General features: G+C 41.8%; 11 protein-coding genes, 1 long non-coding RNA gene and 1 pseudogene across 36 annotated transcripts; 8 read left to right on the forward strand and 5 right to left on the reverse strand.

Annotated features, from left to right (window-relative positions):
• The first annotated feature begins 10,685 nt into the window (after positions 1-10,685).
• On the forward strand, positions 10,686-28,252 carry LOC135700137 (protein mesh-like). 2 transcript variants are annotated; one of them, XM_065220552.1, is made up of 11 exons: positions 10,686-11,216; positions 23,561-24,168; positions 24,239-24,376; positions 24,434-25,026; positions 25,090-25,266; positions 25,335-26,361; positions 26,432-26,561; positions 26,630-26,918; positions 26,977-27,164; positions 27,247-27,594; positions 27,661-28,252. In XM_065220552.1, exons 1-11 carry the CDS (start codon positions 10,862-10,864, stop codon positions 27,987-27,989), a joined length of 4,182 nt encoding a protein of 1,393 aa, XP_065076624.1. In that variant the 5' UTR covers positions 10,686-10,861; the 3' UTR covers positions 27,990-28,252. The 2 variants fall into 2 exon arrangements, with proteins under 2 accessions (XP_065076624.1, XP_065076623.1); XM_065220551.1 differs by having other exon boundaries at positions 27,247-28,252.
• Positions 28,253-44,625: 16,373 nt separating this feature from the next.
• LOC135700120 (probable 2-oxoglutarate dehydrogenase E1 component DHKTD1 homolog, mitochondrial) lies at positions 44,626-48,066 on the forward strand. The gene is made up of 5 exons (XM_065220516.1): positions 44,626-44,896; positions 45,205-45,888; positions 45,952-47,199; positions 47,261-47,862; positions 47,925-48,066. Exons 1-5 carry the CDS (start codon positions 44,815-44,817, stop codon positions 48,024-48,026), a joined length of 2,718 nt encoding a protein of 905 aa, XP_065076588.1. The 5' UTR covers positions 44,626-44,814; the 3' UTR covers positions 48,027-48,066.
• A 10,665-nt stretch (positions 48,067-58,731) lies between these two features.
• LOC135700121 (TBC domain-containing protein kinase-like protein) lies at positions 58,732-61,676 on the reverse strand. The gene is made up of 4 exons (XM_065220517.1): positions 60,519-61,676; positions 59,658-60,460; positions 59,325-59,596; positions 58,732-59,258 (listed from the first exon to the last, which is right to left on the reverse strand). Exons 1-4 carry the CDS (start codon positions 61,571-61,573, stop codon positions 58,797-58,799), a joined length of 2,592 nt encoding a protein of 863 aa, XP_065076589.1. The 5' UTR covers positions 61,574-61,676; the 3' UTR covers positions 58,732-58,796.
• A 9,700-nt stretch (positions 61,677-71,376) lies between these two features.
• Positions 71,377-71,892, reverse strand: LOC135700122 (uncharacterized). The gene is made up of 3 exons (XR_010517566.1): positions 71,697-71,892; positions 71,511-71,622; positions 71,377-71,441 (listed from the first exon to the last, which is right to left on the reverse strand). It is a non-coding gene; the product is annotated as an uncharacterized LOC135700122 (long non-coding RNA).
• A 32,392-nt stretch (positions 71,893-104,284) lies between these two features.
• On the forward strand, positions 104,285-106,410 carry LOC135700123 (protein zwilch-like). The gene is made up of 3 exons (XM_065220519.1): positions 104,285-105,390; positions 105,448-105,521; positions 105,579-106,410. The coding sequence occupies exons 1-3, from the start codon at positions 104,358-104,360 to the stop codon at positions 106,371-106,373; spliced, it is 1,902 nt and encodes a 633-aa protein (XP_065076591.1). The 5' UTR covers positions 104,285-104,357; the 3' UTR covers positions 106,374-106,410.
• A 13,112-nt stretch (positions 106,411-119,522) lies between these two features.
• LOC135700138 (chaoptin-like) lies at positions 119,523-367,255 on the forward strand. 2 transcript variants are annotated; one of them, XM_065220553.1, is made up of 9 exons: positions 119,523-119,613; positions 344,760-345,880; positions 360,297-361,098; positions 364,504-364,578; positions 364,663-365,322; positions 365,384-365,742; positions 365,805-365,922; positions 365,974-366,527; positions 366,589-367,255. In XM_065220553.1, the coding sequence occupies exons 1-9, from the start codon at positions 119,605-119,607 to the stop codon at positions 366,890-366,892; spliced, it is 4,002 nt and encodes a 1,333-aa protein (XP_065076625.1). In that variant the 5' UTR covers positions 119,523-119,604; the 3' UTR covers positions 366,893-367,255. The 2 variants fall into 2 exon arrangements, with proteins under 2 accessions (XP_065076625.1, XP_065076627.1); XM_065220555.1 differs by having other exon boundaries at positions 119,524-119,613; positions 365,805-365,919.
• Positions 249,158-251,668, forward strand: LOC135700124 (uncharacterized; annotated as a pseudogene).
• Positions 253,338-269,400, forward strand: LOC135700130 (uncharacterized). Its single transcript, XM_065220525.1, has 2 exons — positions 253,338-253,429; positions 268,593-269,400. The coding sequence occupies exons 1-2, from the start codon at positions 253,338-253,340 to the stop codon at positions 269,398-269,400; spliced, it is 900 nt and encodes a 299-aa protein (XP_065076597.1).
• LOC135700147 (uncharacterized protein K02A2.6-like) lies at positions 357,543-359,713 on the reverse strand. Its single transcript, XM_065220567.1, has 3 exons — positions 359,486-359,713; positions 357,618-359,417; positions 357,543-357,571 (listed from the first exon to the last, which is right to left on the reverse strand). The coding sequence occupies exons 2-3, from the start codon at positions 359,398-359,400 to the stop codon at positions 357,543-357,545; spliced, it is 1,812 nt and encodes a 603-aa protein (XP_065076639.1). The 5' UTR covers positions 359,401-359,417; positions 359,486-359,713.
• Positions 361,161-362,249, reverse strand: LOC135700125 (probable rRNA-processing protein EBP2 homolog). The gene is made up of 2 exons (XM_065220520.1): positions 362,139-362,249; positions 361,161-362,070 (listed from the first exon to the last, which is right to left on the reverse strand). Exons 1-2 carry the CDS (start codon positions 362,205-362,207, stop codon positions 361,183-361,185), a joined length of 957 nt encoding a protein of 318 aa, XP_065076592.1. The 5' UTR covers positions 362,208-362,249; the 3' UTR covers positions 361,161-361,182.
• A 10,098-nt stretch (positions 367,256-377,353) lies between the features above and the next one.
• LOC135700126 (polymerase delta-interacting protein 3-like) lies at positions 377,354-379,642 on the forward strand. The gene is made up of 4 exons (XM_065220521.1): positions 377,354-378,012; positions 378,078-378,676; positions 378,732-378,937; positions 379,041-379,642. The coding sequence occupies exons 1-4, from the start codon at positions 377,574-377,576 to the stop codon at positions 379,150-379,152; spliced, it is 1,356 nt and encodes a 451-aa protein (XP_065076593.1). The 5' UTR covers positions 377,354-377,573; the 3' UTR covers positions 379,153-379,642.
• A 13,032-nt stretch (positions 379,643-392,674) lies between these two features.
• LOC135700132 (inositol hexakisphosphate and diphosphoinositol-pentakisphosphate kinase-like) lies at positions 392,675-471,986 on the reverse strand. 23 transcript variants are annotated; one of them, XM_065220547.1, is made up of 14 exons: positions 471,353-471,985; positions 435,537-435,866; positions 435,352-435,442; positions 434,372-435,290; positions 434,215-434,315; positions 432,692-433,998; positions 432,523-432,618; positions 431,758-431,995; positions 430,996-431,040; positions 411,387-411,671; positions 395,089-395,307; positions 394,249-394,387; positions 393,916-394,192; positions 392,675-393,847 (listed from the first exon to the last, which is right to left on the reverse strand). In XM_065220547.1, the coding sequence occupies exons 1-14, from the start codon at positions 471,530-471,532 to the stop codon at positions 392,774-392,776; spliced, it is 5,301 nt and encodes a 1,766-aa protein (XP_065076619.1). In that variant the 5' UTR covers positions 471,533-471,985; the 3' UTR covers positions 392,675-392,773. The 23 variants fall into 23 exon arrangements, with proteins under 23 accessions (XP_065076619.1, XP_065076620.1, XP_065076600.1 ...); XM_065220548.1 differs by having other exon boundaries at positions 432,692-433,995; positions 434,230-434,315; positions 435,540-435,866; positions 471,353-471,984; XM_065220528.1 differs by lacking the exons at positions 430,996-431,040; positions 471,353-471,985 and adding exons at positions 449,593-450,047; positions 459,083-459,381 and having other exon boundaries at positions 411,387-412,757.
• A 9,904-nt stretch (positions 471,987-481,890) lies between these two features.
• On the forward strand, positions 481,891-498,679 carry LOC135700131 (ankyrin repeat and LEM domain-containing protein 2 homolog). The gene is made up of 7 exons (XM_065220526.1): positions 481,891-482,366; positions 482,476-482,628; positions 494,704-495,191; positions 495,264-496,829; positions 496,893-497,375; positions 497,442-497,839; positions 497,895-498,679. The coding sequence occupies exons 1-7, from the start codon at positions 482,321-482,323 to the stop codon at positions 498,169-498,171; spliced, it is 3,411 nt and encodes a 1,136-aa protein (XP_065076598.1). The 5' UTR covers positions 481,891-482,320; the 3' UTR covers positions 498,172-498,679.
• The last annotated feature ends 399 nt before the right edge of the window (positions 498,680-499,078 follow it).

The following is a 499,078-nucleotide window of genomic DNA, read 5'->3' on the forward strand; positions in this document are numbered from 1 at the left end:
ACACAAAATAAGAAATAATCAAAACATGAATGGATACATCTATCTAGCAGTGAACTTTGCGTGTCATTTGAAACAGTGGAAAAGAAGAGGATTAAACAAGCCCACAACAGCTCGAATACATATGATGTGAACCAAACCAAACGGGGGCACTTGTTGTTTTTATTTTCATGAGAAAGCCCTGGTAGGGAAAGGTACAATGTATTCTTTTTATTCCAAATTCAATTTAAATTACATTTCATTTTAACATAGGTGCCCCAGCTACTACCGTAGCTTACCAGCCTTAATTGTTATGATATATATCTAAGTGTTTTACATTGTTCCTTCCTTGGAAATTCAGTATTTAAAACAGGTTTTCAAAACCTGCATGTCAGTATAACAATTGACTTCTTTAAACTAAAAACTATCACTAAATATTATCTAAGTATAAAGGGAATTGAGGATTTCAACGACTTTTGCCTGACATTATTAATTATTTTGTCCCCCAGGAATCATCAAAAATATTTTCCCGAGAGAAAATATTCAGATAATCCCGAGCAACCTGATTCTCAATAGGACTAATAATACTCAAACTGAAATTATGGGAACTCTCGAATTGCTTAACAAGTTTCTGGGCTTTTTACGAATTTGTGGCCAAAATTTTACCACCTTTTATAAGAGCTTGAATAGGCTTTTGAGGTCTTTAAAAAAATGTGAGTTGTCAAAAGGGTTAGGAACTTGCGTCTAATTTGACACAATATTTTCAAAAGATTTGTTCCTCATGACAGATAATCACTTTTTAATTTGATTTTGAAAATCAGATAAATTTTATGGCACGATCGCGTGTTCTTTGATATTGCCACCAACGAACATTTTTCCGACGGATCAAGAGCTGAAGATCGTCGTTTATTATAATTGAATCGAATTTAACCTCGCATTTTGGTACTGAGGCAGCTCTTGCTTCAACTATAGAAGTAGCCAGAGATTGAAGAGCATAATTAATTTCATCTTTGGTTTGCAAAGGAATGTGCATTGTGCCTTGAGCATTATTCCATGAGTGGTGTTTTGCATTAATGAATGATTTAGACCAATGACGGGTAAGCTTCTGAAGGTCACCCTTGAGAAAATTCCTCTGCTATATACGTAAGTTATCTAAATTTTGTATCGACAGAAACTTCCAAAGTTTCAAAAGAAAGAATTTGGTGTTTGATGCATCTATAAAAAAAATGTTGGCAACGCCACCACAGGCACCATTAAATCATTTGCAACCCTTTTAACCTTATGGTCAGGTTTACGTAACGTTTCAGTTATAACGGTGATATGCACATTATGAACTCTCAAAAAGTGAAATAGAGATCGAGCATTCCAATTCAAAATATTCAATGATTTAAAATCCATTACTGAATTTCTAAGTCATGACGATATTGTTCACAAATTTTACTCCAATTTGGATAGCGTCAAACATGAAATTAGTTTTAAGCATACCAGTAATCATATCAATTAATGATTTCTGTAAAAAAAATCCAAAACCCAAAATTTTCAAAATTTCCGTTAGAATTACATAAAGAGAGAAAGGCAAACGAAAAAGACAGGGGCACATCTAAGTTCCGGCCGATCGCTCTCACATCCTGCATGGCCAAAGGTATCAAACGGATGGTGAACCGTCGACTCAAGATGTTCCTTGAGACCAACAGCTTGCTCGACCACCGACAACATGCCTTTCGACAAGGTTTCGGTACGTCCACGTACTTTGCCACTGTGGGGGACGTCCTCAAGGAAGCTTACGACCAGGAACACCACGTTGGAATCATCTCTTTGGACATCTCCAAGGCTTTCAACCGGACGTGGACGCCAGCCGTCCTGGAAAAACTTACAAACTGGGGCTTGAAGGAGCATATGATGTATTTCATACGAAACTTCTTGACCGACCGGTCATTCCGTGTATTGGTGGGGAGCACACGGTCGAAAAGTTTCAACGAGGAGACCGGAGTCCCTCAAGGCTCCGTTATCGCAGATACGTTGTTTCTGGTGGCAATGAACGGGGTATTTGACCGGCTACCTGGGTGCATTTACATATTTGTTTACGCTGACGATGTGCTGATTGTGGCCACCGGTTCTATACAGATCCGAACCCTACGGCAAGCGCCAGCGGTAGCCTCTGCCGTCGTCAAATTGACCGACTCGATGGGTTTCCAAATGTCCGCCAGGAAGAGCATCCGATGCCACGTATGTCCGTCTCAGCACCGAGTCAATAGCACCCTAATTACGATCCACGACCAAGCCATTCCAAACAGGAAAACAGTTCGCGTCCTCGGCGTACTGATCGACCGAACCTTCGACCAGCATTTCCAACAGGTCAAAAACGACTGCCACAGTAGACTCAACCTCGTTAAAACAATCTCTCGGCCTCACCGATCGAACAACTACGATGTACGGATCAGGGTGGCGCGAGCCATCATCGACAGTAGGTTGCTTTACGGGACGGAATTTACCTGTATCGCTTCCGAGAAGCTGGTTAGAACCCTAGCACCGGTCTACAACAGCTACATCCGCATCATCTCTGGTCTCTTTCCATCCACTCCAGCAGACGCCACATGCGTATTGTTCTGCTGAAACGAAAATATTGCCACAAAAGCCGCCGCCTTTTCCGCCAAGACCTCCGGAAACAATAGGATCTTTCTCCTCGACGAGGGGAACAGAGTCTTCCGCACGGCCGCCGACATCGACCTCCCTCCAGTGGCCAAAGTCCATTGGCATGGAGAGAAAAGTTGGCACTCTTCACGTATCCAATTGGACAATCGGAGCAAGAACCGCTTCAAAGCAGGGGATGCATCCGTGATTTTGCGCAGATCGGTCGTCGAGTTACTTGGGTCCAACTATGCCAACCACGTACACCGGTACACCGACGGCTCCCGATCGATAAACGGAGTAGGTATCGGGATTTTCGGAGACGGTATTGCTGAAAGCAGCAGTCTTCCTGCACAGTGCTCGGTTTTCTCGGCCGAGTCTACAGCGATCTTTCGTGCCGCTACGACGCCAGCCAACAAACCGATACTTATCTTAACCGACTCACACAGCGTCGTTCAAGCGATCACCTCGGAAGCACCAAAACACCCATGGATCCAGGCAATTATCAAGTACGCCCCACCGAACACCGTGTACACATGCATTTCCGGACACTGCGGAGTGCCATGTAACGAGTCTGCTGATCACCTTGCCGGAGCCCTGACATCGGGTCCCAGACTCACCGACAAGGTACCCCTACAGTACGTCAGACGGTGGATCATGCGGACCATTCGAGCGGCATGGGAGGCCGAGTGGTTCCGCAACAGAACTGCCTTCATCCGCAAAGTGAAAGGGTCAACTGGAGCGAACAGGACAACCTGAGGGATCAACGCGTGATTTCGCGGCTTCGGACCGGGCACACCAAACTCTACTCTGCCGTTCCGCAGAAGCTGCATTATCTGAGGGGTACCTTACACCGTCGAACACATCCTGTGCAACTGCCCGGAGTTCCTAAATCTTCGGAAGTCACTCTGTCTAACTTCCAGCATCAGGGATCTGCACGGGAATGATACTCCGGCCTCGGCAGCACTAGTAATCTTCTTAAAAGAAGCAAAAATCTACCACTTGGTATAGTAGGAAGGACCCAACTGAGCTCTATTTTGTTCGGATTATTCGTTTGTAGCTTGTTTTAAATCATTTTGTTTTCTGTTGTTCTTCTGTTTGACTATTTTATTTTTGGTTCCGTGACCGCATGGTGGCACTTACGGCACTGGGTGAGGTTTTGCAAATTTCCTCCAGTTTTCCTGAAGTGTTCCCACTTCATTCAGACATGGAGCATAAGGCTAGCTTTTTCTTAGGCGTTAAGGTTGTTTAGTTCACTAGACTTGAAGTGAACTGAATAAAAATCGTTGCGTTTGATTTGAGCCAGGGATTCACCACTGGGCCGAACTTTCACGACAACTTTGAACAGATGTTCAGTTTTGGTGTCGTAAGTGAAAAATTTCTGTTGCTGCTCAGTAATATACTTGAGAAGACGTTTGAATCCATCCAAGGTTTCAGCCAATACACGACATTCACTACGACGGCCAATTTCAAGTGAAAATTTGAATTTAACAACGTTCAAAAGTTCCGTGCGTATAGCATGGATATCGGAAGTGGTTATCACAATAGGGGGGACCTTTTTCTTCTTGGCATTAAGCCGGGAATGTTAAATGGAATTTTGCTTGGATGATGGATCATTCCCATCATCAGTGAGCAAGTCAAAATTATTGTTCAAATAAATTTCATCGGAAAGGGGATCAAGCGATTGCTTTTTTCTTTTTCAAGTATGTCTTCAAATCTACAGGAAAAAATGTGCACTTGACTTTGCTCAAATACTGCCTGCGGCTGTGGAATAGTTCTAGCGACGTTTCATCACTACCTAAAGCCCCACGTTGCCAAAAGCATTTCCAGTCGATGGTGTGTTATAATGCAATTCTGAGATTTTTCATTGACAGACTTTTGCGCAATATTGGCAAAAATGTTTTTCAAATAGTCACGGACAGACTTGATCCTCAAAATAACCTTCTTCAAAATCTCATTAATTTTTTCGTCAATGACAAAGATTCACCTGGTAACAAAAAGTGTAACATCATGCATTCTGTGTCACATAATTGTTATCCAAGCAGTTCAGGACGAAGATGCTTGTTCACTTTAATGGCTCCATGTAATTGTGTTGCTCAAGTCATTTAATTTCGTTACAAATTTAGGTAATAAACACACATGTTCGTCACTGACAGTATTGTCACTGATAATTTACACGGTTTTCCTTGACTGTTAGCTCAAATTAGTGACCACAGCAGAATTATCAATAACACCGTGTTTTGTCGAGATTTTGCAGCATTGGGCTCTAGAACACGGGATGGAAGCACGTATACATTGACTCTGATCCAGACAAAGTTGATGACTAAGTCGAGAGGAACCCGTTTACATAAACCATGCTACGGGCTGGCGGCCAAGGTATTTTATTCTCTTAGTACAGTCGGGTGGAACCGACCGAAACGACGTTTGAGCTAATGCCTTGTCCGTCTCCGTCCCATAAAACCTTGGCAGGCCTTATAATACGTTCCTGACTGTGCCACCCAGTTGGGAAACTGCGGTGAGAATAGGTTCGGTTGAGTTATTCCCGTCTTGCGCGATCCGGCCCCATGAAAGCCTATGTCAACCCTTGTCATGGACCTCACTGCTCGCATTGGCACCCATGGGCTCACTGCTCGCATAGGCACCCATGGCCGCCCATGCAAGACGCGGAGACAACGGACGAGATCGGTGGACAGCCGGAGGAGCAACCGATGGACGGGCCCGGGCTAATCAGAGCCATGAATAGCTTTGGGCCCCTCCCTAGGATGCTGGCAATCGCGGGACAGCTCGACGCCATTATTGAGTTCACGAGCACGCAGAACAATATCGCGAAGGACCTAAAGCAGGCCTTGCGACTGCTCCGCGCAACTGTGAACGAGGCCCAGGACGACCACGAGCGGCTTAGGAAGTGACTAGAGGTCACCGAGAGGGCGGAACAGAAGGAGCTGAAGTCTACCCAGACGGACGCCTTCAACTTCGCGGGCAACAACACGATGGCCAGCGAGGCCCTCCACTTTGCCGTTACGCATGGACAGAAGCGCGATCGGCCCTCACTTTCGCCAGTAAAGGGCGCGGCACGCCCTAAGAGACGGAAAGTCTCTGCCCAGGTGGAGTGCGTGGCGGTGGCCCATCAGTCCACTGCAACAGTGGACGATCCGCAGAAGAGGGCTGAAATAGTGAATAGACCAGTTGAGGAAAATAGCGGCTCCAAGCAGGGCGGTAAGAAGGGCGCTCCCTCGAAACCCCCGGACAAAACTGCCCCCAAGAGCAGCACTGCCCGGAACAGGAACAAGACGAAGGGCGAGGCTCTCATCTTTAAGACGGAAGCGTCGAAATACGCGGAAGTCTTGAAGAAGATGAGAACGGACGAGCGTCTTGCGGAGATGAGCAGCAACGTGAGGAGCATCAGGCGCACTCGTACTGGCGAGATGCTCCTGGTGTTCAAGCGTGGCGCTAAAGACCAGGGATCGACTTACCAGAAACTGGCCAAGGAGGTCGTTGGTAATGGGGTGCAGGTGAAGTCGCTAGGCTCGACGATCACCATCCAGGTCAAGGACATGGACGAAGTGACGGAGGCGACCGAGATAGTCACGGCGCTCAGGGAGCAGTGCCAAATCGAGGTACCGCCAACAGCGGTTACCTTGAGGAAGGGACTGTTTTTCACCCAAGTGGCTACCGTCAAGCTCTCGGCAGCTGATACCAGAAAGGCGGCAGCCACAGGGAGGGTGCGAGTGGCCTGGTTGGTTTACCCCGTGAGTATTCCCCGACCGGTTACAGCTTGCTTCAGGTGCTTCGGTCAGGGCCATGTGGCTCGGGACTGTAAGAACACTGACAGAAGCAAGCTGTGCAGATGGTGCGGCTCGGAGGGTCATAAGGCGCAAGGTTGCCAAAAGCTGCTTAGGTGCACTATATGCGCGAAGAAAGGGAAATCCCCAACCAACCACATGGCAGGTGGCCCAGGGGCCAAGAGCAATGCTGCCCAGGCCAAGAGCAATGCTCAGCCATGTTCGACGTAGCGCAGTTGAACCTGAACCACTGCTCGGCTGCCCAGCAACTGCTATGGCAATTGGCAGCGGAATGGGGACCCGTACCGCGTCCCACCCGGCAATGGGAATCGGGTCACGGACGCGTTGGGGATGGCGGCGATATGCACGATGGGGAGCTTCCCCGTTCAGGGGGTAGTCGCGTCCAACTCGAGAGAGGGATTCGTGATCGCCAGGGTTAATGGAGTATATCTAAGTAGCTGTTATGCTCCGCCCAGGTGGTCCATCGAGCAGTTCTCGCAGATGGTGGACAGACTCACTGCGGTACTTGTCGGCCTAAGACCGGTGGTCATTGCGGGCGACTATAACGCATGGGCGGTGGAGTGGGGCAGCCACCACACCAACCAGAGAGGATGCATCCTACTGGAGGCAATGGCCAGTCAGTACCTACAGAAGGAATGGTGCAGAATCCGTCATTGATGTGATGTACTGCAGCCCGTGTTTGGAGGGCAACCTACACTGGAGGGTCGATGAGGGTTACACCCATAGTGACCATCAGGTGATCCGCTACAGTGTGGGGCTAGGTGAGAGGCGAGTGGCAGGAGGGAATCCTTCCTGCGCTCGAGGCTGGCGGACGTCGTTCTTCGATGAAGAGGTCTTCAGTGAAGCACTGAGGTGGGAGCGAATAACCCCGGATCTGACGGGGGAAGAACTGGTAGCATCGCTGACAAGGGCGTGCGATACAACCATGCCTAAGCTTATGGCAAAGCGCCAACACGAACCCATGGGGGCGTGGCGGCAACCCCGGAGAGATCGCCGGCGATGCTGGCGTCGACCGTTGGGTCCTTGTTTCCACGTAGAGACGTAGACTCCTGGCCGCGGATCCCAGTCGCGGATCAGGGAGAAGTGTCTAGAGTGACGAACAGAGAACTGAGCGATATTGCCAAGTCACTAGTGGTGGGCAAGGCCTCGGGCCCAGATGGGATCCCGATTGTGGCTCTGAGGGCGGCCGTTGCGGAAAATTCAGACATGTTCCGTTCTGTTTTTCAGCTGGGGACCCGTCAGCATACAGGCCCATTTGTTTGGTGGACACCACGGGTAAACTGCTTGAGAGGGTCATCCTCAACAGGTTGTCGGCTTACACTGAAGGTGTAGACGGCCTGTCAAGCAGCCAGTACGGGTTCCGTAAAGGCAGATCCACGGTGGAAGACATCCGCGATGTCATCCAGACGGCAGAGGTGCTCCACCGGAAACGAAGGGGTATTCGTTACTGCACGGTGGTAACCCTAGATGTGAAGAACGCGCCACGTAAACCACCAAACCACCCCACCCCATATCTCAATGTATTTGATAAATATAACCACGGAGTTCTAAAACAATATCTGTACTCAACTACGGTTTAAAATTATGAGCTCTCATAAAATGGTCAGTTTGAGTGGTTCAAAATATCGATTTTTCTCCACCAAGCTCAATCAATTTCAAAGCAGGTACTGGTATTTTTCACAAAATTTGAGATCATTGGGATGTGAACTCATACTGCACTGGCCCTTTGAAGTTTATATGGGAAATAGTATGCGAAAAGTGAAGTGTTATCATCGTTCAAGTCCTTCGCTGAAAAGATCTGCAGAAAAGATTGCTATCTGAACTAATATGAAATTTTCTCACCTGCAGTTTTGCTGAAGACCGCATTTGAATTGAATGTAAGGATAATTAGTTATTAATTAAATGGTGATACGGTCAAAATTTGGTCAAGGGAAAACGCGTGTAAATCGGTGAAATCGTTTATTTAAAAAATCAAATTAAATTTCTTTTTCAAGTTCAATTAGTATAAAATTCAGGAAAAATATTCAGTTAGGCTTCCGCTTTTCCAAATCCGAATTGCCGGGCCTTACGCTTGACCCCTGCCATCAGATTTTGTACAGCCACCTTGTCCACCTTCTTCGCCGCAGAAAGCCAGTTTGCCTTGAACTGCTGCTCGCCCTTAGCAGTTTTTTTGGTCTGCTTTAGGTTCCGCTTGACAATAGCCCAGTATTTCTCAATTGGGCGGAGCTCTGGCGTGTTGGGAGGGTTCTTGTCCTTGGGAATCACCTGCACGTTGTTGGCGGCGTACCACTCCATGGCCTTTTTACCGTAATGGCAAGATGCCAAATCCGGCCAAAACAGTACGGAACAACCGTGTTTCTTCAGGAAAGGCAGCAGACGTTTATTCAAACACTCTTTCACGTAAATTTCTTGGTTGACAGTCCCGGAAGCTATGAAAATGCTGCTTTTCAAGCCACAGGTACAGATGGCTTGCCAAACCAGATATTTCTTTGCGAACTTTGACAGTTTCATGTGCTTGAAAACATCTGCTACCTTTCCCCTTCCTTTTGCCGTATAAAACTCCTGTCCCGGAAGCTGCTTGTAGTCGGCTTTGACGTAGGTTTCGTCGTCCATTACCACGCAGTCAAACTTCGTCAGCATCGTCGTGTACAGCCTCCGGGATCGCGCTTTGGCCGTCGTATTTTGTTTATCATCGCGATTTGGAGTCACTACCTTCTTGTAAGTCGATAGTCCGGCTCGTTTTTTGGCTCGATGCACGGTTGTAGACGATACACCCAGCTTATTTGCGGCATCTCGGAGAGAGAGGTTAGGGTTTCGCTTGAAACTACCGGCAACTCTCTTTGTCGTCTCAGCGGCTTCCGGTTTTCGATTTCCCCCCGATCCAGACTTCCTGGCTGTCGACAAACGTTCCCCAAACACTTTAATAACATTTGTAACGGTTGATTTGGCAACTTTTAGTGATTTTGCCAACTTTGCGTGCGAGTAGCTCGGATTTTCGCGATGCGCGAGCAAAATTTTGATACGCTGCTCTTCTTGCTTGGACGGCATTTTGACAACTGAAGAGTGAATTCCAAAATCAAAATAGGAGCAACATTCTACACACACACACCTTCAAAATGAGGGGTGTTCAGGTTTTTTAAATGCAAAATTGAAAGAAATACGTCAAGTTGATATTGACCAAATTTTGACCGTATCACCCTTTAATCAGTAATTTGATGATCTTCTGACATGCTCCATAAACTGCTCAGCAGGCAACATTGGTGTGTTTGATGCAAAGAATAGGGCAAAAGGCTACTATGTCATAAGTGCAAGATGCAGTCAAAGACAAACAGACATAACACTCACAATGGCATACAAAGCTGAACATTGCATTAGGTCCTAAGTAACATTGACAGATTCTTTTCGTTGACTTCTCGGTTCGTAAGAGCATATAACAAGCCTTTCCGTAAATTATTATAACGAAGTGCGATGACGTTGAGAACAAAAAGCGGCCAATGCAGTATGAGATTGCATTCAAATCAACACAAATTTCGGGAGAATGATCTGATTGAGCAATTGTACCATCCTAATGGCCATAATTCCGATTATTGAGCATGATCATGATTGACCACCGGTGATCCCACACTTTATAATACGCAACACCAGCGCCAGCCGCGTTCGAATGCAGGTCAATTAAGTGGTTAATTCCTAATGCATTAGGAAAAAATTACATAGTGTTTCCAGCTCAAAAGTATCTCCAACGCACTTGGAAGGTTAAGAAAGGGCTACTAAAGTTTTCTGATTTCTTGCAAAGTCCAAAAAGCGCACGGTTCCTACATTTGTTGCTTGAAAACAGAAAAAGTCAATTCATGTCAAGTTGTGAATTTCACAAAATATGTACATAACTCCATGACCATGATTAATCAGCTCACCAACCCTTTCCCAGAATCTGATAGTGGATACTGATTACTACGGATGAATCACAATGTTTTATGATTTATCGCAAGCCCACTCAACTGATAGCGGAATGAACCTGTGTGCGGTAGCTACCTACTTCAGCAACAGTACCGAATCGTTCGCATTCATTCGAATAATAAGCATTGAAGTCTCCCCAGTCCCAACTTACTCAACAAAAACAAAACGCTTCGAAACCGCGCCCCGGCAATGAATTCCGCGAGCATCGAAATTCACCTGATGTACTAAATAAAAGCCCGATCGCTTATCTTATCTGCCAGCGAATCCAATTCAGCGACGGGACTTGGGAAAACTGGAACCCACCGAACGAACCACTCAGTCTACGCGTAGACAACGCCCCGTACGGAACGAAATCGAACGGAACTCCGCACGCTCCGTTCGCTGGAATCGAGATGTGGTAGTGTGATAAGATAAGAGCAGGTGGTGAATAAGACTAGTTGGAATTTTCAGGTGAAAATTTCGAAATTTAGTTATTGGAAAAATCAGTGTGAAAAGTGAAAATGCGGTGGAAGGTGCTATTGCTACTGTTCTGTGCAGTAGCGTTACTAGAAAGGACAATCACGGTGCAGGCAGCAGCAGATGGGGAGGATGACGTCACCGAAGAAGCTGGTGAAACCGAAGACGTCGCTGCCAGTGGGACCGATGACGTAGAAAAGGAAACGGAACCCGTGTCGACTCAGGACGACGAAGAACCGGACGACGATAGTGAGAACGAGGATACGCGAGTGGATGAGGATGCCGTCGAAGTGGATCCTCAGGCCTCCGGGAAGCCCGAGGGCAAGAAGGGGCGCTACCAAAACTATGACTATTTCATCTCCAATTTGGATACGTACGACGAAAACTACAACTGGGAAGGTAAGTTTACTTGGCACACTTTCGATTCAGTTGCCCTTTTTCGGGTGTTGTTCGTAGCTAGTGAGCAACATTTGCGGTGTTATCTTATCGTATGTGCAAGGTGTTGTATGAAGATAGTCAGTTACCGATTCGCCCTGAATACGGGAATCATACCTGTCGGTCGGTTCGGCACCTACTCAGTGTTGGTTTTTGTGACTCAAATCGATTAGATTACGGCAGCGAAGACCGCTGAGTCCGGGCTTGGCTAATTTGTATCGTCGTCGTCGTCGTCGTCGCTGTCTGTTATCAGGCCAACACTGAACGAGACTTTGATATGTTTCACTTACGATACGCGCGCGTTGCAAAGTGTTTGGCAATGTTTGAACGGTGATAAGTGGTGAAGAGTGTGGTATGCTGGAATAACGGGGGTTAGTCAGTGCATGGATTGATATAATGTTTGCCAGCAATTGTGCGGAAATCGAATTGCCCATAGTGATGCAATTCAGTTCTGACCAACTGTGTTTGCGTTGGGTTTATTGATTGATCGTTCGGATGGGAGTTGAAGGATTTGCTGTGCAATCACACACGGCTCGATAGCGAAGTTGATCGTTGCACGCGCTCTTCCACCACTGGGATTGAAACATTGAAGGGGGGGGGGGGATTCTATCGCCTTGACCCTGGTCAAATTTATTTGCTTGATTTCCGTTGCCATGAGCCCCTGGGCCTGACTCTGCTGCAATGTCCTGGCAGGTCCCAATCCAGTGCTAGCTTGCGGATTTCAAATCCAGCCTTTCGTAGTGTATGGCCCACCCACATCCACTTACGTTCTCGAATTTCTGCTGATATCGGCTTCACATGATGTAGACGATGGAGCTCAGAATTAAAGATACAGTTGTGAGGGTACCAAACATGAATTATATACTGCAGGTATTGAACAACTCTACAGGTAGCACACTTCTTTGTTTCTTAAGTATAATACGATTGAACCGAATAGATCCCTAGGTTAAATGGGTGATTACTAAGACAAAAGCATTTTTCCTGGATCTTGAATATGGTTTTGCGTTCGAAGTTTTCAAAACTAGTCTATTTTTTAGCTACCTTGAAACCTTGTACAGGACTTCATTGGATTGTTCTCAAGCATTTCCTTTAGAATAATTTCCCTTCAGAGTGCAGCATTCAGAATAACATAAATTTAAGATTATCTTTGAGAATCCCTTGAAAATGTCAATCAACAGTCTCTGTGAAACACTGAAGCTTCTTCCATTTTTTTTTTAATTCACTGGAATTTTCCTTAGAATTCCCATATAATTCACCTCAGAATTGGGTTGTTAATGGGTATTGAGGTAAATTCATATTCGTTATCTTCGTAATCCAAAATTTCATCAATTTTGGTACGCTGGAACTATTTAAAATAAGTACGATTACATTATCAAAAATCACCATGTTACCGCCCCTTGGTGGGACATTTTATGGGAGCGAGATGTCAACGAATAGATTTAGTCCCAACGATAAAAAATTTAAATCTTGATTTAAAAATCGAGATGAATGTCTACGGGATCGATAAAAATATCATTGTGATCAGAAAACAAAGCTCTATCAGATGACGTATAAAAATCGGAATATTTTTCGAAGTTAAACAACCCAATTGAAATATTTCTCAGAATCAGAGCTGATAAAAAACATTTCAGTGCCAACATTTCAAATGGCGTAATTGCTGTCGATTTCTCGCATCTAAAAGTTCAACCCTCTAACATAACAATGCTAACTGGTAGAGGCCTCCCTTAGCTTAGTCGATAAAGGCGCAGCTACAAAGCAAGACCATGTGGCTGGGTTCGATTCCAGGTCCGGTCTAGACATTTTTCGGGTTGGAAAATTTCTCGACTTCCCTGGGCATAGGAGTATGATTGGACTTGCCACACAATTATACCAATGCAAAAATGGTACAAGCATCGAAAGCTCTCAATTAATAACTGTGGAAGTGCATCTAGAACACTAAGTTGAGAGCACGCAATAAGCTAATATGCGGTATGCAATAAGCTTGAAATGCGAATAAGAAGAAGAAGAAGGACTGGTAGAGGAAACATTCATCTACCTGTTGGTGTCATTATTTTTCATGAGTGAGCTTTTATCCGCGAGAAATCGACGGCTAAAGCCATTGTTTACAAATGCAATTACACCCCTTTGAAATGTTGGCACTGATTTCTTCTACACTCAAATAAGCTGAAAATGCTGGCAACCTTTCAAGATAAACCAACTACCGGCATGAATTTGAATTTCGGCATGACATCATTCTTTTGATCAAGGCAACCGCTGAGTTTCGAAGTCAACATTTGATTTTGTTCATTCGTGGATGGGTGTTCATTATCGCGTTTGTTGTTGTCAAATTCGTCTTCATCTTGATCGGTCTGATTTTGAGCATCAAATGCAAAAGGATTATTAAGGCTGTGAACCATTTTCCGAGTTAAATTTAACTCGTGGTTAAAAGTGACATTTCGAAAGTTATTTTCTATGTTCAAAAATCCCCGTGCTGTCGATCGACCGGTTTTCGAGCCAAGGTTGTCAAAATTTAACTTCTTGTCTGTCAGAAATATCCACGCTCGGATATCAGGGTTAATCAATAACTTTCCATCTGTCAAATTTTAACCAAAAGTTAAAAAAAATCCACCAAATGGTTCAGAGCCTAAATTAAAAAGCAGTAGAGCCTGTGACTAGGAGCCCGAACATAAACTTGACGTTGGACCGCGATTGGTTGGTGAATTTGTTTTTAGATTTGATTCTTTTAATTGTTCAAATATCTGTAATTTAAACTCTATATCAGAAAATCAAGTACTTACCTTACCAATCAGGCTAAGGCCTTGTTGCCCTCTGCCGTCCGAAAAAGTCGTCTCCACTCTACTCGATCCATGGCCACACTTCGCCAGCCTCGTAGTCTGCGAAGCTTCCGCAGGTCGCCTTCTACTTGGTTGATCCCCCGCTGCGCGCCTCTTCTTCTTGTTCCTGTTGGGTCACTTTCTAGAACCATTTTCACTGGGCCGTCGTGCGGCATTCTTACGACGTGCCCAGCCCACCGCAGTCGCCCAATTTTTGCAAAGTGGACGATGGATGGTTCTCCCAGCAGCTGGTGCAATTCGTGGTTCATTCGCCTCCTCCACGTTCCGTCATCCATCTGCACTCCACCGTAGATGGTACGCAACACCTTCCGTTCGAGCATAGGCCGTAGAGGACCACCGGTCTAATCAGCGTCTTGTAGACAGTCAACTTCGTGCGGTGGCGAATTTTATTCGACCGGAGCGTCCTCCGGAGTCCAAAGTAGGCACTTCCCTGCCATAATGCGTCTTTGAATTTCTCTGCTGGTATCATTTTCGACGGTCACCAGTGAGCCCAAATACACGAACTCATCGACCACCTCGATTTCGTCACCGTCAATCTGAACTCGGGGTGGGAGGCTAACATTGTCTTCCCTAGAACCTCTTCCTTTCATGTATTTTGTCTTTGATGCGTTGATGGCAAGTCCAATCCGCCTAGCTTCAGCCTTCAGTCTGATGTACGTTTCCGCTATATATATATATAGAGGTGTATATAATTCTGAAAGAGGAGTGGGGAAAGTGGGCGGTCAGCATTATGTTTGGAGAAGAACAGGATTCTGTTTAAAATTTGGTGAGATCAAAGGGTTGGTCACTCCACACAGTGTGACACAAACAGATTTGGGTACACTCATTGGCACAGTTTGGCACCCATGGTATAAATTTTCATGATCGTTGAAGTTACTGGCAACGCTGGACTATTTCAGCGCCTGCGCAGAGCGTGTGTCAAATCATTATTGTTGGCACAATCCAATGCACCAATTCACCATAGATTCTGCAAAACCGTGTTGGATTCCCCAGCTGCGAACATCCTAATGCCTGTCCGAAGCAGTACACCTTCAATAGCAGAAAATACATAAAAACCAGGGCAATCAGTACTGCGCTAAAAATGAGAGAACAGCTGACCAAATCAAAACAATCGAGCTACCAGGACCAGGGCAATCGAAGTTATTCATCGTGAAACCAACAGTCTTGACAAATTCATCCCGGGAAATCTTGGAATCGGTTTTTATCCCCTCGAGTTTCAACCGAGCAAACCACCATTGGGGGGAGGGGGCTCGTTGTTCATATATTTTGTAACTTGTCAATGGTTTTAATTTTGATGAGAAGGGTGTCGTCCCGAAACAAGGAAGAGAAACAGGGGAAAAAACGCCAACGACGAGGACTAGATGGAAGTGAGAGTAGCAACATCGGCGAACACAACCGCATCGGCAATCACTTTTCGCATTACTCTTCGAATGCATCCGCCTGCTTCCCGGTGACACCGCCAGCCTTAGCAGTAGGAACATTTTCCTCGTATTCTCCAGTGTCACCGTCTTCAAACTCGGATGCAACTTAACCGCTTCCTCACGTTTCTTCTCGTTCAGTTGATACAATATTTTGGCTACCTCGACAGTACTTCGGTGTTGTCCCGGTCCACTGTTAAGAAGCGATCATCTCCCGATCATCGATCAGCCGATTTAGATCCCCGGAAGAGATTCTCCCGTGTTCGATCGATGTCCAGCTACTCGTTTTCATCAACTTCATTGCCAACAATATTACTTTCCAAAATGCAACGTCCGGAGGTTGGAATCAATAGTGTGAGCCCGTTCCAGCGATTGAAATATCAGCAGCGGCTGAAAATTTTGAATTCCATCAGATACATTTCCTTGTTGTCTTTGTTGAGCGTTCGGAGAAACTCGATCGCCATCTCGAGGGGAGGCCGTTTGTCCGGTATCAGCTTATCCTACTGGGGTGCCTCTGGTTCTTAGCCTCTTAGTTCGGATTCCACTGCTTGTTATATTGTTGCTTCTAAACAAAACATTTGAACTTTCAGCACCGACAAACCGACATGAGTGACCATAGCAAAAACAATAAAATTTCTATCCAAAGCACACTACAGACATCTGGCTCCGTGTTCGCGGGAAATATTTAGCTAAGCCATGAACCCGCATGCAAAAGTTTTGAATTGGTTCGTGTCTGATCTATTCTGGACGAATTATTTTTATCTAGATCAAAAAATTCTATGGTTTTGACAGTTCGGATCACTGCACATTTAAATCGGCCGTTTACGATTGTCGGTCAAAAGTCAAAATTAAGTGTCATGTCGGTTTGTCGGTGCTTTCAGATTAACCGGGTTGCCAAACATGCCATTATTCACAAGCAAACAATGTCAGTCCGATGACTGGCACTCTCGGCACAGTTGCGGCACACTGAAAAAAATGTTGACGCAAAATGAGTGTGTAGAGTAACCACCCCTTGGGTGGGATCCATCCATTTAATAAAAAATAAACTTACTCCAGCACATAACATAAACTGCATTTATAAATGCAACAATATTCAACAACTAAATACGATAGGGCACCTTCTGCTGCCTGTTGCCGCGGGCATTGTGGATTGCCCAGGTATCCGGTTCAAGCTTGAGTTGGCTGCGGCGTCCCTTCTGTTCATTATACCCCTGAATAGATAGTGTGAATAAGGACGTCTATGTGATGATTTGCTGTACCTGTTGTGGTCATTAGTACATCCTTTTCCTTAATCTTGTTGAGGACGCCTTACCTTGCCTCAAAAGTTATCCTTTTTAAAGTACGGACCTTCACAAGAGCATTAGATTTGATCAAATTATTCGCACTTCTATTTGTCCAACGCTCCCAGCTGGGTGAAGGGTAGATGACACATACACACATCTTATAAAAGTTCAGGGCGCTTGTATTCATTTAAGGGACCTTCATTGAAGTTTGATGAAATTGGGGACTACCGTACATCCCAAGAAAAAAAAATGAAGTTTTATCGTGGTTTTAAAGCATTCTACAAGTCGAAATCATAGTCTTAAGAACCCACACAAAACCCTTGTTGTTACTTGGAATATTCAGTAAATTTCAAAGAGAGCTTCGAAGAAATTATATGAGAAACGTTGAAGAGCAGCAAACTTTGTAGAAGTTTAGCCAATTACGTACCCAAGTAAGAATTATGGTTTTAAGTGGGTGAAACCTTGCTAAATCTTCCAATGCTACTTGGGTAGCAATTCGAGGAACTTCGTTAAATTTCATAGACGAGTAGGGAATATTATAAAAATCCAGAAAACTTCGTTGTAGATCGAAAAGCTTTTAAGAAGCTCTGCAAACTTCGTAGAAGTTCAGGAAATTTCGTAAAAGCTAAAAAAAATCGCTAAAGTTCAACAATTTTCTTGAAACGTCAGTGATCTTCGTATCAGTTTGGGGAGCTTCGAAGCAGTTTGTCAGCAGTTACTTCAAAAAACTCAAGGAACATTCTGGAAGATTTGGAAACTTCATTTAATTTCAATGAACTTTCCAGATATTCAGGAATATTCGTAGAATAGCTTCCGGGTACTTTCTGAAGTTCAGAGAAGTTCACAGATGTTCTGAGATCTGGATTGAACGCCCAGTGGTCAGCATTTTTGTTTCTTTTATCATGTCTTAACAGAAATTGGGAACTTTAATAATGTTTTCAATTTCACTAGAATGATGATCCAATGGATTACTCCTGGAAGAATCGCGCATTGTCCAGAGATTAAAAAGGACTTTGGCGTTAACGGGTTAAGAGAGCTTGGGGAAAATATGGTATATCACAAGCCCTCACTAACGCTTCAACTCGTCCACTTTCAGGTCCGAGAGCCCACTGTCTACACGGAGAGCTTCGACAAAGAGATCTTCATCGAAAGCCTTCGTCTTCCACTTCTGCTCGCGTATTCTCGTCCTCCGCATTGCCACAGATGTCCACTGGCCGATGTTGTACCAGATCGTTTGATGATCACAGTTAGCGTACCCCTCGCACACTCTCCAGTTCATATTTACCACCAGCGACGCACTGCAGAAAGTGATGCCAACAACATCGTTGTTTAGACAATAGATTATACTCTCTGACCATGCATTGAAATCTCCTCTAAAGGCTAACTAAAAGTAAATTAGTACGCACAAAAAGACCTATAATTCGTAATTCAATAAGTTTAAAGTATTACAGTATTTTTAATAAAACTTCAAAGTTACAGCATTGGACGGTTAAATTTCTCCAGTTCGAATGAAATCTCGAACCTTCCTCTTGATGGAGCTCATCAACGCCCGCACAGTGGAAACGGACACGGAATCAGCGCATTTCTTCCATTTTGCCCGCATTTGCTGGATGTCCTTGACTGCCCCGCTGCTTCGTCGAAGTCGCTGCTTTGAAATTGCCCAGTATTTTTTGATTGGTCGGAATTCCGGGCAATTCGGAGGATTCTTTGGGCTTGGGGCCAAAAGATGACGTTGCCCCTATGAACGGCAATACACGCTTTTTCAGGCATTCTTCGATGTAAACATGGGATGTCATCGTCGATGATGTGACGAATGGTTCCGTTTTCAGGGCACAACTGCAAATCGCTTGCCAAATCATGGCCTTCTTCGCGAGCTTGTCGGAAAACACGAACTTAAACCTTCCCGGCACATCCCCACGTCCAGTCGCGATGTAAAACTTTTGACCGGGAAGCTGCTTAAAATCGAGTTTGACGTATGTTTCGACATCGATCAAAGTGCAGCCCTTGTGTTTCGTCAAAACCCGGTCGTACAAGAGCCTTGCACGGTTTTTGTAGACGGAATTCTGCTTCATGTGACGGTACGGATATTTACTGGCTTTGTACGACTTGTATCCTTCCCTGGCAAGGATGTTCCGCACCGTTTGAAAGTTGGCGTTGTACCTTCTGACCACATTTCAGATCGAAAGAACGGAGTTGGCTTTAAGCATCTCAACACCTTGCTGCGCAGCTGACGATCTCTGGTTCCAGTTTTTTCGTAGGTCCGCTGATTCCTTTCTACACCCAGGATTTCCTCGTAGGTTTTGAGCACTCGACAAACTGTTGTTTTCGGAATCTTCAGCACTTTAGCCAGGTTGGAACTGGACCACTCTGGATTTTCCAGGCGTTTGTGCACAATATTTTTTCTTCCTTCGAGTTCCATTTGACGTTATTTCTAAACGCGATCGACTACTTTGATCAAACTTGCACCAGTTGTTCTCTATAGAAGTGTAAACAAACCACTGTCAAAGATTTTCGATTCCCCACACAAGAGGCGGGCTAGCGGCGCGCGAAGGGCGTACCAAATTTACATTTAGTCAGCCTTTAATAACGACCGGTCTCTGTCCGATGAGCTTTTCTGTAAGTTTGAAGCCATCCATAGTGTGGTTGTTTTCATTCTCACCACATCTTCTACACAGATCTGACTTGGCCTTTGCAGTTTCCCGTCTGGTGTCGAAAGCCAATCTAGATAGAGTTGGAATTAGGGCCTAACAGCTTTTGTAAACAATGACTTCTATCGATGATTTCTAGAAATTCAAGGCTCACCCAAGCAAACCAACATCCTTCCCCTACCCGATGGTTATGTTGGTTTGCGTGGGCGTGCCTTGAATTCCTAGAAAACATCGCGAGAAGTCATTGTTTACAAAATCTGTTACGCCCTAATTCCAGCTCTATCTAGCAATGATCTAAAACTTCTCTCCAGTTGATGGGTTACCTTCAGCGAGCACACTGACCACCCAATCTTAACTTTATCAGCCTCCACCAGTTTGTTAGCTGCGGACGCCTCCATCAGCCGGATTGTCATTGGTACATCTTCCAGCTCACAGCGCATCAGCTCGTCTTCCATCGTGATCTCGTTTAGATTCTTGAATACCCCGATTTCGGCGTATTTGAGAAAATCTGAGATTTTCAAAAAGTACGCAGCCAAAAAAATCTGCTCCGACCGCTCTCACACACACTATTGCATAAGCAACAAATGTCATTTGTATCACATTGCTTTCTCATTATTCTGAAAGTCAAAACCACATTTGAGTCACTATTTGCCCGCAGGACTTTGAATTCCCGGCGGCTCCTGATTTTAAGCGCTCTTTTGGCAAATTTTCAAATAAACTATGTTACTTAAACCTTCAATCCTGAATGCCTGAATGCCGATCGGACGCTCTTTGGGTTGTACCTTTACGGTGAATAGACGGTTAGCATGAGATGGGCTTTCGCAAAAATCCATATAGCCAGCTTTCCATGCTCGGTAAAGGCGGCCTGTTTGTATGAATAACTGTATCCTTCATTGTGCTTTTTGACACTAACTGGAGGGCGTACACTGAACGAAAACATCCGCAATACTTCGAATGATTATTGTATTACTCGAGCCCTTTAACAATATGCTGTCGAATTTAGGATGATTTCCATTTGGTGAATTCGTCGTCAACTGATGAGCATCCATATGACTGTCCTCCAAATAAAGGATGATATTTATTTGAAAATTGGCTGTAAAACATACTGGGCTCACAGGATGACTTGCAAATGCTTAAGATTAGATTATTAAATTCAATTGTTTTCATTTCCATATTGAATCGCCATGAACAGCCATTCATCAGTTATACAAAAATGTAATGTTGGTAGAAGAAACATCCTTCACCACGAAATCGAAAATTTACGGTTTCCACGATTTACCAGTGTTCGCACCACCTGTGATAGCGATGGTTATCCTTCCACCTCGTTTGACTACTCAGAGCAGCAAATGACGTTCAATAGAATTATTTACATCATCGTTTTGAATGATTTGTGTTAAGGGACTGAACCAATAACAAATGCATTTCAATTTAAGATGACTATCATTCTGCAGAGAGTATTACACATTCCAACTGAAGGCCCTATCCCTTTTCATAACAATGTTCATCCTGTATTCGGGAAGAAAATCATCTGATTTCCAAACAACCATCATCCGGTTGCAGCTATCATTTGAAAAGGCGAGTTCGATGTTTCGATTTGAATGGTCTGAAGTTTCTTTCGAACAGAGGACGGTGGTTTGGTATAGTGCATGTTGTTCCATTTCCTTCTGTTCCTGGGAGAGGAAAAGGGAGGGGTCAAAATCCGAACCTCCAGGTAGTGTCAAAAAGCACAGTGAAGGATACAGTTATTCATACAAACAGGCCGCCATTACCAAGCATGGAAAGCTGGATAGCGATTCCGATCTATTCTCGCTAAATGTACTTTGTAGTCATCCGGACTAGGCTCCGAAGCAGGGCTCTACATTTTCGAAGCTCAAAAATAAGCTAAAATGTATTTGATTTTTCCTATAATAGAGGCTTTCAGCCAGAGGCTAGTTCACCTCTTTAAAAGAGGAGAGGGCTTCAAATGAGTGTTGGTTATAACATTATAACAAATTAATAAATTAACAAAATCTCATGTTTTGATAGTTCCTTAGTCGTAGTCCGGTGTTTTCGTCGTGATTAATTTATGTTTTGTTCATTGTCCAGTTTCATTGCGTGGGTCTGCTATAATCTTCTTCTTCTTATTCGCATTTCAAGCTTATTGCTTAGCGCATATTAGCTTATTGCGTGCTCTCAACTTAGTGTTCGAAATGCACTTCCACAGTTATTAATTGAGAGCTTTCGATGTCAGTACCAATGCATGAATTTGTATATTGTGTGACAATAACAATGATACACTATGCCCAGGGAAGTCGAGAAAATTTCCAACCCGAAAGATTCCCTCGACCGGACCGGGAATCGAACCCGCCGCCTCCGGCTTGGTAATACCGTGCCTTTACTGACTAGGCTATGAGGCCCCTGGGTCTGCTATCATGTGCCTTGGTTAAAACGTGTCATTGTAGCATGATGTCCATCAAATTTGATTGTAGATTCCGGAATCCTTCACGAAAGTCAGTAGAGCCTCCTCTCTATTTGGCTCGTTACAAGAAGCGTCTCGTAGATTGCAAGCTAGGCCATGAAACGTCGATATTGCTGATAATTTGGGCAGGTTGATAATAAGTGCTCTGATAGATGTACTGTACAAATTCCACAGGGATAGCTTGATGTAACCGAGCTAGTGTGTTGCTTACTTTCATGTATCAATATATTGATGCGAAGGGGATTTATTGACAATAATATTGGAGATGTGAATGCAATAATATCATTCCTATAACGCCTAGCTAGCCTGTCAGCGCGAAGCCAAAATGAAATATAAACAGAACGAAAGACAGGCTGTGGAATTTTCGGTCTCTGCTTTGCTCATCCCTTTCAATGAAAGTAACGTCGCTTCTCGAGTTGAAACGAAGCGTCATTTTGGCTATCAATTCCTTTCACCGATACTCTGTCACCTACCCTTTCAATTTTTTTAATATGCTTAATGTCCCGTTCTCATTTTTTTTAATAAATAAATATATGAATGGAACATAAATTAAACATATTACGTGTAGTCTTCAGGTCATATACGTCATGCTACCTCGGTTGATGTTCTTCATGAAAGGTGAACAGGTCAAAGTCGAGCGGTTTTTCACTCGTCCGCTTCACCGAAGCTACAAAGAAACATGAATGAAGCGACGGGAGGAAGGCATACAAACGATCGAAAATGTGTTTGCAAACGCCGACTGAGGTGCTAGAATGATGCAATGCTGCTCGACTTCAACAGAAAAAGAAAGCTAACTGTCTCTTCGTTGCATCGATTTTATGCGGCCCTGCTCCGAAGTTTCATAAGGCCACTTTGAACGAATTTAGAACGTCTTCCTTCCGAAAAGAATTCCAAATAAACTGCAACGATCTCAGAACTTGTTCGGTCTTGTTGGTGATTTGATGTCTTTGCACCTTCTTCCGAAATAAACTGGATCTTTCCTTAAGGGGGACGGGTACAGCCTCCAGAAGTCCTCCAGATTGTTCACAGGTTAATAAGGTTTAATCAAATCGTTTATAAATGTTGTGTAATCCACTTTTAAAATTCAAAGTCTTTAGGATCTACTTCGCGCTGCTGAATAAATTTATATCGGTAGAGAATGTTTAGGAGGGTTCCACCCAAGTAACTATTGTGGTTTTATAAGGGTTCTGTAGACCATGATTTAGACTAGTAGAATGCTTTACAACCTCGATAAAACATGCAATGTTAGTTGGGCAGCGAAAGGCTAGATCCTTGAAGATTCAAGCTGGCTTAAGTTTCCATAAAATTAAGCTCTTCCTCACAGAAGCATGACACATTTCCGAATGTTCAATCTGCTGCTCCAGGAAACACGACCTGATATTCCCTGTGCCTACACACATAATTATAAATACACACCCACTCATACAATGCATATTTCCCACGAAAAATCATGTGGAATTATAATCCCACCAAAGTTCCGAAGCATATCTCGCACAGGCCCAGCAATCAAATAATCTCTACGAACGCTAAGCCATGACTCACACACTTCCGCCCGGTTACTCACCCTGTTATCAGTCACCCACTGATAATTTTCGCAGAAATAGCAACGATGACCATTCGTCAACAGCACTATCTAACCGCATTACTCACTACTCTCCATTCGGCAGATCTCAACAACCCGGTTCAACCGAAGGATCCACCCAACTTCCAGAAAGATGGCTCAGCCTACACCATCACCCCGGCACGATTGGCCCAGATCCGGCGCAACTTCCTGTACCCATTCTACAGCCAGGGTGGCCCGGAGGACATCGGCGACTACCAGCGGGACATCCACGCCTCGATGCCCCAGGTGCACAAGAACTTCAACTTCCAGCTGCCGTTCTTCGGCTTTCGCTTCAACTACACCCGCGTATCGATGAACGGATTCCTGGAGTTCTCCGACCCGCCCGAGCACTACACCTATCCGCTGTCCTTCCCGATCAAGGATTGGCCCCGGCGAAACGATCCGTCGTTCATTGGAATCTTCTTCTCCAGGTGCCGGATCGGTCGGATCTACGATACGGACGTCGATCAGCGATCGCCCGGAGTGTACTTCCGGATGGAGCGTGATCTGGAAACGAGAACCGACCGACCCGGCGTGGAGATGCGTGAACGCGTCATGTGGGACATCCGCGAGGGAGTGGTTGGATCGGATACGTTCGTGCCAAAGCACGCCATCATCACGACGTGGAAAAACATGAGTTTTGCCGGCGGTATCGATAACTCACTATTTAAGGTATGCTAGGCGAAACGGTTCGGATTTTTGGAATCACTGATCACTGATGAAAATTATTCTACCATTGCAGACGAACACCTTCCAGATGATCCTGGCAACTGATGAAGTCTACACGTATGCCATTTTCAACTATGCCATCATCAATTGGTCGTCGCATACGGAAGCCGGTGGTGACACTACCGGAGGAGAAGGAGGTGTCCCCGCTTATGTAGGTTCTTTAATTCGCTCAATAACTTCAATGATTTAAGTTTTCCCATCCCAACAGATCGGTTTCAACGCAGGAAACGGAACGCAGGCCTACGAGTACAAACCGTACAGTCAGGCTTCGGTGCTGCGAGACTTGACGGGACGTGGTTGGGCGAACGGATTCCCCGGACGGCACATCTTCCGAATCGACGAACGGATCATGCTTGGAACGTGCAACAAAGATATCGACGCGGCGCATCTACCGTTGGTGTTCGCTCCGGAGTCCGGAAATATGCTGGGTGGAACGGTCGTCAACATCACCGGACCGTGCTTCCTGTCGAACACCACCCGCATAGCGTGTCGGTTCGATACGGAGGAGGTTATCGGAACGGTCGTCGATACGAATCGTGCCATCTGCGTGCAGCCGTTCCTGAAGGCGCAAGGCTACATTCGGTTCGAAATCTCCATCGGTACGGAGCGATTCAAGTGGAGAGGACGCTACTTCGTGGAAACTCCAGCTACGGCTACGGATCGGATTTTCTTCGAGTCGGACGACGTTCACCGTAGGAATCCGTCGGAGATTCGAATCACCTGGAATCGGTACAATTTGACGACGAACTTGAATGCGAACGTTCAGATCTCGCTGTGGGGCTACCGGGAAGCAACAATTCGGTAAGCTAGGCGAAACGGCCGCATTAAGGTTCCCGACTTAACAAAAGTTTCTTTTTTCATTAGCCCGGAACTGGAATACATCGACATGATCGAACCTCAGCTAACCAATACGGGAGTGTACACGATTGCTCCGGCCAACTTCCGGCTGAGAGACAACCCACGCAATGTGGATATGCAATTCGGGTTCATCCAAATCAACCTTACAAATCCGCAGCAGTTCAACGGACTAAGCGTTTCTCCGTGAGTCGTCCTGCTACAACCAACGACCTCCAGCGCTGTATTCTAACGCTCCCTCTTTCCTTCCGCAGAATTTTATGGTCCAAACCGATTCCTTTGGGTTGGTACTTTGGTCCACAATGGGAACGAATCCACGGACGAAACTGGCCACGAGCCTTGTGCGACAACTGGCTCTTGACGGATCGTTTCCTCAGAAATTTCGCCCACGAACTTCCGCTGTGTCCGTGCGTGCTGGAACACGCCATATACGACAAGGGACGTTTCCTGCCGGATCCGGACTGCGATCGGGACACCAATCCAACTTGTCTGCACCACCGAGGAGCCATCCATTGTGTACGATCCGGTCAACCATCGTCTCAGGGTTCCGAACAGCAGTGTTGCTATGACCGCAACGGATACCTAATGCTATCGTACGATCAAATGTGGGGATCGAGGCCACGCAGAAATCACAACATCGGTCAGATGCCCTGGAACGAAGCTAACAAGGTTCCGACTCTGTCCACCTGGTTCCACGATGTTCGTCCGTACTATTCGTGCTGCATGTGGCAGGATGAACAAGCTGTTGGCTGTGAAACGTTCCGTTTCGAACGACGGCCTTCTCAGGACTGCATTGCCTACCAATCGCCGGCAGTTGGCGCAGTCTTCGGAGATCCGCATATTGTCACCTTCGATGGACTGCAGTACACGTTCAACGGAATGGGTGAATTCGTGCTGCTGCGAGGTAACAATGGAGAGGAACGCATCGACGTTCAGGGCCGATTTGAGCAGGTAGCTCGTAACATCCACGGACAGGTTATGGCAACTCAGCTGACGTCGATTGCTGCACGTGGTAACACTTCGACGGTCATCGAGGTGCGTCTACGTCCCCGGGATGCCCAGTGGCGCTACCGGTTGGATGTGTTTGCCGACGAACGGAGGATCTTTTTCGATCGACAGAGTTTGAAGTTTCAGCACTTCCACGGAGTTACGGTCTATACGCCGACGTACATCCTGAATCAATCGGAAGTGGTCATCATGTTCTCGTCCGGAGTTGGGGTGGAAGTCGTCGAGAACAATGGCTTCATGACGGCGCGGGTCTACACGCCGTGGAGTTTTATAGTACGGGCAACAACGGGTGAAGTGGATTTGGAAAGATTGTATTGATTGGAGATTGTTTTTTTTTTTTTAGAATAAAACGAGAGGTCTGTTCGGCAATTGGAGTTGGGACATGCAGGATGATTTGATACGACCTGATGGCGTTGTAATAGCACCTAATCTGAACCACTTCGGAGACATTCACAACAATTTCGCAATGCATTGTAAGATTCATTATAATTAGTGTTTTTGGATTGTCGATCATAGCGTAACACTCGTTCTACTTCCACAGGGATGTTGTCGGACCGAGAGATAGAGGGTATAGGCAGAGCGCTGTTTACCAGAGAGTTTGGTAGGACGTCCAGTTACTATTCGAATACATTGTTCACGCCGGAGTTCCGTCCGGAACCGGGTCAATTCTTACCGCCCAATCGAACGCACGATGTAGAACGAGCGAAGGAATTGTGCGGTGAGAGTTACCAATGTCGGTACGATTTCGGTATGACGCTGAACAGGGAGATGGCGCACTTTACCAAAAACTATCATGCCAGTGCGATCAACATACAGAGTATGAACAATGAGTGAGTTAGCGAGCAAAATTCTATGGGCAGTTCAGTTAATCGACGTTTGAATTTCCAGGCGGACCATATCCTGTGGTATTCTGGAAACTCCCCGCTTCGGGCGGAAGTCCAGCTTCATGTTCACCCCAGGGGCTCGAGTTTCCTTTGAGTGCAACGAAGGATTCGTTCTGATCGGGGACTCCCGGCGGATTTGTCGCGATAATGGTCTATGGGACGTACCGGAGTATGGATTCACCGAATGTCTACGTAAGTATTGCATTGCAAATCCCTTCAAAAGCTTGTCAAGCCCCCACGCGTCTACTAACGAGAGATTTCTTCGCTCATCTAGGCGCTGTGTTCTATAGCCGTCGAACCGCTTGGATTACCATTGGCATTGTCCTCGCTGTAATGTTGCCCCTAATCATGTGTATCGTTTGCGGCGTCTATTGCTTCCGGAAGCGCAAGCTAAAGGATGACCCGGACTGGCGTATGCCAATTCCGTCTCGTTCCGGTTCGCGAGCCACGCTTCGCAATCTGGCCAGCGACGGAAGCGAATACGATGACCATACGATCAAAAAGGTGCGCCGGTACGACGCAACTTACGACACTCATGAACCACTGGCTGGCAAACCGGACATTCAGTTCGAGCCGAAAAAGATGGACCTGGATGAAGAAGACATTACATCCTCGGAAGGAGGTGAATATAGAGATAAAGTTGTCAATGATTTCCAATATAAGAACATGGCTGATCATAAACAACTAGGTCGTCGCCGGCTGACCTCGGGACCGGAGGACGACGTTGGTGCCGGACCATCCATGTTCAGCGGAGACACCTACCCACCACCACCGATCGAATCGCCAACGCAAGCCTACGGAGCATACAGCCCTACCTTCAGCGGCATCGATCGCAACAGCAGCTTCGCCACCGAAGAAAACTCGCCGGTCAACCAGAGAAGACCGGAAGGCTTCCAACAGCAGCCTCCTTCCACCACCGGAACGTTCTTCAGTGGTGGTGCCGAACAGCCCAATCAACCGCTCAACCAAAATGTCGGTCTGCCCCAAAGAATGGACAGCCGGTCAACCGAGGTCTAGAACCTCAAACCTCAAACTCTTCCCACCCCTTAAAACAAAAAACCCAACCATCCGACAAAGTCAGGTATTTTAACGCGACATCACGATTGAAGTCATCGTTTATTTTTACAAAATCCTACTTCTTTGCCATAAGGCCCGCACAAACTAGATAACAGTCAGTCAGCCTTTTTTTTTTTTTCTTTAGCGATAAGTCCACCAATAAGTGTGTGTATTTAATGATAAGCAACAATGGTGAAATCAATAAAGAAGATAGTTCAATGTAATTCCGCGCCGTCATGAATTTTCCTTCTTCTTTTTCTTTAAACCAGGGCCAGCATTTTTGTGCAACAGCGTCGACAATGCCCGTTGGTCTTCCAAAAAGGTGGAGCGCAAATATTAACTAGATGTGTTGTACCCATTTTTCGCATACTTTTTTTCAACCAACAGGTGAACAGGAGTACGGTGCTCGGACGGGAGGCCTCGTGGTGAGCCTTATCTTGGTGCTGATAATTCCGTTGGGGCTGATTGGGCTGCTTATCTGCCGAGGTCTGCTGCAGACGAGGATGTCGAAGGAGAATGATTTGCAGTGAATGCGACCGAGTGATTTGGGTTGTGCGCACCTCTTTCTCTACCATGTAATGAATGGCCCGAATGTGATAATAATAAAGATAGGTTAGAGTAAATCGAATAGATTATTTGATAGTATAGGTTTTTTTAGGGTGTCAAACTCTAACTACTTGAACAGTTATGAAGATATACGATTGAAGAACACCACAGTTCAGTCATTATCAAAAAGGGAATATAGCATTCGTTTTTAAACTAAGTCGAGGAATGATTGTGCCGTAGAATGAAGCCTTCAATAAACTCAGCCAGTGTATTTGCTCTGCTGACTTCGTAGACATTGTCAGAAACACGTTTGGGAAAGTAGTACACCCGATTGAAACACTGGAGTGTTTACTATGGTTTCAGTCTGACACTGGAGTCTGGAATCGTGGATGAACTCGGACTAGTCGGTGAAGATGGATCAACACCGTGACTAGGAAAGAACACAGTTCTCACGCAAAGTTCATAAGTATGGGCCTGCCTCAGCAAAACATGGATTCACAGAACAGAAGGGAAAGTGCAAACAAATCGCTCGACATCCACTTCTGTTCTGGACAATGACAAAGCTGACGATTCTTCTAAATGTGAAGGCTAAGTACACGTACTAATTAATAATAAACTAAATATCCGTCCGATATTTGTTGCACTGCAGTGCTACAGGATCACCCAATTGCTGATTTAATAGAACACAGCACGCAAAAGCTAACTTCATTTTTCGCTATGAGAATAAAAGAGATAGCAACGAGCGGCCGGCAGAAATGTCTACATTCGCGGGCGAGGAAAAGGGGAGTTTTCGGATAAGTTTTGCGCAGTGCCCCAGTGCGGATTCCAGTACAGTCAATTTTCGCTCGTTGGGCTAAACCAGGAGATGGATACGGCTGTCATATCGCTTAAGTTTGCTGCGTACCGAACATCTGCAACGTTGTCAGCGGTACAATGATATGTTTTGATGTTGAGTACGTGTATTCAGCTATATGTCAAACCCCTGGGCTAAACCCGTAGCCCACTAGTGAAAGGCTTTCGTTAGTTGGGCTGAGCTGTCAAGCTGAAAATTCGTTGAGGGATACACCGATTGTTTATTATCATCACAATCCTTTAGAAACTATCTAAATTGTACATACATGAGCCCCTCAAAAATGAATCAGCACTGTCAGAAATGACGTTTGACTTCGATTGAGGTTGGCTACAGCCATTGGTGTAGCTAGAAAAAATTTCTGAAGGGGGTCTAGGGGGCCTGCTGCATTTTTTTTTGTTTTGTTATTGAGCTAAACTACGGTTAAACATAAACTCGCGAAGATGCTTTTCAATTAAGTTGCGTTAAGGCAACTTGTTTTTGTGTTTTTTTTTCTGTGACCAATAATATGACATTGAAGTTTACTATTATTTTGATGGTGAAACAATAAATTTTAAGATATTTATTTCATGACAACGATTGGGACCTCGATTAAAGGAGCCTCAAAAATTCACTGATTTTGAACAAAAATGATGATTCCATGAATTCTGTAACTAGCTTTTTTTTTAGATTTGGAATATTTCATCATCAATTAAATCTCAGACATAATAACCAAAATTAAATTCTGGCGGAAACATGGTAAAGTGCACACAGAATAAATTTCATACATTTAGGACGTAGGAAATGTTCATGCCCAATTCTTAGGCCCCAATTATGTAAGTCGAGTCGAGCGTCACTCGACTCGACAGACACTCAACAGGACTATTTTGGTATTATGCAGCAGTCGACTCGACGCGACGCTGTCGAGTCGACGCGATGCTGTCGAGTAGCTCGACTGAATCAGTCACTCGTCAGGTAGTGACTCATCTCTCACTCACATTCTGTCGAGTTGAGTTTGTTGTAATTTTCCCGCGTTAGCTTACTTGGTGTGCGACATTGTAGTGTTTTTTCTACAAATTTTCTTAACGAGGTAAGAGCTTTAATGAAAACCCATTAAAACTACCAATTACATTACTGAAAAATATCAATTGTATAAAAAAAAACACTACTTCCAGAAGTACGGTGAAAGATGACAACTGTTAAAAAAAACCACCTCCCGTCAGTTCGAACGGCTCGTAGAGCTGATGAAGGAGAATTCGGACATTGCTAAAGGGTTTTGTAAAGTAGGAGTGAGCAAAGCCGACGTAAAACAAAAGTGGATTGAAATCGGTGTGGAACTGGATGCATTAGGGCCACCATATCGCACTGGATCAGATTGGCAAAAAGTAAGTAACATATCCCACTTTGCATGAGTAGATGAAATATCACTCAATACCACACTAGTATATTTGAGATTCATGACCCAGTCTCTGCTAACTTTTCCCCTCTGCTTGGTTTGTGTATACCCGAGCCCAATACTCTCTTCCCACCATATCGCCAATCAATGTCATTCTTGTTCTCTACTTCCGCTTCCATTTGACTCTTCCAGTTCCATCAGCATTAGCATTTATTAAATAGCAATCGATTTACTATACAATTTTTTTCAATCCTATTTCTGATAGGTTTGGATTGACATGAAAGGAAAGGTGAAAAAAATCCTGGCAGATAACAAGCGAGAATTCAAAGCAACAGGTGGGGGTCATAACAAAATCAGACAACTCACCGCGCTGCAACAAGAAATTGATATACTTCTCAGTATATCTGCCAATATGAACCCGGCAGGCAATTCATTTGGGTGCGATCGACGTTCTGATTTGAACGACAATGAAAATACTCCTCCCACTGTGGAGCATAATGATGACCCTGGAAGCCTCTCCGCCGCTGCAGCATCTGTTTCTTCCGCAATCAACAACGGCACGACAGATGAGATTTGTCAAGACCAACTACCGGCAGTCCATTCTAATGGTCATTCCAGTCGTAGGCCAAGTCGTCGAAAAACAGCTATAGAAGAACGAGGTGCCTTGCTGATTAAACAAACTGACATGCAGGAGGAAACGCTGTAAAAAAAATAAACTCGAGGAAAATACTTACAAAATCGCTCAAAGCTTACAACAACTTGTGGGTGCACAAAACGAACAAAATAAAATTTTGAAAGATAACGCAAAGCAGAAAGCTTTAGATAACCTAGAAAAAAGGAAGCTGAAAGTTAGAGAACTAGAGCTTAAACAGAAAGAAATCGAATTGAAAAAACGGAAGTTAGATTTGAAGCAGTTGAGGAATAAATCGACAGAATAAAATAAAATACAATGTACAAGTAAACCTTTACAAACGTAGCAGGGAATGGGATTCTAGGAATATTTTCTATTAGAACGATTAATGTAAAAGAAACAATCAAAATATGTACATATCAGAATAATGTATTGTCAGAACGAATATATCGGTATATAAATATACTTCATTATGATTGAGCCATATCTACCACTTTGCAAGAACATCACAAACAATCTCTTATATTATCCCTGATTCTAGTTGCACTATCTTCCTCGCTACCGCTGTAAAGGTTATCAATTTCGTTAACGATACTTTGAATAGCTTCATTTGGTGGGTCTTCTACTCTGTAAGTTCGACATATGTTGTGAAGAGCAACGCAAACGTTTATGATCGACGGTGCCTTCGTTGGACTGTAATGTAGTTCCCTGGCTCCTAGCAAGCAACGAAATCGAGACTTCAGTATGCCAATAACCCTCTCTATAATGCTTCTAGCTTGACTATGCTTGTGGTTGAAATGTTGTTCACGACTGCCAACTTGAGCATTCCTGTATGGCGTTAGTAACACATGTTCTTGCGGAAAGCCAGCATCACCTGTAAATATAAAAGTCAATTAGAAAGATTGTTAACAAGTCCTGCAATATTACTCTGGTTAATTCATCGAACATCCGAGACGTTTACTGCCCATAATCGCATAACTGTCCTATATGAATAGGAAACCAAGCAAAGATAGGACAATTATGCGATTATCGGCAGTTTATAGAATGTCTATTTCATGCCGCTTACATCAAATTCGGTTAGTTCAATAAAAAAGAGGGGGTTAGAAGCAAGGGGTGTACCGTAAAGTACCCATATTCCGTTCACCTACCATTATTCCAATGATTTTTGAAAAATTCCAAAATAATGTAAAATGTAAAAATCTCAAATTAAGGTAAATGTGCAAGAAGATATTAACAAATGTTATATTGGAAAAATATTTAATTCAGAAAACTTTCCAATGTATTGCAAATAAAGCCAAAAATGACCGGAATTAGGCGCTGAACGGAACTAGGGCACTTCACGGTAAGTGATTTTCAGAAATTCTCTTCATTGATTTTCTCTTTCGTTAACTAGTTTGTTTAGGCGTGGTTATAAAAAAAAGTCGATGAAAAGAATCGCTCAAAATCACTTGCATCCCTTTGCTTCCAACCCCCTCAACTAAGATTTTTGATTGAACCCCAAAATTCTGACAACTTCAAGGTACATCTTATTGTATACTTCTCACTAAACTAGACTATTTGACTGATTTTGAAAATTAAAAGTGCTATTTTAAGTCGAATCGTCTCGTATACCTTCATAGCACTTATTGCTTGCTCCGTGAGGAATAACTGCCCTGAATCAAGACGATTGGTTGCAGAAGCGCAGTTTTATTACCGTTTCAGCACTTTGCAAAGTCAGAAAAACAGACGAGTTTGGTGCGATGTAAGCAATACTATTTTTTGAAAGTGAACAAGAATGTTATTTACTGAATTACTAATGCTAAAAAAAAAAGAGTCTTACCGAGAAGCCAAGTATGTCGCTCGCCGCCTTCATATATGCCTCGTACATGTTTTGCCTTAATGCGGAAATGTTCCAGCTGAAGGCGTCATGATAAGATCCTGGATATCTGGCTTCTATGAATCGTATCATAGAATTATGATCACAAGCCTGAAAACAATTTCCAAACATTGTAAAGGATTATGAAATTTTCTTCCTGGCACATCAATAGAACTTACAATCAAAGCATTCAAGCTGTAGAAACCCTTCCTGTTGTAATATACATGGCGTGTATTCTTGCTAGGTGCAATAATTTTAATATGCGTACCATCTATTACTTGTGTGATACCGGGGATGCCACTTTTTAGATAAAAGGTTCTTTTAGCGTTCCGTTTCTCTTGCTCCGTCATTTCGGTTTTTATCCATAGTGGGCAGATCTTGCGTTCCATCACCTCCAGAAATTCTGCCAAGATATTTGACACCGTTGGTTGACTTAAACCAAGATGCATGTCGTTACCGACACATTGTTGATAGCTTCCAGTCGCCAGAAATCTAAGCGATGCACATATTTTCAAGACTAGTGAAATAGCCGTATTCCTATACGTCAACTTGAAACTGTTTTTGGTTAAATCTACCAGGTACAAAATCGCCTCCTTATTCAACCTGTAAAATTTCACGCAACTGAAAGGAAAAAAAGGTTGTTCAATTGAAATGTAGCATTTCCACACCAAAACGAAAAAAAAATCTGATTTACAGTAAAACGTTGCGCAGATGTTCGTTATCACCCAATGCTGCATTTTTCATTGAGATCTTTTTACCCTTCTTCCAAAGAAGGTTAACCCTTTCCTTCCCATGGTAGCACAGGTGATCCACAACTTTTTTGACTTCCTCATGTTTGTCAGCGTGCCATTACTTATCTAACCCTATTCGTATGGCCATTATATTCGACCATATATGGTTTTTGGAATCCAACTGGTCAACTATTGAAAAACAATTAAAATACTATTGATTTTAACCAAAAACTTTTTTTATGGATTTGATATTTTAAGGTTATATGCAACATTTTTTGTTCCAGCACTTTTCTTAGGAACGCATAACGTATGTCAAAACTATCAAAAACCGTGTGGGAAGGAAAGGGTTAAGGTACACCGGGGCAAGTGAGAATAAGTAGTTATTATGGATTGTTACTGCAGATTCCCGCCTGACCTAGTTCAGGGCAATTGAAGGTATGGGCTATACCTTCACATTCCCTGAACTAGGCCAAGCGAGAAATTGCGGTAACAATCCTTAATAGCTACCTATTCTCACTTGCCCAGGTGTACCTTAACCTTCTTTGAAAGAAGGGTAAAAAGATCTGAATGAAAAATGCAGCATTGGGTGGTAAAGAACATATGCGCAAACATTCATGCAAATCGGAAATCATCATATCCAACCGATTTGCGATTTGGGCTAGAAATGCTCAATGATCAAATCTGCTACACTAGTATTTACTTACTCATTGTCTGATAACGACATTGGATTTGAAGTATCGCGAATATTTCTACGCATTATAGAAATATTAACCAGCTCCTCTTGGTTATCCTCGTCTTCGTAGAAAAAATCAACACTTTCCACATCGTTCTCTGGTAGTCAAAGCAGATTGCGACTAACTGGAAGACTACTGAGACTTATTTTAATCGTGGTTTCAATACAGGATAAAGAATCACGACTAGGACCAAAGATCCGACAACTTACGATAACAGTTGAACCACAAGCTAAATGCCATTAAAATACTTGAAATCCACCATGAAACCTCAACTTCGTTAATAACAAAAATTACACGAACTTCTATATTGTTACAAAAAAATCTTCAACGGAACAACAAAAACAAACTTGAATATTATTAATCATTAAAAATATTGATCGTTATCTGTCAAAAATGACATGACGCTAGCGTTTTATGGCCAATTCAATCTAATTCAGTCGACTTCCATAATGCCTATTTTTGCTATACTCGACAGCCACTCGACGGCGTCGAGTGTCGAGTAACTCGACTCGACTCGACTTACATAATTGGGGCCTTAACCTTCTGAATGTTAAAATAAAAATTGTTTTGAGATCCCAAATTCATATGTTTTAAAGATTTTGTAACTAAAATTGTAACTAATTTGATATCTCTGAAACAGATTGAAAACATAAATTCTTCGAATACAAATGTAAATAAAACTCAACGAAATTAGATCAATTGTCATAATTCTAAAAATAAGATAAAATTGCATGATCCTAGTCTAGGAACAGTCATTTCATAAATACTCTAGTACATGAATATTGAAAACAAATGAAATAAGAATTTTCATACTTATGTATACCTAACCAAAAGTTTCATAAAAACTCCATGCACTCCACTCCATCCCTTAAAAACCAAGTTCGACGAAATTTTGTTCAAAATATTTTTTTGAGATTAAAAAGGTTTTGATAGCCATAGGCTTGGACATGCTTTAAATCTCCTGGACTTCAAATTTCGTAATGCAAGATCTTGGGATATTTACCAAGATTCTGAGACTAGCCGCATTTTTCGAGAGGAAATTCTTCGAGATAAGAAAGTAAGAAAAAAATAAGAATTGAAAATGGCGAAAAATCTCGAATCTCATTAGCATTAGATTCAATTAGATGGAAATCTTTTGAATACTTCCTGAACAACCTACAGTATTGTAAGAATATTTGAATGTTTAAACAGTTGGAGATACTCAAAACTTGATCAACCTGAAGTGTTGGGAAAATGTCCAGAGAACTTTACTTATATCTTCGTTTGTATGGAGATGTTTTGAATATTTCCTGCTTTCTAGGAAGGATGTGTCGAAGGATATCCTGTAACTTATGCAACGTTTCCTTAACATCTACAAAACTCCCTTAAGTTATGAAACTAAGTGTCAAGTCATGGTAAGGGCGCCTACTGGAGAAGCAGGAGCTAAAAATTGGAGATCGTATTTTAAAAACAACATCATGCACACATTATTTGGGAGTTCCAATCACAGAACGCTTACATAGCAAGCTGACGAAAAGAAAACGATCTAGAGACGTTGCCTCGAAATTTATCATGAACTTTCCTAAAGAAAGAAAGCCATCAGAGAAGTTGGGTTCATTACTATATGAAACCGTAATAACTCCGACGATGGTGTATGCCTCACAAGCCACGGTTCTTACGAAGCTGCCTAGGAAATCTTTAAGAAGGTACCAAAAGCAAATCTACGGTCAAATTAAATCAATGTGTCAGGTGGAGGATAACTCTTCTCAACAGCATATTCACTATCTTTCGGAGAGTGCATCGCTAAGATTTTGGAACACAGCTCTTTCTGCATGATAGGTTTGATATTTTCGCTCCACAGTGTTCGGACGGTCCCGGGTCGGGTCCTGATTGGCCTCCCGGGGTAATGTGTAATGTGACATAGTAGCCATGATTTTGTGCTCTATTCTACGCGCCTGAAACACCAGTGTTGCCTGCTGGACAGGAGATTGAGCATTAGCATGGGACGTTAGTTAGTTGCTTTGATCATTCATAGCTTTTGATGCTTACATTCTATCGAAAAGTGCTCTTACACAGAGTTGTGGCTGAGAGAGTTTGATTCAGGCTCAGTTATCATTTTTGAAGCGGAGCCATACGCTGAATTGATGGATGGATATGAGCAGAATGTTTGGTTTTCCCATAGTAATTTCCATATAGACTTTGGACGGTTTGTGTCGTGTCATTCTCTTACCAGATGAGTTCGGGTTTGGGGAGCTAGTCGGGGACCGATTTGGGCCCGTTTGAGCGCTGTGGAGCGCAAGTGTTGGATTTTGCATCAGTCTAATGGGTACTGAGAGAGTAGGTATATCCCATTATTCAGGTTCGTCTGGCATACGTCAGGTATAGATTAGACTTTGTCTTGTGTATTGATGTTGTGTTAATCGGCTGAGCGGCCTTTGATGATTCGAGCAGACGTTTAATATTTTGTGGACAAAATTTAAACGATGGTTCCAGTCGTAAGGACTGCTGGGAAGATTACCGAAATTACTTCTATTCAGGTCAATGTCAATATTAATGCTCATCTGCCAAACAACGATCCTGTCAATGTTCATTTCAATTAGTTATATAATAAGCTTTTTAATAGAAATGAGTGTAAATCGATTCTAAACTTTATCTAACCGTTTGGTTTTCCCGAATCCGTGGCGTCGCTTCCGATGGGCAGATTGCTCTTCATGTGGTTCTTGGCCGGCGTGACGTTTCCGATCCATATCTGGCCTTCTGCCCTTCCGGGGCACAAAACGAGCAAAAAAATGACACTTTCCCGGGGAAAACTTCTCGAAAATTTAAGAAAATTATACACAGGTAAGAAGTGTGCTAGTAGAACGACTAAAAACACAATCAGTTTTCCTCATATTCGAGAAGATTTCCTCTGAGTAACTCTTACTAAATTTTGAGTGTTTTCATTGGCCGTGCATGCGGAATTTGTTTAGAAAAGTATGTCAAGTGCTTGTTAAAATCCCCTGCAATTAATTTATGAAAAAAATCATGTTTCAATGAAACAGTCATCGGTCATCATTGAAAAGCAATACAACTATGTTCTGCCAATCTAATTGAACTTGTCTTGGCTCTGGTGTCTTGTGAATTTTAGCTATAACGGCATTTTTTCTGATTTTTATCTTTCATTCTATGAAATATACACGAAAAATATGTTTTAACGAAATTTCAAGAACAATATGAGGAACATTATGATGTAGACTACACATTTTTATATCATATGGGTGAAAAATTCGTAGAACAAATACTTTAAAATTGTTCACTTTTTAAAATATCTTTGAGCATGAAACTAAGTCAAACTTCAATAAAATCACTTTGAGTAGTCAACCTTTGGTTAAAAAGTTGATAGATGAAACATTAAGCTTTGCTATGAAAGTTTTTACAGCAGTCTTCGATGTTTCAGTCTCGAGATACAAATATTATAAGCCGTAAATTACCTTAAAAACATAAAATTAACTTGAAGCACCTCGAAATCATCACCGATTTTGCTGAAAATTTGCATAGAAGTTCAAATTAACATGACGAACAGTAATCACGGTTGACCTGTCACATTCCGAACATTTCGTTTAAAATGAACAGGTCTAGTGGATAGTATATAAAAGCAATCTGTTACATTACGTAACAGCCACTGCTTTCTGCAAAACACTATTTTTGCAAATGCTGTAATTGTCCAGTGATGGAATTCTCACCAAAATATCATTTTCGCTTGCGATACGTTTTCTCTTGGGAAATTTCCCTCACTAGTTTCACACTCCAATATTTTCTGAGCGAACTTTCTGGGATGAGAGAATGAGATATCGCGAACTTTTTTAACTCGAATCACCAACGTGAGGATACAAAAAATATCAGATCATTTTTTCTCTCTATCTCTTTACACCACATTCGTTCTTGAAAATTGCACTGCACATTTCACAAGGGAAAGATTATAGACAGAAAGCTATCCCGAATAAATCAATACAATCTCTAAAGACTGATAAGTCTGGTAGCTGGCTGTCTACTGGCGCCTGTTGTTTAAAGTAGCCGTTATCAGGATGATGTGAACAGTTTTGTCCAACTGATTGATTGGTGCATTAGTTTCTGGCAAAAAAATTAATGAATCAGCACAAGTCAACGCGACATTAACGAGGAACGGGGAGGGTAGTGTAAGATTTTGTGACTAGCAATTTTTATATTAAAACCGTTCCTCAGGATAGGGGGTTGCGGAAGGAGGAGCGCCTAATGTATCCTCATTTTCACGAAATACAGTTAATGCATGGCTCCTCTCATCACTAGTGTTCGTAATATCGTTCCTGTAAGCTCTTATGCAATATTTATATGCAGGGGGATGGTTGGGAATATAGGTGGTGGTGAACTTTTTCACTGTGCTATTACCAGTGCTGTAAATTTTCAAAATCATTTGAACATTTTTGATGAAAATGAGAAAAGTAGCTATTCGCTATCAAAGGGGACCTCCTCCGAATGGGTGATATCAGTTGCTTAGTCATTTGACGAAGGCATGGATCATTCTCATTTGAGAAACGCTATATATCATTCGATTGAGTGTAACCTACACACAAACGGAGCTCTGGTCGACATTCCGGCGAAAAAGCTAAGCCAACCCGACACCAACCTGATTTCTATCAAACCCCAACCCGATGTTGACCCGACATTGACCCGACATAAACCCTAAATTGACCCGACATTAACACGATATTGGGTCGACATCGACCTTAAATTAGCCTTACATTGATCCGACATCGGGTCGACTTGTCTGTTCGGGACCATTTTCCTGGATTTCTTCCATACTCCACTGTCGTATATCAAATGATACTGAGTGACTAAATTGACACTGACAATGAGCTTCGAATGAGAAAGGGGCTCTTCAAATTATGGTCATGTGAGAATTCGTTTACACAGAATTGATTGAATGGTTGTAGTGGTTCATCTTCAATCGAATGATATGAAAATTTACAGCACTGGGCTATTACTGTCCTCTCCCATGACTGGAAATCCTGTAAAACTATGTAAAACCATAAGGTATGCGGGACTGCTGCACTGCTGAACTTCAAAACGCTTTATTTGCTGACCAAGGATCTGACAAAAACATCTTTTTAGTGTGCAATTTAGGATGATAAAAAATTTAAACAGGTTATTCAATGTCCATTAAAACTGTGAAAAATATAGGCAGAAAAAAAAGAAAAACAAAAAATTATTACCAGTTGGCTGGAAATGAACACAAAATTAATCAAAGTACCATGTACCTTGAGCTTTTGATATAGTGACAGATTGAGAACGATCTAAATTTCACTAATAGCATAGTTCTTCTTGTCGAAGAGTACAGCCACAAATGATGATTTGGTCAGCAAAGATTAGACTCTTGGTGAATAGTTACAAGTATTTACTATTAGCTTGCATTGAGAACTAAAACTATAAATAAATCCGGAAAACTTTGAGATTAGGGCGTAATTTCTTTTGTAAACACACACTTAATTCGCCGATTTCTCGTGAATTAAAGTTCAATCTAAAAAGCTAACAACACGGACAGGTAGAGGAATGATTCATTTGGTATAGTATAGTTCGCTAGATTGTGCTTTGATTCGTGAGAAATCGCTGAATGACGTGTTTGTTTACAAAAGCAATTACGCCCAAATCTCAAAGTTCTCTGGAAATGGTATTTAATGTGAAGGATGTGAAAAATATCGGCGAACGAGAAGAAACCAAACAGACACTCTCGCGTGATCATCGCCTACCTTTACTCGCTGGAAAAAAAAGAACAAAGCTGAGGGGATATTTGGTTGGTTCGAATCACGAGTACGTGTGAAATGATGTGAGATGGAGAGACGAAAGATCTTTCGCGATACGAAATGAAAATTTCTCCCGCTCTACGCTTTCATGAACTTTTTATCATCTCTCGTTCGCGAACTTTTTGTGAGAAGTTCCTTTGGGATTTATCTCTGCAATGCGCTGTGATAGAACTTTTTTTGAAAATGATTTTTCCAACACTGTAATTGTCATGAATGAAGATTACTTTATCCACATTGTTAGGGTGGATGCCTGACCGACGTGCAGATAGGTCAGCCCAGCTATGTTAAAAACTCGTTCACTTATCGTGCTGGTGGCGGGCACACACAATACCTTGCGAACCAAGGATACTTACTTAAGAGTCCTGTACACCACCCTCCGGTGGTGCAAAGGGCCAACGCGAAAGACTTGCATCATGGGCGGCTGCTCGCTTTTGCCTTGACCTGGGCGCAGATTCCTATCGACTTGCTTTATTTTCTTGCTGAGGCTTCGCCGCCATGAGCCCCTTGGTCTGCCTTTCTTGCGACGTCCTGCCGAATTCCAAGCAGCGCTTGCTTGCAGATTTCGTTTCCGCTCCGTCGAAGTGTATGGCCGACCCACCACTTTCGCTCTCGAATGTCTATTGCTATCGGCTTCAGATGACATCGAGGATGGAGCTCGGCATTCGATATCCAGTTGTGAGGCCACCAGGCATGAATTATATACCGCAGGCATTGGTTGATGAAGACCTGCAGCTTCTGAGTGTTCTCCGCTAATACACACCACGTCTCGCTGGCGTATAACAACACAGATTTCACGTTCGAGTTGAAAATTTGGATATTGGTGCGTTGACTTATCTTGTTTGATCTCCATACGTTTCGTTAACTCACAAAGGCAACCCTAGCCTTCTTGATTCGTGCACCTATGTCGCTCTTGGTCCCGCTGTCCGACGCTATTCGGCTGCTAAGATATTGGAAACTTTCGACCTTCTCCACTGTTTGCCCCGCTACCGTAAAGTTGGAAGGGTTGCCCGTGTTGACATCCAACGATTTAGTCTTGTTGACGTTGATGGTAAGACCCACCGCACAGGAGCGTTCACCTAGGTCATTGAGCTTACTCTGCATATCAAAAACGCCGTTGTGCTAGTAGAGCAAAATCATCAGCCAAATCGAAGTCGTTGAGATGCTTCATGATGATAGCCTGCCAAAGCAGCCCACAGTTCAGTACACGGTCGATTGCACCCACCATGATCTCGTCGATTACGATGAGGAACAGTAGCGGTGATAGTATACATCCTTGTCTCACACCAGGATAGGGTCAGACAAGGCTCTGTTATGCAGAACTCTGCACGAGAAAGGCTGATACTGCTCTTCGATGTGGTTGACGATTTTTTCCGGGACTTCCTTGCGACTCAGGGTGCCCCACAGATTATCGTGATTGAGTCGGTCGAAAGCTTTTTCGTAGTCAATGAATACCAAATAAAGGGAGTCTTGGAATTCATTGGCCTGCTCCATGATGATGCGGAGCGTGACAATATGGTCCACACAAGATCTTCCGGCACAGAATCCTGTCTGCTGCCTCCAGAGAGTCGCGTCGATCTTCTCCTGTATCTGATTCAGGATAACTTGGCACAGAACTTGGAGAACAATACACAGTAACATGATGCCTCGGCAATTGTCGCACACAGTCAGATCCCCTTTCTTTGGGACCTTCACTAAGACGCCCTGCATCCGAAAAAGTCGCGGTGTCCCAGATATTGCAGAATAGTTGATGCAACATTTGAGTGGATAGCATGGAGTCAGTTTTGAGCATCTCTGCTGATATGCGATCGATCCCTGGAGCCTTGTTGGATTTCCTGCAACGATACTGCAGCTTTCTAATTTTTCAAAAGCATAGAATATCTCCACCTACAACGTTGTTAGGGTATGAGAAAACTCTAGTGCACTGTTTCATTCATTCGGTGTTTTCGTCGGATCGAGAGAAAGAAAGAGTCAGCTAGTTTCCTTCTGCCTCACCTATACATCTCGCTCATCGAGACGAAATCACTTAACTGAGATGTTTTACGTTTGATCAGCGCACCAAAAAACTATTACGAACAAGTGCAAGCAGGAGGAAAATAATGATTCATCCCTGTGTCCTACATAGAGAAAGCGCGAACAAACTTCAAAATACTAAGTGACAATTGCTGTCTCATACACGCTCATTTGAGGTTATGGGAATGAATAAAAATAACTCATGAACAAATACCTAGCCGTTTTAGTCCAAATTCAGTTCTGGCTATGTTACTCAATTTAGAGGAGATCTGGTTTTAAATAAATTGAGTGGTTTTCACTCAATTTTTAGTAGCCACGAACGAGCGTGCACACAAGTTCTAATTTCAACGCCTTCAAAATGCATTCAGCCGAAAAAATGTTACGGAATTTTCATCGGCGTGACATAAATTTATTCGGCGGCGTGAACCATTTTACTGTGGCACCACGCCGGTTCAATTTCATCGGCGGCGGCGGCGTATAAAAATCGTCGGCGGCGGTGGCGTGGTGCAGCGGCGCACAGGTCTACTTCCGAACTGGTTCTGTAGATTTCATGGATCCATTGCTGTCTGGTCACAATCAACTTGTTATAGTCGAATACTTCAGTAGATTCACCGAAGCTGTGGTAATGAAACAGATCACAGCCAATCGTACTATCCGTACATGAATCTTTCTGTAGATTTGGCATCCCAGAATCAATAAAGGCCGCTAATGGCCCACAATTCATAAGGGAAGAGCTAGCAACATATCGCAGAGAGTACGGTATCCAGCTTCGGGGAACAACTCCGTATTGGCCACTGGCCAACGGTGAAGTTGAGCGCGCGAATATAACGATTCTGAAACACTTAAAAATTAGCCAGGAATCAGGTAGTCTAGACTGGGTCTGGGATTTACGTAAGTTTCTGCTGATGCACAACTCTACACCACATGCGATAACTGGAGTAGCTCCATCTGTGCAAATTTTTGGACGTTTTCTACTAACCTAATAACATTTTTAATAGCATTTACTAACCATACTACTCTAGAGACGTGACTGTACACAAAATAAAAGCACACATTAAAAAAAATACTTAGAATTTGTAAAAGTTGGTTACAAGTATTTCTGCGCAAGTACACGAAAAGATAATGTCCTAAGAAATTCTAAGATGAATTCAAAGGAATTTTACTGTGCAGAAGAAGGAAGTTCTGAAATGAATTCGTAGCTGGTTCTGAGCAGAATTTATTGAGAATCGGGAGGAAAATAGAAGGAGATATTTAAGGAGCACTCCAAGACCAATATCCAATATCCAATATCATGAAAAGGATTGTTGAGAAACGAAAATATTGAACGGTGATAGATACGATCAGAGAATTATAGAAACGTTTTGAAATCATTGGAATGAAGTCTACAATTACACTAAGTGGATAAAATCCGTGCCAAATTCATGCCAGACGAATTCTGAGATGCAAATCTGTGCCAAATCCGCAAAAATCACGAAAATCGCGAAAGTCGCGGAATCCGGGTAGTCGTAACAACCCTGTAAATATAAAGTGCGATCATTCTACGAAAATCCACATTCTGATTAGTTTTTTTCCGTTTATAATGAAATACTATGTAAACTACTAATGTATTTTTTCGGAACACTCTTAAGCAAATTAAAATGAGATAAGAGCATCATAGCGGAAATTATTCCATTCATATTGATCAACAGCAAGTAAACAACCCTGAATATGATTCGTTCAGAACATGCTTCCGGCTTTGAACTCTACCGAACGAGCCTCCACCGGTCAGACCCACATGGCATGCTCACTCATACAACACTGCACACGCAGCTTGTTTGCTGCCGTTTGCAATGTGTTCACGCCCTTCATAAACAACTCCCTGCCGGTACTTGTCTCACCGGATCGGCTCAAAATAGAAAGCGCGATAATAAATGTGCGATGTGATTCAATATGTGTGCACGTCACACCACCATTCAAAAACTGCTGGCCAGCAGCAGAGCATCCGACACAGAGCACAGAACACTCTCAGTTTCGTTTGAACTCTCGTTCCGTTCCCAAGCAAGCAAACGCCAGGTAGACAGGTAAATCTATCTCGACCCAGCCCCTATACAAAAACAACAACCGTCAGTATTTTATCTCCTCCTTCACTGACTTGACAACGCTCCAGTGCTTTGGTAGATAGATAGGTTGTTGGATTGCCAGTGGAGTTGCTACGTGGTCGGTTTGAAATTGAAACTAAGATTAGTGATTTTGCAGCAGATCTCCATCCCGTCCTGCAGAATGCATCGAGTTCTCTGCAGACAGTATCACAGTACCAAGGGAGTCTTCGGATTCAAACCGAAACCGGTGAAGGAATTTCGATGTAAGTATGAACAACATTTTCATGATCTGCTGACCAGCTGGGCTGTAATTTAAAACCACTGCCAAAATCTTGTTTGTTCTGCGTCTTGATTCCTTATCTCGGTCGCGATATAGTTGTTGAAAATACTACATTCTCAGCTCTCCGGGTTTGGAAAGCAGCAGGGTAGATTGTAGCAAATAAGCGAATTACTCAAGAGTAACGTGCAATCGCGATTTGTGCTGATTGCTCCTTATCACCAACTCACATTGTTTAGTGGGATCAACCCCCATCATAGATAGCAGCAATCTACAAGATTTTTCTCCTTCCAGTGAACCAGCGCATCATCGATGCTCGGGTGCAGAAAAGCAACGCCTATCGCTGGGTAGAATCCTACCGGAATCATGCTCACCGAGTGGCCGCAATCAATCCGGTACCCTTCATTCAATCAACAGACGACTGCAGCCATCTGCTCGACTACTCCCGCTATGGACTTTCCTCAGCAGATCGAATCGATCCGCTGGGTGTCGTCAACTCGTCCGATCCGCCTTCAGCGTTGACCGTCGAACAGCTCGAGCAACTACTACAGCACATCTACTGCGGAACCGCCAGCATCGAGTTGGCGTACATCGAAAACGAACAGGAGCGCGAATGGCTTGCAGAAAACTACGAACAACTGTTCCACACCAACCTCAATGTCTCGGAAAAGAAGGAAATCGCCGAACTACTCCTAAAGTCACAGGCCTTCGACAACTTCCTGGCGACCAAGTTCCCCTCCGTCAAGCGATACGGAGGCGAAGGAGCCGAAAGTATTATGGCATTCTACCGGCAGTTGTTCATTTGTACCGCGGAAGCGAACTTGAGCAACATCGTCGTCGGAATGCCACACCGTGGAAAGCTGAACGTCCTGACAATCCTGTTCCAGACCCGACCAGCCAAGATCTTCCGCAAGTACAAAGGACTGTCGGAGTTTCCTCCGGACGTGAAAGCCATGTGTGATATCACCAATCACTTCAGTAAGTTGGTCGATCAATTCTCTTGATAAAATCGTACTGTGAAGCCGCAATCTTCCCTCGTAGATACCTCAACGAACTTGAACATCAACGGTAAAACGATCCACTTGAACTTGCTCAACAACCCATCCCACCTGGAAGCAGTCAACCCAGTTTCAATGGGTAAGACCCGTGCCAAACAACTCTCCCTTCAGGACGGACCCTATCACAACGATCCTTCGGTACCTTCAAAAGTCCTGAACATCCAACTGCACGGTGATGCAGCTTTCGTCGGCCAGGGAGTCAACCAGGAGTGTCTCATGATGGCCGAAGTGCCCCACTTTGACGTCGGCGGCACGATCCACATGATCGTCAACAACCAGGTAGGTTTCACCACTCCCGGCGACCGCGGACGAAGCACTCGCTATGCATCCGACCTGGCCAAGAGCATCATGGCTCCGGTATTCCACGTGAACGGTGACGACCCGGAAGCACTGACCAAGGTCACCAAGCTGGCCTTCGATTACCAACAGAAATTCGGAAAGGACGTCTTCATCGACCTGAACTGCTACCGACGCTGGGGTCACAACGAGCTGGACGACCCCACGTTCACCAGTCCACTGCTCTACAACGTGATCCACAACCGCAGCTCGGTCCCAGATCTGTACGCCAAGAAGCTCATTGAATCCGAAGAGATCACCCAAAACGACGTTGACACTACAGTCAAAGCTCACCACGATTACCTAAACTCCGAACTGCAGAACCTCAACGACTACCAACCTGAGAAAAGCTACTTCGAACACCAGTGGACTGGCATACAGCAGGCAGGGAATGAAGTTACCGTGTGGAACACTGGAATCGACTACAGTCTACTGAACCTCATCGCCAGAACCAGCGTAAACTGCCCACCGGACTTTGCCCTTCATCCTCACCTGCGAAAGCACCACGTCGAAGCCCGCCTGAAGAAAGTAGCCGAAGGTAACCGCATTGACTGGTCCACCGCGGAAGCCATGGCCATGGGAAGTTTGATGTACCAGGGCTACAATGTGAGGATCAGTGGCGAAGACATTGGACGGGGAACATTTTCCCACCGTCATGCCATGTTCGTCGATCAGAACACCAATGAAATCTACATTCCACTAAACGACCTGAACGGCGGTGCCGGCGGCAAGCTGGAGCTGGCCAACAGTATCCTATCGGAAGAGGCCGTGCTCGGCTTCGAATACGGCATGGCCATCGACAACCCGAACAACTTGATCATCTGGGAGGCTCAGTTCGGGGACTTCTTCAACGGTGCCCAGATCATTATCGATACATTCGTACTCAACAGTGAAAGTAAGTGCCACTCCAATCCATCTTCGCTAACATTGACTTAACCTAATCTCAAAACTTCCAGCCAAGTGGATGGTGTGCAACGGCCTGGTGATGCTGCTGCCGCACGGTTTCGACGGAGCCGCCTCCGACCACAGCTCCTGCCGGATGGAGCGGTTCCTCCAGATGACCGACTCCAAGGAAGCCACCCCGGACGGAGACGACGTCAACTTCGAGGTGATCAATCCTTCCACGCCGGCTCAGTACTTCCACGCTCTGCGACGCCAGATGGTGCGCAACTTCCGGAAGCCGCTGGTCGTGGTAGCCCCGAAAACCTTACTCCGCCTGTCGGAGTGTGTTTCGACACACGCAGACCTGGCCCCGGGAACATTCTTCCAGACGGTGATCGGGGACGGCGCAGTCAGCGATCCGAAGAAGGTCAAACGGGTTATCCTTTGCAGCGGAAAGCACTACTACAATTTGAACAATGAGCGACTGGCCAGCAAGAACGGTGAAGTTGCGATCGTGAGGTTGGAGTCGCTTTGTCCGTTCCCGGTGCAGCGGATTCAGGAGGAACTGGCCAAGTACAGCAATGTCAGGGAAGTCGTTTGGAGCCAAGAGGAACACCGAAACATGGGTGCGTGGAGTTTCGTTCAGCCCAGATTCGAGAATATGTGCGGAAAGAGGGTGAGTCGGTGTCGAGGTGTTTGTGTGGAATTGTGTCTAATTTTGATATTCTTGCCGTACAGATTACGTACCGGGGACGGTACGAAGGTGCTACCGTGGCTGTAGGGGTCAGCTCGTGGCACGCGAAGGAAGCGGAACAGGTGATTAAAGCGGCATTTCAGTAGAAGGAGCTAGACGCTGAGGGAGTATATTGTGCAATGTAAATACATTACGATTGTGATAAATGGAAATCAGTGCGTTGGAAACTCCTTGCTTCCGGTAGAAGACTATTTACTTAGATGCTTCAAATTTTTGGCAATTTCTTTTAACGACAATCAACTTTCAACCGTTCCCATATCACCACGATGTGGAACAGCGCCTGGATATTCTGCAGATCCTTGATACATGTTGAGTTCTTCAACAGGTGGACCAGATTCAGCTTGTCACGGTACTTACGAGTGGCGTCATGTCGATTCATCTTGTAAATTGGGTCCGTTCTCCTTCAACTCTGTGTCGAACAAAAAATTCGTAGTCCTACGTCAACATTGCGGTCGTGTCTTGTACCCCACCCTCTAACTTTTTCATTGGTGTGAGGTGTATGTATTGAGCTGTTAGGAATGCTGCAGCGAACAAGTCCGTGGTTGAGCCGTCCTACGTGCAACGTGTCGGCTTGTGTCGTTAGGGATCAACTTTCTGATGGCTGTGTTAGGGTGAGCACTTTGCGGTCGAAACAAATGTATGGGACATTTCAATATTTCCATATGAGGGGGTTCGAAGGAAAGGGGTGTAAGTGACTTTGATCGATTCTCTTCATCGACTTTCTCTTTTTGATAACCACAAGATTTCTGCCACATATTTTGATAACCTAGCATCCAGAATGGCACACGAATCAAGGAATTTGTTTGCAGCTGAATTATTAATGAAAGAGAAAGTCGATAAAGAGATTCGATCAAAGTTACTTCTTTCCTTCTAACCCCCTCATATTGCTTCATTGTTAACTATTTAAATATTTAACAATTATAATGTGTAACATACCACGCAAATTTTATAACACTGGTGAATCGATCGACACACAAATCATCAAAATCCATTGATTATTGGCCAAGCTTAAATTTTGACCAATTTTAGTTGCATTTCCCTGAATTGGCACCCTTCCCGAAAGACGTAGTCCTACGTCAAAAGAAGGTAGCAACCCGGGAAACCAAGGAAACAAACAAACAACCGAGCGGTGGAAGACAATTGGAGCTTCCACCGAAAGGCAAGAGTGTGAAAGTTGGCAAGCTGTCACCGTTCGCATTCATGGCTAGTTGCGATCGAAAATCCTCAAAGACTTGGATCATCTTTTCGGAAACGAGACGCCCGAGGCGAGGAACAGGAAGTCATCTTGTCGGAAGCGTTCTATGTTCCTGAGCTAGAGTCGAACCTGGTTTCGGTTAGCCGCCTGAACACCAAGGGAGCTGAAGGAACATTTTCGGAGTCACGGAGGAAGTGTTATCAAGTGCGGAGGAAGAGTTGGAGGATTGTTCTACTTGAAAATCGCCAAGCAACAAGCAATACACGCCGCACAACATCCCAAGGACTGTGTGCACGTGTAGCATCGAAGGCTAGGACATAGGGACCCTGAAGCGATCCAGCGTGTGGTACGCGAAGATTTGGCTAAGGGCGTGCGGAGAGTAACCTGTCACGACAACCGTTGCCAAAGAAGGCAGGAAAACAATCAACGAAGTTACTCGCTCTCACCCATACAGACATCTGTGGCCCGATGAATCCGACGTCGCCAGGAGGTTCAAGGTACTTTCTCACAATGATCAACGATTTCAGTCGGTTCACCGTGGTCTATTTCCTCAAGTAGAAGTCCGAGGCAGCGGACAAGATCGAGGAGTATGTCAACATGGTATGTAATCGTTTTGGAAGGAAGCCCGTTGTCATTCGCTCAGACCAAGGCGGCGAATATAAGGCGCAACGATTGAAGAAGTTGTACAGAACGAACGGGATCATCCCAGAGTACACACCGCAAGGTACACACCACAACAGAATGGAGTTGCGGAACGCAAGAACCGGACGATCGTTGAAATGGTACGATGTATGTTAAGCGACGCGAAGATGGGATATCTCTTTGCCATCACGATTACTGAAAAACCAGACTACACGAACATTCACAGGTTCCGATGTGCAGCGTTCGTTCACGTGCCAGGAGTGAAACGAACCAAACTGGAACCAAAAGCAATCAAGCTCAGGTTTGTTGGTTATTCGGATAACCACAATGCTTTTCGATTCATCAACCAAGCTACCAATGAAATCGTGATCAGTCAACCATCTCCGGCAATCGTGGAGTACGAGTCGGTAAGACCACAAGATACAACCGAAGCAGAAGATGATGATTACCAAAGCACGTTTGAGGAGGAGGTCGAAATCTATTCCGATGAAGAAGCAACACCTCGAAGGTCAAGCCGCAACACAAAGGGAACGTTACCACAGCGGTACCGTGAAACTACGGGTATGATACGAAGGATCATTCCCGAGCCGAGAACCTCCCAAGAAGCAGGAATTGTGGATAGCTGCAATGGACGACGAAATCCAGGCGCTTAGTGAAAATCAAACTTGGACACAATCAACATTGCCCGCGGATCGCAATGTAGTAGACTGCAAGTAGCTTTATAAACGGAAGCTGGACGAGGATGTCAACGTCGTGCACTACAAAGCTCATCTCGTAGCGCAAGGTTTCTCGCAGAAGTATGGGATGGACTTCGATGAGGTGTTCGCGCCGGTGGTTCGTCAAGTCTCGTTCAGGACACTATTGACAGTCGCAGGCCAGCGTGGTATGCTGCTGAAACATGTCGATGTAAAGACTGCCTATTTACACGGAGAACTGGAAGAAGCCGTTTACATGCGGCAACAGGAAAGGTCTGCCCGGACTCAGGCAAGCCGGATACATTTGGAACAAGAAGATCGATGGAGTACTGAAGCAGATGAGTTTCCTGCCATCCACCAACGACATTGTCGTCGAGTGCCACAACAAGGAAGAGTATGACGCCATTATGAAGGACCTCAACAACCATGTTATGGTCACATCTCTGAGAGACATCAAGAATTTCCTCGGCATCCAAGTTCAGCGTGATGGTAAGTCATTCAAACTAAATCAGAAGTCTTGCATTCAGAAGCTGTTGGTGCAATTTGGAATGGATCAAGCGAAGCCATCGAAGTTTTCCCTGGATCCCGGCCACCTAAACAAGAGGGAGGAGAAATATCTGCTGCCTAATCGGTGGTCTGTTATATGAGGCGGTGAATACTCGACCGGACATAGCTGCGTCTGTAGCGATTTTGGGACCTTCAACTAGCTCACCATCGCAAGCTGATTGGACAGAAGCGGAACGTGTCCTGCGGTATTTGTGATCTACGCAGGACCACACACTTTCGTTGAAAGCCGATGAGTCGACATTGGAGGTTTACGTGGATGCAAATTGGACCAGTGATGCAGCCAGTCGAAAATCCAATTCTGGATACGTGTTTCTGTACGGCGGTGGATCGATTTGTTGGGCATTGCGCAAGCAAACCTGCATTGCGCTAAGCAGTTTCGAAGCCAAATTTGTGGTGCTCGCTGAGTGCTGTCGTAAGCTAACGGGGATTGTCCGGCTACTTCAAGATTTTTCCGTACATGAGGATGACCAGTCCTGCATAAAGCAGTTGGAGTCATCGAACATCAACAATCGCTCGAAGCATGTGGACACTAAGTACCATTTTATCCGCAATCGATGATCGCTACTGCCCAAACATTGATCAACAGCAGGCTATGGTTTTCTGTAGCAGTAGAGTAAAATAAATTAATATGTCAGTTCTAGATAAACATTTCAAAATGCCCTATCTGCATTGATCAATTCTCTTCATCGACTTTCTCTTTCGTCAATAACTCAGCTGCAACACCTTTCCCTGTTGTATTTGACGTTTTGGAAGCTAAATAAGAACCTCCTTTAACTGTGGTAGAATTAGCGCGAAATATGTTTGCATAGTAGTGTTTATGAAAAGAGAAAGTCGATAAAGAGAATCAATCAAAGCAGATAGGACCATTTGAAATGTTTATCGAGAGTTAGTTTTCGACCCTTGAACAAGTTAGTTGTTTTGATAAATTTATCCGATCTACGGCTAGATTTCCCAAAAGATAATTTGTTCAGCGTTTTATTAAGTAGTTTTAAACAGGAATTTTGAAACGTTTTCCCTAACAATCGATGCAATTTACCGCTCTAGATGTTCAATATTCTTCTTCTTCTTCTACGCATTTCAAGCTTATTGCATATCGCATATTAGCTTATTGCGTGCTCTCAACTTAGTGTGCTAGATGCACTTCCACAGTTATCAATTGAGAGTTTTCGATGCCTGTACCATTTTTGCATTGGTATAATTGTGTGGCAAGTCCAATCATACTTCTATGCCCAGGGAAGTCGAGAAATTTTCCAACCCGAAAAATTCCTAGACCGAACCGGGAATCGAACCAAGCCACCTCCAGCATGGTCTTGCATTGTAGCTGCGCCTTTACCGACTGAGCTAAGGGAGGTCCCTGTTCAATATTGTGGAAGTGATAAAATTTACAACTTTTAACTGTTTTGTAAAATCCGATCATATTCACCATTTATTCTGGTGCTGTTCGGCGAATTTACTTATTTTACATAATTTTGTATTGCTGAATCCAATTCTGAAATCGGATTTCGTTAAAATGAACGATTTACCACAGACAAACAGACGTAACTATTCATTTTAAACAATTGTTCACGCATTTAACGATTGATTTGAATATTATCATTTCCGCGAACTGCTCACCGCAGTGTCGGATCACTTTGACGTTTCTATATATTCTGTTTACCTTGCATGCAACATTGACTGCAAACTTAGCGAGCTAGCTTGTTTTCCACGAGAAGCTCGAGAGATGTCGCTACTGAGGTCCTATTTTGTTGTTGTATAATGTTTTCAAGATAAACTTATTCAAAAAGATACGTCTGTTTGTCTGTGGATTTACTATCATAAAAATGATTTAATGTGAATACAGTCAACTTTCGCTCGTTGGGCTAAACCCATAGCCCACTTAGTGAAAGGCTTTCGTTAGTTAGGCTGAGCTGTCGAAACTGAAAATTGCTTGCGGATACATCGATTGTCTATTATCATCAAAAATGTTTAGCAACTATCCAAATTGTTCATCCATGAGCCCCTCGAAAATAAATCTGTTTGACTTCGATTTAGGTGGGCTAACGGGAGCCGAACTAAAAAGTAGCCCACTTAGAGATAGCACAACGAGTGAAATTCGACTGTAATTTATTTGCTGCCTACATTTAGGCGTATTTTTAACTACCAGTTAAAGTTTTTGTTTGTACAACGTCATATATATGTACATTTACCTTACACACTGTATCGATACTACAGACTACAAAACCTCATAAAACAATAAACAGGATCTCACATGCCTCCGCCATGGCAGGACGGCCGAACAATCGGTGTGCTTTATTTCTTTTCGTATCAACACAACGTAGGAATCCCACCCGTGCGCGATCAGTTTTTGTTGTACGATTTAAGTCAGTTTTCAAGTGTCAGTGGTTTTGAACATTCGAAAAGATTGCATATTTCAAAAGCTATTTTTTAGTATTAGGGTTTTTAATTTTTTTTTTATAAGTAAAAAAAAATGGTTACTTTTCTCAGAAAAGAACTCTGCAGACTTTAGTCTGTGCCAAGAGTGTTGGCAGTGCCAACAGTGTGTCAACATCCCATGAGTTTGGCAACCCTGAAGTTAGACTTTTGTGTATGTGTTTACATTTTAAATTTATCTAATAATGGTTCATGACAAACATTAAGCTTCATTCTCATTAGAATGAAAGCGGATTGGGCAGTGGAAGAGGAACTGGAAGCAATACAACCTATACGACCCATCCACAAGAAACGGGCGGTGGACGAAATTTTCACCAGCTGCCAGTAAAATGCTCCCCGACAAAATCAAACCCAGAACTCGAACGGACGAAAGTTCACTCCCACCCTAGAAACAACATCCTCGAAACAGTTCTGATCGATTCAGATCTACGCAACCTCGAAGACATCACCCAAGCCTATCGTATCGCAGATTGTGATGTCTCCTACCATCACCCAATTACACATGTTCAAGCCTATCAAGCTCACGATCCTTGGCAGATGTGATACCTTCCACAAGGTACCACCAATGGCCAATGTACCACCAGTGAAAACCATCAAATGTCCCCCCACTTCATATGTGTCATACCTCGGAAATGGTGCACGATCCAGATAAACTTCGCATCGGCAGTTCAACCACCGGATGGAAACTAACGATTTAAAATTGGCTCACTACTTGACTAGCCTATTGGTCCCAAGTAAATTGATTAACGTACCCCATTTTAGTTAAAATTCTGGTACTACACTATGTTTGTTTTGGTTCTCTATGAAAGTTTGACACATAAAATGAGGGGCTCGTGGATTTTCCTATGTTTCCAGGGGTGTATCAATTAGCTTGGGACCGAAGATAGTATCAACCGGTGGAAACTAACGATTTAAATTGGCTCACTACTTGACTAGCCATTCGTCCCAATCAAATCGATTAACGTACCCCATTATTGTCGAAATTCCAGTTTGTTTTGATTCGCTATGAAAGTTTTACAGATAAAATGAGGGGTTTGTGGATTTTCCTATATTTCGAGGGGTGCATCGATTAGCTTGGGACCGAAGAGTGTACCAGAGCTGGGCCAAAAAGTTGAGCACATTTCTTCGGAACCTTCTGGTCTTAGAGCTACCTCTATGGTTCAACTGTACCCTGTGGTTGTTGTTGTTCATCTGCACGCCCGTGGGATCTTGTCGAACAGCAAATTACTTAGTGTCGTCAAGCGTCATACACTTTCAAGATTGAGCAAGGCCTTATAAATGATTGACCGGATTTTTTTTTAGACGAACTAGTGCAACAGAAAAGTGGAGATTGGATCGATGGTGATGGGGTGTATTCACGGAATAGAATGTAATTACATTTTTGATTGCATTGATCTGTTCCTATTAATGGAATATTTGGGGTTAATACGTATCGGCATCCCCCAATAAGTACTGAGACTTGTATGGACATCCCTATAAAGTCCTGTGGATTTCCCATCGAAGTCCATACCAATTGAAACCAATGACTGGCAAGGATACCTAAGGAACAACGTAGGAGAAAATGATAAAATTTTCATCCCGGAAGACCTTTGGCAAGACCGGGATTCAAACCTGGCCGAAATACAAAACCCATCACACACACCCCCTATGACGTGGTTTTTTTTTCTTTATCGTTCATTCTACATAACAACCTTGTAAAACATAACAAAATCCTCCATCGTTCAGAGGATTTTTGTCCATTTAGTTCGCCGATCGCATTCCACACCGTACCGTCGTATTGGACGATCTTACAGGCATTTGACCAACCGTTGCTGGAGGAAACCCATTTTGACCATCTTGAAAGTCGTATCAACCCTCTCGACCGACCATGGTGTGGAAGAACGCTGTTGGCGTGAAGCTATTCTGGACGAAACCAAGAGCCGCTGGGATTTTCGCTACGAATCGGATGAGATAAACTTAGTTTTATGGTGCAGACAGGTGCAGACAAAACTCACAGCATTTTTCCTTGGGATCCGAACCCAATGTGAAGCCCATTGGAGTAAACAAAGAAGTCAACCTTAGCAACGATTGTCAACTTTCGACAGTGATGCCGTTTTACATTATGTTGAATGTATCCTACTTGTCAACGTTTGCCCTGAAGAGCCAAATAGTGTGCCGTGCTGTGTTTCGGCGCAGTGTGCAGAGTTGATTACCCCTTGTCCGAAAGTCATTATTTCATCTACAACTTTGTCTTAGACGTTAGTCATTTTGATCAGAGATGCCTTTTCCATGCTAAATTTTTTTGAAAAATTTCAAGGGCATAACTTTTTTTGTATGGAAAATACGGTTCGAACGAAAACGCGCATTTCAGAAGACATGGTGATAGCCGCAACACGCAAACTATGAAGCTCTCGTTCGCCGCCGGACCTGACGGCATTCCGTCATCAGTTCTAAAACTTTTTGTAGCCAATCTCTGCCTTCAACTTGCGAGGCTATTCAATCTCTCGGCACAGCAATGTGAGTTCCCCTGCCGCTGGAAACTTTTTTATTTGTTCCCAGTGTACAAAAAAGGAGATAAACGGAATGCCGCAAATGATCGTGGAATCACCTCCCTGTGTGCCTGCTCAAAACTGGTCGAGATTATCATAAATGGTGCTCTGTTCTGTTCTGATAAGTGCACGCTGCAAAAATTATATCGATACAGAACAACACGGTTTCTACCCGAAGTGCTCCGTGTCCACGAACCTGGTGCAGTTCACTTCAAACTGTATGCGATGCATGGATTCAGGATGGCAAGTCGATACTGCGTATATGGATCTAAAAGCTCCATTTGACACGGTGGACCATAATATCTTGCTGGCCAAGCTGGTGATACTTGGCATTGTGTGGGTATAGTCAACATACCTGCTCGCCACTCTATAACGTGAACCCTCTGTATCGACTTGGCACCATTCAACAGAGATGGTTTGGACGCAAGCTATCATTCGAGTGTGAAAGTGTTGAGCAGGTAAGACGTGTATCCGAGTGTACCATTGTTATCCTGCAATGGGTGATTTCCCGGTAGAGTTTAGCTCTTCACAGGCATCTCGTCAACTGCTGTGGATTGGTTCAGATATTACTTGGTGAATCGCTATGTACATGTCAAGATTGGCGCGTCGGAATCGGATGTTTTCTCAAACAACTCGGGAGTCCCGCAACGCAGTAACCTAGGACCGCTACTATTTTCGATCTTTTTAAACGACGTCGCCTTGCTGATACCATCAGGATGCCGCGTTTTCTATGCAGACGATACGAAAATCTACAAAATTATTAAAAGCCTCTCGGACTGCTGGGATCTCCAGAATATGTTAGATATTTTTGCTGACTGGTGCTCAAGAAATTTGATGAGTCTAAGCATAGAAAAATGTAAAATTATTTCCTATCACCGAAAAATCGAACCAATCATGTTCTCTACGGACACTGTCTTGCTCGTGTAGAACACATAAAGGATCTCGGCGTTACCTTGGACTGCAGACTCACTTTCAGAATCGACTACAATGACATCATCTCCAGAGCTAATCGACAATTGGGGTTTATTTTCAAAATTGCCGACGAGTTTCGTGACCCGCTATGCCTCAGGTCACTTTACTGCTCGCTTCTGCGATCCTTATTGGAGTCAAGTTCAGTTGTTTGGTGCCCTTTCCATGCTAGCTGGATCACTAGAATTGAATCCGTTCAACGCAAGTTTGTGAGATATGCTCTTCGTTTCCTCAACTGGCGTGACCCAACGAACTTTTTTCAATAAACAACAACAACTTGCCACCGTACGAGGAGCGTTGCCGTCTCCTGGGAATCGAGCCATTAGCGGTGAGACGGACGGTTGCTCAAGCTATGTTGGCTGGAAAGCTGCTTACGGGTGTCATTGACTGTCCAACACAGCTGTCACAGCTAAATATGTATGCCCCTGAGATGTCTCTTCGTCAACGCGACTTTCTGTTTTTGGAACCACGGAGCCGGAATTATACACAACACGAGCAAATTCGGGCAATCAGCCGGCAATTCAACAACTTTTTTTATATGTTCTACTTCAATGTATCAGCTGACGTATTTCGTCATCGGCTACTTGGCCTTTTCCGTACCGTTGACCGTAACTATTTAGTTTAAGTTTTATTCATTTAGACAAATTGTCAGTTGAATTTTTCAATAAACAATAAACAACAATAAACTATGAAATGTTTTTTCAATGCTGCTTTCACTTTCTTTGAAGTATTATCACTTCATTCGAAATTTCCCCGTCTATTTTGAAACCTGACTAGGCTTTTGCTCTTGTCATTTTCAAGAAGTTGTTTGTGAAGGCAAAATGTTGTCTTGTAAAAAACCTCACGCCCACCAAAATATACTTTAATTTTCAAATAAATATATTTTCAAAAGACTTCAAAATGTATTGAAAAACAAAATGTCTTCACAGAAATTCAAATGTAAGTTTAAACTGAAGACATGTCTTCAAATCTGGCATCCCTGACGTGATAGTAAATTCGTTCCACTAAAGTATACATTACGGCTGATGTTCTTGCAGAGTTGAATATTGAAAGTTAACGCCTGAAAAGTATGCTTCCCACATCACTTTTTACAATGTGAATTAGGCTCCAAGTAAACGATGTTTTCTACAAAATCAATCCTGCTGATGAGCTTGGGAGCTGAAAAATGTTAGACTCATATTTTGCTAATAATTAATAATTCATGCATACATTGACTGAATATGTCCTCTTTTCTTTCTGAAGACGCATTCGGAACTTCAATCACAATTTAAATTGGCATGAAGGATCACACCTTAGCACGATGAACTGTCCACAATTATTCGAGTCGTTATCGAGTGATAAAACCATATCAAAAGATAGATTTGATAGGTATCCTTCAACCGCATATTTCTATAAGTCGATTATTTCTTCAATCTCGAGTTTTGTGAAGTTGGCTGTATTCTTTGGTTATGAATCATATTTTTTTTTTCAAAATTTCACGATATAGTGGTAATGTCCCCTAAGTTTCCACAACATTGGGCCCCTACATAAATTCCGAAAGAAATCAATTTTTGACAATGTTTCACAAGCAACCACAAATATTTAAAAAAAAAAATGAGTAATAGGAGATTTTTATCGATGGGCCCATTCCCTAGGCACGTAAATTTTGAATTTAAAATGTTTAAAACATCTAAATTTGGTTCTCTCTGTCTTGTTCGTTAGCCTCTGGAATTTCTTTCCCAAATGAGCAACATCCGATGGCTTAATAAACACTCGTATAATAATAATAATAAGTAGTTACAATGTATATATCACGTCAAGCCACTCCCCGAAGCAGAAAATTTAACCCACCTACGACTCAACAAAATTAGCAACATTCGGTACGCTCTTGGCCAGCGTATTAATATAATCGAACGTCTGTAGCATCAGCTTATCATCCGTTCGGTACAGAGACTCAAAGCCCCGATTCAGCACGCAAACATAAGGAACGTGGCAGTCGACCAAGAACTTGGCAAAGAGCAGTGCATTCTCGTGCGATGTACTTACGATTACGACGACCTTTCGCCGGAGATAGCGCTCTAGTTTCGGCACATTGAGCGCATTCAAGCGCGGTTCCTTCAACGAAACCGAACTGAACGGAATGTTGACGCTGTTCTCGATGGCCACCTTCTTGTGTTCGAGATTGCTTCGCAGGTCCAGAACACACGCACTGGCCGGCCGGTCCCGCAGCAGCCGGATCAGATCGTACTTGCTGATTCGGGGGTAGAGTTCCGCCTGGACCTCACCGTGGTCTTCGACCGAGTACTTCAGGTCCTGTGGAAGAGCCAATATTTTCGATTAAAGAAATCAAACTTGCAATCAGTCCGTTAATGGTCTTACAAAATCGCTCGGATCCTCCTCGTGCAGGGCGTACTTCCGGTAGGTGATGCTCTTTGGCGTGAATTGGTACATCGATTCGGAATCGTTCACGCAGGTCTCCATCACGATGTCCGGCAGGTCACTGAACAGCAGAATGCACTCATTGAAGCCCGACTTGAGTAGGGTGTTCTTCAGCTGTTTCAGGATGGCAATGCCGATGAACAGCGGGTACGAGTTGTCCCCCAGGATCAGCTTGTCCCATAGGTGGAATATTTTATGCAGCGGAAATACGTCTGAAATTAGATTGGAAGCGAATAAATAGGAAAAGCCTCCAGCCCAAGGCCATACACTTACGACTGAACATGGTCAGGAACCACGGAATGGCGTACAGCTCCGGAATAAAGTTGATGCCATGCAGGTGCTTCGCCAGCTTCGGTTCGTGGAAAAAGATCAACTGGAAAAACTTCACCAAATACTCCTTGATGATCGACGAGTTATCCTTCAGGAAAAATAGATGCAGATACTTCGGAATGAACTTATACAGACTGAGGAAGGCCCGTTCTTCGTTGTTGAAATTCAAATAGAGAAACGGCGCCGTCAGGGAATCCAGCCCCTGCCAGTAGACATACTGCGGATGAGCCGTGACCCAGGCTTTCAGCAGCCTCTTCAGCTTGGCATGCCCCTCCGGTGACGAGAGCAGTTCGTTGTACTGATGACACCGTGGAATGTCCACCTCGATTTGCCGATCCGTCAGAGTTGGACTGCACTTGTCCAGTTTTTCGTATAGCCCATTTTCCACCACACCCAGCAGGCAAGCCCAAACGTGGCCACGGAACGGAGGAGGAATATCCTTGCTAGCGAAGCTCTTCAACAAGTCCTGGGTGTACGGGTAGCCGTGCAGCAGGGTCTTGAGAAGCATGATTCGATGGAATTGGTAAACGGTGTCGCGTTCCCGAATAACCAAAGGGAGATCCGTCTTGAAAAAGGGAGATTCCAGATAGGCATTGGTAGTGTAGATCAGCGGGAGATATTCTTCCTCCGGTATTTTGGAGAAGCGCTCCAGCAGGATGTTAAAGTTAAGAAATATGATACGACTGTCATGCAGGAAACTTTGGCTCTTGGGTGGTGAGATTGACTTTCCGTTCAGAAGGATCAAGCTAGAATTAACAGAAAATTAGAACTCAAAAAAGCAACCACCCATTTTAAAATTCTTACTCAGGCAACGACAAAATCGGGGCCTCACTCTTGATGAGCCCTTCCTTCTTCAGTTCCTGATGAACATCCCCACCAGCTAGCTGCCAGAGGTAGTAAATTTCCGCCAGACTGTCGGAGTGCTTCTCCAACAGTGTCATCCCCACCGGATCGGGTGCCGTAAAACATTCCTCCCTCAGAAAATCAAAAGCCTGATCCTCCAGCAATTCCTTCGCCTGAGGACGCCTCGCAACCGAAACCGTCAGACACACCTCGATGATTCGCCGCAGAGCCGCATCCAATCCCTCGTACAGTTCCATCTTCTTATGCTCCCGCGCTATCTTCTCCAGCACATTCCCGGTATTCACCAAACTAAGCACCTTCCTCGTAATATGGGACACCTTCAAGGTGTCCCACAGCTTACACCCCAGAGCCAACTCCGCCAGAATCATCCCAAGCGACCACACGTCACTCTTGATATTCTCCCTCGATCCCAACAGCACTTCCGGCCCAAGGTACTTCACATTACCAATCGGAAACGACACGTACTTGCCCCCGTACGTCATATAATACAACCCATAGTTGTACAGCTTCACACAAAAAGCCCGACTGATCAGAACATTCACCGGCTCCAAGTTCCGACACATCAACCCATTCCCATTTAGATGGCTCAACGCCCTCAGCACCTGGAATCCAATCCTCAGCAACGTCTCCTGCTTATTATTCTCCCCGATAAAAGTCTCCGTCAGCGGACTTCCCGCATACTCCTGGACGATGATCGTCCGCTCGTGCTTCCCCCGGATCACATCCAAATACTCACAAAGATTCTCGTGCTTCAATGCGTCCCCCCTCAGCAGCTGCGACCGGCCATAGATTCCAATCGAATTGGGAGTCAGCGGAAGTCCATTACTTCCACAGCACTCATCGCTCGGATGGGACTTGGCGAAGAACGTCGACACCGAAATCCGGTAGTTCAGCTTGGCCGGAGCCATTCCGCCCAACGAGTTGCCACGGCAGAAAACGCTGCTGCTACGGTTTTGCTCGCGCTGCTGCTCGCCCGGGGATGTCGTAATACGCATCACCAATCGTCCGGGAATGGCGAAAGACGAATTTTACCGCTACAAAAACACACAAACGGAGAAAACACCCCTTTTTCGATAGGGAAACTACTTTTTCGCAATGTTTACAGTTTTCACACTGGCCACTGATAAGAAAATTTCTGACAGCTGTGTGCGAGGGTCGTTGAACCAATTTTCGGCTCCAACAGAGCGCGACGAGATTGTGCATGCGTATCAAAACAGGATTTGGTCAGAAAGGCCATCAGCATGATTAGGTCAACGGCTAGAACTGCACTGACACGATTACTGGCAAACAGAGTGGCCAGATTATTTTTTTCATTATCGGTACCCACATACAGCGGGCTAGTCGCCCACGGCTCGCCCCCGGACCGCTCGGCGGACGGGGCGGACTTGGGCGACTCGAACCTCGCGGCGCCGCTTGGTCCAAATTTGGTCGCCGGCGCGCCGGGGGCGACCATATTTGCAACATTTGGGCGCCTGAGGCGAAAACGATACCTGTCAAAAAACTGATCGTTTCGGCCATTTTGTCCGCCCCCAGGCGCCCCGGCGCGCTTCCGGTTGTTCACCACCATTTTCTTTTTCAATGGGTTTTAAATTAATAAAAATAAAAACTGTTGAAGCATGAACATGACTTCATCAATAATCTTTATTTATCTTATTCTTATAACTAACATATGTTTTTTTTTTTTTATTAAATAGATCTTAACCTAACAATAATATCTTACAAACTAACCCCATCATGTAACACATCAAAATACACAGGAATTCAAAGACTAGTTCAATGGAACTCAAATCTAGTTCCAAGAACCACTTTGGCCACGTCTGGATACATTCCGGGTGTCCCGGGGGAAGAGGCCAACATCTGATTAGGGTCAAACAAATCATGCGACACATCAAAATACATAAGAATTCAATTTCTGGTTCAATGGAACTCAAATCTAGTTCCAAGAACCACTTTGGCCACATCCGGACATATTCCGGGTGTCCCGGGGGAAGAGGCCAACATCTGATTAGGGTCAAACCCATCATGCGACACATCAAAATATATAAGAATTCAATTTCTGGTTTAATAGAACTCAAATCTAGTTCCAAGAACCACTTTGGCCACATCCGGACATATTCCGGGTGTCCCGGGGGAAGAGGCCAACATCTGATTAGGGTCAAACCCACCATGCGACACATCAAATTACATGAAAATTCAAAGACTAGTTCAATGGAACTCAAATTTAGTTCCTAGAACCACTTTGGCCACATCCGGACATATTCCGGGTGTCGCGGGGGAAGAGGTCAACATCTGATTAGGGTCAAACCCATCATGCGACACATCAAATTACATGAGAATTCATAGACTAGTTCAAAGGAACTCAAATTTAGTAACAGGAACCACTTTGGCCTAATCCGGACACATTCCGGGTGTCCCGGTGGAAGAAGCCATCATCTGATTAAGGTCAAACCCATCATGCGACATATCAAATTACATGAGAATTCAATTTCTGTTTCAATGGAACTCAAATTTAGTTCCTAGAACCACTTTGGCCACATCCGAATAGACAAATACCAACAATATGGGTATTTTTGGGATCGGGGTGACGTAAAAAGGTTCCTGAGCCATTTTGAAATCGAAGATGGTCGCTTCCGGTTTCAGAAAATAGGGAAATACTGTCAAATATCTATCAAAATGGGTATTTTTAAAATCGGGGTGATGTCTAGAGGAAATTGATATTCGACGTCATTTTGAAATCAAATATGGCTGCTTCCAGTTTTAGAAAAATAGGGAAATACGTCAAATATCCATCAATATGGATATTTCTGGAATCAGGGTGACGCCGAGGTCGAGGTTTGAAATGAAAGATAGTGGCTTCCGGTATCAGAAAAAGTGCGAAATACTATAAAATGCCCGTCAATATGGGTATTTTTGGAATTGCAGCGAGGTCTAGAGGTCAAAAATCGATATCCGGCTACAATTTAAAATGGCCGCTTCCGATTTATGAAATGTGGGAAATACTGTACAATACCCATCAATATGAGTATTTTTTTAATCAGGGTTATCTCCAGAGACCGAAATCGATAACGAAAGCCATTTTGAAATCCAAGTTTGTGGCTTCCGGTTTAAGAAAAAGTATCAAATACCCATCATGGGTATTTTCACATCCAACACATTAAACATTTTCGAACAAAATTTTGCTATTGTAATGTTGTTTTGACATCAAGAATTTAAATCGTGTGACATTAGAATCAAACGATTTTGGGATGTTTTTATATGTACAAACAAATTTTTTTCTCGGATGTTTTCAATTGTACCTACAGCTTATAGTTCTCTGATGTTTTCAAATGTATGAAACAGTTCTAACGTACTATGTACTAAACGTTGTTCAGATGTTTTCAAATATGGATGCTTTCTAATGTATTCAGTTGTACAAAATATTAGAATCAGTCATTTTTCAGATGCTTTCAATTGTACCCAAATTTTATTGTTTTCTGAAGTTTTCAACTGTGCAAAACATCAGAATCTAACTTTTTCAAATGCTTTCAACCATACAACACATTAGAATTACAAACATGATTTTGTAAACAGTACACACCATTGTTGTTAGATAACGTTATAGAAATGCATACATAATAGTCATTGCTAAAGCTCCCGTTCCCCACCAGTCAGTTAACTGACCTTAGCTAACCTAATATCATTGTAGCAACTCTCTATGCGGCATTGGAACCATGCCATCAGCGCGCTAAGAGTTATTAGACTACTGACATAGGCGCCAATTCGTGGATGACGAGGCACTAGGTGACGTTACAGCGAGCTTGACGATTGTTGTATCATTTTTGAACGAACTACCAGACAATGATGCCTAGTGTTTACATGATCAAGTTTCCAAATTTACAGGGCCACCCACATTAGATCCGGATCTGACGCAATGCGGTAAAGCGGCAGCTAAATATATTGTCTAACTGTAAAATTTACGTCAATGCAACGCAAGAGGATCTAATGAGGGTTACCCTTAAGGTCTGTGGCAGAGTGAAAACTAGGGGTCGCGTAAAATTTTAGTGAAATACCCCAATCATTTATATACTTTATCAAAACACAAATGCTCCGTCCATGTGTCGAACCACAAAGGAAACTCGTCTGTTGGTGGTGATTGATGACTTCCTTGGTTGCTTTGGTGGTGTCATGCCTTCCTTCGAAAAGAAGCACAGCCATGGGTCCTGGCCATTGAGTTGATGAGTCCAGGTGTTCAGTTGCCTCCCTGGCGTTAGTGGTTGCCACTCGGTTGCAGAACATAGACCGATAGAAAATAAACAAGAAAATAAAGCCGAATTGAAGATTTTTCCAAGGATTTTGAAGTAAAAATTAAGATGAGCGGTTGAAAAAGGGGAAATAAGTAAAACACAGCTTTTAAAGTCTAATGAGCTAAGACTAGAGAATGCTAGAGAAACTGTGAAAGACTATCAAAGCAAACTATGTACCTAGATCCAAATCTTTTCAGAAAACTTATCAATACGCATAGTTTGAACCGATGTATAAACATCATGCAGACATTGTTGACTTTGAAATGTCTATGAGCCAGGGCCGAACCCAATGACTCCAGGACAGCGGCATAACGGTACAGCGGTAAATGTACATTTTCAGGAAAGTTCGAATAACTGCTAGAACAGGGTAGTTCTATAAACATCAGAAAATTGCGGGATTTAATTTAATTTAAGTTAATAATTATTCTGAAGACCTACTGCTGAACAGAAATTCAAACGATGTCCTTTTGATATTCTTTGAATAGGCCAAATTGATCAGGTATTATTCTGAGAACCTAAAACTGATCAATAATTCAATTGAAACTTTTCGGATATTACTACAAGAGATCATAATAAGCAGGATTTTTTTCGAAGACCTAGAACTGATCAGAAATTCAAATAAAGTAGTTTCGAAAATATTCGAAGTGGTCAGGTGGATAAGGATTAGATATTAAAATCTTGAGATATTCTTCGAAGAGGTCAGGAATTATTCTGAGGACCAACATCTGATCAAAAATCGAATTGAAGTCGTTTAAAAATTGCTTCAGAACGCAGAATAATCTGAAATTGTTTTGAAGATGTTACACAGAAAAAAAAGTTGTTGAATATTACATCCAAACTGCTGCAACCAGGTCAATCCATCGGTTGTGTAATATAACGTTGTACGATGTACATCGATTTTGCGAACTAAATTACATCCATTGATGTAATATTGTATCTGTTTTTTGCTATTACATCATTATTTCATACTTCAGCTCGAATTACATTGATCGATATTACATTTTTTTTGCTGTGTACTACACCGAAGGTCGTAGATCTTCAGAGAAATTAGCAGAACTTTAGGGAAATTAAAAAAAAAAACTTCATGGAAGTTTAAAAAACTTCAGGGAAGCTTAAAAAACTTCAAGGAAGTTTTAAAAAACTTCAGGTAAGTTAAAAAAAACTTCAGGGAAGTTCAAAAATCTTCAGGTAAGTTCTGAAATCTTTAGATAAATCAAAAGAAAATCAGGGAAGTTCGTAGAACTTCTGAGTAATTTACAGAACTACAGCAATGTTTGTCGTCGTTTAGAGAAATAATCAGTACTTTAGGGATGTTCACAGATCTTCAGGGAAGTTTGAAGATCTTCAGAGAAATTAACAGAACCACAGTGATGTTCGTAAATTTAAGATAATTTTTTAGTTCCTTAGGGAAATTAATAGAACAGAATTTCAGAGAAGTTCGCAGAACTTTAGATAAACTCACAGAACTTCAGGGAATATCACATAAATTTAAAGATCCTCGTACATCTTAAGAGTTATTTTCAGTACTTCAGGGCAGTTCACAGAGCTTTAGGCAAATTGGCAGAACTTCAGGGAAAAATACTGAATTTCAGGGAAGTTTGTTGATCCTCAGAGAAATTTGCAGAACTTAAAGGAGATCTTCAGATAAATTTTTATAGCTTCAGAAAAAATTACAGAAATTCAGGAAGTTTTGTAGACTTTCAGAGAAATTTTTAGTGCTTCAGGGTACTTCGAAGATCTTCAGAGAAATTCTCAGAATTTCTGGGAATACACAGAACTTCAGGGAAATTCGAAGATCGTCAAACTGAACTTTAACTTAACTTAAGCATTAACATAACTTAATTTGAACATAACTTTAACTTAATTTTAACTTAGCTTTCACATAACTTGACCTTGAACATTACTTTAACTTTAGCTTAACTTAAACATAACTTGAGCATAACATAACATAACTTTAACTTATCTTCAATATAGCTTTAAAATACGTTAACTTAACATTAACTTTAGCTTAACTTTAACCTAGCTTTAACTTAACTTTAACTAAGCGTTAACTTAACTATAACTTAACTATAACTTAACTATTACTTAACTTTAACTTAACTTTAACTTAACTTTAACTTAACTTTAACTTAACTTTAACTTAACTTTAACTTAAATTTAACTTAACTTTAACTTAACTTTAACTTAACTTTAACTTAACTTTAACTTAACTTTAACTTAACTTTAACTTAACTTTAACTTAAATTTAACTTAACTTTAACTTAACTTTCATTTAACTTTAACTTAACTTTAACTTAACTTTAACTTAACTTTAACTTAACTTTAACTTAACTTTAACTTAACTTTAACTTAACTTTAACTTAACTTTAACTTAACTTTAACTTAACTTTAACTTAACTTTAACTTAACTTTAACTTAACTTTAACTTAACTTTAACTTAACTTTAACTTAACTTTAACTTAACTTTAACTTAACTTTAACTTAACTTTAACTTAACTTTAACTTAACTTTAACTTAACTTTAACTTAACTTTAACTTAACTTTAACTTAACTTTAACTTAACTTTAACTTAACTTTAACTTAACTTTAACTTAACTTTAACTTAACTTTAACTTAACTTTAACTTAACTTTAATTTAACTTTAACTTAACTTTAACTTAACTTTAACTTAGCTTAACTTTAACTTAACTTTAACTTAACTTTAACTTAACTTTAACTTAACTTTAACTTAACTTTAACTTAACTTTAACTTAACTTTAACTTAACTTTAACTTAACTTTAACTTAACTTTAACTTAACTTTAACTTAACTTTAACTTAACTTTAACTTAACTTTAACTTAACTTTAACTTAACTTTAACTTAACTTTAACTTAACTTTAACTTAACTTTAACTTAACTTTAACTTAACTTTAACTTAACTTTAACTTAACTTTAACTTAACTTTAACTTAACTTTAACTTAACTTTAACTTAACTTTAACTTAACTTTAACTTAACTTTAACTTAACTTTAACTTAACTTTAACTTAACTTTAACTTAACTTTAACTTAACTTAACTTAAACTTAACTTAAACTTAACTTTAACTTAACTTTAACTTAACTTTAACTTAACTTTAACTTAACTTTAACTTAACTTTAACTTAACTTTAACTTAACTTTAACTTAACTTTAACTTAACTTTAACTTAACTTTAACTTAACTTTAAATTAACTTTAACTTAACTTTAACTTAACTTTAACTTAACTTTAATGTAACTTTAACTTAACCTTAACTCAACTTTAACTTAACTTTAACTTAACTTTAACTTCACTTTAACATAACTTTAACTTAACTTAACCTTAACTTTAACTTAACTTTAACATAACATTAATTTAATGTTAACTTAACTTTAACATAACTTTAACCTAACATTAACTTAACTTAGCTTAAGCATTAATATAACTCTCACATAATTTTGACATAACTTTAACTTAATTTTAACTGAGCTTTCACATAGCTTTACCTTGAACATTACTTTAATTATAAAATTATTTTAATTTTAGCTTCACTCTAACGTAACTATAACTTAACTTACACTTAACTTTAACAAAACATTAACTTATTTGTTTACTTAAACATTACTTTAACCTAATTTTAACTTAACTTCAACACAACCTTAAATAAATTTAAACTTAAATTTAACATATCATTAACTTAACTTTAATCTAACATTAACTTAACATATCTTTAACTTAACTTTAATTTTATAATAACTTTAACCTAACTTTAACATAACTTTAAACTAACTTGAACTAAACTTTAATATAACCTTAAATTAATTTTAACTAAAATTTACCATAAATTTAACCTAAGATTAACTTAACTGTAATTAACTTTAAATTATATCTAAAATTTAAAATAACTTTAACATTAACATAGCTTGAACTTAACTGTAACCTAACATTAATTAAATAGATCTTTAACTTAACTTTAACTTTATAATAACTTTAACTTAACTTGAACTAAACTTTAACACAACCTCAAATTAATTTTAACTCAAACTTAACATAACTTTAACCTAACATTAACTTAACTTTAAATTTTATCTTAAATTTAAAATAACTTTAACATTAACATAACTTGAACTTAACTATAACCTAATATTAACTTAACTTATCTTTAACATAACTTTAACATAACCTTAACGTAATTTTAACTTAAATTCAACATAACTGTATCCTAACATTAACTGAACTTCAACTTAACTTAGCAGAAACATAACTCTAATTTAATTTTGACATAACTTTAACTTAATTTTAACTAAGCGTTCCCATAACTGTACCTTGAATATAACTTTAATTTTAAAATGATTTTAACTTTAACTTTAACTTAAACTTAACTTTAAGTTAATTTATACTTTAACATAACATAATATAACATTAACTAAACTCTAACATAACTTTAACTTAACGTTAATTTAACTTTAACTTAACTTTAAATTACCTATACCAGAGCTTTAACTTAAGTTTAACATAACTTTAACTTTAAAATAACTTAAACTTAACTTTAACACAAATTTAACTTTAAAATAACTTAAACTTAACTTTAACTTTAAATTAAATTGAACTTAACGTTAACTTAAACTTAACTTTCAGTTAACTTAAACTTTAACATAATATTAGCAAAACTTTAACTTAAACTTAACCAAATATAACATAAATTTAATTTATTTTTAGCTTAACTTTAACTTACCTATACCATAACTTTAACTTAAGTTTAACATAACTTTAACTATAAAATTACTTTAACTTAACTTTAACACAACTTTAACATAACTTTAACTTACCTTTAACATTAATTAAACTTAACTTTAACTTTAAAATAACTTGAACTTAACTTTAAATTTAAAATAACTTAAACTTAACTTTAACTTTAAAATAACTTTAAGTTAACTTTAACTTTACTTGAACCTAACTTAAGCAAAACTTTAACATAAATTTTACCAAATTTAACATAAATTTAAGTTATTTTTAGCATAACTTTAACTTTAGGATAGCTTTAACTTACCAATAACACAACTTTAACTTAAGTTTAACATAACTTTAACTTGAAAATTACTTTAACTTACCTTTAACATAACTTTAACTTAACTTTAACTTAACTTTAACTTACCTTCAACATAACTGTAACTTAACTTAAACTTTAAAATAACTTAAACTTAACTTTAACTTTAAAATGACCTAAACTTAACTTTAACTTAAAAATAACTTAAACCTTTAACTTTAAAATAACTAAAACTTAACTGTAACCTTACTTGAACATAATTTTAGCAAAACTTTAACTTAAATGTAACCAAATTTAACAAAAATTTAATTTATTTTTTGACATTACTTTAACTTTAAGAAAACTTTAACTTACATATAAGATAACTTTAACTTAAGTTTAACATAACTTTAACTTGAAAATTACTTTAACTTACCTTTAACATAACTTTAACTTAACTTTAACTTAACTTTAACTTAACTTAACTTTAACTAAACTTCAACATAAAATTAATATAATTGTAACTTAATTTTAGCATAACTTTAACCTAACATTTACTTAACTTTAACTTAACTTTAAATTTTAACTTAAATTTAACATTACTTTAACTTAACTTTAACTCTAACATAACTTTAACTAAACTTTAACATAACCTTAACGTAATTTTAACTTAAATTTAACATAACTTTAACCTAACATTAACTGAACCTTAATTTACCTTAACCATAAACATAACTCTAACTTAATTTTAACCTAAATTTAACTTAATTTTACCTTCGCTTTCACATAACTTTACTTTGAACATAACTTTAACTTAACTTTACTTGAACAAACATAACTTAAACTTAACTTTTACTCTAACTTAACTTTTACTCTTACTTAACTTTTACTTTAACTTATCTTTAAGATAACTTTTTCATAACTTTAACATAACGTTAACATAACTTAAATGAACTTTAACTTTAACTAAACTTTAACTAAATTTCAACTCAAGCCGAACTTTTACTTAACTTTAACTTAAATTTAGTTTTTGCATACTTAATTTAATTTAACTTAAAAATAACTTTAACTTTTACTTATTTTTAATAAAACCTTACTTTACCTTAAACATAGACATCGGGATCCGGCATCGGCATGCGTTGCATCAGCGGATTCCTCCAGCGGCTCAATTTTGGGAACTAATTACTTCAAAATTGATCCACTGGAGAGGACTTTAATTTTTTTATTTAAAAGCAATTTACTTACCTTGAGTATGAACTGGAAAGATGTCTGTTCCCTTCGTTGGTCCCGTCGGAAGACCATTCAATCCCGTAGATGGTCACTGGAGACCAATTTCGCAGCCCGGATAATCGGAGCAAGCAGCCGGCTGAAAAAAATTATTTACAAAAATTATCATTGTTTTGGTTTTTATTTCATTTAAAAAGCAATTTACTTACCTTGAGTATGAAGCAGAAAGATGTCTCTTCCTTTCGTTGGTCCTGTCGGAAGACCATTTTGATCCCAAAGATGGCCATCGGAGACCAATTTTGCAGCCCGGATAATCGGAGCAAGCAGCCGGCTGAAAAAAAATATTTACAAAAATTAACATTGTTTTGGTTTTTATTTCATTTAAAAGCAATTTACTTACCTTGAGTATGAAGTAGAAAGATTGCTCTTCCCTTCGGTGGTCCCGTCGGAAGACTATTCGACCCCAAAGATGACCATCGGAGGCCAATTTTGCGGACCAGATAATCCGCCGGCTGAAAAAAAAATGAGGTACAAAAATTAACAACATTGTTTTGATTGTTTTGTTAATTTAAAGCATTTTACTTACCTTGAGTATGAACTGGCAAGATGTATCGTCGGACCATCGGACCAATCCGGAAGATGGCCATCTGAGGCCAATTTTGCGACCCGGATAAAAAAAAACCAGCACCTGCCACGAACGAAATGAAAACATGGCTGACCGCTTAGTCAGCCGACGCAAAAAAAATCGCAAAAAAATGGCTAAGTTTCATCCGCCATTTGGTAGCCCGGCGCATGAAATTACTCTAGCGGGGCGAGTAGCCCTTCGTCCGCATCTCGGAGCGCCATTTGGTAGCCCGGCGGATGAAATTACTCTAGCGGGGCGAGTCGCCCTTCGTCCGCATCCCGGAGCGCCATTTGGTAGCCCGGCGGATGAAATTACTCTAGCGGGGCGAGTCGCCCTTCGTCCGCATCCCGGACAAAGGGCGAACGATCAGTCTTCAAGTCGCTCAATGTCAAATGACGTCACTTTTTCGCCGGCAATTCGTGTGGGTAGCTTCTCAAAGCTTTTATCGGTAATTATCGGTAGGTCGACTTAAGAAGGCTTTCCCGATACTTGAAACTTTTGCGGGGGGGGGGGGGGATGTCTCTGCTCCAGAACAATACACTGTCCTTCAGTTCTTCTGCTTTAAACGTGGCTAAATCATTTTTTCTAATTATAGCGAAATGGCTGTAATGTCGGCCTAAGTGCTCCTAATTTGGGCCCATATATAAATTCAGCAATCGACTACATTTTCAATAGCGACCAAAAATATCCATTAGTACTGTCCCAATGACGCGTTCATTTAGATAAAATTTATAAATAGCAGATTTTTAGCGACGGGCCCAATCTTAGATCCATAGAGCCATTTCCCCTAATCTAAAAATCTGTGATTCTCGGTAGGAAAAGTAAAAAATCGGTAGTTTTGAACCTTTCGTCTGTGAATCGGTAGGCACCCCGAAAATCGGTAGGACTACCGATAAATCGGTAGGTCTGGCCACCCTGCTGGCAAAGTCCCATTTGCGAGTAAAACATAACCCCGACAAAATCGACAGTGAGCATTTAAATTGGCCAATGTCGCATCATTCTCAAACGGAGAAAAACTAGTTTGAAATTATGATAGTTTTTAAAAAATATAAATGCAGTTTAGCAGAGATTTCTTTCGACGATTGGTTTTTAAATGATGCGATTAATGATCATGTAAAATCCATTCAAATAAATGTTACCAACCTAACAATGGAAAAATGTTCATTAGGGCTAATAAAAAAATACCATAACCGAATGATAACCCAAATCATTGAACTATTCCACAAATGGTTTGGATGATACCCCGAACACGTCGTTAAGCAAATTAACCATACCATTTTATTAGGGAATGCATTAGGTATAGGAAAAACGTCACGATAGGACGGGGAGGGGGTAATTTTTTGCTCGATTTAGCGTGACATAATTAATGCATGGGCCCTTAAGAGATCGAGATGTTGGATTATCTAGTCGTCTGATAAACGAGAGCTGGATTAGCGGGGGTTACTGTACTGTATTTTGCAGTTAAAACTGAACTCTTTAAAAATGTGGAATCAATAAAAGTGTGCGTTGACGATATATCAAGTTTTCCACGCCCGGTAATGGCAGCCTGTTTTTATGAATAAATGTATCTTTAAAGGCCCAAGCGGCAACGGCAGTGGAAAAGCCCGATCTGAGTAAGCCAATTTGTCGGATTGAAAACTTGTTGGAACCAAATCGACTTCGGTTAGGCATCTTGATGTCATTAGTGACAACTGTCAAACTTTTGGTTTCCGTTCCGCTTCCGCCCACATTGCGTTTGGGCCTTAACATAAAGAGGAAGAGGAGACATTAGGGGGACTTTTATGAACCAATTTTCTGTAAAACATGAATCTATTTTCTTGTATATGGACAGTCGACTGCGTCGCCCATAATAAAATAGTTTTTGCACGGTCGTTTCCGCGAGGGAAGAAGAACGCGTCGCAGACAAAAAGAAGCCAGTTGTCTCCCCTTTCTCTTAGCTTGAACTGTGCTTTTTGACACTAACTTGGGGATCAGATTTTCACCCCTCCCGTTCCCTCTCCCAGGAACATAGAAAAATGGAACAACATACGCCATCCAGTTATGCAAGCTCCAACTCGGATTAACTTTTAATGCTGTCCCTGTTTGAATTAGCTGCAAAATGTTTGTTTAGAGTCGTGTTGATTGACGTTGACATTAAGGCAGCCGGACATAATTGACCGGGATTTAATCCGAGGATGAAGAGATTCGGTCTTTCTGGAACTCAGAGGAACGACACGGGAACTTAACGAACAGAAACAGTGTTATTCTCGGTTTTATTAAAACAAAAAGAATATACCAGTGCTAACATTTCAAAGGGGCGTAATTGCTTTTGTAAACAATGGCTTTAGCTATCAATTTATCACAAATAAAAGCCCATCCGTCCAAAATTACAATGCTAGCTGGTAAAGGAAACATTCCTCTACCTGCAGGTGTCATTAATTTTCATGAGTAAGCTTTTATTCACGAGAAATCGACGGCTAAAACCATTATTTACAAATGCAATTACGCCCCTTTGAAATGTTGAAACTGATACGTCTACCATTATTTATGGCTTGTTGCTGAGTGATCACAGGCTTCTTCTATTACAACCCCTCTCGATCGTTTAATCCTACACAGCAAAAAAAATGTAATATCGATCAACGTAATTCAAGCTGATGTATGAAATAATGATGTAATAGCAAAAAGCAGATACAATATTACATCAATGGATGTAATTTTGTTCGCAAAATCGATGTACATCATACAATGTGATATTACACAACCGATGGATCGACCTGGTTGCAGCAGTTTCGATGTAATATTCAACAACTTTTTTTGCTGTGTAGACTGCTCGCCATCCAAAGCCTTGGTACAGATGTCTGCCAGTTGATTTTTAGTTCCAATCGGTACACACAAAAAATAATCGTTAATAAAATTAAAAAAAAAATCATTAGTAGAATTAAAAGTTTGCATTGGTTCTTTTTAATAGAAAGCGGCTAGCTTTCAAAACGAAAGTAATCAAACTGTCAATTCAAAAGTTACCCACTCCCTACTTTTAAAAGTTGAAACTTTCAAATCGAGTTGTAGAACTGTCAAATTGAAAGCATGGCAGTATTTAAATTAACAGCGTGTTTCAAACAAACTTTTGACAAGAAAGTTTAATATAGTGTAAATAAAATGTGCCACTTTGATAGGAAAAATAAATGTTGTCAATTTAAAAACAAGCATTTTCAATATAATATTTTTTTTAATTATCTACATTATTTTTAATTTCTTGATAATATTTAATAGTATACACTATATTCTATAAATATGTTATTCATGTTATGTCTACCCGGTTTCCGAAGACGTCGCTGCTGTGGGCTCGAACTTCTCCGATGATTTTTCCACTGCAGCTGTTGGGATGCTTCATCCTGCAACTGGTACCTGTTCCGGGTATTTAGACTGCAAATGAGAAAGATACAAATCAAAATTGGAAACCTTTAGTTATCTCTTGTAAATACTTACATAAATCTATAAGCTACATACAGGTATAGCTCCAATCACCCATAATTGCTAATTGTACCATTCTCAAGACAAACAGGGCTAGTAGATGGTTGTTTTTTTTTTTTTTTTTTTTTTTTTTTTTTTTTTTTTTTTTTTTTTTTTTATTATAGTCACTTTAACGCTCTTGGGTCATTCGTGACTTGTCCGGGGGTGAGATTTGAACTCGTGACTTTGGCGTGAGAGGTATGGATGCTAACCACTACGCCAGGGTCACCCCCTAGATGGTTGTTCAAAACCGTCGTCGTATGACAAATGCAGTTGAAAATTAATTTAATCATGTTTTGTTGTTTTTGACATCATCCACATCCAGAGGACGAGTCACTTTCGAATGTATGGGAATGGTAGGAAACCATTTGGAAATGCATGAAAATTTTCAGTTTTTATTCATTATCGTCTTTATGGGCAGTTTTAGATGCACAAAAATTGCACGAGTACATTACTATGGTGATAAGATAAACACTCGTTTATTTGTTTCCTTCTGTAAAAGCATGTTTAGTCACAAATCGTGGATTTTCTGATATTCTCCATACTGCAAAAATGATTTTCCTACCACTGAAGGGGCGACATCTCTCGGATCTTCAGTATAGCTACTACTCAAATCATATAATTAATTACGGGTTCAACATATATGTATATAAATGTAAAGTACGGAACCCTTTACACGTCGTCGGTACACATCATGCAATACAACAGACTTCTATCTCCTCAGTCGTGTTTCGACTATACTACCCAACAAACATTGAAAGGTGAATAAGAGCTTATTCAGGCAAAATTATGCTTCTTTAGCTAAAAAATAGCTTATTCAGCTTTTAATCAGCTCAAATTGTTTGCTGGGTATAGATAACTTGGGGCAAGACAGTTTTTGATCATGAGTAAAATCGGAGTTAATTTTGAGTAACTCTGAGTAACTCGCGTTGCTCAACATAAAATACACATAGCAACCGATACAGTTAAACAAAGCAAAGCAACAACATTTTAAACGGTGCGCTTGCAATGCTTTACTGGGAAGATCTTTCAGCAATCAAAGGGCAATTGCACGTGTACACAGCAAAAAAAATAATTTTAATATCACATCAAAGTGGATGCACTTCAATCAACAATCAATACGAAACTAACGATTTTAAATTGGCTCACCACTTTAGTAGCCTATTGGTCCCAAGCAAACGATTAACGTATCCCATTCTAGTACTACGTAATGTTTGTTTTGATTCGCTATGAATGTTTGACAGATAAAGTGAGGGGTTATTGGTTTTTCCTCGGGTTTTTCTTATGTTTCGAGGGGTGAATCGATTAGCTTGGGACCGAAGAGAGTACCAGCAACAATCAATACGAAACTAACGATTTTAAATTGGCTCACTACTTGACTAGCCTATTGGTCCCAAGCAAATCAATTAACGTACCCCATTCTAGTCAAAATTCTAGTACTACACAATGTTTGTTTTGATTCGCTATGAAAGTTTGACAGATAAAATGAGGGGTTAGTGGATTTTCCTATGCTTCGAGGGGTGAATCGATAAGCTTGGGACCGAAGATAGTACCAGAACTGAGCCAAAAAGTTGAGCACGTTTCTTCGGGATCTACTAGTCTTAGAGTTACCTCTATGGTACCAGAGCTGAGCCAAAAAGTTGAGCACGTTATTTCGGGACCTACTAGTCTTAGAGTTACCTCTATGCTTCAATCGTGTCGAAAATATGGTGTAATATTACTTGCGAAAAAAGTCAAAATTATCATGAATACAGGGCATGAACTGACATTACGTTGCTTTTACTGCATTTGTTTATTTGTGTGGCCATAAAAATTACATGAGATTTTCGACATGACTGAAGTGCATCCTATTTTATGTAATATTAAAATTAATTTTTTGCTGTGTATTAAAGGAACTACAAGCTGTCCCCTCAAAATCGGTGGAAGATTTTTATGGTGACCCTACGGAATAGTCAGAGCTGTCTTGTTTTAGTGCCATGCCGATGACGTTCTATTACAGGGGGATTTTGTACAATCTCTAGGAGGGTTCCAGTCAATCGCAAAGGGGATTTATGGCAGTCTCAGTAGAGATTCCGAACAAGCCTAGGGGGAATTTCAGACAATCTCAGTTCGGTTTCCCAACAATATCAAAGGTAACTTTCCTAAAATCCAAAGAAGGTATATGAACTATCTCAGGGAGGATTCCGGACAATCACAGGAAGAATTGCACTCAATATTAAGGGGAATCATGACTGTCCAGGGGGGATTCCATATAATCCAGTCAATACAAAGGTAGATTCTGGACAATCCCAGTATTAAAATATGGTATGTGATGGTTCCTACATCCTTTCGACGATCGCTCATTGACAAACTTCATATAAGTTTCAGAATAGAATCAAGTATGAAGTTGACCAGAACTAACCTATTTGGACCTAGAATGAACAAATAAATAAAAAACTGCATTCAACAATGCTGTTTTTGTGTTAAATATCGATAAACACAACAACACCAGACGATGAAAATTCAACCTGTTCCTGTTCAACCTTTTTCAACTCGTGTCTACACAGCAAAAAAAGTTGTTGAATATTACATCGAAACTGCTGCAACCAGGTCAATCCATCGGTTGTGTAATATCACATTGTACGATGTACATCGATTTTGCGAACAAAATTACATCCATTGATGTAATATTGTATCTGCTTTTTGCTTTTACATCATTATTTCATACATCAGCTTGAATTACGTTGATCGATATTTCATTTTTTTTTTTGCTGTGTATTGATGTCTTTTTGAAGGAGTATCAGGGAAAACAACGACCACTTCTGGAGAGACTTGACCTTAACTCTGACATTTTCTAGCTAAATATTCTCAGAGAATTATACCCCTCTTCCTTAATGAATGCTCCCTAATAAACGTGTACCATATACTGACGATATCTTAGATGGTGCGACCATACCACATAAAATTGGGATGATATCCCGAATTGGTGGTTAGGCGCATCTTATGGTTATTGTTTATGCGGGCTGGTAAATAAAATGTTGCTTATCACGAAAGAGTTTCCTCATTTCAGCATGTAGTGCAACAAAATATGAAACCTTTTTGACCGATTTTGTGAGATTGAGTATTAATTTTCATGAGAAAAATTCATCTTCTGAAAACATTTGGCCAAATTCTTACTTCCTTAGTCTTGAAATCACACCATCTAGTGTTTCCTTCCCGGGAAATTTACCAGAATTATCATTTCCCGATTCCCAGAAAACTAGTTTGACTTCCCGAGAAGCAGTTTTTTTGTACGAAAACCATGTTAAACATATGTTATATTAAAAATGACCACACAACTTTTGGGGAAAATTGATAGAAATTTCCAGAGAAAGTTTGACAAATATTTAGTGCGAAGTCAGGAAAGCTTCCTGACGAAGAATCTTTCAAACGAAACCGGTAGACGCTTCTGACACAATCTGTGGGAAACTCCCGGGCGAAGTTAGAAGAGACTTCCATGCAAATTTAGGCAGCCGGATGAAACTTTCAGAATAATTCAGAAAAGTTTTCCGTGGGAAGCCCAGATGAAATGGGAAATAGTTTCCACTTCCAGCGGTAGGACTTCTGATTGTAATCTGATACTGTTGGAATTAAAAGATGATGAAACTTCCGTTGAACAATGGACGAAATTTGCGGGAGAAGATGGAAGATTCTTCCAGGGCAAGTTTAAAAAAAAAACTTCCAGAAGATGTTGGAAAAAACTTTCATGCAAAGTCAGACGAAACCTCCCAGAGAAATCATAAGAATCCTTCCGAAGAAGCTGGTCGAAATCTTCAAGGGGAAGTTGGAAGAAACTTTCAGAAATTATCGGAAAAATCTTCCGGGAGAAATTCTGACGAAGTTCAAGTTTAATAAATAACTACCGAAAATATTTCCCGATCTCCGGGAAGAGTCTTCAGCTATTTTAAGGTTTCCGGGTAATTATAAATGGCTGAGACATGGAAACACTAACACCACTACATCACCAAAAGCTTCAAAGACATTACACTTTAGCCATCCATCCTAGAAAGCAAAAGAGACCTAAACATCCCTTGGCTTGGACAAGAGCCATCTAACTTGGATCTTTTAATGAATGAAAACTAAATCTTGAAATCAAAACATTCTGTCAGACGGGGATTGTTTTAATATTATTTGATGAAAAATATTAGACTACTTTGTTTGTTTTTGAGTAAATATGAGTAACTCAAATTTGCTCACTGCAAATATATTAACTCTGAGTACAGTTGTCTTACCCCTAGATAGATAACATAGATAAGCGGAGGCAAAGTATCCAGTATTTTAAGATCGCTTATGGCCGCCACAATCTGGCTGAGTTTCTGGTAGGGAACATAAGATTTGAAGTTTGGCTTGTGTCGTTTGACGTGTAAACGTTTAAATTTGAACGTCAACGTCAAACGGCACAACCCAAACGTCAAATCATATGTTCCCTACCAAAAACTCAGTCAGATTGTGGCGGCCATAAGCACTCGTAAAATGCTGGATAATGTAGCCAAACGAACTGTCAGTTAGTGTAGCCAAACGAGCATGACGTCATGATGGTGTTGTTTGAGGGAGAAGTATTGTAATATGATGAGCACAAAACGCTTTCCACACTCCACATTCCGATTTATTTCGTGGACAACGGAAGAACGAAAGATAGAGCAAAATATTCCTCGACTCAAGACTCTGGTTTGACAAGGAAGATTGGTCTCTTGCGTAAGTTTACTTCGATCCGGCTGGTCAATTGTTCAAGCGTTGAAAGCTACGTCAACGAGCTGATGTCTACCAGCCACAAGCTTTCGACAATTGGTTTCAAGGTGGATGATTCGTGGTTAGTCGCGTTGGGACTGCCAGAATATTACGAGCCGATGATCATGGGATTGGAGGCGTCTGGAGCAAAATTGTCATCGGATTCGGTCAAAGCCAAGATTTTGCAAAACGTCAAGCTCAAAAAGGGTCCCATTACATGCAGCAACATTGGGGCACTGTACTCGCGTGGGACTAACCCAGGCAAAGCTAAGAACCAATATAAGAAGACGAAGGCAGAGAAAGCTGAGAAGACGTGCTTCAATTGTGGTTTTTTTTTTTGTAATTACTTTATTTGTACAGGCTCAATCGAATAAACTTTACAGAGCCGAGTTATCCTTTGCGTTATACATTCCCAAGTAACAATTTCCAGTTGAAGAAACGCTTTCGTTTTGATTTTGTTCAGCTGCATGTTGAATAATAATTGCACAATGTGTTCACCACAACTTTTATAAAACCCTTGTTTACACTGGTTTGGAGAACCTATACAACTGCAACACAAAGGTGTTGTCTAACGTATTCAGTAAAACGTTTACCCAAAATCAATTTCTTGTTGAAGAAACGCTTCCATTGTGATTTTATTCAACTGCATGCTGAATAATAACTGTACAATTTGTTTATTACAACTTCTGTAAAACTCTTGTTTACACTGGTTTGGAGAACCTGTTCAACTACAGCATTATATGTATACGCGGTATAGGAGTAGAAGCAACTTTTATACAACGTTTATAGATACATATTAAACTCAAGCTTTATTATTTTGGTGAAAGCTCTTATACAACGTTTGTAGACACTTCTTGACAGCTGCTTTAAAATTTAGTAGAGAGTAAACCTGAGAGGCGTTTGTTGCACTCTTTTATGACTCCTAAATAATCATTGTACAGCAAGCGGTGAAAAGCGTTTATAGCACTTTTCAATGACTCCTTAACAACCGGATAGAAGCAACTTTTATACAACGTTTATAGATACATATTTAAAGTCAAGCTTTATTGTTCTGGTGAAAGCTCTAATACAACGTTTGTAGACACCTCCTAACAGCTGCTTCGAAAAGTATTAGAGATTGAACCTGAGAGGCGTTTGTTACACTCTTTTATGACTCCTAAATAATCATTGTAGCAAGCGGTGAAAAGCGTTTATAGCACTTTTTAATGACTCCTTAATAACCGTTGTGTAAGTACTCACAATATTCACAGATTAAAATTAGTTTAACAATTGTCGTGGTACGCCAAAATAATTGCTTGTACAGTTTTTTTTAATTTAATTTATTTGTGCACATTGAAAAAATATGTAATTGTGCCATAATTCACATTCTGTGATCATGGAGGAAGTAGTAACAAGCATCTGTTTAATCTTTGATTGATATTCTTTCAATTAATCTCTCTAATCATTAATTGAAAGAACTTATCTAGAAATGTTATCGTTGATTATATGATATATGTCTAAATTAATGTTTGCATTTATTAATAACACCTACTCCACCAAGGGTTTCTCGAAGCAAGATTCGAACTCATGATCCCGGATTGCCAGCCGCTTCTGTTTCCATCTGCTCTATTCTTGAATACATATTTTGATCATATGAGAGAAGTATATGAAGCTCATCTTGAGTGACTTCTCTTGCTGTCGAATAATCATTGCCTTATGGTCATATAAACGTGCCTATCACTTGTGCTATTTTAGCAACAAAATTGTGGTTGGTGGTTAGTCGAACGTAAACAATCATTTAAGAGTGCTCCAAGCAGCTTTTGAAGCTTCTAACCAAAAAGGCAATACAACTACATTCTTGTTCAACTCTGAAAGCTATTATTCAACGTTTGATCAACTCAGGTGTTGTATAAGAGCTCCCAATGGTTTGTTTTGATGTGTTTATTCCACGTTCTGTATAGCTCTTGTGAATCAGTTTAACTAATGTGCTATAAAAGTTATAGTAGGTCTTATAAAGCATATAGTTAATCCGAACGTAAACAATCATTTAAGAGTGCTCCAAGCAGCTTTTGAAGCTTTTAACTAAATGGCAATACAACTATATTCTTGTATAACTCTGGAAGCTATTATTCAACGTTTGATCAACTCAGGTGTTGTATAAGAGCTCCCAATGGTTTGTTTTGATGCGTTTATTCCACATCCTATATGACTCCTGTCAAACAGTTCAACCGAACGTAAACAATCATTTAAGAGTGCTCCAAGCAGCTTTTGAAGCGTTTAACCAAAAAGACAATACAACTACATTCTTGTATAACTCTGGAAGCTATTATTCAACGTTTGATCAACTCAGGTGTTGTATAAGAGCTCCCAATGGTTTGTTTTGATGCGTTTATTCCACATCCTATATGGCTCCTGTCAAACAGTTCAACCGAACGTAAACAATCATTTAAGAGTGCTCCAAGCAGCTTTTGAAGCGTTTAACCAAAAAGACAATACAACTACATTCTTGTATAACTCTGGAAGCTATTATTCAACGTTTGATCAACTCAGGTGTTGTATAAGAGCTCCCAATGGTTTGTTTTGATGCGTTTATTCCACATCCTATATGGCTCCTGTCATACAGTTCAACCGAACGTAAACAATCATTTAAGAGTGCTCCAAGCAGCTTTTGAAGCGTTTAACCAAAAAGGCAATACAACTACATTCTTGTATAACTCTGGAAGCTATTATTCAACGTTTGATCAACTCAGGTGTTGTATAAGAGCTCCCAATGGTTTGTTTTGATGCGTTTATTCCACATCCTATATGGCTCCTGTCAAACAGTTCAACCGAACGTAAACAATCATTTAAGAGTGCTCCAAGCAGCATTTGAAGCTTTTAACCAAATGGCAATACAACTACATTCTTGTTCAACTCTGGAAGCTATTATTCAACGTTTGATCAACTCGGGTGTTTTATAAGAGCTCCCAATGGTTTGTTTTGATGCGTTTATTCCACATCCTATATGGCTCCTGTCAAACAGTTTAACCGAACGTAAACAATCATTTAAGAGTGCTCCAAGCAGCATTTGAAGCGTTTAACCAAAAAGGCAATACAACTACATTCTTGTATAACTCTGGAAGCTATTATTCAACGTTTGATCAACTCAGGTGTTGTATAAGAGCTCCCAATGGTTTGTTTTGATGCGTTTATTCCACATCCTATATGGCTCCTGTCAAACAGTTCAACCGAACGTAAACAATCATTTAAGAGTGCTCCAAGCAGCTTTTGAAGCGTTTAACCAAAAAGACAATACAACTACATTCTTGTATAACTCTGGAAGCTATTATTCAACGTTTGATCAACTCAGGTGTTGTATAAGAGCTCCCAATGGTTTGTTTTGATGCGTTTATTCCACATCCTATATGACTCCTGTCAAACAGTTCAACCGAACGTAAACAATCATTTAAGAGTGCTCCAAGCAGCTTTTGAAGCGTTTAACCAAAAAGACAATACAACTACATTCTTGTATAACTCTGGAAGCTATTATTCAACGTTTGATCAACTCAGGTGTTGTATAAGAGCTCCCAATGGTTTGTTTTGATGCGTTTATTCCACATCCTATATGGCTCCTGTCAAACAGTTCAACCGAACGTAAACAATCATTTAAGAGTGCTCCAAGCAGCTTTTGAAGCGTTTAACCAAAAAGACAATACAACTACATTCTTGTATAACTCTGGAAGCTATTATTCAACGTTTGATCAACTCAGGTGTTGTATAAGAGCTCCCAATGGTTTGTTTTGATGCGTTTATTCCACATCCTATATGGCTCCTGTCAAACAGTTCAACCGAACGTAAACAATCATTTAAGAGTGCTCCAAGCAGCTTTTGAAGCGTTTAACCAAAAAGACAATACAACTACATTCTTGTATAACTCTGGAAGCTATTATTCAACGTTTGATCAACTCAGGTGTTGTATAAGAGCTCCCAATGGTTTGTTTTGATGCGTTTATTCCACATCCTATATGGCTCCTGTCAAACAGTTCAACCGAACGTAAACAATCATTTAAGAGTGCTCCAAGCAGCTTTTGAAGCGTTTAACCAAAAAGACAATACAACTACATTCTTGTATAACTCTGGAAGCTATTATTCAACGTTTGATCAACTCAGGTGTTGTATAAGAGCTCCCAATGGTTTGTTTTGATGCGTTTATTCCACATCCTATATGGCTCCTGTCATACAGTTCAACCGAACGTAAACAATCATTTAAGAGTGCTCCAAGCAGCTTTTGAAGCGTTTAACCAAAAAGGCAATACAACTACATTCTTGTATAACTCTGGAAGCTATTATTCAACGTTTGATCAACTCAGGTGTTGTATAAGAGCTCCCAATGGTTTGTTTTGATGCGTTTATTCCACATCCTATATGGCTCCTGTCAAACAGTTCAACCGAACGTAAACAATCATTTAAGAGTGCTCCAAGCAGCATTTGAAGCTTTTAACCAAATGGCAATACAACTACATTCTTGTTCAACTCTGGAAGCTATTATTCAACGTTTGATCAACTCGGGTGTTTTATAAGAGCTCCCAATGGTTTGTTTTGATGCGTTTATTCCACATCCTATATGGCTCCTGTCAAACAGTTTAACCGAACGTAAACAATCATTTAAGAGTGCTCCAAGCAGCATTTGAAGCGTTTAACCAAAAAGGCAATACAACTACATTCTTGTATAACTCTGGAAGCTATTATTCAACGTTTGATCAACTCAGGTGTTGTATAAGAGCTCCCAATGGTTTGTTTTGATGCGTTTATTCCACATCCTATATGGCTCCTGTCAAACAGTTCAACCGAACGTAAACAATCATTTAAGAGTGCTCCAAGCAGCTTTTGAAGCGTTTAACCAAAAAGACAATACAACTACATTCTTGTATAACTCTGGAAGCTATTATTCAACGTTTGATCAACTCAGGTGTTGTATAAGAGCTCCCAATGGTTTGTTTTGATGCGTTTATTCCACATCCTATATGACTCCTGTCAAACAGTTCAACCGAACGTAAACAATCATTTAAGAGTGCTCCAAGCAGCTTTTGAAGCGTTTAACCAAAAAGACAATACAACTACATTCTTGTATAACTCTGGAAGCTATTATTCAACGTTTGATCAACTCAGGTGTTGTATAAGAGCTCCCAATGGTTTGTTTTGATGCGTTTATTCCACATCCTATATGGCTCCTGTCAAACAGTTCAACCGAACGTAAACAATCATTTAAGAGTGCTCCAAGCAGCTTTTGAAGCGTTTAACCAAAAAGACAATACAACTACATTCTTGTATAACTCTGGAAGCTATTATTCAACGTTTGATCAACTCAGGTGTTGTATAAGAGCTCCCAATGGTTTGTTTTGATGCGTTTATTCCACATCCTATATGGCTCCTGTCATACAGTTCAACCGAACGTAAACAATCATTTAAGAGTGCTCCAAGCAGCTTTTGAAGCGTTTAACCAAAAAGGCAATACAACTACATTCTTGTATAACTCTGGAAGCTATTATTCAACGTTTGATCAACTCAGGTGTTGTATAAGAGCTCCCAATGGTTTGTTTTGATGCGTTTATTCCACATCCTATATGGCTCCTGTCAAACAGTTCAACCGAACGTAAACAATCATTTAAGAGTGCTCCAAGCAGCATTTGAAGCTTTTAACCAAATGGCAATACAACTACATTCTTGTTCAACTCTGGAAGCTATTATTCAACGTTTGATCAACTCGGGTGTTTTATAAGAGCTCCCAATGGTTTGTTTTGATGCGTTTATTCCACATCCTATATGGCTCCTGTCAAACAGTTTAACCGAACGTAAACAATCATTTAAGAGTGCTCCAAGCAGCATTTGAAGCGTTTAACCAAAAAGGCAATACAACTACATTCTTGTATAACTCTGGAAGCTATTATTCAACGTTTGATCAACTCAGGTGTTGTATAAGAGCTCCCAATGGTTTGTTTTGATGCGTTTATTCCACATCCTATATGGCTCCTGTCAAACAGTTCAACCGAACGTAAACAATCATTTAAGAGTGCTCCAAGCAGCTTTTGAAGCGTTTAACCAAAAAGACAATACAACTACATTCTTGTATAACTCTGGAAGCTATTATTCAACGTTTGATCAACTCAGGTGTTGTATAAGAGCTCCCAATGGTTTGTTTTGATGCGTTTATTCCACATCCTATATGGCTCCTGTCATACAGTTCAACCGAACGTAAACAATCATTTAAGAGTGCTCCAAGCAGCTTTTGAAGCGTTTAACCAAAAAGGCAATACAACTACATTCTTGTATAACTCTGGAAGCTATTATTCAACGTTTGATCAACTCAGGTGTTGTATAAGAGCTCCCAATGGTTTGTTTTGATGCGTTTATTCCACATCCTATATGGCTCCTGTCAAACAGTTCAACCGAACGTAAACAATCATTTAAGAGTGCTCCAAGCAGCATTTGAAGCTTTTAACCAAATGGCAATACAACTACATTCTTGTTCAACTCTGGAAGCTATTATTCAACGTTTGATCAACTCGGGTGTTTTATAAGAGCTCCCAATGGTTTGTTTTGATGCGTTTATTCCACATCCTATATGGCTCCTGTCAAACAGTTCAACCGAACGTAAACAATCATTTAAGAGTGCTCCAAGCAGCATTTGAAGCGTTTAACCAAAAAGGCAATACAACTACATTCTTGTATAACTCTGGAAGCTATTATTCAACGTTTGATCAACTCAGGTGTTTTATAAGAGCTCCCAATGGTTTGTTTTGATGCGTTTATTTCACGTTCTGTATAGCTCTTGTGAATCAGTTTAACTAAGGTGCTATAAAAGTTATCGTAGGTCTTATAAAGCATATAGTTAAACCGAACGTAAACAATCATTTAAGAGTGCTCCAACAGCTTTTAAAACTTTTAATCAAATGGCAATACAACTACATTCTTGTTCAACTCTGGAAGCTGTTATTCAACGTTTGATCAACTCAGGTGTTTTATAAGAGCTCTCAATTGTTTGTTGGGTTGTTACTGTCTTATATTTAAAGTTAAAGGAACTGGACCGAGTACTCGCGGTCGTCTCGAGGTTAGTGGAGATTTGCAATTTTTTGGATGGGAAAAGGGAAGAAGGAGGTTTTAAATGTGGTTTACGATATAACTATTTAATTAATCCTAAAGCATGAAATTATTTCTATTCATCTTGAAAACAAACATTAAAAAAACCCCCCCAGACGTACAAAACACTAACTAAACACAAGGTTAATCAAACTTACAATCTAAGGTTAATATCCTTAAAGTAAACATATATGAGTTTCATAAACTCCAGATCGCGTCTAGCCAAAATATCCCGAACTGGAACATTAGGTTGTCTACCTCGAGCCCGAAGGGAATCATAAAAATGTGATCTGACTCCACGATACTCCGCACAAGACCAAAGGATGTGATCAGCGTCCTGGTAACCTTGTCCACATTCACAGAGATTGCTGTCTCCCAACCCCACACGGAACAAGTGAGCGTTTAGACAATAGTGATTGGACATGAGACGAGACATCACGCGTATGAAGTCTCGACTCAAGTCCAACCCTTTGAACCATGCAAACTTCGACACCTTAGGGATAATTGAATGTAGCCATCGTCCCAAGCTCCCTTCACTCCATTGATGTTGCCAGCTAACGAGCGACTGCTGACGATAAATAGAGAAAAAATCACTATAGGCGATCTGTCGATCATAAATGTCGCCTTCCATAGCGCCCACCTTCGCAAGTGAATCCGCCTTCTCATTGCCCAAAATTGAGCAATGCGAAGGGACCCACGCGAAGGTGATGATGAAAGAGCGCACGGATAAAGCACTAAGCAGTTCTCGTATTTTCAAGAGAAAATACGAGAAGTGCTTTACCGGCCTAATGGAACGGATAGCCTCGACAGAACTGAGACTATCCGTAAAAATAAAGTAGTGGTGTGGAAGAAGTGAAGCAATAGTTTCCAAAGTGTAGTGAATTGCTGCCAGTTCAGCCACATACACAGAACAAGGAGCTTCAAGTTTTCGAGAGGCGCTATGAAATTCATTAAATACACCAAAACCAGCGGACTCCTCTATTAGAGATCCATCTGTGAAAAACGTTCTTGCAGAATCAACATGGCCAAACTTTGCAGCGTATAATGACGGAGCAATCATAGGACGATGATGCTCTGGAATTCCGCGGATTTCCTGTGTCATAGATAAATCAAAATTCACTGAATTGCCGAAATCGGAGAAGATTACACGATTGGGAATATTTCTTGAAGGGCTGACATCCTGTGTTAAATATAGGTAGTACAAAGTCATAAAACATGTTTGAGGATTTAGCTCCAGAAGCTTCTCAAAATTTTCGATCACCAGTGGGTTCATTACTTCGCAACGGGTGAGGAGCCTCAGAGATAACTCTGAAAAACGGACGGATAGTGGCAACATGCCCGCCAGCACTTCGAGACTCATAGTATGAGTCGAGTGCATGCATCCTAACGCGATACGAAGACAACGATACTGGATCCGTTCCAGCTTGATGATGTGCGTTTTAGCTGCCGACTGGAAGCAAAAACTACCGTACTCTAAAACCGATAAAATCGTTGTCCGGTACAACGTCAGAAGATCTTGTGGATGGGCTCCCCACCACGTTCCGGTAATTGATCGAAGGAAATTGATCCTTAGTTGGCATTTTCTTCTCAGATACTCAATGTGGGATCTCCAGGTGCATTTGGAATCGAACCAGACCCCGAGATATTTAAAAGACATGGAATGAGTGATCGGTTTACCCAAAAGTTGAAGCTTCGGTTGTGCTGGGCTATGCTTCCTAGAAAAAACGACCAACTCAGTTTTCTCCGTGGAGAATTCGATACCTAGCTGAATAGCCCAAGTAGACAAATTGTCTTCAATTGTGGTAAGCTTGGTCATTTTGCTGCCAGATGTCCCGAAAAGGTGAAGCGAAACCTGAAAGGGCTCTGTAGCATTTTTGCGATGGGTAAGAGCAAGACGTGGTATATTGATTCGGGAGCGACGTGCCACATGACTCAACCAAGCCAGAAATTTGTTGAAGAGATGGCAATTGAACACGACGTTGGAACAGCAAACAATGGTTCTATGAAGGCCATGGCAAGAGGTACCGTGGTTCTACAGAAGCGGGACGACTCCATTGATGTTCATGATGTTCTGAAGATCCCGGATTTAGCAACAATCCTGCTGTCAGTAAGTACGATGTGCAAACGAGGTCATAAAGTTATTTTCTCGGCAGACAAGTGCGAGGTGCTAGATGATGATGGTGAATTGATAATCCATGGAGTCGAAGAAGGCGGATTGTACTGAGTGGTAGAATCGGAACGGTCATTTCTTACCAACGACATTGAGTTGTGGCATCGACGATTGGGTCACTTGAACGAGGCTAGTTTGAAGCAGCTCAAGCAATCGAACGAGGATGTTAATTTTTCAAACATCCAGCTGGCAGACTGCACTACGTGTTCAGAAGGCAAACAAGCTCGACTACCGTTCCAGAGAAGTAAAACAAAAACATCAAAGGTTCTGCAGCTTGTACATTCCGACCTGTGTGGGCCGGTAGAGGTTCCGTCATTGGGTGGCAATCGTTATTTCATTACGTTTGTGGACGAAGCAAGCAAGCGAGTTGTTGTCTATTTCCTGCAAACAAAGAATCAAGCGTTTAAGGCGTTCAAATTGTTTCAAGCAAAGGCTGAGCGACAGACGGGTAAGAAAATCAAGATTCTTCGAACCGACAATGGACGGGAATACCTTCCCAATAAACAATTGAGAGCTCTTATAAAACACCTGAGTTGATCAAACGTTGAATAATAGCTTCCAGAGTTGAACAAGAATGTAGTTGTATTGCCATTTGATTAAAAGTTTTAAAAGCTATTGGAGCACTCTTAAATGATTATTTACGTTCGGTTTAACTATATGCTTTATAAGACCTACGATAACTTTTATAGCACCTTAGTTAAACTGCTTCACAAAAGCTATACAGAACGTGGAATAAACGCATCACAACAAACCATTGGGAGCTCTTATACAACACCTGAGTTTACGTTCGGTTAAACTGTTTGACAGGAGCCATATAGGATGTGGAATAAACGCATCAAAACAAACCATTGGGAGCTCTTATACAACACCTGAGTTGATCAAACGTTGAATAATAGCTTCCAGAGTTGTACAAGAATGTAGTTGTATTGCCTTTTTGGTTAAACGCTTCAAAAGCTGCTTGGAGCACTCTTAAATGATTGTTTACGTTCGGTTTACCTATTTGCTTTATAAGACCCACGAGAACTTTTATAGCACCTTAGTCAAACCGATTGACAGGAGCCATATAGGATGTGGAATAAACGCATCAAAACAAACCATTGGGAGCTCTTTTAAACACCTGAGTTGATCAAACGTTGAATAATAGCTTCCAGAGTTGAACAAGAATGTAGTTGTATTGCCTTTTTGGTTAAACGCTTCAAAAGCTGCTTGGAGCACTCTTAAATGATTGTTTACGTTCGGTTAAACTGTTTGACAGGAGCCATATAGGATGTGGAATAAACGCATCAAAACAAACCATTGGGAGCTCTTATACAACACCTGAGTTGATCAAACGTTGAATAATAGCTTCCAGAGTTGTACAAGAATGTAGTTGTATTGCCATTTGGTTAAAAGCTTCAAAAACTGCTTGGAGCACTCTTAAATGATTGTTTACGTTCGGTTAAACTGTTTGACAGGAGCCATATAGGATGTGGAATAAACGCATCAAAACAAACCATTGGGAGCTCTTATACAACACCTGAGTTGATCAAACGTTGAATAATAGCTTCCAGAGTTGTACAAGAATGTAGTTGTATTGCCTTTTTGGTTAAACGCTTCAAAAGCTGCTTGGAGCACTCTTAAATGATTGTTTACGTTCGGTTTACCTATTTGCTTTATAAGACCCACGAGAACTTTTATAGCACCTTAGTCAAACCGATTGACAGGAGCCATATAGGATGTGGAATAAACGCATCAAAACAAACCATTGGGAGCTCTTATACAACACCTGAGTTGATCAAACGTTGAATAATAGCTTCCAGAGTTGTACAAGAATGTAGTTGTATTGCCATTTGGTTAAAAGCTTCAAAAACTGCTTGGAGCACTCTTAAATGATTGTTTACGTTCGGTTAAACTGTTTGACAGGAGCCATATAGGATGTGGAATAAACGCATCAAAACAAACCATTGGGAGCTCTTATACAACACCTGAGTTGATCAAACGTTGAATAATAGCTTCCAGAGTTGTACAAGAATGTAGTTGTATTGCCATTTGGTTAAAAGCTTCAAAAACTGCTTGGAGCACTCTTAAATGATTGTTTACGTTCGGTTAAACTGTTTGACAGGAGCCATATAGGATGTGGAATAAACGTATCAAAACAAACCATTGGGAGCTCTTATACAACACCTGAGTTGATCAAACGTTGAATAATAGCTTCCAGAGTTGTACAAGAATGTAGTTGTATTGCCTTTTTGGTTAAACGCTTCAAAAGCTGCTTGGAGCACTCTTAAATGATTGTTTACGTTCGGTTAAACTGTTTGACAGGAGCCATATAGGATGTGGAATAAACGCATCAAAACAAACCATTGGGAGCTCTTATACAACACCTGAGTTGATCAAACGTTGAATAATAGCTTCCAGAGTTGTACAAGAATGTAGTTGTATTGCCATTTGGTTAAAAGCTTCAAAAACTGCTTGGAGCACTCTTAAATGATTGTTTACGTTCGGTTTACCTATTTGCTTTATAAGACCCACGAGAACTTTTATAGCACCTTAGTCAAACCGATTGACAGGAGCCATATAGGATGTGGAATAAACGCATCAAAACAAACCATTGGGAGCTCTTTTAAACACCTGAGTTGATCAAACGTTGAATAATAGCTTCCAGAGTTGTACAAGAATGTAGTTGTATTGCCATTTGGTTAAAAGCTTCAAAAACTGCTTGGAGCACTCTTAAATGATTGTTTACGTTCGGTTAAACTGTTTGACAGGAGCCATATAGGATGTGGAATAAACGTATCAAAACAAACCATTGGGAGCTCTTATACAACACCTGAGTTGATCAAACGTTGAATAATAGCTTCCAGAGTTGTACAAGAATGTAGTTGTATTGCCATTTGGTTAAAAGCTTCAAAAACTGCTTGGAGCACTCTTAAATGATTGTTTACGTTCGGTTTACCTATTTGCTTTATAAGACCCACGAGAACTTTTATAGCACCTTAGTCAAACCGATTGACAGGAGCCATATAGGATGTGGAATAAACGCATCAAAACAAACCATTGGGAGCTCTTTTAAACACCTGAGTTGATCAAACGTTGAATAATAGCTTCCAGAGTTGAACAAGAATGTAGTTGTATTGCCTTTTTGGTTAAACGCTTCAAAAACTGCTTGGAGCACTCTTAAATGATTGTTTACGTTCGGTTTACCTATTTGCTTTATAAGACCCACGAGAACTTTTATAGCACCTTAGTCAAACCGATTGACAGGAGCCATATAGGATGTGGAATAAACGCATCAAAACAAACCATTGGGAGCTCTTTTAAACACCTGAGTTGATCAAACGTTGAATAATAGCTTCCAGAGTTGAACAAGAATGTAGTTGTATTGCCATTTGGTTAAAAGCTTCAAAAACTGCTTGGAGCACTCTTAAATGATTGTTTACGTTCGGTTTACCTATTTGCTTTATAAGACCCACGAGAACTTTTATAGCACCTTAGTCAAACCGATTGACAGGAGCCATATAGGATGTGGAATAAACGCATCAAAACAAACCATTGGGAGCTCTTTTAAACACCTGAGTTGATCAAACGTTGAATAATAGCTTCCAGAGTTGTACAAGAATGTAGTTGTATTGCCATTTGGTTAAAAGCTTCAAAAACTGCTTGGAGCACTCTTAAATGATTGTTTACGTTCGGTTAAACTGTTTGACAGGAGCCATATAGGATGTGGAATAAACGCATCAAAACAAACCATTGGGAGCTCTTTTAAACACCTGAGTTGATCAAACGTTGAATAATAGCTTCCAGAGTTGAACAAGAATGTAGTTGTATTGCCATTTGGTTAAAAGCTTCAAAAACTGCTTGGAGCACTCTTAAATGATTGTTTACGTTCGGTTTACCTATTTGCTTTATAAGACCCACGAGAACTTTTATAGCACCTTAGTCAAACCGATTGACAGGAGCCATATAGGATGTGGAATAAACGCATCAAAACAAACCATTGGGAGCTCTTTTAAACACCTGAGTTGATCAAACGTTGAATAATAGCTTCCAGAGTTGAACAAGAATGTAGTTGTATTGCCATTTGGTTAAAAGCTTCAAAAACTGCTTGGAGCACTCTTAAATGATTGTTTACGTTCGGTTTACCTATTTGCTTTATAAGACCCACGAGAACTTTTATAGCACCTTAGTCAAACCGATTGACAGGAGCCATATAGGATGTGGAATAAACGCATCAAAACAAACCATTGGGAGCTCTTTTAAACACCTGAGTTGATCAAACGTTGAATAATAGCTTCCAGAGTTGTACAAGAATGTAGTTGTATTGCCATTTGGTTAAAAGCTTCAAAAACTGCTTGGAGCACTCTTAAATGATTGTTTACGTTCGGTTAAACTGTTTGACAGGAGCCATATAGGATGTGGAATAAACGTATCAAAACAAACCATTGGGAGCTCTTATACAACACCTGAGTTGATCAAACGTTGAATAATAGCTTCCAGAGTTGTACAAGAATGTAGTTGTATTGCCATTTGGTTAAAAGCTTCAAAAACTGCTTGGAGCACTCTTAAATGATTGTTTACGTTCGGTTAAACTGTTTGACAGGAGCCATATAGGATGTGGAATAAACGTATCAAAACAAACCATTGGGAGCTCTTATACAACACCTGAGTTGATCAAACGTTGAATAATAGCTTCCAGAGTTGTACAAGAATGTAGTTGTATTGCCATTTGGTTAAAAGCTTCAAAAACTGCTTGGAGCACTCTTAAATGATTGTTTACGTTCGGTTAAACTGTTTGACAGGAGCCATATAGGATGTGGAATAAACGCATCAAAACAAACCATTGGGAGCTCTTATACAACACCTGAGTTGATCAAACGTTGAATAATAGCTTCCAGAGTTGTACAAGAATGTAGTTGTATTGCCATTTGGTTAAAAGCTTCAAAAACTGCTTGGAGCACTCTTAAATGATTGTTTACGTTCGGTTAAACTGTTTGACAGGAGCCATATAGGATGTGGAATAAACGCATCAAAACAAACCATTGGGAGCTCTTATACAACACCTGAGTTGATCAAACGTTGAATAATAGCTTCCAGAGTTGTACAAGAATGTAGTTGTATTGCCATTTGGTTAAAAGCTTCAAAAACTGCTTGGAGCACTCTTAAATGATTGTTTACGTTCGGTTAAACTGTTTGACAGGAGCCATATAGGATGTGGAATAAACGTATCAAAACAAACCATTGGGAGCTCTTATACAACACCTGAGTTGATCAAACGTTGAATAATAGCTTCCAGAGTTGTACAAGAATGTAGTTGTATTGCCATTTGGTTAAAAGCTTCAAAAACTGCTTGGAGCACTCTTAAATGATTGTTTACGTTCGGTTAAACTGTTTGACAGGAGCCATATAGGATGTGGAATAAACGTATCAAAACAAACCATTGGGAGCTCTTATACAACACCTGAGTTGATCAAACGTTGAATAATAGCTTCCAGAGTTGTACAAGAATGTAGTTGTATTGCCATTTGGTTAAAAGCTTCAAAAACTGCTTGGAGCACTCTTAAATGATTGTTTACGTTCGGTTTACCTATTTGCTTTATAAGACCCACGAGAACTTTTATAGCACCTTAGTCAAACCGATTGACAGGAGCCATATAGGATGTGGAATAAACGCATCAAAACAAACCATTGGGAGCTCTTTTAAACACCTGAGTTGATCAAACGTTGAATAATAGCTTCCAGAGTTGTACAAGAATGTAGTTGTATTGCCATTTGGTTAAAAGCTTCAAAAACTGCTTGGAGCACTCTTAAATGATTGTTTACGTTCGGTTAAACTGTTTGACAGGAGCCATATAGGATGTGGAATAAACGTATCAAAACAAACCATTGGGAGCTCTTATACAACACCTGAGTTGATCAAACGTTGAATAATAGCTTCCAGAGTTGTACAAGAATGTAGTTGTATTGCCATTTGGTTAAAAGCTTCAAAAACTGCTTGGAGCACTCTTAAATGATTGTTTACGTTCGGTTAAACTGTTTGACAGGAGCCATATAGGATGTGGAATAAACGTATCAAAACAAACCATTGGGAGCTCTTATACAACACCTGAGTTGATCAAACGTTGAATAATAGCTTCCAGAGTTGTACAAGAATGTAGTTGTATTGCCATTTGGTTAAAAGCTTCAAAAACTGCTTGGAGCACTCTTAAATGATTGTTTACGTTCGGTTTACCTATTTGCTTTATAAGACCCACGAGAACTTTTATAGCACCTTAGTCAAACCGATTGACAGGAGCCATATAGGATGTGGAATAAACGCATCAAAACAAACCATTGGGAGCTCTTTTAAACACCTGAGTTGATCAAACGTTGAATAATAGCTTCCAGAGTTGAACAAGAATGTAGTTGTATTGCCTTTTTGGTTAAACGCTTCAAAAGCTGCTTGGAGCACTCTTAAATGATTGTTTACGTTCGGTTAAACTGTTTGACAGGAGCCATATAGGATGTGGAATAAACGTATCAAAACAAACCATTGGGAGCTCTTATACAACACCTGAGTTGATCAAACGTTGAATAATAGCTTCCAGAGTTGTACAAGAATGTAGTTGTATTGCCATTTGGTTAAAAGCTTCAAAAACTGCTTGGAGCACTCTTAAATGATTGTTTACGTTCGGTTAAACTGTTTGACAGGAGCCATATAGGATGTGGAATAAACGTATCAAAACAAACCATTGGGAGCTCTTATACAACACCTGAGTTGATCAAACGTTGAATAATAGCTTCCAGAGTTGTACAAGAATGTAGTTGTATTGCCATTTGGTTAAAAGCTTCAAAAACTGCTTGGAGCACTCTTAAATGATTGTTTACGTTCGGTTTACCTATTTGCTTTATAAGACCCACGAGAACTTTTATAGCACCTTAGTCAAACCGATTGACAGGAGCCATATAGGATGTGGAATAAACGCATCAAAACAAACCATTGGGAGCTCTTTTAAACACCTGAGTTGATCAAACGTTGAATAATAGCTTCCAGAGTTGAACAAGAATGTAGTTGTATTGCCTTTTTGGTTAAACGCTTCAAAAACTGCTTGGAGCACTCTTAAATGATTGTTTACGTTCGGTTAAACTGTTTGACAGGAGCCATATAGGATGTGGAATAAACGCATCAAAACAAACCATTGGGAGCTCTTATACAACACCTGAGTTGATCAAACGTTGAATAATAGCTTCCAGAGTTGTACAAGAATGTAGTTGTATTGCCATTTGGTTAAAAGCTTCAAAAACTGCTTGGAGCACTCTTAAATGATTGTTTACGTTCGGTTAAACTGTTTGACAGGAGCCATATAGGATGTGGAATAAACGCATCAAAACAAACCATTGGGAGCTCTTATAAAACACCCGAGTTGATCAAACGTTGAATAATAGCTTCCAGAGTTGAACAAGAATGTAGTTGTATTGCCATTTGGTTAAAAGCTTCAAATGCTGCTTGGAGCACTCTTAAATGATTGTTTACGTTCGGTTGAACTGTTTGACAGGAGCCATATAGGATGTGGAATAAACGCATCAAAACAAACCATTGGGAGCTCTTATACAACACCTGAGTTGATCAAACGTTGAATAATAGCTTCCAGAGTTGTACAAGAATGTAGTTGTATTGCCATTTGGTTAAAAGCTTCAAAAACTGCTTGGAGCACTCTTAAATGATTGTTTACGTTCGGTTAAACTGTTTGACAGGAGCCATATAGGATGTGGAATAAACGTATCAAAACAAACCATTGGGAGCTCTTATACAACACCTGAGTTGATCAAACGTTGAATAATAGCTTCCAGAGTTGTACAAGAATGTAGTTGTATTGCCATTTGGTTAAAAGCTTCAAAAACTGCTTGGAGCACTCTTAAATGATTGTTTACGTTCGGTTAAACTGTTTGACAGGAGCCATATAGGATGTGGAATAAACGTATCAAAACAAACCATTGGGAGCTCTTATACAACACCTGAGTTGATCAAACGTTGAATAATAGCTTCCAGAGTTGTACAAGAATGTAGTTGTATTGCCATTTGGTTAAAAGCTTCAAAAACTGCTTGGAGCACTCTTAAATGATTGTTTACGTTCGGTTAAACTGTTTGACAGGAGCCATATAGGATGTGGAATAAACGCATCAAAACAAACCATTGGGAGCTCTTTTAAACACCTGAGTTGATCAAACGTTGAATAATAGCTTCCAGAGTTGAACAAGAATGTAGTTGTATTGCCATTTGGTTAAAAGCTTCAAAAACTGCTTGGAGCACTCTTAAATGATTGTTTACGTTCGGTTTACCTATTTGCTTTATAAGACCCACGAGAACTTTTATAGCACCTTAGTCAAACCGATTGACAGGAGCCATATAGGATGTGGAATAAACGCATCAAAACAAACCATTGGGAGCTCTTTTAAACACCTGAGTTGATCAAACGTTGAATAATAGCTTCCAGAGTTGAACAAGAATGTAGTTGTATTGCCATTTGGTTAAAAGCTTCAAAAACTGCTTGGAGCACTCTTAAATGATTGTTTACGTTCGGTTTACCTATTTGCTTTATAAGACCCACGAGAACTTTTATAGCACCTTAGTCAAACCGATTGACAGGAGCCATATAGGATGTGGAATAAACGCATCAAAACAAACCATTGGGAGCTCTTTTAAACACCTGAGTTGATCAAACGTTGAATAATAGCTTCCAGAGTTGTACAAGAATGTAGTTGTATTGCCATTTGGTTAAAAGCTTCAAAAACTGCTTGGAGCACTCTTAAATGATTGTTTACGTTCGGTTAAACTGTTTGACAGGAGCCATATAGGATGTGGAATAAACGTATCAAAACAAACCATTGGGAGCTCTTATACAACACCTGAGTTGATCAAACGTTGAATAATAGCTTCCAGAGTTGTACAAGAATGTAGTTGTATTGCCATTTGGTTAAAAGCTTCAAAAACTGCTTGGAGCACTCTTAAATGATTGTTTACGTTCGGTTAAACTGTTTGACAGGAGCCATATAGGATGTGGAATAAACGTATCAAAACAAACCATTGGGAGCTCTTATACAACACCTGAGTTGATCAAACGTTGAATAATAGCTTCCAGAGTTGTACAAGAATGTAGTTGTATTGCCATTTGGTTAAAAGCTTCAAAAACTGCTTGGAGCACTCTTAAATGATTGTTTACGTTCGGTTAAACTGTTTGACAGGAGCCATATAGGATGTGGAATAAACGCATCAAAACAAACCATTGGGAGCTCTTATACAACACCTGAGTTGATCAAACGTTGAATAATAGCTTCCAGAGTTGTACAAGAATGTAGTTGTATTGCCATTTGGTTAAAAGCTTCAAAAACTGCTTGGAGCACTCTTAAATGATTGTTTACGTTCGGTTAAACTGTTTGACAGGAGCCATATAGGATGTGGAATAAACGCATCAAAACAAACCATTGGGAGCTCTTATACAACACCTGAGTTGATCAAACGTTGAATAATAGCTTCCAGAGTTGTACAAGAATGTAGTTGTATTGCCATTTGGTTAAAAGCTTCAAAAACTGCTTGGAGCACTCTTAAATGATTGTTTACGTTCGGTTAAACTGTTTGACAGGAGCCATATAGGATGTGGAATAAACGTATCAAAACAAACCATTGGGAGCTCTTATACAACACCTGAGTTGATCAAACGTTGAATAATAGCTTCCAGAGTTGTACAAGAATGTAGTTGTATTGCCATTTGGTTAAAAGCTTCAAAAACTGCTTGGAGCACTCTTAAATGATTGTTTACGTTCGGTTAAACTGTTTGACAGGAGCCATATAGGATGTGGAATAAACGTATCAAAACAAACCATTGGGAGCTCTTATACAACACCTGAGTTGATCAAACGTTGAATAATAGCTTCCAGAGTTGTACAAGAATGTAGTTGTATTGCCATTTGGTTAAAAGCTTCAAAAACTGCTTGGAGCACTCTTAAATGATTGTTTACGTTCGGTTTACCTATTTGCTTTATAAGACCCACGAGAACTTTTATAGCACCTTAGTCAAACCGATTGACAGGAGCCATATAGGATGTGGAATAAACGCATCAAAACAAACCATTGGGAGCTCTTTTAAACACCTGAGTTGATCAAACGTTGAATAATAGCTTCCAGAGTTGTACAAGAATGTAGTTGTATTGCCATTTGGTTAAAAGCTTCAAAAACTGCTTGGAGCACTCTTAAATGATTGTTTACGTTCGGTTAAACTGTTTGACAGGAGCCATATAGGATGTGGAATAAACGTATCAAAACAAACCATTGGGAGCTCTTATACAACACCTGAGTTGATCAAACGTTGAATAATAGCTTCCAGAGTTGTACAAGAATGTAGTTGTATTGCCATTTGGTTAAAAGCTTCAAAAACTGCTTGGAGCACTCTTAAATGATTGTTTACGTTCGGTTAAACTGTTTGACAGGAGCCATATAGGATGTGGAATAAACGTATCAAAACAAACCATTGGGAGCTCTTATACAACACCTGAGTTGATCAAACGTTGAATAATAGCTTCCAGAGTTGTACAAGAATGTAGTTGTATTGCCATTTGGTTAAAAGCTTCAAAAACTGCTTGGAGCACTCTTAAATGATTGTTTACGTTCGGTTTACCTATTTGCTTTATAAGACCCACGAGAACTTTTATAGCACCTTAGTCAAACCGATTGACAGGAGCCATATAGGATGTGGAATAAACGCATCAAAACAAACCATTGGGAGCTCTTTTAAACACCTGAGTTGATCAAACGTTGAATAATAGCTTCCAGAGTTGAACAAGAATGTAGTTGTATTGCCTTTTTGGTTAAACGCTTCAAAAGCTGCTTGGAGCACTCTTAAATGATTGTTTACGTTCGGTTAAACTGTTTGACAGGAGCCATATAGGATGTGGAATAAACGTATCAAAACAAACCATTGGGAGCTCTTATACAACACCTGAGTTGATCAAACGTTGAATAATAGCTTCCAGAGTTGTACAAGAATGTAGTTGTATTGCCATTTGGTTAAAAGCTTCAAAAACTGCTTGGAGCACTCTTAAATGATTGTTTACGTTCGGTTAAACTGTTTGACAGGAGCCATATAGGATGTGGAATAAACGTATCAAAACAAACCATTGGGAGCTCTTATACAACACCTGAGTTGATCAAACGTTGAATAATAGCTTCCAGAGTTGTACAAGAATGTAGTTGTATTGCCATTTGGTTAAAAGCTTCAAAAACTGCTTGGAGCACTCTTAAATGATTGTTTACGTTCGGTTTACCTATTTGCTTTATAAGACCCACGAGAACTTTTATAGCACCTTAGTCAAACCGATTGACAGGAGCCATATAGGATGTGGAATAAACGCATCAAAACAAACCATTGGGAGCTCTTTTAAACACCTGAGTTGATCAAACGTTGAATAATAGCTTCCAGAGTTGAACAAGAATGTAGTTGTATTGCCTTTTTGGTTAAACGCTTCAAAAACTGCTTGGAGCACTCTTAAATGATTGTTTACGTTCGGTTAAACTGTTTGACAGGAGCCATATAGGATGTGGAATAAACGCATCAAAACAAACCATTGGGAGCTCTTATACAACACCTGAGTTGATCAAACGTTGAATAATAGCTTCCAGAGTTGTACAAGAATGTAGTTGTATTGCCATTTGGTTAAAAGCTTCAAAAACTGCTTGGAGCACTCTTAAATGATTGTTTACGTTCGGTTAAACTGTTTGACAGGAGCCATATAGGATGTGGAATAAACGCATCAAAACAAACCATTGGGAGCTCTTATAAAACACCCGAGTTGATCAAACGTTGAATAATAGCTTCCAGAGTTGAACAAGAATGTAGTTGTATTGCCATTTGGTTAAAAGCTTCAAATGCTGCTTGGAGCACTCTTAAATGATTGTTTACGTTCGGTTGAACTGTTTGACAGGAGCCATATAGGATGTGGAATAAACGCATCAAAACAAACCATTGGGAGCTCTTATACAACACCTGAGTTGATCAAACGTTGAATAATAGCTTCCAGAGTTGTACAAGAATGTAGTTGTATTGCCATTTGGTTAAAAGCTTCAAAAACTGCTTGGAGCACTCTTAAATGATTGTTTACGTTCGGTTTACCTATTTGCTTTATAAGACCCACGAGAACTTTTATAGCACCTTAGTCAAACCGATTGACAGGAGCCATATAGGATGTGGAATAAACGCATCAAAACAAACCATTGGGAGCTCTTTTAAACACCTGAGTTGATCAAACGTTGAATAATAGCTTCCAGAGTTGAACAAGAATGTAGTTGTATTGCCTTTTTGGTTAAACGCTTCAAAAGCTGCTTGGAGCACTCTTAAATGATTGTTTACGTTCGACCAACCACCAACCACAATTTTGTTGCTAAAAATAGCACAAGTGATAGGCACGTTTATATGACCATAAGGCAATGATTATTCGACTGCAAGAGAAGTCACTCAAGATGAGCTTCATATACTTCTCTCATATGATCAAAATATGTATTCAAGAATAGAGCAGATGGAAACAGAAGCGGCTGGCAATCCGGGATCATGAGTTCGAATCTTGCTTCGAGAAACCCTCGGTGGAGTAGAGGTAAATTATATATATAGGTGTTTATTAATAAATGCAAACATTAATTTAAGACATATATCATATAATCAACGATAACATTTCTAGATAAATTCTCTAAATTAATTATTAGGGAGATTAATTGAAAGAATATCAATCAAAGATTAAACCGATGCTAGTTACTACTACTTCCTCCATGATCACAGAATGTGAATTATGGCATAATTACATATTTTGTCAATGTGCACAAATAAATTAAATTAATAAAAACTGTACAAGCAATTATTGTGGCGTACCACAACAATTGTTAAATTAATTTTAATCTGTGAATATTGTGAGTACTTACACAACGGTTATTCAGGAGTCATTAAAAAGTGCTATAAACGCTTTTCACCGCTTGCTGTACAATGATTATTTAGGAGTCATAAAAGAGTGCAACAAACGCCTCTCAGGTTCACTCTCTACTAAATTTCAAAGCAGCTGTCAAGAAGTGTCTACAAACGTTGTATAAGAGCTTTCACCAAAATAATAAAGCTTGAGTTTAAATATGTATCTATAAACGTTGTATAAAAGTTGCGTCTACTCCTATACCGCGTAGACATATAATGCTGTAGTTGAACAGGTTCTCCAAACCAGTGTAAACAAGAGTTTTACAGAAGTTGTAATAAACAAATTGTGCAGTTATTATTCAGCATGCAGTTGAATAAAATCACAATGGAAGCGTTTCTTCAACAAGAAATTGATTTTAGGCAAACGTTTTACTGAATACGTTAGACAACACCTTTGTGTTGCAGTTGTATAGGTTCTCCAAACGAGTGTAAACAAGGGTTTTATAAAAGTTGTGGTGAACACATTGTGCAATTATTATTCAACATGCAGCTGAACAAAATCAAAACGAAAGCGTTTCTTCAACTGGAAATTGTTACTTGGGTTAGCGACAAATTTCGACGAGCTTTGGAGGACGATGGTATACGTCATCAGAAGACCTGTCCTTATACACCGGAGCAAAACGGTACGGCGGAAAGGATGAACCGCACATTGGTGGAGAAGGCTCGCTGTCTACTAAACGATGAATCGCTCTCCTGCTATGTCCATCGGAGGGAAGACTCTTGAAGAAGTATGGACAGGGAAAAAGCCAAGCTTGAAGCATTTAGGAGTTTTCGGTTCAAGCGTGATGGTCCATGTTCCGAAGATGAAGCGTAAAAAGTTCGATCCAAAGGCGGAGAAAGGCGTGTTTATTGGATATTGTGAAGATACCAAGGGCTATCGTGTATACGATCCGGAGCGAAACGATTTCATAATCAGTCGAGATGTAATCATGATCAGCAAAAGCATTCCAAAGTCCGTTGCAGCTTGTGAACATGATTCGAAGTCAGTCGAATTCATGGAACTGTTCACAGAAGAAGTCGTAGCATAGAGGTAACTCTAAGACAAGTAGGTCCCGAAGAAACGTGCTCAACTTTTTGGCTCACCTCTGGTACTATCTTCGGTCCCAAGCTAATCGATGCACCCCTCGAAACATAGGAAAAACCAATAACCCCTCATTTTATCTGTCAAACTTTCATAGCGAATCAAAACAAACATTGCGTAGTACTACACAGAAAAAAAAGTTGTTGAATATTACATCCAAACTGCTGCAACCAGGTCAATCCATCGGTTGTGTAATATAACGTTGTACGATGTACATCGATTTTGCGAACAAAATTACATCCATTGATGTAATATTGTATCTGCTTTTTGCTATTACATCATAATTTCATACATCAGCTTGAATTACATTGATCGATATTACATTTTTTTTTTGCTGTGTAGAATTTCGACTAGAATAGGGTACGTTAATCGTTTGCTTGGGACTAATAGCATAGAGGTAACTCTAAGACCACTGGGTCCCGAAGAAAATCATTATTATTTTTGGCTCACTCAGTACCAGAACAACGGTCCCAAGCAGTCCCAAGCTATTTCACTCACCCCTGCATGTTCTGCATGAATCCACACACCCCTGATGTTATCTGTCAAACTTTCATAGCGAATCAAAACAAACATAGTGTAGTAATAGAATTTCAACTAGAATATGGTACGTTAATCGTTTGCTTGGGACCAATAGGCTACTAAAGTGGTGAGCCAATTTAAAATCGTTAGTTTCGTATTGATTGTTGCTAATAGGCTACTAAAGTGGTGAGCCAATTTAAAATCGTTAGTTTCGTATTGATTGTTGGTCGTAGTGCCTATCGAATGTTCTGATGAGAACGAAGTCAGCTCTGAATTTTTCCCTCGATTTTTCCAACAGAAGAAAAATTATCGATATAAAAAGTGGTTAAGTTTTAAGCATCGATGAGTATATCAATGTTTCCGTGCACGGTTCTCCGAGCAAAAGCCTTCCCTCTCTGATATCGAAATCCTTGAACCCATCGAGGCGCGCACTCTTTTGACAGTTGGAGAAAAATTTCAAAAACCCGATGTAAACAAACGCAGTGCAACGGACGCCACCGCTATTATTTTTATTTTGTTCCGTTTTTTTCAGTGAAATTACCCAAAATATCAACCAAATAATGCCAGCAGAAGTCGTAAATCTGGCAAACGTATACGCGTTTCTCCGTGACGCGTACAATTCGATCGATTTCCAGCTGGCACCGGCTCCGACCTATATCCAGTCGGTGGCTGACGTTGAGGGCAAAATCGTATTCATTTACAAACAGGATGAACTGCGGAGCAGGGCGCTGCTCACGGATGGGAACAACTTCAGTCCGAAGATGGGCGACGATTCCCAGCCGAATTTGGATCTGACCGGTTCGCCGCTGAAGGACGAGGTAAAGCTGGAAAACTTGGACATGTCGGCTGAGCCGGGTGTGGTACTGAGTTTGAAAAATCCTTGGCTCGAGAAGGAGGAATGTTTCGGACCGGTGTCGGTGGAGAAAGGCCGGTCTATTCTTCAGGAGGTACTGGGTAGTGGAATGGGTGGCAGTGGCCATTTGTGGGCACTTTGTGATGGGAAGGATATGGACCGGACGTTGCTGCTGCAGGTCGAGTTGAATGGTGAGAGGCGGTTTATGAGGGGAGCGGTAAAATTGTTGGGATACTTTCCGGAGAGTCATCTTACCATGGGTCGGTTGCAGAGAGTGCACGAAGTGAGGGCCCCAGGGTTCACGAAGGAACTGGAGACGAGCATAGAGTTGTGGTACAAGATCCAATCTCACATCAGCATCAAGTTGCGATGGATCAGCCACTCGGAGAATCCTTCGTTTTGCATCAACAAAAAGGCGGACATCATTCTACGGCAGGCGATTCAAGTTGACGAAATTCAATCCGTGGCGGAGTATTTTTGGAGTCAGTTGCACCTGCTGGAGACGATCCGGGATCGGATTTTGCAGATTCGAAGCGAAGGGAGGCCCAATCCGGACGACGGGTGCTACGTCGGATCGCTGGATGTCGGTTTGATCAAGGAAAAGGCGCACAAGATTCTGACGGAGTTTTGCATGGTCGAATCGACCGAGTACAATCTGGGTCAGATTGCTTCGATCGTCGAGCGGGTTAAGAATCGGACGGCCGTGGATGTGACGGATAGGCTGTGGAGTGTGCTGAAATGTGAGGTTGATGCCGGTTGATGGATGGGGTTGATTTTGAACTTTGGTTTCATTTTAGATTGCTCGTGTTACGACGATTTGAAGGATGTGCTCACATTCATCTTCAAGGCAGCATCCAGAAGTAACTTGGCAGTGAGTAATGGGTAGATTTGGTTGAAGTGAATGATGATTGTCCTTTGTTATCCTCAGAACATCCCCAGCAACAACAACCGTCTGGCGCAGCTGATCAAATCGATTGCCCAGGGTCGATTGGCAATTCCGATCCTAACCGGAGCGGAACCATTCGAACTACTCCTGGAGATTGGGTTTGAAAAGATCTTCAAAGACTATCAGATCATCTTCCACGAGAGCAAAATCTGCAACTTGGATTTGGGTAAAGTCGGTCGCAGTGCGAAAGGATCCGATGCTAGAAACAACTCGCGGGCTTCCAGCATTCGCAAATCGATGTATGAAGCCGTTCCGTCGTCGACTGGTAGTTCCGCCCAAAGCCGGAAGACGGCTATACTTTCCGGCACCGGAGACGGCAGTGGGGATCACGACGATGATGGTGCCATCCGGAACAGTTACTTCAACGCGGATGAAGCCAATTTGAAGATCGGCAAACTGGCCCAGGTTCATCTGCTGTTGGAGCACCTGCTGTCGATCGAGGCGCATCTCAAACTGACCAGCATCTACCCACAGGTGGCGGAAGAGTACTTTGCCCGCCCGACGGTAAGTTTCGAGGAATTCCGATCGAAGAAAACGGACCAGCTGGAGATTCCGATTCTGAACAATAAGATCATCGAGCTGGTGGAGAATGGCAGTCCGTACATCAGGCGGATCGGAATGACCAGTCGGACTAAGTTCAGGACGGTGCAAAGCATTTTCTACCAGAGCTCGGATCCGATTTTGCCCACCAATCTGTTTCCGCAGCTGAAGGCCGAAGGTGGCGAGGTGAAGAATGCGTATTGGTGTTTGGAGTATACTAAGATTCTCAATAATTGAGCGCGGTTCGAATCTTCTAATGTACGGTTCATAAACTTAAGTCTTTTGCATGTTGAGGAACAACTCCTCGCTGTTTGCTCATTCGAAAGAACATTCATAAATGTATTAATTAGATAAATTTAGAGCAGTGCTTTGAAATGGAATACTGCAACTTGCAACTCGCTGATAGTTACGCCAAATTAATGCAATCCAATTCTCAAATTAAGTGGATCAGAAAGCATAATCCTGTTTCGAACTCCATTTGCTGCGATCGATGAGCATAACCAACTAACAGGACTACCGAATTTTCCTGTAACCTTGACACCCTCGCCAGGATCAACCGAAAACACGGAATAGCGAACGACGCAAGGCCACGCACAGCCAGATAACGAACAAACAAGTGTGTGTGTCTGTGTTTAGGAATGCCCCGGCAAATCCGTTTTAGGGAATCCTCCCAAATGCTCAGATTGAAGTCGCTCGGCTACGACTAATCGCTTGTGTTGTTGTGAATGATGGCGACATGCACTGACTAGACTTCGGTGGTTTGTCGTCTCTTTCTGTTTGCTGTTTTGCCTGAGGTTTAAGATTCATGCTATTTATAATGAGCTGTTGTTTTGCCTATCGAAACGCAATTCCACCGGTCATAATGTGATATGTTAAGGGAGGATGGCTCACTCTGCGTGCCAAGTCACGTGGCAGTTTGTTGGTAAACAGGTACATATTTGGAAGGCCTCCTAACATGTTACCAGGGTCCAGGACTCAAATTGCCCTTGAAGGATTCTGTCATGCAGCTAGGTAGCTGCACCCAGGACCTGTTGTATAAATCCCGTAAACATCTGATGCCTAGTTGAAAAAACTTAAAGCACTGCCATGAAAACGTTAAAATAGGTTTTTTCAATGTACCATCACAGGGCGCCAGGCGAGTATGAAACACAAAGTATACTGTATATTATGTATTGTATACATAATCTAAATCGTTTATGTAGGAGAACATGGGGCAATTTGGATATGCTAAAAAAAAAATCACATTTCAGCAAAAAAATCGAGTGACAGGACAAATCGATAATCAGGTAATTCCGGAGAACTTCGAGATTTGGGCGTAATTGCTTGTGTAAACAAACACGTCTATCACCGATTTCTCGCGAATCAAAGCTCAATCTCGAAAACTCTAGATTAACAATTGAAACAGGCGGAACAACCGAACGTAAACAATGGCCTTAAACACAAAATTCTCTAGAATCAAAACACTCCCACGTAAACTAACAATGCCATTCGATAAAGAAAGCTTGCACTATCAGATGATGATCTAACACCATTATCTGATAGTGCAAGCTTTCTTTATCGAATGGCATTGTTAGTTTACGTGGGAGTGTTTTGATTCTCGAGAATTTTGTGTTTAAGGCCATTGTTTACGTTTGGTTGTTCCGCCTATTTCAATTGTTGGTCTAGAACTAAACTGGTAGAGGAATGATTCCTCTATCATTTGGTTAGTTTGTTTGCGAGATTGAGCTTTTATTCGTGAGCAATCGGCGATTGACGTGTTTGTTTACAAAAGCAATTACGCCCAAATCTAAGTTCTCCGGAATTTTCCAAGTTGCATCAAGCCATATACGATTATCAAACAAGGTGTTGTAATTCATAATCATAGTAAGCAGACTGAGGGATGAAGAGTAAACATTGACATTCTTCGATGCAATATGCAATTGGTGTAAATATTTACATTATTTGACGAATCTCAGGTAATCATGACAGCAGTAGGTCTCTTTTCTTCATTCAAATTGTTTTCAATAATCAAACGTCATGATTACCTGGGTTTTGTCTACAGTTCAGAAGTGGGATAAAGCCATGCTGCTTCGAAGTCAAAAAAACCTCTGAAGAATTGGAAACTCTCGAAATTTTGGAACGTTCAAGAGGAAATACTGCTGCTACTGGTGAAGAGTCTGGATCCGTTTGTAATTCATGTCTCGAAGAAGGATTTTCTGCAGCAGGTATCGCCGTTTCCGGTTTGAATTGTTGCCCAATTTCTGAAGGCAGACTTTCTGGAGCAGGTATCGCCGTTTCCAACGCAATTAATGCTGCTGCAATACAGTTTCCCGACCGGTGTTGAATCACATCGCTCATGGAATTGGAATTCCAGTTCATGAATTGAGCCAAGGAAATTCTGGAGCCGCACGAAATTTTCAATCGTCGGAACCACCGCATCAAGGTAACTTGTACTGCAACCAACAAAACGCTTGTGGAAGTTTCAAATTTTGATGATGCTGCCATTCTTTGCTGGTAAACCTAACGAAGATGTATGTAGCTGTGCTGGAAGATTCAAAACGAGCGCTGTTTGTGAACGATTTTGTCATGAAGCTAGTGGTTACCAAAAATCTCAAAGCTAAAACTCTAGCCTGGTTACATTCACATCCGGATTATATGTTGAACTACGACGAAATAATATGAAACTTGAAGGAGATGTTCGCTGTACCAATGAATACGTTCGATCTACGCAGACGTTTGATGAAGTGCAGCTGGTCTGGAAGAGGTGAATATTTTGCCGAATATTCCCAATCGAAACGGATTCTGGCCAATGTGGGATATGCGTAGATAAACCGTAGTGAATTAACCATAGCTCTTGGTTCTCCGTTTATCATGCGATGATACACACACTAGCACACCAGCACGTTCAGAGACGAACAAGGCTTCACGCCTCCTTGCATCAGGGCTTTTCGATCACAGACAGTCCTACAGGTAAAACGCTGTCCAGACTGGAGAGTTATAACATGTTATAACGGTTGTCAACTAATTGCAACACAGAAACCACCATCAAGATAGCGCTATAACATGTTATAACTCTGTAGTCTGAACGTACTAGTACATAGTTCCGATTAGCTCTGGTGTGTCGGGTGATTCCCGACTGCTCTCGGGTGGTTTCCGCAGCCAAGAAACTGAAGTTATCTGATTGAGAACTTGTCCATAAACTACGTAGACAGGTTGGGAGGGGGGAGGGTTGGGAATTATCCACGGCCCATGCAAATTAAAAAAAAATATGGACAATTGTTTACGCAGGAGGAGGGGGAGATCAAGAATCCCAAAAAACTACCTACGTAGTTAATGAACAGCCCCACGTTGAAGGCATTGAAGTTTCAATTTTGAAGAATCAAGCTCGGATGCAGATTTTTTTTTTTTTTTTTTTTTTTTGTGGGCGTTGGCCAAATTTGGATTTTTCAGATATAATCCTAAATAGGACCTAGATTATTTAATACTCTAGTAACCTCAAGTCCGTGCTCTGTCACAATGTTTCATTGTGATTAATCAACACTCAAAGGGGTAAAATATCAAATTTGGGGTGAATTTGAAAGAAAGGGAACTTGGAGTGTAGAGCGCACTGCCCACTGGACGATTCTGAAGCCTGGCCAAGTGAGTGGGGTATGGGTTTATTTGATTGAACGTCATTTCCAATGTATATATTGATACATTCAACCATTGGCATTTGAGATAAGACAGAGATAGGATGCGGAGGGCCCGCTTAGGGGAAGCGTAACCCATGTTATGGTTTCCATTTGTTGAATAGTTCAGATGGGCTGGAGGTGGCGTGTTCATGGTGAGAGGATGTACCATATGGGGCCCGTTGATCAGTGAACGGGCCCCATATGGTACATTTTCTCACTATGAACGTGTCATTTCCGGCCTGTCTGAGCTGTTTGGTGGATGGAGGCCATAACATGGGTTACGCTTCCCCTAAGATTCACATCGTCAGACCCTGCCCAAGAATAAGGGGATTGACGATGACTTGTCAAGTTTTATTTTGAATTTGCGTTTTGCATTTAATACTCTAGTAAATCTCGCGTCCGTGCTCATTCACAACAGTGTGAGGTGTCAATACTCACTGGCTCATATGTCTTAGACCAGTTCCAGATTAGTTTACTATTAATATCTTCTGCATCGCAGTTCGCGATAGATTCCTAAATATGGGTTCTCTTTTCCGACCATAATAGTGTGAGGGAAGGGGGTGAGTTCTGGATCAACAATGGAGGGGGGCCCATCGGTTTTTGTGGGCAAACCGTCCAAAGCCCATTCCTCACAGATCGGAGGCTGCTCACGCAGACCAACACCATCTTCGTGTAGGTGGAAGTTTTCCCTATCCGATGATGGTGTTGGTTTGCGTGGGTGGCCTTCGCTTTGTGAGTGGGGGCTTTGGAGCGGTTTGTTTACAAATGCTGATGGGCCCTTTTCTATTGTTGATCCAGAGTTAAACGTTGCGATATGAGAGCGAATAGAGGCAAATAAATAGGGAAGACAACACCATGACCCAATGCATGCGGTTCACACTTAACTTGTTCTATTTCTTTCTTTCTTCCTATCATGTACTAATATTAACTGCCTGAGGACAAATGGGAACACGACCAGAAGATCAATAGGAGAAAAAGAAAATTTGAACAAGAAAAGAAGAATTAAACTTGCACCGGCAAGAGGAAGCAGACAGAAAGGATCATGCCGGTTGGAGACAGCCAATGTATACTGGACGAAGCTTGTATCTAGGAAAAGTCGTATGTGCAGGAAACCGTAAGTAGGATAAGAATCGTAAAAGGTGTGTGCTTGCTTGATAAGATCCTAATTTTACTTTAAATACACGGTAGGAATCGAATATCCATTTATGATTAAGGTTTTGCCCATTTTTCAGTGGGAGTGGCAATACTCATTGATGAGTGATTTATCGTACCCATTTATTAGTAACTGTTAGCAGCTAATGATTAATTGATTTACCTATTTTAGAATTACCTATACTTCACATCAGAACCTCATTTCCTTCAATTACTACTCCGTCGCAGCACACACCTTATATGGATCGCTAACCTTTATTTAGTTTCAGCATTTTCGACATTATAATCAAAAGGTGAGTTTTAAAAATATAATTATCATGCATATAGATAAGTTAATGTACCAGAACCTGGACGGACACGAGCCTACCCAGGGGAGGACCCGGATACGACCACCCATGTGTGTCTAGAGTATCGCACGAGCTGACGAGTGCAACGGGAAGGACAGTAGGTGTATAGACTAGGGGGTTGGTCCCTAGATAAGCCTTCTTAGCGGAAGGCACAGCCTATGCACTGAACAATTACAATTACAATCAAGCTCGGATGCAGAATTTTTGGACCGTTGTTGATGCTATTACAGCATTTCACCTGATAAGAAGCGAAGTTTCAACTAATTCAAAGAGACCAATCAGATGTTTTTCCTGCGATGAACTCGGACGTGTATCTGCTGTTTGTCGCCTTAAATCTAGGGATGATGTTCATCGAAACGAAGTCGATCGTTATCAAATATCAAGCTCGATCAATGCTGATGCTTTGATTCATCTGAATTAGAAATTTCAAAAGAAGAACATGACGGACTGGTAGATTTAAAACTTTCTTAAAGTTATACGTATCTTAAAGCGTTATTTGATACAGGAGGTCCAATCTCACTAATACGCCGCGGTTTAGTTGAAAAATCAAAAATTTCTAAATTTGAGCAAATCGAAAGTTATCGGAGTCTTAGTGGGTGTCCGGTCTCGGACACTTGCAGGAACCCGACGGGCTGTCGGAATATTCCCTCGACAACGGCCAACTCCTTCACCTGAAGGAGTGTCTGGAATGAGCCAAAGTTGGCTCAGCAGGAACTGGTGGACTGTATGTAAATTCCTTTCGGTTGAAGGGACTCCTCGGAAACGCAGCGTAATAAATAGCTCGTCTTTGATAATTAGACATAGCCTCGAAAAGGGCTGTGCAGGAGAATAAAAAGCCAACGACAATTCAATCTAATACGATGGTTTAATATTACCGGTTCGGTGTTCAAAATAACAAAGACGCGCTGCGCGTAAACTCATCTTCATTGGTACTCTTACTTACTGGTACTCAGCGTCTCAGCAGACAGGTTTCCTTACATTCGGTACTTGGCGGTGTGTTGGGACATGTCCATTACTCGTAAATTTGCCATTCAAGCGGAAGTGGTCGCTCGGGTGAGCAATGCGTGTTATATGGACAAGAGCGTTAGTACGTGAGGGACCGATTACGCACAATCGTCTCGGGGTTAGCAAGGGTGAGTTTTTCATGTGTGAAAGGTGTTCTATGGGCTTACCAACATTCGCTTCGTGCGCGAACAGTGGGGCAAGACTGAAGATTGTAGGAATTTATAGATGCTCTGTAATCATTCACAATAATGTTTTCAGGATTTAGTTCCATGTTGTAGCAGATAAAGTATCGAAAGAGATGTAATCATACGTCCTGGAATTCGTACACACTTAGATTTTTTTGCCGAGATGGGCACCACCGAGCAGCTCGGCATTTTATTTTGCTGGATCTCAGTGAAAAACTTGCCGAGATTCAGCTAACAAACGGGAATTTTGCCGAGATCTCAGCTAACAAACATATTTTTTGCTGAATTTCCAGCAAAATAAAATGCCGAGCTGCTCGGTGGTGCCCATCTCGGCAAAAAAATCTAAGTGTGTACGATTATTCAAACAGGCATCAACATAAATTACTAGTAATAGGGAGTTTGTTTAAACTAGCCTTCCGTATCAACTAAATAACTTCCGAACTCTTTCAAATGCCTTTTGATTGATGCTTAGAATAGATAATTTTGCATGAGTTTTGATATTCGCTCTAGAAATAGCTCATTAATATCGGAAGAAGTACACGACTGTGCAAATCTCGACAAAAAAAGTTTTACTGAGGTCTCAGCAAACATTTCAATTGTTTGCTGAGATTCAGCTAAGCATTATCCAAGACTCAGCAATCAAATGTCACTTTTGCTGAGATCTCAGTGAAACTTATTTTTGCCGAGATTTGCACAGCCTAGCTCGGTAGAAAAAAAAAACTAAGTGTGTAGCTTAAATTTCTTTCCCACACCCTCCAGAATATCGATGGAATTATCTTTTTTATCTATTTCTTTTATAGTAAGGCTGAATCGCGTAAGCTTTACGGAGCCGATAATTAATTGTTCATTGCTTGTAACAATATTCACTTAATTTTATGTGCAGTACACACTCAGATTTTTTTGCCGAGATGGGCACCACCGAGCAGCTCGGCATTTTTTTTTGCTGGAGCTTAGCAAAAACTTGCCGCGATTCAGCAAAATTTATGTTTAATAGCTGAGATCTCGGCAAAACTCCCATTTGATAGCTGAATATCGGCAAGTTTTTCACTGATTTACAGCAAAATAAAATGCCGATCTGCTCGGTGGTGCCCATCTCGGCAAAAAATCTAAGTGTGTAGGAGTTGTGCCGAATATTTACGGCTTACCCGAGATTAGAGCGGTACATTGTCTAAGGATAGGATCAGAGGAAGAGCTTGCGGGTGGGGTTGAGTTGTCTCATTAAAACATATGGAATTCTCTTCAAAATTGTGGTGGAATTATGCTCAGACTTATCTTGGCCATAGGTAAAATATTTCTGCGTCTTCTTTTAATATTCTTCAACCATCACTGTCAATCCAGGCTTCCAAAAACTGTAAACATGTATTAATGTAATATCATTCAGCTAGGTGTCGTGACCTTTCCGCAACATTTCACGCAGTCACAGTGTTCTTCCGTCAATGTCGGAGATTCAAGAGACATTGACGGAAGAACACCGTTAAGGGCTACCCACATTAGATCCGTTTGCGTTGCGTTGATGTAAGTTTGACAGTAAGACAATAGATTTAGCTGTCACTTTGCCGCAACGCGTCCGATCCGGATCTAATGTGCGTGGGCCTTGACTGAGTGAAGTTTCGTCAGGCGTACTATGATTTAAATCGGTGGCGCAACTTGCATGCAAGCTGATCTCCGTGCAATTTCGCAGCAAAACGCTGAAATATTTAGTTTAAGATGCTAATTTCAAATAACAGACTGTAGTGGTAATTTTTATACGATAGATGGAGTAGATGAAAGCATAGAGTTGATAGTTCCGTTAGAGTACGGCAGTGTGAAGATTGCATATGGATATTAGAATAGCGAGCTAGGACAACTTTTAAGGAAGGTACAAATCGGTTTTTTCATCTCTCTTTACCAAACTCCCCCTTTGGAGAGGGATGGTGAGGGGTGTGAACTTTAAATAAGTTTGGAGTATTTGGTATGGAAGTTATGGATACATTGTTTAATTTCAGGGAATAAAAGTTCAGAGCCTTTGTATTAATTTCAGGCCACTTCGTTGAAGCTTAACGAAATTGGGGAATAGTGTAGGGACTACCGCACATGTTCAGGAAACTTCATAGAACCCCACACACTCAACAACGATTGTTGTTTTCGGTAATGTTTTACCGAGATCTCAACAGCTGAACGATCGGTGAAACCACAGACAAACAGACATAACACATTTAATATTTCTCACTGTAAAACATCGTCGCTTAAACATTACCGCCATCTGTTGAGTACACTATTGTGGGTAGTGCGCTGAACAGATGGCGGTAGTGAGTAAACGTCAAACGCAAGGGAATAGGCTATGCGCGCCACAGGTGGTGGTAATACCAATTACGACACTTTTTAATTAACCGTTAAATGCTTGTTCGTTGAACAACTTGCGAGTGTTAAGTCTGCTTGTCTGTTGTGAAACATTAACCCTTTAACCTTCATTTAAAAGCATATGGCAAATATATCATATTAACAATATGATCCATTCATGCCTTTTCCAAATGTTGCAATGGCGACCCGCAAAATATTGCTTCACGCACCATCTAGTGTTGAAAAAGGTCAGCAACAATCATTCAATTACAATCGAGGGGTGCGAATATAGCACTTATAACAAAAGTAAGAGTCAAATTATTTTCATTAATTACATTGTGTATATTGCTTTAAAATTTATCTGACATGTCACTGTTGTCATCAAATAAAATAAAATGCTGAAATACATTCATGTGAAATATTAAACAAATTTTCATTTGGTTTACCCCTCGTGACGATAAACAAATACATTGGTAGCCTTTTTGGCCACAGAGGTGCTTTCATCGCTAAAAATTCGGTTCGCCAGCTAAGCGAAAGAGTGGATCATATTGTTAATATAATATATTTGCATATGGGTTGATCAAAAGATCTCCAGCTTATCAAAAATTGCAATAAAGGCCAGCTGATCGAAGGTTACAATAAATAAGGATTCATTGCTTCAAATTAGCGGTGCCGGTGGTGTAGTGGTAAGCGTGATTACCTCTCACCCCAGCAGGCCTGGGTTCAAACCCAGTCGGCACCGCCGGGATGTTCTGAGGCATAACATCTCTGATCACGCCTTCCTTCGGAAGGGAAGTAAAGCCGTTGGTCCCCGGTTCATGAGTTGATGGGTCGATAGGTAGGGTCCAGGCACAGACAAACAGACGTAACTCTTCATTGTGTACCTTCGTTCACGCATTTAATGGTTGATTTGAATATTATCAGTTCCGCGAACTACTCGCAGCAGCGCTGGCATCGGATCACTTTGACGTTTCTATACATTCTATAGAACTTTTATGCAATATTGTTAGCGAGTTAGCGAGCAAGCTTGTTTTCCGGGAGAAGCCCGAGAGATGTCGTTACTGAGGTCCTATGTTTTGAGATACTATGTTTTCAAGAAAAACTTTTTCAAAGATATACGTCTGTTTGTCTGTGGTCCAGGTGTGGGAGCTGCCTTCCTTGCGTCGGTAGCATTGGTACTCAGCACGGAAAACAAGATCGACGGAGAACAAATCAAGGAAAAAAAAAATAGCTTCAAATTGGTTAATTGGTCTTCAAAAGTTCCCTTTCGTATGCCTAACTTAAGCACCTCGACGAATGTGGGGGAGTTTAATCTCATGCTGTATGCTTGCATGGGAGACCAAGACAATGGCCAGTAGTGATAGTATCACATGTTCTTTTCATTAAATTTTTAGCCACGTCGTAGTAGCAACCGGTGGAAACTAACGATTTAAAATTGGCTCACTACTTGACTAGCCTATTGGTCCCAAGCAAATTGATTAGCGTGCCCCATTCTAGAAGAAATTCTAGTACTACATTATGTTTGTTCTGATTCGCTTTGAAAGTTTGAAAGATAAAATGAGGGGTTAGTGGATTTTCCTATGTTTCGAGGGGTGCATCGATTAGTTTGGGACCGAAGATAGTACCAGAGCTGAGCCAAAAAGTTGAGCACGTTTCTTCGGGACCTGCTGGTCTTATAATACGATCATACTACAGAGTTATAATATGTTATAACGCTATCTTGATCGTGGTTTCTTTTTTGTAATTATTTGACAACCGTTATAACATGTTATAACTCTCCAGTCTGTACAGCGTTTTAGAGTTACCTCTATGGTAGTAGGCTTTTGAAAAGGATGTTACAAACCGTCAGCAAATATATTATATTAACAATATGAACAACTCTTTCGCTTAGCTGGCGAACCGAATTTCAAGTGATGAAAGCGCCACGTGGCCAAAAAAGCTACCAATGTAATTGTTTATCTTAACGAGGTTACCCAAATGAAAGTTTGTATAATTTTTTAAATGTATGTCTTTCAGCATATTATTTTATTTACAGTCAACAGTGACACGTCAGAAATTTTTTCCTGTAAATGTAATCAATGAAAATAATTTGACTTTTATTTCCACAGGAAACCATGAGGCAAATTTACTCATCGCTGAGTTCCTGCACTTTTGACGATTATGAGTGACCTAAACTCAAATTTGGGTTGTCTTCATTCGCCGTGCAGGTGACGACTCCGCAGGACGTTCGGTAGTGGGATTGTGACTCCCCGTTTTTTGCTTACATCAAGCAAGAAGTTTCAGATTTATTGTGGTATGTTTTCTGGGTTTTGCATGTGCGCTCTGGGAGTTGGAGATTGACCTTAAAAAAGATTGGAACTCGGCAGGACTTCGCAGCAGAGGTAGATTTTGTGCTGAGAGGCGATCGGAAATACGAACAGGATACTGCACAGAAACAGACATAACTCTTTCTCATCAATCATCGTTTTACGTACTTAACGATAAATTTAAATATTATTAGCTTCGCGAATACCCCACATCGGATCCCCATGACGTTTCTATACATTCTATCGAACTTGTATGCAACCAAGGTGACTACATATAGATGTTCTAATGTGTCAAATTCATGATTCAGCCATGTTGGATTTTTGTATGGGACAGCGACCGAGTTTGTTTACAATTTGCACTAAAACCGCACTTTTCCCCCCGCGACCTCCTCGCCTATATAGTGACAAAGCTGTATCACCATTTATATACCCACCATGTATGCAACATTGTTAACTAGTGGATCTATTAGCCAGATACACTCCATCCACGAGTCGCCTTCCACCTTGTCGATCCACATTGCCCGCTGCGCGCCTCTTCGTCATTCGACATTCTTACGTCGTGCCCAGCCCATCGTAGTCGCCCGATTTTTGCGGTTTGGACTATGGGCAGATCTCCCAGCAGCTGATGCAATTCGCGGTTCGTTTGCCTCCTCCACGTTCCGTCTGTCATGTGCACTCCAGCGTAGATGGAACGGAATTCCTTTAAATTCTGCTTAAAATTGCTTTGGAATTTTCATCGAAATTCTATTGAAAGTCGTTCAAGTCCAAACGAGTATGACAATGTTCAAAGGTCCATAGACTTGTACAGCTTTCTCCCTCTGAATAAAAAAAAAAATGATTTCGGAAACTACAATATAACGGGAGACTTCAAAGGCCCAGCATACCCAAAAAAGATAACAGTAATGGAGGTAAGCCAAATAAACTTCAATCACAGCACAGCATATGTTGTGGCAGCCAACAACGGAAACAAAGTGTGACGTTGCAATCATTGCGGAACCTATCGAGTTCCTCCCGATAGAGCTGGGATGGTGGCAATACAAGTTATGGATAGATACCCCATTCAATAAGTGGTGGTGTGCTCATATGAAGGTTTTGTGATCGCCAACATTATCGGAATCTTCATATACCCTAGACGGACAATGGAGCAGTTCGACCAGATGTTGGATGGATTTACCGAAGAGCAGATCGGACTTCAATGCTTGGACAGTAGAATGGGAAAGCAGATGTACCAACGCAAGAGGGCACAGTCTACTAGAAGCTATGGCAAAGCTGAAAGTTAGGCTGTCCGACAAAGACACCATCAGGCAAACATGAGCTGGAGAGTGTGCGAGAGGCATGCTCATAGCGACCGTCAGGCGATCCGGAATCCTGTGGCCACGTGAAAGGCGAGAACTAGCGAGCGGAAGTGGAAGACGAAGGATTTCGACAAGAATCTCTTTGTGTAGAGAGTCTTCAAAGTTTGTGACATGCAATAGAGTTTGTCCTTGGTAGCGTCATCGAAGGAAGTCTACAGACTCACAGACATCACCTAATTTTCGCACGTATCTGTTCCCCGTCGTCTTCCACGAATGAAAAGTGATCTTCACCCTTGTCAGAAGAAATATGACATCTGACTACGATCTAACGAGTTGTCTACGATGATGATGTCCGGTCAACAATTGCAACGACGCACCCTCGCTCTGCTCTCCATTTATTAATTAATTACCGGTTCATATAGGTCAAAAATGCTAATTTATTTACTTTTCGTTCGACTGTTCCTCCATTCGAATGTTGCCTATATATGCATTCCCCCGGTTTTGTCTATTTCGGTTCCCTACTTTTGATCATTGCATACATAGATTTAAGAACCTACCACCTACCGAGGGCCCAGCGCAAATAGAGCAGGGATCGAATTACGCCATCCATTCGTCACATGGGGGGAAAGTCCCGACGACGACTTGTTGGACTTCTGCCTTGGACACCTAAATCCAGACCCGGTCACTACGACAAGTGCAAGCGGGAATTTCTGCGCCACGCCATCGTACTCTATAGGGCTGGTGGCGACGAACTTTTGTACATTGTATGTAGAGCACAAATGGTGGAGGAAACTGCACAAGACAGCCGAGTTCTTCAAGCGGCGACGGCGAGGATGGGGAATGGCTAATTAGATTAGGGCCCTTCCATACTACAAACTCGGCCGTTCAGCGACACTTTCGGGGCCAAAGTGTGACAGCTTATTTGACGGCTATAGCTGGAAATCCAACTTATTACTACGGCAAGTGTCGAACCAAGCGGTTCGGTTGGTTCCTGGTGCAGGTTTCGGGATTTATCGAGCATAGGATTCAAGTTCAGGACTTTAGTGCGTGAGTGCGTTGCGAAATCGGTGGTGAACTCGGTGCGAAGTGATCTGCAGAATCGTAGACGAATATTGAAGTGATATCTACAGTGGAATTTGCTGCAGTTGAGTGGTTCCAGAGGTTTGTGATCGAAAATCGAGGACGTACCAAGGATTGACGGCAAGCAAGATGCCTCGGGTTTGTTGATTTTTTCAGGATGTATCTAAGTGATTAGCAGCGAACCAGTGATTAGTCGGGACCATTTCGGATAAGTACCAAACTAACTATAGAACGTTAATGGGAAAATTTGTTTATTACTAGTTGTGGCAAATTATTCTGCGAACCGACGAGCATGCGTATGCTAATTGAATTATGCTGTTCGATAATCGAATTATGAAAACATGTTGGTTTGAGAACCAGTCGCCATGAATAGTTTTTTTTGCGTATTAGCTATGTCTAAATTTTGTTAACACAATTATACTTACCAGGAACATTAAAACATATACTTATATGGAGACCCATGTAGGTGCAAGTTAAGATTTGTCTGTTTAGTACCTTCTGTTGTGAAAATTCTTATCGCTGTCATCAAGTTTCATTTTGCGTCGGAGACGACTACTAACATGACCGAGTTGGACATTTTCGCGACTTCCCTGGGCATAGTAAATTGTTTTATTTATTATTTACTTATTTATTTATTTATTTATTTATTTGTTTGTCGTAAATCAGTGTAGATCGTTTTACAATACTTGCCTTAAGAGCTATTTTTACAATCTTGTCTTTGTTCTATATATTATAATATGCAATGGGAACAAATTAAAAAAAAAATCTACTACAAGCTGAAGTCACGTGAAGAATTAAAATATAGCTTTAATTTTGTTTTTGTAATTTGTCACTGTTGTTGAAGGCCCCAACTACGCGGTTGTGATTTTTGGTGTTGTACGGAATACTTTTTCCTTCACTTCTGGGCTTCCGATCGGTGGTCAACCGTTCCTCGAACCGCTTAATCACTCGCAACACCGTGGAATTCGCGATTCCCAACGTTTTAGCGATGGAACGATGCGAGAGATCCTTGTTCTCGTGATGAATGCGCAAGATTTTATCACGCACGAGCTGTTCTTTCGACTCCATTTCCGCGAGTTTTGATCACAGGACTTTAAAACTTGTAGGATGTAAATAATGCACCCAAATTTTCATTAAATTCTACCCAACGGTTAAAAAGTTAGAGCAATTTCATAGTGTGGCAATTTCATCGTGGACACCCTTTATTGCAATGCTTATTGTGTCGACCGTTTGGTTCAAGGGTCCAAAATTTGGCATAATTACTAATGAAACCTTAGCGAAATCACGACGCTCTTTGGATATTTATGAGCATAAATAGAGCTTTGTATAATGGCACAGGAAATACAGTCCAACCTAACTTGCGGGAGTGCATACAATAGAAACTGCTTTTGACTCTTCTTTCTTCGTGTGTGTTTGAAAAAGGAGACCAAACCACCGACAAACCGACATGAATGACCATAGAAATTACCACGACATTTCTGCTCAAAGCACACTACCGACATCTATATCCGTGTTGGCGGAAAAACGTTTATCTAAGCGATGAACACGAGTGCAAAATGTATGGATTGGTTCGTGTCTGATCTATTCTGGACAAGTTATTTTTATCTAGATGAAAAGTTTATATTGTTTTGACAGATGGTATCGCTGCACATTTGAATCGGCCGTTATAGATTTTTGAGCGAAAGTTAAGTTTAAGTTTCATGTCGGTTTGTTGGTGACCAAACTATGCTACACTAAAAAAAACTAAACTAACTTCATAGTTGGAGATGCTTAACGTCAAATATCAGCCTTAAAGTGGTTATTTTAAACGATAGATGAGGAGATGAAAGTATAGAGTTGATAGTTCCGTTAGAGTACGACAGTGTGGAAATTGTATGTACATATAGAGTAGAAAGCGAGTAAAAGTCAAATTTTGAGGAAGGCACGAATCGGGTTAATGATCTCCTTTACCAAACTCCCCCGTTGGGGAGGGAGATACAGCTAACCCCCGAAGAACGCGTTACCCACGGCGGGGTTTCAACCAGTCGGTCTGATTTTTGCATGTGAGGAGTGTCTATGGAGAACTAGTCACTCGCAGAAAATCAGAGCGCTTGGTTGAAAACCCCCGGGACAAAGCGGTGGGTGCAACTCAGTGGGTAACGCTTTCTTCAGGGGAAAGATGTTGTCTCTTTTGCCAGTAGTGGCATTCTTCCCCAACGGCAATTTCCCCAGTGATATCTTGTACTAGCGTGGATATTCACTCAGTGTTGTGCTTCTGGGTGATCCCTTCGAACCAACCGGATGAATCTCGATCAGAGTCGGTGTCCTCAAATCTTCTCTCTTCATCCTTCATGGACGTTGAGCTCCTCCGGTAGTATTCACCAGATGATGATGACTTTCGTGTTCATGGGAATTACGTACTCGATGCAGACGAAATCATACGCTACGTAATCAGACGGACGGATGAACCCGATACGGGGTGACTTTGAAATGATGATTTGTGGTTAATGCCGTACGGTCGCTATTCTTGGAACCGAAATCACCGCACTAAATAACCGGAACCAGCATTTGCTTGAAAAAAAAATTTTTTTTTTGCTTATAGAGCTTTTTGACGTCTAATCGGCGCACACTACTGTACCATTTAAATCCAACGAGTGCGAGCAAGAGGCAAACAGATTAGTGGGAAAATACACCGTACATTTATACATGTGTGATAGATAGAGAAAGACGATTAAGCATCGAAAAGGTCTATTGCTTATTTTTTTCAAGCCTGTCAAATCAGTGCAATACACTGGTCGAATTTTGCACCTTAATGTGGACTTAGTATAGTTTTGAAAGAATCTTTTATCGAACCGATGTATACATTTTGCGTAAACATGAAATGAATAAATATTAATCTATTAATTCATCTATTTTTGACTGTACACTCAAGTGTTTGGTCACTCTGCACAGCGCGCCAAAAATACAGATGGACACATCTGGGTACTTTCATTGGCACCGAGATTGGCACCCATGGTTAGAAATTTTCATGATATTTGAAGTTACTGGCAACACTGTACTATATCTGCGCCTGGTCTGTGCATATGTCAAAATGTTAATCACTGTTGTTGACTTGACACAATCAAATTGATTTTATAACTTCAACCGTGAATTTCCGGCGAAGTTCTGCCATGGATTCCTCACAGCGCACATATTTTCAAAACATTAGGATGAGCGTGATCATCAAGGCGATGACCGTTGCCAAGTACAACTGTAATCTGGGGTCATACTGGAATTCTTTCGGATGGTGCTGGAGTTGCTACCGACTTCGCGATCGGAGAACCTCCACTCAAGACGATCGAACTGTCCAAGGATCTGGTGCGAAAGGCTTTAGTGTTTCAGAACAGTTTGATCGAAGTTAGGCAGGAGTGGCATCGTTCCGGAAGCTGATTGAAAAGATGACCATGAAGGGACTTCTAATGGTCATAATGCCGATTCGGAATGTGATTAGTGAATTTGTTAGCGAGACCTTGAAGGAGGAAGTGAAGGGAACGTTGAAGACGTTGGTTGATCGATTTGGGGCGAGAAAATTCATGACGGAGCTGAAATCACAGCCGAAGGAGGTTAGAGATGAACTAGCCAACGACTAAAAATCTCTCTAATAAAGTTAAAAAAAAAAACAGCCGAAGGAGGTTAAGTGGAATTGTAAGATGTTGATTGGTATTTTTTTCCTTTGGTTTGTTTTCCGTGTTGAGCACCAATGCTACCGACGCGCCAGGAAGGCAGCTCCCACACCTGGACCCTACCTATCGACCCATCAACTCATGAACCGGGGACCAACGGCTTTACTTTCCTTCCGAAGGCGTGATCAGAGATGTTATGCCTCAGAACATCCCGGCGGCGTCGACTGAGATTGAACCCAGACCTGCTGGGGTGAGAGGTAATCACGCTTACCACTACACCACCGGCACCGCTTTGTTGATTGGTCAGTTGTGACATCGGTGAGTTGGTGATGGTAAGGTACCCCGCGCTTGAAATAAAATATTTATAGGCTTGGTGGAGAAGAAGTCCCGGCAAAGTGTAAAGTGACTGGTGTTTTCCATGGTGCCCAGCGATTGGAGCAGTTCGGTAAGCATTTCAACATCGCGATGTTTGCAATACACGCTAACTTGAAAGTACCCATTAATGGTTGAAAAAGACCCATTTTGAAGAAAAGTGGCTTAACTCATTAAATGAGTAAATTTTTTACCCATTAATGAGTATCTGTTACCCATTAATGAGTAATTGTTAATCATTAATGGGTAACAGATACTCATTAATGGGTAAAATTGTTTAATCATTAATGAGTTAAGCCACTTTTCTTCAAAATGGGTCTTTTTTTACTCATTAATGAGTACCTTCAAGTTAGCGTGTAGGCCTTTTTAATAGAAACTAAACGATCGATTCAACCTCTGGTGGTGAATAGGAGAACGTCAAAAAGAGTGTTGTGAGCATAAATGTTTGCCTTGATACATAGGAAGCGGAACACTTTTTTACTTTTCCTGATAAATTGATTCATCTGAGATGCTGCAAAACTTAATCTACAGTTGAAAAATTCAATTCTGTAACGTTTTTGAAAAGATCCTGCTGGTGTTCAGGAATATTTTTGTTGAAAAAAATGGAAAATTAGAAAAGTGCCTTAGTGGTTATGATCTTCCGGATTTCTTGTGTGTGAATAGTTAAGGTGCAAATCAGTTCAGATTTGTGGAAAATCGTACAATAAGACAATTACAGATGGAAATTGGCAAAATTTTGAATGAAAAATGCTGTTATTTGCGTTGGGGAAAATACTTATTCTGATGTAAACAAACGGTTTGGTTGACGTTTCTTCTCGAACTTGCGTGGCGCACTCTACATTGGTGGTGCATTAAAAAGGCGTATAATCCTCGTAGAACTGATCGAACGCAACTTTTCGAACTGTATAGGCCCACGCACATTAGATCCCGATCGGACGCGTTGCGGCAAAGTGACAGCTAAATCTATTGTCTAACTGTCAAATTTACGTCAACGCAACGCAAACGGATCCAATGTGGGTGGCCCTTAAGAGACACAAATTGATTATGGAATCCGAGCCGCAGAGAAGGTCTTACGGGGATCGGTGTCAATACAAAGGCTACCATCTGGGCGTAGTAGTTTTATCAGTGGACATTTACCATGTTTGAATCCGTAACGCTTCACGACTTCGTTGATCAGCCAACCGACATTCACTTCCTTGATTCGTTCCTCATCGTAGCTGACATCGATGAATTCGCCTTCGATGATCACTCGAACCATGTTCGGAGGTAGAATCTTCACCGGTGTTTGCTTTCTTACCATCGACAGCGGCCCAGATTTTCGCCAGATACATCATACTTCTCTCCATTTGTCCGATCGTTGGACTATCTTACTCTCGGCACTGCTGGCACACGTGAGGCACACTGAGAAAAAAATTGGCGCAAAATACCCATTGTGTACACTAAAAAAATATATTCAAATCTATATAGTATCTACACAGACAAACAGACGTAACTCTTCATTGTGTATCTTCGTTCATGCATTTAACGGTTGATTTGAATATTATCAGTTCCGCGAACTACTCTAAAAAAAAACGTTTCCCTTCGCTTCATCTTCTATCAACAGTTTCGTTTCGCAGATTTTGCAGGTAATTAAATTGATTTAGTTATTTGTAAACGTTTATCTTTTGCAGTGCGTTTTTGAAATAATTTCCGCATAGAGCATATGACCGTTCACGCCCTCCCAGCAAACTGAACAACAAATAGCAGCGGAAAACTGATTTGCATAGGTTGGTCCGATGCAGAGGAATTCCTCTGGTGTCAGAGCGATGTGTCTTTGTGGCGATACAATATTTGGGAACTTCCTGGATAAGTTTCAGATTGGTAAATGATGTGTCGGAGGTGCCTAATGCGAAAATTTTCGCATCCAGTTCGGGGGTGCTGACGGCCGCCCAACAAATGTGCATCGTAAACCGTATTAAGGATGGAAAGTGGCGCTTGCTGTCGTAAATGCTGACACTTTTCAGGAAGTTATCATTAACTACGTGTCGAATGTTTTCTTCGTCGGGTTGATTGGCGATTCCAACAAATACACGTACGATTCACCTATGGTCGTGAATTGTGTGGAAGCTGTCGACCATAGGTAAGTTTCACACACCCAGAAGAATCTGATCCGATCAGCTCACTTTAACCTGAGCTTTGTAGACAGAGAGCTACATTAAAATGCGACGGGTGCTGAGGATGTTGAATTCCCTGCGAAAACTGGTTGTCTGGCTCTATCTTCATGATTATGCGGAAGGAGTGCGCTGTTTTCGCACAATGATACGCTATTCAGTCCAGGAGTCCTACTGAAGTTCTGGGAAGTCCTGCCGAAGATTCAAAAAGTCTAGCAGAAAATCCGGGTGGTCCGAACAAAACAAAAGTCCTGACGAAGTTCCAGGAAATCCTGAAGAAGTTCCGGGAAGATATGATGAAGTTCCAGGGAAGTCTTTCTGAAGTTCCGGGAAGTCCTGATGATGATGATGATCCCTTCTCTTTCCCCCGGGAAGTCTTGTCGAAAATCTGGGTGGTCCTGATAAGGTTCCGGGAAGACCTGTCGTAGTTCCAGGAAGTCCTGCCGTAGTTCCAGAAAGTCTTGTCGAAACTCAGGGTGGTCCTGACGAAGTTCCAGGAAGTCCTGCCGAAAATTTGGGATGCCCTAAAAAAGTTCCAGGGAAATCTGACTGATGTTCCGGGACGTCCTGCCGTAGTTTCGGGAAGTGTTGGCGAAAATCCTACCGACGTTCAGGTGAAGTCTTTTTGAAGTTCCGAAAAGTTCTGTCGAAGTTCCGGGAAGTCCTGCTGAGGTTTCGGGAACTCCTGCCGTAAATTTGGACTGTCCTAAGGAAGATTCGGGAGGAAATGCCGAAGCCCCAGGGAAGTCTTGCTTGTCTACTAAAAATATTCTAACGGCAAACATAACGTCGCATCTAGTGCCGGTTATAGCGCATCATTCAACGAATACAGCGCACTAGATGCGACGTTATGTTTGCCGTAGGGTAAAATCGAATGTCGCGAGTCGGTCATTTCGGTTTCCAAGTCTAGAGACTATAGTAATTTTGACTGTTATGTCCGCGACAGGGTATCCGGGTACCCAGCTCAACCCTAGATTTACATTACCCTTGTAAGCTGTAGGACAACTTTCCCAGATCCAGTGCCAGCAATCAATGTTTCCGACCATGCCTGGAAACCCCCTTTCCGCATTTTCCTGCATTAGCCTCGACAAATCATTTTGATTTGGAGAGCGCAGAAAATGCTGTCCGAAACATTGTTTCAATGTCGCATAAAATTCTTTCAAGCAGACCATGGCTGTTGAGTCCCCCATTTGGACGTATTCGTCTACTGCATCAGATGCAGTTTCATAGGCCAGCAGCTTGATCGCCGCACAACATTTTTGTAGAGGCGTCAAACCAGGCTTCCCTACCGCGTCGACTTTTTGTTTAAAAATATCATTCGCTGCTTCGAGGACCTGAACAATGTTTAAAAACATGTCTTTGGTCAAGCGGAATCTTCTTAGAAACATTTTTTCGGTAAACCGAGGCTGTTCTCCGAAATAGTCAGCAATCAACTTTTGATGTGCTTCTTGAAAATTACGGCGGATGTAGGCTCTGCTTCGCCGATGATGATGTGGCCGGTAGTCTTCTGCAAAATAATTGATCATCGAAGCATAATTTTATATGTTGCATATTAAGATAACATATACCTTCAAGCTCCAGCAACAAAACATCTAGTTCAGAGTCATCCAACAACTCATCAACAATCAAAATCTGGTGATCCGACTCCATATTTGTTGCTTTCAAATTCAATTTTTTCACTTGAATGAGAACGCTGTCTCGGGCTCGGACTTGCCAGGCGCAAATTGAAAAAACCTCACCAATACAAGCATATACAAACACCTTTTGAAACTGTGCGTTGCGCTGATTGCGTTGCAGTTTCATTTTTGACAGTTTCAAATTTTAAAACTGTCGAGGAGTTTGAAACAATTTTGAAACACAGCATTGCGAACAGCCTTAGGGTTGTTATTTCGACACCCGTTGTTACTAGAGACTGAGGCCGTTCGCAATGCTGAGTTTCAAAATTGTTTTAAACTCCTCGACAATTCTATAATTTGAAACTGTCAAAAATAAAACTGCAACACGATCAGCGCAACGCACAGTTCTAAAAGATGTTTGTAATCATCAAGTTCCATAAACTTTACTGTTTTCTATGAAGTTCATAGAGTTGTTTGTGAAGCTCTTCGAAACATCTTTAAATACATACAAAGAAATTTGAAACATAGTTCCATTCGTGTTTCAAACTCGCTCAGAAATAAAACAGAATAGTCGAGCAGTTGCAAATCTGGTGCAAAATAGTGCTCGAATAATGAAACTGCAACTCAGCATTGCGAGAGGTGCGTTTCTGTTCTAGTTTCAAATTGAAACAATCCTTATAAAATACAACAGCATTGCGAACGGCCTGAGTATACCTCTGCATCTCCACGGTTGTCACGGGAAGGACGTATTTGCTAGTGGGAAGGGTGAATTAGGTCTGGATTCACATTGGAAAGCGATGCGCTCTTTTAAAGCCTGGCAAGTAAATGATGCGACACTATCAACTCAGTAATGTAAGGCCGTTCGCAATGCTGTTGTATTTTATAAGGACTGTTTCAATTTGAAACTAGAACAGAAACGCACCTTTCGCAATGCTGAGTTGCAGTTTCATTATTCGAGCACTAATTTGCACCAGATTTGCAACTGCTCGACAATTCTGTTTTATTTCTGAGCGAGTTTGAAACACGAATGGAACTCTGTTTCAAATTTCTGTATGTATTTAAAGATGTTTCGAAGAGCTTCACAAAAAACTCTATGAACTTCATAGAGAACAGCAAAGTTTATGGAACTTGATGATTACAAACATCTTTTAGAACTGTGCGTTGCGCTGATCGTGTTGCAGTTTTATTTTTGACAGTTTCAAATTATAGAATTGTCAAGTCGTTTAAAACAATTTTGAAGCTCAGCATTGCGAACGGCCTAATGGGGCTTGGGTTCTAACCGACGATCTTCTGCTCAGTAAGCAAAAACGGTCACTCTAAGGCCACCTTGTCCCTCACATCACAACAAGCTGCGACCGACGATCGTTCATAATCGATTACAAGACGGTATTAAAATTAAATGACATCCCCGATAGCAGTTAACAATGTCTTCCGAACCGGATCAAGCACACGTCACTTTTGTCTGAACTTATGTATTACTTTTCCGAATCGTTCCACCAAATTCTATTATTCACGATTTTCTACAACATAGGCCTAGGATAGATCAGCTTCGTAAAAAGATATTCAAACGAAGTGACGTCCCCGAGAGCAGTTAACAATGTTTTACAAACTGGATCACGCATACACCTTTTCCGAAATTCCAAACTCAACATAGGCATCTAATTGCAACAACCGAACTACACACGACGTGTGAAAATCAAGATCAGTGATAACAAATTTATACAAAATCAATAAATCCAGCCATATTCGATGTCCAATAGGGTGGCTTCACACATTTTGAATTAAAACTGCACCACCTCTACACCAGGGGGTAAGTCACTCTGCCACCTTATGTTTAACACTCCAAAAACACAGTTCGACACACTCCAAACACACTTCCATTAAAATTTTCTATTAATTCTGGCACCACTTCCATGACTGTTTACATTCGATCAAGCATTCGATTGCTATGTTTATGAACAGTAGTTTTGCATCTACGACGAATGTGTTACTCTCTCGGTTACTCTTTACTCTTATTGTTAAATCATATATAACCAACTGATATGCGTTAAAAATGATGGATTTTTCCTTACCTTTTCACTCCACTGAAAAAGCCTGAAACTGTTTTTTTCTGCTCCAGGCTTTGAATATGAAAATTTTATTTTAAATAATTTACAATACAGGGTGATTCAGAATAACTGTCACCGATTTCACAAATATGCAATTCTCAATGGGTAAAATGGGTATATGTTCAAGTATTTTTGTTTTAAGTGTGTACAAATATCAGCTTGTATTGATAGTCGGATTTGAAATTTAATTCGTTTGTGATTTCAAGTAGCCATTGACGTCAAAATGGAACATGGCATAAATCTGTAAAAAAAATCGTGTGTAATCTTTTAGAAACTGAAATCTTTTCGAAAGAATGTAACATTTATTTTTGCATCATTATAGAGGTACAAAGGAACCATGCCTGGAAAATCCGTTCAATATCAGAGCTTAAACGCATCACCAGTACTCAAAAAGTGCTGGAACTAAAGCGTGCGTGCCAGCTGTGGTTAATTTTCATGACAAATGTAGCTGATAGTTAAGGTAAAGGGAGAGAGATTTGAAATAAACTATGCTTAGTTGAAGGTTATATATGTAGAATATCTGGAATATAATAATATCAAAAATTCACGCAAGCGTTCAATCGTTATGACCATTTTTAAAAGGGACAGTTATTCCGAATCACCCTGTATAATTACAAAACTAGCACACTGAATTATTTTACACTAGCCAGGACAACAGCAGAACAAAACCCGTCCGTCCATCAGTCTTGATTTTTTTCCTCGAAATGGATGAGATAAGCTTTTATTCAGCTTTGGCTTGTATGGGAGGTACGCGGATCGACCACATGAGTTTAGTTTCATGGAGGGGGAGATCCTGTGCATTCTGGATCTTGCAGATATTGTGCAAACAAATGGCATTGAGCCGTCTTTAAAAGCATGTAAAAAAAACCCGATTGCATCTTGGGTCCGTCGAGGAACAAGACGACGAATTTGATGGCCACAAGGAAAAACTTCGAATGAAAGGCTTTTTCTATGTCAAACAATGCATCCATCTGAGTTTTGTTTGACAAGCACCTGGAACCCTTAATGAAAAACGTTCTTCCAGTTACTTTTAGCTTTATTAGGCTTCCATTAAAATTTATATTTGTTAGAAAAGTCAACAATATCTTGCCGCTAGGTACGAATTGTAGGGTTTAGAGGCTTTGCAATAAGCCGAGGATGTAGTTTCTTAAACCTTCATCTTGGTAAACCCAAAATGTTATGCTTCGTTGAAATGCCTGGCGGTGGTGGTGGATCCCGGTGGTACGGCTATCAGCACGTAGCCTTCGATCTTTATATTCACAGATTCCACATTGAGCTCTTCTCATTCATCGATACGGTCCATCCCGTGAGGCACTCGTTTAGCAGATTGTACAGTTTCTCAACCTTGTTCTCTACTGTTCGCAGCGTTGGTCCCGGATCGTCAATTTTCACCTTCGCAATGAATCTGAAACAATTATTAAAAATAAATTGCATGAGTTACGCTTGAATGCCATGATTAAATGGCATAAAGTTTACCTTATTACGTGACGATTGATTCCTCATTCGTTGAAGATTTCATCGATGGTCATCAGCGAGATTTTGTTATCCTACTTCACCAACAACTCGTAGATGACGCGTCTACGCTTCGGATCTGGTAGCTCGGCACTTTTCTTTTTCGATTCATCATTTGGGTTCACACTACTGGATCAGCTACATGATGCCTATGTATGAGCACTGAAACACATGTATTCGACCTGCTGATTCTCGAACTCTGCTCCACCAAGAATCTTGTGTGTGACTATTCCATGGACGCAATAATATTGATATTAGGCACTCATTTCGTCTTTCTGATGCAGTGAGAGGGCCAATGCCCGTTTGAATTACTAATCTGCACATCTACACAAAAACAAAGGAGTCGCAGGAGGATCTGCCATTATCAGCGTTTTGTTATGGTTGAGGATATGGTTGCCAGTAAATATATTTTTTCGGTTTAAGTTTTGACAGCTCGGTTAACACGATAAAACACCCAGAAACACCTTTCGACACTCAAAAACACACATGAAGCACAATAAGCACAGACACAAGGTGGCAGAGTGACTTAACCCCTGCTCTACACTCACTTGGTTCAGAAATGGATGAAAACTCCGGGTCGTCCAGTTCCACGGCTGAAAAATGCTACCACTTTTTTCACCTGGCACATAGACCACTTTCACATGTTGTGCTAGTTTTGTAGTCGTTCGAAAGCATTTCCTATTCACACACTAGTACCAACAATCAATACGAAACTATCAATTTGAAATTGGCTCACTACTTGAGTAGCCTATTGGTCCCAAGCAAATCGATTAACGTACCCCATTCTAGTTGAAATTCTAGTACATCACTATGTTTGTTTTGATTCTCTATGAAAGTTTGACAGATAAAATGAGGGGTTCGTGGATTTTCCTATGTTTCGAGTGGTGCATCGATTAGCTTGGGACCGAAGATAGTACCAGAGCTGAGCCAAAAAGTTGAGCACGTTTCTTCGGGAACTTCTAGTCTTAGAGTTACCTCTATGCTAGTACCATAGAGGTAACTCTAAGACTAGTAGGTCCCAAAGAAGACCCAGCAAGCGTTTTGAAATTTATGGACGCCGCCTAAAGAATAATTATTGCCGGCAAAATGGTCTTGGACGAAATGACCTGCGGTGAAACATCCCATTCGGTGATTTTTTCGTCGGTCAATACTGTTTCAGTTAATTGTAAAATAGTTTTAAAAACGTTCTGTTCCGCAGTTTTATCTAAACACTGCGCCTTACAAAATAAAACAAAAATCGATCTTCAAAGAGACAGTAACACCACAGTTTGTGTGTTTTCTGCCATCAACCACTTAATTAATGACAAACAGAGCACCATTTGACTCTTTTCTCCGGGCCAATCTATTCCTGAACCCACTTCCTCCTCAACCTCCGGGATTGTTCATTTTTCTACTCATTGAACAAACTAAATTACGCATCAATTGTAAACTCATTATTCATCCGACACACACACGGGGAAAACGCGCTCTCCAGTCGTTCATTGCCGGTGGCGGTGGGGGCGTTTGTGGTCACATTGCACTAATGGACTAAACCGTGCAAAAACTGCTTGTATTTATCTCCAACCGATGTGGTAGGTACTTATCGACTGCAGAGGTTAGTCATTGTGTGACGCTATTCTACATGTCATGCAGGTACCTTCTATAGATACAGTTTTTAGTAAACGCAAGCGAATTAGTTAGTCACCTTTTGCTGAGCAGGGCGCAGCACTCCGCGGCTCGGCTACTAATTTAAGCGGCCTTGTTTGCACAGCTTAGCGACGATGACGATGATGCGATCGAATTCCCCTTCTCAAGTTCGAGTTCCAAACAACAAATGGTATTGTTCCGTTCGTGGGCGTGGGCGCATCTGCCCGCTTTGTATTTTTAATTTGATTAGATTATTGTGCTTGGATTGACTCTTGGTGCTTTATTCCTAATTGTGGACCGCTGTGGCTTCACATGTCAGCCGTTTCTAAATTAATAACACCGACGTGTATGCGTAAAGTTTAGAACACCGAACAACCATGTAACCGGTCCGATGCCGCTACGGGAGTGGGTGCAGTGGGGACACTTGGGAGAAGCAACAAGAACTCTACGTGACTCAGATGATGAATACTGATTACATCACATGTGTTCCAGCAGCAGCAGCAGCAGTACAGCCAAGTACGGAAACGAGTACCTACCTACCTACATACGGCGAGAATTGTTTCGTTAGTTCCATCAGCTCAGCTCACCTGGGGGTGCATGATGATGATGGGAAATCGGTAAATGGAAGTCAACCAGATGCGACGTTTTCGACTTAGCTGCCGTCGCGGACAACCACCCAGTCCTCCGCGCCGCTGCCGCCATCGGACAAAAGGTGACTTTGTGCCGTTCCCGTCGTCGCCGTTGCAGTCATACTGCGCGGTTTTCGGTGCGGTTTGATGATAAATGACTGGATTGTTGGTGCACAAGACCACAAACGGTAGTGACGCGATTTTGGCGGACGAGATGCCGGCTGGTGGCGGTGAAATAAGTAGGTATCCCCGGCCGCGATATATGGCACACTTGCATCCACTCAAGCATGGCCAAAGTTTTGAACGTTGCAGCAGTGCATTTTATGTCGAGATGTCTAAAGTTTGTTCTGGTGGAAAGATTTTTTCGCCGCATTTTGAAGCATTATCGTAGATGTTTTGAAATAGTTTGCTAATGATCCCAAGCTTATTGATGCAACTCAATTTTCAAGGGCATCGTAATGATTCTCATTTATGAAATTTTCCTAAATTCAAAAGTCTTTATATTGACATTGATATAATACTAAATATCTTCGACGAAGTTTGTAACATCCAATTAGTTAAGCTCGACATTTGTTTCTTTTAAAAAATATAATTTCAAACCAGGCGAATCTAGCCTTAAATGCAATAGAATTTATAATTACTCTAAATAGGGGAAATGGATGTAATGTCGGCCTAAATGCCCCTAATTTGGGTCTATACATAAATTCATCAACCAAAAATATCCATTACTACCGTCCCAATGACGCGTTCATCTAGATAAAATTGATAAATCCAGAGGTATTTGAGATTTGGGCGTAATTGCTTACGTAAACAAACACGTCAATTACTGATTTCTCTTGAATAAAAGCTCAATCTCACAAACAAAATATACCAAATAATAGAGGAATCATTCTTCTACCTCATAGTGTTATTACTTTTCGAGATTGAGCTTTTATTCGTGAGAAATCGGTGATTGACGTGTTTGCTTACAAATGCAATTACGCCCAAATCTCAAATCACTCCGGAAATAGCAGATTTTTTGCGATGGGCCCAATCTTAGGCCAACATTAGAGCCATTCTCCCTATTGTGAGGTCTAGCTTTGTTCTAACTTTTCTTTGTTCTTTTTTGTCGTAAATCAAGTAGATGTTTTCGTAAGTAGTTGAATACACTCTTATTGTGTGCCTACTTTTTGCTTAGTATGCCGCAGCTGTGCCAGAAGTGCCGAAACAGAGACGATGTTTCATAAGAGACGCGCGAAGAAAATAAAAGTAAATCTGCTTGCACTGCCAGCTAAGTTATTTTGTCTGCAAAATTTGGCAACCCGAAATTTTGAGTTTACTTCGAGTGACTTTTAATTTGAGTGACTTGCGGCAAGACCAAGGGGTAATCAACTCTGCACATTGTGCCGAAACACATCGTGGCACACTGATCGGCACGTCATGGCACACGATGGCAATAATGACACAAAATATAATATAAAACGCAAGGAGTATTCAACTCTGCACATCTACATCTGTTCTAAATTATTTAGCTGTGCCAAACGCTATGTCAGGGTATGCCGAATGTGCCGAAGTAGGCCAAAGTGCGCCAATCAAACTGTCAGTATCCCATGCGTTTGGAAACCCTGAAGCTGAAGTGACATTTCTCGGTGAACATTTCAAATGGTCCTATCTGCTTTGAGCGATTCTCTTCATCGATTTTATCTTTTGATAACCACTGCTAAGCAAACAGATTTCGTGCTAATTTTAGCACATAGTTTCATGAAGGAGGTTCTTATCTAGCATTCAAAACGTTAAATACAAAAAGGAAAGGTTTTGCAGCTGAATTATGAACGAAAGAGAAAGTCGATGAATAGAATCGATCAATGCAGATAGGACCTTTTGAAATGTTTATCTAGATTTGTGATTGTGTTTAAATTCTCATTTTCGGAGCAGAAGGTGAAAGAGAAACTGGAAGCTATCAAACCTATACGGTGTTGAAGCAAACAAGACCGTTCCACAAGATTCTGACTCATTGTCAATTTAAATGACTGATTCCTTGCAGGTGTGCAGAAACGAAGTCGTAACCTGATCCATGGAGGTAAAAAATGCCACCAGCATCCATTGACATCCTCTCCAACTAAAGTAAACAAAGAACTCGAACGGACGGAAAGATGAACGCAGGTCATGTAAACGACGCGTCGAGTACCTAGCGCGGACCCAGAGCGATCCATGCAAGAAGATAGCTCGTAATCTCTGGATGAGCCGCATTGGAATCCGGAAATCTGTTTTGCACAATGGGCTCTTTGCTAAACAGCAAATTGCTTAGAGTCGTCAAACGGGAACCACTCTGCCGCGAGTAAAATTTTCGGAATTCAGCAAGGCCTTACAGTTGACCGATCGGTAGGCTACCAATCGCAACGAGGCCTCTTATGAAGAACAAGTTCAATAGAACGATGATGACATAGATACGTCTGCAAAATGCCCGGATCGTAGATGATGGATGATGTCCAAATCGCGGAACAGATTGACTGTATTAATCCGTTCAAATGAATCCTATACTATTGCGCTAAGACAACCGTCGATCGGCCCAGATCTGATGGAATATTTGGGGTTAATACATATCGGCATCTCCCAGCCTTAATGGGTATTTTTTTCAAAATTCTATGGACATCCCTTCTTAGTCCTGTGGCTTCTTCATGACAATGACCAATCACCCCTATTCTGTGAGTCGTGGAGACAAATTTAACGTCATCGCACTAGTGACAGAGAGTAACACCATAGAGGTAACTCTAAGACCAGAAGGTCCCGAAGAAACGAGCTCAACTTTTTGGCTCAGCTCTGGTACTATCTTCGGTCCCAAGCTAATCGATGCACCCCTCGAAACATGGGAAAATCCACGAACCCCTCAGTTTATCTGTCAAACAAACATAGTGTAGTACTAGAATTCCGTCAAGAATGGGATACGTTAATCGTTTGCTTGGGACCAATAGGCTAGTCAATTAGTGAGCCAATATCAAATCGATAGTTTCGTATTGATTGTTGGTAACACGATTCACAGAATAGGGCTGAATGACAAGACATAATATCTGTGGAAAACCTCAGAGGACGATGAGAAAAATTCTACTCCTTAAGATCTTCGGAAAACCCGAGATTCGAACCTGGTCGAAAACCCATACGATAAGCTTTTTGCATTATTATTTATTCGGTGCTGGGTCATTAAGACAAAGTACGTTAGGCTGAAGGACGTTAGGCCGAAGTACATTTATAAGTTATTCTGCATAACAAGCTTGTAAATGTAGCTCAACTCATTTCGAATATCCTTCCCTCTTTCGTTCCAAATGTATATTTCGGATATTCTTCCGGCCGTTCCCGTTTCGATTATGGCTTTGTTGTACGTGTCATACCGGTGTCAGGAATATATCCACCTGTCCGTGGGAGATTGGCTAGACTTGGAACAGTAAACTTTTTATCGATTTTCGTATAAAAAATCACTGCTTTGTTTTCAAGGATTGTTTGGAATAAAGAGTAGAACCTACTCACAGAAACTTTTCCGGAAGTCTGCTCGAGAACCATTGAAAAGAAACTTCTTCAAAATTTACTCTGCAGACGGTACAGTTTAGCCTGTTGCCTACGATTTCGCCAACCGCATTCTAAACAAAACCGTCGTATTGGACAACCAGATTTTCTAGGGAATTGACCAACTCTCGTTGGAGGAAACCCGTTACGGCCGTCTTGAATGCCATATCGACAACACTCTATCGCCAAACTATGGTGTCGAGGAAAATGAAATTGAAGCTTTTCTGGACTCTGGACAGGCCGCAGGGGTTTTTGCTGCGAATCGGATGAGATGAACTGAAGTTTTTTAGTTAGAATGAATTCGTGATGCAGAAAATACTTACAGTACTTTTCCAAATGTGGCATGGGCTCAGTGATGCAAAATATCATGATACTCACGTGACATTCGTCTTCGCATCAACCGACTATCGCTGACAGATTGTTTTGTCACTCGCTGCTGATGATGAAAAGCACAACTAAGACAGTGAAGAATTCTGCAGTACGATGATGAGAAAAAGCGAAGCGGCAGAAGAAAATGAAAACAATGCCTACACATTCCAAGTTCGTTTCGGCAGGCGCGACTGTGTGAGCTACAAACAAAGCAGGCAACATGAAATGGAAGCTGTTGGGCTCACTCACCAACACACTCAAGTAAGCAAGAAAAGTAGCAACTGCTTCAAAACGAGCACAGATGAGTGTCGTGATTGTCGGGAATGACCAGATCGGTGATGGATCACAACAGAAGATGACATTCACCAGTTGCTTTTTACTTCTTTCGTCAACTTGATCGATGGTCATGGAGAGAGCTTCGACGAGCACATTGATAGGAATGTACAAAGCATTACTACCATCAGCTGTTTGGCGATCGTGATTGTGATAGGTCGCAACTCTGGGCATGGCACGCACTTATTGGGCTTTACATTGTAGTAAACAATGTATGCATCCTTAGCAACGATTGGCAAATCGTCGAGAGTGATGCCGTTTTATATTATATTTATTGTGACCTACTTGTCAACGAGTGCCCTAACGTGCCGAACAGTGTGCCATACTGTGTTTCAGTTCAGTGTGCAGAGTTGATTACCCCTTGATAAAACTGCATCACTGTTTTGCGTTAAAATTTTGCCAATAGTTGCTAAGGTTTACTATTTTGTTTACTTCAAAGTAAAGGGGAAAGGGAAATTTTTTTGACAGTGCCATTGTTATTTTGTTGTCGATTTTCTAGCGAAACGGTCCTCAATAATAATAAGATAATGTAACAGTGATGAGGCACTCCTTGTTCTTATGCCTTTTGCGGAATGAACCTCTACAGAAAGTCAACATGGCTTTTGAGAGATGTTCATAGTTCCGAAAGAATTTTTGTTTTTTGGGGAAGTCCAAACGAATTAGTAAGAGTCACCACGCTACGTAAAATAGGCTTGAATACGTGTTACCCCCATATGGCCATAGAATCCGGACCGAGAGCCAATTGTATGGGTAAGGAAAATTGTAGAATTCAGTTTCGATTGCAACGGTGCCGAATGATCCTGCTGAACGATGACTGTGGAGGCTGGTGGAGTCAGTAGATCCCGTATTACCGGTGCGCAGTCTCTCTACGCTCATTCACTACTGGCTGTTGGTTTCATTGACGGCAATAGCAATAATAAGAAAGATGCTGCTAACAGAATTGTAAAATTAGGGAGACTAATATGTGATTCCGGCATGACCAAGAAAGGATATAAAATATGAAGGAACAACAAGTAGATACAAGGAGGTGGTAGTCATCAAACGACTTTAACCAGTATCAAGATCCTGAACCGATATTAGGATGCTGTTGGAAATTATTCGATGGGGGATGTGGATAAACGTATAAAAACTAAAAAGTTGAGAGCCACTAATCTCAGCGGTTTTGTAACCGTTTGTTACAAAACACGTTAGATTTTTAATTTGTGCATAGTTGTTAAATGTACCGTCACGTCTCTTAAAGTTATTTGGTGTTGGATTAGTAGGGTTAGTAGTCGTTGTGAAAAAATGTTAATTTGTTAGTAGGATTAATTGTTTTTAAATTTGAAAATTATATAAAACCGTACAACAGTATAGTGGGTATGAGTATTCCACCAGTGGGTACAACAACATTCGGGCGAAACTACGAATTCAAAATGGGTGGAAAATAACGTCTCACGAGAAGAGCAATGGGATGGGAAAAGCGCGAAGGAAAACCGCCATTCCTTAATCAGTATCTGGCGTTCGTGTGCTTCGGACCGTTAAAACCAAGTGTCCGCAAAGTAATAAAAGTGAGTGGTGAATCGCGGGAGTACCTATCTGTTCAATCAGGTAATACGGCTTGGCTAATTAATTACGGATAGCTAACATTAATCGAATGACCGTAGACTAGTACGATAATTAATTAAAATAAACCCCGTTGCCCTCACAGGACCTTTTTGTGGTACCATTCGGTACAACGCCATTTTGTGAACCAACCGACTAAGTCGGTCAGGAAGCACACGAGTCGGATTATTGGTCCTTAGTGGCTATTAATCCTAACAATAAAGGACATCATTTCGATTTGGCATTGCAAGGTCAAAATCGTCGCATTCCTCGGGCCAAGGCGGCTCTAAACGCTAAAGAGGACCCCTCTCAGCAGAGTCACTCCGGCCTTGCCTGGACTCTGGTGATTCTCGTCAACGAGGGTAGACGCCAGGAGACCGCAGATCGCCATCGAGTTAAGTCGATCTGTTGTTCCAACATCACCACCCTGTCAGGCTTGATTCGCCCGACGTCAAGCTCGTCGTAAGTAGGATCATCGGCGAGCGCTCGCACATCGGCAGAGTAGTCTTCGGCAGAGCAGAATCAACGGCAGCAGTTCAGTACCGGTACGTCAAACCCCCAAAAACCCACTGTACATCCATAAAATTCAATAGAACTATTAGAAATCCAATCCACACCTGCTATAGTTTTTATTAATAAATAATAGTATACACCCTTTGATTACTGTGTCATTTAAACTTTCCATAGCTTTTAGTCAGGTGACAGTACTGCACGTTAAGATCGCGAAGCCCCTCCAGATTACCCAGTAGTAAACCGACCTTGAGACACAGCTCGAGAGGTTTCTTGCTACTGAGCCTTTTTACCGGGATACAGACAGTAGAGTTACAGTTTCCTGGGTCTCCTGTTCAAAAGTTTTAGACCATGGACGAAGTAGTTTTACTCCACCATAAAAAAGGTGAGGCTTGCTCAGACGATTTCAGTACCCAACCATGACTACTGGCACTGGGAAGCTACTGCAGTCTTCTATCGCCGGCATTTTAGGTTGAGTCCTTCTTTCCCGTTTTTTTTAGATTGCATAATTTCCCTAGTAGCAGGATGACAATGCATAGAATCTTCCACTCGCCGGTGATGCATTTTCCACTTGCCTGTTGGGTACTTGGTTTCGGCAAACGCCTGCGAGAACGACGAACGGTTCATATCTTTCTTCGTCTGCTCCAGCTTCTGTCATCAGTCACACTAAGTCTTCTTTTCTCACGGAGGGGCTGTATTTCCAGTGTCACTTCCTTGAAGCGGATGACTGGCAACGAGTTTGTTTAATATTGAAATTTATCTTGAAATTTTGTCCTCAAATTTTTCGGTTTTTCCTCTGTGAGAACTTAAAAAAAACTGTAAACAAATAAATCTCAAAAGTCATAACCTGCAGGGATGCCAAACTCATGGAATACTGAGACTGATACCTTGATTGCCATACTTCGGCACGTTCGGCACAACACTGATCCAGCTTTCGGCACAGATAATGTACTAGGCACAGAATAAGATTTGCAGAGTTGAACACCCCTTGGTTTCAGCACAACAATCAGGTTGCTATGTGTATATGATTTTGAGCAACTTGAGCTACTCACAGTTATTCAAAATTTACTCCGATTTTACTCATGATCAAAAGCTGTCTTGTCCAAGGGTAGGTCACTCCGCACACAACTCTTGGGTTCCCTTTTTTGTTAGTGTGCCGATTGCGCCGGTCATAGAGCAATCTGCGATTGTTTGTAAAATATCCATCCCGGCAACCCGGTATTTGTGACATCTTGAATGTTTTGGTTTGAAATCACAAGGATAAATTGGATTGAGGATGACGCGGGAAGTGGCGGGTGTGCGAAATTTTGGTGTTTTGTGTTCATAGGATAATAAAAGTCCGCTGTTTTAGGGTTTTATAATGGCCTCAAAGGCAGACCAGAAACCTAGCCTTTTGTGATGTGAAAAACAACGGTTTATCAGCGGCCGGAAAAGTTGGAACCGGTGGAGAACATTGTTGGAGACCCACTTTAGAGGATGATGAACAGAGTTCTGTAGTTTGTTTTGTGTGAGTCACAGCATTGTTTGAATTAAGGGTATTAATGGGGTCTAATTACTTGCTTCTTTCTCTTGATCCCACTCTAGAACCTACGTTTCATATTTAGATCTATAAGTGAACTGCTGGTCTGAGTTCCTCAGTCAGTCAAACAGCACGTAATGATGTGAACAACTTCAATGAAAGTTGTCCAGCAGTGCTCCCATTTTATTTACAACAATCCAATGCCTACGAGATTGTGCTGAAGGTGTGCCGATGGATGTGCCTAAGCTGTGCCGAATCTAATTTCGGCACAATGTGCTGAGTGACTTACCCCTTGCCTAAAGCATCAGTGGTAGTAAAATTACGTTTATTTTCCATTGATTATGATTTTACATTGTTCATACATTCCAATTGATTAGCCTGAAGGGCTCTTCATCTTTGTTTAATTTGTTATTCTAATTTACGTGTTTACGTTTTTCAACTATTTTACAAGATACCCTGGGTGTGTTTTGCTTGAATTTAAAACTAATTGGATAACCTGCCTAGCTACTACTAACTTAACCTAATTAGCGAGATTGCGTATGATCTCGTGATTTGATCTCAGACAGGTGTCTCTGAATCTTTCGAGGATGAGCGTACTCCGCTCCTCCAGTGTCTGAAGACCAGCCAGGCGGTGCATCTCAGAATTTCGAATCCACGTGGGACTCGTGAGAATCATGCTAAGGATCTTGTTCTGGATCCTTTGGAGTTTGAGGTGATGGCGCTTAGCACACCTCTCCCATATTGGCTACAGCATCACTATCACTATCGAATTATATGAGATATATAGCGCGCTCGTGTCTAACTCTAGATTTGGGGTAAATTTACACAATATCTTATGTAAATTTAGGTACAATATCATCTAAATAAACAAACACAAATTGTTTATTGTTATGGCAACTAATAGCTCAAAATTAAACGAGGAGAGATTGAACGCGCCGGTCAAAATTCTTAATCTTTTTCAGGAAATCGAATGTTCAAATTATCATAAGCAGCTACTTGTAAGAAGCGCCAGATCTCACCGTAGGTGAATTAGCTCAGATTTATTGTTTGATTAGAAAATTTAAGATCTACTGCCGGGCATAAAAAAGAAAGCCTTACATTCTTAGAAACTCCAACAGCAGTAGATAATCAATCCTACTATGTATCAACTCCATCCAATCTTAAATCCAAAACTCCTTTCACCAACTATATCACCCACCTACATACACAGTTTATCGCAGTTGGTGATGTTGGTGGCGAAACTCCACGATAGCCTGTATCCGCACCGTGAGCGGAAAAGGAAGTAGGAAAGCAGGAAACCAGTCACTGCCGCCGTAAGCCTTTAGGTGGGTCCTAAGGTAGGATAAAGGCAATGAATGGATGACTGCGACGGTTGGTTGGTTGGTGTTGGGGTGGCTTGTTCAGCGATTTTCTCTAATTCAAGTGCAGTATATCTACGAAGAAGATCGTCTTATGGTGATTATCGTAATGGGGGCTTTCCTTTGTTGGTGTTGCTTTTATCCCCACCATATACACACTACACACCAACAAGGGCGCGTTGGTTTCCTGTAACAGTTGTTAGCGCAGATAGTGTGTGTGGGTGAAAGTGGAATTTACCACCACTTTCGGTTCTTCACCTTTGATATGGCTTTGAGTTAGGATACTCCCGGCGGTGGGGGATGACAATAGGTCCCAGCGTTTCTCAATCTATGGGTCGCGAGCCATCGGTGGGTCGCAGGGTGCCCTCCGGTAACAACGGATTATCCAAATTGCTTTACAATAGAGGAGTTCCACGCCAAAAGACGAATCGGAAAAACTCAACCTTCTTCGACTTGCATAAAGCTTTGCATAATTATTTGTAATGGGTAATGATTCACATTTTTGCTAGAATTAGTGCATTTTGGATCTTGTAAAATATTCAAAACTGCTGACTTAGGACTACGTGGTCGTATTTAATAAATGTTATTTGTTAACTGCAGCAGGAGATTGTATTTTGTGTAGGAATAGGAATTTGAGCGGGGTTTTCTCTATTTATACTCTTTACTATGACTATGATTTTCCTGAAAAGAACTTTTTGATATGAATTTTAGTAGGGACACGGTCAGAAAATTAACTCTTTTGGAAAAATTTGGTGGCCCTAAAAAGGGCCGATGTTAGTACAGGCTTAAAGCCTTTGGAAGATGATGATGACGTGTAGGCAGCTGGTTCAGCAAATCGGACCGGACAATCCCATATTCTTCGGTTCAATGATTGGGGTTGAACTGGTGTCTGTGACAGGTTGGAAGGTCGCATAATATGACTTATCAGTGTCCACCCAGCTAAAGCTCCACCCCTTTTTAATTTTTCTCGTTAAACTCCTTCTCTCAACAAGTTGGTAAATCTTAGTCTTTAGCAGAAAGACGCTTAACACTTTTTCGGCGAATTCATGATCAGCAGAATTGCAACCAGCAAGTGTATCTAACCCAGCAACCAAAAGCGGTGCGATGATTGTTTTCATTGCTATGGCGACGACTGTATTAAGGGGCTGAAAGTAAATTCAAGCTGAACATTGCATTAGGTCCTAAGTAACATTGACAGATTCTCTTCGTCGACTTTCTCTTTGTATCCCCACGGCCATTTAAAGACATTTACAGGTATTTTCAGCACACAGATCGATAAAAGAAGCTTCTATCTAGCATCTAATATGACAAACACAACAAGAAACGGTTATGTGCTCATGTTATTAACGAAAGAGAAAGTCGTCGAAGTGAATCGATCAATGTTACTTAGGACCTAATGCAATGTTCAGCTTGAATTCTCTTCATCGATTTCCTCTTTTGATGACCATGGCTTCACTAACCTATTTCTCACTATTTCTGCTATGCTCTTCGATCATCCAGAACAACAAACGTATCAATGAATGTGTTTGCCGTCGTGTTATTAACGAAACATAAAGTCGATGCAGGGAATCGATCAAAATCACTTGCTCCCCTGGCTCCAAGTTTGGTAAAAAGATGCAATTCTGGAGAGCATTCTGTGTGGTCGTTGAGGGCGTGTGGTTCTGAATATGGCGATGAGTGTGTGCAAAATGTTACGTAATTGCATCCTCCCTATTCGTACACACTCGAAAATCGGAGGCGAATGCCCCTTCGACTTGTTTTGTCTATTAAAGACTCCCTGATGACAGTGTTGGGGAAGCCGCATATGCATGTACTTTATTGGTGGATTTGTTAGTTATTTCAAAGTTTTTGGACAATACTTGACATTTACCCCTTTTTCAATAGTTTCTAGTTCATCAAATCAACAATCGGATACGTAGAAATATTTCTGATCGATTGGTGATAAAATGATTGAAATTTGTCCAGGGGCAGCTGAGTTATGAACGATCAAAATCTTTCATAATTTCGTTACATGTTCCATTTTCGGTTTTCACAAAGTGTACCCCCATAAAGAAATCGCAGACGTAGTCTTACGTCAAAATTCTTATCGATTGGTGTATTAAGAATTAAAATCCATCATCTCTGGATCAAAATCAGACCACTTTCATGCCGCGACCGACTTTGGTTTTTGAAATTGCACCCCCAATGTTGCCTTAAAAATATATGGTATGTTAGTTTTAAACATATAGGAACTGACATTCGATTGATGATCTTGACAAATGTCCAAAAAATACTCTTTAAAAAATTTATGATGGTCCTGAAAAGGACCGTTTTGTCGTGATGGTTGAGTAATGCTGAGCTATTAGGGTGTTAAACACAGATGAGGCTGGTGCGCTGTATGTTGGTTGGAATGAGGGTGACGCGTTTGGCATGAGATGGCCCACAGCGACTCACGAAGAGCTACTGATTCCAATCAATAGCAGTGCGGCTTCTTCCTCCTTCTATGGATGCTCATGTGGGCTGCAGCTCGCTCCTTGCAAGCAGCCTTTCGTTGTGTACTGGAGAACAATGTTCAACGCCATGCGTCGAAAGCACTGCTGCTGATGCCGACGACCGGACTGAATCCAATCAGCGGTTGACGGCAGCCTTGATAGCTAACTTCTTGCGGGGAGCCTTTCGTTGTGTACTGGAGTACACCACCACTCACCACGCGGTGATTGAATAAACACCGTTTGGTGAGACCGGATGGAATTCAACTTTGAAATCTGTGTCAGGGAGATCGCTTTTCGCAGGCAATCGGTGATAATTTGAGACTAGATGAGACTCACCCTAGTGGCTCAACCAAGACTCCCGGATATCTAGCTCAATAGCATGAGACCCCTGAACTGTGTCACAGGGCCGGCATGCTACTGGGTAATTCGTAGGGGTACGCGGAAAAAACTGTACAGAAAGTGTGGGATTTCTTAAGTGATGGTGGAATTAATTGAAAGCTAAAGTGTGGGTGGAAAAAGACTAGACATTTATTCTAATGGAATTATGGTGCGGATGGTTTTATTGGGCTATTATGGGGTGGGTTCTATGGGTTTTTGCTTCCTTGGTACGTACCGGTGGTGTTTGCTGGACGATGGCGAGCGCTCGCTGGTGGTGATTATATTGGACAGCTGTTGTTTGACCGCGATGGCGGTCCGTGGCTTGATCAATCCGTCGACAATGGCGGATCGGTGTCTTCAACTGGTCTGGAAGATGGCGACTGGACTGGTGACTGGAGCTGTGGTCACTACAATGGCGGATTTGAGGCTTGGGTTTGCGCGTTGCGATGGCGGTTCGCAACCAGGGAATGTAGCAATCCCTGTGCTGCTCCAGAAGTAGCCTTTTCGGTGTCAACGGCGTCTCCCTTCGTTGACGAATATCAGCTGACCGTGACAAGGCCACCTTGGTCGAGCCGAGAAGGGTCTTTCTCCTTAACAATTAGGACTACCGAGTCCGAGGATGCTCTCCTTTCTGGCAATTATTAAGCCGGAGAGTGGAAAGTCCTTGACATTTAGACCAAGACAGTCGAGACTGACTTGGTCGACATTTTTGGAGTTTTTCGTCATACGATTTTGGCCTAATTTTTCTTGATTTTTGGCGATTTTATTTTAATTTTTACACCATCACTTGGGACGTTTTTGGCGTTTTGGACTTTGTATGCCAGTTTGGAAAGTGTTGGATATTTTGACATTCAATGAGAGTAGTCGTTTTCAAGCTTATTTCAAGAGTTGTCTTTTCGTTTGAGACGTTTCAGGGTCATTTTAGTGTGTTTAAAGCCGGTAATAATAGACTAGGCAAGTGATTCAAGGTGGTTTTTTGACGTTTTAAAGATTGAGGTGTTCAAGCCATGTCAGAGTTTTGTAAGGTAATTTTTATGTTATTGCTAATTTGGCATTTCTAAGCAATTTCACTATCATTCTGACAATCATGTAGTTTGAAAACTTTTTGACGTATGGGGGTACACTTTGTGAAACCTGAAAATGGAACATGTAACAAAATTATGAAAGATTTTGAACGTTAATAACTCAGCTGCCACGTGACAAATTTCAATGATTTTTTCACCAATCGATCAGATATATTTCTACGCATCTGTTAAATTTAAGACTTTATCATTTTTCAACATTTCACTCTAGGGGTGAGACAGCTTTTGATAATGAGTAATAGTGGAGAAAATTTTGAGTAACTCTGAGTACAGAGGCGTCAAAGACTACCGCTTTATGATTCCAGGACTGTATTGCTCACGAATGAAAACTGAAGTTTTTGATGGTAGTTTTTCTATTCCTTTGCATCGCGTTTCACTTGCGACTTTGGAGATAAATAATCATTGAGGAGTTACAGTTTTCACAAAGTTTAAACCGAGATTATTGGAAAGATCATATCAGAGCAATTCAAATTAGAATTCGCAACTCATGTTAACTTATTTATATAAGATGCTGAATTTGAATCAAACATTTGAAGCGGTTTCGACTCTTAATCTTCACCGATTTTGATTGATTGGTCAAATCTTGAACAGGTTTAAAACTAAAAAAAGGTCGAATCAGCACTTTCCAATGTATGATCATTATAACAGTCAAGGCCAAAACTGCTAATAGAATGCTAAATTAATCATCGAAAGAACACACCGTTGGCAATTCGTAATAAAGCACGCCAAATAACGGGTTCATTTCTCCGTATCATATCGGAAATATCTTTTCCTGATTTATCAACTTTATGGTTACTGACACTCTGACAGATAATGTATGTTTATACTGATTTAATTTTTAATTTCTTGACGAATGTGAGACAACTTTGATCACTTTTGAGTAAATATGAGTTACTCAAATTTGCTCGCTGTGAAAATATTAACTCTGAGTACAGCCGTCTTGCCCCTAGATTTCACTACTGAAAATTGCAGATATGTGCAACTGTTGCTTTAATAATTAAAGTTATCACCGATTGCCTGCGAAAAGCGATTTCCCTATTCCCTTACACAGATTTCAAAGTTGAATTCCATCCAGTCTCACCAAACGGTGTCTATTCAATCACCGCGTGGTGAGTGGTGGTGTTCTCCAGTACACAACGAAAGGCTCCCCGCAAACAGCTAGCTACCAAAACTGGCCTCAACCGCTGATCGGATTCAGTGCCAATAACCATGTGTGGTGGTGCCCGGTGTTCGGCATCAGCAGCAGTGTATCTGGCGCGTGGCGTTGAACATTGTTCTCCAGTACACAACGAAAGGCTGCCTGCAAGCAGCGAGCTGCAGCCCACATGAGCATCCATAGAAAGAGGAAGAAGCTGCACCGCTATTGATCGTAATCAGTAGCTCTTCGTGAGTTGCTGTGGGCCATCTATGTCAAGCGCGTCATACTAAAGAGTATAAACAGAGAGAACCCCGCTCAAATTCCTATTCCTACCCAAAACACAAGCTCCTGCTGTAGTTAACAAATAAGATTTATTATATAAGACCAAGTAGTCCTATGTCACCATTGGCGTTGACGGCGACTCTGTAACTCTTTACTCCTATGAGAAAATCCATAAGCAAACGTCAGACTGTGCGTGAAACATGGCGGACTTTGTACTATCCTTTCACTCCACCGAAAATTCCCATAAGAAACTGTCTATATTTGCTGGAAGAGCAAATTTTTCGACGGTGCCGTCAACGCCAATTGCGTACAACCCCATAGGGCTGTCCCTTGTAGTTTTTGCATTTCAAACCAATTTAAAGGTGTATTAAATATTGACGCATTGCAAGCTTATGACATTTTTCAAAGTGGGTCGCAAGCAACAAACGTTTGAGAACCGCTTGAAAATAGGAGATTCCCTCATTGATTGAGGGAAATGTAACCGATGCCAAAAGGTGGGAGGGATGAAGCATTCTGAAGAGCCCCCTCAGCAGAAGGATGGACACGGTGAGAGTGGAGCAGAGTGATATCATTTTTGCTTTATGCTTGTTGGCAGCTGAATAACGGATAATGACATTCAACGTCATCCGTCAAAAGCGGACAGTTGACGATTCATTCGGGAAATTGATAGGAGGTGGATCGTTGAAAAATGCTTAACAAATATTCTATCAAACAACATTAGGGCAGCGCTAGCACGTGCAGCACAAGTTATATTTAATTGCCTGATTCGTGCAGGGCTGTATAACATCACAGGGGGGCTTTATAACGTCATTCCATTCACAGCTTAATAATAGATAGTTAAGTTTTCAAACATCGCCCACGAAATAAACCGAACACAATGGGCTGCTGTTACGTAACATGCCACTTCCTGTGTTGGAAGTGATTCAAGTTAACTTGAACAGTTGGATGGCAAATGGCTTCGTTCTATTTCCAATGTCCACAATGGATCAAGCACCGTTTACAAGGGGTGGCCTTCATAGTTTAGGTACCCATAGAGACTGATTTACTCAAGATACTCGATACTACGAGTCATAACAAAATCGTCGATATACGGCATGAGCGACACATTTGACCAATGACATTATTATTCCGTCCGTTGGCCCCAACGCTGCACTTCTTGAAGCTGCCAAATTTCCTCCGACATAGCAGCCAAATTGATCCAATACATCATCCGCTAGTTAACCCGCAATCAAAATGGATGGATTTTCCAATTAGCTTCCATTGTTTTCCATCGAGCAGCATCCACAGCGGGATGACCCATGTTAGCAAAAGAAGCCAACATTTCCCCTCGGAAGTACATCCCACCAACCGAGTATCGACTGCTCTAGAGTTGATATTGGCTTTGGCCGCAATCCAGCAGTGCTCCATGATGATGGCATTCAACCAGCGATATTATGTATCGAAATTTATGGGTAAGCAGACAAAGCGAATGCCACCGAATGTGGTCTTGTGTGTTGAGAAATTCTATACATGATAAACCCATTTTCGTGGTGGCTGAACCACAAATTATGATGCATTTGTTATGCGTTCTGTCGTTGCAGTGACTGAATACTTTACTTGTCGAAAGTGATAAAATCTAATGAACGCTTAAATAATCGCTTTTTTTTTGCAGCGCTTAAATATCAATGAAAATAGCAAATGAAGAGAGCCATCTCAAAAGTCCGAGTGACATTTTCCCTCGAAATGATCAACGACTTCCCAGCATCAGTATGGCACTCAAGTCACGAGATGCTCCATTCTGTTCCGACACCAACTCCAGTCGTGGCAGCGGCGTGGCAACAAACGTCACCAGAGAATTATTTCCACGTCTCATCACTCCTTCCCATCCCTACTTCACCCACTCGAATCGAAGGCATGTATAGATAGTATTTTTCCACTCTTCGCCAACATAACAATGATGATGCCGAACGATGATAATCTGGAGAACAAATAGTCGTTCATTTTTATTGTTCTGAAATCGGTTTTCGTCTACATACATAGACAGGAATTCCCCGAATAGCGCGGTCGGTTGTGCCGTTCACCCCCACCATTTCTCGGCTGTCTGTAGGTGACAAGTTTATGGTTGACCCCTAATCAAAAAATTACCTGATTTGGGTTCTTAAGTTTTGAAAAATATATCGGTTAGTATACATCATTTTTCTGAGCACAAGGATATTTTTTTAGATCCCATTTACTTCCATCTCGATTTTAAAGCAAAATATCCACTTCACAATTTGACACCAAACCAACAAATTGACAGCTCGCTCCAATACAAAGATGGTGATTTTTGCTATTGTAATGACGCTTATTTCCAATAGTTGAAGTGCTCAAAAATCAATTAAATTTTCGATTTCGGTTCCATTTGACATGCAGATTACGATTACACAATAGACAAGTGCAAGGATGGATGACACCGCACTATTCGGGGGATTCCTGTATATCTTACTGTAACAGTACTGTCCGCCTTCCAACCGCTCCATTCGGTTCGCCCATCAGAACGGCTTTCCTCACCGTGTCCGTGAGAGGTAGACATTCTGTTTTTGTGACCCACTCACATTGGTAACGCCACTCTCGAGTCTCTATAAGCTTCAGCTAATTCAAAACTGCTCCAATGAGCACTGCAAGTTGGTGTAGTACAGGTAACCCTGGCTAGGACAGACGAAGGTTTGTAGATGATTCTTGTGTTGCATCTTCCAAATTCATACATTTTGAATAACTGTTGTCTAAAACTTGCATAATCTATAGAACACTATTAGATGGGTTTATAAGTTTGATGCCTTCGGTAATGAAAGATCTTCACCAGTATACGTTAAATAATCGACACGAAAAATTCAAGCCTTTTGACAAATCAAGCGACAATTCAAACCAAATCAATGCAATCTGGGTGTGCCGAAGCGATTTTAATCAACGTAGGCCTCGCTCTAGAGGTGGTCATTCTACACACTTATTTTGCGCCAACATTTTTTTTTTCAATATGCCTCACTTGTGCCGGCAGTGCCAAGAGTGTTGTCATTGCATTTGAATAATGGCATGTTTGGCAACCCGGTTAATTTGACAGTTTAAATGTTTTGTTTTGAAGAAGAAGGCTCGGGAGCAGAGGTGGAATCCGAACCAACGTGAAGATCCAGAGGCACCCAGGCTGGACAAGCTGATACCGGACTGGCTCGACTGGAGGAGTTCCTCCGGTCGCTGCAGCTGCTTAGCACATACAACATCGAATCGCATCTGAAATCTACAGCCCCTGTGACAAGCTGCTGCTAATGTTGAAACCGCTGGAGCTCTTCCGTGGATCAACGATGACTACCAGCAGAGAATCGCGACAGCAAGAATGCATGGTTTGAGGTGACCAAGGTCATGTACCAACTGGATGCGAAGAAACCAAACGAAATGGCTATAGTGCTTAATCGGTGGATTTGAAGACGGTGACACTGACAAATGCGACGAAAGCGTACACAGTACAGTACATTTCTAAGACCATGACAATTTATAACCATGTGTGCCAAACAGTGCCAAAGAGTGTGCCATTATGTGCCTTACTGTGTTTTTGGCACACTGTGCAGAGTGACTAACTCCTTGGCCTCGCTTAACTTTTCCATTTTTTGACAATTTCTGGTTAACTGGTTTAAATTAGAAATATTCAGAGGGAGAGATAGGCGGAGAAAACGAAATACAATTTGGCAGCAGGGATTTGTTGCTAAATTATTTTGTAACCCTTGCTAGAAGCTAACATTTCAAATGACTTGTATTTTTATTCGATTTAGGTACAAAATAATAATTGATTGCATCGCAATATTTTGCACATTTCTAGGTGCCATTCGTTAACCGGCGAAGATCAATTAATCAATAGGGCTAGAATATTGTTTTTGATTCCAAAAACTAGTTGAATTTGAGAAGCACACAAAACATAAAGGTGATTGAAGTTCTGTTCGATTGCAATACTCTCAAATTTATTCTAGTAAGAATAAGAAGAAGAAAATCTAATTGGAATGTTCGATTGGCTCAGATTATGGCAGTTCATTAGGCTCAAAACATTCTCTCCGCCCATCTCTCCCTCTGAGTATTTCTAGTTTAAATGTAATCAGTTTTTCCTCTCTCATACGCTCTCAATATCAAGCGTGATATTAGAACAAGATATAATGCTTGAAATTGATTTTACAAGCTGCTTTGATATTGCGAGACTATGCATGTCTTCTTCATTCCTTTATTTAACGTCGGTCTCTGTTCCGCAATCTAGTGCCAATCACCGACGGACATCGATTGCCATCCATTGACGGCTATCGAATGTGCAGGAAGGCAGCTTCCATACCTGCGTAGGATATCGCACCCATTCAAACACACTGGGCCGGGACCAACGAAGGATGTTAATGCATGTTAAAATGAAGCTGAGAGTCGACACAAAAGTGATTTCGTTGCACATCGTTTTCTAAGAAAGAGAAAGAATAGTTTGCTATCCCTCTTTACTCTTCACCGATGGCAGGCACGAAGCTACTGCTTCCAGCAGCGACGGTAGTTTCGTGTCGCGTTCGGATGTAAAGCAAAAATTATGAAACTCAAACTCACCACAGCTTGGTGAGAATTGTAGCTGGTGAGTTTTGTTAGCTAGGTATTTTTTTTAGCTCCGATATCACAGCTTGTAATATCATCCGCAGTTGCTTGATTGCTGATTTTTGTTTACGTCACACGTGACCTTAGGCATTGGTGAGATTTTTTTTTTATATTTGCCCAACACTGAATCAAACTGAAGCTGAAAGACTAAGGAATACAGTGAGATTAACGTTCAAATTAGTGTTGCCGAAAAAGCCAATAGGTGCCTACGTACAAGGGGTATTTTGTTTGAATTTTTACTTGAATTTACTTTGAACTTTTTTTAGTTTAGTTTCCCCAGAAAACATTATTATTCTTTATAACTTTATCTCATACGCCATTTCGATCAGAAGTGCCATTTCCGTGCTACAAATTTTTGAAAAATTTCAAAGGCGCTATTTTGGAAACGATCCAAAATGGTTGCATTTTAGCAAAAAAGTGAATCATGAAAAATAATTTTGCAAACTTTCATGCAAATCTGAAATTGTCGTGTTTTTCCGGTTCGTCAGTTGGCGTGAAACTGCTCATATTTTAATTATCTTGTCACCCTTGATAGGTTTTCTCTGGGTATTTTCTGATGAATTTCCTTAAAAGCATCTTAGAGAGTTCTCTGGTATTTTTTCAAGACTTCTCTCTGGTATATCCATATAATTTGCTCCCTAATACTCTTAAACATCTTTTGCAGAACACTTTTGGAATTCACTCGTCCATGCTTTTCAAATTATTACAAATTCTTGCAGCACTACTTAACAATTCCCCAAAGAAAATTCAGTTGAAGTTATCCTCAGCATTACCGTAGTATTTCTCGGAAATGCCATTTTAAATAATTCTAGTAATGCCATTTTATTCTGCTCAAAATTCTTGTTAAGTTGTCCCACAAATTCTTCAAACCATCCGCAGAATTCGTTTGTAGCTCTCCATTGAATTCTCTAATTAAAAAAAAACCTTCGGAATTTTCCTCAAAATTGACTTCGAACTGTTCTCGAAAATCAATTCCCTACGAATTGCATTGGAATTCTCCTCAGAATTTGTGTGGAAATATTACTTTTTTGAAATTGGAAATATTTTGTTTTGCAAACTTGTCTGGTCAACCTTGTCGGCTGCTCCTAGGCATTCCGAGTCACCTTTCCAGTTTTCTTCAACTTTCGCTAGATAATTGCCCAATTTTTTTTTCGATCGGATGGAATTGGGGGAGATCAGGTCGATAAAATCCCTTCCGTTGTCACGATACTATCAACAATCAATATGAAACTAACGATTTTAAATTGGCTCACTACTTGACTAGCCTATTGATCCCAAGCAAACGATTAACGTATCCCATTATAGTCGAAATTCTAGTACTACGCAATGTTTGTTTTGATTAGCTATGAAAGTTTGACAGATAAAATGAGGGGTTATTGGTTTCTCCTATGTTTCGAGGGGTGAATCGATTAGCTTGGGGCCGAAGATAGTACCACAGCTGAGCCAAAAAGTTGAGCACGTTATTTCGGGACTTTCTAGTCTTAGAGTTACCTCTATGGTAATATCATAGAGGTAACTCTAAGACCACTGGGTCCCGAAGAAAATCATTATTATTTTTGGCTCACTCAGTACCAGAACAACGGTCCCAAGCAGTCCCAAGCTATTTCACTCACCCCTGCATGTTCTGCATGAATCCACACGCCCCTGATGTTATCTGTCAAACTTTCATAGCGAATCAAAACAAACATAGTGTAGTAATAGAATTTCAACTAGAATAGGGTACGTTAATCGTTTGCTTGGGACCAATAGGCTACTAAAGTGGTGAGCCAATTTAAAATCGTTAGTTTCGTATTGATTGTTGGTGAGGTAACTCTAAGACAAGTAGGTCCCGAAGAAACGTGATCAACCTTTTGGCTCACCTCTGGTACTATCTTCGGTCCCAAGCTTGTCGAATCACCCCTCGAAACATAGGAAAAACCAATAACCCCTCATTTTATCTGTCAAACTTTCATAGCGAGTCAAAACAAACATTGCGTAGTACTAGAATTTCGACTAGAATAGGGTACGTTAATCGTTTGCTTGGGACCAATAGGCTACTAAAGTGGTGAGTCAATTTAAAATCGTTAGTTTCGTATTGATTGTTGCTAGAACTATTATTACTTTTAATTTATTATCAACATATATTATCTACACTAGCAACGTTGTATTGGTGAAATCTTGCGGCAAGAAGTCAATAGACTGAGTGACACCAGAGACGTTGAATAGAGACACGCAAAGACTGAAACAAGAAGAACCAAACGAACCGTCAAACGCTGAACCAAACGAGCAAAGTAGAGTCGGTGTATAATGAGTCACGCCAAGAGAAAAACAGTTTAACTTGCATCACGGTTTTCGAAACATTCCCATTCTTTTCACTTGGCAACAGAGGACTTCTACAACAACTTCAAATGACTTCTAGCGAGAGAAAAAATATTACGGCTGTAGTAAACCATTATATCAGTGATTTTGTCAAATTATCTTTACAAAAAAAGTATAAATTCTCATTACTAATCAGTACCGAGCGTATTCCATGACAATTTAACGCTCACTGCGTGTTTATGCTCATTTTTTCGATTATATTTTATATTATATTGCAATACCTTTCGTGGACCTTTCATAGCATCGTAATGTTTATTTACTTTGCACGATAGGTAGCCGGTTTGACAGTTCAATAGGTAGACTTGGCTTCACTCTTGGCGTGACTCATTATACACTGACTCTAGAGCAAAGTAAATAAACATTACTGTTCGCTCAATTCACCAGAATTGAGTATTGTTCTCAATGATGGAAAAAGTGTTTAATTATTTTCACGAAATATTTGATATCTGTTACATATTTATTTCTGTTGATTCAATTAAATACAAAATTAGTGATTAAAACTATTTCGAATCGGAACTGTTCGGATCGAATAAACAAACCGTTCTTGAATGAACCTTTTCTTGCAGGTAGATCAAACTGCAATTTTATGAGAAATTCATTCGAGTTAGTACAGTATTTTCATGAGTTTTAGTGTTAGTATTACTCACAATTTTAGTTTGTTTTCCTCCTCTAAACTTTCCTTGTCTTTCCAACCTCGCTTCCGATACTATGCCTGACACAATTAAGCGCATTAATATTATTTATTCCCAACGTTTTCTGCATGTTTTACCTGTCTGCCAATCTATCTTGTCGATTCGTCTATCATCGACTAACCTCCTCTTTGTGTCGTAAAAAACTGTAATTTGATTCTTTGTTCTAAATGTATTTCAATTTTTGTATGTTGAACTAACCTGGTGTATTAAACTGCGGTCGTTTAATTATTTTACCTTCTCAAAAAAAAAACGCACCGAAATTTCACTCCTTTTCTAACAAACACGCTCTAAATTTCAATCTACTTTTCAACTAAACTTCAATCTTTCTTTTCTATTTGTTTACTTCTCCCTGCACGACTTCTGTCCGATCAACTTCTAACTATTTTTTCTATCTCTTTCTCACCTGTCACTTCTACTTCACCTGTCACCTTGTCACGCCTCATCGGCCAAACCGCTTCTCGCCTCATCGGCCGATCGCGAGGCGGAACGGTCCGTGTTGCCAGAACATTCCCCGGCCCGTAACTCTGTCCGAGGGGTCACGTCCGGCTCAGGGTTACCCTCAACCAACTCCATCACGGCCAGTTTCGCTGTCGCTCGCTTGTATCGTCCGGTGCTGGTACGCACCCACGCTTGACGGATCCTACCGTCACCGGATACGATGGGCTCTTCCACCACTCCGCGGATCCAACACTTTCTATTTGCTCCCTCCACGACGTACACCAGGTCTCCTGCTCGCAATGGTCGTGTCTCACCGAACCACTTCGTCCTCTGGTTCAACGACGGCACGTACTCCTTAATCCACCGCTCCCACATCACGCTGGCCAATTGCTGCGAACGCTGGAACGCATCTCGAAGGGCCACGGCAGGATGGGGAGGTGGAAGAGTGCCACTTGGTTGGTTTGGTGACGCTCCCCTCAAGAAGTGATTTGGGGTGAGCGCTTCTACTTCGTTGGACTGCTGCGACACGTAGGTGAGCGGACGGGAATTGATGATGTCCTCCGCTTCAACGATTGCTGTCTGCAAGATCTCGTCCGTTAGTCGCCTTCCATCGTCGAGTGCTGTCAGCGCTTCCTTCACAGAGCGGACCAGGCGCTCCCAAACACCTCCCATGTGGGGTGCAGCGGGAAGATTAAACGTCCACTTCGTTCTCGCGTTTGTTAACTGGTCTGCACAGTCGTCTGTAATGCCGTGCACAGCCTCCACCACTTCCTTACTGGCTCCTCGCAAGTTCGTCCCGTTGTCCGAAAAGAATTCAATCGGCCAGCCCCGGCGACCCATAAACCGGTATATCGCCATCAAACACGACTGAGTGGTCAGCCCGTGTGCCACCTCCAAATGCACGGCACGTGTTACCATGCACGTAAACAGCGCAATCCACCTCTTCTCCGTTCTGCGTCCTATGGTCACATCAAATGGTCCCAGGTAATCGATACCGACGTAGCTAAAGGCTCGAAGATTCGGTGTGACTCGCTGTACTGGCAGCGGGGCCATCCTTGGAACTTCAGGACGACACCGATTCACCTTACACCACACGCAGGACGCTGACACCTTCCGGACAACTGCATCTATGTGTGGAATATAGTACAGCTGCCTCAGTTCGTTCTTCACCGCCTGGCGGTACCCGTGGCCACTTTTCTCGTGGTAGTGCTGGACTATCAATCTCGTAATCCGATGGTCATTCGGCAGAATCACTGGAAATCGCAGATCAAACGGTAAAAATTCTGCTCGTTCCACACGACCCTCCATTCGAATCAGTCCATCTTCATCGACCATGGGAGTCAGCCTATACAGAGGACTTGACTTCTCGATTGGCAGCCACTGATTCACCGAACGCTCCTTGTTTCTCGACAGCACCTTCAATTCATCGATGAAACTCTCCGACTGCGCCGATTTTAGGAGGCACCGCTCTGCTTGTTCGTATTCGTTCTGCTGTAACGGTATGCGAATACTCGCCATCGTGGTTGACTTTTGCACCTTCATCTGCTCGCTCGTCGCCCGCAATGTCTCGATAGGCAGCCCTTTGAACTTTCGCCTGCAGTTCGACACGAAACGAAATACACACGCCATCGTCCGAACCACCACCGTCCACTTCGAGAAGCGGTCTGCATCTACCAAATTCGCTGGCACCTTCACATCGTGCAGTAGGAGATGAACCCGGAGTTCCTCCGTCGTGTTCGCCGGCGGTAGATTCTTCTTCGGCCACTCTTCCTCACGGCTGTACAAAAACTACGGTCCTTTTATCCACGAGCTGTTCGGATGTATTTCCGGATCCTTGCCCCACTTCGTTAGCTGGTCTGCCACGTTCAATCTCGTCGGTACCCACCGCCAGTCTGCAATCCTCGTCGAACTCAGGATCTCTCCGATACGGAAACCGACAAACTGCTTGTAGCGGCGCTGATCGGATCGAATCCACGATAGCACCACCTTCGCATCTACCCAGAAGACCACTCGACTAATGGAGAAGGTATGGTTTTCGCGCACTGTCTGTGATAGTCGTACACCGAGTACCGCTGCCATAAGCTCCAAACGCGGAATCGACAGCTGTTTCAATGGTGTTACCTTCGCTCGACTCAACACCATGGCGCACATCACATCTCCTCGTACAACGGCTCGGAAAAACGCCACGCATCCGTAGGCCGTCTCGCTCGCATCCGCAAAGATATGCAGCTGCACGTCATCGATCTCATCTGATCGCGCACTGCCGAAGTAGCTGCGTGGTAGTTTGAAGGCTTGAGTGTCCATCAGGATGTTCGTCCACCGTTTCCATTTCTTGAACGATGCGTCGTCCACGATGTCATCCCACTGGCAACCAATCCGCCACAGGTCTTGTACTAACATTTTTCCCAGAATGGTGACTGGTGCGAGGAAACCCACCGGATCAAACTGCGCCATCACGATACTGAGTACTATTCGCTTCGTCGGACGTTCTTCTCCTCGGAGGACTTTCAGCTGCTCTAATTTCGAATCTTTTGCGAAACAGAAGACGTCTTCGATCATATTCCACACGATCCCCAGTACACGCTCGTATTCCGTGTCTTTATCCCGGGTCAAGTGAATTGCTGCGTTTGCGGTGCGCTCCCCAAGCTCCTCTAGAAACTTCTCCGAGTTCGACATCCAGTTACGTATGTGGAATCCTCCTTTCGAGTGAATGTGTTTCACCTCCTTGGCTCTTTGGATCGCTTCCTCGACGGTGTCCACACTGTCGTAGTAATCGTCCACATAGTGCTTCTTTATAATCGCTGCTGCTGCCTCAGGGAATTGTTCCGCAAATTGTTCCGCGTTCAGATTCTTTACAAATTGCGCTGAAGCAGGCGAGCACGTAGCGCCAAAAGTGGCCACGTCCATCACGTACACTTGCGGTGCCCCTGTTGGGTCTGTTCCGAACAAAAATCGGAGCGCTTGCTTGTCCTCAGCTCGGATTTTCATTTGGTGATACATTTCTTGGATGTCTCCTCCAAATGCAACCGGACCCTCCCGAAAGCAGCTGACAACTTTCGGAAGAGGAACTAACATATCCGGCCCCTTCAACAACTGCGAGTTCAACGAGACTCCTCCAACCGATGCTGCAGCGTCCCACACCAGGCGAACCTTTTCAGGTTTCTTTGGGTTTCGCACCACATTTACTGGCAGATACCAAACCGCCGAGCTTGGTGTTTCAAGTTCTGCTACGCTGATCTTATGTGCGTATCCCTTGAGCTGATAGTCCTTAATTTGTTGGCACACATTTCGTTTCAACGCTGGATCCTTCTCTAGATTTCGTTCAAGTGCTTTCATTCTTCGCATGGCCATCGGATAGCTGTCAGGAAACCACCGCACGTCTTCTCGCCACAGCAGACCCGTCTCGAAACGATCGCCAATTCGTTTCGTTGTTGTTTCGAGAATCTCTCGAGCCCGCTTCTCCTCCGCCGGTTCTGGTACGGCAAACGATGTAATCGCCGTCTCATCCAACACGTACTGCTCCCGCATCAAATCATGGAGCTCTTGATTGCTTACCGGTGTGACAGAATGGAGGTTCAGGTAAGTCTTCACGCTAGGCTTCAGCTTCTCGGAACCATAGATTGTCCATCCCATTTTCGACCGCACGGCGATGGGTTCGTTCGGTTTCCCAACCCGTGACTCCAACGGCGCGAAAAGATGGAGGTTGTCCAAACCGACCAGAATCATCGGCAGTCCGGACGGAAAATCTTTCACCGGCACTCCAGTAAGATGCGAATACCGGTTCACCACGTCATGATACCGTACATCCTGTTGCGGTAGCTGCAACTCGGACACCGTTCGTGTGTTGAATAGCGGAAATTTTTCCTTAGATCCCTGCGCCGACATCATCATTTCCACACTACGGGAATCGTTCTCATACCGGTTGATGTTTCCGGTCCACGTGACTATCAGCGGCTCGAGAGTCCCTTCTGCCTTCAGCCGTTTGGCCACCCCATCATCCACCAACGTAGCAGACGATCCTTCGTCCAGGAAGGCGACGGTGTCGTACTGCCGCTTACCAACATGAAGTGTCACCGGCATCATCCGGAAAATCACCATGCAATCTGATTTTGCTCTCTGCAATTGCACCGATTCTTCAACCCGATGCAAAAGCGAATGGTGGTTGCCTTGGCAATTCCGCACCATACATCGGATCTTTGAGAAGCATCGATTTCCACCGTGTTTGTTAAGGCAGACTCCGCAGAGTTTCTGCTTCTCCACTTCTTTTAGCCGTTCTGCGATATTCATCCGCTTGAACTCACCGCAGCTCTTGATCATGTGATCCGTCCGCCTACAAATCCAACAAGGACGGCTGACCACCTCTCTGCGTAGTTCTTCGCTCTGCTTCTGCTCAGAGTCGTGCATATGCACAAACTCCTTCTTTCTAGGATTCTCTCGCCCATGCGACGCTCGCTCGTTCACCGACAGCGTAGAAAACTCCGTCACCTCGGACACGTCGGATACTATTTCAGTCATGAAATCCGTGAACATCCTCAGCGGACTATCTTCCTTTCCTCGCTTGTACCGCACCCAATCCAGTTTGTAACTCGGTGGTAACTTGTCAACCAACTCCTGTACCAGCATCGGGTTATTAAGATGATCGTTGAGTCGCGCAGCCTCAAGATGGTCGCACAACTGCTTCACCGTAATCCCAAATTTAACGAACATCTCCAGTCGATCAGCTCTCGGCGCTGGAGCGTTCCTCACTTTTGTCAGCAGCGACTTCAGCAGCTTCTCCGGCCTTCCGAATAGATTCCGTAGGTCACAAATCACGTTCGGAACGGAATTCGGCAGAACGAGCCGACTCCTCACTGCTTCGAGCGCGTCACCTTGCAAACAGTCCTGCAGTCGCTTCAAGTTCTCCAGGTTTGAGAACCCACATGCTTCCGTCGTATATTCGAAGCTGCTAATAAACAGCGGCCAAACTTCCGGTTCTCCACGAAATTTTGGAAGGTGATGCGAAATCGCTTTTCTAGCGGCCAGCTGATCCCTCGAGATTCGACCGCCGGTTCGCCCCGACCCGTCACCAGCTCCATTACCACGCACACTGCCAGGTCGCTTGCTGCTCGCACGATCTTCCCACGAGTCGCTGCTTCCACAATCTTCTGACGAGTCGCTGCTCGCACGGTCTTCCGACGAGTCGCGGATTTGACCCTCATCACTTGATTCGGCCTCCCGATCTTTAGCAGGCACCTCCTTCATCTTCTTCTGCTTATCGGTTTTTCTAGAACCCGACTCCATTCCATGTCGGTCCTCCCTTTTCGGGTACGCTCCTCGAGAATCCGTACCCGCTGGCTTTTCGGCTATCTTCTTCTGTTTCTGCAACTCCAGCTGCCCTTTCTGCTCCGGCTGCCTTTTCTGCTCCGGACCGTCCTTCGAAGATCCACCAATAGCGCCATATTGATCCTTCAGCGCTTTAATTCTATTGATGCTGCTGTTGACCTGCAGCCGGATTGCCTCCCGTTCCTTCAAAAACTTCTGCTCCGCAGCCAGTTGAGCCTGCAGCATTCTCTGCTCGTAGTCCAACTGCTGCATCTCTATTTCTCGCCGGGCCTGGGATTCCAGTTCAAGCATCTCCCGTTCCTGCTTCAGCTTTTCTTCGTTCCACGCCTTCTGCCGAGCGAGTAACTTCTTCCGCACTTCCATTTGCTTCGCAAAGGCCTTCTCCTTGGCGAGCTGTTCCTCTTCCAACTGTTTTTCAACTGGATCAATATCGGAACCAGCTCCCTGATCAGACCCTCCATCGCTCTTTTGGCCGGACTTCTTGCTACCTCGCTTCTGGAATCTTCAACTGCTGAACACTCGTTGGGACACACTGTGGGCAATACCAATTGGATTTCGCTACCTCCTGGTCAACACCCGCGCAAGAAAAATGAGCCCAATGTTCACACTTTCCGCATTGGACCCAATCTACGTCCTCCGACGTCGACTCTGACATGGAGCAAAACAGACATTGCTCGTCCTTGGAAGGAGGAAAAGCCATTCCGAAGGTAATCCGATTTAAAATTTTTGATTCTGTTCGGATCGAATAAACAAACCGTTCTTGAATCAACCTTTTCTTGCAGGTAGATCAAACTGCAATTTTATGAGAAATTCATTCGAGTTAGTACAGTATTTTCATGAGTTTTAGTGTTAGTATTACTCACAATTTTAGTTTGTTTTCCTCCTCTAAACTTTCCTTGTCTTTCCAACCTCGCTTCCGATACTATGCCTGACACAATTAAGCGCATTAATATTATTTATTCCCAACGTTTTCTGCATGTTTTACCTGTCTGCCAATCTATCTTGTCGATTCGTCTATCATCGACTAACCTCCTCTTTGTGTCGTAAAAAACTGTAATTTGATTCTTTGTTCTAAATGTATTTCAATTTTTGTATGTTGAACTAACCTGGTGTATTAAACTGCGGTCGTTTAATTATTTTACCTTCTCAAAAAAAAAACGCACCGAAATTTCACTCCTTTTCTAACAAACACGCTCTAAATTTCAATCTACTTTTCAACTAAACTTCAATCTTTCTTTTCTATTTGTTTACTTCTCCCTGCACGACTTCTGTCCGATCAACTTCTAACTATTTTTTCTATCTCTTTCTCACCTGTCACTTCTACTTCACCTGTCACCTTGTCACGCCTCATCGGCCAAACCGCTTCTCGCCTCATCGGCCGATCGCGAGGCGGAACGGTCCGTGTTGCCAGAACAGGAACGTTTCATTTAGTTTTATGTTAATAAAAATGATTGCGCTGCAAGCAAAACAGTAAAATATGACAAAAGTTAGACTGTCAGTTATACGGCGTAAGGTAACGAAACGCTTTATTCAGTTCCGGTCGAACGTTCAAATTTTCACAACATCATTGCGGCACTGTATGAAAGTCATTTGAAGCCACTCGAAGAAACATGGTTGCCAGTGACATTGCCAAAAGATCCCTCAAAAACCGTGCTGCTGTTTTGGCAGAAATTTTCTATGCGCGTCTCTATCAACGTCTCTGAGTAAAACCTCTATCAGTTTTCCTTATATTTGAGAAGTTTTTCCTGGAAATGCCCGGAAAATTCAAGTCACTTTTGAGTGAATCCACTTTTGACGCAATTGAATCGACCTGGCTCTATTTTGAGTCGGTCTGATCATCTATGTGCGTTTGCACACTGCTGCCATCTGTTGAGTATACTGCCCATGACTGGAGGAATGCAATTTGGTGGAACAAAATTAATAACTCCAAACGAGTCATTGTAGTGATTTTGTGCTTTGGCAATGTCTGCAATGAAAACCTTCATAATTCATTTTGGAAAGTTGATGTCTTCTTCAAAGTTGTATATTAGTCAAAAATATAAAACTCTTAAAAAAACGTCAAAATCGCAGTGACGTTGGATTTTACTTTGTTTTTTATAATGAAAAGTAGTGATTTTTATATGTTTTAAGTAGTTCTACAAAACTCGAAAATTTTCCCAATGTACCACGCTGTTTTAAAACTTTATTTAAAAGATATTAAACAAAAATCAGCAAATTTGACACATAATTTAAAAATCATATCTATGGGAACTCCTTGAAACTTTTGATTTATGAACAATTTTGTAAAATTTACATCGCAGTAGGCCGCGCTTGAAAGCTGACATGTTTTTCTTTTACTGCGTATTTTTCGTCAGAGAATTAAACATTGTTTGCTTTAAATTTGTGAATTTGTGTGCTGAAATTTAGTTTCAAGTGTTCATAAAGTTAGCATTTAGTGATATATCGTTTTTTGCCTGTGTTTTCCTTGAGTATCTCGGTTGACCTTGAATCTAACCTCCAAAATCTACGACACAACTTCAGTTCCATTGTTCGGTGTCGGTTTTCATTGCCAAATGCCACACTTTCGGCGTTTTTTTCTGTTCTATTGAGGTGGGCGACTTTGAACCCGGTCCGGTTGGTGAATTATCTCGGGAACGTGCTGATAATGTGTCAGTCGCGAGTTTTGGTGGTGATTCGGTGGCCGACGTTGACGTGAATCGTCAAGTTTTCCGCTTGCAAAAGTTACTTGCTCGGCTACTGGCCTCTACACTGTACACAAACACCATCCTCTGATCGAATGAAACCTCAGTCCATTCAAAACGAAACATCGAAATCGCTTTTTCGAATGATAGCTGCAGCCGGATGACGGTTGTTTTGAAATAAGATGATTTTCCTCTCGACTACAGGATGAAAATTGTTATGAGAAGCTCTCTGCAGAATGATTGTCATACTAAATGGAAATGCATATGGTATCGGTTCAGCCCCAACGCAAATAATTCAAAACGATGATGTAAATAATTCTATCGAACGTCGTTTGCTGATCTGAGCTGACAAACGAAGTGGAAGCTAGCCATCGCTATCAGAGCTGTTACGAACAAAGGTAAAGCGTGAAAACCAATGTTTGGCTAATTCGTGGTGGAGGAAGTTTCCTCTACCATCGAAGAATTTTTGTATCCATAATTGGAATGGCTGATTATGGCTATTCAGTATGGAAATTTAGATACCTAATCAAATTATAAATCTAATTAAAAGCTCTTGCATGTCACACTATTCTTAAATGTTTGTCCTCTGAGTGCCGTATGTTTTATAGCCAATTTTCAAACGAAAATCATCATGTATTTGGATAACAATCATATGGATGTTTATCATCTGACGACGAATTCAACCATAGGAAAATCATCGGAAATTCGAATGCATATTGTTAAAGGGCTGGAGCAATGTATTAATCATTCGAAGTATTACAGATATTTTGGTTCAGTGTAGGGGATGAGTACTTAAGGGGGTTAGGTTTTTGATAAGTTCTTTGGTGGGAATGACACTGATGAAGACTGTACATTGTAGTCGAAATACGCAGGGATACCAAAATGAATTAAGTGGAATTAAATGGAAGATAACCTTTTTTGTTGTTTTATTTAAGCATTCCGCTAACAACCCAATTTAATTACTTCAAATTTCTGTCAATCGGTCAACTGTTTGTTCAAAATAGGTTAAGAAATGAAGTAATAGGGGAAATGGATGTAATGTCGGGCTAAATGCCCCTAATTTGGGCCCATACATAAATTCAGCAGTCGACTATTTTTTTTAGGGACTCTAATGTTGGCCTATGGATCTAAGATTGGGCTAAAAATCTGCTATTTATCAATTTTATCTAGATGAACGCGTCATTGGGACGGTACTAATGGATATTTTTGGTCGCTATTGGATATTTAGTTGATTGCTGAATGTATGTATGGGCCCAAATTAGGGGCATTTAGGCTGACATTACATCTATTTCCCCTATAGGTATCTTATTTTTTTAGGCGAACAAGCCTGGGTACGGAAAGGTTATACAGTCAACTCTTCCTAACTCGATATTGAAGGGATCATTCAGTTAGAGAGAACATCGAGATTTGGAAACGGCGCCGGTGGTGTAGGAGTAGTGGTAAGCGTGATTACCTCTCACCCCAGCAGGCCTGGGTTCAATCCCAGTCGGCGCCGCCTTGATGTTCTGAGGCATAACATGTCTGATCACGCCTTCTTTCGGAAGGGAAGTAAACCCGTTGGTCTCCAGTTCATGAGTTGATGGGTCGATAGGTAGGGTCCAGCTGTGGGAGCTGCCTCCCTGGCGTCGGTAGCATTGGTGCTCAGCACGGAAAACAAGATCGACGGAACACAAATAAAAAAAAAAAAAAAAAACGAGATTCGGAGGATTTTTTTTTTTATATAGGAAGCTTAGTCAAAGTAGCCTGGATTTGCATCGTGTTTAGGAGAATATCGAGTTAGGGAGAGATCGAGTAGGGAGGGTTGACTGCATACAAACATTTTAGCAGTTATTAACAGAACTTTTAGTTCACAAAATCGTTCGCGGATAAGGAGTTTCAACCTATAATTTCTTCTACACTAATTATCTAATTATCCCTGAAAACTCTAGGGTGTGATTTTGTGTGATCAAGTAGATATGATTTTTGAAAGATATGTCAAATTTAATGGTTTTGGTTTAATATCTTTAAAAAGAAGCGTCAAAACCATGGACCCAAAGGTCAGGACCAATAGCGTGGAAGGAATTTATCGAAAAATCATGGTTCTCGGTAATAGAATGGAAGTGCACGCAGTAGTAGGTTTTTTAGATTTGTGGGTAGTTATATTTTTGAGTGCATGGGGGAATGCTGTCAAAAATGCTGTCGGTTATTTTACCAACAATAGCTGACGTTTTGTTGTTACCTAACTTTTTTCCTAACCTGAACTTCAGAGCTAGGATTAATGTTGATGTTGATCAAAATGGAATCAGTTTTATCACTTAATTGTTGGGGGTCCAACTAGAAATCATGCAAGGCGGGCCCAGGTACGATCCTTGTGTAGCGAGGACCGAATGGACCAGATCCCGCCAGTCAGATGATTGTCCGCGGGAAGATTGTTCAAAGGAGGATTGTCCGCATGAGGATTGTTTGAAGGAGAATTGTCTGCTACTGACGAGTCAAGGAGTACGTGGAGGAAGAAGATTATCCGGAACTCTGAAGCTCTTTATATGTTCCAGGGGGAACGATACATTCGGATGCATCCTGTATCCCCATCAAATTTATCCATAAAATTCTGCTTATATATCCAGAACATCAGTCAGAACTTTTTCTCTCCAGACATCCTTATTCGATTTTTTGTCTATTTTTCAGTATATCCTGAATATCCCTGTTGATCCTTCTGTCTATTCCGAAAATTCTTTTAATTCCGCTCGCATGCCGTCACAGTGTTGCCATATCTTTTTTGAAGCAACATGCATCAGGATGAGTGTCGTTCCCCAACGTTTTCCTTGAACGTCATTGATTGTCTCTGAAGATCTTTCCTGGAACTATCTTCCTGCGGACAATCGTCCAGTGGACAATCTTCCTCTGATCAATCTTCCTGCGGACCAGTGTTGGAAAAGTTCGCGATATTTCACGAAGTTCACCAAGGGAAAAGTTCGCGAGTCATAGGGAACTTTGATGAACTTTTCCATCACTGCTGCGGACAATTCTCTTCCTCCAAATAATCTTCGTGCGGACAATCCTCTTTCGAACAATCCCTCTGCGGACAACCCTCTTTCGAACAATCTTCTTGTGGACAATCCTCCTACGGACAATCCTCTTCCAAACTATCTTCCTGCGGACAATCGTCCTGTGGACAATCTTCTTCTGAACAATCTTCCTGCGGACAATCCTCCTCCAAACAATCTTCCTGTTGACAATCTTCCTGCGGACAATTCTCCTGCGGACAATCCTTCTTCGAACAATCCTTTTTTGAACAATCCTCCCGCGGACAATCCTCTTCCTCCGGATAATCTTTCTCCTCGACTCATCGGTAGCGGACAATCCTCCTCCGAACAATCTTCATGCGGACATCTCCTTCGTACAATCTTCTCCCGAACAATCTGCTTGCGTACAATCCTCCTCCGAACAATCCTTCGAACAACCTTCTCCCGAGCAAACTTCCTGTGGACAATCCTCCTTTGAACAATCTTCCTGCGGACAATCCTTATTCGAACAATCCTCCTGCGGACAATCCTCCTGGGGACAATCCAAATATATGATGTTCAAGGGCCCTGGAGCTAATGAACTATTAGATTAGATAATTAACTATTTTAACTAGTACCGCTTTTTTCTTGTTAGCATCCATGCCTCTCACGCCAGAGTCACGAGTTCAAATCTCAAAATGGTGAAACAAAAAGAAACGTGCTAAGGGATATGACACACCTCAATCTGACTGCCACGGCAGCGGGTACCGCGCTTTTTTTGCTGGCGCTTTTGCTGGGAGTTGTGCTGTCTGTGTCACTTTTGACACCTGTTCTGGTACAAATTGCTGTCTTTTGCTCTAGTACCGGGTGCACCAGGTACACTAAAAAAAAAACAGCTAGGTGAACCAAAAAAAATCGCGTGAAGGAGGTCCTTACCCTTTGGGTCCATGGTCAAAACAGGGTGGTGTGTTGGGCAAAATTTGAAGTTTTGTTGAATTACGTTTTCAAAAATTATAAAAAAAACTGCTCCTTTTCATTAAGTAAGCATATTTAAGTTAAAATAATTATTTTTTTACATTTTAAACTAATATCTTAAAAACCAAAGCCACTGCGATTTTGACGTTTTGGTAGGAATTTTTATATTTTTGACAAATAAACAACTTTGGGAAGACACCGACTATCTAAAATGAATTATTGAAAAGTTACATTTTGAACAACAGTTTAGTAAAAGCTTAAGTGCATTTATTTTTTAACCAAAAGTTGGTGCTCAAGGAACAAAGTCTCTAAAATGACTCGTTTTGGAGTTATTATTTTGTTCCACTAGATTTAGTTCCTGGACCACTGAGAGATGGTGGTATTGTTTTATTGATGATTTTTTTTTTACAATGAATAATATTCAATGCGCTATGTCTGTTTGTCTGTGTTTGTGATGAAAGTCTGACTTTAGAAGACCTTCCAAACCAGTGTGAATAGATTGGATTTTATTTCACCCTGGCTCCGTAGTCCTCTAAACGAACTTTTGTCCTCGCTTACTCTACATGCTTGGAGGCTTTCAATCATCAACAGTGGAATCGCCCAAAAAAACACTAAGGCTCTGAACCATTTGGCGATTTTTTTTTAACTTTTGGTTAAAATTTGACAGATGAAAAGTTATCGATTAACCCTGCTCTCCGAGCATGGTTAGTTCTGACAGACAAGAAGTTAAATTTTGGCAACCGTGGCTCGAAAACCGGTCGATCGATAGCACGGGGATTTTCGAACATGGAAAATAACTTTCGAAGTGTCACTTTTAACCACGAGTTAAATTTAACTCAGCAAATGGTTCACAGCCTAAGTTGAAGGTAGCTGCAAAGTCCTAGTTGGAAATGTGTTAGCCAAAGCAAAGCAAAGCAAAAAAAAAAAACAATCCAATTGACACAGTAGAAAGTTCTAACTGGTTCTGCAAACAGCATTAAGCCAATAATATCTAATCATGAAAACCGAAGTGAACTTGTGCGGCCAGCAGGTGCTGATGTGTTGCTTTTTTTTATACTCTGTTGTGACCACAATCGGGCGGCGGTGCGGTTTCAGTTTAGTACTCTATTCTATGTTTCTTTGTTTGCCCATACCTATACGTGGTATTCTGTTTCGGAGTTTCCTCCAAGCCGGTATCCTACGTTCTGAACGAATGGATTTCAATTATAAAACGAACGGATAGGTAGGTAGAGATGCAGCAACAGAATGAAAATATAAGCTCCACCATGTGAGAAGCCGAGAGAGAGAGAGAGAGAGACCCCAAAAAGTTGTGACAGTCAGAGTGCAGCCGGAAAACCAGTAATATGCTTGTGTAGTACCTAGCTAACTATTGTAGTAAGAAGGGGGGGGGGGGGGGTACTGCCTTCGCCGGAGATTGTGTGGTTTTGGAATGCAATCACATCGCATTCTCGCTTTCGTTTCATTTTTGTTTGTTGACTATACAGCGCTTTCGAATGGATTGAAAATGGGGGGAATAGGTTTTTGTTGTGGTATGTTCGTGGGGATAATAAAATGCATAAATACAATGTGGTAATGATTTGTCGGTTACAGCATTTTGTTTCGAACAAGGCGAGTGATGGATTGTTTGTGTATTGATTTGTGGAATCGGCAGTTTTTATTTTTCAAGTGGTTAGAAGCAGCAAATTTAATACAATTGTGGTGTTACCTAGAAACTATTTATGGATACGTTCTGATCAAACACAGTAAATTTCCGATTTTGGAAACATACGTCGTAACAACAAAATTTAAAATTTCAAAACAATTTTCTATCATAGTCTTGCAGAACATTATTCAGTTTAAAAGAATGCTTTATGGTCAAACTATGTAGAGCTCTTTCCCTTGTAAACACTTCGCAGTTTCACAAGTCAAAATATGAAGGATTACGTAAATATACGTTGCTGTAACTAGGAACGGTTGCATGCTGCGCAGAAGCAAGCAATGTCTGAAATTTACAGATCTATTAACCTCATGAATTTTTAGATTTGCCCCTACTCTTTAACTCATTGAGCACCAAAACGAAATCACATTTTACACTAGTTATTGAAATAACAGTTTCATCGAATTTCTGATGTTTTTATTTTGGATATTAGTTCCCCTTTCTTATGGTTTGATTGGTCAAGTCACATGGTGATGGTACGATTGTTAGTTCAACATTTGGATTTTCAATTTTTGACGAGTCAGTGGACAAATTAAAACTGATTGATTTCTCTTGGCATATTTTTCCTGAAAGCTTCAAAATATTCTACATAGTCGAATTTTTAATAGCTCTAGTGAAAGAATACTAGCCTCTGGACGATTTTGGAAATTTAGGGTGAACTCTGCATAGAAACATAGAAAATTTGAATGGTTGTCTAGGCTCATTATCTGGTCCCGTCAATTGGAATCAAAAATCCTGAAATAGGGTAAATGACGACTTCGGCAATACATTATTCTATTTCGACAGGGGGGGGGGGGGGGTAAACAACGTCCTTGAGAGCTCAATTTTGGCATGTTGATACATTGTGTTTCAGAGCATCTATTGGCCAAATTTGAGTGCTCTAAGACGATAATAGGTTAAGGTATGGTCGAAGCCGACATTTCCCCTACTATAGGATTTTTTAATGCGAAATCAAGGGTAAATTTTATTTGATGTTGACATGTTGACATTTAACCAGCCGGGCATCTTGATCGGGATTTAATCTGAGGATAATACCGGTTGGAGCTTACTACCATACATTGCGTTGCGTTTGTTAAGGAGTAATTCGTAGATTGCCTACTGGCAACTGTCATGTATCTATGTTCTACGGAGAAAGTAAGGATATTAGTGATGTAACATCTACTTAACGGGAGGCCAGCGACTCACCGAGTTGGAGTTGGATAGTTTGGTATGAGATGGGCTAGGATTTGCTAAAGTAGGCGATGCGACCATTGTAATTGTTTTATTTTGGAGAAGCCTGGGAGTAAACCCACGGCCTTCTACTCAGTAAGCAAAAGCGGCAGCCACCAAGCTAACCGAGCTCCTCAATTTAAATTTTCGTACCTTATTTTGTAACGTTCTATAGAATACTGATTGAGATTTAATGTAAACAAATAAAAAGGAAGATTTTCATCCGAATCAGATGATTCCAAATGCTACGGATTCGTGAGGAACAATCTCACCAAATCAGTCCAAGTGAATCCTTTGCAAGCATTTCTGTCACGTCTGGTGTAGCAGTTCCGATCATAGATCATCACCTTACGGGGATAAATTCTCTGGTCGGATGTAGTTGATTGCTCCAAGTGTAAGTGGCCAAGCATTTTGTTCAGCACTGCAACTTGCATCTCCTTGACGCGATCACGAAGAACAATGGGACGTCTAATGGAGGTTCCTCCTTACTTTCGAAGCCGCTTGTCAACGGCAAGCAACTGGGGCGTAGAACCAGTATGCGTTCGGGGACGGAATGCAGCACTCGTAAGCATTTCACTCTTTTTAAACTTTCAGTCGTAAAATTAGCTTCAGTCATTTTGACCGGGTCAGCAACCGAAAAGTCATCAGTCGATAAATATCACTCAATTTGACCCATATTTTGACTCTGAAGCTTCCGACCATAATACCATAGAGGTAACTTAAGACTAGAAGGTCCCGAAGAAACGTGCTCAACTTTTTGGCTCAGCTCTGGTACTCTCTTCGGTCCCAAGCTAATCGATTCACCCCTCGAAACATAGGAAAAACCACGAACCCCTCATTTTATCTGTCAAAATTTCATAGCGAATCAAAACAAACATTGCGTAGTACTAGAATTTCGACTATAATGGGGTACGTTAATCGTTTGCTTGCGACCAATAGGCTAGTCAAGTAGTGAGCAAATTTAAAATCGTTAGTTTCGTATTGATTGTTGATAATACCAACCGGTGGAAACTAACGATTTTAAATTGGCTAACTACTTGACTAGCCTATTCCCAAGCAAACGATAAACGTACCCCATTCTAGTCAAAATTCTAGTACTACACTATGTTTGTTTTGATTCGCTATGAAAGTTTGAAAGATAAAATGAGCGAATCAAAACAAACATAGTGTAGTACTAGAATTTCGACTAGTATGGGGTACGTTTGTCGTTTGCTTGGGACCAATAGGCTAGTCAAGTAGTGAGCCAATATAAAATCGTTAGTTTCCACAGGTTGGTATAATGAAATACTAGTGTCTTGATATAATCAGTTTTTCAATACTCATGTGATTTGAGGTGTCGTATGATGGGTTTTCGTCCAAGTCAGAAACTGGTCCCTTCTCCTGGAATACCCGGAATATGTCCGGATGTGCTCAATGTGGTCCTGTGCAGCTGATATAACGACCATTGCACTTATTTTTGTATTTTCATGTGATTTAGATGTCTCATAAAAGGTTTTGGCCATGCCAGACACTGGCCACTTCCCCTGAGGTACCCAGAACATGTCCGGATGTGGTTAGTTTCGTCCTGAACGCTAGACATGATAACCGTTGATCTCTTTTTTGAGTTCTCATGTGATTTGAGATGTTACATGACAGGTTTAACACGATTCAGGCCGTTTCTAGACTCATGACCCGTTTTCACCGGATCGTGTGCCGGCCGTATCTCCAGAACCAGTTGACCGATTCCAAAGATATTCAATAGCAGCTCACACTATGGAAATGTAGGAATATGAAAATATGGGATAACAATCTTTGTAGAAGTTGTTTAAAATTAAATGGGTCTTCTTTTTTATAAAAAATATCATTCTACACAGTAAAAAAAATCTGAATTTGAATTGTGATATAAATATTCATTCTCAACTTTACACGATTTATAATGTAAACTTACATGATATGCATCATATTGAACAGAAATTTACACTTCTTTTTCGAACTGTGTAGGGGCGTTTCACTTTTAGACTGTGTTCCATTTGGTGAATTTTCTGAGCTAAGATTTTTTTTATCTACACAGAGACAAAAATTACCCTAAATTTAAGTTCTTTTTACTTAATTTTGGGTAATTTTGAGTTTTGCATCCCACTCTCACTTTTTGTTGTTGTCAAAAACGGAACGAGAGATTCGACTTTCTCATGACTATCGTTCAATAAGCTACTAGTGAGTATATGAGATATTCTCAAATTTAAGTAAATTGAACTTAATACTCACGAGTAAGTAATTATTTTTGCCGTAGTCAAATGTAAACTACTATAAGCGGTTTACTGAAAATTAGCTTATTGAACGGAACATGGGAGATGAGTGAAAATAACTTAATTTCGAGCTTAATTTTGGGTAATTTTTCGGTTCCGTGTAGAAATCCTATACACAGAAAAAAAAGTTGTTGAATATTACATCCAAACTGCTGCAACCAAGTCAATCCATCGGTTGTGTAATATAACGTTGAACGATGTACATCGATTTTGCGAACAAAATTACATCCATTGATGTAATATTGTATCTGCTTTTTACTATTACATCATTGTTTCATTCATCAGCTTGAATTACATTGATCTATATTACATTTTTTTTTTGCTGTGTAGGATATAGGCACAGACAAACAGACATAACCCTCGAAAGTTGTTCATCGAACAAGCATTTAACGTACCATTTAAAAGTATCGTAGTTGGTAGTACCGCCACCTGTGGCGCGCATTGTCAATTCCCTTGCGTTTGACGTATACACACTACTACCATCTGTTCAGCGTAGTGCCCACCACAGTGTACTCAACAGATGGCGATGTTTTACAGTGAGAAATATTCAATGTGTTATGTTTGTTTGTCTGTGATATAGGTATACAATCATGATCTTTTAAAGTGATTTGTATCTTTTCTACAAGTTTGAAAATACAAAGCATTAAGTTCCAGTAGTAATGAGAGACAAATCTGCTTCCGACTGAACATTTCCTGGGTTTGCTCAAATCGCTTGTTTACCGATTTGACAAAAAAAAAATATTGTTAAAGTTAAATATCTTATCTGGTTGATTAATCAAAAATAAAGGTTAACTAACGCTTCCAACGAGAAATCAGAAAACATGAACATCAGAAGCCCATTAAAAAGATTCCAAGTCCATTCAAAGATAATTCAATGAAAAAAATCTGTATGTTTACAAGTAAATCTGTATATGTGGCATCACTGGTGGTCGTGTATATTTTCTCTTTTGTTTGTCTGTGTTTGTGAGCAGAACCGCTGCCTGCGTCGGAGGTGCTGGGTTTTCTAATCGTTCTATGATGGTATTGGAAATCGGAGGAAATACGGAAATCTCCGAACTACGGATTTTACAAATTTTTGCGGAAATACGGATCCGTAGGCAAAATCTACGGAATTCGGTACAGTTTCTAGGGATTTTTTCTTCAGTGTACGTCTCCCTTCAGAATCGAATTTTACAATCTAGAGTATAATCTGATTCTGAAAGGAAAGAAGCATAAAGTAAAATACACCCCTGCAACTTGTCAATCGTTTTCTTGCTCACTTATCCATTTTTTGATAGAATTGGCGTTGACAGCGACTCTGTAGCTCTTACCTCATATGAAATATCCCGTAAGCAAACGTCAGACTGTACGTGAAACATGGCGGTCTTCGTACTATCTCTTCACTCCACCGAAAAAAGTCATGTCGAGACCAGTGTTGTAAGCGGTCACCGTAGTCGACACATTTTCTATGATAACCGACTGCCTTTGCTTCCGACACTTGCAAAACAAGCTTCCAAATTACAGTACCAAACTAAAATGTCATACGACAGGCTCTGTCATAGGACAATGTTGCCGAAGGCCGTCACGAATGTATGTATTTTAGTTTTTCTCATAATAAGAGCTGCTGATGTTGTGCTTGTGTGAATTCTGAAAATAGCCAAGCAACGATCTCTTAGTAATAACATTTCTGATCAGAAATGGTTCAATTTACACCAAATTGAGGAATTAGAACAAAATCACATATGTCATATGATAGTTATTTGATAATTTTCTTTTTGCTCGAATGTTGTTCTACCGTTTGCGTTGTGTAAGAGAGACGACGCTCTCTTCCCCGTCAGCTCGATGATGATCAGGCCTTCAACGTGCTCATCAAAAAGCACGTAATCCATAAGTCGTCGTACTTGTCCGACTACATAAAGGAAACTACGGTTAAATCGTGGCTTTCTTATTAGATTACGACACCACTGTACCACTGCTACGGGATCAGAATTGATCAGATCGCCATGGTCTTGAAACCCATGCAGTGGATCCTCAAATTGAGCTGAAGACCATTTTCGTGGATAATGAGACAGAATTGCTGCTTGGGTAACAGGAAACGCTCATCTGGAATGAGAACAAATGCCTGGAGATCGCTCCTGCGCAAAACAGGGTTCCTCTGTCATTAATATATAACGAGCATGGCGAAGAGATAGCTTTTCCTGCCATATAATTCGGCCATCTACGGAAATTCAATCCAGGGGTTCGGGGGACAGTCTAAATTATAGAGAGACATGTCAAAATTGGAACAATCGGTTATCTGTCAAAGTCATAGGAAAAGTCATTTCAATCGAGCAGAAGACCTGTCAAATGGATAAGATTTCGTCTCTTTATAAATTCAGGCTCTTTAACATGTTTTATGATGGCATCCAGTGAAACTCGTCGGCAAGACAGGCGTGTGGCCAAACCACAACATTTGTTGAATACGACAATGAAAGTTTTTCGCGCTAGAGTTTCCGAAGGCTTGCAACGCACGGGGACCGCAAACATAACACTTGTCAACCTTAAGGACCGCCTGATTCATGGAGCGGTGTATTGAGCGAAATTTATCCTTCCTCAAATCAATACCGAATTCAGTACAGTATTGGCAACAAAGGAAGAGAAATTTGTTCACCATGATGCGACAATTGGGAAAGCCTTCGATATTCCTCACACTCAGTTAAAATGAGGTGAAGTGGCCCCATTTGTTGAATCTCCTACATCGATTGTCAGAAGGACACAATGGAAATGACTTAACAGATCCTATCCAGGAATTGACTGCACTACAAAAAGCAACTATGGTCAATCATGATCCAGTCACCCCAACAAACATTGAGCGTTGAATAAGAGCTTATTCAGGCAAGAACATGCTTCTTCAGCTAAAAAATAGCTTATTCAGCTGTTGATCAACTCGAATTGTTTGTTGGGACGTGCTGTGTGTACTTCAACAAGCTGATTGGCACGATTGAATTTCAGCACCGTGGAAGTCCTCATCCTGTGAAAGTATGCCAAAAACTACAGGTGCAACACTATCATGGTATTCATGCCTGTACTACCATCGGCCCTTTTTTAATTTTCTGAACAAGTCCCAACTAAAATATACAAGGGGGGGAGGCGGCTGTCAAATACGAACAATCGTCGCCTACCTCGCATAACTGGTTCCAAGCGTAAACAAGCCATAATAAACCTACAGGGTTTGTTTACGTATGGAACCAATTTCATACAAGAATGATCAGTAGGCTGATTTGACAGCACGTCCCACCCCAGAAAATATCACCTTAGAACTAAAAAAAAGATATCACCTTCGACTAAAAAAAATCCGTAGAAATTTGTAGATTTGAATAAGTCTACGGAATCGCATAAAAAAAATCTGGCATCTCTGAGTGCGAATCCTCGAATCCTGCAGTTCGCTTCCAATTAATAGCGAATTCGTTTAATGTTCAGTTTCAACATGATCGGGTATCAAGATTGGATCTGCTTGTTTTCTGACGAACGTCAGTTTGCTCGTTTGCGTTCAAAGCTCTGCTCAGACAGGATTATTGCAGCTAATTTTGGTGAGATCTTTCCTTTTGTATTTATTTAACTGTATTTACATTTTCACATAATTTTCACTTTATATTGCCGAATATATTCCAATCCCTATTAACACAAATGTTCCCTCCCGGGACATCTATGAAGGTAGTATGGGCTCCCTGCATCTTCTTTAGTAGATGTTGGACTAATTTTCCTTCCTCTGCTATTATAAGGATGTGGCCAGGTGTATAGTGCGATGCTTGTTTTGCAAATTTTGAGGTGTGGGAAAAACAACTAATTCCAACTAATTTCACGGCAACACACGATATTTTCTACAAAATGTATTGGTTGACCATTATATAGCCCCCACGATTTGTGCAATCGCATATGCTATGCTATGCTATGCTATGTGTTCCATTTGGTGAATTTTCACTTAAATTTGACAGATGGAATATTTTCAAATAAAGCAGTTGTGCTATCAGACTTATATCGGACAGACCAGTAAACGATTTTGACAAAAACCATATCGAAAATCGAACGATCAACAACAAAGGAATTTCCAAACACTATAATTTATTTTCGAAGTGTCAAATTTAAAAGAAAATTCAACAAACGGAACACAGTTTTAAAATGCCCAGTGAATTAACATTTAATTTGAAAAAGATATGCATTTAGGCTGTGCTCCATTTGGAAAATTTTCACTTAAATTTGATATTTAGAAAATAAATTATAATGTTCGAAAATCCCTCCGTTGTTCATCGTTCGATTTATGAGAAGGTGTTTGTCAAAATTGATTCCTGGTCTGTCACAAATAAGTCTGGTACAATAGCAGGTTTATTTGAAAATTTTGCATCTGAAAAATTTAAGTGAAAATTGACCAAATGTCACATTTAAGTGAAAATTCACTAAATGGATCACACAGCCTTAAATTCCATCTTTTGCATCAACCATTCAGTGGGATGTGAATGTCATAACAAAGCATGCGTTATTTCGTTGATGCATTACGTATTTTCCTGATGTTAATCGAATTTGGGTTCTTTAATTTTGAAAAATGTATCGGTTTTTATACATCATCTGGAAGAATTTCGTTTTCTGAGCACAGCGATATTTTTTTCTAACCCACACACTTTCATCTTGATTTTTAAATCAAGATTGAAAGCAAAAAAATAACTTCACTGTTTGACACTAAACTAACAAACTGACAGCTCGCTCCCATATAAAGTGACACCGAGGGGCAATAATAAGGTGATTTTTCCAAATGTAATCGTTCTTATTTTAAATAGTTCCAGTGTACCAAAATTGAATAAATTTTGAGTTTGGGTTTCAATTTTAATGCAGATTCCGAATATGCATTTACCTCAATACCCTTAAAGAACCCAATTGCTTGAAAGATGTCCTAACTTCTAAAAGTTCTCCAGACTTTTCTGAATTTCTCAGTATTTTGCGAAAGGTCCCACTATTCTTTTGATGTTAATTGAATTGCTATAAAGTTCCTAGATCTTCCTTGAAGTTCCCGTAATTTCCCCCGAACTTCTATGGAATTCCCTTATGTTTTCAATGATTCACTGTAGTTCCCTAAATTTACTAATGTTCCCGAAATTATCCTGATATTCATATAACTTCCCTGAAGATTCCCCAATGTTCCTAACATTTTTAAAACATTCCTAAAATTCTCGGAAAATCCTATGATACTTCGAAACTCCTTGATAGTTGTAATTTTCCAAAAATTAATGGCACTGCTCTGAAGTTCCCTGATCATCCTCGATGTACTCAGAACTTCCCTGAATATTAGGAATCTACCTAAATATCTCTGATCTTCTTTGAAAGCTTCTGGATTTTTTCCCAAGATTTCAGAGCTTTATAAAAGTTTTCACAATTTTCTTAATGGAACTAATGTTGGAAAATGTTATCTAATCTTCGGAGAAGTTCCTGCATTTTTATGAAGCTCTTGAATCTTCCATTCATTCAAAACATGGAAATTTCCTTAATATGTAAGCACATTTTCCAGATGTTCATGTTACTTCCCTATCGTTTCTCTAAAAATCATGAACTTCAGAACCTTCCAGCAATTTTAATGAAATTAATAGACTTACTCTTTGGAGCTTTTTGGATACATGGAAATATCTTGAAAACTGTAAAACGTCCCTGATTGTTTCTGGACTTCTGTGAAGTATCCGTAATATTTCTGATATTTTTTGAAGTTCTCTGGACTTTCCTGAAATTTTACAGTAGCTAATGGAACTGTTTTGAATCTATCGGAACTTATCCTTACAGATCATTAAACTTATCCGAAAGTGTGGACTTTTCTGAAGATCCTGGAACAATCCAGAAATTATTGAAACCACCCTTAAGATCTCTGAAAATTCCTAAAGATCTCAAGACCTAGCTCCTCTGAACTTACTTACTTAAGGGTCCTGTGCACCACCAGCGGTGCAAAGGGCCAACGTGAAAGACTTCCATCCTGGGCGGCTGCTCGCTTTTGCCTTGACCTGGGCCCGGGTCAGATTCCTATCGACTTGCTTAATTTCCTTATTAAGGCTCCGCCGCCATGAGCCCCTGGGTCTGCCTCTGCTGCGATGTCCTGCCGGATTCCAATCCAGCGCTTACTTGCAGATTTGGTTTCCGCCCCGTGGAAGTGTGTGGCCGACCCACCTCCACTTTCGCTCTCGAATTTCTATTGCTATCGACTTCTGATGACATCGACGATAGAGCTCGGCATTTGAGATCCAGTTGTGAGGCCACCAGGCACGAATTATATACCGCAGGCATCGGTTGATGAAGACCTGCAGCTTTTGAGTGTTCTCCGCTGATACACACCACGTCTCGCTGGCGTATAACAACACAGATTTCACGTTCGAGTTAAAAATTCGGATTTTGGTGCGTTGACTTATCTGGTTGGATCTCCATACGTTTCGTAAACTCGCAAAGGCAGCCCTAGCCTTCTTGATTCGTGCACCTATGTCGCTCTTGGTCCCGCCGTCCGACGCTATTTGGCTGCCAAGATATTGGAAACTTTCGACCTTCTCCACAGCTTGCCCCGCTACCGTAAAGTTGGAAGGGTTGCCCGTGTTGACATCCAACGATTTGGTCTTGTTGACGTTGATGGTGAGACCCGCCGCAGAGGAGCGTTCGGCTAGGTCATTGAGCTTACTCTGCATACTCCTCTGAAGAACTTCTTTAAAGTTTCAACAATGTTGCTCAATTTCTGTCTTCCCTCAAGTTATGTTGATTTCCCTGAAGTTCTCTGGATATCTTTGAAATCTTTTGAACTTCTTTTGGATCTTGTACCAGAAGTTTTCCTGAAGCTAATGGAACCACCAAAATGTTTCTGAACTTCTCTTATGCTCTCGCAGTTTGTTCATGAAACTTCCATGAAATTTTTTTTAGCTTTTACAATTTTTGTGAAGAAGATGTTTATTCTTTGCTGAAGTTCTTGCTGTCCTGGAATTGCCCTGAAGTTAATGGAACTGCCCAAATGATGTTTAACCTGTCCTGAAATTCTCCCTGAGTCCTGTTAACATCTGAAATCTTCTGTGCAGTTCCCTCCCGAAATGTCTCTTAAGTTAAAAAAAAAAACTTCCCTGAAGTTCTTTGAACTAGTATTAATTTGTCGGAACTTCTTGAAGGATCGCGCTATTTTCCAGATTTTTTTTTTTTTTTGGAACTGCCCTGAAGTTGACGGAACTTCTCTGAAATTCCCGCAATTTTCCTGATATGCAAGTAACTGTCTTAAAGTTGACCTAAAAGTTCTTGCAGTTTTCTTGCAGCTTTCCTGAAGTGAATGAAACCACATCCAAGCTCGTTGGTTTTCACTGAAGTGAATTTTCCTGAAATCTTTAGGAATTTCCTGAAGCTATCGAAATATCTCGAAATTTGTGGAACTTCAATTTAATCATCAGAACGTTTAAAGGCTCCCGAAAATTTTATGATATGACAAGTTGGATTGCTGCAACTACCGTGCGATTACACTGCTGAGCGCCGCCTACAAGGTACTCTCCCAAATTCTATGCCGCCGCCTGTCACCATTTGCAAAAGAGTTCATGGGGCAATACCAGGCGGGATTCATGGGTGCTCGCGCTACCACGGACCAAATTTTCGCAATTCGGCAGGTTCTGCAGAAATGCCGCAAATGCAACGTACCCTCACATCATTTGTTCATCGATTTCAAATCCGCATACGACACAATCGATCGAGATCAGTATGGCAGATTATTCACGAGTACGTATTTCCGGATAAACTGACGCGATTGGTCAAGGCGACGATGGATCAAGTGATGTGCGTTGTTCGAGTATCGGGGACACTCTCGAGTGTCTTTGAATTTCGAAGGGGGTTACGGCAAGGTGATGGACTTTCGTGTCTGCTATTCAAGATCGCGTTAGAAAGTGTGATGAGAAGAGCTGGGATAGACACGAGTCGTACGATCTTCAGGAAGTCCATCCAGCTTCTTGGCTTCGCCGATGACATTGACATCATGGTACGGAACTTTGAGACGATGGCGGAAACGTACATCAGACTGAAGGCTGAAGCTAGGCGAATTGGACTTGCCTTCAACGCATGAAAGGAAGAGGTTCTAGGGAAGACACTATTAGCCTCCCACCCCGAGTTCAGATTGACGGTAACGAAATTGAGGTGGTCGATGAGTTCGTGCATTTGGGGTCACTGGTGACCGCCGAAAATGATACCAGCAGAGAAATTCAAAGACGCATTATGACAGGGAATCGTGCCTACTATGGACTCCGGAGGACGCTCCGGTCGAATAAAATTCGCCGTCGCACGAAGTTGACTGTCTGCACTTGTTTCGGTCCATCACAAATTGCACGGTCTTTTCTTTATTTAAAAACAAATTTGCCTCCTGATCACTTTATCCAACAGCAATTCCAACTCAATACATTGCCTACAGTTCATAGGAAATTACGTTATTGTTGTACTGCCCATCACTGTCATTGCAGTTCATTTCGCGAATCACCGTGAATCACTGCTCCACTTCACAAACAGCCAACACACACGGGAAACCAATCCCATATGCATACAAACACACAGACACATTACACTGCACTCGGAACGAAACCACCCATCAGCTGCAGTCCTATCCGGTCCGATGATTGCAATTGTTCTCCGACACACCTGAAAATTTGCTCACCTTGATTCGGACTCAAATACACACAGGTTTAGCAAATTTCAGGCTGGCCAGAAACAATCTGTTATCCGCTGGTTGATGTTTTTTTTTTGTATCCCCATTTTTGGTCACACATTGCGGTTTCGCATCGCAAGATCAGAACAGGCGGAGAGCTGCATCCCACGTTGCATTTGTCCTTTGTTTGCGCGTTTTTCAAGTGTTCGGGGGCGGAGCAGAGAGAGGAGGCTCATTTGCCACACCGCATGCAGCTGCATAAAACAGTGCTGCCCTCCCCGTCCGCTGACTCCGGCCGGCCGACTTGACTTGGCACTCCACCACGTCTCGTCTCTGCCGGTCCTGACTGGAGAGCCAGAGAGGCTCGCTTCTGAGACGTGGAGAAGACGCGCAAACAAAAAACATGTGTTATCTCACTTTGGACGCGCGCTTTTCAACACGTTCGCGAACGTTGACGGTTGTTGTGGTGTTCCGGCCGATTTCCTGGCATTCACCGCCAGTGAAAGAATACGTTAAAGGCAAAGGAAAATTGAGAGGGTACTTGTGTGTTACTCGGATACGAGATGATCCTCCACTGCCAATATGATGGTGGTTAGCAGGCAGCACCAGCGAAAGATTATTGGAGACGGCCGTTGCCGTCGCTGGATGTCGTGGGTGCTCTTGAAGTTGAGGTTGCAGATTCAGCAGAAAATCTACACTGGTATTATAATTAACCGATGCTGGCTGCGTTGCGGGGTGCCCTTCCTGGATTCTCCGCCTTCCCCGTCACTTGTGATTGTGTTCATCGTTCGCGGAATTAAAGCAAGCACTCTTGCGGTTGGCGGGTGTGCTGAAATGAGGAAGAGTGAAGATTGAATGTTAATATTTAATTAAAACCTTTAAATGCTTGAAAATATGTGCGATGAAGCATTGCGCAGAGCTTGAGAAATGTTTTGAAAAACAGCAACTCAAAATATTATTAGGAAAACTTTGATAAACGAAAGAATACACTGGTGGGAAGTAATATAAGGTCACTTTAAAAAGCATGGCTCTTCCCAATTTTAAGAATCAGAGAAATTATAAATCAAGTGTTTTTGGCAGATCTGTGGTTGTGGGTGGTCACAGTTCAAGGCCAAATAGAATAAAAAAATAAGGCTGGACCTTCTCCGATTTGCATGACACTTTGCATTATTCTGTGTTATGATTAATCATAAGGGCTCCACCTTTTCGAATCTCTAAAATGAATTTGAGTTGTGTTTCTCTCATACCAACTATAGTCGCTATATTCATAGTCTGGCGGATAGAATTTCGATCTATCAAAAAGCGGAACCAATTCAATATATGTTAGACCAACAATTGAAAAGGTACTATCAACTTTTATAAACAAAACGTTAATTGTTCTTTCCACGCCGAACGAACGCAAATTACTGGCATCATCGGATAGGGGAAATATCCCCAACCCAAAGATGGTGATAGTTTGTGTAGGCGAGCCTTGAGTCACGAAAAAACGGTTTCTGAAATTTTGTTTGCAATAGCTGATGTGCTCTTTTCTGTTGTTGGTCGTGATTTGCTCGATTGGTTCCACTATTTGACAGCTCAATTAGTATTGGTATCCGCCAGACTATGAATATAGCGACTATAATACCAACGTGTTCAATGCTTCATTTCTAGGCAGGGTGCCTTCCATTCATTTTGACTAAAAAAAAGTTTTATGAAATTATGGAATAATAAGATGTTATGATGATATTTTGTATGTGTAAGTAATAAGAAAAGATTGTAAAGTTTGTGTTTCACACATCAAACCTGCAAATTTAGCTTTGACAGAGTCACAATGAACGGTTTTCTGATCACCTCTTCGCGAAGCGTGAAGAGCGAAGAGTGGGTGAGATAAATTACAAAATCGCTTAAAGGGTGTCCACGATGAAATTGCCACACACAAAATTGATTCGCAAAATTCGAGTTTTCATCTGATTGCCATCAAATTTTCAGGGATTGAGAAATAACTATTAAACTTCATTTTGCCATTTTACTCGTATTTTATTTACAGTCCATACGCAAATGCCCGCATCTTGGCCTTAACCCCGGCCATAAGATTCTGCACAACCTGTGAATCAACCGTTTTTTGCATGTAAACCCATACTTTCTTCAGTTCCTCGACTGTCTTCACTACCTTAGGTCGTTTAAGAAGGTGCTGCTTCATAATCGCCCAGTACTTCTCGATGGGGTGGAGCTCCGGAGTGTTGGGAGGGTTGAACATTTTCGGCACGAAATTGACCTTATTGTCCGCATACCACTTCAGCACGTCCTTGGAGTAGTGGCATGAGGCCAAATCCGGCCAGAAGATTGTTGGGACGTTGTGGGCCTTCACGAGAGGAAGCAGCCGCTTCTGGAGGCACTCTTTTATGTACACCTGTCCGTTCATCGTGTCCTGGGTCACGAAAGGTGCACTCCGCTTCCCGCACGTGCAGATGGCTTGCCAAACCAGGAATTTCTTCGCAAATTTGGACATCTTCTGAGTGCGGACATGCTCCGGAAGGCTGAACTTATCCTTGGCCGTGAAAAACAGGTTGCCAGGGATCTGTTTGAAGTCGGCCTTCACATATGTTTCGTCGTCCATGATGCAGCATTCAACTTTCGTCAGCATGTTGAGGTACAACTTCCTGGCACGGGTTTTGGCGGACTTGTTCTGCTTCTCGTCGCGATTAGGGGCCTTTTGTACCTTGAACGTTCGAAGCCCAGCCTTAGTTTTGGCCTTCTGGACAAAACTTCGGCTTAGGTGCAGCTTCTTAGCCACATCCCTAACGGAGGCGTTCGGATTTCGGTTGAAGGCCCCAACTACGCGGTTGTGATTTTTGGTGTTGTACGGAATACTTTTTCCTTCACTTCTGGGCTTCCGATCGGTGGTCAACCGTTCCTCGAACCGCTTAATCACTCGCGACACCGTGGAATTCGCGATTCCCAACGTTTTAGCGATGGAATCACGATGATCACAGGACTTTAAAACTTGCCGGATGTAAATAATGCACAATGAACTAAATCCACCCAAATTTTCATTAAATTCTACCCAACGGTTAAAAAGTTAGAGCAATTTCATAGTGTGGCAATTTCATCGTGGACACCCTTTATTGCGACTCTCATGTAGCAAAATTGGCAGGTATTATGTGTCAAACACAAACTTAACAATCTTTTCTTGTTGTTTACATAATCAAAACATTTTCATAATATTTTATTATTCCCTAATTTCTTAAAACATTTTTTTAGTCAAAATGAATGGAAGGCACCCTGTTTCTAGGGATCGACTAGCTCGACTATCAGCAAGAAACTAAAATGAAAAAGAAGCACGCTTAGAAGAAAAGGCTGGATGTAGATCTTCCCGTCGTTTCTTTGCTCTTCACTTTCAAGGTAAGCTAAGATAAGAGGAGACAATACGGTGGCGAAATCGAACCAGTTATCTGTCAAACGCGAACCAGCTCGTGATTGGCCGGTTTGAAGTGCGTAAGATAGAGATAGAGATAGAGATAGATAGATATAGATAGAGATAGAGATAAAAGTGTAAAAAGCCAGTTGTCTCCTCTCCCTCTTAGGCTGTGTTTCATTTCAGTGTCAACATTTCAAAGGGGCGTAATTGCATTTGTAAACAATGATTTTAGCTTTCGATTTCTCGCGAATAAAAGCTCACTCATGAAAAATAATGACACCAGCAGGTAGATGAACCTTTCCTCTACCAGCTAGCATTGTAATTTTGGAGAGGTAAGATTTCATTCGCTAGAAATTGACGGCTAAAGTAATTGTTTACAAAAGCAATTACGCCCCTTTGAAATGTTGACACTGATTTGGTGAATTTTCACTTAATTTTGACAGATGGACAATTTTCAAATAAACCTGCTATTCCAGCAGACTTATTTCTGACAGACTAGAAATCAATTTTGACATACACCTTCTCGAAAATCGGACGATCAATAACAGAGGAATTTTCGAACATCTTAATTTATTTTCGAAGTGTCAAATTTAAGTGAAAATTTACCAAATGGAACACAGCCTTAAGGCCGGCGCACAATAGATACGTTTTCAGGTTTTTTGCAGTTAGCCCATGCATTATCTGTAAAAAAAAACCCGAAAACGTATCTATTGTGCGCCGGCCTTTAGAATGTAAGTAACGTCGATTTTCTACACTCAAAAAAATGCCACACGTCATCATCATGTGTTTCACACTTTTTTTTTGTAAATTAATTTATTTATCAAGGCTCAAATGCGGAAGCTTTACGGAGCCGAAATTCATTTTTTTTACAATGTTTCTTAAAAATAAAGTTACGATAAGAGGTATCCGAATACTCGTGACTTACTCGAGGTTACGGGCTACAATCTATTAAAAGGTAGGGAAGGGATCAAGGAAAAAGTATACAAGGATGCGATTGATATATTTATATATATTATATTTATCTCCACCGCTGTTTACTGGCTGTTTTTCGACGATTGACCATGGGAGATGCAGTGAGGTGACGGGAAAGTGCTCTTGATCTCTCTCGAGATGACTGGTGGTTGTTTACAACTGCAACGAATAATAAAAAGAGGGGCTTTGGAAGGGACAACGATGAGAAAACAGAAACTAAAATTGATACACGAACAGACAATCACTAACACACTCTCAAACGCTAGTAATTTTAAACATTGGAATCATCAAAACAATAATGTTCCTCATGGAGTCAGACACATTCAATATTTCGAGAATGCCATCTACTATTCCAGAAAACGTGAACATGGCTGCATGTTGTCCTGGCTGTGGAACTGGAATATCTGGAGTCTTGGAAGAAGCTGGAAGCCGCGAAAAGTCTCTATCGACATTAAATGGTTTGAAACCCGGTGGAGGGGCTTTTGGAGCATTACCGCTGTTTCCTGGTTTCATCAAGATGACTCGATGTTCAATACTAGAGGCCTTCTGAGGCTGTTGCGTGATAATTTTCGATCGCTTCCTAGGTGTGGCTTTGAAAACGAAATAACTTCCCTCGCCAACATTAGGGTCCGAGCCCTGATCATCAACCGAGAGAAGATCGAAGGGGAAGATGGAGTAACTGATCTTAGGATTTCCGCGAAGTACCTACTGTTTGTATCTTGGACAATCAGTGAGAGCATGCAGAATTTCCAAACAATAAGGACATTTTGGGGAGGCCCGACAAGAACCCTCCGTATGTTTCTCCCCACATTGATCACAGCGTGGCTTATTACCACCGAAAGCCGCAGTGTGCCCTAGTCGCTTACATTTTGTGCAGTTCATTACCTTTAGTACAAATAAGCGCGCAGGTAATCGGATCATCCCTATCGCGACGTAATCTGGTAGTACTGACCCAGCGATGGTCACACGAAACGATTCCGAAAGCGTGTAAGTTTTCATCGTTCCAACGAGGGACACTGAATGCAGTCTAGTATTTTATTTTTCGCGATGTGAGGGTTCTTGAAGACACCAACCCCGCCTTTCAGGAAATCATCGCGATTTATACTCGCTTCGGTAACAACTCCCTCGATTTCAACTTCTTTACTTGGAATATACACTCGATATTCCAACAAAAAATGCTCAAATCCAACAATTTTGTTTGCCTGCACAGGATCGCTAACGGTAACACGTAGTTTATTTGGTCTTACTTTCAAAATTTCTATCACGACTGAAAAGTGTTTAATCAAATCCTTTGAAATCTGATGAAAATTCAAAGCCTTTTGTTTGCGTTGGAAGAAGACAACCCACGGGCCTTTCGAGTCTTCTGGGTAAGCCTTAGAGCGGGAGGCAGGTGATGTTCTCGTGGGAACGGGTGGAGCACGGGGCAATGGAGGAGCTGGTGGAGTAGGTGGCTGTGGAGATCGTTTAACCTTTGGATACGCTCCGGTGTACTTATTGATGGCTGACTCATCACCACCAGAGGTATTCATCGCTTCAGAAGAAGGAAAATCCAGCAGAGAATCATCGTCGGAGAGTGAGATCCCCCCGCCATCATCTAAAACATCCATTCCGGGTACTCACGAACAACCGCAACAGATTTACCTCAACACAAATAAAAGGGAACGAAACTAAAACCAATCGTACAGGAATAAGGGGACGAAAACACAAAGAAAAGCAAACACAAAAATTACACATATCGCTATCCACTGGCTTGAAACCCATGGACTTCAACACTCCGTCGATTTTCCTGTTCCAGGCTCGGGCGGACTGCTTGAGCCCGTAAATGCAGCGTTTGAGGCTGCATACCATACCATCGTTCCGGTTGAAACCAGGCGGTTGCTTCATATACACCTCCTCTTCCAGATCGGCGAACACCTCGTCGTAATCCTGACCGAACTACTGGGAGAATCCCTGCGCAACTACCTGCCCATTTTCGTCTTGCTTCTTCTTATACGTCCACTTGCAGCCTACCGGTTTGCACCCAGGGGGTAGGGGGACGAGTTCCCAAGAACCGGTTTCCTGGAAAGCCTCGATCTCTTCCTGCATCGCGGTCTGCCAGATCGCCGCCTCTGGGCCTTTGACCGCGTCGGAGTAGCTTTGCGGTTCATCGCTGACATGTTTCGTTACGCCGGTGACGTCGCTGAATCGTTGAGGTGGGACACCCTTGGTTGGACGCGTTGATCGCCACGGTTCTCCGAGGTGTAGCAACTACATGTCACTGAATCCCTCGAAATCACCATCCGATTGATTCGTTTCTTCATCCGCTATATCGTAGCATTCAGGATCTTCCGCTTCAGGCTCCGCTTCGGGTTCAATTTCGGGTTGAGCTTCAGGTTCGAGTTCGGGTTGAGCCTCCGGTTCGACTGGTCATTTCTGTAGACGACCTATATCAAAGAGAACTTCATCACCTTTCTTACCTTTGATGGAAGCGTCTGTCGAAACGTCCGTTGGATCCTTCATGTCGTCTTCATCGAACTTGACATCCCGGCTAATGTAGATTTTTCGCTTGGCTCTGTTCAGGAAGCAATAAGCTTTATGCTCCGAGGAGTAACCCACGAAAGATAACTTTTGTGCTGTGGCGTCCAGTTTCTTCCTCTTTACCTTTGGGATGTGAACCCAAGCACTGCCGCCGAAAATCTTGAGGTGATCGACCTTCGGTTTCGCACCGGTCCAAAGCTCGAATGGTGTGACGTCGAGAGGCTTCGTTGGCAGAATGTTTTGCTAGTAGACTGATGTGGTCAGCGCTTCTGCCCAGTAGCGTTGCTCCAACTGTGCATCGAAAAGCATGCATTGGTCCATGACCATCCATCAAGTTGACGAAAGAAGTAAAAAGCAACTGGTGAATGTCGTCTTCTTTTGTGATCCATCACCGATCTGGTCATTCCCGACAATCACGACACTCATCTGTGCTCGTTTTGAAGCAGTTGCTGCTTTGCTTGCTTATGTGAGTGTGTTGGTGAGTGAGCCCAACAGCTTCCGTTCCATGTTGCCTGCTTTGTTTGTAACACACACAGTCGCGCCTGCCGAGACGAACTAGGAATGCGTAGGAATTGTTTTCATTTTCTTCTGTCGTTTCGCTTTTTCTCATGATCGTACTGCAAAAGTCTTCACTGTTTTCGTTGTGCTTTTCATCATCAGCAGCGAGTGTAAAGTTTTGCTTGTGATTGTTGTTTGCCATGGCTCTAACTCTCACTGCGTGACAAAACGATCTGTCAGTGACAGTCGGTTGATGCGATGACGAGTGTCACGTGAGTGTCATGATATTTTGCATCACTGATTGTAGCCCTCCCGCGTTCCACGCCGCGTCAGCTTCATCTTCAGGCTTCACGCCCGGATCCACGTAGCGCCAGAGCTCCTCTCGAACGAGCAGCAGCGTCGGGTAATTGGTATTCCCCAGCTTTTGCATGGAGAATCGATACAACAGTTATGCAAACTAAGGCTGATTTTTTTTTTGCTTCATTTACAAGGCTTTCAGTCATTGGCTGGTTCGCCTTGGGAACTCCAGAAGGGAGTTCCAAAAGGTTTGTAAGAGCTGCTACAGTGTTTGTATAACCATTAACACCATTAACATAAAACACAAGTCAGTAAAAACATAAAGGACATATTAAAATAGGAACTGGCGTGGTTCATCTGCGTTAATTCAGTTGGATTTCCAATTGGATTGCGGTAAGTTGTCATCAGGGTTAAGGGTTGAAACGTATCGTGGTGTATGCCGGTAGTTGGAGCTAGTCATTTTAGGGTTGCGTGCGTCGAGTAATTTAAATCCTATTGAAGAGTCCGGTTTCCTTCAGGAAGATGAACAGCGTAGCAGTCCGAACGGGATCATCGGAGAGAACATCCTGGATGCTGCCGGAAATGTCGTAGCTTCTCCTGGTTCCATCGTATTTCGGGCATATGCAGATGAAGTGCTCGACGGTCTGTGGGATGTGGCAGTGGTCGTATATCCTCCGGAAGGGTCCGTCCCCCTTATAGTTGTGGGAGACGTTTGTGTGGCCGGACCGGAGTCGCGATAAAACGACCTGCTCACGGTGGAGGGGTGGATCCTCCCATCTGCTGGTGCCCCCTTTTATCTTCCGTATAAACAGTATACTTCCGGCGAGCCAGTCCCGGCTCCAGGATTGGTCTACGGTCTTGGTGACCCACTTCTTCAGATCCTGCCCGGGGACCTTCCGGGTATATTTGGTCATACGACGGCCTGATCCGGCGAGATGATCAGCTTCCTCATTCCCTTTTACACCGCAATGTCCAGGCAACCAAATGAATACCGTGTTGGGTGGCGCGTACTCTTGGATGGCCTGTATCCAGGGGTGCCTGCTGGTTGCGGATTCAAGTGCAGTGACTACACTAGCAGAGTCTGTGAAAAGTGCGATTGGCCGTGTATCCGGGGTAGTAACTGCGATAAAAGCCGCGGCTGCCTCGGCGGAAAAAAATAGAGCACTCATCCGGGAGCCTGTGACACTCCTTTAGGTGGTCACCAGAGATGCCGATGTCCACCCTTTTCTGGGCTACGGAATCGTCCGAGTAACGGATGGCGTATCCAGCGTACTTCCTCATCTGCAAATCCAATACCGCCTGATTTACCGCAGAAGGATTGGAACCAGCCTTGAAGTGCCGTTTGATGGTGTGGTCGGTCTTAATTGGCGGTTTGTTCCAGCCTCTGGCTCCAACCCAATGTGTCTTGCACACTGGGGGGAGAGCTCGGTTGGAGATTTCCCTGAGGAACTTGTTGGCCATTCAGCCCGATGGCGCGTTTGCATATAGTCCCGGTAATCAGGCGGTCGAAGGGGAGTACTCCTCCCCCAATGCAGGCGGCGATCCCGGGTGTACCAGGAAGGAGTCCGGAAGAAATCCGAAGTGCTTGCTGGTAGACTGGTGTAAGCCTTTCCAGCAGGCGCGGTTTGGCAAGGTACGTAGCCTCGATGCCGCTACATTGAAGCGTGAGGTCCAGTTGGCGTTAGGATGTCGGCCTGCTAGTGTCCTCAGAATGTTTAGGCGCTGTTTGCAGGCACTCTTTACCTCGTTCAGGTGCGTATTGAATGTAAGAGAGTGGTCGAAATGCACACCAAGTATCCGAAGGGTTTTTTTGAACGGAATTACCTCGTCCTGGATGCTGATCTTCGTGCTGAGGATCCGGTGATTCGACGGACAAATATGAGTGTACCTGCTTTTTGCTGCGGACATCTGGAATCCCGCGTTTGATGCCCAAAAGAGGGTGACCGCTATCACCGACCCCTTGCGGTACGCCAGTCGAAAATCTTGGATCGGCAGTTTCCCAGGACAACCTGGAAGGTCCGGTGCGAGAGGAACTTCTGGATGAACTTCAACACGTGTCCTTTTAGACCCCCGGCTATCAACTGGTCCAAAACACTTGGCATCCATGCCCGGTTGTAGGTCTTCGATAGGTCAAGCGCAACCAATTCAGCGTGATGGTTATTTGCGGACATTGACGATAAAGCTTCGCTGAGGGAGCCGAGGTATGTGCTGGTCCCGTGACCTGGTCTAAAAGCATGCTGTTGGTGGTCCAGGTGTTTCCCTTCCTCCAGGTACAGGATCAATCTCCTGGTTAAATATTTATTCAACCAGCTTAGACTCACAGCAGGTCAACGAAATTTGTCCACCTCGTGCCCTGTGGAGTTCACCCATCCATTCCTGGTTCACCAACTCTAGCATCCTAGCCTGCTCCCCGATAGGAAGGTATCGAAAGAGAGGATATCCCACTTCATCAGGTCCAGCAGATGCGCCTCTGGCTTTAGATAAAGCAAGGGTGAGTTCATCCATGCGGAAGGGTCGATTGATGTCCAGGTTGTCGCTGTCATTCGGGATCACGATGTTTCCTATCGAGTGGATAGTCGGGTAATTCTTCCGGCGGAATGCTGGGTCGTACCTGTCGATCGATGACAGCGACGCGAAGTAGCTGCCGAGGATGTCGACGATCTCAGCTGGATTTCGTGTGGTCATTCCGTCGTGCTCGATGGCGCTACCACGGGCTCTCCTTTTACCGCTTATCGCATTGACTTTGCTCCAGAGGTCAGCTGTTGTTTGGTTGGGGTTAACCTCGTCTAGGAAGGACTCCCAGCTCCCCTTTTTAGCTTCACGGGTGATATCCCTGCAGTCATTCCTCTTTGTTCGGTAGTGTTGTAGTGCTGTTTCCTTGTCCGGGTGGTTGGCAGGAAGTCTCTTGGTTGCCCGAAGGGCCTTTCTCCTGGCTTTAATGGCCGCTTTGACACCTGGGGACCACCAATGAAGGGCCTTTTTCCCCGGAGTCGCGCTTTTTCTTGGGATGGTTTTCGAAGCGGTATCGTACATCATCTAAGTGAAGTCGCTGATGGTGTGGTGGTAATTGAGCCGACAGTTTTCCTCAATAGCGATCTGGTAGGCCTCCCAGTCGGCCTGCTTATAAATCCAGCGGAGTCTTCGGGATATTTCGGGTGGGCATTCATCAAGCTGTATACTAATCGGGTAGTGGTCGCTAAGGCTGAATTAAAATCGTTGAAAGAACACTTGTTAGGCATGAAATTGTTACCTGTGTTATGCCTCAGAAAACCCCGACTGGGATTGAACCCAGACCTTTTAGAGTGAGAGACAGTCACGCTTACCACTTCACCACCGACGCCACTAGGTTTTTTTTTTATTATAGTCATTTTAACAACTGTTGGATCATTCGTGACTCGTCCGGGGATGAGAGTTGAACTCGTGTTCTACTGCGCGAAAAGTACGAAGGCTCACCACGACGCTACACCCATTCTCCTAGTTTGAAAGTATTTTTAATATTAAGTCAAAGTAAAAGTAATTCAAAGATAGCTATATTTGAACGAGATGACGTTTCATTGAGCTATAATTATTTTAGTTTCATCAAAACATTCTGCGTTTTGAGAATTTATCGGCTAATGTTCCCCCAAAAGCGTCTATCTCTATTAGTCATACCATAGAGTTACTGCAAGATGTATTCGCTCATGGAGTTTCCTTGTACTTTGCTCAATCATTCCACTCTAAAATAAAGCGGAATCGATACCCATCGTCATCGTCGTCGGTTGGCCAGCTGATAGATACCAACCTAGTAGGTGGGTTTGTAAGACCTTTCGTTGAGTGAGAGATGCAGCGATGCGAAAGATTACGAAGTCAACCAAACCAAGATCGACGACGACGACGATGACGGCGACGACAAACTTGGTCGTGCACGCTGCCGAAGGTCTATAAATGGAAGAACAACCCTCCTTCGCCTTCGCCTTTCTGCGGGTTGTGGCCTCCAAAGCTGGTTGGACCAAGGACAGCGGGAACAATTGCATGAAGCACTCCAAGTTTACTCCTCCACCGCGCCGGGCGGACGAAGCTCGCCGCTCTAATCAAGAGGGCATAGGGTTGCAGTTTCTAAACCGCTTGGCCAGATGCGATTTGGTATCGAGTATGGTTGGTAACCCTACGGAGTTGGCCTCGGTCGTACGCGCGCTTCGCGTGGATTCCGAGTGGGTGGCAAGAATGGAGCGGTTCGCAGTTGTGGGAGGAAGAGGTGTCGTGAGATCAGGCGAGTTTTAATTTGTTTGTAAAAGCGTTTTAGGAGCACCTACTGAGCTGCTTCTGCTGAGAACGCTTAATTGCATTTAGCTTGTTGAGTAATTTAGTAGATTGGGATGGGTTATTTTGTTTTTGCGCTGGAAGGAACTTGAGCGTGCCGAATATGGTGCTTGGATAGAGCTAGTGAATTGAAATGCAATATAGTCGCTGGGGGTTGTGATGTTAGACATGTTCAAGGATTCTATGAAGTATCAAAATCTTTCATCAAAGGCCTTTGTTTACCAACCATACATTTAAGAAAAAGAACAGCGACAGCGCTCTTCCTATTCCGAGAACCTTCAAACAAAAACCCCAACCGCCTACATCTCCAAGTAATCGTTCGCTTTGCCCATGGCAAGAAACACCATGTCGGTCAGGTCGGTGTTTTTTTTTTTTTTTTCTTTATCGGTTCCTTAGAACATCATTCACTTTCCACGAACAGAAGCAAACAAACTATTATTCAATACAGGCTGCCAGTCAGTCAGTGTGCTGCTGCTTCAAAGGCGCAAATAAATCTCGATCTTAAACCGCGTAATTCCACACCCCCACCGAGGAAAAATGGAAAACAAAATGCAGGGCGGTGGCGGCGGCGGCGACGGGGGCGGCGCGGATAACCCACTTTTCTGTTTGTGCTTATCTCGTAAATTCTATCTCCTCCTCGGTGACCGGCGAGGAGCGACGTGCAAGTAAGAATTTTTAAACCGAGTAAGTTTCTTTTTTCGCGCAGTTTGTACGAACGGATTTTATATCTTTAACCGGAATCGCACCCGGCTGTAGGGGAAATGGTGGTGGCTGACGGGAGGAAAACAGCGATAAAATACTAAACTCAGCTGGAAAACTGTTGCCTGCTTTCTTGTGTTACTATCTAGGTAGGAAAGTGGTTAGGTACTCGTCCCATCTAATCCAATGACCATGGGAGTTGAACCGCGCCGCCGCCGCCGCCGGTGAAGGAAATGCCGCAACTCTTGGCACTATTTAACCTCAATTGATACAGCCGGCTGGGAGGTCGAAGACGACGGACGGTGGATTCCAAACTGGTGTGGCGAGAAAGTAACCCTTTCGATACTTGGTGTGCCCTAACACAGGAAGTGAAGTTTGCATGTGGGCAACATATTTATGATTCGTTTTGTGGTGGGTTCGTTCGTGCAGGAAAAGGGGTGTCCGGACGGAACAGGAAATGGGGCACAGTTGGAGAATTTAATTTGCTTAGCTGATTAGGTATGGGTTTGGATCAGGTGTTCTGATTTTTTCAGGATTTTTAGATTCCGAGTGGAGTTTATGCTTTACGGTATGAAATTTTGATTATTCTGGCCGAAGATCTTAATTTTGCTAAAGTAATGGCGCTTTTCAAGATTTCTGAACCTTAGGGGAAGTGCGGGTAAGCTTGTCATCCAAGGCAATCCTTTAAATGTCCTATGTCCTTTAAATTTTCTGGCATTCTCTGGATTTTTGTGAAGTCCCTGAAATATTTCTGAAGTTTTCATAAATTTTCTGAAAGTCTCTGTACTGAATCTCTCAGAACATCTTAAGGGTTCTCGATTTCATTTCAGCACATCATGGAACTATTCTGAATTTGTCTAAACTAACGCTTAAAGATGCTAAAGTTTCGGGGACTTTCCCTTAAGATCTGAGGAATTCCCGAACGATCTCTAGACCTAAATTTTCTAAGATAAATAGAACTTATTAAAAGTTTCCACAATTTTGCTAGTATTTTCGTAGAAGACATTAAAAATGTTTTGATCTTAGACTTCTAAAATAAAGTAAAGCTATTTCTTTAAAACTGATTGTCATGTCTTAAAAACGTTTTAGTTCATTGTTGTTGTTGTTGTTGTTGTTGTTGTTGTTGTTGTTGTTGTTGTTGTTGTTGTTGTTGTTTTACAAAAAAAAAACTAATTTTTAACGCATTTCATAAATAGCTTTTTTATCATAAAACTATAAATTATCCGCCTAAGTTATGCAAAAACCTGGAAAACTCAGGGAACTTTATTTAGTAGATAAAGAAAGACGATTGAACGTCAAAAAACTCTATGCAAGACCGTCAACTTCAAATTGTTCAAAAATTAGAACAAAATGTAGGCCTATCCTACACCTGCAAGACGAATGATCACTCATAAAATAATTTTTTTCACGTTAAAAAAAAAAGTTTAAAATAGTTACTGATTACAAGAAAAGGTGACTTTAGTGACTTGGCCTTAAAAAAGGAGACTTTTTAGTGACTGGCTTGAAAAAGTGACCAAGTCACTAAAAAGTGACTCGCTACCAGCCCTGCTATTAGAACCTAGCTATTACACCATTTCTATTCAAAACTGTCTACACATGCACTCTGCATGGTAAAGATAACCAAATTAGCTCTCTAATATTTTTAAATAATCTTAATGCTTATGGGGCCTGGATTACCCCCTGCCCTATGTTTAATTTAGTCGTGATGATTACAGATTTGCAAAAATCTTCAAAATCTACAGGGTGATCGGGCGCCAACTTTTTTCTCAGTGTGCGACAGTCATTGAATTGACATTGTTCAATTTTCTCAGTAGTGCTAGGATGCACGTGCAATTCTCGCATATCGCAGCTAGAAAGTTACTGTCTTCGGCAAATTCGTTCAGGGGGTCAATAATTTTTTGGCTGGTAGACAGTAGTTCAGATTTTTTTCACTACACAACTCTAGTAAACATGTAAAATTCTCGTCAAAAATGCTATAGATCGATATCCTGAACAGGTATATATTTACTGTCTTTAACAAAGTTGTTCAGGAGGTCGGATCATATTGTTTTTTCTTTTGCACAATAGTTCAGAATTTTCTTACTACACGGCGTTAGTATGCATGTGAAATTCTTGCATATATAATATCTTGTGAATATAATATAAATATAAAATATAATCTAATATAATATCAATGATTTTCTGTCTGTCCGTCTCAGCTAGTATAATATAAAAATAATATATTGTTTGAGTCAAATCGAAGACAACAAATCAAGAAGACTGGCAATTTGCCAGAATTTAAGCGACAGATACAATGGATGTGGATGTAATCTTTGCTATCAAATTCGTTCGAAGCATTTACCTTTGAGCCGCAGATGACGCGATTGTACCTGTCTCATAGCGTTCGTATGAGAAATTGAAAGAGTTTCCAGTCTTCTTGAATTGTTGTCTTCGGTCAAATCCAAATATTTCAAATACACTGATAGGCAAAAAAAAGTGCCCATCTCATCATCTTTGAAGTTTTCTCATTTATTTGGTTAAATTTATAGTAAGCACGCTGTAGTATGCTTTGATATCTTATTTTTTATATTCTTTTAAAGTTTCACTTATGGAACACTAAACTCACTAAATATACTAAATACTAAAAATACTAAACTTCCTCAGCTTCTTTCTGGGCACTTTTCTTCACTTATCGCACTCCAGTCGGTTCCTTGTCTTCGACTTTGAACCCTCGACTTGGTTCTCAAGCCGGTCGCGTACTTTGGGACTTTCCGCGACGGCTCTTCTATCTCTCTATTTCTCTCTATCTCTCCTCGCTATCCTCGTGGCGTCTTTCGGTCGATGGGCCATTTGGTGAATATTCTGGATACCTTAGTATCGGAAGCTCGGGGTCTAACCGCGCCGTATGCCTAATGACGGACGCTACGGGGTCTGACCAAGCCGGCCGTGGATGAACTTACAGCGATAAACTATGGGGTTCTGGATGGTTCTGCACCTCACTATCCTTCTTCACTTCTTTCCCGTCCTCACGGTTCGTATTGAATTTCAAACTTGCTAATTTATAATTCAAGAAGTATCGTTGTTGAGTATCGCCAAGCAAAATGATTCTCAACGATGGCGGCTGACCTATTGTCCCTCCTCCTATATGAGCCATCGTCCTTCCGCACTATTTTGCCTCATCATGGCCCCCATTATGCCAGCTCCTAATGGCCTCCAAATCCAGTTAACAGTGCCATCTGGAGGCAAGGGGGAGGTGGGAGGTGGTGTCAAATACGAACAATCGTCACCTACCTCGCATAACTGGTTCTAAACGTAAACAACCCATAAGAAACCTATAGAGTTTGATTACGTTTGGAACCAATTTCATACAAGAATGATCAGTATTTGACAGCACGTCCCCTCCAGTCTGGTGGTAGGTAGTGAAACTTCATGTGGCTTAGTGGTGTGGCTGCGTACTGTCCAGTAGCTAATTTTGTGGGCGATTCAAACTTTCCTTGGCATATTTCAATACACAAAATACGGAACACTAATCGCGACAATCTCACTAATCTCAGACAGACAGACACACCACTGGCTACAACCTCTGAGATATGTTGAAGAATTAAAGTCTGTTTGATGTAAATTTTGAATAATTCATGACATTTTGCGTTCACTCGCACATTTTTTTAGAAAATACATTCAGAAAATCATGATTTTTTTTAATGATATATATTTTTTAATACTCTGACTCCCCCCCCTGGAGCTGATACGATCAAGCCGAATAATGTTGTGGTTCGGCAACCAGCAGCTGACGCCGGACTTGAGGTGGGTCTCGGTGAGGAGGCCCCGTCGATGGTATGCTTGCGGAGGAAGTCCGCAAGCTCGATGGTTTTTGCTCTTAAGGAGTAAGCGTTGCCCTATGCATATTGGCTTAGACGCCATAATGCATAGCCAGTTTCACGATTCGAACTGTTCGTTCTTGTTGGTGCACTTGCGGAAAGCGCTGGTAACATGGACGAACATATTCCAACACTCGTCCACCGCCAACCTTCTAGCGTTGGCGGTGTTCTCCAGGATCCAGGGGGAGTGGAATTTGTTCACCGGGCGTTGCACAGTGGTCCAGAATGCAGATTTAGGTGGAATGATATGTTTTGAGCCTGAAATTGAAACTTTAGACTAAAAGTCTCTTCTACAAAGTTGTTCCTTATAGTTAGGCCCTCATTTTTATGACAATGAATTCTAGGGTGGTTCCTATTATCATTAAAATCAAAAATCTAACTTTTTTGTTTAAATAAATTAAGGTATACATTCTTCGACAAAGTTATAGCTGAGCTAATTTCAAGCAACTTTGTTGAAAATAACTTTTTTGTATCTCTTAAATTGGCCGATTTAGAGCTATTTTCTTGAATTGAGTTAGGGTGGCTCTAGAAAAAAACAGGTTTTTTGCTCTAGTTTTCTTATTTCAAATTTCTCAGCAAAGGTGTCTTCAGATAACTTTTAGATCTTAAGAAGGCGCAAAATGTTAATATCTCTGGTTGGGGCAAACAAAAAAAAATTTTTTACGGCATTTGAAAGGGCGTATGTAATTCTCAATATTCTGACTAAATTGGAGGTATGTTATTTTTTAAACTCGTATAAAGTCAATTTGAATTTAGTCATATTTTTTACTATATTTGGGTATACCTTTTTATTAGAAGAGATACAGGCAACAAATTCAGGTATAAAACATTCTTCTAAAAGAGTTTTAAAATTCTTTACAAGATTACTTTCATGAGAAATTTCAAATAAAAAAGTTATTGTTAAAAAACTATTTTTTCCAGGAACACCCTAAGTCAACTTCGAAAAAATACTCTAAAATGAGAACGATAAGAGATAGAAAAAAATTTTCTTCGACAAAGTTGCTTGCAATTAACTTAGCTACAACTTTTTAAACAACACATGTTTTTATATTGTAAAACAAAAAAGTTGGTTTTAAAAATTCCCTAAATTGAGGACCACCCTGACGTTTGCAAACACCAAAAGAAGGGAATTTTCAAGAACAAAAACTTCTTCGAAAACACTAAATGTCCAAATATTGAAACAAATGCACTAGCACATTTTATATAAATTTGTCATTAGAGTGGTCCTATGAAATCGATTTTTTGCCAATAACTTTTTTATTTGAAATTTCTCATGAAAGTTATCTTCTAGAGAATTTTAAAACTCTTTTAGACAAATGTTTTATACTGGAATTTGTTGCCTGTATCTCTTCTAGTAAAAAAGATATACCCAAATATAGTAAAAAATATGACTAAATTCAAATTGATTTTATACGAGTTTAAAAAATAACATACCTCCAATTTTGTCATATTATTGAGAATAACATACGCCCTTTCAAATGCCTTAAAAAACTTTTTTTTTGTTTGCCCCAACCAGAGATATTAACATTTGAAAAGTGCATATTTTTAGTATAAAAACGTCAATAATTCTTGATCGGCGCCTTCTTAAGATCTAAAAGTTATCTGAAGACACCTTTGCTGAGAAATTTGAAATAAGAAAACTAGAACAAAAAAACTGTTTTTTCAAGAGCCACCCTAACTCAATTCAATAAAATAGCTCTAAATCGGCCAATTTAAGAGATACAAAATAGTTATTTTCAACAAAGTTGCTTGAAATTAGCTCAGCTATAACTTTGTCGAAGAATGTATACCTTAATTTATTCAAACAAAAAAGTTAGATTTTTGATTTTAATGATAATAGGAACCACCCTAGAATTCATTGTCATAAAAATGAGACGTAGAAGAGACTTTTAGTCTCAAGTTTCAATTTCAGGCTCAACCACCTAAATCTGCATTCTGGACCACTGTGCGTTGGTTAGAGGGGAGCGGGTTGCAATCGCGGTTGCTGGTTGGTTCGAAGAGGCGGAAAATCGCCTGGCCTGAAAATCAGGGACTTATTTTTTACGTCCTGGTTGGTTGGTGGTCGATGCATCCTTTCGGATACGATTGAACTCCTCGCGTTTGGGGTACTGCCTGTTGGAGACCTGATGAGCATCGCCACAGTTGACACACTTGATAGCCTCAGGACTGTCCTCTGGGCAGTCGGAGGAGGCATGGTCCTTGGTGCAGAAGCTGCAGCGTGGGTTGATGTTGCAGTTTCGGGTGACGTGCCCGAAGTTGAGACAGTGCTGACACTGCGATACATTGCAGCGGCCTCCACGGTAGGACTCCCAACGAGTGATGACGTTGAAGAGGGAGCGGATAGCTTGCAACACATTAAGCGTCACCGTTCCCTTCTTGAAGTGTACCAGGAAAAGGCAATCCTGGCACTACCTCTGGCTTTCGTTCCTCCTCTTGATCCGGAATACGGCGATGGGGGCCATCTTGTAACGGTCTTTAATTTCTGCTTCGATCACCTTAGTTTCGAAATTCGGTACACGCTATTTCAAAACTACCCAAATTTGGGTAGAATCCACTCATATCTGTCAAAACTGAACCTACCCAAAATGGGTAAACTATGTTGGGAGTGACAAGTTGACAAACTAACTAACTAACAACGTCGATCGGATTCATGTCGATGTTGTTCATTTGTCAAATTGTAACTCCCAACACAGTTTACCCATTTTTGGATAGGTTCAGTTTTGACCGATCTGGGTGGATTCTACTCAAATTTTGGTAGTTTTGAAATAGCGTGTAGGCCTCGGATGATTACCTTAAATAACTTGTCGCCCGGGATGTCGTGTGTGAAAAATTCCACTTTGGAATGCTTCAGAAAAGCCACAGCTTTGTTGTAGTCCGCTTTGGTGTGGAGAATGATCTTTGTGCCAATTACGCACAGTTTGTACTCGGCAGCGACGCCGAGGGTTACTATATCTTGAGCCATCTTGTCGAGTGGTACTGACTTCACCACCAGAGATGGGAGTTTCATTCTCGGTCCGTTCTGGTCGCCCGCCCAAGTAACCAAAAGTTCCGCATTCAACGATTAAAATCACTTCCAAGTTCCATAAAGTTCAAATAAAGTTCCGACAGAACTTTCAAGTTCCATAAAGTTCGAATAAAGTTCTGACAGAACTTTCAAGTTCCATAAAGTTCAAATAAAGTTCCGACAGAACTTTCAAGCCACATGAAGCAATCCGGACAAGTATCTAATAGTAACAAAATTTAATGTACGTAAATATGAAATGATCAGTGGCCCAAATAAATCAAAATTCTTATATTTATGCAGTGCATCAACATTCTATCCAAACATAAAAATAATGGGGAAATTTTCTGGATTCAAACCCGTGTATTCGGCATGCGATCTACGATTGCTAACCACTGCGCCACAAGTGTGTTGGAATAACATGCCGGCAAACACCAATTTAAAATTCATAAAGGAGTTGTGTTTCAACGGCGCCGGTGGTTTAGTGGTAAGCGTGATTACTTCTCACCCCAGTAGGCCTGGGTTCAATCCCAGTCGGCACCGCCGGGATGTTCTGAGGCATAACATCTCTGATCACGCCTTCCTTCGGATGGGAAGTAAAGCCGCTGGTCCCCGGTTCATGAGTTGATGGGTCGATAGGTAGGGTCCAGGTGTGGGAGCTGCCTTCCTGGCACGTCGGTAGCATTGGTGCTCAGCACGGAAAACAAGATCGATGGAAAAAAACAAACCAAAGGAGTTGTGTTTCGTATTCATGTCAGTCAGCTGGCACTGAAAACTTTAACAGTAGGCGGGACAACAGCTCAACAGCTCACTTTAATATATCTCAGATGACGTAGCGGTTCGTGCTGGGGCTCTCACGTAGAATAACTGGATTTAATTCTTCAAACAGTTCCAATTCTACTACTAATGCCGATAAATCAATACACGGTTTGACTATATGTTTAGTATTACTTCTGCGTGAAGTCAACGATTTACATAGTTGAAGATGCTAATTTCAAATAACAGACTAAAGTTGTAATTTTTATACGATAGATGGAGGAGATGAAAGTATAGAATTGAACTATCAACTCTATACTTTCCTCTCCTCCATCTATCGTATAAAAATTACCACTTTAGTCTGTTATTTGAAATTAACATCTTCATCTAAACAATACACAATAATAACTGCCTTCAGAAATAACTTTCATAAAAGTGCGAACTTAATATAGAATTGTGGTGTAGAGGACGAAAACCTTTTTTAATTTATTTTCTAAAATTTTCGTTCAAGTTCCGCCAGAAGCTGCTTAGAATGCTTTTCGATTATGGTACCGGAACTTTCAAGTTCTTATAACGACTTAAAAATGAGGCTGCTTAGAATTCTATAGACCACCTTCAACCAAGCTGCTTAAGCCACAAATAGCCTTTAATCAGAACTTTTGGTTACTTGGGCGTGGCCATGTTTTCAACGGACCTACCGTTGATTGCTGTGGCGTCATCCTGGGGACCACTGTTCTTTGGAGTATGGACACTTCCACGGTCGGATGTATCTCTCTTCGTCTTTTTGCCGCCTTAGGCAGCGTTAGACTGGGTACCAGGGTTCGAGCCTGTCTTCTTCTTCCGCTTCGACATCAAACGCGATGCACCGAAACGACCGAAAACGAGAGCAAACGCGTAGCACAAGTGAATCGAACAACCGACTGTACTGTTCAACGGTGAATGGCGTCCTTATATATACAAGCCGCCGTTTCCACACAGCAAAAAAATAATTTTGATATCACGTCAAAGTGGATGCACTACAATCATGTCGAAAATATGGGGTAATATTACTTGCTAAAAAGGACAAAATTATCATTAATACAATGCATGAACTGACATTACGCTGCTTTTACTGCATTTGTTTATTTATGTAGTCATAAAAATTACATGAAGTTTTCGACATGATTGTAGTGCATTCACTTTGATGTGATATCAAAATTATTTTTTTGCTGTGCAAAAGCCATGTTTATTTTATGCTGTCTGTTATGATGTCTGATGATGTTACTACAGGATAGTTTGTTGTAAAATTGACCCTGTTGCTAGAAGATCGCAAAAATGCACAGCTTCGACCTAGCAAACGCTTTGCATTTTTGCGATCTTCTAGCAACACGGCCAAAGCTACAACAAACTATCCTGTAGTAACATCATCGACGCTTGCTTGTGTAATGTTTAGTCAATCAGAGATCGGTCTCCGTTTGACAGCAAATTGGGCTCAATATTGAACATGAGCTGACACCACCCAGGGTACCTCCTGCATTTTTTCGATGTACGGCGGCGAAACTTTTTATGGTAAATAACTTCACGCCAGACACCAAATGTCTAAAACTAAAGACAAAAGCACTACACTGAACGAAAACATCCGCAATATTTCTACTGATTATTGCATTGCTCGAACCCTTTAACAACATGATTTCTTATCGCAGATGATTGCCTTATGGTTGAATTCTTCATCAGCTGATGAGCATCCATATGACTGTCGTCCAAATAAAGGATGAAATTTCATTTGAAAATTGGCTGTAAATCATACAGCGCTCAGAGGACAACAATTTAAGGATAGGATGTCTTGCAAATGGTTTAAATTAGATTTAAAATTAGATTGTTTTAATTTCCATACTGAATAGCCATGAACAGCCATTTCATTATAGATACAAAAATCGATTGTTGGTAGAGGAAACTTTCTCCGCTACTAAATAGAAAATCATCACTTTCCATGCTTTACCAAAATCTTCTTCTACATTCGTTCATTTCTTTATCGTCAGTATCTGCTCCGCGATCTAGTGCCAATCACAGACGGACATCGATTGCCATCCATTGACGGCAATCGAATGTGCAAGAAGGCAGCTTTCATACCTGCGGCCGGGACCAACGGCTTTTCATCCCTTCGAAGGAAGTCATCATCATTTTGGATGATTTTCGGTCTGGGGCTCAACCAATACCATATTTCAATTTGGGATGACAATCATTCTACAGAGAGCATAACATATTTCAACTTAGGTCCGCTCGCTTCTCGTATAAATGTTCATCCTGTATTCGGAAGGAGCATCATCTGATTGCAAAACAACCGTCATCCGGTTGCAGCTATCATTCGAAAAAGCGATTTCGATGTTTTGCTTTGAATGGTCTGAGGTTTCATTCGAACAGAGGATGATGTTTTGGTGCAGTGTAGGACTTTTGTGTTGCTGCATTCACATCCTGGACCACTGTGGAATCGGAATCATCTTACCTTTGATGATGTTTGACCAAGCATAATCCTAGTGTTGAAGGAGCATCTGTCTGCGAAAAAAAAGGAAAAATGAGGAACCTTGTGAATTATGTTAATTTTTAGTTGAAATGTGTTACTTAAATGGAGAAAGCAGTCCCTTTTAAACAAAACATGATTCCGCTTCTGAGGTTTTATGACCAAGACTTAGTAAACGATTCCCAAAAAATACCATCAAGTGGATTGTCAACCAGTAGTCCATAGCTTGCTATGTGTGCACATAACCGTCAGGCACATCAAATACAATAACAATCAACTTTCCCTACTCTCGATATTGAAGAGACCATCGAATTATGAAACAAATTCCAGAAATTAGTATGGGAAAAGTGATCGAAGTCGTCTGGATTTCCAATGTGTTGAGGAAACCGTTTGATTAACAAACCCACTAAAGTCAATAGAACTGTTGCCAGTTAATCCTTACCCCATAATATATAATTTGCATTAATCGTACCAACGACCGCAGACCATTTTTCCCCAATTCACTACCCCACTTATTATAATGCACCAAGCGTCTCCACGTCCATGCGTGTTCTCCAAAAAACAAGCCATCGTAAAAATGTCCTTCCCTTCACATCGCTCAAACGAAGAATTAATCCTCCTTCATCCACTGTTGCGTCACCCACCCTTCCCCATAATGAGCTATAGCAGTTTTGGGGAGGGTGAGAATCTAAACTACCCTTCTCGAGCACTGGCGACCAGCCGTCGCCACTAACCTACGAAAAAAAAAAACTTACACACATAGGTAGGGTAAGATGGGGTAAGATGACTTTTTACAAATATCGAATACATTTTCAATTTTAAAGGGTGCATCCTAACCCCATCATACACTGCCAACACGAATATAGGAGCGTGACCTTCTTCACCGTCCGACTATCGAGCGAGTTGACTGGGGGTGTTAAAAGTTGTGTTCTATCGTGTCTTGTAGTGCAAGATGGTTGTGGATCAACGCTTACCTACCTACCGTATTCGGCGTTGTAGTCGTCCAGAGGTACCTACGATTCTGTTTCGTGCTAGGGTTTCGCTTGCCGCAGTGTGTCTATATGGCTAGGTACGTCGGTACGGAACACACCCGTTGGGCCTTTTGCTACTCCCCGTAGACGGTAGATTAATTATAAAATGTGATAGATATACACACCAGACCACTTTTGGCGCGATGGGAGAGTGGCTCGATGCCTGGAAAGGAAATTTCAAGGCAGTTTCAGCCACAGCCAAGAACTAGGTTAATGTGGGGTAAATTTCTTGGATCATGACGTCCGTTGCGGCGGTGGTGGAAATTTTCGAAAGATATGAGCAAATGTCCAATCTTCTGACCGAGCAAAAAAAATCCTCTCCCAAAGCACTTAATTACCGAATGATCCACCATCGCTGTTAACGCCATAATGCGGTCGTTTTTCGTCTCGGTAGATCCAAAACATTTCCACATTTCCCGCACTTAATTGCTCATTTTCCCGTCCAGTCACGTGCACCCTACACACAATAAATATACCTACGCAAAAACCCGATGTTCGGTAGTAGGTACGTAGGTGGCTGTAGTCGGTTACATAAATCCAATGGTGCCGATTACGACCAACGAAAAAAAAAGGAAAAAGACTCTATGGAGCCGAAAGCCGGTCCCTATTTACCCGGTTTTATTTCACATCTATCTGCCTCATTGCTAGATTCCTTTCAACAGCGGGTCACATTCCGGAATGTGATAAACTGCGGTTGTTGCCGTTGTTGGTCGTGGCCTGTGGATGGGAATACCAAGTAAGCTACCCGCCTCAGTCGGTGGTTGTGTATGTGAGACAGTTTATCATGTGCACTTTTGTTGTTACTCGCTTAGTAGGAGATTCCTGAAGTTGCAAGTTATCCTGACCTGCACATAGTGAAGAAAGTGGATTTTGTCATAAATTTCAGTAGTTACTGTGCAGGCGGCAGAGAGTGAGTTGTAACCGTGATCAATTCTGGTCTATTGTGGATGGCTGTTTCGCAAATTGTACGAAACTGGCAGTCACGGTGCATTCATGCTGAACTTACCAAAGTTGAGCAGATGGGATTGGAATTAGATCTTTTGTTGGATATTTGGGTGGCCATCTCAAGATTGTGTAGCCTGATTCTTCTTATCTTCCAGAATTATAAGGCGAACGGACGTAGTCAATTTTGAAGTGTCCATTATGGCAATGTCAGGGGAAAGATATAATTTTTGATAATTGAAAGCTTATCAACATAAGTTTTAAAAACTTAATTTTTTTTAACTTTATTTTAGGGATTTTTAGCCGAAGGCTAGTTCATCTCTTAGTCGAGGGTGTGAGGTCTCAGAAGAAGAACCTCCTTAGGAGTTGTTGAACAGAGTTGCCCAAGTAACAATTTTGGTTGTATGAGGGTTCTGTATGCTGTATGCTATAAAACCTCTATAAAGCTTGCAATGTTACTTGGGTGCTATCTTACTTGTAGACGTTTACAGTAAATTAATTCCTAGTTGGTTGGTTACTACGGAAGGACGCCATCATTAGGGCCGAACGACTCATCCCATGTGGTGCCCCACCGGCTACAAAGGCTGTAAGGTACAGCCTTCCTGGCTCTTCATAGGAAACGGAGAATTAACCAATTAAAACGTGCAACATTGATCTGAACAAAACGGCACCATCACGAGGTCCAAAGGCCCATCCCGTGCAGAGCCGTCCCGACAGCCGAAAAAAAAATGACAAACAGAAACTAACAAAAACCTATCTAAATACTATGGTACAACTTTGATTCTCTGAGGAAAATTAAGAGGGCGTCGGCAGCAGGCGAGTTGGCTCCGAGAAGGTTCCGGATGCTTGAAGTGATCCCATAGATCTCCCTGAGATTTTTGAACTCGGGACAGACGCAGAGGACGTGCTCGATGGTCGCCGGAACCTCGCAGATCACGCAGTTCCTACGGAAGGGTCCTCCGTCAAAATTGCAATATAGTCGACAGTGTCCAGTTCTGAGCCTTGATATGACTCTTTGTCCGTGAACATGAGGCCGGATGGTCCAGATCCAGCGAGGTGATCCGCTGTCTCATTCCGGGTATTCCTCAGTGTCCAGGTATCCATGTGTAGACGGTGCTACTCGGGGCATATTTTACGGTAGCCTGGATCCACGGGTGTAATGGAGCTGCAGAGCAGAGTTCTTGGATGGCGCTGTGAGAATGTCAAATTCGCATGAAAAATTGCGGCAGCTTCTGCAGAAAAGACGGAGCATTGCGGCGGAAGGCTGTTGCTAGCTAGTATACAACTTCCGGATACTCCTATGCCAATGCCCGATCTGGATCGGGAACCATCTGTGTACCGATGTGTGTGTGTGTTCGGCATAGTGGGAACCAATTAGTTCTGCTACTGACCGACGCTGGGCCACGGAATTATCTCCTGCCTTGAATCGGTTCTCAACTCGGCGATCAATATTGATGCTGGAAGAGAGCCAACTCTTCTCTCCGTGCCAGTGGATCCTAGCCACCGGGGGGAGGTTGACGTTGACGATTGTACGCAGGATTCTGTTCCCCTCGTCGAGAAGGAAGATCCTGCCGTTGTCTGTTGTCTTGGCTACGAATGATGCGGCTTTGATGATGATGGCATTCATGATGCGGTACCTGAACGGGAGGATCCCTGCTTCCACAAAGGCTGAATCAGCAGGGGTGGAAGACAGGAGGCCAGAGATGATCCGAAGGTTGCTGTTGGAGGTCGGGCCGACAGTTTCTTCTTGTTTTTCCGATGCTAGCTCGGTCCCATAAAGCAGTCGGCTATCAATGATGGCTTGCGCGACACGGAAGCGGACTGCCCGATTGTTGGATCGGCGGGGCTTCGAGATTACTTTAATAAAGTTGATCCGGTTTTTGCAGTTTTTCTTGACCTCATGGAAGTGAGGCACAAACGATAGCGTGCGGTCAATGAGCACACCCAAGACCCGGACGAAATTTTTGACGGGGACGACTTGATCGGAGATCTTGATTGCGATTCCGCTGACTCTGTGCCGCGATGGCCAAACATGGCATCTCACGCTCTTCTTCGCTGAAAGCTGGAACCCTGCTGTTTCGGCCCATTTTGTGACAGCTGTAACCGCGGCCTGCGCTAGCTTCTTGGTCCGAATTGTGATGGGTCCCGTGGATCACTGATCCCTGGGGGAACCCTGTTTCTTCCTGAAAGCGGCTGGATTGGTTGTTGCCGATTGCAACTCGAAAGGTACGGTCGGAGGGGAAGTTGCGGACAAAGTGGATGATGTGTCCCTTAAGGCCCCAACTGACGAGCTTGCCAAGTACAGCTGGAGTCCAGGTCCTATTGAAGGCCTTAGAGATATCCAGCGAGACAATCTTGGCGTGGTGCCCCTGATCGTAGGCGATTTTCAACACGTCTCTCAGTGTGGCGAAGTACGTTGAGGTACCACATCCCTGTCGGAACGCGTGCTGCCGCTGGTCGAGCAGGCTGTTGGCCTCCAAGAAGGATTTCAGCATTCGGTTAACTATCCGCTCAAATACCTTGCACATACAGAAGGTGAGGGCGATTGGTCGGAATTTCGATACATCCTTGTGGCTTCGCTTGCTTTTGGGATCGGGATGGAACATGTAACAAAATTATGAATTCTGTAAAATTTAAGACGTAAACATTTTTCAAAATTTCACTATTGAAATTTGCACGAATGAGTAACTATTGCTATGATAATTAAAATCGGTGATGATTGCCAGCGAAAAGCGATTTCTCTAACACAGATTTCAAAGTTGAATTGCATCCGGTCTCACCAAACGGGTGTTTATTCAATCACCGCGTGGTGAGTGGTGGTGTTCTCCAGTATACAACGAAAGGCTGCCTGCAAGCAGCGAGCTGCAGCCCACATGAGCATCCATAGAAAGAGGAAGAAGCCGCACAGCTATTGATCGGAATAAGTAACTCTTCGTGAGTCGTTATGGGCCATCTATGTCAAGCGCGTCATACTAAAGAGTATAAACAGTGAGAGAACCCCGCTCAAATTCCTATTCCTACACAGAACACAAGCTCCTGCTGCAGTTAACATATAAGATTTATTATATGAGACCACGTAGTCCTACGTCACCATTGCGTACGACCCCATAGGACTAGCCCTTGTAGTTTTTTTTAATTTTTCTTGGGAATTTCTTCTTACTTTTCCCAGAAGCTTCTCCTGACTTCTACTGGAAGATTTTTCTTGCTTTCCCTTGAAGTGTATTTCAGTAACTATTTGACTTTCTTCTGTCTTTTCCCGGAAGGTCTTTCCAATGTTTCGCGGAAGCTAGTTACATTTTTTTTTAGTTTTATCTAACTTCTCTCGGAAGTTTCTTCCGACACCTTCTAGAGGAAATTTCTTCTGATTTGCACTGAATGATTATTTTAAATTCTGCTAGAAGTTCCTCCCGACTTCTATCAGAAAACTTTCACGCGTTCCTGAAGTGTTATCCTGCTTCGTCTAAGAATTTCGTCCGACTTCAGTGGTTTTTTGGCGTATGATTACGTCTTCCGGCAACCTATTGGGGGTGCAATTTCAAAAAACTAAAATCAACCGCGTTACGAAAAGTGGTCAGGTTTTGACCACTTATAACTTTGACATAACGGATGGATTTTAATTCTAAACAAGCCAATCGATTGAAAATTTTTCTACGAATCTGCTAAAATGAATACTTTATCAATATTCAATAGGTCACTATTCAAAATTACACAAATGTCCAACTGTCCAACAATCGTGATCAAAATTAACACCGATTGCCTGCAAAAAGCGCTTTCTCTAACACAGATTTCAAAATCTAATTCCTACCGGTCGCGCCGAACGCCGTGTTTTCCGGTCGGTCGTCATCAGCAGCAGTAGCAGTGCTTTCGCCGCGTGACGTTGAACATTATTCTCCAGTACATAACGAAAGGCTGCCCGCAAGCAGCGAGCAAAAAATTCCAATTCCACCAACGAGGTGTTTCCGTGATGGGAAAAGTGGTTTTCCTAACACAGTCACCGAATATTGATACCGAGCACTGAGCATGCCAGACGGTACTTATCTTTATGCATTTTGATGCAAATTTTAAGCCCCTCCTATTAAGAGAATTAGGCAAAAAAAAATCTTGCCGAGTTCTCTTAATAGGAAGGGCTTAAAATTTAGATCAAAAAGCATAAACGTAGGTACCGTCTGGTATGCTCATATTATGTGATTGATGTGTTTTTCCTAACACAGATTTCATTTCCGAATACCAAATTAATGGGCAGTTCAATCTCTTCAAATTTCTACACTTGTAGTGCGAAGTAAGTGATATTTGAGAAATTGCGAGTTTATCGATATTGCCATGTCGCAGCATTTGGCTACCCAATACAAGCGCGCAAAGCAGACAAACCTCCGAAGAAGCAGCCAAAAACTGATGCTGAAAGAAATCGGTGTTACCGAGACAGGATCAGAACGGCTACAGACAACATTGCTTTATTTACTGGTAGGACATTTGACTATATTCCTTTGAAACAAAGATGCACATTGTTTGTAATGATGTAAGTGATAATTTACGATTATTTCTAGAAAAATAAATTTCAAAAGCATCATTTGGCAGAATTTCAATCATCTGTATGCAACGGATGAACGCCCTTCACCAAACTGTTCACCTATCGGTCCAGGTGCAACGCATGAGCACCGCTATCATCTCCAAGAACATCGAAGAAATAATTCTACATCTACACTACAGCTAAACTGGTTTCCAATCTTTCAACCTATCGGTTAACTAAAGAGTTCAAGTAAGAGCTTGTATCCAAGACATATCGTCAAGGATTGACTTGTACTACATGGACACCGACAGAGCACTTCAAAAACAGAACTTTCAAATTGCTTCCGAATTTCAACCTATCGAACTGATAACGAGTTAAGAAATCAATATAAAATTTACTCTACTTTTGCTGTGACATCAAATCTACCTTTCGTAATCCTAAGTCAAATCTTCGGTCGTGTCTTGGATACAAACTCTTACTTTTTCTTCAGGAAGTTTCTATCAGCTTCCCCTGGAAGTTCTTTATAAATTTAGAGATAGTTAATACAATATTTATTTATTTATTTAAGTCGTATTGTATTGTGATTGTAGAATAAATATCCGTGGACTGGCTTCCCGGACCGATGTGACCTGTGTTAAGTAAAATTATATGCTTAACAAACCGTCTATCAAAATTAAACAGTAAGCTGTTTCTCTGGAAATGAAATTTCCTGGGAATCGAGAGCCGTGATTTTTTTGGTTGCTTTATCTGGAATAGTTTCCCGGAATGTCCCAGGTAGAAAACACTATGCACAGACAGGCATGGAAAATCATTTGCATTCATTTCGTGCATTCATTTACATTCATTTGCCCCTTACTTTTTTCATCAACAGAATTCCTCAAAATGTTGTATGAAACTGTTGTAGGTTTTGCTATTACCTACAACTTTTGTTAACAACTCAAATCGGTATCTCTTATGCATGACGAACCAAAGCGAACAGAAGCCACTACTGTATTCCAGTGAATGTATTTTACATTCACTGAAAAACAGTAACAAGTTCTGCCCGCTCTAATTCGTGATGCATAAGAGATACAAATTTGAGTTATGGGCAAAAGTTGTAGCTAATAGCAAAACCTACTAAGGCTCTGAACATTATTTTGCGGAATGCTGTTGATGAAAAAAGTTAGAGGCAAATGATGAATGTAAATGAATGCATGAAATGAATGTAAATGATTTTCCATGCCTGTACACAGGAGATATATTTTATACCGGTATTAAAAACGAGTGTTTCATATGCAAATTGGATGGGCACCGGTTGAATTTCTGCGCTAGTGGTTCGGAAACAGTCAGAATAGAAATCACTAGGGGTGAGAAAATTGCAAAGTTATGGAGGACATTTAGTAAATTGAGGTAAGAAATGTGTTATGAACTTATTGAAAACTTAACGGTGGTTAAACAAGCATCCCAGTAATGGAAATTTAGATTTAGGGAATTAATCTTTGTTCGTGTATCATAACTTGATCGCATTAATTCACAAGTATTTCAGGGCTGGTAGCAGATTACTTTTTAGTGACTTGGTCACTATTTTGAAGTCAGCCACTAAAAAGTCACTTTTTACTAGACCTGTGCGCCGCCGCGCCACGCCGCCGCCGCCGACGATTTTCATACGCCGCCGCCGCCGATGAATTTGAGCCGGCGCGCCGCCGCAGTAAAATCGTTCACGCCGCCGAATAAATTTATTTCACGCCGATGAAAAATCCGCAACACCTTTTCGGTAAAATGCATCTTGAATGCGTTGAAATTATAACTTGTGTGCATGCTCGTTCATGGCTACTCAACATTGAGTGAAAAACCACTCAATTTCATTAAAACTGGATCTACTCTAAATTTAGTAACATAGCCAGAACTCAATTTTGATAAAAAGGTCGAGGTATTTGTTGATGAGTTATTTCTACTCATTCCCAAGAAACCCAACTATAGGAAAATGAGTCAAAAATACACAAATGGGCAAATATTTCGTTTCTTTTCTTTTTTTTTTCTCTTTAGGATTAATAAACCAAAAACTGAAAAGCATTTTAATTAAGCATTTTATTTTAAATAAAACAGAATGCAAAACAATTAACGTTCAATTTAGGGTACGTTTCCGCATCCAAGGCTTGCACCATTTTCGAATGATTTCTTTCGAAATTTTCAAATTTTCTTGTACAATGGAAAGGCAAACTTTATATTTTTACATTCTCACAACCAGGGCAGAAAAAACTTATCTTACAGATCTTACATAAAAATATTATTATTATAATAACTCATAGTTTCATAATTTCGAAAAGTTGCGTTTTAGCTGTAATGAGATTTCTCAGACCTGCTCACAATTCCATTTTGTTTTTTTTTTGAGTCAAAAAATGGGCTGAAATCTCAAAATTGAGATCCGCCTTTATTTATTTATTGTTGAGTCAATGTTACTCATATTCAGAAATCCCAATTAATCATGCTTTGACGTTTCAAAAGAAGTTATGAAAATTAATATGCCCGACTCATGTTTGAGTAACATCAAACAAGCCTGTATTAGAGACGTTGAATAGAGACACGCATAGACTGAAGCAAGAAGAACCAAACGAACCGTCAAACATTGCACCAAAAGAGCAAAGTAAAGAGGCTGAATTTATAAAGAGACAAGAGACGACATGTCAAAATTGGAACAATCGATTGTCTGTCAAAGTCATAGGAAAAGTCATTCCAATCGAGCAGAAGACCTGTCAAATGGATACGATGTCTCCTCTTTATAAATTCAGGCTCTTTAGAGCAAAGTAAATAAACATAACTGTTCGCTGAATTAACCAAAAAGGAGTATTGTTGTCAATGATGAAAAAAGTGTTTAATTATTTTCACGAAACATTTGTTAGTAATAAAAAACAATTTCGAATCGGAACGTTTTATTTTGTTTTATGGTAGGGGAAATGGCTCTTATGTTGGCCTATGGATTAAGATTGGGCCCATCGCTGAAAATATGCTAATTATCAATTTTATCTAGATGAACGCGTCATTGCGACGGTACTAACATAGAGGTAACTCTAAGACTAGTAGGTCCCGAAGAAACGTGCTCAACTTTTCGGCTCAGCTCTGGTACTATCTTCGGTCCCAAGCTAATCGATGAACCCTTCGAAACATAGGAAAATCCACGAGCCCCTCATTTTATCTGTCAAACATTCATAGAGAATCAAAACAAACATAGTGTAGTACTCGAATTTCGACTAGAATGGGGTAAATTAATCGATTTGCTTGGGACCAAGTAGTCAAGTAGTGAGTCAATTTCAAATCGATAGTTTCGTATTTATTGTTGGTACTAGTGGGTATTGTTGGTCGCTATTGAAAATTTATTCGATTGCTAAATTTATTGATGGGTCCAAATTAGGGGCATTTAGGCCGAAATTACATTCTTTTCCCCTAATAGAAAGGATTGCGCTGCTAGCAAAACAGTAAAACATGACAAAAGTTATGCTGTCATGGAACGACTGTCATACTTATTTAAAGGAACTTTTCTCTGAATCCTCAGCCTAAAGGTAAGGAAACGCTCAATAATTTTTCTCCTGATATCATGACAGTCTTCAAAAATATTTCTGTTGAGTGTTTTCATAAGATCACCCAATTTGGCAGCAACGTTATTTCTAGATGTGATGGTAAGTGATATATTGTCGCGGAATATTCTTTCGAAAGCAACGAAGCAAACGTAGACATACAACTTGATACTACTTGATATACAACAATGCTTCTCCAGCATAATCCTTCAGTATAGTAAACTTCGAGTATGATTTTAAAATAACACGCTTGATATACATGACGTTAAACAAGCTTCATGGCAACGCTCCGTAGAATATATCCACCGATATGATAAATTTGATTTCTTTCAGAGTTGTTAAAAATGCATCGTCGAAAACATCCTCCGGGTATTCCACAGTGATCAGTTGGTCATCACTCACAACTTACTTCTGAAGATCGTTACTTACTGAAGCCGTCTCCTGGCATAAGTATGCTGTGAAGACCGTCAGTCATAGTCTATCATCGTATTCATACGATGTGTTTTGAATTTCTGACATGAATTGGGAAACTGATAGCAGTTTTAAGTTATTCTTGAATTGCAGAGCTGTTGGTCTTTTTGGCTAAAACCTAAGCAAAGAAAATGCTCTGAAGTCTATTTTCAGTGTAAATACAGACCATAGCATGCTATAATTACAAATGGCATCAAAATCTAATTTTGAAAAACATTTAAGCATGTGAAAAATCAAAATCTCGGTATGTTTTTTATACGGTTTTTTACACCGTACATTTCCCGGGTAAAAAAAGACCTTATTGTATATGTTCGACACATTCTTGTGTAAACCTGGCTGTGAAGACGAACTGGTAGTGTCTAATAACACACTTCATTTTTATTCTGTTCCGTTCGAACGTTCAAACTTTCTCAACAGCATTGCGGCACTGTATGAAAGTCATTTGAAGCCACTCAAAAAACATGGTTGCCAGTGACATTGCCAACAGATCTCTCAAACACCGTGCTGCTGTTTTGACAGAAATTTTCTTCTCTATCAACGTTTCTGGCCTGTATGATGCAGTGATTTAACGTCATTTAGTTTTTTGACGTTTGCTCGCACTTTCTCTATCTAGCACACAGGGATGAATCATTATTTGTCCTCCTGCTCGTACTAATTCTAGATAGTGTTTTGGTGCGCTCAAAAATCTCAGTTCACTGGTTTCGTCATGATGAGCGAGAACGGCGAGATCTATAGGTGAGGCAGAAGGAAACCAGCCGACTCTTTCTTTCTCTCGATCCGACGAGAACACCGGATGAATGAAACAGTGGACTAAAGTTTTCTTCTGCCTCACCTATAGATAATGCGCATCGGTCTCGTCTCAGTTACGCATTTGATTTTTGAGGTTTTGTTTCCCATTTACGACGACTTCCCCGATGTCGAATTTGAATTTAAATAAAATTCCTTTGAATTTTCTGTCGATTGATACTTCGAGAGGAAAAAACCTTACAAGTGATTTGTGGAAATATTTTGGAAAAATGATGTATACTATGAGTGATGTGAAAATACATATAGTAAAGGAGAAAATGTTCAACTCGTTATGCATGTCAGATTTTCACTGCACATGAGTGGGCGCTAGTTGAAGACTTGCGAAACTTTCTAAGCCTACTAATTAATTCCATCTGACCGATTGGTACCCATATAGGGTTTGAAAATTAATATCTAATCAGTGCATTGAAGATCAGATGTTTGTTCACTGATACACTAGACATTCGATAGCTGAGAAAATAATATTTGATTCTGACCTAGCGAACGGAATTCACTATAAATTAGAGCATCAGTGTTCATCCAGTTAATCTTGACATTTTGATATTGCATCATTTTGGCAAAAAATGTACCTTAACTGAAAAATTGCCTCAGTTAGCGGACAAACTAAAAACGTTCCAGTTAAAAGATGATCACGTAGTGAACGTTTAGTGTGAAAAGTTTAATTTTAGTTCCAATGTGATTTTACTCTAGTCTGTTTCTGAGACATGTTGGTTTTGATTTCGGCTTTACTAGACCCTCAATTTATGAACCAGAAATGCATTAAAAGTACTTTGGATGAACGCTCGATTACCAATTTCTTTTACGTACTGTATGATATAAATTTCTTGTACGTACTGTCAAGGACATCATAAAAAAACGAATATTCAAATGGGTTTCTAATCGGTAACTACATCAGATGAATTCGATGAACTTCCTTCTAACTCATCTTGCTCGTTGCTCAGTCTTGCTATGAAGCACTCAAACGTTGAGGATAGTACGACCTCTGTCATCGAGCAAGAGTGCACCGCATATTTGGCTACGTCATAGTCGAACAACGTTGTAGATGGAGAAAGGAAGAAAATTAGAAAGCTTGGCATCCTTGGTTCGCAAGGTATTGTGTGTGCCCGCCAAGTGAACGAGTTTTAAACATAGCTGGGCCGACCTTATCTGCACGTTGGTCAAGCATCCACCCTAACAATGTGGATAAAACAATCTTAATTCATGACAATTACAGCATTTGCAAAAATAGAGTTTTGCAATAAGCTCTAGCTTACTGGTATTTTTTTCTAAACCAATAAAATCAAGCTCACGCCGACCCACGCCGCCACGCCGCCGCCGCCGGCAGAAAATAACATATCACGCCGCCGCCGAAATTATTTTGATCGGCGCACAGGTCTACTTTTTACACCAAAAAGTCACTAACGTCACTATTTTCCTGAAAATAGTCACTAAAGTCACTTGTCACTACTAAAATAGAGTGAAATTTAAAAATATTAACAATATGTTTAAATTGGGTACTTGCCACTAAGAAAGTCTACAGTAGTTTTAACAAAGTATACATATCTATTAAAAAATTGATAATTTTAACCAGGGTGACCAGTGAACCGTGAAACTTTAGAATACCAGAAAAACTATTGGGAAATGCCTTCCATTTCGATTAAAAACCTTCTTTCCCAGAAAATAAATTGTAAACCTTGGAAACTTTCCACAGGTACTTGTCTGTGATAGATTTTCAAAAGTCTTTCAATGATTAAGAACTTTAAAAAATCCAAAGTAAATTTAAGAAAATGTTTAAGGATTCTAGGGATGACACCAAGACATATCACAGAAGAATACCAAAGTTCAGACTACGAAAGTCTCATGTAAAATTAAGTGCTCTCAGGACCGATTTCTTCATCTCCGCTTAAGTCTTAAGCCAGGTTTACCTACATAGTTAAACTTGGGTTAACACATACAAGCATCGCTTTTGATTATTGTTGAAATTATTAGGGACTCAAAATTCAGCCTCGAAACAATTTTGAAAATAATTCCAATATAATTGAGAGTGAATTTCAATGAGAGTTCTGAGAAAAATTATTGGATGAGGATTCTAGGTCCAATTCTAATAAGAACAAAGATGGTCTCTGCGTATTGATCTAAAAGAATTCTGGGGTGATTTCTGAAGATACTTCCAAGAGAATTCTTAAGAGTTCGAAATAAATTCCGAGAAGAATTCCAATGGAATCGAATTTTGAGGGTTCAAGTTCAAAGGAATTCTGAGGAGATTTTCAAAGTTATTCTGTGATGGAGTTTTGTTTTGAGAATTCTGAGGAAATACTATGGGAATTCTAAGGAGAATACGAATTGAATTTCCAATTGAAGTGAAATTTCTGAGGTCAATTGCATGGAAATTCTAAAGATTATTCAAATAAATTTAAAATGGATTTATGGAAGGATCTTTCAGGGAGTTCCTGGAAGAACTTGGTAAAGGAGATACTCTACCCGATTCATACCTTCCTGAAAATCGTCCTTTGTTCGCTTTCTACTTTCCATATTCAAATTTCACACTGCCGTACTATAACGGAACTTTTTCTCTCATCTCCTCATCTATCGTAGAAAATGTCCACTTTTATTCTAATATTTGATGTTAAGTTTTCAGCGAATAATCGAAGTTATCTACCTAGATATATCAAAATTTTAAAGACTTCGAACGCATAATCAAATTCAAGATCATAAAAAATTGGGAATTATTATTTGCTAGTCATCATGTATAACGTAAGCAAAAGTAAATTATTCAAATCACTTCAAATGCTCTTTCGAGATTCCGTTGTGAGATTCGATTAAATTAGAGGAATTTATGAAATTTGATTTTAAGTTCCAGGACATAAAAAGTTTACTTCAATATCAAACCGTATTTGAATTTCTAAGTTACCATATAAATGGTCACATATTTAGTATTTACAAGTCACTATTTGGTCACTAATTCCGTAATTTTAGTCACTAAAGTAACTACTATTATATCGCATCAGCACTACCGGCCCTGGTACTTGCATACTAGATCATTTCATATTATGAAAATAAGTTCTTCTAGATTGAAAGATAGCACGCTGATTGATATTGAGATACTTTCAGTTTACTTAAAACGTCGCTATCAATCATAGTAATATCCTGGTTACTGCTTGAATCGATTACCTTGCCCTTGCCATGTTTAAAATAGAAGATTTTTGAGAAATTCGACGGTTTTCTAAAGCGGGAATTTTTCTGATAAACGACTGGAAAATCAGGGGATTTTATTTTTTTTTAATATTTCTAAATATTAACGAAAATATTTGAATATTTTCCAAAACAAGTGCATATTTTTGTCATAACACAGAAAATAGATTAAATCTCAACCTTCAGACGTTTTGTGGGCGATATGTATTGTACAGGGTGTAGACAAAATAATTGAGACTGGCAAAATTTTGTCTAAATTCAAATGACCATAACTTTTCGAAAAATCTCCGCGTGCATCGTACGGGTTAGGCACAGAAGTGTGCGTTTGACTTGCACTGTCGCATTAATGGTCCTTCGCTCATTTGCAACTTCTATTCAATTTTCATACTGCCGTACTCTAACGGAACTATCTACCTTTTTCCAATGCTTTTTTCCTAGCTAATAAATTATCACACTAAAGCTTCATGTTGGATAGCATTTCCAACCAACTCTGAAAATCGTAAACACTTTGAATGAAAAATAGATGTTCTAGTTTATTGGAGGGCATGTTACAAAATTATTTTATTCATCGCTTGGTATTTTCTTGTGTTTTTTTTTTCTCAAATTTGTATTTTTTCCTAATACTACAAAGAATTCTGAATTAACTGGTGGCAAAAAATCCAAGATCGGTTAAGAAACAACAGAGATCTGACAATTTCGGTGAAATTGGGTCCGGTCTAACACAGGCATCGATCCTTATGATTTTGCAGCTCGATATCTCCAGAAGCATTTTCAGAATCACGAATTGCGATGGTCATCTTGGAGCAGGTTCTTGGTCCACCGGGGAAGTGGCCAATTGAAGCCATGACCGGAACCACATCAATATGTATGTCAAACTTCATGGTTTTTCTTGCCTATGGCAATGGAAGTTCGATAAGATCCACGACTTGCTCTGGTTATCTTGGAGCAAGTTCTGGGTGCCCTAGAGGATGTGGTCAATTGAAGCCATGACCGGAATCAATATTCAAACTTCGATAAATTTCTTATCTAATGACATTTGAACCATAACATTTGGACCATTTTTCGAAAAGTTATGGTCATATGAATTTTGACTGTCTCAATCATTTTGTCTGCCCCCTGCCGATGAATAATATTTGAATCAACAATCTTCACAACTTAAGATCTCAAACATGTAAAAAACGTGAAATATCATCAAAACATGGCCAAAATAGGTACGTTTCCCCTACATGTAAAACATAGAGAGCTTTTTGTGCTGAACAATTTTTGTTCTACGGATACTTTTGTTTGTAAGTCTAAGTCAAGAAACTGAAAATATTTTAAAATATTTTGATATATTCAGCCAAAGTGCCCCGATCCCTGTACTAATCTGAGACTCAAAACATTCCACACGTCATCATCATGTGTCTCACACTTAATTTTGCGTTTATTGTGAAACAAATCCATTTCATGTGTGAATCTTATGCTATGAATCATGCCTGACCACTATGGATTTGAATTGTGACACACTTGTATGTGCCTCATTTGGTGATATCAATAAATTTGCACATTATGGTTCAATATTCTACAATATTCTACTTTATCGACTTCTACTTTACCAACCAGTGTTGGGAAAATATCAAAAAATTTAATCTCACGAACGCCCAAGATCACGCTTGATTTTCGTAGACAAAAATCAACAAGGAAACAACTGCGGTTGATTTTGCAAGCTGTGACCTCGCAGCTCGGAATAGCTAACAAAACTCACCAACTGCAAATCTCACCAAACTGTGGTGAGATTGAGTTTAATGATTTTTGCTTTACTCCCGAATGCCACCGAAACTTGCATAAAGCTGGGTTTAGACTAGGCAAGTCACTTGATCAACTCAGTTGAATTCAATTGGCTTGAAAAGTTGAGCCTGGTTCAACTTTTTTCAATTCAAGTGTCAAGTCAATTGAATGGCATGGTTTACACGTTCAATTCGCGTTCAAGTCAGTTGAATTCAACTGACTTGATCAATTGACTTGCCCTGTCTAAACCCAGCTTAACGGCTTGCAGCAGTCCCTTGGCGTCTGCCATCGCTGAAGATTAAAAAGACATGGCAAACTATGCTTTCTCTTTCTAAGACATTGATGTGCAATGGAATCATTTTTGTGTCGGGTCAACTCTCTGCTTGATTTTTGCACGTTGTGAATAGTTTCGCAATATCAAAGAAGCTTGTAAAATCAATATCAAGTATTGATATTGCGAGCGCATGAGAGCGGAAAAATACCAATTGATTTCTGATTTTGCCAACACTGTTACCGACTTACCGACTTTACCGAAAAATATATAAACAAAACTGCCAGAGGCCAGATCTGTCACATATATGTTTAATGGGTCTGATTTGGGATTCGATCATGGACTGTTGGGGTGTGCTGCTGCCGGAGTCTTCGTTCGATCTCACTGTGCCACGGTTGTTCTCATATATATAGAGGCGGGTTGATAGGATAAAGTCACAAGTCTTGTTTTCGATGTTTACCTTTCTGAGCAAGCAATTCACATCGCATTGAAATGCAAAACACTTTAAATCCATCTGTTTTGAACAGTAGTGTGCTTCAATGTGCAATACACTTGAATAGATAGTGAAAGATTTTCAACATTTCAAAGTTTGAAACACTATAAATTAACGTGTATAACACATTGAACCAAGGTGAAATACACTTAAAGTAAATGTGATTGTGTATTTAAAAAATCAAGTGCTTAAACACTTCGATCAAACGTGTGGAATTTTTTGAGTGGAGGAATCCCGATAGTAACTCTTAAAACATTTTGGGATGATTCTAGTGAAAATCTTCAAAGACAGTTTCAAAGATATCCTGCGAAGAGATTCATTAAAATTATCTAGTTAATTTAGACACTGGAACTTCTCAATGTATTAGAGATATAGCAAATGTATAGCAAATATATTTCATGACTGCAGTCAAATTCCCGGTTATTTTTTTTCCATTGCCGGTTAATTCCCAGTTCTCCTGGTTTTCCTAGTTCAGTGGCCACCCTGCGTATCTTTTTCAGGACAAGTCCTAAAATGCCAAAAATGCTTCATAGACAACTTCGTAATCACTTACTGGACGCCCCCCCCCCCCCCCTTAAATGGATTTGCACATAATCATACCTCCACATTAAATTGAGCAACCATCGGTAGCCATTAATTTTACAACCAAATGCTGATAAAATATGAACCCGCACTCAACTTCAAATGGCACTTGGAGCCCCACAAGCGTGTGTAATATTCTATCAAACCCCGTCCAGATTACCAGAACGTCATTGGCAACTGCAAATTAAGCGAACCACATCGGCGGTACCACGCGACCCCCATCGCAGATGGAAATCAGCTGTTTTCGCGAAGTCGTGCAAATTAAGACCGGTTCCATATAGTCCGATGTGAAACACCGATGACGGCAGTGCAGCAACCGATCATCTCTCGACTATATGGGATGAGTGAGGAAACACATGACCACCGCCGCCACCAGCCAGAGGAGCACGTCAATGCGAAACGGAGACAGCGGAGGAATTGCATCATCACATCGCCACCACCGACCGCCGCGCTGCCGTCCAGAACACGAGACTGCCGTCGTCGTCACTGGCGGCTGCTGTCTGTCGTGCTGTTGTTTGCATTTGATACATGACACTGACTGAATTAAAGCCATTTATTCCATCATCGGCTAGCTCGAGGAAGTACGCTTTCATTTTCCCTTCATTAAGTTGTAAAACTTAATAATGCTTAGCTATGAAATTACGTGGAAGTAATCCGAAAAACAGGCCATCAATCGTGTCACAGGGCGCTGCCATGCCATCTCTCTCTCTCTCTCTGGTTCGGGCAGTTTCCTAGACATCGAACGGAACGGAGCATTTGTACAATTTTACTAGGAAATTATCATTTCACTAATGTTGTTTTTAAGACCTTTTGTCTTTCCACTTTCTCGAAAAGAGCACTCGCGGCTCCTCTCGATCGCTCCCCATCTAAAATCGCACTATTTATTCAAATTACAATGGAGGTGTATATGATTGTTGCAATTGCTTCTCTTTTTTTTTCTCTCGTTGTCTAGATTACTTTCCACCACGTTTAGCATATTTGATGAAAAGCCTTTGTTGTGTACTGCCGCCTCGGTTGCATTTCCCAATTCAAATAAGCCATAAACATTAAAAAAAAAGTTTTAACTATTTTCGATCCAAACGCCTGCACACAGACAAAGGCAGCGTTCGAAAAAAAAAAACAACGTAAATTCAAAAGGGGGGAGGAAGCACGGTTTGACCCAATTTCTGCGGACTGTGCCCCGATGTGTCTTTTAACATTCAACAGCATATTCTCTCCGTTCCAATCTGTCTGTTCGATGGAGGGTTACACTTTTTTTCCCTTTCATTGTGATGGAGCCTCCTCTCTGCTGGCGGCGATAAAAGTTAACCACCCATGACGCGCCTCTTTTTCACGTGTTTAGTGCTTGGCCTACTACTCACTTTGACGACAACGACGACGACATCGGGAAACGCTGTCGAAAACCGGAAGACAACAACGGGCTTGCGATGTGCGTCGCGACGCATCGCTTGGCCTACTACTGTGCGTAGCCGAAAAGGAACATTAGAGCTCGTGCGCACTAATCAAATTATTTGAAATAATTTAACGCTAAATGAGCTGCGAGCTCTCGCATCACGAGTCGAGCAGTCGAGAGGGAATTTGCTGGACGTGCTTTCATCTGACTCAGACTCAGATGGCTGGAGGTTGCTTATAGGTTGTGTATTTCTGGTTCTGCGAAACAACAAAGAAACCGCACTCAGCATTCCTACCTTCCTTCCCTACCCCCCCAGGCTGCCCCGTTCCATATCCATTTTGCACTAGTATTTACGGAGAGAATTTAAAGCATGCTTCGTATTTATTTGGAGGTTGTTGTTACACAGAATAACGCTTTATTCTCCGGAGGAATTTGCAACGTCTAATGAATAAAATTATTTGTCCGTCTAATGTATGCTTTATACGCTATTTCAAAACAACGCAAATCTAAGTAGGAAAAGTTGAACCACTCCAAAATGAGCAAACTAAGTTAGGGATTGACAGGTTGACAAATGAACTACAGGGGTTGTGAGAAATATACGGTACTAGCAAAATTTTGTCCAACTTTGGACTGTTGTAACTTCGTTGAATATTGTACGATTTTTATTCTTCAAGAAGCATTTGACTGGAAAACTAATCAAATTTCATGTAAGAGCAATGGAAGTGACCATGTCTACCGGATACCGAAGATATTCCGGGTTTCCTGAGAGCATGTCTAAACTGCTAAATTTGGGATGAGTTTTTCTCAGGGTGTCCGTTACTAATCTCTGGTTTTTGTTCATACGCCAAAAATAGAACCATTTTCAAAGCTAATGACATACCAAGATCTAAAATCGGTTCAGAATCAACCGAGATATGGCCATTTCCCTGGAATCGGTCCTGAGGGAGGGTTCTGAGTGCGGTCAGTTCTTTCATTCACTCAAAACATGCCATGTGACACCTCTTTCTTCATGGTTTCTTACCAATAGGCTTTCCGGAGCCACCGGAGTGCCCCCGGGGGAACCTGCAGTAGGGGACAAATTCATTTTTACAAAAATCATGCCGTGTGACACCTCTTTCTTCATGGTTTTTCATCAGTAGGATTTCTAAAGACTTTAAATGGATTATTGACCACATTGGCCACTTCCGGAAAGACCGAAGTACCCCCGAGGGAACCTGTAGTAGGGGACAATTCCATTATTACACAAAAACATGCTGTACGACACCTCTTTCTTCATGGTTTTTCATCAATAGGATTTCTAAAGACTTTAAATGGATTATTGACCACATTGGCCACTTCCGGAACCACCGAAGTACCCCCGGGGAACCTGTAGTGGGGGACAAATTCATTTTTACAAAAATCATGCCATGTAACACCTCTTTCTTCGTGGTTCCTCATCCGTAGGCTTTCTATGGACTTTAAATGGATCATTGACTACATTGACCACTTCCGGAACCACTGGAGTACCCCCCGGGGCACCTGTAGTAGGGGAAAATTGCATTATTACGCCAAAACATGCCGTACGACACCTCTTTCTTCATGGTTTTGCATCAGTAGGCTTTCTATAGGCTTTAAATCGATCATTGAGCGCATTGACCACTATCGGAACAACCGGAATGCCCCCAGGAAACCTTAAGTAGGGGACAATTTCATTTTTACACCAAAACATGCCGTGTGACAGCTCGTTCTCCATGGTTTTGCATCAGTTTCAATTTTAGCCCGAACTTGTCTTCTAGGAGCGCTTGCGTATCCCTCCGTGGTCATTTAAAATACTTTTAAAAGCCCGGAAAATGATATATGTACCTATATCATTTTTTCTTGTCTATTTGATAAATGTTTCACATCGAAAATGTTTTCAAGAACTGGCTGTGTTGGTGTTTGATTAAATCAGATTAGATTAGATTAGATTTAAAATACTTTTAAAGGCCCAACGGTGGCTTCAAAAGGCCGGAAAATCGTGCTAGTCGTCGAAAGTGTTGTCTTGTTTGCTACTCTGTCTGTTGTAAGTGCTGTCTAAACGTATATTTTAAGAACCATATACAGCTAAAGACCCGTGGATTGAATAATGAAAAAGTTCTACCTACTCAAAATTGAAACAATATGCAAACCAAGGGCTGCGTTTAAATCATCACATCCCAAAAACACATGCCAAACACACTCTCGTCCCTCATAGAGGCAGACACACATGCGGAGGCATTGGCTCTTTAAATCGAACCTAAATCAAAAACGCCAAAACACATATTTCCTCATTTCGCCCAATCTCCGCCTCCGTCTCCGGCTTCGACCCAACACCGCACCGCTTCACTATGGATCCACTCCATGCAAGAGCTGGGCATAACCTGAACAGGTTTCAAATTTTGCTGTAAATTTGTACTATTGGTAATTTTGGGCTGCTGAATCTGATTTTGAAATAAAATAATGCCCTGAAATGAACAGTTTGTTGGCTAGGGTGGTTCGAAAAATTATAAATTACGTTGATAAGGTGCTGCATAATTTTGAAAGATATCTTTAAAAAACTTGAAGTTTTTTTTTATGGAAACGCAATTAATTAAAAAAAATATTTGAATTATACAAAATTATTTAAACACTTAGGGTGGTTCCATTATTTTTATTTTTTATTTTAATGATTTGTTACTTTACTATTTAAAGCTATTTTTTCTATGGCTCAATTAATTTCTATTTATCCTGCCCTCTAGTATAAATATAGAAATGACTAGGGTGATTCCAAAAATGATTGAAGTAAAGCAAAGTATTATCAAACATATAAAACTTAAATAAATTTAAAAAAAAATCTGGTGAAACAACTGATAATGATTTCAATCTCAAATGCATTTTTGACCAATTTCATTTACAAATTGAAAATAAACTGCTCTAAGGTACACGCTTGAGTAATTCTATAATGAATAAATCATTTAATAAAAACACAAACACAGATACTCATCGAGTTTATTAATAAACAGGACCTAACCTTTTAATGCCAGTGACGACTTTTTTCGTTTGATTTTAAGACTTTCATCACATCCACTTAAGGCCCTGAACATCAGCCTGATTAATTCTGATATTTTTCGGATGTGTCCTGATATCTGATACCTGGCAATCCTGATCAGCTGTCAAAATTTGTTTCTGGGAAGAACAAAAAGAAAACAAGAGTAGCTGGACCTTACGTTGAAAGAAAAACAGCTAATTTTTCAATTGCTTGGTGATGCTCGATAGAACAATGATATCTCCTGCCCCTAACTCAGCACATTTTTGCCGTAGGACTACGTCTGTAATTTCTATATGGGGGTACACTTTGTGAAAACTGAAAATGGGACATGTAGCAAAATTATGAAAGATTTTGAACGTTAATAACTCAGCTGCCCCTGAACCAATTTAAATTATTTTATCACCAATCGATCAGAAATATTTCTACACATCTTCTAAATGTACGACTTTATAATTTTTCGAAAGCTCATTATTAAAATTTGCATGAAAAGCGATTTCCCTAACACAGATTTCAAAGTTGAATTCCAATCGATCTCACCAAACGGTGTTTAGCAGCAGCAGCAGTGCTTTCGGCACGTGGCGTTGAACATTGTTCTCCAGTACACAACGAAACGCTGCCTGCAAGCAGCGAGCTGCAGCCCACATGAGCATCCATAGAATGAGAAAGAAGCCGCACCGATATTGATCAGAACCAGTAGCTCTTCGTAAATTGCTGTGGGCCATCTATGCCAAGCGCGTTACCCTCATTCCAAACAACATACAACTCACCAGCCTCATCTGTGTTTAACACCCTAATTTGTAAACAATGACTTCTTTCGATGATGTCTTGAAAGTCAAGGCTCGCCCACACAAATCAACATCACCATCAGGTGGGGTAAGACATCCCCTGCCCGATGGTAATGTTGGTTTGCGTAGGCGTGCCTTGAATTCCTGAAAATCATCAAGGGAAGTCATTGGGGGGTGCAATTTTAAAAACCAAAGTCGGTGGCGGCTTGAAAGTGATCTGTTTTTGATCCAGAGATGATGGATTTTAATTCTTAATACGCCAATCTATAGGATTTTTTTCTAAAAATCTGTTAAATTAAGACTAAAGTTTTTTTTTTCAAAATGTCACTATTGAAAATTTTACGAATGTGCGACTGTTTCTATGATGATAAAAATTATCACCGATTGCCTGAGAAAAGCGATTTCCCTAACACAGATTACAACAAAAGACTACCTGCAAGCAGCGAGCAGCAGCCCACATGAGCATCCATAGAAAGAGGAAGAAATCGCACCGCTATTGATCGGAATCAGTAGCTCTTGGTGAGTCGCTGTGGGCTATCTATGTCAAGCGTGTCATACTAAAGAGTACAAACACAAGCTTCTGCTGCAGTTAACAAATAAGATTTATTATAGAAGAATACGTAGTCCTACGTCCCCATTGCGTACAACCCCATAGAGCTGTCCCTTGTAGATTTTTTCCACATCGCTGACAAATATTCAATCTTCATCTTCAAATTCTCAAAATCTCATAATTATTATCGTTTTATGCAAAGTCATCGAACCTCGAAATTTGTTTGAGTAGCAGAAACATGAATTTTTTCGAAGGCCATTAGATCGCCTGCCTGGGCATTACTCCCAAGTATTGTGAAGTAAGAATTGATCTAAATATATTTTTGGAACCCACGAATTTAAAGGAATGGTTTCATGGAAAGTATTTCAGATTGTGGCCATAGAAAAAACTACTTAATATTGCAGTCATAATCTACAAAAGATTCTGAATGTTATACAGATGTTTTTTCCATCAACCGGACTTACAGAAATTTTTGGTAAAGGTGGTGTCAATCTTTGAAAAAAAAATCCTTGAAGTGGTATTTTCAAACATAATCGAAGAATCTGAGATTTAGGAACAGACTTCCAAGCAGGGGTTGAAACTGTTGACGTTTTTTACTACTCTCGCTTCGTTGTCGTGCGTGAAAGTCTGTTTGTATTCGTACTCCCATGATCTACCGTCGTCTCTCTTACACAACACAAACCGTAGAACAACATTCCAACAAACAATTTGGGTTGATTAACAGCTGAAAAGCATTTTTTTTAGCTGAGAAGCTTATTTTTGCCTGAATAAGCTCTTATCAGTCATTCAATGTTTGTTGGGATTCGAGCAAATAACTATCATATGCCATGTGTGATTTCAAATTCCTCAATTTGGTGTAAATTAAACCATTTCTGATCAGTTGCTAGCTATTTTCAGAATTCATACAAGTACAACATCAGCAGCTCTTATTATGAGAAAAACTAAAATACATACATTCGTGACGGTCTTCGGCGGCAGCGTCGGATGGCAGAGCCTTTTTCATGATTACTTTATTTTATCAGGCACAATTGAATAAACTTTACAGTGACGAGATTTTTTGTTTACTATACAATACATCTTAAAACTATAGTCATGAGGTACAATACAAAAAAAGCATGTTATCTTCAGCTATCCAAAAAGCTTCCTTCCTCAGAACGGGATTCACTTCCAGTGGTTTCAAGCTATGGCAACATTGCCAAATGGGGACATAGCGCGTCCACTAGAGTGATGCAAAATTTGAAATTTTCGCTCCACAATACTTAAACGATTCCAAATCGGATCCTGACTAACCTCTCAAAATTTGAACGCATTTGGTGAGAAACTGAGATGGCACAAACCATTTGAAGTTTGTATGGGAATTACTATGGTAAAACCAAGATTGTTGTTCATGTCTATCTATTAATTCACCATATCGGTCTGCTTCAAAAGTTTTCAACTATTCTTGTAGGAAATTTCCCCAGCTACAACTTTGCTCAAGACAACTTTTTAATTAAATGCAAGGATCGAAAGTTATCAATGGTTCAATGCGCTGATGTCTTATGATCATGCTCATTAACTGCTCAGCAGGCAACATTGGTGTTTCTGGGGCGTTGAATAGGACACAAAAATCATGGCTACTATGTCACACTGCAAAATACAGTGTTGCCTACAGAGCAGCTGCTTGATCATGTCATAAGTTTACCAATCTCTTAAATAATTAATAATTTTTTCCTGTTTCGTTTTACATAGAAACAATCTTGAGCAATGTTGTAGCTGAGAAAATTTTATATAAGAATGGCTATCGAATTGTTTCGCAGCTCAATATGGAAAAAGACTAGAAGGCAATGAACAAAAAGTTGAGATTTCCCATAGTAATTTACATGTTAACTTCAAATGGCTTGTGCGAAGTCTGTTTCTAACCAAATGGGTTGTAACTTTTAGAGGCTAATCAGGACCCGATTTGAAACCATTTAAGCACTGTGGAGCGAAAAAGTCAAATTTTGCATCAGTCTAGCGTCCACTGTAAAAATGGACGAAAATCGTGGTCTTTACTCACACACTCATCACGAAACGGTGGCTTTTCAAGGTCGACGAACCATCGACCGAAAGAACTGCTGATGAAGAACAATGAGCACCACACAATGGTTGCTGCCGAGTATACAAACGGTACGCGTGATACACGTGATACACATCGAGAGGTATGTTTGCTCGTCTTGACAGCTTAGAGAACACTGTATGTCAGAGCCTGTCATATTACATTTTGGTTTGATACTGTAATTTGATAGCCTATTTTTCAAGTGTCGGAATCAAAGGCAGTCGATTATAACAGAAAATGTATCGACCGCAGTCACAAGAGTGCTTCCAAGTGTAGTTAAAATTTTTTGTTTTCCAGGAAAATTGAATAGCGGAGAAGTTTTTAAATGATTTCTCTGGTAAGCAATTAACGAAAATCTTAGTGAATATTCCTATAAAATTCTGCATAGAATAATATGGGTATTTTGATAATAATTTAAAATCTATAGAATTAATACGAATATCAACATTTAAATGAATTTCAAGAGACAGACTCTTCTTAGTGAACTAATTAGTGCTTCAAAAAACTTTTAATAGTTCTTCGAAGCAGTGATTGCATGGGTGATCCTCGCTCAAACGTTTTGTTTTTCGCTCCCAAGGCCTCCCAATATTGGAATGAAATATCAAGCATGATGTTTATTTAACAAGCTCCTTTCATATTGCAAGACTAGACACAACATGTAAAATTGTAGCTACGAGTTGACTCAACACAATCATGATTCCGTTGCACATTGTTTTCTTAGAAACAGAAAGCATAGTGTGCTATCTTTCTGTATCTATACTCTTCACAGATGACAGACACGAAGTTACTGCTGCATGCAGTGATGGAAGTTTCGGTTCGTGTTCGGGCAAAAATCTTGAAGCTCAAAGTCACCACAATTTGGTGAGAATTGAAGCTGGTGAGTTTTGTTAGCATGATATCAGAGCTACCGTATCACAGCTTGTAATATCATCCGCTATTGTTTGCTTGTTGATTTTTTGTTTACGATAATCAAATGAGATTAGGCTCATTGGTGAGATTTGATCTTTTGATATTTTCCCAACACTGCTTCATAGCGCTACTATTATACTTCTTATATGATACAGTGGAATTAAAATTGCAACCAATTTGTTTAAGGCTTAGTAAAAATATTCTTAACCATTGAATTGTATGACAATATGAATCTCAGGATGTTTAAAAATCCTAAACGGTTTTTATTTTTTACTGAGATTTTGAAATTTCTTATTATTTTAAACTTAAGTAAGTCTTACAATATTTGTTTAAGTTCCATCAAAATATCAGCGATCTACTGCTGCACTCGTGGTACCCGATGAATTCTACATTCTTAATATTAGTGGGCCTCCCTTAGCTCAATCGGTGCAGCTACAAAGCAAGACCATGGTGGGGGTGGCTGGGTTCGATTCCCGGTTCGGTGTAGGAATTGTTCAGGTTGGAAAATTTCTTGACTTCCCTGGGCTAGGCTTCTGTTCTGCCTTTGAGGGCATTATAAAACCCTAAAACACAGGACTTTTATTACCCTATGAACACAAAACACCAAAATTTCGCACAACCGCCACTTCCCGCCTCATCCTCAATACGATTTATCCTTGCGATTTCAAACCAAAACATTCAAGGTGTCAGAAATACCGGGTTGCTGGGATGGATATTTTACAAACAATCGCAGTTTGCTCTATGACCGGCACAATTGGCACACTTGAGGCACCATTTGTTAAATTTCACACCGATTATTTAAAAAACAAACATCAGTTTCAGTCAACTGTAAATTAAATTCAAAAGGATACTCTGATCCCGGAATGACATAAAAAAGGTCCACCAACGAAAGAAATATTAAGGCGTCTGAATTACTTGGTTTTGACATTTCATTGTTTATATGCATTCCAAAAGTCTACTGTAGAACTCTGAAGTTAACCTGTTGTGCTAAATGAAATATTTCTGGAGCAGCAATAATGGGCGGAGTGAAAAAATTTCTGCCTGTCCGAAATCTCATCGTGCGTGATTGCCAAAAAAACAAATCGCTACGCAAAAAAGCCGAAAAGTACGGGATAAGCCATGGTGCAGTTCAGAAGATCTATTTGAAGTATCCAAGAGTTTCCAGGGATGATTTTTATGAAATTTGCTTCAAAATTTCGACTTTTTTTTCGAGTCGTAATGAATAATAACAAGCACCTGCCGCTATTATCCGATTTCATACACTATTCATCGACAATCTTGGATGCGGTAGAAATGTCGAGCATTATGCTGATGTTGTTTTTAGTGTGTTTTGTGATGTGAACTGTCACTTTCTTGAGCACCTGCTTTTGTGATTGTTGCTTGTTCAAACTCTGGAAGCAACGATATTTTGAGGTAGTGATGGAAATCAGTAATGACCTTGGAGAGAACCAAGAACCAAGACCTCCGAGAATTCCCATTCGTGACATATGCGTTTCCGCACTTCCTACAATGTGTGATGCGCTATACTATCCCCTCAAACATTCAAGAGCACAGGTGCCACAAAACATATAACAATGAAACTGGAACTTCACATTTGATGCAGCAAACAGGGAGTTCCAATTTCATGAGTGATGTCACAACTGTGTTCGAAATTTGTGCTTAAGAACACTTTAAGTGATAGGGCATATCAGCCATCATCAGGCTATTTGTGAACTCTTCAAGGAATCACCATAAATGATTTTTGAACAGATTTATCAACCAACAATACTAGCGGGTGGATCTGTGAACTTGCAATGACCTTATCATGCAAATTGAAGCACGTCGACGTAAACCAATTCCAGGAGAGAATTTTCCCAAGCCGACGGTGTTGTTGATTTGGCAAGGCGAGCTTCGATTTGCGAGAAAAGAGTATTACAAGATTTGATTACAAAAGATAATCCGCCTTTTTGAATTGTTGGTTGAGATTGCACGAAGTTCCTTTCTTATAAACAAACGGCTGTCATCGTTGCCTGTCATGATACTTATAGAGATGTGACCCGATATAAGAGAAGATGTGACGGATAAAAATCGATATTATTTGCTAGATTATTTGCTTTAAGAGATTTGAGCATCACCATCCGCGTAATGAAAGAAAGGCTGAATCTTACGATTTCTGATGGAATCATTCGACGGCGCATTACATGGTTTGAAGAGCTAAGGAATCACATTAACAAGCGCTGGAGATCTGGAAACGTGTTGTCTGGTCGGATGAATCAAAGTTCGAGTTGTTCAACTAGAAACCGAGGGGGCGACTCTATCTACAATGCATGAAAAATTGTGATTTGATGTGGTTAGCTGCGCGCACGCTGAGTAGATAGAAAGAAGATTGATGACGATTCTGAGGATTTCCTGCAAAAAGAGGATGTGCGATGCAAGTAAATTCGAGAAATTAAAGAAGATTTTCCGAAGATTGATTCGCTAGTGTGAGATTTGTTGAGAATCTAGCATTGAGATTTAAATGTGCCGTCCCCTCGCTAGAAACGACGTCTAAGAGTATGACGGAATACGGGGTAAGAAATGTTATGGTTTGCTGTAGGGAATCTGACCAAATCCATGACATAATGACCGCAAATGGGTAGAAAATTTGGAAGAGTCCATACTGAAAATGAGACTGGAAGATAACTAAACGTCTCAGCAGAATTACGATCCCAAGCACACAGCAATGAAAACACTTAATTTTTTTCCGTTACTGTCGTATAAAGCCCATGGAATGGATTTGAACCCAATCGAAAATCTTTGGGCTATCCTCGATAATTATATGGAGAAAACCGGCGTTATAAAAAAAAAAAAAACAAACAAACATATTCTGCAGCACTGCAAAAGGCCTGGGAAGATTTGGTTCCTCAGCACCTCGAAAAACTTGGTGAAAAGCATGCCAAAGCGGTTGCAGTTGGTCATGAAATTCTGCCATAAAAATCATTAATACTATGAAGGCAAAATTAATCTCTGGTTTATTTCACGGAATATAAATCCAAATCCCCCCAAAGCGAAGGTACATTTTTCCAATATTTTTTTTGTAAATTTCATAGACCTTTGTAGCTTAAAAAAATCTGGAAGCTTTATTTTCCAATCGCTTCTCTTCAAAATTTGGCAAATAGGACATCTTCAAATATAGTGGATTGAAGGAAAAATATAAAAATCATAAACATCCCCACTCGATTTCAGTGGTTTTCTCCAGCCCGGTCCCACTGTGCGCTCTCTTGCTCCCTCTTCTCTTCCTTCGCCCCAATTTCATTCAACTCCGGGACCGATCAAAACCAATCAATCCCCAACTTCCCTCTCACATCTGTGTGTAGGTACGTTGGTTCTGTATACGCACATCTTGCCCCAGTAGATACAGTGCTGTATGTTAGTCACAGTCTGGCGTCCCGAACTGAATCAAACCGTATAGAAAACGAGAAAACGAAACATAAACGGTGGTGTCCCTCCCCTTCTCCCGTCCGACAAAAAAAAAACAAACCGAAGTAAGAATCAGAATAAGAAGAACAGCTCACTGGAGCAAAGACTCGCTACACAAAAGCGTGATATTTTTAGTACCCGATTTTCCGCTTCTCCTTTCCCTTTTTCTTGGATCTGTAGATATTTCTTTGTCCAGTACATTTTGACGAACGCAGAACGCCTAATAATTGTGGTGCGTACCACACATGTTTCCGTTCTGTGCCTACCAGCATAAACATGAACGCTGTAGGTTAGTTCAAACATGGTGTGAAAAGTTTGAGACGAAACGTTTTGTTTTGGGCCTACCATGGACAAACAGACGAAGCTCAATGAACTCGATGCACACTGGGGCGCCACGAGCGGTGATTTTTCGCACCAATTCAATTACAAAGTGTCATTTTTGATCATTTTGCAGTTTGTATCACGCTTCAATGAACCAGCCAAATGTGCACAAGCAAAAAGCGTACTACACGTACGCCTCCGTAAACATTGAAGCCCGTTGTCTACCCCGAGGAAAACCAGAGCCTCCTCTAGATTCGGAGTCATTCAATGTTGCTGCCCGCCTGCCGCCTCCTCCACCGCCAATGGCTTCTTTGGGGCAATAATTTTGAGTCGAGTGTCAGTCGCCTATCCCGGAGGCCACCCACTTGTTTCGCCCGCGCGTCTTCCATCAGCCATATCCATGGGGCATAATCGGGTCGGGCGGCCGGCTGGTGAAGGGAAAGACACATCTGTCAGTTTTCATTTCTTCGCCAGCCGCCAGGGCCAATTCGGTTCCACTGTTTATGTCTGCAATGTGTGCTTTTTTCGCTCTTTATTCGTTTGTCAGACCCGTGAAACTTTGCAAACGGCGACGAGATCGCCAAAGATGAGAAGGATGGCAAACCGGCGGGCGATAAATGTATACAACTTTGGTTCTACCATATCCGTTGGCTGCTCGTAAAACTACGGAACGGAGCATTCATTTCGTCTCAGCGTTTTGTGCAATGGGTCTGATGCGTGGTTTTGGGGCGAAGAGGGCTATTGGAGTTGAATGGTTTTATTTGAAGTAAGCGCTGTTGTAGAGCATACGATGAATTCGGGCTAGTCTAGACGACCTTAGGACGATACGGAGAAAATGGTTGAAATTGGATATCATTAAAAATCGAGTCCGAGGTTCGAACATTTTTACTAGCCCGGTTTAGGCTGTGTACCACTTAGTCTGTGTCCCATTTGGGGCCTCAGAATCGAGTCAGTAAGCGAATGATATTACCAAACCGTAGGCGGTGGGTTCGTTTCCCACTTTGGTAAAGAAAATTATTCGGGTGGAACATTTTCTCGCCATTCCTCGGCATTGTATTTTCTATGGGTTCTTTAAGGGTATTGAGGTAAATGCATATTCGTAATCTGCATTAAAAATGGAACCCAAACCCAAAATTTCATCAATTTTGGTACACTGGAACTATTTTAAATAAGTGCGATTACATTTGCAAAAATCACCTTATTTGCGCCCCCTGGTGTCACTTTGTATAGACCTTTTTGACGTTTAATCGGCTTTCTCTATCTAGCACACATGGATGAATGCACGGTTTGTTTTCCCACTAATCTGTTTCCTTCTTGCTCACACTTGTTCAATTTAAATGGTGCAATAGTGTGCGTCGATTAAACGTCAAAAAGCTCTATGGGAGCGAGCTGTCAGTTTGTCAGTTTAGTGTAGTAGTGTTCAGTGATGTTAGTATTTAGCTTTAAATCTTGATTTAAAAATCGAGATAAAAGTGTGTGGGTTTGAAAAAAAAAATATCGCTGTGCTCAGAAAACGAAGCTCTTTCAGATGATATGTAAAAACATTTTTTTTAATTAAAGAACCAAATTGACATTGAAAGCATCCAATTAATAACTGTGGAAGCAACAATCAATACGAAACTAATGATTTTAAATTGGCTCACTACTTGACTAGCCTATTGGTCCCAAGCAAACGATTAACGTATCCCATTCTAGTCGAAATTCTAGTACTACACAATGTTTGTTTTGATTCGCTATGAAAGTTTGACAGATAAAATGAGGGGTTATTGGTTTTTCCTATGTTTCGAGGGGTGAATCGATTAGCTTGGGACCGAAGAGAGTACCAGAGCTGAGCCAAAAAGTTGAGCACGTTATATCGGGACCTTCTAGTTAGAGTTACCTCTATGGTGGAAGCATAGAGGTAACTCTAAGACCACTGGGTCCCGAAGAAAATCATTATTATTTTTGGCTCACTCAGTACCAGAACAACGGTCCCAAGCAGTCCCAAGCTATTTCACTCACCCCTGCATGTTCAGCATGAATCCACACACCCCTGATGTTATCTGTCAAACTTTCATAGCGAATCAAAACAAACATAGTGTAGTAATAGAATTTCAACTAGAATAGGGTACGTTAATCGTTTGCTTGGGACCAATAGGCTACTAAAGTGGTGAGCCAATTTAAAATCGTTAGTTTCGTATTGATTGTTGGTGGAAGTGCCTCAAAAAATACTAAGTTGAGATTCGGAAAAACGCTCTCGTCAGAGGCGTCAACATCCAGGAAGTAAAAGAACCTCTAACGTCTGATTTTTCATACCGAAGACTGTCGAAAGAAAATTACGCGAATATGAATATGAATATAAAACCACTGGATAAAAATTATGAGAACCCAAGGGGTGGTCACTCTACACACTCATTTTGCGCCAACATTTTTTTCAGTGTGCCTCAATTGTGCCGACAGTGCCAGTCATGGAGCTAACTTTTTTTCTTTGTGAATAATTACATGTTTGGCAACCTGGTATTTTGACAGCTCGAATTTTTTGCTTTGCTCGCTGAAACTGAGAATAACACCGGGAGTACGCGAACCGAGACACGGGCCTTCAACAGCGGGATGAATTTTCCTAGATTTGCACGAAACGTTGCAACTTACGGAAGACAGGCCAGTGTAGCAGCAGCAGCAACCGCCGTGGAGCTCAGAATCACGACGAGCAGCTTCAGTTGGAAGGGAATTCTGGCTGCTCCGATGTTTTGGATCGGCCATTGATCTTCCGGAAATTAGTCCACAATCAGTTGTTCGTAATGTACGGATCGAATCGAGGAATGGATAGAGCTCAAATGAGGACATTTGAACGGGTTTGTAGCTCTGGGCAACGATTTTGACTACGGAGCTAGAGGGTATCAAGCATCTGGAAGGGATAAGATATCTGGGATTGATTGAGTGGACTGTTGTTATCGTTGTTATACATGCGGTGTTGATAATTTTCAGCACAGTACAGTGCAGTGCTGCCAGAAACATTAAGGATTATAAAAATGTCTAACCATGGATGCCAAACAGTGCCAATGAGTCGACCTCAGCCGGGTTCCAACTCCAATCGACACTTAACCTTCACGCAACACTTCCAGAGTGTTAAGGATAGTTGCAAGACCCGCATAAACAACCGAGCTATCCGGCTGCATGTAGCCAAGGTAGTTATTGACAGCCGTCTACTCTACGGTCTGGAGCTCACCGCAATGGCCAAGGACAAACTATTCCAAATCCTTGCACCGGTTTACAATGGCTATATCCGGGTAGTTTCAGGTCTCCTGCCCTCGACGCCGGCTGACACAGCCTGCGCTGAAGTTGGGGTACTTCCTTTCCTGTTTCGAATCGACACCGCAGTCGCCATCAAAGCGGTTGCCTACTTGGCAAAAACATCGGGTAACGAATGGATCTATCTTATAATCCTCCGTAAAACAGCCAATATCGACCTCCCTCTAATAGCCAATAGCCACTGGCTGGGAGGAAAAAGTTGGCAATCGAGACCGTTAAACATCGAACGCCAAATTAAGGACCAGTTTAGGGCAGGAGACAACACGGCGGCACTCGGACATTCCGTCGCGGAGACGGGTCCAAATCGTACAACGGAGTTGGGATAGGCATTGCGAGACAGATCTCGCCAACGAGCTTGAGCCTACCGCCACAATTCTCTGTTTTTCAACATGCCCACTCATCCGTGGATTCAGGGGATCATCAGACATGCCCCCCCCCCCCTTCAACACAGTATTCGCTTGGGTTCCGGGATATTGTGGCATCACTGACAACTCTGACGCTGACAGGCCAGGCAGGACCATCTGGTGCCAGGTACTCCAAAGAAGTTCCCCTTCCGGACATCAAACGATGGGTCGAAACTAGGTGGCAAGAAGAATGGTTTGCAAACCAAGGACCGCTTCTAAGAAAAATCAAGGAGAACACGCGTCCATGGAAGGACCTTGGGAACCAGAAGGAGTAATGAGTCATCTCCAGGCTTCGCCCAGGTCACACCCGGCTCTCACACGATTTCGGCGGAGGAGTTTTCCGCAAGGCCTACGTCGTCTGTATTGTTCCAGCCACCGTCGAACAAATCCTCTAGTGCGGCAACATTACGGCCTTTCGGGGAATATCGGCGACATACTGGGCGACGTACCTTTGATCCTGGCTACCCTGATCTCCTTCCTAAAGGACGCTGATTTGTTTTTCAATGTTTGATTCCTTCCTTTCGGCCGTCGGGCCATCTCTACCGGACGGCGGCAGCTCTGCCTTGTTCGGATTAGTCAATAAGTTAACTCAATGTCAATGGTCTAGTTTGTTCTTCTGTGTTTCCCAAATTTTAAATATCGTCCAACCAAAACTCTGTAAATTCCAACTATGGTTTTTCCCAAGGCAGGCGCCTTACACCTCTTATATTTTCCTGCAAAGTGAAGAACTAGCCAATGGCTAAAATGCACTAAAATAAAGAAGAGAAAAAAGTGCCAATGAGTGTGCCCATATTCTGTTATTGGCACACTGTGCTGAGTGACCAACCCCTTGTGAGAACCGATAACCGGTATTGACACTTCAAATAGAGACGTAACTTTTTTTTAAATAACTTTTCATTGAAAACATAATCACTAGACTGATGCAAAATTTGACTTTTTCGCTCCACAGTGCTTAAATGGTTTCAAATCGGGTCCTGATTAGCCTCCCAAAGTTACAATTCATTTGGTTGGAAACAGACTTCACACAAGCCATTTGAAGTTTACATGTAAATTACTATGGGAACTCTCAACTTTTTGTTCATTGCCTTCTAGCCTTTTTCCATATTGAGCTGCAAAACAGTTCGATAGCCATTCTTATAGAAAATTTTCTCAGCTACAACTTTGCTGAAGATTGTTTCTATGTAAAACGAGACAGCAAAAAGTTATTAATTATTTAAGAGATTGGTAAACTTATGACATGATCAAGCAGCTGCTCTGTAGGCAACACTGTATTTTGCAGTGTGACATAGTAGCCATGATTTTTGTGTCCTATTCAACGCCCCAGAAACACCAATGTTGCCTGCTGAGCAGTTGATTGAGCATGATCATAAGACATCAGCGCATTGAACCATTGATAACTTTCAATGCTTGCATTTAATCAAAAAGTGGTCTTCAGCAAAGTTGTAGCTGGGAATATTTCCTACAAGTGAGTTGAAAGTTTTTGTAACAGACCGATATGGTGAATTATTAGATAGTGTTCATGTCTTGGTTTTACCATAGTAATTCCCATACAAACTTCAAATGGTTTGTGCCATCTCAGTTTCTCACCTAATGGGTTCAAATTTTGAGAGGTTAGTCAGGATCAGATTTGGAATCGTTTAAGTATTGTGGAGCGAAAATTTCAAATTTTGCATCACTCTAATGATCACGCAACTCAGTAAGGACACCTTGCTAGAGCTAAACTATTGAATGCGGCAAATAAATTTGATTGATAAGTTGCAACAAATGTTGCATACAAGGTAAATCGGTTGCTTCGAAATGTCAAAGGTGATCCGATGCCATCGGGTAAATAGCAAATTTAATCATATTTACGCTAATCCAGAACGAAATGTTAAGTCTGATTGTCTGTGCTTCCGCGGAACTTAAAATCATCCTAGAATAACGTCAAACGTCGTTCCAGAATTCTCTACACGGGGATGAAAAAGACGCCAAAATTAAGTACTTTCAACAGGCATCAGCGATGCCAGATATACCGATTTTTCGGTATTTATACCGATTTCCGAACTAGATACCGATATACAGATAAGGTTCCTCAGAATACCGATTTTTGAGGTTTTACACCGATTTATACCGATTTTATTAAATAATACAAATCATTATTGTCAGCTCACGCTCGAATTTCGGAGAAAATTATTGTGAGAGGCTTGCATCCTTCTGAATTTTTCAAATTTTTTGAGCCAATAAAATTAAAAAAAAATCATGTCTTACGGATACTCTTTCGATTAATGTTTCAATTTCCTCACCGTTTTTGGCTACCCATGAATCAATAAACAGTCGATGGCTCTTTCTGGTAATTCCGGTGGAATCGGGAAATACATTATTTAACTTCCTGAATTTTCTTCCAATTTACATCGTAAGTTATTTTACGATTCCTCTCGGAAACATATTTCGACTTTCCTTGGAAGTTTCTTCAACCTTCGCTCGAATGATTCTTTCATTCTCCCATCTTTTCCCGCCAGTTTTTTCAACTTTCCCGGAACTTCAGGGATGCTTCCAGATTTTGATTGCGGATCCACACTAGCTGCAGGAACTTTAAAGCAGTTCTGAAACTTCAGAAAAGTCCAGATTTTTAAGTAAGTTTCGATAAATTGAAGAATGTTTCAATAACTTCTCCGGTCCAGCGAACTCCAGTGAACTTAAGGAAACATCATAAATATTTGGGATACTTCACAATTTCAAAGAACTTCTGGAAAATTTAATGGTTTTCAGAACAGTTCCATTAGTTTCAGGAGAATTGAGAGAACTTTAGGAAGCTCCGAGAACATCAGGTCAGATCAATAAATTTCAAGGAAATCGCTGAAATTCCGAACACTTCAGCAATGTTCCGAGGGGCTCATGCAAATTTAAGAAATGTAAGGGAAGTTACATGAACATAGCACATTGTGAGAACATTTTATGGGAAGTTCCGTGCTTATTAATGGCAGTGTTGATAACTTTAAATAATTATAAAAATCGGGAAGACCAGAGAACTTTAATGCTGATGTTACAATAAATTCAAGAAAATTGTGAAAGCGCTTAAGAAATTTCGTAATCTTCAAGAAAGTCTAAAGACCTTCAAAGTTGATTAGAGATATTCCGGTAATCTCATTATAATCAGGGAAGTTCCAAGTATTTCAAAGATGATCAGAGTACTCCAAAACAGCCCGAGGAAATATGGAATATTCCTAAGTACATTTCAGGAATGTTCCAAAAACTTTAGGGACATTTCTGGCTTCAGACTTCCAGAATTTGTTTTCCAATCTACCTTAGGAAGCTTCTTCCGTCTTCTCCAGGAAGTTCAATTAAACTTCTCGCAGAAATTTCTTTCGTCTACTTCTGGAATTTTGTTCAGTTGGTTTTTTTTTTTTTTTTTTGACGTAGGACTACGTCTTTGATTTCTATATGGGGGTACACTTTGTGAAAACCGAAAATGGAACATGTAACAAATTAAGAAAGATTTTGTACGTTAATAACTCAGCTGGCCCTGGTCCAATTTCAATAATATTATCACCAATCGATCAGAAATATGGCTACGCATCGATAACAATGTTTCCGAATGTTGATTTTCAACAAGAAACTATTGAAAACTGGTAAATGTCTTTGCTACTGCTTCCCCAGCACAGTCGTCAGAGAGTAGTAAGTAGACGAAACAAGTCGAAGTGGGATTCGCCTCCGATCCTCAGGCGCGTGCACATAGGGAGGATGGAATTGCGTAATATTTTGCACACTCATCGCCATATTCAGAACCAAACGCAAATTCTTCGAGTTCAACACCATCCGTCGTCTGGCTCGCCGTAGGGGTATCTGATGTATCTCCGGTCTGATTTACGAGGTGTGCTGAAGGTGTTCCTGATAAATGAGATCCGTGATGCTGTCACCTACCAGCGGCCATGGATGTCATCTACGTTTTGAAGTGACAGAGACGCACTCTGTTTGGTTTCGGAGGTTAAATCATCACCAACTTTTTCAACAAAACGGTTCTTTTGAGGGCCACCAAGCTTATTACAGTAAAGAGTAGGAATAGAATTCATCTGCCTGTTTTTCCATATTCAGAACCAACGACCACACAAAATGCTCATGTAATCAAACTGGAAGCAGGGGTACAAATTATTTTGATCAACCTTGATCAACTTTGAATCGCCACGGCTGGAAATTTTCGATGGAAGAAGCAACAATCTAGCATCTAATTCGACGAAGACGGCAGGAAACATTTGTGAAGCCGAGTTATTTACGAAAGAGAGTGTCGATGAAGAGAATCGATAAATGTAGCGAGATTTGTTTTCCGTACTTAGCTCCAATGCTACCGACGCCAGGGAGGCAGCTCCCACACCTGGACCCTACCAATTGACCCAACAACTCAACGGGGGACCAACGGCTTTACTTCCCGAAGGAAGGCGTGATCAGAGATGTTATGCCTTAGCACATGCCGGTGGCGCCGACTGAGATTGGACCCAGGTCTGCTGGGGTGAGATGTTATCACGCTAACCACCGGCGCCGATATCTTTCAAGGTGATATCACGGCGAATGAGATCGACCCAAATTTGAGTTTAGTTATCTCAGAAATAAGAAATAAAGTGCAGAAGCTCAGCGGGGAGTAAATTTGCCTCATGTTTTCCCAGGTTTTTCCAGGATTTTCCAGGGAAAAATTTCCGAATTTGAGAAAAGTAAAGATTGGATTCACTCAGTCTATTGGTACTACTCCGAGACTGAATAAAATTTTCTTCAATTTCCTCATTTTCTGGCAGATTTTTTAGGTTTTCCACAGGAAACCATGAGACAAATTTACTCATCGCTGAGTTCCTGCACTTTAGGCGATTATCAGTGAACTAAACTCAAATTTGGGTCGTTCTCATTCGCCGTGTACGCAAAAGGAAAAGAGCCAGTGTCGCTACTTGATAGCAAACTACTCATAATGGGAGGAGTCTTTGTAGCTTTTATACCACTTGTTTGCACATCATTCTGCTTTAACCTGAAAAGATATAAAAGAGCGCTGCTGTATGGCATTAGCTCATTTTCGCTTCGGACGGCGTGGTGAACAGCAATAGCAGCAGTAGGAAGGTGGTGGCTAGTCCACTCCTTCACACCTAACAAGCAACAATTGACTGGTCGTGGTAAAGGAGGCGCCAAGCATCATCGCAAAGTTCTTCGAGATAACCGCCATCGGTCATCTGGCTCGCCGTGGTGGTGTCAAACGTATCTCCGGTCTGATCTAAGAGGTGTGCTGAAGGTGTTCCTGGAAAATGAGGTCCGTGATGCTGTCACCTACACTAAACACGCCAAGCGTAAGTGGCCATGGATGTCCTCTTCAATAAAACGGCCCTTTTCAGGGCCTTCAAGCTTACATCAGTAAAGAGTTGGAATAGCATTTATCTGTGCTTGTTTGTCCATATTCAGAACCACAAGCCCCCAACGACCACACAAAATGCTCTTCAGAGTTGTAATTTTGTAACCAAACTTGGAAGCAGGGGTGCAAGTGATTTTGATTGATTCTCTTAATCAACTTTCTCTTTGAGAAAGATTACTGCAAATTTGGTACGCCTACAATTCAAAAACGGAAAGAGTTATTAGCTCAACTCTTTCCGTTTTTGTATTGTAGGCGTACCAAATTTGCAGTAATCTTTCTTAGATAATTGATCAATTAAAAGAACTAAATGCTTTTCACATTCATTCCGTCCACTAGCGGTCCTACGTCAAGCTTCCGTTCGTGCCCCTAGGCACAGACCCTTCTACTTTTTACTTCTATTGGAAGGTTTTTCCGCGCTCCTTGTGGCTTCCCCTTTAAATGGCTAGTTCTGGAATGTATTTCCGATTTCCGAAACTTTTCTGCCTTCCTTTGAATGTGAAATCCGAATTTTTTCTGAATGTTTCTTTAAATTTTCGCCAGAAGTTTCTCAATTTATGTCTTGAAAGTTTCGCGGATGATTTTCCGACTTCTCTCAGAACTTTCCTCAAATTTCCTCCAGCAGAGCTTCTTTCTTCTTTCAATCCAAAAGATAAAAAATTTCGCTTTCAAAAACGGCAAAAATTAAAAATTAATGAAATTAGTAAATACCGATTGATACCGATTTTTTAAAACCTTTGATACCGATAAGCTTTAAAATACTCTGCCAACGCTGACAGGCATTCTCTTTACAACAGCGGATCTCAATTTTTTCTTGATTGCGACTAGGCTTGTCAGTACCGAACCCTTTTTGCGAGTACACTTCGGTATTGAGAAGCTCATTACCGGTAATACAAGTCGGACTTGATTATCTGAATGGTTGAAAAAAAAATCAGTTCGGATAATCAAATTACCTGGATAATCGAGTCATTTAATTTAATTTTTTGATTTGCGTTGTAGCTTATCAAAGACAGCTTAAAAGGTGATGAAAATTAATTGCCCTTGCTTAAGAGTGCCCAAATTGAACGTTTTATTTTTTTCCTTTTTCTTGATCATGGACACATAAAGTAATAACTAGAAAACAACTGTCTATCCAAGGGGTAGGTTACTCCGCATCATCTTGCAAGATGGGTCATCTTTTTTGTCAGTGTGCCGCAGGTGTGCCGATTGTGCCGGTCATAGAGCAAGCTGCGATTGTTTGTAAAAAACCCATCCCGGCAACCCAGTATTTCTGACACCTTGAATGTTTTGGTTTGAAATCGCATGCAAAAATGGGATTGAGGATGACGCGAGAATTGGCGGGTGTGCAAAAATGTGGTGTTTTGTGTTCATATGATAATAAAAGTCCTGTGTTTTAGGGTTTTATAATGCCCTCAAAGGCAGTTCAGAAACCTAGCCTTTCATGATGTTGAAAAGCAACGGTTTATCAGCGGCCGGAAAGAGATGGAACCGGTGGGGAACATTGTTAGATACCGAATATAGAGGATGATGAATATGACTTGTAGTTTATTTTGTGTGAATTGCAGCATTATTTGAATTAAGGGTGCTAATGGGGTCTGATTAACAGCCTTTTTTTCTTGAGCCCACTCTAGAACCTACATTTCGTATTTAGATCTATTAGTGAACCGAGAAATGAACTGCTGGTCTATTCAATTAGAGGATGTTCCTAAAAATACAGAAAAACAGCACGTAATGTTGTGAACAACTTCAATGACAAATGTTCAGCAGTGCTTCCAATACAACAATACAATGCCTACGAGATTGTGCCGAAGGTAAGCCGATGGATGTGCCCAAGCTGTGCCGAAGCACAATGTGCTGAGTGACTTACCCCTTGTGTCGATCTGATTTTTGGCGACCAATTTCATCTCACTTTCTTCGGCAATGGCTGAAGCCACCTACAACTTTGAGTGGATCCATGAACAGGGAGAGTGGTCCAAGTAGCCTGTATTTCCATCGAGTTAAGCTGACATCACACTGCTTGACGTAACGTCTAATATTTGGTTCATAAGACTTCTCGAATAGTTTATTTGACTTTATTAGGGTTCAAAGAAGTTCATAGGACTCGAAGTATGACATGATTAACGGGAAGATTTCCTCAATAATAACTTTCTCCACTTTGAACTGCATGACCCTCTGGTCAAGCATTTTCAGAATACTCTCTTTCGACCACCAGCAGCATGGTTTTCTCATTTTACGACGCCAAGATAAAGTCTTACGTTCTTGGCGTATTGAATTATGGGTAGCGGGGTGGCGGGTAGTAATGTAGCCTCAGGGTAGCCAGTTATAGCCTCAGGGTAGCCAGTTATCCAGGTACAAAGTGTTGATAGAAAAGATAATTACTCATCGAATGGTGTATGAGGAACAAAAATCGGGCAACTAGACCCAGATCTATGGTTCATCGCGCAAGATTCTTATTTCTTATCGGCCTTCTCAGAGGCCAACTTCGCTCAAAAATATAAAATTTCGTGCACTCTTATCTAATGACAACGTTTCACCACTAGATAACTTTATTTATTTTCGGGATTAAATATCAGCCCTAGAAAGTATTTAAATTGATGTTTGCATTATTTACATGGACAACTGAACATCTCCGGTGAAAAACCTTGTGACATGGCTACTGTGACCATTTCACAGATCCGAAAATATATTTGCGAGTTTTCGAAATGACCTACTTCAATGATATGTGAGATAACATCTCTGTGATGTCAGTCCGTGGAAATTTTAAATTTGTGGTTTCCAGTGGACGACCTACCTTAATATATTTGAGGTGAGATATTTGTTATTTCAAGACAACGAAATTTTAAAGTTGTGGTTTTCCTCACTTATATGAAGAACTGATTTTCCTATTCCTGAGTTCCGGAAATAAGTTTCCTAATGTTCAGAAATGTCGCTGGACCTATTTCTACTTGCGATGGTTTTTTATTGTGGTTTTAATTATTTATTGATACATAGATTTGACACAACCAAAATGAAATTGATCCAAATTGATTTGAAACATAACCAAAATGAAATTCGACCGAATACAATCAGCAATTAATTTTTTTTTTTTTTTTATATCTTTATTAAGGAGACTTTCAGCCGTTGGCTGGCTCGTCTCCGAGCAGCAATTAAATATCAAATCAATGGTCAAATAAATAAACATGGTTAACAGCAAACAATGTATTAAACGCTTATTCTGGTTAACTCAAAATTGAGTCGAATGTACTCATCTTAGCGGCAAGTAGGGCTACTCAAAATTGAGTAGCCTTATGTTGACTCACTTTTGAGTAAACGACGTTCTCACGTAGACTGAGTCAAATCCACTCGGCGGAATTTTCAGTTGCGGGGAGGGTTTTTGTTTTGATTTTGTTTCAAGGACATGGAAATTGCCTGCTCCGGATTCATTCTACCGGAGCAGAAACTGGTTCAACACCGTTTCCCTAAGTAATTCGTACTTACATGACGGCATTTCAGCCGGTTTTAAGTAACATTTCCTATGAGGTTTCCTCCGACATGACTGGTAATTTCTGCTCTCCGGTCCAACATGCCCACTCATCCGTGGATTCAGGGGATCATCAGACATGCCCCCCCCCCTCAACACAGTATTCGCTTGGGTTCCGGGATATTGTGGCATCACTGACAACTCTGACGCTGACAGACTGGCCGGGGCAGGACCATCTGGTGCCAGGTACTCCAAAGAAGTTCCCCTTCCGGACATCAAGCGATGGGTCGAAACTTCCATGCAGGCTAAGTGGCAAGAAGCATGGTTGGCAAACCAAGGACCACTTCTAAGGAAAAGCAAGGAGAGCACGCGTCCATGGAAGGACCTTGGGAACCAGAAGGAGCAAAGAGTCATCTCCAGGCTTCGCCCAGGTCACACCCGGCTTTCACACGATTTCGGCAGAGGAGTTTTCCGCAAGGCCTGCGTCGTCTGTAATATTCCAGCCACCGTCGAACAAATCCTCTCGTGCGGTAACATTACGGCCTTTCGGGGAATATCGGCGACATACTGGGCGACGAACCTTCGCTCCTGGCTACCCTGATCTCCTTCCTAAAGGACGCTGGTTTGTTTTTCAAAGTTTGATTCCTTCCTTTCGGCCGTCGGACGGCGGCAGCTCTGCCTTGTTCGGATTAGTCAATAAGTTAACTCAATGTCAATGGTCTAGTTTGTTCTTCTGTGTTTCCCAAATTTTAAATCTCGTCCAACCAAAAGTCTGTAAATTCCAACTGTGGTTTTTCCCAAGGCAGGCCAGGCCTTACACCTCTTATATTTTCCTGCAAAGTGAAGAACTAGCCAATGGCTAAAATGCACTAAAATAAAGAAGAGAAAAAAGTGCCAATGAGTGTGCCCATATTCTGTTATTGGCACACTGTGCGGAGTGACCAACCCCTTGTGAGAACCGAAAACCGGTATTGACACTTCAAATAGAGACGTAACTTTTTTTTTAACATTTTTTTATTGAAAACATGATCACGGAACTCAGTAAGGACACCTTGCTAGAGCTAAACTATTGAATGGGGCAAATAAATTTGATTGATTAATTGCAACAAATGTTGCATACAAGGTATATCGGTTGCTTCGAAATGTCAAAGGTGATCCGATGCCATCGGGTAAATACCAAATTTAATCATATTTACGCTAATCCAGAACGAAATGTTACGTCTGATTGTCTGTGCTTCCGCTGAACTTAAAAGCATCCTAGAATAACGTCAAACGTCGTTCCAGAATTCTCTACACGGAGATGAAAAAGACGCCAAAATTAATTTCTTTCAACAGGCATCAGCGATGCCAGATATACCGATTTCTCGGTATTTATACCGAGTTCCTCAGAATACCGATTTTTGAGGTTTTATACCGATTTATACCGATTTTATTAAATAATAAAAATCATTATTGTCAGCTCACGCTCGAATTTCAGAGAAAATTATTGTAAGAGGCTTGTATCCTTCGAAATTTTTCAAATTTTTGGAGCCAATAAAATTTAAAAAAATCATGTCTTACGGATACTCTTTCGATTAATGTTTCAATTTCCTCACCGTTTTTGGCTACCCATGAATCAATAAACAGTCGATGGCTATTTCTGGTAATTCCGGGGGAATCGGGAAATACGTTTTTAAACATTATTTAACTTCCTGAATTTTCTTCCAATTTACATCGTAAGTTATTTTACGATTCCTCTCGGAAACATATTTCGACTTTCCTTGGAAGTTTCTTCAACCTTCGCTCGAATGATTCTTCCATTCTTCCATCTTTTCCCGCCAGTTTTTTCAACTTTCCCGGAACTTCAGGGATGCTTCCAGATTTTGATTGCGGATCCACACTAGCTGCAGGAACTTTAAAGAAGTTCTGAAACTTCAGAAAAGTCCAGATTGTGGAGTAAGTTTCGATAAATTTAAGAATGTTTCAATAACTTCTCCGGTCCAGCGAACTCCAGTGAACTTAAGGTGTAGGATCTAAACAACCATTGGTTTTGTAACAACCTTAAAGCATGAGAATAAATATTCATTATCAGTTGTACCTCGGACCGAACCAGACGTTTCTACATTTTGGCGACGAGCGATAAAAGTTACCCACGGATTTGGACACTCCACCCCAGAAAATTTTACTCGGACCCCCGTGAGATGGCTTGGCCTATGGTGAGTACTTGTGATAAAGCAGATTTTCGAGAGAGTCTGCAGTGGAAAATTCTAATGTACCAAACCTGAAATCATTTCCGTGGGTAGAAAATTCTTAGGGATGATTTTGCCTGATAAAATTGAATTTCAATTTCTCCCGTAAACCCGGAATTTAACATCCTAAGAAATAGAGGCAGTTCAGGGTATTTTTTTTTTCGGAATGAAAATCCTAATCGCTTAGGGATGATTCTCACTAAAACAATTTTGTTGATGACGTGAGACCCGGTGATTCTGGAAAATTCTAAACAAAATACGCGGAACCCATAGCAACGGGATGAAGTACGCAGTGAAATATGTAAAAAGTATCATTATGTGGAACCCAATGTTTCATGGGATGCAGTACGCAGAAATTCCTAATGTGAAAGAAAGCGGAACCTTTCGTTTGGAATGAAGTACGCAGGAAAATATGAGATATTTTAAGCGGAATCCGACGTTTAAGGATGTAGTACGCAGTAAATCTGAACTTAGAGAATGTTAAATGCGGAACCCAACATTTGGGATGAAGTACGCAGAGTGATACTGTGTATATGTATTTCAGTGCGGAACCTGAGTTTTGTGTAGTACACAGATCACATGAATTTTGAAAAAAAACGTCACAGACGTAGTGTAGCTCGTAAAGTACCTTAAAATGCGTGTTTTCTAGGTAAACCAGTTGATCCCTCCGTTTGCCGAAGATGCCAACGGACCAGTGTCTGCCCGCTGGGAGAAGTGGCGTGAACATTTTGAAGCATACCTAGCATGGAAGGACGTTGACAATCAGGAGGAAAAATTCAAATCCCTGATGATGTTCGGTGGACCAGACATCCGGAAAGTGGTCAAGCAAGTTCATGTTGACGAATCACACGCTATGGAGAACCGGTACCACATTGCCATGTCAATGTTGGACGATTACTTTGTACCGAGACTCTCGAAAACGTTCGAACGTCAGAAGTTTCGCGAGATGAAACCAGCTGTAGGTGAAAAGTTTGACACTTTTGTCATCAGACTGAAAAAGCAGGCAGCCTACTGTGATTTTGGAGATCAGCTGTAAAGCATGGTAGCGACCAAATTATTACAACTACAACGGATGTGAGTCTGAAGAGGAAGTGCCTGGAAAAAGACTTTAACTTCAAGGAGATCGTAGCGATCGGTCGTACCCACGAGTCTGTTCAAATACAGATGAGCGATTTGGACAATCGGAACGGAAACTTACAAAAAGTCAGCGCTGTCGAAACGGAGGCCAATGAAGATTCAATTTTGAAGGTACGCTCCAAACTCGGAGGACCAAGGCGGTTCAGATGTTTCCGATGCAATGGCAGACATGATTCGAAAGATCCATCGTGTCCAGCCAAATCACTCGAATGCAGAAGTTGTGGTCAAGTGGGACACTTTTCTCGCTGCTGTTTTCTAAAAAGGAAGAAGACCAACGGACAACCGTCCCAGTACAATCGTTTCGGAGCTTCCCGTAAACAAAAGCGATTCGTACGAGAAGTATCTGTAGATGGAACCGAGCGCAGAGGTTGAAACTGTTGACGTTTTTTACGACACTCGCTTCGTTGTCATGCGCGACAGTCTGTTTTTATTCGTACTCTCATGCTCTACCGTCGTCTCTCTCACACAACACAACCGGTAGAATAACATTCGAGCAAAAAGAAAATGTTCAAATAACTATCATATGATATGAGTGATTTTGTTCTAATTCCTCAGTTTGGTGTAAATTAAACCATTTCTGATCAGAAATGTTATTCCTAGGACATCATTGCTTGATTTTTTCAGAATTCACACAAGCACAACATCAGCAGCTCTTATAATGAGAGAAACTAAAATACATACATTCGTGACGGTCTTCGGCGACAGTGTCGTATGACAAAGCCTGTCAAATGACATTTGAGTTTGGTACTGTACTATGATAGCTTGTTTTGCAAGTGTCGGAGGCGGTCACGGTAGTCGACACATTTTTTGTGATAATCGACTGCCGTGACCGCTTACAAGACTGACCGAGCGCAACTCAGATGTAGTTGATCTTTTCCATCTAGGAGCAGGAAAGAAGCTGGTTCCAGTATCTGTTGGAGGAGTTTGTTTGAAGTTCGTGATTGGCACAGGAGCAGACGAAGACGTTTTAAGCGAAGCGGATTGGGCTACGTTAAAACGCGTTGGGTTTGAAACATACTCTATCAGGAGAGGAAGCAGCAAAGTATTCAATGCTTATGGGATAAATACACCGTTGAAAGTGCTTGGTGAAGTCGACGCAGAAGCTATGATCGACGGTCGGAGTACCGACACTACGTTCTACGTGATCCAGAATGGGAAATGCTCGCTTCTCTCAGGTGACACAGCAGTCAAACTTGGATTGGTGAAATTTTTGCAAGCAGTGAATGATGAATCGTTCCCATATATGGATGGTATTGTTGCTAATATCAAAATCGATAAAACTGTAACTCCAGTCCGCCAAAGCCTTCGTCGCATACCATTTCCTCTTGAAGAATTGGCCTTGAAAAAACTTCGGGAGCTAGAGAAGCAGGACATCATTGAACGTGTCAATAAAGCTTCTGAATGGGTCTCTCCAATGTTAGTAAAGCGTAAAAGCTTCGATGAGGTCAGACTTATTGTAGATCTCCGGGAGGCTAACAAAGCAATAGTTAGAGAAGTCCATCCCCTTCCAACACTCGAGCAAATAACGAAGAAAATCGGAGGAAATCAAATTTTCACTAAACTTGACATTCGACAAGCTTTCCATCAAGTTCTTCTTCGAGAAGATTGTCGATACATCACCACCTTCATTTCCCCCCTTGGTTTATTCCGTTATAAAAAGCTCATGTTTGGACTTTCTGCTGCTCCTGAGTTGTTTCAAAAAGTTATGGAGACGGTTTTTGCTGATCTTCCATGGCTTATTATTTTCATCGATGACATTCTGATCCCCGCTAGAAACGAATCTGAGCTTCGTGAAAGAACTTTGATGGTGTATAACAAATTGAAGCAGTACAAGATACTACTGAATGCTGACAAAGTTATCACAGGCGCTAGGGAAATAGACTTCTTGGGTTATCACATTTCTACACAAGGAATTTCAATTTCTCAAGAAAAACTGGAAGCTATCGAAAAATTACAAGTCCCCAAGTCCGCAGAAGCAGTTCGAAGTCTGCTTGGTTTGGTTAATTTCGTTCATCGACATGTTCCAAATATGGCAACCATTACACACCCCCTAAATCAGCTCACAAGGAAAGGCATAAACTTCGAATGGAAACCAGTACACCAACAAGCATTCGAGCAAATTAAGATGATTCTACTTAACAAAAATACCCTTGGATTTTATAATGTTGACGATGAAACTTATGTTATTGCCGATGGGAGTCCTGTTGGCCTTGGTGCTGTTTTGGTACAGAAAGGGAAAGATAATCGCAATCGTGTGATCTGTTATGCGTCTAAAACTCTCACTCCGACAGAACAGAAGTATGCGCAGACTGAGCGAGAAGCTTTAGCATTAGTATGGGCTTGTGAAAAGTTTCACTATTATCTTTACGGGAAGTTTTTCCATCTGGTTACGGACCATAAGCCGTTAGTCGTGATTTTTGGAGATCGTCTGAAGCCGTCACCAAGGATTGAACGATGGAAGTTGCGCCTGATGTCCTACGATTTCAAAGTAATGTACCGTCCAGGAAAGAATAACATCGCTGACCCGCTGTCACGACTCTGCCAATCTGTACCAGATAATGGACCTAGCTTTGATGAAGAATCAGAAAGAATCGTACGAATGATAGCTAGTGGTGCTTGCCCGTTGGCAATAGCCCTTCAGGAAATTGTAACTGCCACAAACTCAGATGAAGAACTGCAAGAACTGATTAAATGGTTACCGTACCCTTCTCGACGTTGGCCTAGAACATTAATGCGCTATGCAAAGATGTCGGGATGCTTCACCAGTGATGGACATTTATTGATGAAAGATCAAAGAATTGTAATTCCTCGAATCCTACAAACCCAAATTTTGAAGCTTGCACACGAACCTCACCTTGGAATTGCAGCAATGAAACGTCGACTATGATCTAAAGTATTGTGGACTAGGATGGACTCTATGATAGAGAAATTCGTCCAATCTTGCACAGGATGTACGCTTGTATCAGAACCTGATACACTTCCTATAACAAGAACCGAGATGCCTAACGGACCGTGGAAGAAACTAGCGGTGGATTTCATGGAAATTCCTGGCGGTTACCATTTGCTTGTAGCAACAGACTACTACTCCCGGTACGTTGAAGTTGCTATACTTACTTCAATGACAGCAAAAATAACAGTCACTAAAATGAGGGAAATTTTTGCAAGGTTCGGCTATCCTATTGAAGTTGTTTGCGATAATGGTCAGCCATTTTCTTCAGCAGAATTCTTGAATTTTTGTCAGACAAATGCAATCTCAATCAAGCATACAGTTCCTTATGCAGCTTTGCAAAATGGATTGGTCGAGAGGCAAAACAGAACTTTATTGAAGACCTTGAAAATAAGCTGTACTATGGGACGTAATTGGCGGTATGATCTACAAGATTTTCTTCACTCTTACCGAGCAACACCTCACAGCAAAACAAAGTTTTCACCGTCGGAATTGATGTTTGGGTGGAACATTCGGGATAAAATACCAGGAAACTCAAGACCAGTCAATGAAACTGAAGCAAGAGAAAACGATAGGAAGGCGAAAGAAAAAGGAAGAATGTATGCGGATTCAAAAAGGAGAGCTAAGCAATGCAATATCGATGTTGGAGATTATGTGATTGTGAAAAATTTTGTCAAGAAAAATAAGCTAACAACCACTTTCAACCCCGAACCTCATCTTGTGATACAACGCGACGGATCACGGCTCCACTTGAAGAACATTAAAAGCAGTGTGATCTCCAATCGACACGTGAACCACACCAAACGAATCCTAAATGCGAATCCCATGATGAAACAGGAGAATGACGCAGATAATCATAAAACCTCTGAGGGCACACAAGAAGAAGATGACATGGGACCAGCCATTCCAACTGCTGCTGAACGTACTACGAATCCAACGGAACAACCCTCTACCAGCCAAACTACTACGGAACCTCAGATCTCACAATGCGATGGTCGAAAACGCCCTTTTGAGACTAGCCGAGCTACCAGCAAGCGCTCGAAACATGTACCTAAATACTTAGCAGATTACAAACTTTGAATACATTAAATTTTTAAAATATTAAACGTAAGGAGGGAATGTAGGATCTAAGCAACCATTCGTTTTGTAACAACCTTAAAGCATGAGAATAAATATTCATTATCAGTTGTACCTCGGACCGAACCAGACGTTTCTACATAAGGAAACATCATAAATATTTGGGATACTTCACAATTTCAAAGAACTTCTGGAAAATTTAATGGTTTTCAGAACAGTTCCATTAGTTTCAGGAGAATTGAGAGAACTTTAAGAAGCTCCGAGAACATCAGGTCAGATCAATAAATTTCAAGGAAATCGCTGAAATTCCGAACACTTCAGCAATGTTCCGAGGGGCTCACGCAAATTTAAGAAACGTAAGGGAAGTTACATGAACATAGCACATTGTGAGAACATTTTATGGGAAGTTCCGTGCTTATTAATGGCAGTGTTGATAACTTTAAATAATTATAAAAATCGGGAAGATCAGAGAACTTGAATGCTGATGTTACAATAAATTCAAGAAAATTGTGAGAGCGCTTAAGAAATTTCGTAATCTTCAAGAAAGTCTAGAGACCTTCAAAGTTGATTAGAGATATTCCGGTAATCTCATTATAATCAGGAAAGTTCCAAGAATTTCAAAGATGATCAGAGTACTCCAAAACAGCCCGAGGAAATATGGAATATTCCTAAGTACATTTCAGGAACGTTCCAAAAACTTCAGGGACATTTCTGGCTTCAGACTTCCAGAATTTTTTTCCAATCTACCTTAGGAAGTTTCTTCCGTCTTCTCCAGGAAGTTCAATTAAACTTCTCCCAGAAATTTCTTTCGTCTACTTCTGGAATTTTGTTCAGTTGGTTTTTTTTTTACTTCTATTGGAAGGTTTTTCCGAGCTCCTTGTGGCTTCCCCTGTAAATGGCTACTTCTGGAATTTATTTCCGATTTCCGAAACTTTTCTGCCTTCCTTTGAATGTGAAATCCGAATTTTTTCTGAATGTTTCTTTAAATTTTCGCCAGAAGTTTCTCAATTTATGTCTTGGAAGTTTCGCGGATGATTTTCCGACTTCTCTCAGAACTTTTCCTCAAATTTCCTCCAGCAGAGCTTCTTTCTTCTTTCAATCCAAAAGATAAAAAATTTCGCTTTCAAAAACGGCAAAAATTAAAAATTAATGAAATTAGTAAATACCGATTGATACCGATTTTTTAAAACCTTTGATACCGATAAGCTTTAAAACACTCTGGCAACGCTGACAGGCATTCTCTTTACAACAGCGGCTCTCAATTTTTTCTTGATTGCGACTAGGGTTGTCGGTACCGGACCCTTTTTGCGAGTACAATTCGGTATTAAGAAGCTCATTACCGGTAATACAAGTCGGACTTGATTATCTGGAGGGTTGAAAAAAAAATCAGTTCGGATAATCGAATTACCTGGATAATCGAGCCATTTAATTTATTTTTTTATTTTGCGTTGGCGCTTATCAGAGACAGCTTAATGGGTGATGAAAATTAATTGCCCTTGCTTAAGAGTGCCCAAATTGAACGTTTTATTTTTTTCCTTTTTCTTGATCATGGTCACATAAAGTAATAACTAGAAAACAACTGTAGAACACCAATCTTGGGTCATCTTTTTTGTCAGTGTGCCGATTGTGCCGGTCATAGAGCAAACGTAAAATACCCATCCCGACAACCCAGTATTTCTGACACCTTGAATGTTTTGGTTTGAAATCGCATGCAAAAGTGGGATTGAGGATGACGCGAGAAGTGGCGGGTGTGCAAAAATGTGGTGTTTTGTGTTCATATGATAATAAAAGTCCTGTGTTTTAGGGTTTTATAATGCCCTCAAAGGCAGTTCAGTTTCATGATGTTGAAAAGCAACGGTTTATCAGCGGGGGGGTGGGGAACATTGTTAGATACCGAATATAGAGGATGATGAATATGACTTGTAGTTTATTTTGTGTGAATTGCAGCATTATTTGAATTAAGGGTGCTAATGGGGTCTGATTCACAGCCTTTTTCTCTTGAGCCCACTCTAGAAACTACATTTCGTATTTAGATCTATTAGTGAACCGAGAAATGAACTGCTGGTCTATTCAATTAGAGGATGTTCCTGAATATACAGACAAACAGCACGTAATGTTGTGAACAACTTCAATGACAAATGTTCAGCAGTGCTTCCATTTTATTTACAACAATACAATGCCTACGAGATTGTGCCGAAGGTAAGCCGATGGATGTGCCCAAGCTGTGCCGAAGCACAATGTGCTAAGTGACTTACCCCTTGTGTCGATCTGATATTTGGCGACCAATTTCATCTAACTTTCTTCGACAATGGCTGAAGCCACCCACAACTTTGAGTGGATCCATGAACAGGGAGAGTGGTCCAAGTAGCCTGTATTTCCATCGAGTTAAGCTGACATCACACTGCTTGACGTAACGTCAAATATTTGGTTCATAAGACTTCTCGAACAGTTTATTTGACTTTATTAGGGTTCAAGGAAGTTCATAGGACTCGAAGTTTCCCATGATTAACGGGAAGATTTCCTCAATAATAACTTTCTCCACTTTGAACTGCATGACCCTCTGGTTAAGCATTTTCAGAATACTCTCTTTCGACCAGCAGCAGCATGGTTTTCTCGTTTTACGACGCCAAGATAAAGTCTTTCGTTCTTGGCGTATTGAATTATGGGTAATTTTTCCCACGTCGAATGGTGCAGCATTACTTTCCTTAGCTTTTATCGTTCCGGAGATAAAGCCGCCAACGTGGCGAGTAGTAATGTAGGAGGAACTTTGTTTGACCTTTGTTGGCTCCTATAGCCTCAGGGTAGCCAGTTATCCACGTGCTAAGTGTCGATAGAAAAGATAATTACTCATCGAATGGTATATGAGAAACAAAAATCGGACCACTAGACCCAGATCTATGGTTCACCGCGCAAGACCCTTATTTCAAATCGGCCTTCTCAGAGACCAACTTCGCTCAAAAATATAAAATTTCGTACACTCTACACTCTAATGATAACGTTTCACCACTAGATAACTTTATTTATTTTCGGGATTAAATATCAGCCCTAAAAGGATTTAAATTGTAGTTTGCATTATTTACATGGACAAATGAACATCTCCGGTGAAGAACCTTGTGACATGGCTACTAGAGTGATGAAAAATTTGAAATTTTCGCTCCACAATACTTAAACGATTTCAAATCGGATCCTGACTAACCTCTCAAAATTTGAACCCATTTGGTGAGAAACTGAGATGGCACAAACCATTTGAAGTTTGTATGGGAATTACCATGGTAAAACCAAGATTTTTGTTTATGTCTATCTAATAATTCACCATTCACTTTCAACTGTACTTGTAGGAAATTTTCCCAGCTACAACTTTGCTGAAGACCACTTTTTGATTAAATGCAAGGATCGAAAGTTATCAATGGTTCAATGCGGTGATGTCATATGATCATGCTCAATCAACTGCTCAGCAGGCAACATTGGTGCTTCTGGGGTATTGAATAGGACACAAAAATCATGGCTACTATGTCACACTACAAAATACAGTGTTGCCTACAGAGCAGCTGCTTGATCATGTCATAAGTTTACCAATCTCTTAAATAATTAATAACTTTTTCCTGTCTCGTTTTACATAGAAACAATCTTGAGCAAAGTTGTAGCTGGGAAAATTTTCTATAAGAATGGCTAACGAACTGTTTCGCAGCTCAATATGGAAAAAGACTAGAAGGCAATGAACAAAAAGTTGAGATTTCCCATAGTAATTTACATGTAAACTTCAAATGGCTTGTGCGAAGTCTGTTTCTAACCAAATGAGTTGTAACTTTGGGAGGCTAATCAGGACCCGATTTGAAATCATTTAAGCACTGTGGAGCGAAAAAGTCAAATTTTGCATCAGTCTAATGGCTACTGTGACCATTCCTCAGATCCGGAAATATGTTTGCGAGTTTTCGAAATGACCTACAGGGTGCGTGACGAATTTTTGCAGTAAATTTCAAATAGTAATTTCTCATGCTTGTGCATCATGATTTAGATATATTTGGCAGCACTGGATAGCTTATACTGTTAGGTGTAAGATTTAAACAAACAATGTTGAGTAAACGTAAAGATGTCGAAACAAGAGAGCAATCTGTCAGCCGTTGTCGCTTTGTTGCGCGCCGGAGTATGCATGAAAGAAATAATTCGGTCGGTGAATGTGTCTGAAAGAACAGTGTATAATATTAAAAAAGGCTTGAGAAAGTGATAAGATGGAGCACCTGCTCATACTGCTAATAAAGCACAGAAATGGCTTACGGAAAATATTTCGTAAATTTGGGAGGAAGAAATTTGGCCCCCAAGCAGTCCCGATATCAATCCGTTGAATTATTTTGTATAGGGCGTCTTCCAACGGGATACCAATAGAACCCCTCACACCACACTTAAGTCGCTAAAAGCTAAAATCAAGGCAGTGATGACATCTATGAATCGAAACATTTTAAAACGTGCATACTGCAGTTTCCGGAAGCGTCTAACTACAGTCGTCGAAAGGGAAGGCAATTTTTTTGAATAAATTTACTTACAACTTCCATATGTTGCGATATAAAATAAATCCCACAAAATTCATTGCTAGAATAACTAAATGGTGTATTTTTTCTCAAATATGCCATTTACTGCAAAAATTAGTCACGCACCCTGTACTTCAATGATATGTGAGATAACATCTCTGTGATGTCAGCCCATGGAAATTTTAAATTTGTGGTTTCCAGTGGACCTACCTCAATATATTTGTTATTTCAAGATTGACAAAGAGATAGGTAGGGTAAATTATGGCTTCGGCACCCATTGACTGTTTTCGGCAACCGAAATTGAAACGTTTATTTCACTGTATTTTCCCATCAAAACTCTTCACTGAATGTATTAAGCCGATTCCTTACCTTTTCAGCTTAAATCTGATTAAATTTTTACGACTGTGAATTCCTGTTATACCATATTTTTCTTTAAATGAAATATACATACTACAAAATACGGCTGATTTCGAGTTGCCGATAATAGAACAGCTGGTTAACACGCAGTTCAAATGGAAAGGGTGCCGAAGAAAAAGAGACTGCCGACAATAGTCACTCTCACCTGATAAGTTTGGAGCGTTGTAAAAACATGTTCAACCCGTTTTGATCAATTCTGTCGATTGGAATTGGTAGAACAGCAAGCAGCAGATAAATTTCAACAAACAAACCTGTCATGTATGTGTGTGACGCTGAGAAATCGCTAATAGAAGTTCGGACGCTGCTTAGATTGACGAGAATACGTAAATTCCTCTATTTGTTATTTCAAGACAACGAAATTTTAAAGTTGTGGTTTTCCTCACTTATATGAAGAACTGATTTTCCCATTTCTGAGTTCCGGAAATAAGTTTCCTAATGTTCAGAAATGTCGCTGGACCTATTTATACTTGCGATGGTTTTTTATTGTGGTTTTAATTATTTATTGATACATAGATTTGACACAACCAAAATGAAATTGATCCAAATTGATTTGAAACATAACCAAAATGAAATTCGACCGAATACAATCAGCAATTAATTTTTTTTTTTTTTATATCTTTATTAAGGAGACTTTCAGCCGTTGGCTGGCTCGTCTCCGAGCAGCAATTAAATATCAAATCAATGGTCAAATAAATAAACATGGTTAACAGCAAACAATGTATTACACGCTTATTCTGGTTAACTCAAAATTGAGTCGAATGTACTCATCTTAGCGGCAAGTAGGGCTACTCAAAATTGAGTAGCCTTATGTTGACTCACTTTTGAGTAAACGACGTTCTCACGTAGACTGAGTCAAATCCACTCGGCGGAATTTTCAGTTGCGGGGAGGGTTTTTGTTTTGATTTTGTTTCAAGGACATGGAAATTGCCTGCTCCGGATTCATTCTACCGGAGCAGAAACTGGTTCAACACCGTTTCCCTAAGTAATTCGTACTTACATGACGGCATTTCAGCCGGTTTTAAGTAATATTTCCTATGAGGTTTCCTCCGACATGACTGGCATTTTTTCCAAGTCCAGAATTTTGCTGACTGATTGGCTTTTACTCAGTTTGACATTTCTCGTTTACTCAATTTTTGACAACTCGATACATCGGACGAAAGTCAGTACGATCGACTCACCTGGTGAGTAAGCAGAAGTTAGCGTGTACGCCAACAAATATCTTGACAAATGGCTGGTCAAATAACCATTTGTCAAATATTGTTTTGGTACACGGCGAATGAGAACGACTCAAATTTGAGTTTAGTTCACTCATAATCGCCAAAAGTGCAGGAACGCAGCGATGAGTAAAATTTGTCCCATGGTTTCTGTGGAAAACCTAAAAAATCTGCCGGAAAATGAGGAAATTGACGAAAATTTTATTCAGTTTCGGAATAGTACCAATAGACTGAGTGAATCCAATCTTTACTTTTCTCAAAATCGGGAATTTTCCCCTGGAAAATCCTGGAAAAACCTGGGAAAACTTGAGGCAAATTAACTCATCGCTGAGTTCCTGCACTTTTGGCGATTATGAGTGAACTAAACTTTAATTTGAGTCGTTCTCATTCGCCGTGTTAATATTTGCTAAATGTCAGACAAGTGTAATGACTTAGGGAAACAAATATGACAAATAGCATTATCTGGCAAAACTTAACGAGTCAAATATTTGAGGTTTGGACAAACATGTGATATCAGCTTCAAGAGAATATCGAATTAAGGAAAAATCGAGTAAAGGAGTGTTCATTGTATAACCAGGGGATTTTATGGAGCTGTTTGATTACTGATTTTGATATGTAGGATAGTTTAAGATCTTCAGAATAAAACCTCATGCACCAGAAATCTTAAATGTAAAACAAAATCAAGATGACATTATGAAGACTCAGGGTTGCTTCCACTCACTTGCTATAAAAAAATGTTTTTGGGAGTTTTGAAATCATTAGATGTTATAATGCTACTTGGTACTTAGAAAAGGAAGAAGTTGTAAAGTGTGTGTTGACACATAAGATCTACCAATGTTGCTTTCAGAGCGTCACAATCACAATCACAATTTACGATCCGTGAGTGCTCACTTTGAGTGAACGCTCACGAATCGTAAAATCACTTATTGTGACGCTCTGAAAGCGAAATAGACAGGTTTTATAAGTCAAACACATACTTTACAACCTCTTTTTGTATCTTGCAAGTACTAATTATCTTTATACCATCCAATGATGTCATGATTCTGAAAAACATTTCAGCTTGAACAGGTGGTATTCTGAACATTTTCAACTGCCCAACAATTCAAATCACATTTCACAGTTATTTTTTTTCAAACACTAGGTTGCTCAGGAATTATTCCAAAGACCTCCAAATGATCATAAAGTCTGCATCCACATTAATCCAGACACCTTCAAATCACTTTAACTTTTGAAATATTGCACGAAGGAGTGAATAATTTCGCTGAGGTATAGCTGGGAGTCATTGATGAAAAAGACTATGATTGGTGTTTACATTCCTTGTTTAGTGTTCAAGATGGCTACGAATGAAAAAAAAACGTGCGCGAGCGGACCTAATGCAAAATCAACAGGCACAATCAACAAGGAGATTTAGACGAAAGAGTGGCTGCAGAATCAATTGCTACCCTTCATATTTTAACAACCACAAAAAAAAAAACTCTTTGGTCTGGCCCGATTTGGCATTATGCCATTATGCTAAAACTGTGATGGAGTGGTACAAAGCAGAGCTACGTCCAATCGAGAGGTATTGGACTCTGATTAAGTTGAAGTTTTCTGGAAATAAAGAAGGAATCAAAGATATCAAACACTTTCAAAAATTTGGTCAAAGACGGTCCCCACGGTATCTGAGGAGTACAAATCCTAAGGGATGAAGTTAAGCGCAATGTTCAGAAATTTTATGCAAATACCGAATAACTATGTTTTGATTTCGTTAATTTTTAAATCATATCCCATGAATCAACTGCAATTGAAATACAATGTTTTTTCAAGTCTTGAGCTTGATCATGTATCATTTTAAAGATCTTCATCTTCCCAACAATTCAGGTACCTACTATTGTTCTGAAGGTCTCAAACTGTTTATCAATTCAAATCACATCTCTCGCATATTCTCTCATGATGCAAGGTGGCTCCGAAAAAAAATTCCAAAGACCATCAGGTGATCAGAGATATTTGCTCTCTAGGCTTCAGATATGGTCCCTCACAGCTCAGATTTTTGTAAGAACTTCGTCATCTTACCTTTCTATATCACTTTGTGTATCTCCAGCAAGAACTATAGGATACTATAGAATAAAAGAATATGACTCTGGAAAATCAAGCCATTTTCTCCGGATAACCGCATAGTTGAACCCCCGGATAATCGAGTCCGTCCTGTACCGGTAAATCAACCGGTACCCAAGCAGTAAAGCAGGCAGTAAAAGAATAATGGTTCGCCCGCATCGTGTTCTCTTGCCGTGCGTTTCTATTTGCTTTTTGCTCAAGGAAGTGTTACTGATACCTAAAGCTACAACAAATTTAAACAGAACTTTGGGACCCTACCCGAGGTAGCCTTGCTTAGACATCGACTTGGATAATTCCTCTTCGAATCTTCGGATTCTTATAGTAATATGCTTGGAAGTCGATTTGGAGAAACTTTCTTCTTGAGAGAAATCTCTTGATCCCCCTTCTGATGAAATTAAATTGAGCAATAAATTTGATATGCTCACGGATGATGCCATGAAGGAAAAGGTCCCCCCTATTGTGATAACATGTTTGATGCTATTCAAACTGGAGTAAAATTTGCGAACAATATTGTCATGACTTTGAAATACAGTAATGGATTTTAAATCATTAAATATATTATAAATTGGAATGCTCGACCTCTTAAAGATAATGAAGACGAACTGAAATGTTCCTTAAATCTGACCATAAAGTTAAAACGGTCGCCAGTTATTTCATTTTTCGAAATGATCGTCTTGATGGAGCCTGTCGTGGCGTTGTCATCATTGTTCATAGACGAATCAAACATAAAATTATTTCTTCATTTGAAACCAAAGTTTTTGAAACTTTGGTAGTTTCTATCGAATCTAAAGTTGAACAACTTACGTTTATAGTTGCCTTTTTACCATTCCAATGAGTAGGCCAGCAAAAGAATTTTCTCAAGGGTTACCTTGAGAAACTTATCCGTCAAAGGTCTAAATTCTTCATTATTGATGATGTTAGTGCAAAACACCGCTCATTAAGTAATGCTCAAAGCAATTGCAATGGTAATATTCTGTTTGAGTCTCTCAGGGAGACTCAATGAATGAGATTTGTAAATGATTTTCTGAACACTGATTTTGATTATTGAAAAAATAGACATTACTCGATATTCTGAAAAGCTTTATCTGTATATCGGTATCAAGATCGAAAAGTGGTATATCTGGCAACGCTGTCTTACAGTGTCTAATAATCGCTCAATAACCCTTTTATAGTGTGTGAATAATACCTTTCTCAATTTCCAAAAATCGATGACAATTAATCATATCGTCTGGCCATTTTCCACAGAGATGGCGCTGTTCCGCTGGTAGGAAGTGATATAGAAATTGAGAGAAGTGGGAATAATTCGCTTTCGGTGCATTCAGGTCAAAAAATTGTCGTTCTCTTATTACCTATGAATTATTGTTAAACAAACTACAATCAAATAAAAAAGGTTTTTTCCCATATATTTTCAACCGCTTTACTATCAGTCCCGAGGGGGGCGACACATCAAAATCTCAATTCTTCTTTCATTTCTCGCATCTACTTGCATCGCGCATCATCTTATTGCAGGAAATCTTCAAAATCGTGATAAATCTTCTTTCTATCTACTCAGCGTACGCGCAGCTAGCCACAGCAAAACACAATATTTCCTGCATCGTAGATAGAGTCGTCCCCCTCGATCAGTCCCCAGAGCGAGAGAAAAAAAATTTGAGAAATTAAAAATCTCTCTCACGAGCTCAATCTCTCAACATGCCATGTATTTTGATGATACTCGATTTGTGATTTCCCTTTCACAGATTACAAAATAGAGTACCTGTCACTACAAAACTTGTCTGGTACCTCTATATATGCATTTAGATTAACATTAGAACTCCCTCCTTTTTTACATATTCTGCACAAAAGATACTTTCTGCCCCGCCCAATTCATAAAAATCGGCGGGAAATCCTGGGAGGGACTTCGAATATTAATCTAAATGCATATATAGAGTTACCAGACATGTTTTGCACTGCACTGTCCTCTGTGAACAATTAACAGAAAACAGATTATGCGTAGTTTCCGATAGATGTCACCGCAGTGACATCTGATGGAACATTAATGCAGAGACTTGACAAAATGATTAACTATTGGTCCCTACGTTAATCTGCCAAACGTTCTACTAAAATATTCAACGAAAATGGCTCATCATTCAGCATACAAAATGATGCTATGTGAAAGGGAAAATGTGAAACGAATCGCAGAATCAAAACATAATAGTAAACAAGGTTACCAAAAGCACACGCTTCTGAGAACTTGTTGAGTTACCAGAAGTTAGAATTGAAATCGTTAATATTAAGTAAGTGCCGTTTAGATTTCCAACGACTGGAATCGTTAAATTAAAAAATTGTGTATTTTAGGAGTAAAAATTAATTGACATTTATCTATCATTCATTCTTAATGAATAAAGAAACGTTTTACTTTAAAAGCTATGAGGAACTAAATGCATTGAGCTATTCTTAAGGTGCAATAATAAACCCTTTTTATAATCCAAAGCTGAAAATGCCTATGCAGTCTTATAAATTCATTGAAATTTTCGATAAACTAAAGTTGAAGTTTTTAGATATGGAATAAAGCTGAAATACCTACAAAGCAAAATTAAATTTTAAAAAATCCAAATGTGCCCCCAATTTCAATCAAAACAGTACAAAACGATTCATTTCGAGTTTCAAAAGATGCAATATGCTGTTTTATTACCTTTCTCCGCCGTATTTGCCGTTTCTCTGACCTCCGGCTCGGCTTGGCACCCGCGCGCCAAAGCCAGACGCATCAAGTGGCGGCCGACGACTGACTTTCGCCCGGACGGAGTTCCCCCAGCAGCGCAGGGATCGGGGCACGGAAAACGTGTCGTTGGTAACAAACAACCTACGAAAAACTTTCGCTTCGAACTCCTTTGTGCCCTCTGTGCAGATTTCGCTGAATTTTCATTCAACTGCTCTGTGCTCTTCCGTGTTCTGGTGGTCTCTTTGTTCCTGTTTGGCCCGATTATTGTCACTGTTGCGCCCTCCACGCGGCACCAGCCCCACAGTTTGGTCTTTTCCGTCTTTTACTTTTTCAAACAAAGGAAAATAAAATCCACACAACACACCAACATACTCTTCACTGCGATGCCCCCATAAACGCTCGTGCCGTTCTGTGTTCGGGGTTTCGGTTTCGCGCTCCCGCGATTGACTTGCTACACACAAAACACACGGCACTCCGGATCGTCCGTTGAAGCACACAGTTTCACTAAAATTTGGATTCTTTTGGAAAGGGATTTACCAAACTCAACCAAAGTTTCTGAGGGAATCGCATTATGCTAATATTTCTCGGTCGGGAAAAGGTGGACAAGTTTCTGACTCCGGTTACATCAGAGTCCCCAAAGGACACTGACGGGTTCACAAAAGAAGAGCAAAGTGTTGCGGATGCTATTTTCTGAAGCCGGGGGGAAAACAAGAAAACACGACCGGAACGGAACACGGATCGCAACCGACTGCGACCAGTTGTCGGTCGACGGTGACACTCGACAAGACTCTGAGCTGCTTCTTTTCCATCGCTTCACTTCACTTCCACCCACCAGACCAGCACTCGTTCCCGTTGGCGGCGCGGAGCGATCCCACACACTCGTCGGGGCACGTTTTGGACTCCCCCGCGCGCGCCAATGGTCATGTTCTTTCATGCTGCTCGCACACTGACTCATAGGTTTTGCTCTGCTCTCCCTCGAATGGAAACATAAAAATGGAATGGAAAATCCACGCTCTCGCTCGCTCGCTCTCTCTCTCTCTCCAAGATTTACAAAACGCGTGAACTATATTAGATGTCCATACCCCAGATGTGCAATGTTCTCCATAGAAAGATGGGAAATCGACCCCCCAACGAATATCCCCGGAACCACGAATTCGATTGATAAAAAAAAGACCACTAACTGAATTCATGTTCAGTCTACATTCGTCCCAAAAAGTACTAGTATAGTCGAAGAGATGAGATCAGCCGCATTTGTTTGGAGAGCCATTCGCTCGCTCGCTGTTCCGCGCGCTAGAGAACACTCACAATATGCAATAAGACACACAGCTCGCTCCCCCTCGATTATCCAGCCAGTGCATGCACTACACCGCATCCACCATCCACCCGCATAATGCGGTGCACGACTTGCTGCTATAGATCACTACTGATGGGGGGACTAATACTACTACGGCTGTCAGAGGAGTATTTAAACTGGATTCATGCCCGCCGCGCTCCGGCCGGCCGCCCGGTCCGAACCGATCGCATCATTCATTGCCCGGATCGAGAGGCAAACTAAATTGAAATTATGATTTTTTTTTCTTTCTCTTTACTTGCACAGTTTCTTCGCCGCTGCACGGTGTCTGAGTCATCGATAATGGTGGGTTTAGTGGAGTCATTTTGGCGCTGGGATTTTGTCACAGCAGACGATCCTTTCATAGGTGTTTTTGATGGGGAAATTTTACCTTTTTTCATTCTTTCCACAATCGCGTTAGCTTTACGGAGCCAATTAATACTTTTGTTAATCTATCTATCTATCTATATATATATAAAAATGAATTTCTGTCTGTCTGTCTGTCTGTCTGACCCTTAGGGGCTGTCCATAAACTACGTAGACAGTTTAGGGGGGGGGGGGGTTGACAATTATCCATGGCCCATACAAATTTTAAAAATTTTGTATGGACAATTGTCTACGCAGGGGGAGGGGGGGTCAAGAATCCCAAAAAAAACTGTCTACGTAGTTTATGAACAGGCCCTTATAGACTCGGAAACTACTGAACCGATTGGCGTGAAAATTTGTATATAGGGGTTTTTGTGGCCGTGGAAGGTTCTTATGATGGTTCGAGACCCCTCCCCCTTCTGTAAGGGGGGGCTCCCATACAAATGAAACAGAAATTTCTGCATAACTCGAGAACTAATCAAGCAAATGGAACCAAATTAGGCATGTGGGGGCGAGTGTGGGGGTATAAGGAGATAATCATAGGGGGTAGCCCCTTAGATAATAGGGGGGGGGGGGCTACGTACAATATAGCATGCTTTTTTTTAAATCGGCGCATAAACTCAAGCTAATATATATTGAATCCCGAGCAAGACCGGGCACACTCAGCCAGTACAATATAAATGGTGGGGTTGTGTGCAAGACACGACCGCATGGTTGATGTGCATTTTTCTTGATTTTGATTTAAAATACAGTAGAAGTAACCTATTACTCGGTTCTCTGTACATATTTTTGATTTCAAATTCAGGACATCAAAAAAAAATGCGAATGCATAGTCTATTACATTTAGTTCTAAAATTGCAATCAGATACGAATATTTAAATAGGAACATATGACGAAAAGTTCCCCACCTTAATTTAGAATTGGAGACTGAAGGGATCATTATGAAATCAAGTGTCAATTAACAGATTACTTTAATGCACTACCAAAGTTATTAACTGTGAGCTGGCAATGCCTTTACAAATGGATGAAATTGTATATCGTGTGGCAAGCCCAGGGAAGTCGAGAAATTTACCAACTCGTAAAATTCCTAGAGCAGACCGAGAATCGAACTAGCCTCCACCAGCTTAGTAATACCGTACCTTAACCGACAAGGCTACCTGAGACTAAGACAGGGCTTTCTTCTGAACGCAAAAAAAAAGTTGAGGGTTGTGTCCAAAGCACGACCGCATTATTGACGTAGAACTATGAGATTATTTTGCAGTTCCATTTAATAATATTTGAATGACAAAACAGATGGTTTAGAAATTCAATTGAAAATTCGAAGCCCCTGATATTTTTCACGGATCTCCCTTGGAACTTTCATTAGAATTCACTTGAAATTATCTTTCTAACTCCCTCAGAATTCAATATTTTTAGGAATTTCTTTAAAGTTCTCATAAGAACTCTCTTTACATTCTTCTCGGAATTTATTTAGAATATTCATTAGAAATTAACCTGTAGTCCCCTGTACAATCGTCATGTAATTTCACACAGAACCACCAAATAATTCTAATTTGAACTTAAAAAATTGACTTGGCGTTGCAGTCAAAACATTATAAAAAATACTTCCAAGCTGAATGCTGTGCGTTTTTATGCCGAGAACATGTTGAGCTTTTGGAGAATGTATGATGCTGATTTGGTTGGAAGTTCGTTAGAGGAAATCATTGAACATGGAAAAGAAATTGGTTGGACTTTTACAAATGAAGACTGTATGCTGGCGGAAGAGGTAACCAGGGATCAATCATCGGATCCATTGTGGTATAAGTTAAGGTTTGGACGTATAACAGCTTCGTGCTTTGGAAGGTCTGTAAAAACTAGAATTAACTCTCCATCAATGACATTGATTAAATACATTTGTGAAGGTAATACTAGTCAAGAGTTTCCTGCCACATTGTATGGAAAACGTAATGAGCATAAAGTTATTGCAGCTGCAGTAGAGCTTTTCAAATTTCAACAACACCAAGATTTTTGTAGTAGGAAAAGTGGACTGATAGTTAATCCAATTTATCCATATTTTGCCGCCTTCCCAGACCATATCTTCCAATGCAGTTGTTGTGGGACAGTAGTAGTTGAAGCAAAATGTCCATTCAAATTCGAAAATTTTAATAGAGAGGATGGAATTAGGTCGTTGATTACCAGACAAAAGCCATATATAATTCGTGACATGGATAGAAGTATTAAAATGAATCACAAACACGAATATTATTTTCAAGTTCAGATGAAAATTCATCTGTCTAAAGCTTCATATGCCTTTTTTGTTATTTGGGCTCCTAAATTTACTCTATTCATTAAAGTAAGGAAACATGAAATTTTCTGGAAAATCAATTCAGAAAAAGCATCTAAGTTTTTTTAAAGAAGTGCTAGTTCCAGAAATACTCACTAATTATGTTACACGAAACGAAAATCAATTACTTTATTCATTTGTTTCACTTATACATTTTTGCCAAAACATCAGCCTTTTACATTCCATAAGACAAACCACATAGGTCCTATAAAAATGCATAAAAGGTATGTGTGACCGCTTATACATTTCATTTGACACATGATCTTCATTACCTTTTTGCAAGGTGTCTGCTTATTAGTTGACTTATACATTTTATGAATAATCAGCAATAGAAATTTGCCAAAAGGTATAAGGAGATTTCTATCCGTGTACGTTACCGAAAGCAAATGAATTAAATGAAACTAATTAGTGCACTATGTCCTATTACCTTGTCATATTAAAATTGTAACTCGAAAATAAATAAAATGCTGATACATAACCATTTATTTATTAAACAAACTTTATAGTTTGCATTCACTTATTGATAGATGGGCTAAGGTTAACCAAAGCACAGCATACTGTTACAGCCATATCCAAAACGTTGATACCGTGCCGATTCAAATTTCGGACACTTAAACTCGAATTTCGGACACTTTTAAAAGTTGATTATCTCGGTCGAATATGATCCACATGTCTTGTAAATTTTAAATTTTTTTGACTAGTGCCCTCCACGATCATCTAACATTATTACTTTGTTTCTAACTGGATGTAATATTTAATTAAAAATGAAAGTGTCCGAAATTTGAATCGTCCGAAATTTGAATCGGAACGGTACCGTTATGTTTGTGATTCATCATGGTAATACTAACAGGGCCTTTGAGTATAGTGTATTTTTCTCGTAGTGCTCCTATGGAACGCTCAACTTCATTTCTCACTGAGGCCAAAGCTCTTGTTCGCTCAACAGCAACTGAGCTAAGCTGTCGCTTCTAGTGGAAGAATCTGGTACACTCAGAGCAGCATTTTTATCGTGCATCATTTTTTGTATTGAAAAACCCCGATCTGCGAGAATCAAATCATCCGGTTGAATTTGGTTCAGATATCCACAGGATTCTGTTATCTGTTTATCGGATTTTCAACCGGTGTATGGTTTAGAAATGTATGAAATAGTTCCAAATGGTGTAATACTAATCAAAATTTTCGTTGCGTAGTGATTTTTGTAATTTGAATACATTTTCAGCATGGCATCTTTAGTGCTAGGCTTTTCTGATAAAATCTCAAAGCAATCAATAATTGAAGTTATGCTCCTTGAAAATACCTTTTTAAACTTTAGTGGAGTATAATAATCCAAAAGCTCTCTACCAGGCCACTTTACAAGCCTTTGTAGCTGCTTGTACAACGAATACAATCCTGAATAAAAATATTTACTTGCTGTTGAAACATTAAAGAGATAACCTATCGTCATAAAACACAAATTCAATCTGAGGTGGATAAGAACCATAATAAAAACTTGTTCTTTGCTTAGGACCTGTGATGAAACCAAAATGCCTGCATGGACAAAGTCGTATAAAATCTTGAGCGTAGTGAAATTTGGAAGATCAGTAAAGTGGCGAGTTTTTGCATCGTTTCCATCAAAAGTACTTAAATCAAAGCACACAGTTTGCTGCCGCTTCTTCCTTCCCAATGCAAGTTTCAGTCGCTCTATCTCTGCATCTTTGTTTGCTATTTGCTGTTCTAATGTCTCGTTGCTATCTGCTGAATCCATGTCCTTGACATCATACTGTGTATGTATATTCATGTTTCCCTCGTTGATGTATTGAGCAGCGTACATTTGACATATTTCCAGGTGTTCCAGGTTTGCAATATCTTGCGTGCTAACTTCCATATCATCATCCAACCATTCCTCAGTCGTATATTCAAAATCCGCATCATCCTCCAACCACTCTTCCAACATTGCATCCAATACTTCTTCTTCTTCTTCTTCAAAAACTGCATCATTTTGTGTATCGTCGTCGTTTTCATAACCGCTCACGTTCCATTCTAGTAGCACCGAGTTGCTCAGGTCTGTACATTTAAGGTCAAATGTGCTTTCATCTTCTTCGTAGACAAGGAACTGGTCCATCATTTCAGCATCTGCAATTAGTAATATGTAGTATTTTTTTTAAAGAAGTAAGCTACAACCGGTAAAACTAAATAAACAAACCTTCCGGAAAATATTGGTTTGCTTTAATCTCCGTGTCACTTGGTAGCTGTCCAGAATCATTATAATCGAAGACGAATTCATCGTTTTCATGATCGTTAACGTTCAAGAATAAATTTGGATTCCAGTTCACCTTCTCGCATTCATTGAATAACGCGGGTTTCCCTGGAATTGTTCATTAATCAAAGGTGCGAATTCAAATATTAAAGTCAGTAACTCAGACAGTTTTTAAACTTAGTTACCTGTTTCAAAATGTTTACTACACACTTTGGCAAACTGGTAATTTATGTCGGTGCGGCCGATAGAATTGGTCCACAATTGGCGTCTTCGTACCTGTGCACTGGTCCTTCCAGTAGGAATCTAGTCGAAGGAAAATCCGCTCTCGGATTTCGATTCGCAGTTCGTGATGCAACAACCATGTACCATTTTGAAGTATTATTATTATTTAACTTTATTAATGAGGCTTTCAGCCTTGGGCTGGTTCGCCTCCACATTTTGAAGTATCGATCCTCAAGTAAATCAGCTGACCTCAAATAAACACGAGAGCTGGTTTGACAAGCACCTGCCAAACGTCAAACGTAAAAGCTACCCACTTGTGGGTACTACCCACTACCACCCACCATGAGCGCTCGTAAAAAGCTGATACAGCTTTGCCACTATATTGATCAGTTCACGAAGATTTGCCGCACTCTTCTCTCACCCGTAAGTTTTGACAGTTTTGGGTGGTTTGTTTTGGCTCCCATTCGTTGCTATCTCTTTTACTCAGAAGCAAAATGATAGGGAGCAAAAAGTGAGGTTAGGGACCGTGCACTGATCTATAGGCGAGAAGGTCGCGGGGGGTAAAAGTGCGGTTTTAGAGCAAATTGTAAACAAACTTGGTCGCTGTCCCATACAAAAATCCAACATGGCTGAATCATGAATTTGACACATTAGAACACCTATATGTAGGCACCTTGAGCTGGATAACATTACTAGTTCGTAAGGATACATCTCTAAAAGCGTTGGGCACTCAGCGCATTGTTAACCTACGTAAAAGTGACTCACTTTCTGAATAAGATTTGTTTTCAGTGAATGTAGCAAGACTTTTGAATCAAATGTTACTAGCGCTGCATGGTGAGTGAATTCTGAACTAAGAGGCCAATCATGCGATAGGTATTGTCCATCCAATAACTTCACTGAATACATAAACCTGCTTTCTGGCCGTACTGTCAAGTTAAAACATGGAATTTGATGCAAATTTAACACTGAGCTTGACTATCCAATATCCAATTTCTAGCCGAGATGGCAAGCTAAATACATTGCAAACAAATATTACTCAGAGAATAAGTATCTTTTTATAGTTGAAGATGCTAATTTCAAATAACAGACTGTAGTGGTAATTTTTATACGATAGATGGAGTAGATGAAAGCATAGAGTTGATAGTTCCGTTAGAGTACGGCAGTGTGAAGATTGCATATAGATATTAGAATAGCGAGCTAGGACAACTTTTAAGGAAGGTACAAATCGGTTTTTTCATCTCTCTTCACCAAACTCCCCCTTTGGAGTGGGATGGTGAGGGGACAGCCCTATGGGGTTGTACGCAATGGTGACGTAGGACTAAGTGGTCTTATATAATAAATCTTATTTGTTAACTGCAGCAGGAGCTTGTGTTTTGTGTAGGAATAGAAATTTGAGCGGGGTACTCTATGTTTACACTCTTTAGTATGACGCGCTTGACATAGATGGCCCACAGCGACTCACGAAGAGCTACTGATTCAGATCAATAGTTGTGCAGCTTGTTCCTCCTTCTATGGATGGTCATGTGGGCTGCAGCTCGCAGCTTGCAGGTAGCCTTTCGCCGTGTACTTGAGAACACCACCACTCACCACGCGGTGATTGAATAAACACCGTTTATTGAGACCGGATGGAATTCAACTTTAAAATCTGTGTAAGGGAAATCGCTTTTCGCAGGCAATCAGTGATAATTTTACTTTTCAAAGCAACAGTTGCACATTCGTGCAATTTTCAATAGCGACATTTAAAAAAATGATAAAGTCTTAAATTTAACAGATGTGTAGAAATACATCTGATTGATTGGTGATAAAATTATTAAAATTAGTCCGTAGGCAGCTGAGTTATTAACGTTCAAAATCTTTCATTTTTTGTTACATTTTCCATTTTCGGTTTTCACAAAGTGTACCCCCAGGCTCTGCAAAGCTACAGCAAATGAGCCGGGAAAATAAACGCATTATAAAAAAAAAATGTACCCCCATAAAGAAATCATCGACGTAGTCGTACGTCAAAACAAACTCATGAAAAATGCATACAGCTCTGAATACACCTTAAAGATCTAATAAACCAGTAAGAAAACCAATTAATTTAGAGCAACTACCAAACGCACCCATTGTTGAATATTAGTTCAGCTGTGCTCCCGCGGGCATCGAGCTTATATAGCAAGAGTAGGTTACCCAACGCGTTGGTTGTGGAGTGTGTCAGCAGAAACACACTGAGCACCGGGTGTAGAAAAAAGACAAAACATGAAAACTATCCACCACGAACTGCCACCTACAAAGCTGAAAGTCAAACAAGGGGGCATCGGGATGGACGAGAGAGGTGATGCACATTTCCAAATGAAGCGCGCGAGAGAAGATCTCCACCGCTGCTGATCCAAATCCAACCGAAAAAAAAGAGCGGAGCTTTGTGTTTTCATCCTTTGTGAGTGTGAATAAATTGTGCGGTTTTCCTCCATTGCTTCCACCATCCGCTGGCGGCCAGCGTTGCCAGGTCATTTTCAGGAAAATCTGGTTAAATATAAAATCTGGAATAATTTGGTAGGCTCTGAAAAATACAAACTACAAAGAAATCCTTCTTTTTATAGTGCTATTGAAATCAAATTGATGTACCAATCTCCTGATAAAACCGGTTAGTACAATCGTTTGGGATCAAAACACCAGAATCTATTTGATTGCGATAATAATTGCAAGTTGAAATTAATTAGGGGGAGGAGGGGCATAGTGAACAGGTGGGGCATAGTGAGCATCCCGCAGTTTGGCTCGGGATCTCCAGCTGCATGAAACAAATCAACTGGTAGTAGGATCAATATCATTATGATATTGATCCTACCACCAACCAATTTGTTCGGAACGGCCGGAAGTCCAAGATGGTGCATGGGATGCTCACTATGCCCCACCTGTTCACTATGCCCCTCTTACCCCTATATAAAGGAAAAAACTATGTTGTTAAAATTGTTAAACCATTGTTTGGGAGGGAATTAGATATCTTTGTGGACTGTATTGTTGGTACAGTATGTGCGATAGTGGGCCAGGGTTGTAGTGTCTGGGAGTCGTGATTTCAAATTCAGAACAATTTTCAAAAAGTCCTGTGACTCACCAACAAACAACCGTGTTGCTTCGTTTCCCATAGATTGAGAAACGCTAGACTAGGGATCAAGCAATAATTAAGCATGTTTGAGGAGTCGGACCGGTTTGGGTCAGAGTCGAAGGCATTATTGAAGCATCTGGAGTCAAAATCAGTGGTATTTTTACTATTCGTCCTGTACACCATTACTGCTAACTCCTAGGCCGGAAATGCCTCCAACTCCGACCCGAGTCTGACTCGACTCCACAGCCCTCAGTAACACAAAGGCTTTCGGTGAAATGGCGTTCGGTGAAATGGCGTTCGGTGAAATGGCGTTCGGTGAACTGGCATTCGGCCAAATTTTCCATAGTAAATTTTTTTTTTCGCCCCTCCCTAGCTCAAAACCTGGCTACGCCCTTGTATATAATGGAAACCTTCGAGTTCTACCCCTGCACTTGTATGGACGCGGACAGGTGTATAATGAGATACGACCGGGCGCACGGTCGCGGTTGACACGGTGTGTGGGATTCTTACCGCACTAAAACCTCCGCCTTGCCCTTTTTCCACCGGAACCGCTTGTCGTATTACTTCGGAGGGGGCTGTGCATTACGTACCTCACTTTACCTCAGCTAACTGGTACTTCCACTTCACTGATCGTCTCTCCGATTTGTGAGCCATTTAGCTCTCAGCTTTGCATTCTACTCGGCTAACCCCCGGCGGTGGATTTCACTTCGCACTTATGTGAGCACATTACTACTTTCTAGCTGGTCCTCTCGCCATTTTCGCTGCAGCGCTGACATGATCTGCGTTACTGCTCTGCTGACGGCGTTAAAGGTGCCCCCCTCTCGACACATTTCTTCGACGACATTCTCCGTGCTAAGGGCGAGCATCTCCGCTCGCACAGCATCAAATCTAGGACATTCGAAGACCACGTGCTCTGGTCAATCTTCCACATTCCCACACTCCGAACAGAAGGGTGACGTTGTCGGTCCGAACCGATACAGGTATTTCCTGAAGCAGCCATGACCAGACAGGAACTGCGTCAAGTGGAAGTTGACTTCTCCATGCTTCCTGTTCACCCAGGTCGAAAGAATCGGTATTAGCATGTGTGTCCATCTACCGTTCTCCGCTGCATCCCACTCCTGCTGCTACTTAGCTATCGACACCGTTCTCACCATTTTTCGTACTCCTCTGGTTTCTCTCCTCATATAGCACACGTAGTCCTCCGCCAAGGTGATGCCGGTTGGGATCATACCGGCGATAACGCATACTGCCTCCATCGAAATGGTTATGTACTCACTCACGACTCGCATGGCCATGAGCCGGAATGTACTGCTCAATTTCCTTTGGTTCTGCTTCGTTTTCAGCGCTTCAATCCAGACTGGACCTCCGTACCTTAGTATCGATGATGACACACTAGCCAGAAGACGCGTCTTGCTGCTGCTTGGACCAGAATTGTTCGGCATGATTCTGGCTATTGCGTTGATGGCTTTCGCCACCTTCTCGCACGCATATTCGATGTGGCTGTTAAAGTTTAGCTGGTCGTCGATCATCACTCCCAGATACTTTAGCACACGCTTCGAAACAATTGTGGTTTCTGCCCGCTGCACTGCTTTACAGTTACTGACCAACATCACTTCTGTTTTGTGGTGGGCTATCTGCATCCAGTTACCAATCGTATCTATCGCCTCGGCCGCCAGTATTTCCACTTCTTCCAGGGTCTCACCTATTACCGTCAAGACGACATCGTCCGCAAAGCCAACGATCTCAACTTCTTTGGGCAGCTTGAGCGTCAGCACGCCATTGTACATTCCGTTCCACAGCGTGGGACCTAGAATGGAGCCTTGTGGAACTCCCGCCGTGATCCTTACCGATTTTTGCCCCGTGTCTGTCTCAAAGACCAGGACCCGGTTTTGGAAGCAACTACTTAGAATCCTGCAGAAGTAGTCTGGCACCCTCATGCTATGGAGCGCCTTGGCGATGGCCTCCCAGCTGGCGCTATTGAATGCATTCTTCACATCAATCGTAATGACGGCGCAGTATCGAATTCCATTCCGCTTCTGTTTGGAAGTTTTCTCGGCTCTGTCAATCACTGTCCGAATTGCATCCACCGTCGATCTACCTTTCCGGAATCCAAACTGCCTCTCCGACAACCCGTGTTCACTCTCACTGCATTTCGTCAGCCTATTCAGGATGATCCTCTCTAAGAGCTTTCCGACAGTATCCAGCAAGCATATTGGCCTATATGATGCAGGATTGGCAGCACCATCCTGAACATGTCTGGGAACGTCTAGATCGCCGTCTTCAACGTTGGGAATTCCATCCGGGCCGGAAGCTTTCTTCGCCTTCAACCCTTTCGCTGCTGCTAGGAGTTCCTCGTTGGAGACTTGTTCAACGTTCTCTCCATCTTCCTCGTCATATGGTGTTGGGTCATGCTGTTAGAAAAGTCCCTCCACGATGACTTTCAGCTTGTTGGGGCACATTTCAACCGGCATCGCTGGACCTCTGATCTTTGCCATCGCGACTCGGTATGCGTTGCCCCAGGGGTTGGCATCCGCATCTCGGCACAGCTCCTTGAAACTGTTTGACTTACTCAGCATTATCTTTCGTTTTAGTGCTCTGTCTGCTTCAGTTTGTGCTCTCTGAACGCGCCGTTTTGCTATAAGAAAACTAGCACGGAGGGTGCTAATTTCCTCGTTCCACCAGTAAGCTGGACGTCGCCTGTTCGTTGGCTCCAGTTTTCTCGGCATAGTTGTGTCACATGCCCTTGCTAATGATTCGGTCAACTCGTTCGCGCTTAGGCCCGGGACCCTTAGAGCTTCGATGAAGAGATCTTTATTGAATGCCTTCGTCTTCCACTTCCGCTCGCTTACTTTCGTCCTCCGCATTTCCACCGGTGTCCGTTCGCCGATACAGTACTGGATCGCCTGATGGTCACTAGAGTGTTCTCTTCGCACACTCTCCAGTTCATACTAGCCACTACTGCAGAACGACGTAGCGACGTACTGCAGAAAGTGACGTCGATAATGGATTCCCTACCATCTTTGCAGAAGATGCTGATGGTTCCTAAATTGGCCAGACTGACGTTTAACTTTGTCAGAGCTTCCAGCAGGCTATAACCTCTTGCGTTGGTACACCTGCTCCCCTAATCCACTGCCCAAGCATTGAAATCTCCTGCGATGATGACTGGACGGAGACCTGAACTCTCCAGTGAGCCCATCTAGCATCTGATGGAACTGCTCAATTGTCCATCTCGGGGGTGCATGGCAGCTACATTCATAGATTCCATTGATTTTGGCGATCATGAAACCTTCGTATGAGCCCGCCACCACTTGTTGAATGGGATACCTGCTCATGACTTGTATGGCCGCCATTCCTGCTCTATCCGCCACCCAGTTACCATTATCGAGAGGGACTCGATATGGCTTTGTAATGATTGCAACGTCTCTGTTTCCGTTGTCGACTGCCAGAACAGTTGCTGTGCTGTGTCACAATGATTGAGATTTATTTGGGTTACCTCTATCATTGCTGGCCCACCATCGCCTTCTTGAACTCTGGGCACCTGAAACTTCCCGTCACATGGCCGTTTCCGTCCTCCTTTTTGCACAGCATGCACCTCGGTTGCTTCGTACAGTCTTTTACAACGTTCCCCTTCTCTCCGCATTTCCTGCACAGATCAGATCTGTCAGGCCTTTGCAGTTTCTCATCTGGTGACTGAAGCCCATGCACAATGAATCAAGGTTGGGTGGTCAGTGTGCCCGTTTAAAGCCATTTCTCGGGTGTCTCCCAGGTTGCATTGCACCTTCAGCGCACTTTTCAACTCGTCCTCCGTTGTCCTTCTGTACTCGACCACTGACCCCTGGGATTAGGCTCTTACGTTCGCCGTCCTGCCAAGAGATCTTTCGACGAGCTCCTTAAAAGCTGCGCTCTTAACCGTAGGATCCCTTTTCAGCTCAAATAGCATCTCACCTTTCTGGGTTCACCTGGTTTTCACCACGTTCTCGGCTAGTTGGTTCAACTCCGGATCCTCTCTCACTTTCCGGAGGAGCATCACCCTTGCTTCTCTCCCTGTCTTCCTTCTTCTTCTCTTTCCTCTTCTTCCTCCCACCGCCACCCACCATTTTCTCCCATCTCATTGATGCCTTACTCGTCATCCCTGCGTTTTCTGGGCACCTCCTCATATCCTGGCGTGTCCCTATCTCTCTTTTCAGGTCGTGGATTTGTGGGTTCCTTCGGCGTCTCATGTGCTTCAGCCAGTCTTATGCTCTTCTTGGCCTCCAACAGAGCCTTTTCGGCATTTTCGGCTCTTTTTTCCACTCTTGAAATTCTCGATCTGCCACTGTTATGCCGGATTCGATACCGGTCACAAGTTGCTTGATCTCTTTGTGTACGTTGTTTTAATCCTTAACGAACACATAGAGTTCATCGATCTTGCTCCTGACCTCCGTCATTTTGTTTCTCCCAAGCTGCAGATCTTGAGATTTGCTACTACTGGGTGTGAATATCTGGCTTAGCCCAACGCCTGGCTGCTCTCCTTGGAAACCTTGGGGTCCTTGCTGCTCATCTTGGGACTTACTGCTGCTGCTGGAACTCGCAGTTGCCATCAGGTTCGACACTGGTGATCTCTGCAATATCCCGCATCTTTTATGCAGAATGTGTGAAAAAGGAGGGACTTCGGATGTTAATCAAAATGCATATATAGAGGTACCAGACATGTTTTGCAGTGTCAGGTACTTTATTTTGAAGTCTGTGAGAGGGAAATCACAAATAGAGTGTCATTAAAATACATGGCATGTTGAGAAATTGAACTAGTGAGGGCAAATTTTCTCTCTCAAATTTGAATTTTTTGGCTCTCTGGTAGGTCTGGTAGTGAAGTAGGTAAAACTGTATGGGGAAAAATCATTTTTATTTAATTGTAGCTTGTTTCACAATAATTTCCGGGAAAAACTAAACGACAAAGTCCCTGACTAATTTATATAGGTTGTTGTTCACTTTTTTTGACCGGAATATGCACCGAAAACGAATTATTCCCACAAACTCAATTTCTATATGGGGATTTTTATCACTTCCTACCAGTGGAACAGCGCCATCTCTGTGGAAAATAGCCGGACGATATGATTACTATTTCGTTCGTTTTAAGTTTTCGGTTTTTAACTAGATCGTTTATTTACTAAGCTCAGTTCTCTGTGACACTTTGCGGAGCCAAAAATCAGTGATGTTTCATTTTACATTTTAAACAACAGTAGTTCTAGGTTAGTTTTGGGTACCAATTACTCGTGGTGGGCTCGAGGTTAATGGGTAACAATTTCGATTGGAAGGAGCTAGGCAGGAAACAGGTTTCTGAAGCCTCCTTCAGATACTACTCTCGGACGGTTGACCAAATCCTGGCTGGGCAGGGGCAAGTAGCACAGAAACAGGGGGATATTAAGACTGGGACACAATGGCCGGAAGTTGGTTGGAAAGGAGGGGATAGTCACATCAGACTCTAACATCAGACAGACAAAGGAATTCGTAGATCGCCTGCATGTAGGGAAGATCACTGGTTCCCAATACATCTCTTACTTCACGGAAGGGTTGTCCACCTCGGGCCACTAGGGTATCCAACAGTCGTGCTCCGGAGGCTTAATTACCCGGGCAATATCAAACTGCGTGATCGATGTCATCATAACCGGTTCTACAACTACATATATTGCTGTAAACGAGGTTTATTCTGTAGAGATGTGCTTCTAGCGAGTAGTGGTTGGACATAAGTCTTGACATCACGCGAATGAATCCCCGACTTACATCCAGACCTTTGAACCACGCTCTCGAAGAAATATTTGGAATAATGGAATGTAACCACCGCCCAAGAGAATTACTTGTCCAATCGTTTTGCCAACTTAAAAGAGAAATGTGAAATTCTTCTATTCCTTTGAAAGGAAAAAAGATGAGTGCCTACCTTGTTTCATCGACCGAATAGCCTCGATCGAACTGAGAACTATCCGAGAAGATGAAGTAATGGTCTATGGGCATGTCGGAAATCATCCCCAATGCGAAGTTGATTGCTGCTAGCTCAGCAACATAAACGGAACAACATAGGGGAAATGACGGCTTCGGCATGACAGACTATTTTCGGCAACACAAATTGAAACACTATTTTCACTGGATTTTCTTACGAAAACACTTCGCTGAATGCATGCAAACGATTCTTTATGCTTTCAGCTTCAATTTGACTATATTTTTACCACTGAGAAAAAGCAATCTAGCAAGGTTTTCTTGAAATGCAACACACGCACTACAAATTGTAGCTGATTTCGAGTTGCCGATAATAGAACAGCAGATTAACATGCAGTTCAAATGGAACGGTTGCCGAAGAAAAACTGGTTGCCGACAATACTCGCTCTCACTAGAGAAGATTGGAGCTTTGTAAAAGCGTTTCAAAACAGTTTTTGACAATTCTTTCGACTGAAATTGTTAGAGCAGCTGGCAGCAAAAGATTGTAAACAAACCAATACTGCAAATGTGTGCGTTCCTTAGAGAAAAAGGCTATAGAAAGAAGGTCACTGCTTAGGTTGCCGAGAATACGTAAATTCCCCTATTTGATGAAAACCGTTTCGTTTGGTTTCGTATCGACCTTAAAAAATCTCATACCGCATATCCTTACTGGCAAGACGACTGAAAATCGGCAAAATCCATATATGACCTTCTGGCAACGCTGCTGACGGCTACGATCGCAGTGGGTGGACGGAAGAATAAGAGAGAGAGCGACAATGGGTGAGAGAACAAGGGTCAACGGCAGCAGCGACCGGCGAAGAGTGGGTGTGGGTGGCGTGCGGTTAGAGAGAATCCCTTAAGAAGAGAGAGATCGCAGAAAAGTGTAAAATAGCGAGTTAAAGAGAAATGGAGTAAAAGATGAATATCGGTTCCGAAGAGTCCGATTATTATTATTATTATTTTTTGAGCGAAAGAAGCAAAGCAGAATAATCGCCCCGAAAAAGAGGAGGTCGGAAAAGTGAACCAAATGAGGATCTAATGCTGGTTGATTGTACAGAGGAAACGAACGGATGGAGGCGTCAATGTGGAAATGATGAATTGGTTTCGATGAAAATTTGAACATAATTTGTTTATCTTGTAATCCTACTTGTGTTTTGGAAATATGCACATAATTTCTGACAGTCTTGGTAACAGTTACTTGCGAATGTTGTGTAATGTACTTCGACATTGCTATGAAATCATTCATTTTTCGCTTAGGTGTGCACGGTGATGTGCAACCTAACCTAGCCGGTCCGCACATATTTCACAATGTTATCTGCTTTCAACGATCGCACCGTGCCTAGTTTTCCGTCCAAATAGCAACAAAAAAAAATGGGAGCAAAAACCATGCTGATGCGATGCCCCTTCTTGTAATAGGTTAGGTACCATTAAAGGGAGTGTCCAATCGTTCTACCGGCGCAATATCGGTCGGTGGCGAGCCCGGAAAGGCAGAAGCAGAAGTAGTTAGTAACAGCTCTTCCATATGTTCCACTAAAGAACGGAACGGAACCGATTAGACCAAGCCCAAGCCCAAGCCCGTCGTGTTGCCCTTTGTGAGAGTGATGGACTGAGCCCGGGGGGCTGTTCTTCCATTCAAATTTCTTACCACCGAGAACAACCCTAGCGTGGAATTTCCCTTCATTACACAGGCGGGCAGCAGAGGGGCAAGATTTTTCCTTCCTTCAAAAAGTGTTGTGCTGTGTTTTGCTGTTAAGCCCGGTTGCGACGAACGATGGGTTTAGATGGGTGCCGCCACCTCCGCCACCGCCCTGTGAGGAATAGGTTTAATGGTACGGAAGATAGCCATCGGCCGTGGTCGTCATCGTCGTCGTCGTCGCCTTCAACAACATCGTCGCACTGTGTTTGCACTATTTGTAACCTCCAATCGTGCTCGTGTTTGCTAGACCTAAGGTATAACGAGAAGGGCTCCGGTCGGAGGGTTTTGCTCGAGTGTTTCAAACAAATGTTGAACTATTTTCCAACTGGGTGGTCGGAACTTCTTTGTCTTTCCAAATCAGTCTGCAATGGAAAGTATGGCTGGCTTTCTGGCATAAGTAATATTTATATTATGCTTTACGGTTGATCAAAATCCTCGAATTCTACAAAAATTAAAAGCATGAGTCAATAAAATCAGATCAATTCTAAAAAAAACAGCACCAAATGAATGCTATTTGTGAATTTCAAATAATTACAGGACTCATAATGATACTCATCATTCAGCAGCAAACGCAAACGAAACAATCGAGGGCAATCTAGACCCATGATTTATGCCACAGACATAAATAGATAGACTTCCAACCAGAAATGAGCAATTGAAGCGGCGGCACCCCAAAATTGATTCTCCCTCTGTCGTGCGTACAGTCAACTCTGTACGACTGCCACGATCACTCTTCCCCCGATGGTCCCTGCGAAGTCAAATTAGGGAGAGCTGACTGTATATATTTCCTCCACATCGTCGTCATCGTCGTGACAAATTTGATCCTGCGGCATTTGTATATTCCACAGCCTCCTGCCGAACCGCCCCCCCCCCCCCCCCTATCCCCGATGTTCGTGGCTCTGTGTGTTTGAATACTCGTCGGGAATGCTGGCGACAGTGAGTACATATTGCGTGGGTTGTGTTCCTCCGTGGTTCAATGGATGAAAATCTTCAACTTTCCAAGATTTTCAATCATTTTCAACATTCGAGCGGACGTGCATCTTGAACCTAATCAGCGATCTACCAAAAATCAACACAATCCCATTGATCAAAAATGAAGCACAGGGCACCGCAAGCCATTGAAAACAGTAGTGGCGCGACTCTCCCATTTCAGTTGACGCCAAAAGCAAGCATTATTTTGTCTCCAATTTTTCCACCACCCTTCCAGCAGCCAGCACGAATCCTAACTTTGGGCACTCATCCCAATCGGTCTCTCGGGGGGAGGCAGCGGGCAAACTCAAGGCAATGCATGGGGCTCTATGGGTATGGAAAACTGTTGAATGCCACGCTAGATGCTGCTGCTGTTGGTGTTGGTGCTTGATTCAAAGGATGGATGTCATTTTTCGGGAAATAATTGCAGCACATTATGCAAAACAAAGTATAAACTGCACTTTTTTAGTGCGAGAGAAGTCGTATTTGGGAATGCAGAACGATGACGTTGAATCAAATTCACCTTGGTAAGAGGTTACTTCTTAGTCCCAGAAAACTCGGACTCAGATTTGAGCATTTTTACAGGATCTTGTAAGTGAATTTCAATGGAATATTTTCTTTAAACGAACATCTTGGCCTCAGTCTTTGCGAAATGTTGACCTTGTACTTCGACAAACTTTCAAGAACCCGGATGTCATAATATTGGACATCTCAGGCTTGGGCAAATGGTGGTCTACCACTCATTGTAGCACGGAAACTAGTTCGAAAGCTATGGGCTCTCCTCACTTTTGAACTTGATCAAGCTCAATAACCTCTGATTGTCATCAGAAAATCGTTGTATGAAGGGCCAACAACGAGTGGATGGATTGATAGGCAATTCGCCTTATAATTTCCTTGGTACAGTTAAAAATCTCCTTCCAACAGCTTGATCAGCCAATTGGTCAGAAATCGAGCCATCCAACAGGAAGATGCCCCAATGAATGGAGAGGAGAGCCCACCCTTTATCCACGAAATGTTAGCAACAGGGAGTAGTAGTAGAATTGGGTGCTCTGATGGTCCCTCTTTATCCTGAATTTTCGATACATATTAATATTTTTTTTTAATAATTACTTTATTACATATTAATATGTAATATAACAATCAGATAATCAGAAGCATAACGTCTACAGAAATATGCGAGACGATTGAAATCTGCCGATAATAAATGGGGGCTGAGTTGGTTCTTAACGTAGAAGCGTAGATGCATAGGTGAAGGATAAGAGAAAGGAGAGCCAATGGTGTTGACATGCAAAATTAGAATTCGTCGATATTGAATGCCCATTGTAAAATATTGTTGATCCAGTTACCTATCATATCAATTTGCATTTCATCTAGTTATGATTATTGTCAATAATACTTACATTTCGATGAAGATGGTGCTACCTAAATCCAACCTTAAATCGTAGACCAGGTCCATTAACACTCGTTCCGAGAATTGGCTCTATGTTGCCACTCATACCGTAGAGTACATACATAGAGGTAACTCTAAGACCAGAAGGTCCCGAAGAAATGTGCTCAACTTTTTGGTTCAGCTCTGGTACTCTCTTCGGTCCCGAGCTAATCGATGCACCTCTCGAAACATAGGAAAATCTACGAACCCCTCATTTATCTGTCATCAAAACAAACATAGTGTAGTACTAGAATTTCCACTAGAATGAGGTACGCTTATAGATGAACTAGGGACCAATAGACTAGTAAAGTAGTGAGCCAATTTAAAATCGTTAGTTTTAGTGGCTGAAATCCAGCAAATCACTGCTTCCGGAATATGGAGACACGTTCCAGGCATCGAGAATCCAGCAGATGTCATATCCCGTGGAATGCCAGCAATGGAGCTGGTGGAACACACGCTGTGGTGGCAAGAACCCCAGTGGTTGCAGCAACCTAACAGATTTTGGCCCGGTCTAGTTCGAACTTCCAACGATCTCTTCAGCAGAGAACAACTCCAGGATAGACCTACGGTTTCCCTGCCTACAGTCGTACAAAGCACCATATTCACACTTAAAACATCCCTCTCCAGTCTCGTTCGCTTCTTTGCCTACATGCAAAGATTCTGCAGCAATACGAAGAAGCATTACCAAGAAACCAAGAGATCCGGACCCCTATCTACGGTTGAATTGGAAAACGCGCTGAATCGTTCGGGGAAGAACTGCACTCCGTCCGCACCACCGGTCAAGTGAAGTCTACGTCAAAGCTGGAGGCAATACACCTCGAGTTGGTAGGCAACCTATCCGCAGTTTCGTTCATCGCCTCCTTGAAGAGGTTTGGCAGCACGCCGAGGAGTACCACAGACCTGTGACAATGCAACCAACATTGTCGGAGCTCGACGAACGCTATTTCACACCCAACAGAACCGCCAGGATGTTACACAACAGTGCTCCGCTGAGTGCATTCAGTTCTCTTTCATCCCTCCGAGATCACCCCACTTCGGAGGCATCAAGGGAAGCAGGGGTAAAATCCCTGAAGACGCAACTCCGTCGCACCGTCACCTCTGGGCAATTCCACACGCTGCTTACGCAAATCGAGGCGCTTCTCAATTCCCGGCCTCTAACACAGCTTAGCAGTTCTCCCGAGGACTTGAACGTCCTTACGCCAGACCACTTCTTTGTACACAGACCACTGACCGCAATCCCGGAGCCGTCCTATGAAGAACTACCCAGCAACCAACTCTCACAATAGCAGATGATCCTTCGTCGTCTTTGGAAGCGATGGTCAACCGAATATTTATCGGGACTACAGCAGCGAACCCGATGGGCGCGTGAGCGCGACAACATTTGCGTCGGAACGATGGTGTTGGTTCGCGAAGACAATCTACCGCCGCAGAAGTGGCGATTGACCGAGTAACTGAAGTGTTTCCTGGAAACGATGGGCTCATCCGAGTCGTCAACATCCGAACCAAGGACGGCAATCAAACAAGAGGGCAATCAAACGCGTTTGCGTTCTGCCTATTCCTGACAATCAGCCAGCTGACCAAGAAGCAGTATAGTCGTTCAAGGTTCCAGCAAAACAAGCGATGTTGGATGTGAGGGGACCTCATGGTCCCCTCAAAAGTTAAGTATCTATTTTTTCTTTGCTGGACCTTGTCTTCTCTGACATAAAGTCAACCGTATCAGCAGGAACCCTGAACTCCGACAATCCGTGAACGTGACGATCGAGAGGATGAATTCCACTCCGTGTACCTACATCCATTGATCAAAATTCATCGAGTTTCAACCGATCATCACACAAACTCTCTTCACTGATAGCCCGTATCAGAGGATCGAAATAAAATCAGTACAATAAAGCTACCGACGAGTGTACATCTTAAACTCTATACCAGTAAATAAAGTTCCGAGTATAGTAGTTCAGTGTACCGCGTATCATCAATAGTTCACATTGTTGGCTACGGTTAAAGCCACACCCCCGAAGGACACTATCCGCCACGAGTCCACCACTAGTCCGGAGAACCAGCTCCCCTACAATATCCAAACAATCTAGATGAATACTTCCTGAACAACCTACAGATGACTGCAGTCCTAAAAGAAAATTTTGTTTGTAGATCCTCAAAACTTGATCTACCTGAAGTCTTGGAAAAATATCCTGAGAACTTTACTGATATCTTCGTCTATAAGGAAATCTTATGAATATTTCCTGCTGTCTAGGAAGGATCTCTGAAATAATATCCTGCAACCTATGCAACGTTTCCTGATCATCTATAAATCCCCCTTAAGTTTTACAAATTTTCCTCAACATCTACAGTTCCCTGTATTTGATCCAAATTCCTTTTTTTCCAACTCTCTTAATTCTAGGAAGATCTCTGAACAGCTTCGCTATTTTGGAGAGACATCTATATAAATTCTTGAACATCTAGAAAGTTCCTTGAAATTTAACGAAGTTCCTAAAAGCTCCAAGAAGTCCATGGAGCCTTTTAAAGTAAGATCGCTGGCAAAATGCAACGAAGTTCCCTAAGCTGAAGCGAGAATTCCTGAATTTATTGGAAGTCCCATGAACTATTTTTAGATCTTCTACAAAATTCGCTGAACTTATTCAAAATTCTATACACTTAGGTATATGAAGATTAACGCAGCTCCGACCAGTAATGTGATGTTAACAAGGGAGACACTGTGAATATTTCGTCTCTTTCGTTCTCCCGCTGTTTAAATGGATGATAGCATTACGTCACACTCCATGAACCATTCAAGCACTGGGAGAACGAAAATAAACGGCAAAATCATATTGTTTACATCGCATAGGACCACGCTGAGACGCTCCTTCTTAGGCGTCCTCAAATACGGTAATCTGTCATGGAATAGTTAGAGATGTGACCCGCTTTGCTAGAGATGTGATCGATAAAAACAATATTAAAGGGTGTCCCACATCAAATTGCATCACAGAAAAAACGCTGTAGAAAATTACCCATTGGGTATTTTCTCTTGAATATTTGGATAGAAGTAGTTTAAAGTGTATTGTTTACACTGTATTTTTATCGCTGTCAGTTTTTCGAAAGTTGGAAAAAATGGCATCACCCGAAAAGCAACGTCGCAAATTGATTTTGCGCATGAACCTGGAAAATCCTCAGCTCTCTCATCGGGACATCGGAAAACAACTCAAATGTTTCAAATGTTGTCCTGGAGTGTGGTACGAAGCCAACGGGGTCACTTTCGTACCCAAGGACATGAACCCTCCCAACGCACCGGAACTAAAGCCCACTAAGGAGCGTACGGTTATGGTATTGAAGTTGAATAAAATAAATATGCCAAAAGCTCACTAATGGTTTATATTTTATTGTCTGAAAGTTTGAAAAGGATCGGTCAACTAGGTAATTTTCTACAGCGTTTTTTTCCGTGATGCAATTTGATGTGGGACACCCTTTATTTATTCAGATATAAACCAATTAACCAAAATATAAACTGTTTTTTCATAAAGTTTGAATAAATCTGGGGGTTTCGTACACCTCGGCTTGGACTTAAAAGAACATTTAAATTCGTACTTCGATAACTTATGTAAATTATGAGTCTTGTTTCGAACCCCTTCGGATACGGTTGTGTTGTAAATTTTCTCTGTGTTTTGTGCGTGCGTTTGCTTTCATACTTTTCGGGTGCTTTTGTCTGATTAGCGCTGGCACTCTGCCTCCCGGACGGTTATACGTGTGTGATTGGTGGAAGTTTACTTAGAATCGAGAAATAAAACGTGTTTGCAAGCATCAGAAGAGATGTCGTCATCTACGTTGTTTGTTTTTACCCTTCTTACAAAGAAGGGTATAGATATCACTTGAAAAACCGACTATCGATCCGAGGCCCGGAGGGCCGAGGGTCATATACCATTCGACTCAGCTCGACGAGATCGGAACATGTCTGTGTGTGTGTGTGTGTGTGTGTGTGTGTGTGTGTGTGTGTGTGTGTGTGTGTGTGTGTGTGTGTGTGTGTGTGTGTGTGTGTGTGTGTGTGTGTGTGTGTGTGTGTGTGTGTGTGTGTGTGTGTGTGTGTGTGTGTGTGTGTGTGTGTGTGTGTGTGTGTGTGTGTGTGTGTGTGTGTGTGTGTGTGTGTGTGTGTGTGTGTGTGTGTGTGTGTACGTGTGTATGTGTGTATGTGTGTGTGTATGTAACGAAATGAATGCGCTCACGTTTCTCAGCAACCGCTCAACCGATTTGGACAAACTCGGCGCCAAATCGGTGAAACGGTTCCGGAGATATGGCCGGAATAAGATCCGGTGAATATGGGCCTTCACGCTGGATTTAATGGAAAACGTATTAAAACCATCATGCGACACATAAAATTACTACAGAATTCAAAAATAAGATCAATGCAATCGTGTTCCAGACCACATTGGACACACTTGGACATGTTCCGGGTACCCCGGGGAAGTTGCTTGAATATGAATTGAATTAAAACCCATTAAATCACATTAAAATACGATGATAAGGTGATTGGTAGCCTCACCAAATAGACTACACCCGGATATATTCCGGGTACCCCCAGGCAGTGGCGTAGCGTCACTGGATGACACAGGGGTGGGGCGGTGGGGGCTTGGTCACTGATAATGACAATAAAATAAATAAACTTGAATAAGTTAGAAGGGTCTGATCACACCATAGGTGGATAAATTCGGGTTTTTTTCTTTCTGTTTCGTTTTTTTTTGTTTGCTGACAACCATATAATGTTATATTTTTCTCTTATGCAAATGCATTAAATAAATAACTTTTGTATGAAAAACCAAAAATAACAATAATTAAACTTTAATATCTCCCAAAGCGCAAAAAATCGCAACCTGAAATTTTCAGCAAAAATTAAGCAATACTCGATAAACAAAAAATCTAAACCAAAAAAAAAAGGAAACTGGTTTTAGGTTTAAGAGCAAATTATATTTCGACTTGTCTCTTCGGTGGTTGGAACTAAACTCACAAAATATTTTCAGTTTGCTACTTTCGTACCAAGGCTACAAATCATGGCCTAATAGGCAACATATTCTTCTGATGTGTATGCCGATGGTACATCGCCCCTTTTTTTAAAGAGATCCTAGGGTGCCAGCCAAGCTGGAAGTCTACGGGTTCTTTCTTCACGCTGTTGAACTGGTTCTTGAATATTCACACTGTTAGCAGGAACAACAGATTCGTCATTCGTCATTACATCATCGGGCTCGTCATCATCAGGAATCAGGTTCATCATCTGGAATTGGTTCTTCTATCAGCACTGCAGGGACCAACGGTTTCGGAGCTTGTAGGTGGAACTCGTCAACTAGCAAGGCCAAGGGAAGTTGATTGCGTGGATTTGGAGATTGATCGGCATCATTTTCATCCCGTTGGTGTGTGCTCGAATCAAGCGTCCATGTTCGAACAAAACAGTGTAGTTCACTTTGCCCTTCCGCTCGATTACCTGTCCTGGAATCCAATCGATTGTGTTGCGACGATGGACCTGAGCGTAGACCAAATCATCCGGATCGAACGAGGGGGGCGACACATCTAAACCTCAATTTAGATGCTCAACAAATCTCACACTAGCGAATCAATCTTCGAAAAATCTTCTTTCATTTCTCGCATCTACTTGCATTGCACATCATCAATCTTCTTTCTATCTACTCAGCGTGTGCGCAGCTAACCACAACAAAACACAATTTTTCCTGCATCGTAGATAGAGTCGTTCCCCTCGGGATCGAATGATTTCTTCACTGCGCCATGCTGTCTGTTGAATTCAGCGTTCTGCTTCTTGTTCTCCAAGGTTGGACTCTGTACAACATGACTAACTAACGTGCCTTGCCGCCGAGAAAGCCGTCCAAATCTTGGAACCGGTCTACAACGGATACGTAAGAACAGTCTCCGGTCTCCTGCCCTCCACCCCGGCCGACGCCGCGTGCGTTGAAGCCGGTATTCTGCCTTTTCGGCTCGTCTACACCGCAGCTACCGCTACCAAAGCCGCTGCCTTCCTCGCTAAAACGTCGGGAAACAGCAGGATCTTTCTCCTCGACGAGGCGAACCGACTCCTCCGCACGGTCGCCGACGTAGATCTCCCTCCAGTGGCCAGGGTCCACTGGCACGGAGACAAAAGTTGGCAATCACATCAGATCAGAATCGACAGTGTTATTTACGGCTAGCTCAGTATAATGGGTTTCTTTTCAGGGTCGGCTACATTCACTTGCTTCGGGAGGACATCACACATACAACCAATCAACATGAGAATAATAGGCGGAACAATACAGGACACCAAGACAGTCTCTCAAGAAAAAAAAGGCACAAACACAGAAAATAAGCTTATTCATTATATAATTTTCAATTTAAAAGATACATCATAAGGGGGGGGGGTCGTTGCGACCGATCAGGAAACGGTGGGGCCCATGCGTAGAGGGAGAGAGAGAAAGGGATTTTGTAGTTTGGTTACCTCTGATGATAGGGTGGTCAGCTACTCCAATCAGCACCCATGATCCTGGTCTCAATGGGGGGAACTCCGCCGATAGGTTACCGAGATCGTTGCGTAGATCCGTAGCTCGGCGTACCTTCTCGATGCTCCGACAGAGTAAGGTTTGAATAACCGACGTTCCACGCGCTCGCAGACGGGGCAGTAGCACATTGGATTTTGGGCACTGGCAAGCGAGGGCGGACCCGCCAGACCTTACCAGACCCTCACCGCCACAGCTTTGGCTACTGCTCGCCCGTTGCGTGTGTCGTAGCAATGGCGGATACTCGCTAGACACCAGCGCGGGACTCGCCGATCCCCAACTCACTTCTTCCTGGATCGTGGTTAGAGCGCACGTGGGAACTATGGTCACCGTCTCCGTTTGCGGGTATTTATATGTGGGGGTCTCCTTGGTACCACTTTCCACACGGTTTCTCCAAGGCCAACACTCGTCGGAGGTCCCTGCTGGAGGAATTGAACCCAGGCTTCGGTCTTCCAATACTTTCCTTTCGGCCTCAGGTGGACAAGCACTCTCCTCAAACCACTTTTCTACTTCGTTTTCCCTTTTTTTTTCTATACTCTCGATTCAAACTCTTGGACGGTCTACTACTTTCTGCCGGCTTTAGCAAAACTCCTTCATCATCTCCCCTCTCTCTCCCTTTTCTTCCTTTCTCTCTCTCTTTCTTACTCTCCTATTCTAATTTTCCGGTGATCCGTGATGCCAACATTGGAGATGCATAAATGACATGTAATCGAACGGATAAGATGTGAGCCGTTTTCGAGGGGTTAGTAGATTTTAAACTAGGTAATATTAATGCGGACTTTGCCGTCTTTTGTTTTTTTATTTACATTTCTATTGTTTTTATTTATTTATTTATTTATTCACAGTTATCTGCATGCAAAGATTTACAAACATTAATATAGTGGGCTGAGTAACTAATTGAACGGTTTATATTTATGTTAGGTATAATTTATTTACAAATGAAAATGTGCCAAGGGAAAATATTGATTTCAAATAATTATTTCTATATATATATGTATATATACTAACAAATCTAAACCAATTGGAAAAAAGGACCTAACCCTAACCTCAACTAATCTCCTTGTGTGCCTTGCCTTGAACCAGACTATTGTTCCCAAGTTGTTGGTAACAACAGCCGAATCAAGGACCGCTTCAGGGCAGGAGACAACACACTGGCTTTGCGCCGGACAGTCGTCGAAACTCTCGGGGCGCACTATCAAGATCACGAAATCAGGAACACTGATGGCTCGCTCTCCAGCAGCGGAGTGGGAATGGGGGTTTCAGGAGATAGTTTGGTCGTCAGCAATTCACTTCCGGCCCAGTGCTCGGTGTTTTCCACTGAGGCAGCGGCCGTCTTTCACGCAACCACCCTTCCGGCCAATCGGCCGATCCTCATCGTTACCGACTCACAAAGCGCAATAATGGCCCTAACCGGTGAAGCACCAAAGCATCCGTGGATACAAGGGACGGTAACGCATGCGCCGCCCAACACCGTATACATGTGGGTACCCGGGCACTGTGGCATCTAGGGGAATGTGATCGCCGACCACCTCACCGGCTCAGGCCCCATCGGACCCAGGTTCTCTGACAATGTTCCGTTCCAGGACATCAAGAAATGGATCAAGCGGACGGTTCGGAGAGCGTGGGACAACGAGTGGAGGAACAATCGAACTCACCAACTACGCAAAATCAAGGCGACCACCGATCCCTGGAAGGATCGACCGAGCCTCAAGGAGCAGCAAGTGGTGTCCAGGCTGCGCACCGGGCATAGCAGGGCCTCCCATAATTTCGGAGGAACACCGTTCCGGAGAACCTGCGAAACCTGCGGAGTGCCAGCCTCCGTAGAACACATCCTCATCAACTGTGTGGAGCTCGAGGACCTTCGGGTTGCCTTCGGTCTGGAGGGAACCAGCATACGAAGTCTGCTTGGCGACGAGTCCCCGGCAGCAGACGCCCTCATCGCCTTCCTGAAGGAGGCGAATCTTTTTTACAACATTTGAGTGTTTTCTGTTTGTGCTTTTGAATTCGTTGGCCCTTTTGGTAGTGTTTTTACAATATTTTATATAATTAAGCTAAATGCCCACTTGCCAAGATTGGGATCCTCCTTTTGAGGTCCCAATTCTTTTTTTGTAATTTTTAAAAGAGATGAACTAGCCTTAGGCTAAAAATCTCTCTAATAAAGGAAAAAAAAAATGTTAACAACTTCAATGAAAGTTGTCCCTCAGTGCTCCCATTTTATTTACAACAATCCAATGCCTAAGATTGTGCCGATGGTGTGCCGATGGGTGTGCCTAAGTTGTGCCGAATCTAATGTCGGCACAAGGTGCTGAGGTACTTACCCTTGAGTTTTAGGTTTAATAGCTAATTATATTTCGACTTGTCTCTTCGGTGGTTGGAACTAAACTCACAAAATATTTTCAATTTGTTACTTTCGTACCATGGCTACAAATCATGGCCTACCAGGCAACATATTCTTCTGATGTGTACGCCGATGGTACACAAAGTTGGGACTGACAAGATGATGAATGAACAACATCGACCTGAATCCGAATGTTAATTTGTTATCTTGTCAGTTACAATCTTGTTTGCTCAATATTGGGTATTTGCGTAAATTTTTCTCGTTTTCCAGCAGGTCATTGAGGTTTTAAAACATGGGGCTAATTTACTCATCACAGAGTTCCTGAACTTTTTGCGATTAAGAATAAACTGAACTATAATTTGGGTTGATCTCATGGGTCGTGCACAAATTTAAAAGGACAAAACTCAACTGGTCTTATTGGAATACATTGTAAACATGAAAACTCTTGGCATCAACTCAATACAAATGCGTACGATTAAATCTGTAGAAGAAGTTTTCTTCTTCAGATAATAACGCCCAAACGAAACAATAACCCAAACAGCAGGAGCTTGTGTTTTGTGTAGGCATAGGAATTTGAGCGAGGTTCTCTCTGTTTATACTCTTTAGTATGACGCGCTAGACATAGTTGGCCCACAGCAACTCACGAAGAGCTACTGATTCCGATCAATAGCGGTGCGGCTTCTTCCTTCTTATATGGATGCTCATGTGGGCTGCAGCTCGCTGCTTGCAGGCAGCCTTTCGTTGTGTACTGGAGAACACCACCACTCACCCGTGGTGATTGAATAAACACCGTTTGGTGAGACCGGATGGAATGCAAGTTTGAAATCTATGTTATGGAAATTGCTTTTCGCAGGCAATCGGTGATAATTTTAATTATCATAGCAACAGTTGCACATCCGTGCAATTTTCAATAGTGACATTTTGAAAAATGATAAAGTCTTAATTTTAACAGATGCGTAGAAATATATCTGATCGATTGGTGATAAAATTATTGAAATTGGTCCAGGGGCAGCTGAGTTATTAACGTTAAAAATCTTTCATAATTTTGTTACATGTTCCATTTTCGGTTTTGACAAAGTGTACCCCCATATAGAAATCACAGACGTAGTCCTACGTCAAACATAAAACGGGGTTAAACGACATGCTTGTATCAACCATATTGATCGGATAAGCCATCTCGAAAAAAGCTTGCCTAGATGAAACGCGTCCACAGACGCATATACAGACATCAGCAAATTTCATCTTGCCCGGGTCGATTTTTCATGATCAATTTGATTCTACGATGTCGTAATCAAACTGTCGAGCCAGATCGAGCCAAGTTCTATCGTTTTTGGATGTTTTATATAGGTGAGATAGCTTGTGTGGATGGCTATCGGTCACAGACGGCAAGACAAGTGAAATCCGATTCTAATACCTATGTTACGGTAGTAGCAAAGGTAACAGCAATCAATTTTCGACCCAATGCCTATTCGATCTACATAACTTCTTCCCGATGTTTTTTTTTCATTCGGTGATTTGCCATAGTTTATTGTTATTAGCACTATTCTGTGAAATCAAAATCCTATAAAGTTAGAAATAATAACTGTAATGAATGAAAACCATTAATCACATCATGTTCCGTTCTTCCACTCGTATTCAACCCATTCGCTCCAAGCCGTCAAACAAATTCCAGCGAGACGAAAATGTGTTTGCAATTTTCAATTTTTATGATACTTAATTAATGGCGCTCTTTATAATTCATTCTGTTTACACACTCACCCATACAGAGATACGAAATGGGGAACGGCTCCAATTCTCCCGCTTGGAAATAAATAATATTTGCATTGAATGCACGATCAACAACAGCAGCAGAGCAGTTCAAAATTAAAACGATACACTAATGAATGAATCGACTCCACTTGGTTTGTGGCTGCTCGTGCGCATATGAACCCGAGCGTCTCGATGCGCGAATATTTTCGTTCAATGAGTGGTGGCAGGACGGCCATGTGCGCAGCTTGTGGAATGAAACCAAAATAAAAAAAAAATGCGAGCGAAAACGTTAGAAATTAACTATTAATTTTAATTGACTCAAATTCAATGCGAGAAGTGTAACTTGCTAACAGAGGAAGCAGCCCGGTCAGTTGGATGTAATATTTCAATTGGTCGTTATGGATAAGGCGCTATTGTAATGATGCTGCAAATTTCTATGTTTTTGCTTAAAACTGGAAAATCAACCATCTAAGTAGACCACAGTGGCTTCAAACGAAGAACATCTGCCAGTAAGCGATGAACGACTGAAGAGGTCAGATCATTTGCCATTACATGAAGGGTGCCGTGAGCCCTATAAGAGCTTTTGTTCATTTGGCGGCTTGGAATGGATATCGTGTGCCCCGTAAAAGTAAATGAGAAGGAACAAGATAGTACCCGTCATGAAGTTGCACTCGAAAAGAAAGCAATCCGAGCGGGATAAACGTGGAGCAAAAATTGTTATAGATACTAAGGCCATAGATAACGCGAGTCGTGGATGAGCTGAACTTTAGCATTCATTGGCTGTATGGCTTCGTTGGAGGGGCTTCGATGAATGCGAAACCAAAAATGGATGCTGTAGTTTCAGCTCGGCGGATCAAATGGTTGAAAGGTCAGCAGCAAAGCATCATCGAAACAGTTCGAAAGGTTGTGCAATCAGAAAGAAGTTCATTGTTAAATCATTTGTAGTTTGGCACACTGTTAAATATCAATACGAAACAGTCTGACTAATCCACAATCCACGAGTCAGTGATTTACTCATTTTACGTTGTGGGTCTGTTCGATGGAGACGCGCGGTTTATTATTCTCCCGCTGGCGCCAACATATGATTGCAATTTTGATTTATTGAATGAAAAATTAAACCATCGGAGCATTTCTGCACAGCTTGACCTGAACGCGATTTCATTGTGCGTCGTTGCCGTCGCATTCATGAGTCATCGACTTCGTCGTGATTCCCGTTTGTGTATTTGCTCTCAAAATTGCTGCCGTCGTCGTCGTTGTTGGTCGGGTCAAGCAGAAACCGGTTGACCCACTTCAAAATGTTTCTTACTGTATGGGTACGGACTTCTTGCAGCTTGCAGCACCCTTTGCCTTGCATGAACTGCATGCACCCGTCCGACGGAGGCGAAACAGAAAACAACCAACGGCTCTCCGAAATAGAGGCACATAACAGACCGAAAGATGCGAACACCCTCCAGTTCATGATCCCTGAAAGCTGCGCCAACTCTTGTTGCTGGTTGTGCATATATTAAAGTAAGACCTGGAACTCTCGGAGGTACCTACGCTCTATACAGATTTACAGACACGTCGAGTATAGGCCTACATTTAATCCCCAATGCAAACGCTGCTGATGGTGTGTGCACTGCTCCGTTCTGTTTACATCGATGATTATCTTCGCTTAGCTTTTAATCGACTGACTGACTGACTAACTGACTTCTTGCTGACTTCGGTATGGTAAGAGCCCTCCAGGCCACCAATCACCACCCACTCACCCACACGTTCATGTTTTATTCCTGGCGATCCCGGAGGCGGGCGGCGAGGACTGCCTTCGGTAATATGCTTGTATATGCGTTTAATTATTTGTTTATTCTGAGCTGCAAATGAAAGAGTCTCACGCTCGAATTTGCTTTTGCTAGACTGCTGGTTTAGTGTGATTGGGATTGAAAATATTTAAATGATGGTGGTTTGGAAAAATACAATTTTTTTTCGAGGTTCACCGTTTGAAAAACTCATATGAATTTCTGTGAATTATAGCGCACCCGTAGGCTAGATTTGGCCCAAATTTACACGATATGTCATGCAAAATTAAGCGAGGGGAGGTTTTACGTTATAGTTAAAATTCTGAATTTTTTTCTGTGTTGAGTTGAAGGGAGCCAGGTTATTTCACGTTCGTTGTAAATCTTCATCAATCTCACTGAAACCGGCCACTTTTTGTTCGAGGTTCTTAAAACCCAAGGGGTATTCAACTCTACACCCCTTAATCCGTGCCGAGTGATTGAGCTGTGCCAAACGTTGTGCCGAACGTGCCTATAAAGGTGTCAATCAAAGTGTGCATATAAAGGTATCAATATTCCATGAGTTTGGCAACCCTGAGTGCTATGACTTTTGTGGTTGGGTTTACATTTTCAATTAACCACTTCATTCGAGCAGTTGAAATGACGTTTACTACCACTCGAACTTTGAAATAAAACATTATGTTGAGATTTTTTCTTCTAGAACCTCGAGAAAAGTAGTCGAAATTTGTGCGTTTCATAAAAAAATAGAAATTAGTTGGTCCAGTTTTGTGAAATCGCTGGTAGAAAGTCACGCCAAAACTGCTTGACAAAGTGGTCAATTTCTCTCAGCATTCAGTTTCGCTTCATTCTCATTAGCGGATCGGAAGGTGGAAGTCTTGTAGAAAGCAGTGATAAACACGTCTGGTTTAGGTGAACGAACAATAACGAATGAGTTTATTTCTCTAATTATTAGACAGCAAGCTTCTACCAGTATACTACTATTGTTTCCGTTTCCTAATGACACTCCTCCCAAACGGTAACTGCTCCTAGTTCAATTCGCTTGATTCGTTGCAATGGTTTTGTCAGTATATCTGCTGCCATATCTTCTGATGGACAGTAGACACACGTCATTTCTTGCTTCTCAATTAGATCCTTCGTGAAATGAAACTTCTGGTCAGCTTTCCTCCTTCAAGGATCTTCAGGCAAATCTGGTTGTCTTCTTCGATCAGAATCTGCTGCTCATCGTTCAAATCTTGAAGAAGGAGCCAAAGAGTTTCCTTTGCCGCTTCTACAAGAGCGACAAATTCTGCTTCTGCTGTCGAAATTGATACACAGGTTTGCTCGCACGCCGTCGACAAAGCTTCCAGAATTCTAGGGTTTATCTTCAGGATTGCCAAAGACTTCACGGATATCTACTGCCTTAAATCGTTGTACTGCTCCTTGTCTCGCTCCATATTAGAATACTGCTCGGTTGTCTGGACTCCTCACTACAACAACGGTGTCGAAAGAGTTGAGTCTGTTCAGCGACGGTTCCTGAGATATGCGCTACGTAAACTGCCGTGGACGGATCCCTTCCGATTGCCTAGCTACGAAAGTCGTTTGCAACTGATCCATCTGGAGCGCCTGTCGGTCCGAAGAGATACAGCTAGGGCATTGCTAATTGCGGATATTTTGCAAGGACGCACCGATTGCCCTGTCCTCCTTGAGCAAATTGACATCAATGTTCAACCCCGAGCCCTAGGGAAAAATTCAATGCTGCGCCTGCCCATACAGCGAACTAATTATAGCATGTTCGGTGCAATCGATGGTTTACAGAGACTCTTCAATAGGGTCTCCGCACTGTTTGATTTTGACCTGACTCGGCAGCTGCTTCGCCGGAGGTTTAGTTCGTTTTTTTCTAGATCAGTTTAGTTTGTTTAGTAATGTTCCTTTTTTTTACGAGATGACTATCTATGTACTTTTTGATGTTTTGTTTTAGTACTTTTCATGATTAGTTTAAGTTACATCATTGGGGCAAATAACGCCTGTTGATGTTCAGTCATATAAATAAATAAATAACATGCTTACGACAAGCCCAGCTCACTGTGCCTCCATTTATCTTGAATACGAAGCCGATATTCGAATTTCTATCGTTTCGATTTTCTACCCAGTCTGCGTCCGAGTAACAGGTGATAGTGCCAGTCTTGCCTTTCTTGCTCAATTGTATCCTGTAGTCGATAGTCCCCTTGAGGTACCGCACCACACGTTTAAGCTTGTTCCAGTCCTCTTGGGTGGGTTGTTTCCTCTTACTGCTCAAGATTGATACCGCAGCCGAGATATCAGGACGAGTATTGATGGTTATGTACGATAAGCTTCTGATACTCACTTGGAAGTGGGGTTCCCACGGTATCGCTCTTGATGTATCCAGGGTCTAGTGGTGTTTTGGAAACTTTGGCATCTGTCAAACCACTTGTTGCGATTAGGGTTTTTGATCTAATTTCCGTCTTACTAAGGACAACCCGTGCTTTACCTCTCTTTTCTGAACGAATTTAAACCAAAAATGCAATATTTATGTCAAAGATGACTTCTAAATTTATCCACCTTTCCATACATACCGTTGGATTTGATAAAGAGTCACAAATTGTTGAGATATTGTTCAAAATCTAATACTGCTTCTTGATTCTAAATTCGTTCTACGAGTTTCAATTAATCATTTTGTTCAACCATTTTGCACAGAGATGGCGCTGTTCCGCTGGTAGGAAGTGATAAAAATCCCCATATAGAAATTGAGAGAAGTGGGAATAATTCGCTTTCGGTGCATGTTCAGGTCAAATAAAGTGAACGACAACCTAAAGAAATTAATCAGGGACTTTGTCGTTCAGTTTTTTCCCAGAAATTATTGTTAAACAAGCTACAATTAATTTAAAATTATTTTTCCCCATACAATTTTACCTGCTTTACTACCAGTCCCAGAGAGCCAAAAAATTCAAATTTTAGAGAGAAATTCTCTCTCACGAGCTCAATCTCTCAACATGCCATGTATTTTGTTGACACTCGATTTGTGATTTCCCTTTCACAGATTACAAAATAGAGTACCTGACACTACAAAACATGTCTGGTACCTCTATATATGCATTTGCTTTAACATTTGAAGTCCCTTCTTTTTTACATATTCTGCGCAAAAGATACTTTATGCCCCACCCCATACATAAAATTTGGCGGAAAATTCTGTGAGGGGTGAGCTATTTTGTGTGCAGAATATGTAAAAAAGGAGGGACTTTGAATAATAATCTAAATGCATATATAGAGGTACCAGACATGTTTTGCACTGCAGTGTCTTCTGTGAACAATTATAGGAAAACAGATTGTGTCTAGTTTCCGATAGATGTCACCGCAAACAACAGCTGTGACATCTGATGGAACATGAATGCAGAAGCTTGACAAAATGATCAATTCCGTCCTAACGCATTGAAACGCCATTAGATTTTCTTCGTGTTACGGATAAACGTAGAAAAAGGCGATTCGCTAGGAACGCTTCTTTTGTTTTGAGAACAATGAGCGTAAATATTCATACAATGCGCTCTAACAGGATTTATGGTGTAGCTAATGAACTAACGCATCGGAACAAACCTATTATTGATTTTTTTTTTTTTCTTTGGTTTGTTTTTTCCGTCGATCTTGTTTTCCGTGCTGAGCACCAATGCTACCGACGTGCCAGGAAGGCAGCTCCCACACCTGGACCCTACCTATCGACCCATCAACTCATGAACCGGGGACCAACGGCTTTACTTCCCATCCGAAGGAAGGCGTGATCAGAGATGTTATGCCTCAGAACATCCCGGCGGCGCCGACTGGGATCGAACCCAGGCCTGCTGGGGTGAGAGGTAATCACGCTTACCACTACACCACCGGCGCCGTTCTATTATTGATTTGTGCACGGTTAAATCATTGATATTATTGATCTTTTCTGATTGATAGAACGGAAATGGGCGATTACGACGAAGTAGCGCTCTACCCTACGTCCCGGATGTTCTTTCTCTGTTTCAAGAAATAGTCACCGTTGTCGTCCTTTTCCACTTCCATACGTCAAATTTGACTACAAGACGCTTCCGGTAGACCAATACTACACAATCCGTCATGGTCAGCAAGTTGACAATGCCGATAAGTCAGTTTTTACCAGCTGGGTGGCATTCCTATCTTGTTTGCCTTGCCTTGAAAAGAGCTAACATCGCTGCGGGCCCCACTGACAGCTCATAATTTGGAAACAAATAGAAGATTCAATCCAGAATTTCAAAAAAGGCGTGACTGATATTATGGATATTCTTAATATTTTTGCTTACATTTTGTGAAAAATAAACTTAGGACTCATAATATATTATTTTCTGATTTTCTACCACGAAGTCAACCATTTATATGGCATAAAAGGGAAAATAATTTCATTTGATAAAAATAAGACAATTCAGTCACGCCATTTTTGCAGTTCACACTGGAATTGTGACGTTTCAGATGTTGGTTTCAATAACATGGCGGCATGCCACCCAGCTGGTTTTTACCGAAAATTTTGGTAAGCAGACCATGGTTTGGCAAGCAGTATGTGAGTGTGGCATTAGACTGATGCAAAATTTTAAATTTCCGCTCCACAGTGCTGAAACGGTTCCAAATTGGACCCTGATTAGCCTCCCAAAATTTGAACTCATTAAGTGAGAAACTGACTTGGCACAAACCATTTGAAGTTTATATGGGAATTACTATGAAGAAACCATAATTTTGGTTCACATCTATCTCAAAATTCACCAGTTCACTCTACTTTAGAAAATGATAGCTAAGCTTGTTGAAAAATATCTCAGCTACAACTTTGTTGCAGACTACTTTTCGATCAAATGTTAGGAACAAAAGTTATTAATGATTCAAGTCACTGATGTCTTATGATTATGTAAAACAGCAAAAAAGGTTATCTTCCATTTAATTCCCCTTAATTAATTTTGGTATCTATGACAGATACGTATTTCGACTACAATGAGCAGTCTTCATCAGTGTCATTACCACTAAAGAACTTATCAAACATTCAAAGTGTTTTTATGTTACTTCATACGCGAAGTTAGCGATTTTCAGAGTTGGTTGGAAATGCTAACATGAAGCTTTAGTGCGATAATTTATTAGCTAGAGAATGATCTTTTTAGAAAAGAGTAGGTGGATAGTTCCGTTAGAGTACGGCAGTATGAAAATTGAATAGAAGTTGAAAATGAGCGAAGGGCCATTAATGCGACAGTTTTTAAAGATAGACGCACATCTTTTGCCTAGCCTGTACGATGTACGCGGAGACTTGAAGTATGTCTCCAAGTCTACAGGCAAAAAATGTGCGTCCTTTTTTTGCTCATAAACTGACTGCGGCTGTGGAATAGTTCTAGCGACGTTTTCATCACTACCTAAAGCCTCACGTTGCGAGAGCATTTCCAGTACTCACAGCATTTTTCCTTGCAGTAAACAAACTAAGTCAACCTTAGCAACGATTGACAAAACGTCAACAACAGGGTGGTCAGATTTTTTTTTTTTCATTATTGGCAGCTTCTCAAAACATTAATCGGTAGTTATCGGTAGGCCATCTTATTCTCGATCTTATAAAGGGTTTCCCGATACTTGAAACCTTTGAGAGTGGAGGGGGACTCTGCTCCAAAACAATACACTGTCCTTCAGTTCTTCTGCTTTAAACGTGTCGAAATCAATATTTCTAATTCAAAATGCTAATTCTGACTACAAGGAAAACAAAACATAGGTAAGGCAAATGACGGCTTCGGCAATACCTTATTCTTTTTATCGTCAGTGGGGTGAATAACGTCCTGGAGAGCTCAATTTTGGCATATGAATACATTGTGTTTCAGAGCATCTATTGGCCAAATTTGAGTGCTCTAGGATTTCGTTTACCCCCTGACGATAATAGGTTAAGGTATTGCCGGAGCCGGCATTTCCCCTATTGAACATTTTTCATTTTACTAAAAATCTGTTATTCTCGGTAGAAAAAGTGAAAAATCGGTTGTTTTTAACCTTTGGTCTGTGAATCGGTAGGCATCCCGATAATCGGTAGGTCTGACCACCCTGGTCAACAACTCTCGACAGTGATGCCATTTTATATTATGTTGATTGTATCCTACTTGTCAACGTTTGTCCTAAAGTGCCGAATAGTGTGCCATCCTGTGTTTCGGCAGTGTGCAGAGTTGATTTCCCCTTGACTGTTTCCGTTTCTTCACAACACTCCTCCCAAACGGTAACTGATCCTAGTCCAATTAGCTTCATTAATGATTCAAGCCTGATTCGTTGCAATGGTTTCGTCAGTATGTGCATCAACGACGCACTTCTTCTACTTGGAGATGGCTGTAAGCTTGCGTATGCCGATGACCTAAAGCTGTACTTCGTGGTGCGGACTGCTGAGGATTGCATTCGTCTTCAATCGGTATTGGATCTGTTCGTTGATTGGTGTCGTCGGAATAAGCTTACCCTCAGCATTCCAAAATGTATGGTAATGTCGTATTACCGCATCAGGCAGCCGATTGTTTTTGACTATGCCATCAACGGTGTGGTTCTTCAAAGAAGCGACCAGTTCAGCGATCTTGGTGTTCTACTGGACCATAAGTTGACGTTCAACCTCCACCGCTCTGCTCTGATCACAAAGGCGAATCGCCAGCTAGGTTTTGTGTCGAAAATATCGAAGGACTTCATTGACCCACACTGCCTGAAAGCTCTCTATTGCTCACTTGCGCCGTATTCTGAACGCTGCAATCTGCTGAGCTTGGATACTCTGGAATGCCGACGGAAAAATCAACAAGCAGTTTTTGTTGCCAAGCTATTGAATGGTGAGGTCGACTGCTCGAGGCTTTTCTCGCTGTTGGATATCCGAGTACCACCGAGAACATTACGAAGTGGTACCCTTCTCCATACGCGGTACCATCGAACGGCGTTCGGTTACAACGAACCACTAACAACTATGATGCGTACGTTTACGGCTGTCGAAGAATTATTCGAATCTGGGGAATCTTCATCTTTTTTTTTGGCACGGATTAGAAACACTTCAATTGTTTTAGCTTTAAGGTTGTTTCATGTAGACAATAGTCCGATGAATAAAATTAAATAATAATAATAATAATAATAATAATAATAATATCTGCTGCCATATCTTCTGATGGCAGTAGACACACGTCATTTCTTGCTTCTCAATAAGATCTTCCGTGAAATGAAACTTCTGATCAGCTTTTCTCCTTCAAGGATCTTCAGGCATCTCTAGTTGTCTTCTTCGATCCTAATCTGCTGTTCATCGTTCAAATCTTGAAGAAGTAGCTTTAGGTTCTGCGAGAGCCACAAATTCTGCATCTGCTGTCGAAATTGATATACAGGTTTGCTTACGACAAGCCCAGCTCACTGTGCCTCCGTTTGTCTTGAATACGAAGCCGCTATTCGATTTTCTATCATTTCAATTTTCTGCCCACCGGCACCGGTGCTGTAGTGGTAAGCGTGACTGCTTTTTAACACCCCAATGGGTCTGGGTTCAATCCCAGCCGAGGTCGGTGGGATTTTTCTGAGGCATAAAAATCTCTGGTCACGTCTTCCTTCGGAAGGGAAGTAAAGCCGTTGGTCCCGGCCCATGTGTGTTGTTGTGAATGGGTATCCTACGCAGGTGTGGAAGCTGCCTTCCTGCACATTCGATTGCCTTCAATGGATGGCAATCGATGTCCGTCGGTGATTGGCACTAGATTGCGGAACAGAGAACGACGTTAAATAAAAGAAAGAAAAATAAGAAGAAGAAGAAGTAGAAGTAGAAGAAGAAGAAGAAGTATTTGTATCTAAGTTTAAATATTAATCTGTCGAAAGTGTTTCATGGATTAATCAATCCATTGAATTGGCCGATGAACGTGACGAAATAAAACAGCCAGTTAATAGTAGTTGTAGCATAGAGGTAACTCTAGAGGTTGTAGATTTGAAGGTTTTTACCCAATTACATTAGATGAACTTAGAGCTATTTTCTTTTCATTAGGAAAATCGGCTGGAGTAGAGCATGTTAATACTAGAGTTATTGAAGATTGCTTTGATGTCATTGGCCACATCTTTCTGGAACTTATTAATAAATCATTGCAAACTGGACATGTGCCACAAATTTGGAAGGAATCCTTAGTCGGAGATGAACCAGCCTACGGCTGAAAATCTCCTAAATAAAAAAAAAAAAAAAAAAGGAATCCTTAGTGGTCCCTATTCAAAAAGTTGCTGGAACGGTTAAAACCGAAGAGTTTCGTCAATCAATATGTTGCACACATTAGAGAAAATCTTAGAACTTGTTGTTAAAGGCCAGCTGTTGGAGTATTTGAATAGCAACTCTTTGTTGATACCAGAACAATCAGGATATCGGGAAGGTCATTATTGTGAAACTGCGTTGAATTTGGTGTTAGCAAAGTGCAAAGACAACTTGTTGCTGTTTTTTTGGATCTGAAACGCGCTTTTGAAACAATTTCTAAACCCTTACTGTAAAGTACAATCACGCACTTTGGAATCATTACGAGTACTGCATATGAATGGTTTGAAATCTATTTGTCTGACAGAACTAAACGGACTGTTTTTAATGATTCTGTTGCCAGTCCCGTGGGGAATAACCTTGTAGTGCCCCAGGGAAGTGTATTAGGGCCCCTTTTATTTATAATGTATATTAGCGACATGCGACGTGTTTTACGATTTTGCGATATTAATCTTTTTGCAGATGATACTGTGTTATTCATTGCAGCTAAGGATTTAGAAGTTGCCGTCTCACACTGGAATGAAGATTCTCGTTCTCTAAGTGGATGGTTGAAGTGTCAGCAGCAGTGCTGATCAAAATCCTTTCTTCTACTCTCAATTTAGCTGAATATGAAGAAAACCTTAACAGATAGACCAACTACCTGCATGAATTTGAATTTTGATATAAACAAATTCCCTTGATCTAGGCAACCTCTGAGTATCAAAAATAACATTTGTTTTTCTTCATTCGTGGCTGGATTCTCATTATCGCCTCTGTTGTTGTAAATATTGATATTCGTCTTCATCTTGGTCGGGATGATATTGAGGATCAAATGCAAAATGATTATTTTCATTTTAAACAAATATAGCGCTGAAGAACGTGGTTTTTAGACATAAGTCGACGGCAAATTATTGCCTCAAGCTGAACTGATGATAATATCGATGATTAAGGCAGTGTGGTCGACAATATTCAAAATAATCATTTTGCCAAAAATTTCGTTGATTATTTTGCTTCTGAGGATCACTTCTGATTTTGACAATTTTGGGTTTGATAATCGAGCACTGGTGAATATCAACAAACGCGTATTCGTTGATGTATAATAAACTCATTTGTTCATTTCGCTCGTTTCATAACTACGAAGATGTTCAAAACAAACGCAATTCATCGACACTGGGTTGAAGCGATACTCCTTGCATGTGATGGTAAATGATAAAAACAGACACTGGTCAGCAGTTGAAATTGAATACAAGTAAAATAAAATTTATGGTAATTTCGCGGAATAGAGTAAATGAGAGCGTCTCTGTTGTAATTGATGATGAGACTGTTGACCGAGTTCGGGAGATTAAATATCTTGGCGTGATTATTGATGACAAACTTAAGTTCAACTCTCACATTGACAATGTCATCAAGAAAATTGCCAAGAAGTATGGAATTCTATGTCGACTGAAAAACGATTTAACTATTGCCAGTAAAATACAGCTATACAAATCAATCATCTCTCCTCATCTAGTCTTTTGCCAATCCATTTTATTTCTGTCCAATGAAACACAAATAGCGCTGTATTGCAGAATACAATAATGGGTTTGATTTAGCGATGTAATAAATTCAATACCTCAACTTAGATGCTAGACGCCTTACAATGGTTGTCGGTGAAGCAAAGAATAGTTTATTTGACGATGGTGTTCATTTTTAGAGTAGTTAACGGTTTGCTGCCTCGATATTTGTGTATAATACTAGAAACTCGGTTGAAATAAGAACACCACATTTCTTGACATATTATTATTATTATTTAACTTTATTAAAGAGGCTTTCAGCCTTGGGCTGGTTCGCCTCCACTTTTCTTGACTTGTGCTTTATATTTTAAAGGTATAAATGTTTTCAATTCGATGCCCAGACACATTAAACGTGCAACAACATTAGTAGAATTTAAGAGACACGTTAAAATTGTCTTTTGAACGGTTATTCAGTGATTTTTTTGACGTAGGACTACGTCTGTGATTTGTATATGGAGGTACACTTTGTGAAAACCGAAAGTGGAACATGTAACAAAATTATGAAAGATTTTGAACGTTAATAACTCAGCAGCCCCTGAATAAATTTCAATAATTTTATCACCAATCGATCGGAAATATTTCTACGCGTCTGCGAAATTTAAGATTTTGTCATTTTTAAAAATTTCACCATTGAAAATTAAACGAATGTGCAACTAAAATTATCACCGATTCCCTGCGAAAAGCGATTTCACCAAACGGTGGTGGTGTTCCCCAGTTCAACGAGCTGCAGCCCACATGACCATACATAGAAGGAGGAAGAAGTCGCACAGCTATTGATCGGAATCAGTAGCTCTTCGTGAGTCGCTGGGGGGGGGCATCTATTGTCGTTTTCGTTTTTGCGTTGCACTACACCGGTGTGGTGCTACACTTTGCACCGAATTAACGAACGCTTGCGGTGTAGCTTTATTGGTGTGTGTGATATCAGATCCATCTGTCACTGTTAACTTTCTGCCGCTTGATAAATATTATTTTCGTTTCGGGTGGAATTATGGTTTCTATTGAGCAGGAAAATGTCCGGTTTTCAGATAAATTTGGAAGATTACCACCTGACATATCAAGAAGAACCGGCATATTTATGACTACAACAAAAAACCAGGAAGTGAATGTGGAAAATATTTTTGTATTATTTTGCTTAAGTTGTAGTTCTCGTGCCGCTTGGAAAGATAACGCTATTTCATGAAGGAAATGGCTCTGAAAGAAATATAACTGTGATGTTCATAAAGCCAACTCGTTACTAATTATGCGTTTGATCAGAGTTCCGATCGCGGATGACTGTTACTCATCTTCTCCCAGGATCTGTTGTGCGTTCTTTGTAAACAAACATTTGTAGGCTTTCGCCAACCGATGGTCGCCCACGCAAACCAACATCATCATCGGGTAGATGAAACTTTCTCCTTCCCGGTGATATTGTTGGTTTTCGTGGGCGACCTTCGGTTGATGAGAAAAGGGCCTATAAAGGTTCGTTTACAAAATGCTCTTGAATTTTGTTTGGGGGTTATAAAGCTGTGAATGACTGCCCGCTAAAATTGGTCCGGGTAGTTCAATGCGGAGTGCTGGAATCTCTACGTTAGTCGCCAAAGTTTAACTGGTCAAGGCAGCTTTAGCAACACAAGCACTGTCCGGTAGCTGGGAGCGGACTAAGGTCAGATAGGGGACCGGGCATCCGACGGTGACTTCACTGTTAGCAGTGGTCGAGATTTTGCACAGCTCGGCGATGCTGATCTTGTCGCCATTCATCTTTCAGTTGCCACCAACACAGAACTTACGACTGTTTTTTTATTTGATTGGCGCTCCGGTTTGCACGTTTGTCGGAGACGGATAAAACCGTCAAACCATAAGTACCTATATTTTCTTTTAACCCTGATTTTTCTCAAAAGCAAAATATGCCTACCTCTTCGTCTGAATTACGATCCACTACGTCCACCAGAAATTCTTTAATTCGATGCAATGTTTTTCTTCTTTTGTTAAGAATATTAAACATCATAAAATATTCATCCTCTGAATCTGATGAAGAGAATTCAAACAATCGAAATAGTTCTTCCATTCCAACCTCTTTTTTTTTTGCAAAATTGAAAACTGTAATCAGCTGTAATCGCTGCGTCACGACGAAAACGAGAGTTTTGACAACCATGTATTTTGGATGTATTGGTGTTTTGCAATAAACATATAGCTACACCGTGAATTTTTCGAGTTCTACACCATCGTGAGTGGTGCAGAAAAAGTGTTACACCGGTGTAGCACCAAAACCAAAAACGAACGGTTTCGGTGCAAAAGTGTTGCACCGGTGTAGCTACACCGCAAAAACGAAAACGACATATGTCAAGCGCGTCATTTTTTTTTTGTTTTCTATGTTCAGAACCTAACACCACTGCGACCAGTAATTTGATCTATTGTAGTATATCTTGTGTCCTTAGTTTAGTGCATGTCGTATTACTCCATCACTATTGAGAAATGATGAAGTATTCGATTTCTTTTACAGTTGTCATTCTTGCATGTATCGCAAGGATCCGACTCTAATTGAAAGGTCCCGCTATTTATACTCTTCGGAGTATTGAAACACCCTCCAAAGGCGTGCCCCTTTGTCAGTCATAATTGGATTCCTTAGTAACAAAATTAAGGAATGACACCGATAATGACCATGCATCAGTTTTAATCACTTCAAACTAGGGAACAACGAATAGAAGATTAGGAATCATATATATGAAGACTAACTAACTCAAGTAACAAGGACTAAGATGTGTTCCTTGGATTACTGATAAATCCTGTTCCCCTAGTAGGACTAGGAATCGGTGGTAGATCTTACATCCTGTAACGTACCACCAAAAGGTGATCTACCCACGCTACTGGGCAAGCGCGTCATACTAAAGAGTATAATCAGAGATAATCCCGCTCAAATTCCTATTCCTACACAAAACACAAGCTCCTGCTGAAGTTAACAAATAAGATTTATTATATAAAACCATGTAGTCCTACGTCACCATTGTGTACAACCCCATAGGGCTGTCCCTTGTCGTTTTTTTATGAATTGACAAATTATGTATCTTGACGAAGTTATTTTTAACGGATTATTTTGTATGGTTCCATGTTTCTTGGGTGGGGAAATTAAGACAAGTATCATTGACTTTAATACATTGAGGTAAAAGGCTTCTAACATATTGCCATTAATGTTGTCAATATTCGTACACTGAAGGCCCAAGCGTAATGTAGGCGGAAGCGGAACGGAAATGGAAAGTTTGACAGTTGTCACAAATGACTTCAAAAAACCTAACCGAAGTCGATTTGGTTCTAACTAGTTTTCAATCCGACAAGTAGGCTTACTCAAATCGGGCTTTTCCGCTGCCGCTGCCGTTCCGCTTCCGCTGTGTCAGTTCGATAACGAAACGAAAACAATGAATGAAGAAAATAAATGGATGCAATATTTAAATTAGGAAATGATCTCGTTTTCTACCAGTTCATTGATGTTTTGGCTATTTTCTTAAATCACTCTGATGATGACTTTCTGCAGGGCAGTTTTCTCTTTGCAATTAATTATATGATTTGAGTAGTAGCTATACTGAAGATCCGAGAGACGTCGCCCCTTCAGTGGTAGGAAAATCATTTTTGCAGTATGGAGAATATCAGAAAATCCACGATTTGTGACTAAACATGCTTTCACAGAAGGAAACAAATAAACGAGTGTTTACCTTATCACCATAGTAATGTACTCGTGCAATTTTTGTGCATCTAAAACTGCTCATAAAGTCGATAATGAATAAAAACTGAAAATTGTCATGCATTTCCAAATGGTTTCCTACCATTCCCATACATTCGAAAGTGACTGGCCCTCTGGATGTGGATGATGTCAAAAACAACAAAACATGATTAATTGACCAGGATCTTGGCATCCAGATGCTTAGAGCAAGCGAATGGATATTCCTTGCCGGCTACCAGGTCTGGTGGGAAAAGGAACTTGAGGATGAATCCTGTGAGGGTCTCGGTTGCTAGAACAGGAAAATACAAACGTACAAACTATTCCACCAAACCCCCACAGACGCTCCCTAGCCTAATTTATTTTGTATCAAAACAGGAACGTTATTGCGTGATGTTTGTTTTGCTAGCAGGTTCTCCGATGAATTGAGTGAATTTTACGGTATAGATCACTGGCTGAAAAAAAACTAACGTTCCTTCACACCGAAAACATTAATTGCTTGGGCTGCGCTGTCAAAACAATCGAGATAATAAAATCGTTCATCAGAGAGCAAAAGAGTTCCTCAAAGTTACTCTGGATTGCTCTTAATTTCTCACTGTCTTCCCCTTCGGTCCTATCTGCATTGATCGATTATCTTAATCGACTTTCTTTTTCGTCAATAAATCAGCTGCAAAATCTTTCCCTGTTGTCTTTGACGTTTTGGACGCTAGATAAGAACCTCCTTTATCAAACTATGTGGTAGAATTAGCGCGAAATTTGTTTGCTTAGCAGTAGTTATGAAAAGAGAAAGTCGATGAAGAGAATCGATCAAAGCAGATAGGACAATTTGAAATATTCATTGAGTAATGTTGTCAAAAAAGGGAGGAGAAAAACCACCCAACGTTGAGTACCTACTTTTGGGTACAACTAACTTAGTTTTGGGCAGAAAGCTTGTGGAAAATTCCAATCGATATGCTCACAAGTAAGTGAAAACCAGAGACGATGTTAAATAAGAGACGGGCGAAGACTGAAGCCAAAAGTTCCAATCGAACCGTCAAACGAACGCGGTTCCAATCGAGCAATGTAAATAAACACGAGAGCTTCACGAAGAAAATCATGGGAAGTATTGAGATTGGGGTTGAATGTAATTTTTGAGGTTGGTTGTCTTTATTAAGGAGATTTTCAGGCAGACGCTGGTTAACTGTTGAGATTTAAACAATTATAATTAAGTTTGCGTTTGAAAAGTGAAATTGGACAGGGAATATCATTGTTATTCACCAGCTGTATTCTCGTTATGTTCTCATGAAATATTTGCTCCAGCACAACGAAATACTTCTACACAGGCTCTGTAACAAAGCTCAAGGCGTTTCCGGCGTAATTTTTCTAGATAGCAAAATTTGTTAAAGACTTCAAAAGAGAGATTTCACTCATACATGATAGGAAGCAACAATCGCAGATTGAATAATTTTGTGCAACGCTCTGTAGAATATACCCTCAAATGTGGTATATTTGGTTTCACTCAGAGTTGTCAAAAATTGAGTCTTCAAATACTTCCATTGAATAGCGATACTACCGAAATGGTTAAAAAAATATTCATTTTACCGTGATGCTGAAGCAGACGACAGTCGCTCAAATTAAACGTCACTTGAAGTAAACACAAAATTGCGGGTTGCCAAACCTTGCAGAAAAATAAATTAGTTGGCCGTGCAACCAGATTTACTTACAAACTTACTTACAGATTTACTTACAGATTTAACATCATCTCTGGTGAAAACTACTTTAACCCACTTTACCTACTTTTGGGTGTGTGTAAAAAGTGACTCAAATTTTGATTTAGTAAGAAGGTCAGATCTCACCATAGGTGCATAAATTCCGATTTATTTTTTTCATTCCAAATCGAGCAGCAAACCAATTTCCTTCGACGCACGAGCAAATCATCGACTGGTAAATTTGATTTATACGCCTCACATAAAAGGCTGTATGTTTAAAATCAACTCCAGAGTGAACCAGCAATTTCCAATTTTCCACCTACCAACCGGCAACCGGCCATTAGTGTGTGACCCCATCAATAAGGACGGCCGAACACACCAAACACCATAAACATTGTATCATCGTCGTTACTGCCACCGATGATGGTGCTCGCCGCCAGGCAGGCAGAACTCATCATTCTGCGATGTCAGCCCTTATTCTAAATTGCGAACTCGCGGAAACTTACCCACTTTACTTACCTTAACACATCATAGGTAGCTGACGTCGGTTGTGTCGAAGGTGGTCGGTCGGTCGGTCGGTGATGGTTTTCACTCCTTTTATTACGATAATAGTCTCCATAACGGCTCTCTTCGTTTGCACAACAAATTGATTGCCGTCAAATGTTAATGGGGGATGATGATTTGGCGCGTTCGGGTGGTGGTGTTTAGTTGCACCCTCATCGTCGTCATCGTCGTCCACCCCCGCGTTCGATCAGAGCATATTCTACGTCCTACTGCACAGCAAAAGGTGATGCGGGGTTAAATTGAGCTTGCTCTTCTCCCCCACCACTGCTCGCTGCCTCCCTCCTCCTGTGCTGCTTAGTGGAGTGGGACCAAGTCAGACGTAAGAATTTAATTGAAATAATGAACTAGGGCTTGGGCTTGGCCCTGGCTTTCTTTTCGCACTACCAGGCGCTGGACGCGTGTTTGTTGTTTGCTTTCTAGTCGATAAAATTGTCACATAAAAAAAAATACTCGTGTAGAACTAAGCGAGGACACCGAAGCGTGCTAAAAGGTGGTATCATTTTGTTATGCATGCAGGAGCTCGTGGAAGAGAGCAAACACACTGACACGCATGGATGGTCGGAGCTCCTCGGAATTAGGTTATCCAATCTTTATGTATTTCTAGATTAATAAATGGCGGCTTGATTTGATTGCTCCTTTGGATAGTTTGCTCTGAACGGTAGTTGTGAAAAATAACGAAACATTATGGAAACTTCAATTTGAATCGCAGATGATCTTACAGAAATGTTGCAATCACTGACCGATTTAGAATGGAATCACTCAAAAATTATTCAAACGCGGGTAAGCAAGTCTTTAAATAACATACAATCATATATATAAGTTGTAATACTTCTTTCCTTAGTTTTACGCTGATATTTTGTTCAGATTTCCGAGATTCTATTAAAAATTTTATATTACAAAATCATAATTTTTCTTCAAAAAAACAAAAATGAGTTCATTTTTCTCTCAGTCCAACACGTTCATCTCCCACAAGTAATATCTAAGTTTGAGAAAACGTTTCTATTTATCTAAGTCGTCAGAATCACGAAAAAATTCAAGCCAGGGTAAGAACTGCCAGTTTTGCCCAAGTGGTCCTTCAATTGGCCCTATCTTAAATTCCAATTGTAGTCATTCTTTGTCAAATTTACTTCGATGCAAGCAAAGATATCTAACTAGCAAGATATCCCACTGATCAATTCATTATACAAGGTATATAGTTACCACCCTTATGTAATCGCATGGCTATCAGTTGAGTGCACATTGAAACTTTTGGGAGCTCCCCGCCAACTTTACCACCAGGGCTCAATAACTGACAGGTGTCAGTATGACAGATGTCAACGCGGCCGTTGATGATCAGCCGAGGGAAGAGACGATATCATCATCGGAGTCATCATCATTATATTGCGATAGCAAACCGAAGCTGAATGATGACGATGAGTGATGACACCGGTTCGTGTTTTGATTTGCGGTGTATAGTCCGCTCAGTTGTGTGGGTTCGTACATTTATAGATGTTGGTGTGCGAGTTTTCTTCCAACGCAGCAGTTCAACGTTGTCTCGTCACAAACCGTTTGGCGCTGTTTTCTGTCTCTATAAATTTCAAAGAGTGAAGGGTTGCAAGGTTAGAACATAGATTTTGTCACATATCTACGCAAATAAAACTATGAAAATTTTATCTAGTCCGATATATTGAAAATCCAAGTTGACAATACTCTTCATAACCTTCATTTTTTCCCACATTTTTTTTATAGTTCAATTTATTTGATAAGGCTCAAACGAATTAACTTTACAGAGCCGAGGATTCTTGGTCACTATACAATACATCTTAAAAATATAGTCAAAAGGTACAACACAATGAACACTTTATCTTCCGCTATCCAAAAAGCCTCGTCCATCAGAACTGGAGTCGCTGCCAGTGGTTTCATTGAATGGCAGTTTCGCCATCGGGGAGCAGAAGCGCTTCCATTGCAGCAATGGACGCAAAACGTGGTCAGCACTCACACACTCATCACGAAACGGTTGCTTACCAAAGTCGACGACGCATCGACCGAAAGAACTGCTGATGAAGAACAATGAGGAGGACCACACAATGGTTGCTGCCGAGAAAACAGACGATCGCGTGGCACACATCGAGAGTGGCCTGCTTTTGTCGACAGCCGAGTGAACACTGATCCCACAAAAATGATGTCTCAAAGGTTGTGTCTAAGTCTCAAAATCATGAGAAACGTTGTCTTAATTCTGCATCTTCATTAAATTTTAATTGAAATGTTTCACAAGTAGAGGTTGTGTTAAGGTGATTCCTTGTAGAGTTCACAAATGGTCGCCACGTAGGCTATACATGCACTTCCACTTCCACACTTTCAATTACACAAATCTCAGAAATCGATGTCCCATTTCACCTGAAATTGCTACTTGTTGTTGCACATTTCGTAGAAGCTGATATTTGTGCACTTAAATTTCGAAGTGGTTCCGAGAATAAGGAAGCCACTTCACGTGGGGTCTTAAGAGCCTAGTCTAGAATCACGAAGTGCTCAATGTGACCCTGATCCAATTCTCGATTAAATATTCAAATCGACGTTAGTATTTTAGGAATTTCAGGAATACACTTTGAATGTAACAACTCAAGGTGGGAGTACAGCACGCAACAACCACCCTACCATAGAGGTAACTCTACAGGGCTGTCTAGCATCAACGTAGGGAGGGCAAAGTCAGTGATGAAAAATATTGTATTACTATCTTCGTCGCACTCCAAGCAGCGCATGACAAATTCCGTATGAAGACAGTCCTCAAAAAAAAAACTAGCTCAGTACGTTCTCTCTCTCTCAGATCTGTCGGTTACTCTGAGAGGATTAAAAACTGTACGTTTTAGTCAGCCGTTCCGTATTGTTTGACAAAAAAAGATGATTGTTGGAAGCAACACAAAAAACTTAAAATGGGTACAAAACGGATCCGAATCAGCAACGTTATTATTATTATTATTTAGCTTTATTTAGGAGGCTTTCAGCCTTAGGCTGGTTCGCCTCCACTATCAGCAACGTTGAGATTAACAGACTTGTGTCTTCACCACTGGTCTATCAACGCTTTGGAGAATAGAAAGGCTAAAGGAAAACAAGAAGCGCTCATAGTGTGGTAACTAGTCTGCTCACATGCACGTTCGACGGTATTTGCTTTTTTTTTTGTCCATGCATGATAGAAAAAACGAGGAGTGAGGGTAAAATATGCGATAGGATTTGTTCAAAGGGATTATTGTCGGCTTCTCTTCGTCAATGACGAAGGATGTATGGAAGGAAATGGTGGTTTTGTACTGCGACAATTTTTTTTGGTTTTCGTCAAACGTCACTGACCAAACTGACTGTTACCAACTCTGACTCTAAAGCGCCCATTACACATATCAATATATTGACAATAAATTGACATACTGACAATATTATTGAAAAGGTGATATTGAAGACGACGATTGATGACAAGTATTGTCGAAAAACTGATTTCAATTTCACTTTGTCAATACTCAGAATGTATTGACAAAAATCCGTCAATTTCGCCATCAATATCATCGATATACAAATATTGTCAACATTAATGGCAATACGTTAGAAGTCTTTTTTACCTTAATGTATTGAAGTCAATATTACTTGTCTCAATTTCCCCACACAAGAAACATGAATCAGCCAAAGAAAGTGTGTTTAGAGTTCATGTTTGCATTCGGGTCCATACAGAAACGATTGCTGAGCCTGTATGTATTGAAAATACTAGCTACACTCGAGCTACACACTGAATTCGGTAAATTTTCCCGGGTTTTTGAACAGCTGAAAAAAATTGGAAAAATTTCAAATGACCGTTACTCGAAGGAAATCAATAAAATCGACAAATTGGTTTTTTATCGTTCAAAAGGGGTTAACTTGGTCCGACCATTTTCGGTATAAATTTCCAATTTTTTTTTAATTTTTCACTGATTTTTAAACTTTTACCGAACAGTTCCGTAGTTCAAAAATTACCAAACAGCGGAGTCCTGGTTTAGTGGATATACAACCATAGAAACCAACTTTCACCCAACATTTTCTTATACTTACTCATTTCAAATTAATTTCAATTTTTTTTTTTTCAAATACCAAATTGGTATACCAAATGTTGTAACTTTTTGACAGGACACAGAAAATACACAGGACATGTACTTCCAAATTGATCGAATTTAATCAAATCGATTGTCGAGTGCGCGGAATTACTACACGTCTGGAATACCCCACGTTAACGGTACGCAGTTTCCCAAATAGAAACTACCATGCTGATGTTTTGGTAAACATTAATAAATGAAAATCATGCGTATAATAATTAATTTACGTTACATGTAGGTATGTGAAACGCTGATAGTATTTATTTTATTTTAAAGTAAAAAAATAACATGATTATGCTTGTGATTTTGTAGAAAATGTACATCCATATAAACGAAGCCTGGGTGATTGGTAACTGTAAAAAGATACATTTTTTATTCAGTTTGAAATCGATTGCATATCACACACGAAAATTTAAACAAATGGCAACACTGCATGCACGAAGGTGCTTTGTGAGTTAGTCGATCTAAATGACTTACGTTCTCCCTCCTCTCGGGTAGGGGAAGAATATTGACAAAGTGAAATGAAAATCAGTTGTTCAACAATACTCGTCATCAATCCATCGTCATCAATATTACCTCTTCAATAATATTGTCAGTATGTCAACTGTCAATATTTACTGTCAATATATTGAACCGTGTAACGAGCGCTTTAGCATATTGTCATTAATGTTGTCAATATTTATGTATTGATAATATTGTAAGGAAAATTGACAATACGATGTTTGTCAATATATTGACATGTGTAATGGGCGCTTAAGACTAGAAGGTCCCGAAGAAACGTGTTCAACTTTTTGGCTCAGCTCTGGTACTATCTTCGGTCCCAAGCTAATCGATTCACCCTCGAAACATAGGAAAATCCACGAACCCCTAATTTTATCTGTCAAACTTTCATAGTGAATCAAAACAACCTGGATCGGGTATGTATCAAGATTGGGTCGGGTCTGCTTGTTTTCTGACAAACGTCAGTTTGCTCGTTTGTTTTTAAAACCTAGCTCAGGTTGAGGTTCGCACTGACAAAAAGTTCGGTTTCGAATTCGCTATAAGTTAGTCATGACGAGAGGAGCAACACAATAGTTGGGTAAAGAAGAATTTTTTTATCTAGTTCGTTTATTTGGAAGGCTCAATCGCGTTAGCTTTACGGAGCCGATAGTTCATTGTTCACTGTGTGTAACAAGATTCACTTAATTCTATGTCTAGTAGGAGTTGGGCCGATTACTCGCGGCTTACTCGAGGTTAGAAGGGTACATTTTCGAAGGATAGGATCAGGGGAGGAGCTTGGGGTAGGGTTTCGTTGTCTCATCAGAGCGTTGTCGCCAGTATGAACGGTAGTGCTGTTCTAGCTTCGTCCGGAGTTCGACCGGCTATGGTGGGTGACCAGTGGGCGACGATGAGACTCATCGAGACGGGGGGACAAGACAAACAAAAACTAATAAAGAGAGACAAAAGACAAAAGGAATAAAATTCTTATACTAGACATTTGAAGAAAAACATAAACGGACTGCATATAGCAGAGATCACGGGTTGCCAACACGTCTCTGATAGGAACATAGGGTTGTCTTCCTTGGGCCTCGAGGGTATTCAAAAGTCGCTCTCTGGCGGCGTCATTATCCGTACATTGCCAAACTGCGTGTTCGATGTCATCGTAACCGTTTCCACACCGACAGATGTTGCTGTCCACGAGGTTTATTCTATTGAGATGAGCATCTAGCGAGTAGTGGTTGGACATAAGTCTACTCATCACGCGAATGAAGTCACGACTTAAGCCCAAGCCTTTAAACCACGCTCTCGAAGAAACATTAGGAATAATTGAATGTAACCACCGTCCAAGATTTCCAGTGTCCAATCGGTTTGCCAACTCGAAAAAGTACTCTGACGCACTAAATGGTAAAATTCATCGTGTGAAATTTGCCTGTCATACAATTCGCCTTCCTGCGCGCCCACCTTTGCGAGAGAGTCCGCCTTCTCATTGCCTGGGATTGAGCAATGTGAGGGGACCCATACAAAGGTATATATGATCTTTCGACCAGCACACACATCTGCTCCCTTACCTTTGAAAGGAAATAAGATGAGTGCCTACCTTGTTTCATCGACCGAATAGCCTCAATCGAACTGAGACTATCCGAGAAGATGAAGTAATGGTCTGTGGGCATATTGGAAATCATCCCCAATGCGAAGTTGATTGCTGCCAGCTCAGCAACAAAAACGGAACAAGGTTCCTGAAGTTTGCGGAAGGCGCTAGAGTTTTCATTGAAGACACCGAAGCCAGTGGATCCATTGAGACGGGACCCGTCTGTAAAATATCTTTTCATGCAATTGACTTGTTGGTACTTTTCAGTAAAAATACGCGGGATAATAAAAGGTCGAAGTTGATCGGGAATCCCATGAGTTGCTTGTTTCATGGTCAGATCATATTCAATTGAGGAACTGCGATTGGTGAAGTGAACACGGTCTGGAGTATAACAAGGAAGACACATAACTGATGATATGTAATGGTGGTAGATTCTCATAAATCGAGATTGTGTGTTCAGCCCAAGAATTTCTTCAAAATTAGCAATTATATGTGTGTTCGTCACTCCGCATTTGATTAGTATTCTGAGAGAGAGCTCCCAGAAACGGTTCTGGAGGGGTGTTACTCCTGCCAGAACCTCGAGACTCATGTTATGCGTTGAGTGCATACAGCCTAGAGCAATACGCAGACAACGATATTGAATTCGTTCCAATTTTATTAGGTGACTTTTTCTTGCCGAGAGAAAGCAGAAAGAGCCGTACTCTAGAACAGAGAGAATTGTTGTTTTATAAAGCGTTATGAGGTCTCCCGGATGAGCACCCCACCATGTGCCGCAAATTGAACGGAGAAAGTTGATCCTCTGCTGACATTTTTGCTTCAAATACGTAATATGGGCATTCCAAGTGCACTTTGAATCAAACCAGACCCCAAGGTACTTGAAAGACAATGATTGGGTAATGTTTCTGCCCAAAAGATTAAGCTGCATTTGGGCTGGGTACCGCTTTCGAGTAAACACTACCAGTTCAGTTTTCTGCGGCGAGAATTCGATCCCTAGATTCATAGCCCAAGAAGACAAGTTATCTAAGGAATTTTGCAATGGTCCTTGCAAGTCCACGGCATGTGGACCTCTTACGGAAACCACACCGTCATCTGCAAGTTGTCTTAGCGTGCATTGTTCTGCCAAACAGTTGTCGATATCTTTGACGTAAAAGTTATAAAGAAGAGGGCTGAGACATGAGCCTTGGGGCAGGCCCATGTAGCTAATTCTGGAAGTTGTCAGTTGTCCAAGGGAAAAATTCATTTGCTTTTCTGACAACAAATTGTGCAAGAAATTATTTAAAATTCCAGAAAGTCCACATCTGTGCAGATTGTCTGACAGAATTTCAATGGAAACTGAATCAAAAGCCCCCTTAATGTCCAAGAATACTGAAGCCAATTGCTCCTTGTGTGCAAAGGCCAGTTGAATATCTGTGGAAAGCAGCGCTAGACAATCGTTTGTTCCTTTGCTCTTGCGGAACCCAAACTGTGTATTTGATAGCAAGTTATTTGATTCGACCCAGTGATCGAGTCTCCGAAGGATCATTTTCTCCAACAATTTCCTAATGCACGAAAGCATAGCAATCGGACGGTATGAGTTATGGTCAGACGCTGATTTGCCAGGTTTTTTAATGGCTATTACTTTGACCTGTCTCCATTCAGGCGGTACAATGTTGTTTTCTAGCAAGGAATTGAATAAATCTAGCAAGCGGTTTTTAGCGATATCTGGGAGATTTTTCAGAAGATTGAATTTAATCATATCGCTTCCCGGTGAGGAGTTGTTCGATGAAAGAAGAGCCATAGAGAAATCCAGCATTGAGAATGGTCTATCCAGAGAGCCGCCGCTAGGAGACGCTTCTCGAAGAATATTTTGTGCTGGAACTGAGTCCGGACAGACCTTTTTAGCGAAATCGAATATCCATCGGTTGGAGTATTCTTCACTCTCATTGAAAGAAGAGCGGTTACGCATGTTGCGAGCCACCCTCCACAAGGTGTTCATTGAGGTTTCTCGTGAGAGTCCCTCGACGAAATTGCGCCAATAACCGCGTTTTTTTTGCTTTGATTAATTGTTTCAGCTTTGCCTCAAGCTTTGAACATTCCTCGAAGTATGTGGAGGTTTTGTGTCTACGAGAAGCTTTGAAAGCATCAAATTTTTCTACATACAATTTTGTGCATTCTTCGTCCCAACCAGGTGTGGCTGGTCTCCTTTTAAAAGGTGCACTTGGAACTTTTCTTTTTTGTGCTTCCAGTGAGCTTTTGTAAATCAAATCGGCTAGGAATCGATATTCTTCCAATGGTGGAAGCGCATCTATTGATTCGACACCGATTGTCACCGCCGCTGCATATTTCTGCCAGTCGATGTTCCTTGTAAGATCAAATGGAACCCGAGATGGTTCTGCAGAGTGAGGGCCACACTTTATTGAAATGATGATTGGCAAATGATCGCTACCATGGGGATCATTGATAACCTTCCACTGACAATCCAATGATAGCGATCTTGAACACAAAGATAGGTCGAGTCGGCTTTCTCGAGCCGGAGGTTTTGCTATACGTGTCGCTTCACCAGTGTTCAAAATAGTCAAATTGAAATCGTCACATAAATCGTAAAAAATAGCCGCTCTATTGTCGTCATATAGATCGCCCCACCCAGTACCATGGGAGTTCATATCACCCAGAATTAATACTGGGGATGGAAGAATCGAAACTATATTCCAGAGTTGACTACGGCTAATGGAGGTTCTTGGTGGAACGTATACTGAAGCTATGCAAAGATCTTTGTTCTTCACATTTATTTGGCAAGCAACGATTTCGACGCCGGATCGATGTAACTTGTCAAGCGTAGGCTGTAGAATCCTTCATTGCAGCGCACCTCATGACCAAGAAAATGCTTCACCTTTCCAAAGTTTGTAGATGCTCCTCCTGAGTCGGCACACCATGTTCTCACTACCAGCGACTTCATATCCAGGGGGCTGTCGCATGTAGATCTCCTCATCGATGGTACCATGTAGGTACGCCGTTTTAACATCCATGTGTTGCAGTACCATCCGTTTCATCCCTGCTACTGCCAGAAGCGCCCGCGAGCGAACACATCCACGTAATCGATACCGTAGCGTTGATTGTAGCCTTGCGCCACCAGTCTTGCCTTATGCTTCACGACTTCCCCACTTTCGTTACGTTTTGTCTTGAACTCCCACCGTGACCCAAACACTTTTCTTCCTTCCGGTAGATGAACCAGCTCCCAGGTTTCATTCAAGTCATGTGATCCAATTCATCGCTTCCTTCCATTTCGAAATCTCCAACGGCTTCCGGTAATCCGTTGGTTCAAATGAAGAAAACTCAGCGATACCCACAACAAAATTGTCATACCGACGTGATAGAACACCTTTAGTTCTCCTTTAAATACGCTACAATGTTTGCTCTTCCTCTTGGGGATCACCTTCATCACTGAAACCTTGAAAATCGACTTCAAAGTCATCAGAAGAAACATCATTGTCTACAGCACTACGACCAGTCGGCACCGGGTTGATCTAGGCAACAATCCAACTCCTCTGTCACATCCTCGGATTTCCATGGTCATTCCATATGGTCACATAATTAGTAACCAAATCGAGAAAACGATATCCGTTATGGTCCTCAGAATAGCCAACGAAAGTTAGTTTAATAGACTTCTCATCTAACTTATATCGTTGTGCATCAAGTATGTGCTCATAAGCATCACTTGGCTTGCGTCCTGTCCAAAGTTCGAACGGTGTCTTCACTACAACCCTAGATGGTAGCCGGTTTTGCAGGTAAGTTGCCGTCAAGACATGTGATATTCTCCCACATATCAGAGGTGATGCGAACATTGCTAAAACGTGGAAACCTTGGGTTGTCTATTTCGTGGTGGAGGAAGTTTCCTCTACCAACAAGTAATTTTTGTATCCATGATGAATGGCTGTTCAATATGGAAATTTGAACAAACGAATTATTAGTCTAATCTAAAGCATTTTCAAATCATCCTATCCTTAAATTGTTGTCAACTGAGCCCTGTATTTTTTACAGCCAATTTTCAATAAATATCATCGTTTATTTGGAGGATAGTCATATAAATGCTCATCAGTTGATGACGAATTCAACCATCCGGAATTCGACAGCATATTGTTAAAGGGCTCGAGCAATACAAGAATCAGTCAAAGTAGTGCGGATGTTTTCGTTCAGTGTAGATGTCGCCACACGACGTAAACAAAGGGATTGTCCTTCACCGCCGCAACGGTATTTCCATAGAGGTAATGCTAAGACCAGAAGGTCCCGAAGAAACGAGCTCAACTTTTTGGCTCAGCTCTGGTACTATCTTCGGTCCCAAGCGATGCACCCCTCGAAACATTGGAAAATCCTCGAACCCCTCATTTTATCTTTCATAGCGAATCAAAACAAACATAGTGTAGTACTGGAATTTATACTAGAATGGGATACGTTAATCGATTTGCCTGGGACCAATAGGCTAGTCAAGTAGTGAGCCGATTTAAAATCGTTAGTTTCGAATTGATTGTTGGTATTTCTCTATGGAAAACCAACTGATACACTTACCCTACTAGAATCAATAAGAAATGAGAATGATTTCAATACCTTTCTGTAATTAAAGTAAAGAGCATAAATTCTTTTCTCTCCAAGAGAATTGCTCTCTGGACTCCCTTAAAATGGGTAGCATGTTTCTTTTCGCTCGGGTGCTGTCAGCAGCGTTGCCAGGTTGCCAGATTTATCTGGCACAGCCAGAGAAATTTTTGCTCTGCCAGACAGATTTTTTGAGAAATCTGGCAGCTTCCTATGTTAATTTGCTGTGCCAGATTTTCGCCAGACATTTTTTTCGGGTTTTGCCAGATTTTTTCTAAATAAGCCTGGCATCTCTGGCTGTCAGTTCAATCGAAGATGGCATCGAAACAACAAGCACTCCGCGAGCGTGTTGCACGGTTTTACGAAACGCATGCTCATCGTGGAAAAAAGTTTACGGTAGACCACTTTCGAAACGAAAACGTGCCCGTGAGTACAGTTTACCGGATCCTGGCATCCCTGAGCGTGGAGCGGAAGGCCGTTAGCGGCCGTCCGGTGAAGATAATGACGAAGAAGAAGAAGAAAGCGTCGAAAAAGCTGTTTGACAACAAGAACGGAACGAGTTTGAGTGACGCAGGCTCCCATACCGAGTACACGGACGAAGCTATAGCGACCGTGAAATCGCAGTGCCTGTGGACAGGCATGGAAAATCATTTACATTCATTTCATACAATCATTTACATTCATTTGCCTCTAACTTTTTTCATCAACAGCATTCCACAACATGATGTGTAGAGCTTTTGTAGGTTTTGTTGTTAGCTACAACAATTGCTCATAACTCAAATCTGTATCTCTTATGCATCACGAACTAGAGCTGGCAGAACTTGTTACTGTTTTTCAGTGAATGTAAATTACATTCACTGAAAAACAGTAGTGGCTTCTGTTCGCTCTGGTTCGTCATACATCAGAGATATGGATTTGACTTGTTAACAAAATTTGTAGCTAATAGCAAAACCTACAAAAGCATTTACATCATTTTGCGGAGTGCTGTTAATGAAAAAAGTTAGAGGCAAATGAATGTAAATGAATGCACGAAATGAATGCAAATGATTTTCCATGCCTGCCTGTGGATGACGAAGAACTACCGCGGGACGTAGTTCGTGCTGGACGACGAAAGTTGCTTTCCGCTCTCGAAGACCCACATTCCAGGAAATGATAGCTACTATTCCAGCGACAACTCGGCCACACCCCCCGTAGTAAAAAAAAAGTTAAGCTGTACATCGCCATGTCGGACAGAGGGATTTCAAAGCCATGGTTCAAGCCGAGCGGTCTGGCCATCAATCAACAAGTGTACCAGGAGGAGTCTCTTGAGAAAATTCTTCTGCCGTTCTTAAAAGAGCATCATGGGGATGGGAAGTACGTCTTCTGGCCGGACAAGGCGTCTTCCCATTACGCCAAGAAGACGCTGGAGTATCTTGAGCAGAAAAAGATACCGAACGTGCCGAAAGAAAGGAACCCGACCAACATGCCCCAGTGCCGTCCCATTGAGGATTTTTTCGGCTCCCTCAGCGCCCTAGTGTACAAAAATAATGGGCGGGCCAAGGATACGAAGCAGTTGACCACGAGGATCCGCAATTGTATCCGGAAGATGGACGTCAGTGCCGTTCAGCGCTCTTGTGAGAGCATCGCGACTAAGTTGCGTCGTACGGATGACCAGGACCCCTTCTCCAATATTCATTGACGTTTTTTGAAGAATAAACATTATGTTTTTAATAAAAAAAAATACTGAATTCGTTGAAAAGAATGTTTTTATTACTAGCTATATGACTGAAAAAATTCTCATTTTTTATTGAACACCCGTTAGGCGTAATGCCCGCACCTTAGACACTGAGTGGTGCGAAGTGAAATTTTCTTCATGTTGGTAGTGTTGAAATAAACGTTTCATCACCGTCGGTTGGTAGAGAGAAGTGTCAAACGGCTTTTTGTGCAGAGCCGATTCGTGACTTTGTGATTGTTTGTTGACAAATTTTGAAACGATTTGTAATGTATAGAATCAAGTGTGCTCACGTAAAAAGAACAAAAAAACGAAGATTCAATAGTGGAACAATGTATAATGTTTGATTTTTAATATGTTTAAATAAATATCCACAGAAAATTCTGTATAATGCATCCTCATTTAATCTCATCCCTGTTTTGCTTCTGTCTGCAAAATATACTTTTCATTTCAGGGAAGTCAAGAAAGAATAAAACCCTGACACATCCTCTACCTGTCTTGCAATCAAACATAGTAATTTTTATTTGTATAAATTGTTGCAAATCAGATGCAAATTTAATGTGGCCGACGATATCTATGGAAGTGCTGTCGAAATTCCCTGGGACCTCCAATGGCAACGATTTGACTTCCCTCCAAATCGTGTGAAACTCGAACATGAAAACTCTATAGAACCCCCGTAGAACCTCGCTGGCAGCAACTAAAATATCCACTGAAACCTCTTCTGTCGCGGAAAAAATCTGTTGAAATTTCCTGGAACTTTTGTACTATCATCACAAATCTCCTTAGAACGTTCTCCGAAGTCACAGTCGTTCCTGAGCGAAAAAAAATCGGAGGGGTTTTTTTCAGCGCAGGAGTCTACTAGAGTCTACTTTGGTCCAAAATACGCAATAATACTGTTATTTTTAATTGTTTGAGTCGTTTCGAATCACGTTTTTAAAAAGATCAAAAACATTACTGAAAAATATTTATTTTTTATTTTGGACGATAACAATACTTCTATCTATTTCAACGAACCACAATGATAAAAAAGTGGTTCGATTTGACAGCTCGAAAGTGGTTCGATTTTGAGGTCCGTCTTCGCACCACTCAGCTTAGACATAACGCTACACATCAAATCTTGGCAAATTTGTCGACCTTCTTCTTCCGGAACTTCTCCGGAACATCCAGGCGGGACTTGCCGAAGAAAAACACCCGGATGGGCATGTGCTTGGTGTCCATTTTAATGCACGTCTCGTCGTCCATTACGATGTATTTCGACTGCACCAACCACTCGTGGTACAGCTTCCTGGCGCGGGATTTGGTCACCGTATTCTGTTTATCGGTTCAGTTAGGCGCCTTCCTTACCTTGAAGACATGAAGTCCGGCCCCCTTCATTGTCTGCTGGACGAACCAGACGGAAGAATTGACCTTCTTGGCCACGTCCTGAATCGAAAGGTTCGGATTGCGCCTGTAGTAATCCCTCACCTTCCTTGCGTTCACGAGGTCGGTCGTCTTCGCTTTTCTTCCGCTGCCAGCTCGCCGCTGGGTCGTCTGGGTCTCCTTGAATGAGTTTACCACACGGGAAATAGGGGTGAATTGTCGATTTCAAACTGTTTCGACTGGATTTTCCACGACCGCTCCCATAATTTACTGCCGAGGCACTTCTTGCTTGGAAGCCAACTTGATAACCACTTGACAGACTGTGACGAGATGTCGTACATGTAAACACTGAACTCTAAACTAGTTTTGCTCAAAATTTCATCATTTTTACCCATGCAATAAAAAGTTATACACAAAAGAAAGTGTTGCATTTGTTTCGAGTACAATCTTTATGTTCGTAACAGGCTGTTTGGTGTCCTTAGATTTATTTCCGAAGGAGAAAATCACATTTCCGGTTGTGCCTCCTACGTACACGATGCAATTTGTTCTTTCTTAGACTCATACTGTAGAAGCAGAATATTGTGGCTTCAATACACAAAATGATTCATGAAATAGGGAGGAGTCGTGTTTCTTAAAGTGTTTAATTTCTGCCAGTCTAGAGATGCTATTATCTTGCCAAAAATTCAGAAAATATAGAACAGAAGAGAAGAATTCTAATACAGTGTATTTTGGAGTTGAATGTTGTAACAGTTTAATCGCACCATAAAACTGCAAAACTGCGAACCCCGCACCCAACCAGCTCCAAAATGCCCTGCACCAGGAAGCAATCCTTGTTAACCAGAAGCAATCTGAGAACGCCGAAGCACACCTTGTTAAACTATCAAATGTACCGTGACGAGTGTGGCTTTTAGCACCCTCATCCAAATCCATGCAACATTACACGTGACATTTGAGTAGGGGCGGTGGTGCGCATCCCGGAAACTGCAAATGTCAAATTGCCTATAAAATATAATAAGAAAGGATTCGCGCTCTAATGAGGAGCGGTGCCATTCGGTTGCGGAGACTGTCCCTTCCATGCGAATCGAATTACCCGAACACCCCGCCCTCTCAATTTTCTGACGAAATGGACACCGCTCTATTTTTTCGCCGTGGCATCGTTTTACACCTCATAATGCATTGTTTTCTGATATGGAAATATTTATCATCCTGAAGTCGATAAATGTGAGCTACATCTGGTAGATAGAGGTTAAAAGCTCGAAAAAGGGGATGGGCTTAGGATGAATGTCTACAACACTGTACACACATTACGATGATAAACGAGAAGCGAAGGAGCAATCAATTTTACTCGTATATATAGCTATCCTTATGTGTGTTGAGCCGAAAATAATCAAGATTCGAATTCATCATTATCGTACGCGGTGGGAAAAGGGTTATCGAATAACATACTGGTCCTGGATCATCAACGTACGTGAAAAAATCGAATGAAAGGATTTGTTCATTTTGGGTCAAAAATGATCCCCCTAAATGTATACATTTATCGCCACCAGAGCAACAATCAAGCCCACCTGGCAACAGGTATCAATTTGTGGCAATAAATTACGATACCATTATTTTGCAACCTTATGGCCATCGTTACGGGGCCCGGGTAAACTAATTAAATTAATTGCTCTATATTGGCTCTAAACTCTCGATGCGTGGTGGTGGTCACCGGTTACAGCTCGGGGAGTTCTCCTGCATATTGACAAAGTATAGTGTGTCATCAGGTGATATCCCTTCGAGCGCGCGGTTGGCCGTCGTCGTCGCACCCGAACCGGAATCGCGTGTTCTAATCATTTTAGCCACGGTTTTCTTCTTTTACCCGCCCCATCCGGAGGAAGAGTTACCACCGGAGGATGATGGGTCGGATACCGGGTACCCGTAAAATGCCACTCCCTTGAAGTCAGCCACTAGGGTAGGGGTAGTTGACTGGAACATTTTACTCATTTCGTAACTAGGAACCTGTTACATTTTTGTTTTCCAGTAATAGATATGTAATTGATATTGTGGAAAGTGACATGTGTAGTTACAAAAACAACATTTATGAAAAAAAAAAGCACACTGAAACCTAATACCACCCTGCGGACTAAGTTTGTACGCCTAACTAGCTATAAATTGATTGGGAGGCCCTGCCCTGCTTTGCTGAGCCATTAGCAAATTCTAAGGTGTGGCGAATCGTGTGATGCGTGGTGTGTCGCCCCATGCAGGTATCTACTGTGCTTAAATCGAAAGCCCTGGTGGGCCCCGGCTGGGTGGAGATGGTCTCTGGGGAGGCGAACATAGCTGCTGGACGCACGTGGCATTCCCATCAAAATTTCGGTTGTTAGAGGAATGATTCGGATGGTAGGATGTTGGCTTATTTTTACTAAAAATTCGTTAAATGGTACTCGTTCGTGTATGAAAATGTATTACGTACACAGCTAATAATTGGCAGGATATTTGTAAACCTAAACAATGTTATATAAGACCTGTGCGCCAACGCACCACGCCACCGCCACTGACACTTTTTCACACGCTGCCGCCGCCGATGGTTTTTAATCAGCGCGCCGCCGTGATCATTTTTGACACGCCGTCGATATAATTTTTAATACACCGACAATGTAAAGGCCTTAATTCGCTTCTAAAGTGTATAAAAAATGCAATAACCCAATTGAAAAATAAAGCAAGCATGTTGAACTTTCAGACGCATCAGAATTCAAAAACAATATCTTTCATTGGTGGACAAAATGCCTAGAACCATACCCAAGCAGCACACTTCCATCGAAATAAGTTGCTGCTACTTGATTGTGACTGGAATTGCGGTAATTGCATATTCCTTATCTGCATTACAAATGGAATCGAAATCCAAAATTTCATCAATTTTGGAGCACTGGATCTATTTTAAATAAGTGTGATTACATTAGCAAAAATCACCATCTTAGCGCCCCTCGATGGTACTTCGTATGGGAACGAGCTGTCAGTTTGTTGGTTTTGTGTCAAACAGTGAAGTGATTATTTTGCTTTAAATCTTGATTTAAAAATTGAGATGGAAGAAAATTGGTTCGAAAAAATATCGTTGTACTCAGAAAACGACGCTTCTTCAGATGATGTATGAAAACATATTTTTTCAAAATTAAAGAACTCAATTGTTCAGAGACAAGTGTGCCGCTAGAGTAATGGCAAATATTGAAGAAAGAGACGACATGTGTGAATTTTAACAACCGGTTATCTCTTAAAGTCATTGGAAAAGTCATTCCAATAGAGGAGATTTGTCAAATTGATGTGAAGTCGCCTCTTTACCCAATTCAACCTCTTTAGGAAGTATCAGACACGTTCCGAGAATAAAGGGTATACTACAGCTAGAAGATAAGCGGTATGAAAACCCGAAATTAGCGTAACATACCCAAGCAACATTTTCGGTTTTATCATGGCTTTGAAGAAGCTTAGAATGGACTTGAAGACCATAGTAAAATTGTAACGAAGTGTTGGCCTTAAGCCTATAAAAGGGTTCAAAATTCAGAATTTTCCGTAATTATAAATTTAGTTTTGACCCATTTTTGTCTAAACGAAACGAAAGGAGACGAAACGAAATTTTCTGGAAATAACAATCAGATACTGCATGTATTATATTCAACTGAAGGATCTGGCCGCAAAACCATTTTCAGGATGTTTAAGTTTCATGCTCTAGTTTAATGAGATTTGACGTTTTGGTGCTGAATCCTATTCTGAATCAATGGTAAAATTAATAGGTTGCTTAGATGCCGGCGCCGGTGGTGTAGTGGTAAGCGTGACTGCTTTCTAACACCCCAATGGGTCTGGGTTCAATCCCAGCCGAGGTCGGTGGGATTTTTCTGAGGCATAACAATCTCTGGTCACGTCTTCCTTCGGAAGGGAAGTAAAGCCGTTGGTCCCGGCCCATGTGTGTTGTGAATGGGTGCGATATCCTACGCAGGTGTGGAAGCTGCCTTCCTGCACATTCGATTGCCGTCAATGGATGGCAATCGATGTCCGTCGGTGATTGGCTCTAGATTGCGGAACAGAGACCGACGTTAAATAAAGGAAAGAAGAAGAAAAAGGTTGCTTAGATATTTCATTTTCATGCTGAGTGCAAACGCGTGTTTAGTAACAGCCCCCTGCAGGCCCAGGGGAGTGGCCAGATGATGGAATTAGCCTAAACTTACCATGTAACACATAACACCTCATGATAATTTGAGAACAAGCTGCATCAAGTGCCAAGATCGATACCAAGATATGTATACCAGATTAATATTCGAACTTATAACTTAGCACATCAAGCATCACCTCAAATAACCGAAAAACAAAACAATCGATGGCAGTTATATCATAGAGGTAACTCTAAGACCACTGGGTCCCGAAGAAAATCATTATTATTTTTGGCTCACTCAGTACCAGAACAACGGTCCCAAGCAGTCCCAAGCTATTTCACTCACCCCTGCATGTTCTGCATGAATCCACACACCCCTGATGTTATCTGTCAAACTTTCATAGCGAATCAAAACAAACATAGTGTAGTAATAGAATTTCAACTAGAATAGGGTACGTTAATCGTTTGCTTGGGACCAATAGGCTACTAAAGTGGTGAGCCAATTTAAAATCGTTAGTTTCGTATTGATTGTTGGTTATATCGAGTGCTCAGGACTACTTTCCATCCACTTGTTTGCTATAGCAGCGCTGCCAAGTCTTTTCTGGAATAAAATGCACCTGAAAGTGTCGTTCCCCCTGGACATATCAAATAACAAAGAAATTAAAAATTAAGATCAAAGTTGGTTATATTGTTTATTCAATGTCCATTCATCCAAACAACCCTAGATATAATTCCGATGCTGTTCCGAAAAGATACGATGGTGTTGTCTATAACATGTGTGTTTCATTTATGTTACCGTACTTGAATTCAAGTTAAAAATGCCATACTTTTACGACGAACAACTGAGACTAGAAAGTCCCGAAGAAACGTGCTCAACTTTTTGGCTCAGCTCTGGTACTCTCTTCGGTCCCAAGCTAATCAATTCACCCCTCGAAACATAGGAAAATCCACTAACCCCTCATTTTATCTGTCAAACTTTCATAGAGAATCAAAACAAACATTGTGTAGTACTAGAATTTCGACTAGAATGGGACACGTTTATCGTTTGCTTGGAACCAATAGCCTAGTCAAGTAGTGATCCAATTTAAAACCATTAGTTTCGTATTGATTGTTGGTGATACGCCGATACACGCCGCCGCCGCCGCCGCCGCCGAACAAAGTCAACAGCGTCTTTCCACGACGCCGCCGCCGCCGAGGCTAAAACAGCTTCTACGCTTCCGCCGGCACCGATCATTTAATCGGCGGGTCAGGTCAAGTTATATACACTGAAAAAAGTTTTCACTTAGTTTCTATTAGGAACGCACATAGTATTTTTCCGAAAACAAAAACAATGATTTTTACCTGAATATCACATAGCATTAGAAATTCTATATGAGTAATCATATAGATTTCATTGGACACATAACGTTCATATGATTTAGTGGTGCAATTTCCAATTATGGGATCACATGAAAGTTATGTGAAATTCACATGGATATTTTCCACTGGTTATGTGATTTATTTTATGAGTGGACTCCCTTTTTATCGAAAAATCTCACGCCAGCGAATAAATCTACGAAAAATCTTCTTGCCATTTTAAGCATCTAAATCCATCTACTCGCATCGACTTCCATCTTTTTGCAGGAAATCTTCAAAATCTTCATCAATCTTCTTAAAATCTACTCATCGTACGTGTAGCTAAGCACAGCAAAACAAAATCGTTTCTGCATCGAAGATAGAGTCGCCCCCCTCGCTTTTTATGGCACAGAGCTCCATACCCAAGTCCCGACACGAATGCCACGATGATGGTAAAGTGTCGTTAATAAATAATAATAATAATAATACCCAAGTAACAATTCAAGCTGAACAGTAAGAACAGAAGCTGATTATTGGTTGATTTAAGGTGTAAAAGCTGATTAACAGCAGGCTGAATATAAAGTTGATTAGTAGTGCATGAAGCTAATTATATCCCCATGATATAAAGATTGAACAAGCCTTATTTAAGCTTAACACTACTCCACAAATCAGCAATGCACTACATATATTTTGATAGCCTGATTTGTTAAATGTAGTCACTCATTGCATTTCTGGCATTTTAGTTCTTCTAAATTCACTGCCTACCTTTCTAATCCCAAGCAGCGGCAGCAGTAGAGACCAGGTAGAGGAACTTTTTAGAAATAGCTCCAGGTTGCAGTGGGCTGCGACGACGCCGGAAGCATTAACATTTGTATTTCTGTGTTTTGACTGGTATATTGCTTTGAATTTTCAGACAGAATTCTAAAAAATAACTCAATTATGGCACTAAAATAGCTTCCACATGACCATCGATTGTGACACTCTGAAAGCGAAATTGACAGGTTTCATGTGTCAAACACATACTTTGCAAACTCTTCTTTAAACTTACAAGTACAAAATATCATAATAAAATCTGACGATTTTATAATTCCGTGAAACATTTTTTTATAGCAAGTGAGTGGAAGCAACCCTGTTCTGCATTGCTGTATAATACTCTTCCGGTTGCTGTTATTCAACTTAAATTTGACGTGTTTCAAGTTAATGATCATACCTTTTGTCACACATATGCTTAAGTGGCCCAGTAGGTATGATTGATGCCTGTGAATCAGCGACTGCCTGTTCGAATCCCGAAATGCAAAGGTATTTTTAGACTTATAATAATAATATAAATATGTAAATCCACACAGATCAAAATTTTTAGTTTTAATAGTGATGTAAACATTCATTCACGTAAACTTGTATTTCATTTCACGCAACCGAGCAACCTGTAAACAATGTTGTTTACAACATTGGGCTTTTGTATACAATAGTTGATACATTGCGTGAAATGTCTCAGAACTTTACATGATATATAATGTAAACTTATATGAAATGTGACGCTCATTTATGTGCATCATACTGAACAGAAATTTACACTACTTTTTCGAACTGTGCAAGTATTCAGCACCTTGTTGCAGTCCCAAAAAAATATATAAGATAGGGTAGAGCGCTACTTCGTCGTAATCGCCCATTTCCATTCTATCGATCAGAAAAGATCAATAATATCAATGATTTTACCGTGCACAAATCAATAATAGGTTTGTTCCGATGCGTTAGTTCAGTAGCTTCAACATAAATCCTGTTAGAGCGCATTGTATGAATATTTACGCTCATTGTTCTCAAAACAAAAGAAGCGCTCCTAGCGTATCCCTTTTTTCTACGTTTATTCGTAGGACGAAGAAAATCTAATGGCGTTTCAATGCGTTAGGACGAAATTGAAACTCGTAGAACGAATTTAGAATCAAGAAGCAGTATTAGATTTTAAACAATATCTCAACAATTTGTGACTCGTTATCAAATCCAACGGTACGTATGGAAAGGTGAATAAGAAGCCATCTTTGACAGAAATATTTCATTTTTTGTTTAAACTCGTTCAGAAAAGAGAGCGCGGGTTGTGCTTAGTAGGACGGAAATTAGATCAAAAACCTTATGAAGCGGTTTTCCATTATTTTTTCTACATAAAACTAGAAGGCTGAACAAGGGTTGGAAAAGACTGTTATTTAATGCCTTAGAAAGCTTATAATTTATATAACTGTTAAGCTTTTGGCTGAATAAAATCACCCGATTTAGATGTTTAAAAACTGAACAAAGGTTAACGTGGTCTATGTACATCAATTATTCAAACTAAGGCTGAATTAAAATCGATTAAACAACACTTGTTAAGCATCAAATTGTTACCTGGGTATTTGAGTTATATACTGCTTGACCTCCTGAATTTTATCTGAAAGCAAAACGCTGAAACTTCCGGGACACTGAGGCAAATAAACTTAATAACTTCATAAGGCTCGACTTATGAACGACATTTATGAATTTCATAAGCGTGACTTATGAATGATTGTCGTCTAACATCAGGTAGTTCTTATATACCTTTAACCATGCCTTATTTCCAACCGTTAAAAGACAAGTGGTCAGCAAACGGGCCCCGTAATCTTACTATCCATGCTTCGATTCCAGTCTACTTCGTGTTATAATGTTTTTGACACCATTATTTTTCATAAACTAATACCAATTTCATATGGCTGACATTCATAAGTGAATCTTATGAAATTCTTATGTCCATTTTCCTTAGTGTAGGCCATAACAGAATAAGCAAAGTGAAAACAACAGTGAGAACTGATGAGTATATTCTGAGCTAAACTGTTTGCCATAGAATAGGTCTAGTCTATCTGAACAACTTTACCGAAGACGGGAGCCTTCTATCTAGTCAAGATGTTAAAAGATGATTAAAAGTAAATTGGTACGCCCCTCGTGCCTCGCTCGCACGCCTCTAGTGTTGAGAATCGATAATCTTTGACAGTGGTTTGTTTTCACTTCTATACACGCTATTTCAAAACTACCCAAATTTGGGTAGAATCCACCCAGATCCGTCAAAACTGAACCTACCCAAAAATGGGTAAACTGTGTTGGGAGTGACAAGTTGACAAATGAACAACATTGACATCAATCCGATCGACGTTGTCCATTTGTCAACTTTTCACTCCCAACACAGTTTACCCATTTTTGGGTAGGTTCAGTTTTGACGGATCTGGGTGGATTCTACCCAAATTTGGGTAGTTTTAAAATAGCGTGTAGAGAATAACTGGTGCATGTTTGATCAAAGTAGTCAATCGCGTTCAGAAATAACATCAAATGGAACTCTAAAGAAGAAAAAAATATTGTGCACAAACACCTGGAAAATCTGGAGTGGTCCGGTACTCAAACCCTACAAGGAAACCCTGAGTGTGGAAAGGAAACAACGGACCTACGAAAAAACTGGAACCAGGAATCGTCAGCTGCGCAGCAAGGTGTTGAGGTGCGTTAAAGCCAACCCCGGTCTTTCGATCCGAGATGGTACAACGCCAACTTTCAAACGGTTGCGGAAAATCCTTGCCAGGGAAGGATACAAGTCGTACAAAGCCAGTAAACATCCGAACCGGCACATCAAGCAGAATTCCGTGGCCAAAAAGCGTGGAAGGCTCTTGTACGACCGTGTTTTGACGAAACACAAGGGCTGCACTTTGATCGATGACAAAACATACGTCAAACTCGATTTTAAGCAGCTTACCCGTCAAAAGTTTTACATCGCGACGTGGGGATGTGCCGAGAAGATTCAAGGCCATGATTTAGCAAGCAATTTGCAGTTGTGGCCTGAAAACAGAACCATTCGTCACATCCTCGACGATGACATCCCAAGTTTACATCGAAGAAGCGTGTATTGCCGTTCATCCGCAAGCATAGGGGCAACTTTTTATATCCAAGGTGGTTCTGGAGTGGTATGCTGCCAACAAGATCGATTTTGTCCCCAAGCTATTGAATCCTCCGAATTACCCGGAATTTCGACCAATCGAAAAATACTGGGCAATTTCAAAGCAGCGACTTCGACGAAGGGGCGGGGCAGTCAAGAACATCCAGCAAAATGGAAGAAATGCGCTGATTCCGTATCCGTTTCCATTGTGCGGGCGCTGATGGGCTCCATCAAGAGGAAGGTTCGATATAGGATCTCATAACTTCATAATTCCAAATAATAACATTGTAGCTGTAATGAGCAATGCAAGTCGATAGAACACGTTTATAGAGTATTTAATCAAAACAATAATAAAAAAAATGCTGATGAAGTTGAATGATTGAATTACAGAACAGTTTTATGGAGGGATTGAGAGCTGCTTTAAATTTATTTTTAAAACAAGACAGTTTTTAACTTTCTCACTAGACTTAAAAAGCACAGACAAGCAGACGTAACTCTCTAAATAAAATTATCTTGAAAACATTGTATCTAAAAAAAATAGGTCCTCAGTAACGACATCTTTCGAGCTTCTCACGTAAAACAAGCTTGCTCGTTATGTCGCAAACAATGTTGCTTGCAAGGTAAACAGAATATATAGAAAGTGATCCGACGCTTCGGTGAGCAGTTCCCGGAAATGATAATATTCAAATCAATCGTTAAAAGCGTGAACGATGGTTCCGAATGAAGAGTTACGTCTGTTTGTCTGTAATAAAAGGTTTTTAAAACAGCAAAAAGCTGAATTACTAAGCGGGAGTGTTGTATATAATCTTAATGGATTTTTCATTTATTGATTTATTTATTTATTTAATTATTTGGAGGGAAAAGCCCGCACTAGTGGGTGCAAAACCTCATCATTTCAGTATCAACAGATAACATGGAATCCTACAGATACATTTACTTGAACTAAGTCCTAAACATATGAAAAGATATTAATGATAACATAATTAACTTAATTTAAATACAAAAAACAGAAACCGCCAGGAAGTTAAAATTACATTATAAAACAGATTATTAAGCCTAACACGGGAGATATTAAAATCAAAGCAGTTATAACATTTGTTTAAAAATCTTGCACATGCTACCCAAGTAACAATTTCCAGTTGAAGAAACGCTTTCGTTTTGATTTTGTTCAGCTGCATGTTGAATAATAATTGCACAATGTGTTCACCACAACTTTTATAAAACCCTTGTTTACACTGGTTTGGAGAACCTATACAACTGCAACACAAAGGTGTTGTCTAACGTATTCAGTAAAACGTTTACCCAAAATCAATTTCTTGTTGAAGAAACGCTTCCATTGTGATTTTATTCAACTGCATGCTGAATAATAACTGCACAATTTGTTTATTACAACTTCTGTAAAACTCTTGTTTACACTGGTTTGGAGAACCTGTTCAACTACAGCATTATATGTATACGCGGTAGAGGAGTAGAAGCAACTTTTATACAACGTTTATAGATACATATTTAAACTCAAGCTTTATTATTTTGGTGAAAGCTCTTATACAACGTTTGTAGACACTTCTTGACAGCTGCTTTGAAATTTAGTAGAGAGTAAACCTGAGAGGCGTTTGTAGCACTCTTTTATGACTCCTAAATAATCATTGTACAGCAAGCGGTGAAAAGCGCTTATAGCACTATTCAATGACTCATTAATAACCGGATAGGAGCAACTTTTATACAACATTTATAGATACATATTTAAACTCAAGCTTTATTGTTTTGGTGAAAGCTCTAATACAACGTTTGTAGACACCTCCTAACAGCTGCTTCGAAATGTATTAGAGATTGAACCTGAGAGGCGTTTGTTACACTCTTTTATGACTCCTAAATAATCACTATACAGCAAGCGGTGAAAAGCGTTTATAGCACTTTTTAATGACTCCTTAATAACCGTTGTGTAAGTACTCACAATATTCACAGATTAAAATTAGTTTAACAATTGTCGTGGTACGCCAAAATAATTGCTTGTACAGTTTTTATTAATTTAATTTATTTGTGCACATTGAAAAAATATGTAATTATGCCATAATTCACATTCTGTGATCATGGAGGAAGTAGTAACAAGCATCTGTTTAATCTTTGATTGATATTCTTTCAATTAATCTCTCTAATCATTAATTGAGAGAATTGATCTAGAAATGTTATCGTTGATTATATGATATATGTCTTAAATTAATGTTTGCATTTATTAATAACACCTATATATAATTTACCTCTATACTCCACCGAGGGGTTTCTCGAAGCAAGATTCGAACTCATGATCCCCGGATTGCCAGCCGCTTCTGTTTCCATCTGCTCTATTATTGAATACATATTTTGATCATATGAGAGAAGTATATGAAGCTCATCTTGAGTGACTTCTCTTGCAGTCGAATAATCATTGCCTTATGGTCATATAAATGTGCCTATCACTTGTACTATTTTTAGCAACAAAATTGTGGTTGGTGGTTGGTCGAACGTAAACAATCATTAAAGAGTGCTCCAAGCAGCTTTTGAAGCGTTTAACCAAAAAGGCAATACAACTACATTCTTGTACAACTCTGGAAGCTATTATTCAACGTTTGATCAACTCAGGTGTTCTATAAGAGCTCCCAATGGTTTGTTTTGATGCGTTTATTCCACGTCCTATATGGCTCCTGTCAAACAGTTTAACCGAACGTAAACAATCATTTGAGAGTGCTCCTAGCAGTATTTGAAGCTTTTAACCAAATGGCAATACAATTACATTCTTGTTTAACTCTGGAAGCTATTATTCAACGTTTGATCAACTCAGGTGTTGTATAAGAGCTCCCAATGGTTTGTTTTGATGCGTTTATTTCACGTTCTATATAGCTCTTGTCAATCAGTTTAACAAAGGTGCTATAAAAGTTATCGTAGGTCTTATAAAGCATATAGTTAAACCGAATGTAAACAATCATTTAAGAGTGCTCCAACAGCTCTTAAAACTTTTAATCAAACGGCAATACAACTACATTCTTGTTCAACTCTGGAAGCTATTATTCAACGTTTGATCAACTCAGGTGTTTTATAAGAGCTCTCAATTGTTTGTTGGGTAGTTAACGGCTCATTAGCGCCGTAGTTTGTGCGAGAAGCCGGGATATTGAAAAAAATAATAAGAACGAGAATTTACGCGTATGATATTGACATTCAACTGCTGCAGAAGTGAACCGCAATTAATGTCCGATCGTAGGAGATCAGCGATGAAGATAGCCTTAGAGACGCTTCGGCGAACACTAAGTAATTGTAGGGACATCAAATAACAGCGACTTTCATAACTAGGGAGATTGAAAGGATCACTCCAGGGTAGCCAACGAAGGGCGAAACGGACAGATTTTCGCTGAATGGCCTCATTACGATTCACCCCGTAAAAAGAAGCCCATACTACTGAACAGTACTCTAATGTGGAGCGGACTAGCGAACAATAGTGTTTTTAAACAGAAAATGTTCCTAAAGTCTTTGGCGAAACGAAAAATGAAACCAAGTTGAGAAGATGCCTTAGAGGAAACATAAGCCACATGGTCCTTGAAGGTGAGTTGTGAATCAAGTAGGACGCCTAAAGTATTTAATGGTAGATTGACGGCTTAATATTTGCCCCTGCAGCAATACAATCATAACAGATAGGTGATTTTTGTTCCTGGAAAACGTTATAATGGCACATTTAGAAGCATTTAATACCATCCTGTTTTTGTCACACCAACCAGCAAAAACGTCCAGCTGCTGCTGAAGAAACAATGCATCACTTCAATATTTGATGACAAAGTATAGTATGAAATCGTCAGCATAAGACAGCTTCAGGCAACGGATCGAAAAGTGAACGTCATTCAGATTAAATTAAAAATATGAAAGATCACAGATGACTGCTTTGAGGTACACCAGAAGAAATAACGAACGGTTGAGAAAAAAGATCTCCAATCTCCACTGACATATGTCGACCGGTGAGGTATGAGCGAAGCCAATCAAGAAGGGAACCGTGAAAACCAAGTCGCGCCACTGCAATCTCGTGATTGATTTCGTCAGGGCCAGTGTTGAAAGAATTTTTCAAACGAAGGCCTGCTCTACGAACATCATTAGTCGAGATAGGCGGATGCGGCCCAACAGCAGAAAGTATGGGAACATCACTTACGGCGGCTACGATGTGCTCGTTAGGTAAATTTTCTTTCACGAAGACACTGCTGAATTGTGACATGAACAGGTCAGCGATTCCCTTCGTATCTGATTCTTCTTGATCCGTATTGTACATTGTAGAAGGTAAGCCCGATGCCTTCCGTTGATCGTTCAAATGATTCCAGAAGCTCTTGGGATTTACTTTGAGTTTAGTTTGTGGATGGCGCTGATGGGCTTGATAAAGCTGTTTGTTAACGAGGTTGTACTTTCTCTTCGATGCATCCGTTAGAAGTTAAAAAATTTGAATGACTTCAGTCACTTGAGTCGGTGGTTGGTCCAAGGAGGGTTACTAGATATGGGTGGAGTGGTCATGGGTACAAACTGGTCGATCGCATACACGACAATATTCGAGAAAATAGAAGAGACAGCATTCGCGTCACGATCTCGGAGTTCATCGTCCCAGCTGATGTTTTCGGTAACGCGAAAAGTGCAAGCCTGATATAAGTGTAATGATAACTGCGAGGTGAATGGTATCTACAACGTTTAACTAGTGGTTCGGGTGCCTCTTGAACCGAGCAATAAGAGGCGAATTCACGGCGAAACATAGATCAAGCAGTCTATGATTTTCATTGGAGATCCCGTTCCGTTGCAGAAGATCAGCAGTATTGTAGCAATCTATAGGAGAGATGCTACTAGAGCTGTAATGTATGAGCCATTAGAGCGAGGATTAAAGAACCCTGTTTCATTCGATGACCAGTTGACTGAAGCAAGAGTGAAATCACCAACAACAAAGATTTCGTCAGTCGCATTCATCTTGGATACAACCCAAAAAAGCTAATCAATGTGTTGATCGATCAACTAAGAATCGCCAAGTCGATCCGGGGGTAAATAGAACACGCAAATGAAGACCACTTTCAACGGTAGGGTAACAGCCACCCACACCTGTCCGACACCTGGGCTATTAGGTGGATGAAGTAACCGAGAGTTAAAAGTAGAACGAACTGCTAGCAAGACACCACCGCCGGAAGCTTTGAGGCTAGTAGCTCGAGAACGATTAGTGCGATAGACCGTAAAATCCGAACTAAATATTTGCTTAGAAAGTGTGTTGCTGTTCAACCAAGTTTCGGTGAAGCATCCGAGCAAGCCAATTTGTGCTCAGCTACAGTTGTATTCATGCCTCCAACGTTTTGGTAATACAGCAATATTTCAGCTCCCTGAATCCTGGATGCGTTACGGTTGTCATTAGAGTCATCATGGTGGGGAATGACTGAAATTGTCGAGGACTATGTACGGATGTGTAGTGATCATTTCCCGCTTCGGCAGGACTATATTGTTCGTGCAATTACCTGTGAAACCAAGCTCAGTGACTTGAGCATTGCAATCAGAGTCATCCTGGTGAGAAGTGGCTGAAACTGCGAAAGGAGTTTTTACGGCAATCATAAATAAGAGCGGATGCCAAATGATTGCTGAATTGTTTCCTATGTAGAAAGGTAGACTTTTTCACCAAACACATATTTCTCATGTTCATATCAGGTGAAACATGACAGAAGGGTATAACTCGAAACGTAAACAATGACTTTGAACGTCGATTTCTCTTAAATGACTACACGCCCACGGAATCTGACTGCACCAGCTCATAGAACAAGCATTGTTCTGTCAGATTATTTAGTTAGATTGAGTGGGTGTGTTGTCATTCGCAAGAAACCGACGATCCAAGTCATTTTTTACGTTTCGAGTTAGACCCTTCTGACATGTTTCCCCTGATAAGTTATATTCATAGAAAAAAGCACGACATACATTTAGGTGCAGAATGTTAAAATGACATAAATAGGTCAAGCCAAAATCTAAATTTAGGCTCTTTACCAAAATCCATTACCCAAAAGCGAAAAAGGTGCGATCCATAACATTCGATTTCACTGTTTACAGTTCCAAGCGAAGTAAAATTTTCGAGCTCTATACAGGCCTTAAGGTTTTATATAACATACGTGTTTAATTTGGACTAAAAAAATGCATCGACGGTACCATTTCTACCCATGCCTCTGAAAAACGCACACACTCCTTTATACACATCATTATCGACGTAAACATTATTGTTCAACAATCAACAATCCGATTGATGCTCCGCGTGCCAAAACATAAGAAGACGGGCAAGGATGGGTGGTGGATGGCAGTGAAATGGCGATAATGATGACACCCGTCATGCATACAAATATTCGCATAAAATCAACCGTCCAGTAATAACAGGATGACATTTATTTTTCATTTCCACGCCTTGATCCCTCTGCCAGCACGGCCACTGAGAGTAGCTCGGTAACTGAGTTGAATTCGGCTCTAAAGTGCAAATAGAGTTTCCTCGATTTTCCTGGAAAAGCTTCTTGAATATGAAGAAACTCAAAAGATATTTTGCTTAGTCCATTAGTTTACTCGTAGACTGAGCAAAGTTTTCGTCGATTTTCCTCATATTCGAGCAGTTTTTGTTAGTGGATTCACTCGCACAGTAACTCCACTTTTTGCAATTTTGAGTTGAATTCGGTTCAGTAACTGAGTTATGCTCACTGGTCGTGAGTACGGTAGATATACGGCTTTTCCTCGGCGTTTCTTTACCCTAGACCTTTTGAGTGTATACACGTGCATACAGGCTGGACAAAACATAAGAGGGCACCTGTCAAACTGATGTCAGCACATGATTTTCATACCCTAGCAAGCAACTGAACCACATACACGCTTAGTAATTATCGCCGACTTCGGAAATTTTTACCGAAATCTCAGCCGCTGAACTGTTCGGTACAATTTTGGCAATCCAGTTTAATTGTTTTAAAACGACTTTAAAACGAAATCTCAACTACAATTATTACAAGATTTAATCATTGAAGCAAGATTGAACGAATTTTGAAATTATGTTTGAGCTAAATGCAACGTGCTTTAAAATGAAGGTCAAAATTTTACCGAACGTTCAGTTGTTGAGATTTCGGTAAAACAAATACCGAACACTTCGTATGTGGCAGAGAGTGTTAGCGAAAAATTGGTGACTCGATTTCGTCGAGACCAGCCTTTAACGGGTGGATATAGTGAAGGACTCCCCGTTCGTCTGTCCGTCAATCACGACAGGGGAGGACAAATGCTAGAGCCAGATGCTTTCCGCCGCCACCACTCCACGTTGACCCGCTTCCGGCGTATAATTTACCCATTTTAACATTTTCCGCTCTGTAAATTTGATATTTTGTTGTATGTACCCATAGGAAAATTCCGGCCTCTGGTTCCAGTGAAAAGCATTGGTAGTTTTGTTATAATGACCATTCATTCCACCGATAGCTCCGAGACAGTACCTTGCTCGTCCGAATCACCCTCATGATTGTCTGACAACGCGGCTAATTTATCACCTTATTCAGTGCATTCTCGGCGACCATTACCTCATCGTAAAATTGACTAATGCACGGAATTCAACGAACCAATAAAAATTCTACACCGTGATGTTCCCCGATGGCCATTACGGGTTTAAGAATGAGTTTTAAGGTATGTAGGTAGGTGCATGGGTACGATTGTTAGTGGAAAAGGTGAATAGCTGCACGAGTGCAATCTGAAATATTTCGTTTAATGGATTCTGATGAGCGTAAAAGTCAATTGCTATAGTTCCATTCATTGGACGGATGTAATTTAAAAGATATTTTGCGGTTTGGAACTTGAAGCTATGATGGATGATCGTTGACTTAATTAGAATCCATTCAGTATTGATACTGAATAACCATCGACCATTTGGGATCCTTCGATCAAATAATGTCTATTCAAAAGCATCGTGATAGTGGACGCATTAGTGCTTTGTGCAAAACTCCACCCCCGTCTAGAAAAAAAAAGAAGTCTTTTCGCCGTTCCGTTCATCAAAACGGAATTACAGAGCGATAAATTGCCACTATCATATCCTGGCTCAGCTCCCATGGCGCGAAGACTCGTTCTTCTATCCTTCTCCAAACCAAGGCGTGTCCTCAACAATCGATAGATAGACCCCACGCGGCTAAAACGATGAGCAAAACTAATTTGATCGTGCGATGACATAAAACAAACTTCCCCTTCGTTCATTCCGGTCTCTAGTCCATCAGCCTGGCCTCTCTAGCGGATATAGAGCCAGCAGCTAGCTTTCCTGCTTTCCAAACAGACCGCCTCCACCATTGGCGCCTTAATTGGCTACACCTTATCCTGCTGCGAAGAAAAATATGCCATCCGACTCCTTCTGTTCCCTCTCCCACCGAACCAATATAATTAAATTAAGCCCAACGCTCGAATCGAATGTGATGGCAAAAAAAAAACACTGACAGCGATAAGAAGGGACTAATTTCTCCGAGTGGCGACAGGATAAGGAATTAATTCGGCTAATCACTGGTCGTTGACGGGTGACCTCAAGTTTCCATCGATCTCATGCCTGCAAACATTTAGCTGATTTTCATTTAATTCACTTTCAGAGTAACGGAGGCCTCGAGTACCTGATCAAGCTCGGTTACACCTTGGTGTTCGTGACGGTGGGGCTGATGATCTGGGCTTCGCTAGCCAGGGCACGGGAGATCGACATTTCACAGCATCCACCCTGCTCGTTCAACGCGCTTTGCACATGCTCCAAAAGCGCTCCGGATCTGGGCGTCGTGGACTGTCGCCATGTGCACTTTCCTGCGATACCGAAGATCATCAACGGTTCCAAGCTGTTCATGTTGCACATGGACGACACCGGGCTTCGCGAGTTGGAACCATACTTCTTCCAAGCTACCGGGTTGTACAAACTGGACGTGTCAAACAATCCGATCACGGAAATACCCGATGAAGCCTTCTACGGCTTGGAACGATCCCTCTGGGAACTGGTCCTGGAGAACAATGAGCTCATAGAGGTGCCATCGCGAGCGATTCGGGACATGAAGAAATTACGCCTGTTGGATTTACGAGGCAACGAAATTTCCACCGTCGAGTCCGGTGCGTTCCGAGGCCTGGAAAAATCCCTTCAGACGCTGATTTTGGCCGACAACTCAATCTCACAGTTTCTACCGGGCAGTGTTAGCGGTCTACCTAACCTGGATAGCATCGACCTCAGTGGGAACAACTTGGCCCAGGTGGACTCCGCCGCATTCAAAGACGGCCTTGATAAACTTTCCAAAGTCTTCCTGGGCAATAATCTCCTCACCGACATCCCGTACGGTGCCCTTCAACCGCTTCGGCTACTTCGTGCTCTGGATTTGTCCCACAATCTGATCCGGACGCTCAGCCCCGACGAGGACGACGTCAAAGTGAACTACAAGCTGACCCTGGACGTCCTACAGTTGCAGTACAACTCGATCGAGGAAATACCGTCCGAATCGTTCAGGTTCTTCGACACTATCAACTCGACCTTCCTGGACGGTAATCCGATCAACCACATCGATGACAACGCCTTCCGGCAGGCCAAGATCCGCGAGCTTTACATTCGACACTGCGGTTTGGACTTCATCTCGCCGGACGCGTTCGCCGGATTGGAAACTTCGCTGCAGGTGCTGGATCTTTCCGGGAACAATCTGACCCATCTGGCTGACGATTTGTTCCACGACTTCGACTATCTAAGGTAGGTGTATGGCGGGTTTTGGGAGCACAAAAGGAATATATTTGGGATGAAGGTTGCAAATGATCATTTCAAGTAAGAAAATGGTTTTTCGGAATGATGAACTCCTTGTCATGATCACATGCTTTGGGACCATGCACTTATTGCGTACGATATTAAAAAATATTTTTTTACGTTTCCTTACAAGGGAGGCAGGGAATCTCAGAAATATCTTACGAAATCACGAAAAATAACATGAAGAATACAGAACATGTTAATGTTCGATGTTAGATCTTACCAACAATCAATACGAAACTATCGATTTTAAATTAGCTCACTACTTGACTAGCCTATTGGTCCCAAGCAAATCGACTAACGTACCCTATTCTAGCAGAAATTCCAGTACTACACTATGTTTGTTTTGAAGTTTGACAGATAAAATGAGGGGTTAGTGGATTTTCCTATGTTTCGAGGGGTGAATCGATTAGCTTGGGACCGAAGAGAGTACCAAAATAAAAAATAAACATTTTTCAGTAATGTTTTTGATCTTTTTAAAAACGTGATTCGAAACGACTCAAACAATTAAAAATAACAGTATTATTGCGTACTTTGGACCAAAGTAGACTCCTGCGCTGAAAAAAACCCCTTCGATTTTTTTTCGCTCAGGAACGACTGTGACTTCGGAGAACGTTCTAAGGAGATTTGTGATGATAGTACAAAAGTTCCAGGAAATTTCAACAGATTTTTCCCGTGACAGAAGAGGTTACAGTGGATATTTTAGTTGCTGCCAGCGAGGTTCTACGGGGATTCTATAGAGTTTTCATGTTCGAGTTTCACACGATTTGGAGGGAAGTCAAATCGTTGCCATTGGAGGTCCCAGGGAATTTCGACAGCACTTCCACTGAATAGGCTTCGCTTTTCGTCGTGTCCATCTTTATAATTGCAAATGTGAGCAAAACACTTCATTCTGAATTTTATTCCACTCCGTAAAAACTCCAGCTATGAACAATGTCTACAAACAATCACAAAGTCACGAATCGGCTCTGCACAAAAAGCCGTTTGACAGTTCTCTCTACCAACCGACGGTGATGAAACGTTTATTTCAACACTACCAATATGAAGAAAATTTCACTTCGCACCACTCAGGATCTTACTAAGGGGAGCTAGAATATAAAAATCTTACGTAATAAGTGCATGGTCCCTTTGCTTAAAAGCTCACTTCCAGAGAGTCGCAGAATAAGGTGATCCAAGAGACGTTTCCAGTGGAACTGACAGCTATAAATCTAGAGTATGTGAGTGATCTGGTGTTTATGGTGCTGAATGTAAACACAAACAAAGCAGAAATTCATATGAGAATAAACTGCCAGTTCTACCAACAATCAATACGAAACTACTGATTTGGCTGACTACTTGACTAGCCTATTGGTCCCAAGCAAACGATTAACGCACCCCATTCTAGTCGAAATTCTAGTACTACACAATGTTTGTTTTGATTCGCTAGATTGACCGAAGAGAGTACCAGAGCTGAGCACGTTATTTCGGGACCTTCTAGTCTTAGAGTTACCTCTATGGTTCTACCACAAACGAATCGACAGACGACTAACTGGCGAAGAAATCAATTAAAATAATGTGGTTCGCTGTAATAGAATTTTCTTAGAAGCTTGTGCCATCAGCCACCAGATGGGCTAGTATTTTTGTTTTGATTTGAACATAGTTGATTTTGTGTGCAATATGATCTTTGACAGTGTGCAAAGAGTGTATCATTTTGTCATTTTTTTATGCATTTCAGTTTAGAGTATAGGGAAAGAGATAGAACCAAAATATTCTAGTACATTTAGTGTTGCCATGTGGTACAATCGATTAGTAGTGTTGCCATGTGGTACAATCCAGTAGTAGTGGTGTTGTCATGTGGTACACTGAAAAAATGCAATAGCAGGTGCGTCACCAAAGTTTTCGAGCCGATCCGTCTGTCACTTCGTTTGTGCTCATACATAGGATTTCCAGTGAAAACTTGATGTATGAGTGCTCATTGCAAGACAGCTTATATTGCATGATATAAGCCATAGTCTGTACGGGGTATTAGAGTTACCACTATGATATTACCACAGAAAAACAGACATAACACTCACAATCACATTCATCGCAAATAATGTTTTAGTTGGAAATGTGCTTGCATTTTTCATGGTGGCGCCACTGAAGCATTGAGCAAGCCACCACATTTCGAACTTATCAGTGATGCCAGTTCTTTTTCACGTCTAGTTAGTAGATGTCAGCTCTTGAAAATGATAAGTGGTCAAGGCATCCCACTGAAGACACATACCACATCTGACGAATACAAAAAAAAGTTGTTGAATATCACATCAAAACTGCTGCACATTAGTCATTCCGTTCCTAACATTACGTTGTACGATGTACACAGAACTCTAGAACAAATCATGTTGATGACTGTAACTATCTACTTTTACCAGTTATTGATGGTCAATACTTCACCATCTACATATAGAAAGGGCACCAATAAGTGATGCATTACCTCGTTTAAAAACTTGTTTCCATCAAAAGAAAAAGCACAATAAACAAACAAAACTAATCCCTAAAAAAAGGCTTAGCTCCTGTGAATTTTTCCTATGAATCCGTATTTCTACAGAATTCAATCAATTCTATAGATCTACGGAAAATTTCGTAGAACCGACATCACTGACTTCCATCTGTTTTGTTCTTATTCAACCAGCTGACGCGTTGACAGAACGAGGTAAAAGCAACTAGTGAAAAAATTTCATGAACGAGGGATGTTCCGGTTGCAAAACAATGCTTGGGAATGTGGATGATAGATGGTGCTAGTGCACATACAAAATATGCTTGACGATATTTTTGAAGAATTTTCTTCTAAGTGTTATATCTGTTTGTCTGTGATATTACTGTGCACTTATTTTAAGCGCAGGAGCAGACCCCCTTAACTCTTTGGATTTTTTAGAGACAGATAACAGCGCCAAACGGTTTGTGACGAGACAACATTGAACTGCAGCGTTGGAAGAAAACACGCACACCAACATCTATACATGTACGAACCCACACAACTGAGCGGAAGCAAAGATATTTAATTAACAAGATATCCCAATTCCTCATACCAGGCATATAATTATTTACCACCCGTATGTGATCGCAGTGCCATTTGTTGAGAGCACATTGAAACTGTTGGGAGTTCCCCGCCAACTTCACCACCTGGGCTCAATCGATGTCAATCATACAAGATCTGGAACAACAGGCAGCTTGCTAGTGTTAGAAGCAAAAATAGTGTAAACATTGCTGAGCAAGCGTATGCCGATGTCACGGCAGCACAACATTCCATACTGCGATTAGCAGACGTGTCGTCACAGAAAACAGCTGTTTCGTGTGAAAAGATAAACATTGCGATGAAATACGACCACTACTAGACATTTTCACATTTCACTAATACCAATAAGCCGGTTGGGCCAAACCTTGTATAATTGACATCGGGGCTCAATAACTGACAGGTGTCAGCATGATAGATGTCAATGCGGACGTTGATGATCAGCCGAGGAAAGAGGACGATAGCATCCTCGAAGTCATCATCATTCTATTGCGATAGCAAGATTCTTACTTGTTTGTGATTGTTCCGATTTTCAATCATTACCACTTTATACGCAACAGAAACACTTGAGAAAACAATCACACATCCAAGCGCGCATCATGATGTGCTTGTAATATGTTTTGCTTTCGAACGAAAGAGTTTCCAATATTCCACCGGTATCAGTAAGATGCAAATCTCTAATAGTAATTGATGATTTGCGGAGCTGGTGTTCAAAAGAATCTTAATAAGCATAGAAGTAAACAAGGGAAAAGCATTCACTCGCTCTAAAGAATTATTCCAACACCCCAGTCACTGGAAATGCAACGTATCGAAATCATTGCTAAACGTAATAAAATATGCCGTCTTCTTTGGCCAACGCAGCGCGCATTCTATTCAAAAATTACATTGGAATAATCATTACTTTCCTATTTTATAACGTAGGAAGTATTTGTCAACGCCGGTGAAAGCAAACGCAAACGGAAGTACATAGCCGAAGCTGAATGAAGACGATGAGTGATGACACCGCTTCGTGTTTTGATTAGCACTGTACACGCTAACTTGAAAGTACCCATTAATGGTTGAAAAAGACCCATTTTGAAGAAAAGTGGCTTAACTCATTAAATGAGTAAATTTTTTACCCATTAATGAGTATCTGTTACCCATTAATGAGTAATTGTTAATCATTAATGGGTAACAGATACTCATTAATGGGTAAAATTGTTTAATCATTAATGAGTTAAGCCACTTTTCTTCAAAATGGGTCAAAATGAGTCATTAATGAGTACTTTCAATTTAGCGTGTACCGTCCGCTCAGTTGTGTGGGTTCGTACATGTATAGATGTTGGTGTGCGTGTTTTCTTCCAACGCTGCAGTTCAACGTTGTCTCGTCACAAACCGTTTGGCGCTGTTATCTGTTTCTAAAAAATCCAAAGAGTGAAGGGGGTCTGCTTCAACGCAGCGATTCTTTTATTGCGTGCCCCTCGCCCACACCACTGAGCGGACGGTACAGCGCAAATCAATACACGAAGTGGAGTCATCATCACTCATCGTCATCATTCAGCTTCGGCAGCTTCCGTTTGCGTTTGTATTCACCCTGGGGGGGGGGGAGGGGGGGAGGGGGAAAGTGCTGTCAAATCAGCCTACTGATTATTCTTGCATAAAATTGGTTCCAAACGTAAAAAAAACCCTGTAGGTTTGTTTACGTTTGGATTCAGTTATGCGAGGTAGGCGACGATTGTTCGAATTTGATGATTTCGATACTTTGCATTTCCAATGACTGGGGTGTTGGAATAATTATTTTTGAACTAGTTTTTGAATGTTTTTTCCATGTATAGGGTTAACTACCCCATTTCCGGCCTATTAAGTACAACCCGCACTTAGAGATTTGCGTCTTACCAGGTGCGATATTGGAAACTCGTTCACTCGTAAGTAAAACACTTTAAGGGCCCATAATTATGTCACGCTAAATCGAGGAAAAATTTACCCCCCCTAGAGCGTGACATAATATATGCATCAACCCTTACTAGCCATGATGCGAACTTGAATGTGTGATTGTTTTCTCAAGTGTTTCTGTTGCGTTTCCCGGTGCAATAACAAAAAGTGAGAAACTTGCTATCGCAATTCGCGTTCAAAAGCTGGCGCCGACATGTAGGCGGCGCTTTCGTCCATGTGATGATACTTTTGCTTGCATCTGTCAAATTCTTTGGTTGAATACAGTAATGCCCCGTTTTTGTCAGCCCCCTGATGAATTTAGGGCTGACAAAAACGGGACACTGACAAAATCGGGACATTTTTTTTCGCTTAATTTTTTTAACATAATATCTTTAAATGCTGATTGATAATGCAAGATTTATGTTTTAGTAATCATTCAATATATACGAGCCCACGGGCGGGGGAAGCTGGAATTTCAAACTTTTCGTAAGTGTCATATAAGGAAAGACATTCTTACATTGATGGTGGGGGGGGGGGGGGGTGGTTTAATGGACTTAGGTAAGAATTGAATGGCCACTCAATGCATATGTGGTTAAGCATTTTAAGTAAGGACAACAATAATAGTACATAGTGCATAATAAAGACTTGCAAGTGTCCCATGGACCCCATATTAAAATTCTCTGAATGAAATTTCTAGAGATTCTGACATACACACACACGCGCACACACACACACACACACACACACACACACACACACACACACGCGCGCGCACACACACACACACACACACGCACGCACATACACACACACACACACACACACACACACACACACACACACACACACACACACACACACATACACAATTTTTTTCATAAAGTTATTGATATTGAATATGGTTAAATAATCAATTGACAATTTCATCTCATGGGCGAAAATCGTCCCAAACTACGCTACCAACATTTCGAGCCACGAAATTCGAGGAATTGTTCACAAAATAAATGGTTCTGCTCTCCACTGTCGCACTCTTCTCTTTTGCTCTGCATTTTCTGCCATAGGCTCTACTAGAACTTGTGACCGAAAGTGGAAGACGAAGGCTTTCGACAAGGATCTGTTCGTTGAGGCACTTCGTGTGGACAGGAGTCCCGCAGATCTAAATGCGGACGAGCTGACAGAAACGTTAGTGAGAGCATGTGACACGACCATGCCGAGGAAACTGGAGCCAAATAACAGACGGCGTCCAGTCTACTGGTGGAACGAGACACTTAGCACTCTCCGCGCTAGTTGTCTCAGAGCCAGAAGACGTGTTCAGAGAGCAAGAACGGAAGCAGACAGAGAGGAACGAAGAGAAGTGTTTCGAGCGGCTAGGGCCGCACTTAAACGAGAGATTAAGCAGAGCAAGTCGAACTGTGTCGAGACGCTGATGCCAACCCCTGGGGCGACGCATACCGAGTCGTGATTGGGAAGATCAGAGGTCCAACGATGCCCGCTGAAATGTGCCCAGAGAAGCTGAAAGTCATCGTGGAAGGACTTTTCCCAAAGCACGACCCAACAACCTGGACCGTACGGAGAAGGAGAGGGAGATAACGTCGAAGTCACCAACGAGGAACTCGTAGCAGTGGCGAAAGGATTGAAGGTGAAGAAAGCTCCCGGTCCAGATGGAATCCCCAAAATGAAATGCCTGAACGAGGTTCACTTCCCTGACTGGTGGAAGATACAGAAGCTAGTGTTGCTGCCGAAACCAGGAAAACCGCCGGGGGATCCAGCATCGTACAGGCCTATATGCCTGCTGGATACACTCGGAAAACCCTTGGAGAGGATCATCCTAAACAGGCTGATGAAGTACACGGAGAGTGGTGGATGCAATTCGGACAGTGGTCGAGAGAGCTGAGAAGGCGTCCAAACAGAAGCGGAGAGGAGATCGTATTGCGCCATGATAACGATCGACGTCAAGAATGCGTTCAACAGCGCCAGCTGGGAGGCCATCGCCGAAGCACTGCATAGAATGAGGGTCCCTGACTACCTGTGCAGGATCCTGAGGAGTTATTTCCAGAACCGGGTTCTGGTCTACGAGACAGACATGGGACTGAGATCGATTAGGATCACAGCGGGAGTTCCACAAGGCTCCATCCTTGGTCCAACGCTCTGGAATGGGATGTACAACGGCGTGCTAACGCTGAAACTGCCCAAAGGAGTTGAGATCGTTGGCTTTGCGGACGACTTCGTCTTGACGGTAACAGGCGAGACGCTGGAAGAGGTGGAAGTGTTGTCAACCGAGGCAATCGACATGATTGGTAACTGGATGCAAGGAGCGAAGCTGCAGATAGCCCACCACAAAACGGAAGTGTTATTGGTCAGTAACTGTAAAGCGGTACAGCGGGCAGAAATCACCGTCGGGGAGCACACCATAGCCTCGAAGCGTGTGTTAAAATACCTGGGAGTGATGATCGATGACCGGCTAAACTTCAACAGCCACGTCGAATATGCCTGTGAGAAGGCTTCGAAGGCCATCAACGCGATAGCTAGAATCATGCCGAACAACGCTGGTCCCAGCAGTAGCAAGAGGCGTCTTCTGGCCAGCGTGTCATCATCGATACTGAGATATGGAGGTCCAGCCTGGGCTCCAGCGCTGGAAACGAAGCAGAACCAAAGGAAACTGAGCAGTACGTTCCGGCTCATGGCCATGCGAGTCGTGAGTGCGTACAGAACCATCTTGTCGGAAGCAATATGCGTTATCGCCGGTATGATCCCAATCGGCATCACCCTGGCGGAGGACAGCGAGTGCTACAGGCGGAGAGAAGCCGGAAGAGTACGGAAAGTTGTGAGAGTGGAGTCATTGGCTAAGTGGCAACAGGAGTGGAACACGACGGAGAACGGTAGATGGACACAAAGACTAATACCGATTCTTTCGACCTGGGCGAACAGAAAACACGGAGAAGTCAATTTCCACCTAACGCAGTTCCTGTCTGGCCACGGCTGCTTCAGGAAATACCTGCATCGGTTCGGACACGCAGCGTCACCCCTCTGTCCGGAGTGTGGCAACGTCGATGAAACGCCGGAGCATGTGGTCTTCGACTGTCCACGGTTCGAGGCAGTGCGAACGGAGATGCCCGTCCTTAACGTGGAGAATGTCGTCGTTGAAATGTGTCGAGAGGAGGGCACTTGGAATGCCGTCAGCAGGGCAGTCACGCAGATTATGTCGGAGCTGCAGCCTAATTGGAGAGAAGGGCAGCGATCTAGCAATGCCAGCTAGCGCTGAGAGTACGACAAGTGCATGAGCACAGCCACCCCCCGAAGTAGTCGCTTTACAGTGGTCCCGGGGGGATCCAGGCAGAGGAGAGAGTAAGGAATGGGTTTTAGTGGAGCTATACTAGGCAACTAGTGGATACCATACCGTGCCAACTTCACTACAGGCTAGGCTTCTTGAAGCTTTCCTAAACCTTACTATTAAAATAAGAAAAAAAAACACATGCATAACGTACATCATTTTCAACTAGCCCCTCAACCCCCCTCCCCCTGCTTTGATCTTGCCACCACTGCACATTTAATCCTCGAAAAATGTCATTACTGAGCTAGACAATCAATAAAATACGAATACGACTGTACAAAACAGTCCACCTCAACCAAAACTAATTCCCCCTTATTCTGCGAGTCACGTGACTCTCTGTCACCGGTGAGGTGACAATTGTCACCTCGTGTGAGGTGACTCTCCATGTAAATCAAATGGAGAGTCACCTCACACGAGGTGACTATTGTCACCTCACCGGTGAGAGAGAGTCACGTGACTCGCAGAATAAGGGGGATTGAATCATATAGGCTGACAAAATCGGGTCAAAAAGCTGACAAAATCGGGGGTAGACAAAATCGGGGGTAGACAAAATCGGGGGCTGACAAAATCGGGTCACCACTGTATAAATATTAAATATTAATTTCTAAATTTCCCGCAAAATACCGTAAATTTTATCACGTTCAGAAGGGAAAAAACGATGAACTGATCTTAGTTGCGATAGTTGAATATTCAACGCAAACATGAAACTAGTGTCATAGACAAACAGACATAACTCTCGCAAGTTGTTCATCGAACAAGCATTTAACGGTCAATTTAAAAGTATCGTAGTTGGTAGTACCGCCACCTGTGGCGCGCATAGTCAATTCCCTTGCGTTTGACGTTTACACACCGCCATCTGTTCAGTGTACTACCCACCACAGTGTATTCAACAGATGTCGGTAATGTTTTAGCGACGATGTTTTACAGTGAGAAATATTCAATGTCTTATGTCTGGTTGTCTGTGTCGAACCCTATAGATCAGTGCACGGTCCCTAACCTCACTTTTTGCTCCCTATCATTTTGCTTCTGAGTAAAAGAGATAGCAACGAATGGGAGCCAAAACAAACCACCCAAAACTGTCAAAACTTACGGGTGAGAGAAGAGTGCGGCAAATCTTCGTGAACTGATCAATGGAACAGAGACCGACGTTAAGTAAAAGAAAGAAGAAGAATTCGTCGAAGGTTCTCTGATCCTCTTCTTTGAAGCTATGAGATCCTCTCCTCTTGGGGCCTCCCTTAGCTCAGTCGGTAAAGGCGCAGCTACAAAGCAAGACCATGCTGGAGGTGGCTGGGTTCGATTCCCGGTTCGGTCTAGGAATTTTTCGGGTTGGAAAATTTCTCGACTTCCCTGGGCATAGAAGTATGATTGGACTTGCCACACAATCATATCAATGCCAAAATGGTACAGGCATCGAAAGCTCTCAATTAATAACTGTGGAAGTGCATCTAGAACACTAAGTTGAGAGCACGCAATAAGCTAATATGCGAAATGCAATAAGCTTGAAATGCGAAGAAGAAGAAGAAGAAGATCCTCTCCTCGGAAGTTCTCTGAGTTTCTCCTCGGAACTTCTCCTTGGAAGATCTCTGAACTTCTACTCGGAAGTTCTCTGAACCTATCCTCAGAAGTTATCTGAATATCTCGTCGGTCTCTGAAGTTCTTGTTGGAAGTTCTATGAATTTATAGTAGAATGTTCTCGGAACTTCTTCGTGGAAGTTCTCTGAACTTCAGGAAACTCGAGAACGTCACGGAACTTCAGACAAGTTTACGGAACTTCCGACATGTTTCGACGAGAAGTTCATAGAACTACTGACGAAAAGTTCAGAGGACTTGCAATGAAAAGTTCAACGTATTTCCATGGAGAGGTTTAGAGAACTTCCGACTAGATGTTCAGAAACCTTCTCTGAGATTCTCTTCGGAATTTCCTCTCGAAAGATTTCTGAACTTCTCGTCAGAAGTTGCCAAAACCTCTCCATGGAATTTTTTTGAACTTTTCGTCGGAAGTTCTCTGAATTTCTTAGAATGTCTCTTCTTGGAATTTCTCTGACATCTCCTCGGAATTTATCTGAACTTCTCTTCAGAAGTTTTCTGAACTTCTGCTCGGAAGTTCTCTGAACTTATTGGCGGAAGTTCTCTAAACATATCCTCGGGTGTTTTCTGAACTTTTCGGCAGTAGTTCTCTGAACGAGAAAGCTACAAATTTGCAAAAAATTTCATCGAAATTTTTCTGAACTTGATGCTGAAAGTTCTCAGAACTTCTTCTCTGAGTTCTTGTCAGATGCTCTAAACTTCTCCTTGGAAGTTCTCTGAATTTCTCGTCGTAAGTTCTCTGAAATTGCTCTCGGAGCAGGGCTGGTAAATCTCATTTTCAATGAAAGATCTCAAGCGATATTTACAGAGATACTTCTGACACTATCATCGGATGAGAAAACAATGAAAGAGATCTTCTTCCAAATCTTATCGATTTTTTTTTTGCCATGACAGAACGTGACAGTGTTGGGATCATTGCAATTACTAGCTCATTTATTGATATTATTGTTATATGTACCGCGACAAGCTTAATAATATATTTACTCAACAGATTAAATACTGCTGCTTGTCAAAGGTCTCGGAAGACGGGTTTTCAACGAGACGAGACAAGGGATCAGCCAAGTTGGACGATCCTTTGCGGTACTTTACTACAAAAGAAAAGGATTGGAGACGCAGCACCCATCTTTCAATTCGAGCACATGGCCGAGAAGTTGGTTGAAAAATCGCTTCCAATGGTTTATGGTCCGTTTCCAGCTCAAATGTTCTTCCGTACAGGTATATTGAAAATCGCTCAACCGACCAAACCAAGGCCAACGCCTCTTTCTCGGTCTGGCAATATCTGCGCTCCGTGGATGTTAAACTTTTGCTAGCGATCGGACGAGGCTGGCAATCCGTTGGTCCTTCAAATTGAATCAACACAGCTCCAAGAGCCACTGTATGTGTATTATCGAAAAAGTACAGATGCTGAACGTTACCAATCATATCCTTACGTTTAACGAAAGATTCCTCTTGGTCTTTACCCCTCGAGAACTTAATGCCGGATCGGATCAATTCCCGAAGAGGAGCCGTTATTGTTGCTAGATTTGGAAGGAATCGTCCGACATACGTAACTAATCCGAGGAAACTTCGGACTTCTTCTGAGGTGATTGGTGTACGAAAGCATTGAAGCGCTTCAACCTTACTGTTCGAGGGTTTGATACCATCTGAAGAAATTGTGTGTCCGAGAAAGTCTAAGCGGTCCACCTTAAACAAACATTTCTCCTGGTTCAGGAGAATTCCATGTTCGTTCAAAACCGATAACACTAATTTTAGTTCCACATCGTGCTCTTCCTCGGTGCTGCCGAAAACAAGGATGTCATCAATAAAATTTACCGTTTGCTTACAGCTGCTCAAAATTTGTTCCATGATTCGTTGGAATATTTCTGGAGCAATAACAATTCCGTACATCAGCCGCTTGTATCGGAAAAGACCCATGTGGGTTATGAAGGTTGTTATGTAACGACTCTTTTCCTTCAACTCCACTTGATGGAAAGCCTCCTTGATATCTAACCGGCTAAAATATCTTGCTGACGTGAACCGTGGCAAAAAGTCCTCAATTGTTGGCATGATATGGCGCTCACGCAAGATCGCAACGTTCGCTCGTCGCATATCGACACATAGCCGAAGATCCCCATTATCTTTAACCACAGTTACCAAAGGTGAAACCCACTGACATCCACCTTGAACAGGTTCGATAATATCACTAATAAGCAAAGACGTCAGTTTCTCTTCAATTTTTGATAAAAGAGCAATAGGAGGACGGTGAGGATGTTGACACACCGGAACGACAGACTTATCAATAGGAATCTCAACTTGAACGCCTTTTATCTTGGGAAACGGGTGTTTTTGTGTGTACTCAACCATACTAACTCCGTGTGTACTCGGTAATCCAATCACCAAAACACCCAGACTCATGGCTGTGGCACGACCCAGTAAGCATTGCTGACCTCCAACCACAACGTAGAATGTCGCAACCTGTTCGATGGTTTTTCCTCCATCGTCTACGGAGATATTTGCGTCAAATTTGCCAAGAACGGACAACGGTTTTGCTTCCTTGCCATATGGTAGAAAAACTTCGGTGCAGTGCTTCTCCTGGTTCCAAACCTTTGCTCCATTGTTCTTCATGTACACCCAGGCCTTTTCATTGATAATATTCTTCTTACAGCCAGAGTCAATCAATAGTTGCAACGTCACTCCCCCAAGCTTAAGCCACAGAAATTCTCCTCCATCGTTTATGCTAAATATGAAACTCCGATCTTTCCTTTCCTCTTCGGTTTCGATCTCATGTATGCGTTGTCGCTTGAATCCTTTGCTAGGGCCGGGTCTAGGTTCTTCAGCATACTTTCGTTTTCCTGCAGGGGTTCGACATCGTGCTGCAAAATGACCAATCCGTTTGCACTTTATGCACTCTCTACCACGTGCAGGACAGTTCGGATCATTGGCAAAATGATCCCTTTTTCCGCATCTCATGCATTCTCTGATCGGGATGTTTCGAATTTTGTTGACGTTATTTCTTTCGCCAGCATTGATATCAAAAGACTCCGAAAACCCAGTTAATGGAAGATTCATCAGCTGTGCCTGGTGTTTCACAGATTCGTACGAACTAACGATTTTCGCGACTTCATCTATGTTGAGAGAATCCTTTTGCAAAAGCTGCTCTTTCAAATCGCTCGGGGCAAATAAGATGACCTTATCAATAACACTTATTGCCCTGCTCTCCTGCGCAGTACTTCCGAAATTGCACTTACTGGCCTGATCCTGGCAACGCAACATGAATTTCTCCAATGGCTCTTCATGATTCGGTTTAAGCGTCCAGAAAACGTTCCGTTCGAACGTTTCGTGCTGCTTAGGTGAAAAGTAAGCGTCTAGCTTCTGTATAGCGACAGCGTACGGATCTATATTCTTCTCCTTATCTGCAGTCACATCCGCGCCGGGAATTGAAGTAAACACCTCCTGAAGGTCCGGCCCAGCTCTAGCTAGGAAAAGATTCTTGATGCGTGTTTTATCGGTCTCCCCCGATGCCGCAACTATATACTCAAAGTTTCGTTTAAACTTAACCCACTCATTACGAACAGTGTTACGAGGGAAAGTCTTGAACTTGAAGGGCTGTATCTCCCACTTTTCCATAATCGATCTGTCTGATCCTAAAATAACAGTTTATAGAAAGTTAACGATGATTCATATTATTACTGTCTCGCGTATTAGTTCTTACCAAGCAGGTACTTGGTTTAATTGCAGTCTATAGCCCGTCGTCAGCTACCTGGTAACTTTTTTTTTACCCTCACCCACTGTACAGCCGCTACTTAATCGTAGCTTATCACATCCAGTGACGATTATCCGCTGTCACAGCCGCTACTGTGTAGCCTATCGCTTCCAGCGACAAAACTCGAACCACTGCTGTTTCAGCAGTCGCTACCCTGTAGCCTATCGCTTCCAGCGACGATATTTGTTTTTACTCACTGCTCTTCGGCAGTCAATAAGCTTTCCAAAATACACAAACAAGACGACGTTACCTTCAACAGAAAAAAAACATTGTAAACGTAACCTCAACTTCCTCCCCACAAACATCGGTTTGAGTAAACAAATAGAGTCTGTCTCTCGCTTAGATTTTCATGCATTTCAATGTTCTTACCTGTCCAGTTATACCTCGTCGCCAATGTAATAATCGAGATGTTGTGATAAATAATAAAGGGACTTCAATTTACATACGCTTTACAAAGTGTTTATTCTCGACGTTTTCACTACACTCCTCGCGTACCTTCACTGCCCGCTATTTACTCACCCAGGCCCGTACTTTACTAATTAATCATTTTACATTTATACTCTTTTTATTAGGAACCATAAAACAGGGCCGCACTCGGCACCACACAGTTCATAAACATCGAGTAATTTTAGGAAATTTGAAACAGAATCAATCAACTTTGTGCAACTACTAAAAAATCTTTTTTTTTCCAATCATTTCTCGTTCACAACACCAATTTTAAAACGATTCCAACTCAATGTATACCTTTTCTCCCAAACAGATTCCTGAACCTCAAGGACAACGTCATCAAGCAGTTCGACCAGCGAAACACCTCCCCCTTCGCCGGTCTCAACCTCTACAAACTGGACACGACCGGTAACCAAAATCAGCCCTTCACCCTGAAGGAACTGTCCACCATGAAGAACCTCCGCTCGCTCGCGACGTCTCACCTCCAATCCATGTCGCTGAACGCCGAAGACTTCACCGACTTCAGCCCCGAACTGGAGGAACTCAAAATTACCCGCGCCGGTCTAAAGTCCATCAAAAACCGAGCCTTCACCAACCTGCGCGGCCTGAAGCGGCTGGATCTCAGTGAAAACCGAATCGACAGCATCGAAGCGAATGCCTTCAACGAAATCGGTCACACCCTGGTTTCGCTTCGCATTTCCCACGGTTTGGGCATGCAGTTGTTGCAAATTCCGCACGAATCATTCCGCCAACTGACGGCCCTGGAAGCGCTTGATCTGAGCAACAATAAGCTGAAAACGCTCAACGATAACAGTTTCCACTTTATGAAGAATCTCGTTAGTCTGGAACTGCACGACAACCAGATCGATAGCCTGCAGAAGGGCACCTTCCAGTCGGACATCCACACCAAACTGACGATGATTTCGCTGCGATACAACAACCTCAAGCAGATGCAGACGCACTCATTTGTGGATCTGGAAGACCTGAACGCCATCTATCTGGACGACAACCGGATCGAGACGATCGAAAAGCGAGCGTTTATGAATCTGGACGACCTGAAGCTGCTGAATCTGAGGGGCAACAAACTGAGCAAGATAGCGGACGAGGCATTCCAGGTGAGTTCTCAAATTGTTAAATTCAACGTCAGTGTTAATCTTAGACGAAAAAAAACTGTATTTAATCAAATTAAATGCTTCCCCTTACTTACCTCTATTCTTGACCTGCGCACGCCTGCTCTTACCCATGCGCTTGTTACCTCCGGCGCCACCACCACCGCCACCAGCCTTCCTCTTTGGACCGTCTCCGAGGAACGACTTCTTATCGTTTCGCTTCGATCCCTTCTTCCGTCCACCGAAACCGAACTTGGAATTTTTGGCCACTCGCTTGGAATTGACTTGCTTTTTGCCAGCAGCACCTCGGGTCGAACCCTTCTTCTTATTTTTCTTGCCACCTTCCTCGTCGTCATCCAAAAAGTCCAAATTGGACAGCTTGCCCTTGCGGAACTTTTTGATATCGTCCAACATCTTTCGGCGCTCTTCGTCTCGCTTCTCCGTCGCCTGTCGTTGGATTAATTTACCAATACGACGCTGTTCGCGCAGTTGCCGTGTTCGTTCGGATTTCGCGATACCTTCCTGCTTGGCCAGCAGCACCTTCCGGATGCGCTGCATGTGCTCGTCGGTCTTTGCCATCTCGGCAAAGTAATCGTCCGGTCGTTTAGTCACGATTCCCATGTCGTGCAAACGCTTGATTCCCTCCACCGCGGCAGCCTGGGCCTGTCGGTGGAACAGAATTTCCCGCTTGAAATCATTCAGAACCGCGTCCTGCCCCGGTGCGACGTAGGGTATCTTTTTGTTTCCCTTGAACTGGTTTTCGCGTTTCTGTTCGTGCTTTTCGATTTGAATGGCCAGCTCCGGAGTGATGGGAGCCAACTCGTTCACCAGATCCAACCGCTCAACCCACGGTGCTTTCAGGATCATCGATTCCAGGGCACTTTTCAGCTTGGCGGGATTGTTCACCAGTTCCGTCCTGTCCTTGGCTATGACGTTGAGACCGGGTTTGAGCAGTCCCTTGGCCAGGGCTTCCCGTAGCTGCAAGTGAAATGGAAGAACATTGATGGATTAATCCGCGAATCGGTACCAGCGGTTGGAGCACTTACCTCGTCATCCTCGTCGTAGGACACGTAGCTGGAATCGGAATCATCACCGTGGACGTCGAAATCGGTCATTTTGGGACCTTTATTCGATGGAAATTACGGGGAAGAAACTAATTATATTGCAAACAAATTCAACAGCACCGGCGCAGCAACGATAAACACATGTGCTTCGCGGAGCTCGTTTGTTTTGAAAATGTGCTGCTTGTCAAAAGCGCCAAGCGAACCGGGGGGTGAGCGAAATGATGAGACAACATATGGCAATGGCGCACAACTCTATGCGCACCATACAATCGAATTGGGGTGAATTTGTAAGGTTTCCGCGGGACGGCGAGGCAATCAGAGAACTTTTCATATTAAATGGCCTGTAGAGAGATCGAAGCGACGTTAAAATCTCATACAAAGTACTGCTGAGATTTTTCACCTGCGTGAAAAATGGCAATTCGCAAACATTTCACTTCGCTTGGACAGTGTTCCGGGGAATTGTAACTTAAATTTAACACTTCTAAAATAAATTATTATGGCAGAAAATCCCTCTTATGTTGAATTCCGATTTTCGGGACGGTGTTTATAAAAATTGATTCCTGGTCGATCAGAAATTATTGTGGTACAATAGCAGCTGTATTTGAAAAAAAAAATCATCTGTATAATTTAAAGGCCTGTATCCAAGCGAAGCGAAAATCTCATACAAAATACTACATTTTTCACCTGCGCGAAAAACGCAATTGGCAAATAATTCGCTTCGATTTGAACTGTAAACAGATACGATCCAGCGAAATCTTATTTTGTGGATCGTATCTTTTTCGCTTACATTCATTTTTTTCGCGCATGCAGCGCTAGCGAAAAGAGCAGCAGGTAAGCGAAAAGTTGACGTTTCGAGAAAGAGCGTATCTGTCAGATTTTCACTTCACCGGAGGTGTAAACTGACCAATTTCGTTTCACATGAACTGTAAACTGCGAAAAAAGGAAACTGGAAAATGTTCCACAAACATTTTTTGACAACCTTGTTCGCTAGCGAAATTTCATGATTTTTCGCGTGCTTCAATTTTCGTTTCGCTTCGATCTGTATACTAGGCTTAAGGGAAAATTCACCAAATGGAACACAGCCCAGATACGAACCAGCGAAATTAGATGTTGTGGATCGCATCTTTTTCGCTTACGTTTTCTTTTTCACGCATGTACATGCTCGTGAAAAGCCTAGTTTACAGATCGAAGCGAAGTGAAATTTGAAGCACGTGAAAAATCATGAAATTTCGCTAGCAAAAATGGATGTGAAAAATGCTTGTGGATCATTTCTCAATTTGCTCTTTTCACAGTTCATATTTCACGTGAAGTGAAATCATTCAGTTTACACCTCCGGTGAAGTCAAAATCTGACAGATACGCTCCTTATCGAAACGTCACCATTCCACTTTGCTGCTTTTTTTCATGAGCAGCTGCATGCGTGAATAAAGTATACGTACCTAGGTGAAAAAGATGCGATCCACAACATTCGATTTCGCTGGATCGTATCTGTTTACAGTTCCAAGCGAAGTGAAATATTTGCGAATTAAATTTTTCACGAAGGTGACAAATTAATGTAGTATTTTATATGAGATTTTCACTTCGCTTCGATCTCCATACAGCCCTTTATAATAAATGCACCACAAGGGATTTTCCCCTATAGAAAATTGCTCTAAATTCATTGCTTTGATCTCGGTTTTGATCGCATATAAAGTTCAAATTGATTAACCAAAAACAAGATTGTTTCAGATCGTATTGTAATCGTTGAGCATCGTAGGTAAAATTGAACAAAATGCAGCTCCAATACGGTGCACACCCTTGTGAAGGTGTTAATTCCTGACTACGGCACAATACTCAATATAATCAAGTGAACTAATGCACATAATAGAACCATAGAGGTAACTCTAAGACCAGAAGGTCCCGAAGAAACGTGCTCAACTTTTTGGCTCAGCTCTGGTACTCTCTTCGGTCCCAAGCTAATCGATGCACCCCTCGAAACATAGGAAAATCCACGAACCCCTCAATTTTATCTGTCAAACTTTCATAGCGAATCAAAACAAACATAGTTTAGTACTAGAATTTCGACTAGAATGGGGTACGTTAATCGATTTGCTTGGACCAATTGGCTAGTCAAATAGTGAGCCAATTTAAAATCGTTAGCTTCCACCGAATGATAGAACTAATTACAATCGGGTTGTAGCTTATCGACAAAGGCATTTGGGCCAAGCTTTAGAAGATCTCTGGAAACCGCCTTAAATGTCTTCTAAATTAATGACGTCGGTTGAACTTGTGTCCTCTGCATATGATTTTCTCCAAAACCACTCTCCCTACTAATTTATCTAATTTTATTCCAATAATTCTCATTCCAGAACCTCCCGGAGCTAGAAAAACTAGATCTGGCCTACAATTCGCTGCCCTCCTTCGACTTTGACTATTTCGATCAGGTACCATCGCAGAAAGATTGCATAACAAGCCCTCACCCCGCACACACGTTACTGACCACATTAACCTACAAAATATCGTTACAGGTCGGTTCGTTGACATCGCTGGAGGTGGACGTCAGCCATAATCGCATTAAGGTGCTCGGGGAATCGGCTGACCATAACGCAAACGAATCCTCTCCAATGCAGTCGGCGCATGCCAACAACGGCCGCGAGCACGTGGTCTCTCATACCAATATCAAAACGTTGGATCTGTCAAACAACAACGTTAGCAAAATCGTCGGTGGCTATTTCAAGCCAGTGGAACTATCATTGATGAAACTTTCATTGGCCGGTAATCGGATTAGCTACATCAGTCGAGACGTGTTTGGAAATATGCAACATTTGCAGTGGTTGAATCTGGAGAGCAACATGATCAACGATGTCGATTTCGATACGTTTAAAAATACGAAAAAATTGCAGGTATTGAAATTGTCCAACAACATGATTTCCGATATCCCTACGGACCTATTCCGCAATGTTTACGGTCTTCGGGTGCTTGAAATGGCGTACAACAACTTGAAATATTTGCCCGACGGTCTGATTTTGGAGGAAGGTTTGGAGAAGTTGGATCTGTCCCATAACCAGTTTACGAAGATTCCGGTGACCTCTCTTTCCAACTTGGCCGCTTTGGCACTCTGCGAACTTGATCTAAGCCACAACCACATTGGAGCTATTCACAGTATTGATTTGTCCAATAAATTTAGGGTAATTAGTGTAACAAATTACCTCCACCAAAGTATACTGAATAACCTGTGAACCATTTCAGTCCCTTTCCGTTCTGGACTTGTCCAACAATCGACTGGTCCGGTTGGAGGATGCTGCATTTGCTACCCTACCGCGTCTATCACTGCTCGATCTATCTCACAACGACGAGCTTGAAGTGATGGGAAAAGCCTTCATAGGTCTGGAAAACAGTCTCATCGAGCTGCGTCTAAATAACGTTTCACTTAGTGCCGTCCCAGAGCTATCCAATCCATCGCTACGTGTTCTTAAAATATCGCACAACGATCTGCCGTCCATCCCACCGGAGCTAGCAGCCAACATGTCGTCTCTGCGGGAGCTTGATCTGTCCGAGAATGACCTGACCCACGTCCCACTGATCACCCATTCGTTGCCCAATTTAAAGTACGATATAAATTCTTACAACCGCTGGATCCGTTCCAATTTTTAATATCTGGAAATTTCAGATCGCTATCCCTGGCTGGAAACCCCATCACTACTATGACGAACACCAGCCTTCTCGGAGCTGCCGACACCCTGGAACACCTTGACATAGCCAATCTGAACCTGAACGGAATTGAGGTAGTAGTATTCTGCATGTCATGAGCGTAACAGTAAGCGTAATCTCCATTTCAGAATGGCGTCCTCAACAAGCTGCACTTCCTGAGAACCCTGCGGATATCAACCTATCCGAACATCCAACACTTTAATATTCCTCGAATTCTGGAGAACGCCCACAATCTACGAGAACTGTGGATCGAAGCTCCAAAACCACCATCGCATGACCGCTCGGGTTCGTCATCTGCTGCTCCAAAAACTCCGAAACCAGTCTCGCTTCCATCGAGCGATATGCGCAGAGAGATGGAAGGCATTCTACCGCGCAAACTGAAAAGTATCACCTTCAGCGGTTCCGGATTCAACCGTCTAGCGGACAACGTCCTCAAGGGAATTCAAACAGCTAGCCTGCATGTATCTTTGTACAATACCTCCATGGCTGACTTACCCAACAACTTCTTCAAAAACATCGGAAAGAGTGTTCGGAACATTTCTCTAGATTTGGAGTTCAACAACGACCTGCTGAAAGCACTTCCCAATCCTAACTCCGCTCACTACTTGCACCTGCCAGAGCACGTGTTTCTAACCGATCTACGAATCTCCGGAAACTCACTGTCATGTGACTGCGAAATTGGGTAAACCTTGTCTACCATCTACGCCAATCTATATTTTCCTAACAATTGCACAACCTTTCAGTTGGATTGAATTTTGGCAACGGAAGCGCCGTCAGTACATGTGTCCTGCTCAACCGTGGACGGAGAACAGCAGCTTCAACAGCTACTACAAGCATCAGATGAGTGCGCTGATGGCGCACGCCAGTGACGATTGCGAAGATTCGGCCGACAATCTGCGGGAAGCCACGTGCAGCAACAAGAAGGACGAAAGTCTGCTGGAGGTGCTGAAAAAAGACCTAGAATGTGGGTGGGGAAGTGCAGCGACCAAGCTGGGAATCATACCGGCGATAGCCTTCGTGTCGGTGTTTGTCGTTCTGCTGATCTGACTTATCCGGTATCTGTTCAAAATGTACAGCGAGTTCTATGATTATCTGGAGCAACTCTACGGCGACCGAAGTGCCACGAATGGGTCCGCTGCAGCCGTTTCCTACGTGGACGATACGTGCGATTACGACCTTGAACTGGAGGAACTTTAGAGCTCGGGATGTCATTGTTTTACGTTTCGTCATTTTAGTCATTGTTTTTCTGTTTCGTTGAATCCCATTTTCTCAGTTGATTGCAAAGGAACGTTTGTTTTAACTTTTAGCTTTTTAGGGTGTTTTTTTTATTATGAATGTTTAAGCATTCCAACGGTGAATTCAATGTGCCAAGTTGTTTATAGAATAAAGCAATGGTTTAGTAAAAAAAAAATCGATGTGATGTGAGCTCGCACAGCTTTTCAATAACGTTTCCGAACTTCCTTTTCAAGATTGTTGTGTGGCAATGAACGTTAAGTTTGCTTTCTTTGGATTTAGATTTTTATGCTTTTTTAATCCTTATGCTTGCAATATTGTATTCAATCCGATATTGCGCATTTCTCATTAAGCTGTACAAATAAGCGCGTTTTCAGTTATGTAAACGCTCCTATAGTTGCGGTACGTTAGAAGCGTTAGGTTCCTATAGTTGTGTATTGAGTATCCATTAGACTGATGCAAAATTTGACTTTTTCGCTCCACAGTGCTTAAATGGTTTCAAATCGGGTCCTGATTAGCCTCCCAAAGTTACAACTCATTTGGTTAGAAACAGACTTCGCACAAGCCATTTGAAGTTTACATGTAAATTACTATGGGAAACCTCAACTTTTTGTTCATTGCCTTCTAGTCTTTTTCCATATTAAGCTGCGAAACAGTTCGATAGCCATTCTTATAGAAAATTTTCTCAGCTACAACTTTGCTGAAGATTGTTTAAATGTAAAACGAGACATGAAAAAGTTATTAATTATTTAAGAGATGAGTAAACTTATGACATGATCAAGCAGCTGCTCTGTAGGCAACACTGTATTTTGCAGTGTGACATAGTAGCCATGATTTTTGTGTCCTATTCAACGCCCCAGAAACACCAATGTTGCCTGCTGAGCAGTTGATTGAGCATGATCATAAGACATCCGCGCATTGAACCATTGATAACTTTCGATCCTTGCATTTAATCAAAAAGTGCAATTGAGCAAAGTTGTAGCTGGGAGAATTTCCTACAAGCACAGTTGAAAGTTTTTGAAGCAGACCGACATGGTGAATTATTAGATTGACATGAACAAAAATCTTGGTTTTACCATAGTAATTCCCATACAAACTTCAAATGGTTTGTGCCATCTCAGTTTCTCACCAAATGGGTTCAAATTTTGAGAGGTTAGTCAGGATCCGGTTTGGAATCGTTTAAGTATTGTGGAGCGAAAATTTCAAATTTTGCATCACTCTAGTATCCATACACAATTATAGGAACCTAACGCTTCTAACGTACCGCAAATATAGGAGCGTTTCCCCTAAATAAATGTGATAAAAGTGCGAGTTTCCGTCTAATCGTCTTTGTGCCTTCGATGCTATTATTCCGTATGAGGTAAGCAATATATGCGTCGAAGACATCAAAACGATTTGACGGGATCGTGAAACTTTCATAACACTTTTTAGCATTTTTGGGTACAATCTAGTTTCAGTTGCAACCAGGAATAAAATTCAGTATTTCAAGAAAGCTTTGTGGACAAGACCAAGAGAATTCCAAGGATAAGTTCTCTATGGCACTTCGTGGGAAAGTACAGTGTACTTTGATAACAATTTCTGATGACTTTAGAAACAAGATCAGTACTCGAGTTGCCCTACTGAACATAGAAAGGCATTTGACAGTTCTTTCTACCAATGCATACATCTTTATATTGTGTAACAATCAGCGAAATAGAGAAAAGATCCAGCCCAAAAGATTCCCTAATGGTGGTAAGCTCCAACCGGTATTATTCTCGGATTAAATCCCGAACAAGAATATTCGGCTGCTTTGATGTCGACATCAGAGTTAATAAATACAACTCTAAAAAAAATTGCAGATCATTCAAACAAGGACGGTATTAAAGGTTAATCCAAGGACTAATCCGAGTTGGAGCTTACCGTCATAAGACTAGACCGATATGATGAGCACCGACAAACTGACATAAAACATACACTAAACTTTTGCTCAAAGATCTATAACGGCCGATTCAAATGTGCAGGGATCCCATTTGTCTAAACCACAGACATTTTTTTATCTACACACCAAATCTCTTAAATCTTGTTCGGTACTTTTTTTGCTGGATTCGTTCTGTAAAATATAATTTTTGCCGAAAGCTTTGTAAAAAGTATGATTTACCAATATTCCGCAATCAAAACTGCTGAATTTCCGTAATTTATAGAAATCTACCGAAAACTGTAAATCAAAATTACTGATCTAAATTGTAAATTGCTGCAATTCCGCAATATTGTAAAAATTGAGACGAATGTGCTGTAAACATAATCTTTTACAAAAACAAACTGCAGTAATGTACCAGATTTTTGTAAAAAAAATACAGAACAGATTTGTTAACTTCACACTGTAAAGCTTTGCTGTTATTTTGAAGTTGAGTGTTCTTCAGCTATCCTTTGTGACTAGTAAGTACGTTATTTTTTTCCTATAATCCGTCCAAATTATATCGAAAGTATTAATTATACGAATTCTTTTTCATTTCTGGGCCAATAGCTTTCAGACGACATGCACATTAAATGGCCAAATGCCACACACAAACCTTGTCCACAACAGCAAAAAGCGAATTTATGCACGGTTCGCTACTGGGTCGCTAACCACGGTCAGGTTCTTATTTACTTTATATACGAACGCGCGATGAAAATGTATGTTTATAGATAATAAATAAATGATTAGTCAAATGAATCTTCAGGTTTGTTGTTAGAAATAAATAATTAATTAATCAATAAAATCAATAATGATTAATTCAGGCAAATTAAGTACAGCCAATTCGGTAAAATTATACCGAACGCTATATAAAAAAAAATTTGGTCAATATCAACTTGACGTATTTCTTTCAATTTTGCATTTAAAAAACCTGAACACCCCTCATTTTGAAGGTGTGTGTGTGTAGAATGTTGCTCCTATTTTTATTTTGGAATTCACTCTTCAGTTGTCAAAATGCCGTCCAAGCAAGAAGAGCAGCGTATCAAAATTTTGCTTGCGCATCGCGAAAATCCGAGCTACTCGCACGCAAAGTTGGCAAAATCGCTAAAAGTTGCCAAATCAACCGTTACAAATGTAATTAAAGTGTTTGGGGAACGTTTGTCGACAGCCAGGAAGTCTGGATCGGGGGGAAATCGAAAACCGGAAGCCGCTGAGACGACAAAGAGAGTTGCCGGTAGTTTCAAGCGAAACCCTAACCTCTCTCTCCGAGATGCCGCAAATAAGCTGGGTGTATCGTCTACAACCGTGCATCGAGCCAAAAAACGAGCCGGACTATCGACTTACAAGAAGGTAGTGACTCCAAATCGCGATGATAAACAAAATACGACGGCCAAAGCGCGATCCCGGAGGCTGTACACGACGATGCTGACGAAGTTTGACTGCGTGGTAATGGACGACGAAACCTACGTCAAAGCCGACTACAAGCAGCTTCCGGGACAGGAGTTTTATACGGCAAAAGGAAGGGGAAAGGTATCAGATGTTTTCAAGCACATGAAACTGTCAAAGTTCGCAAAGAAATATCTGGTTTGGCAAGCCATCTGTACCTGTGGTTTGAAAAGCAGCATTTTCATAGCTTCCGGGACTGTCAACCAAGAAATTTACGTGAAAGAGTGTTTGAATAAACGTCTGCTGCCTTTCCTGAAGAAACACGGTTGTTCCGTACTGTTTTGGCCGGATTTGGCATCTTGCCATTACGGTAAAAAGGCCATGGAGTGGTACGCCGCCAACAACGTGCAGGTGGTTCCCAAGGACAAGAACCCTCCCAACACGCCAGAGCTCCGCCCAATTGAGAAATACTGGGCTATTGTCAAGCGGAACCTAAAGAAGACCAAAAAAAAAACTGCTAAGGGCGAGCAGCAGTTCAAGGCAAACTGGCTTTCTGCGGCGACGAAGGTGGACAAGGTGGCTGTACAAAATCTGATGGCAGGGGTCAAGCGTAAGGCCCGGCAATTCGGATTTGGAAAAGCGGAAGCCTAACTGAATATTTTTCCTGAATTTTATACTAATTGAACTTGAAAAAGAAATTTAATTTGATTTTTTAAATAAACGATTTCACCGATTTACACGCGTTTTCCCTTGACCAAATTTTGATCGTATCACCCTTTATTGCAAACTTCACCGATCATTCAGTAAAAATTAACAGTCCTGGTCAGTACATTTTGACAGCTCACAAAGGAACAAAATTTACCGAACGAATTGTAAATAAAAAAATTACCGAATAGATTACCGAATGTTCAGCTGTTCCATATTCGGTAAAAAATTACGGTATACTGTAAAAAATCTTAGTGTGTAGATAAAAATAACTTGTCCATAGTAGATCAGACACGAAACAACTCATACATTTTGCACGCGTGTTCGTGGCTTAGATAAACGTCAGACAGATGTCAGTAGTGTGCTTTGAGCAGAAATTTCATGGCAATTTCCAGGACAGAAACCAACATCAAGATAGCGCTATAACCGAGGCTATAACATGTTATAACCTCGGTTATAACCAACCGGTGGAAACTAGAAATACTCAGAGAATTTTTGAATGGAATGCGTGCTGCGTTGACCAAAAAAGACGGCATATTTTATTACGTTTAGCAATGATTTAGATACGTTGAATTCCAGTGGTAGTGGAATAATTCTTTAGAGAGAGGGAAGGGGTTTTTTCATGTTTACTTCTATGCTTATTAAGATTATGTTGAACAAGAGCTCCACAAATCATCAATTACTATTAGAGATTTGCATCTTGCTGATACCGGTGGTATATTGGAAACTCTTTCGCTCGAAAGCATATCCAGCATTTTACGAGCGCTTATGGCCGCCACAATCAGACTGAGTTTCTGGTAGGGAACATAAGATTATAAGTTTGTGTAGTGTTGTTTGACGTGTAAATGATCAAATTTGAACGTTTACACGTCAAACGACACAACCCAAATGTCAAATCATATGTTCCCTGCCAAAAACTCAGCCAGATTGTGGCGGCCATAAGCGCTCGTAAAATGCTGGATTACACACTTAGTTTATTTCACCGAGGCCGGCAAAATGAATTGCCGAGAATCCAACAGCCGAAATTTCGTTAAAAATTTCGGTAAAAGTATAGAATACCGAACGCTTGGTAATTATCATTTTATTCAACTGTCAAATTTTACCGAGAATATCGGTACTTGTATGCCGAGCATTCAGCTTTTATTTTACCGAAATACCTCAAAACAAGAAAAAATCTTTTACCAATCCTTCGGCAAACCGTTCATGGAAAAATTTAGCTTTTGCCGACTTTCGTCGAAATTTCATCTCAAATTAATTGGATTATTCAGAATAGTAATAATAATAATAACAAAACCAAATAAGTGGGAATTATGTAAACAAGTCTTTATTAAAGTTATTCGTGCAATGACATATTCCTTCTCACTCTTCGGGTGATCTAACAAACTTTTCATCAGTCGTAGAAATGTTGTCAACAGAGAAAGTAATTGCTCTGAAAAATATAAAAAAAAAGTGGTTTATCACTCGGTGCACATGCAGTTCCGAATAAATACGTCAAAAGTCTTGCAGAATACGCTGAATGCATGGACGATGTTACCACCTAGCGGTATATTGATACTGTTCCATGAAATAAAACATTCTCCCTCGGTCATGGGATTTCCTCTTACCTGTATAATCGAAAATTAAATTAAGATTTAGTACTTACAGAATAGTTGACGCAGTTTTTGGCTTATAGCTTCTCCTTCACCATCGATTTTCCGCAATATTTCCTCCATTTTTCACTTTATTTAATCACACGCAACACTTTAATCAACGCAACTGACGACTTAGTCTCGCACAAAATGGCTGACAATTAATGTGTGCAACTGACAGAAACTTACTCTTATTGTCAAATGCCGAGGTTCGTCTCTTTTTATTACCGAAGTCGGTGAAGCATGGTTTTAACGAAATTCATGGAAAACAACATTACCGAACTTCAGTAAAACTTTCATAAAACCAAAATTCGTTAATTATATATACCGATATTCAGTAAAAACATGTTTTCTAACGAGAAATCAGCAAAAATCGTGTTTTGCCGATGAAGTTCAGCAAAATATTTTACCGAGATAAAAATATAAGATTAAGTGTGTACAAGCACATCATGATGCGCGCTTGCACACCCATGTTTTATTGCCGTAAACCAGCAAAATTTTGCTGGATTTTTCCGAGCTGGAAGTTCAGCAATCCAACCAGCAAAATATTATAACTGAACGACCAGCAAAACAACCTGACGTACAAGTGACAGCTCATTACCGTATAAACAGCAATATTTCACTGATTTTTTTAAGCAAAACTAAACTTCAATTATTTCGCTGTATAGCCAGCAATATGATTTGTTTTTAAATTGAATATAATGTTTGGTTTCGGAAGAAAACTTGTTCATACTCTAATAAACAAATACCATAAACGAACTGTATCCCGAATGGGTAAACTATCCCACAAATGGTTTGGATGATACCTCGAACACGTCGTTAAGCTCTCTTTTATGGTTATTTTTATTAGGGTAATTATTGCTTTGACTCGTTTATTTATTTGGAAAATATAAGAGAATATTAGCGGCTAAAGTTCTGTAACAGTCGTATACACAAAACCCGAGCGATTTAGCACTTGACTGTTGATTCAATGATAAAGTTCATAAACTTACTTTGTTATTGCACGATGATGATGATACTGTTAAAAAAGGAACTTTTTACACGACTTGCTATTTCTGAATATAAAGATCAAAGGAATGTGAAACGCAAAATGATCGAAAGTTTGACAGATCATGAACTGATCGTCCAGCAAAACTTCCAGGATTGCTGTTTGTTCAGTAAAAACTGCTTCTGCTGGAAGCAGTTCAGCTATCCATTTTGCTGGACCTCGATTTCAATTTTTGGTGTGTGGATGTGTGATTGTCTTCTCAAGTGTTTCTGCTGCGTATAAAGTGGTAATGATTGAAAATCGAAGCAATCACAAACAAGTAAGAATCTTGCTATCGCAATATAATGATGATGACTACTTGACTAGTCCATCGGTCCCAAGCAAATCGATTAACTACCCCATTCTAGTCAAAATCCTATTACTACACTATGTTTGTTTTGATTCGCTATGAAAGTTTGACAGATAAAATGAGGGGTTAGTGGATTTTCCTATGTTTCAAGGGGTGAATCGATTAGCTTGGGACCGAAGGCTGAGCCAAAAAGTTGAGCACGTTTCTTCGGGACCTACTAGTCTTATGGTGGTAAGCTCCAGCCGGTATTATCCTCGGATTAAATCCCGATCAAGAATGTCCGGCTGGTTTGATGTCGACATCAGAGTTAATCAACATAACTCTGAGCAAACATTTTTCAGATCATACAAACAGGGACGGTATTAAAAGTTAATCCGAGTTGGAGCTTACCGCCATTAGAGTTACCTCTATGATAATATCGTCCTCTTCCCTCGGCTGATCATCAACGTCCGCGTTGACATCTGTCATGCTGATACCTGTCAGTTATTGAGCCCTGGTGGTAAAGTTGGCGGGGAACTCCCAACAGTTTCAATGTGCACTCAACAGATAGCATTGCGATCACATAAGGGTGGTAACATGCCTTGTATGAGGAATTGATTAGTGGGATATCTTGTTAATGGATCATTGAAGATGCTGAGGTTTTGACAGCACCGTACTGTGGCTACCACAGTATTTTACATTGGTTCGTCCGTATACAGTAGCGCCAAATGAAAGCTGTGGTGGGTTCAAAACTCAGCCATCTAAAATGATCCATTAGTTAATTGCATTATACTAGAATAAGGGGTAAGACCACAAACGAAGTGACAGACGACTTACTGGCGAAGAAATCCATTAAAATAAATGTGGTTCACTGTAATAGAATTTTCTTGGAAGCTTGTGCCATCATCCACCAGATGGGTTAGTTTTTTTGTTTTGATTTGAACAAAGTTGATTTTGTGTACAATGATTCTTTGACAGTGTGCAAAGAGTGCGTATCATTTTGTCATTTTTTTATGCATTTCAGTTTTGAGTAGAGTGAAAGAGATAGAACCAAAACATTCTAGTACATTTGGTGAAATGCTAGTTCAATCTAGTAGTAGTGTTGCCATGTGGTACAATCCAGTAGTAGTGGTGTTGCCATGTGGTACACTGAAAAATTTCAATAGCAGGTTAGTCACCAAAGTTTCCGAGCCGCTCCGTCTGTCACTTCGTTTGTGGTAAGACAGCACCTAATCATGAGCAATTTTAGAGTTGCTTTTGAGGCACCTCGAGTAACTCACATTGCTTAGTGAGCAAGATCACTGTCATTTGCATTCTCACTTTTCACATCACAGCAACATATGAAGGTGCGAAACCGAAAAGCTGCTGTCAAGCAAAACAACAACAAAACACCGGCTTGATGTGGCAGAAGAACTCGATCCGCCTGACCAAATACTCCAGATCCGGCAAATTATGCGTACCCCGCCGTCCTCCGATACTCGTCGAAGTGATCCCGTTCCCATCGCTCAACAACCTGCCGCTAGATGAAACTGCGATCGTGAAATGGGCCGTTTTCTGCGATAAACCACCGAGATCCCGCTGCGGCCGTCGAAGGAAGTCTCCGTTTTTAAACTATTATTCATTATATTCGAAGCATATTTCGTTCTTCGGTTTCTCGTTAGCAAAGTCTATACCGATGATCCTGTACTTGGTTGGATCGGATTTACTCTTGAGCATCTTCAGATCGCCAAGAACCCTTTCCTTTCACTCTTTCTGAACCATCTGCAGTAGCTTGGAACCAACGCAGAACATTTGTTCTTCGTCTTCTTCACCGGCTTTCACTTCGATTTCGTCGGGTAGATCGATGATGGGTTTGATGTCCGGATGAGGATCGTACTCACCGGAAACATTGGCAGCTGTGTCTTCATCGTCTTCCTCCTCTTCGACTTCAGCAGTGTCGACTGTGTTGATGTTCTGGCTGAACATTCTGGGGCAGTGGTTGGCAGCGTTTGCTTCGGAGCTGGAATTGGGAATCGGATGTTAATCGGTTTTTATTCAACAGGGAAGATATTTCCTATGTATGCCAGTGATTTCCTACAACGATTTCACGTTCTCCTCGGTGGACATCTGAAAACGATTCCTGTGGTTATTTTACGAGAACAAATCGCATATGTCCCTCGTGTCCACCTACATACACAGCAAAAAAAATGTAATATCGATCAACGTAATTCAAGCTGATGTATGAAATAAAATGATATAATAGCAAAAAGAAGATACAATATTACATCAATGGATGTAATTTTGTTCGCAAAATCGATGTACATCGTACAATGTGATATTACACAACCGATGGATTGACCTGGTTGCAGCAGTTTCGATGTAATATTCAAAAAATTTTTTGCTGTGTACAGTTTATTCACATTCAACGTTTTGAAACGGAACATTTTGGGAAATACGAACAAAAAGCACTTCCAAAACAATAACAGCAGCAACAGCAGCCAATCGACACAGAGAAGCAGATGAAAATCCTCGCCAATGCGCCCCCTTTCGAAACTTTTCCAGCATTTCGGATTTCGGTTATGGTAGTCAGTAAGGTCCATTAATGGTTTTGTATTATCGCTCAACTTTACGTGGAATATATCGTGAATTGGTAATCAGTAATTTACAGGCAACCAATTCGCGATATATTCCACATAAAGTTGATCAATGTTACAAAACCATTTGTGGACATTACTGACTACCATAACCATTACCATTAAAGTTCTCAAACCATAAGTTAAAAGGTTCTAATATAGTTCTCTTTCCGAAAATGTATGGAGAAAACAAGAATTTGGAATGGTAATGGTTCTTAACAACCCATTATTTGTAAGGTCCAGTTCCAAAAAACCGTAATACATAAGGTTGAAACTTTATCATTAAACGTTCATGTAAAGTTCCATAAACATTTCAGTTAAAGTTTAGCAGGGATTATAAACAATTTTTAACCATTTTAGGTAAGGTCAATTTATGGTTCGCGTTTATGCGGGTCTTGGCGTGACTCATTATACACCGACTCTACCCTAAACAACCCAATTGACTTTTTCTCACGTACAACAATTTAACAATACATTTTAATGTACTCGAAATTCAGTAGTAAAAATCATTGTAATTTCATTGTTTTATTTATGATAATTATTTTTTCGGGGTGGCCCTGCCCAAAAAGGGGGCATTTTGTAGTTGGATTCTGAAAGTGCGAAATACAATGTTAATCTGATTTTACAGTGTACGTACGCTCCGCGAGCCGTCAAACGTCAAAACGGTCCAAAACGCTAAAACAGCAGCCAGTCAAGCAGCAGCCATCATCATCCAGCAGCGCGCACGGTAAACTCTGAATCGAAACAATCCATTTGAAATCGAAGCTGAACTTTTTCGCTTCGAGCCGAAGATATACTGGTGCTCGGATTCTCATCGTTTCTGAAGAACGAAGGATTCCTAGTGGTGGTAAGTGGCGAAAGTCCGTCCGCAAAAAAATTTGGTCTGGTGGCATCCGAGCTTCTTCCGCAAACAAGATGGATGCAATGAGCCTCAGCTTGGATGACATTATTAAGAAAAAATCCATTGGTAAGCGGCCAAAACCGGGCGGTGGTGCCGGGAAGAAAGTTACCAAAGTGGGCAGGAATGGAGCCGGTTTCGGTGGTGACCGTTCGCGACCAGGTAGGAAGTTGCTGGGAAGTCCGAACGGTCGTCGTAAGGGAGTAGCAGCAGCAGTAGTAGGAGGAGGTATCAAGTCCCGGGTAGGTATTATCAACCAGCCAAGGGTAGTTGTCGATGCCCGAATGAAGATCATCCAGAAGAAGCGGGCTCAGATTCGGGATGCTCGCGATAAGCTGGTGGAGATTGCTAGGAATAGTGGGGATGCCCGTTTGAGGCTGCTTAAGCGCAAGGGAAAGGTTCCGCCGGGGAATGGAATTCTGAAGAAGCGCAGTGGTAGTACACCTGCTACAAGTGGTGAGTAAATTTTGTTTGATGTGACGGATTAGGGTTGGTTTTTAACTGGGTTTGTGTTGTTGTAGGAAAACCATACGTAGACGAAATGGACGTCGATTACGATATGGAAGTGGCCATTCGTCGTCCGATTGGACCGCTGAAGCGAACGGTTCGGAACGAGATGTTCACCGTGCCCAGTACGATGCCACCGTTGCCAACATTCAGCCGGAATGTCCGTAATTCACCTCCCCCTACAACGTCGTCCTCTTCGTGGAATACTGATCCGTTTGATTGCTACGAAGTGCACACTACCCGACCGGTCATGTCGAAAGCACCTCCACCACCGGCACCGATTCCACGCTACGATGATATTCCACCGAGACGGGGAAATGCTCGTGCTCGATCGCCACCACCTCATCCGATGTACGCCGAAGATCGACCACACCTTTCGTCGACGATGCGAGCTCGACTGGAGCGTGCCCCCAATCCTAACGAATCCATGGGAATCTTCGCCAAGATGCCACCGGAGGACCACCACCACAGCGGCAGCAGCAGCAGTAGCAGTCGTCATCACCATCACCACCATCATCAGCAGCCATTGTCTCCTTCCCCGTCGCCGCCGATTACCGGTTATAGGATTGTCGTTAGCAACTTGCATCCCAGTGTGACGCAAAATGACATCAAGGTTTGTGTGGCTAGCTATTGAATGTTGTTAGCATGTTAACGTATCCTTCCTGTAGGAGCTGTTTGAAGATATTGGCGATCTGCTTGAATCGCGCCTCGTACGTCCAGGAGTGGCCGAAGTAATCTACCGCACCCTCAAGGATGCTGAGGAAGCCGTCGATACTTACCACAACCGGCAGCTGGACGGCCAACCAATGAAATGCTTGCTGGTGAAACCACGGGCCTCGAATAAACCAACCGCGCCGGCCATCAGCTACTCGAGGTGAATAATTAAGCTCGGTGTACGCCCGCATCAATACAACCCAATAAATGACACGCAAATTCGATATTTTCTCTCTTCCTCTCTCTTTCTCCATCGCCAACAGCTCGTCAAGATCCCTCAAGTCCACCTCACTCTCGTCGTCTGGGGCCAAGAAATCGCACGTCGAGATTGATATCGACGCTCTGCATACGGTTCTGTTCAGAAGAGACCACTAGACAATTTCCCCCCTTCCCCATCGTCCCCGCATACAGCACACAGAAATGAACGAACACTGGCTCCCAGATCTACACAAACAATACAAACACACGCCCAAAAAATAGTCAAAAATTGGCATCAGTACCCGCGCTGCCGTAAGTGTTAAATATAGCTTCTATTTGCTTTCCTAGTGGATTTCCGTTGCAAATACAATCTCATTCAAAAATGTGTTCGATAAGCTTTCGTTCGAGTGGCCTATCTTTTCCGTTCCAAATCTGAGAGACTGCCGGGTTCAAATTTTGCTAAATTGGAAGCAGTATCTATTAATGGACGAGGAAGTCTCCCTCGACAGTACATTTAATTATTAAAGTCATTGTAATTTACTGGATAAGAGTAATTCTACAATCTAAGGCGTTTTAAAAGCTATTAATTGTAAGGCCACGCAGTATGGTAAACTAGGAATACCTAAATACTTACCATACAACAAGAAGCAAACAGACAGACATTGAATAAAAACGGTGTAAAAATGAAAAGTAGTGTCAGTTGCTTTTTTTTTTGGTTATCACAGTTCACTTGAGAGTCACGACATGGTATTACCAAGCCGGAGGCGGTGGGTTCAATTCTTTTGTTGGGTTGGAAACGTACTCGACTTCCCTGGGCATAGAGCATCATTGTGTTTGCCACACAATATAGAAATTCATGCATTGATTGGCATAGAAAACTCTCAATTAATAACTGTGGAAATGCCTTTCAAAGAAAGCTTAGTTAAGAGTAGGTATAAAAGCTTGTTCAAGAGCGCCAAAGCCAGTAAGAAGAAGCTCACTTGTAGGGTTTAATGAAACGTATCTAGCTGTTTGATCCTATGCCACAAGCATCTCCTTCTTTATTTCTTTTAAGTAGCAAACTTAATGCTTGAAGCCTACTTCAACTATCCATTTAATTTAAGTCTAACAAAATACTTTTCTCTAGAGCAAGTATTTGGTTAAACATCATTCGAATTTCCCACTGAATTTTGTATGATTAGTGATGATTTTCTTAAGGTGGCCAAACTTTCCCCTAACCAGTTGAAACATATTTTTTTCCGGAAGATCAGAAAATCTTCAACGAAAATGTCCTTGCCGGCTCATCGATATAATCAAAATTATCCGACCTATGTATGTATGTATGTAGTATGGGAAAACCGCCGCGTGATGATGCGGTCGCAAGCTCGTCCGGGAAGCGTTCCCGATAGCCGAGCCCGGGAGCAAAACATGACAGTTTCAGCTGTTCGAAAGGGCAGTATACCACCGACTCCTGGTATCTGATGAAAACAACCTGTTGCTCGAGGAGCAGTTTGGCTTCCGTAAAGGTCGCTGTTCACCAGCTAACTCGAGTGGCAAATATTCTCAGACGGAACAAGTATGTATCTAAAACATCTGCCATGCCATTGTTGGACGTTGAAAAGGCCTTTGACAATGTTTGGCATGATGGCCTGGTCTACAAATTGCAGCGATGCAGTCTTCCAATCTTCCTTTTAAAGATCATTAAAAAAAAACTATCTCTCGAACAGGTCCGAGTTAAAGCACCGGTGGTTAAAGAGCCTGAATTTATAAAGAGACGACATGTCAAAATTGAAACAATTAATTATCTGTCAAAGTCATTAGAAAACTCATTCCAATCGAGCAGAAGACCTATCAAATGGATAAGATGTCGCCTCTTTATAAATTCAGGCTCGGTGCGTGTGTTCCACAACATTTCTTTGCTCGACTGTCGAGCTGTTCAGTCCGTTTTTTCGCTCGAGTTCTCGATTCGATTTTGTCTCGTTTTGTGCTGTCGCGTTGCGCCGTGGAAGTGTCGCCACCTTCTCGCGTTCTGGCAAGTTTAATTGAACTTGCAAACACGAAACAAATGGTGCGTAGACGTGCCAATGAGCCAGCAGCGGGCCCTTCAAAGAAGGTGCAAATCAAGCCCAGCGCGTCGCAGGATGACGCCGGAAAACGAGTACTGCAAGCCAACCAGTATGCAGTACTCCCGGAAGAAAATGGCGATGGTGACGCCGTTCCCATTGCAAGACGAGAGCGGATTCCCCCGCTTTTCACGCCGGTGAAGGATGTTGCCAAGCTGGGTGCCGAACTGGCAAAACACAAGCTGCTGCCTCGCTTCAAGCTTTGCAGCATCGGTACCAAAATCATGTGCTCCAGCCTGGAGGAGTACAAACAAATAGGAAGTTTCCTGAAGAACAACAACGTGGACTTCTTCACGCATGATCTGCCATCGAGCAAGCCACTGAAGGTGGTTTTACGTGGATTACCGTCGTTCGAGGCTGCTGCGGTGAAATCCGAGCTGGAGCGGCTTGGGCTCCAACCTGAGGCCGTGTTCCAGATGAACCGGCGTCCCAACCAAAACACCAGCTTCCGTGATCAGTTGTTCCTGGTGCATTTCACGAAGGGATCCACCAGTCTTGCGGCTCTGAGATCCAAAATCCGGTACCTGTTTCAGGTCATCATTAGTTGGGAGCATTACAAACCTCAACATCGTGATGTAACGCAGTGTATGAACTGCCTCTCATATGGCTATGGCACCAGAAACTGCCACATGAAGACAAACTGCGGCAAGTGTGCTGGAACTCACTCAACTGCGTCCTGTGAGCAAGTCGATGACATCGAGCCAACGTGTGTCAACTGCGGTGAAAACCACCAAGCCTCCAATTGCGGATGTCCCAAGGGAGTGGAGTTCATTAATATCCGTTGGAAGGCCACAATCAACAACCAGCTCGGTCGCCTTCGTAATCATCGTTCGCCTCCTGTACTAACGGAAGTCCAGTACGCAGCTCTCCAGCCCCGTCGACATGTTCCGAACCTAGCCCCGCTTCCGCTCAACAACCAACAAGCCAATCCTGCGAGTATCCAAATGGTTCCCAATAGTCGGACAGTTCAGCATCGTCTCGCTGTTGCTCCGGCCCAGCCAATTCCAGGTTCATCCACCGCCCCTGGTTTATCATACGCTGGTGCTGTCTCAGGTGAGCCTGTCGACGATTCTCCGTTCACCTCGGAGGAACTTGTGACACTCGTGGCCGAGGCCATCATCATCATGCGTACCTGCAAGACTCGATCTGAACAGCTTCATGCTGCCTTGTCACTCGTCACCAAGTATGGACCGTGAAGCTATAAAAATTGCAAATTGGAACGCTTGCTCACTGACGAACAAGCATAGAGAGCTACTCGATTTCCTCAACACCAAGGAGGTCGACATTGCTATCATCACCGAGACGCATCTGAAGCCCGAACTGAACGTATTCCTTCCCGACTTCCGGCTCGTCAGACTTGATCGCACCTGCTCTGGAGGTGAAGGAGTGGCCATCGCTGCAAGACGGAACATCAGTTGCCGGCTGCTACCAAACTTCCAGCTGAAAACAATTGAAGCCATCGGAGTGGAGGCCTACTGCCCCAAGCAAACCAACATCAGGGACGGGTCGTCAGTGGCCCTCCGCAAAGACATCATCAAACTCACCCGGAGGAGCGGGAACTTTATCATCGCTGGCGATCTGAACGCAAAACATCAAGCTTGGGGCATCGGTCGGAGCAATAGAAACGGCATCATCCTCAATGAAGACCTGCAAGAGGGCCACTATACCATCTTGGCCCCGGACTCTCCCACCCAGTTGAGTCGGTCTGGGGTCCATGCGACCATCGACATCTTCGTAAGCAACATGGGACACAACGTCTCGCAACCTGTGGCATTCCGGGAGCTGAGCTCGGACCACTACCCGGTGGTGGCCGAAGATGGATCCTCGGTATACCGATTCGAAGCTTCCCGGCGCAACTACCATCGAGTCAACTGGGCGCAATATCAACACTGCGTCGACACAACCATCGACTACGATGTCCAACCGGGAACGTCGGAAAATGTTGACCGGTGTCTACAAACCATCGAGGAGGCAATTTCCCGGGCCAGGGAACAACACGTGCTAGTATCCAGACAGGTGAGTAACACTCGGAACCTTGACAGCCCTACCAAAGATCATATTAGACTCCGTAACACCATTCGTAGGCAGTACCAGCAACAATCAATACGAAACTAACGATTTTAAATTGGCTCACCACTTTAGTAGCCTATTGGTCCCAAGCAAACGATTAACGTACCCTATTCTAGTTGAAATTCTATTACTACACTATGTTTGTTTTGATTCGCTATGAAAGTTTGACAGATAACATCAGGGGTGTGTGGATTCATGCAGAACATGCAGGGGTGAGTGAAATAGCTTGGGACTGCTTGGGACCGTTGTTCTGGTGCTGAGTGAGCCAAAAATAATAATGATTTTCTTCGGGACCCAGTGGTCTTAGAGTTACCTCTATGCTTGTACCATAGAGGTAACTCTAAGACTAGAAGGTCCCGAAGAAACGTGCTCAACTTTTTGGGTCAGCTCTGGTACTCTCTTCAATCCCAAGCTAATCGATTCACCCCTCGAAACATAGGAAAATCCACTTACCCCTCATTTTATCTGTCAAACTTTCATAGCGAATCAAAACAAACATTGTGTAGTACTGGAATTTCAACTAGAATAGGGTACGTTAATCGTTTGCATGGGACCAATAGGCTAATCAAGTAGTGAGCCAATTTAAAATCGTTAGTTTCGTATTGATTGTTGCTTGTACCGTAAAATCAACCCAATAGGTCAACATTTCGTCAGCTCTCATAATCTCGGACTGAACATATGGCAAGTCCATACGAAACTACGGTTGCTGAAAATGCAGCCAATCTCCATCATATTCCCAACAGTTTTCCTGTGGAATCGGCGGATTACGGCTGACGAACTGTTGGCTTACATCAAATCATCTAAACACACGAAGGCCCCAGGTTTCGACCAAATTCTGAATCTGAAACTTAAACACTTGAGTTCCAGATTCTTCAACCAGCTGGCACTGATTTTTAATCAGTGTTTTAGACTTGGCTACTTCCTTTTGTACTGGAAGTCAGCTAAAGTCATCCCATCCGGAAGCCTGGGAAAGATCCGTCCTCTCCTTCAAGTTACCGAACCATCAGCCTTCTCTCGGGGTTATCTAAACTGATCGAAAGGGCAGTATACCACCGACTCCTGGCATCTGCCGTTGAAAACAACCTGTTGCTCGAGGAGCAGTTTGGCTTCCGTAAAGGTCTCTCGACTGTTCACCAGCTAACTCGAGTGACAAACATTCTCAAACGGAACAAGTCTGTATCTAAAACATCTGCCATGGCATTGTTGGACGTTGAAAAAGCGTTCAACGATGTCTGGCATGATGGCCTGGTTTACAAATTGCGGCGATGCAGTCTTCCAATCTTCCTTGTAAAGATCATAAAAAAAAACTATCTCTCGAACAGGTCCGAGTCTTTCTGAAAGACATTACATCGGATGCCTTCAACATCGGTGCGGGTGTTCCACAAGAAAGCAACCTTTAACCCATCTTGTTCATGCCGACTCTCCCTGATGGTGGATCACAGCCAAAAACTCGGAAAACGTATCCCGTCACTGAACGTCGATCGATAATACTGTTCGCCCAATCTGCATCGCGATACGCCGAATATCCGCCTTGTCGTCACCTCTGTACTCCAGCCCAATATCTACTGTACCGTTGATGTACCGGAGAAGACGCTTGGCAAACTTTGAAACTGGTCTGTAGAAGTTTACCGCCGCACACAGATCCGGACGTGTTGTCAAGCTAACATACATCAAACAACCTATTAGCTCTCTGAATGGTCTCGACGTTCGGTTCGATTCTTCACCTTTCTCAAGCCTGAGGCGAAACTCTATAGGCACGGAACTTGGCTTGCAGTCCGCCATGCCAAAGTGATTGAGCAAACTTTCCAGGTATCGACGCTGACTAATTCGCAAAATTCGGTTCTCCATGTCTCGTTCGATTCGCATACCAAGAAAATTGGTAGGTAACATCCTCAGCGTTAGTCATGTCAAACTCCTTTGAAAGGCAGCTATTGACGATTTGAATCTCCTACAAACTGGATACCGTCCACGTATAGGATCAGATAGATCTTCGCATCTTTCTCGCCTCGCCAATAAAGACACTACTTCTTTTGTTTATTTGTTTATTTGGTTCTACATCAACAGACTGGGTTAGGTCCTAATGATGGATTAAGCAGTACTAGTAAATAAAATATAGTCAAGAAGTAACAAGCTGCAAAGGCCGTGAAGTCCAACTTAATTCCTAATTCTTAAAAAATATCACGGAATCTCTGACGCAGCGTCTCGCGTGCCTTTGTGAAAATCAAATAAGGAAGCAATACGATTGAAAACCCTTTGTAGTCCATTGATAGCACCATACGAACTATAGTTTGTACGACGAAAAGGTATCCTCAGCATTGCGTTGTTACGGAGTGCTCGTGGTTGAACGTTAACGTCGATTTGTTGTAGAATAGAAGTACAATCGATTCTGCCCCGTAGAATGTCTGCCTTGTCGTATCTCTTCGACTCCACAAAGGATCCAGGTGAATGAACTGGCACGGACTTTCGTATCTTGGAAGGCGATGAGGATCGCTCCAAGGCAATCGTCGAAGGGCAAACCAGATGAATCGTCGTTGAATAGACTCTACTCTTTGTACATTGTTTTGGTAATTGGGATTCCATACAAGGTAGCAGTATTCTAACACCGACCGGACGAGGGACCAGTAGAGCGACTTCAAACAGTAGATGTCCGTGAAAATTTTAGCTATCCTGAAAATGAAGACGAGCGTTCCGGATGCCTTGTCGATCACGTACGAGATATGCTGGCTGTATGTGAGCTGACAATCTAAGATGACTCCCAGATCCTTAATGTGATTCACACCATGTACGTCAACGCCTTCTAGGATATAACTGAATGTAATTGGATGTTTCTTCCGTGAGAACGTGATTACTGAACATTTTGTTGGATTTACAACCATGCGGTTGAGTTAGAGTTGGAGAAGGTGGCAGTCAGCGATGGCTCGGATTCGGAAATAGATTCCTGAGAGGATGGCCAGACTCCTTGCTCATTCACGTAATTCCAAAAAGTTTTCGGGTGAGATCGAAGCTTCCGTTGAACATCTCGTTGATAACGCCGATAAAATTGGCGACTGGTTCGTTGATACGTATGATTGATCCTCACATAATGTCAATGACCATTAGTTGTAGGGTGTGGTACTTGGTGTATTTTCTTAGTGCGGCTCTTTTGGAAGACTTTAACATATGGAGTTCACTTCCTTTGACAGTTCAAATCCTTTGCCAGTTCAAATTCGAAAGAAGTTCCCCGATACTGTCGTGGTCAGCATTTCGAAAATCGTAGGAGACCTCTAGGGGGGGTGGAATAACTCAGGAATTTGGTTGCCTTCAAGTGCAATAACCAAAGGAGGATGGTGATTGAATCCCAATCTAGCGATGAACCGATGGAACCGGTCAGTCCAGGCTTTAGAGGCTTGCTTGAGGCCGTATAATGACTTGTGCAATCGGCGGACCAAGTTTTTTTCTTCCTCGAAACCTTCAGGCTGTGACATAAAGATTTCTTCGCCCAAGTCTCCGTTGAGGAAAGCCGTGCGAACGTCCATCTGGCGCACTAACATTCGCTCTTAATTAGCAACAACCAGTGTAGTCTTCAACGTATCTACCTTCACGACCGGCGAGTAGGTTTCAGTGTAATCAAAACCAAAACGTTTACTAACCTCGCGACAAGGCGAGCTTTCTAACGATCCGGATTTCCACATTCTCCGGCACACTATCCTTGTTGAGCTTCTCCAGTGTCCAGGTCTTGGTCCGTTGCAGGAAATCCACCTCGTTCTGTATAGCTGCTTGCCTTTTGGGCCAATCAGCTCTCTGCTTCAAACAAGTAGGAAGATTTTCGACGTATTCCATAGTACTCAACCCCAACGGTGGCTTCGTGACTCGACCAGCGTTTCACCAGGTTCTTCAGCACGTTCCGTATCACTGGACGTACAAAACCCATCGGATTCCTCTTCACGTTCGCTCACTTCATCTTCTTCTTGGCCATTAGCGTTTTCTTCGTTAGATTCTTTGTCATCTTCATCGTCTTTATCACAATAATCAATCGCACTTTCAATCCACTCTTCTTCTTCTTATTCATTTTCTTAGGGTTCTTCTCATGATTGGTCACCTTTGCCGCTTCGTAGATGATGACATCCCGTACCGTCACGATTTTTCGCTCTTGTGACTTCCGTACTCGATAACCGTTCGTTGGTTCGTTCCATAACTAACAAGCACTCCTCTCCAGCCTTTCTTGTCAAGTTTACGCCGTTTTTCCTTCGGAATAGCCCACGGATCTAAACACCCGTAGCTTTGAGACATCAGGTTTCCTACCCTCGAACAACTCAAACGGCGTCAGCTTTTCATTTATGGCACTAGCAGGACTTCTATTCGCAAGAAACGCAGCGGTTTGTACCGCCTCTCCCCAGAACTCACGGCTCATTCCGGAGTCGAACAACATCGAACGGGCATTCTCTACTAACGTTCGATTCATTCTTTCGCTAGTGCATTAATGCTTTGGAGAAATATGCGTTCAAAACCTGACCCTTTTCGTTACATGTTCATTTTCCGTACTCGCAAAGTTTACCCCCATATAGAAAACAAAGACGTAGTCCTACGTCAAAATAGTAATCTCGGAAATGGTATGGGATTTGTCAATACTATTTTCGACAAGAGGGCAAATGAAACCGTTGAACGCTTAATTTTGGCCAAACTATACCCCGAAACATGATGCACCCTTATGCGAAATATAAACGTTCATGAACTAAGACGACCTCTTTCGGGTTCTCTGCGTAATATTATCTTCACTCTTCTGGCATCCGTGCTACGTGTCCAGCCCACCACGTAACCTAACATATTTCATAAGCTTTACATTTCCATTCCCGTATATCCTGGATAGGTACAACTCGTAACTTGCCATCGAGTTTTGTTCGAAGCCCATACGTTCGATGATCATCAAACAGTGTCTAATGCAATTATGCGCGAATTTCATAACATCCATATTAGCACTTACTTAAAATGATCTTTATTTCTTGTGTTTGTGTGGTTTACATTTATGAATTTTTTCAAGTGACACAGATGCGTCTTTTCAACTTTAGTTCATTTGAGATTTTAATTATTATTTACAGTTACTAGTCCTATCAGGCCTATTCTAAAGTATGACCACCTTGGTGGGATTGGTTTGATTTGAATTGGAAAAAGGAGACTACTTATAACTACTATTTACAACTACAACTAACCTACAACTACTATATGCACCTAACCTACTATATACAAGTTGCTTATCAAAGCATGTTCTGATAAATTACATTTTTCTGCAAATTTAGTCTTAATTTCGTTAATTCTTGAATCTATTTTGGCAATTCCTGCCTCTTCGTGTAAATTTGTTATTCTAGTGTCGAAAGGACGATCAAGAACCATCCTCAGCACTCTATTTTGTGCGACCTGAATTTTGTTCCTGTGAGTCTGTGCACATGATTCCCACACCGGAGCTGCGTAGAGGATCGCAGGTGCTATGATTTGTTTGTAGACGGCCAGTTTGTTTACCCTTGAGAGGCGAGATCTGCGGCAAATCAGCGGATACAGACACCTAACCAAGGCAGAACACTTGACTACTGTTTTCTCTACATGAGAACGGAAGAGGAGCTTTTCATCAAACAACATCCCGAGATAGGTTACTTCGGCGGACCACTCAACCCTTGTGCCATCCATGATTACAGTACAAGATGGAGCCGGTTTCAGTTTGGGCGATTGCCGATGGAGGAACATGATCGCTTGTGTTTTGGAGGCATTGATTTTGATTTTCCACATGGTGGCATAATCAGCAAAGGCGTTAAGGCATCGTTGAAGTTTGTTCGTTATTTCGCGAGGCATCCTTCCTTTGACGGCTATTGCGGTATCATCTGCGAACAGGAAAAACACGCAACCGTCACCGAGGGGAGGAATGTCGGAAGTGTAAATGCTGTAAAGCAAGGGGCCCAGCAGACTGCCTTGCGGGACTCCTGCTGGGATGGAAAACGTGTCTGAAAGACAACCATTCAACGATACCTTAAACGACCTTTGCTGAAGGTAGTTTCGGGTGATTTTAACCAGATGTAATGGGAAGTTGAAGTTACAAAGCTTGTACACAAGTCCGTCATGCCAAACATTGTCAAACGCCTTTTCAACGTCTAACAAGGCCATGGCTGTGGACTTGGATACAGCTTTGTTACTTCGGATGTTATTCATCACCCGTACTAGCTGATGATTGGTAGAGTGCCCCTTTCTGAATCCAAACTGTTCCGGAAGGAGAATGTTGCTTTCCTCCACAAACTTGAGCAAACGATTGAGAATGAGTTTCTCGAACAATTTGCTCAGCGCTGAAAGGAGGCTGATTGGTCTGTAGCTTGAAGACAATGTTGGATCCTTACCGGGTTTGCGGATTGGTATGATTTTTGCTACTTTCCAGATGTTTGGAAAGTAGTGCAGTTCCAAACATCTGTTGAAGATAGCGGTTAGAAGAGACTGCACTTTCATGCTGAGTCTCTTCAAGATCAAGTTGAATATGCCGTCAAACCCGGGGGCCTTCATGTTCTTGGTGCATTTCAGCGCTGAGCAAATTTGTTGTACTGTAATCATATCCACCGGAGGCACGACACAAGGGGAGGCATCTAGGTTTTGAACGCATTGCGCAACCTGATCTTCGAGCGGACTTTGGATAGACGAGCCAAGCAAATGCGATGAAGCGACATGCTCGCCGATCGCATTTGCTTTCTCCTGTGGGGTGATTAAAAGCCGATCGTCATCATTTTCGACTCTGAGAGGTGGAACGGGTTTGGGATGAGTTTTCAGCACCTTGGCTACCTTCCAGAATGGACGGGAGCGGTCATCCAGATTCTGGACAACACGCCCGAAACTTTCATTTCGGAGTGAGTCCATTCTGGAAGCAATCTGCCTGTTCAGATCGGCCATTTCACGTTTCCTCGCTAGATCTCCAGTCCTCTGAAACTGGCGTCTACGCACATTTCTCAAGCGAATCAGTAATTGGGTGTGGGAATCAATGGAAACAAACTTACCCCTCACAGGAACTTGTCGAACACACGTCTCGTCAGCCACAGATATGGCCTGGTGGAGCCCTTCCAGTGCCCGGTCGATGTCCTCTACGGTGTCAAGTGGCGGATTTTCATCGATGTTTCTGTCGACCACATGCCCAAACTGCACCCAGTTGACATGATGGTAGTCTTTGCGCAGGCTTTGAGCAGGTTCCACGTGGGTGCCGACTTCAGCCACCACCGGTTGATGGTCGGAACTGAGATCGTTGATCGCCATCGGTTTGGATAGTCCAATGTTCGATAGAAAAAAGTCCAACGTGGAAGGGTTTCCCGCCGGAGAGATGAATGTCGGTTCATCAGGGAATTTCACTGTATACAGCCCATGCTGCGAGTGGTCGAAGAGCAGACGTCCGTTCTGATTCCGCTGATAGTTCCGCCATGCTTCGTGGCGGGCATTTAAATCGCCCCCAATGACGAATCGTGAGCTCGTGCGAGTGATGGTGGTCAGATCATGCTTAAATTGGATGCCTAATCCATTACTGGCAGCACACTGACGAGGGCAGTATACTGCGACGAACCGGACGTTTCCGGTTGGTGATTCCACCTCGACACTAAGGGCCTCGATGATAGAAGTGCGAATATGCGGCAGCGTGCAGAACTTGATTCCTTTCTTGATGATGATCGCAACACCACCCCCCCTGGAGTCAATACGATCAAGCCGGATAATGTGGTGATCAGGCAACCAAAAGCTGTCACCGGATTTAAGATGGGTCTCTGTTAGGAGGCCCACGTCGATACTATGCTTGCGGAGGAAGTCAGCAAGCTCGAGTCTTTTTGCTCTTACAGAGCATGCGTTCCATGTGACGACAGTTATCGGTTTAGACACCATACTGAATAATAAACTTACCGAGCACTTGGATCTGTTCGGGCTTGCTGCGGCACTGGCGAAGAGCGCTGGTCATGTCGACGAAAATCTTCATCAGCTCATCCGCAGAGAAGAGATCGGGATTGGCGTTTTGTGCTGGTGGTTGTCTCCAGAATCCAGGGGGGGATGGAGAGCTTTGTCCAGCTGAGGCACCAGACGTTTCTTGGCGGGGGCCGGATTGCACCCGTGGATTTGCTTGACCGTGTTGCGTAGCAGGAAGAGGCGGGAAATCCTCCAGTCTGAATGCCGGCGTATTTTCCTTCTTTCGTCCTGGTTGATTTCTTGTGGACGCCTGCTTTCGGATCCGTTTGAAATCTTCGCGTTTGGGGCACTGTTTGTCGGACCCTTGATGAGCGCCATTACAGTTGGCGCATTTGGCCGCTTCCGACTCGTCGACAACACACTCGGAGGAGATATGGTTTTGGGCGCATTTTCCACAGCGCGGCTTGACGAAGCAGTTTCGGGTGCCGTGCCCGAAATTCAGGCAACGTTGACACTGGGTGACGTCGTGACGGCCGCCACGGTATGGCTCCCATCGGACAATGATGGAATTGATGGAGCGGATAGCCTTCAACGCATTGAGCGTCACCGTTCCCTTCTGGAAATGCACCAGGAAAAGACAATCTGGATACCTTTTGACGTTCTTGTCCCTCCTTGTCATCCGGAAGACGGCAGTTGGGGCCAGCTTGTAGCGGTTCTTGATTTCCGCTTCAATCAGCTTCGGGTCAAAATTCGGTAGACCCCTGATGACGACCTTGAATGGTTTCTCGCCGGGAATGTCGTGGGTGAAAAATTCCACCTTGGTAGTCCTCAGGTGGGCAACGACCAAGTCATACTCCGCTTTCGTGCGGAGCATAACCTTGGTGCCGACTCTGCCCAACTTGAATTCGGCTTTAACGCCCAGCGAAGCCAGATCTGCGATGAGATCGTTAAGATGGGCATTTTTTACTACCAACGGAGGTAGCTTTACTTTTGCCGTGCTTGTGTCGGCAACGTCACCGAAATCTCCGACATCACTACCGTTTGTCGCAGTAGCATCGCCGCGAGAAATCGTGCAATCGGACTGGCTCCGATTCTTCTTCCTCTTCTTGCTGCGCTTTCCTTTTGCAGCTGGCTGGGTATGCTCATCGATGGGAAGAACAGCAAACCTATTCGATGTGGACACACCGGAGCTTCCTTCACCGGCGTCCTGGTCCTTCACCGGGCTTCGCGAGCGATGCTTCCCCATTTCGGGGCACACACACACGCGCGACAAATCACGTACGAAAGAGCGCGAACACTATCTCAAAAAATATCTTTCCGAACAACTCACGAGAGCGAGCTTAAACCGAACTCTGATGATCCATATTAGCAACTGCAATTCGTCTCTTTAACTCGCGGGTAACTTATTTCACTAGTGTTCCAAGACACGCACTTCCACTACCTACCACAAACTATCATACCCGGCTATCATAAAAGCCGCGAATTGCTCTACGGTAATTTCCGATGATAATCGATGATGATTATGCTTATAATTATTCATGAGTAATTCTCTTGAGTCCGCAAAGTAATGACATCCGAAGAACAAGGCTTTCTCAATTCCTACTTCACAATAATTACCCGTGCTAAATTTAACTCTCGAACATAGAATAGAATAAATAATGTCTCTTTAATACTCAATTCATCTTTCCTAATCCGAACAACACCGTCTGTAACATCGATCACTACTTGTGGGAATCCATCGATTATTGATTGGCTTCCTTGCTCTCTTCCTCTAAATCTAAAGCACCAACAATTGACTCCCTTCCGGGTACCACCGACGGCCTAGAAGCCCCACCTGCATCACCACTGCCACCGCTATCGTTTTGCGTTACACTGTCCGTCTCCGGTACAATCAACGTCGTAAATCTACCTACACCAGCTGACCCCGCAGCTGAGCCCCCTTCCCTAGCACCAATTGAATTGGCATTGATATTCTGCCTAATTTGATTCTTGTTGTACCGATTGGCGGAATCTCTTCCACAGGAAGAATCCACCGGTGGCGTAACGAGCTCCGTAGTCGAACACGAAGGCCGCACAATGTCACTGGCCCGTCGGGCAATGTCGTTCACTTGCACCTGGTGGTAATCGGTTTTACCGTGGAAACTCTTCGTCACCCTGGTGATTCGCGGCGGTTCGATGAACCCTTCCCGTATCACCAGCGCTCCCGGCGTTGTTGGGTTGTTGTTCAAACGAGCCGACATGGTTTTACTCGTTTTGGAACATTTCTCCTGTTCCATCTCCAGCTTGCTGGCAAGGTTTTTCTCTATGTTGGGAATGTCTTTCTGCAGTTCATCGAACGACATGTGTAAGCGACCGCCGGATGACGATAGGTGGTCACCGCTGCTGCAGGATGTCGCTCGCTTGAGTGCCATCGAAGCTCGTTCGCCGAATTTCTCCACCTCGTGCACCAGATTCTTCGGTTCGGTTCGCGAATCCTTCTCATATAAGCTGATCTGCTTCTGGATGCGATTGGTGCGAAAGCGGTTGTCGATCTTGGGAGTTGCTCCACCGGTGCATGATCCCGTCACGGCAATTGAAGGTGCTGAAGTCGACGGAGGAGGCAAATCACTGCGCAGGTTGGACAGTTCGTAACGGACGTTTTTGATATCGAAAAGCAGTTCCTTTTGCAGCTGTTTGCCACTGCTGGTGCAGCCCGCCGCAAGGTTAGGATTTTGAGTTGCGAACGAATCCTCACCTATGCTGGCGATTGCCAGATCCCCGGTGCTCAAGCACGTGTCCGTCGATATCGTGGCGTCTTCGTCGTCTTCTTCGGCGGTCTGCGAAAGAAGCACGGATATCAGTTAGGTGAGAGTCATTGGGAGCGATCGATAAGTGTTATACCTACCAGATCGTTATTGGTGTTGGTGGATCCCTTCGTGGCGTCATTGGTGTTGAACTCCCAATCCGAGCAGGTACTGATGGGAGTAAGATCGCCACTGATGTCCAGAGTTGCATCCTTGCTGATCGGGGGTATCTTGGCCGGGCTTTCCAGATTGATACTGGCTGCCAATTGATCGTAGTTGAAATGCGACCCCAGCACGTTCAAATCGTTGTCGATTACGGGGAAGATCTGCGGCAACTCGTCGCGGTTTCCTCCGCCGCCCGCAGCCAGTGCGATGCTTCTAAGGTATAGAGAATTTGAATAGGTCGTAGGATCGGAAGCTGGGCGCTTTCTTACCCATCATTGCTGGTGATGCTGGCCGACATATCGCTGCTGGGACATCCACGGGAGAACATGTCACTGTAGTTGGGCGACGAAGGGCCACCACTCGACATGGCGCTGATGCTGCTGGTCATACTGGAATGACCACTCCAGCCTTTGCGTCGGGTTTGTGGAAAGTGGAGTACGTATTAGGACAAAGCAACGATGAATGGGGAACACGAACAACCACCGTACAAGTACAAACAGTATAATCTAAGAGGTTGTCTTATTTATCGAAGAAGACTCTTTGTCACGTCACTTCGAGAGCAAGAATCTTCTGCTACGAGTGATTCAAAAACAAATGTTTTTAGTGCAGAACAAATTCATATCAACGGAAGAAAGTGATGAAGAATATCCACTGAATTTGGAATCAAAGTATTAATTATAATTCTATAACAAAAATAATACGAACTCAGCAGGGAAAATCTTCAAATTCAACAGCAAAAATAACAAAAACACATGATCCTCAAAAAAACATCCATTATGATTTAATCGCTTCTACAACAAATTGAAAGAAATTATAAGCCTCTATAGAACGTAATACAGAATGTGTATTTGAGCTTGTGACGTCCCTCTATAGATACGAAAATATGCATCACTATCACAATGAGCCCCAGTTAGAACCTAGGATACATCAGTCGCTCGGAAACAAAAACGGATTAATTCTCCAGTGCCCTACGAGTATCTCCGAAGCACGCAAATAGGAACATGAAACAATATGTATTTTTCGCAAATGAAAAACCACCTACTTATAAAACTGAATCGATTTTAAGGCTTACACAAAATAGAAGCTGGGATAGTGTCAAGGTCACTTACTCGCCTGCGGCAGGGCCGCAGAGTCCGGAATGGCGGCCGGACTTGGCACCGGGGTGGGCAGCGGCGTCGACGGGTACTTGGGCGGTGACGAGGCGGGCGTCTTGAACAGCGGCCCGGTCGTCATTTTCTCCAGGAAGTTGTCCAACTGGCGCAGCGACAGGGCATTGTGCAGGGTTTCCAGCGGTCGAATCGGAGGCACCCCACCGAATCCTTCAAGTGCTTAAACCGAACACAACAGAACAGGTTGGAGAGATGGTGTGATGGTGATGGCGGTGTTATGTTTTTTTTTGACAACGGATTTTTTTTTTGCAAATTGGCAATGAAACGGGATGCGCGGATGGCGAGAGGATGTTTTGCAAAGGGGTTTATCCAGAAGCGGATTTTAATTCAGGGGGGCGGGGGAGGAGCAAGAAAGGAAATCAAAAACTTCGTCAATAATGGTTAACTTAGAAAGTTGGCAGCGTTAAAATAAATTAAATTAAGTAAAAGCTGGCAGAGCAGAGGGCTGTTGAATCGAACTACGCTGTCGCTGGGATGGGTCATCACTGGGAAGTGGACGTTTGGACGCTTTTACCATAGGCGAACCCCTTGTACGATGCCCTTTCACGATATTTAAAAATTGCAGTTGAGATTCTTATAAATTATAGCGTGACTTTACTGCTCTGCCGGTGGACGTATAATTGACCCATCAGCTATGAAGTTTCATATACACATGGGACAATTATGCTTCCACCGGCAGTGTTGGTGGACGTATAATTTTTCTATGTGCATAAGCAAAGTTCCTTCGGCAACGATTACGTTGAAACTTCGTCCAAATTCATACATCATATTTCTCGATTACTTGTTCAAAGGGACGTATCTGCTCTTAGCACTCCCAGGCTAACTAACGACAGCATCTTGTTTGGGAAACATTACGCTTTCTGATGGTGGTGTAAGTGCTAAGAATTTCGACAAATTGACGTTTGAATCGTTGTTTACAAAAACAGATACGTCCATTTGAAGAAGTAATCGAGATTTTCGTTTTTACGCTTCTTTCAATGCTCAAATTAGTGCAAAAGCGGTCGTAAGTACACGGCTTACTATACACGGAGATGAAAAACAACCCAAAATTAAGTACTTTTCCCTCAATTCCGGGGTTCAGCCCAATAACCCAAATTTGAGTAAATCGCATAAAGTAGTTTCCATTTAACAACAGCAAAAAAATTACCTACTCTTAAGTATATTGTACCCAAAATTAAGTTTAATTCACGTAAATTTGAGAATATGCAATTTACTCAAAAGTAACTTATTGGGCTGAACTAGAGTCGGTGTATAATGAGTCACGCCAAGAGTGAAGCCAAGTCTACCTATTGAACTGTCAAATCGGCTACCTATCGTGCAAAGTAAATAAACATTACGATGCTATGAAAGGTCCACTAAAGGTATTGCAATGAAATATAAAATAAAATTGAAGAAATCATCATAAACACGCAGCGAGCATTAAATGGTCATGGGATACGTTTGGTTTTGATCAGTAATGAGAATTTCTTCTATTTTTTTGATAAGATAATTTAACAAAATCACTGATATTATGATTCACTACAGCCGTTATTTTTGGTTCTCGCTAGAAGTCATTTAAAGTTGATGTAGAAGTCCTCTGTTGCCAAGTGAAAAGAAAGGGAATCCTTCGGAAACCGTGATGCGAGTTCAACTGTTTTTCTCTTGGCGTGACTCATTATACACCGACTCTAGGCTGAACTATATCGTTGGGTCGAATCTCTCGTTCCTTTTTTGACAACAATAACGAGTGCAAGTGAGAGGCTGAAGTCAATATTAAGTAAAAAGAACTCAAATTTTGGGTAGTATTTTTTCTCCGTGTATACTACTTCCTATGCTTGAAGCCACTCATAGTTGGTTGCAGTATTGGCGTTGACGGCGACTCTGTAGCTCTTTACTCCTATGAGAAAATCCATAAGCAAACGTCAGACTGTGCGTGAAACATGGCGGACTTTGTACTATCCTTTCACTCCACCGAAAATTCCCATAAGAAACTGTCTATATTTGCTGAAAGAGCAAATTTTTCGACGGTGCCGTCAACGCCAATGGGCATTCAGAGAAGTCGTCTACACGGCCAATGAGAACGACCCAAATATGAGTTTAGTTTACCCATAATCGCCAAAAGTGCAGGAACTCAGCGATGAGTAAATTTGCCTCATGTTTTTCTGCGGAAAATCTGCCGGAAAATAAGGAAAATTGACAAAGAATTTACTCAGTCTAGGAGTAGTACTAATAGACTGAGTGAATCCAATCTTTATTTTTCTCACATTCGGGAATTTTTTTTTCCTGGACAAACCTGAAAACCAGAAAAAACCTGGAAAAACGTGAGGCAAATTTACTCATCGCTAAGTTTCTGCACTTTATGTGATTAATGAGTAAACTAAACTTAAATGTGGGCCGTTCTCATTGGCCGTGTATATCATGTACACTGCAAATAAAATTCACGTAATATTCACCTGAAAAGGTACGTAGATATTTTCCATCGAACTTTTCAGGTGAATATTACGTGTTTTGGAATATTTTTTTTTTCAAATGTGTCATATGAAAATGAAGTGATTTTCACGTAAATTTTATCGGACGTACCGATGGACGTCAAATTGGCTTCACTTAAAAGTTACGTGATTTTCCAGTACATTTCACTGGATTTTGCAGTAATGTTTATGTGAATTTATGGTAGATTTCTTTGGTTAATTTCTTTATTAAATGTATCTTAAATAATAATCAGGCCCATTCTGCGTCGCGAGTGAGGTGAGGTGACTCGCTGTCACTAGTGAAGTCAGTTTATGTGAGGTGATTCTTTAGTTGATGTACTCGGAGAGCCACCTCACATGAGGTGACTATTGTTACCTCACCTCACTCGCGGCACAGAATAGGCCTCAATGCATTCTAGTAAAATGTTCTTTTTGACCAAAGGCAAGCCATAATTGTTCTTCACGTAGATTTGAATAAAAGTTAACTTCATTAGTTGGATTTTTGCTTCATTTAATTAGCGTAATAAGCTTAGTTTATTTCTTAGTTACTACAATCTGTATCAAACCTATTCTTAATTCTATACATATAAAGACCGTTAATATGGTGTACGATGGCTCCGGGAACGACTTCTAGGGTGTCACAAAGAGATTCACTTCCGGGAATACTCTCAAGGCTTGGAATTTTGGGTAATATTATTGTTGCTCTATGTGCCTCCGTTGCTGACCAAGGCACTTATAATCGCTGCTTTCTGTATAAAAAACGGAAATCTGCAATGGGTTATTTATTGGTTTATTGTAAAATCATAAAATTTAGACACTTACATTTCTGTTTCGCCTGGAAATGATAAGCTAGAAGAGGACATCATAATTCCAATTTACGTCCGCTTGTTGTAAGCACTCCTGTAGGTCTTTGTATGAGCTTGTGAGGAGCTCAAATAATCCGATTCCACACTCTACAATTCATAGTACAATGAATTACAGAATATTCAATTATAAATTAATTACACTTACGCTCAAAAACTTCAAAAATCACCTAACAACAACGAACTCACACTTCTTTCTGTCGTCATTTTGAACGATAATTTTCACACCAAGAGATCACGTACAATTTACGTGAATTTCACTTAACATTCATCAGTATGACACTTGACTTCGACCAGTCAATCTAATGGAATTTATTACCATGTCATTGAATTTCATATGCATTAGGTGCTTCTTATTGGATTGCTATTTTTGAGAAGTTACCTGAATTTTCAGGTGAAATTTACGTTCCTTATTGGTTCAGTGTATGTATGATTTTCCTAAAAGTTCTAAATTGTCTACAGCCAGTACACAGTAGAGAGGGTCTAGTATAAGAGAGGAGCGAATTCAAAACAAACTGCCTTGGCAACCTATGCCTAGGTGATTTCTAATAACACTGGCAATGCAATCAAGATAGGCGCTGCTCGATTGGCTCTGGCTTTGACAGTTCGTGTGGCTCAAAGCCTAAGAGAAGAGGTGACAATACGGGGACGAACCACTTTTCTGTCAAAGATATAGAGCTTTTTGACGTTTAATCGGCGCACACTACTGCACCATTTAAATCGAACGAGTGCGAGCAAGAGGGAAACAGATTAGTGGGAAAACAAACCGTTCATTCATCGACGATTAAACGTCAAAAAGGTCTATAGATAGAGATAGATAAAGATAGAGATATACACCCCTATTCTGTATTTCGTTTCGAACGAAATTCTCATACAAAAAAATATTTTTTTGTATGAGAATTTCGTTCGAAACGAAATACAGAATAGGGGTGATAAATAAAAGAGGAAGAAGCCAATTGTCACATCTTCTTTTTAGCTCAACACCAGCCAATCCGCCCCTCTCTTATACTAGATCCTCTCTAGTACACAGTAATGGGAATTTTGCAGGAATAGCAGACTTTTTGTGTTCTTGGTGAAGTTCGTGTGCTTATTTTTTTTCCTTCATAGCGGTAAGCTCCATCGAGGATATGGAAACCGGTGGAAACTAACGATTTTAAATTGGCTCATCGATTAGCTTGGGACCGAAGATAGTACCAGAGCTGAGCCAAAAAGTTGAGCACGTTTTTTCGGGACCTACTAGCACACGAGTGGAACTTCGAATCAGAAAGTGGCTTCACTTGTCATTTGCGAACACTAGCGCACCTAGCCGTAGAAGGCATCTTCTGCCTGCAGTTAAGATAGGCAGCATGCTATGATAGTGTGAGTGCACATAGAAAGCCTGTGTGGAACGCTGCCACAACACATTGCTTAGAGCAACCGTAACGGTCGTTGTCATTTGCGCGACTATTTTAACAGCGCACAGCGCTTTAATTTTAGTTTAGTCACTCTTCTCCACACCGGTCGCTGCTATCGTGGTTATCAATTTACTCACCTTTGTCCGTACCGGTAGTGAGCATTTTGACATTTCTACGAATAGCAACCTTTCTCCCACGCTGCTAAATTTGGTAGCGCGCTTCTCACCGAGAAGCCGACTGCTATTTTAGTTACTCGTATGGCAACCCCCGATACGGTAGCTGCGCTATGATGAGGGCTGCTAAAATGAGTTTAGCAGCGTACCATTACGGTTGCTCTTATTGAGCAGACAAACGAACCACTTTTTGATTCATCGATTTGTTTGCACTTCCCCTTCTGTTCTGTGCTACACGTCTTAGAGTTTCCTCTATATGGTAATATGGTAAAATCGTTAGTTTCCACCGGTTGGTACTAATCTTTGCGGTATCTGCTAGCTCCCGCACCTTCACTTTCCGGTCAGCCAACACCATTTCATGTATTTTTTGGATATTGTTCTCTGAAACCGCATCGAAGTGTCTGGCGCTGCGGACTTGATTGGTAGTGGAGTTGCGGCCACCACGAAACTCTCGAATATTTGACGGTGTAATCTGACGGAGCATTAGCCCCATAATATTTATCCAGCTTTTCTTTTGTTTCCTTCACCGTTTTGCCTCTCAAAAACTAATATTTTATGAGAGAACGAAAATCGTTTTTATCCATACTCAACATGATGCCAAAACCGTCAACAACAATCAGCTGTCAAAACAAAACTAAAGACAGTATCGCACTGAAATTTGGCATGTCTGCCTAAATATGAACAGACTACAAGGCACCATAACCTTTTTGCAGTAACAGCGCATTCTGGCGGTCAAGGAGGTTACTTTTCCCCCCACCTAGTAGTTCCAAAGAGCCTGAACGAAATGTGGCGCTTGCTAAGATCACGTGAAGATACGATATGACGGAACATTGATGCTAATTGTGTAAATTTGTCCAGAAATTAGTTAGGATAACATATTGAAAAATGTGTTAATTGCAAATGTAGTGTTGCATCGAAATACTTTAAATTGTGTAAAATTTAAATGGTTCCTCATTTCACATCCGTTGAAACATTCTGAACGGCCATCCCGTTGTGTCCTGATGAATGTGGGCGTCTTAGTGGGATACGTGTAGAAAGAGCGAGAGAAGGATTCCTTCTCGCTCTTTATATTTATCTCGTTATGGTTATATCACATCATTGCTAATAATGTACATATCTATATCTTTTCCGGTACCATGGAGTCAACAAAGTAAGTGAACGAAGAGCTGCAAAATGGAGCACATGCAATACGACAATGGAGTGATGCTCGTTAAGAGAATATCCGGAGACACTGTCCATTTTCCGCATTGGTGTTCCGGTTTTATAAGACGCAACTCGGAACTCAAGATCATCAAACAAAGATAATGGACGTCGAAATATCGTAGAACACATTAGAAATAAGATGGGAGACTTTCGAGAGACTAGTAGCGACTAGCAGTGACGCAGAGAACGATAACGAGTTCACAAATAGGCACGAAAATTTGACAGAAGAAACAGCGAAAGTTGGTGAGATCGTTTTAAATTTGTAATTTCTATTATTGCTCATATATACAAAACAATACAAAACAATGGGGCCTCCCTTAGCTCAGTCGGTAAAGGCGCAGCTGCAAAGCAAGACCATGCTGGAGGTGGCTGGGTTCAATTCCCGGTCCGGTCTAGGAATTTTTCGGGTTGGAAAATTTCTCGACTTCCCTGGGCATAGAAGTATGATTGTACTTGCCACACAATCATATCAATGCAAAAATGGTACAGGCATCGAAAGCTCTCAATTAATAACTGTGGAAGTGCATCTAGAACACTAAGTTGAGAGCACGCAATAAGCTAATATGCGATATGCAATAAGCTTGAAATGCGAAGAAGAAGAAGAAGAATACAAAACAATGCTGGAATTGGGAGGGAGAATCAGGGATTTGGATGGGGCGAGTGAAATTGTCAACTCCCTGTTGTTAACATTTCGTGGTCCACACTCATTGGGGTATCCTTCTGTCCGACGGCTCATTTTTTGACCAATTCCATATTCCAATTTGACCAAACTAACTAAATCATCTGACAGAAAAATGTTTGTTCTATGAGCTGGTGTAGTCATATTCCGTGCGTGTGTGACGTGACGTTCAAAGTCATTGTTTACGTTTCGAGTTATACCCTTCTGACATGTTTCCCCTGAATTGTATGATCATGTGACTGGAAGGAGATTCTCTATCATCCCGTGGAAGCGTATAGGTGAATTTACCTATCGATCCACTAAACCCGTTTTTGGCCCTTCATACAGTGACAAGTTGAGGACAATCAGAGGTTATTAAGCTTGATCAAATCAAACAGTGAGGAGCGCCCACTGCTATCGAAATTAGTTTCCGTACGGAAGTTCTCTGGACATCTTCTCGAAAATTCCCTGGACTTCTCGTCGGAAGGTATCTGAACTTATCTTCGGAAGTCTTCAGAACCTCTTGTCGGTAGTTTTTTGAACTTTTCGTCGGCAGTACTCGGAACTTATCGTCGTAACTTCAGGGAATTTTAATAAAGTTTTACTCCTCGTCAGAAGTACTGTGAATTTCTAGTAGGAAGTTCTCGGAATGTATCGTCAGTAGTTCTCAGAATTTCTTGCTGGAAGTTCTCTGTACTTCTTCTCGGAAGTTCTTTGGATTTCTCGTCGGAGATTCTATGAATTTCTCCTCGGAATTTCTCTGAACTTGTCGTTGGTAATTTTGTGAAGTTCTCATCGGATGTTCTCGAAGTTTTTCGTCAGATGATCTCAGAACTTCTCCTTCGGATTTTCACTGAATTTCTCCTAGGTAGCCTTGACCTTCTCCCAGAAAGATCTCTGATCTTCTCCTCGGAAGATCTCTGAACTTCTTCTTGACAGTTTTCTGAACTTTTCCTTGGAAGTCCTCTGAACTTCTTGTCGGAACTTCTGTGAGCTTCTCCTCGGAAGTTTTGTGAACTCCTCCTTGGAATTTTTCTGAACTTTTATTTCGGATGCTCTCTGAACTGAACTCTAAACTTCAGAGAACTTAAATGAAGTTCTGTGAACTTCTCGGAGCTTCTCCTCGGAAAATCTCTGACCATTTCGTCGGTAGTTCCCTGAGCTTCGCCTAGGAAGATCTCTGTACTGCTCGTCGGAAGATCTATAAACTTCTCGTTGGAAATTCTCTTAACTTCTCGTTGAACTTCAGGGCACTTTGATTGTGCGCTTCAGGAAAGTTCTGTGAACCTTATGGATGTTTTAAAGTACTCTGAACTTCAGGCAAGATATGTTAACTTTTCGGAAGTAGGGTTAACTCCCTATTTCCGGCCTATTAAGCACAACCCGCACTTAGTCTTTCTTAATCTAGCGCAGTTTAGCTTCATACGGAATATTATTATTGATGATGGCTTCCAAATTTATTTACATTTCCGTACGTACCGTAAGATTTGAAAAAGAGAAACCGATCGTTGAGATATTGTCAAAAGTCTAACTCTACTTCTTGACGCCAAACTCGGCCTATGGATTCTTAACTCGACCTAACGCATTGAAACGCCAATGAATTCACTTCGGCCTATCGGATGAAGATAAAAATTGATTCGGTCAGAGCGCTTCTTTTGTTTTTGGAAATAATGAGTGCAAACCTTCATATCACGCGTTCTCATTGACTTCGTTCGGTAGCTCATTAACTAAAGTATCGTACCAAACGCATAATTGACTTGTTAACTCTGATATCATGGATTTATTTGAAGTTTTCTGCTCGATAGGCCCAAAATGGGCGATTAGGCCGAAGTAGTTCTCTATCCTACTGTGAATTTTTTTTTTCGAAAATTTTTCGTTGGACTGTGAGCTCCTGTGAACTTCCCTCCAAGTTCAGAACATTGTGCCTGAAGTTCAGAAAATTTCGCCTGACGTTCAGACCATTTCGCCTGAAAATCAAATAATTTTGCCTGAAGTTCAGCGAATTTCACCTGTTGTTCGGAGAATTTCACCTGAACTTCAGAAAACTTTGCTTGCAGCTCAGCGAACTTCCTTTTAAGATCAGAGAACTTCCCTTGAAGTTATCAGATCATTCATAAATTGTATAGGAACTTTTAAAAGCTCCTTCTGAGTAGTTCTACGAGCTATAAGAAAGCATTGTAAACTCTATAGAAGTTCAGCGCACTTCAGAGTTGTTTTGTGTACTTCAGAGAAATTTTTCGAACGTCAAAAATTTTTGAGAACGTCTCCGAATTTCGGAAACATCAAGTTCAATCTAGTGATCTTCACATATCATGTTTAAGGTTGAGGTGACATGTAACTTCATTAGAACAGCAAGGCACCTCACATCTCTGAACTATGTATAGCATCTCTAAAGTTTACAGGAAACTGGTAAGAGTACTTGAAAGTTTGTAAAGGCACTCTGACGTAGGACAGACTTCATTAAAACGCAGAGGACTTTTCTTAGGGTAGCAGAGCTTAGCTGAAGTTCGTAGAACTTCTCTTTGAACTTCTATGATGTATGCAGAGCAGTTTTGAGATGTTTAGTGTAAGTTAGAACTGAAACTATTTGAAGTCTGTTGAGCTCAGCTGAGTTTCCTATTCCTTGAATGAAATATGTCAAATATTTCTACTTACTGCAGATTGGTGCATAATGCGAAGCTATGACGGACTATATGGGAAATTGTTTTTTATGGTTTTCAGGGGTTGTAGACAGAGGGCGCAAAATGTTTTTTTCTGTTTTTCCTAAAAAATCACCGATGTTTTTTCATGTTACAGTCGCTATAAATCAATCCCGAAGGGGAAAGCTGAGCATTTCCAACCCAAAACGTAAACCGGTTAGACATAAGTATTTCTGATTTGAATGAAACATTATTCATCAATTTGCTGCTACCAATGGTTGCATTTTTCATTTAAATATGATTTTTTCTCCAGAGTAACTTTTGAAAAAGGCTTATCCAATAAATAGGTTACCTTTTTTCAAAAAATCATAACATGAAAATGATTACTCTGATGAAAATTACATCTGAGAAAAAGTTGAAGGTAATTAAATTTTCTTTGAGAAAAAATACAGTGGAAGACAAAAACTCAATAAATACATAGTAAAAAAAAACTTTCTCTAAAAACCCTCCCTTCGATTCTTATATTTTGTTTTGTAAAGCAAGCTGAAGTAGGGTAAACGCACCAATAGTGGAGGTACGTTAGGTCAATGCATTCCTATAGTGGCTTATGGAATCTCCATAAGCCACTATAGGAACATATTGCACAAACGTACCTCTAATGTCCTAAAATTTGGTGAAAAGTGTAAGCTGGTAACTTGCTGAGGATGAGCATCAAAGAGGATTCCGGATGTTCTGGCACATGATAAAATTACTCACCCCATATTCTGTATTTCGTTCGAAATGAAATTCCTACACAAAAAATTGTTTTTTTGTATGAGAATGTCGTTTCGAACGAAATGCAGAATAGAGGTGACTGTCACCACGAGGCACATTAAATCATATCGGTGCGATATAGATAATAAAAAGCATTTTCATAAAACCTTTTCTAATTCCTGTAACTCTACACACCAAATTTAAGTTTTCAATATCAGTAAAACAGATTGCTGGATCATGATCAGCAATCAAATGCTTTAGTGAAAAACAACAAACGATATTTTTACCGAGAAATTCAGCTAACATAAGCGATTGCTGGACACCCAGTTAAGAGCTGTCACAGTCGTAAGTATTTTGCATTCGTACTGTAAAATAGCGAAAATGAGAAAACAGCGCGCAAAGATTTCACAAGTTTTCTCGTTCTACGCTTATTTCGGATCGAAAACTTTGACAACTAATGAGCTTTCTTATAGAATCCATCTAAATTTAATCAAACACATTGAAAAAAAAAAGCAAAAGAAAATTTTTGTATATATATATATAAATCAGAAAAGTAACGGCAAGTCAGTCACATCACCATAGCGACGCTGTTTCAGTTCAACATGAGCGACGATTTGTGAGCGTGTTCTGACAGCGACTGTATGTTTCGATTATTCGTGGCGTTAGAAAAGTTTGAAAAATGTCGGTGCTCAATTATCTTTCGATGTACGGAACGGATGAAAGCTCGTCTGGTGAATAAAAGAAGAGGCGCAAGTCGCATGGCATAAAACCAATAGACTGCAAATGCCAAAAAGAATGCGCAAAGAAAATCGGCAAGGATGACAGGATCCAAATTCATGGACGATTCTGGGATTTGGATACTTCTGGACAAGCTGCGTTTCTTAGGCTGCTGAGTTACATTTAACATCGTGGTTAACGTGGTTACGAGCCACGGTTGTCAAAATTTAACTTCTTGTCTGTCAGAAATAGCCATGCTCGGATAGCAGGGTTAATCGATAACTAACAAGTTTAACGCGCTAATGCCCCTCCGCACCACATTAGCCACTATTCAAAAGTTTGAATATTTGAAGCTATCGCTGCGGGGACTCGGATTGATCGAATCGCTTCCCACAACAGAGGCTAATTATGATGTTGCATATGACATGCTAGCACGGCGTTACAATAATCCAAAACTGCTCGTCCAGAAACATACTCGGGAGTTGTTTGAACTAAAGGCAGTCGACGTAGAATCGCCGGTTCGACTACGGAATCTGTTCGATGGTGCAAGAAAACACTTGAGGTGCCTTCAAATTCTCAAACAACCTATCGAGTCTTGGGATGCAATCCTAATTCACTTGATGGCCAATAAGTTGGACCTAATCACCCGTCGTGAATGGGAGGCTGCCTCGTCGGGAAGTGTGCCGCAATCGTACAGCATGCTTGAACATTTCTTCACCGATCGATGTCAAATGCTAGACGCAATTCCTTTCAAAAGAAAATCGCACACTGAAACAATAATTCCTGCGAAAAGGGTTAAATCGGAAGGACGAGTGCTGAACGTCGCCAATATATCTCGAGGATGCGCGGCTTGTAGAGGGGATCACTTTCTCGGAGGTTGTAACCGGTACCGAGCGAAATCGCTTGACGAAAAACTGAAAATGATCAAGCGATTTTCTCTATGCTACAACTGTCTCAAGCCAAATCACACAGCAGATCAATGTCGGAGCAGATGATGTTTCAAATATGACGGAAAACATCATGCGTCGATCCATCGCGAGAGAAAGGATAGCTGTAAATATGATGGTAAACTACCAGATAAACGTCATTAGGAGAAAAGTGAGTAATTCTTCCACGAAATTTCAACTAAATTGAGTAAGAAGACAATGACATTCTATGTAAAATAAATTTTTATACAGAACTTATCCGTCAACACGAGAAGCCATACTTCCCACAGCATCAGTATTGGTTCACACTTCTAACCGTTCACCCACTTTGTGTCGAGCCTAACTGGACTCAGGGTCACAGTTTAACTTCGCTACCAATTCGCTGATGAATCGTTTAGGAGTATCCACTAACATCACTACAGTAAATGTGTACGGCTTTGGGCAAACCAAACAAACAGTTCGCGAAAAAGCATTGGTTTCTATCGAGTCACGTGTATCAGACTACCGCAGGACTGTACCAGTACTAGTGACGGATACCATAACAGGTAGTATCCCACCTAAAGATATCGACACGGATAACCGGAATCTAACGGACGTATACCTAGCCGACCCTGAATTTCATCTTAGCAGGCCGGTTGACATGTTATTGGGAGTTTCAACAATCTTTGATATCATTCGCAGCGGCAACAAGGAGATTGGTGAAGGATTACCGCACATTCAAAATACTAAGCTAGGGTGGCTAATAGGTGGTGGTCCTGCATACATGAAAGCTAATCGAGAAGTAACGATGTTCATTAATGAAATCACTAACAGTCTGTTATCCACAAAATGGACTGAAGAGGAATCTTTGTGTGAACAGTTATTCGTAGATACCACTGTACGTACAGAGGATGGACGATTTATTGTTCAACTTCCACGACAATTAAATGCAGACCTACTGGGTGATTCGAAAACTTTGGCTTTAGGAAGATTCTTGAAGCTGGAATAAAGTGTGTTAAGCATCACATGAAACGCGTCCTAGGATCGACCATCCCCACATATGAGGAGATGTTTACACTTCTCAAACAAATCGAAGGATGCTTAAACTCAAGACCCATATCTCCATTATCCACGGATGTGCGCGACCCTAATCCATTAACCCCTGGTCACTTCCTTGTAGGGGGACCAATTTTGACACTCCCTGACCAAAATTTATGCGAAGCACCTGCAAACCGATTGACCAGATTTGAAGAAGTCCAGAAAATCTTCAATTGGGTTCGTTAATTTTGAAAAATATATCGGTTTTTATATATCATCTGAAAGAGCTTCGTTTTCTGAGCACAGCGATATTTTTTTCGAACCCAATCAAGATTTAAAGCTAAATAATAACTTCATTGTTTGACACTAAACTGACAAACTGACAGCTCGCTCCCATAAAAAGTGACACCGAGGGGCGCTAATAATGTGATTTTTGCAAATGTAATCGTACTTATTTAAAATAGTTCCAGTGTACCAAAATTGATGAAATTTTGGGTTTGGGTTCAATTTTTAATGCAGATTACGAATATGCATTTACCTGAATACCCTTAAAGAACCCAATTGTTCTGGAAAAGGTGGCAAGTCGAATATCTTAACAATCTAAAACAGCGGACAAAAAAGTGGTCATCGAAGCAACCTGACTTGTTGATTGGACAACTATGCCTTGTGAAGGACGATTCCTTACCTCCGAACACCTGGATTACGGGACGAGTAATTAAACTTCATCCTGTAGCTGACAATCACATTCGGGTAGCAACGCTGATCAAAGCAAAAGGGGAAGTTAAGAGATCAATTCGTAAGCTTTGCCTCTTACCAGTTGAAGAAGATGTTGGGGCGGGAATATGTTAAGTGATGTATTTAAATAAAGACGCTGAAATCATTGTGCATCCGTGCACCCCCTGGAATAATATTCATTTTGACAGATAGATGTTCATTTGTGTAGAGTTTGGTTCATTGTGTAATGGATGTCTTTTCCATATGACTCTATTACTGCCAAAGAGTTGACTCACTCTCTTTACTTTTGGACGTCAACCGAAGCGGATCGTTTTAATTGGTTGTCTTCTAAGAATAACTTTCAACCTCCTTCAACCCAACTATTTCACATTAAAGACGTGAGCATGCACCCAACAGGCCCTATTTACCATCCGACTTGACTGAAAAAGCACACTACCTTAATACAGAAAACTTTCCAAAAGTTAGCTACCCATTCTATTGCCGTGTTTTGAAGGAGATGAACATTTCCATGGTGAAGTTGGGTCACGAAGAATGTGAGCTATGCACTACTGCTACTCAGCATCACAAAACATCAGAACATGCCCCAACATCCTCGGCCGAAACTGAGCATTGTTCGATATGCGAAAGATATATCCAGCACTTACAACGAAACTTTTGCACCGGTGGGAAAATACGCAAAGATTCTTCCTGTGATACCATGTCTATGGGATGAGTCGACTGCAGGACGTCACGCAACCGATATAACTAGCTGTTTCCACCAAGTGATCGAGCGATTCAACGACTATGAGGAAATAATTTTCTGGCTGGACAACTGCAGCGCACAAAACAAAAATTGGAATATGTTCCAACACATGACACTTCTGCTGAATTCTAATGCTGTTAGTGTTAGAAAAGTTTCGTTCAAGTTTTTCGAAATTGGACATACGTTCATGGCTTCAGATAACGTCCATGCTGCCATCGAAAAAAGCATGCGCAATAGCAAACCAGCTCAAACATTTCCAGATTCTTCAGCATTGGTCTAAAAGGCCAAGAAAAACGTGGAGGTAATGAAGATGAAGTTCAGCGATTTTTTCTGCACGACCATAAACACCAGCCAGTACGTAATTAATCAGTGCAAACCTCGACCGTATATTGAAAATATAAAAAACATTATTTTCAAGAAAGGAAGCTTCGATCTTTCTTACAGCAATGCTGTCGACGAAAGCAAACCGATGAATCGATGTACCCTATTTTCGAATAAGCAAATGAAGCAGATTCAGTGTGACGGATTTCTTTTGGAAAACACCTTGAAACGGCAGGCATCACCCAAAGGAATAACTGCAGACAGAAAAGCTGCCTTGCTTAAAGTTATTACACCACTCATCAACGCCGACAGCAAATCGTACTGGACTGATTTGCCAGAGCAGCATTCTTCTTAACCGGATATATGACAATTAGTCGTAAATGTATAGAAACGCTTCAAAAACTTTCAGCGGAAATGCTTTTCTTTATCAAATGTTATTTAATAAACAAATCTAAAAACAAAGTTATGACGTTGTTCTCTTGGTTATTTCGTGAAATTCTTATTTTTTTTCTAATGGGACTGACTTGCGGTTGTTTTCCACTTTTCTAGAACAAAGTTACTTTTTTGAATAGCATAGCTGAAAATACATGATAAGTTAAGCTAAATGACTACCCGAACTCAAAATTAATAAAACTGCAGATGGGACTGGCTTGCGGTTTCCGGCAGTAGAAGTCCCTAGTGAAAACAATTTCGATTTACTGAGTAGTTTAATCAGCAAAATGCTGCCAAATGTCAAAATTGTTTATTGCCGAAAATCAGTAAAGATATACTGCTGAAATATTTTCTGATTTTCAGTCAAATATTTTCATTTTGACAGTAGTTGGAATTTCTGGAAAATTCAGCAGCAATATTTTGCTGGAAAATTTGCTGATCTTTCAACAAGTTTAAAATCAGCAAAATTTTAGTGATTTTCGGCGATTTAAATTTGGTGTGTAGACTTAAGATTAAGATTCAGTATGTATAACGCAAAAGATAACTTGGCTCTGTAAAGTTTATTCGATTGAGCCTATACAAATAAATATGCTTACCGAAAAAATAAAAAAAATAAAAATAAAGCACTATCGGGAAGTCGAACCGACAAACTTTTTCATACAAGCGTGCATACAAAAAATGGTTAGTTTCGACTTCCACAATGTGGCTCAAGTTTCCGCTGCATGACTTTCACTAGAAGACAATATAGACACCAAAGTGATGTGATATAAGACAGTGCAAGACAATTGCAGAGGATTTTGCAATTTTATGTCTACGTTGTGAACCAATTTCCCGTGAAATGGCATCCCACCCAGTGGCGTCGCGTAACCTCACTTTTTACCTGTTCAACAACTTTGAAAACGTTATTTAGGGTCATGTTTACATTCAAATCAGTTTCAAAAGGCATAGGGTCTTCTAGTTTCACTGATTTGTATCCATTGAAACCAATATTGTTTTATTTGTTTACGTTTTGAGAGTTGTTGAACAGGTAGATTGAGGTTAGGGCGACGCCACTGATCCCACCCAATGATGCCTACCGCAGCTTTGGATCAACAGATCAGCAGTCCGCCCGATTCAACATCCCTCAAGATCCAATAACATACCTCAGCTTTAGGTAGGAACAAACAAAAAAAAAAGAAGGAAAATAACAGTAATATCCAGTGTACAGCGAGTAATTACCTGACGGCGAGGCCGTGTTTGGAATCATATCCCGCAGATTCGGCGCCGACGAGCTTCCACTGATGACCGCGGTGCTGAACAAGCTGTTGGTGCTGGTAGCCATCTTTTTCCCGAAGCCCCCTAGCATTTTAAAGTAGCTCATCTGGCCGGCAATGCTGTGTCGTTGACGTCTTACGGTTGCGCCGCCGCTGGTGGACGAATGGGACGAACCATGGGAGGACGGACCGGGACCACCACCACCACCAACGGCAACACTGCCGCCTCCGGACGGATTCGTGCTGCTGTCTGTGGTGTACGATTTGACGAATTTCGAACAATGAGGTTTACGGTTAGGTGCAAGGTTACTGTTACTACTGATGTTAGTTGTTGTAGTTGTTGTAGTGGGGAAAGTGAGTGTGGTAGCGGGAAAACTATCACTACTACTGCTACTGGCAACGGGGGCACAATTTTCAAAACTCTTCACCGGAAAAATCCTATCGAGCAGGGATTGGAAGTCGTGATCCAGGGCTACTGGCTCACACGTGCCTTCTTCAGGTGGCGGTGTGGTCAGAGAAACGAACGCGACAGTGTCCTGCTTGGGGTTAGTGTTAGTCAATTCTGAGGGTCCCGAATCAGATTGATCCCTGGTGGGGGTTACAGAGCTACGGATCGGAATTCCCGGATCGCTGGCTACTCGATACAATGCCAGATGATCGGGGGTGAAAATTGGTTTGGGCAAGACGATCGTGATCGTCTGGGATTGAGACTTTGGGCTGGGAACACTGAAACCATTGTGCTTCACGTTAAACAACAGGGTGGTTGTGGAACCGTTCTCGAGGATACCAGGCGTATCGACATCTGTCAAGTAATCCAAATCATCGAAGCTTTTGCTAACGAGAGGCGTCGATGAGTAAAGCATCGACTTGTAGCTATAACCGTTGAACGGCATCAATAGATTGTCACGTTCCGGGTCGTTCGAAAAGGTGTAGGACAGGGCCCGACTGCTTAGGGGATATCTGTAGTGAAAGGGGTCCAAATCATGACAGGCGCTGTAGTACCGGGACGTTTCGGAGTCTGTATCGGAAAACGACGAGACGTACAGCTCTTGATCGGCTAGGTTGGGCGTGAACTCGCTGATGGAGTCACACGAGTAGGACTCGTGCATGAACAAACTCTGACAGGAAAGTGGTCGCTCGTTCGTGGCCGCTATCGACATCCGAGACCGATCGTCGCAGATGGAGGCAACCGAGTTCGTATTGTAAACCCGATCCGCTAGAATGTTGCTCTCCGGTGTTTTGGGAATTTGGGAAAAATCGATCGAATAGAGCGGAAGTTCGTTCGTGGCCGATTCAAAGATCGGATCCGTGCTGGACTTGACAGATGGCGTTTGGCCTACAATCGGTGTTTTTTTTTATTGTTATGACACACACGCACGCACACACGCACACACAAATACAACGAAACATTTAGGTTAGGGTGAACACAAGGGTAATTAAACAATGTTACAGCGAATTATTAGAACATCAATCCGAAAGAAATTAAACAGTTACCATCAATGTGTTTTTCAATGATGCACAACATCGGTTTTATACAATACCCATTAGAGACATTTTCCAGAAACACAAAAAGAACCATTAATCAAAACAACATAATCGATATGGGAAATAGAAAGAGAAAGAAAATAAAGAGAAAACACAATGAAACCAATACCAAATTGTACCGGGGAACCCGAGTGTGTGTCGGTGTGTCTGTGGGAATATTACAAGGTTAATGTGGGCGGGATGCTGTTTTGGGTTGGTTGAGATTGAGATCAATCACCAGACTTTGGACCTTATAGCGGACAGATGCAAGAGAGAGAGAGTGAGCGGATTATGTTATAGGCAAAGTCACCCAAAAACTTCGCAGCGATATGTGTTATGCCGAAATCAAAAAGAGGTTAGCATGGAAAATCAAATGACAAAAAATCTAAATCAAAACGAAAACAAGTTTTCAAATCCGTAACCCAATTAACATACTGTAACGCTCTGTCACTATGTGTTCCTGCCCTGATTGCCAAAAAAAGTCCATCTAATCTAGTAATCTAGTCAAGTGTTTGGTGGCTAGGACACGAACTCACGACCGTATAGAGAAATTGGAACACACGGCTTGCTTAGTTTGAATTAATTTAGCTGACCAAAACTTCACGGAGCCGAAAATGCACCATGTTGAAAAACAACCATCATAAGCCTGAAGTGATCTGATTTCTGTTAAAACAACTTCGCAAAGCGGACAGAATGCACCGTCAGTCGGTGACTACCGAGGAAAGACCCATGGACAATCAAAGATCCGTCACATCCGTCTATCGCATGTACCAAGCTTTGAATGGCCTTCTCACAATTATAGCAGCGGATCTTTCAACTCGGTAGTCGACCCACCACGGCAGCAGCTTCGTCGTCGCAAAAAAGACTTCGCTATTGTGCTCTTCGACGGGAGGAGAGGAAACGCAACCAAAAAGTTACCAAAAACACGGAACAATTGCCGGCCAGACGAGGCTACACTGACTGTTGTTTAGTTGGCTTGTATTTGCTAATGTAGTATATATGCTTATATAGTTGGAAAGTAAATCAAAAAATGATTATTCGATTCTGGGAATGGGAAAGCCGCGGGCTCAAACGGACGGATGGAGAGCCACGACGGTTTGATGTGCCGGTTGACAATTGCGCAAGGGAATGATGGAAGAAAACAGTCACTACGGTGTTTGTGGCTTTTTTTTTTGGTGGGGGGTTTGTGGAATTTTGGAATACAAATAAATTGAAATCGAACGCACAAGAGAACAGAAGACGGGAAACTAGTTCAGAAGGAATGCAAAGTTGCTAATAGTTGTAATAAGTCTTGTTGTATGTACACGTGTGACAATGTAATGAAAGGAACAGTGAAGTTAGAACATAAGAAATAGAAAAATTGACAAACAGAAACAGAACAGCTAAGAAACATATTTACACGGATTGAAATTTCCTGACATCGGTTAACGGATAAAAAAAAACAAATCGTCCTGCATATATCAGCTTAATTACACACTAAATTAGGGTTTAAAATTTCGGTAAAAATTAAATTTACGTCATGCTGATTATCAAAATTATTAACAATTCAGCAAAATGCCGTATGAATTCGGTTAACTCAAGGGGTAAGTCACTCGGCACATTGTGCCGATGTTAGATTCAACTCAGCTTGGGTACATTCATCGGCACACTTTCGGCATACCTTCGGTACCTTCGGCACAATCTCGAAGGCATTAGGTTGTTCTAAATAAAATGGGAGCACTGCTGGATAACTGGCATTGAAGTTATTCACAACATGACTTGCTGTTTGAATATATATTCAGGAACATCCTCTAATTGAATATACCAGAGGAACTCAGACCAACAGTTCACTTTTAGATATAAATACGAAATGTATGTTCTAGAGTGGGCTCAACAGTAAGAGGCAGTTATTCAGACCCCATTAGCACTCTTATTCCAAATAATGATGCAACTCACACAAAACAAACTACAGAAGTTTATTCATCATCCTCTATAGTCGGTTTCCAACAATGTACCCCATCTTTCCGGCCGTTGATAGACCGTTGTTTTTCACAGCACGGTAGGTTAGGTTTCTGGTCTGCCTTAGAGGGCATTATAAAACCCTAAAACTCGGGATTATCATCCTATGAACATAAAACACCAACTCCCGTCACTTCCCGCGTCATCCTCAATCCGATTTATCCTAGCGATTTCAAACCAAAACATTCAAGGTGTCAGAAATACCGGGTTGCTGGGTTGGGTATTTTACAAACAATCGCAGCTTGCTCTATGACCGGCACAATCGGTACACTTGCGGCACACTGACAAAAAAGATGACCCAAGATTGGTGTGCCGAGTAACCTACCCCTTGGGTTAACTAAAGTCAAATGAGGGGGTTAGAAGGAAAGGGGTGTAAGTGACATCGACTTTCTCTTTTGATAGTCACAGCTTTTTAAACAGATTTTGCGCTATTTCTACCCCATTGTTTGATCAAGGAGGTTCTCATCTGCAGCTGAATTATTACGAAAGAGAAAGTCGATGAAGGGAATCGATCAAAGCCACTTACACCCCTTTCCTTCTAACCCCCTCAAACATGCTAAGTCATCTTAGCAGTTTCAAGCAGTGATGGGCAACTGAACCAACCGTGTGCTGGTTCGGGTTTGAACAATACTCCTGTGTTTATGTAAGCGTGTACCCTGGTTCGGTTGAGTTTTCATGTACCCGGTGTTCTAAATCAAAGCCGAGTTGATGTACAGAACCGCAGCTTGAAAACCGACAACCAGTGTGCGAGAATTTGTGGAGATCGACAATGCTCACTATCCTCACCTATTAAGTTTAGTGTAGAGACCTTGATTTGAGCGCTCACCTTCTGTGTGCACTATCTCGACCGAGCTGTCAAGATAGGATCATTATTATCCATTCGTTAATTATTTTACCGTTCAGAAATACAAGTAAAAATAAAGTGTTCGCGAGTGTTTATTTATTCCTTTATTAATCCGATTCCTTACGCGGACAGTTCCCTGAGCAACCTACCATTGCCGTCAGGTTATGGGCCCAGCTGGAACGGATTATAAAGTTATCCGGCCAGTCGAGCCGAAGAAGGAAAGTGTGTTCCGCCATTGTGCGAGGTGTTTACCGCGAACGAAAAATATCGACAAAACATTGTGCTGTAAAGGATGGCTGAAACGAAATTCACCATCGTGAAGTTGGGTGGATCCAACTGGCAATCTAGGAAAGTGCGAGTGGAAGCGTTGTTCACCCGGGATGACCTTTGGGACGTAGTGAATGACCACCTGCCAGAAGAAAAAGACCACGATGAAGAGTGGAAAGACGTAGATCGCCGTGTAAAGGCAACGTTAGTGCTCCTTCTGTAGTGAAGAATTGTGTTCACGCGTGCGATGTATTCAATTCTGATATCGAAGGAACCTGGAAGCCAGAAGCAATCGTTTAATTCCATCTCAGTAGTTCTGCTTATTTGACTTTTCATTTTTCTGTTCCATTATCAAACTGTCCTTCAAATAAACCACACGTGAATTGGAAGAGCTCTGCTTTCACTCATAAAAGGTTATGGGCACCTCTACGAGAGAAGCTATGTGCGGTATTCCGCAGTTCAACGGTGGTTCCGGATTTCAGCACTGGAGCTTCAGAGTCAAGATGTTCCTGGATTCCGTGGGAGTATTGAACACTTTAACTGAAGAAGCACCGGCAGTAGCAGCTGAAAAGGTGAAATTTGAAGAGGCAGACCGGAAGGCCAAGTCATATATTGTCAGCTTCCTGCCGAATGAATGTTTGGCGATCGTCTGCGAGAAGAAGACGGCCAAGGACATGTGGAAGGCGCTCGAGAACACCTTTGCGAAGCGGTCAATTAGCACTCAAAACCTGGTGAGAAAGCAGTTGAATCGTCTGAAGTTGAGAGATGGTGATTCGTTGAGACCGCACTTGCTGGTGTTCGAAGACTTGATCCGGCAGCTGAAAACCGCTGGGGCGAAGGTTGAGGAAGCTGATTTGGTCATTTCGCTGTTCCAGACTCTACCGGATGCGTTGAGTTTGGAGATCGTGATGCAACGCTTATTGGCGGAAGAGCTGAAAAGAACCGAACGTCACGAAGACTCAGGTGAGATCAAGGCTGCGGCATTTTCTGGAGAGAAGAAACGCAAGTCTACAAAGTTCCAAGGCAAGTGTCACAATTGTGGAAAACGTGGCCATTTGAAGAAGGACTGTCGGCAGAAAAGCGGTGAAGCTAATTCGGCAGATCAACGGAATGCAGTAAGTTCCATTGCAAGTCGCAAGATTGAAAAGGCACCAAGTGGAAAGGTGGTATTCAAGCTCGATTCGGGTTCAAGCGACCACCTAGTGAAAGATTTGGCAGTATTCTCGGAAATTCGCAAGATGAAGCAACCGATTGTGATTCAAGTAGCGAAGGACGGAGAAACACTGGTATCAAAAACGGTTGGAACCATCGTCGGAAGCAGTAACAAGAACACGTCGTTGAACATGAAGGATGTTCTCTATGTCCCCGAGCTTCGCGACAACCTGATGTCCGTTAAAAAGTTGGTGAAGGCAGGCGTTGTGGTAATTTTCTGCGGTTCCGTTGCGGTTCTCAAGAAAAACAACAAAGTCATTGCTACTGCGAACTTGAGAGGTAACCTGTACGAGATCGAGGTAGACATTCCAGTGTCTTCGGCAAATATGTGTCAAACTGAAGCGACCAATTTGTGGCACCGAAGGCTTGGACACCTGAGTCAACAGGGAATGAAAGCGATCATAAGTAACAATCTTGTGGATGGTGCTGATTTCAGAGCAGACAAGCTGGCGTGTTCTGTGATGCGTGCGTGCAAGGGAAACAATGTCGTGAACCATTCAACTGCACATGCCCGAGAGCAACGAAGCCGTTGGAAAGAATTCATTCGGACGTGGGATGGTTCGAAATATTTTGTTTCCTTCATTGACGACCATACCCATTTTGCAATGCTGTTCCTGATGAAGAGGAAATCGGAGGTGTTTAATCGATTCCGCGACTACGAAGCAATGGTAACGGCGCAATTCAACATGAAGATCTCGAAACTAACAATAGATCAAGGCCGTGAGTATCTTTCTAACAACCAAAAGCGTTTTTACTCACAGAAAGGTATACAAATCGAACCAACCGTTGCTCACACGCCTCAACAAAACGGCGTTGCGGGGAGGTTCAACCGAACCATTGTTGAGAAGGTCCGCACGATGTTAATCGATTCTCAAGCCCCGAAAAAGATGTGGTCAGAAGCTGTCATTACTGCCGTGTACCTGGTGAACAGAAGTCCTACTGTAGCCCTGCCGAGAAGTATGACACCAGTTGAATGCTGGTACGGTCAGAAGCCAAGTCTAGAAAAACTTCGAATTTTCGGATGCAAGGCGTTCGCTTGGATTCCCAGCCAACATCGAAAGAAATTGGATACCAAGAGTCATGAAACCGTCATGGTCGGATATGCACCAAACGGCTACCGACTGTGGGACAAGAAGTCAAACAGAATTATGATTGCTCGTGACGTGAAGTTTCATGAAACCTGTTTTCCCTACAAAGCTAATCCTGAAAATCAAGCAGATACACCACTCGTTGTAGTACCGTACGAGCAAGAGGGGGAAGTCGTTCGTGATTCAATGGAACCGTCACCTGAAGAGAGGCCGATGTCACGTGAGAATACTCCGATTGCTGATGATGCAGACGTTTTGGAGGCGAATGATACCGGAGCGCACCCTTCGCAACTAGAACAACTCGAGTCCGAAGGACAAGCTCCCCGGTAAGTTGTTAAATTTCTTCACCGGTTACAGAGCAACTTCTGCTGGCTCGTATTCCACAGATGCTCCTCAATGCTACAGTGACATCTAAGCCCGCTGCGATCGTATGAAATGGCTGAAGGCTGTTGATGACGAATTGCGGTCCATGGAGGCGAACGGTGTGTGGAAGATGACGCCCTGTCCACGTGGCGTGAAACCTCTCAAATCCAAGTGGATATTCCGTGTGAAGGAAGACGAAGATGGCCAGACCGCTCGATATAAAACCCGACTAGTAGCGAAGGGCTGCCTGCAGCGGTATGGAGTTGACTTCGAGGATACTTATGCACCGGTGGCGAAGTTACCAACCATCCGGACTGTGCTAGCTGTAGGCGTCCACAACCAGTTCCATTTCCATCAGATGGACGTTAAAACTGCCTTCTTGCATGGAGATTTGAAGGAGGATACCTATATGGATATTCCTGAAGGCGTCCAGGCTCCAGCAAATATGACCTGCAAGTTGCTGAAATCATTGTATGGATTGAAGCAATCTCCACGATGCTGGAATGAAAAATTCAACAGTGAACTAGTCAAGATGGGTTTCAAGCGATCCCGCCATGACTACTTCCTATACACACGTTGTACCCTATGTGGACGATTTGCTAATCGCAGGAAGGAAATTGGAATCCATCGCACGTATGAAGGAGAAGCTTTCGACTGTGTTCAGCATGACTGACTGTGGAGAAGCACGCCACTTTCTGGGAATGAAGATAGCGTACGATCGGCAAACAGGAGTTCTTCAACTTTCGCAAGAGGAGTACGTGGCAAGAGTCTTGGAGAGTTTTGGACTGGCTGAATGCAATCCAGCTAAGTCACCAATGGAGGGGACGCCAACTGAAGAACCCTACAGGGAGCTACAAGGCAGTTTAATGTATATTATGCTGTGCGTTCGGCCGGACATCTGTTTCCCAGTAGGGTATCTGGGGCGCTACCAGCAAAAACCAACAGAAACACACTGGCAGTGCTTGAAGCGAATCGTTCGTTACCTGAAGGGAAGTGCCAATGCTGAATTGAAGTTCGAACGCAATGACGACCGTCCGCTCGTTGGATTTGCTGATGCTGACTGGGCGGCCGACAATGAAGATCGAAAATCAGTCATGGGATACGTCTTTAAGGTGTTTGGATCAACGGTATCATGGTGCAGCAAGAAGCAAACTACAGTTGCTATTTCGTCAAGTGAATCCGAGTATGTAGCTCTGAGCGCCGCTACTGCAGAATCCCTGTGGTTATCTGGAGTACTTGAAGATATGAAGGCCAAGGATCCGAAAACACCTGTCACCATATTCGAGGACAACAGAGGCTGTATTGGAATGGCGAATAACTTGGAGACGAAACGAAGCAAACACATTGATGTTAAACACCATATCATCAGGGATCATATTGCCGAAGGACGCATCCAAGTGGAATCTATTGGTAGTCGCGAACAATTAGCTGACATATTCACCAAGCCATTGGACTCTGGACGCTTTCAAGAACTACGGATGAGTCTAGGACTACACGATTGAGAGGGAATGATATCGAAGGAACCTGGAAGCCGTCTGTCACCATATGCAAGAGAGTTCGTGGGGCAATACCAGGCGGTATTCATGGGTGCCCGCGCTACCACGGACCAAATTTTCGCGATTCGGCAGGTTCTGCAGAAATGCCACGAATACAACGTGCCCACACATCATTTGTTCATCGATTTCAAATCCGCATACGACACAATCGATCGAGATCAGCTATGGCAGATTATGCACGAGTACGGACTTCCGGATAAACTGACGCGATTGGTCAAGGCGACGATGGATCGAGTGATGTGCGTTGTTCGAGTATCGGGGACACTCTCGAGTCCCTTTGTATCTCGAAGGGGGTTACGGCAGGGTGATGGACTTTCGTGTCTGCTGTTTCAACATCGCGTTAGAAGGTGTGATCAGAAGAGCTGGGATAGACACGAGTGGCACGATATTCAGGAAGTCCATCCAGCTCCTTGGCTTCGCTGATGACATTGACATTATGGCACGGAACTTTGAGATGATGGCGAAAACGTACATCAGACTGAAGGCTGAAGCTAGACGGATTGGACTTGCCATCAACGCATCAAAGACAAAATACATGAAAGGAAAAGGTTCTAGGGAAGACAATGTTAGCCTCCCACCACGAGTTCAGATTGACGATGACGAAATCGAGGTGGTCGATGAGTTCGTGTATTTGGGCTCACTGGTGACCGCCTAAAATGATACCAGCAGAGAAATTCAAAGACGCATTATGGCAGGGAATCGTGCCTACTTTGGACTCCGGAGGACGCTCCGGTCGAATAAAATTCGCCACCGCACGAAGTTGACTGTCTACAAGACGCTGATTAGACCGGTGGTCCTCTATGGCCACGAGACCTGGACTATGCACGTGGAGGACCAACGCGCCCTTGGTGTTTTCGAACGGAAGGTGTTGCGTACCATCTACGGTGGAGTGCAGATGGATGACGGAACGTGGAGGAGGCGAATGAACCACGAATTGCACCAGCTGCTGGGAGAACCATCCATCGTCCACATTGCAAAAATTGGGCGACTACGGTGGCCTGGGCACGTCGTAAGAATGCCGCACGACGACCCAGTGAAAATGGTCTACGCGGCTGGCGAACTGTGGCCATGGATCGAGTAGAGTGGAGACGACTTCTTCGGACAGCAGAGGACAACAAGGCCTTAGCCTGATTGGTAAGGTAAGTATGGAAGCCAGAAGCAATCGTATAATTCCATCTCAGTAGTCTTGCTTATTTGACTTTTCATTTTTCTGTTCCATTATCAAACTGTCCTTCAAATAAACGTTAATTGGAAGAGCTCTGCTTTAACTCATAAAAAATTCTCTCAAAGCGTATCATGTTAAATCAACGCGATCTGTTCGTGTATCGTTGTTAAAAAAGCTCTGTTCTGTGAACCTTCGGGAAGGCGGTGACATAGAGAAACACCTTTTCGATATGGATCAGCTGTTTGATCGTTTGGACGCAGTGGATACGAAGTTGGATAAGGACGTCAAGATTTGCAGCCTGCTCCGGAGCCTTCCTCCGTCATTTGACAGTTTAGTTTTGGCTCTCGACAGTCGCTCCGACGATGACCTTTCGCTGGATGCTGTTAAGTCGAAGATAGCGGACGCGTATAATCGACGACTGGAGCGGGACGTTGCTACCGGAAAGTGGGAGAGAGCGATGCGATCCAGTGAGATGAAACATGGTAAGGAAACCAGAGCTTGCCACTACTGTAGAAAACCCGGACACTTGCAGCGTGATTTCCGGATGAAGAAGCGGGACGAACGGGAAAAATCACCAAAGCCAAGTGGCACCGCTAAAGCGAAAACTGCGAACACGGATGGTAGAGGAGTCGCTTTCGTCGCCGGTGGTGTTCAAGCTGTGACATGGCTTATCGATAGCGGAGCGAGTGCACATATGACCAACGACCGCTCGTTTTTCACGTCGCTCGAGGAATTTGCCGGCGGTTGCATAACGCTGGCGGACGGAAAGAAGACGCAAATTTTGGGTCAAGGTAGTGGAGTGATTTCCGGAATTAACGGTGAAGAAGAAGTGATCAAAATTGTTATGAATGACGTGAAATACGTGCCAGGACTTTCGACAAACCTGATTTCAGTGACAAGTTTGGTACAGAAGAACCTCAGTGTGTCTTTTGACGAAGAAGGTTGCCGGATTACGGATCCGAACGGAGTCGTTGTTGCGACCATCTGAAGATAGCGGAGTCGTCGATGCAAGCATCTGCAGGTCAGCATCTGGAGAACTGCCAGCACCAGTGGCTTAGGCGTTTTGGCCATCGCGATTGGACTGCGGTGGAGCGGATCAACAAAGATTGGCGACAGGGATGAAAGTCGCTGACTGTGGCTTGAAGCTCGATTGCCCTTCCCTCCAGTGGTGGAAAGAAAGTCGACTAAAATTCTGGATATCGTCCACACTGACCTCTGTGGACCGATGAAAAACTTAACTCCCAGCGGCAACAGGTATGTAATGACAATAATCGATGATTTCTGTCGTTTCACAGTTACATATCTGCTCAGGCATAAATCAGAGGCTGCCGAGGTGGACCCAAAATCATTTCAACAGCAAACCGTGCATGATCCGTTCTGATGGAGGGGGCGAATTCGACAATAGAGAGCTGTGTCGATTCTGCAAAGCCGAGGGAATAATGCCACAATTTACCACACCCTATTCCCCTCAACAATACGGTATAGCAGAGCGTAAGAATCGGTCCCTCACTGAGATGGCGACATGCATGTTGATCGATATGCGGGATTGCCGAAGCGCTATTGGGGAGAGGCAATGCTCACTGCCACCTATCTCCAGAATCGGTTACCGTCTCGGTCGATCCAGAAGACACCGTATGAGCTGTGGTGGGATCGGAAACCTGAGCTTGGCATTCGTACATATTCCAGAGGTCAAGCGCAGCAAGTTAGAAAGCAAGGCACGAAAACTGAAGATGGCGGGATACAGCATGAACCAAAAGGGCTACCGTTTCTTGGACCCTGAGACGGATGCCGTTATTGTGAGTCGTGACGCACGTTACGTAGAACTCGGGAACGGAACCAGTGCAGTCGAGATTTTAGTTTCGAAACCAGGGACAAGTTCGACACAGCAACGTGGAAAGGAAGAATCCAAGTCGCCGAAAGAAGAACGGGATCAGACTGGAGTAGAATGTGGCGATAGTTCGAGCAACGAGGAGTTATACGAAGATGCACTCGACTCTGCGGGCATGACCGCGTGTGCGCTGAAGGAGCCGATCGACTTCAAGGAAGCAGTCAAGAAGCAAGAGTGGTGGGAAGCGATGGAGGATGAACTCAAGGCTCACCAACGGAACGTGGGAAGTTGTGTCATTGCCCCATGGCCGAAAAATCGTATGTTCAAAGTGGGTAGACAAAGTGAAGCGTGATGAGCAGAATCGAATTGTGAAGTACAAGGCAAGAATTGTTGCACAAGGCTACAGTCAGCGAGTCGGAGAAGATTTCTGGGAAATTTTTGCGCCCGTTGCTAAGCAGGCCACACTACGTACGTTTCTCACGGTGGTTGCCAAGCAGAATCTGATTGTACGCCACCTGGACGTAAAAGCAGCGTACCTCAACGGAAGCTTGGACGAAGAAATTTTTATGCGGATGCCACTAGGATATGGGACCCATGGTCTACCGTCTCATACAAAGTATTTACGGGCTCCGGCAGTCAGCACGATGCTGGAATAAGCGATTGGACAGTGTATTGCAAAGAGATCGAGCAGTGTTGTGCTAACCTGAACAAGGCGTTTGAACTAACCTGTCTGGGTCAGCCACGTCACTTCTTAGGCATGGAGGTTGCCTTAGAGGACGGAGTATACTAGATACGACTTCGGAACTATATCGACAAACTGTTGGAGAAGAATGGAATGGCTAGAGCTAAAATTGCGAAATCGCCCATGGACCCGGCTATCTCAAGGCAGAGGTTAGCAGTGAAGCTCTGGAAGATCCAATCAAGTATCGCAGTTTGGTTGGTGGACTTTTGTATCTTGCCGTGATGACCCGACCTGATACTGCAATACTCGGGCGAAAGTTCAGCGAACCACATGAGGCAGATTGGACCGCTGCAAAGCGTGTGTTACGGTTTCTGAGCGGGACCAAGGACTACTATCTGCAGTTGGGTGGAGCCCCTGAGGAAGCATTACTTGGTCATTCGGATGCGGATTGGACCGGTGATCCCGAAAGTCGACGTTCAACAACAGGATTTGTTTTCTCGTTCGGAGGTGGCAAGCCGCCGTCAGTCAAGCGTAACGCTGTCATCGATGGAAGCCGAGTACATCGCTCTGAGTGAGGCCTCACAGGAGACAGTATGGCTTCGTCAGTTGCTTAGTGACTTCGGAGAAACGCAGAAACAACCCACAGTTCTGCGCAAGGATAATCAGGGCTGCTTGGCGTTCGTTCAGAAGGAGAGGACCAGCAGACGTTCGAAGCACATATTAACACGAGAGAGCGATTTGTGCATGAGTTGAGTGCAAAGAAGGAGATTGTGTTGGAGTACTGTTCGACGGATCAGATGTTAGCAGACATATTCACGAAGCCCCTCAGGCCGCAGAAGCACGACATGTTCCGAGAAATACTCGGATTGAAGGAGTAGCTGCTTCCATTGAGGGGGAGTGTGGAGATCGACAATGCTCACTATCCTCACCTATGAAGTGTAGTGTAGAGACTTTGATTTGAGTGCTCACCTTCTGTGTGCAAGATCTTGACCAAGCTGTCAAATACCCTTCAATATGGGTATTTTCGAAATCGGGATGACCTCCAGAAACCATAAATCGGTATACGACGCCATCTTGAAAACAAAGATGGCGGCCTCTGGTTATTTAAAAACGGATATGGAATATGGGTATTTTCGGAATCGGGAAGATAGCCGTTGGTCCCGGCCCATGTTGGTTGAATGGGTGCGATATCCTACGTAAATGTGGAAGCTGCCTTCCTGCACATTCGACAGTGGATGTCCTAGTCATATGACTAGCGACAAGGACTTCTTCAGCCAGCTGGACGAAAGTGTAAAAATCAAAGTTATTCTCGCTGATGGTTCCCTAACTACGTCAGCTGGTGTCGGTGAAGGTTCGGTGAAGTATATTGACGGTGAAGGAAAAGTAGTGGACATTCTTTTAAAAGAGGTACTTTACATTCCGACCTTGAAAGGTGGCCTATCTACAGTGCGAAAGATAACCCAAAAGGGGTTGAGCGTGAATTTCGAAGCATCGCGGTGTAGTGTGTCGTGAACGAAGAAAGAAAATTGCTTGCTACGGCTGAGTTGTGTGGAAATTTGTACATCCTGAAGACGGCGGAGGACGCGCGGCTGAGCAAGGAAGCTCGGCATCTGTCGGACTGCCAGCATACTTGGCATCGTCGGTTCGGCCATCGGGATACGGCTGTGCTGGAACGCATTCAGAAGGTGAAATTTGCCTAGCAGGTCAATTTTCTAAGCAAGCACAGAACCGTGCTGAACGTATTCTAGATGTGGTCCATACGGACGTCTGCGGTCCGATGACAGTCGTTATACTGTGGTCTGCTTGCTAAGACAGAAATCAGACGCTGCGGGCTGTATCAAACGCTATGCAGCGCACGTGAAAACGCGGTTTGGTCGAGCGCCCGGCGCAATACGTTCTGATGGTGGGGGTGAATACGCTAATAAAGAGTTGAAGGATTTCTATGGGTGAGAGGGCATCCAGACCCAGTTCACCACCGCATATTCCCCACAACAAAACGGCGTGGCGGAACGTAAAAACCGATCCAGGAGATGTCAACGTGCATGGCTACCCAAGAAATACTGGGGCGAGGCAACCATGACCGCTGGATATCTCCAGAATCAGTTGCCTTCACGATCTGTCGAGTCGACGCCATTTGAGAAGTGGTTCGGCAGAAAGCCTTCGATGAAGAATCTGCGAGTATTCGGAAGCCCAGCGTATGTCCACGTCCCGGACGTAAAACGGAGCAAGCTTGACAGCAAGGTCCGTAAGTTGTTGTTCGTTGCCTACTGCAATGATAGGAAGGCGATGCTAGATTTATCGAGCTGGGAGATGGGTCGCTAGTTCGGCGCGATTCGGTCTCAGACTGCAGCGAACGGTTTGTGGAGCTCGATATGGAAAGCGAAGATCAGCAGATGCAGATGATTCGTTGATGCGGAATGAGACCTGGTTTTTGGTTCAACTACCGGCAGGTCGTGTTCCCAAGACTTCTCACAGCGTTACGGCATAGACTATGATGCTGTATTCGCTCCGGTCGCTAGTCAAGGGACGTTGCGGATTCTTTTGACGGTTGCCAGTGGTACGCCATATCTTGACGTGAAGTCGGCGTATCTACACGGGCAACTACAGGACGAAATCCATATGCAACAACCGAAGGGGTTCATAGTGCCAGGAAATGAAAACTTTGTGTGCAGGTTGAAGCGTAGCCTGTACGGCTTAAAGCAGGCTGCACGGATTTGGAATACTACGATTAGCGAGTTACTGATGGGTCTGGGCTTCAATCAGTCTAGATCAGATCCTTGTTTGTTGATGACATGATACTTGCTGGAATGACCGAACAGGATGTATCTGCTGTTGAGAACGAGCGGCGGAAGAAGATTACCCTGTCGTAGATTGGGGTGAATTAAAGCGTGTAGTAAAGTATCTCGTGTAGACCAGTAGCAGCAAGTTGCGGCTGTATGCAGAACGCGGTAAACCACTGCGCTTGAGTGGATACTGTGACGCGGATTGGAACGGGGATACGAGCGACCGTAAGTCTAATACGGGATACCTGTTCTTACTCGGTGAAGCATCTATCAATTGGGTCAGTTGAAAGCAGACTAGTGTTTCGCTTTCCAGTATGGAGGCGGAATATGTCGCAGTGTCCGAAGCGTGCAAAGATCTTGTTTGGCTGCGACGGATTTTGGAGGAGTGTTGTTCGAAGATAACAGGAGTTGTATCGAGTTCGTCGAGATGGAGCGTGCTTCGCGCAGGTCGAAACACATTGACACCTGTATGTTCTACACGACGGATATGTGCGAGAAAGGTGTAGTTAATCTGCGATTCTGCCCTTCGGAGACGGCCGACATTCTCACGAAGCCGTTAGGACCCGTGAAGCAGAGGAAGTTTGCGGAAGCCATGGGGCTGACGAAAGTTGCGAGCTGGACCGGAAGCAGAGAAACATATTGAGGAGGAGTGTTGAGCGTGTACAAGTAGGGGCAACATTTTTACCCGGCGCCACTACGCTGCAATCAGTTTCATTCACCATGTCCACCGGTGACATCTAGCGGCTGGAAATCGATGTCTGACGCCATCTAGAAATCCAAGATGGCGGTTTCCGGTTTTATAAAAACTGGAAAATACTGTCAAATACCCTTTAATATGATTATTTTCGGAATCGGGGTGACTTCCAGAAACCAGAAATCGATGTACGACGCCATCTTGAAAACCAAGATGGCGGCTTTTGGTTATTTAAAAATTGGAAAATAGTGTCAAATACCCTGCAATATGGGTATTTTCGGAATCGGGATGACGTGTAGAGACCGGAAATCTATGTCTGATGTCATCTTGAAATCCAAGATGGCGGCTTCTGGTTATACAAAAACTAGGCAATACTGTCAAATACCCTTCAAGATAGGTATTTTCAGAATCGGGATAATAGCCGTTGGGCCCGAGCCATGTTTGTTGAATGGTTGCGATATCCTACGCAGGTGTGGAAGCTACCTTCCTGCACATTCGATTACCGTCAATTGATGGCAATCGATGTCCGTCAGAGTTTGGCACTAGATTGCGGAACAGAGACCGACGTTAAATAAAGGAATGAAGGAATCGGGATGACGTATAGAGACCGTAAATCTATGTCTGACGCCATCTTGCCATCTTGAAATCCAAGATGGCAGTTTCTGGTTATATGAAAACTGGGAAACTCTGTCAAATACCCTTCAATATGGGTATTTTCGGAATCGGGATAACGTAGAGGCCGGAAATCTGACGCCACCTTGAAATCGAAGATGGCGGGTTCCGGTTTTATAAAAACCGGAAAATAATGTCAAATACCCTTTAATATGAGTATTTTCGGAACCGGGATGACCTCCAGAAACCAGAAATCGATGTACGACGCCATCTTGAAAACCAAGATGGCGGCCTCTGGTTATTTAAAAACTGGGAAATAGTGAAATTACTGCAATATGGTTATTTTCGGAATCGGGATGACGTATAGAGACCGGAAATCTATGTCTGATGCCATCTTGAAATCCAAGATGGCGGCTTCTGGTTATACAAAAACTAGGAAACCCTGTCAAATACCCTTCAATATGGGTATGTTCGGAATCGGGATGACGTCTAGCGACCAAAAATCGATGTCTGACGCCATCGTGAAATCCAAAATGGCGGCTTCTGATTACGCAAAAACTGGGCAATACTGTCAAATACCCTGCAATATGGGTATTTTCGGAATCGGGATGACGTGTAGAGGCCGGAAATCTATGTCTGACGCCATCTTGAAATCCAAGATGGCGGCTTCTAGTTATACAAAAACTGGGCAACCCTGTCAAATACTCTTCAATATGGGTATTTTTGGAATCGGGATGACGTATAGCGGCCGAAAATCGATGTATGATGCCATTTTGAAATGCAAGATGGCGGCAACTAGTTATTTAAAAACTGGTCAAATACCCTTCAATATGGGTATTTTTGGAATCGGGATGACGTTTAGAGGCGAAAAGATGGATGTCTGACGCTATCTTTGAATCAGAACAATCGATAAGGTTCTTAGTAACATTGATCAATTTTCTCTTTGAACTCCCACGGACATGTAAAGGCATTTCCTACTGTTTTCAACATACAGCTCAAAAGAAGGTACACGGCAGGAAACGTTTTAGTAGCCGAACATTTAACGGAAGATAAAGTCGATGAAAAGAATCGATCAATGTTACTTAGGACCTTATACCTTATGTTCGGCTTGAAATTCTCCAAGTCGCAAGATAACCTAACATATGGCGCTAATGAATGCTCGTCAGCAAATCGATGCCTCCCCGGAAGATAATATCATAGAATTTCTCCGAAGTTCTAGAAGCTTATTTGAAGTTCTTGGAACTTCGCTGAATTTCTAGGAGCTACGCTAAAGTGTTTTAAACTTCGCTGAAATTTTTCAAACTTTGCTAAATTTTGGAATTTTGTTGAATTTATTGGAGCTTATCTCAAGTCTTTCAATCTTCGCTACATTTCTTGGAGATACTTCTCCAATGTTAACGGAGCTTCTCCAAAGTTCTTGGAATTTCTAGGAGTTATCTCTTATATTTTTGGAACTTCGCTGAAGCTGTTGGACCGTCGCTGAATTTCTTGAACTTTTAAAAAGATATCTCGCGTAGCATTTGAAAACGAACAAAAGCTTTGGTAAACAAAGGGTATAAGGCCCATCAGTCGCGAACCGAAGTACGCCCACGCAAACCAACAACATCAGCGGGTAGGAGAAATTCTCCCCTCTCCGATAGTGGTACTGGTTTGCATGGCGGTTCACGTGGAAACACAAGTTTTGTTAAACAAAGCTTTTTCGTCGTTCATATAAACTTTGCTGACGTTTTTGGAACTTCTCTGAAATTTTTAAAACTTCGCTGGAGTTTAGAACCTAGCCTACATTTTTGGAACTTTGTTGACGATCTAGGAATTTCGCTGAATTATCGGATCTTCGTTGAGATTCTCAGAATTTTTCCTTGAAGCGTCGCCGATAAGCGTAACTCCAAAGGGCCTGGGTTTAATCCCAGTCGGTGCCGTCGGGATTTTTAGATTTTTAAAATCTCTCATCACGGGTGAAGTGATGGAAGATCGATGGAAAACAAATCATTGAAAAAAAAGATCCACGAGCTTCTGCGAAGTTTGAAGAACTTGAGATAAGGTCTGAAAAGTGTAGCGAAATTTCAAGAATTTAATCGAAGTTCCAAACATTTCAGTTTCAAAAACAGACAAGCCCCGAGAACTTCAGATACACTCCAAGAACTTCGGAAAAATTTCCGTAAACTTTTGAGAAGTTTCAAAAACTTTAAGAGCTTCGAAAAAGTGCTGAGAACTTCCAAGAAGTGCCGAGAACTTCCAAGAAGTGGCGGGAACTTCAGAATAGTTAAAGTTCTTGAAATAAGTTCTGCGAAAATCCAAAAATTCAGAGAAATTCTAAAAAGCTATCTTACTGCGAGTAGATATAGTTGAGTTGTTTTCGAGCTGGGTGTATCCAATCTAGGGGTTTCCTAACCCCACAAAGTGAAGCGCTCTGGTTCTGCGCGCATTTCGCCGCATTCAGGTCGCACTTCATCTTCTCGAAGAGCGAGCTCCACTTGATCGTCAGTCTTTCCATAGTAAATCGTTAAATCGTGACATTCGGAACCGAAGGATCATAAGTTGTTGCAATTTCATCACTGTATGTATGAGTGCTCTTAAAGTTTCAAGACAAGGCTTCCTTTCAGGTTTACCTTAAATTTCCGTTTACAGTGGGAGCTAGGATTTGAGAAGATTTGAGGTTCAAACAATTTTCGAAAGCTGATATATGCAGGAGGAGTATTGTAACCGGTCGTATCTACTCAAATATCTTCGGCACGCAAAATTACGCTCATTGCGTGCTATCACAACCTAATCAGCCTACACTAGCCGAATGTTATCGATACAGAACAAAAATAGCTGCGTCTAGCACAAAAAGGGGTACACAACATAGTTTAGTTAAAAATTATACAAAACTGTACAGGGAAAAAGACAAGGGAACGAACTAACTGAAATAGGTACTGTACACTAAATAAGGACATACTTAATAAAAAAAAACATTACCTTGATTGTTAACGGCCTGTAGGCTGTGACAGTAGCGCGTGTGATCTACACGACCCGGAGGGTCATCATGGCATGGGATGAAGGAAAGCAGCAAGCACACGCGCATACACACGCACGCAACCACCCACCCACCCACACACAGAGACACACATGTATGTACAGAAATGGTAGTGTGTAGCCGCGTTCCACGCGATGTTTCACGATTTGTCGATTCGAATGTGTGTTTGTGGTTTGTGGGGCATGGATGGAGGAGGGTGGGTCACACGCCAATATGAAATGAAACGAAATTTGAAAATGAGACATTGAGTTAGTGGGTTGTTGGTCTCATAGGTATCTATTGGCCTAATTAGACAGAGCGCACTACTACTACAACTCGGAAACGATTGTGCTACATTGCCCCTGATGCCGTTTGCCCGAATTCCATGACCGCGAATGTAAACAGAACAAGCAGCAATCGAAAGAAGGCAGAATCTCATTCGAGGAAGGGGTCATTCGGGGTGGGTGATGGCGTTCGGGGTAATTTAGCACAACCCACGGAAACACGTATCAAACCGGAAGAGGAGGGAATGGTTTCGCGAGACCGATTTCCGCCGACTGTGGGTGGTGGAATTAGCTAAGTTTGGGCAGTTACGTTACGCAAACAGGAAGGCAGCTAGAAGAAGGTCAAAAGGTTGTGGTTGAAGGCATTGAGCGGCGTGTGTAGTGTTTGTGAAGTACGAAAACAGAAGAGGATAATTTTCTTCGATATGGGGCGGTACTAACCTTTCATTCGGCTGTGTCTGCCACCATGCTCGAACGATCGAGCGGCGCGGGGTTCGTCCGGACTGATGGGCCGCTGGTTGCCGGCCTGCTGCTGGGCGGCCAGCTCTTCGCTCAGTCGCTTCGCCAGGTCCATGGCTTCGTGTCCGGAAACGGTATGGCACGATCCGATCGGAATGGGCTCGGATGTTTTGACCTTTCTCAGCTTCTTTTCCTTGTTTTTGCTGGCGTTGGAAAAAGACTGGAGGGAGAAGAAGAGGTTACTGTTATTGCGGTGGTCCTAAATCCGGATCAATTGGATATTTCAGCTCGTACAACACAAAGTCTTCTAACCATTGCGAAATTTGATTGACCCTATTTGATAAAAATAAACATCGAAAAATGATGAAATCCACACCTTAAATAATCAAGATCTAGAGATCTAGAGAAAAAAAATAAGAAAACTTGAACATAGAATTCCGGGACTTGTAAAGACAGAGTTAGAAAAAAATAAAGACACCTACCTAACTAGCAAAATTTTAAAGACCTAGGAAACTCGTGGCAAGGCCATATTTGGGCTAGTATCATTCAAGTTAATGTTATGGAGTCTTTAAACTTTTACTTAGTATAGCTTTGAACTTCCCATGGCCATTGAATTTCAATATACATGAGATTTGTTCTGACCTGACAACCTCTTTTGTATTTGTACGTCCTCTTAAAAGTGCTACCCAACGTTACCCCAGAAGCCTCCTATCTAAAGTGATTACATGAACCTAAAGCATGACTTACACTTTCTTTGGACATCGTTTGGCTGGAACCGTTGGAATTTTCCTCCTCGGTGTCGTTTTCCTCGTCGATTCGGGAGGTGCTTTCTTCGTCGCCGCTCTGAAATTCATGCGAAAAGACAAACCATTATTCCCTAACGTACACTTCCGATCGGCTACCCAAAAATTCCTACCGCATTTTTGGACGTGACGGAATCGTTCCGACTGTGTGGCCGGAAGCCCGGTCCGGGCGGCAAGTTCTTCTGCACGCAACAGTTCACCCCGGGACTGAAATGCAGCTCCACGTGGAAACGCTCCTCCGAGAAGGGATCTTTGGTCGGATCTTCGTACAGCATGATCACAATCTGCGACATGTAGTTCAATTCGGAGACCATCGAAACGTATTCCATGGCCCTGCGCCACTGTTCGTCGGTCAGGATGTTCAGCAGTCCGCCGTACCGGAGCACGGTCAACAGCGAGTGGACGTGACTTTCGCTGGTAAAGTACAACCGCGTTCGGACGTGCCTGCCCGGACTGGATACTCCGTGGCTGTAGCGGGGATTCAGTCGATTCACACTCTCGTCTCCAGCTTCCTCAATGTTGCGCTGCAGATCGGCGCGGATCTTCTTCAACAGTGGCGTGCAAATACCCTGTCCGATTGTCAGTTTTTCATGTACGGTCAAACCGTACTCCTGTGGGATCACAATGTCGGCCAAGTACTTTGCGTAGATGTACAACTCTTCAGCCAAATCGAACTGAAGCGTGTGTTGATTGTGCTGCAGATCGTACTTGATGCAGTCGTAGATGTCCGGAATTTTGGAAATGTCGAAGTTTTTGTTCTTTGTGCAGAAATCCTTCTCGATTTTTCCCCACCGCCGACCCATCAGTTCCCAAGTTTCTCCATGATACAGTACCGCGTCTCTAGTTTTGAGGTCATCCCGCTTCACGGCGACGACCCCCAGTAACGATTGAATCAGCGAGTGGACGTGTGCGCAACACTTGACCGGATTCTTAACAAAATCCATCGCCAAATTGATGCTGATGGCATTGCCAGGGTTGATCGCTGCGCGATCCTCCACCGTAAAATCGCGATCGATTTGCATCAGTTCGTGCAGTCGCGATTTGGCCATATTTTGGTACTTACTCGAATCACAGTCATTGTCCAGCAGCCCGTTGGTGTTGGCACTCTTGACCATCTGCACCAAGATCGGAGTGAGTTCTCCCTCCAGTGCGAGCAAACCTTTGGCAAAGGCAGCTGCCGTCATCTGGACACGGCCCTCGTCCGAGGCGTAGATTTTCAAATCGTGCCGAAACGTCGAATGCAAGCGCAGTAAACCCAATCCCTGCGCCCCGGGAGCTTCCTTTCCGTCCCGGCTCTGCCCTCCGGGGTACATGCAGCGGAAGATCCTTCCCAATTCTTCCGCCTGGATGCGCCCAGCTGGCGTCAGCTCACCGCCCCATTTCAGTATCAAAACCAGGGACGGTTCCTTCGGGGCATCTACTGTTCCACAGTGAGACCAACAAAAAAAAAAGGCAAAGCAGAATACGGAAACGGGTATTAGGATAGGCGAACAGACTTACATCCGAAACAGATGGAAATTGCACGGAATGGACAAGCGAAAGAGAGAAGGCGCGCATTACAAAGTCCGAGATCGGATTCAGAGAGACACACAGGAAAGAGATGTGCTACGTGAACAAAACGCAAATTACAACGTACTAGAATGATGTTTACCATCGTCAGAACTCGATCCACGGGGACGCCCCTTGGGTTGGTACTTCATCTGAACCTTACGGTTGATGCCGGAAAAATGGCCGTACCTTAAATGAGCGAGAATTTCAACCAATCCGTTACAAATTTCAAACCTCACACTTACATCTCCAGGACGCTCTTCAGCTGTTCCAACTTGCTCTGCTTCTCTTCGATCTCCGAATCGGCAGCCTTGGTTTGAATCTCCGACAGCAAAGACCTCGCAATGTCCAAAATCTCCTGCAGCTGCTTCGGTCGTTTCAGCTTGATGTGCCCATATTTGTAGCCGTCGTACTTTTCGAATATTTCGAAAAACTTCTGATGCCTCACCTCGACCTTCATCTTCTGCTTGGGCGTCCGGTCGCCGTGCCGGATGATAGCCGTAACGCACCGCAGTTCCATCATCTTCCCGAACGTGGTCGGAACTATGGGCGGATCGTCCAGTTGAAACGGAACCGACCACGGTATGTGCAGAGTCGGTGCCAACTCGCGCAGTATCATATTGCCTAGTATCTTCGCAGAATCGTCGTAGTACTTGTTGGAATTCTTTACGAAACTAAACCCATTCACATCACAGACAAACGATTTCCCATTGGCACGCAGCAGATCGAATCCGCACACGGTTTGCTTGAAGGCCATGCAAACCTTGCGCGAAATCAACTTTTCTGCGTTGCTCAAGATGACCGGATAACGGACCTCCTTGCCATCGCTATCCCGTTCCACTTTCCCATCGAGAGCCGGACTCTTACGGGCCTCGGCATGGGCATAGTCCGGGCCGACGGTGTAAACTTTGACGTCCGTCCCATCCGTCGGCATGAAGTCTTCGTAGATAAACGATCCCGTCTTACGGACTCGCGATTCCGGCGAATAGACGCTGCTTCGGCTGCCAATCTTCCGGAACAACCGTTGACTTCCACCGCCAGCCGACGTAGGGTAGTAGATGTAGATGTTGTGATCTTCAGCCGACACAGGCTTCTCCACAAACGGCTTATTGAACGTTATCCCATTCACCTCGACGTGATCTTCGGATTCTACGAGTTCGTGTTCTGAAAAATTTACAACCATCAAATTCAAAACCTACCCCGGGAAAATCCTTCAAAATCTTACGCTTCGGATCGGGCGAATCCCTGTCCAAAACCGCGTACCGCGGTATCTCTATGCCCTCCTTCTCCAGGATGGAATAGACACGCCTTCGGTCCTGAAAATGAAATCCAAAACCGACAAGAACATATTCGGCCTTTCAAACAATACCACCCACCACCGGAAAACCAAAAAAATAACACGATCCTTACTACCTGTATATCGAACTGCATGTGCAAGTTGTTGATGACGTACGGCTGCCGCAGCTGGGCGTACTGGATGGCCTTCTCCAGCGGGAAGCCCTTCGAGTGGAACGATATCAGGCAATCGCACAGGGGCCACTTCTCGACCGGTTCCTTCAGGATGATCTCCTCGCTGAACACGATCATCCGGATGTACTCGAACTCCTGCAGCCGGGTCAGGATCTCCTTCATCGGTTTGGATTGGGACTTTTTCGACATGGCACAGACGGCCACCACCACCTGCTTGTACGTCGTGGACGAATCATCCGAATCGAGCCCATCGGTGGACTCGAGGTCACCCTGCAAAACAATAGGGAGAGCAAAGGTTGGCTGGATTAGAGGAATGGTGAATTGGTGATTCTTCAAATTTGGAGTAGGTTTTTAAGCACTTGGTCACCGAAAAAAGGCGAAGTACTGGCGGGCGTAGCTGGATAAGTATTTGACACGAACAAATGCTAGTTGTTGTCAGGCGAATCAGATGGACATATGGAAAGTAGGATTGAATTTAAACGTTTCTACGATGTCTGGCAACGTTATTATCGATTCCGGAATTTATGGAACCCGGATCTATAAAACATAGTAATATTTCTGGAAATCGTATAATCCAAACTGTCAATTCATGCCAGATAGGTAGAATCAAGCCAATCAAGACAATTTTTAGGTGTATGCGATGACATTTGGCCAGTTTAACATCAGTTCCGCGGTTCTTGAATTCCGTTCCGTGAATTCCAAAATAGGGTTTGTAATTACATTATTACGTTCAAAGTAGCCATATTATGGGGCATGTTAAGTCATGTCAAACTGAATATGGGGTTTCTGAAATCAGTTTATGGTATATCCGATGAAATCTGGCCACATTGACAGTTCTGGGGGCCCCGGCCAATAGGCCATCGTAATATTCGAGGTAAACGAATCATGCTGCATGTCAAACCATATCAGTGTAATAATTGAGGAGCTGATTCCTTTGACATTAGTCCACATTGGCATCCACTCCGGGGCTCCGGGATCCGATTTCGTGAATCCCGGAATACGGTACGGTAGGATATAACTATATTTGAGAAAACCATAAACCGAGGCAAAATAATCATGTTGCATGTTAAATCATGTCAAACTGAGAAGGTAAGATCATTGAAATCAGTTTATGGTTTGGCATCGATTCATGGGGTTTCGGAATCTGTTCCTATACATACATACATACATTTATTTGTACAACATCACATTTAAGATAAGACATAATCAACAATAGTACGCCACAATACTCGGTTTGCGGCTGCCGCTCTCCATCCTCGGTCATGCCCAATGCTCGCTAGATCACGCTCTACCTGGTCCGCCCATCTGTGCTCTCTGCGCTCCACGCCTTCTTGTGCCAACCGGATCAGTAGCGAACACCAACTTTGCAGGGTTGTTGTCCGGCATTTTTGCCACATGCCCTGCCCACCGCATCCTTCCAGCTTTGGCCACCTTCTGGATGCTGGGTTCGTCGTAGAGTGCAGCGAGCTCGTGGTTCATTCTTCGCCGCCACTCACCGTTCTCCTGCACACCGAGTGCTTGCAGGTCCTCCTCGAGCATAGTCCATGTCTCGTGTCCATATAGGACCACCGGTCTTATTAGCGTTCTGTACATGGTACATTTGGTGCGGGGGGGAATCTTTTTTGACCGTAGTTTCTTCTGGAGCCCGTAGTAGGCACGACTTCCACTGATGATGCGCACATTGTTGTCAGTCGTCAGTACGGATCCAAGGTAAACGAATTCCTCCACTACCTCGAAAGTATTCCCGTCTATCGTGACATTACTTCCTAGACGAATCCTGTCATGTTCGGTTCCGCCTACTTCATATTTCAGGCGGGTGTATAGTTCTGCCACCGTTCCAAATGTTCTTGCGATAATGTCCATGTCGTCCGCAAAGCACACAAATTGACCGGATTTCGTGAAAATCGTACCCCGGCTGTTGAGCTAGGCTCGTCGCATTACACCTTTTAGAGCGATGTTGAAGAGTAGGTATGAGAGTCAGTCACCTTGTCGCAGTCCCCGGCGAGATTCGAATTAACTGGATAGTTCACCCGAAACCCTTACGCAGTTTTGCACACCGTCCATCGTTGATTTTCCATGATTTTCCATATCTCTGTGCGGTCGATACTGTCTTAAAGTCGATGAACAAATGATGCGTTGGGACCTGGTATTCACGGCATTTCTGAAGGATTTGCCGTACGGTGAAGATCTGGTCCGTTGTCGATCGGCCGTCGATGAAGCCGGCTTGATAACTTCCCACGAACTCGGTCATTTTAGGTGATAGACGAGGGAAGATGATCTGGGATAGCATTCAAAATGGTGATCGCTCTGAAGTTCTCACATTCCAAATGGTCGCCTTTCTTGTGAATGGGGCAGATTACCCCCTCCTTCCACTCCTCCGGTAGCTGTTCTGTTTCCCAGATCCTGACTATCATCCGGTGCAGGTAGGTGGCCAACTTTTCTGGGCCCATCTTGATGAGTTCGGCTGCGATACCATCCTTACCAGCTGCGTTGTTGTTTTTGAGCTGCTGAATGACATCCTTAGCTTCCCTCAGCGTGGGAGTTGGGTCAGTTCCGTCCTCTGCTGCACTGACGTAGTCGTTTCCTCAATTGCGCTGGTCTTCCGTGCCTACGTTCTCCTCGCTATTCAGGTGCGCATCGAAGTGCTGCTTCCACCTTTCAATCATCTCACGTTCGTCCGTCAAGAGGCTCCCGTCCTTATCCTTGCACATTTCGGCTCGCGGCACGAAGCCGTTGCGGGATGCGTTGAGCTTCTAGCAGAACTTCCGTGTTTCTTTGGAACGGCACAGCAGTTCCATTTCCTCGCACTCCGCTTCTTTCAGGCGGCGTTTTTTCTCCCGAAAGATGCGGGTCTACTGTTTCCACTTCTGTTTATACCGTTCCACGTTCTGTCGGGTTCCATGCTGCAGCATTACCTATAGGTCATAGTAAAATTTGAAGTAAAATAATAATGTAGCAAGTCAAATCATGCAAGCACGAATGCGATATGGAAAATGCAGACTATTCGAGGTGATTCTTTTGTCATAGAGCCACATTTCCATTTCCGGGTAGGGAATAGTTATTATCTAGAAATCCATATAGGTTTTGAAAATGTGTTCAAGTTCCTCAAAATCTTAAAAAAAAATTGAAGTGGCATAAAGTCTCGGACACTTGATTTAGTTTGAATTCACAATCTTAAAAAAAAATCGAAGTACCGCAGCATTTAGAATAATTCTGTTGATTTTGAATCTTGAAAACTTCTTATGGTCCAGATTGAAGATTGAAAATTTTTTCTAAATCCATCGGAATCAAGAGAACTTTTCTAAGCATGAGATATCAATTGTTGACGTAGACAACGTCTTACGAGAAGGTACAGGAGGTAAATCGAAAATCTAAAATTGCAACCGTTATGAAAAGGTGTTAGGTTTTGAACGCTTATAACTTTCTCGTTTATAGATGTAATTAAAATCCAAATATACCAATCGATAGGAAATAACTCTACGAATACTGAAATAAATACTTTTCCAATATCTTATATAAAAAACTTTCGAAAAATGAACAAGTAAAAAGAGAAGGGTCAGTTCTACTTCTACTGTGTTTTAAATCAATATCAAGAAAAATGCATACGATAAATTCACTAAACAGCGTAACGTAGTCTACATGCAGTCGTGTCTTGTATACAATCTCACAATTTTTATTTTTAAATCTAATATCTGGTTTTCACGTTTATACGACTAACATCAAACTTCTTATTATTATTATTCGCATTTCAAGCTTATTGCTCAGTGCATATTAGCTTATTGCGTGCTCTCAACTTAGTGTTCTAAATGCACTTCCACAGTTATTAATTGAGAGCTTTCGATGCCAATACCAATGCATGAATTTGTATATTGTGTGGCAAGCACAATGATACTCTATGCCCAGGGAAGTCGTGAAAATTTCCAACCCGAAAGATTCTAAAAAGTGACTCACTACCAGCCCTGCGTATATCAGCCTTATATTGCAAAAAAATAAGAATTAGCGGGCTTGTTGGTAACTTGGGTCTTGAACTTGGAACTCTTCACAGGATTTCTTTAGAATTTTCCCAAAATATTCCTTAGAATCATTCCAACATTTCCTCAGAGTGCGTTTTAGAACTCTTTCTGGTATTCCTTTCATAATACTCTACAAATTATCTAAAGAAGGGCTTTCGATTCACTCTCTAATTCTCTTAAAATTCTTAATTGGGTTCGCTGTATTACCCAGAAATTCCCCGAAGAATTCTCTTGAAATGAATTCTCCTCAGTAATCACTAATTATTCTCATAAAAAAACCATGGAATTATCTTCAGAATTTCCTCTAAATTCGTCAGTTATCCGAAAATTTCCTTTAATGCTCCTCCCTAGAAACTCTTCTTTGAGATGATAAAAATGATAACAAGAATAGCCTTGTAACTATTTTTTTGTAATTCACCTCAAATTTTTTTTGGAAATTTCCTTAGAATTTCTTTGGAATTAACCTCGCAATTTTTATTGAACCCACTTCAGAATTCCCTTTAGATTCTCCTTATTCTAATAGCATTCGAGTCACAGTACCTTGGAATTCTTTTTATAAATTTAATAGAATTCTCAGAAATCTTATGGAAATCTCTTTGAAATTACACGCAATTCTGTTGGAAATTTCCTTTGAATTCCACTCAAAACTGCATTGGAATTCTCCTTATAAATTCATTATAATTCTCAAAACTCTGTTGGAATTCTTTTTGAAATTATCTTGGACTTCTGGACAGAATTGTGTTGGAAATAACCTTTGAATTCCACTCACAACTGCCTTGAAATTCTTCTTTTCCTAACCAGTCTTTCCTTAAAAATATCCTAGAGTTCCTTGGCAATTCACATTAAGTTCATTAATTAAAGTCCATAACCGTTAAAAGTTTTGCAAGCCCCGTTTTCCTTTTCTTTTTAATCTGGGTTGTTTTTTTTTTTTCCTTTGGTTTGTTTTTTCCGTCGATCTTGTTTTCCGTGCTGAGCACCAATGCTACCGACGTGCCAGGAAGGCAGCTCCAACACCTGGACCCTACCTATCGACCCATCAACTCATGAACCGGGGACCAACGGCTTTACTTCCCATCCGAAGGAAGGCGTGATCAGAGATGTTATGCCTCAGAACATCCCGGCGGCGCCGACTGGGATTGAACCCAGGCCTGCTGGGGTGAGAGGTAATCACGCTTACCACTACACCACCGGCGCCGTTGTAATCTGGGTTGTTGGAAAATATTCATCGTCCGACGTCTTGAGTATTTATTTTCGATTCAGATTCTTGAAAATATGTCCATGTCTGATATTTTTAGGTCTACGGTTTAAAAAAATTGAAAGTTTAAAATCTGATTTAGTACCCTAAAAATCAATTCAAATTTCAGAATTTATCTTGTTATTGTTGTCACTTCAATAACAAGTCAATTTCAATAGAAGATTTTTCACTGATTGATCACACATTGATGGATCTAATGGCTTCCGTGTCTTCAATGAATACTCAACCGCCTTCCGGAAACTTCAGGAACCTTGTTCCGTTTATGTTGCTGAGCTGGCAGCAGTCAACTTCGCATTGGGGATGATTTCGGACATGCCCACAGATCATTACTTCATCTTTTTGAACTGGATTGAGGCTGTTCGGTCGATGAAACAAGGTAGGCACTTGTGTGACATATATTAGCGCTAGTGTAAGCAGGTCTTAACTTGACGCTTTTTTTTTTTAATAATCCATTTATTTGTCAAGGCTCAAATGCGTTAGCTTTGCGGAGCCGAATATTTTTTACATTATTGTGTGTGAATATAATTTTCTTACAACTAATGTTAGTAGAACGGGGGCCGATTACTCGCGGTTTACTCGAGATTAGGGATTACATTTATTGATCATTTGGAGGGAGGACAAGGGAAAGCATTTTGAACTAATTTAAAACTTAAACGTAAAGGATGACTAAAACACAAAACACTAAACACATACATCAACAGCTTTAAGAAAGTCGTAAATAAGCTTCATAATGTCGATATCACGGCAAGCCAAGACGTCTCTAATTGGCTTAAAGGGTTGTTTTCTTCGGACCCTAAGGGAATCACACAGAACGGATCTCGCCTCACAATGCAAGGAGCAGGACCAAACAACATGCTCGATGTCGTGATAACCGTTTCCACAGGTACATAAGTTGCTGTCGGCGAGCGTAATACGGAAGAGGTGGGCGTTTAACGAACAGTGACTGGACATGAGCCTGGACATTACACGAATAAAATCACGACTCATATCCAACCCTTTGAACCAGGGTTTGATCGACACCTGTGGGACAATAGAATGTAGCCATCTTCCCAGATCACCATCATTCCACTTTTGTTGCCAGTTGGCGAGGACTTGCTGACGAGAGATCGTGAAAAATTCGTGGTAGGCGATTTGTCGCTCGTAAATATCGCCTTCCATAGCGCCCACCTTGGCCAGCGAGTCCGCTTTCTCATTGCCCGGGATAGAGCAATGAGAAGGGACCCATACCAAGGTGATGACATGTGAGCTGTTTGATAAAGCACTCAATGACGATCGTATTTCCTGGAGGAAATACGCCGAGTGCTTCATCGGCCTCATTGAACGCATAGCCTCCAGGGAGCTTAGGCTATCCGTAAAAATGAAATAATGGTCAGGTGGAAGTGAGGCAATACGCTCTAACGTGTACGATATAGCTGCTAGTTCAGCAACGTATACCGAACACGGCTTTTGAAGCTTGTATGAGGCGCTATGAAGATCGTGGAATACTCCAAAACCAGTGGACGCATTTATCACCGACCCATCTGTGAAAAATCTCTTCTCGGTGGGGACGTGGCGGTATTTGTTCGCAAAAATAGTTGGGACAATCAGGGCACGGTGAGGCTCTGGAATTCCTTGAATCTCCTCCCTCATTGTGAGATCGAATCTCACGGAAGAACCACTGAAATGATGGGAGACAGCGCGATTGGGGTTGAACGAGGAGGGGCCGATGTCCAGAGTCATGTACTCGTAGTACAAGGTCATGAATCGTGTTTGAGGATTCCGCTCTAGCAGCTTCTCAAAGTTTTCGATCACCAGCGGGTTCATGACTTCACAGCGGATGAGGAACCGGAACGATAAATCCGCAAAACGATTTGTTAAGGGGAGGACGCCCGCAAAAACTTCAAGACTCATGGTATGCGTCGATTGCATACAACCTAGCGCGATTCGAATGCAACGATATTGAATCCTTTGGAGCTTCAATATGTGCGTCCCCGCCGCCGATTGAAAGCAAAAGCTACCGTACTCCAAAATCGAGAGAATGGTGGTCTTGTAGAGTCTTATCAGATCTTCCGGATGGGCTCCCCATGAAGTGCCGGTAATGGAACGAAGGAAATTGATTCGCTGTTGGCATCTCTGCCTCAGATACGCTATGTGTTTTCCCCAAGTGCACTTGGAATCGAACCAGACACCTAAATACTTAAACGACATGCTGTGAGTGATTGTTCTACCCATAAGTTGAAGCTGAAACTGTGCTGGATAAAGCTTCCTAGGAAAAACAACCATCTCTGTTTTCTCCGGAGAGAATTCGATACCCAGATTCATTGCCCAAGTAGACAAATTATCCAAGGTATCTTGCAATGGTCATTGCAGGTCCGGTGCTGTTGGTCCAACCATGGAAACCACGCCGTCATCTGCAAGCTGCCTTAGCGTGCAATTTTCGGCCAGACATTCATCAATGTCTTTGACATAGAAGTTGTACAGGAGGGGACTTAAACATGAGCCTTGTGGAAGACCCATGTAGCTGATTCGTGCAATTTCCGTGTTGCCATGAGAGAAGCTCATTCGTTTCTCGGACAACAAATTAAACAGAAAATTGTTGATAATCGGAGAAAGCCCACTCGCATGGAGTTTTTCCGAAAGGATGTCGATGCAAATAGAATCAAACGCCCCTTTAATGTCCAAGAAAACTGAACCCATCTGCTGTTTTTCAGCATAGGCTAATTGGATTTCAGTTGAAAGCAACGCAAGGCAGTCGTTCGTCCCTTTGCCCCTACGGAATCCAAATTGCGTATCTGAGAGTAAGCCATTCACCTCGACCCACTTGTCCAGACGAAGAAGAATCATTTTTTCTAACAGCTTCCGAATACACGACAGCATCGCGATGGGACGGTACGAATTATGATCCGAAGCGGGTTTACCGGGCTTCTGGATGGCGATAACTCTCACTTGTCTCCAATCATCCGGAACAACGTTGAGCTCAAGGAATCGATTGAACAAGTTCAACAATCGCCTCTTTGTGACTTCTGGGAGGTTCTTGAGCAGGTTGAACTTGATTCGATCAATTCCCGGAGCTGAGTTATTGCATGAAAGAAGAGCAATTGAGAATTCTACCATCGAAAACGGGGAGTCCATGTCATCGTTTTCCAGCGGCGGATCGCGAGTGTTGCATCGGACCGGAACCGAATCGGGACAAACCTTACGCGCGAAGTCGAAAATCCACTTGTTAGAGTACTCCTTGCCCTCGTTGACCGACGATGCCGCGTTACGCATTCTCCTGCCGACATTCCAGAGCGTTTGCATGGAAGTCTCTCGCGATAGCCCTTCGACGAACCGACGCCAGTAACTGCGTTTTTTGGCCCTGACCAAGCTCTTAAACTTTTCCTCTAGCTCCGTATACCGCTCAAAGTATTCGCGGGAACCGTATTTACGAAACTGTTTAAACGCGGTAGACTTCTCTTTATTCACGTCGGTGCATTCCTGGTCCCACCACACAGTGGGAGGACGTTTGCGAATGGTAGTGCCAGGAACAGGCTTCGTTTGTGCTTGAAGCGCGCAATCCACTATGAGCCGCGATAGGAAGGAGTACTCATCCAACGGAGAGAGAACGTCGACCGATTCTGAACCGTCACGGACCGCGTTCGCGTATTCTTCCCAATTGATGTTTCTCGTGAGATCGTACGCGATGTTGATTGGACACTGTGAAGATGAACCGTTGGAAATCGAAATTTTGATGGGCAAATGATCACTACCATAGGGGTCTTGGATTACCTCCCACATGCAATCCAATGATAGTGAGTTCGAACAGAGTGACAAGTCTAGTCTGCTCTCTCTTGCTGGAGGTTTGGCTATTCGAGTTACTTCACCGGTGTTTAGAATGGTCATATTGAAATCGTCGCATAGGTCATAGATGATGGTTGAGCGGTTGTCATCGTACAGCTCTCCCCAGCCTGTACCGTGGGAATTAAAATCCCCTAAGATCAACCGCGGCTCAGGTAGCACTGAGCAGATGTCAGATAGCGCTCGCCGAGAAACAGCCGTTCTCGGAGGGATGTATAACGAGGTAATACTGAAGGTTTTACCTCTAATATTCACCTGACATGCGACAATTTCAATACCTGACACTGGAGGAAGGTCGATTCTGTAGAATGAGTGTTGTTTGTTGACCCCTAGGAGCACCCCACCGTACGAATCTGCACGATCGAGACGGATAATGTTGTAGTCGTGAAGAGAAAGGTTAACATCTGGAGAGAGCCATGTTTCGCAGAGAGCAAACGCATCACAGTGTATGTTATGCAGTAAAAATTTGAATATGTCTAGTTTTGGTAAAATGCTTCTACAATTCCATTGAAGGAGAGATACCGTATCATTTTTTGGAAAATTATCCATCGAAGGATACGAATGAAGCAAGGAGGGGCCACTTGGAAGCAAATTGCTTCAGAAAAGGTTTCACGATTGGAAGCATCATGTTAATGATGCTCCGAAGAGGGTCAGTGATGTTGAACAGATCGAGAATGCTGTCCACAATTCCAGAAAGCGTGAACATGGCGTTCTGCTGTTCTGGTTGCAAAACTGGGACATCTGGGGTTTTAGATGTTCCCGGAAGCCCCGGAAATTCTTTGTCATAATCGACAGGCTTAAAACCCGGTGGATTGGGTTTCGGTTTATTTCCGTGACCTCTTGATTTATCCAAGTGGGCTTGGGAGTCAGTTTTTTTAGTTTTCTGCGAGTCATTCTTGGATCGCTTCCTTGAAGGACATTTGAAAACAAAAGGACTTCCGTCATTGCCCTCTGAGTCAGTGTCGTCCTCGTCAACTGGGAGAAGATTGAACGGATTATTGTTTTCTTTTTCCGGAGTGATTTTGGGAGGAGGATTGAAAGTCTTCAAGATCTCCGCAAAGGAACGCTGAGAGCGCGCCTTCAGAGACCGTTCAAGTTTTTTCCTTGCTGTTTATACTTCGGGCAATCTGCGAGAGGATGCGGAGGTGCCAAACAATAAACACATTTAGGAGGAGCACCACAAGCACCCTCCGCATGCTTCTCGCCGCACTGATCGCATCGTGGCTTGTTGCCGCAGAAGGCGGCGGTGTGGCCTAATTGTTTGCACTTGGTGCAGTTCATCACCCTTGGTATAAACAACCGCACAGGAAGTCGAACCCTCCCAATTCGGACGTAATCTGGCAGAGTCGATCCGGAGAAAGTCACTCGAAACGAGTCAGTCAGCGAATAGATTTTTTTTTGTCCCGTCGAGGGATGCTGACTGCATTTGGGTGCAGTCAAGAATCTTGACTTCTGGAAGAACGGGGTTCTTGAAGACACCAACCCCCCTCTTCAAGAAGTCATCGCAGGTCAAACTCGCTTCGGTGACCACTCCTTCGATTTCCACGTCACGACTGGGAATGTAAACGCGGTACTCTAACATAAACAGCTCGCAGGCAACAATCTCATTTAAGAGATGAACTAGCCTCAGGCTAAAAATCTCTAAAATAAAGAAAAAAAAAAAAAAAAAACAATCTCATTCGCCTGCTTGCGGTTACCAACAGTGACGCGCAGTTTGTCTGGCCTCACCTTCAAAATGTCGGTCACTGACGAGAAACGTTTGAATAGATCTTTTTCGATCTGGTTAACGTTAAGCGGTTTTTGTTTGGGTCGGAAAAAAAACAACCCATGGAGTAGGCTCTGCCTTTGAACAAGTTTGACGTTTATTTTCTTCGCTGTGATTTTTTCTGCGAGAAAAATTAGGAAAAAGATTTCGGCATATTTTTTTAAGCAATCTGATAGTGATTTGCGAAGTGATTCAAAGCTTCAGAGGGCAGCAGTATTGGCCATAGGTTCCTATTTTGGCCCCAAGGCAGAAAACCGATTAAATTAAATTACAATATTCGTGCATTTTGTGGTCGAAATGTTAGTCTTGGATAAGTTTAACGAAAGTAAATTTGTATCAAAGTATCTCATAAGAACTTGCAGATCATCGTTTATGCAAGAAACAATAGATAAAGAATCATTATAAGGGTAAAAAAGCACTGTATCGTCCGCAAATAATTTGGCTATTCCTTTAAGAGGTAAATTTCCCATATCGTTGATGTAGATCAGAAAAAAAAGGGACCCAATATTACTTCCTTGAGGAACTCCTACGTTTACTGGCCGGTGCGAGCTCTGTGCATCTTTCAGTACTACAAACTGTTGCCTATCACTTAAATAACTACGAACAATGTAATTTGCCAGTCCACGTATGCCATAGCAATCTATGTTTTGCAAAAGAATATTATGATTAAGAGTATCGAAATCCTTCTGTAAATTAATAGAGAGGCCTCCAACGATACATTAATTATCAATTTGATTCAATAAAAAATCGACAAGCTCAACTATTGCCGTAGAAGTACTACTTCATTTCCTAAACCCTGTGCATTTGTTAAAGAATTTTACAAGTTTATTAACTATCAATTTCTCAAAAAAAATTTGACAGTAGACAGCGTGGAAATAGGACGCTAATTGCAAGGATCAGATGCATCACCAGCTTTAAAAACAGGCACCACTTTTGCCACTTTGAGACAGCCAGGGTATCTCCCTTGCTTCAGTATGCTATTGAAATGCTCTGTAAAGCTATTTGAAAATGCATTCAGGTTATGTTTAATGACACTCGCTGGAAGACTATCAGGTCCACAGCCTTTTTTTAACATTTAAATCATTTATTAAAGACGATACCTCCATTACATCAGTAGGTTCAAGAAAAATAGTTCGCTCAAGGCGAGCAACAGTACTTAGTGGATTCTAATTATTTTTTGGAATATTAGCTGCGAGCTCTGCTCCAATGTTTGCAAAGAAATCGTTAAAAAATTCACAAGTTTCTAAATTAGTCGAAGTTTTACATCCATTATATTGGAGCTCAATATTAGGAACCTGGTTTGTCCTACACATTATTCCATTCAAATTTTTCCATACTTAAGCACTACATGTATCTTCAAATTTTTCTTCTTTTTGCAATATCAGTCTTTTTGGCTACATGCTTAAGCATTTCTTGCAAATAATCGTTGGAGGGATTTGTCTTTATTTTTTTTTAAATAATTTATTATAAGTTGATGTTATAGCGATAATATATTCATTAACATAATCAACGCAAACAATGGTGTCCAGAAAACTAGTGAAGACTGCATCTAGTTTATTTTTGTCTATAATTTTCTTGGTTAAAACAAGGAGATCAAGCGAAGAGTAAAGAAGGAGCTCCGAAAACAAATTCCTCCACTGAACCCCTTGTGTTCTTTAGTTTTCAACGATATCATGGAGAAGCGACCCACACGTGCTGATCCTGAGGACTCCTTTAGTGACATTTCATATTAGATGTACCAGAAATCTGAAAATTACAAAAAAGATCACAGATTCAGGACTACAGGAAATTCTCCCTAATGAAACGGCAACACCAGGAATCAGGGTGTATTCAAGGAGAGACAACATGCTAATTCTGTCCAATAGTACCATCATCGAATGCCAGTACGAGGTATGATATCCACCAAGGCATGGCCGCTTCTTCCTGATTTAAGCAAGAAAGAGGGACCATGAAAGTACCAGCAGCACCATGCAATTTAATCCGGTTGACGTTGCACGTGGTTTCATTTGGTTAGTTCGTTCCTATTTATTTATTCACTTGTGATTATGATGGTCAACACTCATAAGTTTGGTTGTTTTCGAGGGGTCTATCATGTAATGTTCTGTTTATAGTTATGAGTGCGTGTGTGTGTGTTTGTGTACCTATTATAAATCGCTACAATCAGCATTAGTTTACCAAAACGATCCCTGCTGCAAACCTTTATCCACATCCAACATCCCAGTGATTTCTCGTGGCAGCGCAGAGGACTTCTCGGTTTTCTTCACAGCGAGTATCATGTCAACACATTCCTTCCCATTCTCTATTTGACCTGCATTCGGACAAGGCCTGCGCTGGTATTGCCAAACATTAGATCTCCAGTTTTTTACACATCCAAACATCATCTGATGGTTCTCTGTGTAATTGCAGCTGATCTGACAATAACAGAGCAGCAACCGTGGGCGGTCAATCATGATCATGCTTAATATGTGGATGAAAAGTTTGTAAGAAAAGCTAGTAGGTTGTTGATATAGATCATCCTAATCCAGTTCTTCGCGAAACCGTAAGCTTCAAATTCAAGAGTATCCGATGTCCGATAGACGCAGCAGTGCGTATAAACCTTGTTTCAAATTGGCTCATAAATATAACAGAATAGTCGAGTACTAGTACTCTAATAATGAAACTTCAACTCAACATTGCGCGGGGTGCGTTTCTGTTCTAGTTTCAAATTGAAACAGTCCATATAAAATACTGCAGCACTGCGAACTGCCTAAGGATATCAAGATAGCCTTATACAACACCATCCGGAAGGGCTTTTCTACCTGAAAAACTTTCCTGAATACAGAAATTTCCCAGATGGCCAGGATCTCGATACATAACTGAAGATGATATACACAATTGCGCAACCTAATGAGAGAATTTTGAATTTATTTGATCACCATTCAGAGGATCTCGGTCAGGGTCAACCTTTGACGGATCCCAGAGCTTGTGTGTTCGAAAGGTCCAAAATCATGGCACTAAATATGCCAGTATTTACTTTCTGAAAATTAAAAATATACCTATACCTTCCAAAACTTGCAATCAAAGATCCCAAGCACTGTTTTCCACAACAAATAAACTCTATTCTAACAAGCAATTATAGTTAAGAAATACCACCATCAATAACCGTACATTCATACATTCGTCACAATAGCAGATAAACTCGTCATCGTCGTCCTCTTCCTCGCCATAGCAACCACCATCGTGACCATTTTCGCCCCAACCGTGGGCATCGGAAAACTCCAAATCGCCATCTGCATTCCGATCACCACCACTGGCACTGTTCTCCCCTCCATCACTACGAATCGCGGCGGCTGATGGTCCTGCCATTCCACCGCAGGATTCTCCAACGCACACGACCGTTCTACTGCGACGATGTTTACGTTTGGGCCGTTTCAATCGCCACCAATCCCTCAACCATGACCATTCCATTTTTCGCTCGTCGATTTCGTCGTCAATTGTCACTTTCCACGGGGCTTTGTGCTTCGACGATTAGTCAGAAGATTTTCCTCCGTGCACTTTCACTAGTTTCTTCGCTTATTGTGGTCGATGAGCTCGCGTCGTCATTGATTGAAACAAATCACTGACTGTGCTAAAAGAAGAACGCTATCGGTTGGATGTGAATGAGGTGCCTTTGGTAGTCGAAATTTCCCCTAATGTCACGCAATGTTGATACTGATCAGCTGCCCAAGCCAAGCCAGACTCACTGACTACAGGAAACCGGTTTCGATAGTTCGAGGTCAATATTGGTCAATGAACGCATGCAAATCGATTAGAAGACCTACTTCGTACAGCCCAGTTGTGGCCGGCCGGTTAGTCAGCGAGGGTAGATGAATATTTATTGTTTTTAACGATCTCCCCGTAGGCATGATGCAAGATAATCGCTGTAACCTACACGCAAACCAAAACGGAAAAATATATCAAATGTGAGTATGGATTTTTCTACACTATCTGTATTTGTTTCTGGTGAGGCAACAAACTAGCGAATAGGATTTTTGTTTCACAAAATCGTAATCGTAAGTCGTTATTCGTAATGAATTGAAGAGTCTTCTGATGGCAACATTACATAATTTATATAGGGGAATTTACGTATTCTCGGCAACCTAAGCAGCGACCTTCTTTCTATAGCCTTTTTCTCTATGGAACGCACACATATGCAGTATTGGTTTGTGTACAATCTTTTGCTGCCAGCTGCTCTAACAATTTCAGTCGAAAGAATTGTCAAAAACTGTTTTGAAACGCTTTAACAAAGCTCGAATCTTCTCTAGTGAGAGCGAGTATTGTCGGCAACCAGTTTTTCTTCGGCAACCGTTCCATTTGAACTGCATGTAAATCTGCTGTTCTATTATCGGCAACTCGAAATCAGCTACAATTTGTAGTGCGTGTGTTTCATTTCAAGAAAACCCTGCTAGATTGCTTTTTCTCAGTGGTAAAAATACAGTCAAATTGAAGCTGAAAGCATAAAGAATCGTTTGCATGCATTCAGCGAAGTGTTTTCGTAAGAAAATCCAGTGAAAATAGTGTTTCAATTTGGGTTGCCGAAAATAGTCTGTCATGCCGAAGCCGTCATTTCCCCTATCTTAGTTCAGTGGATTGACAGAGTTAAACTCAAGTTGGGATCAATGCCAAAATTGAAAAACAATATCACCGAAAATGTGAAACTTCGTTTATGGACTAGTTGCGTTTAGCTAGCTGTTGACAAAATTCGATCGTCTAGGATCTCGAACGAGGTTATATGATGGAGCACTACTTCGGCATATGGGATGGGAGTAGACTGTGCGTGTGATCGAACATGACGTTTGTTTTGATTTTCGTGGCGTCTTTCTGTTCTAAAATAAGTTGCTGATCTGGCTAAAACCATGCCCAAGGTTACGATTTATAGTTCCTCAGCAAATTCACTAAAACAGAAGAAGCTCTGCGAGAGCTGCATCTCATGCTATCTAGCTCTACGTCCCCGTTATTTGCAGCTGGCAAGCTGTTTGGAAGTAGAACCAACATGACATCCCATCATTCGTCTCATCGTTGAGTCACAGCGCTGAACCTGACTATTGGCCAAGAAAAGGCTTGCCAATGCACATCAAAAATCGACTACATCCGAACATCTTTTATCACAAATCGAGCAAAGACATTCCGTGCAAGCTCCACCACAACCCGGACTAGTTCCTGATGGTCTTCGTCAAGCGGAACGTCTACCATTTGAATTTCTACGTCAACACATGTCAAGCTGCCTTTAGGTTCAATTGGCTAAACTTGATGAGGAGGATTTTTCAGTGATCAAAGGAACACATTTTAGTCCTTGTTACTTTTTATGCTTTGTCAATAGTGACAAGACTCGGGTAGTGACCACTCCCGTTATGAATTTTTATTTTGTAATAGCTAAGTGTGCCCACCCTTGCTCGGGATGCAATATTAGCTTGGGTTTAGGCGCCGATTCATGCTATATTTTTCTGTATCATTTGTATGGGAGCCTCGGGGTCTCGAACCATCATAAGAACCTTTCTCGGCCCCAAAAACCCCTGCATACACATTTTCACACCGATCGGTTCAGTAGTTTCCTAGTCTATAAGGGTCAGACAGACAGACAGAAGTTCATTTTTATATAGGGTAAATGGCTGTAATGTTGGCCTATGGATCTGCTATTTATCAATTTTATCTATATTAACGCATCATTGAGACGGTACTAAGGCATATTTTTGGTAGTTATTGAAAATTTAGTCGATTGCTGAATTAATGTATGGGCCCAAATTAGGGGCATTTAGGCCGACATTACATCCATTTCCCCTAAATATAGTCCTTTCCCTTTGACCTTCTCCTTTTCCTTTCACTCTTCACTCTTCACTTTTCAGAAAGCGAGTAATGGTGCTCTATAGCCATAAGCCATACAAGGCTACACACTAAGATTTTGGTTCCGTGTTCGGTAAATTTTACCGAAATCAGAACAGCTGAATGTTCGGTAAAACTTTGACCTTCATTTTAAAGGCTATTGAATTTGAAAATAATTTTAAAACTTGTTCAACCTTGTTTAAATGATCAAATCTTGTCATTTTAGTGGAGATTTAGTTTGCAAAGTAGCTGAAAAGCAATTGAATTGAATTGCATAAATTTTACCGAACAGTTCAGCCGTTCAGATTTCGGTAAAAATTACCGAAATCGGCGATAATTTCTAAGTGTGTAGGACAATAGTTAGTGCTCACGTCCCAACCGTCAGTTAACCTGTCTAGCTTACATGCTTCCAACGGCCAACCAATTACCAAAAACGAAACCAACGGTACGAGATGTCCACGTTTTATCCATATATTGGATTCCGAAACATTGTGTTGAAATCTTCGATGTTTTCTGATTCATCTTCCCCCTTAAATGCTGTACAGTAGACCTGGCCGTTTTGGTATGTGTAACGCATCTTCGATGTGAAACAGATAGACGAGAAAAATGTTGAAGGTATTTCAATTATTTTCCAGGATGCTTTCATGAACTAGCTACGCCCAGCGGCGCCGGTGGTGTAGTGGTAAGCGTGATTACCTCTCACCCCAGCAGGCCTGGGTTCAATCCCAGTCGGTGCCACCGGGATGTTCTGAGGCATAACATCTCTGATCACGCCTTCCTTCGGAAGAGAAGTAAAGCTGTTGGTCCCCGGTTCATGAGTTGTTGGGTCGATAGGTAGGGTCCAGGTGTTGGAGCTGCCTCCCTGGCGTCGGTAGCATTGGTGCTCAGCACGGAAAACAAGATCGACGGAAAATAAATCAAAGAAAAAAAACTAGCTACGCTGGTGTTAGATTGGATTGGATTACAGCACTACTTCGGCATATGGGACCCATTTCAGCCATAAGCGTCAAACACAGTGAAGGCAAACAGCTGGATGAAGGCATTCGTGCATTAAATTCTTTGCACGCGAGTTAAATTAGGACTGCTGTAAAACAAATTCTGCTAGGCTGTAGGAAGAAAGATTTAAGGGGGATATGCCGAAGTGAAGTGAGGTATGCCGAAATCATGGACTTCGGAAACCAAAATAGAAATCTCGACTTTAAGACACATTTTAAGAACCCAAGCCTATTATTGAGATATCAATCTAAAAAAACAATACAATTTTAGGACAATGTTAAAAATCTTCAAATTAAACTTTTGTGATGTTATCTTTAACTGTTAGGACCAGTGCCGATAAAAATCATTTCTTCTACACTCTCAACATAGGTGAAAATGAAGACAACCTTAACAGATAGATCAACTACCTCCATGAATTTCATTCATAAATTTGTAGATCTTCAAAGAAGATCCAACAACTTTCCAGAAGTTCTGTGTACTTCTCACAAATTCCAAGTACTACTAGATCTAGATCTTCTAGACCTCGAACTCCAACTTCCTAACAGATCCGAGAACTTCCCAGAAATTCCTAGAACTTTCCAAAAAATCCGAGAATTTCCTAGAAGATCTCAGATCTTAAAAGATCCTCGAAGATCCGAGTACTTTTCTGAAATTCTGAGAGCTTTCCATAAGTTCCAAGAACTTCTCAGAAAATCTGCAAACTTCCCAAAAAAAAAAATCTGTGCATTTACAATAAATTCCGAAAACTTCCCAATATTTTCGCCAGCTTTCCAGAAGTTCCATAAACATTTCAGTAAACTTCGCAGAGTTTCCGACAGCTTCCCCAGACGATACGAAAACTTTCCAAATATTTCGAATACTTTAATCAGTTCCGAGAGCTTTCCGGAATTTCAGGAAGCTTGCCAGAAATTCCGAGATTTCCCAGCATATTCGAGAAATAACTAGAAATTCTGAGGACTTTCCAAAAGTTCCGGCAACTGCCCCGAATTTTCGACAGATTTCAACAAGATACGAGCACCTCGAAGAACATCCGAGAACTGCTCACAAATTCTGTGAGATTCCTGGAAGTTCCTTCCAAGAAGAAGTTCAGAAGATCCTTAAATTTCCCGCAAATTCCGAGAACTTTCCAAAAATTTCGAGAATTTCCCAGAAGATCGGCGAATTTCACCGATATTCCAAGAACTTCTCAGAAGTTCTGAGAACTTTCCATAAATTTTGAGAACTTCACAGAAGATCTGAAATGTTTCTAGAAATCCCAAGAACTTCATAAAAGATCAAAGAACTTTGCAATAATTCGTCCCAGAAATTTAGAAACACCTTCAGAAGATGCCAGAACTATCCAGATGTTCCAGGAATTATCCAGAATGTTAGATACTAGGAAATTTCAAGAACTGCCCAAGTATTCCGAGAACTTTCCTTATTTTCCAAGATCTTTCCAGAAGTTTCGAGAACTTCTCACAAAATCCGAGTACTTTTCAGAAATTGTGAGGACTTCCCAGAAGCTAGAAGGTTTTCCCAGGCGTGGCGGCCTCTCACTTTAAAGAGCCTGGGTTCAATCCCAATCGGTGCCGTCGTGATCACGCCTTCCGGTCCCCGGTCCATGAGATATGGGTGCGGGAGCTATCTCCGTAGCGTCGGTAGCATTGGTATTCAGTACGGAAAACAAGATCGACGGAAAACAATTCAAGGAAAAAAATGTTTCCCAGAATTTACATGACCTATCTAAAAATCCTGAAAGCTTCCTTGAAGATTCTAGAACTTCCCAGAAGTCCCAGGACTTTCACCCAAGTTTCAAGAATTCCGACAACTTTTTAAAGTTTTAAACATGTTAGGTAAGTTCGCAGAATATCTCGGTATTTTGGGAGCTTCTTGGATTTTCTGTGAAATTCTTGAAATTTCTGGAAGGTTCTCGGATCTTCTGGAAAGACTTACTGTCTTACCTGACTCATAACGAATATGTGTTGTATCTGGGGAACATGAACTGGCCTAATTATGCATTGCAAATTATATGTCAAATTAGACGAAATATACACGGACCTCAACGCGGACACAACTTTTATTCGTTATAAGTCAAGGTAACACAGTAGGATTTTTTGGAAATTTTTGGTAAGTTTTCAGGCCTCGAAACTTCTGCAAAATTCTCAGAAGAAACTAGAGACTTTCTAGAAATTTAGAATCTTAAATCATAAATCTTTCCAGAAGAGCCGTGAACCTTCCAGAAATTCCGTTCTTAAATTCTCTAGAAGTTTCGAGAATTTTACAGAAAATCCAAGAACCTCCCAACAGTTCCAAGATATTCTGAGAAGTTCCCATATATCTTGAGAACTTACCAGAAATGTTTAAGATTTTCAAAGGTTTTCCAAATTCTCGGAACTTGGGAAAGTCCAGGGATTTTTGGAACGTTAATGAAAGTTCTTAGAAAACCTTCTAACTCCTGAGAAGTCCTCGGATCTTGTGGTAAGTTCTCGGAACTTCTGGGAACTTGCTGGCGAACGTGGGGTAATACCACCCCTCTAAGATAATGATCGGTTTTCATTACTTATTGATCATAAATAGGTAAGTAAAAAGGTTCACAGCATGCCTCGGATTCCTTGGAGGTTCTGGATGCTCCGGGGGAAGTGGACAATTTTGAACATGACCAGAATTATATCAATATCGGTGTCAAACTTCAAGGTGGAACTTTTCTTATAGCATTGGGCATTTTTTAATCGAAAATCGAAAAATCGGTTCTTGCGGTTCGGATTTTTTTTTTAATCTATCTAAAACATACCATAAATCGACTGGTTCGATCTTTTTCTTTTGATTTTTGTTTCGGTTTAGAAAAAATAATTTTGCAGTTCATTTGGATTTGGATTATCTCAGTATATAAACAATAGGATGTCAAAATAGCATAGAACATTGATTGTTGGGCCCTTGGAAATCTTGGATTCCCAAATGGCGTTTAGCATCGATTTCCGGCCTCTGTACTTCGTTCACGTTCCGAGAATACCCATATCGTTGAATACTGGTCAGTTTTTCTATTGGCAGCCTCCATCTGAGAGTTTGGAAACAGGAAGCCTCCATTTTGGATTCTTATTTGGCGTCAATAATCGACTCCTGGCCTCTACATGTCATCTCTCTTTCCAATATATTCAATCCATATTGAAGGATATTTGACATTTCATCTAATACCAGAAGTCTCATTCATGAATTTAAAAAAAATCACTAGTCATAATAGTTTCTTGACCGCGAGTACTCGGGTCAATTCCTTTAACTTTAGATTTAAGACATTAATAATGTATAACGTAAATGATAATTTGGCCCTGGAAAGTTTATTCGATTGAGCCTGTACAAAGAAATTGATTTACAAAAAAATAATAATAATAGCTTCTGTTCAGAAAATACCTATATCGATGAGTATTTGTCAGCTCTTGAAAACCTCTTGTTAGACTCTAAAATGGTGTAAATAATCATTTCAAAATATCCATATACAGCAATTCGATAGCAAAACGATATAGTGCCTCTCAGAATTTCGTAAAAATTTGTAGTTTTGTTCCTTATCGCAAAATACTAGACCCGTATTATTTGTCATTATAGTGACCTTTTCCAAAAAATCATCTTTTATTTTAAGTTATCAAGATTTGGGTTTTCACTCAATACTCCTATGCGGCTAAACTACGAGTCAGAACTCTCGTTGAGTTCTCTTTGGAATTGCCTTGCAATGCTCCACTAAATTCTCTTGTAAATTTACTTTGAATCTTACTCCGTTATACATTGGAATTCTACTCAGAACTACCTTGGAATTTGCCTTACGTTTCTGTTGAAATCTGAAGTTTCTCAGAACTAATCTGAAAGGAAGCTATCCCATATTTTAGATTTCACTTTACTCTAAATTCCTTTGATATCCTCCTCTGAATTCCCTTGAAATTATTCATAGAAATCCTTGGAAATTATCATCAATTTTTATCATCAAAGTTCATAAGCTTGGAAACTTTTGCAAGGCCCTTAATTTATTTCAAATTTGAGTTCTTACAATTTCAAATAAAAAAATTAATTCCAGATTACTGCATCGATTGGCCACTACGTATCCCAAACGGATGTAATAAGCGTGAGCTTTGTTCGATCGAGTAGAGCGACTGTTGTGGTCGATCATGAGCTCACTCACAGATTCAACACCAGTCTCCAAACAATAATTCTCGCGTCACTTTTCAAATAGACCAATGTAGCATATCCACCATTTTGAGAAAATCGAAGTTGAAGTTAGACAGATTATGATTTTAACTGTTAAGAAACAATATAGAAAAAAAAAACACATAGGACGTTTTGACTAGTCAAGTTGTACATCGGACATGTTACATTGGACGATTTTTCTCAATGACATAATCAATGAGTGGTACATTGGACGTTTTGTTCAACATGATACTAGATTCCGTTTCACAGATTTCAGAGTAGAGTTCCTAACTTTAGATTGGCTCCGCCTTTAGAAAATGAGCACCAATCATGTTGGGCAGTCCAAATGACCGAAGTAACAATCATGTACCCATCATTTCAAACTGTACATTGGACAATGTTTGTATCACATACAATGATAGAAGAGCAATAGTTTGTATCGCTTAACTCGATTTGTTTACATTTGTTACTTAGAACCTTTTGAAAAGTGACGCGAGAGTTCAAGCATGGTGATTCTTTTTCAAGACCACCAACAATTTTTGACCAAAATTCTCAACCACGTTCACCCGTTATTACATGAGAAATCCTATTCGTGACCCACGATTCCCATCGCGTGACGGATGATGCTTCAGTTGATTCAGCTAAGCACCACTTCACACTTGGCGGTGGTTGTGGGACATAGTAAATAGAAAAAAAACTGTGTGATTGACAAGTCGATGACAACACCCTTCGGCAAACTATACTCGGCCGAACTGTCATTCTAACGAACGTCCACGAACGTGGGGGATGATGACTGCTTATATAAATACAAAATTTAAACGTACGAGCGTCAGCTAAAATCTGTCAATGGATGCTTACTCAATGTTATGGAATTTGAGTACCAATGGGTGCAAAACGTACTAGCAAATATACTTTGTTTATTTCAGGCGATATTGCCCCATTTAGACGACAGCAAGTTAGCTGCTAAACGGCAAATGAGAGATGTCAACAAATTAGCAAAAGCTGGTCACACCCGTCTGGTCATCCAAGGTGTCGGCCTATGCTAATGAGCTGCGAATTAAATGCAAGGCAAATGGAAAGCCATCCCACACGGAAAGGTCGTTCGAGATGGAAGCGTAATTGAAACTACCGGGACGGGCGCCATCCACACCGGATTAAAACTCGCTATTATCTTTCCAGCTTTGATGGTAACAAATTACCGCCTGCCACTGAGCTGACACGGAATAAAAGTCTTATTGCCCAGCCGAGGGAGACAACAAGGCAACGTCACAAGTTTATCTTCGCTATGTGACGTTTGATAAGAAAGAGGGATGGACGTCGTTACACTGATAACGGAAAAACAATGATCGAAAAAGACGCTATTTCGATGGCAATTTGCAAATTGGGATCAATCGGGTAATTCATTGACGGCAGGGTCACCATGTTGAGGTAAATCAATCTACATGGCGACCGTGCCTGTTCTTCATAAAATCTAGTTCAGAATCAACAACCGCACAAGTCAAAACCCTTGGAAACAATTACTAAGGGTGAAATACGCTCATCTGCACCGTTTATGACTACCCAAAAGGCACCTCATTCAATTCAAACCGCGTAGTATATCAGTATTGATCTTTCCAGCTTCTCACAACCATCTACACTTTTAGTACTCTACGACCTTCTGCCAGCGAATCTTCACCACACGCGCTCGTTTTCGTTCTCACGTGACTTTCAATCGTTTCAATTGGACCACCTATTCCGCAAAGCGAAAACCAAATCAGCCATAATTTCGAAACAAGGAGGAACCACTATGACTAAATTTCGAACTGGGGTGTTGATTTTGGATTTTCTTATCACCGACCGACCGACCGTCCGTTCTCTTCTGTTTCTCCGCGTTCGAATCTCTCGGATCTTCTTGAACAACAACAACAAAAAACAGCGCGACCAAAACCAGCAAAGGGAGCGAACAAGCAAATTTTCTTCTTTCCAGCGCGACGTTCGTGAGCATACTGCCGACCGACTGCCGACTGGGCATCGGTACGCTGTCGCTCGCTGGGCTGGCTCCATATATGCGAGACTGCGACGCGACACGGTTCTCTCCTCTCGCTGTCGGCGCGCAATAGAGTTTTCTACGCGTTGGAAATACCTACATGTACTGGAAACGGAAATAGAGGAAGTTATTGATTTTACATATTGAAATATGTGCCCATTTATAGACTCTGGGTATTTTTTTTTTCTTTTTGGCGTAACATCTGGGCGGTATTAGGAGAATTTGAAAATAATTGAGAAATTACGCAGACAACTAATGGGATGCTTGTCAATCAGAGTTGACTATGTGTGATGTACGACCAGAAGTGATGCCTTGTTCCGATTAGGGAGTTGTGTTGTTTTCGTGATACAAGAGCAATGGTGACAATTGATTTCTTGTATCACGGAAATTGTTTGAACTTGGCGTTACTTGAGGTCGTATACAGTCCGGAATCCTTATTGCCGGATTCCTTATTGCTGGGCTATACGCGAATAAGGATACCGACAGCTTATTGGATTTTCACTAATAGGGGCTGTGGTGGGTTATCTTATTTTTCAATATATAAAGCTATACTGTCTTCGACAAAGTTGTTGTACTGCATTAAGCCAACAAGCCTGTGTCATTTGATTCGGGTTTAATTGGGAATTACGCCGCAAGAGACGCTTCACTTTCATATTACTTACTGTAAATTATCACATGAACTTTCTGTACATTCTATATCTCGAGATGCTGGCCATATAGAAGGTTACTGTATTCGGCAAAGTTCTTTCGGATGGTGATCATTTTGGTTCAGAACTCTCACAATACGTGGCACTAGTGTGCAGATTAACTTCCTGTACATTCTGTATCTCAAAATCCTGGCCATATAGAAGGTTACTGTCTTCGGCAATGTTGTTCAGGTGGCCAAGTGCTTTCGGATGGTGATAATTTTGGTTCAGAGCTTTCATAATACGTGGTATTTCCTGTATAAGCTGTATCTCAAAATCAAGCCCATATAGTAGTTTACTGTCTTCGGCAAAGTTGTTCAGGTGGCCAAGTCCATTCGGATGGTGATAATTTTGGTTCAGAGCTTTCATAATACGTGGTATTTCCTGTATAAGCTGTATCTCAAAATCAAGCCCATATAGAAGTTTACTGTCTTCGGCAAAGTTGTTCAGGTGGCCAAGTCCTTTCGGATGGTGATCATTTTGGTTCAGAACTCTCACACTACGTGGCATTTCCTGTATAAGCTGTATCTCAAAATCCTGACCATATAGAAGTTTACTGTCTTCGGCAAAGTTGTTCAGGTGGCCAAGTCCTTTCGGATGATGATTATTTTGGTTCAGAATCTCACAATACGTGGCATTTCTTGTATAAGCTGTATCTCAAAATCCTGACCATATAGAAGGTTACTGTCTTCGGCAAAGTTGTTCGGGTGACCAAGTCCTTTCGGATGGTGGTCATTTTGGTTCAGAACTTTCACAAAGCGTGGCATTTTCTGTATAAGCTGTATCTCAAAATCCTGACCATATAGAAGGTTACTGTATTCGGCAAAGTTCTTTCGGATGGTGATCATTTTGGTTCAGAACTCTCACAATACGTGGCACTAGTGTGCAGATGAACTTCCTGTACATTCTGTATCTCAAAATCCTGGCCATATAGAAGGTTACTGTCTTCGGCAATGTTGTTCAGGTGGCCAAGTGCTTTCGGATGGTGATAATTTTGGTTCAGAGCTTTCATAATACGTGGTATTTCCTGTATAAGCTGTATCTCAAAATCAAGCCCATATAGAAGTTTACTGTCTTCGGCAAAGTTGTTCAGGTGGCCAAGTCCTTTCGGATGGTGATCATTTTGGTTCAGAACTCTCACACTACGTGGCATTTCCTGTATAAGCTGTATCTCAAAATCCTGACCATATAGAAGTTTACTGTCTTCGGCAAAGTTGTTCAGGTGGCCAAATCCTTTCGGATGATGATTATTTTGGTTCAGAATCTCACAATACGTGGCATTTCTTGTATAAGCTGTATCTCAAAATCCTGACCATATAGAAGGTTACTGTCTTCGGCAAAGTTGTTCGGGTGACCAAGTCCTTTCGGATGGTGGTCATTTTGGTTCAGAACTTTCATAATACGTGGTATTTCCTGTATAAGCTGTATCTCAAAATCAAGCCCATATAGAAGTTTACTGTCTTCGGCAAAGTTGTTCAGGTGGCCAAGTCCTTTCGGATGGTGATCATTTTGGTTCAGAACTCTCACACTACGTGGCATTTCCTGTATAAGCTGTATCTCAAAATCCTGACCATATAGAAGTTTACTGTCTTCGGCAAAGTTGTTCAGGTGGCCAAATCCTTTCGGATGATGATCATTTTGGTTCAGAACTCTCACACTACGTGGCATTTCCTGTATAAGCTGTATCTCAAAATCCTGACCATATAGAAGTTTACTGTCTTCGGCAAAGTTGTTCAGGTGGCCAAATCCTTTCGGATGATGATTATTTTGGTTCAGAATCTCACAATACGTGGCATTTCTTGTATAAGCTGTATCTCAAAATCCTGACCATATAGAAGGTTACTGTCTTCGGCAAAGTTGTTCGGGTGACCAAGTCCTTTCGGATGGTGGTCATTTTGGTTCAGAACTTTCACAAAGCGTGGCATTTTCTGTATAAGCTGTATCTCAAAATCCTGACCATATAGAAGGTTACTGTATTCGGCAAAGTTCTTTCGGATGGTGATCATTTTGGTTCAGAACTCTCACAATACGTGGCACTAGTGTGCAGATGAACTTCCTGTACATTCTGTATCTCAAAATCCTGGCCATATAGAAGGTTACTGTCTTCGGCAATGTTGTTCAGGTGGCCAAGTGCTTTCGGATGGTGATAATTTTGGTTCAGAGCTCTCATACTAGTGTGCACACAAATTTTCTGTATAAGTTGTATCACAAAATTCTGGCCATATAGAAGGTTACTGTCTTGGGCAAAGTTGTTCAGGTGGCCAAGTCCTTTCGGATGGTGATCATGTTGTTTCAGAACTCTCACACTACGTGGTACTAGTGTGCAGGTGAATTTCCTGTATAAGCTGTATCTCAACATCCTGGCCATATAGAAGGTTACTGTCTTCGGCAAAGTTGTTCAGAAGGCCAAGTTCTTTCGGATGGTGATCATATTGGTTCATAACTCTCACACAACGTGGTACTAGTGTGGACACAAATTTCCTGTATAAGCTGTATCTCAAAATCCTAGCCATATAGAAGGTTACTGTCGTCGGTAAAGTTGTTCAGGTGGGCAAGTCCTTTCGGATTGTGATCATTTTGGTTCAGAACTCTCACACTACGTGGCATTTCCTGTATAAGCTGTATCTCAAAATCCTGACCATATAGAAGTTTACTGTCTTCGGCAAAGTTGTTCAGGTGGCCAAGTCCTTCCGGATGATGATTATTTTGGTTCAGAACTCTCACAATACGTGGCATTTCCTGTATAAGCTGTGTCTCAAAAGGTTACTGTCTTCGGCAAAGTTGTTCAGGTGACCAAGTCCTTTCGGATGATGATTATTTTGGTTCAGAACTCTCACACTACGTGGCATTTCCTGTATAAGCTGTATCTCAAAATCCTGACCATATAGAAGGTTACTGTCTTCGGCAAAGTTGTTCAGGTGGCCAAGTCCTTTCGGATGGTGATCATTTTGGTTCAGAACTCTCACAATACGTGGCATTTCCTGTATAAGCTGTATCCCAAATCCTAGCCATATAGAAGGTTACTGTCTTCGGAGGATGACGCGTAGAAGCTGGAAATCGATGGTGCACGTCATTTTGGAATTTAACATCTAGCATGGCAGACATCGATTTTAGAAAAAAACTGTCATATACCCTACAATATGGGTATTTCCGGAAGGGGGTCGAAAAACTATGCTAGGCTTCGTTTTGAAATCCAAGATGGCGGCCACTGGTTCTATAAAAACTGTGAAATACCCACAATATGGGTTTTTCTTGAAAGGAAATGACGTGTTATGGTCGAAATTCGATGTTGGACGCCATTTTGGGATCCAAGATGGCAACTATCGATTTTAGAAATAATATCAAATACCCTACAATATGGGTAATTTCCGAACGGGGACGAATTGTAGAGGTGTAAAATCGATGTTGGACACCATTTAGTATTCCAAGATGGCGGTTTTGGTTTTTGAGAAAAAAAAAACTGCCTAATACCCTACTATTTTGGTATTTCCGGACCGGGGATGACGTATAGATCTGAAAATTCGGTATGGGACACCATTTTGGAATCCGAAATAACGATCATCGGTTTAGAAAAAATAAGCTGTCAAATACACCAAGGTCTTTTTAAAACGAATTATTTCGGAACGCGTCATTGGGACGGTACTAATGGATATTTTTGGTCGCTATTGAAAATTTAGTCAATTGCTGAATGTATGTATGGGCCCTAATTACAGGGCATTTAAGCCGGCATTACATCCATTTCCCCGATATATTTTTTGGTGTTGCCAAATTTTCATATTTTTTTTTTGGAATACCATGTTTTTAAAATCGAGACATACCAAAATCGGAACATGTCAAAATCAAGATCCACCTGTATTTGGCTGTTTTTTTTTAACCGATGATCATTATCTTGTATTCCAAATTGGCAGCGGACATAGATTTTTGACCTGTACACGTCGTCTCCGTTCCGAAACTATGGATATAGTGGGTATTTGACAGTTTTGTTTTTCAAAAACCGATGCCCACCATCTTGGATTCCAAAATGGAGGGCGGACATAGAGTTTTGACATCTACACCTCCTCGTTGCGTAAATACCCATATTTTTTTTTCCTTTGGTTTGTTTTTTTCGTCGATCTTGTTTTCCGTGCTGAGCACCAATGCTACCGACGTGCCAGGAAGGCAGCTCCCACACCTGGACCCTACCTATCGACCCATCAATTCATGAACCGGGAACCAACGGCTTTACTTCCCATCCGAAGGAAGGCGTGGTGATCAGAGATGTTATGCCTCAGAACATCCCGGCGGCGCCGACTGGGATTGAACCCAGGCCTGTTGGGGTGAGAGGTAATCACGCTTACCACTACACCACCGGCGCCGTTTAAATACCCATATTGTTCGGTATTCAACTGTTTTTCTACAACCGATGGCCACCAGCTTGGATTTCAAAATGGCGTCCAACATCGATTTTCGACCACTCCCCGTTCCGGAAATACCCATTTTGTGGTTCCATCTATTAACGTCCTTTTAAACAAACCACCTTGGAAAGGTGGATATAGTTCATTCAGTGCGGCACCCATTTTGTGGGTATTTGACAGTTTTTTTAGAAAACATATTAAGCGTAACTATTCAAATCGACGTATCTGATTTTGTAAACAATCACTTCAATCGACGATTTATGGCAAGCTGGATGGGTTAGCAGTTAAGACAAATCGTCGATTACAGGGATTATTTATAAAAGCAGAAACGTCGATTTGAATAGTTATGACCGCCATCTTGGATACCAAAATGGCAGCGGGCATCAAATTTTGAAATTTAAACGTCGTCCTAGTTTAGAAAACACCCATATTGTTGGGTATTTGCCAGTATTTCTAAAACCGATGGCTGCCATCTTTGATTTCAAGATGACGTCCAACATAAATTTTCGACCTCTAACTAAACGTCGTCACCGTTCGGAAAAAAATCCATATTGTAGGGTATTTAACAGTATTTCTAAAACAGGTGGCCGCCATGTGGATTCCAAAATGGCCGCGGGCATCGAATTTTGACATCTACACGTCGTCTTCGTTTCAAAAATAACCATCCTCGTTCTAGAAATACTCATATTGTGGGTATTTGACAGTTTTTTAGAAAACCGGCCATCTTGGATTCCAAATTTCATTGAACATCCGAAACGGTGTCCAAGGAACTTCCTTAGGTAAGCTCTAGGATCTTCCAAAGTGAAGTTCCAGGGAATTTTGAAAGGAATCCTAATAAACGGGTACCATACACTAACGATAGTATAGATGGTACGACCATACCACATAAAGTTGGGATGATATTCCGAATTGGTGGAACATCAATGAACTTCCGAAGGGATGTTCGAGGGATTTCCGAAGGGACGTTCAAGGAACTTTCTAAGAGAAGAACAAGGAAATTCCAAAGGGAAGTGCAAAGAACATCCTTCGAAAGGAAGATCAGGGAACTTCCGAAGCAATGCTCAAGAAACTCCCAAAGGGTAGCTCAAAGAACTTCCTAAGAGAAGTTCAAGAGCTCAAGACACTTTCGAAGGAAATTTCAACGAACTGCCGAAGGGAGATTCAAAGAACATCCGAAAGGGTGTCCAAAGAACTTCCTTAGCTTAGCTTCTAGGATCTTTCGAATCGGCGTTTCAGGGAATTTTGAACACGGAAGTGCATGAAACTTTTGAAGGGAACATCATGACGTGCAAGCAACTTTCGAAGCGAAGTTCAGGGAAATTTGGAAGTACAAGGAAGAGAAAAAAAATAAATGGAATTTCCAAGTCTAGATAGAGCAGGAATTAGGGCGTAACAGCTGTTGTAAACAATGACTACTCTCGATGGTTTCTAGAAATTCAAGGCACACCCACGCAAACCAACAAAACCATCGGGTAGGGAAAGACTTCCCCTACCTGATGGCAATGTTGATTTGCGTGGGCGATCTTCGACTTTCTAGAAATCATCGAGAAAATTCATTGTTTACAAAAGCTGTTGGGCCCTAATTCCAGCTTCCAGTTCTTCAGGAGGAAGTACATTGGAAGACCTAAAGAAAATCCACAGGAAGATCAGGAGAAAGTTCACAGGAAGATGCGGAGGAAGCTCACAGAATGATCTGGAGGAATTACACAGGAAGATTTAGAGGAGCTCTACAGAAAAATTTGATCAGATTTGAAGAAAATCAATAGTAAGTTCACAGGAAGATTCGGCGGAAGATCTTGAGGAAGTCCACAGGAAGAATTGGAGAAAGTCCACAGAAAGGTCTGGAGAAAGTCCACAGGAAAACCTGGAGCAAGTTCACAGGAAGATTTGGAGGAAGTCCACAAGAAGATACGGAGGAAGTTCACAGGAACATCTGGAGGAAGTTCACACGAAGATTTGGAAGAAGTCTACAAGAATGGTTGGGACTAATCCACAGGAAGATCTGGAAGAAATCCACAGGAAAAACGGGAGGAAGTCCACAAAAAGACTTTGAGGACGTCCACACGAAGACATGAAGGAAGTTTACAGGAATATCGGAGGAATTTCACACGAAGATTCTGGAAAAAAAAATCCACAGGAATAGCTGGAGAAAGTTCACAAAACTACTTGGAGGAAGTCCACAGATCTGTAGAAAATTCATTGAAATAACTAGAAGAAGTCCACATTCATATTTGGAGAAAGCCCACAGGAAGATTTGGAGGAGCTCTACAGAAATATCTGGAGTTAGTCGCAAAAAAGATTAGGAGGAATTTAGCAGAAAGATCTGGAAGTAGTTCACATGAAGATTTGGAGGAGCTCTACAGAAATATCTGGAGGTAGCCGATAGAAAGATCTGGAGGAATTTTTCAGGAAGATTTAGAGGAAGCCCACAGGAAGATTTGGAGGAGCTCTACAGAAATATCTGGAGGCAGTCGTCAGAAAGATTTGGAGGAATTCAGCAGAAAGATCTGGAAGAAGTTCACAGAATCATTTGGAGGAGCTCTACAGAAATATCTGGAGGTAGCCGACAGAAAGATCTGGATGAATTCTATAGCAAGAACTGGAGGAAGTCCACAAGAAGATTTGGAGGAGCTTTACAGAAATATCTGGAGATAGGCGACAGAAAGATTCCGGAGGAATTTATCAGGAAAATTAAGAGGAAACAGACAGAACAATTTGGAGGAGTTCTACAGAAATATCTGGAGATAGTCGACAGAAAGATCTGGAGGAATTCAGCAGAAAGACCTGGAAGAAATTCACAGGAAGATTTGGAGGAGCTCTACAGAAATATTTGGAGATAGTCGCCAAAAAGATTAGGAGGAATTCAGCAGAAAGATCTGGAAGTAGTTCACATGAAGATTTGGAGGAGCTCTACAGACATATCTGGTGGTAGCCGACAGAAAGATCTGGAGGAATTTTTCAGGAAAATTTATAGGAAGTCGACAGAAACATTTGGAGGAGCTCTACAGAAATATCTAGAGGTAGTCGTCAGAAAGATTTGGAGGAATTCAGCAGAAAGATCTGGAAGAAGTTCACAGAAACATTTGGAGGAGCTCTACAGAAATATCTGGAGGTAGCCGACAGAAAGATCTGGATGAATTCTATAGAAAGAACTGGAGAAAGTCGACAGAAAAATTTGGAGGAGCTGTACAGAAATATCTGAAGGTAGTCGACAGAAAGATTCCGGAGGAATTTATCAGGAAAATTAAGAGGAAACAGACAGAACAATTTGGAGGAGTTCTACAGAAATATCTGGAGATAGTCGACAGAAAGATCTGAAGGAATTTAGCAGAAAGATCTGGAAGAAATTCACAGGAAGATTTGGAGGAAATCTACAGGAAAAGCTAGAGGAAGTCCACAAAAAGACTTAGAGGAAGTCCGCAGAAAGATCTGGAGAAAGTTCACAGGAAGATCGGAGGAATACTACAAGAAGATTCTGAAAAAAAAAATCCACAGGAAGATATGGAGAAAGTTCACAAAACTACTTGAAGGTCCACAGATCTGGAGAAAATTCATAGAAATAACTGGAAGAAGTCCACATTCATATCTGGAGAAAGCCCACAGGAAGATTTGGAGGAGCTAAATATCTGGAGGTAGTTGTCAGAAAGATTAAGAGGAATTCAGCAGAAAGATCTGGAAGAAGTCCACAGGAAGATTTGGAGGAGCTCTACAGAAATATCTGAAGGTAGCCGACAGAAGGATTCCGGAAGAATTTTTCAGGAAAATTTAGAGGAAGTCGACTGAAAATTTTGGAGGAGCTCTACAGAAATATCTGAAGTTAGTCGACAGAAAGATCTGGAGGAATTTTTCATAAAAATTTATAGGAAGTCGACAGAAACATTTGGAGGAGCTCTACAGAAATATCTGGAGGTAGTCGACAGAAAGATCTAGAGGAATTTTTCAGGAAGATTTGGAGGAGCTCTACAGAAATATCTGGAAGTAGCCAACAGCAAGATCTGAAGGAATTTTTCAGGAAGATTTAGAGGAAATCGACAGAAACATTTGAAGGAGCTCTACAGAAATATCTGGAGGTAGCCGACAGAAAGATCTGGATTAATTCTATAGAAACAACTGGAGGAAGTCCACAAGAAGATTTGGAGGAGCTCTACAGAAATATCTGGGGTAGACGACAGAAAGATTCCGGAGAAATTTATCAGGAAAATTAAGAGGAAACAGACAGAACAATTTGGAGGAGCTCTACATAAATATCTGGAGGTAGTCGACAGAAAGATCTGGAGGAATTCTTCAGGAAGATATGAAGGAAGTCCATAGGAAGACCGGATGGAAGTCCACATAAAGATATGGAGGAATTCCGCAGGAAGATCTGGAGGAGATCTACAGGAACCACAGACATACCTGAAGGAAGTAAACAGAAACACCTGGAGGAAGTCCAGCAGAAAATCTGGAGAGCGTCAACAGGAAGATTTGGAGAAAATCCACAGAAAGTTGTAGAGGAAGCCCACCGGAAAACCGGGAGAAAGTCAACAATTCTTCTCTGTGATGTCCACAGAACGTGTAACGGAAGTCCAAATGAAGATCAGGAGAAAGCCCATAGATGCGCAGAGGACACCCGTTAGCTTTTTTTTTTAAACTCGCGGGTTTTTCCCGGTACATACGAGATGATTTTCCCGGTACGTAATAATTTAAAATCCTGAACAGTTTGAAAGTGCTTTCAAGGTAAGCCGGAAGAAACTTTTAAATAAAGTTTGAAGAAACTCTTCCGATCAAATCAGAAGAACTTCTGGGGCTTCCCGGAGATATCATAAGAATATTCCAGTGTCAATCCGGAGCAAGTCTCGAAAAGTAACTGCCAGATGATGTTGGACGAAACTTCAGGAAAAAGCCAGAAGCAGTTTTGAAGAAAGTTGAAATATATCAGGATGCAACTTCAGGAATCTTTCGATGGAAGTCAGAAGAACCTCGAAGTCATAGTTAAGCTGGAACTAGCTTCCGTGTAAAAATATAAGAAAATTTCGGTAGAAAAAAGAAAACATACAGGAGGAAGACATATTTTGGGAAAATCAGAAAATCTTCCAAGAGAAGCACTCACACGCAAACTAACAATACCATCTTGTTGGGAAAACATTTTTCTTTCTTATGATGGTTTTAGTGCTAGTAGTTTCGACAAATTGGCTTTTGAATCTTTGTTTACAAAAGCAGAAACGTCCCTTTGAAGACGTAATCGAAAATTGTAATCAATATAATTATTCCCTCTTGCGCTATGTAATATTTGAATGGGTCCTTAGGGAGAAAGATCCGTTCTACAGCCATCGGCTAATTAATAACTGTGGGAATGCATCTAGAACACTAAGTTGGTAGCTGGCAAAACGCTCGAAAAAGAAGCTACATTTGGGAATGTCCGTCTACTTTTCTTCGAAAAATATGTTATCCTCTGTACCTAATACTACTGTTTTAACAAAGGTGAAGAAGATAAACTTCAAATCCACCCGATCAAAACGGGTCGCGGTCGGAAGGCAGAACTTTTGTAAGGCCGAATTCGTAAAGGCCTTTTGGAATTCGGCCTTCTGGGATCCGGCCATTTGAAAATTCAGTCTTTTCAAAAATTCTGCCTTCTTATGTTTTGTAATTTGTAATTTATTGATAGCATAACGAAAACCTGTCAGTTACAGAACCATAAATCAGGTCAAGTGTTTTTCTGCCTTTTGAAATTCGGCCTTTCGATATTTCTGCTTTTCGATAGTTCTGCTTTTCGACGCAACAACGATCAAACTGTCTAGCCAACCGCATTATGGTTGACATCACATTACTCTAGATTGTATTATTATAATCAGCTCCGAAATAACTATGGATTGGATCAGAAAAGCCGTCCAACGAGTTCCAAAGGGTCCGCGTTGGAGTGGGGTCACCGTACTATGATATTGAACATAATTAAATCGAACCGCAGAACGATAATTTCTATCATTATTCAAAGATGCCTAGCCTCATCGAAGGCCACCGCACGGCTGGCTCAAGTGTTGTTTATAATTCAGAACCGGTTTTATGATCACGTTTTTTTTACATTACCAATATTATTTTGACACAGAGAATAGTAGTTTATTTACATCGGTAAACAATTTGCTTCCACCAAGCAGCTGATTGTAATTTACATACTCCGTTTATTGAAGGGCAGTCTACATGCTGGATGTTCGAGTGGCACAACGACAAATAAATCAATAAATTTATTAGAGCTCATACCAATCAGAGTTGCATGGAATCGAATCATTTACTGTATGAATGACATGTCTGATTTCAGTTGGCACAGCGCTCGATAACTGCATTTGATGTATATTAACAAAATTTCCAGAACGCAACGTGTTAACACATCATTCCTGGCCAAAATCGCATATAATTACATCGAAGCCCTTGACCCAATGACCTAATTTTTCTGCGAGCAGATAGCATGAGTTTGCAGCATTTGCTCTCTCTGTTTACCACCCATCTACCTGCGACAAGAGCAGAGCAGGTTTCATTTTGGCATCAAATCTATTTTTAAAAACCCACCCTCCTCCACTGCTTCTTTTGAAACTTTATGCAAAGTCAATGCCATCTTTCGAACGATAACGAGGAAATTTATTTTTATCCATCCTCCACCAACACAAAATTAGCATAAATCGATTGTGGGCGCCTCTTCCGCTGAAAGGCGTTTAGGTACATACGTACAACCCTTGCCCTTGTTATATAACCTCCGCTCGAGCTTCGGGCTCCCCTGTCATATACTAATCGATAATGCCCGGAGAACATCGCAGGTCCTAATATTAATCAATAATGCAGTTACATACCCTTCCGATGGTGATGATGGCCCCATCGTCTCCCACGTAGAACCCAGGCCTTCCGGAGGGTGTCTGGCTAGCACTTCCATTGCCTTCGCTGCCATTGTTGCTGCTACTTCCCAGCCCGCAGCTGCTGTTGATGTCCTGCTTCAGGCCCTGGTAACCCGATTCCAGCTCCGTGTAGGACATTGTTTGCACTCCACAAGTATTTACGACGTAACTATACTATTCCGAAAATTTCACCAACCTTCACACAATTTCATTTACATGAACACATCAACTTATTCTTATCGCACATGCTGATGAACGGAAAATTAATATTCTTTATCTCTACACCCACCACACAATCCAGGATGGAAAAAAATAATGCGAAAGTCCAGTCACACTGAACAGATTTTCGCACCGAACCACCGGAGCCGGAATCACAACTTGACACCACAGTTTCCGACAGCAATCATTAGCACAAACATAAACGCATCCAAACGAATTAATTTAAACTGCAAACCACCAAACCGACGGCACATCTATCCGCTTACATAAATCAATAACAGTTCGTCTTGTTCCTCGAGAAAATCCGACATCTTAGTTTTAACTCCTTGCCTGATGGGCTCTCCCTGGCTCTCCTGTCTCAGAGGCAGAACAAACTTCCAGCTTTGTTTGCATTTTTTGCAGTAACAGAAAAAGAAGAAAAAAGAAACATGCCATGAATGACAGCTGTCAATGAAGCGAACAAAACAAACAGACCGATGAGAACATCTTCGGAGGTCAAAAACGCACGAAAAGAGCCGAGCTTACGAGGAGCTCTGATGCGCATGCGAAAAACGGAATGCAATAAGCCGGCTCGGCTCAATGAGTGTAAACAGGTAAGTCTCATAGAATTTGTCGTCTCTTTTATGTCTCATGATGATGGAGCACCGGTCACGCACTCCATCAACCATTTCAACAGCGGGAGAGTGAAAGAGAAGATTCACATAGCTGTACCTGGTTAAATTACATTGGGCCCGGCTCGGCTCATCGGCTGGAGAAAAAAATCATCAAAACAAATTCTTGAATCCAATCCACCAGCAGTGAGATTCACTCTTCAACACTTTCTTATATACCTACCGAGACACAATTATCGTTATAACCAACGTTTTATTTTTATGATCGGTAAACATTTGTAAACAGCAATTCAAACGTTAATTTGGAGGCGAACCAGCCTAAGGCTGAAAGCCTCCTTAATAAAGCTAAATAATAATAATAATTCAAACGTTAATGTCTAGACCAACATTTGGAATAGTTGTATCAACCAAACGAATGGATTTAAAGTTAAATTTCACAAAATCCTACAAATCCACGCAAACTAACAATGCTATTCGATACAGGAAGTTTTCTCTATCAGATGCTCATGTTAGATTGCGTGGATGTGTTTGATTCTCGAGAAATTTGCGTTTAAAGCCATTGTTTACGTTTCGCAAACTAGCCTTACTTAGAAACTAGGGTAGCGTAGTTTCCCCATGGTGGTGTTATTTTGCGTGGGTGAGCTAAGAGTTTTTACAAATTGAAGTTTGAAGTTTTGTTTTCAAAATCAGATACATTCATTTGAAAATTCACTGTTGAAATTTAATAAGAGCTAAATAGGTTCCCATCACGATACACATCAAGGAATACAATATTAAGTATGTGTCCGACACATAGTTATCATTTGTTGATCACATTGCAAAAATTCATGTGTGGGACACATAAAAACAATCTTTGAAATTTTATCAGTGAGGTAAATCGATTCCCATCGAAATAAATTGTGGTTTAATGAGTTTACAATACTCTTCTTGGGAGTAAGAAAAGTGTAATGCGAAATTGATAGCCACAACAAAAGAAGAAAAAAATATCGCATCAAGGATTCACCGCGCGCTGGGGGCGATGAAACGCAAGCGCATCGTGTACGTACAGGGCTGTGTAAAATAGAGCACTTTGTCCGATGTGCGTCATTGCTTTGTCAAGCTGTTTTGGCCGAGGGGCACGCATGCAGATCAAATTAAATATTGTTGGTTAAGTTGGAAACCGGAAAAACCCAACACGCGACTTTTGATTTTCCTCTTGTTCTGTACGTTAAACATCCCGCATAAACGCGAACCATAAATTGACCTTACCTAAAATGGTTAAAAATTGTTTATAATCCCTGCTAAACTTTAACTGAAATGGTTATGGAACTTTACATGAACGTTTAATGATAAAGTTTCAACCTTATGTATTATGGTTTTTTGGAACTGGACCTTACAAATAATGGGTTGTTAAGAACCATTACCATTCCAAATTCTTGTTTTCTCCATACATTTTCAGAAAGAGAACTATATAAGAACGTTTTTACTTATGATTTGAGAACATTAATGGTAATGGTTATGGTAGTCAGTAAGGTCCATTAATGGTTTTGTATTATCGCTCAACTTTACGTGGAATATATCGTGAATTGGTAATCAGTAAATTACAGGCTTGAAAGTTATTAAGGAGTCATTAAAAAGTGCTATTAACGCTTTTCACCGCTTGCTGTACAATGATTATTTAGGAGTCATAAAAGAGTGCAACAAACGCTTCTCAGGTTTACTCTCTACTAAATTTCAAAGCAGCTGTCAAGAAGTGTCTACAAACGTTGTATAAGAGCTTTCACCAAAATAATTAAGCTTGAGTTTAAATATGTTTCTATAAACGTTGTATAAAAGTTGCTTCTACTCCTATACCGCGTATACATATAATGCTGTAGTTGAACAGGTTCTCCAAACCAGTGTAAACAAGAGTTTTACAGAAGTTGTAATAAACAAATTGTACAATTATTATTCAGCATGCAGTTGAATAAAATCACAATGGAAGCGTTTCTTCAACAAGAAATTGATTTTGGGTAAACGTTTTACTGAATACGTTAGACAACACCTTTGTGTTGCAGTTGTATAGGTTCTCCAAACCAGTGTAAACAAGGGTTTTATAAAAGTTGTGGTGAACACATTGTGTAATTATTATTCAACATGAAGCTGAACAAAATTAAAACGAAAGCGTTTCTTCAACTGGAAATTGTTACTTGGGTTTATCCTCAAATTCGCATTTTCATCCACATCGACGAGATAAAAGTAAGAGGTTGTATCCAAGACGCGACCGTAAATTTGACGTATCACACAAAGAACAAATATTGTTTTAATAAAAATAATGCATTCTTAAATTGAAAGTTTCCCAAAATTCGTAATTTCAACTACGAAAATATTAAAAACCAAAGTAATGCTTTTGATTTAAAAGTGTTTCTTTCACGTACAACTTGTTAATGTTAAAAGTACACTTTTTAAAAGAAAAGTTGTTAAACTGTCAAAAATACCTCTTCGTAGTGGATTACTGGCAGCACTGAACTGAGCCGGCTCATTTGCAGTCTTTATGCCAATCTAACCGCTAGTGGAAATTAAATAATAAACAGCAAAAATCTCGCATTTTTGTTATCATTTCCAATGTTGGTCATGTTTCAATACAATATAGATTGTTATTGTTCCTGTTTACATTTAGAAAGGTAAGTAACATTTTAATAAGATGTTTGTTATCCAAATCAATAAATTTTATTATATTCTTGTTCTACCCGATTTCAGGTTATACCTCTTCCCTCGCCTCTTCCATAAATTCCATTCGCCAAACGTTAATCCGGATCTCCTATCTAAATGTTGAGTCGGTCGTCAGGTTGAAGGGAGTTCTCCAGCCAGGATCGCGATCTACATAGTCCGCATAGCTGCTATTTGGTGGTTCGGATGACTACACCGCAACGGAATTTGTTTTCTCCCTATGCTACTTCTAGCCACCATCGGAGTTAAGCAAGCCATTTGAATGACAGAGAAAATGTAAAACTGCGAAGGCATCAACAAAATCGAGTATTAAATCAGCTATGAAAGGTTAGTATTTATGACTAGCAAATCCCGTACCAAATAGCTAAACGATGTTTTTCCTCCAGGTGAATTTCTCGGTGAAATTATCCCTATAGACGAGATGAAAATCGCATCCGCGGTCGCGACTTTAGTGTCCGGATCAAAGGACGGAGCTGTTTTAACAAGCGAACAGCCCGGGTATTTTCTTTTCATTTTAACTATACTAAAGTTGCTTGACAAAACCTTGTTTCGAAACAAAAATAATCCACTTTTATGTCAACACTGTCATGCTTTTCATTTGACAGTAGTACAATTCATTTTGAAAGTTTAAACTTTTAAAAGTAGTGAGGTGAGTACTTTTGATTTGACAGCTTGCTGACTTTTGGTTTGAAAGCTAACCGCTTTCTACCAAAAAGAACCAACGCAAACTTTTAATTCTACCAACGGATTTTTTAATTTTAGCAACGATTATTTTTTGTGTGGGATTACGAGTGTAGTACAAGCCAATCCTGGACGATATATCTTGGTTGGATTCAAGCTCTTACTCTTTAGTTAACTCTTTTATCAGTCATTTGTGGTCCTGAAAAGGACCGATGAATTTGAAGCTTGGAAGGGAAGGAAAAACACTTCAATCACATAATTTGAGCCTACTGGACGGTACCTACAGTTGAGTAATGCTGAGCTATTAGGGTGTTCAACACGGATGAGGCTGGCGAGTTGTATGTTGTTTGAAACAAGGGTGACACCTAGGGGAAGTACAACTTAATCTGAAGTAATATTTGGTGTAAAAATTGCTCTAATTGGTAGGGAAGAGCGCTACTTCGTCGTAATCGCCCATTTCCGTTCTATCGAGCAGAAATCATCAATAATATCAATGATTTCACCATGCACAAAACAATAATACGTTTGTTCCGATGCGTTAGTTCATTAGCTACGACATAAATCCTATTAGAGCGCATTGGATGCATATTTACGCTCATTGTTCTCAAAACAAAAGAAGCGCTCCTAGCGCATCCCCTTTTTCTCCGTTTATCCGTAGGACGAAGAAAATCTAATGGCGTTTCAATGCGTTAGGACGGAATTGAAACTCGTAGGACGAATATAGAAGCAGGAAGCAGTGTTAGATTTTTAATAATATCTCAACATTGTTTGACTCTTTATCAAATCCAATGGTACGTATGGAAAGGTGGATAAATTTAGAAGTTATCTTAGATGAAAATATTCCATGTTTTGTTCAAAAGCTTTCCAAAAAGCGTGGTAAAGTGCGGGATGTCCTTAGTAGGACGGAAATTAGATCAAAAACCCTAGTTATTATAATTTTTAGTATAAATATTAATGATATTAACTGTCAAGCGGAAAACTTCAAAGCAAAAAAAATAACAGTGTAGCTTTAACGCATACACTCAATGACGTTTCACCGATGTTGTTTATGTTTACTAAAGCTTTCTGTTTTTCATCATTTTTGCCTAGATTTTCGTTTTCGATAGGTCTGATCGATTTTGATTTCGGCTGTTCATGATAAAAACGGTACTGGACGTTCCCCCAGCAGCAAATCTTTCCAAGTTGCAGGCTCATGGCGAACCGAGCGATACGACCACGGAACCATCACTCTGGGACGCCGTTAACAGGGGCGGCGTAGTTAGTCGATTCCCGTTCCATCGGAGGACAGCACATTTGTTCGCAGACCATGAAGAATTCGTGGAAATTAATGACGATTTCCTTTCGATTTTGCGCATTGAGATCAGCTACCAAAGAATGCCGAATTTATGAGAACAAGGCGCGGATATTGGTAGCAGTGGTCAGCAAGATCTTCAAGGAATGACTTGCCTCTCGTGTGAAATCCATTTTTGATTAAACGAATGTCAAATGTACACTTAAAACCAAAATTTGTCAAAAAATCAACTGTCAGACTAAATATAAGATTCGCAAATACCACACATATTAAAATATTTAATATTTCCACCATCGGTATTTATGCTGATACTTGGAGCTGTCCTTCCCCTAGGTGACACGCTTGGCATAGATGACCCACAGAGACTCACAAGTATGGATCCCGATCAGTAGCGGTGAGGCTTTTTCCTCCTTCTTCGGTGAATGGACGCTAAAATGTGAGCTGCAGCTCGCTGCTTGCGGGCAGCCTTTCGTTGTTTAAAATGTTCAACGCCACATGCCGAAAGCACTGCTGCGGCTTCTACTGACCTGAGTACTGCGGACTCACTCAAGGTGCTTGTCACTTGGGAGCCAGTGTGAAATGTCAAGCGGGAGCCAAACATTCAGAAGCAGCAAATGAAGTTACTGTTATTATCTACCGTCAAGCATTTTAATCTTATAAAAATGATCTATACTTTTTCATAACACATTCTTAATGTTAAGCTCAAAGATAAAAACCAACAGGCTCAGTGATGAAAGTATAAAAACCAGCATAGTTTTTATGAGGCAGCTGAGTTTTCAATTACAGTAAAACATACTTTGGCGAAACATGTATGTAAACAAACTTTGTTAGAGTCATGGGGGCTCGAGCACTCCTGGCTCAAAGCTTTTGGCGGGAATCGACTGAGAAAGAGCAAACCAGTTTTTAACTTGAGAAAATTTTCAAGCAGTTTTCCATTGGCTTGCAAAATAAAATTGGTCGACTCCGCAGTACCCAGCTACTGACGACCGACCGGACACACGGTGATTGAATAAGCACCGTTCAGTGAGACCAGATGGAATTCGTTTTTTAAATCTGTGTTAGGAAAATCGCTTTTTCAGGCAACCCGAGATAATTTTGATCGCCACTTCAACAGTTGGACATTTGTTCAATTTTTAATAGTGACCTATTGAAAATTAATAAAGTGTTCATTTAAGTAGATTTGTAGCTAAATTTTTAATCGATTGGTTTGTTGAGAATTAAAATCTCTCCGCTATTGACAGAGTTATATCAACAATCAATACGAAACTAACGATTTTAAATTGGCTCACCACTTTAGTAGCCTATTGGTCCCAAGCAAACGATAAACGTACCCTATTCTAGTTGAAATTCTATTACTACACTATGTTTGTTTTGATTCGCTATGAAAGTTTGACAGATAACATCAGGGGTGTGTGGATTCATGCACAACATGCAGGGGTGAGTGAAATAGCTTGGGACTGCTTGGGACCGTTGTTCTGGTACTGAGTGAGCCAAAAATAATAATGATTTTCTTCGGGACCCAGTGGTCTTAGAGTTACCTCTATGGTTATATGTGGTCAAAACTTGACCACTTTTCGTAATGCGGTCGATTTTGAATTTTTGAAATTGCACCCCCAATATGTTACCGAATGACGTAATCCTACGTCAAAATCGACGTTAAACCGTTAAACCAACAATCAATACGAAACTAACGATTTTAAATTGGCTCACCACTTTAGTAGCCTATTGGTCCCAAGCAAACGATTAACGTACCCTATTCTAGTTGAAATTCTATTACTACACTATGTTTGTTTTGATTCGCTATGAAAGTTTGACAGATAACATCAGGGGTGTGTGGATTCATGCACAACATGCAGGGGTGAGTGAAATAGCTTGGGACTGCTTGGGACCGTTGTTCTGGTACTGAGTGAGCCAAAAATAATAATGATTTTCTTCGGGACCCAGTGGTCTTAGAGTTACTTCTATGGTTAAACTACGTCTTTGTGGGATATACTGGGATGCAAATGAAAAAAATGTGTGAAGAAATAGTGTTAGATTTTGAACGCTTGTAACTTTGCCATTTACAGATGAAATTTAAATCCAAATACACCAATCGATAGGTAATAATTCAAAAAATTTGTTGAAATAAAAAAAAATTCATGAAAATTTGGTGAAAAATGTGCAAATAACAAGTGAAAATGTTATCACTGTTTTCATGAAATAAAGCCCAACAAACAATTTTAGCTGCAGACTAGCTTATACAGGCAAATATTAGCTGTATAAGCCAATTTTTGGCTGTATAAGCTAATCTGCAGCTAAAATTGTTTGTTGGGAGGTTCTCCCGAAACCCAGTCGTCATAATCGAGTACTACTTGCAATGCACAGCGTTCTGCTTGAACCTGAAACATGAAAAGTTATAAAATAGCGCTGCTGTTGTGACTCTGCTGATTTTCGCTTCAGACTCCGTAGTACCAACAATCAATACGAAACTAACGATTTTAAATTGGCTCACCACTTTAGTAGCCTATTGGTCCCAAGCAAACGATTAACGTACCCTATTCTAGTTGAAATTCTATTACTACACTATGTTTGTTTTGATTCGCTATGAAAGTTTGACAGATAACATCAGGGGTGTGTGGATTCATGCAGAACATGCAGGGGTGAGTGAAATAGCTTGGGACTGCTTGGGACCGTTGTTCTGGTACTGAGTGAGCCAAAAATAATAATGATTTTCTTCGGGACCCAGTGGTCTTAGAGTTACCTCTATGGTAGTACCAGCAACAAGTCAGCAGTAAAAGCAACAATCAATACGAAACTAACGATTTTAAATTGGCTCACCACTTTAGTAGCCTATTGGTCCCAAGCAAACGATTAACGTACCCTATTCTAGTTGAAATTCTATTACTACACTATGTTTGTTTTGATTCGCTATGAAAGTTTGACAGATAACATCAGGGGTGTGTGGATTCATGCAGAACATGCAGGGGTGAGTGAAATAGCTTGGGACTGCTTGGGACCGTTGTTCTGGTACTGAGTGAGCCAAAAATAATAATGATTTTCTTCGGGACCCAGTGGTCTTAGAGTTACCTCTATGGTAAAAGCACCGACGAACCAACATGTCTCTGGAGCATTTCGTTTGTCCGCAATTCGATTTGTCGAATAAGCGATTCGATCTATCAAACCAGCGATCAGATCTGTCAAACGAGGTGAGCCGCAAACCAAGTCAATATAGATTTTACGTGTGTTTGTGTCCTTGCTCACGATATTAAACGATCGGATGTTTAGATGGCGATAGTGTTTAACGTTTTTTTTAAATATGGCGACTTGGCTAAGAATTTGAATGTGGCTTCTATAAGCTGTCACGTCGGTTCGTCGGTGGTAAAAGGTCTAATTTTTTCCCTCTGTCATCGAGCAGAAACATTTTCTTCGCAGCGGACGGCGTGATCACCTTGACTTGCCAACCAGTCACAAGTGTTTGGAAAATTTAGCCACCTAAGTGCAAGCTGCCACTACAGTGCCGGGAATTTCCTACGCCCATGAAGTGAAAGAGGATTCGATTAACAATGCCGGAGAGTGCTTGGAGCAGCTTGCTCATTTTATTCCAACTGTGTAGATATAGTTTTGGTTCTATCTACGTGGGTAAACCCGCATAAACAATAACCATAAGATGCGCCTAACCACCAATTCGGGATATCATCCCAATTTTATGTGGTATGGTCGTACCATCTAAGATATCGTCAGTATATGGTGCACGTTTATTAGGGAAGGCGCAACGCTGTATTAAGAGGCAATATATTACTGCAGCTGGGCTGCGAGTGCTATGAAATAAAAAGGACATCGACTTATTACCACTACCTACTTCTCTCCCTTCCGCTCTCAGAATATTGTATTTCCTAATAAAAATAAAGAAATGTCATATTGGTGGAATCATTGAACAAGACCTGTAACTGTTGAATTCACCGATTCGAAGTCTCTCGTTGTGTTTTCTGCTAAGACTGAGCAATATTCGATACCGTGAAACATCTCCGCAGTTATGTTTTCGTTCGGCGCAGGAGATGTGCGGTAATCAAAAGTTAAGAATGTAGCTAAACATTTACAATAACATTCTACCAAATTTTCATGTGCGTAGTCCACTGCAACAGCCGAACGTACGAACGAGTAGGGTGACTATAGCGCATTTTAAGAAAACGTCACAAGTTTTTATGGCTGTTTTAAATCAATAATTACGAAGAAACCATAAAACCTACAAGGTTACTACCAAAGGCACAAATCTAGGGAACTGCATGGAAAATGTTTTGTAGAACAACTAAATAAACAGAAATGAAAATTTCATGAAATTTCACCAGTTTTTTTGATACTTTCAACATACTTTTCAATTTTAATGTATGATAATTAACTTTAATCGAGTTCTTTTTTAAAGAGCATTGATAGCTAAGACTTTAATCTTTCATTTGACATGTTGAAATCAGAAAACCACATTAAGATTAAAAAAATATAGCTAACCAAAGTTGGCAATACAAAAAAAAACATAAAATGTTGAATAACTCACTTAGCAGTCATTTCCGACCCTATGTTTCATGGGGATTTTTGATAACTATAGGAGCCCTATATACCCTGAAAATATGTAAAACCCGGAACCAAACACCCTGGATTTGAAAACCCCCCTCGAAATTTCAGACTCGTTTTTCTCCGTTTCAGCTTGATGCAACATTTGCCCTTATGAACGCTCACCGTCGATTTGCTCGAGAAGCCAAAAAATCAAACACTTCCTGTACAGAAAACTTGTCACATTGCAAAAATTTTCAAGCCACTTCGTGTGGCACTCCATCAGCCAGAGCAAACGGTTAAACGGTAAACAAATACGCACACAAATATACCCGTGCAAGCGGCGTCGCATTCGAGATGCAATTTTATGCATTCCACCAACCCGTCAGTGAACACATTTTGCATTTGTGTTAGTGAATAACCGACTTTCGTTGCGAAAACACACAGTGAGCGGATCTGAATTCGGAGATTGCGTCGCGACGGAAGAAACAGAAGTTTTTTTCACCCAAAAGCGAACGGACACATCACGACATCGCGCATCCACAACGTCAGTAACAGTTGTTTTGTTTGTTGTGTCTCCATCCATTCTACGGACTTATCGAGCAGAAGAAAAACGCGAATTTCAGCTTTCATTGTTTGAAAAGTGAAGTGCAGAAAGGAAGCAAACCGAAAATATCTGACATTTTTATCAGCCGAATCACGATCGAAAAACAGTGTGCTGGGTGTGGGAAAAACAGCAACGACAGACGGGGGCTGGTTGACATTTTTACGATTTTTCCTTCATTGTTCGTGTTGGTACGTGTACCCGTTCGGCAGGAAAAGAACTCGGAGCGTTGCCTGGTTGCGGATGCAGCGGAAGATCACTCAGCTGTCCGGCAGCAGGTAGAGATAGACGAGTAGCGACCAGCAACAATGGAGTACTACGCAATTTACCTTCCCTACAAGGAACCGGAGCTGTGTAAGAGTCCTTTCCCTTCCCTAACCTCTCTGTAGATCGATGATTGTTGAATATTATTATTATTATTTATTGTTGCTGTTCGGTGATTGATATTGGTGTTTATTTTTAGCAATCAAGAGCTTCTACAACGATAAGGAGGAGGCACTGAAAGTGCTCAAATCACACAAGGAAGCCCGGCTGAAGGCGTTCCGCACCAGCGAGGAGGCGGTCTATTTCTATCTTAATGGGCCATCGGATCCAGTGGCATCGACCGCACCCAAATGTAAGTTGTAACTGCTTTTCCGATTAAAAATATTCGCGCGATTCCCATTGGCGTGTGAGCTGCTGTTTGTCTTGAGTCTATTTTTGTGTTTGCGTTCCACGCTGGAATGTGGGTTCGGTAGATGGTTGAGTTTCCAATTAATTGGAACATTGGACGAAAATAGGTTCTATTATTTGGAATTCGCATTCCTATTTCGATCGAATTCGGAACAACTGAAAGACATGTAATGCTTAAGTGATACCTACTTACTGCTGGTGGTCGCATAGTTTTCCCATGTTTCATGAATTTTCATAAACACATGGGACCAATATGCTTTCACTTAAAGCTTAGCGGCTGTACTTGTACCAAGTGGACAGTTTTTGATAGGTTTTTAACCGCTCCCCATACGTGGGGACCATATACACTAATCCAGTCAGTAAGGTTTTACTGGGTATTTGAATTGCTAATGAAATCAAATAAATTAAGGGCCCTGCAAAAGTTTCAAAGCCTATGAACTATAATGAATGCATTTGATAGGAATTTTCAAGGATTTCTAGGAATAATTTCATGGGAATTTAGAGGAAAAAATCAGAGGATGATTTGTAAGGAAAGTGAAATCTGAGGAACCCTAGACCAAGCTCCAGACTCCAGGTGAAACGTAAGGAGAATTTCAAAGTAGCTCTTGTTGTCACAATAGATCAAATTAATGGTTGCAGTGATGAATATACCCAGCACGGAAAAAAGGTAGTTTTGGTAAGAATTCCAAGGGAATCCTGAATAGGATTCAAAGCAAATTTACAATGGAATTCTGTGGAGCATTGCAAGGCAATTCCAAAGATAATTCAAAGAGAGTTCTAACTAAAACTGCAAAGTAATTTTGAGGAAACTTTTCTAATTGATTTCTAAGGAGAAATGAAAGTGAATTCTAAGGAGCACTCCAAGGTACTTGTAAGGAGAATTTCAAGCGAGGTTTAAGGATGATTGCACAGTGGTCCAAGATGGGAATGAAAAGTAATTAAAATTAGAATTAAAGTCAACTCAATGATGGCAATGGATGTCGGAGAAATTCTTAGCTGTTCTGAAGATAAAGTCCAATGTCCTTGACGACTTGTCTAACGCCGTATGAGATGTGTTGCTTGTATGTAAGTTGAGAATACAGGATGACACCTAGATCTTTTACATGGCTCACACGTTCAATAATGGTGACTGAACACTTCGCAGGATTCACCGTTATTCGGTTCAAATGCTTCAAACTGACGTTGGAGGAATTGACAATGATCGATCGAGCAGATCCGTGAGTAGATTTTGAGATCAGCTGCATACGGTAGTCGTGGACCTTCGATTACTAAATTCACGCCATTGAAGTAAAGTAAGAAGATCAACGGCCCCAGATTGTTAGTTACTTCAACCCTTTGTCTCCCCTCATCACAGTAAGGGCGAAACAAAGACAACATAATCGTTCTTTTATTTAGGATGAACGGCACTACTACTACAAGTACTAGTTCTTAGGCTGAATGGAACTACTGGTAGCTTTCCAATGATTTATTCAAACTTCGATAAATTTCCTGTTGAATGAAATTGGAACCATAAAATTTGAACCCTTCTTCGAAAAGTTATGATCATTTGAATTTTGACACCTGCCTACCCCCTGTAATTCTGAGCAAAATTTGAAGACAATTCTTGGCGTAAGGATCTCCCCTGCCCGATGATGGTGTTGGCAGGGAAGGGGGATTACAAGTTTTACAACAACGACAGCCGGATAAAGGAGAAGTTCAGAGCCGGGGACAATTCCGTAGCCCTTGGGAGATCGGTAGCAGAGCTGACCGTCCTAATAAAAATAACCATAAGAAAGAGCTTAAAGATGTGTTCGGGGTATCATCCAAACCATTTGTGGGATAGTTCTACAATCCGGGTTACCCCAACTACATGCATCGCTACACGGACGGGTTAAGATCGAGAGCTGGAGTCGGAATGGGAATCGCTGGTGATATTTCCCCAACGAGTAGAAGTCTGCCAACACAAATTTCGGCAGAAGCAGCGGCTATTCTCCATGCGGTTCCTGCGGATCGTCCAATCCCGATCCTGTCGGACTCCCACAGTCTTTCGTCGGAGGTCTCGATCCGGGGCATCCTGAAGGTTGTGCCACCAAACACTACCTACACATGGACGTGAAGAGATGGATCGCTTGCACAGTGCGGACAGCGTGGGCAACGGAATGGTCCCGTGCCAGGCTTCCAGGTTCTTCAGAAAGATCAAAGGCGACATCGGAAAGTGGACGGACCTTGCGAACCTGCGAGACCAGAGAATTTTTTCCAGGCTCCGGACAGGATACGCCCAAATCTCACGGGATTTCAGCGGAGGACCCTTCAGGAAGTCCTGTGAAATGTACCATATTCCTTCAACGGTGGAGCACGTGTTATGCGTATGCCCACAATTCGACCATCTTCGGTGCCTTCACGGTCTGCCCACCAGCGTATGGGTCATGCTAGGAGACGACCAAGCAGCTGTACTGCGCTTTTTGAAGGCGGCGAATCTATATTTCAGGATTTAGCACCATCGATTCTTTCGGCCGTCGGGACATCCCCGCTGAACGGGGGCTCCCACCGACCTCCTACAGTGAAGCTATGTTCTGTTATCACAGTACTTGTTCGCTAATTGGGCGTTCGATAACTGGGCTGTTAACTGGGTTCATCGCGTCGAGTTGTGCCAGCCGTGCCGGCCATCCGGATTCGGGATCATACGGACGATTCGTCCTCGCTCCCATCCGTTGCGCATCGCTGGCTCCGCGACCATTACCAGGTCCCCTGGTTCTAGAGTGCGGGTTTCATCAAAGGTTTCATCCAGTTGACGCTGGATCAGGTCCCAGATTTTTCCCAGGATGTGTCGACAAACTAGTTCGCTAGACTGGCCCCTAACTGCAGCTTCACCCACTTCACTGATTCGCTTTACTCCGTTTGAGCACAGCTTCAGGAAATGGTTTTGAGTGAGCGAATACGCCTCGTCAGACTCCAGTGGTAAATACGTCAGAGGCCTTGAGTTTACCACATACTCTGCCTCCATGACCAGTGTCTGCAGCCCCTCATCGTCAAGCTTCCCCTCGGAGTACGCTTCAGCCATCGCAGCCTTTACTGACAGAACCAAGCGTTCCCAGGCTCCCCCCATGTGTGGTGCTCCCGGTGGTATGAATCTCCATTGGGTGTTGGTACTGGTGAAGGTTTCGGACAGTCCCTGGCTTATTTGATGCCGCAGTACTCGATCGGTTCCTTGGAATAGGCGACTTCTAGATGAACCACACGTACCGTCAGGCAAGTGAATAGTGCGATCCATCGTTTGACGTTGGATCTCCCCAGCTTCACCAGCAGTGGTTCGAAGTAGTCCACCCCAGTGTTGGTGAAAGCTCGTTCGTGGTGAGCCAGACGCACAGCTGGAAGTGGCGCCATCGCAGAGGTATCGTTGGTCGAGCTTGACGGATTTTGCAGAAAGTGCAGTCACGTTTCAACTTCTTGACCACCGAACGAAGCCTTGGAATCGTGTACAGCTTCCGGACCTCGTTGACTACCGTCTCGTCGTTCCCATGGCGATAATAGCGATGGTATCGGCTCACCAAGAGTTCCGTGACGCGATGCTTTCTCGGGAGGATCACCGGATGTCGCACGCCAGGAGGGCACGCTTTCACGCTAACTCGATCCGACCACGCTCGCGTAGCAATCCGTTACCATCCAGCGCTGGCATCAGTTGATAGATGGAGCTTTGCTTCCCGATTACCTCCTGTCCCGCTTCGTTCGGCGCTTTGTTTGACAGTGGCCCGGAGTATTCCTGCCCCTTTTTGGACGTGTTGTGCAAGAATCGAAGAGCGTATGCGGTTGCACGTTGCAGCAGGATGAGAACCGATCGAAGTATATTGCGGGTTCGAACGATCGGTGGTGCACGTATTTCTTCGGTAGTAGCGGTCACTGGTTCCTTAATACGGGCCACTCTTCTTCCGGCAACCGTAGACAGTCGGGTCCTTGAAACCAGCTGCTGTCGTGATCGAAGTACGGGCCACTTTCTCATTTCGTCGCTTCATCCGCTGGATTGGATTTTGACGGTACCCAGCGCCAATGAGCTGCCGTTGAATGTTCCAGGATCTCGCCTACCCGATAGGAGACGAACTGTCGATAGTTAAACGGATCAGCTTTAATCCAGGCTAGCGCTGTTCTCGAATCCTTTCAGTACGTGGTCTTGGATACGAGAATTTTGTGGTTTTCTATGATGAATTTTGGCCACCGTGCGCCCGAACACATGCCTGTAGTTCCAGCCGGGGAATGGACCAAGGTTTCAGTGGGGCGACCTTTGATTTGGCGGCGATTAGGCAACTCTGCGAATCGCCATCTTCGTTGAATGTGCGCAGATAGACCGCACAAGAATACGCCACCTCGCTTGCGTCAACGAACACATGGACTTCAGAATTCTGGTAGGTCCTGTGAGTAGCACCACGGAAGTAGCATCTTGGGATTCGAATCTCGGCTATGTATTCGTGTAGACCTCATCACTGACTTGTTCGTCCCAATCCGTACCTTCTCGCCAAAGGTCCTGGATCAGAACCTTTCCATGGATGCTGAATGGTGAAAGCAACCCCAACGAATCAAATAGGGTCATCGCACATCGCAGCACCGGTCTCTTCGTCGGCCTCGTTGTTGTGCGTATCAGCGTTTGCACCTCTTCGCTCATCTGTGTAGAGAAACTCAGTTCGTCGGTTGATGGGCTCCAAAGCATACCGAGCACCCTTTCGGTGTTAGCACTTTCGATCAGGGCCAGCTGCTTATCGGCATCGTGTTGGACTTCGCCTAGTCTGTTGAGCACCGTGCTGCTGTTCGACCGCCAGTTATGAAGCTTGAATCCTCCGTTGCCATGAACGTAGCGCACGTCACTTGCCACTTTTGCTGCTTCCTCCACGGAGTTGAAACTCGCCAGATAATCGCCGACGTAGTGGTCGAGAATGATCGCTTTTGCCGCTTCGGGGTAGACTCGAATTGCGCCGATGCTGGCGAGCAGGTGCTCCTGAATGTTGCGACGTCCATCACGTAGATCGTTGGATTGTCGGATGGATTGGTGCGCTATAAAAATAGTTGAGAAATCTTGTCTTCTTCTCGGATTCGGAGCTGGTGGAACATCTCCTGAACATGCGAGCTGACTGCCACCCCATTCCACGTTCTCCTTGGGTCGGCTGCTTCAATTTCCACTTTCGTCGTCTTATGCGCATAGCCCTTCGCTTCGTATTCGCGTATTGGTCGATGTAGATTCTCCTTCAGTTCCGGGTCACGATCCATCCGTCGTTCAAGGCATTCTAGTCGACGCAGTGCCATCGTTTAGCTGTTCGGGAATTCCACTTGGTCCTCCTTCCAAATCAATCCCGTCAATCAAAACGGTCCGCAACTCGTCGAGTCGTAGTTTCCATGATAGTCACCGCTCGTTTATCATCCTTCGTCAACGGAGTTTCCACTGGGCCCGTTCCGGTACTCTCAATATCGAAAAAGTCTCGTGGAGCTTCTCGAGGACCATAGGCTAGTTTTAGCAGCCACCGGCGAAGATCCATCTTATCTTCAGCGGAAGTGCCAGACGCAGATTGTCGATGCCGATGAGGATCTTGGGTTTGGCAGTCTGATAGTTGCTTACTGGGATGCCCTTCAGGTGTGGGTACACTTTCACCGCTTGTTCGGCCTGGAAGCTTTGGACGGGAAGACCGAGATTGTTGACGGTCCTCGCGTTCACCAATTTGTGCCGTTTGCTCTGCCCAATTCCAGTGATCTCGATCGTGATCCGCTGCGACTCCTTCTCCAATCGCGAAGTATCGCCAGTCCACCGAAGGCATAGAGTATGAGGCGTGGTGGGTATGGTTATCGGCTACCTGAGCTCTCGGCACCGGTACCGATGACTTCGGTGGTCCTCTTGAGGAGTGGAGGAGAGGATGGTGGCGAAACTGGCAGCCGTCAATGTCGCAAGTCTTTCGTCCTCGACACGCACGACGTCCATGGTTAAACAGGCAGTTCTGGCACAGTAGCAGTGCGCGAACTCTTCTTCAACGATCGTCGACGTCCAATTTCTTGAAGACTTCACAATTGCGCACTCGATGGCCACCTTTGTTGCAGTTCAGGCAGTCAAATTGTTTGGGTGATTCGCTCGTTTTCATTCGGAAATCCCTGCGCGGCCTTCACGAGCCCCTTGTTCTTCGGACGAAGCGAGAGCGTTAAGCCTTTCTAAACTCGCGAGTTTGAATGCTGTGAAAATAATAATAACAAACTTAACACTGTTTCAATTCAATGTACGTGAACTTTGTCGATCAAACAATCCATTGAAGTTCCCCTCGGTATTTTTTGACGTTTGACAAGCCAGCCCAGTTAGCGAGTGAAATTCGCTAACTAGGCTGAGTCCAGTCTGTCTTTTTCGTATGCTGTTTACTGTGTTATTGTACTGACTGTTTACACTTTTAGTTGAGTAGTTCATTCTCGCGCGCGCCATTGGCTAGACCAGTCGATTTTGGTTATCGTTACGAATTTGTTTTCAGTGGAAGTGGAAGTTTATTTCAATATTTATATTTGAAAATAGCTAAAAACTACGGAAATTAGTCTATCAATCACCGAAAAATATAAATACTGAACAAATAACTTTGAAATTGAGTTACAGCGAAAAAGTCGCTCACGTGGTATCGGCCATTTTGTTATGAGGAAGAAGAACAAACATCATGGACGTGGATGATCTACAAGAACCTAAACCCCCAACGCCCCCACCCGGAATTCGGACAACAGCTGGACCATCGAAAACTACGGAACAAGGATCTACACTGACAGACCCCAACCCGCCAAAAGGAAAGGAAAACCTCAAGCAGGACTACTACTACACTGACAAAGATGGCGGACCCTTCCGCGTCTATGTGGAGCTCACCGATGCAGATCAACAAAAAAGCATCAATAAGATATCAGTTGGAAGAATGCTACGAAGAATATTCGGAACCTCCTCTCACGTCACGGCAATCAAAAACGTAGGAAAAAGGAAGGTATTAGTATATCTCAATAACTTCACAGCGGCGAACAGACTTGTACTAAACAGCGTAGTGGATGCATACGGATTTAAAGCTTATGTAGCCAAGCACTTGATATCAGTAACTGGAGTTATCTCCGGGATCCCGACTGATATGACGACCGAAGAAATCATACAAGACCTACACAGCTTGGTGCCGATTACGGACGTTTATCGCTTCCAACGCTTTGTTAACAACGCAAAAATTCCCTCAACCCGCGTCAGTGTCACGTTCCGGTCGAACAAGCTACCAGAGCTCGTAAAAGTATACAGCTGCTCCATCAAGGTGGAACCATTCTACAGAAAAGTTTTTCTTTGTCTAAACTACCTGCGCTACAACCACAAAACAGCAAACTGCCGAAGTGCTCGACGCTGCCATGGTTTGCCAACGCCAGAACAATATAAAGTCAATCATGGCAACGAAAGCTTTGACGTTCTTCGAAGCCAAGGAATACTTCTCTATCACGACTTCAAACAGCTTCAACGCACTCGCTGAATTCATGGATCAACCGAAACCAGGAGATAAAGGATCTCAGGATTACGCGTCAATGGCAGGAAGAAGCAATAACAGAAACCCAAACAAAGGACCATCCCGAGACACGCGGAATAAGAAACCAGAAGTCTACACACCCGCCCGGGAGCTGGATCGGGAAGAAGAAGCAAGAAAGCGCAAAAGGAAGGAACCATCCAGTGAAATCAACGGAACAGCATTGAATAACCCGTACAAAACCGACGAGCACGAACGGTGGAAATTGAAATTGCAAGATGCGAAGAACCAACAAGACACGGTCTCCAAAATAACCATCAACCACGCCATACAAGAAGCACTGCAGCACTACTACAGTGCCATCATCGCAGATACGGATTTGAAAGGACAAGCTAGAGAAAACATTATCGAAACAAGCAAAAAATATCTAAGTTTTGACGTTATTTATAAAAATTAGACTCATTCATCTTTCCCTGATTAATTATGGATAGTAGGAGAAAAGGGATAGAACTACTTCAGTGTAACATACAAAGCGTTTCCAAACACAAAGAAGAACTACAAAGATCATTGATGACTGGGTCGGACACAGCGGCCCTCCTTTCCGAAACTTGGTCAAAAGCAGAAAACCAAAACTCCAGAATATACAACATTAGCGGATACAATAAAGTACTTAACTCCAGACATGACGAATATGGCGGTGCCGCCATATATATTCACAAAGACTACGGTTTCCAGCCCATTTCCATACCTACGACCAGCGATGGAAGTCAGTGTGTGGCAATATACGTACCAATCCTGAAAGTTGTCCTAGCAGCGGTATATCTCTCTCCTTCAATGCCCCTTAACGACTTCCAACATGATATCGACCTCATGTTGGTGGCGCTAGGGAAATTTCCAAAAGTGATTTTTGGTGGTGACTTCAATTGCCATCACACACTGTGGGGTAATGACAAAACGTCCCCAAGAGGTGCAGCAGCCATCCAGGCAATCAACACATCCGACCTGATTCTTATGAACAACGGAAGCCCCACCTACAAACCGCAACAACTCAACAAGAAGGCCACTGCCATTGATCTCACATTGGTCTCAAGCAACCTAGTGTTGGACTGCACCTGGACTGTAAGAGACGAGTCAATTGGAAGTCACCACCTCACAATAGAAATAGAATGGAACACCCAAGTTCCACACAAGGAGAAATTCGTTTTCAACAGAAGACAGATAAAAACAGACATATCCAGGCTAGACACCATTACAGTTGGTGGAATCAGCGACCTCAGCCGAGAAGTAGGAACAATAATAAAGCGCAACAGAATGACCAACCAATTCAACCCAAAATATTGGTGGAGCGACGAAGTCGAGGCAGCTTGGAAGGCGAAACAGCAGGCGTTGTCGAACTTCAACCGAAACAGCAACCTGGAAAACCTGATTCACCTGAAAAGAAGTTCAGCAATCTTTTTCGGTTGAAGAAGGCGAACGTCAAAGAAAGCATCAACAGATTCGCCGAAGAGGTGGACCCACAAACAAGTTCAGCCGAACTCTGGAAAAAGATACGACGACTCACTGGAAAGAAAACAAGTACGCGCAACAACATAATCCAGGACAATCCAGATCTGGCAAAGGAATTTATGGACCTACACGTCGGCCCGAGCGATATTTCCCCGCGAACAACAATCAGCAATTACGACATCATGGACCAAAAAAAATGGAACAACATCCTGAACCGGAAGAAATCGTCGGCCCCAGGAGTTGATCGTATCACCTATGATATGCTGAAGTCCCTGAGCCCACAAGTGACTAAGCTAGTCTTGATCGAACTGAACAACTACTGGAGACAGGGAAGCCTTCCACAGCATCTGAAGCAAATTCGTATCGTCGTCGTGCCAAAGCCTGGAAAGGATAACACCACTCCAGCGGGGAACAGACCAATATCCCTTGTACCTACACTAACAAAAACGCTAAACTCTGCTGTTCTAGATTGACTAAACCAGTTTATCGACAAGCAGCAAATACTACCCAACCTATCATTCGGTTTTCGTAAAGGACAGTCAACGAACACTTGCATCACATACGTTACGAACCTCATCCAAGCTAACCGGAGGAGCGGACTAACCACAGTCGGAGTCTTTTTGGACTCAAGCAACGCTTTTAACGCGGTTCGCACAGACAAGCTGGAAGAAATAATGACCGGATTCAACGTACCCCAAGAATACATTCGATGGATCACAGTATTTTTGCGAAATCGAACTGTGATTATGAAAACTGGAACGGAGGAAATCATTGCCGCAGGGTGATGTACTGTCACCGGTCTTATTCAATTTGTATACGGCCGGTTTGCACGAAATCGCAGGTGAAGATACAATTCTAGTCCAGTATGCCGATGATTTTTTCATCCTCGTCTTTGGGAATAACCTTGACAGTATCACGGTCAAGGCACAAGCAGCCATCGACAGAATCGAAAGAAAATCAGCCGAATTAAATTTTGAAATCAACCCAGATTAAACCAAAGCGATGATTTTCAAAGCAAGCAAGGTGACACTGGGAGTAAAAGTCGGAGGAACTCCTATTGAAACAGTGCCAAGCTACAAATACCTAGGAATCTACATGGATAGAACGACTAGCTACGGAAAACACATTCGGGAGCTACGACACAAAATTCAGGAACGTATGAATATGATGAAGGTTATATCGAAAATAAAGCACGGCGGACATCCAGAGACGATGGGACTTTTGTATAAAGCTCTCATACGAAGTGTCATCGAGTATGGATGCACCATTTTCGGGAATTCTAGTAAAACTAACAAAGAATCGCTTCAAACGATGATCAATCAATGTTGGCGTAAAACAACAGGATGTTCGAGGACCACACCGAGGAACACTCTGGCAGCACTTGCAGCGGAAAGTCCGCTAGAAATACGAATGGAACAAGTAACCTGTAAAGAGATTGCGAAACACTTTTTGCACGGCAGTGTTGTCGCAGACCAACTCACGCTACTAGGTGGATCCGAAATACCAGAGGACATGCTAACGTTAGTTGAACGCACTTATTTGAAACACCGGCACATCTTTGAGGCGGTGATCCCGTCAGTCAGAGTGCACCATACCCAATCGATGGACATTCAAACGGTGCTTCTCAACGCAGCACCTGCCAAAAGAAACTGCGATCAACGAACCCTGAAACAGACATTCTTATACCTACAAAACACTAAATACAAACACCGCCCGAACATCTACACAGATGCCTCAAAAATGGGGACCTCCTGGGGAGTATTCTGCCCAACCACGAACCGCAGAATCAGTCTACGATTGGACATAGAGATCTGCATAATGACCGCCGAATTGTTCGCTATCTCAGTAGCATTAAAACACCTGCAAGAAGAACAAATCTTTGGAGCAGTACTCTTCACGGACTCACTATCATCTTGCCCATTGATAGAAGAGGAACTCGAGGAACGAAATCGCAATTCAATGATTCACGACATCATTGTTAAGGCGTCGTTCCTGAAAGTCACGATCCAGTGGATCCGAGCCACACAGCAATCAAAGGGAACGATATTGCAGACGAGCTTGCCAAAGCTGGCGCAGAATCGGAACGAATCTTGAAGAACGGAATCTTCATCAAGGATGCGTTAAATATGTTCAATCAGCTAAGAGTAGATAATACAAACAAATGGTATTCTACTTACGCTGACGAAAAAGGCAAGCACTTCTTTGCTATTCAGCCAAATTACAGCGACCACCCTTGGTACAAGGGCAAGCAACTCAGCAACAAAGAAGTCAGAACACTAAACCGCCTCATCGCCGGACACAGCTACGCCAACAACTGGTTAGCTAAAATGAAAATTGTTCAGGATTCTGAATGCGACGTCTGCCTGGCAGAGGACACGGCAGACCATGTAGTACTCCACTGCAACAAATACGCCATCACCCGCTCGGAATACGATTTCGACGGCAAATTCTGGACGCCGATAGACCTATTCAAATCAAACGACGTAAAAACTTTTCGAAATGTGTTTCACTTCTTGAAAAAAATAAAAATTGAATTGTAAACACAACAAACGAGTGCTTGACAGCTTGAGCGGGCAAGCACTTGGTGCCCGACTGCGTTGGCATCAAAAACTTCGACGAACAAACAAAACCACTGGGCATATGGTCACTGACACCGGTCCCATCAAAAGCAAGAGAAGAAGAAGAAGAAGAAGAAGAAAAAGAAGAAGAGTAGTTAATGACATGTTGAAGTAGCATGATATTCAAGCAATGTGGCTGAGGAACCTCTTTCTAAGGCTTCCCACCGTTTACGGAGATGAACTAGCCTAGGCATTTAAATTTAATTGAATTCACCATGAGCCCAAAAAGAAGGTGCTCATGGACCAACATTTGGGACGATCTAGTTTGAAAATTATTATTATTAAGTCGACGTCGGAATCCGACTCCTACTGCTCGTATTCAAAAATGCGTCCGACTCCGACTCCACAGTCCTGGTTATAACACAGGGATTGTTAGCAATTCCGTTCCTCAAAATTAACATAAACCGCCTTCTCTTCCATTTCTTCCAGCTCCAACCAGCTCGGCGTCCAAGCTGAAGCTCGAAAAGACCCCCTTCAAAGCCCCGAAAAGTCAGGAGCTGGTGGCCTTCCGCAAGAACATTGAAAAGAACGAACTGGACATGGTACGGAACATCGTTCAGCTGAATCCGCGCTATCTGGTCAGTTCCGGCGATATGCCAACCATCCTGAAGGAGGGCCCCCGCTACAACGCTCTGCACGTGGGCGCCATCGAGGGCAACACCGACATGTGCAAGCTGATACTGCAGACGATCGAACATCCCGGGTTCATCGAGTTCCTGCATGGTCAACGGAATCCCTCGACCGACGAGGTCAGTGCCATCCTGCTAGATCTGTACCTGAACATGCCGGACAAGTGCCGGAGCGAAACGCCACTGCACTTTGCCGCCAAGTTCGGTTCGGCTGGGGTGGTGGAAGTGTTGATTTCCTACCCGCAGTGCAAAATGACCCGGAACTCCGACGGGCATCTGCCGAAGGACGTGAGTAGCTTGTAACTTGTAATTGTTAAGGTTATTGATTCGAATCCCAAACATTGAAATTTCCACCCGCAGATTATTTGCAGCCGAGCCAAGAGTAAAAACGACACACCGGAAATCCGCAAAGCCATCGCCGATCTCCTGCAGGAGCGGTTTTTTGTTCCGGTTCTGCGAGCCGTCGACAACAGTGCCCCTCCCGTGGTGGGAGAACCGTTTACCCTCTCGAACCCGCCGAATCTGGAATCGAAGGACCGATTCAGTCCCAAGCTGGAAATAAAAGCCTACGCTGGACCGATGGACAAGGAGAAGGCACAGGTCTTCTGCAAACGTTGGAAGACACCGCCGAGGTTGATTCCGTCGCCCAGGTTCATATCGCCGGTAAAAACCATGAGTTCGAGCAAGATTCCGGTGTCTACCGTGGGTGTGGTCAGTCCACTCTCATCGACGCCGATCGCGAAGAAGAACAGCGGCCGAAGGGCACTGTTTCCCAATCGGCCCTTCGATTTGTCCCTGGAGCAGGAAGAGCATGAGAAAAGCAACTCCTTGAATAACAACTGTGAAATCGAAGTGGTCCAGGAAGATGCGGACCAGGAAGCGTTGGAAGAGCAACGGCAGCTTGACGAAATGAATGGAAACAAACCAGTGCCCAAAATTATCGGTGGAAGTTTCGGCATGCGAGCGAGTCCGGTGAAGAAGGGAATAGACGGATTCCTATTTCGGAAGTACCGGGAAAGGTTGCAGAATTCGTTCGCCACGATATACGATGATGACGATGACGACGTGGATAGCGGAAAAAATGATACCCGGGAAGAATTAGCAGAGGTTGAGCGATCCGTCGGCAACGGGGAAGGGAACTTCAGCTATTTTTGCGATGAAAACAATTCATTCTACGAGGGAACGAACATTACGGATTCGCCCTCGTTCAAGGAACGCAAACTGCGACTTACCGACACCGAGAAGGGATTGGAGATTATCGGTCGGACCTTGGCCGAGGATCACGAAGTCGGTTGGAACGAGTACTGGAGCTTCCTGGGTACGTTCAGCGATCTTAGGAGCAACGACGGTTTGCAACAACTCGAAGACTATCTCCGAAAACGTCAACTACAACTAGATCTTACGGAACAAGAAGCGCTCCTGAAAACGTCCCGTCTCCCGGTGCCTGTGAACAAGCTACTGCCATCACTCGAAAAACCAAACGACAGTCTCGGATCGATCTGTGACGCCTTGGACAAGATGTCCCTGGCGGATGCAGCCCTCCGATCGTCGCCTCAAATAACAGCCGTCACCTTCCGCAAGCGACTGGTTATTCAACCGAGTGCCGCTCCTCCCATAGTACTGGAACCGGAACCGATCCGGTCCAGAATCACCAACCCGTACCTGTGCCTGCACAACTCGCTGCAGGTGTTTGCCAAACGGTTCGTCAAGAATCTGGACGAGAGCAGCTGTACCACCATGACGATGGATTTCGGGTCGTTCTTCCAGCAAGCCGTGGTGGACTGCGTCCGGAAGCTGAACACCATGGTCGACAACTACCGGAAGGATGCCGCCTTCGGGTCGATCGAATTCAGCAAAGTGCATTCGCGGTACGCTCAGCTGATTGTGATCAACATCGAACAGCAGCGGGAGACGGCCCAAGGAGTGGTAAGCGGTCAATAGATTTTCGAAATCAACAATTTATTATATTATCTCATCTCCCCTACACAGATCCACCGTCTGAAAGTCCTGCTGGACAAGAGCCGGGAGCTGAACTCGGCCAGCAAGTATCCGGATCTGCAGGACAGTTTGATTTGCCTGCAGAACTTTCTCGATTTCTACATCTTGAAGAAGGCGGAGCTGATGAACGGTGGCTGCAGCCAGCCGGATCAAGAGAGCAACGGATCCCAAACGGAAATCAGCTGCAGTCGAACGTGGCGCGAGGACCCATTGGTACACTGCTGTAACTGCCGAATCGACGGAGTGTACGCCAAGAAGGGTAGCCTGGAGAGGTTGAACAAGCGCCGGGAACAGCGGAAGAAGGCTGCCGCTGCTGCGGTGATCCGTAGTAACAGCAGTCCGATGGTGCCGGTCCTGAGTGGACTGGTTTCTAGTCTAGAGCGGACGGCGTCGGCGGGTAATTTCGATACGTACCGGAATCCCACGACGATGGCGTTTGGCGAGGTGTCCGATGAGGAGGACGAGGAGTACTTTGTAAGTGTTGATGGTTCTTTGGCTGTGTGGATTGTTGGTTAAGAGATTTATTTTTTATTTTTTCAGAGTTGCAGCGATTCGGAGCTGGAAGTCGATTCCGATTCGGACGATGCGAATGTGTGCTTCGAGACGCCTCCGTCGAGTCCTTCATTCTTCTCGCAGAAGTCGGACTTGTTCGATTTTAGTTCGCTATCGTCGGCGGATGACGGGGTGGTTAGCGGTGACGAGAAGGAGGACCAATTCCTGGACACCAACGGAGATCTGGATGAGGAAGAGAGTAGTGCAGGTAGCAGTGATAGCAAGGAGGCGCAATACAGGATCTTCATAGAAGAACAGGAGCCGAGCAAACAGGACGTGGATGTGCTGAATGTGATCGAGAAGCGCGTGATAGATCAGGGCAAGTTTCCTCATGTGCATGAATGGAGGAAAGCGATGCTCAGATTGTCTGTGGAGGAGAGGGACAGGTGAGGGTTATACTTTCTGTGCCCAATTGCGAAACGACCAACAATTTTTTCGCAGGTTATCCTCCAAGACGCAGAAGTCACGTTGGCGTGCTGCAATTCAGGGAGGTGTTTCGGTGGCAGATCTCAGCAACAGTATCCCCATTGTCGGCGAGCAATCGCCTCCAGGTAGTCCGGCTGGTTCCGTTTCCAAAGTGGTTCGGACAGGAAGTGCGGGCGACGCCGGTTCCGACAACCTAATGTCTGCCTCTCTCAACGGACAACTCAGTTTGATGAACGTGTCCGATTACGCCGGGAAACTTCATCAGCGAGTGGTTCCGGCACCGCCCTCGTAGTCGTTCCACGGTAGTGCATCTTGGAAGGTTAGTTTTTCGTTCGATTTTGTCGTTTATTTTAGTCGATTCGCCGCGCCGGATCCTTTGTTTTAACCGTTATTCATTGTTTAAGTGATTTTACATTATTTAATCGGGCTACCGCAACGCGGAGCATCAACAGACTATTGTTTCTTTCCCCCAAATGCTGGGTAGAAACTGTTAAACAAAACCGGAAACTTATGATTAGGCCACTTAAACTAGTGTAACACAAACCGGAAGAAGCCTGCCAAATAACAAAATCGCGTTCCGAGAACTGAAAAGTCAACTCACAAAACAATTCCTCGTGATCGTCATCACCGCAAACAAGAAACTAACAAACAAAAAACGTGAACCAGTGTCTATCGTAAGACTCGCCTTTTTTCCGTTTTACATATAACATTATCCTTAATATGAGCTAAGTAATTATGAACATTATTAAACAAATCTAGCTAAAGAATTACAAACAATAGTCAATTAGGTGTCGCCGTCGTCTGTTTGTTTAAACAGAACAATGGGAACAATTTCTTCGTCCTAAAACTATTCGAAACTGTCCGTGCTGGGAACCGTCCGTTAATCCCTGATGTTTGTTCGGGTCTCGGGATGCAAATTACCCTTCTTTAAAAACCTTTCCCTCCCCTTTCCCATCCCGCACCTTGGGGATCTGGGTAATTGAGTCGCATGAATAAATTTGTTCGCTTCAGAAAAGCGACAAGCGACTCGCGCTACTACTGACTGTCGTCACGTGCTAAATGGTTTGCAATTTAGATTTCCCTTTCTCCTTCTCGGAGGGAATTCGTTTCGCATTGTTATGCGGAACTTTTTCCTTGCACACTCGCAATTCGCTTTTTAATAAGTTTTCTACTATCTAGGCATCTATCTACCGGGGATG

Source organism: Ochlerotatus camptorhynchus, unplaced genomic scaffold (assembly GCF_037179485.1).
Source record: "Ochlerotatus camptorhynchus isolate MF236.1 unplaced genomic scaffold, CSIRO-AGI_Acam_v1.1 ptg000129l, whole genome shotgun sequence".
NCBI classification, from domain to species: Eukaryota; Metazoa; Arthropoda; class Insecta; order Diptera; family Culicidae; genus Ochlerotatus; species Ochlerotatus camptorhynchus.

Bases quoted from the DNA above. Each gene is read 5' to 3' on its own strand.
- LOC135700137 (XM_065220551.1), top strand. From the start codon at position 10,862: ATGCGGTGGAAGGTGCTATTGCTACTGTTCTGTGCAGTAGCGTTACTA. The intron at 11,217-23,560 runs GTAAGTTTACTT...TCCATTCGGCAG, and splicing joins CGAAAACTACAACTGGGAAG to ATCTCAACAACCCGGTTCAA. The intron at 26,362-26,431 runs GTACGGGCAACA...TTTTTTTTTTAG, and splicing joins ACACGCCGTGGAGTTTTATA to AATAAAACGAGAGGTCTGTT.
- LOC135700120 (XM_065220516.1), top strand. From the start codon at position 44,815: ATGCATCGAGTTCTCTGCAGACAGTATCACAGTACCAAGGGAGTCTTC. The intron at 45,889-45,951 runs GTAAGTTGGTCG...CTTCCCTCGTAG, and splicing joins TGATATCACCAATCACTTCA to ATACCTCAACGAACTTGAAC. The intron at 47,863-47,924 runs GTGAGTCGGTGT...CTTGCCGTACAG, and splicing joins AGAATATGTGCGGAAAGAGG to ATTACGTACCGGGGACGGTA.
- LOC135700121 (XM_065220517.1), bottom strand. From the start codon at position 61,573: ATGCGTATTACGACATCCCCGGGCGAGCAGCAGCGCGAGCAAAACCGT. The intron at 60,461-60,518 runs GTAAGAATTTTA...TGTTAATTCTAG, and splicing joins CCGATTTTGTCGTTGCCTGA to CTTGATCCTTCTGAACGGAA. The intron at 59,259-59,324 runs GTAAGACCATTA...GCTCTTCCACAG, and splicing joins AGGAGGATCCGAGCGATTTT to GACCTGAAGTACTCGGTCGA.
- LOC135700123 (XM_065220519.1), top strand. From the start codon at position 104,358: ATGCCAGCAGAAGTCGTAAATCTGGCAAACGTATACGCGTTTCTCCGT. The intron at 105,391-105,447 runs GTGAGGTTGATG...GTTTCATTTTAG, and splicing joins GCTGTGGAGTGTGCTGAAAT to ATTGCTCGTGTTACGACGAT. The intron at 105,522-105,578 runs GTGAGTAATGGG...TGTTATCCTCAG, and splicing joins CATCCAGAAGTAACTTGGCA to AACATCCCCAGCAACAACAA.
- LOC135700138 (XM_065220553.1), top strand. The intron at 361,099-364,503 runs GTGAGTTCTCAA...TTCTCATTCCAG, and splicing joins TAGCGGACGAGGCATTCCAG to AACCTCCCGGAGCTAGAAAA. The intron at 364,579-364,662 runs GTACCATCGCAG...ATATCGTTACAG, and splicing joins ACTTTGACTATTTCGATCAG to GTCGGTTCGTTGACATCGCT.
- LOC135700130 (XM_065220525.1), top strand. From the start codon at position 253,338: ATGCCTAACGGACCGTGGAAGAAACTAGCGGTGGATTTCATGGAAATT. The intron at 253,430-268,592 runs GTACGTTGAAGT...TTGGCGTTGCAG, and splicing joins GCAACAGACTACTACTCCCG to TCAAAACATTATAAAAAATA.
- LOC135700147 (XM_065220567.1), bottom strand. From the start codon at position 359,400: ATGGAAAAGTGGGAGATACAGCCCTTCAAGTTCAAGACTTTCCCTCGT. The intron at 357,572-357,617 runs GTAAGCAAACGG...TGTTTTCGGCAG, and splicing joins GGAACAAATTTTGAGCAGCT to CACCGAGGAAGAGCACGATG.
- LOC135700125 (XM_065220520.1), bottom strand. From the start codon at position 362,207: ATGACCGATTTCGACGTCCACGGTGATGATTCCGATTCCAGCTACGTG. The intron at 362,071-362,138 runs GTAAGTGCTCCA...TTTCACTTGCAG, and splicing joins CCTACGACGAGGATGACGAG to CTACGGGAAGCCCTGGCCAA.
- LOC135700126 (XM_065220521.1), top strand. From the start codon at position 377,574: ATGGATGCAATGAGCCTCAGCTTGGATGACATTATTAAGAAAAAATCC. The intron at 378,677-378,731 runs GTTTGTGTGGCT...TCCTTCCTGTAG, and splicing joins TGACGCAAAATGACATCAAG to GAGCTGTTTGAAGATATTGG. The intron at 378,938-379,040 runs GTGAATAATTAA...CATCGCCAACAG, and splicing joins CCGGCCATCAGCTACTCGAG to CTCGTCAAGATCCCTCAAGT.
- LOC135700132 (XM_065220528.1), bottom strand. From the start codon at position 449,892: ATGGAATGGTCATGGTTGAGGGATTGGTGGCGATTGAAACGGCCCAAA. The intron at 435,291-435,351 runs GTAAGATTTTGA...TAAATTTTTCAG, and splicing joins GGATTCGCCCGATCCGAAGC to AACACGAACTCGTAGAATCC. The intron at 432,619-432,691 runs GTAGGAATTTTT...CATGAATTTCAG, and splicing joins CCGTCACGTCCAAAAATGCG to AGCGGCGACGAAGAAAGCAC.
- LOC135700131 (XM_065220526.1), top strand. From the start codon at position 482,321: ATGGAGTACTACGCAATTTACCTTCCCTACAAGGAACCGGAGCTGT. The intron at 482,629-494,703 runs GTAAGTTGTAAC...CATTTCTTCCAG, and splicing joins GGCATCGACCGCACCCAAAT to CTCCAACCAGCTCGGCGTCC. The intron at 496,830-496,892 runs GTAAGCGGTCAA...TCCCCTACACAG, and splicing joins GGGAGACGGCCCAAGGAGTG to ATCCACCGTCTGAAAGTCCT.